The sequence below is a fragment of the Lagopus muta genome, chromosome 1, assembly GCF_023343835.1.
Source record: "Lagopus muta isolate bLagMut1 chromosome 1, bLagMut1 primary, whole genome shotgun sequence".
In the NCBI taxonomy this organism is placed as follows: Eukaryota; Metazoa; Chordata; class Aves; order Galliformes; family Phasianidae; genus Lagopus; species Lagopus muta.
In genome coordinates this window covers 84,254,989-84,742,575 of record NC_064433.1, presented here as the reverse complement: position 1 = coordinate 84,742,575, position 487,587 = coordinate 84,254,989, and the positions used below count along the sequence as shown (strand labels likewise).

The window sequence follows — 487,587 nt, the reverse complement described above, 5'->3', positions numbered from 1 at the left end:
CCCAGGGAGGTGGTGGAGTCTCCTTCTCTGGAGATGTTCAAGACCTGCCTGGATGCCTACCTGTGCGACCTGCTGTAGGGAACCTGCTTTGGCAGGGGGGTTGGACTCGATGATCTCTGGAGGTCCCTTCCAACCCCTACGATTCTGTGATTCTGTGTGATTCTGTCCCTTCCAACCCGTACCATTCTACGGTTCTGCGATTCTAGGACCGCGCTGCAGCATCTGGGGTCCTCCTAGCCGGCAGGCGGCGCTGTGGGCCGAATAGACCGGAAGTGCTCTCCCGCCCCGCGCTCTCCCGGCCTCCCCGCGTGTCCGGTGACCCCGTCCCTCCCCTCCCACAGGCGGCTGTGTGGGCGAGTCATGGCCGCCTCGAAGCCCGTGGAGGCGCCGGGCGGCGGCGGCTCCGGCACGGGTCTGTCCCGCTGGCAGCTTGCTTTGGTGCTGGGGGCGCCCATCCTGCTGGGCGCCGGCGCTGTCTACCTGTGGGGGCGGCGAGCGGCCCGCCGCGGCGGGAAGGGCGCGAGCGAGCGAAAGACCCCAGAAGGGCGGGCCAGCCCCGGCCCCTATGGCGGCGGCGCGCAGCCCGATGGGCCCGGCCACGAGGAGATGGTGAGCGCGTGCCGCGGCCGTTGGCGCGGCCACTCCCCCGGCACGGCCGTTGGGGTGGGGGGAGGGGACAGGCGTCGTGCCTAACGGCCGGGCCAGGGTTAGCCTTCGTAGAAATGCTGTCGAAGCTTGCGTTTATCCCACCGTGAGTGACTTTGCTGAGGGTTTTCAGGCAAAACTCCCCAGCAGTTGAAGGGCGATTTCAGAATCGAAGTCAGAATCAGATGCGCGGTTCCCTTGTATACCTGTCTGTGGGAGATATTTCTGCCGTTGCTTCCCGTGACTGTATCCGCAGTCACAAGTGTACTGTGACACTCGTGTCGTGCTGCTGGGAAGTTGCAACTGGTAAACACACCTGCAGTGTTACATCTGGCAGCCTGCTTGAGTGGGAGAGCAATCAGTGCTCTTGTTTTAGTTGTGCTGAAGTTCTTGTTGGCGTACAGCAGCTAGTTTTAAACTCGGCTGACTGGAGCTAGCTTAGAGCCACGCTGCCATTGTTAAGTAAATCCCATTAAGGTATTCCTACGTCTTTTTTTTTTTTTTTTTTCCTTTCATTTTTATAAAGGACCTAGATAATCTGTCCTGGTCTGTGTGTAGTGAGAAAGCTGTTTAGGAGGTATGAGAAGGTAATTTTTAACCCTTAACACTTCAGTGATAAAGGTTAATGTTCTGTGAGCGATGGACCGGCAGTGAGGGGAACACAAAGGAGTGGTGGAGAAGGTGACAGCTTCACAGATAGGCCATGATAGAACTGCAGTGAGCTATAAAACCTTTGCTGGACCTGGAGGCAGTCATTTGGGTATAATGATTTGTTCTGAGCCAGCGATGCACAGAGGACTACTTTGTTGTAGTAGGCTGCAAACAACATCTGGTGCTCCTGTGACTGTTTACTACAGGTGAGCTCCAGTTTTTAGGCTATCTGTGCACTTTGTTCAGTAGCAGTGATTTTTTCTGTTAGTGTACGTTAGCTCTGCATTACTTGATTGTATTTCTGGATTTCAGTGTATACTGTCAAGTAGTTTGTAGTCATTCCGTTGTTGAATGTGAAACAAGAAATATCTTTTGTAAACAGCTTTTTTTTGGTTTGAAACATTGAGTGTCTGCCTCTTTCAAATTGCTCCCCAAAATAACTTGCTGTTGGACTCTGTGCATCTAACAGTAAGTATATGGTTGAATGGTATGACCCAGAGTTACTTGATGAGTGTCATTGTGTAGTGCAACAAAATGATGAACATTACTTAGGAAAGCAGAAGAAGGTGGTATCAGATTTGCCTGATTACATATGACAGTGGACTAGCTGGTCTAAATACAGCTGCTGCAGAGCAATTCATGTGGCAGCTGCTTCTCTGTGTGTGCATGGAAAGGGTTGCCTTCGTGTTCATCATGTCCAAAGATATGATGTCGTGTAAATGTCATGTTTCCACACGTTTTATTAGTTATAGATACTACTGGTAGGACTCTTGATTCAAAATACAATCTTTGCAGATGCTTTACTTATTAACTACCTGCTCTGCATTGTATTGGTCTACCTTTCTCATAAGTTGGGATAAGTCAGATTTTGAATACAGATCTGTATGGTGATTAAGCATCAGTAATTCATTTCACAGCTTAAACACAAGTGGAAAGTCCTTTAGAAAAGACATTGGTTGGTAATGGATGGGCTACCAAGAGATGTGTAACTGTTTGTCTGGTAACTGTTCTTTTACTTATGTATGCTACTTAGGACTTAGATTATTTCTTTTTTTCCTTGAGAATTTATTTAAATCAGCTTCTGCATTCATTTGTTGTTCCATTTGCTGTTTCTGAAGACACAACCTCAATTTATTATTTTTTTTTCTGTTCTTTAAAAGTATCTAAAGTCTTCTTTGTTCTTTATTTCCACTTATTACTATTTTGCATGCAGTTGAAGCTTTTGTTTTACCTGCTGCAGAAGCCTCGCATTTTTCTCCAGGTTGTGTCTGTGCTACAGGAGCCTCCTGGCATAGATGTAGTGGCCGACTGTGACTGGCGTCGTGTTGGCAGAAGCCATTAGCACAGGTGCTATATTGGGAAAAGCTCCAAGAGTCTTGACATTGCTTCTTTTATAAGCTTAGCTCCTCAACCAGTACAGTGAGCTGGTATTCTTTTACCAGTTAAGCATTGATGATGAAAATGTATCTGTGGATGTTCAAATAAAGGTCAGAAAACCATATTGCATCTGTTCGTTACCAGTGTTGTCATTATGGCTCATAGTTTGGATGGAACGTGTTTTAACTACTCAGTGACAGTAATTGCTTTTTAGATGCTCCACTTTGTGGGGAATATTGGCGTAACTTAAAATTGTTGCATTGGTTCATAGTCAGTTGATTTGTGTTCTTTACTTACTCTGTGGTAACTTCTTATCAAGTTTGTCCTCCTTATATGAGACGAATGAGAGGAATCAGTGGGTAATGTGTTGGATGCTTCAGTATTTTTTTCTACTTAAGTTGAAATCGTTTCTTTAACAAATCTGTAACAGACCATATCTCACCCATTCACTATTTCATCAAGTTTGAGGCTAACCCTTTGCTTGATGTGCCAGGAAGTATTGAGCAGTTCTGTCTGTTCTGTGGCAATGTCTTTCACAGACAAAGCTGCTTCAGTCCACAGCTGGACTTTGCTGTCAAGCACATTTTTGCTCAGTGTTTTCCTCTGAGCAGGGTATGCTTACTAGAGTGCAGTGCTGGGTGAATGTGACCAAGCTCATTGGCTTGTGTGATGCCACGTACCAGGATCAACAGCCAGCAAGCATGGCTTCTTTCCAGAATCTATTTTAATAGCATTTGCTGAATGTTACCTGTCTCACTGCTGAAATGTTAAATCACTGTATAAAAGGATTTTGCCTTTGTCTAGATGTATTTGTTTTGGTACTCATTTTGAATTAATTTAAGCAAAAAGTGTAAGAAGTCATGTCTGTTGTATTATCCACCTGTTGTGTAACAGATCTTATCAACCTACTGTGAGTTCAGTGTTTCATGTCAGCTGTAGGAGACAGGTGTAGAAAACCTAAATGCGTGTGTAATAGCGGTGGAACAATTGCTGGACTCCTGGCAGCTCAGGCAGCTCTCTTATTCATGGTAGGCATGGATGGCGCTCATTTAAAAGGAAGGTGACAGATGAAGAGCATTGACCACTTGTGCTGTAAGTTTGAACTTGATTGTAACACATCCTAGTTAGAGCTCTGAATTTGTAGCTTATATTTATGGAATACTTATTCTCCCATTGTTTTTATTGCTAAGGAAAGTTTTGAAACCATTTATGCTTGGTTAAAACCTTTCAGTGTGGTTCTGAGATAAGACTTGAAGTGAACATTAGTCAAAAAAAAAAAAAAAAGGGAGGAAAGATGGATATTGAGTAGTAGTGAAAACAATACTTTTTTGGTGCCTGATCTTATCAAGAGGGCCCTCTTGCTTGGAGAGGAAGAAAGAGTTGTGTACCACAGTTTCTTTCGAAGCTGATGAATTGAGATGGATGGCTGGAGTATTAGTTCCCCTTCTCTGTGTTGTCTGTTAGCAAAGGGCTCATACAAATCATGCAGATCCTTTTCAGTCAAAAGAAAATACTGAAACACGCCACTGGTGTTCCTTTTTGTAAACTCCTGCCATCATTGCTGGCAGCAAATTTCTCATCCTGCTTTAAAAAATGACATCCCTCAAACCCAACCAACTTGTAATTCATTTGTATCAGCATTGCTGGAGGTTGCTGTGCTTTCTTCATGCAGCTGCCTGCCTTTTGCTGTGAAGTGGCTGCTGTTTGCATGGCAGTTTCTGAACAGTTTGTGAGGAGAGCACATTTGCTGAGGTCAGAGTAATAGTTAACAGACGTTGGCCCATGCTGCCTGGTCTTTAGAAAACTAGGAATTTGCTTATTTGGTTAGCTAGATAACTGATCGCTTCTCAAATACACAAGTGTCCTCTGGCTTGAAGTCTAGGTTTTAAGACTTGTAGTGAACAGTTGCTAAAAGCAGTCCTAAATACAGAGATGTGGTTGGGTTTTTTCCTTTCCGAGTTGCATACAAATTCTGAAACGTTGTCAAGATATGAAAAAAAGCATTTATTTTTACCGAGTTATATTTTGCTCATTTTATTGAGTATTTTGTAACATAACTATTATAGAGACACGTAAATGATGGGTGTCAGGAGTGTGTATTAAACAGCAGAGTAAACTGTGACGCATGTCAAAAAATCACCCAGCTTTTGGCTGTAATGGAAAATCCATACTTCGTTTTGGTGTGCCTGTGTCAAACATCTGTATGACAACCCAGTCCAGGTCTTAAAAAAAATAATAGTAAGAAAAATTGTACTCTAGAGGAGATGTGTTAGTGAAAGTTACTGTAATGCTGCCTTTATGTTGGCACCTGTGGTCCTATGGCTCTGCGGTGAGAACACCCAGGAAAGTCGTACATTCTGTGTCTGCAGTGTGAGTGTCAACCTGAGATCTCCTTGCTGTTATAATAGTATTAATGCCCTGAAAGTGTATCTTCTGTCTTTTGATGGGACAGAGTGCCACTGGTGAGAATGAAATAAAATTCCCTTCTTGTGAAGTTGGGAGTAGAAAGAAGCCTTGTGGTTTATAAGCTCCGGGGCTTTGAGACGTAAATGCGCCATTTTTGTTATTTCTATTGCACACTCTGTATACGGTTTGTATGGGATTTGTTTTTCATGGGTACGGGATGGTAAACAACTGTTTTTTGTATAAATCCCTATCAGATAGATGTATTCATGATACAGAGCTGTATCAGCCCGAGTGTAACATGGCAGCCATTTGAGAATGGTACATTGTGAGTGTAGAGAGAGCTATAGCAGAATAATGTGACAAAGCTTGCAGAGATGTGACCATTCATGAGTTAGGAATCTTGCTTGCTTCAGGCAGTACAAGAAAAAAGTTCATTTCCTTCTTGCATGGGCATTATTAATGGCTTTATTACATGGCAGTATGTTATGTTCTCTGACTTGGTCCCTTCCACCCCCAAATTACTTGCCTCATGTAATGCATGAGGCAGTGAGTGATCACTGAATTGTCTTTTCCTTGTAGCTCATTGTATATTATTTGGCTCTACTGCTATTAATCACGCCTTGTTCTGGTAACAGCTACTGCTTTTGAAGGTTTTCCCTTTGGCATCTTGCCCATATTCTCCAGTGCCCCAGTCCCTGTCGCATACACTTAAGCTTTTCTGAAGGCTTGATGATTTCCAGGAGCCAGCAGAGCACCCCAGAACTAGATTTCTTGCTGCGGGATACGGGTCAGAGCACTGGAGCAGCCATTGCACCTGGCTGTTATGCAGCTGTCATTTGTGGTGTGTCCCATGGCAATGGCAGCACAGTGCAGGGCAGTCAAAGTGCGTGGGATGGAGCAGATGGAGCAGGCAGCCTGCGATGCAGGTTAGGGTGGTACATCCCTGGGCTAAGGGATTTGGCAGCGACCACAAGTTAGCAATTTATCAGTCTTAAGAAGTTTTGATATAGGGGACAGAGGTCTGAATGTTACAACATGGCTTACTTGTCCTGGATGTTTTTCTGTTTGATACTGGGTGACTTGGAACAGCAATTAATTGTGTAGGTTATTTCACAAGGATATTTCCATTGTAGAAATACAGAAGAAAAAAAATCAAGCTGACTTCTGTACTTTTAAATTTGTCTGTTTCATGTATTAGTTGTATGAGAAGCAGGAGTTGAGGGAAAAAGCCATACTTAGAACATACTTGAAGTAAATGTAACCTTCCCTTCAGATTTAGGTCTAATTTTTTAAGTAACAATTAATCAAAAATACAATTTTTTGGTTCCTGTAGAAGAATTTGCACTCCAATTCTAGTTTGTGTATCCACGCAGTTGAAAACAATGAGTGGAAAGGGTTGCAGTTAATCATCTCTTACCAACTGGAATTTAAATCACTAAAATAAAAACTTAGCTGTGCAGATTATTTTGTTCTGTGAGCAGTGGAGATGGCACAGATGGCATTCCTGTAAGCCTAGTGACTGGTGAGGCGTTACTGAAGAGCTTTGCTGGCAGTAGGGATATTTAAAAAATACTCTTCCTTATACGGTTTCATTGGTAAGTCTCTCCCCAGGAGAATGCCTGTAGAATATTTCTGTAATATCTGAACACTTGTTTTTGTTTTTTTTTTTTTATTGGAACTTAAGGCTGGCACCCACTGTCTGATGTTTCTCATGCCATGGTTGAAAACCAGGCTTTAGAAGAGGCCTATACTGCAACTCCTAGCCTTCCCTTCAAGTTTCCAGTTTTAAAAATCGTTTAGATGCTAAAAACGGTCAGACTGGCATCAAATAAGCAGACATCAGGGCAAATGGGCTGATGAAAAGATGCTTTGAAGTGTATGTGACAGCAGTCTGAGTGTGGTTGGTGATGCTGGCAGAGAATGAGAGGCACAATGAGAGACAAGTATGGTCAGAGAAGGATGACGTTTATGGTTGTCAGCAGGCCCAAGGTGATCTATTCAGCAAGTGAGAACTAGCGAATCCTGCAGCTGTTATTTAAGGCATTACTGTCCCCAGTTTTGTACACTTTCCCTCCTCAGAGGGGTTGATCAAATGGCATGTGTGTTCAAACCTCTGTTTGTTTCAGTCTGGTAGGCCAGTCTGATGTGACCCACTGTGTTTATTGTGGAAGGTAGGCTGGGGAAGTCTAGATAAGCACTAGGATCTTCTGCAGCTCTGTGTGTCTTGAATATGAGTCATAGGCCTTTGATGAAAGCCCTTTTTACATCTCGTTCATCGTAAGCTGTGTTTATGATAACCAGTTTGGGAGTTACATGCACAGGTTTCCTCACAAACACAGGTGATCAACGGGCAGCGCACAACGTAGAGATTCATTTAGCAAGGTCACAGGCTGGGTAGCGCAGAGTTTTCCATCATCTGCTAAGAATGACAGAACCGTGATGGTTCAGCACTTTCTATTAGCGGATGGATGAGCAGGTTGTGTAAGGCTGTGAAGTTCATTAGCCCAGTGGAAGGGAGACAAAGCAGTTGAGTTTTTCCAGAAAGTGTTTTTCTTAGTTCGTGTTCTACTGAGTCAACTCTGATCTCATGGGCTGTATGTATTTCAGTAGCAAACTTTTCCTATTTGAATTGCTTTGAGGGCTTTGTGGTCTTCACACACTTGTCTTTGGAGAAGTATCTCTCAATTTCAACAAGAAATCTCATTGGTTCTTCTGATCACCAGCCACAGTAGATTAAAACTTGTCCCTTTGTAGTGAATCTTCTAGCAGCTTGTCTGCTATTTTATATGGTTGCACCTGAAGTTGTTTTTTTTGTTCCCAATGAAATGGAAGGGAGGTTTTCAGAAGTCCAGGCTATAATTTGACACAGACCTCCATTGTATGTTTTTGAAGATGGGCCCTTAAACACCTTGCTTGTGAGGATCAAAGCTTTTCTTACTCAAACTGACCAATCACTTTGTTTTTCCTTCTCTTTTTTTCAGAGCCCTCTTGATAGAGCCCAAGCAGCCAAGAACAAAGGAAACAAATATTTTAAAGCTGGAAGATATGAGCAAGCCATTCAGTGTTATACTGAGGCTATCAGCCTGTGCCCTCCTGAGAGAAATCTTGATCTTTCTACCTTCTACCAAAATAGAGCTGCTGCCTATGAACAGCTGGTAAGAAAGTAGTGAATTATGTTTATTCTAAAAAGTTGAATTTTAAATTATGTATACTTTCACTTTTGTCCACTGAAAGATCCCAGGTGGTGATATGGGCTGCATTCACAGCAAGATGCCATTGCTTGCAGCTGTTTTTGTCTTGTTTGTCGTGCTATTCCACATACAACTCAAATAATGTTCTGTTAACTAGAGTCTGTCTTAGGTGATTCTTAAGTACCCCTCTCTTATAAGACAGGGTTTTAATTTCTTACCCTCTGGAATAACTTTCTTGTTTACTTGTTAGTTTTGTTTCTCTTTACAAGACCATTACTTTAACTATTGAGTGAAAGGCCTAATATTTCAGAGGATGCCACTTCAAAAATGAAATATCACAGAGCATCTACGAAAGCCCAAGCTCTAAACTTTGCACACGTGGAAGTAATTACTTGGTAGCTGTGCATATGTGATATTAGTTTTTAGAAATCAACTAACATGTGTTTTTCATTATGATATCAGTAGATTTGCTTCTAAGGTCAAGTTGGTAAGCTGTATAAAGGAACGGAAAAATTGGCTTTATGTAGTCTGGAGTATCAAGTTAGAAACTGAATGATTTAAGAAAAGAAGGCTTGAACAGACTTTTTGGCAGGATCTGAGGCTATAGAACAAGGGGAAATGGCTTCAGGCTCAGGGAGGCTAGATTTAGGTCAGATAAAAGGGAAAAATCTTTTACAGTGGGGGGTGATGAGGCATTGAAACAAGTTGCCTAGTCTTGTGGTAGATGCCCCATCCATGGAGACTTTCAAGGCGAGGCTGGATCAGGCCCTGAACAACCTGATGTAGCTGTGGTGTCCCTGCTCAGTGCAGGGGAGTTGGACTAGACGGCCTGCAGAGGTCCCTTCCAACTCTTAAGGACTCATTAATTCTGTGATAGAGGATGGATAAAATTGTTTCTTTTTTAATGAAGTACCATTTATAATACTAATTCACGCCATAATTAATGGCTGACTAAAAAATGTACGTGGTTCTTTTTCAATTATTAGAAAAGCCTCTTTTGATCATTAATTTTGAATCGTAGAATGGTTTGGTTTGGAAGGGACCTTTAAGATCACCTAGTTCCAACCCCCTGCTATAGGCAGGAACACCTCCCTTTAGACCAGTTTGCTTGAAGTCCCACCCAGCCTGGCCTTGAATGCTTCCAGGGAGGGGGCATTCATAACCTCACAGAAGATAAATGCATTTTTAGTTTTTAATAGTCATAGCCGGTTCTGCTCCTACATATGAATTTCTCATTCCTTTGTAGTAAGTGTAGTGAATTGCAATATCAAATCAAAAACTAACAAACAAACGAAAACAAAAAATGAGTGAAAAAGACACCCCAAAACTATCAGTTTTAGTACTTTGTTAAACTTGTTTGTTGATTTTCATTGTGTCTTCACCCTTTTTCTTCTGTTGTATGTGTACCAGTCTTTCAGTTCCAATGTTACTTCCTGCGAGTATCTGCATCTTCTCCCATATGCTTTGTACAAAAACTGTCTGGTTTCATTTTTCTGTAGGAATTGCTTTTCTGTTTTGTGGCTCTTCTGGTGCAGGTGGCTTCCAGTGGCTCCTGACAGTTTCTTACTGAGAAACTTGCAGAAATAGAAGCCAGCAGGTAGAACCAGAGCCCTGGGAACTGCAGCTACTGTTAGGTGGGCATGACCCTCGAGTTGGTAGCAGAAAGCTTACATCATGCAGCTCAGTAGGGCTTCTTTCATCGTGTTTTTCTGCCCACAGCAAAAATGGACAGAAGTGGCACAAGATTGTACAAAGGCTGTGGAGCTTAATCCTAAATATGTGAAAGCTCTCTTCAGACGTGCAAAGGCTCATGAGAAGCTAGACAATAAGAAGGAATGCTTAGAAGGTGAGTGTCTCTTGATACGTGTACTTAATAGTGCTCAGGCACTTTGGAGATGATTAAACTTACATAATTATTATTATTTTTTAACTTCTTGTAACTACAGTAACCCCTAAATATTTTTAAATGCCATTTATAGTTATAACAGATACATTTTCTTCTCTTTTGAGAAGAAACATTTTACTGTTTTTCAAGTTTAGATCTGAAATAACTGCTGCAAAATAGATCTTACTGTAGCCACATCGGGTATTCTTTGTCCAGGAAGCTCCCTATCTATTGAAACAGAACTCATACAATATGTTGGGTATTTAACACAGGCAACAATCATTCTAATTCTGCATGGTAACAAAGTTTCTTGCTTTTAGAAAGAAAGTTCCAAAAACAAGGTGTTTTCACAGATGGAGGTGCTTAGTCAGAGACCAGTGTTACAGCCCTTTAAATGCGCGTGGCAGGTGTAAAAGAGAAAACAGTTTCAGTACCATTTTTTTTCCTGATACAGAGGAGGCAGATTGGAATAGATTAGAATAAAAATCGTTTTTTTTATGTTAATGATGTGTATTTGGCAGAATCTGCTGTGTTAAACTCTTGCAATGCTGTTCTCCTGATGCAAGATTAAAAGGCAAATGAATTTTCAGCTAAGCCAAGTACTGTACTAACATCAATGACCTTACAGAGTTGGAATAAACAGGTTATAAAAGCCCTAAGAATGGGCTGCTGTTCTGATAGTATGACTCTTAATCTGTTAGAAGCAGCAATGATTGTAATAATTACATTCAGTGCTTGATTTTTAGCTTGCAATTTGCTATGCATCTATTGAATACTTTTTTTTTAATCTGCCAACCATATATGGGCAATATGGTCTTTGGAAATAGAGTATGTTTGTGTAATGGAAGGAAGCAGAAACAAAACAACCTGCCACCACTGGTAAAAACCCCTCTCCACTGATCCATGGTAGTCTGGGAAGATGTTGATGCCTCACTCAGGCCTGGGCACTAGTTTACAGCTTGCCTATATTGGGCAAAGCGTCTCTGCTGGGCACTTAAAGTGGCAGAGTATGGTATTACTGCATATGCTATGATTGTGCTGTGTTTTTCCAGGGGCTCTTGCATTTCTTGTCCATGCCCAAGTTACAGGGAGTTGTGCTGCATAGCAGTGTAGTATTACAGAAGTTAGACATAAACTCCAAGGTAGGACACTTGCTTTTCAAGTTTATTCAAACGAGACAGGGTTTGAATTTCAAGTCCAAACTCTGCTCATCTTCACTTAATAACCTTATTCATGGGATATTATATCTGAGGCCTCTGATAAACCTCTTTTGTTGATTTTGTTCTTCATGTATTTCCATTAATGGAACAGCACTGTAACTAGAAAATAAATAGAAAGTATCAATAGTAGCATTGCATTAATTAGAAGAAATAAGGATAATGTACCATGAGAGTGCATTTAACACTGCAAAGCATTATTCAGGCATCAGTGGGTTAACATTTTCAAAGGCTCTGAGTGAATGAAAGTGATAGGAGTTAACACTTCCAATGTGCTAGCAAGATACATCTTTTAAAGTTGCTTCTTTCCCAAGGCACAGAGGTAGGCAGAAAAAGATGGAAATATAATATGGGAAGATTTCTTGAAAGCTGAGAAAGGAGTGAGACATGAACAAAAAGTGAGGTTTAAAAGCAGAAATTTATGTAGAGAATTATGACCAATTCCAGATGACAAACCACTTTGGTTCTTTTAATATGCACAGGTTGTTAACTTAATTACTATTCTTAACATTTCAAAATGTTGAAAGCCCCTGCTAGATGTATGAATTTTTACTATTTGTCTGTGTGTGAAGTCATAAAGATTAAAAATAGTAAAAATGATAATTTCCTTCATTTGCTGTTATTATAGGACATGTGTTAGTTTGAGAATAACTCACTGTACTTGTGGCACATTTTAGTGCTTAGTAATTATCACAATTGGTTGATAATCTCAATTTCTGTGTTATTTCCTAGATGTCACTGCAGTCTGCATTTTAGAAGCCTTCCAAAACCAGCAGAGTATGTTATTAGCTGATAAAGTTCTCAAACTCCTTGGAAAAGAAAAGGCCAAAGAGAAATACAAGGTAAGGCTTGTGATGCTGCTGACAAATGCTAATTTCACTTGACTGTTGAAACAGCATTTGTTGATATTCTGGTGACTGTTGTAAGTTTGTCAGTGTCTTCACAAGACTAGTATATCACCGTTGTTTTATGTTGGGATCTGATCAAACAATTTGAAACCTTTGTAATAAGAAGGGCCTATTTCTAGCAGTCAAATTATTTCCTTGTAATAATGAAAACTATGATGGTTTTCAAGAGACAATCCTGAGCTGATGTGCTGCCTTATTTCAGCTTTTCTGGACTTGGAAGATAATGGATGTTAAAACAACAGCAGTCAAATATTCAATTGCACATCAGGTGTTGAGATAAGAAAGTTTATGAACAATAAACGAAAATGGGTAAAAAAAACTTTGTTATGTAATGACTAGCTTAAAATGAGAAGGATGATAATAGAGGAGGTTTTACCCCTAGATTATTCTTGCTTTGTAAATAGAAATTTCATGCAGGAAGGATTAGGTCGACAGTGGAATTTCTGGATTTTAGAAAGTGGTTAAATAGTATTGTTGGTTTGGGTGAGATTTTTTTTTTTTCTTAAAGCCAAAAAACATTGCTGAAAAAAAATGGTGCAGAGCAAAATCTCATCCTTTTATCCATGGTCAGACTTCCTGATTCTGTCTTGAGAAATATGATTTAATCCCTCACAAATTATTTGCAACAGTCACTGTTCTTCTGATCCATTTATGTAAATGGGTGCTTACACTTGTACTTTTCTATTTGGACACTCAGATTTCTTTGCATAAGTGTTTGGAAACTGCAGCAGCAAGAATTGTGGAAGTATAGAGGTAGCCTGGAAGAGTCATTTTAAGTGGCCTTAGGTTTGGGGCATATGTTAAATTATTCTAGCTTGTTATTTGTGATTATAGTTCACCTACTGAAATGCTCATTGGCTTTGAGATGCTGAATTTCTTTTCTGTCGAAACTTACATAATTGTGTGACATCAAGGTAACAAAAAGAAAATCCTCCTTTTAGTATGATAGTGGTAGCATCATAAAACAGATGTTCTTTCTGTCAGGAGTATTATGACTGAATTTAATAGAGAGGAGTGTATTCAGATTTCACTAGCAGGAAAGATTGAATCATAATTCTGTTTTGTAAAAACTCTTTATGGCTGTGCAAAGGATTTTGCATTCAAGGTGTTATTTCTCATGCTTCAGGTGAAATATTTGGTGTCTGGGCCAAGCCCCAAGTAAGAATTAGGATATTGCCATCTGATCTTACAATCTAGTGAACTGACATTGTATTTGTGTTTCAGAATCGTGAGCCTCTGATGCCCTCGCCACAGTTCATTAAATCCTATTTCAGTTCTTTTACGGATGATATCATCTCCCAGCCTTTGCTTAAGGGTGAGAAATCAGATGAGGATAAGGATAAGGAGGGAGAGGCTTCTGAAGTAAAAGAAAAGTGAGTGTACAGTACAGTTGGAAATTGTTTGCTGTTGAAACTGTTCTTAGTGATTTTGATGTGCTTTTCAGTTTAAGTTGCTGTTATTTTACAGTACCTGCCCGGGGAGATCCTGTGGTAATAAAATAAACCTATGAAGTAAAATCTGTATTAAAAAGGAAACTGGGAGGGCTGACTGGCTAATTCCAAACTGCAGATGTCTTTGATCCCTTACACAAGGGAAGTGCAAAATGGGGCAGACAAGCCAAATATTTTCTAAAATACTGTGGTAGAGAGTAAGAGAAAACTAGAAAGTACTGAAAGTGGCTCCTGAAGAAGGGAGTATGTTATGCTGAAGGAAGAGAGCAAATCATCCTTTGGATTGAAAGGGAGAAGGAAGAGCTCAGAAAAAAACCTGTCTATTGATGAGAACTGAATAACAGCAACTGAGGCTGAAAGGATATTTGTGTTTTTAGAATCAAATTCCTCATAAACAAGTTTCATTCTGACAAAGAAAAGCTTGAGTGCTTTTGCACTTATTTTTTTTTCTGAGTGAAGTTTGAGTACTAAGTAAATGGGGCTTTGACTTATTATGCTGTTTCCAGTTGATTATTTGGAAGAAAACCACTGCTGTCAATATGGAGACCATTGCAAACAGCACAATGAATTTTTAAAATCAGGATAGAATGGCCTGATATTCAGGCAGATTCAGTGAATCCAGGACATGTAGCTGAGAACAAGGCAGCATTTACTGTAATTTTTTTAAATCTGAAATCCATTCGTCCGTGTATAAACTGCACGTTGCTAGGTTCATGGTTCGATTTTCTGACCTGCTGTGCCATCTTAGCCCTTCCATTTTAAAGTAGAGATTCACACAGTCCTTAACGTGAAAAACATTCAAGGGACAAATGAAGCAAGTAGGTGAAAAAAAAAAATCTTTCTTTCCAATGTTACTGTGGCATTTTATGTCTGAATTGTTCTGGATCTGTGATGGTTCTGCCCAGGAATATTTGTTACTTTACTTATAATGCTAGTGTTATAATTTAGTATAGCAGAAATTAGTTTTAAAGAAAAGTCTGAATTGAAATTGCAGTGTTCAGTGAATACAACTGTTCTTACATCATTTACAGCTCTGGCTATTTGAGAGCAAAACAATATATGGAAGAGGAGAACTATGACAAAATTATCAGTGAGTGCACAAAAGAAATTGAAGCAAAGGGAAAATACATGGCAGAAGCTTTGCTTCTGCGAGCTACTTTCTACTTACTTATTGGCAATGCAAATGCTGCCAAACCAGACCTAGATCAGGTCATCAGCATGGAAGATGCAAATGTGAAGGTAAGAATCTGTCACAGCTGGATTGAAGTTTGGGTTGAGAAAACATATGTTAGATAATAGATAATAAACTTGAAGTATAGCTCAGACCTTTCTTTCTTTTTTTCCAAGTTTTGAAGTGCTTTAATGGAAATGTTTTAGTTTCTCTTACTGTTTTGTCTTTTTTTTTTTTTTTCCTGACAAATAGTTTTTTCAAGGGGTTATTTCCAAAACATCTGTGCTAAGTGATAGAAACAAAAGAACAAAGGAAGCTAAATCAATTAGAGGCTTATGCAATCTGAAAATTAAGTTAATAAATAAGAAGACATTAATTACAGTTGCATATTGAACTGCTAAAAATGCTGGTTTATTTGTATGCATAGGGAAACCATCTTTGAATTAATTTCTTGGGGGGGGTGCAAATCCTATGAGATGGAAGCATAAGATGATATATTTGAAACTAGGTGAAGGAATTTACTTGTTTTATACTCAACGTGAAGTTTATTCCTTCTTTAGAAAGAATGATATCTGTCTGTAGGAGAAAGCAGTCACTTGACAAGTTTAGTGTAATTGTAACAAAGACCTAAACTGGGAGGAGTGTTGGAGTGGTTAATACTTCTTGGAACTTGTTGTTTTTTTTACAGCTCCGAGCTAATGCTCTGATCAAACGAGGAAGTATGTATATGCAGCAGCAGCAACCTGCACTGTCCACTCAAGATTTTAACACGGCTGCTGATATCGATCCTCAAAATGCAGATGTTTACCACCATCGAGGACAAGTAAGAATCATTAGAGATTTTTGTCCCAATACTCAAATATTTCAGTGTATACTAAAAGAATAGTAAAGAGCTAAAAATGCCCATAGGCATGGGCTGTGTATGTACATGTGTATATACATAATCTGTACAGTTTATGGTAAAAAAGTTGAAGTCCTAATTTGGAACTGTTGCATTCAGATCTGCAGGTTGAGGTCAGGGAGAACTAGCTAATTGCTGTAGGAGACAATGCAGAGTAACAGAAGTTCAGCCCTCTGTCAATACGAACTCTGACTTGAAAGTATTAGAGCTTATATATACTTAAACTGCTCTGTAAAGGGGCCTGATATGTCAGAGCAGTAGCTACTTGGAGGGAAACTTTGTTAGAACAAATGCAACCACCTGTTTTTGTTACCTCAGAATCTGCCTTGGTACATAAAAGGCTTACAGATAGGGGCACAGCTAAAGCATAGACATTCAATGTTTTCTTTACCTATGTTTTTAACACTGATGATGCTTTCTGGGACCCCAGATCCCTGAGTTGGAGGACTTGACTGCAGTAATTCCAAGCCAACCCCACCTTGTTCCAGCTGTGTGCTTAGGATTCTATGGGGCCAGATTAGATTCACCCCAGGGTATTCCAAGAGCTGAGTGATGTTATCATAGGACCTCTCTGAATTATGTTTCAATGGTCTTGGACATTTGGAGAGATTCTGGTCAACTGGAAGCTGGTAGACTTTGCCCCAGTCTTCAAAAAGGCAAGAAAGAAGACCCTGGTAATTATAGGCCTATCAGTCTCACTTTGGTGCCTGGCAAAATTGTAGAGATTATTCTGGGAGTTACTGTGAACAACTGTAAAACAGTACAGTCGTTGGTCACAGCCAACATGGGTTCTTGAGGGAAAGCCTTGTTTCATGAACTTAATCTCATTTTATAATGAAGTTACTCACTTAGCTGACCAAGGGAAACCAGTAGATGTTGTCTTGTTGATTTCAGCTAAGCTTTTGATACTTTACTTGCTCACAGGTCAGGTTCAAAGGGTCACAGTAAATGTGGTTTTTAGATCAGGTTGATGTCCAGTCTGTAGTGGAGGTCCACAGGGCTCCATTTTAGAACAAGTTGTGTTTGGCATTTTTGACCGTGTAATCAATGATTTGGATACAGAACTGAGAAGTATACTAAGTTTGTGAACGATGCTAAATTGACTCCCTTGAGGGTAGAGAGGCCATGCAGAGGGAGATCTTGACAAACTAGAGGGTTGGGCAGTTGTGAAGTTTAACAAGAATAAATGCTGGATTCCGTAACTGGGATGCAGCAGCCCTGGATCTGTATACAGACTGGGAAACAAGAAGCTGGAGAACAGCTTTGCAGAAAGGGGTCTTGGGGGCTCTAGCTGTCAGCAAGTTGAATGTGGTCCAGAAGCGTGTCCTGGCAGCCCAAAGAGCCAACTGTACCCTGGGGTGCATCAGGCCCAACGCTGCCACCAGGCAGGGGAAGGGGTTGTCCTGCTCTGCTCTGTGCTGTGCAGCCTCTTGTGGACAAATCAGAATGTCAAAACACCAGTTGGGAAAGCCAAAATGTTTTGATGTCCAGACAGTTCACAGGCATTAGCTGCAGCGAGGTAAAGTGACTTGAGAAAATTTGGAACGGTTTTGGAGACTGGACATTAAGCTCAAGCAATGATGACAGTACGCCAGTCTAAAATGAAGGTGTTCTCAATCTCTACACATGAACGTTGCCTTTTTATGTATGAAGTCAATGTTTCATTGGTGGCCTTATTGTTTTATGACAGTAATTGTTTTCTACTCATGGTTTTTGTAAATTTCTAGATCTAAAACTGAACTGTGGACAATATGAATAACTGATGCTAATTGAATTATCACTTAAATGTACGAAGCACAGATTAAATACAGAAATAGGATTTTCTTTTATTCTGGTTAGCTGAAAATTCTGCTTGACCAAATTGAAGAGGCTGTGGAAGACTTTGATGAATGTATCCGATTGCGACCGGATTCTGCCTTGGCTCAAGCACAGAAATGTTTTGCTCTGGTAGGTAATGTTATCTGGACGCTCTAATTTTAAAGATTTCTTTTAAGCATACTTTGTTTCTCTGTTTTCTTCCGAGTTTACGGAAAAGTAGTGCAACAAACAATATATTATAATAATAGGGCAAGGAAATAATAATCTCTTCATTGGAATAAGGATTTACTATTATTTCACAGTGCTCACTATTTAACAGTAGGTTGCCTTGCCTGTATTGTGATCGAGAAGCAGAAATTTGCAATTTAACTGTATCACACAAAGCTTTATTTAACTCAGTGTTATGTAAAATGTTGATCTTCAAGAAGTTAGAAACAGTGTTTGAAGCTGCTGTGGTATGTCTGCATGCAGAGATCTCCAGGGGTCAGCTTTGCGTGGTGTGAGAAAGGAACAGTTCTAAGCTTGTAATGTCTAGGCTTTTGAAGTAGAGGGAGGCTTTTGGCTACTATTGGGTCTTATGGATTCCTCCTCTTACCCTTTCTTTTCTAGTAGTCCATTCTGCTAGGAGGCTCAGAAACATGGTGGGTTCCTAAAAAGCAGGTTTGATAGGTTCACCTCCTAGAACTTGGAATTGCTGTCACATGCATCTCTTGGGGAAGTGAGTAGGTCCGATGAACCATATTTTCCTTACTATTTTTTTTCTTTTTTCTATTTCCTTGAATAGTATCGCCAAGCATATACAGGGAATAATCCTTTGCCTGTGCAAGTAGCTATGAAAGGCTTTGAAGATGTCATTAAAAAGTTTCCAAAGTGTGCTGAAGGCTATGCTCTATATGCTCAGGTACATTTTACTCTTCCTTTATAAAAACAGCTGCATTTTTTGTGCCTTTTGTCTTGGATAAGGTAAAACTCTTGAAATAAAAGTCTTTGAAGGTAAGTTCTGAGGTAACACACAGTGCTTGAATTTATGGGTGTGGGGTGCTGGGACGGAGGAGGTAGTAGGCAGTCAGAAGGTAAACAGTGAGAATAAAAGATGGTTATTAAGACAGAAAGGTCTGGAGTACGCTTCCTATTGAATTCCTGCATATAAACAATATCTTATTTGATCAATGGCAGGGATTCTGTCTCTAATTTGGGAGTCATGCGTGCAGAACTGGGGTAGCAGTTTTGTTCTACTACAAATTACTCTGTTTGGTCAAGGAGATTAAACTACAGATGTTTGAAGTACACTTGTAACAAAGAATGCACTTTGTTCTTTAAGAAAACATGCTGCTGATTGTAGTAATATCAGATGTTCTGTTCTAAAGCAGGGGGTTCTATGGAAGCGTATATTTCTGATTCCTTTTGATCAGTTCAAAGAAATAACTGAAGCAGAAATACATTAAAAAAGGAAGTTGAGATGTGCATGTATGGACTTCCAGAATGATTTTTATTGTTATTTTTAGTTGCAGTGCTCTTTAACATGTTACTTGGGGATCTCCTGTTACAGATGGTTCTGTGATCAGTAACTTTTGCACATAACAAGCAGCCTTCTTCTGAAAAGACACAATTTTGAAACAGGCTTGGCCTGCTCTCTGATAAGAGAGCTATATCCAATCTAATGTTAGAATTAGCTTAGCTGGGGCTGCATGTTTTGATTACATATTGATACATAGGTTTCTCTTTCGTTGCAGGCACTAACTGATCAACAGCAGTTTGGCAAGGCTGATGAAATGTATGATAAATGCATTGATCTTGAGCCAGACAATGCCACTACGTATGTTCATAAAGGGTATGTATCGAGTTTGCAATCCTCTGGGTCAGGGGCAGTTGGCATATTTAGTTGAATCAATCCAAACTGAAGGTAGGTGTTGAGAAGATTAGCCAGAAGTGGCTTTGCAAAAACAACTTGGTGCTGTTGTTTCTGCAGTTTCTCTTGACGGAACTGGAAATGAGATTGAAATTTCAGTAAAGTTTCATCAATAATCATTCAATTGAGTATCTGCTTGAAGTGTATCTGACTGTCACTTTAACCACATCTTAACGTCTGCTGTGCTCTACCCTTAAATGTGATCTGGGTTATGGAGAATATGTGAAGTTCTAAATTTTCTCTTTTTCTTTTCAGTTTACTTCAGCTTCAGTGGAAGCAAGATTTAGACAAAGGTTTAGAACTCATAAGCAAGGCCATTGAAATTGATAACAAATGTGATTTTGCATATGAAACCATGGGAACGATTGAAGTGCAAAGGTAATAATGAAGCGCAGTGTTAAGAATTCTGAGTTATTTTTGAAATACAGCAGTTCTTTAGCTTTGCCCACAGATCTTAAACCTTTCTTAAGATCATCTCCAAGTGCAGTGAGAGGCCAGTTCTTAACTGTTGTCTTGATTACTGTTCTGTAACTCTTGGGCAAAGCCTTGCTTTTATTTGTGGCATTGTTTTGGTTTATGATCTGGCCAATTTCATACTTACTGGATAGCGTGTAGATGAGTCTGTGTGTTTAAATACTTCTGCATTTAAAATTACTTCATTAATCCTCATTAGAATTCCTATGTATCTGATGTAGTCCTTAAACCTACCTTAACAGACTATTTGTACTGAGAGTCCTGAACTGTACACCCAAACCTGACCGTTCGGTTTCAGAAAAGGTGCTGCAGAGATGCAGAAATTAATTTGCTGTTCTTAATTGGATAATGTTTTGGTTTATTTCAGAGGTAATCTAGATAAAGCCATTGAAATGTTCAACAAAGCTATCAACCTGGCCAAATCTGAAATGGAGATGGCCCACCTCTACTCGCTCTGCGATGCTGCCTACGCCCAGACAGAAGTTGCAAAGAAGTATGGATTGAAACCACCAACACTGTAAAAACAAACACAAAACAAACAAGAGGAGGAAATGACTTCACTTTAGAAGTTGCCCACTTCAGTCAGCCCTAAAGACGCTGTTGCAAACCATGTTGAATGGTGGAACTTAGTTTTTTCCCGTTCGTGGTGTTGTCATTTGCTACATCTGTTAAATGTTTAGGTGTTGTGGGAATGGTTATTCAAGGGAGTATGCACTGTTGCATCTTGTTTCTTCTGCAACAAAAACCTTAAAGCATTTTAAGGGGAAAAAAAGTTGCAGAGGAACAAATGGAAGATACTTAGGCCATGCAAATAAAAACTTTATATTGGTTCATTTTGAGTGATTACGTTATGGGTGATTTTTGCTTTACTAAATAATATTACAGCATGTTTTTTTTTCCCCTGTTGATTTTAAAGGTAATACTAGTCAGTGCTGTAAAATAGGTATCTCTTTTATATTAATTCTTGAGGGTTGATTTTAATTTTGCAAAAAGGAAAAAAAAACAATTTACAAACTGTTTGTTAACAGATTTTTTCTTTTTTAAAGCCAGTAGCTGTGAAGAGAATTCTGTAAATATATGCAAGCATGCACAATCTTCCCTTAAAGCCCTTCCTACCCTCTGCATTACAACTTAAAAATAGTCTTGTGGCAGCTATTAGGGAATTAATTTGATAGTCCTTATTCTCACCCCAGAAAGCCCAGGTGTCCATGTAGGAGAGCTAGTACAAAGGTTTTTTGGGGAAAGAGGCTAGGTAATGCTACTTTACTGCAGATTTTACTGGAAGAGATGCCATGTTCCTGTGCAGCAGTCCTTACTTGAATGTCACAAGAAATTGTTCTGTAGGGTTCTGAGAGACTTTCAAGGATAGAAAGCACTGCTGGGAGTGGAGCTGCCAAGGTACGGTCATGCTTGCTTGTGATCTCTCCATTGCTGAAATCTATGAGTTCATACAACTGTCTAAATTCTCTTCTTTGGTCCCTAGAGACTTCTGCTCTAATCCTTGTAATAGCCCTCTGCGGGATTAAGTGAGATAAAGAACAAGGCATAGTCTAAACCCTCAAATCATGGATTCAGAACCTTTGCTAGTTCCCTTGTTCTTCAGGCCCTGTATTGTCTAAGATTACAGATACTGAACAAAAGAAGCAACTGTTTGGCAAATAGCAGGTTGGCAAGTTACTACTAGCATAAACACTCATCCTCTAACTATGAACTTCAGTGACCACTTCTCTGCTGCTTTGGGTTGATCCATCTGATACTGTAGTCAGTCTGTGGTGCCTCTCCCTGGGCTGATGTGGCTGGATAAAACTCATGCAATTACGTAATTGATGTCGCTTAGTTTACCATACATTGATCTGTGCTTCTACCCGTTCTAAAATCATAGATTTGCTTGTGTTGAATTTTCTAATGTATTTCACCTCTTAAAGAAATGAACCAGACTGCCATCAAACTGTCTTGTTCTCTCCTTGTGGCACTCCATAGCAGCAGCTTGTGTTTTCAACTTGACCTACCTTTCTTCCAGCAAAAACAATTGAGAATGGAAATGGTGAACCGTAGATGTGGAGAGTTAATCTTTGTATTTTAGTTAGCTTACTGATGTGATCCGAAATCGTGGCGTTGGCATAGAATTGAAGGCACTGGAAGGTACTTGCAGCTGCTAAGGACATTGTGTGTAACAAGTGTCAAATGCCTTCTGGAACTTGCTATCTCTGCATCAGTTCCTGCATTTGTTCCCGAGAACAAAACTATGCCATTCTGACCGAGTTGTCCTGTTCTCCCGAGGAGTTTTTATTTGCATGGCCTTATTTACATTGGCTTTTTCTCCTCTTCACCCTACTTTTACCCCGTTCCTGTCCCCACCAAACCAATTAAGGGAAAAAAGCATGTGCTCTCAAATACTAGCATTCCAAATCATCACAGACTCTTGCCTGTTCTTGAACTAGTTTGAAACTGCACTGAAAAGGATGCATTGTCTGTAATTTTTTTGTAAATGACGTATCACCTGTAAACTGAAGAAAAAAAAATAAATATTACCTTCAAGTATCGTTCTCTGACATGAATAAGAGCAGGTTTTGATGGAAGTGCTCTCTGCACTTATTTGGGTCACTCCGCATCTAGGAAGAATTAATAACAACTGACTGCCTCTCATCTCTCACCTGAGCCTTGAAGAAAAGAGGAGGAGACATGGAATGAAGGAACCTTATCTCTTGATTGCTACCATCCCCTGCAGAGGTATGATCTGGAGGGCTGAAGCTTGCAGGGAGATAGGAGAGCTGGGAATCTGAGTAGCTGACACCCTCTTCACATGCGTGTGCAGTTAGATTCTGCTCCTCCAGGGAAAGGGAATTCATTTCTTTATTGGCTGATGTGTGAGGGTTTGTTTTATGCCAGGTATACATGTGAACTTGCCTTGAAATTTTTTTTTTTTTTTTTTTTTAAATAGGGGTTGAGGGCTACTGTTGAAACAATTATTGCTGCTATTTAAAGGAAAAAACAGTGAAGTCATGTAGGAAGTTAGTAATGAAGGTCTGGATAGACACTGTATGGTAGAACCTATGGGAAGTTGGTTCTTTGCATAGTTGTTATGCATCTTAATTCTGATCACATATAATTCCTGCTGTTTGTGTTAAGATGCAGAGGTTAGTTTGCCAAAATGGAGATTAAAAGCTGTGCCTTGATTTAGTAGGATCTACTTTCACAGCCATTTCAGAGCTGTTACTGGCTAGTTTTATATGTTTAACAGAATATTAGTGCACATGCAAAAAGTGGATACTTTAAAGTGCCTGTCTCCTGCTAACATAGAATTGAGTACTGGCTGCTTTAGCTACCTAGCTGAGAACCAGTTGTGTACATTTTGTTTGCAAAACCCTCTCAAGTTCACAATCCATTGGTATCATTTCTGAGTGACTGAGTAAATTTTCCTGGAGATTCCCAATGCAGCCTCCTAGGACAAGGTACTTACAACTCGACCTGACAAATAAGGCTGAGCTCACATCACCTCTTCAGCTTTGTTCACCAAAGTGGGCCACTACACATTTTCACTTGTTCTGTCCATTTGAAATTCCAGGAGAGGATCATCCATGCCACAGATTTTGTTTTATTGCCTGTTTCAGACTGGATCTTACATCACCGCATTGAAGTGGTTAGCTGTTGAGAGACCTGCATTTCTTTTATCCTCCAAAGATGAGTGTTCCATTTTGCTGTATATTAGCATAGTGTAGGGGGTGGTAGGAAAGATGTGGTAGTTCAGAAGGATATATAATAGCTGGTGTGGTTTAGAAGTCAGACCCCTGTGATGGCCTTTCAGTAGTGTTGATTGTTACGTATGTGACAGGCACCAATTTAATGCAGTAAATCTGACTCCATGTTAATTTTTCTATATTTATTTTTCAACAAATAAATTTTCATTTCACCTTACGCTCCATGGCGTGTTTCTTAAGAGTTCCATTACGGTGTGTAGACCAAAATGCTGAGAAAGCACAGGCACAGAAGGCTGCTGGAATAGATAATGCCACTGAATGGAACGATGGACCTGCCTTTTAGGGGAAAGACTTCTTAGGGTTTAACTTAATGTAACCATTAATTCCCCTATAGGTGGCTGGGGCCTCTGAACAACGCAGCTGACTAACCCCAGAGAAGTCAAAGGAACATCAGAAAAAGAGGATAGCTGTGGGAGAAGGATGGCTGAAGAAGGAACAGGTAAGATGGTTTGGGGCACAAGTAGCTAGATAGAACAAGACAAAAGCTTTCAGCTGTCCTCTTCTGTAATCTGAAATCTCCTTTTGCCTGTCGATCATCCTTTGTGTTGGTGGTAAACTAAAAGCACAGAGGTAAAGCATGAATAGTCATATATGCTTCTTTTTGCTTCCCATTTAAGGAAAACATTTGCCATCAGCAAATACTTTGCTTTTTCATTAGAAATGGAACCACTAAGGTGCCCTCCTGAGAAAAAAAATCTCTTGCAAAATGCAAGACTGCCTTTAAGTTCTTTAAAGCCATCTTTAACCAGTTTGCTGGTCTCTTAAGCAAGAGCAATGCAGTGAGGAACATATCCACGCAGCTGGAGGGAGCTGGCCTTTGGTAGCAGTAATGCTTGTAGATGTTTAGTGATACAGGTATCTGCATTCTGTGACACTGTGGATGGAAAGGCAACCAATTTTCCAACCGTTTTGATTGACTCCCCTCAGCCTTTTCAATAGAACACAACAAGAAAGCGAAACTAAAACCAATTCAGACATTACACTCAGGAAGTAGTAATAGAGCAAGGGTGTGGTGACAAGTGAGCTTCTTTGACAGAACATTAACATCACTTCAGCAATAAGCAGGAATTGTGTTAAGAATTTAATACAGATATTCCAGCCAGGATCTGTTAACAGATTCTTGCATAGTAACAATTCTGTTTGACTGCTAATCACATTATCTTTAAGTAGTTCCAAGTGGAATTTGGCCTATTTTGCTTAGTGTGTTAAACTTTAAGCTTGCCTGGTTTGAAGTTGGGCATTTAAGAAACTCAGAGTTATTTAGGTACTGATGTGGAAGTCATACCTGTAGAGCCCCTGATAATTCAGAGAAAAGTTCATAATACTAAAGCTGACTTCAGAGGATTTCCATAGAGAACATAATTCCCACCTCTCTACATCCTAAAAAAAAAACCCTCAGAAACTTAAGAGCAAAACAAACAAAAGTATCTAAATGCAGTAATGACTAAAAAGATTAACTGCTACTTAGTTGATTTCACCTCCAGCTTCATCCTAGCTGTTTAATACTGTAAATTAAAGTTGTACTTCAGTCAATTTTAGAATTATACCAGTAAGTCATTTTGCCCCCAGTCAATTATCACAGTAGCCTGTGGAGCAACCAGTAAGGGAATCCTGAAGATGGAAGCAGCAGCTACTGTGCTACTAGAGCCTTTCCTGTTCACCCAGCTTCACTTTTTCATCTCTATGCTGTAGAGATCATGACGCTTCTGGCTTAAAATGGGAATTTGTTGACGGATTTCTGCAAGTTTGTTCAAATCTGAAGGAGAAAGAAAGAGCTATTAGAACAGTGGTCAAAAAGGACTTGCTGACACAAGGCAGGAAGAGTGCTGCTTTCATGGTGATTGAGTGCAGGGCACAGCAACTGGGCAACCAGGAAAGAAGCCTCAGCTTTGTTCTTTCCTAAGGTGGTAGCCTCCTCATAGGTAAAGAAGCAGGAATAGTCCAGTCCTGCTGCTGCTTGTTCTTTCCTCTAGTAAAGTTTGAGAAGGGATGGCAACACTGCTTCAGCTGGAACTGGGTGAATAAGGCCACAGACAGAAAAAAACCCAAACCAACAACCTGTCTCTTTAGTCTTATGCAGGACAAAAACCTTTGCTTACCGATATCTGAGTAGATAACTGTCTCCTCAGCCCCAGCTTTGGCTATGACTTCACCCCTGCAACACGAAGCACATTTGTTCACAGCATTAACACAATCTCAAGGCATCAGATCAGCTGCTGCTGTTTGTATAAAAGGGAGTTCCTACCCTTGATGTCCACAGCTGTAGACACAGGGCTGTCCTAAAAACAGCATCATAATTCTTAACTGTGTAATAGAAATAGCTTCTATGCTTTACACGTGGCACATTTTAAGTGTGGCATATACGCATACTTAATATAAGCACATTTTCAAAGATCAAAAATAAGAGCACTTATGAGAACTAGTATGTGAACGTGGAATATACCTCAAGGGGAAGGAAGCAATTTCACCAGGAAGAACCATCGACAGCAAAGATTGGCACTTTCTCCTTTTGGATCCCATCAGCTTCTAATAGGAGCATACATTTACACACTTATGTGCCCCATTAGGTGCTGTTGTATTCAACATAAACTTTCTTTGCAATTATCTAGAAGAGTAATATCAGTGGAATGATTTATTTGGAAGAAAAGTAACTGTCAGAAAACTTGGTTTACCCAATTACCCATGTGCGAGGGGAAGAGTAATTGCTGCTTAAGTGAAGTGAGGTCTCATCTAGTTGAAGACATCCTTCTTGTTCTTTCTTAGGTCAAACTGATGTTCTTTGAGCAAATTAAATGCTTTTATATAAAGTTAAGATGGCTCTGTTCTACACAATTACCCCCATACATGGTACATAAAGCAAGTTGAAAAGGGCAGCAGCTTAATTCGTGCTTAATACTACTAAACTGGCTATTGTGCTTCCTACTGGAATGTGTGCTGTTAAACCAGTTTTAGTTTAAAGCTGGTTGGCTGAAAAACAAAAAGAAAAGGATGATTTTTTTTCTTTTTAAGAGTAATTGGAAATGTGGGACTGAAGTGAGACTCAAATAAAACATTTAATAATTTTGTTGGGTTTTTTTCCTGAACTCACCATGGATTTACTACGGTGCTGTGTCCCCAGGCAATGTAGGATGCTTTTTCATCTCTAGCAGGAGATACAGTAGCTACGTAGACTTGATTATCCACAGCTCTGTGTTCACAAAAAGACAGGGGAAAGGAGGGAAGAAAATGAGTAGCCTTTTCCCCTCCTTTCCCCTATGCCACCAATTAACCAAGCAGAGGAGTCAGAATTCCTGCAGAAGGATGGGCTTTTCAAAATCATAAAGGACACAAAGTTAGAGGCAGAAGTGGAAGGAGTCTCTGCTGCCTGCCCCAGAGTTAGTGGACAGAAAGAATTACATGTTAGTTTAGTATGCAGCACAACTGATGGAGGCAGACCAGGTGATTAATACTGCCTATTTGGGAGACTCAGGATCTATTTCTGTCTGCATTTAAAGCAGTTCTGACATCATTGTTCCTGTCTGTTGGCCATTCTGTGTAGAAATTTCTTTGTGAACAGTGCTCACAAAGCCATGGGGAAAAGGTCTTTGTGAGGGCACAGCTGCAGTGGGAAGAACAGGAGAGAAGGATAAGCAGTTTCTGCTTCTCTCCCTCCCAGCACAGTCATTTTGTCCCATGAAAGACCTGAGGAACTGTAAAGTTCTGACAGCATAGGGCTCCTGCAATAGAAACAGTTGTTTCACACCCAAACTCCCTGCTCAGTTACTTTGTTCTTACCGTCCCCTTTGTAGCAGTTCCCAATGAGCTGGTCCCGTTGTCATATTAAAAGCCCCTGGATATATCAGCAGCTGGCAACCTTTGTTAAAACAAAAGCAGAACCCAGCCATCATTAAGGAGAAGAGGGTTTAACCTACGGTGACTGCACATACAAGCTTGAGGTCAGCTTTGTTGGTTTTGTTTGTTTGTTTGTTTGTTTTGTTTTGTTTTTTCCCCTGACTTTTGCCAGGAAACAAATAGAGCCCATCGGTGCATCACACAGATGATTACACCAACAAAGTGCTACGATACATTGCAATTGTGTGGGGCCACATACATCTCCATGTAGCAGAAAATGACTGTTACTTTACTCAAGGAGAGTAGATATTCATTTCAGTAGCAAAATCCTGTCCATAAGCTGCAGCTTGTGTTAATGGACAAGGAACACACAGGGAATTCTTGTTACATTACATGCAGCCCCTTTAGTTCAGGCCTTAGGGCTAAGCATGACCCAGCCTTACCTTTCTGTCCATAGATTTGAGCCAGCTCAGCAAATCTGATGTCATAGCAGATGCCCAGGCCCACTTTACAGTATGCTGTTCTCAAAACACCAGAAATAACAGCTGTATTACTGTCACATGCACAGAAAAGAGGTATTTGTCTCTGATTAGCTGCAAGCTTTTCAGTGGTAAAGAAAGCACTCCTTGTGCTCCATGGGCCAAAGCTACAGTGGCATACTTTCTTAGGGTGTGCACATTAGCAGGAGGAGAAAGTCAGTGTGAGTCAAGACTCTTAGGAGATCTAAGTTAAGGGTCTGTGTTGATTTCTGAAGATGGGATGGGGGATGGGGGTAGCAGGCTTGTTTGAATCTGATGTAGTTGATTCAAGGATGTTGGGATAGGATTTACAGTTGATTGCCTTCATTACAATACCATCCTGACATGAAACAATGTGCCGAAGGCTTGTCTTCTACTCACGAGTATCAAACATGGAGAAACTATCCCCTGGACTCAGTGTTTCAGACTCCTTGAACTGTATCTTCCCAGGAACATTAATGTCAAACAAATGAATCTGTAATTACAATATTATTAATAACAATAACAATTTATCCACTTGGTGTTGCAGCCTTTTCCTATGTGACACGTATGCTAGTCACTGTAATCTGGATTATTCTTTTAGCAAGATCCCAACTAAATATTGCTGAAGATTACAAGAGCTTCTAAAGATGATTTAAAGCAGTTTTCTTCTTTACAGAAACATACATGTCTAAAGTTATTTGGGGAAACAGCAACAAAAAAACAACTGAGCACACAAAACCTGTAACTTCAGTGTTCTGCTTATCAAATGTCATTTTTCTCAACACTGCAAATACTGGCCACGTGGATGAGAAACATAATAACGATTCTCTACCATCTTACCTTCCTGTGCTTTGCCAGTATAGCACCATCAGGACCAAAGACAGCACAAGTATTATACAGCTTTCCACCATCCTCTTCTGGAATGGATCCTTTAGAAAGTAGAGAACAAAGGTTTACCCACCCCATTGTATTCTATAGAGTTTTGATTCAGTTGCAGCAGTAGACATTGCCCATTCACCCCTCAATAGAAGCAGTCACTAGGAATAAGCTACCTCCAACAAGATAGATGCTGCACTCCTTTGCAACTTCTGAGAGCTTCTGTGTCGATTCTCCAGGGATCTTCTCTGCATATTCCTTGAAGTTTTGGGTTCCATACGGAGAATTAAAGCATTCCTAGAATGAAAAAAGAATTAAGTTCAAATCTCAAAACCCTGGAATTCTTTTGCTGATCATCACAGCACATTTTCTTCATTTTTAAAAGTCATGTAGCACTTTTAAAGATTACTTTTTTTTTTTATTTTTTGCTAAGGACAATCACTTAAGACACCATTTCCCCACAGCTGAACTGTACCTTTTGTCCTAGAGGACTCTCATCCATTTAAAATTTGTTGTCCCTCAGACTGAGGCATGTAATCTTTAGATGCTAATATTAACAGTGCTCTGTGTGGCACTCGAGAGGCCCACAGCAGTCACTTTCACTTGGCCTTCTGTTTCCCAGCTCCAGGAGGATGCGAGACACACCTCCCTCTGCAACCTCTGTCTCCTAAGGGAGTTACAGCTGAAGGCCACAGATGGGATATCTAATAGCAGAGGCGATAGAACTGAACCAAAATTAGATGGAAATTGTTTTGGCTGCATATATATGACACTGGGCCAGCAGAGCTGGCCAATCCATAGCACAGTTTGCAGGTCCAAGGAGGGAAGCAAGTCTGCAAACTGTCAGATCTGCTCCCTGGGCTTTTGAAATCTGGACAGCACTTCAAGGAAATGAAAGCACTGCCAGCTGCCCCCACCTTCATCTTGCTGCTCTTGCAAGGCAGTGCGAGTGACACCGAAACCACAGACTCAGGAGAACAGGTGAAGATCTGTATGAGCTGCAGCAGCTCATGGGGCTGTGCTAGAACAGAACTGCAGATTGCACAAATCATCTCGTCCCCTGCTCTCCAGATTGGGAAGAATGCGGGGACAGACCTTTGAATGGCTTTCAATCACATTCCAGATTAAAATGGATTCTGCTGTTGTTATTCCTTTATCCGTAAGTATTACAAAGCATTCTTCTTCCACATTTTTCTAGGTTCAGAAATCAAAAACACATGAAGACCAACACCACAAAAGAAATGGTCACTGAACTGTGAAAAGTTGTAGGCTGTATGCTTGGTGCATATTACTTCTTTATGTAGTGTGACTTCAAAAACAAGGTGGAGGTGAGAATATTTCACCTCTTGGCGTTAGTACAAAGTTTACCTTCCCAAACAGAAAGTGCTTTTGTTTGAGAGGTTTTACGCTATGAACAGAAATTACTATTTGTTTGTACACATGACAAAAGTAGCAAATAATAGATAACTAGGAGGCCCAGACAGAGCAATCAAAGGTCATTTTTGCAATAAAAGCTGTGTTAGCACAAAAAAGAAGGGGAGGTTGCTTAATGTTTTGCCTGTGAGAGCGGGAGGGAGAAACATTCTTTGTGTAAAGCATTCAGACCAAAAGTTCACCCAGAAAAGAACTTTGCCCTCCTAAGTCAGATGCTGCAGGGCACAGTACGTGTGTGTACCTCCAGGTATGCTGGGAAGATCACCTCACTGATACAGAGAAACAGATATGAAGTCCAAAAAGGAAATCAAAAGCGATCAAAAATGCTGTCATTGAGTTTCCACACAAGAATGTTTTTCCCTTCTGTAGCCTCCTACAGCATCCACGCATAGAATCACAGAATGGCCTGGGTTGAAAAGGACCACAATGATCATCTGGTTTCAACCCCCCTGCTGTGTGCAGAGTCGCCAACCAGCAGCCCAGGCTGCCCAGAGCCACATCCAGCCTGGCCTTGAATGCCTCCAGGGATGGGGCATCCACAGCCTCCTTGGGCAACCTGTTCAGTGCGTCACCACCTCTGTGTGAAAAACTTCCTCCTGATATCTAACCTAAACCTCCCAGTCTGAGTTAAATTATCCAAGCATATCCAGTGAGAAACAGGAATAGATAATGCATGGTTAACACTAAACAGAGGTTTGCCAAGAGTGTGAGATATAGGCATTTTGAATCACAATGCAAAATTGTGTTAAAAACACTTATTTAATTATGTAAACGATGATCTTTACTCACAGGCAGAGCCACAACTTTTGCTCCTTTGGCTGATGCTTCCCTTATCAGCCCACAGGCTCGCTGAAGGTTATCTGACTTAACAGCAGATACATGAAGCTGAATCAGTGCCAGGCGGAAGTCTATTGGCAGAAAAGAAGAAATTACCCAGCAGAATTCCCCCAGGTAGAACTTCATAACTTTAATTCATGAATGAGTGTGTAACAGAATAAATCTGCCCGCATGTGGACATAGCACAAACCACTTCCAATGGCTCTGCAGTGGCTGCATGACTCTGGAAATGGCCTCCTAGTGCAGGGAGGACCGCAACGATCATCTGGTTCCAACCCCCCTACTACGTGCAGGGTCGCCAACCACCAGACCGGGCCGCCCAGAGCCACATCCAGCCTGGCCTTGAATGCCTCTAGCGTTCCATTTCCAGCAGCAGGTGGTAGGGCAGGTTGTAGGACAGCACCCCCGGCCAGGTGTAGCCAACCGGGAACGAAGCGCTGCAGGCCCGCGGCAGCTCTGCGGTCATCTCCGTGACGGAGCCGGTGCCGCCGCGCCGCCCTTTACAGCAGCCATTAGTAGGTCACACCCGCAGCGCCCCGGCCTGCCCGAGCAGCGCCGCGTGGCCAGGAAGCGCCCTTCCAATCGACCCGCCGCGCCGGCGCCGCCACTCACTGGCCATGGCTCCGCGCGCCGCCTGCATCTCCGCGCTCCGCCCCGGCCGGGCGCATGCGCCCAGAGCAGCGCAAGGGCTGCTGGGAAATGTAGTCCCGCAGTCTGCCTACGGCTCAGGGCGGAGCAGCAGCGCACCAGTAGACAAGTGATCAAGCAGAAGGGCTCGGCTCGGCTCGGCTCGGCTCGGCTCGGCTCAGCTCAGCTCCGCTCCTCCCTCTCAGCAGGTGCAGCTCATTACAAGTAATCAGATTCTTCAAGATATCGCTATATAGTTCACCTGCACATGACATAATTCCTAATTCTCCCCTAATTATGTTTTCTATTTTTTTTCTCCTGCTCGCACTCTCATGGCTAAGAAATGTGCTGTATGTTCTCAACGTTTTGTCAGTGCAATATAAGTGTGTGATGCTGAGATGGGTGGAATTTACAGATACCTCCTCTGTGATCTGGTCATTTGTTATCTCGACCTTTTGGGAAAGCTGACCACGGTTCACCCAAAAGTATTTAATCCAATCAGTCAAAATTCCAGCATACTTACATTAACATGCTGCTGACAGCAGCTCCCTGTGATCCATAATCAACCACCTCTTCTGCAAACGACAGGCTGACTTCCACTCATAGCTCCCATTTACAGCATGCCTCTAAGAAAACCTGTTAACTGATTCAATGAATCCCACACTGTGCTGACAGAAATTATGTTCAAATTGTACTGGTTTATTTACATCCGTCGTTTATAAACAGTAACACAAACATCTTTACATGAAAAAAATCTCATTGCTGAAGTAGGCACGGAGTCGGAGACTCTTCAGGATATTTTCAGAAGGGAGGAGGAAGAAGAAAACGTAATACAACAGCTGCTGGGCAAAACTATAAATACACGAGAGTTGGCCCAGGTGCAATTTCATGCAAATATCTTTAACCGTTCAAGTTCTAATGGTGTTTACTCAGATAGTAAGGAAAAAAAAAAGGAATTAGTTCCAGAATTAAGGTGCCCTAGCTTGATTCCTAGTAAAATAACTTAGAATAACTGGCTTTTATAAAGGTCAGTTCATTTTTTCTCCCGATGATGTACCAGTTCACAGGTTTTGACTCAACCAGAAAACTTCAGACAGCAAAACTAACCCCTAACTTTTTAACTTCACAATTTTTGGTAATTTCCACAAAGCTGTCTACAAAGGTACTTTGCCTCAGCCGTAAGGACATTCCTATACTGGGCTTCCTAGCAAGAGATCCATTCCTGTACCACGTAGAAGATCAGAAATGCACTATTACACAGCTGCCTTCTGTCAAACATTCACTAGCTTACAGTTATTAAAGGAGTATAAACAAATGTTGAACCAATGAAGGTGGCATTTATTGCAAGCATTTATTGCAAGTGCAAGCCACAGCACAGGAAATCACTTTATTTGTATGCATTAATTTTGTAGCCACACCTTCAATCTTCAACACTCCTTTAGTCAACAGAAACTCAATTCTGTGCTGAACTGAAGGCTTTTAAAAGCCTAACTTCTATTTTAGACATTTTACTTGACAGGAGCCAGACTGCTGGTTTTTCACTGCCATACGCATTTCAATGCGTGCACTCACCCTCACATGAGAAGCAATTTCAACCTATCAAATGTAAAACTTAGCATAATTAATGAAATCACAACCCTGTAGGAAAGGTTTATTGCGCATGGTTCGTTTTGGTATTTAAAGATACCCTTATATTCCATTCCAATTATTTAATGTAAATTTAATTTCGTAGGACTGCTAAAATGTTAATTCTCCAAATTATTGGCATTTCTTCCCCTTCATCCGCACTTGCCCATTTCTAACTGAAAGGAAGCACTATTCCTAAGATTTTATCTGCTCTGCTTACAAAGCTAAGTTTTTAATAGTTCAATTTATTACCCAATAGGCAAAAATCAAATTTATAGACTGAAGGCTATGGAGATATTTTGCTTTCAAATATCAGTCATTTAAAGCCATCCTGTCTTCTACTGCTTCTCCACTTTGCTTTGTTCTTTTAGTATACTTGTATGAACCTAGCAGCACGCCCTCTTATAAATGTGCACATCACTCATATTAAAGGTGCATCGCAGTGAAACAAACTGACCTTTATAATACGTACTTCTACAAAATAAAAGAAATTAAAAATCTTGTTCAGAAATTGGTAATAATTTACCCTATCTTAAGCCTGCTATCCAGGCACTCCCGTCAGTAAACTGAAAAAACACAAAGTTAGTATTTGATTGGGAAACCATCAGCTCATGTCCACATACAGTATCTTTGTTACTTCTTCTTTATAAACTCTTTTCTACAACGTCTTTAGTTATTAACTCTCCAAGGCATCCAATACTTTCATGATCTGTTGTTTTATGGCTTTGGTTGCATCACCTGCATTTGGAATCAGATACCTTAGAAAAAAAAAAAAGCCATCATTAATTCACTACAAAACTTTCAAGCATCAACTGAAATTCTTTCTTTCATTTTTCTTTCTTGCACAGATTAAGGGCAAAGCGAAGGGGAAGCTGTTAAAATGAAGACCTACTGGGGAACTAACATTTATTTTTCACAAAACATTTTCAGCATGTGAAATTTTATCTGTTGAGAATTTCACAAACCATTCTAAAAAGAAAAATTCTTTATTAATTAACAATGGCAAAGATTGATTGCTACAGGTACCAATGTCTGACACATGTATGTCAGTCCTTGGTTTTCTTGTTTTTTATTGCTATGGATATCTCCAGGTAATTTAAGTTGCCATCTTCTCTTTTGTATTTGCTCCAGTCAGTAAGCTGGTGAGGAAGTAATTCAACAAGCAGCACAGCTTTCTGCAATATGTTTAACTTACCTGTGTTGGACATAAGACCAAACTCATTTTACCCTAAGCAGCCAGCAGGTACAGACAAACTTTCCTGGTGAAGCAGGAAAGTCATCTCCCATTTATTCTGAAAACAGAGCGCTTGCTGCACACCATTTGCAGCAAGGAAAAGGATGAGGAAATGACCAACTGATATCAGCAGCTTTGTTAAAGCAGTGTCAAGAAACAGGAAGCTTTGCTGATGAAAGCAAACAAACCAACATCTCCCTGGCATCTTCTCCAGGATTAAATATTTCAGTGCTAATCATGGCAGTGTCTAATTTTCAGAACTTAGGCTTTCAGGAGTTCAGAGTTTGAGATCAGACCCTTATACAAGATACAGGAAAAACGGAATGTCTCAAAAAGCATAGCACAGAAGGAGGACCTCTCCTTTAAATCCCACCCTTCAGAAAGCTGTACTTCAGGGAGCAGATACATGAAATGAAGGACAACTAAGGCATGACAGCAAGAAAACTCTCATATTCATCTCACCCTCAGCAACAGTCACTGGGTATCCTGGAGTTCCCCCAGCTTGTTCTCCTTACTTTTTCACTCTACTGGCAGATATTCTTTCTAGCTCATATCTGAATATCTGCTCCTAAACAAAATCTATTACTTTTTAACTCGATTTTGGGAATTACAGCACACATCTGATTTCCAGCTGACAGCATCCTGTGTATCACTGCTACTAATACCAGTAGCTACTAAGAGGGCTTACCTTTCAACTGCCAAAATTTCTATGCCTGAAGTATTGCTATTTCCATATTTAAAGGTGATCAGTTCTGGGTGCTTCTTCTTGGATGTGATTTTGACTACAGAGTTGAGTGCCTGTCGAGACTGTATGTAAGCCAGCCCCTTCCGCGACGGAATCTCCCTCAAACAATACATGTGGGTTGCCGTTACTAGGAGGTGACTTGAAAGGAAAGAAAGAAGGCAATCACATTTTTTGTTTCACTAAATATCAGCTACTTACAAAGCTAAATTTTACAAACAAGTCACACAGAGAACTAGGTAGAACAGTTTGCAAATCTAAGAAACGATTTGGTACTTCTGTCAATTAGGTATGTCTACAAAATACTTCCAATTTTCCCAGAGTACTGCATCATAACCATTTTTAAAAACAAGCATGGCAGCCTCATAACATACATAATCAGATTGAGCAGTTTGCATCATCACCTCATCACAAACGTTATGAGTGCTATCAAAAACCACCTGGAACAAGTCAGGTCATGCAGTGTGGGGAAAACGTCTCCAGCTTTTGTCTTCCATCCTTCAGTCATACCCCAATGCCATCTCTTCATCTACAGAGTTGCAACTCTACATGTGAAGCATCAGACCTATGCCATGACTGACTGTCGCTATGGAAGCATTAATGTGGAACTGCTCACTTGCCCACTCAGTTCAAGATCCATTTTTGGCTTCTTCCCAGAAGCAATGCATGTGTGTGACCATGTGCAAGCTCAGTGACAGATCACTCCACGTTTCATATGGCACGTAATTTTATGCTTCCATTTCGTTTATGTTAACAAAAAATAAAAGACATTAACAGACCGTGATGAAAGAGAACGATCATCGTAATTTTCTGTTATCCACATTCAGTAGGATTTGTACTCTTTAGGGAAGCTAAAATGCAGTAAGCATAGAATTCCAGAATGGCTTGGGTTGGAAGAGACCTTAAAGCCCATCCAGTTCCAACCCCCTGCCTTGTGCAGGGCTGCCAACCACCAGCTCAGGCTGCCCAGGACCTCATCCAACTTGGCCTTGAACACCTCCAGGAATGGGGCACCACAGCTTCTCTGGGCAGCTGTGCCAGGGCCTCACCACTCTCTGAGTAAGGAATTTCTGCCTAACATCTAACCTAAATCTCCCTAAAGCATCATTTTCTGCTCTTGCAGGTTAAACAAGGTCACTGAATCTTAGGGGCAAGATGAGCAAACAGTACAAGGCAGAGAGCTAGATATGAAAAAACTGAATAACTGATACTCAGGTCTACCTGGTTTTGAAAGTAAGCCTACGTATACTAAGAACATTTTTCTTCCTTTCTTGTTTTACAAAGTAAGCCTTCATACTATGTTTTGTACATAATTAACACTGAAAACACAAGAATGGAAATATAGTGGTAATATTTTGTTCTCATGTTGCTTCACATCTTCATTTTCTGATATAGTATTAAGAACAGTTTAACTGCTTGAGCATATTTTTAGAAGTGTATTGAGACAGACATGTTCATTAAGTTTAGGACTAATTCCACTACCTGGGAAACATATGTCCATTTTCTTTTACTTCATTACAGGGGAAGTTATACTTCACGTCAGGTTTATTTATCCATGTTTGGATGTTGACAACCTCTTTTCGATCATCATCAGACATTGAAGAGCTGTCAATTTCATCTATTTGAAGAAAAGATGGTGGTTTATAAGGAAAAAAGATTATTACATGTCAGACAACTTTTCAATTCACTCGAAACAATAGGAACTATGCTATTTTAAACCAGGGTCCACCCAGCCCCTAAGCATCCATATACAATTCCTCTGAGGGAAAAAAGCAGCATGCACATTTGATACTTCTCTATTAATTCTCTCTCAGCAGACAGCTCTTTTCAGCTCCTGTGATTACTTAAACTGCTTTTTTTTTTTGCTCTTTCAGTCAAGTGTGATAGATCTCTTCTACATGGGTTTGTCCAGACTCCCCATGAACTCATGTAAACTTTTTTCATCTATTAAACCAGTATCTTTCAGTAAGGAGTAATGAAAATATGGCAGAATTCCAAGAAGGCCTCCTCTAATTTGTCTTCAGACTGTGTACTTTACTTGATGGCTCCTTGTTTCTTGCATGGAAAAAAAAATATCTGAAAAGATCTGTAGATCCCTTCCTAGATCTAGCTTATTTTATAGGCCACTTTTCTTTCCCTAAGCTGAGTATTTTACAGGACAAAAGTTCTAATATATTCAATTATGCCTGAGTGTGAAAGCCATTTCACACTTATCCTCACATTTGCTACCTCCCTCTGAACCTTCTCCTGTTCAAGCACATTATTTCTGATAGAGGATCAAGATGCACAATATGCAACGTGTAGGAGAACAATAGGTTTATACAGAGACAGAATGACCTCAGTTTTATTCTGTTCCTCTCCTATTAATTGCTTGCATTTAACCTATCATAAACCTATTGCTCTACCACTGGCTGGACAGCAGCCAAATCAGCCTAACATTTTCTACAAGTTGTAAAGTACTGCTTTTATGTCTTAATATGATGATTACATTTAAACAGCACTTTTGGTGCTATATTAGAAGAATTAAATCAATCTACTTATCTGAAGCACTGAAATGTATTAGAAGATGTACACAGAAGATACCCCCAGAATTAACTTCCAAGGACAACTTATTAAAATGTCCCTTTTTAAAGTGCCAATTTTCTACACTTAGTTATATTATTTCTTTCAGAATTATAAACACACGCTTGAAAAGGTTCTCATGGAAAAATAACTGTGAAATTGGAAGGAATGAGACAAAACCCACCCTCATTCCACAGAATCACATAAAGGCCGAGGTCAGGACAAACATCTGCCTGGAGGTCATCTGGTCCAACCCCCAGGCTCAAGCAGGGCCTCTTTGACCAAGTTGCAATTTTAGCTGATTGCAGTTATTTAACTACTAAAACAACCCAACCAAACAAAAATGCCTAAACCACACCAAAACTTCACAAAAAAGAGATTAGCTTCACTTTTTGCACTCTTCTGTACTAAAAATAACACATTTCTCTGCATGTGTTGACTTGGCTTATTCAGATCATTGCAGTGATTCTTCTTACTCAAGTCTAACAGTGCTTTTAAGAGCAAATGTGAGTAGAAATTAGCTAAAAGACATTACAGTAGGTATGTCCCAGGCAATTAATCTTCTAGGACCTGGTTTTCTGAAACCATATAGGCTCTGAGCATCCATAATATTTTGTGATAAAGAATGGCACAAACTTAAACTTAGCTATATGGGATTTGGAGAAGTATCTTGTTATTGTTAAAGCTCGCTTCATTTTGCTCCTTCCCAATTCTTATAGAAGAAAACAAGTGATCATTTAAACAACTCCAGGTATTATAAATCTCTTTTCTTTATCTTCCTAAATTATTTCATTTTCAAGTCAACAATTCCTACTCTAGATATTTGTTTGGGCACAGAATGGCTACTTGTGATGTGTGTTCCACTTTTGCCTATAATTTTTCAAGTGGATAAAAAGATAAAATCACCATTAACAACCATGATCAATGATAATACTTGGAAAAATGTCATACTGTAAGACAAAGATGTACAATATGCACTTCTGACTTATGGACACTTAATGTCTAAGCATGTTTATGTAAGCAAGAGGAAAATTGTCTGCTTTACCAGTGTCATATTCTTCTTCATCTCCGATGCTGAATACTGGTTTCACACCACGGTAAGGTTTTCCTACTCTGTCACTGCTGCTGACATGTCTGCTGGCAATGAAAAGGGAGGAAGGGACATTGGATGGATGGGAAGAAGACAACTTCAAACTGATGGTACGAATCCTATCAAAACATACTAGCAAAATGTAAACACAACGTGCAATTGAAAAAGAGAAGTTTCCATAAAGCCTACGAGGAAGGTCGACCCATCAAGCATTCTGGTTAGTGAAAGCCTGTATTTCATAGTTATTTGGCAAGGCTCAGTACTGTAACAAAGTAAAAGAAACGCTTAGAAAGAACTTCTGATCACCTTCTCAAGTGACAAAATACATGAAGAGACTGGAAAACTGAACACATGCTATGAAGTTTCAAGCATGGAACTCTTGAGTTCAATCTGAAGTGTTTCTGAACATCAAGGATAGGTTTATGAAAGAAAGTGCCAAATTGGGATGGAGGAAAAGATGAAGACTATTAATTAGCAAGTCTAGAAGTTCATTTTTCTAGTAAATAGGTCACTCTTCAGAAAGATGAAATAGCTTAACCATTTCAAAGGGGGAATATTGTAAAGCATTCACTGTAGTGTGAACTCTGAGTTCCTGTCAGGATTGCTTCCTCAATGAGTCCAGTCCTATAATCTTCAGTCAAGCAATGCCTACTGCTAACCTCAGCATCACTGGGATTTCTGCACAGATACTGACTTCAAAATCACATTTAAATCTGCTTCTACAAATGATGTTAAATCACACAAGCAAACATAACTGAATTTTAATGTTTAAGGTGTCTGCAGTTACCAACTGAAACAGCTTAAAGCTCCAGCTCAAAGTAATGTGAAGACAGTCACAGCTGCCGTGTTAAAGGTTCTGGAGATTAACTGCAGAGAAATACTTGAAACAAATAGGAGAAAGCCTAAGGTGTTCAGAAAGCCTCCAAATGTGCAACTGCTGAAGAACAAACAAAAACAATACCAAAACAATGCCCAAAAACTCATGATTTTTGCCTTTATAACAGGCAACGTGTAACAGTTCAAAACAAAATCCATCACCCCAAAACACACCTGTCCATTTCTCCCTCTGTAATTTCTATAACTTTTTCTCCACAATATCTAAATTTCCTATCAACTGTAACACCTGGTTCCTGTTCTGAGTATGTTCACACACTTGTTTACACGCTACTGTAGAACCAAGTCATGGAGGCCACCTCTCCAGTAATACAGAAACAAATGCTAGTGCATTTGACACTCTGTATTTATATTTATTTGTGAGCAAATTTGAAAGTTTAAAAAAGCAATCTGCGTTTTCTGTGACTAAAAGTTATCAGTGCAGACAAAACAAGGAAATGTTTAATAGGAAAAAATGCATTCTACAAAAAACAACAACAACAACAAAAAATAAACATACAGAAACATGCTAATTAGTGCTTAAGACAATAAGCATCAATGACACTGACAATTCAAGAGGGCAGTGTTTCTTTACGTACATTTTGGTAAATATGGACTTGTTTTAGGAATACATAACCAATTGAGTGAGAAGAAACACATTTAAGTCATGTTGACTCGGATTACACAGGGAAGATTTAAGAGAAGGTCTTATTGGTAAAGAGCAATGTTAGTCAAGATGAGAAATGAAAGAGCATTTTAAAGCATCCTAAAAACTGATCAACAAAACGAGTGTAAAAATTTCCACAATATTTAGGATTTCTAAAATTAACAAAATCTGTAAAGTGCTACTGGGACAGCTGCACTTCTTTAATTATTTTTGTAAAAGGATACTGGTTAGCATTATTATTGGTTTTGCCCACAGGCAAAAAATTATTTTCAAGTATGTGCAATCTACTTGGAAAGCAGTGGACCAAAATTGTTGAGAATTCAAAAAGCATTTTAATTCTCCATTAATCCCTTTGGCACCAATCTTAGTACTTTTCAGTCCATGAGGGCAAAAAGCTGTAACACAATGTTCCTAAAGTACAAGCAAAGTTCCTAAGTGATTATGCATGAGTTGTGGAAGCGTGTACAGCTGTGGAAATCCTCCATTTACCACAAAGCCACGTTTGTGGTTTGTGAAATAATGATGAGGTAACATATCTGGAAATGTGAGGGCACTCCACATCTGTGTGAGATGCAGTAGTTATGTGAATAAGATGAGGGAAAGTTTAAGGCACGTTTACTTATTACCTCAGCATTTTTCCTTTCCCAGTAATGAGTACTTCTGGTTCTATCAGTGTATTCTGTCAGTGCATGCTGAGGTGTAAGAAGCACATAAATTCCAAATTGACAGACAGAATTTCAGAATGGGCTCCTTACAGAGTAAGTCTATCTCCTGAAGTTCTGATACTTTAGGAATAATTTGAAGCAAATCGTTTCTGTAGCTGTAGTCTCTCTGAGGCCACAACTCCTTCAGTAACATCAGTACCTGTTCCTGGTGTCTCACTAGTACATGTGATTTATAAAATATAATAACTAGAAATAAACAGAAAAAAAATTGTTCTGCAGAAAGCCACCATGAGGAAGAAAACGGGAGTAACAGAGCAGAACCCAAGAGAAGAAAGCACTTCCAATGCACTCTTTTCTTCCTCTAGTCCCCAGAGTAGTACTCGCAAAAAGCTTTGATAGATTTAAACCCACTGAATTAACATGAAAACATCTGAGCAATTTTGTCAGTGTAACCAATGCTTACAAATATTGCAATGCCATGCTAAATACGACAAGGGTGGTTTTAGTCAGACTGCTGAATTCTCAAGCTTACCGCTCCAGGCTTGCTCTGTCTGGCCACGGAATATTGAAAGGTATTCTATAGCAAATTGGGGCAGAGGACAGAACAAAAGAATTACAAAAAAAAAAAAAAAAAAAAAAAAAAAGGGTTCAAGGGAAAAACCTGGAGAAGCAATGGAAATGCTCTGTACTGGCAATGGATCTCTCTCAAGGAGACTGTTTATAAAGAAATTAAGCAATTCCTCGTGACAGCTAGCCATGAGGTAAAGAAATCTGTAAAAATGTTATTAACAACGTATTCCTTAATGCTAACTGTGGCTTTTATATAAATATGTGTCCTACTGGAATTCTTCACAAGACAAATGTGATTTAAGAAGTTTTTGCTTCCTGTTGTGAACAGTTAAAAAAATATAATTCTAACGCACCAGCAACAATCTGTACATTTAATTAAATGCACAACTACCAAAAAACTGCTGTTGGCTTGACCTATGCCTTAATTCCTGCTATCAAGCAAACACTACCTCTGTGAGATTCTGGAATACTCATGTCTTTGCCACATACAACTCCAAGGGCTGAATTTGAAAGAATTCTGAAACAGGCTATTCAATTAAAGCTTCAGATGAGAGCTGCCATTTTTTAATCTGTTTAAGGTAAGTATTTAGAAAGAAGACTTCATACTTTGAAAGTGTCTTTTAACATGCTTGCCTGTTCTCATTCCCATTTCTACTTGCAGATGAACAAATGAACAAGAGTTGATTTGTGGTTTAAAAATTACATTTACACCAGAATTTGAAAACTGCTATCTTCAAAAATTTTCATCCTCAACTTGATTGGATGGGGTAGTAAAAAATTACAACCAACCAACCCCCAAAAAACCCAACACAACAGAAATACGTCCAGAATCTTTCTTTCATTACCCATTCCATTAGACTTAGTATTTCACCAAAATAGTGAAATCGTTCTCAACTTTTTGTCTGAAGATAGAAAATATATGACAGTAATTCAAACTAATCACACAGTGACAAAGTTTAGATAAACATGCAAAAGAAAAGGTCACTCACAGTGGCCTTGCATTTTCTAAGGCAGCACAACAAGCTCTACCAGTGGTAAAACCATGAGGGGGCAGGCAGTGTGAAATCTAAAGGCTGAAACTATAAGGTAACTTTTGTCTTCACATTTACAAAATGGCCACGTGAAGTAGGTGCCATCCCTCACTGTTAATCGTAGTGAGATATAAATGACCCACCTGTCCACTGGAGTGGATGTATTTTCAATGAAACTAATAACTTTTTCTTTCACGTTCACAGATTTAGTCTTCAAAGCAACTGTCATTTTATTCACCAAGGACTTGACTCCCTTTCCATCACTTGAACCATTAGGAGAATCACCCTGTAAAAGTAACTCTTCTCAGGATTAATTGTTTTAAAAAAATCAGGCAATTTAATTAGGGGTCCTGTTTTCTTTAAGAGCCAAAACAGACTGCAAGATATTAAACTCAACAGAACATCAACAACAGCATTACACGTTCTTTTGAATTCTATCAAATGACAACAGCAACGTGGGTCTGAACTAAAAACCTGAAAAAGCAAGCTAACAAACCTTATTAATCAGCATTCTACATGAAAAATAGAAAAGGAATTCCATTTGTGCCAAATTGCAAGCCAAGTTCTAGGTCTAACACATTAGCTGTAGAGAAAAGACAACTGTGAGCTTTCCTATGAAACTTTGGTGCTTTGGAGTATGTTATTCCCAGAGTGAAAAGAAGCCAAGAAGAGCACTGCCCATTGCTTATACTCTGTTGGAGAATAACTACTTATACTCTGCTGAACTCCTAGAGAGTTCCTCTCTATAGGTAGGCTCTTCCTTTCCAGAGGACAAGAATCTTTAGGTCACCTCCAACTAGAGCTGAATAAAGTCTGAAATTAAATACACATCTGAGAACAATTGTGACATGCAGTAATGCACTTCACACGTAAAAAGGAGGAGCCTGAAGAAAAAGTTCAGTACATTCAATGGCTCTGAAACCACTGAATCACTTGAGCTTAATATTCACTTACATCGACAGAGGAGTTTATGCTACTTCTGGAGCCTGAGGTGCTAGCAATCCAGTGACCATATCCATTTTCTGGTCCTTCCACGTTGATATCTGCTAAGTGCTGCTGAAGGGCTGTTAAAAGGCCGTTAAAATGTTCAAAATTACAGTGGCATTAATCTGTAGATAAAAATACTGTATAACCAAGACTAATCTGAAACAATTTTTTGCTCCATCTGAACGAGTGAAGTTAAATACAGACACTGCTATAACTATTTTTTTTGTTTGTTTGTTTTTTGAGTAATAAAAGACATCAGCACAGTTATTATTTAAAGACAAAGAAGTCAAATACAGCAGTAGCAAAAAATAAGTCACGGCTTTGATCCTACAGGTAGCTGCACATATTGACTAGCAATATCTCTGTACTTGTATGGTATAGACATCCCACTGCTGTAGAGCCTTACTGATTGATTCCAGCAACCAACTGTGAAATGGTGAACTAACAGTTTAAGAAAACACACTAATTATTAAGCAGCATCTTCACACGGATCTGCAGTGTGCAGAGACTAAACACAAGGAATGAACACTTGGATGAGAAAATTTCCCCTGCTTTCTGCCCTAATTTTGCACCAATCAGAAATGCAGTTACGCTGTAACAGTTATCCATACATGTTTAAATGCAGACCTGAGCAAATAATAAATCTGGCAAATGAAACAAATTTGCCATTCATTTAAGTGATTTCTAGCTGAAGGCTAATAAAAATATCAACAACATTAAGATACCCTGTTTTCTTAAGACAATATTAATACAAAAGTTGTTATTAATAAGCTTACCCATAAATCCTCCTTTGGCTATGCTTACATATTCCTTATTTTTCTGCAACAGAAAATATATTTTTGGCTGAAGAAAACATCCTTGGATAGAGTTTTGCAAGCATGGCAATCAAATGCAGGTTTGTTTAAAAAAAAATCACCACAAAATCTAAATAATGTTAAAACAGTTCGTATTTGAAGGGGAAAACACTTTGTCATTTAGTATCAATCACACAAACAGATAAACTTTATTTCAACTATTAAAATCAGCAGTAATTTAGTTGTACCTGTAAGAAGTGTGCCAGCACCATGTTCATATACATATCTTCTTCTTCCCTGCCACTTCCCATGAAGCAGAGATGTTCCCCACCAGCTATAGAGCCAGACTCAATAGACTGTTTTTGTGCTTCTAATAGGGATTTCACAGACTGTGCAAACTCTGATGGGTTTTGAAGCATCTGTGGAATGCACAAGAAAGTCTGTTTGATACTAACATACTGCAACATAACTTGTGAAAAGATACAGACTTTGAAAATGGTTGTAATTTGTTGAGCACAAACAATGCAGCATCAGCACTTTACTGGACAGACAGACAGACATACACACATCAGACAGCTCAACCCAGACCTCCTTCCTCCTAAAGAACATGGAGAATGGTCCTTTTTTTCCCCTCACTGCAATCCCCAGGAAAGAAATACAACTTCAGTATCTCAGCTTATTTTAATAGCAGACACTAAATAATGATGGAAAACAAGTCTTTGCAACTTTTATGTTGCAGTAAGCTGGCAATATGTCAGAGAGACTGATTTCTGTTACTTCTATATGACCAAGTACAGCACTTTCTAACTTTGCCATTTTGGAAGCCTTTAAAATACCTAGAATTTATAGGTGCCAGTAAGATTCTCCTCTTGTCTCTTTGCAAAGCTTTTTTTCATTGCCCTATCAAGATTTAGGGAAAGAAGCTGATCAGAAATACAAGGAGATGCCTGGAGTTCTTAGTACTTTCAAAAAGTTAAGGCTGTGGTCTCCTGAAGGCCTATTATGCACGCAAAAGCAATGCACTGCTACACAAAAGAGATGGAGAAACGTGGACATTCTAGATACATTTGAAATTTCTGCCTGCTATTATGAGGAAGGCAATTAATCAAATTAATGAGGAAATATTGATTTGTAACTGGATTTACAGGGGAAAACATCACCCTTACCTAGCTTTTACACTGGATTAAAAGAAGAATTACAAAGCACGTGGGGTATCCATCATTACATTTGCCTGAATTTTAACTAGGGTTTCCTAGAACCAAGTGCTGGTGCTTTATTACTTAGAGCATGCAGTAAAATTTAGCACCTATCTAAAACTGCCTGTGTTTTTATCCACAGTCTTTCCCTAAAGCAAACTGTATTTTCTTTGCATATAGAATCATGGAATTGCTCAGGTTGGAAAAGACCTTAGAGATCATCAAGTCCAACCACAACCTAACCATACTACCCTAACAACCCTCTGCTAAATCATGTCCCTGAGCACCACATCCAAATACAATATATATAAATACACAAAAGGCACTGAATTTCCATGAATGGTTTTTTGTCTCAAAGATTATTCTCTGTAATTTTTTCCTCACGCTGTATTTCTAAGAATACAGGTGAGCCTGGCAACCTTCATGCAGCATGATTTGCAATAGATCTTATCTATGTCAACTGACACACAGTTCTACAGAGTAACTTAAATATGCAATAACCAATAATGTCCAATTTAAAAATTACTTTTGTGGATGTTTTCCCCCATATGTTAACAAGCTTCATTAGCAGTTTATAATGCTTATTTTTACTTTATTGAATCTGGTATTCAATTAAGTCTAGAAAAAAACACTGTCATGTACTGCTGGGAAAGTTCTTCCTAAATAATGTTTTATCTAAGTTAAAACCCCAAACACTAAATATTTATGCTTGTGCAAATCATACCAAATAATACAGTATCTTAACTACAGAGATTAAGATACTAAAGGCAGGATTGTGTTCCTTAACTGAGAAAGGTAAAACAGCTTGTTGTGCCATATGTAAAGAAAAATTAATTCAGAACATTCATGGAAGCAGTATGGAATGAAACAGCAGAGGGTTAAAACAGAAATGAAGCATAGGTGATGTGGGGAAAAATGATAGAAGTATGATTGAATGTTCAATTCATAATCAAATAGAAACTACAGCAAAATTTTTAATAAAGTAATTAGTCTATAGTACATCTCATTCCCAAGATTAATGCACTTCCTCTCTCATGCTATTTGCCAGCATTTTAAAGGAGCAACCACACCATTTTCAGGACGTGTGCTCCTTATGACCAGGCTACTGTAGTGCTAAAAAGAGATGATTTCTCCAACACTGTCTAGACTTTTGCTTCTACGAGTTCCCAATTCTCACCAGAGACCAGGAAGTTTGGAATCCCACATTCCAATGTCTCAAAGGACTACACTTCTCAGTAAAATGATATTACCATCAGTTGTCTTTAGTATTGAATCATTGTAATGTAGCTAGACTACAGTTGTCCAGACAAGCTGTTTTTTCAGGACAGACATTCCTCTTTCCTTCTACTTAACCTGGGATTCAAAAATCAGTAGAGAAACAAATATCATACGAACCAAATCTGAGTCTAAATGAAAAGCTGTTGATAAGTGCCCAGCATTGTACTGTTCTGCAGGACGACAATCCACTACGAAGAACCTCACTCCTTCCTGAAAGAGAAAGATTTTACCTATTACAAAAATTTTAAAATCATGTACTTTGTGACAGGAATGTACACAATCCAACTGTAGTAATTCCAAAGTTTCACAAACCTTCTTCAAATGGGCTATTAGCTATCAGAAAACCCTATTTTGAGAACTCCATGCTACTATTATCAGATGACCAGCAGCATCTTCATAGTGATTTCTCATTGATACACAAGCTTACAGATCAGAAAAGATCACAGAGTGCAATACGCAGTACGGTTATTTCACCTCTACTCTTAATAAATGTAGTGGACACAGTAACATGCAGCAACAAGACAAGAAGGCTCTGAAGCTCTAATCTAACAATTCATTTTTACTAAGCACAGCACATATGGATAGATTTATGTCCCAATAACTTAAATATAATATAAGTACATGCATAACTTTATTTGCAGTAGGAGAAAAAAACACATGCATTTTCCAGTTGGGACCTATAAGCTGCTACATAATACCAGCAGTGAACAAGAAACACCGTAATCTAGTTACAACATTATCCATGTATTGGTTTCAAAAATTGCAAGCATGGTATGAAGAGGTCTTACATGCTGTTCCCTGCATCTAAATATGTCTGCAATGAACTACCACAGAAATATCTTGAATCCACTTTTTGTGTGTTTAAGCAGCTCACTGACAACAGACCATTATTTCAAAACAGCATTTTTTTCAATGGTGGTGGGTTTAAAATTTTTCTCTACAATAGCTACATCTGGAAAGGAATTCAAATTAGTGAATTACTTCAATCATCCACCCCTCAGGTCCAAATCATTTATATTAAGTTCCCCTTCGCTGTAGCCTCTGGTTGCTACAGAACAGATGTAATGCAGTCAACAGATTATTTACAAGGGGAGACAACTTCAGTACAAGAATACTTTTTCATGAAATAGCAAATATTTATTTGTGTGTTAGTACTCAGAGTATTTCTGATACATGAAGAAGTCAGAGATTCCTTTATTTTTCTTAAAATTGGAGAAAAGTAATTCAGCATACTGACTCCTTGCTGCTGATTCGCTTGAAGAATCTCAGACACTGAGACTGCTAGACAGAGAGCCTGGCTCAAGTCTGTGTCATCATCTTTGAGGCCCAGTAAGCTGCTGCCAAAAAGACTGTGATTGTCCTGAAAAGACAAGAGGGGAAAAAAAGGTTAACTGAAGCCACTGTCTTTAAATGTGAAGGCACAAAGTAAAAATACATTTGCAATATCAAAAATATTAAGCCCAACATATGCACATTTTGTCCGCATAATCAAATCTATTCCATGAATTCACTGAAGTCGGATTTCTTAGAGTAAGGAAGGACTGCAAGAACAGAGCATGTGACCACAGCTTTACTTCAGGTAAGTGACTTGTTTTCTGCTTGCTGTTACAAATACAGCTAAGACTGCTGTGCAGTCTGCTACAAAACAGTATTGTCGGCATGGAATTTGTACTTCATCTGTTCTTACAAGAACGTGGTTTGCAAAACAAGGTCACTGGTAATGAAGCAGCAATTCTGCAGGGAAGCTTCCTGCCAATACATTTCGCTTAAACTTCTTATCTTTCCAAGATTCTAGAAGTGAATGCTGCCAGAGTAACAATAAGGAAAAGATGCCTAAAATATCACAATAAAATAACGTGATACTGTTGGTAGAAGTTTTCAGTCACCAAAAAGAAAAGAATTTCAAAATTACTTTATTATTACCTTCCTGAAAGAAGCTGGAGTTTTGCTACAGTAATATTGTGCCAAAGAGAAGAGATCCTCTATATCCTCTACTTCGAGATTGGCTGGTGAAGTTTCTAGAAATTCTGACATATATATATAGAAACAATGTAAGTGCATCATTATTTCAGACAGAGAAGAGCCATATTTTAAGTTATTTCTAATTTTTTTTTAATTTGAATCTCTTTTTAAGTTTTTATTTTTTTAAATAAAGCGTAACATGAATGTTGATTCATTCTCTAAAGGAAACTACTCCTCATTCTAAGGAAGCCTATTTGACACAAATTCAAGGCTTTGATCCAGAGTAGTTCAATTTTACCACACTCAGTTTTTGTTGTAACATTAAGTCAGCTGCCTTTCCTAAAATAGACTGAACAAGAAAACCCTCTGGAACAGGTTACTTACAAGTTGTACTGTTGTCTGCCTAGAATGATACAAGGGTGCAGTTCTGCACTATGCAGCTAAGATGCAAAACCCCGAGCAATCTCATTTTTAGCTATCAGAACTGGTTTATTGATTGTATTGTGTTTTGCCATGTAAAAAAATATAAAGGTAGCGAAATAGGCTCACAAGAAATTTAACGTAAGTTCTATTAATCATATTAAAACAAAACAGTGTTTATTAGAAAGATGGAGATAGACTTTTTACAAGGATATGTAGTGACAGGAGAAGGCAAAATGGTTTTAAATTGAATGAGAATACATTTATAGTAAATGTAAGAAACAAATGAGGGTGGTGAGGCATTGGGACAATCTGTGGAAGAAGCTGTGAATATCTCATCCCTGGAAGTGTTTTAGGCCAATGTAGATGGAACTCTGAGCAATGTGAAGTGAAAGATGTTCCTGTTCACAGCAGGAAGGTTAGACTAAGTAATCTTTAAGGCCTTTTCCAACCCAAACCATTCTGTGATGCTATGAAAAGAGCAACGAATTAAGCCTGGATCAAGTGCATACAAAGATAATAATCACGAAAATGCAACAACTGCAGTAGTTCTAAAAAAGGATTTGAAAGTTGCTGTTTTGAGCTTGGAAACAAATTATTTCAATTACTCTGAACTGATGAAGAAAACTGGATGTGGGAGTGCTAAAAAGAAATGAAAGAAAACAGGACAGGGCAGATGTAACACAGCAAAAGAACAAGAAAGAAATTAGCATGTGAGAGGATGTATCAATGAGAAAAATGAGTGGGTAAACAGTTAAGTGATAATTCAGTTATTTAGTAATAAACATAAACAAAGAGGATTGTGCCATAGGGTGAATATTTCACCAGTAGATGTATAAGTGAAATACTTACTTAGCATTTCTTCTTTCTCTGATTCCTGTGCTAAGATAACATCTCTGAAAACAGTAAAGTCACAGGCAAAGGTTAAGACAGTGAAACCAAAATGAAACAAAAAATAAATTGTAAATGTCAGCATGGAAAGTTACAAAGATTTAACCGTACACTTACTTTGCATTGACAAGGATGATCAACATTAAAAAATAAATAAAGAATGGATCTGCTTGTTGTAGATAACCATCCCATATTGCCTGAGTTACTTCAGTTGAACAGTAATAGGAGAAAAGGCTTCCAAGCTAAGAATTTAGAAAATATTGTGAGCAAGAGATAAACATAGAAACAGTCTTGTCAAAATAAGATTTGTAAGAGATACCAACCAGCTAAAAGAAAACAAATAAACAAACAAAGACGTGAAAATATATATACCTTTGTACTACATACTGAAAGACACTTATAGCTTCAAAAACAATATTTAAGGAAACAGTGCAGTAATGCTACAGCTCTAGTGTGAATAAATATTCCTTGTGGGAAGGCAAACTCAGCTTTATGTTGCAAACAGAGAAAACTCAACCAGTGATGCAGCAATCAGACTGGAATGCTCTTTAGCTCACGGCCACTCAAAACCAAATATACTATGCTAAGTCAGTTACAAGAAACTAATAACATTTAGTCAGGTAGCTTAGCAAACAAGAATAAAAGGATTCAATTAACAAGCTAATTGAATATTGTTGTACATTAGTTTGATGATGTTATTTAACATTCTATTATGATTAGTTAGGGCTGACTAATTGAACATTTGCAAGCAACAGAAACTTTTCATTACCATTTAACAAACTGGCTGTTCCCACGCTCCCTTTTAAAAATACACTATCTGAAATGCAAAATTCAAAGTGGATAGAAGAGAAGGTAGCAATTTCCTTTTATGCATCCCAGATAAAATTTGTAATCTCACCTAATTCAAATGTATCCCAACTGGCTTCATTGGCATCTTACTGAGTTTTCTGTTACATTTAAATTGGTATTAACAAAATAACAGCTTTCAAAAGCTTAGTTAGCTGCCTTTATACACTACCATGGAATATTTCCATGCTTCCAGCATCAAACACCACTGAAGTCAGCATGTCTCTGAACAGTGACACAACAGGTCTCTGAATATTGCTTATGAATTTCTACACTTAGAGAAAGCTCTATATAAAGTTTGTAGTGAGTTTCAATGTAATTATATAAAATAAGATTTACGATTGTTCTCTAAACTTGTACATCAGAGAGCCTGACACTGAGAGAGACAGTAACATTAGCTCATTTCCCTACATCCTTTCAAACAGAAGATGTTTTTCCTAATAAATCACTCTACCTTTAATAAACAACTTTAAAGAAGTTTCTGTTTACTAGGGAAAAATATACAAAAGGAGGTAGGCCCAGTAGACTCAATTCCTCTTTTGAAGATTCACGACTGGCCAAAGGCCAGAGAATACAAAATGATTTCTGGATATATTTTAATATTAAAACTGGTAACAGCCTAAAAAGTCTTTTTAAACACAAACAATCAAGCAAAATCCTAACCTTGTAGTTTAATACGTTATTCTTTAACTTACATAGCGAATGGAGTTACAAAAAATTTTGTAAAGCCAAAGACAGAAGACTATGGAAAAGATCATGAGACAGTAATGAAGCCTTCTTTCAATTTATGTTCTGCAAGTCCTATATCATGTGATTTTATTGATGATGCCAAGAAACACTGGAACATGTGATGATTCTTGAAGGGTGAAATATATGTATGTCTAAGCTCTAAAAGGCATAACAGCTGTATGCTGTAGCACTGTACTAGGTAGTAAAATTTATCTGTTGGAATGGACATTCTTAAAACAATTAGAAAGCTTATTCTGAAAGATCTGTTATGCTGATATTTCTCCATATCTACAACTATACAACAACCCACTTTAAAAACTAATGTCAAACATTATAATTGCTTATATTTTGACCATATTGGTTGCTCTCATTCATAGTTATTCCACATAGTTCCTAACATAAATGGCTCTGTCAACATATAGAACAATAAAAACGTCATGCTTACAAGATCTTACACCTTGCATCACACAACTGAAGACAAAGAAGCCCACACTATGCTATGCAATTTATTTCAATTTACGAAGTTGTAATCTCTTGTACTGCTGTTTGCTAAACTAGTAAAGTATATTTCAGTGTAAGGTAAATTTAGTTTTCATTATGTTTCCCTACTTTCACTTTATTACCCAGTTGAGTGCATATGAGTCCGGTGTCATCTTCTTAGTATCAAGAAAGGAGCAGAGTTCAGGCTCATGGTACTGAAGAAGCAACCTGAATAAGTGAAATGGTCTTCCCTTCAGAAAACAATCCCTGAAAACAAGCAGTGAAAATAATCGTGAACCTCTCCAATAAAATTTCAGTCATCACACTTAAAGTAGCAATTCTTTATCAGCTCTGATAATGTAATTTCCAGCATAGTTCTTGTGATTTACAAGCACTAACCGTGAAACCAAAATACCTCATAAAATTCAGGAAAAGCAAACCAAAACAAAAAGGACCTGCAGATACCAAAAAACCACTATGCTGATAAGGCAGGAGAAAGAATTTAATACTTCTGTATTACACCCTTTCTCAAATATTTGCAGTATTAAAAGGATTGAAATATCAAAATAAACGTTGCATAGTTAACCCAGTGTTGTGAGCTCAAAATAGTATTATTCTAATACAGCAGCCAATGGAATTTTAAAAGGTGGTAATTCTGCACACAACTAACAGTGAAATGTCAATTCATCAGGCAGGAAATAAAGTAGCATTTAGAATGAAGAAGCGGGTGTGAATAAGGCATTAAGAACAAATCTCAAGTGCTACAAAACATTAAGTAAGCGTATGTGGAATGGGATACACCAATCTCCATACAGTTATCAACCTAACTTCCTTAAACAAATGTACATCTACATTAGTGACAGGGAAATATTCATAGCAAATTCCATGTGGAGATTCTTTCTGGAAATTATCACGCGATCTCTGATTTCCCATTAAGTTAACAAGACAAAAAATGTGACAAGAATAATGTTCTATTACCGAATTTAGCATAAGATTCTACACTTGCAAATCATTTTGTTTGAATGGCTAATATGGTCAATTATTCAAGTCAGTCACTAATTCCTTACCACATTTTAACATTAGGGATGGATATATATCCAAAAATAACTTCAAAAAGAACCTTCCAACATTTCTAGTGACAGCAAAGCAGCCCTGTTTGAGTTTTTCCCAAGCATTTTTTCAATTTCTTTTTCCCGTGGTATTTTCTGCAGTAATCAACTCTCAACAGCATACCCAGCTTGGAATAAGAAAAACAAGCCACCTGATCAAGAATTTATAACCAACAGGCATTGAAAAATGGTTCAATTTATCAACATATCAGGGAATCTGACAACACTGCTAAAAACAACGCTTCTGTAGTCCATACCAACATACACATTCCATCACAAAATACTTCTAATGCCCTTAAAAATAGCACACAGACAGAAGAAAGCATTTTACCTTGGAATGTATTTATTCATGATAGCGTAAAAGCAGTTGTACAGATCACTGCGTGGCAATCGAAGGTGAACCAGAGGTCTGAGGAGATGTATCCAACCAAGGCAAGAACTGTATTTAACACTGCGTGATTTACAGTAAAAAGTAATAACAGACTCAATGTCCAAAAGCAATACTGACTTCTCGTCTTCTGGCACTGACAACCGGTCTGAAATAAGCACAGAAATACAAACCATGTTAATGGCTTTTCAAAGACTGTGAATACGTTTAGTTCATAGTGCAACTGCACCACTATGAAATTCTGGATGCTTGGGAAAAAGAGAATAGCAAAGAAAAGAACCCTAAATTAGTAGCACAGATTAAATACTAATTTCATATGCTCAGCAAATAGCTTATGCTCAACTCCACAACAGTTTCATTTGAATTTCAGCACTGATCAACTCACAATTCACACCTTCCAGTTCCTCAAAAGCTCACTGATGTGCAGATTCATGAATATCAGTAGTTTGAAATCAAGGCTTAGAGACTTAAAATCTAGTCTTTATGTATAAATCACATTTTAATATCTACTCTTAAATTATTTTCGTAAAAGGTGTTTGAGTTTCTTGGGTAACCATAAAAAGAAAACAATTTGCTTACAAACAGGCTTTAAATTAGGTTTAGCACTGCTGCTAGTCAGAAAATACACTGTGAACATATATTCCTTCATACAGTGCAGTACATTGTTCAACTTCCTATAAATGTTGTGAGGAGCTGGAAAGTTAAGATGTCCCCTGTTTACTGACAGACTAATTCTGGACCCATTAAATAGCACAAAAAATTGGGACAAAAGCAGTTCTGTAATTGAAGTAGTAAGGCTAACACTTCTTAAATATCATCATGGCTGAGTTGGATACTTACACAAAGCTTCAGCTTTCATTACTTACAAAGCATCCTTCTGCATAGTTACTTAAAAAGCTGGCACACTTCAGAAAAAGTACTGGCATTGTATTTCTAGTAAACTTCTTTCCCCATCAGCTACAAGAAGCCCCTGAGTCTCACTACTGTTAACTAAAGTTTTTTTGTTGCAGAATCTTTTAATAATTTCCCATCAAAGCCATTGGACATTCAATATTTCCTTTCCTCAGCATATCTGAAGAAAAAATAGCATGCAAAACACAAATGTCATCCAAAGATTTACTTTAAAATGGGAAACGACTCGCATTGCAAGAACATGAAAAAGACATATTTAATCCAACCCTAAACTGAAATCGCTATGTAACTTCTCTTCTGATCTGACTCTACATTAATTAATCAGTTTTAATACTATTATATATTAGAAAATTTGGGAATAAAGAGAGAAGGAAGAAGAAATAATGGCATGTAGAGAGTGAAGTGATTAATTTTATATGATATGAGTAATAATTGTGATTTGTTGCCATCTTTCTGAAGGGATATGTGATTTGACAGGAGTCGAGCTCCTTTCTTTCCTTTCCTTTATAGGACAGGCATGGAAGGAAAACAAGTTCTACTACATTTTCAAGCTGGAAAATGTACAACTATTTTAGAAGTGGTATGTATGCATGCATGGAACAACTCCATTCTTTGCCTTAATTTTCAGTTCTGTAAAAGTAAATTAAAATGTGTTAGGAAACAAAGTGGAAGATTCTCTTATTGATGCCATGGGAAGAAGTATCCTTACTGATCAGTCAGCACTGACTCCATAAGCAGATCATTGATGCTACCATTGCTGCAATGTTCCATCAGGGAGTTGGCCATTTTTGTAATGAGCTGCCAATCAGATCCTGCAGCAGCTCCTTACAGGCATGCTGGAATACAAGTTCCAGTGCCAGGACAGTGCCCTACTTTCAGAAATACAACTTTTCATTTCTCCTGAAAAAAAGAATGATTAAGAAAATAATTCTTACCAAAAAAACCCAGCTTATTAACTGGAAAATGTTTAATACGCTCCTTCTCTTAGAGGTTATATGCACTTTTGTGCTATGGCAGTTTTTCAGATTAAATACTGACAATTAGACAATTAAAAACTTGATGGACACCATGGAAAGTTTAGAAGATAGAACTTGGAAAAAAGATTTATTTATTTATTTATTTTTTTCTTAACCTCCTGGAGTCTTCATCCTATTGGACTGTGTCCACACATGCTATAACTTACGAGTCATTACTTTAAAATTCCATGAGATCCACCATCTCAGAGTTTGAGCAGATATTACTTTCTTGCAATGTTTCTGATTTCCTGTGCATTGCTTCTCATCCTTCTCAAAGCTTCCTCCAAAATGTAAATATCATTTAGGCTATTTAATTCAAATAACAAAGCCCTATGACAACTGAGAGCAGTTTTCACATAGGTGATCTAAATGCAACTAACTTACCAATTAGCTCTTGGCAATCTTTATGAATTATATTCTGTTCTGGTAGATCTAAACAGCCATCCCAGGATGCGAGGCTGTCCCCCTTTCCTACAACATTAAGTGCAATCTGGAAAGAAGAATACAGAAAATTCTGAACATTTTAGTGTCCTCAAAAGTTGAATTCACTAAATAACATCCTAAACCTGAATCAACATACACACATATTAAAATTCCAGTACACATCAACAAGTTGGCTCGTTTGTGAAGATGCTTGATAATTAACTCATTCACCTCTAATCACACACAACCTCCTCAGGTATTTCCTGCTTTTTAAGACTGTATTCACCTTCCAAACTTTGGCCCTCAGATCAGCAGGCAATTGCCTTCCTTGAATGATGTTTCTCACAGTTTCAAGATCACAGCCTCCTTCTTCTAGAGCTTCCGCAAGATCCTTTTCCCTACAATAACAATACAAATTTATTAAAAAAAAAAATTAAAAACAAAATGAAAACCATAAAACAGTGCAATGCTTTTAAGTCTTTATAGACAGGAGGCTACTATCAAGCAAAAAGACACACATGTAAAGGCATAATACAATTTCCCAATTACTGAAGCAACGATGAAGAAAAGGCTAAACTATTCACTCCTTTATTTTTAAGGCTGTTTGTTCAACTTCTCATTCTATTCTATTTACACGAGAGAAAAAATAAGTTCAGATCAGTTGTTTTTGTTTTTGTTTTTTTTAATGAAGTGACAATGCTGGAAAATGTGTCATAAAAATGCAAATACAGTGTTAGTTTACAAGTCAATAGAGACAGCAAATTTTCACCCACATACACACACTTCATTCAAAGCAAAAAAAAACCTAAATTAGATGGCAGAGTTCTTACGGGTCAATTATGAATGATCTAGAGAATGGAAAACTTATTTCAAAGATTTAGAACGTTTAGTTCCTAACTCTATCTTTCCCTGAAGTGGGGAAGGACCTTTTAGTTAAACTCAGGTTTACTTAGGTTCCAGTATTCTAACTGTGGGTGTGTGCATTAGACTGAAATAAAACACACATAAATACTAGTAATAGTGTAGAAAGTAGAAAAACAAATTCACAAGAGAATTAAACAGTAATGATAGTTTGCCACAGTAAGACAACAGAAGTTATTATGCATTTATAGACGACAGAGTGCACATTCAGAAGTGACTGCTTCACAGTGTGACAGCTTCTGCAGACCATTTCAGTGTTCCCATGCTGTTGGTAATGAGACAACCACAGCTGATCATTATTTTAGGATCACGTAGCAGAGCAATGGCAAAAGATCTGGTTCACTGGAAAAACTGCAATGGCAAAGATATATGGGTCCCCTAGGCAAAGCTTCTCACTCCCTGTATCCCCTTCACTGTTTACTAGGAGCTCTGACACATGCCTTAAGAATGACTCTGTGTCACCACCTGACTAACCAAACACACACCCAGGAAGTCAATAGCCAGTGCAAAACACAGAATATGGCTGTTAGGACAGATAGTGAAGTAAAAAGATTCATTCCTTGTAACAACACACCTCTTGGCATCACTTTGTATTTCCAGCATACAGTAGGGCACAGCCAGCAGTCTGTTTCTTTGGGTACCTCTGCTAATTTAAAGTGCAGTTTACAATAATTTCCATATACTTCAGTATTGAAAATAATATCCCAAAGGTCATAGATTTACAGACTGCATGGGAAAATATCCCCTCCCTGATAGAAGAATGAGGGGTAAAAATACATGAGCACACTTGCACATCTCTTATCACATCTCTTATCCTGTTGTCTAACTGTGTACATAACCATTGATGGTGGAAAAATTAAACCACCAAATTAGTTCATCCTGAATACAAATCACGGATTTCCAGGACATGTACGTAAAAGACCTGGTGCTCTGCAGAGCTGGATGAACTGAGGGGTGATCTAATGCCAGTAAAAGCCAATATCAGACATAAGCTGAAGGGAGACAGATGCTCTCACCTGTACTGCATATTTCTGTGCACTCCCTGCATGACAAACAGAACAGAGAGCAACAGCTAAGCTGGAATTATCGCACATACAAAATACGGTTAGTTGCTACAAATAGTAGCCAAGTACTGAACGGGAACATGGGAATGAATGCAGTAGTTGCATGCAAGTTGCACTGTACACAAGGACTTTAAACGTAATATTCAAATTTGATTTCTATGTCCCTCAAAGAAAATTATTTGGGGGAAAAAAAAAAGTCATTTAATATATGGAGAACAACACGTGAAAATGTAACTACACCAATTACAAAAGCATACCTGTCAAAGAAAGCTTCACGAATCTACGAGTAGCTACTTAGCACTTACAAGTACCTAATATTCACAGCTTAAAAATCAGCAAATGGACTACACCAAGATCATCTTTGATACATTATCTGCAGTGGCGTGCTTCCTCTGTTTGGTTGATATTACATTACAATTTGCAAAATCTTCCTAAGTGCTGTCACAAGTACTTTCTACTCAATGAAGGTGACCATTGTTCAGTCTGTGCAGAGGCCAGAAAAGAGGACTTCTCAAAGGTTAAGAGAAGTTTTTTCCTAATAAATACTGTATTCAAGCTAACTGGTTAAGTACTGTGAGAGTGGTTTTGATACTTTATTACACACACCCCGGCCATGTTTCAGCTGATTTCACTCTGTGTTGTACTATAAACGCTCCAGCAAACTGCTAGCAATCTGGATCCTTGTCATCCTTGTGTGAAAATCAGCCAGGAAGTTCTCTGCTCTCACAGACAAGAGCTTTTTAGTCACTTTGGAAAGAATGCAGCACTGATCGTGGCTTTCTGTTCTACCATGGCTGCAGTCTATTTCAAGAAGCCATCCAAAGCTTTGATAAAGATGTAGACAATCCCATTCCACACATAAGCCATGACCTGAAAGGTTAATTCCCACAAGGCATGTGGCTTTAAATGTTATAAATCACAGTAATGCTATTAGTGTTTCTGGAGTAAATTTGCATACTCCGAGGATCTCTGATATTCAAGCCAGAGACCAATGATCTTCAGGAATAGTCAAATGCTTTTTTTCCACTATTTTTTTTTAATCTAGACACTTGAGACGTGACAGCTGGGGGTGTTAGTTGACAGCTGGTAGAATGAAGCCAGCAGTACATCCAGGTGGCCAGGAAGAACAGCAGCATCCTGGCTGGTATCAGAAATAATGCAGCCAGCAGGAGCAGAGAGGTGATCTACCGTCTGTATCGGGCACTGGTGAGGCCACACCTTGAGTTCTGTGTTCAGTTTTGTGTTCCTCAATACAAGGAAGATATCAAGACCCTGGAGTGTGTCCAGAGAAGGGCAGCTAAGCTGATGAGGGGTGTGGAGCACAAGTGTTATGAGGAATGGCTGAGGGAGCTGGGATTGTTCAGTCTGGAGAAGAGGAGGCTCAGGAGTGGCCTTATCATTCTCTACAACTACCTGAAAGGTGGATGTGGCAATACGGAGGTTGGCCTCTTCTGCCAGGAAACAGCAATAGGACCTGAGGGAATGGCTTCAAGTTGGGCAAGGGGAGATTCAGGTTGCATATCAAGAAAAATTTATTCTCTGAAAGAGTATTAAGGTGCTGGTATGGGCTGCTCAGGGATGTGGTGGACTCACCATCCCTGGAGGTGTTCAAGAACTGTGTAGATGTGGCACTGAGGGTTGCAGTTAGTGGGTAATATTGGTAGTGATGGGCTGACTGTTGGACTAGATCTTACTGGTCTTTTCCAATCATAATGATTCCATGAAAGCCATTGTGTCCTAGAACATCAAGCACATACAGTTTGCATGCTACAGTTATTGGGAATGCATGATAAGACAATGATAGGCACACATAAAGCAATGGTGCCATCACAACTGCTGGGACAGACTGTGGCTATCAACGTTGGTGCCAGACTGGATTATTTTATTCTCCTAATAAATTTTTGTAACAGGGAAGGAAGAGCTAAACTGTATTTTAAGCAAATGACTTTACTTTGAAATAGCTCACAACTGCTAATAGTTTTATAAAACATTCTAATTATATACTTGGTTTACTTAAAAGAAAACTGGGGAAGTGACAAATGCCTGTGAACATTTCCCATGTCAATGGCTAATATAAATGTATTTCTACAGCCATCTTTTACCTTCCCAACACAGGAAACCATCTACATAAAGGCCACCATATTCCCCAGAAATATAACTTATTTCCATGATTTCCGAATTTAGCTTACAATCCTCCCAACCACTGGAAAAATGCCTCAACAAGAGCTATATCAAATCAGAAGTAAACAAGACATAAGACTATAACATAAGACTATGTCCATAACCTTATTCCAAGGTTATGTTCCAAAGTGTCAAGATTGAAAGTCAATGACTCCATCCAGAATCACAGAATCACCAAGGTTGGAAAAGACCTTCAAGATTATCCAGTACAACCATCCACCTATCACCAGTAGTTCTCACTAAACCAGGTCCCTCAACACAAAATCCAAACGTTCCTTGAACACCTCCATGGTCGGTGACTCCCCCACTTCCCTGGGCAGCCCACTCCAGTGCTTGACCACTCTTTCAGAAAAGTCTCCCCTGGTGCAGCTTGAAGCCATTCCCTCTAGTTCTATCACCAGTTACATGAGAACTGCCTAGCTTTGTAACTATATATACCAACAGTCAGGACTATTTAGAAATAATGGTATCAGACACTGTACTTGTATAAACACTTCATAAACACTTAAGCTGTAAAAAAAACCTAAATAAACAAACAAAAAAGAAGCTCCATTCATTCCCCTTTGCTACTAAATGACTCTGGGTTGTTTCATCCCCAAGAGCTGTATTTGCAAAACCAATGCAGACAAAGAACAGGCACCAGCAACATCTGCATGCTTGTCAGCTCTGGTTGTTTTCATAGAGAGACAACAATGCACAAAGAAGCCTGGGCACAGGAAGCATCAAACTTAGAATCCTCCACATCAAAGCACAGAAGCAAAACCAACAAGATTGGCAACGATGGTAAGGAGCAGCTCCACAATACACTGTTTGCAAAGTGCCTATGTGGAGGGGACAAAGAGCAAGGCAATAGCACAGCACTACATGCAATGCAGAAACGCAAAGAGAAAAGGGAAGATACGGAGGCGTAGAAGCACAGGGTGCAGTGAAAACAACTTCAGTGTTTAAAACCGATTAAATTCAGCCTCAGAAATCAGAAGTGAATAAATGTGGCTGATACTGAGACCCCATCGGTACTGTTAGCATTGAAGTGATGCTACACACACACCAGAAGCAGTCCCTCACTAATGGACCAGGGACTCAATGTAAAATGCATTAGAAGTAATATCTGCGCTGGGGGAGGCAGAGGAGCAGAGCTGTTCTAGAAACAGCCCAGCACCTACGGTTGGCAGGTTTGCAGGGAAAGCAAATCCACGAAGTGCCCGCTCCCAAAGGCTCCCGTCTCGCCCTAAAGCCACGGCCTAGCACTGGGACAGCGCCCTTTCCTCCGGCCGCTCCGCTCTGCAGGCAGCGCTTCCCCATTCCGGCACCCTCCAAGGGCTGGCATGGGATGCGCTGCGCTCGCCCCGCTCTGGGGCCTACGGGCCCCGCGGGAGGATGGCACCCAGAGGGTGGCGAGCACGGGGCGATCTCTTTTTCCCTCTCCACCGCCTCCCCTTCTGCTCGCCGGCTCCGCTCCTGGGAGGGGCGGGAGGGAAGGGAACGGGCGGGCGCGCAGCGGCATCCAACTCACCAGCTGCTCGGCGGCGCCCCGTCCCCTTCCGCCATAGCTGTTGACGTGCCGCCCTGCTCAGCCGTAAAGCACGGCCGGGGAGTCGGTATGTTGTTGTTTCTTTGCGACACCTTTCGGCCCGTCCCTCCACGGTGCTGTCGCAAAGTGAGGGCGTCGGCCGCAAAGTGCGGAAGCCGGGCAGAGAGGAAGGCGGGCCCGCGTGGCGCTGGCAGCATGGGGGACGCGCTGGACGAGCCGTGGTGGGAGGCGGCGGCGGGGGAAGGCAGCGGCCCAGGTATGCCGCGCTCGGAGCGGGCTCTGAGCCCTCCTTCCTCTGTCCGCTGGCTTCCCCAGCCCCGTTTGCCCCCTGCCACTCTCAGCTTTTCACGTCCCGCTCCACGTTTTCCTCTTTCTTTCTCCACCCGCCAGAAATACGCTTTACGAGAGTTTAAAAGCAGAGGGGAGGGAGGGGGAGAAGGCAACGCGCCCTGAGGGCGGCTGTCCCTGAGGATACTTAGCCTGTAAACTGCTGTGTTCAGAACCGGGCTTAGCTGGTCATAGAATCGTAGAGCATCTCGAGCTGGGAGGGACTCACAAGGATCACCGAGTCCACCTCGTGGCTCAGAGAAGGAGCAGCCAAAATTCAAGCGCTGTGTCACAGTGCCGTGTACGAAAGCTCCTTGAATTCCCGCAGCTCGGGGACTTGATGAAAGGATGTTGCTTGATGTGGGCTGATGACCGTTATCGTGAGCGCATGTATGGTTCTATAAGGCCTTGGGAATCCTAAACCCAAAGAAGAGCCTTTGGAGGGAAAAGTACCCATGGTACAAGAGTGCATCACCCGTGTGCTCAGCGGGTGGACTCACCGCCTTGGTGATGTGCTGTGAAAGGACAGGAGCTGAATGGCTTCTTCTCCCCAGCCACTGCTCTTTGAGCAGGTAATTTGTCTCTCTTTCCAATGATGATGATATCTGGCTCTTATACCCGGTGTCTTATCGTAGAATCACACGATATTTTGGGTTGGAAAGGACCTTAATCACTAGTTCCAACCTGTACCGTGGGTAGGGCTGGCACCCACCAGCTCAGGCTGCCCAGGGCCTCATCCAGCCTCACTTTGAGGGCCTCCAGGGTTGGGGCATCACAGCTTCGCTGGGCAGCCTATGCCAGACAATTTCCTTTAAAAAGGCACTTGGAGAATATTTGAGATGAATTGTACATATATATTGTAAGGAGGGGGGGATCACAAGCCTTAATGAGGCTGCTGAACATTTCATTTTAATTCTCAGTCTCATCTGTGTTCCGCAAGCACTTCGTATTCCCATGAAAAGTGCTCTTCATAAGGTATTTAGGATTCCTCAAGCCTCTATGCTCACCCTGCCAACTAGAGGTTACCTATACGGTGGCTGATAAGCTTTGACAGCTTTCTTTTAGAAACTGAATATGTTTCAGGAAAATATTTATTCGCTTTGATGATAAACCTTTGGCATGATGTATAAATCATCTGACTTTGAGCTGAGAACCCCAGCTCTCAGTTACACACAACTCTTCCTGATTTTTGCAATTGTAAGGTTGCTAAGGTGTCTAATCCAGCCCTGTGCTAAAAGCACTACATGTAGTGAACTCCAAAAATACTTGTATGGGAACTGCTGAGTTGCAGCCTGAACCTCTGATTGATCACCTGAGGCGAGCAGTGAGTCAGCCAGAGGAGCACAGGTGAAGGCAATTCTCCTGTGCTGCCGGAAGGGGTGGAGGCTGGCTCCACCTCTCCTAGACCTATTGAAGAGCTGGCTACCAGTGGGGAAGGATCTCTTCTGGAGATCCAATCTACTGGAGTTTTGTGAGTGAGCCCAGGATAGGGGTAAGCCTTCTGTTTATTCTCCTTTGTTATCATAGTCTGCTTTGCTTAACTCTTTTGTTTATTTTGTGATTATAACATTCTAATATTCTTTGATTATACGATACTATATGAATGTTTTACTACTTACATTGCAGGTGAATGTTTTGCACACCATATATGCGTTCTGATCCCCAGATCCCACCTTTGCAAACTTGTTGGCAGGTTCTTTATGTGGAGCCTGCTGTTGTATGATGTTGACACAAGCCATCAGTTAAGTAGGTAGAAGGTCCATATATTTTTTTATTTTGTGTTGCTGCTCCTCATGTACAGCCGATGTAAAATCAATTGTTAATTTGTATCATGTCTTGTGGACACTATAAAGTGCTTTAAGATCAAGTGGCAAAAAATAGGAAGTCAAGGGTTTACAATATACGCTGTAAGCAGAAATACAAGAATATAATTTCCCACTAGAGCTTTTGACAGATTTGCTCATGTTTATTTCTGTGAAACACATAGTTTGTTTAAAAAACTATCCGACTTTAATTGCTGACGTATTTTAAAAAGCATCTTTGCCATAATGATGGGTAGAAAGCTGGAAAAAAAATAAAATATATTCTTTAAATACCTACCTTGTGCCAAGTCCCTTACAACTAGCCCTAGAATAAAAACTGGCCAATGAAGTATTCATCCTAATATCTCAGCCCTCGTAAGTGTCTTCCATTTTAGCAACTTGTACTCAGAAGACACTACTTCTAAGAAGTAGTGTGTAAGAAGTGTTTAGACCCGCTAGAAAGGTATGAAAGAACAGAACACATATCCTAATAGATAGATGTATGAGTAATTCCTAATCTGATTTTGACCACATCATTAGAAACCATTAGTTTAGAGTCTGTATTAAAAACTGAAGGTATTTACTCTCACTTTTGGGACATGAAAGGATTAGCCATCTATTTTACCTTGCCACAAGACAAAAACTAAAGCATCTTGCTCAGTAACTTCTTCAGCATACTTTTTGCTTTCAGAGATGTGGAGAGGGTGGTTGGAGACTTTTGGCTATTTATTAGTTTTGCTTAGTATTGCACACATCCCAGGTCGTATAACTTCAGGGCTTCCTTCCTTCTGTTTTACCAGTTCATGCCACAGCTATGTGCAATACTGAATACCATTTTTGTGTTGTACTCAGAACTAGAAGGAGAGATTAAGGAATACTGAGGAGTTTGTTTAGTGCTGGTGTAAGACATCAGCTGTTTCCTTTTCTCTCCATGAACAGAAAGAGCACTTCTGACAGCATTACAATGTCTCTCTTGCCTGTTATGGGTGTGCCGCATCTTTGGGCAGGTTGAGGGAGGGGGAGACAGGCTTTTGTTTTCCAGAAATTCTTCCAGTTACCTCTTTTTCTGTTACCACTCCTTGTCTTTCATTCTCTGTGCTTTCCTTGTCTTCCTTTATCCGTAAGACTGTAATATCTGTCCTTGTCAGTTCTTTTACATCCTTAAAGAAAAAACTGTGTGGATCATGTCCCTTATAAGTTGAAATAAATTGTGTCATCCCAAGTTAGAGCAAAAGGCAGGGAAACTCTTTTACACCAGCAGTAAAAACAGGTATGAAGTATAATACTGTACTGTAGATGATGATCTGACAGTACTTGTGGGGCCGTTCGTATGCTGTAAAGCAAAGGATGTTGTCGTGGGAATTCATTTTTTTGCCCATACGTTTTTATTTTCTGTTTGTAGGCTGGTAATAAGGGGTGCCAAAAGGCATCAGTTTCTTATGTGGGCTTTGCAACTAGTGAGAAGTGGACTGTTCACTGTAGCTCAATTATTAAGAGTTTTGTTGCATTATCAGAGCTGGGATCTGTTGGCGAGCTGACCTGTGTATGGAGAGTTTTCTCTCTTTCCTTTGGCTCATCCATCAGTTGCTGTCCCTTCTGATGAAAGCTGTTTTTGTGCTGATGCTCCTTTTCACATTTGTCTGATGAGCATACCAGGCTGACAGCTGCTTTTCAGAAATCATTTTGCTTCTTTGCGTTGTGCACACTTGTTCCACATCTTGCAGAACATATCACAGGGTGCTTCTATGAGCTTTATTTGGACCTGAGCACGTGTCACTTGTAGCTTCAGAACTTTACTGTTAGCTGTAGATTTAGTGAATTAAATTGGAGTGCTTCTCTTTCTAATGTAGAAGAGTCTTTTCTCGGTTTCTTCTTTGCCAAAATGTGTCTTGTAAGGCACATGCTGAAGTAAGGTTTCGGTAGGCTGATCTTTTGAAACCTTCACTTTTTAACTACCCATTGAGATTTTCTTGTGAGGCTGTTGAGGGAGGCATAGATTTCTGTTGTGGGTTTGCAAAAATAGTCCCGCAGGAGTGCTAATGTGTTGTACTGGCTCAGTGGCTAAGTTAAACTTTTAGCTGTGAAATAAAAGGGAAACAAATTGGGTAACCGAACGCATCAAAATCTGTCTTTGCTTCAGCAAAACGGTCCCAATTCTGGCTGTGATGTTGCGATCACCACTAGCTTTTGCTTTATTTAGGAATTAAGATTTGGCAGTTCTTAAAGAAAGACCTATGTGAAAGGAGCTTTCCCACAAATTATCAGTTGAGCCATTTAGACTGTTGGAATGCACTCTGTTAGGGGAAGAAGAATGAGGGAGACATTAATACCAGGGAAATAAATTAAGTTTTATATTCTACAACAGTAACTCGGGTTAGTTGGCATTATGGATTTCCTGTGGGAGAGTTACTTGCAGTAATAGTATCTTGTTAGTTTTAACTTTCTACAATAAAACAGTCAGGAATTTTCTTGTTAGAGCAGCAATTGCTATTTTGCAGACAACTAAAAACAAAGAGCAGATGTGGAGCCTCTTCTAGTGTTTGATTTGTTTTGTTTTGTTTACCTCTCCTGGAAGTAAATTTGATTAAATTGTAAGTCTTTTATAGAGGGTATACATTAAGAAAACAAACAAACAAAAAAGGCAAATTCTTTCATGGGTGAGCAAGATCTACTTGTGCAAATAATTAATTTGATTAAAAAAAAACTTCACTAGAAGATATGACTGCAGCTGTCCATTTTCCATGATAGTGGGCAATTGAAAGGGAGGGGCAGAATTGCAGAGGACTGAAATAACACAGTTGCACTTCTTTAAACTCATAAGTATTGTTACACTTGACACAAATTTTGATCAGTTCCAATAAATACTGTTTAAGTGAACTCAAAACTAAATACTGTAGTCTAAATAAAAGGATGACAGTTAAAATAACTAATACAAGTAATGTCAATCTCAATTTTGCAACTGTTTTCTAAAGGTAACGTCTGCATGCATGCAAGTGGGGTGAATCAATTCACTGAGGAGAGAATTGTTCATCTGCAGGTTATGCTTCCTAAGTGATGTTTTACACAACAACTTTTTGAAGCTCTATGCATTATGAAAGTCAATTTTTTTCTATCCCTCTCATCGTTTTGTCTTCTGCTAGTTAAGGTAAAACACCCAGATTGAAACACTTCTTTAGTAGACTGACTGAAAACGAAACATTCCCTTGTTCAGCCCTGTTTCATGTAGTTCACTGCACAAGTCTGTAGAGACAACATTGGTGTTGCTGTTTGTGGAATGTGTCAAAACTGATTTGTATCTCAATTGTTTCTCCACTGCAAAGGACAAATTCTGGAATTATGCCAGAAAAATGAGAGCATACCTTGATCCTTACAGACATGCAGTTACCTGTGTCTTAAAAATCTGGCTCTCTTGGTCTCCTATAATTGGTGGCCGTTAACCTACTGACCATGCGGAAGGTTTCAGACTTCTCCCCAGTGCAAATAACTGCTGTTGAGGTTCAGATTGCTTAAACCCATGTCATAGATCGTAGAAGATGATTTACCTTCTCCCTCCACTGTGAAGGCAGGCTTTAGACACAGTCCTTATAATATGTAGCTTTCCAGAACTGCTGTCTTGAAGTGGCTTGTTGAGATGTCCAGCAGGAATTCTGACAGGTAGTTTAGTTGCATTTGTTGGCTTTGGTTTGGGGATCCGAGTTGGAACTGATTGACGGAACGCATCAGTAATCTTGAAACAAACAAAAGGTCATGTTAGGAGGAGAGGTTGGTTGTATGTTTAGCACTTCACTGTTCTTTTCCACTTCGTATAATTAAACATGTTGCTCTCACTTAGAACTGTCTGCCCAAACTTCCTTACTCTCATTGGTAATGAGAGTGTAACACTGCATATAACTCACCTGCTTGTTTGATAAATACCAAAGAATCCAAATGGTTGGAAGTTCTCTGCCTATTAATAGTTTTTCTGTCAGGCCTCTGACTAGGACAGCAGCCCTTTGGGCTAAGTGATGGCATGGCATTCAAAGGCTGTGAACTCTGACTTCTCTGGATGAGTAATCAGAGAATTTCTATGTGCAGAAGCAGGACGTGATTGAGTCCTGAGTAGCAGAAAAGACTTAGCTTGTATGTGAGAAACCCATTCTTTGAGAGTGACTGCAGTGTACACGAAGTGAATGTATTTGTAGGAGGGAACTCTCCATCCAGAATCAATTATACATGGAATAAATATTTTTGGAGTGGATCATTTTAAGAGCCTACGACTTGGCTGCAGTCAAGTCGTATATTGTATATGATGCAAATTCTCAAAAGGATAAAGCAGTAGTGGAAAAGCCAACAATAAATTTTTGCATGTATTTTTTCAGTATTGAGGAACTTGGGAGAAGTTTGCACTTTGTACGTTTGCTTAATGGATCATAAATCATGGAAAAAAGATTCATGGAACCATTAAGGTTGGAAAAGATCTTTAAGATCATCTAGTTCAACAATCAAACCACCCCCACCGTGCCCACTAACCACATCCCTCAGTGCCACATCTACTCAGTTATTGAACACCTCCAGGGACGGTGACTCCACCACCTCCCTGGCAGCATGCACCAATGTCTCATCACTCTTTCTGAGATTTTTCCTAACATCCAACCTGATATCCAACCCCAGTAGGGAACTGGAATTCTGAGGTCTGAACCAGTCAGAAATTGTTTGAACTGGCTCAGAATTGGGTATAAAAGGATGCAGAGGAAGATAGCAAGGGTGATCAGTTATGTAATGCCTTCTGTGTAAAGAGTGGTAACATATACTGAAACTTATGTTTAGAAAATAGGCTGTAGAGAGAAAAACCTACACAAAATTCTAGCATTATTCCTACTCCATGGATGGTGAATGGGGGAATTTGCTCTTTCAAATGATGTACATGAGAGGGCATACACAGAAGCTATCAAAAGACAGGTAAAAGATGAGAAGGAGTGTTGTTTTCCTTGCTAATGAACAAAAACGCATTGGCACAGGCAGATAAGATGATCACATAAATTTCTTTGGAGAGAGATTAGAATGATTCATGAAGTTTATCAGGGACTGCTGAAAAAATAAAGATGCAATGCAGGTTTCAGCTGAGGAGAGCCCTAAGTTTTAGACTGCTAGAAGCTGGACTTGTCGCTCTGCTTGCTTGATACACAAGCTTTTTTTGGTAAGCATTTACTGCTGGTCACTGCTGACGTTGAGATAGATGGATGCTATGTCTAACAGTGTGTGACTTGTTTTATATTTTTCTTCTTGAAATTAGAAAGTATTTATTTGTAGCTTTTATCTGTACACTGAGAAGGGAAAGTGTTTGGCCTTGAAAATGAGAAAGAAAGGAAATGAATTTTGCTTTGCTTTGTGGTCTTTGAAAGATTTTACCTCTAGGTGGCAGCAAAGTTTGTAGGTATGTGATGCATCATTATTTTATTGTAGCTGAACTGAAACTTAATTAAATGCTGAATTAAAAAAGGACGTGCATTTGACAAATAATTTTATCACTCAGATTGTTATTATGAAAGGGAAAAAACACAATTTTTTTTCCACATGTAAATGAATTATACCAATGTTAAGTGTCTATGTTAGGATAACTAAACATGCACTTCTGCAATTGGACTGTATTTGACTGTATCACAAACTTGATAAATCACAGTGATTTCTGTTATAGGCAGGGATTTAACAAACTATCCACCTAGCTCTCTCCCTCCTCTTTCATCTCTTAAAAAAGATATTGGTGGTCTTTTCAGTTTGATATTTAGCTCTTATCTGTTTATGGGTAGTCTGCGTGCACACAAAAAATGTCCTCAAATCTTTTCAACCCTTATTACCAATTCATTTCTTCCATCAAAAGGAATGGTTTTCTGTCTACCCAATTCTTCATTGCCACCCACTTGTTTCCTGAATTTGCCAGCTGCACGTTTGTGATTGCTGTTAAGTTATAGCTCCTTGAGTTCTCATTTGTGAAGCAGTTCTTATATTTGCTGTCTTTCTAAGTGATGGAAGAAGAAATATGACATTTATCCTTCAAAAACCAGGCTGAACTGCCTTTTATATTGCCTTTTCCATTTCCATCAGTGCTCTCAAAACACTCCTAGAAATTAAATGTTTCTCAGGAGCTACCTAATGAGATTTTAGCAGTTGTGTGGTTTTCCTTTATTTCAATGTCTGTAAATGCACTGATGCAAATGCGGGCAAATAGTTACAACAACAGTAAAGACATAAAACTAGTCATGCTTTTGAAATGAGCCGGTAATGGAGCATGTCTATCTGCAAAAGTAACATAATTATATTAATTTTAGGTGTTGGATGCAAAAAGTATCAAACAAGTAGTTAAAGCAATGATCTGAGGTATGAGAAAACTGCTGGGCACAGAGGCAGCTGATCAGTACCAGGAGTTCTGCCACAATGCAGTGCTGGTTTTCTGGGGAGGGGGCTAAGGCAGGCATGCATGCAGGTGTCAGGGAGGGCAAATACACCTGTTTACATGCTGCTCAAGTAGTTTTGCCTTCAGTCCTAATCTCATTTTGCTCTGGAAGTGCGGTGCCCGCGTCGCTTCTTGTTCAAACTGTATTCATTTGAATAGAAGAGTGCATGTCGCACTTCTGCTGTAGGTTTTCTCACTTATGTTTCTAGTGTCATTGTAGAACTTTATCTAGGAGAAATAACTTCAGAACTGGTTCTCTCTTACTCCTTAACTTTTTTAGTTTAAGGAATTTGAGCAGTAGAAAGAATCATTTGCAGCTTCAATGAAAGCAGCCAGGGGATGGTGCTAAAGCCCTTACAAAGAAACCAGATGTCTGCACATGCAAGAACACACTGCTTGCCAGGCTGCAGTTTTTTCCTGGATGACTGAATGCAGTCAGAACATAAGCCAGGTCTGCAAATGAGGATGAGTTAAGATTGAGTGGCAAAACTAAATATTCCCTCTGGTGTCCATGCAAGATGTTTTAGGCTGAAATTTTCAGTTGGGCCTCTTGAGCTGTGCAGGGCATTTGAGTATTTCCTTTTCTTTTACTATGTCCTGGCATCCATCGTCTAGGGATCCAGTGGGAAATTTCTCAGTTGCTCTGTATTTCCTTTTGTGCAACTTGTTTATGCGCATGACTGTGTTCAAATGTGTTGGAAGGAGCAGGATTAGTAGTCCTTATTAATATTGGTAAGACCTCAGCCAGAGTCTGAGTCAGTCGCTGTCTGGCTTGGGGCATTGCATTTCCAGAAACATACACACCATTCTAAGTAGCTGTGCAGTGGGGAAATAATTACTGATCTGTATAGCTGTAGTACTTGAGCTATTAGGCAGGAAAGCAATTGGGTTTGTTTAACCTGGAGAAAACAGAAGTGAAGAAAGATATGTTAATTGTTTTCTAATATGTGAACGGCTGCTGCTGGGAATGTAGTTCTCCAATTCCAGTGGGAGGATTGGTAACAAAAACTGGATATCAATTTCAGCAAAGGGAATTCAGCTTACAAATTAGCAGGAGTTTTAGTGGCAAGAAAGCTTCAGTCCTGTTACAGATTCCTGAGGTAACTGAGAAATTATCATTGCAGGGGTTTTAGAACAGGAGGAGCCAGGCATTTGGAAGGGTTTAGGTCAAAGTGTAACAGGAAAAGAGGCAGAAAAATGTCCCAAGGTCCTTTCTGTGCTCAGTTCTCTGATTTCTACTGTTTTGCTGATGGTAGGCCTATTACAGTACCTGTGATTTCAACAACATGAAGTATTTGACAGAAACTCCTATATTAAAATTAGAAATAACATATACATGATGAACTGTACTCGTGTGCCACCATGGTGTTGTTTGCTGAATGCCCAAGCTTACATCTACTTTCTAACAATGGGGAAAAGAAAAAGTGTTGGACAGAGTTGGGGACAAAATTTGAATTCCTAATTACCAAAGTTCTACCATGTGCCTCGTTCTTTTGGGACATCTTCACTGAGAAATGTGATAATCTTGAAATGTAAGGTAGTTAAAGGCTCATTTATTTTAATAGACAGGTAGCAAGACACAGGGAAAGGTGAGTTTGTGTTGAGGGTCATTTCTCCTAGGGGAAGGACTGGCCTGGGCCCACAAGGCAGTGCAACCTGCCCTTTACTTACTGAGATGGAGTGCCTCTTGAATGAGAAGGGCGCTCAGGTGCCCTACTGGGACACTGACCATCCCAAGAAGAAAGAGTGCATCCTTTTTGGGCTACGGGGCGCCATGCAATATTAATTCTGTCCAGGTGAGGGCAGTGCTGACACTTCAGTGTTTCTGCTAGTGCTTGAAAGGTAGCGTAGTTCTACAATAAGTTATTTTACAAATGTTTATGAGATCATCAATTCTCTTGGTTTAAATCACTGCTGCCATTCGTGGAGTAGAAGTCTTGACATTGAGTCTCATTCTGTATGGATGGTGGGCATCTAGGGAGGGATGTGTTTGTACATTCATAAATATCCACCTCTCAAAGGTGAATAGAATTGAACTCACGCCTACGGACACTTTTTAACATGAAAGCATTCTCAGTATTAAAATCGTCAGCTGAAAAGCTCTGAATATATCTTTTCCTCATATTACATATCGTTTTCAACATATTACATATGTTGAAGAAGTTTACAGAGGTAAGAGGTAACCAGGTCATATCCAAGAATACTCTGCATGGAGGAGGAAAAAGAACTTTGTGATTTTTATCATCAGGGCCTTTTTTCTGTTTGGGAGCAGGCTGCTTTTCTCTGTGAAGGTCACATTTAACGATGTGTTAATAAGAGTTCCATTTTTACATACAGAGATATATTTTACTATGCAATTAATATATAAGTAATTGTGTAATTAAACTAGCTACATATTTTATACATAGACATATTTAATTATATAATTATTTTATATTATATGCTAATTACATTGTTATGATGAATATACATTTAATATGTAATTAATATGTCTAATCACAAATCTTTATATATACTACTCACATACAAAAAAAAACCTACATTTGTCCCCATTTGATTTGATGTGGGATAAAACATCACCTATAACGGCTTCAGTGTGAGACATTCAAGGCAAGAAATTCTGGGTTTTAGTCATGACTGGAGCTGTCTTGCTATGCCTGTATACAAGTCAGTTGATTTCTCCCCTATTTTTTTCTTCTCTCAGCTGTAAAGTGAGAATCATTTCTTTACTCCAGAAGGCTGCTAGTAGGACTGTTGAATGGTGGTTGTATATTTGGAGTGCTTTATGATGTATTTATGTGCTAGATTGCATCTCTGCAGACATTCATGGCAATATCTAAGGAGATAAGGCCAGCGCTTCAGCAGCAATTTCAGTATTAAGAGGACTCATCTTTTGTTACTTGTCCCAGCAGTTTTACTGACACAGCTGCTTATTTGAGCTGTGCTATGAAATTAACCCTTCTTTTTGTTTGTTTGAATCCAGGTTTGTTTTTTGGTCTTACAGTGCTACTGCATGTGCAGTAATGTCAACAAAACTGGAGTGGACAGTACCCTGTAGTAGGGATAAAGAGGGGAAGTAGCTTCTCTTGCCTGTCCTTGTATGAAGACCCTGTTATATCAGGCCAGTGCTTACAGAGTGGAGAGTCCCTGACTGAAACAGGCTTATCCTGCTGCACTCAATATGTGCTTGACAGGAGTGCTTACCTTAGTAGTCTGGGGACAGTCAAGTGCAGTTAGCAGTTCTGATAGTTGAGGCTTTCTGGATGCCCACACAGTTGAGGGACACTTGATGATGGGCTGTCAGAGAGAATTTGGCCACAGCAGGGGGCTGCTGGCCGCAGGTTTGTGGAAACACTTCATTCATTTTAAACTTTTAAGGAAAGCCTTTTTCTTGAGCACTTTCCCGCTTAGATTGCTCGGTGCTAATTTTGAGATGTCTTTATGCACCCACTCATGCTGTGTCTGAACTGAAAATAAGATGTTTTCCTCTTTCTTGTTAACATAATGTGTGGTAGTCTTCACTTATGCCTGGAGATCAGGCAGTTGCCAGTTAACTGTTTTGCCTGTATCAGTAGCAGTCCCTAAACGTAAAGTCCCTGGGAAAATGGGTACTCCATTTCTATCACCTAACCCTGCAGAATCCATTCAGCCTTAATTAAAAAGTAATACTTTATAATTCTGCTTTTTATTATTTTTTTCCTTAGCGTGGGAAGCATGTTTTCTAGGCCTTTATGAGATTCATACATAGAGTTCTTTTTTTCTTCTTACAGCCTTGCATTCGGTCCCCAGGTACCATGTTGATGTTATCTACAGCGCTTTGAAATAGGAAGATTAGCTGGCTAGTCCCATATTTTTTTCTCAATTATATTCATGAATTAGCAACTGGAGGAAGGGGTTCTTTTCTTAAACTTGAGATACCTTTTAGTTGATGGATGGGCACTCTGCTCGCAGTACCATTATTGGCTCTTAGTTTCTTCGTTATTCTTTTCCTTCCTTCCCCTCCCATCCCTCATCTGTCCTCCCTTTTGTGACAAAAAATTATAAATATTTCAAAGGAAATATTTTGTCACGTAAACACAGTGACTCAGAAATGCTGAGTACTGAATTGTTGATGCTGCCTTTACTTGTATTCCTTTGCTTGCTTACAGAACTAAAACTGAAAAGAGAAAGCAGGCTGATAATTTCTGCCATTTCCTTTATGATTTAATTTTTCCTTTCTGTTTTTGAGGACTTAACGTGACATCCAGTGGAGAGAGCAGGTTTGTAGATCTGAGAGGAGATGTCTGCATGCTGTTTTGGAAAGGGGGATGGGTTGATACTATGGTCTGCTGAAAACTGTTCTAATGCTCCATTTCACAGTTTAATCCCTCAGATATACCCTATTTAGTGGTTTGGGTTTTTTTCTTTGCGACCGTATTTTCCATTAATATTTATTTATATCACTGTTGTAAGTATCTGTCAAATTTTAGGCTTTTGGGAAAACACTGAAAACTAAAGTGTCTCATCTTCCAATACTAAAACAGCAGTACTTACCACTTGGATGCATCTGAATCCTGGAAAAACTGCCTTGCTTGGTTGAAATGTAATACAATTATGCTTGGTGTTTTTGTTCAAAGTGTTTAAATCATTCTTCAGACAGGTCATGTAATCTTTCCCTTGCTGTGTTTTCTCTTTGCCTGCTAAGCAAGCAGGTGAATATTCCCCTTCAGTAAAAAGAAATCATCTGAAATACGGGGTGCTGATCTGAACAACTTGATGTAAATTTGTAAACACTTGCAGTTTCACTAAGCTATGCTTTCTCTTCTTATGATGAAAATAGTGCTAGATTATTTTTATTCAGTGTAAGTTTCTGCTCTCAAGAAGTACATCTGAGCAAATGTTCTTCTCTGCTATATATTTTGAAAAGATACTGGGAATTTGAATGGATTGAACAGGTTTTATTTTGCAATTAAAATTATTAGGCAAAATAATAATTGTGTTTTTCATGTGTTGAAAATCTGTGACAAAAATTCCCGTGTGAAGTCAGTTGAGGTCTGTATGTAGATTATTTAATTAATGGGGGGATATAATCAATGCCCTTAATCAAGGCGTGCTTTTGAGGAAATGTAGTAGGTTCACTTACATATAATATCGGTACATCTTATTTGGGAATTAATGGTAATGAGTGACTACTTCCTCTGTGTTTTGTTAATTGGACAGTTACTGGTAAACCACCACCAGTAGAAGTACTGAGACAGGAACAGAAGTACTGTCCCATTTAATGATTAAACTTGTAAGTGTTGTGAACTTTGGCTTAGGCTTTGTACTGAAAACTTAGCTTTAAACTATGAAATCCTTATTCATAATAGCTTGGGAATTGCCCAAAGGTCTAAGTATGCTTGTTGCTATTATGCCCTGTTTTGTGCTGTCTTTGAAAGACATTGGAATAGATGGGCAGGTAGTTAATAACACATTTCTGTACAATTTGAACATGGCTGTAAAGGGAAATATTTTTTCCACATGGCTTTAAAGTCCGATTGAAGAAAATGCTAGTGTTTCTGAAGGACAGTTGTTTATCCTTTAATTTGTAGAGAATCTGGCATCCATTAGTATGCTGTCAAGTATGCACTTCAGGCACAGTTACTCAGTACCATGCTTATAACATGCCCCTGCAGAGATCTTGGGTATCAGTCAACAGAACATGCAGTATTCCAAATTCTAGACGTGCATAGAATGCGCTCAGAATGGACTGCTTCTGCTTTTTAATTTTGGATGAGCCTTTCAGTTAATAAGTGTAAGCTGAATGCAAGAAAGTTACTTGTTTATGTAATTGGCACAGTTATGGTAAATTTGTTATAAAAATCAAGTTAGAATCTTGACTTGCCTGAGTGCTAGCTACTGTCTCGACTTGTAACTTCTGCTGAAGTTGGTGGGAGCCAACTTGCAGTCTGCTTTGCAGGGTGAGACCATTCATTTCTTCTGACCCAGATCTTAATCAAATCTCACTTTCGAGTCAGTGATAATAAACTAAAACAAATCTAGTGTGAAGGACCTCTTATGAAGCCTGATAACCTGATACAGCAGTTCTTGAAGCTATTCATGACATTAAGCTAGACTTAAACCATCCCATATTGACCTTAAAGTTTCCACTGCTCATCTATAGAATCGCAGTCACAGAGTAGCTTAGGTTGGATGGGACCTCACAGGTCACCAAGGGACCTCAAAGTACGTTTGCTACATTGAGTTCCAAACACAAAATCTTTAACTTAATAATTTTCCTTCCTATTGCTGATTTTACCTAGAAGAAATGTGTATGGGTGGTGGGTTTTGCTTTTCAATAGAAGCTATTCCTTTAAATATAAGCTATTACCTACAGCTGTAACCATTTGGGTTCCTGTCCCATAAAAGTCCCTTTGTTAAAGTGTGTGCCAAAGTCCTTTGCTGAATCAGCTGCTAAATTATACTGCAGATGCGATTATTATTTCTTGAACTCCAGATAATGTAAGCAGAATAATGATACAGGTTTAGTGAAGAAATGAATAGGAACTTTGTCCTTACATGCAAACTTCCTTGTTGATAAGGAGATTTTATTTTAATTCCAATCCTCCCACCCCCTGGGTGTAAGATACTGAGGCACTTCTTTAGAATAAGAAGCTGCCTTTCCAAATTCCCTTTTTTTTTTTTTTTTTTTTTTTTTTTTTTTTTTTTTGACAGCTTTTGTAATCTGTGATCTGAAAGTGAATTTCAGATCTTTTGGCTTGACTTACGTTCAGTATGAAGCTGGTCTACTACTTGCAATATTTTCTGGGAGGCTACAATTTGCTGTTTGGCCCACATGTAAACTGAGGCAGCATTGTTTAAGTTTCTGTCCTTTCCTCAGGCACTAATTCCATATCCATCACTGAAATATCTTAACCTGTTTTGTCTGTGCTGTATGGTACTGCAATTTACCCTAGTCCTAGAGACCTGTGTGTTCAGAGAGGTGGTCTAGTGCTACTTATTGCTTCAGTCGAGCTTCCTCTGCCTATTATGTAAAAATATGTTGGTGGGCCACAAGTGCTAATCTTGTTTCTCCTTCAGTGTATTTATATAGCACATTGGAGTGATAATGAAGAGCTTATATGAAATTTGAGTGTTGTATGGGAATGCATTCTGAATTAACAACTTAGAAATGTGTTTCTGTTAATTGTTTTACATGTTAATTGTTTTACAGTGTACTTAAGTGATAGCAATTTTTCTGTAGTATGGGGGGGAAAAAAACCACAAACGTTTGCCTTCTTGGGAGGGAAGTAGGGTTTACATGAGGGTATAAAAAGAGATTTATAAAAGGATGGGGAGAAAAAAGTGGTTGTCTTGGTCTGGAGCATATCATTTATGCATCATAAATCTGATACAGGATACAATACATGTTTTGTTGATTGTGTGTGTGATATAATGATAATTATCTGAAATGAGAGAGCTAGGAGGAATTTAGAAGAAATGGAAGGTAACAAGTTAAGTCTTTTCTGAAGTTAGCAGGCAACATTATGGCTTAATTCAAATTCTTCCATACATGCAAAAAATAAAATAAAATACAAACACACACACACAAAGGAACCAAAAATGTTCTGCAAGCAATGATAAAAATAATCAATTATTTACTGGTTTTGTAATGTTAAAATATTTCACCAAGGCAAGTTGCAGTCAAAAGTAATGTGAGTTATTTTGAAAATGGAAATACATAAAGATGCATTTATACAAGTGCAAGACTAGATATTTTACATAACTGTATTTCAATTAGAAGATATACAGTAAGTGCACACTTGATAACACTAAGCAGGCAAAACTTAACGTTAGTTTCATATACTGTTGTAAAGTTCATGCACAGATCTCTCCCATAGGAAAAGGGCCGTTCCAAATAATTCTTGCTGGGATGAAAAACAGGATGGGTTGCTGGTAAGGGTGTCAGCATGGATGAGGGTCAGTTATAGACATTACTTACTGTAATTTGTGATTGCCGTGGGAGAGGAGTGGCTGTTGGTGTGATAGTAATACTGCTGGTGATTTTATTGGTGGGCTTACTGGGTATTCCATTAGCTAGTGCTGGAGTTCTGTTATCTTGCACTGGGGTACAGGGGCTGACGGTCTTGGTACCGGTGAGAGCTTGGACGTAAGGACTTCCTAAGTGGATGTGGATTTTGTTATCCTCAGTAGTTATTACACTTGATCCCGTGCTGTTAGATCTCTGAAACTGCCATGACGACTGCCTGTCTGGGGATACTCTGAAAACGGCATGCTTGGCTCCCATTTCCAAAGGCTCTGAGGAGAGCATTTGTTCCTGAGAACTTGAGCCTGGTAAAGCCAATGGGGACATTGTTCTTTCAGGCGTTAAGGAACCGCATGAGTCAGGAGTCTGAGATCTTGCAAAAGCAGCCATAGTAATGGGAGAAATGGCTTGCTCTGGGCTCATGTAACCTTCTGATGCTTTTGACTTTACAGGCGTGAAGGAGGCATTTTGAATAATAGTTATTCTTTGCTTGGGAGTGCCGCAGTTAGGTATAACTGCTGTGCTCGTATAGGAGTGAGGACTTTCTGTAGTAGGACTTGTTATTTCGAGCGTTGCTGTGTTCTGCCCGTGGTCTGGAGTTACTTTTATGTGCAGAGGTTGGCCAGGTGTATGGCTTAGCACTAAGTCTCCAGCCTGTGCACAGTTTCCATTTTGCTTTGTATGAATCTTTCCATTCTGGTGGTGGTTTTCTTTGGACTTCATCCAAGGGATCCATAATTTCTTATGCATGGCATTCCCGATGGATGAGTTGCTTTTGAAAGCCACTGATTGTTCCTCCTCATTGCTGTCCTTGTCCTCATAATCACTGTCTTCATACAGCTGCCCATTTATGACTGCTCTCTCTAAAGGCATGAGGGTTTTGTAATCGGGTGGTTCGTTGTCAGCTGGATCTGTCTGGACTTCTTTAGAAAAAACCTGCAAGTCAGATATCCGCCTTCCATTAGCACCAGGTCTGAGGCTCTTACTGAAACGTCTGTACCTCTCTAATTCTTTTGTGAGGCTTTCCATTTCTCTTGCTAACTCCCTGTTCTTGTTTTCTTGTTGGGTGAGTTTCTTCTGTAAGACTGTATGATCACCTCGGAGGTGACAGATTAGGTCTTCTGTTGCCATGTATTCATGAATTTTCTCTTTCAGTGCATCTACTTCTCTGGAAAGGTGACTTGATTTAGCTTCTTCTTCTTTGAGCTTCTTAAAAAGACGCTGCTCTTGATTAGACTCTGCCTTTTCTGATAGTTTATACCTAGCTACTTCCATTTTCACAGCCTCCAGTTCCTCTGACAGGAGCTTGGCTTTGTCCCGTTCATTGACATATCTTCGTTCTAGAGACTCAAATTCATCTTCAGTTTTCATAAGATCGTCTTCTATGGCCTTCATTTCTTTCAGCTTCTGCTTAAGCCCCTCAACTTCTTGAGAAAGCTCTTTGATTTTGTTGTTCTCCTGCTGCAAGGAAGTGCTGGATTTAGTAGTCTCTTTAAGCTTATTTTTAAGAAATTCTTTTTCAACAGCTTCCAGTGACTGAAGTCTTTTTCTTAGAATGTTTACTTTGGAAGCAAGATCATTTCCTTTCTCCTCTTCTGCTTTGAGTTTGTTTTTCAGCTCATCTCTTTCTTTTGTGACACTGGACACTTTTTCCTCTGCATCAGATTTTGATTTCAGTGCCTTTTTACTTTCCTCAATTAGTTTTTCTGTAATGGACATCACTTTATTTTTTTCCACCTGGAGCTGAGAAGTTGCAGCTTCCAGTTTTTCTTCTGTTTGCTTTATTTTTTCACTCATAGCTTTTCTTTCATCCACAAGCATCACTGTTAGGGTCTTCAGCTTTGTTAAATCTTCTTTGAGTGTGGACTCGGTTTTTTCTAACTTGCTTTCAATTGCTTCGAGCTCTCCAACCCTAGCTTTTAAGCCTTCCAGCTCAAGGGACAACTGCTTTGTAACCATTTTTTCTCTTTCTAGGTTGCATTTCAGGGAGTAGCATTCCTGTTTGCTTTTGTTGAAAGCATCCTCTAATTTCTCCAGCTCCATAATTCTTTTGTTGAGTTTGTCAACTTCCCCTTTAAGGTTCTTGCTCTGTGATGCTTCTTTTTCTAACTTTTTATTAAGTTCTCTGCACTGATCTTCCATTTTTATGAGCTCTTCATCTTTTCCTTCCATCTCCAGCAGTCGTTTCCTTAATTCCTCCACTTCAGACATAAGAGTGGAGTTCCCATATTCTCCCTTATTTATCTTATCCCTTAGGTCTTGCAGTTCATCTTCTGCTTTTCTTAAAGATTTATTGGTCTCTTCCAGCTCATCAATTTGCCTGCTGAGTGCATTCAGTTTTAACCGGAGCTGACGATTCTGGCTGTCTTCATTGGTTAGTTTGGCCATCATTGCTTCGTGATCTTGGGAAACCTTACTGTTTTGGACTTGAAGTTCAGCCTCCAGCCTGCTGGCTTTCTGTTCTTGCTCTTGAGCTTTTGCTTCAGCAAAAGCGAGTTTCTCATGTGCTTGGTCTGCAGAAGTGGTTAACTCTTGAATTTTTTGACTTTGTTGGTTCAACTGCTCAGTGAGTCTTTGTTGTTCATCCACAACCATTAAAGCAAAGGATTTCAGTTTAGTCAATTCTTCTTTCAGTTTAGCTATTTTCTTGTTGTTTTCCTTCTCTTTTTTTTCTTGATATGCTGTTTCTTGTTCAAGAAGCTTTTTCAGTCTAGGGAGAGGAAATAATATAATATTTTGAAGCCATTTCAATGGGCATTTAAAAACACACTTGAAACATTATGACATCTGCCAGATGTGCATGAACATTCATTTGTAACTAGAAGCAGAGCTCTCCTTGTAGTGTCATAAGGAAGACCCTAGTCTTAGCTTTTCTACTCAGAATTCTTTTATAGTGGACACTTCAATAATTATCATTTACACTTAAAAACTTCTTTAGTTGTGCATCTTTAATTACATTTTTAGCTTTTGACAGGAATCAGCACAATGCAGCTGTTTGTTCTGCTCTGAAACAATGCTGATTTTGCTGTCTGCTGAGACTAGGTGTGTACATGCAGGTTATTTTGAAAATGCAATAATCACAGTGGTTGAGAAATTAAATCAGTGCAGCCCTCAAGGGCAGGTATACTTTACAGCTTTATAAACCTCCTAATACCTTTAAGCGACTTGTAAACCATCCTGATTTTTTACAATGTTTATCATTAAACCTTTAATGTTGAAGTGTTAAAGTGCGTGAAGGAAATGTACCCACCCTGGGCTATTAGATGTGCTGACTAATGCCACTTTCTGAACAGTGCATCAAAGCAAAAAACCAAACAATGTCTCTGAGTCTGTCCTCTGTGGAAATACAGACCCTATTACATGATATCACCAAAAATCTTCTGTCAAGAGATAAATGGGAATGTAGGTTGTGAACATAAGAAGGCCAAATTTTCTTGCTCCCTGCTGGATTCGGATTTGGTCTTATATTAAAAATTTGAAGATGTAGTGAAGTGCATCTCTACTTTCTATGACTCTTGAAATTTTTCACAATGGTTCTCCCAAATCATTGCATACAAATTTGTATTAATGCTGTCTTAACCAAGATGCAACAGACTTAAATTGTTCAAGGTCTGCGATTAGGTTGCACATTTGTTCATTTAAAATTCCAAGAAACCTCCAAAAATCTCAGATAATAATTAGGTTCTTTTGGAGATTTTTTTCTTTGTCAGGGAGGTACTTGTACAGTGCATATGAGACAAGATTAGGTTTGGCAGCACCTCTTTTCAATTAGATTTTTCCCATCGCTGATCTATACATTAAGTATGTTCTGATATTCAATAAAGTACTTAACAGCCTAGATTGAACTAATGAAGCTTTAGAATTTTATCATGCTTCACTGCTGTTCATATGATATATATTGAATTGCATGGAGTGGCAAGGAGGAGAAGGAAGTGCCTTTCGAGAGTGTTCTTCCACAGCTTAAGCACTTATTAGCTGAAACCCCTTGCTTTTTTTTCTTTCCTTTTTTTTTTTTTTTTTTTTTTTTTTTTTTTTTTTTTTTTCCCCCCTCTTTCTGAAGTATGATAAGGACTCTCCAGAGTAAGTACTGATGCATAAGGTTCCTGTTCTGCATTTGTGCCTGGTCAGTGTTGTGATATCCAAGCAGGAAGTCTTTACACCTTTCCACTGACAAGCTTCTGTTGCAGCTAGCCTTTTAGTTCAGGAAGAACTTAGATAATGGCATCCTTAGCACAGCTCTTTATTAGCTGTTGACTGACTGGAGGTATGTATTTCTGGGCCTGCCTCAGCAACATCCTCTTTGGTAGCATGGTAGCTTTTGTGCATGTAAAGAGGAAGCCCCTGCCATTGTGCAGCTGTCCATCAGACTTGTGTGGTTTAATCACAGAATCATAGAATTGCTCAGGTTGGAAAAGACCTTCAAGATCATCAAGTCCAACCACAACATAGCCATACTACCCTAACTCTACCAACCCGCCACTAAATCACGTCCCTGAGCACCACCACACGTTTTTAAACACATCCAGGGATGGTAACTCAACCACCTCCCTGGGGAGCCTATTCCAGTGCTTATCAATCCTTTCTGTAAAGAAGTGTTTCCTGATGTCCAACCTAAACTTTCTCTGGTGCAACTTGAGGCCATTTCCCCTTGTCATGTCACCAGTGAGAAGAGACCAGCCCTGCTTTTGCTGAAATCACCTTTCAGGTATTGAAAGAGAGCAATAAGGTCTTCCCTCAGCATCCTTTCCCCGAGACTGAACAGCCCCAGTTCCTTCAGTTGCTCCTCATATGACATGCTCTCCAAGCCCTTCACAAGCCTTGTTGCCCCTCTTTGGACCTGCTCCAGGATGAGGATACTCAATAGACATCTATGACTATCAAATTTCGTAACACCTTTACCACCGCCCCTACAGTCTTTATTTTAGTGCAGCAGTTTCACTACATTCAGTGTAATGAAATACAGTGTAGTGAAAAATTGGTGGAATGCGAAAAAACAGTAAACTGAGTTGATTTTGAAGTTGTCAAGCAGCCCCAAATTCTTTACAACAGTAGATTAGCGTAATAGGGAAAGCTGACATGAAAAGGTGTAAGGGGAGAGGGAGTGGTTTGTGAAGTGAGCTCGGAAGAATGTTGCTGGCTGACAGAACAAGAGGTCTACACCATCTTCAAAGGCGGCTTTTTACTGTGTTGTCAGTGCATAAACTTGGGTCATCTTTTTAATGTTAGCGAGTCTGATTTCCTTTTAGAAAAAAATCACCCTCCCCTCCCCACCCTTGTCTCTGAATGCTTTAGTAGTGAAGTTCAATCGATGATTTACTGTTGCCATAGATATAAAAACCATAACAGAAGCACAACTAACGATTTCATTTGGAATAGACTCATTTTTTTGTGTGTGCGTGAAGTTAGGACAGATTAATATGGATAAAATAGATTTGAGCTATTAGCATGTGTTTTATTTTAGCTCGCTTTGTTGTAATTCATTTTCGTAAGGCAAACTTAGCTAACGTGATTAATACCTAAATAAATTGAGATTTTACTCAATGCTTCTTTATTAACTAGTTGATATCTCTCTGGCCAAACAAAACTGTAATGCCACAGTGACTGATGCCCCTTAAATTGCTTTAGAAGGAAGACTCTTGGGCTAAATAATAACCCAACAATTCTGATTTTCATAGGAATGCTGTGCAATATTTTATGGTGCAACTAAGAGAATTGTTCATAAATAAATTGGTAAAGTCAGTTGGCAGATCTTTGAGTGAATAATCCCACAAGTCCTTCCAGTGAGCATTACGTACATGTACAGTTTGTATTATTTTCCCATTTTCCTTTTTTGTCATGTAACTTCATTTCCCAAGCTTTGATTCAGCAGTATGCTTGAGGTTCCAGCCCAAAGTGAGTGCTTATCTGAGAGAGTCTAACCCAAACTCTGATCATTAACCATGTATTCCCATGGTTATTCAAACAGAAGTGCTTAAACTATTGGTAACTCAACTGGATTGTTGTATAAGCTGATAAGAATTTTCAAGAGATTTTGTTTCCTTGGTCATTCCAAAACACTCCAGGGTACGTGGAAATGTTTCTTTGATTGAAAACATAAAGTACAATTTTAAAATTCAAGCAGACATATAAAGAAAATACTTCTAACCCCTTAAATCTATAACATGACTTCAATGAAGTCAAATTATGGAGCATAGTTAGAAGCTGTTAAATGATTTTAATGTTTTTCTAAATAGAAGAAAAGGGGTGTAATATTATTACTTTAATATATGTAATCAAATATGTTTTTGCACTAGCTTTTGGTGACTGTGGGACTGCAAAATGGAAACTGAATACTTGGTGGACTTTCTGCACTGCCAATGTTAAGTCTGGCTTCCCTTGTCTTCTCTTATAAAGTCTGGCCACATAAGTAGCGGAAAAGTAAAAGTGAAGATGTGACTTTGGGCCTGCTGTGCTTTTAGCCATACCATAAGGTTGAAAGCTACCAGGTCTATTTGAAGGACCCAAGTATGTTGGATTTGAAGGAGCTATTTGACCAAAAGCTCTAGCGTGCGAAGGTCAGAAAAAGGTGGCTTTAAAAAGAAAAAAAAGTAGAAATAAAATGAATAGACGCCCCCTATCCCATAAAATATTTTTAGCATTTTCATTTCCAGTTGAATTTTGTGATCAAGTAATTTTGTTTTAGACAAAGGCAGGTATCTCATTTAGACAAAGCATTCATAGATAATTCCAAGGAATTGACTTCATAGGACTACGAGAACCTTTTCTGAATCCAGGCCAGCAAAAACAGGCATTGGAAAGTGCTTTTATGAACATGAATGGTAGGTAGTTAAACAGAGTCAGGGCAGTGTCTTATTACTCTTTCTATGCGGCTTCTGTTATAAATTATTGTTTTATTGTCTTACTGTCCTACCTGTTTGCAATACCAGTCTTTTTAGCTTAAAGAAGTACATTGTCTTTGTAAGCTCTCTGTTCACTGCAATTGCTTTTCTCAGTATTCATCCTATAGCTTCTTGTCCTTGATATCATGGATTTAATTGCATTGTCTTGGGCTGTATGACGTTACACTTAGCAGCACAACTTTTTAGCTTGCCTAGAATTAATCATTACTCTTAGGATTATAATAATAATTTTTAAATGCTTTTTAAAAGTTTTTTAAGCAGTCACAGGGTGAATTCTGTAAGGATGCTAGTGCAGCAGGTGTTGGCTTTTAAAGCTGGACTTCTGTCATCTCTTTTGCCAAACTACAGAGGAGATCTTAGCATATCTGTGATGAGTATCAAGATTTTTATTTGATTCAGCAGAAATGGCAGAGATTTTGAATGTCATTGGTGATTTTTGGTAAGTTTTCAATACATCTATTTTTATTGAGCTCATGTGTTATTTCCTCGCTTACCAGAGGTTCTGCAGGTTATAACATGAAGGAAACTTGCTTCTAAGGTTTTTGGGCATGTACTTGAATTTCCCCCTGTACAATGCAAATAAAAATGCTAAGCTGAAAGCTTTTAAATGTAGATGAAGTCATGCCTCTTCGTCTGAGGCATTCTTCCCAGTTAGCAATAAGCCACGGTCTGGCTTTTAATAAGAGAAAGAAATGTGCTTCATCATTTCTGGTAAATCATACAAGTCGGTGTAATTTTTGACACCAATACAGTTAAGTATTTATTTTCGGCAGAAAGCCAGTCTGTCTGTGCCTTCTGCAGTTTGTGGCAATAAAATCTGGGTTTGCTGAACTGGGTTTCTGGCCTTGGGGTGGCTGCACATTTCTTTTCTTTGCCTGCAGTCCTACTTTCTGATGCGTAGCTTTTATGAAGACATATGTTTTGGCTACTTTTATAGCTCTCTTTATTATCTTTATTGATGCTTCTTTTTTTTCCCCCCTGATATAAAGAAAGTCAAAAGCCTTTGAAATTACAGCGGCAACAGCATACCATAGCTGTTGTGTAATCTGTTGCCTTTATCTGAATCAGTCAGCACTTCCCAACAGAATGCTAGCACTTACGTTAATATTTTTTTTCCAGTATGTTATTTATGTATAGATATTTTAAATCATTAGTTTATACTAGGATGCAAATCTCCACAAAGGGTGTCTCAGCAGCAAGAGACTGTCTGTAAGGCAGATTTCCTGATAAGGAAATTTATTCTATTAAATGAGGACTTTTAATGAGGGGAGTGTGAGTTCTGCTTATTACTCCACAGACTACCGCAGAGAGGTAGTCATTGTTTTATCTGATGCTTAAAATGCTGACTTGCTTCAAAAGGCTTAATACAAGTCATATATGGTGAATGGTGTTGCCAGTTCTGGGTTAACTTGGGCAAAATTTTAAATGGATAACCAGAAATATTTAGCTGTGATGCTGAGTAAATGTGAACGGGATTATTTGGTCTTTGAAAACCAAATTAATCTGTAAGAATAACACTGATTGTGGCCATGATTTCACAACTATTGTGCTGCTGAAAAATCATCCTGTGGAATAGAGATACAGATATTAGGACTGTGGTTGGAGTCATTTTAGTCCAGCGCTAAAATTCAGTTTCATTTTATCATAAATTTTAATGTTAAACCTCGGTTTAAGAAACGTCTATCTTGAATTATGTCCTTTCCATATCTGGAAGTTTGTGTAAATCATCTATGAGAACATCAGTCTTTCATAAATAAATCTCTTGGCAATAACTGCTCGTATTTGCAAGTTATGAGTTCTTAATTCTGGCCTTTGATTTCTAGACTTGCAAATCTCAGGGCTAGCATTACAACACCTGAGACTTACAGGAAGGAGCAGGATTCTTAGACAGGAGTGAAGATGTTGCTATCCTGTTCACTTGCAGACAGCTTTATTTTTTTTTTCTTGACTGCATATCCTGAAAAACATAATTGTAATGAGTTCTGTCTGACCACAGTAGTAATAATCTTTACTTGGGGTTAGCCTTAATAAGTCTCACAGAGTTCAGCTACTGGAAAGCATGGCACGATGAGCTGTGGTCTGTGTTGTGGTGCGTTACATGTTGGAAATGTATGTCTCTTCCTTCCTTCCTTCCCTCTTTCTGTTAACAGCTATTTCAGGTTACTTAATTATTCTTTGAAGTTAGTATCTATTTCTCTTGGCATTTCAGTGGCATGCAAGTGTTAATCCTCTTCTGTTCAGAATTTAAATGGATTAATAACTTCACAGGCTCACAGGAATACGACTTGGGTTTTGCTGGTTAATAGTTTGGGATTTTATCATATTACTGTAGTGCATTCTCTCCTTCCCCCCAGCAAACTGCCTGTAAAGTCAGAAATAAAACAAGTAACTTCAGAATTTGGAACTCTTCAAATTTGCGTCAGCCAGGAAATTATAGTTTTGCAGATGGAAAGCTTTCTGAAGGAAATGGAAAGATGAACCACAAGAGATGTGGTATAGGGGTCAAAGCAACAAGACTGAGGCAAATCTTCTCAGTTACTAATCCAGGTTCTGCTTTTTTTCTTTTCATCTTAAACAAGTAAAATTTTGTGCCTGAGCTTCAGATTTATTAAAATGGAAAAGCAGTGTTGACTTACTATAACAGACCATTTTGAGAATTAATTCAAAGAGGCTTTAATGATACTGTTACTAGACAAAATAAGGCAACTAATGCTTTGTGTAATTTGTGAATTTTAAATGACAGTGTCACTATGACTTCATTTTGAATAAATTAAATCAGTAGGAAAGATCATGTGTCTTTATGAGCCTGAGCTGTGTATTTAATGTTTAATTATTTAATCATTACTGCTAGAGCGTTATTGCTTGACCACATGATGTTGAACTGTTCTTAGAATCACCAGTGTTATGAAGCACTTGGTACCATAGGGGTAAACAGGATAGTGCTTTCCCACCATTTTTACTCATTTTTATTCCCCGTGGGCAGATGTATGTGTTTGCATTCTCTGTATGGAGTATCTGTACCGTTACCACTGTGGACTTCTACCTAGTATTACACTGCATGTAATACACTGTATGCTGTGTTTCCTGTTCATACAAGTGCCAACAGTTTGAGGGTTGGCTTTTTGACTTGGGTATCTAATCTCCGTCATTTAAGTAACTGATCAGTTTGCAGAAGTTTTGAATCCCTAAGTGTGTCAGTCATTTTAGCTCTATAAAAGTGAGTAACATTTAAGCCTTCCTTTCACACTTTTTGCTTAAATAAACGTGTTACTACTAGATTAAGACAACAGTCTGAAATTTGTTATCTCTAAACAATTTCAATAGATAATTCCTGCCTATAATTTGATTTGATTTCCTTCCCCCTCTCCCCTAGGTATATGATATTATAGCGTGTAGGTTCAAGGTGGACCTCCACTTTACCAGTGCTCTTCTGGAGGCAGTTGGGTAAATAGATGCTTTTCTGCTACCTGATTCACCTGGAGCTGTACTGCTGTCCTGACCAGAAATGAGCACGACTGTGCAAGTATCCAATTCATACAAACTTTTTTTCTACTTTAATTAGTTAATATTTTTGGTATGACAGAAGATGGAATTTAGCCAACAAAAACACATCATGTTTCTCAGAGGAGACTGGTTAGTCATAAATGTCATTTTCCCATAACATTTACAGGAATTGGATGTTCTCTAAAACAATTTTAACACACGTTTAATATAGAAGTAAATGTCTGGGGCCACGTTTTCATCTAAGGGCAATATAGGCATTGTGCCTCTCTGTTATGCTGGCATGGCCTTATTTGTATGTTATTGGCTAGCACCAATGATAAAATTTAGAATTTTCCATGCTTCCATGCATGCTTCTGATGAACTGAGAGGCTGAACTTTCTGCTGCCACCAATGCTGTGTAGGCTGCTCAGTCATACAGTGGCCACTTGCTCTAAGGTGGAAGTTGGCTGCAAACTGGGATGCGTTCTTCATGTACTCAGTGAACATGACAGGAATGTATGTGCTTAAATTGTAATTATTACATTTAGATTAAATATTGTAAGATAAATGTTAATGGTACTTCAGTCTAGAATGGGATTTTCTGAGAAGACATTGAGTTCTCCATCATTTTGAGGAGTGGGAGATGCATAAAAACAATCGGACAAACATTCCTCAGGTGTGACATCAGTGTCATCACTCCTATGTGGGAGGACAAAACTATGTGGCTTCTTGAAGTTCTGCTCATATCCATAAAGTCTTTATTATATACATACATCCTAGGACAAAAATAAACCCTTTTTGGTGTGCTTTGCTTCTGACGTAGCTCTGTGTATAATAAACCCTGGGTGCTTGAAGGCTGGGCTGGGGTAGCACCCCATTCTACTTTTTTGGGGCAGAAAACATGAACCTCAGTTTTTACTGAAAATTTAGACTGAGATGATTAAGTTTTCTGTGATGCAGAGTTGCACGAAGCAGTGCTGTTAAGGCTTCCCAAAAAAGCAAGGGATTTTAATATAATCAGGTTTGTTGATATGGATGCAGTTCTTTCTAGTAGCTAAGACTGGAAGCAATAAGAACAGTAATAACACTTATATAAAACAGAGATTTCCCTTTGAAGCTAAACATACATCTTTTTCTTAGTGGCCTGTTAATATGAAGGTATCTGTTTTCTCTAAAATGGACATTTCCAGCACTTCACCTTGGGGGACATAAGTGAAAAGGAGACTGTAGGAATGCATTACAGTGTAGTTCACTGGCTAAAGATAGCTTTGAAGTGAAAAAGTGATGAAGGATGCTGTTAGTTTCCAAATCTGTAGTATGGTTCCTTCCAAAATTGTATTAAAACTATCCCGGTATATTACAAATTGCTTCTCAGCACAGTTTCATGTATTGAAGCTCCGATTCTGTGGACATTGCTGCCTGGGAAATAACTCAATTCTTTGCCATCTGTCCTAATCCTCCAAAATGTTTTGCTCTATGTCTCCTACATCTGAATGTGTTGAGACTTGAAGTGTGAGATGCTTGGCTGTTGTTTTCTCTTGTTTCAGTAGGACACTGGTCCACCTTGGCCTGGGAATAGTCAGTGAATCATTTAAAGGTGCAAAGTCAAGACGTTTAAAGCATTTAAATCCTTAGCATAGATGCTCTTGTTGGGCATTTACATTAACATTCTTCAAACTGATCCTCTTCAAGAGGATCTTTCACTGTTTTAGAATGTAGGATGGAAAGCTACAATTGAGAGCTATAGATGATAGTCTGAGAATTTTCTTCTGATGTTTTAGTAAAGAGGAAAGTCTGTGAATTTCTATTTCCCTTGCCCCTTCAAATAAAGACTTTTGGACTCCAGGTATTCCCTGATCTTCAAACAACTGTTAGTTCAGTCAAGCAATCTCTACCTCATGATTGTACCCCAGACTGATTTATAATTGAGTATCATTATGTGACTGAAGGGCATTTGGCTACGTGCTCTATTTGATCTCTTTTCTTGCCTCTTGGCTGATGATCTGTGATGTTTAGGTTACGTTTTCCTATTTTCAAATGTCACTATAAATGAAGGACCTGTAGTATGCTTTCATGTACAGTATGTTTCTGATGTAATACATTTTTAGCTTTTATCATTAATTAAAAAAGTTATTTCAAATGCTGAATATAAAGAAGACACCGTTATCTCTAGACAGAACTTGCTAGTTGTTTGGTTTAACTAGAAATATGCAAAGGTCACATACAGGTTATAAAAAGTTACCTTGTCAAATTCTGATATTTTCCCTCTCAGTTAACCCTGATTGAAACAGGAGAATTTAGCCATTTACAAAGATTCTCAAGCAGAGAATGGGAACAAGGCAAGGACAAGCAGACACTTTCCTAAAGGCTCCTTTCTATATTGTTCTGCATTTTTCCTTCTCCTTTATAGAGGTTAGCAAAATCTTTAAGCTTTAAGATTACTGTCAGCTTTTCTCTGCTATTTTACCAAAAGAGAATAAAGGTGCCACCTCTTAGCAGAAGCCTAAACACTGTTATCCTTGCTTTTTGCACTACATGCAATCTATTTTATCTAACTTGGAATGTCCTATCTAGAATTTGTACTTGAGAACTTTGCTTCAGAGGGTTTATATCCCCTATCCTGTTAACCCATATGCATCCAAATGTGTATAATGATTTATATATTAGACTTGGTTTTAGAAACACATGTTTTAGGAGAAGTTTTAAGTCTGCCAAAGTTCATGGTGGCCTTCTCACTGAAGGGAATTCCATATTTAATTTAAGATTGTTGTGGGCTGCTAGTCAAAAGATTTTCTCTTTACATGAAAAAGTATATGGTGCTATTTGCAGGTTAAGAAAATGTTTTAGCTTTGAGCATTAGCAAATTGCATTTTTTTCCCAAGTTCCTATACACTAATAGCTGTTGATGAGTTAGTTCTCAGAGAGCCACATCCAAGTTAATATGAGCAGTGCTGGATTTCAGACACATAGGTCAGGGGCTAGCTGCTCTGAATGTCGTGCTGTGGTACCCCCAAGTTCAGGAGTCCAAACTTTGAGGTACAAATTAGGCTCAATTAATTCACTTTCCTCTTCTCTAAGAAGGGATCTGAAAGTGGAATGACTGAAGTTGAAGTACTGCGTAACTAAGAGGAGCACTTTAAAGTTTAAAAACTAAAACAACTGTGGCATTTATTAAGCTGCTTTTGAGAGATCTCTAAACCTTCTAACCTATTGTTTCCTCTGACTTCAGTGTAATTGTTGTGTTCCTTCCCAGGCCTTTGGAAGCCTGTAAAGGACAATGAAATTTGGTTCATGTATTGTTTTACTTCCCTGAAATGTATGCAAGATTAATCCACCAGCCCACGTTTAAAAAGAAATAATGGTAAGGCTTTTCAAGGTCTCAATGTTGATTGTTGTTGGATATTGTATAAACATGAAAACTGAATGTTGTTTGTCCTGTTGGGTGTGAATGCTGTGAATGATACTGGCCAAAACATCTGGCAAGATTAGCAGAAAGGTTTTTATAAACTAGAAATGTCTTATTGTGGAACTGTGCAAAGATCAAAACACGTCTGATAGCTAGGTATTTTTTTCCTTGTCAGAAGTATTTCAGTTCACTCTTAGCATCTGCATTCTCTGTCATGTTCATCAGAGCTTTGTGTACCCTGCCTGTGGTCCTTCTCTAACGGTTTGTGGAAGCCTGAGCTCGGGTGGGCTCTGAAAGTAGGAATTCTGCTTCTTGACCATGGCAGCCACTCTCTGGTGGTCAGCAACAGGTTCCCACACACAGCTCAAGGCTGAAGAAAAGTGTGTGTAATGTCATCATGACATGCACGATGAGCTGTAGCAGAAGGGGTGACTTCTGCAACAGAGGAAAAAAAAGTGTGTTTATCAACCTGGATGACTTGTAGTTGTTTTGAAGTGTTGCCTAACAAGGTCAGTTCGAACTCTCACCCTCAAGCTTTCTGTTTTATAATTAAGGGAGGGTTGCATGGTGCTGGTGCTGGGTGTTCACTTGTCTTGGATAACCTGGCGCTCACTTACTGCAGGAATTTTCCCCTGCTCTGTCACCTCGGTTCTGTCACTCTGCTTAGCCAGCAATGCTTCGGGTGGGACTGGCTTTGTACTGCCTTTAAACAGGAGGCTACGCTGTGCTACTGAATTCTTAATAGCATGTCCTTGAACTCCTGAACACTCGAGGATGGTGGGCATGCTCCATCGGTCAGGCAGCGAGGTGCTGTTCTGACCTCCTAGAGACAAGATGGTGCCAGAGTTGCAGTCAGAGTGGTTCTTGTCTCACTAGCAGGAAACACAGCAAACCTCAACATCAGTGGAACAGACTGAGAGGTGTTAAGACACAGAATGCCCATTACCTCACGTAAGCACAAGCTCAGCCTTGTGCTTATATGTACTTATATGTGCTGATTTAAAGTATTTCAGCAATGTCTCCTACCCTCTTAGGGGGCAGGAGTGAGGGACTGAAACTAACCAAGCCTTCGACCACATTGAGAAAACTCAAGATAAACCTTGTGGATATCCATTTATGAAGAATCCATTTATGAAAAGACAAACCTAAGCAGTGAAAGCTTTTGTTTTTTAATGGTAAGGCATGGTTTCTAATTCACATCAATTTGATGACAGGCTGGAGGATTAAAGGGAACTATTAATGACTCAGAATTAAATTTTATAGGATGGTTTTTAAAGACGAGTCTTCCTACATTATAACCTCCTTAGTACTCTCTGACTTAGATATTTTCCAGGGTATTTTAATTGCATCTGTAATGAGCTGTGTTCTGGTGATACCACACCCAGGATCTGAGAGAAGCTGTGTGCAGGAGAGCTCCCAAGGAGTGTTGGCTGTGCACTTTCCCATGCCAGCCTACCCCGATAAAGGACTTTTTCTAAAGAAAAGTGCCAGCTTTTAAGAACTGACATAAAATGCAAACTGCCGCTGCAAGTAAAATCAGGCTGTTTGGTTTTCTTTTATTTTTTTTCCTCCCATGACAATGACAAATGTGATAAATCATTCCAGCATTAGGTAAGTAACACAGGGGTGATGTTATTAAGCCAAATCAAGCAGTGACTTGCTTATACTGGTACTGGTGGGGAAAATAAAATAAGGGCAAGTTAGATACGTTGATCCATGAGATCAATCTCTAAAAATTCCCCTATCAGCATTTATGTGACATTGGTCAGTGGAAGGAAGGGAGTGACAGGGAAGGAACAAAGGGTCAATGCAGTTAGATAGGAGGCTGACCCTCATTTCTGGAGGAGGTGCTTGCTCCTAAAGCACTTTCTCTTTACATTACCTGTTGTAAAAAAAAAAGTTGAGAGGTACAGAGAAAGTTAACAGAAGAAATCCAGGTGCTGAAGACTGAATTACATGATTATTCTTTCCCTTTACTGTTTTCTTTTCTCTTAGTGTTAAGTGATATCAGCTAACATTTTGTTTACTTAAAACTCGATAGTTTCGAGACGTACTAGGAAATCTATGACAAAACAAAGGCACACAATACTGTGGGGGGGGTGGGGTGGGAAACAACTACAGAAGATGTTAATTGTTATACCCAAGTCTAATTATTTTGGACTTTTACCAGTAGAAATTAGATCAAAATTTGTCTTAGAGGTGTAAGGCAAAGAATGTTTTCCCTTTAGGTGTGTGGAAGACAAACTATGGGAAATGAAGTAGTTTTATTTTTTAACAGATATCATGATTTGCGTTAGACTGGTAGTACTCACAGTACAGATGACACTTAGGATATTATCAAAATAATATAATGATACACATTGCCTTTATTCTGTTTTGGATTTGGAAGAGCTGAAGTAGTCTCTTAGATATGGATAGGCTTTCTTCTATTTCTAGTTAATACCTTCATAAAACATGTTTATTGCATTTATAGTATTCCTACAAATGCTTTTTACTTTATCATACTGTAGTCCTTTGAGTTCAGCCTCTCCTTTTCCTTCAGATATATGTGAAGGGCTGCTTATTAATTCTGCTTTTTAACATGTCTTTTCATAATTTAGCAAACATTTCCACATTGTAACTTGCCAGTGCATTTTTAAAGTATTAAATTGACTGAATTTATAATGTATAGGAATCAAAATTTATCAGGGAAGGAGAATTAGGTTGCTAGTCTGCAGCTACAATAGAACAGCAAGCAGAAGGCTTGGTAAGGGTTTAGGATGCCAGTCTGGGGTGTTAGTTTTCTAGTATAAACTTCCATTTGTTCTGCTTTATGGGCTTTGTTTCATTCCATATATACTAGACATTGCTCCCGTGATTCTGTAGTCTGGTGCACTGATGGCATCAACAGAAGTGTAAATTTTGCTTGTTACAAGAAAAACTACCTTGGAAACATGACATCTATTTAAATGCCAGGGTTATTATAATATAATATAGAAATACCTGAGTTATGTTTGAAAGGAAGTGTATATCTATAAAGGATTTTAGAGCCATGTAGAGAATGACTACTTAAATACTGTTTGCTACTTGTTTTTAGAGGAAAAATGTCCCGAAAACATTCACAAGGGATTTCAATTCTCAGTCTCCCATGCCTTGTGTGCAGGATAGAACAGGAATGCGTATGGCTGTATAATAGCAGCTTAAACTTTTCTGAACAAGGATTCTGAAGGGTTTAAAACACTGAATGAAACTAAATAAATAAAAATCTCCACAGCTTTCTGCTGCCTGTACTAGTAGCTACGTAGCTCGAGCCTGTACTAGTATTTTGTAGCTACGTAGCTTGATATTAAGGAAAACGAAAACAACAAAACCAGATTTTTCTTCTTTCAAGTAGAGTTTGTCCGACTTTCAAGGTCTCGCGGCAACATTTGGAAGCGCACATGAGCCTCAGGAGAGCATTGCTTGGCAGCCTGAATCAGCAGGTAGCACAGTGGAGCTGACCTGAGCGCAGTTGTTCCTACAAGCGGAGATGTGACAGCTCCTCAGCCCGGGGACAGGAGCGCGTCCCCGCAAATTGCAGCTGACAGCCGCAAGCTGTAGCCGAGCCTACCAGGTGCCCATCCCGCTCTGCAGCGGCTGCTCTCCTTCGAGATTCGTTTGCTCGGTGACCGGGATTTAAAGTTTCCTTCTCACCGTCTGACAGCTCAGCGCTGCTGTGACTTGACACTTGCACACAAGACACGGAAGAGGGAAGCAGCGTGTAGAAGTTGGGAAGTTTGTCGATCTCCGAGCTGGTCGCAACTGCTCGGTTCAGACGGAGCGCAGCCCCACGGGCAGAATCGTGCTGGTGGCAACTCACGCGTCGCCCCATGAACTACAGCAGAAGTTGCTCAGAAGTCTGAGCATACGCTCAGCACACCACCTGTGTAGATAAGGGCAGCGCAGAGGGGCAGGAGCCCTACCTGCCGCGTTCCCACGCAGCTGCAGTGCAGCCGCGACGTTACCCGGCTACGGAGGAGCTCCCGCATCCCTACCTCCCTTCTTCCTCACCGCTGAGTTCACCCCTCCTGTCGTCTGCTCTGCACCTATGCCAGGTTACAGGGAAATAGGATGCTCTGCCAGCAATCCCGGTGAAACCTGGCGGCTTTCACCCTTTTTCCTCAACGCCCTTCCGTAAGCAGGGTCCCCGCAGGCCGTCCCCGCCCGCCCGCTCTTACCTGCCGCTCCCGTAGCCGCTAGGGAAGAGCCGGCTACGCGGGACCGTGCGGGCTGCGCGCCTCCCGCCGCCGCTCCGCCGGCAGCACTGCGGGACGGGCGCCGGGCGGCCCGAGCCTAGGCGGCATGACGTCATGGCCGCGCCATATAAGGCGCCGCGCGGCGAGCGGGCTCGTGGCGGCGCGGCGCTGCGGGGAGCCGTGCCGCCAGCCGTGCCCCCAACCGTGCCCGCCGGGTCGTGGCCCAGGGACCACGGGGGAACGGTCCGGGCTGCGGCAGGTCACTTGTAACGCAGGCACTCGAGCTGTTGGCTGATCAGCTGTAACGCTTTGCAGTTAGGCTGGAACTTGAAAAAAGAGGGGTATGTCATATCCAACTGCATCTCCCTTAGCAACTTGTCCCGAAGGGGTTATTATTATTATTATTCTTTAATTATTTTTTATTTTTCTCTCACTTGCTTTTTCCCGTGACAGAAAAAGTGATCTTAGCTCAGCTCCTCAGAGGGTGATAGGAACTTCAGCCTGTTCTTTTTTCTCCCCTCCTTCTTTAAAGAGTCGGGGTCTGCAGAGGATAGTATTTTATTTCCTGATGATGTAACTACCAAACAATTCTCCGAGTGATGATGGGAAGGCCAGATGAAATCTCTCTTTTTTTTTTTTTTCCTCCTTTTCTTTTTTTTTTTTTTTTTTTTTTTTTCCTCCCCTCAGTGTTTTTCCTGCAGAGCCCTTTCCTTCTCGCATGTTTGTGTTCCAGCTAACACAATTAAGTGGCCCGACTGGCTATTTTTAGTAAGGTCTTAGAGAAATGAGTCGTTTGTTTTAATATTTAGGAAAAAGGCAGAAGGCCAAAAAGAGGGATTTAGACTGTGGAGCTTAAAGCGTATCTCTTGTATTCCCTGTCTTTCAGCGTACACCCTGAATAAACATGGAGAACACAAGGAACAAATACCTGAAATAACAGTCAGATCTGTTGTGGAAATTCCACTAAGTTACTGAAATAAACTCTTCTGGTGCTGATGAGTAAATTAGGCCATGCAAAGGGCATTCCGTGCTGTTTAGTGCAGCTCTCTTAAGACTAGATGCCTCCACAATTCACTTTGAACATTTGAATTTTAGTCTTCAGAAAAACTTTGCTATGATCTACTCCTCATATGACCTACCTGGCCCAATCCCCACCATTCCCACTAACCCCATCCCTCAGTGCCGTGTCTGCATGGCTCTAGAACACCTCTAGGGATGGTGATTCCACCATCTTCCTATGCAGTCTGTGCCACTGCCTCACTACATAATGCAGTTCGTTTATTTGGGGGTGCTGTCCATGTGTTTGAAGACAAATAGTGATTAAAATGTTAATGTTTCATTAAAAAGAAAGTATCTCCTTGCTACTTGCACATACTTATCATGAACGTAGTCTTAAAAATGCATTTGTTTTTCAGGTGGAATTTCTTAACCGAGCCTTTGCACTGTGCCTGAATAAGCTAGAGCTTATTCAGAAGTGTGTTGCTTGTGTGCATGGAGGATTCTGCTGTCCCCTTGTAAGTCCTGGAGGAAATTCAGGCTGGTGTGATCAAAATCTTCCAGATCTCTTTAATAGTGTCATACCTCTGTATTGATCCTTTAAAAATTGACTTTAGGGATAACAATGTATTGTGTGAAAATACCAATGGACAGACCAGGATAATGTTTATTTTGTATTGTAAGAAGATTTACCAAATCCAAACAAAAAAGAGCCTGTCTTCCAGCTAGAATTGGGCTGTATGGAGGCTTGGCTAAAGTTCTTGGGAACTACTATTTTGTTTGGTTTATTTTTCTTGAAAGTACTGTGCTGATGTGGCATTTGCATTACATAGCTGCTCATCAAGGTGATCTTGGTATGAGAAACATGAAGTTGGTTTCATAGTCACCTACATACTCTTCTGTGGGGACTCTGCAGTTATCTGGAAGAGGACAGCTGCAGGTGCAGGGACTGTCACAGAGTGAGCTGTGGGGAATGCTGCATCCAACTAAGGTTGCAGGGTGGGAATCAGGTAAGTAGGGGACTACTGTGTGTAACGTATTTGTTAAAGGTAGCTAGGAGTTAAATTTGTATGCATTCTTCTAAATGTGTGTTTACTCATACAGATAGAGTGAAAAATATTTTTCTTTTTTATTTAATGATTTTTTTTCTTTCCTTCTCTATTATTTTTTTTTTTCTGTTCATGTGCATCTTCCCCTTTACCTACACATCCCCTATCTCTTTGGTCTTCATTGTGTGAAAATTTCCTGCATGTTTGTTCTGCCACACTGAAAGAGTTATTGTAGTGTAGAAACGGCTTAGAAGAAGACTTCCTAAAAGCAGGTAAACAAAAGAGCATCCTTATGTTCCAGTTCTGTTTTCGAGTTGCTAGGAACACGGGTCAGATAGTGCTGGTGATAAGTTTATTGACAGTCTGGGGGCAGGCTAGAGCAGGGAAGAGGGAACGCAAATCCTCCTGTTTGTAAATCTGTGTTTACATCTGGGAACGGCTGAAGTATGAACTTCAAGTTTCTTAATTAATTTTCCTCTGTGATATAAAAGTGCACATCTGTGACCTTCTGCAAAAGCGCTTTGTCAAAGAGCATCAGCTGAGTGTGCAGTGACCTGACTTCCTTCTCTTGCATTGTCACCACTTCATAAAAGACAGAGCACAGCACTGTTTCAAGCACTGTTAAGGAGATGCATGATTAAAAATTCTAGCTCTTGGATTCCTGTAACATAAAAAGCTTGTATTAGAGACTGAGAAGCTCTCCTTTACTGCCTTCTCACAGTGTCTTCCACTATCTCTAGGTGCAGATCTGTCTATGGTGAAGTTCACAGGAGGGAAAAAATGTCTTTGTCACTTTCCATTGCTCCCTGTGAACCAATTTGGTTTCCTTAGTTACTAGTCAGAGTTGTTCAGAGCTGGTGTATTTGCAGGTGCTGTTGACAGCAAAAGAAAGTGGATCTGTAGAGAGTGAAGACAAAATGAAAACCTTATTTGTTGCATTCTCTGACAATGTGGGGCTGCTCCCTGCAGCCTGTTTGCAGTATCTTCTTTCTAGTCTCTGTTCTCTCTCTGCTTACCATTCTGTTTTATTATTTGCACCCACACTATCTTAGGATTCAACTTTAAAAAATTGAAGCTGGAAAGATGGCAGGTTAGCAGGCAGGGAAGAGATGGGGCAAGTAAGCTAAATGACTTTGAGCCTCTTATTTAGACTCTATCTTAAAATATCTCATTTCTTCCCATTATTTGCACTGTTAAAACTATTTCTTCCCTTAGCAGCTCATAGCAGCCGTTCCAGTGTCCTTAAACCCATAAGCTATCTATTGCAGCGTTTGACCCCCCTCCTGTAGCCATTTTGTATCTAAGATAAATAAAGGAAATTAGAACTTGGGCCTCGGTTCAACAGAGCACTTAAACATAGTCCTGTGTATTTTTGTTGAAAAAAGTAAGGACTTCAGCATAAGCCTGATTTTAATGATATATTGAAATTCTTGGCTGGATTGGGCTCTTAGTCACGTTTCCTCCATGTAGATATCGCTGAATCGCTGAGGCTCAGTCTTCAAAGTTCTCTGTGGGATCTAAATCTTTAGGTTACTTTCATATTCCAAAAATAGATATCTACAGAAGTACAAATACCATCAAGGCATTTGTTAGGATCCTACATTACTTAAAACTGTTTGTTTTCTTGGATGGAGTTCTGCTTAAGCTTTGCAAGGAATACTGGAATACTGAAATGCATACAATATTGACAAGTCTAATTTAGTGGCTTGTATAAATGGGATCTGACATTTAATGTATTAATAGCTCATGTGATTTCAAGGATTTTTATCCAGCGTATACTCAGCCTTTTCTCTGAAGTCTATGGGAGTTTTACCATTAAGTCAGTGGAAGAGGGCTCGCTTTCTGAATGTTTTCCTGGATTAATAACATCTTTTTAAAATTTTCTGTTCAATTTGTTTTTATTGCTTTTCCTAGCTTAGTTGTTGACGATCTCTTAGATTTCATCAGTAAAGACTGTTTTAGTATTTTGTATCCCACTGCATGTATTATTTTCTAAATATTATGGGAAGAAATATGAATGTTACTGTGGCTAAAAGATGGTCTGAAATGCAGTGACTATTGATAAATTGCATGTGGAAAGCAAGGGGGAAAAGCAAGAGAAAGTTCTAAAGATAACATTCTTAAGATTCATGTGTCTTGACTATGGACTGTGGACGGAAAGAGATTCATATCTTCATTACTGTGTGTTTTTTAATTTTTTTGGCAGCAGGAAGAAATATTTTCCCAAAGTCCCCTATTGTTTGCAGATTCCATTATTCTCCCCACTTTGTCAGATACAAACAAAATTCCTAGCCAAATATTAGGGATAATTTGATCCCTTTTTGTTGGGCTCTGCCATGAGAAGTGTATGACAGCATCTTTTCATGTCGTTACTAATGACTTCTCTCCTAAGAGGAACTGGCAAATGTTCCATGTCTTTTTGTGAGATGGAGTCCTGTTGTATATAGAGCCAAGATAAATTTTAATGAAAAAGGCATTTTTGTGTGGGACAGAGCTTGCCATGAGCAAACATTAACTGAATTTAATATGTATGTCTTCACGTATAAATCTTGGCCAAGTAAATTTTCTGCATAATGAATGGAGATAACTTTTCATGGTCTATGAAAACTCTGCACAATAGTGTATTTTACCAAGCAGTTTGAACTCAGAAGTTTTTATTAGTGTTGTTCTGCATTAATTTTTTAAAAATTTTTGTTCTGCAAATATGCTTGTCTGTTCAGGCTGTTTCTGGAAGCACGGCAGCCATTTCACTATTAATGCGGTAGCACAAGGAGGTTGTGATCACAGAATCACAGAATGGCCTGTGTTTGGAAGGGACCTCAGGATCACGAATCTCCAACCCCCCTGCCACAGGCAGGGCCACCAACCAACCTAATACTAGACCAGGCTGCCCAGGGCCCCATCCAGCTTGGCCTTAAACACCTCCAGGGACGGGGCATCCACAACCTCTCTGGGCAGCCTGTTCCAGTACCTCACCACTCTCATAGTAAAGAACTTGTCCCTGATAAGTCTAAGTCTTCCCTCCTCCAACTTAAAACCGTTTCCCCTTGTTCTGCTGTTATCTATGCTTTCAAACAGTTGATTCCCCTCCTGTTTGTAGGCTCCCTTTAGGTACTGAAAGGCTGCAATGAGGTCACCCTGCAGTCGTCTTTTCTCCATGCTGAACAAGCCCAGCTCCCTCAGCCTGTCTTTGTAGGGGAGGTGCTCCAGTCCCCTGATCATCTTTGTGGCTCTCCTCTGGACCCTCTTCAGTAGCTCTCTGTCTTTCTTGTACTGGGGGGCTCCAGAGCTGGGCACAGTATTCCAGATGGGGCCTGATTGGAGGGAGCTAAATTATGTATATGGTGACATGTTTGAAAGTAGAACATATTTTCAGTAGAACATCTTCATTTTAGTCATTGGAACCCAGCAAAAAAAAAAAGCGGCACTTCACTCAGTTGCCGACTTTTCTTCCTCCGTGTCCTTTTAAATGCAGCCAAAGCAGTAGAACTTCACTGAAGTGGTGACTGAAACATTTTAAGCTTCAAATCAGGCTCCACATGAATCCCTGTCTCAGGATTTTTTTGTGTGTTAACCTAAGCTGTGGGTCCAGTCATTATATTAAATGGAGCAAATCTTTCTGAGCTGTTGACCTAACTTGCTGCATAGCCATGACCTAAGCATGGTGTCAGTGATGGTTGCTCTTTTCAGGGCTTTGAGGAAGATGAAACAAATTGTAGATTTTTTGTAGATCAAATTATCCCTTTGGTTCCTCCATATCACTGAACATCTCTTCACTAATACTTTTCCCTTTGTGTCTGTTGTTTCTTTAATTGTTACTGAGTGATGCTGACCTACAGGTGCCTTGGACAGCTAAAAATACATTTTAAAATGTTTTCCTTATTCTCTGAAATTTCACTAGTCATACAGTAGACTTGGTGATTCAAGGAATCTATACAGAAAAAACAGAGGCAAGTGTATCCCATACAGTGCGTTTTAGATTGTGGATTCCCAGGGATGTAGCGTACCCTGAAAAACTTCGATCCCTTTGGGATTCAGAATTGCAGAGCTATCTGATAGATTAATGGTTTAAAAATGTGACTTTGTCATGTGGTTCAATTCTGTAGTCTGGAAAAGCATTTAGAGAGTTTCTTGATCTCCTCGCATGTTGTCTCGTGTAGTTCTTTGTATTAGTATTGCCCACAGCAGGTACTGTTCAAGGAGTCTCTTGGGCATGGGGAAATGTATTTAGCAGACTCTGACTCTCCTTAGCTTTAGAGTCTGCAACAAAAATTTCACAGAATCTTTGAGTGAGGAAGGAGAATAAATGCAAAAAGGAATTAATTTGGCTTTTTTTTTTGTTTGTATGGCAGCCTGCAAGAAAGATGTCAACATTAATACCTATTACCTTAAAGTCAGCAATCTTAAATTTGTGCCTGTATCTTGGGACATTTTTATTGATCTCATGCCTTTGGAAGTTGTGTCAACAGGACGGGCTGTTACTAAGAAGGTCATTCAGGAGATGAAGTAAATGCTTGAATAACCCACAGATTGCTTCATTCTTGAATGCTGTACTAGAGCACAAAGAAATGACTTAAGGCAATTCTATTTTAGCACCTGAAGCAAAGACAAAATATTTTTGTTAGTGTCTACAATTCTGTGCTCTTTTAACAGTCTTCCTTGCAACCTTCCCTGTGCTTTATTGTCTCCTTTACCTTGTGTTGTTTTGGTTGTTCTCTTTTTTGTTGGTTGTTGTTGTTGTTTTGGTCTGGTTTGGTTGTTCGGTAGCTTATTTTTAATCTATTTCTGTTCTTTTCCTTTGGATGTTGTTTCCCCTTGGTAACTTGGTTGGAAGCATTCTCCTCAGAAGCTCACAGTGTAAAGATCAGTATCCGTTAGATGAATGATAGTTACAATTCAGAAAAGGTTGTGTGTATGTTATGTGTGTGATCATGTGATGTACCATGTAGAACTGATTAAAGGCAGGAATGCATTGGATTCTCTCATATAGTAATGCAGTTTTGTATAAAAGAAGCCTGAAGTGAGTCCTTTTGCTACCAAATCCATTGTACATTCAATAATCATTAAGTAAGCTGACTTCTTAAATGAACACATAATTTCAAGTTGTAATCTTCCTTATCTTTTTAACATAAGTTGTTTTTCCCAGTGAGGGTGATACAGTGGTACAGGCTTTACAGCTCTCAGGTGATCCTTGAAATACAAAGATTTGAGCATGGTAAATTTAGTATTATTTTTTTTTCCTTCAAAAATAAAAACATAAGTGTATCTATAGGTAAAAATATATGCATAACTCTAGCCAGTAGCAAGGACAGAAGGAGGAAATCAGTTCTAGTTACTGTAACACAGTGCTTATGATACTGCTTGCAACTTTTTTGTGAAAAATGACATTTATGGTTATTTAAACTTTCAAAGCAATACCTAAAGAAGTGTCTGGATTCTGCATATGAGGAACAGAGGCCTAGAACTAGCAATTGCAAATAAAAAAAAAACATGTATTTTCCAAATTCCTAAGATATGTTGTGTTGGTTAAATAAAACCCAGTTGTGGATGACCTGATAAAATTTGATTAAAGTTGGCTTTTCTTAAGATGTCTGCATTTGTGAGGCTTGAATTTTTTTGTTCTTTGATGCATTTTTGTTTTACCCTGATCATCTGGTTTTATTTATTTCAGAATCCCCATAGTAGATGAGCAAAGGCTATTCTTGCATTAAAAAAATCAGTCTTTTTGATATTCCTTCTGAGTAAAGAGGAGAATACATGCATCCAACTCTACTGAAATAGAAGGGATTATTTTACTGGAAGTCTAAATTGCGTCCACAGTGACATAAGGTTATATGGAGCTTGACAAGAATAAACACTTTATTTGGGAGTTATAAAAATGTCTTTGACCTTGGAGCTGGAGTATGTACGTGGAGTCTTGTAGCTATCCACGTGTATCTAAATCAGGGCAAGTCATGTCTGAATGCTGCTATGTATAGTTTGCTCAGTGGTCATTGTGGTGAGTGAGCAGAGTTCTTGGAGCAGTTTTGGTGGGATAGAAACCTGTATAGAAGAAACATGCATAGCTTGTTGAAACCCTTACTGGTGATTTTGCTTTGGTAGACCTTGAGTGGGAGTGAAATCTGAAATCCCTCCTGACCTTTTGAGAATTGCTCTGAGAAGTTTGCCGGTGTAAATGTACACAAAAGAACTGTAGATACTGCAGAACATTTATGGATGATGGTTGCAAAGGTTGTTGATCTATTCAGTGAGTTATTCTTTAGAAATGTGTCTGAGAGCTGTTTATGATACTTTTAGCTTTAAATGCCATACCACTATGTTTTCCACATGTATTGATGTCAGAATTTGGATCATTTAAATGGACTTTTCCTATATTTTTGCTTCAGTATTGTGGGAAATGATTTCTTGGAAGCATCTTCTCTATTTTAGGTATATCATAAAAGCAGGAAAGCTATCCGTTTTTGGCAGTGAATTCCTACAGGCTTCGGGGAATAGCAATAATGACTTAAGTAATACAAAAGAAAGGTGGAAATCGTGTTTGAGGATCCTTTTATAAGTATAGTAATTTATTTATTTTAAGATCTACTGAAGAAACAGGTAGGTACAACCATCCTGTTTTTTTTTTTTTTTGACGACTTCACCAGATGTTAATATGACTTTTGCTTTTTCTCTTTTTGCGCTGTTCTATGCTCATCTCAGATTTTTAAGGGCATGCAGGAGCCAAAAGCTGTAAAAGAGGCAAGCACTTTCAGGTGGAATTCTAGTCTGCCTGTGTGATATTGAAGAAATTCAATGAGTGGGTTATTGGAATTTGTGGGAGGGACCACGTGAAGATACTGATGCCCACTAAAGTGACTGGAAAGAAATGATATAGACACTTTTAGCATTTGTACTTAATGGAGGGAGGCTTGTTATCAAACTTTGGTTCCTTTAGGAATGTCATTGGAAAAGAGAAGAGTTCTAATATAACAGAGTAGTCCTCAGAGAATCTCAAATTCCATTTAGCCTTAATCTGAGTTGAGAAAGGATTTTACTGTGATGATAGTAGAATTTTGTTTTTCACTGTGTGATTCTTCTAGTAAATGTCAGAATGTTTTAATTCTTGTAAGCCTTTTTCTCTTTTTTTTCAGTGCTTCTTCATTGTCCTGTAGTAGTAGCTTTTTTATATATACACTATATATATATACTATATATAGTATACAGTATAGTAGCTTTTTATTTATTTATTTATATATATAATAATAAATTACATAAAATAATAAAATATTATAATAAATAAATAAAAAAAAGCTACTATACTGTATACTATATATAGTATATATATATAGTGTGTGTATATATATAAATATATATATATACTATATATAGTATATATATATACTATATATATACTATATATAGTATATATATATACTATATATATACTATATATAGTGTATATATATATATATATATATATATATATATATATATATATATATATATATATAAAGCCACAGTCTTTTTAAAACTATGTGCACATATGTGTTCTGAAGACGTTCATAAGCTCTTGCTGTTTCGACTTTGATGGACAATGAATGTACTGTGTATGTGTTCTCTTCAACGTTTGAATGTAAACCCCAAGTAAAAACGTCTTCCTGACTCTTAAATTATATGTATGTTGATTTAAGTTGCATTTCCATATAAAACTTCTGTCTTAAATTGCACAAATTCTTAACGTGTTCTTTTGGCAACTTCCTTCTAATTCTTAAAATTACCTATGCAATGTGTTTTTCACATTGATTCATAAATACAAGTTGACAAGCTTACTTGATTTTTTTTGAGAACCTGTTAACTACAATTGAGGGAGTTTTGTGGCTAATTCTGAAGAAAATCCTAGTTCTGGTTTGATATCAATGCCTTTAAGAGCTGCAGAGGCAAAGAAATCAAAAAGGGAAAGAACTGATGTTGAATAGTTCTGACTGAAATGTACTTTGGCTTTTGAAACGTGTGCTTGTTACGGGACATGCTCATATGTTTCATTACAGTGCAGTCACTTCTAGAGTAACATTACATCATCTTATTTGCAAAGTCACTATGCTATAGCTGTCTTTACATCCAAAAGAGCTCTCAAGTGGGATATCAAATTATTAAGCATTACATAATCAGAACAATGCTCTTATTGGTTGATTGTACCCTTAGGGTGGGATGCTGAATGGTAGTTGCATATGGAAGACGTAATCTTTCAAAATTAACCATTTCTTAACCGTCCTATTAACACTGTGGTGTTAAACAATTGACTGGAGATAGAATTAATGTGGGCAGGGTGTAACTGAGGGAAAACAAGATTTTAGAATTGATAAAGGGTTCACTTTACTTTTGTAAACAACAGAAAGAGCCAGAAGACTTTTACAGACATGTTTATAGACCAGTTTGCTGAAATTTCATGTGGTGTAATTCCTGTTGTTAACGAATTCAAAGGAGGCAGACCAATTTCCACTAAGTCTGTAGTTTTGATTTATTGGAAGATGATCCTCTTAAAAATGTTGGAAAGAAACTCTTTGGTTATGGGATATTAAATTTGTCTTTCAAAGCTAATTTAAGCTCTTATTAGGATTCACTTGGTGAGGACCATATGTGCAAAATTACTGCTATGTGTCTGGCAACTTTAGTTAGGCTAGTCTAGAACTAATCTGGTTTTAGTAAGAACCTTTTTCTTTTTTTTTTGTCAAAGATTGCATACAGGGTTTATAGCTCTCGAGGTGTATATGAAAGTGATACAGAGTTTGGTCTTTTATTGCTGGCATTTTGTGTGTGATCTCAGTCTAGTTTTAATGAAGCCGGACTCCATAGATCATAGCTTACATAAAATAAATAGGTAGGTCCTTACTTGATGGAAAATGAGACTGTATTTTTAAAAAATATTAAAAAGTAACACTTAAAATCCTAACCTGTAGATCTGATGATCTACAGATGATTTCCTGTGTTGTCGTAACATAGTTTTTATGTGTGCTTTAAGGGTGAAATTGCACCAAACTTTCAAAGTAAGACTGCTCAACAGCCTTTGGACAAGTTTATCTTTTAGACCATGGACTGTTCTTCAGTGAAAACTCCAGCTCAACCCATGGCCATGAATTTTACTCATCTCTTCCAACCTGTTTTGCTCCTACACTGAATTAAGTACCACAGTGAGTCATCCATTAATACTGACTTTCTTTTTGAGATAAATAGGCCAGAGTAATTGGCAGCTATTTTGTTCATGTGCCTTTCCCGCTGTGTCTTCGGAAATATTAAATCTGATCAGTAATTTTTTAAAGTCCCCCAATTCTTGTCTAAATCTATCCCTGATAGTCAGTGCTCCCACAAGATTTCAAAACAAGATCCTGATTTTGAAAGCATAAGCCTGAAAATATTCATCTTGGTACTTCAAAAACAACTGGGACATGTGTGTGCAATAACAATTACATTTAAAAAACAGGTTTAAAAAAACCCAGCTATTTTCAGAAGTCACTTAGTGACAAAACAGTGCAAAAGCAAACTGTGTTGGTAGTTTTTCTTCTTATCACCGGTACATTTTTAATTTTTTAACAGGAACATGTTCATCGCTTAAAAAAAAAAAACTGGGTTTCACACAGTGCATCTTCATTGGTTTCGTTATGCTCCTGAGAATTTAATGGAGGAAAAAGGTAATTCTTCATTGTCTGATCATGTGGTTTTGCAGTTTCCTTTGAAAAACATCCGTATGTCCTCATGTACAGAAAACAGAACAAACAATCTCAGACCAACGCAAACCAAAAAGCCCACCACGCTGTAGAAATACAAAGTGGCATTTTTTTATGCTGGCACTCACTGTAAGAGCATCAGATAAGAAAATAGTGAAGGTGTTAGTTTTCAGTAGAATTCATTTTAGTTTGAGAACACGTTTTGGAATTGCAGAATGACAGAATGACTTGGGCTGGATGGCACCTTAAAGCTTATCCAGTTCCAACCCCTTGCACCTTGGCCTTGAATGTTTCTGGGGATGGGGATTCCTCACTGCTCCCTGAATGAAAAATGTCAACCTAACATCTAAATCTCCCCTCTTTTAATTTAAAACCATTTCCCCTTGTTCTCTCACTATCAGATCATGTAAAAAGTTGTTCTCCCTCCTGATTATAAGCTCCTTTTAAATATGGAAGGCTGCGAGGATGTCTCCCTGGAGCCTTCCCTTCTCCAAGCTAAAGAAGCCCAGTTTCCTCAACCTTTCCTCATAAGAGAGGTGCTCCAGCCCTCTGATCATCTTCATGGCCTTCCTCTGCACCCTCTCCTTTTATGTCATGAACAGTTTTTTGGGGGTAGATAAGTTCTTTTGAAACTATCGAGCACATCTTTCTTTTGTTCTGTGTTTGTCATTGAGCAGCTCCTGGAAACACTTGGTTATTTTTTAATCTGCTTTTGAAAATGTTTCCTGATGGATGAACTTCCGGTAACCCCTCTTTAATGTTAGCAAGGTTGAAAGGTAGCTGCTGGCATCCATTTTAGCAGATAGGTTTTTCTTTCTACTGAGTTATTAGAATGCTTGAGATAATCCATCCCCATGGGCAGTTGTTCAGCCAGATTTTCAAGGTGCCAGAATAACCACCCTCGGGAGAATGAATTCCTCAACACTGGGGGATTCTTTAGCTGGATTTCTTTTTTCCTCTTTGAAGAATTACGTTCATGACTTTATTTTTTTTGGTGGTCTTTTCTTGAGGGGAAAAACAAAAGCACAGATACAGCTATGCATGTTTTTAGAGGCCCACTGCTCTGAAACTGTGGAGTGCGCATCTAGGCTGACCCCGGGGAAGTACAAGTTCCAGGGACAAAGCTTGCAAACCACTGGTAAACTGAGCAATGAGTATACAGGAAAAGAATGTTGGATCACCAGTGTTGATGCTTGGGTAAGCAATTCACAAAAGAATCCTCCATCTGGAAACTGAAAGAAGAAAAAGTTTATTTAAGGTGGCCTTAAAAAAAAAAAAAACAAAAAAAAAAACAAAAAAAAAACAAAAAAAAAACTTCTCCAGTGCATGGCTACAGCTATATATTTTGTAGCATGACTCATGGATGGCTTCATAGTTACACATCCCCTTGCATAAGAGGAATAAACTTTGGAGAAGAGGAAGTTAAGAGAAAACAGAAGTGTGAATAACTGCTAATGGTGCTCTCTCTGGCTCCATTCAGTCTGCCATTTCATCATACATGAAGGGGGTAATTCAGAGATTCCTTTCTTGGCACATAAGTGGCAACATATGTTTGAAACAGTGAGTGGAAACTGTAGGAAAAAAAATGACAGGCATATGGCAATAGGAAGGCAAGGGAAAATTTGTTGCCCTAATGTTAGCCACATAATTGGTACACTTAACTTCTGAGGGACTGATTTATTTAAAGACAAAAATGCTTGCTCCATTTATTCAGGTTTTCTGTATGTAGCCCATATCTTACAGTTCCTTCATAATGTCTGCCCAGAGAGCTCTCCAAGGGAATGGAAGGTGATGTGCGAGATGCAGAGTGTCTTTGCCAAGGAATAGAGGGAAAATCTGGATGCAAAACACAACCCTGCGTTCAAACATACTCTCATTTTTAAAGGAGGAAGAAATGAAAACCTCATATATTTTCATATTGTTTACTCTTTGGTTTTCTTTTTTTCTTTTACCATGTTAAGTTAGCAAGAGTGTTTATGGACCAGTGCAACTTGAGATTTACTACTTATTGAAGAGAAGAGGCATCACCCAAAATAGCGTTTCCAGTGTGAAGTACACGCTGAGGTAACCCACTAACTTTAGTCAAAGGAGCATTGCTAGCCTGAGCACACATCTGTGTACAATTGTAAGCAAAATGCAGCCTCCCCAACTGTATGTGGCATGCAGGAAATGTGCAGCTCTTTCTGTTTTGGTTAATTTTGTGTACTGACATAATCAATTGCAAGTGAGAGCATCACTGAGAGGGTCAAAATCAAAACTGGTCTTAAAGGCCTTTTGTTGCCATATAAAGTAAGTGTTCAGGGACATAGTTTGGCCTGCAACTGAAAACTCTTCAGTCCAGAGAATATTTTCTAAAAAAAAAAAAAAAAGCTTAGGAGGAAAGTAGAATATTTTCTTTCTGTTGAAAAATAATTGTGCAAACCTGATGAGAATGCCCCTCACCATATTTGCCTTTGGAAATATGGCTTCTGTCCTTCTCAAGGGTAGTGTGGCCCTTGGAAAGCTGCAACTGAGCAACTGAATGCAGCTTGATCCATTGTGTGTGAGACTTGTGCTCCTCAGAGATTTTAAACCCTTCCATAGGAAAGCAAAATGAACTCAGTGACATTTTTATTTGTTCACTCTTCTTTGTGACCTCTTCTGGCTCTGGGGTTTTATGGTCTGGTGGTTTAATTTCGAAATGAGTCCTACAAGATCATAAAGTAATGTTCATTTATGAGGTGGTTTTGCTAGAGCAGCAAATGAGCTGGGCTGAAGGATTGAGGCTCTATCATTTCATCTTGGACTGGGAATGGAGAAGAGTAGCACACAGTGTTTAAGAACAGATAAACAACTAAATCTAGGTTTTTTTGTTTTTTTTTTCTATCAGCTCCCTAATTAGTACTCTGTGTTGAGCACCCTGAAGAGCTGAGAAATCTGAGCTGTGGGATTCTTTCGTTTCTTTACCATAGTAAATGACATCACAGCAAATACCATAGTCAAAAAGGATGAAAACAAACGTTGCTAAAGGAAACCAATTTACATTATTTTTGTTGTCACCCATTCTAACTAAGCACTGGGGAAATGTATCTGGTATTTGTACTAATCTGTGGAGCTGGTTAGGTTTTTAAATATACTTCTGCATTACTTATTTTTCTGCATTCAATTGTCCCCTAGTTTGCTGGGTTGTTTTGATAAGTTGACTTTGGTGAAGTCAGTTACATGCACACAGAATCCTGAAAGTCACTATGTGGTCTGGAGCAATGTGGGTCAGATAGGATAAAGGCTTAGAGCTCTGATCCCTGATTAAGAGTCTGTTTTGCAGAGTGCATTTAAGGAAATTCTGTCCCTCTGGTGTTCTGTTTGGGTTTCAGTTTATGAGAAAATAATTATGAAGGAGATAGCTACATTTTGTATCCCTGTTTTTGAGTCTTTTCACGAACTGGCTGTTGCATGGGCCTGACTTGCTCTTATGACTTGCCTTGGGTGACACAGCGCTTTTTGCTTCAGTATATTTGTTAAAATTATATCAACCAATATCCACTGTCAGGTGACAGAAGAGAGTTAACTGACAGCATGTACATCATGGTATTCCACAACCATGAAACCGTGACATTTTTATGGTGTGAGAAACTCCGCGTGATTTGTATAGCCTTGTTAAGCATGAGGGTTGCAGCTTGTCTGTGTGCCATGGCTGGCAAAAGTCCTGCAGAAGAGCAAATTTCAAACAGACGTGCAGGCTGCCTGCTGGGCATGGAGAATATGTGCACGTGTCTCCATTTCTTGTGTAATGCTAACATTTTCAGCACAAATGAACTCATCCTTTTTCTTTCTTCCTAACTTTTCTTGTGTCCGTTGCTGACTCTACTGCTCCCTGTTATCTCTGTCCTCATTCAAAGGATGCTGGATAAGAGCCAGCTACTGCTGCAGCTCCTTCCTGATTGAAGGCTAAAATGCTTGAAAGGTCTTTTATGCCACTAGAAGTCTTGCTTTTTTTTTCTATTGGAGCAACATATACTTCTCAAGATCAGCTGAGCTTTAGGAACTTGTTCTTTCCGTAAGACCTGGCAATCAGTTGCCCTATAAGCAGTTCCTCTTTTTTATGAGCTACTGGCTGCATAAAACACGTCTTCAGAGCTTTGATATGTGCATGTGTGCAGCTCTTAATTTTTGAAAACGTGCCCAATTTCCATCTACTTTGTAGAGAATTCAGGTAGGTAATCATGTCAAAGTATCAGTGGGCTGCTGATCATGTTCAAGGTTTGCAAATGCATCAGTCTTTGAGAAGACTTTGACCAAGCATGCTCTTTGGAACTAATTGGAGAGCTGCTTTGAGTATTTGTGGCAAGAGTGGGACAGTCGGTTTGGAAGGGGAATATTTTCCATTGCCCGAATTAAAACCCATCCAATGCTCCATTTTCAATAGTCTGCTATATTTTGGACTCAACTATTGGTGCAGATGGAACTGAACTTCATTATATAGTGTCATATTAATTTGGCTTGTTATCAGGGCTTTGGGAGAAATGCATTTTGATCCTGGTCTACCTTTGACTACTTGGTTCTAGAATTACAGGGCGTTGATCAGAAGTCTGTTTCCTCCAGCTACGGACATTGTACCTGCTGCTCTGAAACCCCATTCAATTTGCCACCCAGGATGTGAAACTAAGTGGTCTCATCGTGCGTTTCTCCTTACCTTCTTTACCAAAACCTTGTTATTCATTCACTTTTAGCTACCTTTCCACGGGATGTAGGAAGGTGTCAGAAGTTCTAAAATCGTATCTACTACTATTACTACTTCCACTGTTGAGTGGCACAACTCATCAGTGCAGGGCTGCCTTCTCCTGTCATATATGTGCTGTTACACAGCAGTCGGTACTGGTTATAATGAGGCTTTGGAAATCACTGCCATATTTGGTACAGGCTGAGAAAGTGCTAGTATTCTCTAAACTGAGACTTTTAACCTGGGTAGATATAAGCTTCTTTGGGATATAGAACCCTGGAAATAATTTCCTCCTTTTGTCCAGCGTCACCAGAGTAAATTTTTCAGGATTTGATGTAGGCTTTGTTGGTCTGTTCCACTGGGATGTTTCTGCTGTGGGTCTTGGGGCTCAGTTTTCTTGTTTACTTCCCCAGCCTGCCCACATCGCTGTTGTCCTTGTAGATTCTTTTCTATGTTGTAAATCTGCCCAGAGATGATTAAGAATTGCATACTCTTGGTAAACTAACAGACAGCAAATCTAATGCTTTTAGGACTTTATCGCAAATGATGATGTAAAGTTTGTAAATATTATAAGAAAAGGACATAAGATGACTAGAGTACAGATCCTCTGTAAATATTTGTTTTTTAAAGCCTAGAATGTCATCTGATGCTATTTTATACTGTCTCCTTTTAAGGAAACTGTTTGTATGTTTTTAAATGATGTAAAATCATATGATATTAGCTAATTAGTGTGGAGAAATGAAAGCGTATTGAAAAAGCTTCCATGTAGACTAATGAATTAAATATTTTCCACAATGTAAATAGATGACAGTAATTGAAATATGGTCACCTTTTGAGATTATGGTCATCATGTCAGGGTTTTTACATTTATGGTTGAATATGTTTTTTTTCTCCTTTCATGGAATAAATGTTGTAAATTCCTTTCCCCTTGTTCCCTTCCCCTCCAAGGAAGCCAAAACATCCTAGTTTTATTTTTACACGTTTGTTTATTTGTGTTTAGGGTACCACCAAGCACAGTCATTGCCATTTCATCATGACTTCGTAGTAGGGAATAAACTAAACTAAGTTTTACAAAATTTACTTTAATCTTTCCTAGTATTTTTTGGTTGTTTGTTTGTTTTTTGTTTTTGTTTTTTTCCTCTAAATTATAGATGGAGAATTTCTGGCTTTTCACAACGTTGCTAAAGAAACTTAAAATGGAGGTGTGCACTGTAATTTTGTTTTTGAGAGAAATGCAATACATACTGCTGTGTGCTACTGTTTATAGAGGCTGAAGCTTTCCTTACTTGACAGACATATTTGGAGATGAAGATTTATTGGATCCTTTTTTCACAGTAAGAATTTCTGTTGATCAAACATCAAAATATACAGGTTTCAAGCTTGTGCAATTTGACTCACTTTAGTAACCTGCGGCAATGCTAAATGTCACAACACAAAAAGCAGCTGAGGAGTATAGCCTAACCTTTTCTGCATGTAATCCTGTGTGGATTTTGTTGATACTGTGAAAGACAAACTATAAACACAAAGCTTAGCAAAATCTAATCTTGTTTAATCTGCAAAATCACTTTTACAGATTTCTAAATTTATATTCTATGTTATATTTTGGTGAGAAATGATTAGTCAAACTTTCTCATATCCTTTATGAGAGGGGACAAGTAGCCAAAGCTGGCACGGAGCCCTCGTTGTCTTGCTGCTCCCGCCATTTCAGTCAGTCCTTAGGCAGTGCTTTTCCAGTACTGCTTGTAAGAACTACAGATAAACTAGAAGCTTGCAGGGTATGTATTTTATACACCATAATCTGTAACTCTGTGCCAGACCTCATCCCAAGTTTGTGCATCTAAGGATAACTTGAGGTTTTAGCTGATAACTGCCTTTTCCCAATTTCTTTTTCCAAAGCCTTGTTTTTAGATCGGGAGAGCTATTCTGTGACCTATGGGTTGGGCACAGCTTGCCAGAACACATCACCAGGCTTTTTTCCTTTTACCATCTTTCTCTAGAGCTCTTCCATCCCTTTAACAAATCTTGTGGCTGGAGGCCATGATGCCTTTTATGCCCTCTATTGAACTGATTGCTGAGATTATGGTAGAGTTGCAACTGAGCAGATCCCATGCCTAAGATCAGAAATTGTGTGGCATGTGCACACATTTAGAGTGGAACCACTGTGAGTGGGCTGTCTCAAGGATGAGAACAGCCATGCAGTGGTGTAGGGTGACCCCATCAGCCTGTGCACCTTTCCTGTGCACAACTGGTAAAATGCTGTTTTGAGAAGCATCGGTATTGTTTGCTCCTTGCTGCTTATATAGCGTCCTGAATCCCAGGGATGTTGTGGAGTCTCCTTCTCTGGAGATGTTCAAGACCTGCCTGGATGCCTACCTGTGCGACCTGCTGTAGGGAACCTGCTTTGGCAGGGGGGTTGGACTCAATGATCTCTGGAGGTCGCTTCCAACCCCTACCATTCTGTGATTCTTAAGGTACACAGTAGAAGAAAATGTACAATGAGCAGTCGTGGTATATTCTAAAATACTGGTCCTGAATAAACCTTAAAAATAATGATATCCATTGAAATCAGAGCCTTTGTATTACTATACTAGGGCAAAGTATAACATAATATACTTTGTCAAACATAATGTGAGGACTCTTTAACAGAGAATGGCCTAGGGTGCCCAACAAACCAAACTGCAGGGTAGGCAGAGGCAGGATAATTTCTTCAGTGATAACGCCTCATTTTGATTTCTAAAAAGTGATACATTTGATCTCAGAAAAATCTTTTTCCTTTCTTTTTCTTGCTTGTCCCTGAATCCTGCCCTTGTTTTGCGTGTAAAGGCTAAGTAGATATTCCTGAATTCTTAGGTTCAGAAACTTCAGGTGCAAGTGAATGTCATGATCTATTTATCAACAGCAGAAACAAAAAACTTTTGGATATAATTTTAGTTTTGGAGTTAACATGATTTTATGTTAGTGGAAGCTCTCTGTTGTCATATAATATGAGATAAACCAAAGAGCAGTTCCTGAGTAGCCTTCTCTATATTCATCATGCATTGTGTGTGATGCATTTGATTATGCTCCCTCTTCATATATAAAACAAGAAATCCAGTAGAAAGAATAGATGGAAGAATGAACGTATAAATATGTATAGAAATTTTACCGAATATGAAAATTTCAGTTTGAAGGTGGAATGTTGGAATGCTAATAAATAACATCAGATGTTCAAAACGATAAAATATATCTTAATGTACGTATGTGCAAAAATGTATGCATGTATGTATGCATGTGCATGTGTGTATATATATACAGATATTAGTTCATCTAATGCATTAATGTCAAATTCCCAAAAACGTAGTGATGAAAGAGGACTGTTTTAGCTCATGTCAAGACAATATGCTTTAGTAATTTCACCATCCCTCGAGAGCTTATTAAACACTAAACAAAATGCCTCAGAATGTAACTGATTGAGTGTTTTAAATTATTCACTTTTGGTTGGCTCATGGCCAGCTTCTCATTGCAATGGGTTGTGGCAAACAAGACCTGTAATTTACACTGACAATAGCAATACACAGTTTATTCTGCTAGCTTCTCAACTTGGAGTTTTTATAAACATTCAAACAAAGCTCAGGTTCTTGATGTTGATACATTTTACAACTCTAAACCTAGTCAAACAGTTAAAATTGAAACAGTGATTGTATTATTTTTTTTCTTCTTTCCATGATACAGTGCTGATATGTTTTTCCTTTCCTTTGCTGATAAATAGGAATGCGTAACTTGGATAAAGAGGCAGCACTACCCTAAGAACTTTCTTTTCACTCTCACATTTCCTTTTTAACTCTGTGGCTTTAGCACCAATTTCCTAACCATCTTATCCTCTACTGCCAAATGTGTCCTTGTGAGACTTGTCAAAACTCCCATACATTGTGTATCTGCTAGCGAAGTTCCATTTGCTCCATGTGCAGACTGCAGAACAGAAGTTACTGGGCTTCTACAAAATCTGTCCTTTCTGGATATTTCTGGGATTATTTTTTTTGATGTTCTTAAGAACTGAAATGAGAAATCTAATTGTGTAACCAGGGGTGGAACAGAAAGAAATCTGAACAGGCTACAGAAGTATATCAGAGATTTACTAGATTAAGTCAAAGGAGTATAATTTGATCGTACAACTTCATATACGTTAATTCTTTTCACACATGGATTTCATAGCACTTCATAGATGCTTGAGGTCTAGACGTAAATAAGAGTGTGAACCATGTCATAGATTTTATTATGTTAGATGCTGGAGGTTTTGGTTTTTTTAAACACGCTGTTCTGGGCCTTGGAAAGCAAGTCTTATGGCAAGATGGCACCCCAGAAAGAATTGAGTCAGGGCTCATAAACACTTGGGCGTTGTACTGAGTAGGTATATCATATCCCCTATCATGCACCAGCTTCTATCACGTAACACTGTATTTCTGAACATAAACACCCTGCAGAAAGAAAGAGAGAGAAGCAAAATGTGCAGTGTGAGCTGATAAACTGAGAAAGTGAGGTGTTGCTTCCTAGATGCCTGGCAGGAGTAAATTAAAAGTTGCCTGGTGAGCCAGCTGTAGAGATTGAGGGGAAGGTAAATTTAAGGAGAATTAGAGTTGAGAGAAAGTAAAAGACACAGGAGACGTGAACTTGCTAAGCTGGGTCAGATTCAGTGGCCTGCACTGGTGCACGAGGGAGTGTTCTAAGATACTGTGCTATTGATCACTGTATTATAAATGTAAGTAACAGCCCAGTGAAAATTTGACTTTCAAGTTGCCTATGAAAACAGATGTCACAGAAAGTAGTAGTGAAACTGTCATCTTAACAGTTTCCACCTCTGCAATGGGATTTGACTCCACCTGAAGACACCTCTTCAGTCAACTGAACAGGCCATCATGACCATCACGGGAATCCATGGGCAGAGGTGGGAGCTCAGCTGTCTGCCTCATAGCAGAGATATATGAATGTAGTGACTCCTTATATGTGACTTCAGATGTTTTCTTCTGTAAGCTGTTTATAAGCTTTTAGTTGTTTTCATTTTCACATTTTGTTTCTGATTACATTTTCTCCAGGTTAAGTAATCTTACTATAGTATGAGGTTATATAACCGTAAGATATTATGAGTACCTTGTATAAATGGAGAAATGGGAATATTATCTGAACAGAAAGTGAAGGTTTGGATTCTTTTTGGATACAGCCAAATATATATGTTTTGTCAGAAAGACTGCAAAAATTAGAACACTTTTGGGACCAGATGACAGGAACCAAAAAAGAAAAGAAATTTAATTCCTTTAATATTGAAAACTGAAGTACTTGAGGTCAAATTGGATTGGATGTGGATGCTGGATGTGGCTCTGAGCCTGGTCTAGTGGTTGGCGACCCTGCCTATGGCAGGGGGCTTGAAACTAGATGATCTTTGAGGTCCTTTTCAACCCAGGTTGTGTGATTCTGTGATAATTCTATGAAATTGATGAAATAGACAAAGCCTATTTAAAAAGAAAAGGAAACCAACATGCAGTGCTTTCATAAGAATGTCTACCTAGTGTGTTCATTAGCTGTAGTGCTTTGTTGTTTGCACTCTCCTGAATGCAATCACTATGAGTAAGACATGGCATCAGTAGTGATGCATGGTGTTGTCATCATTCTGTTTTATACTCGAGAAGAGTGAAGTGCTTGCATTAATAAGGAAGTGTAATGATTTTTTTAATGTTGTACATCAAAGGCTCAGCTTTCTTTTTCCAAATGTAGTTATACCAGCTGAATAATAGAAGATTGCCCTGCATGTGGCAGGGGGTTTGGAGATTCATGACCCTTGAGGTCCCTTCCAACTCCGTCCATTATGTGATTCTGTAATAAACATGATAACATGACAAGTTTCTCAAAGCAAAGATCTGGGAGCTATGAGGAAATGCTGTGGTATTCACATGATTCAGGATTTTTTATCCCTACATTCATGGTTTCATTATCTTCTTGTGTTGGAATCCAAGTCCTCCTATGTCATCATTACTGAAGATATTACAGTGTCTTAAATCATTATGCACATTTTGTGCACTGGGGTCAAACTGGTATCTTGCTTAATGTCCTGGGCACTAAAAGATGATTGTTGTCAGGAACCCAGCAGGCGTTTCATACTTTAGACATCTCTGCTTCTTTCTTACATTTCTTCTGAAATTTGCTGATGGGTGACAAAGTAGAATGATGATGGAGAGGCACACAGAAACTCCGTAAGAAACTTGATTTTAAAATTGGCCTTTGTAAACATCTATTTCAAACAATTGCAAGCAGCTAGTCAGACCCTTTAATTTTGTTCTTAGGCCTGTCAGAGTGTGAGTGCTTGAAAAACATATTTGTGCAGGGATAGGGATGAATGAACTGCTGTGAGCTCGGTTAGTCTTGCTTCACTTGCAGATACCAGGGTTAATGGGGGGATAGAAGGGCAAAGCATTACTCAATTCAAGGACTGATGGGGATGGAAAACAGACTCTTGGCACGATTCTGCTTTCCTCTCAATTGGCTGGATTTTTTTTTCTTTTTTTTTTTTTCATTTGCCTGATATCTGTTAGCTCTATTCTTTAATTTCCTTTAATTAGTTGTCAAATCAAATGAATAAGTCCGGAGTTCTACTTCTGTTAATCCTAGAATCTCCACTTAAAAATGAATACTCTCTCTCATTTCTCTGGCTTCTCTAGGGGAGGAGTTAGCCATCAGCTAATGGCTCACTATTTCTCATGCAAACTTTTTAATACCATTCAGTCCTGGTAAGGTGTTAGTAAGCTTGTTGTTTTGTGTTTGCATGAATTACATCTAAAACTTTTCCTATTACTAGCTCAGCTTTAGCTTGCTTTATGAACTCATACCCCATAAAAGGACTCACGTGAACGCTTCCTTGATTTCCCACATGGTAGAATCCAGTGTTGGCAGTCAGGGCAAAATTAAAACAAACAAACAGAACCCTGAAGTAGTGACCAGAAAAATGAATTTTGTGCTTCGCTGTTCACTGAGAAGAAGGATGTCCACAGCAATTCCCTCTTCTCCACTTCGAGTGGGATGCAGACTTTCCTCTAGACAGTTTTTAACAGCGTTTCTATTGAGCAGCATTTCTATTTCTGGTCTGTTTTGCACACTGGTTTGCACACTTTCCCTTCTTATGATGTCTTTATGCGTAATTTATTTTACTCACGTTAAATTGTTTAGCGTGGTGCGAAGAGAATGTTCTGGTTTCTTTTGATTTGCTAATACGTATTTACATTGAATCTGTTTTGTTGTTGTTGTTTCCATGTTGAATCTGTTTTGAAACTGTTGTTGTTTCCATGGTGCCTTCAAGCAGTTTTAGACTTTTAGGCGCTGTTTTTAATTAGGTTCCATCGCTGTTATGTACCTATCTCACCTAGAGCTAAATATCATTGTAGTTTTTTTTTGTTCTATTTTCTTTTTGCTTTTCCTTCACCCCTCTTAAAACTAACAGGTTGAATTTGAGAACTTACTCATCCCTGGCTTTTTCTTATGTACGCTGAGGACTAGTTCCTTGCTCTAGCACAAGCCAAAACCATAATTTGCTCCACCTCTTACAATTCATGATTTGATGTTTTACAGAAGTTAGACTATTTAAACAGCTGTTCTCTGTTGTACTTTAGTGTGATGCTTATGCAGCATGTGAAAATAACTTCAGATTCCCCTTACGCCTCCACTTTCTACCTCTGATCACTCTGTGGTTAGTGTTGTTATTTTAGATTGATGGCCAGCAGTCTAGCATTCATATGATCATCTGTTTGTATAGGGGATTCAGCTCATGGTCTTTTTACAGAATTACATTTACCTTGTTTCACTCTGCTTTTCTGCTTTCCTTTTTTTTTTTTTTTTTTTTTAAATATTATTTATTTTTAATTTCACATGACCTGCTCCTACATCAACAAAACCAGTTCTCTCATGAGGTAAATGTTTTATCAATAGTACGATAATACTCCTTCAAATAACTTCTTTTCTGACTGACATTGAGAAGCACATTGTATTTATGCCCGACATCTGAGTTTTTCTCTTAGATTTTTAGACTTCTTGTATTTGTACAGGAGCACTTGCACCTTCACGTTTTTTTTCATTCTTTTTGTAAACTCTGTTTAGATTAAATACTGTTTTGTTAGCAGTAGTGCATCCTATATAGGTCTCATCTCTTCCCGAAGCCCTTCCACAGTCTAGTAAAACCAAGCCATTTCTACCTGCAGCATTTTTTCAACTGGATATTGAAATGCAACTTTGCAGCCAGAACTGGCACTTCAGTACTGTTTCAGGGATGCAGTGATAGAGACAGGCTTGTAGTCAGGTGGTTAAAATGCTAAATTTGCCTTTGAGCACATTTCAAATTCCTTTGTATGGTGATATCTGTAAGATACATTCACGAATAAGGCTCTACTGAGCTGTATAGCGTACTGTTGGATACGTGCTGCTGCAAGAAATGATGATTTCTGAAATGGTATTTGAAATCTTGTTCTTTTTAGTAATCTGAGAGCTTATGAAGCAAAATCAGCTAAGTATTCCTGTCTTTCTGTAGATTCAATGCAGTTTATTTTACCGATTTCTAGGCGAGGTCTTACAGTCAAGGAGATGTAAAGTGCACATAAACTGTAACAGTGGTCTCCACTGTCTTTTCAGGAGAGTTGAAATGTGCAAGCCCTTGTTTTATTCATTGCTCCTTCACTCAGAGCTGCAGTGTTGGCTGTTACACTGTGTGCAGAGACCATAAGAGAACTGGGTTCTGAACCAAAGATGATGTATGCAGGGCTGATATTTCTATAAAGATTGTGGATGACTTAGCAATTAATAACATGGGTTTAGTGCTGTGGCACCATTTAACAATGGTGAGGCTTTGACAAGCAGGTTTATGAGGTCCTTTAAGTTTTAATATAGTGTTTTCATTACGTTTATTTATAATCTATACTTTTCATTGGCTATGCTTAAATCCAGTCTATAAGAATTTTGAAGGTTTATAGCAAACTTAAAGTGATATAAGAAGGTAAGTAACTTGATCCAGTGAGTGTGTTTATCCAAATATGTCATTAAACTTCTCAATTTCCTTTTTAGAAGGCCAGTTAGGGACAGACTGACTCATTCTCCCGTCTGACAGAATGCGAAGACATCCAGAGTTTAGCTGGCAAGACTATTGAAAAAAAAGGAGAATTTTAGGATTTCAGGGAGTGTGTCTTGCTTCTCAGTCCCCCAGCTGGACGTAAGATAAAATTTTCAAATGAGAAACATGTGAAATCTTGTCTAAACATCTGAATAAATGTTGTCCCAATTTCTTGTTGACTTAAATGAAACTGGAGGATCTGAACATCCTTAAATGTCAGTTTGGCAGTCATATACATATATATATCAGAATGTGGTTTTCTGATGTTCCTAAAATCATTAGCATGCAAATCAAATTAAAGGAAGAGGAGGGTGTAAGGTCTCCATTTCTTCTATACTTTATTTTTGTTTCTACTGGATCATCTGATTTTGTCTTTTGTCTTTTTTTAATTTTTGCCTCCAGGTTATGAAGAAGGATAATGTGAGCTGGTAATGATTATACTTGACTGAAGTGGAAGGATAATTCAAGAAAGCCCTTTTTTTGTCACTTGTAGTGTCTATGGTGGCCATATGTATTTGGGTTTCATTCTCTTTACTTGGAGCTGCTTTTTTATTGTCTCAGTTCACACCTGAATTTAGAATAAAATGATACAAAATCCATCCTGTCTTTTCAGTCTGTTTGGTTAGATGTGGATATTTATTTATTTTTACAGTAACTGGTATCATTTAGATACTTCCATTTGTCCTTGTGTTTATCAAATCTCACTAAATAGACTGAAAAGATTGGATGGATTTTGTATGAAACTTACTAATAAGACTTTATTTTATAAATAAATGTTCATCCTTACCATTTTTCTCACGTAAAACAGTCCTGATTTTGACCTGAGTGTACACTTAGTTTTGGTGGGATCCTCCTATAGAAGTCTGGATGGGATTTGAGAGTATTCAGCATCTTCCAGGATGCAGTACCTCTTTCCTTGTTTTCTCCTGCGACTTGGAGGTACCGTGAATCAAAATGATATGGCTAAGGAGCTCTGTGATAGGTAGTAAGAGGCAAGATTCCTTATAAGTGGCTTTGAGAGTGAAGAGCTTCTTCAAGTAGCAAGTTTTTTAATCAGTTCTCAGGTTTTCAACTGAAATTTAGAACTTAAATGTACTGGCAAGTAAGTAAATACAGCACTGTTACGAAGAGTGGATTTAGTGATTTTCTTTCGCAATGCAGTAACCTGTGATGTTCTCTCCACTAGCTGAGAGAACAGCTAGGAGTATCTCAGGGGAGACCTCATTGCACTCTACAACTTCCTGAAGGGAGGTTGTGGTGCAAAAGGGTCTGGTCTCTTCTCCCAGGCAAATAGTAGGACCCGAGGAAATGGCCAGAAGTTATACCAGAGGAGGTTTAGGTTGGATATTAGGAGAAACTTTTTCTCTCAGAGGGTGGTCAGGCACTGGAATGGCTGCCCAGGGAGGTGGTGGAGTCACCATCCCTGGCAGTGTTCAAGAGGCGCCTGGATGAGGAGCTACGAGAGATGGTTTAGTAGCTTGTGGCACTGATAGGAATGGGAGGGTGGTTGGACTAGATGATCTTGCAGGTCGTTTCCAACCTTGTGATTCTGTGATCTTGAACAGGTCTGTGCAAGGCATATCTAGTCAAGCTCATATGCACATCTGAGAACAACCAAGTTTCTGTGTTCAGTGAGTTTCCCTTCTTCTCCAAAATTCTTGGCAAAGGTAGGGTCTGGGAGAAGATAACTGATGTTAGGCCAAGTTTGGCAGACACAAATCAGTTAGCTGTCTGGGTATTTTCAGTGTGACTGTCCCTTTGGCACTTTCAACTTCCCATTTTGGGGGTGAATAAAAGTTTTCTATGGCATAGTATCTCCTCTTTCCTCTTCCATTAGCCTGACATCACAACTGTTCCTTAATTTTCAGGCAGGAAAAAAAAAGGTTGTCGATCAAATGATAGTTTGAGATCTTTTAGTACTGGAGCCTTCTGTTGTCAGTAGGTCTGTATATACTCTGGCTTTTACCACTAGTGTTCTCCAGCACTCACTTATCTGTGGGAGGGTAAAGGGATTGGCAAAGTCTCTTTGCCTGCTCAGCCTTTGGAATATCTCCAAACCATGCCTCACAGAAGCTGCTATATCAGTTTCTCTCCCAGGAGGCATGGTTTGAACCCCACTAACGAAGGCTTTGCAGTTCTTCATTCAAATGCTTCTTAGGTAGCAGACCTAAGTGGCTGCAAGCCACTCAAGCACCAGTCTCAGGGTTTCTCTGCTACAGATCTTAGGTAGACTTGTATCTATCACCTATCTGGTCCATCCTAACAGTTTATTTCTGTATTTATGCGCTTCCTCTGGCTTTGTCCTGATCTTCATAGTTAAAAGGCTGAAATGTTCAACATGCTTTTTCAGTGCGTTCATACTGGGCTTGGTCTTCAGACTCTAAGGAAGTTGTGTGTTACTTTGTCCACATATGTGTTGTTTCTTATTGAAGTTTATATAGCAAGCTTTTCAGGCTCCAGAAACAAACAAACAAACAAAAAATGCTTATGCAAAAAGCAAAATGATCACATAAGATAATTTTGTTTTATTTCAGATGAATTTTTTTTCTAGTAACCTTTGTTCTCATTAGATTCAGTGCTACTGATTTTCCTCTTTACTCAATTTAAAATTACTGCCCAGTGTGGGGCTGTGACACTTCACTTAAAGTGCTTTAACTCCCATGTAAGCTTCTTTCATTCATATACATATATATGTGTATATAAAAAAACTATAAGTGATGTTCAGTGATTTTGTAGCCAGGCATAAATGCAGCGAGGTTCACAATATGCCATGAGAAACTTGGTTATGAATTTAGACCACGGGTCCTGATAACCGGTGCATGACCTGTGTCCCCTGTTCTCATGGCCATTTTTCTCTTGCCTATCCTTAAGATATGAAGCTAATATTAGCACATAGAAGTCACTTACATTTTTCTATCATGAGAAAGATCTTGACTTCGTTTGGATTTCCCCTCCACACCGAAACAGGAATATAGCTTTTCCCAGAGCAATGATTTATTCTGAAAAATTATGATAGCATCAAACTTTTCTGCTGTCTCAGAGAACAATTTATAGATTCTTCTCTCTGTCTGATGTCGGGTGTTTTCTTTTAAAACTGGTTACAGTATCTTGTGCCAATTTCTGCCCTTCTCTGTGCCCCACCCTGCAGTGAATCAGAAGGGCACTGTGTCTTTTTTTGGTCACAGGTCTCAGTGCAGTCATCCGTTTCTATTGTTGCTTGTGATGAGGCAAGTTATGCCGTGCTATACGTGGAGCAGTGCACTGCGTCTTATTTGGAAATTTAAATCAGTGAGTGGAGCAAGCGCCCGATTACTAAGGGTAGCATCTCAACATGAGGATATTTTGCCTGTCCTTCATCACCCGTGCTGGTCACTGGTTAGGTTGCAAATAGAATATACGGAGTTGGTATTGATTTACAGGAGCCATAAATATTGTGACACTAGCCAGCTTTCAAAGATCATCTTTCCCTTTGAGCTGTGACACCACGGTTAGAAGTGCTGACTAGAACTACCACCAAGGTGGCTTTCCATGGTCATCCTTCTCAGAAGAATTTCTTGCCTTTTGCTATGAGAGCATATGATGATGCCCATTGGTTTCCTCACCTAAGTGGGGAGATAGGATAGCAGGGTAGAAGAGTGTCTAAGATTTTCCATCGTGTCCTCTTCTGCCTCAAAGTACCCAAAGATAGTATGGATTTGTAGTCATGACAGTGTCTTTGGCAATGGACAGATATCTCCTGTACTCAAAGTTTAAAGAAACTGAGTGTGAGCCTCACTCCTCTCTCATTCCATGAATTGCGTGAGAAATGGTTATCACCAGATCTTGCATCTGCTGGCTAAATTGCACTTGGTGGAATAATTGAAAATTGCACCACAGATCCAAAAACACTTCTCAGTTGTATTAACAATGAGTTGAAAGCACTGATTCTGTTCACATTTCTCTTTACTCTTTGTTTTGAGTAAACATAATTTGACCTTACTTAACAGTTTTGAGTTTTTCTAATTTCTTTGCTAACCTGATCTTATTCATTTATTTTTTAAGATAAAGTACCCTACCCTTCATCATTCACAGAAACTGTTGTATAAATCATGGAATCCTTGAATTTTGACAAGAGTTTAGTTTCACAACATCTGTTGAAAGTTATGTAGTATAATGGTACAGAGTTCTTCACGTACAAGCATGAGGTAATTAATCTGCATACATCACTTCCTTGTGTCTTGTCATTGCGTCTCAGTGGTACTTATGATTAGTGGGACTGTTCCATTGGGAACAGTGCAGAATAAGAAAGCTAAAGTTTTGTTTGTGGTGGGTCTCTCTCACTCACCTACAGAGCACTAGATACCCATGAAAAAGGTCAAATGTACAGAGATCTGGCATCGATTTCACAACTTGCAAGACATAGTCTCAGGCATATGTAATATATATAACTCATTGCCAGAAAGCTAAAAGGAAATGATTGCATTTCAGTACAATGCAATCTATAACAATAGTTTAGTGTGCATGAAATTAAAAACTGCTGCTAACGTATAGAATAAATAAGTCGACTGTGTTTATTTTTACTGCAGCTTTCTGTAAAAATAAGGTCCTGCTTCTTATAATATTTAATTGGTTTCATTAATAAAAACAGCAAATATTAATTATACCCATTGCTACAGAATATTGAATTTTCCAGTACTTGACATACAAAATATTGTTATTCCAACGTGTGAATGTGTCAGAATTCAAGTACAGCAGGGTTACGCTGACAACATACTAACTAGCTTCATGTCTGATCTGAGGTTTCTTCTCTTCTTGATGCACTGTACTGGTTTTCCAGCATTGCTCACTTGACCTACTACGTGTAGCAGTTAGTTTCATATGTCATTAAAAACAAAACAAAACAAACAAAAAAAAAACCCACAGAACTCTAACCCTAAATGCACAACTATCTAAAACCACACATTTTACCAAATTTTACTACATTTGTATTGTGATGGAGGGTTTGGGCCATGTAGTTACATTCAGTGAGAGGATAAAGGTGTATTATAAAGGTACACAAGAGGAAATAAATAACTTTTATGCAGTAATGGCCATGCATCCATGGAGAGTTGTATGGAGAGGGGTGAAATAGCTAATGTGGAAACCATAAAAGATTTCTTTGGATGAAAGAACAGAAAAGTGCCGGCAGTTGGTTATTTTCTTTGCGTTTCTTCTTTCTTTTTCTTGGAGGTGTGATGAAGAACTGAAGAGACTTAAAGAAATGCTCTGAGAGAAAATGGATCTAGATGTGATAAACTGAGTGACAAACAGCATGAGTTTGTTAACTTGTTTTTATGAAATGAGGTGGTGGAGAATCTTAAGGATGAAACCATAGACAGGGGGATAAAAGATTGACTTCCCTTTCGGTCTGATAAAGTTCTCAGGCTGCTCACAGAAGGTAAGATTTTTGTGGTTGTGGTGGTTTGAGTAGACCCGAGAATCTTCAGCATAGAAGTGGTAGCTGATTTCAAGATTCTGTGAGAACAAGCACAGAAAGAGAGAAAGGCAAAGATCTAAAGAATAGTGTGTATGAGGTCCCATAGACAGAGCAGAGGTGGACAAAATGAACTTCGCAACATGGAGGACCACTGTGCAGAAGCTTTTAGAGAAGTAATGGGATTCCAACTGATTAACTGAACTCTGTGCAGGTGAGATACTGAGGAAGTGTGGAAAATTCATTTGTGTCCAAGGCAGCTAAAATATAAGAGATTATGATGATGATTTAGGTTTAGAGGTTTGCTAGAAAGGAGGTTGCTGAGCTTGTAATAACAGCTATTTCAAGGCAGAAATGAGACCAGGATGATGCCTACAATGAACCCGACAGAAAGGGTCTCCAGGCAAGGATGGCAAAGACTGCAGGAGGAGCCTATAGATAGGCAACAGAATCACTGTTCCTTGGAGTTCTTCACAAGTCAGCTGGAGAAAGGTCTGAGCAACCTGTGAACTTGGCCCTGCACACAAGTTGTGCTGGAGGCTTCCAGACCTCTTCTAACTTGTAGTGCTCAAAAGCTGTCTCTGTTAATTGATTGACATTGAGGGGGATAGCAACTGAGGCAACCAGCACAGTTCTTTTGTGTTTTTTTAAGATGAGAAAGACAAAATTTAGAGATTTTTGCAGGTCAGGTTCCAACCATTATGTTTGGTGAATGTTGACTCCCCAAATAGGTATCACAGTAACTTATTTCAACACTGAAAATGTGTTTTTCTTGATGGGTGACGCAGTGGAATAGAATTTGGTTGGCTGGGTTTTGTTGTTGTTTTTTTTTTTCTTTTTCCACTTGCTTAGAGCAAAAGGGATAACTTTTATTTATGAACTGTTAGGATTATCTTATTTGCAAAAAAAAATGGTTTTCTTCTCCTTTGGACTACGTTCTCTGTCTGACCTTTGTGATTGTGAACTAAATGCTAAAGCAAAAACTCTGTATAGAAGAATCTCATCTTTCTCAGTTAGAGGATCCTTAATGTTAGAGCTTATTAATCACTGTCATACCAACTGAGAAGTTTTGGGCCAATAATTGAATTCCTGTGGGCAACATTTATCCTAACTACCTTTAAAGTCTGTTTACATCTCTGATGGTCAAACTGCTGTTTCTTTTCCTGTCCTCTATAACAGCATTCACTTGTGAATTACATTTTGTTGTTATGGAGAATCAACATGCTAGCCATAGTGTGTAGTGAGTTTGAAGATGGAGGACATCTGTTCACTGGGAGATTTCTACCTTTCCTGCAGTCTAAGCATTCAGGTATGCTGTGAACAGAGAGAAGTTATTTTCACTCATACCTTCATGTCCTTTCAGTATTCAAAAAACAGGAAATAACTGTACTCACATACTATTTAAAACTCTGTGATATTTGCAGTGGAAAAGGCTGTGTAAGTGCTTATCATTTTACCCTTTTTGTTTCTTTTCTCAGGCATTTCATTTTGTTTTGTGAGATGGAGAGTAATATGTAAATATATGAACACTTGCATGCATATGTCATGTTTTCAAACTAGAAGCGTGTCTATCTTGTAAACTTTCATATTTTAGCTTTGCGAATTATGTCCTAAAATAACTTTTATTACTTAATTGTACTCCAAAAGCATGGGATAAAGTTATCTGGACAAGTAGGTACATCTTCAGTAAAGATACAGTAGAACCTATATTTGAATCTATATTTTAAAAACTGTTGTGTATTTTCAGGGTTGGTTTTATTTATTCATTTATTTATTAGCCACTCTTTCTGACAAATTGGGAAAGGAAGGAAAGGAAACATCAATACTATTAGACAAAGCAGTGGTCTGGAATGTATTTATTCTTGATTCTTTGTAGTTGCCTTTGAGAATGAAGAGGAGAGGGGCAATGAAGTGGCACATGCTTCTAGGGGGCATGAAATGCTCTTTCTGGCATACTTTTTCTTTCCAACTTGGAAGATCCATTTTCATCTCTGAGCTGAGACTATGGAAGAGTAGTTTTGGCAGGCAATAGAAAAATGTTTGAAATATCTAAAGGATTAATATTAAACCTAGAAAGCTGTTGCTAATCTTGTCTTAAACTCACAAGTCTAACAATGCACAATTGCTTAGGAGAAACTTAAGTTTTTTTTGCCCTGCTATGAAGTCAAAGGGATTGTTGAATGATTGAGATGAGGTGTTTGTACTGCCTCACTGAAGGCTGCTGATATTTTGTACGATCTAAACACAGCGTAGTTAAAAATTTAGTTAAGATCATTTAATTAGAAATTCAAAGTTAACCTTTCTACTGAGAACTGTTGTGTATGGAGGGAGTAATGCAGCAGAAAGACATTATGGTGGAGGCTTGCCTGGTTTTGTAGAACATACAACCATCTGATAAACTAGTTTATGACTCACGTTTTCATTTAAGAATTCAATGGTTTTACTCTTCCTGAGAGCATACCTAAGAAAGAGGAAATGCTTTCCCTCCTCCTTATTTTATAATAGCTTTAATTGTATATAAGAATTGGATCTGACTCACAGTTTCTTTATTCTGGATGAGGAGCTACGAGGTATGGTTTAGTGGCTTCTGGTAGTAAGGGTAGTGGGAGAAGGGTTGGACTAGATGATCTTGTAGGTCCTTTCCAACCTTGTGATTCTATGATTCTATTCGTATTATAAACAGTAGTTCTCAGTCCTTCAGCATCACCACCCCATAACATCCAAGTCTTTTCATGTTGATCATATAATCCTGTATTACTCAGATACTTTGTTTGGCTTGCATGCATTCTATACTCTTGAAAGTTATTTTAAAGCATATACTGTAGCTTTGCTCTTTCATAAAATAAAACTCTTCTTTGACTAACTGCATGGAAGGTCAGGATTTTGCTTTGAATCTGAAATCCTGTTACTAACGTTACGCACCTTTCCACACTGATAAAGGAATACTTCTTGTTGAAAAAGGAAGAAAGTTCTTTGACAAACGGTTATGGCTTTTCTGTACAGCTTGTTCTTAAATGGAATTTCAGCAGAGGGAACCAACATTCATTGTCATTGTTTATGTATGAAATTTCTCACAGAGTTTTATTTGTTCTCATAAGCCAAGAGCAAAATTTACATCCTGTGAGGATTTACAATAAGACTAAGATTTTTGAAATGAAAGAAAAGGTCACTTCGCTGTGTATGGGTGTGTATTCTGAATGTCAAGTCATGCAGGTAAACACAGAGAGATGTGCCTTAACTTGCTGAGCATTTTTTGTTTGTTTGTCTTTTTTTGTTTTTTCTCTTTCTTTTTATTATGGCAGGCAATTGCATGGAGATCTTGACGGTGACATGACTTGGCAAACATTTTGGAATCAGCTCAATATGTGACATCACACCCCCTTATGGTTTTCCACATAAAATAAGCACTCCAAAGAAAATAGAAAAATTGAGACTTAATCTGAAATCTATCATTACGTCCTCTAAGGTCTCATTAGGCACCTCACTATTTTCTTTTTTCTTATTTCTTTTTCATTTTTCCAGGCAGATAGACTAAATGTTGCAGATCATAGTGGTAAATGTTTTATGGGGAGAGTAGGGGGAGGTGCAAGGAATGGGGTTTTATTCCCATGCCTACTTTGTTTTCACAAAGATCGTGGTTTAGTCTTTCCTCCTGAGCAGCATTTCAGGCTGTGAGAGCACACGTGTCTGATGTAACATTTAGCAATTGAGGTTGTTTAGCTCTGTCTCTAAGAGATAGATGAGTGACTCCTACTTTATGAGGAAAGGACAACACAGATGAAAACCTCTGTTCAGCTCAGACTTCAGTTCTCAATAAGTTGATGCTTTACAAAAGCAATTTTTGGAGAAAAACATCCATTCTGCCCTTTGCTGGGTGACTGTATGTGATTTTCTGTGTGTGCTTGTGGTTGTGTGCATTAATGCTCTTTTTTTTCTGAGAAGCAAATTATTTTTTCCCCACCTTCTTTAATTGCAGTGCGTAAATATGGCTGTGTACTTGGTGGGAAGCATATGTGCTATCATTGATATGTGAAGGAGAGAGGTGTAGTGGAAAGGGTGAACGTAGTAAATGCTGCCAAAATACATGGAACATGATGTTACACAGGCGAAGCAGAGGAAGAATTATCTATGCATAATGTGAGTTTAGAATAAGCTTGACATTCTCACACCCAAACATTTCCATCTGGAAGCTGTTCTGAAGCAAAAGGAAGCAGAGACAATATACTCCTATCTTCTGGAGTAGCTATCCACAGAATAGGAAATGTTCTATTATTTTTTCTTTTTCCCTAGAACGTGTTCAATTTTACAGCAGATTCAGAGAAGTTCCGTTTTGAAATTTTAAAGACAGTAAATGTCGTTAAATTCTTCTTTATCCTTCTGAAAATTGGTTTTGAAACTCTCACATTATGCTTAAACAAGCTGTTGAGATTTTTGGTTACGGTTTTTATCCAGTACTGATACAGGAACTTATTTTCAAAGCTTTCTGCAAACTACCTTCTGCCTTTGTGTCATCTTTCTGTGCTTTGATTTGTCCAAACACCTTCTGTTTTTCCTCATGTCTTTCTTTTGCCATTGTAGTCTGCAGTCCAGATTTCATATTCTCTTACTTACATCCCATTGTGCACACTGAACATCTCAAACACACTGGAAGACCAACCTGCTTTATGTGGTTGTAACTTTTGTTGTAACACATTTGTGCATCTCCCTGGGCTCCCTGTATTGTAACATACTTGTTGCTCTCTAATGGAGCTGAAGAATCTATCAACATGCTAACCTACACCACTGTTATTTAGGAATAATTCATTATGCTTTTATAGCTGAAATCTCAAAATATGACTCTACAAATATTCCTAATTTGCAGTGGATGCAGAAAGTGGACAGATCTGTACACGTTATATTAAATTATAGGTATTTCTTAGTACCATGCCAAGTGGTAACCTTACCTTTCACGTTCTTTTTCCAGTAAGCTTATAAACTCATCACTTTTCTCCATGTATTCACTGTGCTTCCTCTTCTCTTCCTCTAATTCATACAGGGTCTGTCTGTGTGATTTTTCTACCATTAGAAGTTGCTCCAGCATTCGTCTGTGAGTTTCCTTCTGTTTCTCTACAACTTTATCAAGCTAAAAAAAAAAAAAAATTAAAAAAAAAATTGAAATACTTCAAAACTCTTAGTTGCTCAGACTTCCATCAATAAAAGGTTATAGGAGAAGCTTACTAATACAAAGTATGTTTAATAGCCTGATGGTTCTGTACTTTGTTACATGTTTGGAAAAAATTATTTAATTCCATCAGCCTGAATCTAACAAACCAGCAAAATTAGTTAAGGTACTGTTTTGAGGGACCCTCAATCACCTTCTGTATCTCCTCCTGCCATGAATGTGCTTTTGTCGTTGATATTTCTGATACGAAACAGATTCCTTGACAGATGAAGCCTCTACTTCACACAGAAGTAGACCTATTTGTGGTTGAATAGAAGTAGAAATCTTATTTGTAGTTCTGTAGAAAATCACAGGGATCTTCCTCCTTAGACATTACTGATCTAGCTGAAGCTTGAGGAGGGATGACTTGAAGCCATCTAGAAACCTGAGGAGAATTTGTATTTGTGGGCGCTTTTGTTCACTGCTCATTCATCCTCCTCTAAGGAGGCTGTCTTCCTGATTAGGTCAACAGGAGAATCCTCAAATCTCTTTTGGAGAAGATAAATTTTCAGTGCAAAGCCAGAGCCAGCTCCTTCTAACCACAGACTATTCTAGTAGTTGAGCTGCTTTGCAGTAGTTCACTCTATTAATAGGAAAGAATTCACGAATGGGCAGTGTGGGAAGCAAGGCTGGTTCTGGTTCTCCGACATTTCCCCCTCTAGGAATTTCACATGCCGCAAGGCACACTGGGCCTTCAGATTCTTAGAGCCACTGCTTATTTTAGGCAGTATAATTCAGAGAACTATAATAAACTATCTTCTCTTCATGCTTATTGACAGTTTGGCTGATAGAAGCGATGTCAGGAATGATCAGAATACCTGAACATGAGTTTTTGGAATGACTGAGAAAATCCTCTACTTCTACATGGGCTCCTGATTCTCCCTCTGCTTATTTCAGCTTCTTTCTAAGCATCTCTTGTTTTTCCTGTCATTGTTAACTTTTTTTTGTTGTTGTTGATGCTGATATGAATAAGGAAATAAGGTCTACTGACAAAACTTTGATTATTTGAATCCAAAATGTTCCATCAGAAATGATGGGTCACTTTGAAAATGGCCTATTCTTTCTCCTCACAGCATCAGTGTCTTTTCTGTTGCAATGGAACTGAGTTAATTTCATCCATGACCTAAAAATATAAAGAAAGTGGTGGCTGACCACCTCAGCTGCTTTATGGTGCTATTACAGCAGGTTGTCAAGACTTTCTCCATCCCATTCCCTGGCATTAGTATACTTTTGCTTCTACAAGGTCAATGGGAATTATGAATCTGAATTAGGATTTCTCTTGGGAAAATATTTCTTATCAAAACCCTTCCATACTCCAGCTTTCTCAGGAAACAAGTGTCACCTCTTCCAAACTTCTTGGCTGTGTATTTTACAGGGGTTGAAAGCTGAATTGCCTTAAAAGGTCCGATTGAAAAGATCTGGCTATTTTAAATTTCTTCACATTCTTCTTCCACCAGGAATGAGGATTTCAAAATTTGAAATCCTTTGCTGAGCTAGCAGATTTGGCAAAAAGAGAGAAAGCTTTCACTGTATTTTATCAGCCTTCTTCCCTGTCCATCATTTCAGAGGGGTTTTTGGAGCAGCTATATCACAGATGCATGAAGCACCATTGCCTGAGTTTGTGCTCCTTGTGGTCTTAAAGACCATGCCTTAAGGTGACTGTATGCTGTCCTCTGAAAGCAACCAGCATTCTGCTTTTTGATAAAGCTGTGTTGTGGTGCTGTTTGTGGCTATGGCCTTATCTTGCATGATCACATTTGCTGGTCTCAGCCTTCACTGTGAGGTCAGGTGAGGAAGAAAGCAAACATGTGAAACTCTTCCTTGTTTTGGCAGTAAGCCTGTATGGATAGAGCTAAGAAAATGAAAGGATGCATTTATAGTGACACAAACACTGTTTTGGAAGCACATTTAAGAATGTGAGGGGATGCAAAAATTGTTATCGTAAGAAAAGAAAGTGAAATTTCTGGCTAAAAGCTGATCATAAATCAAATAACTTGTGTATCCCAACATATAAATGACTGACCAAGATGGGGATTTCTCAAACTAATCCGTGCAAACAACATGAATCAAATAGAAATATTTCTGCTTCTGCACTATTGGGTATGAAGGATGCAGGACCTGCATGGTGTTTTATGCGTTTGTTTGCTGTAGAGTATTTGCAAGGGACCAAGCAGAGAACAGAGATATGGTGCCGTGTTGCTGTTTGGAAGCTCTGTTCTGTCCCTGCGGGAGAAAAGGGTTGAACCTTGGGGAGCCAGTTTGCCTCTAGCATTTTCTCCTGGTATCTTGTAATGACTCACACATACCAGCAGAGAGGAGGGAGAAGCCATCTGAGCTCCAGCTAGCATCAGATACTCTCAAAAGAGTGTTCTCCAGCAGCCCGTTTCTTCCTCAAGTTACCCTGTCCAAATGCTAGATGTGCACATATGAAAACGTCCATTTCGCACAGCATTTACTCAGCCTATACAGTTCTTGGCTAAAAACCCCAAATAAGACTAATAAGCAGTAATATAAATGTCTTCTGTGGAAAATTAAAGTGATAAAATCTTGATTAAATGATTTGCTGTTTTGTACTTGCTAACCATATGGACTTTTTGCTAGAATTAATAGTTCTACATAGTGAACATAGTGTACAATACAGTGGAAAATAGGAGGCATGAACTTACGTAACTGTGAATAGTTGAGCACATTAAAAATTCACAGGCATTTAATTGTTTTGCCACCAACTCGTGTTTGAAGTCAAATTAAGATGGTGCATCTCATATTCATTCTGTCAGAACTGAACTTATTGTCTTTCTCTTTAGACTGCTTTGTGTTTGGCACAGAACCAGAATACAATCCGGGCTAGTTACATTTATTTATCCAAAATATAGTGAAATATCACTCTTGCTAATAATACCCTCATGGTCACTGTGTGGGTGTAAATGTATAGTCCTGAGTTGAGGATCTCTGGAGATGGTGGGAGCAGTTCTTCCCTTGTCTTCTTCAATCCTGGTTGTACCAGAATTCTGTGCGGATACATTGATCTGCTTTTCTTGAATGCCATGTTATCAGCATCTCTTCCTGTGAGTGTAACTCTTTGGTTTCCTACAGCTGTCTTCCCTTGAAAGTTGAGAGGATACCATCAGTTATGCTTTGTTAAAAGGCAGATGGTAGCGCTACATTCCTCAAGACGATTGGTGCCTGGGATTTAAAAGATGGGTTCCACTTTTAATTATCCCTGACTTATGCAGTATATAGGCTTTTGTCTACCATCACTGCTTTTCAAGCACTTAAAGTGTTAAGAGATCCTGTTCATCAAGTTTCAACCAGCGAGGTCCCAGAGTTTTTATCTTTGCCTGTCTGATTTGAATCTGGGGTCAGTTATAAACCAGAATTGGCTTTCTAATTCCATGAAGGTTTGAAACTTGTGACAAGATGCCGTTAATTCTGCAACATCTTCCTCTTGGTCTTTTCTCTCTTTTACTACATCACCTTTTCTGAGTTGATTTTTGTTTTTAATGTTATTATTTTGATGATTTGGGGTTTTTATTTGAATCTGGGAAAATGGTTCTTTTGCAGTAGTTATTAGAATGTTGAATACCATTTGCTTTCTATTCCAGAGAAGTGGCAATTGATCTGAAGCCAGAGTTTTTCATGAATATCTGACTCAATCATCTAAATTTATAAACCATGTAAAGATGGAAAGCCTTTTCAGACCTTTATGTGTTAGACTTTCTTTGTTTTTGCTTCTGTCTATCTTCCTTTCTTTAACCTCCTTTAAACATTAAGCAACTTATTGTATTTTGAACTGTGAGTAATGAGAAACCTTATCCAGCATTTGTTAGGTTGCAGAAAGGAATAACTGTAGAGCAAATTTACCTGAAAAACCCTCCACTTAAAAAAAAAAATAATAGTTTAAAAATATATATATACATATATATCATAGCCAAGGCAGATACAATTTTGATGTATCACAATCCTCATCATTTTTGCAAAGAAAATATATTACTGCCATTTTCTATTTTGCTAGATTTTACCCATGAATCCTGTTCTTAGTGACTAAGGCTATCCGGTCACCAAATTTTAGTGCTCTATTCTTAACCAAATTCACCAAGAAACTTCATAAAGTTTAAGTGAGATGAGTAAGTTGTGAGAGGATGATGAAAAGCCTGTATTCATAGATGTGCTCTGAAATTCACTGTGTTTTCACCTGAGATTTGGCCACAAAGCTAAATTGATGTGCTTTAGGGAGACTGAACAATTTGTGGGCAGTGAAAAAGGTTCATTGCCATGGTGGCATGAGGAAGATTTAATGGTTATTTCCCACCCTTTGTGCTAGGTTTTCCTTCTCCTTCCTCCCTTTCTTTTATTAGTATCTGAAAAAAATGCAGGCAAAACCAAAACAGATCTTGGACTTAGTTTGGGGGTATGAAGATGTGAAATATCTGACAGTTAAGGCATCCTTTGGTTTACGAAGACATACAAAATGCTAGTGGTCTTTCTACCCTTCCAGTTGCTCATAGGATGTTTACCTTTGCCTCTTGGAATTGCCAAATCAAGTGGTGTTAGAAATCCTTTCTCTGCCATTAAGTGTAAGAGGGAAAAATCGTGTATAAACTTATGTAAAGTAACAGACTGAACTTACGTTTTCAAACTCTTTTGGACTTCTCTTCAAATCATTTCCATTTGTGCTCAAAGTTTCTGTGACATAATGCCACTGCGGTCTAAAATAAATTAACCTCCGGAGTTGAACTTTATCTGTTTCAGATTATAGGGAGAGGTTTTAACCTCTGAGCCTCTGAAATGAGTGCTGACCTTTTGCCTGACAATCTTCTCTGAAATGAGCTCTGTATTCTTAGGTATGACTCTCTTCAGTAAGTTTGGAAAATGCTCAGTAGAAAAATTTTGTTCATAATTTTCTTTTTTAAGAAAACTATAAAGAGCAGAACATTAAGGAAATGTTGATGTGACCCAATAGGAGATGTTGGGAATTCTTTTTTTGGAAAACAAAAAGCATTACTGATATGAAGGACTTTTAATGTATAGTGACTTGCATTTCAGGACAGAAATGAAATCCTTGTAGCTTGTTGACTACTGCTACAGAGTAATTAAACTAAGTGTTACTTATACATAGTGTGAAAATATTAGATTTCTGCTTGGATTAAGTTTGTAATGACAGTTCATTATTCAGATCAATCACGTAAACCCATGATTCTCACAGAATTAGTGGGAGCTGGAATATGTAGGGAGTAGATGGCCACAACATGATGCTGTGGCATGACCTCATCGAGGCTAATGGAGAGGTATCAGGCTGTAGGAGCTCTGAATTAGGATAACAAGAGAAAAAAATGCAGAAGTGTTAAACACAAAAGGCAGACTATCAGAGTTGGAGGTAGTCATAAACAGTCTCTCCATGGTTGTAGCCCGAGTGAGGATCATTAGCAACCTGCTTTTATTATTGACCCCATTTCTATGTTAGATTTTAAACCTAGAACACGTTTGCTTTCTTTCTCTGCGATCAGTGAGATCTTTACTATTGATTTCTGTGAGATCTATGGTTAGATGTCAGTAATACATACCTCTCCCATAGGCTTTTCATAGATATCTTCTTGCCATTGCTCAGCCTTTGTTTGAATAGCGTCACGCTGGAGGGCTTCCAACACCTTCTTGGGAGTAACAAAGCCATATTGTGCTTCAAGCAAAGCCAAGTCAATTTTTTCAGCCTTAAGTATTCCTATAACTTCATCTTGAGCCTACAGAAAGACAATGTAAGTTTTCATTTTGTTAAAATCGCGTTTGTGTGTTTACAGGTTAGTTGGATGGTTTCTACTTTTGGTTTTATGGGAGCAGAAGAACTTTTAGAAGAAAGCTACATCTATAAAATGCCCCAAGATAGTAACATGAAGGCAGTTAAAGCATGAGGGAAGAACTGGTGTTTTTATTTTGTGAGTCGTGCATAAAGAACAGGATTTTCAGAATCTTCACTGGTGCTTAATTACTTCATTAGCAGTGAGGTTGAAATGCCATGCCAGGAACAGCTCGTGCTGGAAAAAATGTGACTCGTGGCATTAGAACCTAATTTTTACTTTTTTAATTTTAGTGAGTTATTAGCATGGTTCTGGAAGCCTAGATGTGTGTGAATGGTTTGGGTATGGTGGTGGCTTTTGTAGTTAAAGCCAGCCTGGAGAAGTCTGCTTTTGTCATTGCATTGAGCGTGTTTGAGCACTGAGTGTGGGGAAGTATATGGTGCAGGGGATGTGACCTTTCACAAAACGCATTCCAAAACCATGTAATAATGGCAGTTCTTTAAAAACAAGATTGATTGCCTGCAAAGTTGGCAGTTGGGGCCTTAGTGCATGGATATGTAAGCATGCATACATGTATGAGACAGTGCCTTCTGTACTTAGAGATATGTAGATGTGCACACACTTGTGAATGTGCCCTCAGTCAATCTTGCAGCATCATTTCTTGGAAGTAATTGCTTTAATGGCATTCTCAATTTGCAAATGCATGCTAAAGAAAAAAAAACATTTTAAAAGGTGAGGATTAACATTAAGTTGGTTATCTGGTGCCCCAAAATGGTGTCATTTTAAAATGCAGAACCTAAAAATATGCATTGTACTTTTCCTTTTTTAATGTCACTGCATTTTTTTCTTAATCTGGCAAAATACCTGATGGCATTCTATTCCCAAAGAACAGACTCAATATGCAGGTGCATTCTCAACATGTTCTTCCATATATGTATTTCAGAACTGGTTTTAGAAGGCAGTCAGACGCACGTAACTTCTTCCTATTTCACAGCACTCTCTTAAGTCCATGCTGGACTGTATGCCTCCAGTATTTGAAATGGTCTATAGATACTCTGCTCTTTAACAACACTTCTTTGTTCTGAATCATAGAATTGCTCAGGTTGGAAAAGACCTTAAAGATAATCGAGTCCAACCACGACCTAACCATACTACCCTAAGTGAAGTTATGAACTGAGAGATAGGAAGTTGGAGGAGACAGAATACCTCCTGTGAATATTGCACTAATTGTCTGGAAGTCTCGCTTCCAGAGATTGTGTTGTTTCATGGCAATGTCTGCTTATCTGAATATTTCCTCTGGGGGACAAACTGGCTTAGGTGACTGCCTGCCCCAGGCTGTGCCCAGCTGCTTCTTGTGGGAAGACATTGTCCTCTGCCTCCATGACAATGACACAACCACATCACTGTCTCAAACATCACTTGCAACACTTAAGTTAAAACCAAAACCAAGGACAGGCTAATCCTCAAAGAGGGGGGGATTGGAAAGAGGTGTGCTAGGATCAGTAACAATTTTGCTCCAATTGCTGTTGGAAGGAACACTCCTATTTGTCTATTTGTGACTGTGCTTAAAAGAAAAAGAGGAAAAAATCCATTTCTAATCTGTGTCACAGCAGAAAAAAAAAAAAGCTGAAAGAGCAATCTTTGTGCACCTTAAATGGTCTGGAATGAGAGGGTTATGGCACTTAACTTTGAAACTTAATTATGTCTGGATTGTCAGCTGATCTTTAGAGATTTGACTTGGCATTACTGGAGGTGGAAAATCAGGAATAAAAAATGACTTCCCTCTTTTTTTCATTTGTAATGCTTTCTTTAGAATGTCGGACACAATTTGAAATTTTCCTGTCAGGCTCATTGTTTTCCAGTTTCTCGTTTCATTTTGTTCCAGTTTTAAATCTCATGAGTTGAATTGAACGTGGGTAATATAAATAAATAAATGTACATGTATAGATGTGTATGTAGCTCTCTTGTGGAAAAAGAGGACTCTTATGGAGGAGTGTATGACATCTGCATTTTAATCTTAGTTTAGACAGAGCAAGTGAGCACCCCCAGAGACTGGTGTATCTATCAAAAAGCACTCATATAGCATGTGTGTTCCATTAAACATTTCTATTAGCATGTATTATGTAAATATACCTGCATATGTTAAGGAGGAAAATACGAAGGTGCTGTCTAGGCAATAAGCTATGAAACAATGTGCTACAGCCATTGAAGCTACTTTGGATGCTTGCTTGTCTCTTTACTTGTTAGCTGTTTAAAGTGGCTGTCACTTTGTCTTTGCAATTATCCATTGTAGAATTATCTCTTCTTTTCTCACTGGAAATCTGGTTCCCAGTTCCTGAAATTATGTTTGGCCTCCTGGCATCATTGGCTGCTTGGCAGCTGACTTTTTCCAGATCAAAAAATTCACTTTCTTCAAAATCTGGTATGTTGCAGAGTATGGTATGTTAACTGCATGCATTATGGGACATAAAAGGGATATTTTAATGCGCTAACAAAAGTTGTTAGAAAGCTTTTGTGTGAGTTAGTACTGGTGAGTCGGCATGTACTGATTGTATTGTAATAATGCTCACGACTTCATGGGAGAAGGAAGATAATAAGGAATTAAGTAACATATCTTAAAGGTCTCTACAATTTTCTCCATGTAGTTTTCACAGTACAAACACTTTGTAATCAAAATACTTACAACAGGGCAGCATAATAGGAAAGTTTTGCAAGTTCTCTGCTTTGAGAATTTCACAGTTGTATACAGTGGATCATGAGTGTTTTAGTGTTATACAAACACTGTGAATAAATTATATTTGCATTTAGGAGAATAACATCTTTTCATGTTGATAACTATTCTGAGTATCTGGATAACCTCTAGTTTTACATGCTTTGTAGTTTATATTAGTCCAACTCCAGCAAACTAGATAGGATGTTTCCTTAATAGGAAAGCTGTGTGTGTTTGCAGTACAGTGCAAAGGGGAAAAAAACAAAAAACAAAAAAAACCCCACTTTTTTAACTTGGAATACAAAATAAGATAATAAGTCACCTGTAATTCACCCTCAAGGACACTAAGAAGAAATAGCAGATCATCACGAGAGAGGTCCTCTCTTTTCTTGAAAGAACTTCTTTGCTTTTTCTCAGCCTTAGGGCTTCTTATGATGGTGCTGGCTTGGGGCACATCGTCCTTCTCCTTTGGCCTTCTTTGCACATTCCCTTTCCCACTGTAACCTGTTTCTTCTCTATGGTGGCCTTTTGGCCTTTGTTGGCACGGCTTCGGTCTGGTTGGGCTTTCTGCACTGTTACTTCTGGAACGCATGGTTTCTCTCTCTGAAACTGAAGGAAGGTGGGGAATAAAATAAAAGTTTTAACTTACAGAGAGTATAAAAATCTTATGCTAATTTATGGTAGTGTCCTTCTCTCCAGACTGGTAGTTTTCCCTCCCGCACTGGGCTTCTTGTCTTTTGAAAGGAGCTGACAGCCTTGCATGAACAAACAGGACTGAACTGTCATCCTTACTGGATCTCAAGTGGCACTGAAGGGAGACTTACCTTGTCCTGTACATCTGGAAAAATCTCATTGCTAACACTTGCAAAGGCAGCACCCTTCGCAGCAATACTGCACACAACAGTGCAGTCCAGATTTCCCATTTGAGAGATAGTGTGAGCTGCATGATTTTCAGGTAGGTCCTTCATTAGGAAGATCTTTCTGTTTGTATTTCCCTTATTGGATAGCTGTGGGGTTTTTTTGTTCTCTTTCCAAGGGAGAACATAAAAGCAGTCCTCCACTACTACAAGTTATGCAGTTGTGTTACTCGTAGTTCATGAAGCTTAGAGGTTAGTTCATGCAGACTGTAATGCATGAGCCTCACCATACCACTCCTTCCTCAGTGATCACAGTGCCTCCCTGTTAACCATGCAGTGTGAAGTCTTACTGCTTCTTTGGTGCTGCACTCTGAGGCCATCATACAACTGTTAGCACCTCACCACCAAGGGAAGCTTAGCCTAGCTTGTTCCCTTTGAAGTGCCACTGTTACATAAATGTACTGTAATGCCTGTGCAGACAAATTACTAATGCTGTATAAATACTGATTAATCTCAGGAACTCTGTTTTGCTTATCACCGTTACAATTAAGGTATGAATGGATTATAATCCACCTCTACAGAAAAACTGTGGTGTGGTCATGGATACAGTTTAGCAGACAAAAACCCAATCATGCAACTGGGAGGGGAAATTATGCACATTCCACATACAGATAAATCACATTTTTTTCATATTAAAGTGTGAAGCCAATTGCTGGAAGTTGTATTGGTGAAAGCTTATTGGTCATTACTTTGCAAACAAATGAGGAAAGAAAGGCTTGAGCTCAACAGCAGCTGTTTGACTTGAAGTGGTGATTTTCTCCAGAAAATTGTTAGGAGCCATGGGGGGCAGGAAATTATTGTGCTGTTGCTTTTTGGCCATACAGATCTGTGGCTGGTAAAGTTTCCAGAGCTCCCCCTTCAGCCACGTTCTGAATCTAAATCTTGAGGTACTCTTTACAGCTATGCTCTTTAACCATGGTAATTTTCTACTGACTGCTATAAGCACATCTTTTTGCAAGAACAGAGGAAGGGGGAAATGCTTTTGGTTTGGTATGAATGGTGGTTGAAAGCAGGAAAAAAAATATCCAAAGCATTACAGAGAAGGCAAATGAAATTTCCTTTAATACTGAAGGAAACCTCTTCTAGTCAAAATCAGAATAGCCTGTCTTTCATAAGAGAACTTGTTTCTCCTAGTGTCCAAAAACCAAGGTGTATCAGAGTTGTGTGACATTGAGCACTGGATACCTGTTTGATGAAGCTCTGCTTCAGCGATCTCACACTGGGATGGCATTGTTAGATTTGCCAGAGAAGTTACTATACTTCCTGAAGGGTATTACCTGTTCAAGTATCAACGCTTGCAATTCACATTTGTCTACACAACTAGTGCTAACATGTAGTAATTTGGTACCATGGCAGAAATGGTCATGTTTGTTTCTAAAACAGCAGTTCAGTCAAAACCTCTTGGCTGAAAACACAGAATATCTTTAGAATATTTTGAGAAATTACAGCATCAATGCACCTGATGTGATGGGAGAAATGAAGGTCTTGTCTTTCCTAAAGGTCTTTTCCAGTCTAAATTTTATGTTTAGTTTACTATCACTTCTTTCACTGAGGTCTGCTTATTTGGCTTGTTCATTTTTTGTATCTTGCTTACAACACATTGCTACTTTGGAACATGACTGATTTCCTTTCAGCTTCAAGTGTTGCATGTCTGCTTGGTTTCCACATGTGGGTTAATGGCTGGTGGTTGTAGTATCAGAGCCGTGAGCTGTGAGTTAAATCAGATAACCAAACTCACTTTAAGCTTGCCTGTTCTCTTTGATCATACAGGCACAGGATGCAATGAAACATGTAAATAGCCCAAGAAGTCTTTCCATTTTTTCCCTTCATGTGCCAGGTGCAGGCTCGATTGGATGTCAAGCTGTGAGACTTGTAACCAGGGTCAACATGGCATCCTTCAGTGAAGGGAAGTGAAACAGATGGATAATAAAGAGATTCTTACTTTTCCAAGTTTCTTTGGTTGGATGCACTGGAAACAGTGAACTTGAAAATGGCACAAGTCTCAGCAATCCTGATAAGATGGACATCTGCCTTCTGTTATTTTCTTATGTTATATACATTCTCTTGGCTTCAAAGCCACATGCCATGCATAGTTTTCACAGCTGAGGAGGCCTTGTGGTGACTCTTTTGAGCCTGTTGTGCCTGCTCCTTGATCAGGTAGATCAGTCCTTATTACACTGACAAAGAGCACTGGGTGCCTGAGAAGGTCAGTGAGCCTGCTGATTAGGTCACTCTCCTACAGAGTTGGTGCCTTTCCAGAATCCCAAAGGGGATTTTTCTTTTCTCGTTGAACAGCCATTACCTACACTTCATTTGCATTTTGTTCGAGCATTTCTGAATGCCAGGGTCTACTATTAAACCTGCTAATGCAAATGTTTATCAGATGTAGCAATTAACACAAATGATTGAAGTGACATACTAAATGTATGCTTTAAGCACTTTTTAATTATTATTTGAATATACCTGACAAAAGAGACACCAACAGTCTGGTATTAGTAGGCTGCCTTATTGCTATGCTCATTTGTTGATTTATTTAGGCTTTCTTACTACCTGTACATTGACTGGCATTTTTTTTTTGTCTGTAGTGCTGCATGCATACATAATAATGATAGTACTAATAATGTGTTCAAAGGATACAAATATGACAGATTTGGAGGAGGGTGGAATATTTCTTGTTTGCTCATTGGATACTTACTAATTTGAATTTCTATTTGAGTTAAAACCAAGAAGATGGGAAATACCCATTCTTTTTCAGTTCTGTTCTGTTCTTTTCAGCTATTGTACTTGAAACTGTCTGTGTGTTGTCTGATGCTAGTGCACCTTTAAATTGTGAGCCTTTATGGATGTAGCACTGTCTAAGGGACTAACAAAGTGCTCCTGACAGTTCAAGCAGATTACTGCTGCCCTTGCACCAACGCAGGGAAATGATCACTTGTAGTCCATAAGATGCTGGTTTTCTGTAAGGTTATTAACCCCTGGAGTGGCCCTAATGTAACACTGAGAGTGGAAGCAGTGTCATTTGAAATTTTATAGTGGCGTATTTTGGTAGATTGCGTTATTTTCTTTGAACAACTCTTTCCATTTACTGGAATGGTAATGAAAAGAAAATTCTTCGATATTTTGGAAGGTGAAAATGTTAATAGGGTCTTAAAATTTGGGGGTGTAAGTTGTCTCGTGTCACGCAAAAAAAGATATTTCATCCTTCTTTAGCTCTCAAGATCAGCTTGATGAGTACAAAATTTCCCGTTTGCCTGTCTGCATGTCAGTCAGTTTTCATTATAAATCAGTTATCGATGGGGTTTGCATACAAGAAAGGTAGCTTGCAAAAAAAGGTTAAGGAAGTGTTCTTTTTCGTAGTAGTAGCTGTAGTTTGTGAACAGTCTCTGTGGTTTCTCCTTGAGTGTGAAATGTTGCATTTTGTGACAAACTCCTATATGAAAATTAAGATGTACAACCAAAAAGGATGGCAATACAGAATAACTACCAGAAAAAGTCAACAGCTTCTAAGAAGGAAGAAAGTAAATGAGAAGATTTGGTTGAGCCCTCATCTATGATCTGGATCAAATAATATATACTAGGGAATGTAGCTACAGGAACAGAAGAAACAAAGATGCATATCAGCATTCTCATATGATTAGAACGTGATCTGGTTGCATAAAAATAAATGAAGATTAAAAGGGACCATCCTGATCACAATGTCACACCTACTGACATCACAAACAATCATGTGCTGGGTATTTAATCCAGATGAGTCCCTGGACTGGACCTCAGAACTGTGTGCTTGAACTCCCTATGCCTCAGGATGCTCTCTAACAGACCATCTTTTAGCTGGTTTTTTTGAACTTTACTGCCTTGTAAGTGTGCTGAGGTTACTATTCTGAAGTACTGTTTTTTTGAGTCCTGATACATGTTGTCTGTTTTACTGAAGAGTTTGCAGCAGTATCTTGCTTGATGTCACAAAGTGATGATTTCCAGGCTTGCCATTCAGTGCAGCTTGGTAGACTGGTCCCAGTTTCAAAATGGAGCAAAGCTGGCTTACATTGAAAAATTTTGGTAAGCCAAATTCTTGCAAGCAACATACTCAGCAAAACTTGAATCTATTCTTAGCATTCATGTTTTTATTCTTTTTATAGTCTGTTTCTCGTTCTGTTTTCTAAAGAGCTTGCTCATCTCTGAACGTCTATGCTGTCTTCCTTGCATATAAAGGAAACATTTTCTCTTAGTGGTGAGCAAGTAATCTGAGGGATCAAAATATACTTTCCTGAAGAGCCAGATGAATAAATGACCAAATGTTCCTATGATGTTAACTTGGTCTCCACCCTCTCAATCATATTCTGAAGGAGATGAAACTGCGTTTGTCTCTTTGGCAGCAGCGAACAAGCAGGTGGTTCAGAAATCCTTGCACTTTTGTGGGAAAAACTGAAATATCCTTCAGAGATGACTTCACCACAGACACCGAAGGGTTTTAAGAGGCATCCATTATTTTTCCATCTATTTTTCCCCTTACTATTTTCTCTTTAGGTTGTGATTGACTTATGAGCTAAGAAAATCCCTCACAGGATCAAATCTTCCCTTAATCCCAGGGTAAGGATCCTGAATAGTTGAGAAATTTCTTTTTCTTCCAGAAATCCATGACTAAGCAAGGAATTATGTCTTTCTGTTTTTTAACATCTCTTAAGGTGATATAATAACGCTTTTGATTTGCTGAAATATTTAGGACTTCTACCAACAGGCTGACCTTTAGGACTGAAGAGATTATTGCTCAGTATGTCAGCGTTACAGGAGAGCACAAAAGCATACCTTCTCTTTCAGAAAGAGGTACGGAATCCTCCTTCCATCACTGTGAATGTGCTTTTAAGCACTCAGCTTATTTGTTACAGGACATTTTTTTCATTCCCATGTAGAAAAGCTGCTGTGAAGCATCATGTTCAGCTTGGTGCGCAATTGTCTAAGGATAAATTAATCTGCTGTCCCCATTCTCTTGCCTTCTTGAGTGGCCATGTGCCAGGTATTGTGCAGGCAGAGGAAGGGGCTTTTGGCAAGTGGCCACATCCTGTGTTGTGCCAGAGAAAGCAGTAGATTTGTCTTGTTCTCTTTCTGTAGTTCTGGTGTGGCCTGTGGGCAAGCTATTGAACCATGCTGAGCAAAAAGAAGAAATGAAAACACCATCTTATTAATTGGAATCCCAGGATCTGGCCGTCTCATGGCATCACTGAGCCTTTTCTGAAACTGATGCTTTCTGACAGAACGTGTTTCTCAGTTATTACGACTTTCAAGTGGAGAATGCAGAGCTTTGTGGTAGTTTGGCACTACTTCCAAAGATACAGCCCTTCCTTTTGGGCAGACTGTTTTAGCATTTTCCTTGAAAACCATTTGCAGTGGCATCTGTCCAGAAGCTTGTTCTGTTGTAGTAAGGCTGATTACCTCATTGGGACCGTGCTCTCATTCATAGTTGACTCTTGTGCTGTTTTGGTGCATGTGCGGGGCAATAAATGAGAAGAGGCTTCTTTCCTGCAATAGGTTCTTCACCTAAGGGCTCTGGAATATATACACTTTTCCATCTTGGCATGGAAATTGCAAGATTAAACTGCTTTTCTGGGAAAACTGATGAAGGAGTGCTTACCTGCTTAGCCTCATCCATCTGTTGGCATGTAGAGTCACAGGGAGTCAAGTGGGAGCAAGACAGAATAGATTAGAAGTCTGTTTTCCTCTCATGGAATCTTTTCAAATCTTGGACTTTGAAGCCCTCAGGAGTCCTGAAGGAACACTGCTGTCATTGTTCAGAAGAGGAATTACTCATATGGGAAGAAAATCTGGATTCAACAGAGGATGTAAACACTCCCAGACAGGAAAAGTGCATGGGTGAAAGCTGGATGTCATTTTTCTGTTCATCATGGCTTATGCTCTCTTGACCACGAGTCAGGTTTCTCATCCCCTGGAGTTAGGAAGCCTGTTCTGAGTAAGTAAGATGCCATTTGGAGGATGTTGGAGAATTGTCACATTAGTTACTTTGTTTATGGCAAAGGTACTGTACAACTTCCACCACCTCTTGTCTCATTCCCATTCCAGTGATGCCGCATTTTGCACATATGCCGTGATGTTGTATTACATAAAACTTCTCTGACAAAATGGACTGGTTGCTTTGAAATCACAGAGGCTTGGATTCCTTGTGAGTTCCAGTTTGGAAAGCTGTGCTTTGAGAATATTTTTTGACATGGGCTGAACTCTATTTGTCATAGGTTGTAGCCTGGCACGTGCTTCCAGTGTAGCTAATGGTCAAAGGCACTCCCATCACTTTCTCCTCTTGCTAAACCCTTATTCCGTCTCTTCCAAAGGCTTTTTGTGAATGCAGTTCTCCTACTCTGATGTCCAGCATATTGCAAAGTTGATGGTAGTCTTAGAAAACTATAGCATATGCATCACTTTATACATAGACAGTTTTTGTAGAAATGGGTTAGACACAGTGGATTTGCTGGAGGTGATTTATCTTCTCAGTGAGGGACTACACATGCCACAAGGGCAGAACATGTAGATCAGGTTTTAGTTTTAGCGGAAGGATGACTGTGGAGTCTTGTGTGGACCTTGAATGTGCTGCAGCAGTGAGACAGCATTAGTATAATTCCACATTTTTATGGGTTCAAAAGTTTGAGGAGGAATCAAAAATAAAAGTAAAATAGCTTGATTTTCTTCAGTTTTCCACTTCTGGGAATTGAGAGTTGTGGGGAATTTTATTCAATTACACTGAAGTACTTCTGAGTGATTAACGTGGGGGACTTTTTCTCTGTTTGTTTGCTTGAGTTTCACTATTTTTTCTTTGCAAAGTAAAATGTTCAAAATTTGTCTCTTAATTAGGCACTGTAAATGTAATCTTATGAAAATCAGTGCAGGTAGATTTGGAGGACATATGAAAAAATGTTACTGTAACATCAATTCAAAGTGTTTGATATGGAAAAACTGCAATGCTGTATTATGTGTTTGTCAGTAAAAAAGTTGACCTTGCAGTTGTCTGTATGACGGGGTTTTGTTAGTAAATTACACTGAACTAAAATTCAGCAGTTTCAATATCGGCTAAATGAATTTGCTTTCCAAACATATGATTTTCTCGTTTCATGAGCATAAAAACGAGTTAACATTATTTAATACAGTGATTGTGGTTTAATACTTAATGTTCAGTAGTTTTGGCTTCAGTGCATAATTATTCTGTAGTTTACAGCATTATCCAAAGTGAATAATAGTGCTACATGGGAAGAAAAAGTATCTTAGATATTATTTATCTAAATTCACCTTTTTTTCCTGCATATTCTGAGATTAGCTGAACTGTAGGTATTGACATAGCAAGAAATTTCAGCTCCAATTTATTTAAAATGCTCTAATACATATAATGAAATATTAAGAAGAAAAGAGAGCAAAGAGAAATAAAGAAGCATTAGTGGAGCCAGGTTTTCTACTGACCTGTCTTTCCTAAGTGATATTAGACCCACTCTCCCACTTCTTTGCCTTTCTCTCAGCTCCTCCCATCTTCTCTGCAGCCACCAGAACAGCCCCATGTTCTCTGCACATCTCCCAGGAGGGCACCTTAGCGAAGGCAGCAGCTACTGTGGCTGGGGCTGAACCCAGAGTTTCATTTTTTGCTCCCTGTGGCAATCTCTTGTCCCCTCCTTCAGGTTCCAGTCTTCCTGGACTTGGGGAATGTCTTTGTCTTTGAGCTCTCGTCCCGTCTCTCTGGAATTGGCTTGAGAAGAGAAATCTTGGATAGACCAAGTACTTAGCCCCGTTGCCAGGGAGGAATAGTACCTATGGTTTATTCTAAGTTTTCCTGCTCCCTGTTCCTGCTAGACTTACAAAATGAAATGCTATAGAAGTCCTGGTCAAAATTACTCTCTTTCTACCAAACATTGTACAAAAGTACTTTAAGGTAATGTCTCAACAGTGGAATTAAGGTGTACAAATCTGTAACAGTTTTGATAGAGTTTAAGATCTAGGGGAAATTTCACTGTCACAAGACTCTCTGAATGCTCAATATCTTTGCTTGTCTTATAGCTGGCAGGTGCTTGCAGTAAACAGGAAGCCTGCAAAAGCAGATATTCCCAGTGCCCTGACAATGTAGGTTATTGCCCACAGTTCTTTTGGTGCCTTCTGCAGTCTTGATATAGCCAAAGTGCCATCGTTTTGTGGTAATTATGAATATTCCAAGGTTAGTTTTGTATCATCAAATTTTATATATGTATCCACTTTTTATATAGTTCCCTCTCCCCAAAACTTCTCATTTCCCTCCAAGTTGGACACTCATTATGTTCTGTTCTAATCTAGACAATATTGTCAATTTGATGGTTTTCTTAAAATATTTTTATTAGCATGACAAATCTCTTCCAGTGCATTTTTTGCATTTCTGTCTTCAGCAATGAACTTTCCCTACACAAGTGTATGTGTGCATACCAACATGACTTCAAAGGCCAGTATATCTTCTATGATAGTGTCCTTCTATTTTGATGGACTGGACCATGATTCAGGCAGAGAAGGGCATGTGATATAAAATGTTCTTCTGAGCCCTGAAACGTGCTGGTTGCATGGTGTGATTTCATTTTAAAAACAGCATATAATCACAACTCTCCAAACACTACCTAATTGAAGAAATATATTGTTATGGTATTATCAGCTATAATTCATATTACGTATTGGGCTTGGTGCATGCCCACTAGATAAAGAGGAGGGGAAGGGGGGGCAGTGGCTGATAAAACCCGTGCAACAAAGGAGGAAGAAACTAAGGGCATTTCTTCTATTTTAGTGCGTGTGTGTGTTTGCCTATGCACACAGTGTCTTACAATTTGTGTACTTAGTGCATGCCTGTGTAATTCTCTACACTTGTTGCTTGAGGGAAAGACAAACGGTCTTCCTAAACTATCAGCAAAAAACAGTAAGTGAATTGAAGTACATTGTTTTCAAGGTTTAGTGAAAGCAAGATAAGCAAGAGTTATCAATTGCATATTACCTGGTGTTAGTTATCTTGTCACCCCACAGTAATTGGTCTGGGTATCCAAAACCCAAACTTCTTAAGCCTTTTGGCCATCATAGAATCATAGAATGGCTTGGGTTGGAAGGGATCACAAGGATCATCAAGTTCCAACTCCCCCACCACATGCAGGGCCACCAATCTCCAGATTGGTACAAGACCAGGTTGCCCAGGGTCCCATCCAACCTGGTCTTGAACACCTCCAGGGGTGGAGCATCCACAGCCTCTCTGGGCAAATAAAGAGAAGCCATCTTCAGTTCCATTTTAGTCATTTTTGATCTGCTTGATATTTGCATGGAACCCATACAACGGGCCTCAAGTGAGACCACAGTGAGGACTACCAGGACAATACCTTCAAAGTCAGTACGTGTTAATTTTCTTCAAGGGTATTTCTGACAAGCATAGTTTTGTTGAGACAGTTCTTTGTGTGGGAGGGTTCTCTCAGCACAGCTTTTCTCCACACATGAAAATAAACCACAGGCTTTTAACTATCCTGAGAAAAGTTCCTTCAAAGAAAGATCAAAAGTCTTTACGAATGTCTGAGGAAGCTGCAAGGCTGCCTCTCTTGTGAACTCATGTCTGTGGAGAACTGACTGAGACAATCAGTTTCATTATTCCGTGGACTTGATCATTTGCAACCTACTCTGAGAGAGAAGGATTGTTTGGAGAAGGAGACAAGAGAATCTATAGATGCCCTCTGATTTTTACCAAGATATGAATAAAAAAACTTTTAATAAACCAAACTCTCTTGTTTTTGCCACTGTATTGTGTGCAGTGTTTGAGTTCAAACAGTTGTCTTTGACACATGTTCACTAGCTCAGTGTAAGTGCTAATTGAGTAACATTTTTAATGCAGAATTTTATCTGCCTTTGTGGGTATTGATTTGATGTGAAATGTCCAGATGTGGCTTTCAAGGCTTCAAAGAAATGGTGTATTTGATTATTTTTGGTTTTTGTTTGTATTTGGTTTGCGTTGCCCTAATTTTCCATCATCTATTTCTGCATCTAAGTGATACAGAATACATATTAGCCAGACTTTGAAAGTTTGTGAACTTATGGAATTTCCCACTTTAGACAGCTTCTGGGACAACTATTTAAATTTGTTCTTCCCGAACTACTGTTCTTTTTTTCTTAATTTTTTTTTTGTAATACCTGTTTGACTTCATAAACTGCATTTTCTCTACATCAGAGCAATGCTTTATGTGCTGTGTGGTAGTGGAAAATACTTAGAGAGGCTATTTAGAACAGTATGTTGCTTTTCTAAATAGAGAGATGACTGTTTTTGTCATGTTGACACCAAGCATCTAGGAACAATGCTAGGTAGAGTCTCAGGTTTGTATCTAAACTTAGGATTTCCAGGTTTGTGTTTGTTTTCATTTTTTTTTAATTGATCTTCACACATTCAGTGTCAATGACTATATTCTGCTTCTGTCTAGAAATCAGAGAGGAATCTTTCATTTGTTTATCTGAGAAGTGAAAACACTCCATTTTTCTTCATTTTTCTTGGGTAGTAGGGCTGTTTGTTTTTTTGTTTTATCTGCATGTTGGATTTTCATTATATATCTTAAAATTCTGATTTTTTTTAATGTTTGGAAATCTGGTATTTTGCATTGTTATAGTTGGGGAAATCCTGAGTTTTTCTTCGTATTTGGTGGTACTTAAACAGTGTGATTGCTTTTTTTTTCATTAATAACAACGCATAAGTATATGATAGCAGGCCTTTTATTTTTTTTTACTGAGACAAGGTTCAGCTGTGCAAGGAATTTGCTCTGTCATTTTGCTTTGTCATTTTACTTTTCCAGCTGCAGCCACAAAATTGCAGCAGCATGCTAACTAACAGTGATGGAAGATTGTTCACCTCAGTCCCCACGCCCACATTCTCCAACTTTAATATCCAAATGAGAATTTAGATGAATTAGGTAAATAACCTAAGTGGTTTTTCCCAGGACTTTAATGGAAATGACATTTCTCTCAGATTTCCAATTGTCTCTCTGTGATTGTTCACCTGAAAAGCAGATGTTTTCTTCTGGAAGAGAAGTTTTAGGTTATGGAGGTATGGTGGAGGAAGGAATACTGGTGAATAGCTCCAGTTCTCTGCTTGCCTTGGGGCTAGAAGCATTGATGACCCGTGCCCCATACCTCTGCCACCCTGTCCCACTGCTACTCTCTTGTGCTGTCACCAGGATTGTGAGGACTGATGGCACAGTGTGACTTTCATGAGCACTCTAGGGTTGCAGGCTACTGTAGCTCCTGAAAAGTTTTGAGAATGCTTTTATTGCTAGAATTTAGTGCAAGATGAAGTCACTGTTGTGCTGCTCTTATGAATCAAATTTCTTTTTATAACAAGAATCTGGATATGTGTTTTTAGTTGTTTTGGAGGCATTTTCTTTTATTTTTGTTGACTTTTACTGATTTTGTTGTTTTTGTTCTTATTTATTGTGGTCCTATCTGCTCATTTTGTGGCAGCAGGATTCTCTTAATAATCTGCACACAGCTGAAAGTGAAGGAAACGTGAGCTGCCAGGTAGATTCTCAAGTCAGTTTTGTAGTCGGTTTTAAGTTTTTGAAGAACGTTTCATTGAGTTTGATATTGCCTTAAGTAAGTCAAAGTAAAATTATGACTTTGAGTGATGGCTTATATATATTTTTTATATTGTTCTTATTAATTGGTGACTGTGGCTATGTGCATTTGCCAGGAAAAAGTGAAAAGCACAGAGTTTGAAAAGTAAGTGAACGGGGTGAAATTAATTTTTGTATGTGTTCAGATTACAGATTTTACTAGCCATGACATTCATTATTATTTATTGTAATGGCTTACAGTTTGGGACATTCAGATCCCACAGGAATATGCTCCACTCTGATGACGCAACTTTGGAAAATGCAATAAAAATGCACTGGAAACCACAGCTTTCTAATAGGAAGTTTCTTAAAAGTTATAAAGTTAAATTGCCTCCACATAGAAAAAAGGAGTTGGAATGAAGTTCAATAAGTGAAGTAGATGGACCTCCTGTGTGTCCCTAACTACCTTTTTTTTTCCCCCTCCTCGCTTGAAATTTTGTCTTGAGGCCATACTCTGTGCTTTGGCATAGAGGAGATGGAGAAAATGTGTATATTCCTCTCGTTGCTCCATAAGGACACCACAGTTCCACTGCACGAGCTTCATGCTCAAAAGGGGAATGTTGCTGTTTTCTGTCCACAGCTGGGACTTCTCCTGGGTTTGATTACACCATCAGCCCTCTGGAGCGGGGCCAGAGCAGGGCAGGCTGGAGAGGTGGCACATGCTGTCCTTTGTTCCTTTCTTTGTTTTTCCACTTGTTCAAATCAAATACGACTCTGGCCAGCTTCTGGTCCAATTTTCAGTGGGAGCTGAGAAAAGGGATTTTCCAGGCATGAAGGGACGTGTGGGCATTTTAGAAGGTTGTGATGTTTGCAGAAAGCCTAAGGGGGTTCTGTTGCCTCGGTGCCTTCTCCTCCATACCTCTGTAAAGGCTGCTTTATCTTTTTGAAAAGTATGGTAATCAAAACTACCATGAAAACAAAGTCTTGATATCCCAAGCCAAGCAAAGCCATGGTGGTGACAGGCTGGGATTGAACAAGATGCAGACAAGGTAAGAAGCAAGTGCTGCAAATGAGGCCTTTCTGCTGATGGTGTTCAGCATTGCAATGATCACAGGAAGATTTTGGAAGCACTCAATGCCTGAGCACCATGTACCATCTGTGGGGTGATCTGTCAGGGAGTAATTGTTTTGGTCTCAGCTGCAGCCATGTTGGTTCCTAGTGGTATCTTGGCAGCGTGGTCATGTATGCAGTTTTTTAGGTGTGTTGAGGAAGGCATGAGCAAGTAACTATCAATATTTGCATGCAAGTCCTTCCTAATGAAGTAGTGAGTCATATCCTGCTGGCACACAGGGCCTCCTTAGAGTTGCTGTTTACTAAGACTTCACTGTCATTATTTTATCTGAAACTAATATTTAGCTCCTGGGAGTACTATGCCTCTTCTGCACATGAACAGTGCTAATTTGTTATATGTCATGTCAGGAAATAAATGCCACTTATGAAAATACCTGCGTACCACATCTGAACATATCCTCCTAACTCAGTGCTGCACAAGAACACGTCTCTCTGATAGGCATATATGAAAAAAAATACACTTCCTATTCAATTCATTCCTATTCCTATTCAAACTTTATATGTAAGTCCATTTGTGAACGTTTGCTTAGCATTCAAAAAAAACACACAAAAAAAACCAAAAAAAAATCCGAAGTAGCCCCATTTGATTTCTGAATCGTTGTTGAATGGTTGTAAAGGAGTCATTTTTACCCACAGTGGGTGTGGGCCTCATGGTCAGACATTCCTGTGCATTAATAGTATTTATGTTCTTACTCTTTGAGGATAATTTTTCTGTAGCACTCTATTCCAAACAATTCCATTTTGAGTAAGTGAACAAGCATTTGGAAGTGTTAACAGTGGAGTGGATTTACCCTGATTAAAACAGTACACGGCCCTGAACAGTAAGCTGTGCCTGTATGTGCAAGCGACTGGTTGATTGATGATCACAGATCCTAAGAGTGCACTGACATCAAAACATTGTGTTTTCTGCTCACATTTGTGGAGCTGAAATGAAGAAAAGGTTATTAAGTGAAAGACTGGAGAACCTGTCCTGTGTCATTTCATACCAAACAACCAGCCAGCATCAGAGGGTACACAGTGTGAATTTCTGCAAGCTGCCCTCTTGTAGGTTGGCCTGCAAAGGCTGTGGGGCTGCACGTACAAAATTTGTAACAGGATTGAGGACTGTGTTTTTGTGACCCTTGTTTCTAGTATAAATCAGAGTAAGTATATTTTCCTTTACGCAACCAGCTTCAAAATGTATCTTTCATAAGAATCACAGAGTCACAGAATTGTAGGGGTTGGAAGGGACCTCCAGAGATCATCGAGTCCAACCCTCCTGTCAAAGCAGGTTCCCTACACCAGGTGACTGGTATATAAGGTCTAACATTAATGCAAGCATAGTTGTTAATGAAGGAAACAACTCTAGAGGCAGTAAGATATTTTCACCTTACTTTAAGTGTTAGTCATTTCCTTGCTGGATATCTAGAAAAAAAGAAAACAATAACAAATAACATCCACCCCAAAAATCAGTGGAATAGGAGAAGGGAAGGTATTTTCATGATACATGAGAAGCAAAACTGACTGTCCCGATTGCCTTATAGAGTATCAGAGCTGAAGGGTGAGGAGAAGAAAAATGCTTACATATGATAAAAAGTGAAGTAGATCGTCACTCATAATACTGTTAGTAATAATGACAGTAGAACTGTTTTATCATACACCAAAGCTTAATGTGTATGATACTTACTTTTACCTTATGTGAGTCCTGGACAGAGTATGTACGTTTATACTCAAAAGCTTTGCATGAGTGATACTGTTTTATCATAATTTCAGGGTCTTTTCTTTTTTGCAATTCAGGGATGCAGACCTGAAACTTACTCAGCTATTTGAGATTATTTACTTACGTAGAATCACAGAATTGCTCAGGTTGGAAAAGACCTTCAAGATCATCAAGTCCAACCACAACCTAACCATACTACCCTAACTCTAACAACTCTCCGCTGTATCAGTAGAATATGTATGGCTTCAAGCAAATGCTCTAGCAGTAAATAACGGGGTTTAAGCATCAAAATTTGTTTCAGGAAATTTAATTAAAATGGAACAGTTTTAAGTTGCCTTTCTGCCCTCCAAGAGAGTTAAATAAAATCTTCAGTCTTTTTTGAGTAAAATGAAAACAGGGTTTTGAAAATGCATATTCCAATTCTAGTGCTGTTTTATCAGTATTTGAATGATGATACATGTTAGATCCTAGACATAGTTCTGAAGTGCCTCTAAAAAAAATGACAAGAGTGATTGCTCCATTCAGAAATCTGGTCATCTTTACCTCAAAGCGTCTGCATTCTGCAACTTGGAGTGAAATTGTTTCTGTGAGAGTATTGCAGTGCACTGCATCTCTTCAGGGTTTGGATGATGAAAAAGCCTTGTGGCAAATTCTTGTGGTGTTCTTCATATAGCCATTAAACCAACAGTATCCCAACTGATGTCCTTTATGTTCTGTGATCAGCAGGATTTGTCAGAGATGTGGGGTTTCAAGAACCTGGACTAGATGTAATTCAGTTTAGCAAGTTGAACTTGATGCTAAATGATTACTATTGTTCAGGGCCCATAAAAATAGTTTGGAGGCTTAGTCAGAACTACAGTAATAAATATAGCGTGCAAGCTTTGAAAAAAAATATTAAGAACAGGATCCTGTGAAGTTATACAGGCCACCTGTGCAAGACGTAACCCTGTGGAGATTTAAGGCCGTCTTCCCAAGGGGCTTGTACAATACTTGTCAGAAAGAGCTTTGTCAAATTTGCAGCTGCGTCACTAAATGTGGACCCTAATCATCCCCTGCTCTGCTTGGCAGGTGTAGCAGAGGCAGCATTGGGGCTGTTGTCTCATGCCTGGCACAGTAATGCTGGCCAGCCTGGCTGCTGAGGGAGCCCCAGCCACTGGCAGTGTCCCCTGTGGGATGGACAGTCCTGACTGAGCGCTTGTTCACCACTGTGTGCTGAAGCACATCTCTGCACCATGGGAGAGCAGGGCTGCCCAGCAGAGAAGCTGCAGGATGGAGGATATGCCAAGAGGGAAGAAAGGGGCCCTTGGTGAGACGTGTACAGCAGCTTTGGGAAGTGACCACTTCCCAAATTTTTTACAGAAGCTGTATATGTCATTATTATAGGATGAACTGCACAGAGTGTCTAGAAGCATGAGAGTAATGCTGCATCCTCAAATGAGGCTCTTATGTACTTATGTGCATGAATAAAAATACGTTTATGAACACTTACTGTCAGGGAAAACTGTGAGGACTGAGACCATTACACCTTGTAGGAGTCTGAATTCAGAGGCTGGCTTGTAAAGTCCCTAAGCACAGAGCTGGGAGAACTCCCTGCCATACTCTGTGCTCCTCCTTCCCAAAGAAATTGATGTTGTCTCTCAAAGATGTTGAACTGCATCTTCAGCACAATATAGTTGTATTTGTTTTGCTGAGGCCCTGCAGAATTGGCCAAAACTGTAATGGAAAGTCATTAAATAGACAGCTTATTAGCCTGCTTAATAGTGTGCTTTTGTTTATACCTCATGAAGAAGTCCTGAAGTAGCCATTATCACTTGTTAGGCAGCAAAGAAGGCTTGTATTGGATCCCTCTTTGCTGTACTGGAAGTATGTGCCTTAGCAGCTAGCATTGATCGGAAATTAACATTAATTTCTTTAACAAACAAAGCCCACCCACAAAGCATCATTTTGCCTTAGTGCAAGCATATGTTTGGTTCTACATAAAATGTAGTTACAATTCTTCGTCTCTATAAAATACAAGGTAGCATTGAATTACCAATGCTCTGTCTGCTAGGACTGTCACACCATGACTGTTGAAATGGGAAAGAAAATGTAGATATGGTGCCTGATTTAGAGCTCAGAAATCCTGAGTGACACACAAAGTAAATGGAAATAAATAGTTTCTCATAGTATGATAGTCAGGAGACACTCCGTGATTTGATTTGATACCATTCAAACAGTCACAAGAGTTAAACAAAGTCAAGTACTTCCTTGCACAGCACACGTTCATACTATAGTAGTCAGTGCCACAGGATAACACAAAGGCCAGAAATGTTGGTAGGTTCAGTAAGAAGACTCATGGAGGATCAGTTCAGTTGTGATTGCTTAGCAGGTTGCTCTGGAGACAGCTTAAATCATGGCTGAAGGCAGGCTAGGAGGAGGATCGCTCTGATGATGTTCCCTTTTTCTCCTTGGCCAAGCATCTGTCTTGGCCCCTGTCAGGAAGGTTTTGGAGTTTGTTCGACCACTGACTTTTTTATGCATTTATTCTTTCGTAGGGGTGAGACTACTTGTTCTCTAGTACCTTTTAAAACTGGATAGTGAAATACATTTTGTTGCAATGCACTGATTATTTACAGCAGGGAGTCAGGCTAACTTTGCCTCACTATACTGTATATATCATCAGTTACAGCTGTCACAAGTCATTATTTCCATGAAGAACAGTGATTCATCTTTCCATGAGTCGTCAAGAGATCTCACTGTGGGAGTGAAATTTTAACTCATGTCACCATTCTGGAAGAGGAAATACTTGAGTTACAAATGGAGACAAGACATGATGTTTGGGTACATGTGTTTTCAGTTGAACAGGGTTGTCTTTAAGAACTTCTGTCTCTCTCCGAAGTGTTTTGAGTGAATTTATTGTTTGTTCACTGCTAGCATCAGCATAGTTGTTGCACAGGAAGAAAGCTTGCTGTGGTGGAAAAGTACCTTCCAGCTTTGCCTTTCAAATGCAGCTCAGTCGTAATCTGGAAAATCAGCTTTGTATGTGACAGTCTTTTACTTCAGTTTGTTTTTTTTTTTTAATCTGTGCTAAGACTGCTGCTGGTGATGCTGTTCCAGCTGATGTTTTAACTAAGAATGTATTTCTCCTATATTACTTTTATCTATTGATAGAAATTTACCTTATTTTTCTCTAATCACTTGTGCAAGCAATCTATTCATCTACTTATATTGCGAAGGCTTGTTAGACATGAGCTCACTACAGCAGCTTTGCCATGTGTAGGCCCATGAATTCTGGAAATTTTGGAAAGAGGAGGTATGTGGAGAGGAGAATTTAGGGATCTAGTCGTTAATAAATCCAATGTATCACAAGTTACTTCACACTTTGGTTAAGTCCCTGCGTTGAATTCTTTGTTTTTATTTTTTGCCTCGGTCGTCTTTTTCATGCTCATTATACAAAGACTGCAGGGGAGTTGGAATGGAATTTGGAAATATCTGAAATCCAAATGTCACAGTTTTATGAAGAGAATAAATATGTTAATGAAGAGCATCTGTGTAAACTTGGGGTAACGTTGTGCATATTTTGAAGTATTGTATTTCTCGTGAAGAGATGTCTTTTATGTGAATGTCAGTGCCAATGCTGAATCAAAGGACAATATTCTGAGAGGTCTTTGAATCCCTACCATGATAGGATGTAATACTTGGACCTGCCCTTTAAGAGCTTCATTGTGGTGCAGTATTTCTCCCAGATTCTAGTCTTTTGGAGTTAGGAAGCTAGTATCCCTGAAGTGATTTTTCACAGCATAAGCCATTTTGCTGAAGAGTCTTTTTACAGACTGGGGGGTCATGAGCTTTCTGAAGCCACATGAGTGATGACAGTCAGAGAAGCACTGTGAGAATGTTTTCAATCTACTTTATCTTTTGGTGTTTCTTGCAGCACTCTATAGCTTAGGCAATGGTTGCGGTAAGAGGCAATTAAATTGATGTAAAGACCAAGTTGATTTGACATGTTTTTTAACCAAGTGTTTATTAGTTGAAATAATCTTGGGCGTTTTTTGGCATAATTTATGTTTGAGTGGGAACTTGACTCATTCTCAGAAGTCTGTGTGTATTTGAGCAGTTTAAGCTGGTGTTACCAAGTGGAACAGTGGGAGGCTTTTGGCTTATATTTAAGGAGTATGAACGAGAGCTCCTACCTTGCTGCCTCCAGAGCCACGAAAATATTAATAGAAATCAGAGATGCAAGAAAAGATGTATTCCATATAGCTTGTCAACTTGCCAGTTCTGGCTTTTTCCTTGGGCTACTTTCCACTGTTTTGTTCCATCTACTTTTAAGGATCACAAGGGATGAGACTTCCTCTGCACTACTTTGGAAATGATTTTGCAGTCCTCATAAGACTTTGTGATTTTTTTTCCCTCGATGTCTCGTTTATACTTCCCAGTCTTTAGATTTCCGTGACAGAACCTGCACCCAGACTGACAGGGGTTGCCTTCCTGTTAGCTTTGGCAAAATGATCCATGCTCCGCTCTTGCTGCTCTTTCTGGTTTTGTTTAACAGGGTGAAACGGTGAACATTTACATGCTTCAAATTACAAATGTTTTAACGTGGGCATTGGGATGCTTTCTGCAGAAGGATGCTGTGAACATTTAAAGCCAACGTGCACAACTAAGTGAAGTACTGTGGCTACTGTCTTTTACTGTATTCTCCTTTGTTTCTCTCAGACCTATTCCCTGTACAGAGCTGGCATCTCTTATCCTTATCTCTTATTCCTCTATCCCTGATCCCTCTTCTCTTTTCTTTACTGCTGAGGTGCTTTTGCATAAACCCTGTGATAGCCCCATGAAAAGGCCCGTTATAGCCTACAGAATTTTCAGGCACTTTAAGCTATATAAAGATGAAGTCTCTGATTTAACAGTAGGTCAAAGGAAAAGACATCATTTAAGCTGCTTCATAAGATTGGACAATTTTTTCCCCATTTCATCAAAGAGAATTTGTCCCTGAAGAATGAGTTGTATGTATCTCAAGAGGTAGGGGCCAGTGCATACAGAACACAAGGCAATATTGATTTGAACTGTTAGAAGAGCCTGCAGGACTGTGGTAATTTTTGTAATCGACTCAAAGCCCTGAATGTTTCTGGTCTGTTATTGACTTAGTCTCCTCTATTTCATATATATACAGGCGTATATATATATATATGCGCACATATCCTCTAATCAGTATAGCTATGGAAAAAAAAGGGGGGGGAAGGGATTGAGGCAACCGAAAAACAAATGTAAATAACAGTATACATGTTTTCATTTTTGGCTTTGGGAGGTTACATATTTTCTTGATTCCTAAGAATTACTAAGTCTTGTTTGCCCTATAAAGAGGGATGTAGGCTAATAGAAACCACAAGGCACGAGCTTTATGCAGGGGTCTCTTATGCTGAAACAGTGCAGATAGAATTACCAGTGACTGTATAATTCTCAAGTGCTTCTGGATTTCTGGAGCTAGAAAGGCAGGAAGATTTTGACCTTTGTTTTGAGGCTCCTGAAACAGTTGGTTCCTAAATGGATTTTTAATTCCTGTTCAGGGGTCTTGGCAAGAAGATGATGTCTGACAATTTAAAAGTTCTTTACAGGAGCTGTTGGAATCCTGTGTGTTGTGTCCTGAACCTGCAGGCTCTAGGTTGTCTGTGGGCCTTACTCCTTCATAATCTGATGTGCAAAAACGTATCACTCTCAGTTTAGAGGAGAGGAGTGGGAGAAAGTCTATGAAAATTGACAATTTTGCCCATTTATCTAGAAATAGCATTTTTTCCTGGTTCCTAGCTCAGCTGTCTTAACTTACGTAGCTTCTTGTGGCAGAGATGCCAAAGTAGGTGAGATGCCAGAAGTGGCCGAATACAGGGTTCCTTCCTCGTTTTTTTTTCTTTTCATAAATCTTATCTGATTTTTGGCAGATTTTTTTTCCTGTACACTACAATATTGACTTAAAATACATTTAATAACTAAGTGGTTTGCAGATCCTTTGTTGGGATCAGCAGCTTTGCCTTACTCAAGTCCATCTGTCTCTTTCCAGCACTAAATTATTTTAGAAACTACCCAAAAAAGAAAAAAAAAAACAACAAAGCAACACATAAAAACACACCACTCCTATTACTGTGGTGCTACATGATAATTATCAGCTTAAATGAAGCATGCCTTAGCCAGCTCACTAATTGTCAGTGTCCCTTTAGCTCATTAAGAATAGTGTACGCTACATTCATCCTGATGATTTTGTTCCTGACTTGGGAGAAATAAAACCAAAGTGATTCATCTAACTTCTGTAACGCTACACTGGACTTTCAGGCCACTTCTGTCAGTCATCCATAACTGTGTGTTAACCACAGACTCATGGGATTTTATAAAGGAACTCCCTTTTTTGGTCAGAAAGAGGGGAAGTGGAACAGGAGTTCTTCTACCTGCAGTGTTGATGCTAGGTTGGCATAAACAATCTGTTTAATTGAGAGCAGCATGATGTTTATTGCAGTGCAACCTCACACAGTGTTAGGAGGCTGTCATTCGATTCTCGAACCCAGTGAAATGTAGAAATCTCTAACATTCACATTTGTTATTGTATTTTCTTTGTTTTTCCTGGAGGCACAATTGAGTTAATTTCTTCTGTGTTGGCTCCCTTCTCATATCAGCCTTTAGCTTACTGTGTGCAATAAGGTGCACCATGGCAGCTGCTTTTTGAAAAGCTACTGTTTGGAAAGGAGGAGAGAGGGCGGCCCTGCAGACCTGCACACACATGCATGCACTTCATCTGTATACGCCCTAGCCCAGGTGGGGACAGAAGCAGCCAAAGGCATGCTAAGTGCTTTTGCAAGACAAGATCAGTTTGGGGAAAGACTTTTTTTTCCTTCTTTCTTTCTTTCTTTCTTTTTTTTTTTTTTTTTTTTCTTTTTTCTTTTTCTTTTCCAAGGTGAGTTTGTAAATGCTTTGTTAGATCTGGTCTGCACCCTGAAGTGTTGCAGTGTGGTAATAGATGAGCTGAGTTGCTTGCTGCCAAACCCTTGTGAAGTATGAGTGGTACACAGCCTAGGGAGGGAACACCTCTCTGTTAGAACTCTGCCAGCCCTGATATTGTAACCAAATCATGATTTAAATCACAGATGCATCACAGTGTCCTTGAAATAAGTTGTATACTATGTCTGCTTGACAAAAATTGAGAGGATTCACATGACTCATGTGAAGGCACTTTGATAAAAGGAAGTAAGGAGATGTGGAAATTGTGTTACCAAAACACCGGTGCAGCATGTTTTTTCTGTCTTTTCTGACATGCTTTTACATAAGTAAAACTTGTATTCCAGACGTCATCGGTCAGCACCACAGTAACTTTGTCCTGAACCACAGTGAATATAACCTGAGCACTAATTCTGGCTCATTTAATGAAAATATGGGTACGTTTGATACATGTCAATCGTATGCTATTGAAAGATTCATTCACTCACTGAACTCATGCTAGCAATTATGGGACCACCATTTCATGAACAAGTTAAAATGCTTTGTGATGGCCCTCCTGACCTGAGAAAGCTTGTTTTAAATGTCAGGAAGCTTTGTAATGGTGTTTGGGATGTAAGTTTGTGGTGGTACATTATAGCTAAGCTCTGTGCAAATTCAGAGTGTGTTTTCCCACTAAAATAGGTTTAGTTCAGCTTTACTGGTTGTCTTGAGCAGCTGTACGATTTTATTTGCTGAGAGTCAGCCAAGTGGGTCTCAGTGGGATGATGCTGATAAACCTTACTACTTTAAACCTGTCGCTCTCTCTCTCTGCTGTTCTCAATATAATGTCTGTCTGTCATCTGTGTAAACGATACCATCTTGCCTCCCCAGCTGTGTTTGGGCCTGGCCACTACAAAGGTGGTATCACTTCTCCATTTTATAAAATGAGGCTTATTCATGTTCTTCCCTCAGTTAAACGCTTGGAGATTGGATGATGGAAGGCATCTCATGCACCCTGAAAAGTCATTATTACCATGGTGTTCCTCTAACACTGTGAAGTCTGTTTTGATGAGGAAGTGAATGCGTTAAGGACGCTGGAGTCTCAAAGAAATGCTGTAAAGTATCCCTACAATTCTAGCTTACCTCACTCTTGTCAGACAACAGTGACAATATCCAAAAACGGGTGCAAGACGGGAAGTGTTTCAGGAAGCTATGTTTCGTGCAAAGACATCAGAAATGTGCTCTCCCAGAGGGCCACTTATTGTAAGATCCATATTAATTCAAAGAAAACAGCAAAATTCCAGAATGTGTTTTCAGAAACATTATTTCTGTCCAAAATAACATTGCATGTTGTTCTAGTGTGCAAATGGCAAAAACAGACAAGTGAAGCAGTCTCTGTTTTTGAAGTAACAGGATAGCTGCCTAATGTAACCTTACTTTTTTAAACATTAGGAGGAGTTGGGTACTTTTTAAATAGTTCTGTGTACTATTTTAAATGGATCTTTAGGATCTTTAGCTTGAGAAAGTTGGATAGGAGAAATAGAAAGCCAGTTATAATATATTTTTACTTTTAGTTTAGATTCAATGGCTGATTTGGTATCTAATAAACATTTAATTCACCTAAAGGGAGTTTTCCCCTAGTAGGCAGAACAAAATCTTTTTTTTGTTTCCCTTCTCATCACACATTGTATGTCTTTGCATTGAAAAGTATAGGATAGATAGAATAATGCCAAGTATATGTAGCAGATGTGAGAAAGTCTTCCAAATTTCTGCCAAGAAACTGGAAGTGATTTGTTTTTGAAAATCTGTATCATTTTTTTACTAGTAGTTTACAGAATTACCCGGGAAAAGAACCCTGTGTGTCCAGATTCCCATTACTTTCATGTTATCTAAAAACTCACTTGAGAAATTAGATCATGTTTTTAACCGTCAGGTGCACCCACTTTAAAACATGCAAAATGAATAAATAAATAAAGCCTACCAGTACAGATCTCTTCTCTTGATAGTTAGGGATATTTCCCTAAATTTCCTTTGTCGTGTCCAGAATCGTCTCTTTTGTAATATGAATCTGTAATGAAATGTAGAAGTCGATGTCACTTTTTATAACAAGCGTAAGTAAATATTGCTTTTATCAAACATAAGTAAATAGACTAGATCCAGTAAGGATGCTGCCACTCAGAATATGCTTTTCTGATGTACTGCTTTGATGGCTGGCACATGCCTGTAATAATAGTAGTATAAAATGCTGCCATTTAATCTCTGACTTTGGTTCATTTAAAGATTTGTTCCTTCTTTACTTTCTTCTGTATTCTTCTTTAGTTTCAAACATATTCCTTTACTGTGATAGGGGAGAGAATAAATTGTCTACTTAAGTTCTGCACATCCGGGAGTTCAGTGGTTCATGGAGTTAGGGCACTGTTCTAGAAGCCACCTTTTGAAAAGTATATCCCATAGCCAGGTGGGTACAGGAGTGGAAAGAATACCACAGTACTGATGTTGAATTATGTGCTAGAAACCATCTTTTTCATGGAGATGTGACCATGTAAATCAGTTAAAGCACAAAATGAACTGAAGACAGGCCGCTGCAAAGACCTCAGTGAAACTGAACTTGATTCTGTCATATGCTGAAGAGTAGAATGAATGTAATCTGCATTTATAGATGATGTTCCAAGGACTTAACAGAAGAGGAAAGGAAGGAAAGTGGGATTACTTGGACGCAGGAAGCAAATTTTTTTTATTTACTAGTAACAACTCACTTAACATAAGCTCAAGAGTGGTTTCAAATGCTTTATATTTATCCACTGTTTTTTGGAACTTATTGCCGAGAGGGAAAGCCACTTAATGTATTTCTAGTGTTAAACCATCAGATGGATAATGACAGAAGGTACCAGTTCATCTGCATTTGCTCATGAGTGCTGTATAACTTCTTGAACTCTTAGATTTCTGAAATTCTACCATGCTGTGTCAGTTTTTCTCTGCTTTTCTGATGTGATGAACTGTCTCCTCTCCTGTGTCAATGTCAGGTCATCTCCAGTACTGTCTTTATATTATTTTCCCGATAATGTGCCATTTAATCACTTTTCTATTAGCTGTAAGGTAACAAGTACCATATAAGGTAACAAGTATCGTAAGAGTTGTAATAACAGTTCTTAATAATCGAAGCATTTAGGAGTTTTTAAAATTATAAATGTCCCATATTCTTACTTAAATATTAGGTATTTTCCTTTGTAACATTACAGATGCTAGATTTTTACATCTGTGATGGCATTATGACTTAAGCTCATTAAATTCTGAACCACAGAAGTTAGGCTGTAAAGTCAACAAGGGCAAACTTCTTGAGAGATTTTTATTGCTGAATGGTTACTGACGAAATTACAGGAGAGAGATTTAAAAAAAAATTGTCCGGCTATGTCTTTAGCCGGAGCAAGCAGTGTAAGATCGTACTAGATAAGAATCACTGTACTTGTTGAGAGGGAAGAAAGGAAACTTTTTTACATGGCTTTCACAGATACTTAGATCATAATATGATAATGTAACACCATTCGATGCACTGTCATAGAAGTTGATTATTAATTCAAACAATCAAATAAGTCTTAACAGTTTTAAGTCACTCTTTGAGTAATGGTTTGCAACAAGATTAATTTTTCACTTCGTGGTGTTTTCTGGCAACTGCAGTGAGGTTTGATCCATGTCCCAGCCCCTTCCAACATATGGTGAGTTTTTCTCTTCCATTCGTAATTCTTGCCAGATCTATGACTATCCATTTTTGATGTCACAGTATCCTACTCTTTCTCCTTCATCTTTAGACATCCACCTGAAGCAATACTGTAGGAATTTCCTTATCAAATGTAGAGATTACTTGATACCTGACTTTGTCATCTATGAATGAAATCTAGGAATCTAGAATGAACTGTTACCACTGTGCCCCTCAAAGGCCACATGGTGTGCATGCAATATATAGGAAGACAAAATCTTGCTGCTTTACTTGAAAAGCCTGTATATTTGTCACTGAGAAGAGTAGAACTTCAGTTTATTTAATTTTTAATCAATGAAACTAGCGAATTCAGATTTTCATTCAATTCATGTTTTAACCTTTGTTGTTAGTGAGATAATGGATGTAATTGAAAGAAGGCCTGGCATGGATGGGTTGGAAGCATCAATTTAGTGTGTAAAATTATATGTGAATGTGGAAATGCTCAAAATATCAAAATCTCAACACACTGCTGTTACTGGCATACTTAGAATGTTGTGTACATATACATTAGTAAAAAGCTGAATTACTGAAGTATATGGGGTCTGGTGCAAGTCCTGCTTTCTTGTAGTAGCAAAAGTGAGGCAGTGTTTTAAAGGAACAAGGCTGTATTTAAGATGCTTAGACACACCTTCCCTTAAGTGAATGCAGTCAAATACCAAAGTCATTCCAGTGTTGTCATATCTCTGCACATTATAGTCTGTGTGCCCTTTTCATAATGATAGTTGTTGCTCCCATTGACCTGCATTTTCTTACTGTAGTTTTACAATCACTGTTTGAATTGCACCAGTAGCAGTTTGGGTAAGGGCTGGCATTGTTTGTGCTCTGCATTGATTCGCCTTCTTTGTTCGGAGGGTATGACCAGGTGCTTCTTAGCCTGTTCTCCTATCAAGGACAGTGACTGCCCTGCTTTGATAGCACGCCTTTCTGATTTAGAAGAGCAGATGGATCATTCCCTTTAATGGTCTATCGCAAAAGATCTGGAACATAAACTGCATGAAATCCTGTAATTTCTGAAAGAAATTTAAGGCAATCCTGCTGGGATTTGATACTGTAGATGAATCATTTCAGGCACGTTTTTCTGACTGATTAATAAACCCCCGTCACAGTGCCGCTATTGCCTTTTGTTTCAGTCATTACATTCCTCTGGAGTCTCTATAGCCATTGTCTGTTCTGTTTCTTTTTCTTTTTCCTCATTAGGGATAGATTTTTTAAGTTGGCAGAAGGTATCAGGATTAATTACCGCTACCAGAAGACACCACATATTTGCATGGGGCTTGTAAGCCATCAAGTAGGCTTTGCTGCCTGCTCCTTTTGGGAAGGTGTTTATAATGTGTGCTCCCATGCCAGATGTCGGGCAGGAATGTTTGTCCAGTGTTAAGTGGGTTGTGCTCATCCCTCCTGCATGCCTTTCTAGAGCCTGTGTTAGTGAAGTGCATGTGAATGCCTGTGAGAGTACATCATGCATGCAAAAAAATACTACCTCCAAGCTGTGAGTAAAATGTTGAGATCCCCTGTTGAGATGTGATCGTGGAAGGATGCAGTGCCTTGGAGAGGGGAAGGGCCTGGAAGGACCATGTGTGAGACACTCAAGAATGTGGAAAGCTCTTTTCACCCTTTTGAGTGTGCATGGAGGCACACACACAGCCTTACCCCAGGGGACAGATAAATTATGCATTTGAGAGAATTTCTGGGGGCTCTGGCTTTCTGCACAGCGTATGGGTCATTTGGAGCAGACTAATGACTTCCTCGAAGGGGCCAGAGGTCAAGTTAAAATTCCTAGGTGCAGTATGTAATGCAAATTATTGGCAGGTTTAGAAGATATCATTGAAGTCTTCATTAGGGAACGACTTTGTTTTTACTGAAGATAAGGCTTTGGATGTAGGCTGGGAAGGGGACTGTTTGCTAGATGTGTCTGAAATGGGTTTGTTTTGAAAGGCATCACTAGATTAACCTTAACAAATTGTGATTCTGGTTTATATTCTGCAGAGCACCTGAAAATCAATTGTGGTTTATTGTGGAAAAATTGTGGTTTATCAGAGAGCAGGCTTCCCCGGAGTGCTCATATAGACTATAATGTATATATAGTGCATATTCTATAGAATATGCATTAAGCTGTTGGCATTGTCTCCCTTAATCTTTTTCTTCATTTCAGTAGGTCTCAAATTAAGACGTAATGAAGCAGTCGCACACACCCCTACCCAAATCCCATCTTGTGAAACTGTCCTTAACACCTTTGCTGAATGAGGCACAAACATGACGCTCACCAACCTACGGTTTCTGGCACACCCTGTTTATCTACGCAGGGACTCTTCTGAGAGATTTTTCTCTGTTGCCTACATATTCTTAAACTGTCCTCCATGAACTGTTGAGAAAGGGAATAGTTATAAAATGGACTATTGCCTGTTTCAAATTGAAGATTACTGGCATTTTTCTTCATATGATATTGAATGCCTAACAGGAGCAAAGCCGTCGCATGATTGTCTCAACTTAATGTTGACTTGAAAAACAGCACCTTGGAATGGGATATATCTATATTTGTACATTGAGAAAACCTTCTGAACATCTTGATTTCAATTTTAAGGGAGATTGAGTCCTATGGTCACGGCATGACAGAGAGGCTTTCCAAATTGTGTTAGTATGTTGTATTTTCTTTGATGTTATTTCATATTCCACTGATATTTTGATGTATTAATATTTGAGCAATAAAATCAGTATTTTTTGTATTACTTCTAATATTTAGGAAGAGATGCCATGAATAATCAGCAAGAACAAAATGGTTATTTATTTTAAAATGAGCTGATGTTTGTAGCTATCAGTAGCTCCAATGCAGCTGCAGAATTGAGTCAAAGGCTAAGGAGAAAAGTAGGAGATAAAGTAGTTTACTTCTTGACTCTGCTTTTCTATTTCCAGAACTTTACTTTGTGATGAAAAGTAGACCTGCAACCCTATGGTTTGAAGTCATAAAGCTAAGATCAATTTAGCAATTCACCAGTTCGACATCAGATAAAATGAGAGGAAAGTGAAAGAGAAGGGAGTGTTCTCTGGGAAGGAAATGGTGAGAAAATAGGCAGCCTACTCTAGGAAGACTTAGAAGCAGATGAAATCATGAGAACCTGAACAAAAGTTCGTAAGCACTGAGGTTTCCATTTGGTTAGAGAGACTTCAGTAAACATGCTTGCTGTGAATGCTCTCGAGAAACCTAAGGATAATTAGATTTCTGTTTTTAATGTAATCTGTAGTGCTTTTTATTTGTTCCAGAATGAAAGTATCTGCAGTTTCTTAAAATGACCGTTACCCTTTTGAGGTAATTAAGTTGAATAACCACATACGGTATTTTAAACAATCGCCTGCTTCTCAAAGCGGCTACTATCAATCCAGAGCGAGTAATTATTTTAAAAAGATATTCAGAAACTTTTTCTTTTTTTCTTGTTGCAGTGTTTCCTCATCTTTCTTGTTTTAGTGGAGTAGCCAAAGTAACTGACTGGGACATAAATCTTTTCTAGCAGCACACTTGATGTGTGCTTACTGTAAACTGATTCACAACTGTATGCTATAAAGGATGTTTAAAAACATTTAGGCTAATGTGAAAATTATGTAACTGCTGTGGAAACTTCAAAAGAAAGCTTTTTTTTCTTTCTCTTTGCCTTGTTTGGAAGCATGTTCAGGCTGGCTCTCTAACTGTGTGCTCTTGTGTGTCCTTTGTATTTGTACTTTCAGTAACTGGTTCATCAGGAACTATTAACCAAGTAGGCAATCTCGCTGTGAGAAGATAACTTTTTTGCTTTGGGTTTTTCTTTTTCCTAATTTTCTTGTTCTTCTAGGGTGTGGCTAGAGCTAAAATGAAATCTGGGTTGGTCTTCTCTTTTTTGACCTGCCAGTGTGTTTGTTCTGTTAGCGTTGCTCTGCTCCCTGTAAATCAGACATTCTTCTCAGCTTGCATCAGGTTGCTAATGACATGATTAATGCAGGAAGGGTAGAGAGGGATGACGTAGTGGCTCAGGCAAAGTTTACCTGAGAATTATCTCTAGCTCTCTACTGTTTAGTGTCTGTGTGAGTCATGGCCTGAAGCCCTGCCATTCCCTGTTCTTCAGCTGGGCAAGATCACACTTACCTCATTCTGTGTATGCATTTCTCCCTTTCCTGCCAGATCTGATTAGAAGCGCTTTTGTTTTAAACTCTAGTTTTATGAAACATTAAATGCCCTTTTAAAGATAGCTGCGCATAATGCTAAATGAAAAGAACCACAAGTATCTGTGGTCCAAGGAGCTTTGGAAACTTTTTCTGTCCTTATATGAATTCTGATTTTATCAACACTAAGTCTTTTTTTGTGTTTAGCAATGGTAGTGTTATGGCATTAGCGAGCTTTGACCATGATTCAGTTGCTGTCAATAAAGTGTCCCGTCCCTTTTTGTGCATGTGCACGTATATGAACTTGCAAAACACAAATGGCAAGTTTGTGCTGCAACTTCCAGCCTTGGAAGCTTCCTCTAACTTCAGGTACAACTGTTATGCTCACATTTGTTCCAGTCATTGATTCCTTAACAGAGTAGTTGGGAAACTCCACTGATCTCACTGATCAAGAATAAGATGAACACATTGGTACACTTTGAAGGCTTTCAAATTCCCTTACTGTGGACGTAACTGGAGGAATCACACCTCTTTTGTACATAAAAGTCAGTATTTGTTCTACTCCATGTATGTTTTCTTCAATTATAAGTTCTTCAAAGAGTATCTGCATTGTTCTTCCACTAAATTTCCTGGAAAGTGTGCTGCTGTGCTCTCAGGCCTCTCTTAAGGGATTGGCATGAAGACAGTTTGCAAGAAATGCTGATTATTTTTCAAGGTTACTGTTACTTCTCTGTAAGACTATCATGAAGTATTTGACATCCTTCAGGACTTTAGCTTTTTCAACTAAAACTATCAGCTTTTCTGTGTATGCACTGCTCAGTCTGAATTACCTTGTACAAAAAGTGTTAGTGTTTAACAGTAGAAGGGTATGCCGAAAACAAGCTCTCCTTTTCCAGCCAGCACATACCTTTCAACCTGCCAAAGTCTATATCAGGAACGTGATGTGTGGGAAAAAGTTCTGAAACGATAGACAGAAAAGCATCTTGTGGGAAACCTAAGATGCCATGAGACTCAGCCTTTTAATATGGAATGTTTTTACAAGCACAGCATCATCATCATCTCCCTTGCTTTTTGATATTTGCAAAACTGAAAGCCTGAGAACATAACATTTGTGTAGAATGTAAACAACCTTGATAATTAGAAAAGTGACATTTCTTGTAAATAACATTCATTTCAGGGATGAAGAACGATCAAAGCAATTAGCAAAAAAAGTTATTTCTATAAAACATAGCCCTTAACTGCTCCTAAGAAAGGCTATAAGGATGCGTGGGATAAAATTTTGTGTGTGCTTACTGATACATTTTGCAGATGTATTTTAAAGGAAAACAACCTCATCCAGTAATCTGCTGGTTGCATGAAGTGCACCAGATGAGTAAATATTGAATGTAATCATATTGCAAATAAAAAAAAAAACAAAAAACCAAAAAACTACCCTCAGTTCTTTAATGCAACATGCTGCAAACTTTGTGTATACTAAGCTAATGGACTTAACAATTATAATTGTGTAGATGCCCAAATGTAGATGGCAAAAGTTTATGTCCAGCTTAAAGCTGTCTGCACTTTGTTTTGCTGGCTGTAAAGGAGCTGTTTACATGTCAAAGTAGTGCAGATTTAGTTCAGTTGAGTCAGTGCTGAAGAAAAAATCAAGCGTGTTGTTTGACGTGTGCCATTGTGTAAGCTGTGTAACTAGAATCTGTCTTTCAGCCTGAGCAGTGACATGGTATTTCTGGGTTTTGTTTTCTTCTTTCTGAACAGCCTTTGCCTTGGCTGTGGAACGGATTGCTAGCTTTTCATCTTTTGCTCTTTCAATGAGAAAAGGAACCAAATGAGGTTTAGAAGTCTGTTTTTCAGAATTGAAATGTGCTGAATGTAGTAGAAGGTGAGGGTGAGGAGAGGGAGGAAACTGTCCTTAAATCACTTATATAAGCCCTTAGCCCTCACTTGTCACTCCATGAGGCAGGATGTTGCCTGTCTCACAGTTACTGTCAGGCTTCTTGGTGCTTGAAGCAGCAGCTCAGCTATGGGAAGGGATCTCTGTGCGGCTGCTGGGCTAGGTCCAGCCCCAGGTCAGTGGAAGTCCTGGTTGCGGAAAGGCCCAAAAAGCAGGAAGCAGATGTGAACAACAGGGGCCTGGCTCAGGCGACCTAATAACAAGTGTTCCAAGCCAAAATAAGTAAGTCAGTCAAAAGGCCAGAACATTGCCTTATTTACTGAATTACCTAAATCTATATTTATGTGAGAGTTGATGTGCCTTTTGCTCATGCTTTTCTTTGTTAGGCGTTTGTAGTTGGTGTGCAAACTGCTTTCCCAATGACAGTGCTGGTCACCATCACAGGGTATTTTTCCCAACTACTTGAGGTTTATTTCTGTGTGCATTCTCCAAATGCTTTGTGTTATCTTCTTGGTATCTTGGTAGTTTTTATCTTCTGCTTTGCTGGAAATCAACATGCATAAAGAGGCCGGCATTAGAGTCCTACATATTCAGAAAAGGCCTTAGGAAGTCACCAAAATATTCAAAGATTTAGAATTTTTTTTTTTCCTTCTGTCTGCCTTTCTTGCTGCTGCTTTCTGGTGCAAAAGTGACTTTGGCTCAAGCGCTGCAAGGGGCTGCCCAGGGGAGTGGTGCAGTACCCATCCCTGCAGGTGTTTAAGAGCTGTGCAGACACGGCATTAAGGGGCATGGTTTAATGGAACTCAGTAGGTCAGGTTAGTGATTGTACTTGACCGTCTGAAAGATCTTTTGCAAACTAGATGATTCTATGAGTTCTCATATTCTATGAGGAATAAAGCAAGTGGAATTGAAGAGAATAATCTCAGGGGATAGGCATATGATGGTCAGTGGGTATGGTGAGTAGGCCTCACATGCCACAGAAAGATGGCTCATGCTGATGACTCAGTGGAAGAGTAGCACAGAGATCCATGATATGAGGCTTTCCTTTGGTTCACTTTTGTTTTTGAGGAGGGTTCAGGTATGGTCTCTCCCTTGGGATTTTTTTGAATTTGTTCGAGATTCTGCATCTGCCAGGCCTCACCCTCTGCCTTTGTTTCAGGCTTGCCGTCTTCCTGTACCTTAAAATGTCCCTTAGCAGGTTGCTGCTGGCCATTGGAGCTTTCTTGGTTATCGCTTGTCAAGTAGGAGGGAAGGCAACTGCAGGGTAGTGCAGAGGGTTTCCAAGTGTGTTGTTACTCTTTGGTTTAACGGTGTGAGAAAAACGCATCATTTTACCATCAGCGATCTTTCTGACTGTAACATCTTTTGTTTTTTTCCTCTAATTTTCCCCCTGGGAGTCAGGGGAATTTTGTTATTTTTTTGATAGGCCTGACTTTCCCTCTTCTTTCACAGTAGCTGCTGCACCATTTTTCCATTTAGAAGGTGTTTCCAAAGGTAATCTCTTACTAGGCTTCCTGCATGTAACTCTGTGCCATTCTTAGTTTGTACATGTTGTTTTCTGCCATTTGTCTTGCTTTGGAAATTTCCATTTCCCAAATCCCTTTAGGAGAGAGAGGAAAAACTCACTTTGTGACGGTGATGCAGCAGAGGGTGTATTTGTGTTTCATAACTCTGTAACAAATGTTTTCCATTTCCTCCTTCACCAAAATCTCCTTCTCGGTAAGTGTTGGGATTTGCTGACTGTAGATCTATTTTAGCATCTTATAAAGATGTTTCTCTTTCAGTAATCCTTGTAAACATGTGTGAAAGATAACATGAAGTCACAAATCTAAACAATACTAATAATATTAAGATGATCCAGAGAACAAGGAAATGCTTTTTCATAGTCAAATACCACTTTGTAAAAACTGAACAAAAGAATTCTGTAACAGAATTGTTCTCTCAATTAGCTTGTTCTTCCAGGGAAGAAAGGCTTTTATCTGTCTGTATGCCAGTAATTCCTAGTAACTTCTGGACCACTTGAGAAAGAGAGATTTTGATGATGTTAAGTGTCAGTTCCAGAGTTCCATCACAGTAGCTTTCCAGGTACAATAGAGAGATCTTGGTGCTCCATTGTGCAGAAATCTACAGCATGAGCTTGCAAGCCTACTGAAGGTTTTTAGAGTCCCCAGAGGATGCAAGTTCTCAGGAAGCCACACTATGCTGGTTCCATTGCTTACAGAGCTGATTGCTGTATTGTGCCTTGTTTTGGTTTTGTTTGTGTGTTGTTTTTTTTTTTTTTAACCAAATTATGATTGCCTTTGCTAAACTTTTGTTGTGTTGCTAGCTTTTCTGTTTATGTTGTTGTTGCCAAATACTAGAAACCACAAAGAGAACCAGTGTGATAGACAAGAACAAATAAGGACAATATCTGAAACACTGTTATTTGCACACAGTTGACTTAATAACATCTGAAATGAAAAATAGTTCCATTTTTAGTGTTTATTTTAGTTACAGCTTTTCTTATGCCCCTACGAACTTTTCTCCCACTGGAATATCAGTAAATACTGAAAATCAGTAAATAAAGGAGGGCTACTGCTCTGTTGCAACTCTTTAAGAACCACTGACAAGAAGAGCGAGTGAAATTAATACTTCAGGTTTAAGAAGCAGTTTCGGTGTAGTGAATACTGATTTAAACTCTAAAAATGAGAGCTGCCTTCAATTCATGTTTGTCCTGAGCAAACATTCAACTTGCCTTTTTCCTTGATAGGAAAAAAAAGTCAGTTTTCTGATTTTTCATATTTTTTCATTTCTGATTCACATTTTTTTAAGGTGATAAAATAGTCACCAAGACAACTAGTTTAGCTCTAGTTATTTAAAATGACAAGTATTGGGCATCAAAAGCTATGGTTATAAAAGCAATTCAACCTGTTAGTGAAGACCAATGATCCTTCAGATTCCCGATGAGATTGTATTCACTTTAGATTTGTCCTCTATTTAAAGGCTACTGAATTTCTGTAGGTGGTACTGCCTCCTCTTTAAAAATTTGAAAATTGAAATTTGATGGCTTTGTCTGCACGCTTCTTACTGCAGAATTGCTCACATTTTCTTCAGAAACTCATCTCTTCAGGCAAACTCATTTCTACTCCCTTGTCGCAGTGCTTTAAGACAGGTTTCCCTGTGGTAAAACGGTTTCCTTTATTACTTGTTTGTTTATATTAGTAGTGGTTTCCTTCTTAAGGTTAATTATTGTTTCAAAGAAATTGCCATTTCCTGTTCTGGTGTAGCTTGTTTTCTTTAGATTTGTTCCATGGCTGTCATGATGTCTGTAAAATATTGTTCTGAAATTCTTTGTGTTGTGAAGGTGCAGTGTTCCAACTGATGATTATTAATCCTATTTTTTCTCTCTCTCTTTTTTTTTCTTTTTTCTTTCATCTCTAGGTAAGAACAACTTTTGTAGCGATCTTTGCTTTCAAAGAAATTCTCCTGTGGTAAAGTATTAATCTATTTTTCTTTCTTCCTTTACTAATGGTATTATTTTTCTTTGTATTAAAGTGGGGGCTGAAGGGAAAGAAAAAATAACCCCTGGCTGAGTGCTGTCCCCTTTTGAATATGCTATACGGTTCCTGGAAGAGAATTTTAAAACTTCAAATGGATATTTGGGTTTTTACTTAAAAATGTTCTGAGTGCAAGGTGACAGTACCAGCACACAAGCAAACTGCTGACTATCACCTGCAGAACTCGGAGCAAGTATGAAATAGGTTTTCCTTTAGCAAAGAAGTGCCTCAGATTTTTTGTTCAATATCTGCATGCTCTGAGGCCCTGCCCAGGTTTCTACCTGAGCTTATGTAGCAGCAGTTTCTTTACCTATTTCACACCAAAATAATTTGAAGTTAAATAGCAAAAGTAACATATCAAGTAGCTAAGTTAAACATATACTGTAAGTTAAATCACGATTCAGTGGAGTAATCAACAAGCCTTGCAATAGCAGATTTTCAGAGCTGTTTTTTAAAACACAAGTCTGGTATGTCTAAATTTACTGTCTAGTGATGCTGCAGGGTTTGTACTGTACTGGGTTTTTTTTTCTTCACAGTCACTTCTAACTGTAGTTTTAGAAGCTTCCTGTTAAGATCTTTCATTTAGCAGGCCTAGAGACAACTTCTTATTACCAGAGAATTGGTATATTGTAGAGAGTAATGGAACTATAAATACGACTTCCTGTGTATTAGACATGTTTGCCAGTTACTGGAAGCTTGAAAAAGGAGATCTTGTCTGGCTACAATTCACAATCAACCTATGGAAGCAAGTTGAGAACAGCAATCCATTTCTTTCATTGGGGACACTGTTGGTTCATTTCATTGCAGTTCTGCTTTTTTGTTCTTTTTCCTTTACGTATACAGTTTTAATTAATCAGTGAGAGGCCCAGGCATGAGGTAATGCTGGAAATCAACATTTTGAATCCTGTGATACTTAATAGAGAATTAATGGAAACAGAGGTACTGCTATCTCCTCGGTCAAAACTTTGTGTCATTTGGACAGTATCTAAAGGCAGACTCTGGGCTGCTGTGTGCATAAATTCCTTTGGGATTTGTGTGTTTTTGGAAGACCAAAATTAAAACAAGAAATAGTGTAATTCATACTGGGAAATAAGACCTCTAATCTTTAAAATTCACTGGCATCTGTATTGTCACAATTTGTAGTGAGAAAGGCCCTCCACAATCATCTAGTCTGATCCTTCCTATTACACAAGGCCAAAATCTCTTGCTTATTATTGAAACAGATTTTATGTGGGTTAATAAAGTCAGTGGAAGTTGCGTGAATTTTAGTTTTCTCAAGTCTTAAATATGCTTTCTCACTGCTGTTCCATCTGAAAGGCAGTAAGTGATGTTCTCAAGTAAACTCTGGAGTATGAGATGCTTTTGCCAAGAAGCAGAGCTTGTAGCTTCCCAGAAATGGATGGATGGCATTCATCCTCAGCCTAACTGCTCCCACACCACTGGTTCCCAGCTGGCGAGGAGGAAGAGGTGAGAAGCAATGTGACAAGGAGAGGAGAGTAGAGAGGCAGTGATACAGATGGCATGAGGGAGGAGGAGTAAGGAAAAGGTACAAAAAGACTGGCATCAGTGAGTCTCTGCTTCAGTGAAGTAAGAAAAAATTGGCATATGAGATAAAAGATACGATCCTGCCAGGCGTTCTCTATCTGTTGGTTTTACCAGGTTCTTCTAAGAGTAAATAGGCTTTGAAGAGAATGAGGCCCTTAGGAGGTGGTTGTTAGTTTATGGCAGGAATGAGCAAAATGCATGTATTCTGTCTCCTGCACACACTGTTGTACCCTTGCTCGTGTGCTCTTTCTCTCTGACTTGCTCAGTCTTTTCTTTCTTGTCAGTCTCTTGTTGGTTAAGGATTATCACATTTGAGTCTTAGAGGCAAAACAAAGCTTTATCAATCAAGAGCGCTGCATTAGTTTCCCTGTGTCAGCTACACTCCTCCATAGGCTATTCCTACTTCTCTTGAAAATGTTGTGCAGTGTTATGTACTCCTCAAAGGACCACAAACTCTAGCACTGTAGCACTTGCTTTGGACAGTAAAAATGTAGAAAAGGCATTTTACATCAGCATACAGTTCATGTATGTGTAGCACGCACATGAAACAAGCCCAGGCCATATGGAATGGTCTTGTTGCATGCAATTTTCTTCTCACTCCTCTTTCCCTCCCTCTTTTTTTAGTATGGGTTTGTTTTTTTTTTTAAAGACTGTAGTTTGGCGACAAGGAGGAGAGAAGAATCAGGTCTCACTGATTTGAGAAGACTTTTTGCTTTGATTGAAAAGGAAGGAAGTCTTTATGCTTATGTCTTGCATGCTGGCAGCATTACTTTCTTTTATCTGAATTCTGTCCTGTGACATAAAAGACCTGTGTTCCTACAGACAAACAATCCATTTCTTCTGGAGGTTTTCATGATCACAAGGTTCACAAACTGGGAATTAAATTGAAGTCCAGATTATTTAATTTAAAATATAAATTTAACTGCACATGTTGTGTTGTTTTTCTTATTTTTGTTTTGTTTTGCTTCTCCTGCCTTTGATTTTCCTATCCTTTCCAGAGTTTTCCTCTCTAAAAACAAAACAAAAAAGAAGTAAAAAGGAGTTAAATATAGATGTAGATTACATCACTTGGTCTGTAGTACTTATATTTTCTCAAAAGATATAAGTTTACTGCCAAAATATGACTCAAAGGATCAATAGCAAACAATCTGTGCAAGTTTACACAAGAGAACTGAAGTATTTCATTCCATAAGAATTGTGCTTTAAAAGCACACACTGCAAAAATAGATACTTCTTTGGGAACATTGCTTTTTTAATTTTCACTGTTGCTTTCAGAAGTATGTCCAAATAGTTGTTAAGGGGATTTTTTTTTCTGAGAAATCTGTTGCTGCACACTGAGAACATAGAGGAATTCAAATGGCTGCGGCTTCAAATGCTCGCATTTAACAGAGGTCAGTCATAATATTTCCATCCACATAAGCAGTGTTAAATTTAAAAGATCATTTGTAATTTACAAGCATTTAATTGTAACAAGGAATTCAAATAGGGATCAGGAAGATGTGCTCCCTGCTGCTCACAGTGGCTGTGGCTAAGGAAGTTGTGTTTGCCATGTCTTTAAAAATATTGCCATGCTATGCATATGATGTTTAATATTGTTTGATTATTTTAAAATCTTTTGGAGCAACTTATCTAAAATCTTTGTAAGTAATGAATAGAATTATACCCTTTCCATGTCTGCGCATGGCTGACATTATATAGAAGAAAATTATTTGGACAGAGTAACACCGAAATAATAGGCACATCTCTTCCTATATACTCTTTGTACAGCCCTATTTTATTGACTCAATCATTTTGCTCTTCTGTCATTGTCTTAACAGTTCCTCTAATCCTTCTGTTGTAGCTTGTCAAGCGTCAGAAGGGAAATGAAGGAGGGCTCTTTCTGTTTCTTTAATCCAAGACTGAAAAAATTGATACAGACTTTGTAAGCTTGGGCTAGTGAAGAATCTCATCCCTTTTGCTTGCTTCTTGCTTTTAGTTCATCTTTTTCTTTTGATGTAACATTATCCACACAGTTAATAATTAGTTGAAGTCTCCACCGTACCTCTAACAGTTCAGAGGAGTCTTGACCATGTACTGATTGTAATGTCTGATAGCAGTAGAAGCTTTTAGGCTTTGAATGTTTGAGTATGTCACAGCTTCTATGTTTGAGAACAAGCACAAAATTTAGAAAACTTAGAGGAATAAAGTAGAAATTATAGAATTAAAAACTTGGAGTGAGAAAGAGATGCTTTCAGCTTTGGGTTTGTTTCTGTGTGTCCCTAAAATTTGGCACGCATCTGTTGAGATTGCTGGAACAACCTTCATTATTCTTAGCAGTTTACCCACCACAAAGTTTTGTTCTCCATTTACAGAAGACTTGTCAAAATGCTATGACAACTAGCTGGTTTTAGACAAACAGAACCTGGCTCTAAAAAGACAGTAAGTCTGTAAGTCAAACATGGAGGGCAGCCATTGGCACTGGAAGAAGGAAGAAACCACAGATTGTTTTCTCATTGGATGAAGAGCTTAAAGCAATGTAAAGTTAATTGAAGAATTCCTTGAAAGTGAAGTCAGACTGAAATAAAAGCTTAGGGGTCTATAATTTACTAAATGTGAAAGCTTTGTAAGCAGTAGTGAAGCTAAAAGTTTGAAAAGAACATATTTTAGTAAACAGATCTGGCTTGTGTTACAGACTGTCCTGTTTTAATTATTTGTCCAAATAATGTAGATTTTCAGTAGGATCTCTAATTAGGCACAGTTTGATTTATTGAGCTGGCCCCATATAAACCATGATGTCATGCTGTACTGCTCAAAATTACAGCTCTGCTCATGCAGTTTCAAGATGATTATTTTTAACTTTGGAATGTTTCAGTTTTGTGCATCTTGGCTTTTGGCTTTGTGAACTTAAGATGTTCTCTGTTCCTCTCCTCCTCCCTCCCCCAGATCAAAGCATTTTGCTGCAATGCAACAAGAGTAAAAGCCATTGAAATGGACTTTTAAACACTCCTCTGTTTAAATGCTATTGGTAAATAAGAAGAGAGGCAAGGATTCTCATGCTTACATTAAGGGGGTTGAGAAATTGGTACAGTCAGTATTGAACTGTGTGTATTGCCAGGTGTCCAGATGTTGATGCCATTCCAGAGCAGAAATGCTTCATTTCTGCCTTTAGAAGATCTTAATTTTCTTTTGATGCTGCAATTGAAGAAAAAGGGGAGGGGAACAGGGGGGAATCTGCACTGCTTGTTCCTGCAGGTAATAAGTAGTAAATAGGAACAGAAACCCTTATACATATTCAGTTTTACCCTTATGTGCTGCATTTTCCTCTTGTGTCCTGTTTGAACAGGGAAGTTTACCTTTAGTTCAACCCACGTCCATTCCAAATGGAAATGGAAGGCTTTTCACAGGATTGTTTCTGAGCTTCTGTGTAGGGGAGGTCTCACTTCTGCAGTAGCGAGCAGCTCCTTGTCCTGCCAGGATCTGGAATGGCAGGCTGCGGAGGAACAGAGGTCTGGGAGTGAGGTTGGGGTCTGGTCTGTCCTTCCAACCTCTTCTGCACAGTAAAGAGACCAAGGTGCAGGAGACAAGGCGGGGGGGGGGGGGGGGGAGAGTTGTCCAGGCAACTCATGTCTAGAATAGACAGCTTTGGCAGGGGGGTTGGACTCGATGATCTCTGGAGGTCCCTTCCAACCCCTACAATTCTGTGATTCTGTGAATAGAGCTTGTCAGCAAACCAAGAAGGGAACGAAAGAGCTGAGATGTCATCCTTGGGCTGGCGACACTTCATAACCCATAGCTGGCATGGAGTGGAGCAGCATCTGGGAGGCAGTAGCTGTGGCAGGGAAGGACAGGCTCCATTTTCTCCTACAGCCATAAGGAACATTTCTGAGTGGGAGGGGAAGGTGAAAATGTCTTCCTGTGGGTTTTAGTGGAGAGGCTTGGTGAGCTGCCCTTGGTGATGACTGCAGCATTTCAGGTTTGTGTAGGTGGAGGATAATGCATTTCAAGTTATCGCAAAGCTGTGCTTCTCAGGAGGAGCCTTCATTACATAAAAGCTAACTCTGTTTCTATGCCTTTAATTGTGTATATAAGCTGGATTGCAGCTTTGAAGACTCACAAACAGCCATGGAATTCTTGTTTTTTTCTTTTTGAAGGTTATTTGCAATAAGAATCACATTTTTAATATAATCAGTTGATGACTAGCATATCACTTTTAAATGTGTAAGTGCTTTTAGTTGTCCTGTAACTTGTCACAGTGTAGCTAATGAAGATTGGAGAGAAGGCTGCTCAGAGGGGAGAGGAGTTCATGCTCTCTCTGTGCTTGGTGCCAGTGAAAGTAAATGGATGGAAAGTATGTGTGAGTTTGCTAACAAATGGTATGTGTAGTGGAAAGACTTGATATCTGAGCCCAGTTTAAAAAAAATACATATTCATTTGCTTGTTTAGACCTGGCAAGGTTGCCAACTGAAAACAAATTTAACCATTTAGAATAAGGTGGAAGCCTTAATCCATGGAGTATTCAGCTCTCTAGTTTTCAGTAACGGGGTCCTATGATGTCTCATTTGTAACATAACCTCAACAGAAATGGGATGTAGTTCAGTAATCAGAAAGTTTCCACTTCCTGTTAATTGTAACCCTTTGAGAAGCTTTTCACAGTAGCTGAAATCCAGCGATAAGCAGACCACCTGTCTTGTTTAGTTTTGCTGAAATGAAGCTAAGTAGTAGATTTCAGATGAGCTGCTCGTGTTTTGTCTTGTCTTAACAACACAGGCATGTCTTTTTTTCATATCGATCACAAAATCTTAATATAGTTTCTTTTGCAGATAGTAATTAGCAGATAGTTGAAATGGATTTTGCTGTGAGATTTCAGTGGACTGACCAATTATCAGACACTTGGTTGAGTTTACGTGCATGCATGCACATGCACTGGCTTTGTCCTCATTTTCTTTAATGGATCTGGCAATAACGCTAGGTAACAAAACAGAAGTAGACCTTGAGAAGCATATGACTGACAGCAGTTTAATTCTTTTCTGTATAATAAATGACTGATGTAGGTTTAATTATCTTTTTTCCTGGCAGCTCTTACATGACATTTACTTGCTGAAACAGGTGTTGGAACTTAAAAGAACAGTTTGCATCTGAGAGATAAGTATAACAGGTACCTCACCACATCAGAGATGTGGTAGAAGCCCCATCCCTGGAGACACTGAAGGGCAACCTGATCTAGCTGTGGGTGTCCCTGTTCATTGCAGGGGAGCTGGACTAGATGACCTTTAAAGGTCTCTTCAAACTCTAAGGATTCTATGATTCTGTGATCATTGCACATCTTGTCATTAAAGCTGGACTTTCACAAGCATTCTCACAACTCAGAGAGAAGCTGCAGGTCTGAAATTGCTCAGTGAGGATCTGTAGCCTGCAGTGTAGGATGAAGCGATTGTACTTGCCAGACAAGACAAGTAGGTTACGATGATTGTCATGAGAAACTGAACAGGAAGGTGGAAGGGATCATGCTTGCTGTGAGTCCTGGAGTTGCCAGGGGTCACCAGATGGACAGCAGTGTTATTTTCCAGCTCATAGTACTTTCAGTAGCTTCCTTTTCCTTTAGCTCTTACAATGTAAAGCTGTTTATCATCATGTAAAAAAGAATTGCTTCAATAAAATGTGCTTGAATATGTTTTCTTGATATCAGTGCCAAAAATCAAGGGGAACAGCACTGCACAAAAATGCTACAACAGAGAGATGGTTACCTCTGACTGCTGGGTTGCAGCTCAGTAACTTGAGTGTGGTTAGCAGAGAAGCCACGATGCCACAGGTCAGCGTGCAGGCTGTATGAAACTTAACAAAATAAGTGGCTGCGCATTTAAAGGCAGATTGCTGCAGTTTTTGGCAGAAATTAAAAATAGCACAGCTTTGATCTTGGTGTTTTGCAAGACTGCTTTTGACCGATGTAGTGGAAGGCTTGCTTTTCCTCAAATATAGCTACAGTTTTACTTGAGTAAAACTTCAGCTGACTCTTGGTTACATCCATTCACAATACAAGAACTGCTATTAAATTAGTAAGTAATAAGAAGATCACACCATTAGTAAATACGATTAAACTGTCCAAGAACCAAGAAAGGCTGTCCTTTCTTCATATCTGATTTCTCTTAAGCCCTGAAGAACAGCCGTGTTGTATCAGGCTGGTGTCCATCAAGCTTTGTATCTTGTCTCCAGCTGTAGCCATTAGCCACGCTCCAATCACAGGATCAAGGCATACAGTCATGCTCTCTTGGCCACATCTTGCTGTTTTCGGTAACGTTCTGCTCAAATTCTCTTCTGAAATCTATTTTCAGCTTTAAATTTTGGTTTTGCTGAAAACTCTGCATCTTTGTGGCAGCAAATCCTAGTGAGCTGCTTTTTCTTGCAAACAGTATGACTAAGCTCACCCAGGCCTCCCTCAGACATGTTATAATCACCATCTGCTAGTGGCTTCTTGTCATCTCTACTTGTGTATGAGACATTTCTTTCACAGGAGGATAAATTCATCTGTCCACCATAGCCAGTAATGCTTCAGAAATGCAGTGAGACCAAGTAGTTTGTTCTTCTATGCATTTTGTAGAACAAGTAATGGTTATGGGAACTATCAAGAGACACTTTAGTGTAGGGGTATGAAGAGAAGTAAAGGAGGTCCTTATAAAACGTGGAAGAGATTACCGTGCTTCGTGTTTTCTTCCTGTAGCTCTGAAGCTGCCTATGTGCTAGAAGTAGGCCTATCACTGATGTTAGCATCAAGTCACGTGCTGGCAATTATTTTGCATCAGAGGACATCTGATGCACAGTCTTTGAGAACACTCTGCAATGACTTTGTTTGTACTTCTGTGAGCATTTTTAAGAAAAAAGAGCACCTTTAAATGGTGTCACTAAAATTGGAAAAAGTGGTTAATAAATTTTAAGAAGTCATTTTATAAAATTCTACTGTGCTTTATTATGTATGTCTGATTTAAGTAGTTTTAGATGTTCAGGTGAACAAGGAACTCAGAAAAGCAGATTTCCCCTAGATTTCATTGTGGGGTATGCAGGTTAAACACCAACCATGTTCTCAGAAGAAACAGTTTCATTTTTCCTAGTGTGGACATGCACTGCTAAAGCTTGCTGGTGTTATGACCGAGTGGTACTAAAATTCTGTTTATTATCAGTCTTTTCACATCTGAATCATGTTATTTAACCCAGATTTTCTTTTAAACTACTGCCAAATGTGCAGTATGGATGAGCGCTTGGAAAAACCAAGGGGTGATAGGAACTCTGATGCTTTTAATTGTTTAGACTAATCATGAGTTTCACACGTGGAGAGAAGATGTTTATTTCTGTTCTGTAGGTTTACATGTTCAATGAATAGTACAGCTGAATTAAAGAAAAATGCTGTAAGATGATTATGGGAAGTATAGTAGCCTTTTTCTTTGCTTGTGCTGTGCTTTTGAGAACAATACTTGTTTAATTCATTTCATTCAGTGCCTTTGTGATCAGTTAATGTACTTTTTCCTTTTTTTGTGTGCCTTTCTTTCATGCAGAACAAGGTGAGGAGAAACAAGAATAAAGAGAGCTTTATTTTACATTTCATGATTCCATTTTCTTAGCTTTCATTCACCTGCTTGTTTGGTCTCAAGGATAAGAATCACTATGAAAAGTGATCATGTAAAAGTAGAGTCTCTGGATGTTTCTTTAGCAGATCATGGAAAACCTGTGTATGCCTACTTTATGTAGATGCTAAAGGCAGCACTGTGACTAGTGTGTCTTCCTCTTATTTTCTACACAGTGGCTAATCATACTGTCACTTTTTTTCTACCATATGCTTGTTGTAGCTCATGTAGCTCCTAGCAGTAATTAATTACCAGCAGTAATGCTGGCCATTGTATGCTATTAAACAGGATTTGCTTTTATCAATAAATTGTCATATGCTTACAGTTTGAGCCATGATCGGCATTAAAGCTCTTGTTGTTCCTGTTGCTGAGTCTTGGCACTTGGAAGTAAGATGTTGCAGAAGAAGCTAATGCAAACTCTAATATTGCTGTCTCCATGGAGAACAATAATTTAGATGGAATGAGCATTATGCTATGAAGTAGAGTAGCATTTGGTTTCTTTGCATGTTCATCCGAATCTTATGAACCAACCCAAGCAGGAGCAGAGCAAAATAGTTGGACTGTATGATCTTAGTGGTTTTCTTTAACCTTAATGTTTCTATGACTCTATGGATATATCCATTGCATTCTTTCAAGGAGAGAATCCCTGTTCCTGCAAACAAACAGCAACATCTCTTGATTTACCGTACCCAAATTAAACTCAAGGGCTCCTTGTTCCATCTGCCAGAACTACAGTTTGTGCCTGCTTGGTTGCGTCCTGACCTGACACAATTTGTTTTCCCTTTCTACATCTCTTCCTGTTATGAAAAAATGCTTATTTTCCTTTTATACCTTTCTATACAAAGGTAACTGAAACCTGAAGAAGGACTTTGGTACCTGAAAACTTAACTTGTAGTTGTAGAAATTAAATACAGTTAAAGATGCTGCCTGTTCCTACAAACCTTATTGCTCCTGTATCTGTTATCAGCTTTTATGTGATCCCCCTTGTATGGACTTCTGATTTATTTTTCTGTTTTCTAGACCTAGTCCTTATCAAGTATGTCATACAAATCAGAGAACTATACCCAAGAAATAGGGGTTTCATTTTATATTGGAACATATCTACTTCTCATGATTGCAGCGGTTCTCTGTTACGTTGTTTTTTTTCAGTCATGGCTAAAGCATTGCATATGCCTTCATACTTTCCATTTGTAGAGCCTTCTGTTTGATAAATACAATCTGCTGTGTAAAGGTTTTTTGATCTGACAGACATTTCTCATAGTCTGGAGCCTTCTCCATTATCAGAGGGAATGTGGCTAAGAGATTTGCTCATGATCACACAGTGCAATAGCTGGAGCATAGTGGTAACTTGGAACCATGAATTATTTGCTTTTAGAATGTTTTGATTGTGTTTTTCTTTGCATCGTACAGAATGGTGTAGTGCAATGTACCTGGAAGACAACTAGAAAAATTATTTGGACTGAAAGTAAAAAATCCAGAGAATAGCCTGGAAAAGTTTGGAACAATTAACTACTAATTCCTTATATATACTTCTGTATTATGGTCGCTGAGGTTAATAAATGAGCTAGATTACACTTGCTGTCTTAGAAAGAGATTTCCTTTCAGACTTCTTTAGGTCATACACAGATACTACATCTTATGTCTGAAGTTAAGCTTAGGCTAATTTCTGAGACTCCAAAATTGAGAATGTTAGGATAAGAAGTTTTGATTTGTATGGTGGTGGATTTTTTTCCTTCTGACTGATACAAGTGCAATATGTTCACTATTGCTAAGTGTAATCAACTCTTTCATGCAACCAACGGTGATAGGCAGAGGGGTTTTCAGTAACTGAACAACAGAATATGTCAGTACTAGGTTTGCCTGGAAGGATTTTAGTCTCCCTGGTAATGCGTTTATTAACGGTACTTTTTCTTCCCTTTTCCTTCTTATTTCCATTATTTCTTTTGCTATTTCAGTCTTTTGCATATATTCTTTTGCTATTTCAGTCTTGGTATTTACGAAAATATCTTCACTCCCAGTAATGGATAGATGATTGTGTTCACTATATATTAAATAACTTTTCAAGTTATTCAATCATGTAATTAATGTTTTTTTTTCATGCTACTTTTTCTGTGTAGCTTATCTCCTTACAAAGAAGCTCTTGGATGTTGAGAATGTTTTACAAAAATTGGTTAAATGCAGCAACAGGCTAGAAGAAATTTCTTGCATAAGGAGAAAGAATAGTTTTCAAACAGCAAGTGTTAGGAAATTTAAAGTGTTTTTGTTGTTTTTGTTTGTTTTTAACTGTAGACATTTGAAGCCCATTTCCCAAAACAGTTTACATTTGGATTTAGAGTGGGTACAATAGGTGTGCTTTAGTAAGCAGTGAGCATAGATTGTCATCTCTTGTTATGTCCTGAGTGGAAAGGTGTTTCCATTTGAGGTTGACAACTTGCCTCTTCCCTATTTATTTTTCGTTCTTGCTAATACTAGTATCTTAGTAGGAATATACTCCTTTCCCCTGTGTTGCCAATCTTCTCTGTTTCAGTATTAGAATATAGTCTGTCCCAGCTCCTCTTCTTTTCTAAACATATCCTGATCAGAATCCCAGGCTGTATGTCCTCCATTTTTCTCTGGGAGAGCAATGGCTTTCCTCTCCCACCAGCCTATGAACCTCTATTGTTAGTGGTTTTTAAATGGAGGACATGGAGAAGTGTTGATGAGGATGAAAACAACGCTGACAATATTTTTCTTTTTTTTTTCTTCTTTTCTTTAGCCAAAATTAGAGTGCTTTCTGACCAGCCTGTGGTATCATGTCTTCACAGATTGTTACTCAAGTTAAATCAGGCATGCTTACACATGACATAAATATGTCATTGGGTAGAGGAAGTCCTTTCTACCTACCCTTAGCCGTGTGATGTCCAGACCCCTCTCGTTTTCAGTGTCAGGCCCTTTCCTGGCCCAGCTCCTTTTCTCCCTTCCCATGTACAACAGAGAGCTCAGGTATTTTAGTGATTGTGTTGATAGCGGGATATTCCCCTAGACGTGCAACCTAATTTATTAGCTGAGTGGAAGTATTTAAAATGTAGTCTCACACACAATCAACTGGGAGATACTACTAGTTGTAACAATGAGGCTATTCTGATATTTGCTGAGTTTTTCTAATGACTGAGAAAAGCTTGAGGGGAATATTTATTTCCTGCTCCATTTGCATAACCTGTTGCTGAGTTTAGCGTGTTACATTTATTGAGGTTTTCAGTTTCTAATAGAGTTGTGGCACTTGGCAGGCTTATAAATGATATATTAAGGTTCCTCCCTGGAGTAAACTATGTATGGTTCCAGTTAATAACACTGGTGTTCAGTAAGGAAGAGAACAGATGTGATAGTGGTTTGGGAGGCAGCTGAGGTAACGTTGAGGAACATCTGGTGCAAGTTTCCCCAGCAGCTCAAGTAACTATACAGATGCTAAGTATTTTTTCCCATATTCTGCCTGACATACTTGAATGTTCATCACTAGAATGGACGCCCTCCAGTATATGGCTTGCATTTTAATCAGTGAAAGTTTGCCTAGGAAGTGGAAAAGAATAATTTGGAAGTATTTGGAAATGCTTTACTCTGAAATGCATCAATCAATGTAAGAAGAAAGCTTTTGGTCATTTCCCTTCTATGTTCCGTAATAGTTGTATATATTAAAATCCTCTGTATTTTACTCTCTGCCACAGGTGTTAATTTACTCGTTTACAGCCATCTCAGGGCCATCAAGCAATATAGCTAGAGACTTGCAGATTTTGAGCTGAAGTGTTTATTTTCATAGACACTTCTCTGTGTGGAAGTTTGAAGAGCATTTTGCATTTAAGAATGGGTTTGGGTAGCTATTAGTTGCTGAGATTAGAAAGGTAAAATGAACAAATGAATTGACAATCTGATCCTCCCTCCTTGTAATCAAAATGATGTATTTTGGGAAAAATGCAACATCATTAAATTTATGCCAAGAACAAGAAATGTGATTGCACATTAATTTTCAGCAACATAGCAAGTATTTTTTGAGACCTTATATCTCAATTGTGATGTTAACTCCCTTCATTATAGCAACAAACAGGCCAACAAGTTTCAGAGCAGCTGTTATGCTCCCTGGGGTGCAGACAGTACGGTGGCAGATCCCAGGCTACGTGGTCAAACCTACCTTATCCTTGGATATGCAGTTTTTGTTTAAAGTATGCAAAATTGACAGGGAAGGGCAATGACTCTTCAGAATTTCAGACTTTTGCTTCCTTCCTCATGCCTTAAATTGGCCATGTGAGTTGGTCGGTGTCTAACTAAAGTCTATGAGGAGACTACTGAGGGCTACTTCATGGTTAGAGCAGCAACAGAGCTCATTGCTGCATATGCCTTTGGTTGGTCTCATGAAAACTGATTGTTGGTGGAAGATAAGCGGGTGAGATAGTGGGACGCCTTCTGTCACAACTGTACCAGAGATCGTAATGATGGTCTTGTTTGAGAAATCTCTTTTAGAATTTTTCCAAGGATGCATGATTTCAAGTTGTGTTGCCATGTCTCTTGGTGTTTGCAAGTTGGACGTGAATGTCAGTTCTTTTTAATTAGGCTTAGCCTGCATGAGTCATGAACGCGCCACTTCTTAGTTTAGCAGGTGCTAGGAGGCCCCATCTGTTTCTGAATACTGTGGCGGTTTCTTGCTAGTGGAGTGCAGACTGAGTGGATTGAAGAGCTTTTGTTTCATTTATTAAATGATGTTTTAAGATAAGTTGGGGTGCTTCATAAATGTGTTTGGTTTCAGTTCTTTCTATGAAGACATCTTATTTTTCTTTTTGCACTAAATGCGAAATTTCAAGCTCTATAGCATGTGTTTTCAGCTTAGTGTATCTGAGAAATTTTGGCTTATACTTTCTCTGTTACCCTTAAATGGAGAAAGAAGGGGGAACTAAAAAGTCCTTCATCTTGCTGATTACGGTTAGAAGGGTTATTGCTACCCTATGCAATACAACATCTAATGGATGAATGATTTGGTGCTTTTGGTTCCTTTCTGCTCTCTTTTGGTTTACATTTTTCTGCTTTTTGTTTTCTAACTACTAATTACAAGATGTTTTTGAAGCTAATATGGACAAACAGTAATTAAAAGAAAAAGACTGAACTTTGATAGATGCCAAGTTTCACTTGCCAACAACTTCGGCCACATGACCAACTTTGGGAGGAGAAAAAGGGAAGTGTTCCTCCCCCCAAATGAATTCTTAATTATGATAAATGAGTTGTTGTATTATTATGAACATAACCTAATGGCCTTATAGCTAAATATTTACTTGATAGTTTATTTAGTACAGCTTGCTTTCTTTTTAAGCTACAGATTTCTTCACTGTATCTTTCCTTCAACTGCCTGGTCTTCCTAAATTCATAATCTCAGTATCTGTGATGTTGAAGAAACCAGAGTGTGAGGTCAAAATTTCCATTACATAGCCAGCAAAGAATTTCAAGGAACAATGCCAAAATCACTTTAAAAAGTAAATTTACAGGAAAGATGACTCATCAATCAACAATTGCAGTTCTAGAAAATAGAATTAGTTGTATATGTTCTGAATACAGAGAGAGACAAAATGCACCCAGCCTGACAGGCAGGGGGTAAATCAGACTGATTCTGTTTGTTTCCAGAGATTTTTACCTTGACCTATGTTTCTTTTTCACTCTAGAAGGAGGAGTCCAAGTAATGTACAACAAGTAATGTTCAGTGTTGCAGAAATCATGCCCCCTTGGAGCTACAAAAAGAAAAAGGAGTTCAGGCTTGTTGTGGCCTGCCTTTATCAGTCAGGCACAAGGACAGAAAGAACAATCTCCTCTTCTGAACATCTCTCCTAACTATAAGAATTTTAAAATTCGGCCATTTAGGAGTGCAAAATACAGCATTTAATGCTTGGTGGAGGTAATGGGCTTCTGCTTTAGCATGCAGTAACGTGAGTCTGAGAGAGGTGATAAAGGGCAGTTTCCTTCCTTCTCAAATACTAAGTAAACAACACTCAGGAGTGAAAGTACTTCTGAGAAGGAAACCTCTTGAGCTGTGCAGAGCCTATGGGAAGCCTGGAGCTAGCCTGTTCTTTGTGGCATTCTGCTTTATGCCCAGCATTTGCTGGGGAAGGCTTCTCATTTTTCTTCCTGCCTCAAGCTGCACAGTCTTTCTGCTGGGTTAATAATACATGAGAAGAAAGCAATGAGCGCTGGGACCTTAAGGGGATGGTCCTGGAGATGAATCTGCCCTATCCCTTGATGGTTTGTTATTTCTGTAACCCTGTTCACTTTCTCACCTCAAAAGCTGGAACAGAAAGGGAGGAGAGTGGAAGAAGTAGTGTAACCACTCACTGTACCTGTCACAACTGGTAGGATGGGGTGCTTTTAAGTCTGGGTGTCCATCCCTAACACTGAACATAGTGGTTCTGTCAGGCTTTCCTGCTCACTGGGAGTTTCAGCTGAGTAGCTACCAACTCAAGGTGTAATTTCTGACTGCATCTCTCTTCAGCCTTAGAACAAATTAAGCTGAGATAGTAATTATTTGTAGTAAACACACTCTTGTAATCTCCAAACTGTGTGTTGTGTTTGCACATGCATGAGCAACCTTGCAGTAACTACCTTTTGAAAGGAAACCCTGACTGCCACATGTGTTCTACTACTTTTCAACCTGATAATTCAATATATTACACATCTGCTGGCGTTATAGCATGTTTTGATCTCACTTCACATACTGATGCAGATAATGTTCATGAGCACTGATCATCTCTTCTAGAACCTAAACCTCACAGGGGAATGGAGGCATTTCCTCTGCCGCTCTTGATAGGGAGAGAGAGCCTGTGTGTTAGGTGAAGAGATAGAACTCTCAAACTCTGTAATTTTTAAAATACTTCTGAGAAACTGCAGAGACTTCTGTGTAGAGGCCCTGTTGTCCAGCTGTTCCCCAGTTCCAGCCGTTCCTGCAGCCACATTTCCAACATGAGGCCAGGGGCTTGGTGAGGGCAGCTCTGTGCTTTGGTTGGGCTTAGGGCTTGGCCCACAGCAGAGGAACGACGCACATTTGGTTAAGGTAAATGGGGATGCGGTGATGGAACTGAAAAGTCCTTTTGAGAGTTAAATTGGAGTGCTGAAGAAAGCAGTACATTCCTTTGTCTGCTTTCCTTGTGCTTAGTTCTGTCCCTCCACAGCTTGGATTTCTGCTTTTTTTTGTGAGCGATAGTGCAGAGAATTAGGTCATGGATGACACATTTGAGTGATGGCCACTATGCTTCCAGCATTCAGAGCACAACCCGAGGCCCATCTCTCATCTTTGCCTTGCCCTCAAGGGTGATAATGAAAGAAGACCAAAACAGTTTCTCCCCTTCTTACTTAAGAAGTGTTCCCTTTTATCCTTCAAGGTTGGGAAGCCTAGCAACTATCTGTCTGTTTTATTTTCCTTAAGATGCTGTGATACCATGGTGATAGGTTATTAATAAAACTCTAGGCAGATGGAGAGAGCTTTTAACTGAGTAACTCCTTGGGTATTTTTTTTCCTTTTTTTTTTCTTTTTTTTTTTTCTTCTCCTTTTTCTTTCCATGCATCTAAGAATAACCATATATGAGCAAATGTCATGATTTGGTGTGTTGGGTGAAAAGTAACTGAGCATTTAGCATAAAAATACAACTTAATCTGCAGATTAATCAGAGCAGACTTTTTGCTTAAATTTTGAAATACCAGCAATGTTTATGGAAGAACAAATAATTGTAAAGCACTGCATGCATTATTTTAAATATATAAACATAATGAATCAGGTCTGATTTTTTTTTTTCTTTTTTTTTCTGATTTGTTGCATTTCTGAGTGTACTAAGAGTGCAGTGAGTGCAGTAAGAGTTTCCCATACAGCACTGTGCTCTGTTTTGGTGGCATTGAGTCAAAATTCTGTAGTAAGTCTTTATACTAATGTGCAGTAATCTTTATAACAGTGACACTAATCCCCTCTACTAATGTGGAACTTGAATTTAAAAATCTGTTAAATGTAGCTTTAAAAGAGCTTTTGGGACTTATTAATTTGAAAACCCTTCATCGGTCGTCCATGCAAATGCAAATATCTTTATAAAAACAGACCAAAGAGGTAGTCACGTATAGGAGAAGCTCTGCAGCCTTGAGAGTTTTTTGTTTGTTTATTTATTCTTTTTTTAGAGTGTTAATGGCAAAAATTGCATAACAGGCACAGAGGTTGGTTAACAAATGGTGTCCAATTTTTATATTGTCCTATCCAGATAATGCACACTCACTGTCTCTAAATTTAGTGCACTAAGTTCATCAGTAGTCAGTTTGCAGTGTGCCTAAACTGCTGTTGAAGGTTTGAGGTGATAATATCTTACATGACAGCATTACAAAGCTTCCTGAAGTTCTGATTGATCAGTTGCTCAGATGCTAGTGGGAAAAAAGCAGATGTCACCACAGATGTTGAGAGCTGGACAGAAGATGTTTTTTTTTTTAATATTTGACATATTAATTTCAGCTGAAATTGGTAGCTATTAAAAGAGTACGTCCTTTAAAGTCTCTGAATGCCCTGACTTGAGTGAAGTTTCTTTCCCTGTTTTGTGGCCTTGACCAGGAATTGAACTCTGTGGTAGTGAAGCTCCTTGGATGAATGGGTAAAATGGAAGACAAACTATGATGTCCATTTGGGATGTCTGCAGCACGTGATGCCTTAGATAGTTCTGTGTCCCAGTATATTGAGCACAAACAACAACGCCAAGAAAGATTATCTGTGGCTAGTAAAGGCTTGGTTAGAAGCCTGTAACTAATGTGTCAGGGGCTTTCCAGGCACATACCTACTTGTCACAGGGGACAGCATCTAGATTATATGGGCTTCTCAGTCTCATTGAAGTTACATGGGAATTACATGTGTAACTCCTAGGAAATTCTGAAAATGCTATAAGATGATGCATAACCTTATTTCGTCCCTTTCCTCTCCAGTGTATACAATAATCCATGTCTTTTAAACGAAATTGATTTTCCTCCATGATCTGAAAATTGCCTTAAAAATAATAATGATCAAAGCATGCTGAAGAACTTAACACAAAATTCACATGGCATTTTAACTGAGATATTTGTAAAATATTGGTGAAGTGCAGTGACATTTTATTAGATGTGGGGATGTAAGTGATTTTGTAAAGAATTCCAGCAGAGTGAAACAACCAACAATCTTTCTGCTGTGTGCGTGAAGTACTTAATTTGTTTTTCAGCCAAGAATGCTTCCAAGTGGAAATTATTTTATTTTTTGTCATTTTGGTGTTGTTGGTGGCTGGGTTTTTTAAGCAAACAAACAAAGGAGCAAAACAAGATGTTCCATCTGGAAAATGTGCTATTATTCTCCAAAGAAGCCTTTGTAGTAGAGAAATGTTGGAAAAGGGACATTCTTGGTAAAGCAATGGTCAGGGAAGCTGGAGGAAGAAGTGTTGTTAAAATAAAATGCTTTACATTCATTTAGAGCAGTGGTTCTCTTCTGCTTTTGAGGTTTTATAAACTCACAGGATAAAATATTTCTGACTTAGCAAACCATCTCTCCTTGAAGAACGTTGGGCTGGTCTCTGTCCCTTGTGCATAGCCATCTGTGTGACAGTGTTCTCCTGGGACTCTGTTGTGTTGTATTGTAGAGAACCACACAGTCACCTTGTTTAACCATAGGATAGGAGAAATCCTATCTTATGGCAGCCAACTAAGTGTACTTGTAGTTTTTAGCAATATAGAACAGGGTCTGTTGCTACTGTTAATTTTTATTTGTGCTGAGCCTGAGGGGCCTCTCTCATGAACCGTGATGATAAACAGGGTGCAATACAGAAGCAGTGGAATGATGATTTCTTTAGAGAGCCTGACTCCATAATGCCTTGCACAGGTGTGCAGAAATACCTCACCTAGTTCTGAACAAGCTTTCTGCAAGATTGAGAATGTAAGTGTGCTAGCACTGTCCTTTGTTAACTTTGCCTTTGTGTTGCATAAGCATCGATGTGCTACAAACAAGTTCAGAGGTTTACAGTGGTGTACTGGGCTGGGCAGATAGCCTCAAAGAATGGAGATGACAGAAGGGTGCAGACTGCTGAGGAATTTATAGGAGCAGCAAGATGTAAAACAAGCTGTGGTTAAGGTCGAGGCAGTGATATTTCCTATGGATTTAGGCGTAGGATTTTTTTTCCCTGAAAGTACGTGCTTCTAGGAGAAGCCATAGGTGTGGAAAAACAGGAAGTAAAGAATGACTTGAAGAGATCACACCCAAGAATCAAAGAACTGAGCTGAATGCGGCGTGGCTGAGGAGTTCTTTCTACACATCTTAATGATGTGAATTTGGTGTACAGGTAGACGCAGAAACCCTCTGGAAAAACAGTTTGGCAATGACCATTGGAATATTTTTTTCCTACAACTCATTATTTCTCCGGTTTACAAATTGGCTCACCGTATTTGGGATCCTAGACACATTCCCTGATAAGGAAAAGTTGTTACTATTTATAATTTGGGATTTTATTATTCAAACTGCTGTGATGTGTAATTGCTTCCGAGAAGGCCTGTAATACAGAAGGTAGTGTAAGCTCTAAATTTAATGAGAGAATTGCAATATTGACAGCATCGTGTGCTTTACAGGCTGTGTTTTTTTTTTTATTTCCATTAAAGGAACCAGAAAATCACTGACTGCTTAGTAGGAAGTAGCTTATTAAAGGTGTGCCTTACAACAGACTGTAATGCTGATGAAATTTCAATGCTAATGCAAATGCTCAAACTTCTAAGATAATCATGTAAGTAATGCGTTCATTGGTCTGATAGAAATATTAGTCAGCTTTCTTAAAGGTGCCTCATACACTTTGAACTGAACTGGACTGAAGTTAAAGGGATATAGGATGGGTTAAGGATATTTTTGTTTCCTTGCCACCTCTTCCATCACTTACTGCAATGTTTGGAAAAGCTACGTGATCCCTTCTTCTACTGCTGTTGATTTATTTTACAAAGAGCAGAAGCTGCAATGCCTTCACCTTTTACATTGTACTGGCAGCAAGTGAATTCCAAATTCAAAGCTTTATTTAATTTTGGCCAATATGACATAAACGGACATTGCACATAAAAGAAAGAGCCATTGCATATGGCTCCTGGTACACAGAGTATTACAGTAACAGAAATGCCCTGGTCATAAATTGATGTGAATGGTAACCATGTGTCTCTGAATGCCTCCTGTTTCTCATTCCAGTTAAATGTTACCCTATCAATGCTTGCCAGATCTCTTGCACTCTCATGTCTCTGCAATATTTTTAAGCCTTTTGATGCCTTGCAGTTTTTGAAGTAGTCATATTATTTTTAAGATCCTTAAATTCGGTCATAACAAAAATATTTCTATTTATCTAATCCATTTCCCTGTATTCACAGACCACTTGGTGTACTGTAGTATGTAATAAAGCAGAGAGGTTTAAATGGCTTACTTCAGTAAGAGAGGAAAATGTTATGAAAATCACAAGTTTCCTTCAAAAGCTGAAGCCTTCTCTGACTGAGATATGATAGGAGTGGTTGAAAATAATTAAAGTTCCTTGCAGGGGGGAGGATTTGTAGGATACAGAGCTTGTGAGTCACTAGTTCAATTTTTTTGACAGAATTAAAAAAAGAAAAAAAAAAGAAAAAAAAAGAGAGAGAAGAAAGGAGAAAGAGTCAGTCACTCATTTCTATAGCTAGTGAGTGCTGTGTCTTGGGTGAAGTAAGTGTTGTGCTCCAGTGTCAGTTTTCCAGGTGCTTTTGCCCACTCTGGGTTGGAATCCTGAAACTATTCACTTGTCACCACTCACAAAGTGAATGCATGGATTCTGTAGTTTTCATAATCACCCAGATTGTCATTGTAAGAGGTATGAGTTATCCACTCGGTCAAAAACTGGAGGCTCCAGTCATGCTGAGGGTGCAGTTCAGAATGCAGGCATGAGCTTCTGGAGGAATGGTTTGCTCTGGAGTCACTGTTTAACTTCACCTGCATATTAGCCATTTAGCTCATAACTTTTACTTCCAAATAAATACTTCTGACTTCTCTCTCATGTTGGATTCACTCAGTGAAGTGGGTAGATTGGAGCCTACTGCTCCTAAATAAAGATCTTGTAAGGAGGCAGTGAACTGATGAAGCATTTTGTCTGCATCCAGCTAATTTCAGAATAAGCAATGCTTTATCAAACAAAGCCTGACTGTACCGTACATACATCTATGAAAAGCACTCAGTAGTTTTACCATGAAAAAATGTCTGTTAGAATCACGTAATCTTCTGAAATGTCTCAAAACTATTCAAGCACTGGCAGCCAGCATAAAGCCTTTGCCTGATTCTAATCTCCAGAATGCAGCAGGCATAATTGCCTAGCTATTTTCAGTCAACTCTGCACACTGCACATCTAAATCTGGAATAAAACTATCACCGCTCTTTCCAACCCTAACTGCTGCAATGGCCCTGTCCTCCTGTCCTTTTTTTTTTTTTTTTTTTAGTCCCTCTTTGGATATTTGGAATAATCAATTCCATTTGTTGAGGTGTTTGTTTGTTTGTTTGGGTTTTATTTGCTTTTGTTTTCTTTTTAAGGTTGCAACACTCTTTCTTCTGGAGAAACCTGCTCTTATCCTTTTTCTTGGCAGGCGTTTGACTCCTACCTGTCCTGATGTCTTGCTTAAATAAGCAGCTGCTTCAATACCGTATCTATTCATAATTCTCATATATATATATCTATTAAGTTTTCAGAACAAAACCAAACATGTTCCAGAAGTTTTTGTGGGATTTAATCCTGGAGTTGGTGATTTCCCCTGGGCTATACAGATCAGTGTTTACATATGTCTCTGTGTCCCCAGTTTTTTTTTTCCTTCCTTGTTTTTCTCAGTCCTCCAAATTTCCAATTTAGCCAGTCTTCACACATACCTTCATTGCTTTGCAGTGGGTTGTCAGTGGTAGCTGTTGCTTGTCCTGTGGCTCTAATCAGTATCTAACATACACTGAGCTGATATCCCTGACACTGCTTCTCTCTCTTTCTCAAAAAATAATATAAATAAATATATTACATTATATATATATATGAGCTGGGGCCTCTGTAACTTCCTTCCAGAGAACAGGTGAAGGTCAGATTCCACTTAGGCCAGAAGCAGAACACCTAATCACAGAATTACAGAATTGTAGGGTTTGGAAGGAACCTTTGGAGAACATCCAGTCCAACCTCTTCTAAAGCAGGTTCCCTACAGTAGGTTGCACAGAAAAGTGTACAGATGAGTCTGGAATATCTCCAGAGGAGGAGACTCCAGAGGAGAGGAAAGTCCTTAAAATTTTGTTGTCATTTGAGCTGGTACATAACAGGGAAAGTTACCTTTTAGGTATGTGAGTAGAGAGGAAGAAGAGGGAAGTTTACTTGTGTTTTTTTATTTTTTAATATAAGAAGATACTTCATAAGGAAAAATAAGAAAATGTGCACAAGCACAGTGGAGAGATACAAACGTCCTTGAGAATGACAGTAAGAAAATTTCTAGCTTACTTTACTTGACTAAGTGGCATTGGGCATGAAAGCACAGAAAACACTGAGCCATAGAATTGCAGAGTGGTTTGAGCTAAAGACCATCTTGTTCCAGCCCCTCTGCCATGCATGGATAGGGACATCTCCCAGCAGATCAGGCTGCCCAGGATCCCATCCAGCCTGGCCTTGAACACTTCAACACTGTGGGATGGGGCACCCACAACTTCTCTGGGGCGCTTGTGCCAGTTAGTGCCTCACTGCCCTCTGAGTCAAAAATTTCTTCCCAACATCTAACCTGAATTTCCCCTCTTTTAGCTTTAAGACATTTCCCCTTGTCCTGGTGGTATACTCCCTGATGAAGAGTCCCCCACAAGCTTTCCTGCAGGCCATCTTCATGGACTGGAAAGCTGCTGTAAGGTCTTCCCAGAACCTTCATAAAATCATCATAGAATAATAGAATGGCCTGGGTTGAAAAGGACCACAACAATCATCTGGTTTCAACCCCCCTGCTACGTGGAGGGTCGCCAACCAGCAGCCCAGGCTGCCCAGAGCCACATCCAGCCTGGCCTTGAATGCCTCCAGGGATGGGACAACCTGTTCAGTGTGTCACCACCTCTGTGTGGAAAACTTCCTCCTAATATCTAACCTAAACCTCCCCTGTCTCAGTTTGAAACCATTCCCCATTGTCCTATCATTGTCAACCCATGTAAACAGTCATTCTGCAAGCATCAATGAATGCCAATGGGTGCAGTTTTTTCCTCAAAGAGGAACTCCATGACATACCCTTGCTTCATCTGCACTTCAGATGCCATTCTTTCAGACTGCTCCTCTGCTGCCATCTGTCACATGGCAAGAACACATAAGGGAATATTGGTGGGAAGATTCAACCTTCTACCACGTACAGCCACCACTAATGTTGTGGGCCAACACAATTTAATAGGAGGCATTACTTTTAGAGCAGCCCCCATATAGTAGTATGTATGTTAAATTGGGAAACATTGAAGTTTGCTATACAGTAGTAGAAAATAGAAGTTGGAAGCTGCCTTCCATAAGTCTTTCTGACTTTCTGAGTCTTTCCATGAGTCTTACGCTATCCTGCCCCTATACTGTAAATGGGAAGGGAGAAAGGGAGCTCAGACTTTGGTGAACAGAATTCCCAAAAGCTGAATTTGGAAGGATACACTGAGACAAAGAAATCAGCCATCCTATGCGCAACTTCTTCATTGCCATTAGTTCTTCCCTTGCATTCCTCTAAAATATTTTTGGTGGGTTTAGATGAAGATTTGGTCTCATCTTTTTTTTTTATTATTTTTTTATTTTTATTTTTTATCTCTGACAGTTTTTAATAAGATCCACAGAATCACAACTCTCTAGAATTGATGCTTCATCCACATGGTTCAAATTAGAACCTCTGTGTCACTTAAATAGATTTTTACTATAATAACATTTGAATGCATATAAAATATCTTCTTCATTGGCTAATTGTTTAAATGTGCATTCAGACAATTGTTAAAATGAACACTATTTGTATGATGTAACTGCATGAACCACAGCTGTGCATAGTCTTTTCTGTAATTAAGAAACAAATAAAATTACATAAAGTCCGTTGCTTAACAACAAATTTTCAAAAATGACTTCATGCTTTATGTTGGATGTTTGAGTTGCTTTGTAGCAGCTTGGGACCAAGCTACAAAGACACCTTTACCCCTTTTAAAGCTACTGTAAGTGTCTGTGTAGGAGTTAAATACATATCCTCTATCAGTCTAACTCATTATGGGGGTAAACTTCAAGGGCTGGTCCAATGGTAGAGCACTGCAGAAGTTCATTGGCACTTCTTCAGCTGCCATAACAGAAAAGTATAGTATGTCTCTCATATGTAATTAAATAGCTCTTTAAAATATTTAGGATTGGAGTCTGCATTGCATACAGACCAAGCTTTTATATCCGAAAATAAGACTCACCAATATGCTTCGTGTTTGACTGTGGACCACATCATCCACAGTATAAAATAGCTGTTTTTTTAATTTGCTTCAGTTCAACATTTTAATTATACATTAAAACAAAAATAGCTACAGGCCCAAATAATCCCCCTTGTGGACTGCTGTGTTTTTTCTTCCTTTTTAGTTGATGGAAACTGCCTAGAGTGTTGGGACAATGAAAAGATGCAAGGCTTCTTCTACAAAAGTCATTGAAGAAATACTTGAGTTTGCCCTCCGGCTGATTATTTTGTTCCTTCCCCCTCTCCATTGTGGAACACATGGTGCCTCTCAGACCATGCTCTGACTGAACACAGAATCTGTTGAAGTATTTCTTGTGTTCTGATACAGAGTTTTGCTTTTTTGCTAGATGCGTAGGTTGGAGAGAAGTTGTGTTACGCTATCCATTTGGGGTAAAATTGAGGCCAGTGTTCAGCTTGCTGTCAGTTGTGTTGCACTGTTTGTTTGTTTGTTTGGGGGTCATGATAAATTCTTCTCAATTTTGTCTTCCAGTAGCTGAGAGGATGGCTGTGTAATCGCTCAGAGCATGGGCACAGTGTTCATTAAAATGTTTTTCACACATAAAAGCCTGTGCAAAACCACAGAAAGCCTGACCAATCAATTCTTTCTGGGCTTTCATGGCACTAATTTTATCACATCATATGGTGGTCTTCGCTCTTTAGCTCTCCTGTCTACATGTTTTTGTCTCCAGAAGTCTTCAACGGCATTTGATCTCGTCTTGTTCTTAAGGTATTTAAACAGTGTTTGGATTAACCCAAACTACAGTACAGTGTGTCAGTACTGGGCTGACTGCACTGTTTTAGTTTGTAACATAGATGGGATGCAAACTGCATTTTATACACAGGCATAATTTGCCCAGATGCCAAATTCCATATACTCAGTTCTTATATTTATTACAGCAGTTGGCCATGGAAAGAAATAAATCATGATTTTCATATACAGACAGATATTTCCTGCCTTTGTTAGAGTTGACATTCATCCTGAATTTGCTGAAGTACTTACTGTTGTGTAAAGCTTGGCTCTTGTACCCGAGGTGAAGCTGGTTGTTTTGAGACAAATACCTGTTGTGTGGCTTTCCATGCCACCTAACTCACTTTATTTAGCATTGTGTATGTGTTTGGATAAACATATGACCTTTCTACTGAATGCACTGAATTTTAAATGGTGCTAATCTGATGTTAAATCAGAATCCTGTTTTAATGCCTGGCTGAATTTAATTTTTACCTTAGAAAAAATAGAGATTGCAGGAGTTACGACAAGGTGCAGGCCTGAGGTCTAATTGGCTCCTGAGATGAGAAAAATCAAGGAGCGATTTTGTAGCTCAGAGTTGCTGCATTCCTTGTATTCAGCAGCTCCGAAGTCCATTGCAGCCATTGTTTTTGTTTGGTTGTTTTTTTAATCTTTGTGCATTTAGAGGTCACTTAATGCAAACCTCTGTTTAAAGCTTGTCCTTCATATGTGTTGTCTTTGTGTCTCTGTAGACTGAATGGAAGAGATGCAGTTTTCTTATTCTTCCTGTCTTGGAGCTGTTTTTAAGTTCTACTTAATAACAACAACAACAAAACACTTCATGGGGATGGGGAGTCTCAGTGATCCCTCATAGCGTCAGGTTCATCATACTCTTATGCTATTATTTGCTGCAATGAGTTACTGTTGCCAGACTAGGATTACTAACAAGGTTTATAGGTTATGAGCTAGTGAACCTGCACTTTATTCCTGTAGTCCTAGCTGGGATGCTCCCATACTTGACCTTTACAGAGTTAATAATACTATTGCAGTGTCTAGTTTAAACATGTTTGGACACCCACGTTAGTTTTCTACGTGCGGTGGGATCTCTGCATTCTCATTCCTTGCTCTTGCAACAGCTCTAGCTTTTTCCTCCTTTTCAGCTTCTCTGATTATGTATGAGGACAGAATTTTGTCCTTTTATCCTGCATGATCTCTAAATATTGGCTGATGGATAGTATGTGTTTCCTTTGCATTTCTTGTCTTACACAATGATTTTGCAAGTTTTTTAAGGGACTTCAAACTTTGGCAAGGCTAAGATAATGACAGTTCCATCATTTCATCAAGTTCTTCCTCTTAGCTTGATTACTTTTCTGTTCCACTTGAGAGCAATAACAAGTCTTCCCATTTTGCTTTTACTGCTCAGCTTGATGCTAATCTGTCAGCGTTTCTTTTTCTGATCTCTTATTGCCTGGCCACCCTCAATCTTGCTTCCTTTATTCTTGTAGCTGTTCCACACTCTTCTTCTTTTATGTCCTTCTCGTATTTTTTCTGTGTCATCTTTGTTGCTGCCTTTAATGTTTGAAATGAACCTCACTGAGATCTCTGGTTGAAGGAACTTGCCTTTCTAGTGGCCCAGAAGGCAGAAGGAGAGGAGTCACAGAATCACACAGAATCACAGGGGTTGGAAGGAACCTCTGGAGATCATTGAGTACAGTCTGTCTGCTAAAGTAGGTTCCATATACTAGATTGCATAGGAAAGTGTCCAGGCAGGTCTTGTATATCTCAGGGAATGACACTCCACAACTTCTCTGGACAGCAGGTTCCAGTGCTCTGTCACCCTCACAGTGAAAAGGCTTTCCTCATGTTCTTATGGAACTTTTGTGTCTCAGTTTGTGCTCATTGCCCCATGTCCTGTAGCTGGGGAAAAGAACCTGGCTCCATCCTCTTGACACCCACTCTTCAGTTATTTGTGTTGTTAAGATCCCCTCTCAGCCTTCCCTATCCCAGGTCTCTCGGTCTTTCCTCATAAGGGAGATGCTACAGGCCTATAATAATATTTGCAACCCTCCATTCAGCTCTCTCTGGAAGTTCCCTGCCATTTTTGAACTAAGGAGCCCAGAATTGTACAAAGTACTTCAGATGTGGCCTCACTGGAGCAGAACAGAGGGGGAAGATCACCTCCCTTAACCTGCTGGCTACACTCTTTTTAATGCACCCCAGGATACACCTGTGGCCTTTCTGTTTCCTACCAGTCATCTGGAACCAGTGAGCACATGGACCTGCTATGACCAAAGTTTTGCTTCTAGGCAGTATCCTTCTCCCCACAGTATGGGACAACATGCAACTTTCAGTTTCTTCATTCTACACCTTGCATACTATGCATGCTTTTGTGTTGTCAGAACACCAGGTACCAAAATAGACTGGGGCTCATAGTTCCTTTTGGTATATGCAGCTGGTGGAAGTCTTTTTTCTGACATATAAGAAACTTGTTCTTTAAGGACAAACATATTTGAGCAGCCTTTCTCAACCTTTGTGAGATGCAAGTATTTTATTCCCCAAAATAAGAAGTATTAAATTTTAAAATACAGTGTTTCTAGACCAATTGTGGTGATTTCATCTTGGAATTATAGAGGTTCCAAGACTGTGTTTTGCCCAGAGAGGTTAGAATAGCATTTCTTCATTGTGGTATTTCAAAGAAGTGATAGGCAGACGTCTACGTGCAATTCAGCAGTTCGTAGTGAATTTGAAGCATTTGGCCAGAAAATAGGTTTATGAACAAACTAGTACAGTAAGTGTATAGCCAGCTGCTTTGAAGTAGTGCTCACTTCTTTAATTTCACATTAATTTTTAATAATAAATCAAACCTGTTTAGTCTATTAGAATTCCAGTTGGTGTGGATTCTTAGACCTCTGTGGTCTTTCAGTGGAACAAGGGATTTTGAGACATTAAGCTGTTTACTTTCTGAACTTTCATTTGCATTGCACTCTATTCTTTTTAATAATTAAATGAGCATTTAGTACAATAACAATATCTGAGGTTGGGATTGGGAGCAATTCTTTTTCATCTGTTTCTCATCGTCAGTGAAGTAATATGGCACTTACGTACATTGAAGTTTCTCAAAAGAAAAGAAATAAGATCTGAATAAGCTAAACTATCCAAATTAGTGAACTTTCTCTTGGTGACAAATAGCCCCATGGAAGGTATCGGTTAATTCAGCTCAAATCTTTAAGAGGTAATTTTGACAGGATTCTGTACATGCAGAAAGTTAAACAGAGTAACCAGAGAAAGGTTCCTAATGAAATCTTAGCTTCGGTGGTGAAAAAGTCTGTCTAGTTTTAATAAAAGCTTGATTACACTGTGTTCATGAGGGTTTCTGCAAGTCTGCCCTGATGTCATATAAACTTCAAATTCGGCATAGTCAATAAAAGGCCACTTAATATGGTTTCATATTTTGAGAGGTTTCCCAGTGATTACCCAGCCCGTTTTCTTGCCAATTTGGAATCTGAGTTTGCTGAAAGAGATCATCCTGTGGAAGGTGGTACTTGTACAGCATGACGATGGGTAGTGAACTGGTTGAGACCTGCCCCCTCTCCTTCACTTCTTCATTTTGTGACCTTTCACAATTGAGGAGACTGCAGCTTGTCTCCCAGCAGCTGGTTTCTAAATTGGGCCTGAAAAATGTAAGTGTGATAGGTGATATCTGATCAGAACATACTGATTTAACAGCCACCAAAAGCTACAAAAGAATGTAAGGAAAAACAATCAAGTATTGTCTCTTTATCATTGTATCAAATTTCTTTGCACAGTCCCTAGTGAAAGCCTTTACTGATGGCTTTCAGCTATGTATCATTATAATACATACAATAAGCATTACATAATATGAAAAATATGCCATATTGAGCAATGAAACTAGTCTTAGCCAATCCTGTGGCCCATATCAAAATGCTCTCACTAGCATTCACTGTAACAGCACTTCCTCAGATGCAGTAAGTTACGGCATATCGTCAACTTAAAGTTCATACATCTGCCTTAATGGTTTTTGCATATCACTGTTACAAGTAATGGCTGCAATTTCTTATGAAAACAACCCTCTTTTTTTTTTTCTTTTAGATTATGGTGTAGGTATTCTTTGGCCATGTGATCTTCCACTGCTGTATTTGCTTGGCTGGGTGGGGAAGTCCTGTGTGTGTGTCTGTCAGGCAGTAAGGAAAGGAGAGAATTCCAATTAAAAGAAAAGATAAATACAGTAATGATAAAACCATAAGAATTAACAAGAAGACATCAGCGCTTAACTGATTTTCATTATTGGGTCTTACTGTAAATAGTTGAGTAGACTGCAAGTTTTCTCCATTTAATGGGGCAGTTTTATAGCAAGGAATTTGCAGCATAAATACATCTGAAGTGCATTTACCAGGATGGCAGATGCATATTTCAGGAGTTCAGATACAAGGAGCTTTGAAACAGGTCTTCTCTCTTAATATATATTGATACATCACTGAACATTTGGGCTGGAAATACAGAGACAGCATTGGAAATCACACCTGCTGTCTTGAAGTGTCAGGGCTTCAGTCTAAGACAAGTCATGAGCTCATGTACTTGAGGAAGGGCTCTCGTGCCCAACTGCTGTTAGAAAACTTCTGAAGTGTGTGAGTTCTGAAGTTACAGTACTGTATTCACTAAGGTACCAACTGCAGAAAATGTCCCATAGCAGTTACCTGGCATCTTTATGAGGGTGATTCTTCCCTGTGATTACTTTCTCTGTGGGATTGAAATTTTGTATAGTTTTCTACAGTTTAGAGATTCTCACTTGTCATTTTGGACAGTTTTGAAGAATACCATTCCAAATACAGGTTGGTGAGGTATTCATAGGCTTAGAGACCTTCAGTCCTTTATTTCCAGTTAAATATTAAAAAAAAAACAAAAAACAAAAAAACAAAAAAACACCTTAATATGTTCCTAAAATGTTGAGTTATTAAAAGCACATGCCTTAAGATTTGAGTGGCCAAATATGACACAGAGTACTTAGGTAACAGATTATTAGTTTTTTTATATTGACAACTCTGTGTATTCTAGCAAACAGGCATGGTAAAGGGGAAAATGACTGGTGGCCATGGAGTGAAAAGATGTGGACTTGGAAGGGCTAGCAGAGGATAAGGAGGAGGAGAATTGAGGTTGATTGCTTATTAGCACGAACTTGACCGCTAACTGACCGTGTTTAGTAATGATTGTTCTCTTGAAGTATTAGATAAATGTCTTGAGAAAGTAAATTGGCTCAATGAAGCCAGTTATTAAAGGTCATCAAAGAGAATCCTGTAGTGACATTTAGCATCTAGCATTCAGACACTGAAGAAAAACACAAAATTGTGCTTCAAGTTTGGTGTTTTGCTTCCTGAGTGGGAATGATTCACTTCAGCTCCCAAGAATCTCAGCTTCTGCTCAGAGAGCCTTGTGATGATCTTCTAAGCATAAATTGGCAGCCACCATCCTGCTCAGGACTTGCTCTGCTCTTACTGGACATGCAGCAGGTAAAAGAGCCCACTGGGCATGTATGCACGCACAACAGTGACTGCTGTAAACATTTATGTTTTCTTCAGCCTGCATATTGGTAGGCAAGACATAACAGAGACCTGGTTACAATCTTGTTTACTCGTTCAACACTTTTAAGATATAAATATTTTTATTCTGTTTTTGGATATTTGTCAACCACATCTTGGGTTCAGTGGGAAACCTATAATGTAATGCTTGGCAATGGTTGTATGTTATGAGGATGGTGCCGTGAGAAACAGGATGCCCACATCGTAGCCTGTTCAAACAATTTGTCAAAGTTTTACAGCCATGCTCAACACCATGGTATGCAATTGCTTACCTAGCCCTCAGAGCTGCTGTGGAAAGGGCTGGGGAGGCACTCAGCATTATCTTTTAAAGGATCAACTTCAAATGCCTTTTGCTTTGTACCTGGGAAGAATTTTCCCTGTTATCAGCACCAGTTTTGCCTCTTGCCTGAGGTCTGAGGTGAAATTGCTCAACCATCTTAAAAGTTGCCAGGAAAGTGACCTTGGTGAAAATTGTATCAGGCATTAAGCTGGGGAAGGATGCAGTATTAACATGTGGATCTGAAACATGAAACCCTGGAGTGGAAATAAGGTGAGGGCAATATGAGAAACAACTTATCTGTCTAGTGTTAGATGTATCTGTTGGGCCCAGGCTCAAGGGCCAGACTTGTTCTGAGTACTGTTTGCTATGCGCAGTCCAAATTTGAACAGGGCTTTTCTTAAGAGCTTGTGGACAATGTTAATGCGGGCGAAGGGGTGGGAATGCAAATGTAAAATCAGCTGTGCTACACCCATGAAATTAGATTAGCACTATAATTTTTCTTGCATTCATTGTGAAATAAAATGCAAGAAGAAAGAGCTGCTTTAGCAAAGAGGAGAAAAAAACAGAGTGAAGGCAAAGCAGAAACGGGCAGAGCACACATTTGAAGCCACAACTATGAAGACTGAAAAAGAATGCATGGCTTAAAGGAGGCAGAGAAATAAAGAATAATTGTACATTAAGAATAAGGCTATAAAACATTTGCACCTTTTGGAAAATGCATTCTGCATTCTAAATGCCATCCACCTAGACTCTTGGAGTAGCTTTTTCTGAAACATGGTGTTTTAAAAGAGTGGTAGTAAATTCGTCTGAAGGACAAGTAGAGCCTCCTAAAAGTAGTTGTGTCCTCTTGAAGAAAACTTCTCTCTCCTCTTCACAAGGAGCTGAAACTATTCCTTTCCCTTTCCAACCTCAGTTGCTTCACAATCAGAATTTCAAATCATGCAAAGATGCCTTAAAAGAAAATTGGAGACCAGACCTGTTGTCCCTGTCTTGCCTGCAAGAGGGGAGGCCCTTCTGTGGACACAAGTTTGCTTGAAGTTAGAAAATAGCTACTATCCCTGTCTCATCCAGTTCTCTTCTTTGCTTTGGAGTCCAACCCTCAGAGCATTCCTCCTCTTCAGTGTTAACTTGACCTTGCCATGGTATGAGTCAAACTATTCAGATCCTTGGGTGTCTTCAAAGAAGCCCTATTCCAGGACTAGATCCCTTCCACCGTATCCAGCTCTAAAATATGTCCTTATATATACCCTTATAAGAAGGTGTCAGCCTTTTTGTCTCTTCTCGATGAAGATTTCACTTCAGAGGGAAACAAGTGAAAACATGAAGGACAGAGAAGCAGTGCTACATATGTACTTTTCCCAGATAAAAACTGTTTGTGTGTTCCAGACTCTGTTGCCTCGTATTTAGGATGCTCACTGATCCTCCAGTGTATATGGCAGCCCACAAATATTTGCAAGGAATACAGAAAGTAGGTGGAAATTATCTGATGGCCAGCAATATTTGCAATGCAGGGTGAAGTCCAGGAAGAAGCTGAAATCTCTTTTATACTTTTTCTCTTGTTCCTTCTTCCTTTCCCAAGTCTAACATTCAAGATTTAGAAAAACCAACCATAAAAAGTTGTTCTGCTTCTGTTTTACATGCAGGTGGTGCTTCTGTTAATATAGCAGGGAGGATGTCTGCATAACCTGTGTCCCACTCACACTGCTACACCACCACTGGATAAGACCCCCATGACTGTTTCACTCTCTGTGTACAGACCTTGCCCAACTGCTGCACAAAACAACGTTTCATCCTTCATTACAGATAGAAACATACATGTTGTGGCATCACAATAAATAGACCAGGATTTGTTTTTATAACCTTTGTCTAGCTGTGTGTCGCACTTACAGCTTATCTGTTAACTTCAGCAGAAAGCTGGGATGTTTTGAGGCTTCGATACCACTTCACAAAGTTGGCTGGGAAAGCATGATTTACATAGATGGTAAGATCCACCATGACTGTGACTTTAACTCACAGATTTCCACTATGAAAATTATTAACTTACCCTGGAAGCTTTCAGAATCTTTATTTTCTCTTGGTGTCCTGTGACTGTTCAGCCCCAGGGTTTAGCACCCACCTTGTTATGTGCTTTCTTATCTCAGTCTTGTTTTTCCTCCTCGAGCTTTGGGCCTGCGTCAGTGCAGTTGCTCCTGTCCATCAGTGATAGATACAGAAGTGTACAGACTTGTGATAGTGGATAACTGCTAAATCTTTGCCAAGGAGCAAAGCGTGCATATTTAAGATATAAAAGTAGCCTTTCCAGTGAGTGCCATAACAGAACACATTTCTACTTCTGTTATTATTAACTCCCCTAGCAATTGATTTAATAATATTTCCTTTGTGAGGTTAGTTTGGTGTTTGTTAATTTGTTTGTATATTCAAAACTCCTGTGTTACATAAAAATTTCAGGTAGGAATATTCAGCCTGCAAAATTAAACATGTACATTGGATGGCAGTGGAGGTGTTGAGTTTTTTGAGTTGAGGTATGTGGGGTTTGGTTTTACAGGACCCAGGCTTCTGGACTTGTGTACAACGGAGAGAGGACTCATTTTTCCCTCACAAGTTCTGCCCAGCAAGTGGATGGTCTGATTTTGATTAGGGCTTTTAGATGCAACAGTGATACAGCTAATAAGAAAATGATGAGTTGGTGAGTAGCTGTGTGCAGTGCTATCCCCTAACACGTTGTCAGAATGCCAGGGTTGTCAAAAGTTTAAGAGGTTAACAGCTCAGAGGTATTCTCCTTGAGTGGTGGTAGTGGAGCCTGGTGCTTTTACAAGTGAAGGAAGGTATTGGGAGTCCAGCTATGGTAGTTTATCTCTGTTGTATCCATAAAAAGAAAAAAGGTAATTTTCCAGTTTGTGCTGCCTCTTGCACTTAGCTGTTCTGTGCAGCAAATAAGTCCTATTGCCACAATTAACTATCAGCCAATTTACCATATTTGGATTCCAGAAACAAAATGCAGTGTTTAGTTCAGCTTTGAATGGCAAGCAGTTCCTTATGGAGCTTAATTGTTTTGTTTACATGTAGTTAGTTACTTACCATGTGGTAAGAACAATGGACTGACTGGATTGTTATACTCGTGATCAGAAGGAGATAAAACACGGGAAACAGCGAGGCTGGATTTCTTAAACAGACTGCACATCAAATCTAGACTCCACAGCTGGTTGCTGCATTGTAAACTTGCTGCATGGTGTACTGTTTGTCACATTTGTGCCACTCTGTGCTATATTTCAATTTCTGAAAGCTGAGCGTCACCTTTCTGAGAGTTCTCGAGTCTGTGACCAGACCTGTCAGACTGCATGCAGTAAACATGAGGCTATCACAAGAGGCTTTGGCCGGGATTTCTGTCATGTTGCAGCAAAGGCAGCTGCTTTTCCTCTCCTCAGTAAGGAGGCATGGCAGGTACTTGAGGGAAAATGAGCTTTGGTTTCTTGACTATCCACAGCTCTTGTGGGATCAGGGAGCAAAGCAGAAGATGCTCCACTTGAGCCAGATATCTGCTAGCCAGTTATGCCTGCTGCTGAAAGAAGCCCTTTTAAAAAGAGTGCTCCAACCATACCACTGTGCTCATTATCATCCACTCTTCCTAACTCAGGCACTGCCTTGTGATCCAGCATGATAGGAGTGTATGACCCAACACGTTTTCCTGCTTATAACTTGAGATGGCCATTGATAGAGTAGCAGAATCTGCCAGAATAGCAGAGACAAAAGGATTTTTTGCTTAGAACTCATGCTCTGATGGAGTCCCCAGCATCTCAGGGGAACATGGGGCTGGCACCAGGTTTCCCAGTGTAGCAGAGTAATGTGAGGATATTCCAAAGATTTTTATCTGTTTGCTTCTTCATTTCATTGATGGCTTTTCCCCTCAAAACATCTGAACCAGAAGTCCAAAAAATGTTTGCTGAGAAAGACTTAGTTTTTACTTCAGGTGGTTTCTGTAGGTGGAATGGGAGCGCTCAGTTATACCTACTTATACTTAAGGACTAGAGTGGGTGTTTTCTGTTAATTTACCTAAAGTTGAGTAAGCTGCACCCTTGTTAATAAGTGGAGCAAGCCTTTTTGCCAATGCTACGAATCAGAAAACAGGATTCTAAAGCCTTTCATTTTGTGAATCTGCATGCAAATGGGAATAAAAATAGAAGCATGGAGGAGCGCTTGTACTACAAACCAATAGAGCCTAAAATCATATTTAACCTACTGTTTCATGACTGAGTGGTCATCTGATGGGTATAGAAGTGTGCTCAAATCCTAGATGTAGTTTACAATTGCCACCTCAACTTGAAGAGAAGTGAGTAATTCTTTATATCTTTTATAGGAGTATATCTCAGCAGTTGTTGCTCTCTCTAGGCTTCAGTGCAGATATAATGTAGGGCAGAAATCTTTCCTCTGTGTTTGTGGCATGTAATGCAAGTATCTCAATGAGACCATAATGAGAGTGGTATTCTAGAGAACACCAAAAGTTATCATTACATCATTATTTCCTTAAACTGACAGACTATGAAAGAAATTTAAACTCTTCTGAAGATTAAGTAGTAAGAGCCCTGTTCTTCCACCACTGCCCAGATACAATGTGAGCTGCTTCTAAAGCTGGAGGCTTTTCCAATAAGGACTACTGTTTGTTTTGAATTTACTAGCTTTTAGAAGCATGGTATAAATTGAAAGGCTAGCATGTCTGCTCTTGCTTTGTCAATATTCTCTTTGTGTAACAGATACCAGTAGTCATCAGTACATCCAAACACCGAAAACAAATAAACTAAAAAACTTTAGAAATGTATCTTGGAAGAGGGGAAAAAAAACTCACAAGAATCAGTTACATTTCTCACAAGAATTCAGCATCTGAGTTGGGGCTTTCAGGAGGCTGACCTGGAAAATTTCCAAATATGACCCTCATAGGGATTTTCATATTGTGGCTGTTTGCACTGTCCTACAGATTGATTTTTCTTATGCAGCCCCTAGCCTGATGTTTCACCTATTAAGTTGCCCTCTGTGGACAAGACTCTGGGAACCCCTATGTTAAATAATCATCCAAGAAAATCTTTATTTTGGAAGACAGACTGAAAAAGATAATCTGTTTTGTCGAGCATTACCACACCTCTCCAAACATACAGTCTCCTCATCTAGATGATCTCATGCATATATCTGTCAAAGTTTTTGCTTTGCTTTGAAACAGCAATTGCAGCAAAACAGTAATGTATGTAACATATAAAAAGTTCTTGGGTGAGATCCAGTACAAACATCTCATGGTGAAATCATTCCTAATATTATTTAACAGGTACCTGGTGTTTGGTCCAGAGAAACCGGTCACGAGTATGTGTTCCTTAAATGAATGGAAGATATGAGCTTGGACATTCTGTGAATGTAGGGCAAGGAGACATGGATCATAATCTGTCTCTCACCAAGAGTTGTCAAGTACATTCCTCCTCTGCTGTTGGCAGTGAATTGTTGGTACTGTCATAGCTGCTAAACAAGTAGGAACTCTTCAGTACTCCTTACCAAAGTAACCTCATTTAGAAACTCTCTCTGTGCTCTCTGGGAGGAGAGGGAAGCAATATTGCAAATCTCTAGCTTAAAGAAAAACGTCTGGTAATACAGAAGTTAAGTGAAGGTTAACTAACCTGCTGGAGCATCACAGGCTGGAAACCTGAACGTTCTGGCAGATGTCTTCATTTTGGGAACTGAGCAGGTAGCAGTCCTGCCAAGTTGCCATGGTCTTTCTCACATTGTGGGAAGTAGCACTGCTGCCCGGAACTACAAGCATCCTAGATGAGAAAGTGAACAAGGTAAGAAGTGACTCCATAAAAGTAAATACCTAGATTAAAAAAAATAAAATCAAAAAGGAGAACAAACAGACAAAAAAGAGTAAAAAGCAGCTTGAACACAGTAGATATTGTGCTACCTTCGGGAAAAGGTGTGGGCGTTTCCAGTGAAAGAGATAATACCTACCTATGATTAAATCTAAAAGAAAAGCAAACAAACAAATAAACCCAGCAGCCTTACACAATTATTGTTTTTCAGCTTTCAAAACTGTTGTTCTGGAAAGTTTTTGCAAATGGTTGATCCAAAACCTAGGCTGATCAAATACATAAATCTGCCTCCGGTTGCTTGGAAACAGGGAATGCCTGCTGTTAAAACTGATCCTGGAGGATCTAGGATGGAAGTTCGCACATAAAATAGACATTTTTCCCCTTTTTCCATGTCTCAGAGCAGCAACATGAGAGTCCACAGTAAGGTCTATACATCCAACCACATGCATAGTATAAAAAGTACCCTGAGGTATTTTATGACAGATAAAAGTTTATTGTAAATGCTGTATTGGCATTGGGGTTGCTGTGTCTGTACTGCTAAAAATAGGGGAAAAAATATCAGTACTCTCTGTAAAGGATAGCATGCACCCATTGCTCCTTTTTTTCTCCAGCCAGTTTATTATGGGCCATAGTAACTATGTTGTGCATCTGTTTTTGTTTGTGCTATGAAGGATAATGAGATTAAACAGTAGATATTTTGACAGAATGTGGTGGGAGTGTTTATTCTTTTGCCTTTGTTCTGTTCTCCATGCAGCCTACTTAAGTGATCGTTTTCTATATAGGTGAGTCTTACAATTTTCAAGTTTGTTTGTTTGTTTGTTTGTAAAAGATCCCTGAAAAATGAGGTGTTGTATTCCCAGAATGCTTTTTTCCTGCAGAACGTCTGTCTGTATCCACCCATACGTCATCTTTTTTCTTTGTCTGTAATGTGTCTTTGATATCTCCAGGCAACCAAGAGATTGGTCTTTAATCTATCTCGAGCTCTTGAGTATTGCTCAACAGTTGTGTAAAGCTTCTTTCTTTCTCCTTCAGTGAAGATAGCACCAAGTTAGGAGTGTGTAATGGGTTGGGCTTTTTGCTTTTGCCAGGGGCTGTGATCTTATAGGTCTGAAGGTGGAGAGGAATGTTCCTCACTTCATTCAACACAGGTGCCTGAGAGTCCTTTCCTCCTCCAGTCCTCTTAGGGTTCCCATTAGGGACTTTCTTCCCTGGCTTTTCTTCTGTGTGACCAGGTAGGCATTGTAACATGTACATGGCTGGTATGGACACTAGCCCTAAAATACAGTGGAAAGAAATGGACCTAACACATTGTCTATTTTCTTGCTCCTTGGTCAGAGGCTATTGTGGATCTAAATAAAAAGTTAGCCCTTCTAACCTGGTTCTTCACTGAACATTTCCTATAAAGATGCCAGGCTTAATGACTTGGTTTGAGTATCATAACCTCAATGCTTGTGACTGCGCTGTGGTTGGGTCTTCAACTTTGTTCTATAGCTTGATGTTCTATTCTCCTGAAAATTAAGCTGTAATGAATGAAATGTTTGCATCAGTGCTTTCTTACCAAGATGCACAGACTGGTTTTGAAGATAAATGCTTGCCTGCAGACAATGTGCTAGGCTGAAGTTCACTTAAGAACATTTTTTTTTCTTGGAATGGCTCGTGTAACTTCTTAGCATACAAGAAATTATTAAGCTTTCACTTCCTCCACTCCCATTTCCTGTTTGGATGTTGAAAGGAAGCCCTAATTGCTAATTTGTGATTAGCCAGCAACCCAGACCAAACTTATTCCCATGGGTTCACACGGTGCTTGCCTGCGCACATACTGCCTCTGTCCATAGCAAGCAGTTGAGTCTCACGTTTCACGGTGGGAGCTGTAAACAACCTGCTTTTCTTCTCGGGAATTCATTGCTTGTGTTTTGGGAGCAGAGGTGAAGGAGACGTGGAAACATTGGATGCTGTGAGAGAGAGGGGAGGCGAGAGTTTCCTCAATCTTGCTTGCCCAGGAGATGGCGCTGTGCAATAGTGGGATTTTTACCTGTGATGTGGTGCTGTTGGTAGGGTGATGGTGCTTTGAGATGCGACAAATAAGCAGGGTTCTTGACTTGGTGTCAGCACAATGTCCTGTACTTCTCTTAGGAGGCCAAAGTGCTCAGTTGGTTTGAAATTTGCTTTGCACCCCCATTTCAGGGAAAAAAGTATGTATGTATAGTACATGCCTGAAAAAAATGGTCTTTAGAGCTGCTGTAGGATCCTTCTTTCTGTCCTGTACATACTGGTGTATGCTCCTGTTCACGTACCAATTGCTTTGGTATTGTCCTTGTAAACGGAGCCTGCAGAGCTTTAAGGCATCTATGACCACACCTGCAAATGCCTGAGCTGCTTCATGCTGCCAAATGCAGGCCAGCACAGCTGAGCTACATCAAGAAAATCCACCTCTTCTTCCTTTTTGTAATGTTGATAAGCTTGAGAGTGTTTCCTTTTCTTCCTCAAGTAAGAACCTGAGATTGAGGGAGTGTACAAACCTGAGGAGATCTTTTGATCTTGGAGAGGATTTACTGCTTTATAAAATCTGAGGTAAAATCTTCCGGTTTTAATTCTGAATAAGGTAAAAATGGGGTATTTATTTCTTACCACACAGAAGTGTTGTTTTACAAATGTGTTCCTAACATATTTAAAGCGAGAAATACAATGTGAATGTTAAATGTTTTTGTTACTATTAATTTAATCTTAAGCGGCCTGTGTGTCTGTAACAAAGGCTTCTTAGCAAACACATGCCCTTTGAAATAACCTGACCCTTTCCACTTTTTCAATCATTAATGGTTTCCTGGCTCTGCGTTTTAGGAAATGTCGTCATAGTCTGAAGGAACCAATAAAAACATAAGTCACCTATTTTGTCTGATCATTTTATGCCAGGATATTTGAGGCGGGAAGCTGTGGAGGGACGGGAGGGGACTAATTTGTGTGGATGGAAGATGTAAAAGTTTTAATACCATTTTAGTATCGCTTTGCATATTAATCCTCTAGTGCTGTGTGAGCAATAGTATTTTTGGAGTTCATGGGCAGGGACTCAAGATAGTTTCAGCAACTAGTTAACTAGGTTCTCTCCTTGACCATGCATTGCTTCAGTGCCTGAGGAAACGAATGTCACATGAACATTTTGCTCATTTTGGGCTTATGTTTTCTTCTACTAGAGAAGGAGAGTTCCTTTATTTTTATGTATACATACATACATATATATATATGTATATATGGCAATATGTATGGCAGTGCCTTAAAACAAAAGATATTGGTAAAGGATTATGGAAAAAATACTCAGACATTGGCTTGTTAGGTGTGGTCAATGCAGATTGTTTCTCACTATATGGGAAATATGATTACTTGAATTAAGGATCTACTGTATAAAAATCTTAATACAAAGTATTATAATAGGACATCATGAAAGGCATGCTATGTCTGTAGCACGCATATAGTGATGCGGTGCTCCATTATAAATGCCACCATTTGCAATGGGCTAAATCCCACTATCCTTAGAAGATTTTGATTCTCTCCTTACCAAGTCAAAGCTTCCAGCAAGTGAGTCCTGACTATGATCTTTTTGGGTCTGCAAAGCCACTGTGCAGGGTAATTTTTCCCCTGCACTACTCCCTTCCCTCATGAGTTTCAAAGTACCCCTCAGAGCTTAGATGAGCTATGTCATTCCTGACTTCTAATGTGTGGCTGCACAGAGCTGGAAAAGGCTGCCAGTCCACATTCGTCCTCCATCTCTTTTCAGAGTTCCTTCAGAGAGAACCAAAGTTTATGCCTGTTTTTGGGAGGCAGTGCACTGTATTTTCTCTTCTCTATTCCATCAACATTGGAGACGAGTCTAATGTTTGTCAGCAATCTAGAGAAACTGAAGAATAACACTTACTTCATCCTCCACAGCTATTTTTTTGGAGATGAACTGCACTGAGACAAGCAACTACCACCAGTGCACACTGTGGCGTAATGTCTTGCACAGCCTTTCCCCTCTTTGTTCAACTTTCTGACTAGCAAAAGTAAATACAGTCTCTTCACCTTTTTGCTGTAGCCTCAAATGGAGCTGGTGTGCAGTTGTCAATTCACTAAACATTCCACTTGTGTGTAGTCTGCAGTTCAGGCACTGCAGGCCCATGTTCAAAATTCCTTGAGGATTTCTGATATGTACAAAAAGAGGTCATGGTTCCTGAGTTAACTTGGGATCGGAGTCCAGTCCAAAGGGGAATTACTACTGAACTACTATTTTTATGTGTTGTGAATCAAACAAGGTGTTACCACAAGAGCTGTACAGTAGGCTAATGCCCCTCAGTGAGATTTGATGTTAATTCTTGCCAGGCATCTGTCCCATGTGGCTTTAGGAGGCTTTTTTCTCCTCCTCTAAACTTTATGCACCATATACTGGTTCTTGTTCTTTCTCCCACCATGTGTGTGCATGAATCAGCCCCATGGTGGAGGTGATACAGCCTGCTGTTTTCTACTCGCAATTGTCATTTGGAGATACTGCTTTTATATTAGCAGCAGTGGCTCCCTCACTTTGTGCTTGGCAAGAAGATTGATTATCCTGTTCTTCTTCATATGTACATTTTGTCAGGTCAGGCCTAGGTTTGTCACTTTGTACCTGGCTGTGAGAGACCCCTTTCAAATACCCATTTGTGCTAGAACTGCATGGGATTCCATATGGGAGTCAGGATCTCTGTGACACTGAGGTTATTGCTCAGTCTCCAAAACCTTTAAATATTTTAGGAGAAGCTGGGGTGAGGCATTTTTTTTCCCTAGAGTAACACCACTGGTGTCCTGAACAACCATATGCATTGAGCAGGATACAGAGGTGAAGGAAAAAGTACAATATTGCTCTTGTTGCTGATCCCCCAAATCAAATTCAGAAAAAAGTGCCCGTGGCAGGTGTTCCTACCAACTGTCCTGGGCTATCTGAAAAAGCAAGATTCCTTCTCCTCTTGCAGTCTACCATGCCCTGATTTCATCTCCATTAAGTGGCTGTGGGCCTCAGGGATGTGGAGAATTTGGGCTTTTTTTTCTTATTTCTACTCCTTCGATTGTTGGGGCTTGAGGAAGGAGGAGAGCTGCGCGGTTAATAATTCATTTATCTGCAAATGGGAGCATTCTGATTTGTACTGACTGCAATTAAACTGTCACAAGCTGTGCATGCACCTGTGCTTTCAAAATAAATATCTTATTCTTTCATTTAACATAATAAAATGTGACCAAAACAAGAACCAGATTTAAAAACAGCGTTAATAATTTTTAGTTCCCAGCTTGCCCTCTATTTCTCTCAGGGTGTTGCTGATGGCCGGAATTTCTTTACTTACTGTAGATACTTTGTTGGGGTTTTTGTTTGTTTTTTGTTTTAAAAAAAGAGACCCACAAAAGCAAACAATAGAACTTTCCCAAACTAAAAACTATTCAATCCCACCCAACGAGATTAGTGAAATTGAAACTGGAGAGAAGATGAAGGCAGGCTATTCCCTTACATTGTATTCATATTCTTGTGTCCTAATATGCGAGTTGGCCATAGCAGCTGTGTGAAAATGAATCTGACCCCTTCTATTAAGCTGAATACCAATACCCTGTGGTCTCAGTGTTTGCATCAGATACAAGGAAGAGGCCTTGTCTTCATAAGTGTCTGTGCGGAGCCTACAACATTTCTGGCTCTACATAAGTAATAATAGTAATAAGGCCAAAACTTCTCCGCCAGCTAGTGAAATGAAAATGCTGTACTTCACAGCTATGTCAGTGGAGAATTATATTTCATTAGAGCTGATATTAAAAACCTGATGTCAGTTGTGAAATGTGGCTGACTTCAAATTTGCAAAGCACATAGGAAATTTTTTCGTAATGCGTTGTCACTTCAGAAGTCTGGCAGTCATTTAGGTTCACTCATAAAACTTTAAGCTCTCAAAAGAGGAAAACCCCACAGTTATTTCCCCCCAAACTTTAAAAGCTTTACTCCTACTGCAAGCGCTGTTTTATAATACATATGCAAGTAATGTTCTGGATGCTTCAAATGGCAGCAGTTACAGGGGCCTTTAGTCTGGAGAACAGAATTGAGTAGTCGTGAGAAACAAGGTATTTCAGACATTTAAATGACAGCATTTTAAAAGTTTGTGAGCAAGGTAGGCAATAGTAGTCTCAATTGTTACAGGTTATTAAATACGGAAGTCTATTCTTTTGCCTATTTTTCTTCCCAATTGGTGGCTTACAGGCTTGCTTTATTGGAAATGAATATGTGCATAGCAGTTATTTTGAATGGGTTTCAATGGGTCAGTAAACTGCATAAGTTTCTATGCTAACCTTGTTTTCACAAAATTCTGAAATTCTTTGAAACCATACTTGTACTTATTAGTCATGGTAAAGATGTGGGTACACAGTTGTCAGCTTCTCCAAGTTCTACAGTGTGAAACTTCTTAAAAGGGAAAAATTCTCTTACATTTGCTTGCTAGTTAATAATTAAATTTCTGATGCAGTTTGTGAATATGGCTACTTTTGTGACAGTTAGATTTATTGTAGGAAATTGTAAGTAATACATCATGCTGGATGGGTTTTTCTATTCTGGATTTTTTTTGCTCAGATGTAGAAAACTTGTGAACATACATAGAGTGTAATTTGTAATAGAAAATGATACTGTGGTTGAGTAAATCGAAGTTGTTTGTTGGCTGACAATGTAGTAGTAATAATAATAATAATGATAATAATAATGGTTAGTTTCCTACTGATTTGTTTCCTTTTCTGCTTGGTTAGTTATATTTCCACAGTGACCCAAGCTTCACTGTACTCCCTGCCAAACATTCCACCAGGCTGTTGCATCTAACCAGAAGCAATGCTGGTATTGTATCACCAGACAAGATGTGTAATAGCAGAGTTTGCCCATTTTTTCTTCTACACGTGCTCTGATTATAATCTTTTGTTGTCTGCTGTGACTTCTCACCAGATTTTAAGTAAACTTGGTGTCTTCAGGACTTCCCTCTCCCTTTTGGAACTGGCCAACAGTGAGTGATAAGGGACAATGTCTGACAGAGCACTGTAAAACATACAATGCAAAGCTTACTTCTTTAGGAAGCAGTACTGAATCAACCTTGTAAATCTGTTCTTACAGGTCTATCTAATGGTTCATAGTATTTCTTAAAATTCATTGCATTTCATGGAATTGAAGCAGTGAGTCCCAGTACTGTGAAGGCTGTTCAGCAGGCAGACAGTGGTGAAATGCAAGGTAATCCCCGACCAGGCAGATTTAGCTGTTTCATTTTGAATTTGTCAGCTGATTTGTACGAGCAGGTTGTCTCCAGGGTGAGGGCAAGGAGCCGGATGCTTGTGTGAGGGTTAGCTCAGCCTGTGGGATCAGGGCCTAGGTAAGGGAGTTTGTGTTAGGGTTATCAATTCTGAGGTGGGTGGAAATGAGACAGGTTGGATTTGGAAAAGTTCCTGAGGTGTGCGTCTGTTCAGCTTGTTAACTTTGTGCACTCAGGGACTGTAAAACAAGGGACAAACACTTTGTTTTTCTTCTTCTTTTCTTCCTTTTTTTCTTCTGATGAAGGCATTAAAACACTCTGGAAGCAGAAAACATTCTCAACTTTTATGGATATGTGGTCAGCCAGCTCTTGCTTGTTCCTTTTATAAGCAGTGTTACTTAATTGTATGAAGTTGCTTCTCTTTGATGTCAGTGTGTGTGTTTATTCTTACTGTTGCCATGGCACTGGTAAGACAGATATGTTCTGTAGATGTGTTTGAGCTCTTATAAGATGTGAGGTTTTATTTTCAGCACTGCATTTGTAGCATGATACCGATTGCATGTTCTGCATACCTTACCGAAGTTGCCCTTATTGAAGTTTCTGTTTTATTATTTCTCATTAGCCATATGTTAGTCTGTTTTACATGCCCATGCTTGCTTGCATCCTTGAGAGTTTGTATCTCCTAGGGCTTTTGTATTTTGGGGTATTTTATAGATTAGTAGATACTTACAGTTAGAGACATTATGTCATGTTTGCAATCTTATATAAACATAAACCATGGAGCCTAATCTAGCATTTCTTACAACAACTCAGTAAGCTTGGCTGAGCTACAGCTTATCTTCTAAGGAGGTGCCCCATATTGATTTAAAGGCTTCAGGTGATGGAGAAACTAACATATATTACTTATACAAGTTATTAGCTATAACTCATTACTGAACATAGTCACTGTTAAAAAATGCAGCTTTTCTTAAAATAAAGTTGAGCAAAACAACAGCAGCAGCAACCACAGCCAAAATCAACCATTTCACTCTTTTTCCCCCTATAGCGAGATTTTCATCATGCCAATTCAAATCAAGTAACTTAATAGTTTAGTTTTACTTCTTGCTACAATAGAAATAACTTCTGGGAAGCCTGAAAAGTTTTTCAACTGAATTTCACAATTGGGAGTGTGTTGGAGTTCGTAGTCATTTGTGGAGCAGCCTGAGACACACTGACACCAGTGTTGAATTTCAGCTTTCCTCAGTTATGCATACCCATTATTTTAATGAGACCTATAGCTAAATTCAATGAGAATGCAGTTTTACTGTCTGATGTTAGTCTGTTTACCACAGAAGAAACTGTATGTTCTGTTGAGGGGTTTCAGGAAGAAACCCAGGCACATTCTACATGCAGATATAGGATAGTATAGAAGAAAGCAAGAATTTCATATCAATCTTTTAAAGTAGGACTTTCAATGTTGCTTTTCCCTCTTTTCTTTCTGTCTGTCTTTCTGTCTTAAGTAGCATCCCTAAGAGTTGCTGGTAGCTCTCTAACGCCACAGCTTTGAAGGAATGATGAATAGAGAAGACCAAACTACCAAAGCAGTCATAGCTGTTGCTGGGTTAGCAGAGTCTTATAGAACATCAAGATTTTGGCAGTGGATATAAGAAAAATGCAGAAGCACTATGTGCCATTGCAGATTGCAAAATATAAAAAATCATGTTTTTGAGTTGCAGTGATGACAAATGCAGAGGTTGGATAGAGGGTGGCAGCCTGCCCTTTATCAACTGGCCCTTTATATGGGATATCTACAATTTAACCTAAAAGGTGAGGTGAAGGGACAGAAAAAGCTCACCCCTCTGTTTACTTTAAAGTTTGTAGTTGCTGGAAAATACTTAGGGGCCTCTGAGTTAAAAGTAGTTACAAATGGAACTGCTACTCTCAACTGTTTCCTTAACCCTCCTAACCTGAAGTCATCCTTTGGTATGTGCACAGGCAGACAACTCTGCAATAACTTCTTTAAACTTTGCCAAGTGGGGCTATTTAAGGAAGAAGGAGCTAGTGATTTGTGTCATGCCTCTTCACGTTGGTATGTTCTCATGGCTTGTTTCTTTTTTGTATGTTACCATGAGATGAAGAGACTGTTTTTCCCTATGTATGTACAAAACATTCGTTTCTGAACTCTAGTCTTTTTCTGACTGTTGGTATGCTCAAGTGTCATTCAAGTTGACAAACGTGACTAAGAATCAACCCAATCTTGGTCATGGCTGTGGCAGGTGGGTTTGTTACCATCCTTTCGTTGGGTGACCCATTTCCCATTGCAGATATAATCTGAAGACTATTGTCATTTGCTTTGTTCTTAATTCATGTGCTGTTTATAAGCTGATTCTTGTATTTGTTATGAACATGTGTTCTTGGGCCATCTGTAGTTTTGTTGGGGTTTGGTTTTTTTTTTTGTTTTGTTTTTTTTTTGTTTGTTTTGTTTTTTTAGGATTTGGTGTTTATTCCTGCTGTAAAACGCTTTCATAACAGCTTTTCTTGTGTTGATTTCCTGCACTTATTTATTACTTTGAAATTTTGAAATTTGTCTGCATCACTGCTGTTTCCTAACTGTGAAATGAACTTTCCAGTAATCAGTATGTTGATTTTTTTTTTTTTTCATTATTGTTTTTAAAATCTTGTTCTGCTTTTCAATCACCCCTTTTATTTTATTTCTTTTTGCTGGTGTATTTTTTTTTTTTTTTTAAGTGACAAACCACTATATGAAGTGATACAGAAATCCAGAAACCTTTTCAGTTTAATTCACTTCTTTGGGGAGTATGCTATAAACAGTCTCTGCTTGTAAAAGAGAAAGACTATATGCTGTCAACAATGAGGAGGTACATTTCCTATTTAAGAAACAAAGTGAAAAAACTGCAAATTGTCTGAGGGCACTTGGGGCTGCCCCCTTCCAGGAGTCCTGGGCAAGCAAGGTGAAGCACAGACACGCACGTAAACCAGGCATCAGAGTAACTGCGACCTGTGAGGCCTAATGCAGAATAATGCTGTTGTTTGCATACGCAGGACTCTCGTTATCCCTCACTGTCCAAATCCTGTCTTCTGAACTATACTTTAAACACAGTGCTTTGCTTATTCCTAATGAAATTATTTGTTGGCATTTAGAATTGTGTGGTATCCTTTTTTTTTTTTTTTTTTTTTTTTTTTTTTTTTTTTTTGTTAAAGCAGAAATAGCAAAAGTCATAAGAGCATCAAACTGAAAGATGTTTTGGCTCTTTAACTGTAACGAAATAGTAACATCAGCTCAGTTGAGCTCCCTGGTTCACATCTGGTGAAAGAGAGATTACATATTTTTCCTCATGCTTGGAAAGAGTTGGTCCCCAAAATTTCATCAGGCTGCTGTGTACAGGCCTCATTCAGCCTTATGTACCCAGACTGACCAGAAGGGCCAATGTCTGTCTTGTCTTCTCTTGAAGTGATGTGTTAAATCAGTTGAAATGTTTCCTTGTGTCAAATTAAGCTCATGAAGTATTGCTTGGGCCAGGCTGGAGAGAGGAAGAGTAAGTGTTAAATTAAACATTAAATTCTTCAACCGTTAATAAACTAAAAGTTGGTGATTGCAGAAAAATGCCTAATGCATTCTCTTCTAAAAAGAAGGATGATGGAATTCAGAAAATCCGGTTTTTGAACATTTATTTTCATGCTTTCTGTGAGGATTGTTTGGTCTGATCCTGGTTTCTCTGTTTGTGTTTCTGATACAAATGCCTTTCATTCTTCCTCTAAATTATACCAAATGCTCAATAGGAAGAGCAGATGTTTTCCAATTATAAAAGAAAATATATTGAAAAGGAAAATAAAGCTAGGAGGGAGTTTAGGTTGTCAGGTCACTCTTGCACAAGGAACACCTTAGGTTATGTGAGCACAAAGGCAAATGGGGAATCCTAATGAGTACATTGCCTCCCAGGCCTGTAGAACAGGAGCCATCAGTCCACCAGAAGCCCAGCTCCACAAGCCCAAAGGAGCACGAGGGCACAATGGCAGGCAAAAGCCCAAATTCAAGTCTCCAAGGAAGGGACGTCTGGTCTGGACCCTCCCCAGGGCTGCCCTAAGTGTAAACTCCATCCAGATGAGTTGATGCCAGAGCACATTTTAGACAGAAAGGGGTTGCTGCTGAGGTCCTTGGGATGCACACTGGCATGCAGGGCAAGAATATATGAAGATTACGCAGGACTTCTTATAGTATGTTAGGGGAGGAACCAAAGGGTAAAAGTCTCCTAATGAGAGATGGTAGACTGGCATTCATGTACGTTTCTAGGTTTCGTACAGCAGCAGGTGAGCAACTGGAGCTTGAGTTAGTAGTATTAATATTAAAGCAGTGGAAGAATGTAAAGTGACCTGACATTTCTGAGCATTGACAGATAAGCAGTGACGTCCCATTGTGTTCTTTGAGTCACTGGCGTACTTTTTATCCTCCCTGTACTCCCTTATGTTTTGGCTATTCCACATAGAGCTGTAATCAGAGTCCAGAGTACTCCAATAGCAGAATTAGATAGAACACAACTTCCATCTCTGGATGAACATGCTTGTAGCAATTATTTGCAGAAAAATGCAAATAAAATGCAAAAAAAAAGTCTATGAATTCCAAATATTGTTAAAATAACACATGCAGCTTATTTTGCAGCTGCGTGCAACCACCCATTTGCTTGATCATTAGCCAGTTTAGCTTGTTAGAATTTGCCCAGTGGCTAGTTTTTATTCATCACCAGTCTTGTAAAAGCATCTATTAATCATGGTTACTTTCCTTTGAATTTTAAAATCTTGATAGAGTGGATGACCCATTTTGTTTTAAGTTAAGAACAAAAGCAGTTTCTCTGCTTCTTGACTTTTTTTTTTTTTTTTTTTTTACCTCTTCGTTAAAGGAGAATCTTTCAAAACAAGTTTCTAGCTTTAATTTTCATCCCTTTGAACAACTTTTTGACTATTCAGTAAGAAAGAAGACAGAAGAAAATTCTGCATGGAGAAAATTCAGATACTTACTAAGGTGTCACCAAATCAAGATGGAAATCTGGAGTAGCAGAGTAGTTTAGTTTGGAATTTAGGCAAACTAGTAATGGGAGAGGATGGACAAGTTCTTGTCTTTTAACGAGCACTACTGTCCAAGTCTTGAATTTTATGTCTTTGGCAACACAAGTTACCCTGCAAAACACCATGAATGTGGAGGAAGCAGGACTTTTGTCCTTACTTTAGGAAAAAGTTCTATTTTAAAGTATTGAATCTCCAGCATTAACTCTGATACCATACAAGATGACTTCACTTGTGGTCACTTGTTGAGGTCAAATGAGTGGACTGTATAATGATAATGTGGGTTTGTTTTTGTTTTCGTTTTTTGAAGGTTTTGTGTAAGCTCCTGTGTGAGAATGCTGTAGTACAGGTCCATCTGTTTAATACTATCAGATGCTGATGTTAAATTTGGCTGCAGCTTTTGCTGTGTTTTGATGATGGATTCTATGAGCTCTGACCTCTGGAACAGGGTCAGTTTGAAGCTGGTCTTTACAGGTGTACTATTAAATTAGCAACATAGGAGATCCCAATTGACTCACTGGCTGTGTGAAGGCCTCCTTTTTTTTACTTTGAGGGTAACAGAGCACTGGAACGGGCTGTCCAGAGAGGTTGTGGAGTTTACTTCTCTGGAAATATGCAAGATTCGGCTGGATGCTTTACTGTGCAACCTACTCTAGGGAACCTGCTGTAGCACAGAGGTTAAACTAAGTGATCTCCAGAGGTCTCTTCCAAAAACCCTTATAATTTCGTGAGCTCATTGTGCTCTCGTGGCATTTGCTACAGGATCTTTCCATCAGTGGAAACTGAATTTCAAGGATTGTTTTATTTGCAATTGAGCAGTCCTTCAGGAGGGAGCTCTATAATGACTTGTTTAATGGGCTAACTCCTTGTTATATTATACAGTCATCTCTCATTTAACTGATGGCTATCTGGGTTTCAGATTAGCAAGACCATGTCTTCTCCTGGTACTCTCTGCTGCATTAAATTGTTGTAATATCAGGAAAGCAGAGTCAGGGCTGAGCTAATGACGGTGCCCACCACTCACAGAATCACACACTGTTTCTTGTGAAAATCTAGTTATTCATCCTCAAGAAATAATATGGCATATGCATGCTTTAGCCTGACTTTACATACAGTTAGTTTGCTTTGGGTTACAGTATTGTCTGGGTATTTTTTTTTCAGTTGCCTATCAAATGAAGAGTTGGCTTAAGACGGTTCTGGCCTTTCATCAGAATGTCAGTGATGAGGAAAAATGTTCGTCAGATTCGTCTTTCGTTAGTTCTTTCATCTTTAAGTTTGTAGAAGCCCTCATGGACTGAACACATTTTCCAGGTAGTCATGGAGACATGCAACCAGCATCCATATCATAAATGATGCCATTTCACCAGATTGTGAGAGGTTCACTCCTTCTCCTGTGGACCAGGTTTTTAGATGGTAACTTGAAAGTATCTGGTTTATTCCTTTCCATGTCTTACACTTTCCCTGTTCACCTTTACTAATTTATAAAATAGCAGAGCTGGATTAAAGGAGGCGCATAAGCCACACTTGAACCTCTAGTTTACCTCGGGCCGTACTTGCATCAGAATAGAAAGAGAAGCATTGGCTGACTCTGTTTAGATCAAAAAGATTTCAGGATGAAGTGTGGCTCCATATAAAACCAGTGTCCAATAGTGACAGGTGAGCATGTTGTGTATAGTTTTACTGAGGTTGATGATATGCTCAGCAGAGATTTCTTTTTTGTGCTTTATTTGGGTGTAGATAAAGAAGAAAATACTCTCTGGGCTTCTTGCAGCTTATCTAAGTCACCTAAAAGTCAAATTGCTTCTTTTGGGGTGTTGCTTTCCTGGTCTCCATCTACTCTGCCAAGACTTTATTGAGGCCAATAGCCTGGCAAGGACGTAAAGATTTACCAGATGAGTGCACCTGGGTTGTAGGAGGATGGGCACTGGGACTGCTGCAGGGTCTCTGCAGCAATTGCAGTGTGAATACTTTGGAAGCATATTGCTCCTTGCCTGTGTAGTGAAACCACTCTGCAGTTCCCGTGTTCCTCTCACATCTCTCAGGATTGAAATTTCCTTGTCATTAAAAGCAAGTGCAACACATGCATCTATTCAGTCCCACTCTGTTACATGACCCAGTAAAATTCATAGCATGAGCAGGGAAAAGCTGCCATTGGAGACATTTTTCCATCTCCTTAACATTCACTACAGACAGCTTTTCCCCATTATCTCCTTTTTCATGGCTTGGAGACAGCTCTGGTTGGTCATCCTATATCAGCGAGGAGGTCATGCTGTGAGTTAAGGATGTGGCTACTTTTATTTCTCCTTACCTGAAGAATGAGAGGCAGCAGGCAGTATTCAGCTGCACTGAGTGAACAGTTTCTGGGCTTGAAAAGGAAGCCAGAAACTCTGCTAACAAATGAGTAGCTCTGTTTTGTTATCTGTCTTGGGTGAATGCAGATCACAAATTCAGTGATCAGTGTTCAGTGCTTCTGCTGCGCTACTTGTGGTACCAGCTTCACAGTTACTGCTTCTCTTACAGAGAGATCTGAAAGCTTGTCCTACACACATGATATGGAGTTACCATCAGTCTTGATAATGGATGTTTTTCTGCTGTTTCTTCTTGATGGAAAGCACACCGAGTTGATTTTTTTACAACAGACCATTTGGTATAAAACGTTCATCAGGAATTGAGAAGACCTGGGGTAATGCCTCTGCCAGTCAAACATTTTAGCAGTCAATAAACTAGAGCCTGTACTTAGAAATCAGTCTCTCATGAGATCAAATCCAGGTCTTTTCTTATATAGAGAGTATATCAGATACTGGTAGGTGCTTTTTTCAGTTCTACAATTTTTTTTATTCATATAAACTGTCCTCAGAGACTTTTTAAAACATCTCTAACAGTTCTTACTGGGGGCAGAGATGTATTTGTGCAGCCATGTCAGCTGAGCTGGAGATAATTCCACAGGTGTATAAGCACTTCTTTTTTTTTTTTCTTTAACTGTAACTTAGCAAAAAAAAAATTCCTTTTTCTTTTTTTTTTTTTTCCTGCAAAAGCAAATGCTATTCTTACTTTTGTGTGTCTTATTTTTCAGTAAGTGTTTTCAATATATGTTCTCTGTGGAGTTAAGAAATAATGTTCAAACAATATGTATGGGTCTAGAATACTGCTTTACATTTGGAAGAGAAAGACCAACTCAGTTATTCAGAGGACAAGCTACTGAACTGTCTGTAGACTTTGTGGCTTAACCTTTTTGGAGAGAAGTCAGTTATGTATGTTATATTATACTGATGTTAAAACTTGCTGTTTGTAAAGTATCATGGGAGAGAGAATGTGGAGTACTTAGAAATCCTAAGGAATATGAAATTCTGGCCTTCATGAGGATGTTTTCAATGTTAGGTACTTGTGGAAAAACTATCACGGGTCATTCTGAGAGTGATGCCTCCTATTTATCTCCACAGAAACTACAACAGTTAAAAGAGCACAAGAGCACTATTGGGTAGGGTAAATTCCCAGCTGCAAAATATTATTTTTCAATATAGGTGCCACCACTAGCTATGCATTTTTGCCAGCGTTGAACAAGAGCCTGCATGCTGCACACATCAAGGTCTGAATCAGTGGCAATGCCCCACTGCTGAAATGTACCACCTACCATCTCACTGTGCTCACATCCACTGTTTGGTCTCCAGAAACATTCAAATATCAATGAATATCAGTGGGTGGGTTTTTGTTTTTTGCTTTTTTTTTTTTTTCTTCCCCTCATGGAAGAACTTGGTGACACACCTTTGTTTCTTCCACACTTCCATGTCAGATACCATTCTGTCAGACTACTCCTCAACTGCCATCTGTTTCACAGCAACAACACGTAAGGGAATATTGGTGGGAAGGGTCTGCCTCTACTCCTATAGCACCTACATTACCTCTCATGCTGTGGGCCAACATCATAAAATAAGAGGCATTACTTTTGGAGCACCCCTCATAGCAGCTCAAAATACTTTTGAGGAAGTTCAGTCTCAGATTCGTTTTGTTTTTTAATGAAGAAATTTCAGTAACAAGGAATTAAACTTTGGTCCCTCGAGAACCAATAGGATGTTTGCAGTTTAATGCAATGTGACTTAGATTTGGCTTATGGTATTTATGATCCTTGGCCTGGATTCTTCTCTGAGTTACACCAGTGAAGCTTGAAAATGGTTTGCTGGCTATTGACAGTAATCTGCAGTGGTGGGTTACTACCAATAAAAGTTCTCCAGAGAGATTTAGTATTTGTTGAGGAAAGCTTTGGGAGGATTGTCTCTGCTGATCCCACTTCTCAGGCACATTAGAAGAGGAAAGATGAGGCATTCCTCAGGCAGTTGGGATGGAGATACAGAGAACTTTGTACCTCAAGCTTTCTGAGCTTTACCTAGACGTCACCTGAGAGTAAATATGAAGTATGCTTCCATTTTGACTGCTTTTCCATCTGTGGAAATCGGCGATGAGATATTATTTGACATGTCTCTAAGAAGATAAATCTTTGTCTTGGATGTTCTTGCAAGTCTGTGCTGGCCGTTCAAATGCATCTTTGAGGATAGAATTGCGGGAGGATTCTGGCTTCTGTTACTGATGATATTATAGAATTGGTTCACTCTCCCAGTGTGGTAGTCAAAGCAAGCAAGTAGTTAATGCTTCAGTTCTTCCAGATGCTTTGGCATTAATTAAGAGGAACGGAATTGATAAACATGCTAATTATTCTGTTACATTTTTCCCCCAAAGTAAAATTCCCAAGTTACAGGAAGGTTATGGAAGTATTGCAACAATGCTCTTTAATGAGAAATCTCAGCAGCAAGAGGATGAAGATGACTATCTGTAATGGGAATGCATGACTTACTACCAAACATCAAGAAATATCCATAATAGGAATTGTGTTTTATAGCCTTTTTAATATGAAGCCAACAGATCTAACAATCCTGTTACACAACATACTTATGCACTTCGCTAAGTTTTGATTACTAGACTCCCCAAAGAGTCTAAAAGAAAGGAAATAAAAAGCCCCTGACACTCGTGTTGCTGACCTCCTTCCAACCTGCCAGCAGTTCTTGTGACATTTTTATTGTTTGGGGAGCAAAATACAAAAACTGTCTGCAAGGACATCGGATCTCAGCTATTCTGCACTCTGCTGTTGCTGGAGGCTGTGAAATTTGCACTTTATTTTTGGAATGCAGCTTCAGGCATGGGCCAGGGAAATGCTTTTTAAATGTTCTTTACCTAAAATTGTAGGTAAATCCCATGGGGTTTTTAATAACTTATAGTGTCACTCTGGTTACACATGATAACCATTAATAATGCCATGTTCTATCTCATGCAAGATTACAGAGCTTGAGAAACACTGTACTTTGGAAATTCACATTAAATATTTTTCCATGATTCACTTGACTGTAAGTCTTGCTATTCATTTACTTTTAAAACACAATACAAAAGAACTTGTTAATCACTGGAATGAAATGTAATTGATCTAACTGCTGCGTTGGTTCATTTTTTTTTTTATTTATTCTGTTTAACCATAAATATGTGTAATGGCCTCAGAATTGCCTCGTGCTAAGAGAAAAATCCCTATATAAGTCAGAGGCATACCGAGGACCGCCAGCAGAGCTCATCACCTTGAGGTGTAAGAGAGGATGTGAGCAATTGGGGCTAGCTAAAGGATGAGAAGAGTTGGCATGTTCGGGTGAGAGGCTACAAAGAAAGCAAGGACCCAATCAGTTTTAATACAGATTACAGAGAGATGCAGAGTGGTACAGTTACAGGAATAAGTAGATTGATTTGCTTACTATCTGCGCTCAGTGTGTCTTTACGAAGACTCTTCCTTTACTACTTCCGTAGGTGCAAGGTAGAAATAAAGCAATGCACTTATAGGCTTTTTCTCCTCCCCCTCATTTTTTCATGGCTAATAGCAGTGGTGGATTTCTGCAGCTATCCCTGGGTGTGCTTAGGGAATCAGCTGTGAAGGGTTTTTCCTAGTTCATGTGCTAGGTGGAAATCAGCTCAAGTCTATCTGTAAACTTAGCCACCCTTTTTGTGTTAAAGGCATCTATGCAAGTAAAAAGTAGAGTTCAACTTCAAGCATATGTGTGTTTCCTAATTTGTGCTTTGAGTGAAACGTATGAAAACATGGCATAGCCTTGTAATAAAGCAAGTGAGTCATCTAAATGTATATCATTGGCTTGTATAGGGCAAACATTCATTTTTCTGTCGTGTTGTTGTTGTTTGCTTGTTTTAAGGCCATCTTTTGCACTGTTTGCTATGTTTAGTTTTTCTGGGTTTGGATTTGGTTTGAAGTTCTGAAGTAAGATTGAAGGAATACCTTAATATGAATTATGCATAATAATACAAAATGGTGTCATTTGGTGCTGGTACTGTACAGATGCTTCATTTCTGTGTAACTTGCTTCCTATGTCAGTGGCTATACTTAGTCCATCCATTTTCCTTCCATTTCCCTGATGTCTCATACCCACAATAACTGCATGATTTGTAACTCTACTCATTCCTTCCTGTCTCCAATGAAAGTAAAGTGCGGTAGTCTAGGATAAAACTATTGCTTGCTAACAGTTCTTTGAATGTGCCCTCACAGATCAAAATGCCTGGAGGAATTCTTCAGAGAATCACGGTTAGCATTTCTTGAATTTTCCAATTAATATCACTCCTTTGGTGAACTGTAACTTTTTTAATGTCTTTGTAGCATTTCATTTCTGTTCCACTGGGATAGCCCAGTTTCCAGCCTCTCATTTTTTTATGTAGCTCAGCTGTAGCTACATGCAAGCTATGAGAACTCTGTTCCTTCCTGAGAAGATGCACCTCCTTGTCTGCTCGGTGAGGAGCATAATCTATTTACATGTGGTATGTCAGAGTTTGGAGCCCAAGGCCAGAGTGCAATGCCAAGAGAAAATCCAAAGCTTCCTTCTCAGCAGGCCATTTTCCTCTTTTTGACACAGAAGTGGTCACAACAAGCATCTTCACTCACAAATGAAAATGCAGGATGATGACAATAGCTGATAGTATCTTTCTTGTGGCAGGGGATTGCTTCACATCTTTCAGTCTTGAAGAAATCTGTTTCATTGCTGTGGTTTGGCCATCCACAGAAAGTACCTCTGCTTCATAGCAAACTGTGGTGACTAATGAGGGATTCCCCACTGAGGCCAATTAGAACCTTGCAGTAGCTCCTTGCTCAGACAGAATAGAATGGAAACTGCATTTTCCACCATAGAGACTGGAAATATTCACTGGAAATGAATAAACTAGTATTTTTAAAGCAAATGCTGTGCTCCCTGTAGGTGATCTTGCATACCTGCATCTCACTGCATAGCATCAAGTCCATCCAGTGAAAGTCCATCATGCCCTGGGTTTGCAGGACTTGTTTTCCATGTGCCTGGTGAAGCCTTGCCTATCAGCTGAACCATTTTCTGGGACTCCTCTGACCCAGTTTTCTGTGCAGTTCTTGTGGGAACCAGCTGTCTGTAGTCCTAAAGAAACCCTGCTCTTGGTAAGCCATACTTGCACAGCATGGTTTAAATTCCTGTTCTTGGCCAGTCTTGTTCAGTGGCTCCAGGGCAGTGAGCTGGCACGTTCCTGGGGACCCTACAAGGTGTGTTGGTTGAGCCTGGTATGGTGGTTTTCCATATTTTCCACAGTCAGGTTCCTTCAGGGAAGAATTCCAGGTTCATAACTGGAATTTTAAAATGTGCATCTTTAGTCTGGAAAAGTTTTTTTTTTTTTTTTTTTTTTTTAAATGTCATTTCAGTCCCACATCCATACAGAGATTTGCTTCTCTGAATCTGAGTTACACAGTAAGTTTCTGGGCTAATACATATGTAGGAATGCATCATCTTTGCTTCTAACTACAGATTATATTTCAGTTTCTGCATAATCTGGTGACACTTATGAGAGAAACAGGATAAATATACGTTACCTTTATTGGGTATTGGAAGTTCTCAGAAGAAAATGGATGCAAAGTTGCCTGTTCCTTTGTGTTCTAAAGAGGGTTAGATTTTTGAGGGAGGCCGTGAGGTTGATTCTGACCTACTATCTGTGCATGTCCCCATTACACAGCCATTTTCTCACATGCAGTGCTTCTCCTGGGCTAATTGCCTTTAAAAGCGTGTTAAGTTCCATGTCATGTTAGGAAATGAAGCTGGTTTCCTTTGCTCCCTTGCTCTCTTCTCAGGCACTAATATCCTTGCCTTAAGAACTTCTACTCTGCAGGTAGGTGTGTTTCTTCAACCACCCACAATAGGTTTTAGCTGTGGGAGTGTACATTGCTCTTCATGTCCATGTTGAAAAGGCCCTTCTTTACCGTTTTTTCAGCTTGGAGGTGGTCCCATTGTGTGGCAGGTTGCCATTTATTTGTACATTGTTATTAATATGTTAGAACTGCCAATGGGCATTTGGATTCATTCCTTTCATGAATTTAGGTAACCCTCCAGTACCTTCTCTAAATGACTATTCCCAGTCTTGAGGTCTGCAGAGTGGCTAACAAGATCCACATCTCTTTGAGTACTGTTGTAAAGGACATTAGTTGGGGTTCACTTCCTGCTCTTTTTGCTGTGCTGCTAGACTCTATTTCAGGTGAATTAGGCATGGGAAGGTTCCTTGTAGTGTTACCATGAAGGTGAACTCTCATTTGGAGAAGAAAGGGAACATTATTTTCTGGTAACTTTTGTTCATTTTCTTTATACACTGACACAGCTAACCTTCCTGTCTGTTTGCCATGGGGTCCTGCTAGGATATTTAGAGGACTGTGCATTTTAAAGAAACTGTTGTGATCCACCAATACTTGTGTGTAGATTGTCAGTAACTTTATGGTATTGTGGAAGAGTCATAGCGATGTCACTGTTCTCAGTTCAAAGCAGCTGTTTTAGTCACGTGTCCATAGTGCAGAAGACAGTCTGAGGCTATTGCTATTGATGCTGGAAGTCCTGAAAGCACTGTGGTTTGTGCGACTTCTTACCTACAGCCATGGCATGATAAACATTACGATGACGTGGTCAAAGTAATCCTTAGTTACTGACCACTAACTTCTGTTTAAAAAAAAAGGTTGTGACAAAACCCCCAACTACCTGAAATGCTTCTAATTCAGATCCCAACTCAGACAAATCAAACTGCAGTTTGGATTAGCTGGCTAATGTGGAAGATTGGCTTGACCTGTAGTGGTGTTGCTGGTTACTATATGTCAGCTCCTTGTTTTCCTCTGGCAAAAGAAGCCTTTTTGTATGGCCACCTTCATGTTACCTTTTCTGCACTTCTCTGTATTACAAAATATGTGTAGTTTCTTCTTTTGTTTTGTTTTTTTTTTTTACATAATCTTAAGAAAGTGGAGAGGAGAAAAAAAGAAAAACAACCAAAAAAACCCTCTACTTTTAATCCCAGCCCTATGACTATGCTATTTTCTTTCCTTTAATTATTAGCCCCAAACACAAGAGAGTATATGAAGCTCAGTGCTGGCGTCATGCAGTGTGCTAAACCTTGCATAGCAGTGATGTAAATGATACAATAAAAAGCACAGAAGAGACTAATTGCTCAATTTTATATCCAAAAGTGGGGGTAACAGTGTTTTCTTAGTTTCTAGGATTGGCTGTATTCACTAATGCTCAGTGATTAAATTCAGTAGGGACTAGACAGTAGAGGGGCCTTTGGATCCTGCTCTGAAAATGCAGTCTTGAGCTATTTTGCATCTGGAAGGAAGAAAGTTCCAAATTTTGAGGTCAACCATATTAACAAACCTCTGCAAATATATTTTTAGTTCACTGAGTGAAAGTCAGATTTGGCTGGTGAAGGCTGGGTTTCCTTCTGTTAAGTGTGTTAGCTGGTAATTTATTACAAAATGAGGTGTTTTGTTTCCCATTTTTCTTGCAACTGGCAAGGCGCAAAACTTCCAGTTTGCAGTTGGCCTCAGAGAAGACTTCTCCCTGCTTCCTCTCAAATTCTTGTCTGAAGCTTGTCAGTAACTTTATGGTACTGGGTAAAAGTCAGAGAGATGTCACTGTTCTCAAGGAAAAAAAAAAAAAAGAAAATCTCCAGTTCTTATGTAGATTTGAAGTTGCAGATGTTAGCCATTGTCTTCTCAAGAATGAAATTTAATTGTTATATGCTACTAAGACTTTAAGATAGTCATGGGAATATTATCTCACTGTAAAAATAATTGAAACCTCCTTTCAGGATAATGCACATGTGGCTAATATAGACATTGGCCACAGAAGTTGCATCTGGGGATTTTAAGATTTAAGGTATTTTTTTGAACGCTGTGTTGTGTTTTCACGTGAATGGACATAAATCCTTTGACTTTAGTTTAATTTGTTCTGTTTTCATATGTGAGATCACAATCCCTAAAACCTAATTGCTAATATTTTTTTTCATGTTTTTTATCTGCCTCTGAAGACATCAGAACATATTATTAGAACAACTTTTTAGTACGCTGAATTTTCAATCCCCTGCTTTGAGCTGGGATTATTTCAATTCTATTTAGGATTGTAAAGCCAGGGAGGTGGAACAACAGATTGGTCTTAGGATATGCTTGGACTGGTTGTCTTCTTTTGCAGATCCTAGTGGGAATGTTTAAGTTTTATAATGTTTGCATTCAGAGCTAAGAGGTTCTCAGTGCCCTGGTGAGGTAGGTTCTACTTGAGAATTTTTGTTCCAGCAGCTTTTTCACTGAATTTCAGATTTCTCTTAAATCAAGTGGTCCAGGCATCAGTACAATACCCAGATCTCAATGTAGTGCAACTTGGCTACAACAAGAACGTTTTTTCATAGTACTGAGGATGACGCTTTGGCTACATGAGGTGGAACTGATCAAAGGCTCACTTTTTTTGGGGGGGGGGAGGGATCTTAAAAGTAATTTCTTTTTTGGTTACTGAAAAAAAGAACCAAGAGATTTCTGTTCAAAAGCTGATACCTTCTGTGGGAGACCTGAAGTCACTGCAAGTCCAGTGCTGTGGATTTGTGGTTGATATATGCATTAAAAAGTATGTCGTAGCTCTTTGAAGACACCATATAAACAGAGTATTGTACTTCCCCCTTGGTAGTTAATGTGTCTCTAAGGAGAAAAACACAAAAAGTTGAGCTCAGAATACTAAATGAGTATTCAGTCTGCCTCAGCTTCTCCGAGCAGTGTGCCTTACTAAATATATGTATATATATATGTGTGTGTGTGTGTGTGTATGTATGTATGTATAAATATATATGTGGGGGCACCCTAATCCTGCTTAAACCAAGCAAAGGAGAAAAGGAAAAGCAAATATTTCCCTTGGCATACTTACTTTGTTCTGCTGGTTCAGTACTGTTCTGATTTTACCTCATTTTAAGACTGCTTGTTAGGGCAGTGAAAAACAAGAGTGATGATCCATTATTCTAGTGCTAGTTAGTGTGCAATTAGTGGGGTTTTCTAGCAATCAAAATGGCAAAGGCCCAATACAGGTCATTAGAGACGCTGTCTCTGTCTGAATTGTTAGTGTGGTCCATGTGAGCTTGTAATGCAGCATGCAAAATGAGAATATGCCAAACCCCTCCAACTGTGGAACCTAATGTTGCAGCTGAGGTGCTAGTGTTAAAAATCAGAATACTTGACCTTGATGTTTATGCAGCAGGAGAAAAAGTGAAGAAATTTCAATATAAGATCATAGAATTGTAGGGGTTGGAAGGGACCTCCAGGGGTCATCGAGTCCAACCCCCCTGCCAAAGCAGGTTCCCTACAGCAGGTCACACAAGTAGGTGTTGCGGCAGGTCTTGAACATCTCCAGAGAAGGAGACTCCACCACCTCCCTGGGCAGCCTGTTCCAGTGCTCCGTCACCTCACTGTAAAGTTGTTCTAGTGCACATTTGTGCGGAGCTTTCTATGTTGCAGTTTCTGGCTGTTTCCCCTTGTCCTGTCTCCACACACTGCTGAAAACAGTCTGGCCTCGCCATTCTGCCCCCCACACCTTAGATATTTATAGACCTGGATCAGGTCCCCTCTCAGTCTTCTTTTCTCAAGGCTGAACAGACCCAGTTCACTTAGCCTTTCTTCATAGGGGAGATGCTCCAAGTCCTCCACTGGACTCTCTCCAAGAAGTCCCTGTCTTTTTTGTACTGGGGAGCCCAGAACTGGATGCAGTACTCCAGATGAGGCCTTACCAGGGCAGAGTAGAGGGGCAGGATCACCTCCCTCGACCTGCTGGCCACGCTCTTTTTAATGCACCACAGAATGCCATTGGCCTTTTTGGCCACAACGACACACTGCTGGCTCACTGTCGTCCACCAGGACACCCAGGTCGCTCTGTGTAGAGTTCCTCTCCAGCAGGTCATCCCCCAACCTGTACCAGTGCACACTATTATTCCTCCCTAGATGCAAGACTACACTTGCTTCTAGATCATGGCTTTCTGCTGTAATAGGAAGCAAATTCTAGACCCATCACATCTATTTTCTGTATTGCTGATGTTTCTTAACACTTTTATCCAGTAAGTTACCTTTAAAGTCTACAGCAAGCTAGGATAATAATCAGTATTATCATATGTTTAAAGGGCATACTTAAAATATAGAGTAGATTTCTTCCATGTGTGAAGGGGAAACTTAGGAGTGAGGCTTATCTGCATGAAACCTCAAAACAGACAAAAGCCAAAATTCTCAATCAATTACTTTGCTTATTCTCTGCAGGGCATTTTAGTAGGATGGGAAGGTATTCATAAGTACTCATTGATTTTTCTACCCACTGAAGTGGGTTGTTTGTTTCAAAGGTTTGTTGGTGGGTTTTGTTTTGTGTGTGTTTTTTCCTGCTAAATCCTCTGAGAGTGGATCTGAGTGTCTCTTATATGCTTCTGCAGTTCTTATTTTTCTAATGCAGTGGCCATGTTTCTCGAATGTCAGAGAACTGTGCCTGTAATTCTGTAAACAATCACAAGTATGCACATGTACGTCAGCTACATGGGTGGCTTTTGCCATGGCTTACTCCTGCTGTATTCCCGTATTGGGTCTAAGCACTATTTTAACCCCAGCCTGATCTGTATGTGTTTTCTGTGTTTTAAATTTCTTTGATTAACAAGTGTGTTTAATTCCTGCTAAACATTGTTTACTTCCTGCCTATGAATGGCAAAACCTCAAATGTCTGTTTTTCATATAAAGTTTCCAGGAACCTCATGCAATCCCAATGGTATTGCCCTAGGGAATGGCTTATGAGGTCAGCCCTGCTGCTTACTTATCTTGGGATTCAGCCCTTCCGTACTTGTTCTTCAATAGTAAAATTCTTGGTTCAAAGCCACTATTGAAAGATGGAGATAGCATGGAGAAGCCATATAGTTCACCTGAAGCTGATGGTATTGCAATGTGTGTCATTCCAGAGAGGCAGCCATTCTACTCTGGGGCATTTGGTAGCTTTTTACACACTCTAATAAGGGCGAGGAATTTCTTTCTTTGATGAGGATCAGATAGAATTCCAAACACCTCTGGCAGGTTGTGTGTTAACGTGTATCTTGGTCCTCAATCAGTAGCATCTTAACACAGCTAAAAGGTAAGTCATGCAGTGCTTAGAAGATCATAATGGCTGAGCAAGTTGCAAGTGAAGAGGAGACTCCCATTTACACGCAAGTTCTGCCTTGCTTTTTCTTTTAGGCACCTTCTAAAAGCCTTTCACATGTGCTGACTTCATTGTTCTCTATTGTACATCTCAACTGTGTTTTAAAAGAACTTGAGCTGATGCCAGCAACAACATGTCTGAACAGCTTTGATGCAACTTAGGTAACTTTTTAGGATTGAGGTCATTTGAGAAATGTTGCTTTGGGGAATAAAGTCTTAAATATTATCCCGTCAGGAGATTTCTTGGACAGTTCATGAATACCGTGCAATTCTCTAGGGTTGAATGCAATAGCATTTGTTATCTGTTTTAAAAGCTCAGGAATTAAATATAGTGTCTATTTTAAACCATACTGGAGGTAGGATAGGAGAGTGAAATGAGATGGAGGTTAAGGTTTTGCAGTATGTTGATTCGACATAATACCGAATAATAGACTACTTACTTAAATTACATTGTCACTAAGAAAATGTGTTCTGACTCCATTTGCATTTGAAAATAGTAACAGTATATATAAAAAAATAATTACATATTTGCCAGCTAATCTCCATGTTTTTGCTCCCTTTATTTTTCCTCACTTGAATAACTTTTTATGGCTACTGACAACTTCTGAATACCGGTTGGAATAACTGACCTTCTTTTAGAAATGAAACTGAGCAATGTCTTGCATTGAGATAATCACATCCTTCAGTGCTGGCAGATCTACTAGTTTATTGGCATGCCCAACAGGAAAAGTTATGCTTCCAAAAGCTTTGCTTTTAAATGAAGTGGTTAAAAGACTTCTATTGCAAATGTAGTTGGCTGAGTAGAGGAGCTGGCTCCCTCTGTTAAGCCAGCTGTAAATTCAAGGGGTACTTCTCAAAGTGCCTGACTTTTCTGGATGGAGAAGTCAAATGATTCATTCTTCTATGCCCTCTTGCTGCACACATTGCTATGCCACACTGCCTCAGGGCCTCACCTCACCCTGGATCTGAGATCTTTGAGCTTATTTTTCATTCCCCTCACCCACTAGAGATGTGAAAAACTTGGTGCTGCTAAGTTTTGACTGTGCAAGAATGAAGCAATTCTTCTGAGCAGGTGCTATAATACATAGCTGGTGCTATAATTCTATAACATCAGTATGTAATGCTGTAAGTTCTTTGTGGTTGATATGACCAAAGTTCTGATTAATTAGGTTGTTTATGCTGTCAGGCTTTTTAGAGTATGGAAAATACAATGAGAGATGATCAGAAGACAGGAGGAAAATTGTTCTTTAGGAGAGGAATAATAGTGGAAAAGTGGTCGGCTTCTTTTGTTCTTCTGTACTTCTGAAGTTCCACTTCGTTGGAAAAAAAAAAAAAAAGCAAAAAAAAAAAAAAGCCCTGGGAAGCTTAAGCACAATAGTTAAATTTAAAAAGGGATCAGAAAGTCTATTGTGCCGTGAAAAAGGATTTCAGGATACGGAAAATATCTAACTTGACATTCCCACAAAGTTTTTAGTGTAGTCCACACCGCTAGTGGGATGATTTCATCACCCACATGTTCCTGTCCTTCAGCCTGTTAACGTCTGTTGCACAGTGGGATGAGATGGAGACCGTGGAGCGTTTGGGCTGACTGTGGTAATGAAAAACATGTCCTGAACACTTCTTTTAAAGTGGCACTGTTATGTTGTGCTTGGCCGCTGGCAAGTTTGCTCATCAGTCAGGTAATGTGTAAGTGACATCAACCCCTGAGGCATTTTTCCCTGAAGGAAGCCTCCTAACCTCTCAGGCAGCCATAATGGCGGCGGCCCGGCTGCACATTAGCTCTGACGCGGCCCTGTTCAGATGCGGCTGGCAGGTTGCAGGCAGCGTCATTAGGTAATTTCACTAAAAAATTATCACTGCCCCAAAGAGGTGCAGGCACAGCAGACTTGGCTTTTTAAGCCAAAATCCGTCGCTGTCTGTGCTGATTCATGATGGGAGCTGACACGGAATATCAATGAGGGATTCGTGTGCCTCGCACACTGTTGTTAAAGGTTGTGGTTAAGTGCTTGTGCCGCTTGGTCAAACCACAATGCGAAACCGCGGGGAGTGTTGAGTTGCTAATGTCTCCTCGGGTTGCTTGCCTTGGGTTTGTGTGCAAGCAGAGCAAGGTGGCTGATAGGCAAGCTCACTTAAATATCAAGGGATATTGAAGTGTTTCTGAAGAGTGGGCCCGTAATATCACCTCTCATTGCCTCATTGACAGGAGCAGCCAGGCAAGACATAGGGAACACTAGCTTGGATTAAAACGAATGTTTTATATATCTTTGACTGTTTTTTTCCCCCTCCATTGTGGTGACCTAACCTAGTTGTCCCTGGCAAGCAGAAGTTGAAGTGTTCTGTTGAGCAGCCCACTCAGGGTTCCTACGTTACTATGCAGGAGTACATGAATAGAGGAGTATAGCTAGAAAAAAAAAGTTTTAGCCCAAGCATTTCTCGATGCCCAAGTCCAGCCTTTTAAAACTCTTGTTAGTACTGGGGAGATGTGTTCTCCCATCCTTATGTGTCAGATGAGAGTCTCTGTCCCACCTCTCATGTCAGGGATTTGTCTTGCTTCCTGGAGCACCAAGTTTACTGCCAGTGTCAGGACCCAGTCCTGTCAGAACTGCTTCACTTGAGCAGCTGGAGAGCTGCAGACAATGTTGCACAAGAGGCACACAGTGGGCATTTTGTTAGTGTCAAGCATGCTCAAAGCCTTTGACAAGAGGAAATGTATGAGGACTGCTTCTGTTTTACTACATTGGCCTATGACATTAGAGGCAAATGTTGGTGGTATGGCAGTAGAGGTTGAACCTTCCCACCAATATTCCCTGTTATAAGCTGTTGCTGTGTGACAGATGACAGCAGAGAGGTGGGTAGTCTGACAAAACGACATCTGAAATGAAAGTGCATATGAAGCAAAGGGTTGTCACTGAATTCCTCCACTGGAATTTCTGAGCATTTCTAGAGACCAAACAGTGAATGTGAACACAGCGAGGCAACTTCTGCTGGTGCAAATTTTGACAGGCATAGCATGCAGGCTGTTGTTCATCACTGGTAAAAATGCACTGCTAATAGTGGTGGCTGATTTGAAAAAATAGTATTTTATAGATGAGAATTATCTCTGTCAAACAGTGTTATTGTTATCTTTTTAGATGCTGTAGTTTCCATGGAAATAAACAAGGCATTATTTTCAGAGCAACCTACTTCTATTCATCCAGAAATCCTAAACAGAGAAATGACTATCCACTTTGGGATTGCAATTGCAAATGAAGTACAGGGCAAAAATATCGAACTGAGGTCTTTTTCTGATTGCCTATTACGAATTTTGCAGATTTTAGAACTGTTGTAATATGGTCCATTCTGTAAATCTGACATACCAGATATTCTCCTTCTTGTAGACTAGTTGGAGATTAACACAAGTATTCAGAAAAGGTAACTAGATCAAACAGTCTAGGAGATTGTGGTGTGAAGGATCTGTTCTTTTATTTATTTATTTTTTTTACTGCTGAAGTCTTTGAGGAGGGAAGCATGTATTTGTGTTAGTGCATTATCAAGTATCTAAACTCCCTCTTGCTATTTCTGGCTCTCAAACAGATTGTTATTGCCAATTCACTGACCTCTCCTATGCTGATTATGCAAGACCAAGTTGAAGGTCTGTCATGTCATCACCTGGGAAACTAGAAAATAAATTGAATAGATCCCATTAAAGTATTTATAGATAGAGATTGAGTCATGGAGGGTTGGAGTACGCAGATATTTTTAGTGCTATCACTTACACTGATAATAGCTAGTTTGCTTTTTGGCAACGTTGACATCTTCTATTGCTGGCAAGAGACTGTTGAGAGACTAAAAACAACAAAATAAAAATCCTCAAAAAAAAAAACCAAAAACCAAAAAAAAAACAACCAACACAAAAAAAAAAAAGAGTAATTCCTCCTTGTGAAAAGGAGCATTCAAAGTGTCACCAGTGGAAAGAAAGGAATATATATGACAAAGGGCAGTGGTATTGGGTAGCCAGACTTGATGCAAATGAAGTATGTGGAAGGCTTTGAATGGAGCCTGCAACTCTCTTGCTATACCATGTCTTCAGTTTCTTGGAGGTTAAAGGTTAAAAAGAAAGTGTGACAAGACTCAGCTCTTGCTTACCACTGAGACCTTCTGCTCAGCACAACGATGTGCCTTTGTTTTATGCTGCCTGTATCTCACATATTATGTTGTTAAATACCTGGTTAATGGAGGCTGTGGAGGGAGACTTGACATGTGGATGGCTGAGTCTGAACTCCTCAAGGGAGAAGTAAGTGTACATGCTGTTCTGTCACTACTCTTCAAGCATGGAAGAGTAATACATCCTTTTGTACTAAGAGTACGCCCTCATACAGCAAACTTCTGGTGAGAAATAGGCTTCCTTTTCATTATTATGCCAGTAGGGAAGTTTTCTATTTCATGATAAGGTTTGCTTAAACTTGGTCCTCCTGCAGTGCTTTTGCTGGCTGAAAAGGTCACTTCTTGCTTCCCGCAAGAGCCTACGGATTTGTCGGATAAGTGTTTACTCTGTGACTGCTTTGAATTAAAAGGAGCAAGGTTAGTGGTAAACAGCACAAGTTGTGGGGCATTGCCAGTTTGGTTCATTGGGGCTGAGAAGGGCATCTAAAGAGGTAGGTAGATCTTGGGTAAGGGTGATGATGGCGTCAGCCTGCTCCTTTCTCACATTCCTTGAACAGCCACGGTCAATGCTAGGTGGCAACATGTGATCAGAACATTCACGAGAAGTGTCTCATGTACAGACCTTGAGAAAGCAGGCTACCTATCATTTCAGGAGCTATGGTGTTCTGTGTTTTGAAAGCATGAAAAGTGTTTGGAAAAAAAAACTAGTTTAGGAACCAATACCATTTCTTGCCATGGTTTGTCACAGGCTTTTTTCTTCTTAACTTAGAAAATACAAAGTCCACTTTTATAAAGATACTCATTGTATTAGCAAATGTGTTTGCTATCCATCATTTTGCTATGTCCTTTTCTAGTGCTGGGAAGGATTTCTTAGAGGAGACAAAGGAATAAATCATTCACAGGACTGTCTTAATGCCTAGCAAGGCAAGTAGTTTTCTGAGCAGTGGGGATGGCCACAAGGAGATTTCAGTGTTTAAGAGGAATATCTTACCTGCAGCATAAAGTCTTGGACTGTGGTTGACCTAGGTCAGGCTGTTCAAAAGATTGGTTTCCACCGTTCTGGTAGTTTGCTCAGTGGTAATAAACAGCTAAATGTCACGCTTCCCAAGTGTAGGAAAAGCATACCTCCCATCTTGCATAGTCAGTGGATGAAAAGCGAGTAGACTTAGAAACATATACAATAAATAAGCAGTAAAGCCACACATGGACTTACTGTTGTTGTGCTATGGAAGTAAGACTTATACACTCTTCCTGGTTTTGCCACCAACTTCATGTAACATTTGAGGGAAATTGCCTCACCATCCTGTGCTCTGGTATATCTGCTCGTGGTTATGGACGTCCTCTGAAAACTCATTCTACTTATATAGTTGTTCCTTTCTGATACATCTCTGAGTTGTTTTTGTTTGTTTCTTTCATGAGAACTCTGGAAGGTGCTGAGAGAAGGGCTGTATTTTGTAGCATTAAGCTGCAGCTTGAGTGCCCTGGATTTTATGAGATTTCTCAGTCTCAACCTTAAAACCAAACTGAAGTACTAGGGTTTTAATGTTTTCCATTGAATTCCCAGTATAGATGAACTGGAGTGCCAAATGAACATATCAGCTAGGCCTGAGAAAGGACACAAAAGCCAGGTGCGGAGGTGCAGAGTGGCATTTCCCAGAGATGAGATGAACTCCAGCACAGCGCTCCCTGTCCCTTTGCTACGATGCTACAGCTCAGAGTCTGAAACAGCTCATGACTACAGCAGGGCCTGAGATGGCTTTCACCTCAAGCTGGGGTCTGCTTTTGTGGGCAATTTTCAAATGTCTGGCAGTTTTAACAAGAGAGGTGTGTGGGTTGGCAATAAATTATTCTGCTGTTTACTGACAGGCTAACCTTTTGTGCAAATGGACTTGAAAGTGACCCATATGTTAGCAACTGCTCTAGCTGAGAGCAAGTAATAGTGTCCTTTCCCACATCTTCAGCTGCTCCAAAGTTCTTGTGAAAAATTACACTTCTGAGGCTGAAATTTCCCTACATGTACAACATTTATTTATTTTTGGCTGTTCTGAGAATAGAAGGGTTCAGACACACTTCAATAATGAGAGAAGAATGAGACAAGATTTTCTTTGTCCCCAAAAATGTTAGTTTTAAACATCCTTTCAGCTGAGTGGCTGGAACTTGAAAATCAAGTGTGACAGTAGTGCTCCAGAAAATCCCTAGGGGCCTTTGTGTTTGACTTCATGGTTTCATGCAGCTTTTGTGGCAGACATGGAGCCTATGAAGCAGACTTTTCCAGTTCATTTTTCTGAAGCGCACAGCTGAGGAAAGATTTGCTACAGAAGCAGCTGCAGCTAATTTAGTAAAGTAGCACAAGGAAGTATATTGCTGCACATTGGTGCAGAGATCTGGAGTGGTTGTTGGAAAGGTAAGGGAAGAAGGCTTACTCTGAAGTCTTGGCCTTCAAAGACAAAAGGAATCCCTTGCACTGTTGCTGAAATGCAGGAGAGAGAGTCTTTCTTAAAAAGCTGTTCTGTAGGCTGAGATGGAGGATTGTCTCTCAAAGGCAAGGTATTGTTTCTCTTTTTCCCCATTCCCTTGACCCCCAGAATGTTCTTGAATCAAGGAAAGATGTTTAATGATGCTGAGGAGACTATTGAGCCCCCAGCAGTTTCTTCAAGTGCCTCAGTGACCAAGCAGGCCATTCCTTCCCTTCTTCTAGATCGTGTTTAAGAAGTGGGATTTGACTCCTCCTGCAATTACTCTGTCTCATTTCACAGTCCTCGGTTCCTCACGTCTCTGTCTTTGCTTAATTTTGGTCATGTCTAAAAATAAAAATTAAAAAATGATGGCACCACATGGGCAAAAGGATGTCTGGAGGATCACATCATTCAGGCTACACAATGCCTGGATCTAAGCCATTCTTTGAGTTCATTGCTTACATGACCTCTAAATATTTATTTTTGCAATGGGTTTACAAATTGCTCTGGTTGATTAAAAGACTCCTGGAAAATATGTATTCTACCAAGCATGTGCTGAATGTTGGTTCACTTTAACAAAACAAAGCAACAAAAAAAACCAAACAACTTGTCTAGTTTTATGTGTAGTAACAGTTCTATACAAAACGAAGCGTTATTTTACTCTTTAAGTCTTGTGACCAGTGTCTGAACAGCCAGTACAAATTCAGAATGACAATAGCCTTGGCAGCAATTCTGTACTCTTTTTACCAGCATTTCTACACGAGAGTCGTGACCATGATTTTTCTTTCGGTGTTCCAATTTTTCTGGATTTTTTTTTTTCTTTTTAAACACATTCCCCTCAAGCTTTTACTTGGACAAATGCTGTGTCCAGCATAATTAAAATCAAGCTTTCTCCATTTGCTGTAAATTTCAATTGCTTTGTCCTGCATACATGAACAGATCTTGGCTCCACCTGTGTACACTAGTATGCAAGACATCAGACTGTTAAGAGCAGTGGTCAGTTGGAAACCAGGTAGTGAAGTAAATTTCTGGTCCTTGTCCTGTGATGAAAGCTTAGTGGATGTGTCTTAAGGACATACGGAGAAGACTCTGAGGGTCAAACCCAGGTAGGATTGTGGGGAGGCCTACAGGCTTTAGCTAAACAAGTATGTTATATGTGCTTATCTAGTCTTCCTTTTTCTACAGTGATAAACAGGATAATGTCAGGTCTAGTCAAACAACACTGTATGTACTCACCAGGTAAATATAAATGAGTAGGTTCACCTTGGTGTTCAGTAGTTTGGCCTTGTAGAATTTGAGTGTGGAAGTGAAATATTTTTTTCATCCTTCTACTTGAAAATCTTTTTTTTTTTTTTTTTTTTTTTTTCCCCAAGTACTTTATACTAGAATTAAACAGGGGACTTCATGCTACAAAACTATCAGCCTACTTCCATCATGAAGTACAAAGAGACTGTAAAACAGTCATGAAGCAAGCATAGATCCAAGACAGTTTTTATTTGCCGTGCCCAAAGTTAGTGGTAAAAATGGCAATATAAGAAGCACATCTAGGGAGACAAATGGATTAGTCTACTCATCTTGCTTTCAAAGCAGTAACTGAGTGAACAGTTGATTTGCATTGTCAAAAATGAGCTTTAGAAAATAATGTCTTTTTTTTTTAATGATGGAAGGGGGTGAAGATAATGCTATTCAGACATAGTGCTTCATTATGATTACCAATTAAAAAAATAATAATCTTGTGATCTTGTTAATATACTGACATGCTTCAAATTCAGCTTTCATAGGAGAGGCCAGCCATGTAAAATGAGCTGTACCTTTGAAGTTAATATTCATTTACCACACAGTGCCTCCCCACACAAAGGCTATAACATCTTTATTATGGGACATTTCTGTTGCTTTAATCACCACCTATTGCACTCATACTGGTAGTCAGTCATTAATTCTAGAAGTTAATGACACAAATCTGGATTTATTAGTGCTGTAAACCTGTGGGAAATAGTGAGTAGAATTAGTATTTTTTCCATAATAATGAATAATGTGTTTTCGTTAGATGTGAACATGGTGTGTTGATTCCTGCAGTAAAATTCCTGCATGTTAGTCATTCAGATTTTACTTATCTTTCATCAGCTTGGCTGTAACATTTTGAATTGTAGAGCACTTTCTCACTTAGTACCAAAATCTTGGTCCCTGGTTTAGGGGATTGAAAACTGGAAATCATTTGACCCTATAGTGGATGGTTTCTATTTTAAAATATCTCTTGCTTATAATGTTGGCACAACAGAAATCTCTGCCTTCTTTGGGAGGATGGGGTGTGCATGTGTGTCTTGGTGTCACTGCTGGACTGAATCTTGAAATTTAAAGATGGGGCCAAGCAACAAGTTGATAGAGCAAAATTAGCTATGGTGCTTAGTGTTCTTTGATTTTCAGTGTTTAATCTACATACTGAGCCATGTATTTGTAGGTCTGCACAGCTCTTCAGACTTCTTTGAGATTGTTAGAGGCTTTGAAATTTCTGTAACTTACTAAAAATTGTTGGGTTTTTTTTCTAGTTTTGGGGGTAATTTGCTGTCCAGCAAATTGGGAACTATGTGGTATTTATTGGTTATAATGCTCCAAGGCCCATACAACAAACAAAACAAAACAAAAAAGCTAACCATGGGTATTACTAAGTCTTGGAACCAATTCAGTGAAGGATGACTAAGGAACAGAAGCTAAGGAATTATGTTGTGTAACTTTCTTTGCAGTTCCATTCCTAGGCTTTGGGAAGTGTAATGCTATATTTTCCACCACTGCATACTGTGTTGGTCTGATAAAGACAGTCTTGCATCTTGAAAGTCAAGTGGATGGGCCAGTTGGGTCCAAGTCTTTGTCTGATTGGAAGTGGGACAGTTATCTGGTAACCAGAAAATACAAAAAGGAGTGTCTTGTATCTGTAGCTGCAGTGACAACAGAGTGGGATATGAATCGCAGGCGGTTGCTTTGGTAGTGTATAGGAAAAGAAAGAGGGAGACAATTCTGAATCCTGCGAAGTTTTGAGAAGTATTTTCTTGTGCTACTTGCAAACATTCTCTCCGTTTTCTTGGGCTGAGTTTGAGACAGCTGATATTCTTCCAGACACTGAGGAAGCTGGGCGTCAGCACTGTCTGCTTCAGATAAGATTAATAATGTATAGGTTCATAGGGAATGGAGCTTAATCTGCTGGATGCCATGGAAGGCACTCCTAGTGAGGAGGAGCAGCTGCCTGCCTTGAGCCTCCTGGTAGGAATGAGATGAACCATCTGAGACACTCTCAGATCGACTCCCGTTGGGTTCTGAAGGCAAGTTGCTTACACCTTGTAGTTGAATGTGCTGAAAGCAGCAGACAGATCTACGGACCTCTGATCAAGTCCAAATCCTAGCACTGTACTCTTAAAATCTCTCTTTGTAAAACAACCCATAATTCAACACAGGAGTACATCAGGAACTTTGCTTCCTACTTGTATAGCAGAGTACGAGGATACTTCAAGATTCCTGAAGTACGTGCTAGCAGCAGTCCACCGACAAACCAAAAGAGAATCTGTTCTTTGAATGAAAATCCTCTGCAATTACTTCTGCTTTCCATCCTCATTCAGTCAATTCCCATGAATTTGGATGTGAAAAAGAAGAAGGTTTGACCTGTTGGAGGCTTCCTATGTTGAGCACAGGTTGGAGACTCTGGGTCTTCCTCTCTTGCACCTCACGCATTATTGTCCTGCCCATGCTGGCAATGAAGCCATGATCTTCATCCTCCTTTAATGCTGGATGGAAAAAGTAATTCTCCTCTTCATAATTTCTTCCTGCCTTATGCAGTGTTAAAATAGGCCAGCAACTCTCCAGTGCTGTCAAAAAATTCCAGGCTTTGTCTGAGATGTTTTCCCTCTCAGTGGCCTGTATTTTTGTGTATTCTTCTTGACCACGAAACATGACTGGAATGGCTAGATGGCTTTTTTCCAGTGTCACTGCAGGAGGCACTGCTGCATGGAGGCAGTCTGAAGACTCTTGCACTTAAACTTTCCCTTCACCCCTGCAAGTGTTGCTTGGTGAACTCATACAGACGTGATTCAGTCATTTCCAAAGCACATTCTCCACTCCAGATACATGCATGAGGAGTTTAAGAAGGAGGATATGTATCTAATTTTCTAGATAGATATCTAAAGATTTCTATTTCTAGATGGATATCTAGTTTCTAGATGTTGTGTTTTCTAGCAACACAACATTCCTGCAGTAAAAACAATGCTTGCTTATCTTTGCTTTCTTAATTACTGCCATGTAGAAAGGTGCTGGGACATTAGCAGCTCTTGATATTGCTGAGGAGGCTGGTTAGCAGCCAGTGGGGCTCAGAGCTGTAGAGCGATAAGGCTCTGTAGGCTCCAGCTCTTTAGGACTCCTTTCAGCCCAAGCTTGCCCTTCTGAAGCAGCTGCTAGAGTCAGCCTCGGGTAAAGCCTTCTGCTTAATTTACCTGTGCTCATCCTTGGATGCAGTTAAAAGACAGAGTCAAAAATAGAGAAGTAGGAGGGAAATTCTAGATCCCTTGAGGCTGCACAGTGGGAGTGCTGGTTTTTTCATGTGTCCCTGGTGGGGAATTTCCCTCTCCAAGAGCTTAACCTGAGGCAAGGAGATCAATAGCATCTGTTCTGTTCCTTCTGATCTGAACAGTGCTGTGTGTTAGTGTACGCAGCAGGTATTACATGCATCACTTGAACTCCTCTGAAACCTCAGCTAAGTGCTCCATTGGTCTCTCGGTGTGGAGAAAAAAGTATTTCAGGCTTGCAAATCTGTGCAAAAGCTGCCTCCCCGCACCAGGAAGTTAGTTCTTGTGTCACGTGCTATGGCAGTAGTTCACTTTTTCCTTTTAGAGGTTTCCAATCTAAACTCCTTAAGTGTTCTTTTCCCAAACAGTTCTTGATAAGCACAAATAATTGTTTTCTAACCAGGAGTAATTTTACATGCAACTGAGCACGTTGCTGTCTTTACAGTTTTGTGGTTATTCACTGCAGCAAATTATCCTGGTAATATTTTGGTAATTAAAACTAAAAATGGAATACCCACTGTTAGGTTAGCAGAAACTGAGGGAAAGCAGCGATTGCTGAAGCAGACAGGAGCTTAGGCTGTTTGTTTATCCACTGACAAAGGTAAATCATTGTCATTATCTGAAACCAGATGTCTCCTTAGTTCCTTGCATACATGTGTGAGCTCCCCCACTTTTCCTACACAGAACTATTTCACCCTTGAAAACTAATCTAAATTGATGTTTTATTTTATTTTGGTTTGGCTTTTTACAGTAGCTCTATGGATACGGAGGAGTAAGAAACAACATGAAGTAATGTTCTGTCTTGCCCTAGCTTTTTCCGGGATGAGCCATAATTACAGCACCTTCTCAAAAGATCTTGGTCAGAGGTGGGCTGCATTTGTCCAAGTGATGCAGCAATTAGGGGCTCAGCACCCCTCAGCAGACTGAATCACTGTTAGGAGCAAGTCTTTCTACTCCAACTCTAGGACCATGCAGTTAACAGCCACCCCTTCTGCTTTGTGCCTGCACAGAGACAAAGGAAAGCTCACTCACTGAGGTGAGCTTGTTGTTTCGTAGAAAATTAGGCATTTTTGTCATGAACATGGAAAAGTGCTGAGGCTCAGAGCTGGAGTTCCACCTCGGTTGCCTTTGTTGCCCTTCTGCCATCACCTCAGAGATGTGGATATGTCTTGCCTTTCTTTTGGGTTCAACCCTCTCACCTTGATTACTGCCTGCACATTTTTCCCTAATCTTAATCTTCCACATTTTTTTTTTTATTTTTTTTTTTTAATAACCATCTTGGAGGAAGATCCAGTTTCTGCTGCTGCTGTGGATTAGGGCAGCACACAGACACGTCTTCAGGTCCCACTGTACTAGAGGTAGGGAATGCAGTGTCTCAGAGCAAACAAAACCAGTTCTGGACAACTTGCTGTTCTCATTTCCACACAGTAGCAAAACACTGGTGAATTTGGGGCACGGAGGAGAGTGCAGAGGAAAATGTCAGTGCTTTGTGAATTCAGAGGTATAAATCACGTCGTTCCTGCTGAGTCTTATGATGTATTAGTACTCAACTTGCTTATTTGGAGATCCAGTTCTTCATTTGCCACGTATTTCTCAGACAGCATGTGTTTTGTCAGTCCTTAAACTTTGGCTCATTTAGGCCTGGCTCATGCAGATAATGTAGGCACTGCACTGTTTGAGAAACCCTGAACATTCTGCTTTTCTACTGTCACTGACAATTTCTGTGTTTCTCCAATAGCAGATGATACCTAGTATTATTTTTCTTCCCCTGTGCTGAGCATTTTAACCAAATGTACTGTGGGTTGCCTTTGTGGAGAACTGCTGAAAATGTTTTGTCAACACAGAATCACTTTTTATTTTGTATTTAGCAAATTCACGGTGCTTTTAATTATTACAAGACTTGGAGAGGAATTTGTTTTCGGAGCCTATTTTTGGCATTTCAGAAGCACACCATCTTAGTTATTTTTAGTTGAAGTACCTGTTGAAATCCTCCATAGTAAAAATAAAGAAGAAATTGGATTACCTCTGAGATTTGGAAATACTGTTAAAGAATTTATGAGAACAACGTTAGAATATGCGCTAAGCCAAGTCATGTTAGTCTGCAGGTTGAAATGGGGTACCTGGGAATTCAGAGTGTTGTGCTACTCCAGTAATTAAAGTGTAGTCAGCTGAAACCTCCCTTAATAACCAAAATTGTTCCCTGGGACTTAACCTTCATTACAGTCCTGGTGAAGCCCTCCAGTCGTGACCATTGCTGAGGGAAGTGATCAGTCAGAAAAAATAAACAAAAGGATTAAATTATCATGACATATTTGGGCTTTTTTCTTCCTATGCCAGTCTTTGATAATATGAATTGTATAGGAACATGATTTCTGCTGCCAAAGACAAGCAATGAAGCACAGCATGTCTGATTTGAAGGCTGTTCTGCTTTCTGTATTGTCAGACTTGGATTATTTCACGGTTTCTGTTTTCTATAGCTTTGGCTGAACTAGGACACTCATCTCTCCTCTGCAGTTGCACTGCCTATCTCATCTCTGTTGTGCTCTGTTGCACTGGAGGTAGTGTTCTGCTACAGCATGGTTTCCTTATCAGTAATGTTAAAGTAAATCAAGTAGGAGGAGACTACACTTCCCAGCAAGGTCTGGAATGAGGAATTCATTGCATGTGAATTCCTATAGGATACTGGAGGACATCTGCCTTAAGAGTCTGTCGCCAGAGCTGAGACCTTCAAGGCCTAGATAAAGTGCTGCTTCTGTCTCTCCCATACCATATATATTCTGACCCCTGTTTTACATAATCTGTCATCAGTTTTTCTTTGAGCTGGATTCAGTAGTGAAACCCGTTAGATACGGATAACCTTTATCATTCCTTTGTTTCATGTCAGGGCATTCTTCCAGAAGCCTCTGAAAAACAGCTATGACAAAGAAGCCTTTGAATGTGGCTATCGATACACAGACCAGAGAACTGTAATTTCAAATTAGAAAGGATTCTTTTGAGCCTTGTCCCTTGGACAGAGCTAGCCTCAAGTTTGTTTTTCATCCTAGTGGTCTGAATGCAAGTGGTTTGTATTGTCTAACATGTTAAAAAGTAATAATAATTTCTACTTTTATGAGGGTTGTTCTCTGAAGTGTATCAAACAATAATTACTTTATCATACTATAACGTTTTCTTCAAGGATCCCACAGCACTTTAACTATGTTATTGAAGCCCCAGGATGACATTTCTGTATCTTGTTTTTTACAGTAAGATGAACTGAGATGGAAGAAATGCTAAATGCTAGTAAAGATGTGTTTAGCACTTAGCAAAGCAGTTCCAATCAGATCTAGAAATGCTGACTCTGCAGCTCCTTAATTTAACAGTGCATTTACATGCACCTGACTTCTATCCAAATAAATCCTCTAGGACTCCTTTCTCTGACCATGTGTTGTGTGTACACAAACTGCAAAGAAAACACAGCATATTAACTAATACATGCAGTATGTCTTTAACAATTGTAAAATAAGAAACTGCTGGCTGTGTACTGTAGTTTTGCACTATATACAGTAAAAATATCTTCAGTATGAACAGCTCTTCTTTGAAATGAAAAACAACCTCTGCTGTGAAAGATCTGTGAGATTCATAAGATGCTCTGCCCACGTGAGGGCAAGAAGCAAGAAACCTATAATTAGCCTACACCTTGTCCTCCTCAGACAGCTGAAGGTCAGTTGAAAATTGATGTGAGGGGGAGTGAATGCTCTGTTTCCCTCCTTCAAGAGTCTCAAATTCCCTGTTGCACAAGAGATGAGAGAGGTCATGCTATTTCTTTTGGTGTCTACTTGTCTGTATCGAGAAACTCCACCACTGCATGAGCTGCCTCAGCTCCCATGAGGGCTGGTGGTGGATGTTGCATGGATTTACAGTGGGGAATATGCAAGCCTGTTGGCTGGACTGAAGGAGAAACATGGCAAAACAGCACTGTGCACTAGGAGTGCAAATCTCGACGTGTTTTCAACCCTTCCTTTTTCTTGTATGCTAGTGAGCTGATCTCATTTTCTTCTCAAGTGGGATTTCCTTTTGTTGTCTTCCCATGCCTTTAGTGGGTATTGTAAGAGTGGACATACAATGCTATGCATCAGTTTGTATTGGATGACATCTCTAACCATTGTATCAACAGAGTAAAACATAGTAACAGGAAGAAATTTGCTGCTTGTTTTGTTTAAGTGAGTACTCTTCAAGACACTCAAGATTTTGCATAAAATGCCTGGTTTTGACTGTATTTTGTGCATGATTAAGTTGTCCCCCTATAGGAGTATCTAAAACATCTGTTGTTTATTGGGGATTATCTTAAATTCTTTTCATCTTATGCTCGTGTGTTCTTCTGCAGTATTATTAGTCATTAAGAAAACTGTCTACTACAACCATGTTGTAGTTACTTAATTTTTTAATATTGGGTACTTTGTTCAGTGCTGGACACCTCAATGCACAGAGGGCACTGAGGTGCTGGAGCAGGTTCAAAGAAGGGCAGCAAGGCTTGTAAAGGTCTTGGAGAACATGCCCTATGAGGAGCAACTGAAAGAACTGGGGCTGTTCAGTCGGGGGGAAAAGAACGCTGATGGGAGGCCTTGTTGCTCTTTTCAAATAGCTGTAAGGTGATTGCAGCAAGTGCGGGGTTGGTCTCTTCTCACAGGTGAAAGGTGACAAGACGAGGGGAAACAGACTCAAGTTGCATCAGGGGAGGTTTAGATTGGACATCAAGAAGAATTTCTTTAAGTAAGAGTTGTTAAGCACTGGAAAAGGCTCTCCAGGGAGGTGGTTGAGTCACCATCCCTGGGTGTGTTTAAACACTGTTTGGATCTGGTTCTCAGGGACATGATTTAGAGGTGGGTTGTTAGAGGTAGGGTAGTATGGTTAGGTTGTGGTTGGACTTGATGATTTTTAAGGTCTTTTCCAACCTGAGCAATTCTATGATTCTGTGATCTCTAGAGATTGGACATTGTCATGTTTAAAGACAATTCTTGAGGAAAAAAAACTGGTTCACTAAAAAGCTGCTTGTGAGTAGAAAGAAATGGGAAAGTTAACCTCTGAGGATTTATTTTAACAGGACTGTGTTTAGTCCAAGTTTCATTTTATGTAAAAATGTAATTTACAGTTCTGCAGCTGTGCTTATGCATTTTCACTCTATGATGTTTGAGACGAAAGAATTCAGTGTTGTTGGATTTCTTTCTTTGACTTTGGAGGCCCAGCAGTAATCACTGTAAATTTGCTGAGGTTTGAAAGAATTTAGTATTATGTAATGGAAGATAAGAAATTTGTGTGAGACATTTTAATGTAGTACCAGTTTGAAGAGTTTCTTCCTGCCTGACTGTGCCACACTGTGTAGGTGGAATTTTTACTGGGACTTGTTTTGAACTTAATTATATGTTAAAAGAAGTGCACTGGTACCGTCTAGCATTGCCTGTAATCCTTTTCCTTGGCAGATGTCACAGAGCAGCAGAAAGGCATGCAGACACTATTCTTAGAGAGAGTGCTCTCACAGCTTTTGCTGTGCTTTGCTTTCCCAGGTTCTCAGCTCCTCTCAAGCTCCCTGCAGAGATCTTTTTGATTGGTGTGCCATGTGCCTATGCTACACCTGTACAAATGTGCTCTCCAATGGAGCCCTCTGTTTTCAGATTACTTCTGTACCTGTCTGTAAGCTGGGAGCTGGGGACTGCTCTGTGAAAATGAAAAAATAACCCATGCAAGTAACCAGCTGCACATCCTCAATTTGTACATACTTTTGAAAGCATATTTTCAAGTACAGGCAAACACTCCTGGGTATATACAAGCTCTCTCATACCACTGCACCCTTTTATGATATTGCAGGTGAACTACTTCCAGTTGCTTATTTTCAATCTCATCACTGTTTCTAAGCAAAATTGTCATAGTTGCTCTCCATTTCATCTAGCCAAACTGGGATTTCATATAAGACAACTATGTTTTTTTGAAAGAGATGCTTCATTTTAGCTCCCCCCACACTATGTTTTGCTCTTAGTGGACAGGGTGTAGGTCTCCACCCCATAAAGCTTCATCATATGTTTGTACACAGCTGCGTTAGGTATATGCATGTATATTTCTGTGACTGCAAGAGAGATGCAGGCATGATGAGAGGAAAGTGGACTGCATCTGCTGCGTCCTTAACTGCACCCATTGTCACTTTCTGAGGTGAGGTCTGGCCACTTCTGCACCTTCCTCTTGAAGTGGGACCAGCCCAGCTTTCTGTTTCAACGTGGAGACATGCACAAAAGACCGTAGCTAGTGGAGACATTATAGAAATAAGGCTAGGATGCTTTCTGATGCCCATAAAACTGTGCAAGTGGTGCCCATGCCCAGAGATTGTGAGGGAGCGGCTTGGCAGGTTTTGGCAGGTTGTGTCAGGCCATGCGGGGCTGCAGGCCTAGAGAGCCTGGTGATGTCTTCAGTGGATTCCTGTCTGTGCCCCATTCTGCTTAGACATAAGCGTAAAATCTTCCTCTGCCTTGGGTAGAAAGGAGTGAGTTTATTTAGGTGATGAGTAGTATTTTCTCATGCAAATCTTGAAAACCAGTGTTGGTGACCATTAGTCCCAAGTCCAATCAGTCTGCAGGAAAACGCAGACTTGGGAGGTTGTTGCTCACCTCAGAGTTTTTTTTTCTCTGCAAATTGGTATCCATATTTCTCAAAGAGAGCAAAATAGAGACAGGGACCCGTTTGGAGGGGTTTTATTGTGGGTTTGTGCTTTTGTTTTTTTTTTCCCTTATACTTGGGAAGAGCCTTGTGAAAGCAGGTCAGACAAAGCTTGGGGCTATGGACTTTGATGTTTTTCCCCCTTCGCTGTTACCATTCAGCCTTGAGAAAACACTCTTCAGCAGAACAACTGAAATTATTTAACTAACCATTTGCTTCACTTCAGCTTTGTGATTCTTTTGTTTTCTGCACATAAGTATCTCTTTCCTGTAAAACACACACTGGGACGTCCTCCTCTACCTCTCTCTTCCTAGATTGATGTCAGTCACAACAGTTTGGGAGCCATGACAACTCAGGAATCGTGACAGTAATTATGAGAGGTTTTGAAAGAGAATTTGTCTGCAGATGTTGAGCTGCAGCTCCTTCTGCAGCTGTAGCAGTTCATTTGCCCATCAAATACAGTATCCCCACCTCGCACAGACATGCACCCGGAGAACTGTGCCCACATATTTTGGGCTGTCTCTCTAAGTGCCACCTTCACTCTTCTTGCTGTCTATTCCGTTCTCTGAGGTATCCCTGTCTAGATGCTGGCTGCAGCACCAACTATGCAGTGATGGTGGTGGACAGAGGTGGGTTTGAGTCTCACTGTCTAACTCTGGAGCTGTGTGTCAGGTAGGCTGCAGCATATGGCAGGGCCTCTCTGCCCACTGACTAAGGGTACTTGTTTCAGGATGAGCTGAGATCGCTTAGTCTTCCCTCAAAACCCCAGCTTGTTTCTTCAGCTTGGTTTGGCTGAGGAACAGTGGGGAAGGAGGAAAATCCCAGCACCATTTGCTGTTCAGTTGCACCAGAAGAAAGCCGCCAGAGCAGGCTTGTAAATATTACACACAGTAGTAGGAATCTGACTGTTACAGGGAATTTCTCACCCCCCAGTGCTGTTTGGATTTACCCACCTGGCTCAAGTTCTACGTACACCTGTCAGCTGAGGGTGACAGCATCAGTGCCAGCAGTCCGTGACTGTCCCCTTGGAGCTCTGCCTGGCCAACTGGTAGTGTACATCATAAGCCATGCCTTCTCTTCCTCCTCCTCCACAACCATGAGCACAAGGTTTTGGTCCCACCACCAGTGAGGAAAGTGGGTATCAGCCCCATCTGAGGCCGCCTTTGCTTCCTAAGTAGAAACGGGGTTTCAGCCTTACTTTCCTTCAATGGTTGAGGAAATAAAGATCTTTTCTTTCTTTTTCTTTTTCTTTTTTCTTCCTACCTCCCTTCCCTCCTCCCCCGGTCTCTACTTTAGCAGGATGAAGCCAGCTCGTTCTGGTGCTGGAAATTTAATGGAGGGGAGATATGAGGAAGAGAAGGATGCTACCAGGAGGGACTGGCCCCAACAGGAAGGAGATTAGAGGCAGATTGAAGTTTGTCCACAGTAGAACAATGAAGCTTGCTCACTCATGTGTGTTTCTCTCCTACTTCTTCCTACTTCTAATGTCTGACTCATATTTATCATGACAGTGATATTGCCATTTTCCATTGCTCTCACCTTGTCACCCACATGCAAACAAACCATCCAACAGTTTCTGTGACAGAGACCTTTTCAGCTGAGCTCTGGACTAGCTAGCCCCCGCTGCCACTGGCAGGGTTTCTGTGTGAATGCTGTATTTGCAGACTATGTTCACATGCGTCATGCTTTTTTAAGCCTGCAAAGTCTGTTACACTGACAGGGAAATAACATTTTCCCACATACAGAGAACAGGTGCTGCAGATTGTTGTAAAACCTACATGGGCTCATTAAACAGTAACTTCAAGAAAAACTGACTTTAGAAATTTATAAAGCTGCATTTGTTTCTTCTCTTTTCTGTCAGAGATGACAGTTGTTTATTGAAGACTGTTACCAATCTTAGCACTCATTGCTTTTATACTACGAAGCCTCCTGATTACTGATGAACTTCATGAATGCATTCACATTGCTTCAATGGTCCACATGTAAGAGCTTCCTCCAAATTCTTGCAGTGGAAACCTTCTGGATGAGTCTGATCTGTCACATGCCACACAGCTCAGGACTGTCACATGCCATGTCACATGCTCAAATTAACTCCTTGGTATGTTGCCCTAATTATCATTTGCTAAAGAATCTAGAAGGAAATTTATGCAAAATAGATGGTCTTTATAATAACCTCCAAATAAACTTAATGTTCATGCTGAGCATAAATTGTCAAACAAAAAGCAGAAGTAAAGGAAGGTCAGATGGTCCTATACAGAGTTGAGAGTAACCAGAATCAGGTGTTTCTTCAGCAGGTGAGGTTTATGCAGCCATGTAAGCTTTTACTTTATTCAGCCTAATGTAAGGCATGTAATCAGCAGTTAAGCTGATTAAGGAAAGAAGACTGAACTAAGCGCAGGAATCCATTCAGTTGCTTGCTTTGTTTACTGTTAGTGTGGAACCCATCTACCTCTTCAGACGCTTCTGCTTGGGACTCATGCATGGTGCTTTTGTAACCAAAAGCTTTTTGGTGCAGTGGTTTGGTCCTGTGGGTCGAGAGGACCTTTCAACCCCATTTCTTCACCATTACTCTGTGTTTGCCTTGGAGGACTCTATGGTGATGATGTGTGTGTGTGTGTATGCACATTGGAGTGCACCATGACTCCAGATTGTCTTTGTGTGACAACAGTTTCCCCATGTTGGACTGCACACCACGGGATCATGATGTCCATGTGACTTGAAGTGTGTTAGTTGATCTTACAGTCAAGCATGCTGTGTTATATTCTTTCCTGGTGATTAGGTTTTTTGCTTTTTTTTTTTTTCATTTGAGTCACAGCAGTTTAAAGCAGTGCTGAGGAAAGCTGTGTCCATATATTCTTTTAAAAGGAAAAACAATGCAGGACTCATGTAAAGTGTTCTGTGAAAAGGAGACTAAATTGAACATGATCTTCAGTCTTGCCTGTACTAGGGCTGCAGTTGGGCAAATTCTTTGGACTTGTGAAGAAATTAGAGCATGTGTTCCTCTATGAATTATTTTTTTTAACTGTACTATTTGCCTAAAGCCCTATATTTGCAATATTGAAGCCATATATTCTCATGTTGTACAAAATAATGCACATAAAACATCTTTCAGCACATCTAAATGCACACTTGCATATAGAATCATCATGCATGTAGGCACTCATCTGCTTCTCTGTTACTTTCAGAATTATATCATCTGCCTGCTTGACTACGTATTTTAAATGAAATGGGTGAAATCATACTATATCTTCTATTGCACATGCTGATATCCTCTTATTTTCTAATTTCCTTTACACAGAGATAATGAAAAATGGTGATTTGAGATGTTTGTTATCCCCCTCCTCCCCCCAAATGTTAATGTTGACACACAGAACTAGTCTAGCAGAGAAAGCGTATTTGGTCCAAGTCATCCTCAGTTGTTTTCTAATTACAGTGACAGCACAAAAATAAAGCAAGCTTACCTCAGCTCAGGAGGCTTATTTCTGATGTATCCCAGGCAGTTCCCTCTGCTTATTCACTTGAAAAGGGAAAATCCACTTGAATAAATTGAAAAAAAAAAAAAAAAAAAGACTTTAAATAATAAGGAAGCAAGGGATTCAAGGAATTATATCTGAGCTCCCGATCCACTTGTTCTACTGAATTGCCAAAACCCAGCTCCGGTAAGTAGTAGCTCAGAATGGTTTTTCTCCCTTCGTTTATTCTGTGGGCTGAGGCTACAGGAATAAACCTGAGACAGTGCTGCATGGGAGAGACAGCGGGGGGACCTTGGCACGGAGTTGGCCCAAACTCTAAATATAGCCCATCCCACTTTCCGTGTAGTTCTCTTCATGCACTGAAGGCAGATGACCTTGTCAGAAAACTGACCTCGCAGCATGTCACTCTCTACAAAGAGAGAATCTAAAGGAACAGGACTGCAGTGTGAGAGGACAGAAAAGCAATCAGCCATCTGCTTGCAGCACATGAATATAGGTATGAGCTCTATTTTTATGGCAGTTGCAACTGATCGAGTTGTGATGTGCTTTATTTGACCATTTGGACACGTGTGCTGCATGCCAGTTCACAAAAGACTTTTACAGATGAGAGATTGCATTGTAATTTCTAGTCTTGAATAGGGAGTACTGACATAGATGAATAGCCTGTCGCTTTTCCTCCTTTGAAAAATGTTAATTCAGCAAAGTGGATAGTATTTCTCTTTTATATTCCATTAATCTTCATTCATATATAAAAGGTTTCTGTCTAATAGAAGATGTTTTCTCTTACTTGCTCCTGTAGTGAGATTTTTGGGAAAATGTTATTTAAATCAACAAATGTATATTCCAGTATTATATACATTAGAGATGCTAGGGTAGCTTGAAAGAGTGGTGCAAAATGCAGTGTCTGAGACCGAATGGCTGAGAAATGTTTAGGATATGCAAAGGAGGAAGCATGAGAATAAGAGGCTTAGAAATATAGCCACTGGACCTTGTATCTCAACAGATGGTCTATAATCCAGTGAGTTTGCCACTTTAACTCTGTTCAGGGAATTTTGTTCTTAACCTGAAGTTTAATTTTATATGAGTTAACGTGTTGCTCTTTCAAATGGACTTGATGTTGCTATGTACATGAAGACCTCTAATATAGAAAGGTTGCAGAAGTCTGAATAACTCAAAATGCCTTCTTTCACATTTTGTATTGTGTCATCAAGGAGAGTTGAGATAAAAGCTTGTTTGCAGTACTGTTCTTTAATGAGATGTATTTCTTAGTGGTGACGCATAGCTAAGTGTATGCTACGTTACATATGTGCATGCAGTTTTTAATGTTCAGAGGAAACCTGGGAAGATGTCAGGTCTGTGATAGCCTTATACCATAGGATTATACATCTGCAAAACATGCACGAGTCAAAAAGGCTTTTAGCATGAGCCAGTAATATCAGTGGTCAGTAAAATATCGATGCGTATCTATGAAAAATAATGTAATATGCGCTGTTAAGTTTTTAAAACATGTGCTGTCTATTTTTTATGGAAGCCTACTGTTTTTGGCAAGTTTTGCTATGTAATTTTATCATGATCTATCAGCTTCAAGTCCACAGAGTCAGCCAGACTCTGTGTGTTAGCTTCACAACTAGAACTACAGCTGTGAAGCCACAGCTGCTTCCCAAGACAGTGAGAAGACAGTAGTAAATATGAGTCTCTCGCAGTGCTAAGGGAGACATCACATCTGGGCTGTACTACATTCCTGGACAAGACTTAATCATGGCCTGGTCTATGCCAGCACCCACCAATGAAATAGTTTTATGGATTTCTCCCAAGTTTTGTTTGCAAGGTTTGCTCCCAATTTACCTATTTCCTTTCAATTAACAGAAACAAATATTTATAGGAGAAAAGATTATAACTAATGAAGGATAGTGGTTGGTTTTTTGTTGGAGAAGTTGTGGCTTTTTTTAGAATGGCTTTTACTTATATTTCCTCATATGCCTGTTAGGATTGACAGCTACTTCAAACCAGATTTTTGGGATTCTCCTTCATACAGTCATACTTTCTGTAATGAATACTTGTCAATTGATTTTTTTTTTTTTTAAATGATTAAACCCGAATTCCTAGGCATCTGTAGTTGTTCAAAGATCCTATGGGATGTTTTATAATGTAAGATGTGTGGACCACAATGTACAATTTGGTCAACTGTATTCTGATGTATTTATTTTTTTTCCCTATTGCCCAAATTTTCAGAGTTAGAATATTCTGTTACTATTGCACAGCATTGCTGGCATCCTTTAACTTGTTTCTAAAGTGCCTGTAAGGTATACAAGGCCTGGCATCTGTCAAGAGGAGAAGCCCTTTTTACAAGGTTAAGTATTTAATTGTTTCATAACATTCATCCCATAATATTTTAAACATCCCAAACCCATACTACTTCTAAACAAGCCAAACAAAATCATCTCCAGTTTCCTTATCTCTCTAAGAACATGCTTTTAGGCTGAAATGGAATTTTAAAGAGCTTGTCAGAAGGGTAGTTTTTGAAAGAACAGAAGTAAGAGTAATGAAGAGGCTGCAGTGACTTATGTGCTATCTGAGCCTTCGCTCTTAGTGTCATTGACTTTGGAGTACTTGAGCAGACAGCAGAAGTGATGTGCACTCTGTGCTGATGTGTTTCTGTATCTTCAGGCTCCAGGTGCTTGTTTGACAGGCCAGTCGTGAAGAAATTAGGTTGGATGGCAAACAGTCAGTCTGTCATTTTCCTAAAATGTGAAATCTTAGTGTTTGCCCTTCATCTACCATGGGTTTGAAAGCCACAGTGACTGAAAATGAACGTCAAGTCCTCCCTCCTTACCTCAGTGGTGACATTTTTTGTCATGTGAGACAGGGATGGGATGTCACATTCAGCTCACATCTTGTGGAAGTGTAAGTAGTTTTTACCAGACTAAGTGTGACCTACTTGACCTACTACTTTTATACTTGACCAGTCTCTTTCTGTTTTTTGAACGTGTTTCTGTCTTATAAGGCAATACGTGATAATGAGAAGGTCAAATTATGAATAGGCTGGGTTATAGCTGTATTGCAAGCTAAGCTTAACCTTATGTGAGGTAGATTCTTCTTCTGTACTCACTTGTATGCAACAGGATTTCCTCTGACCTTGACTCCAGGCGCGCCCTCCATTTTGCATTTTGGCTCACTGCTAGTCAGTAAGTCAGAAACACTCTTTTAGTGGTACCAGTTTTGAATATTAAAATTGTTAAAAATTAGGTAAAGAGAGAAATGAGCTGTGGGAGACTTTTCTTGGCACAGTCTGACAGGTGATTTCATTTGTATGCTAAATGACTCCCTTAACTTCTCCTCTTTCAGTGTGAGAAAGAGGAGCCCCAGCTGAATGTCCTCTCCTGCAGTTTATCTGTGGTAGATCTCTCAGCTGACTAGGGATGGTGTTTACACATGTCAACATGTTGTCTTTGTAGTACCAACTATTGCCAGTACTTTTAACATGATACATGCCGGTCTTGCAGACAGTTTGTAGTAAGTTCTTCCTTGACACAGGCCTACTGACGTCCTTTTCAGTCTTCAGTAGGACCATGTCTCTTCCTGCTCTGTTGCATATTGTGTGCCTTTGTGTGTGCTTCACAAATGCGCTGTAAAATACAATTCTTTTTAAAGTACCTCGGGCAGGTCAAATCTGCATTTCAAGGTATGCTCACAGATGTGAGGTCTTACTGTTGTGCTGTATCAAGACTGTTCTGGAGAAGGAGTTCATTCAGACAGAAGAGGAAAACAGTGCTTAGACCTTGGGGGGATAGGGGCTGCTTTGGGGTAATGACATCACGTCTGGTTATCTTGGAGATTGCCTCCATGTTGGACTGAGATAACTTTGTTCTCTGTTGCAGTGGGCAATAAAAGCTGTCAAAATGAGAGTCAAAATGAGAGCCAAAATGACTTAACTGCTAGTCACCTGCACGTGAACTTCATTGCTTTTTCATTAATCGGCTTGATAACCATCTCCCTATCCCCTCCTTTTGTCAAAGAAGAAGCTGTGCTTGGAATACTTCAAAATATTTGAACTGTCAAACCCTTTTTCTTATTTAACCAACTCCCTGTCCTGTTTCATTGAAAGACTTCATCTGTTTCTTTGCGTGTTGGCGGGAGTGATGACTGGGGTCATGACACTGAGCTTTGTGTTCCTTCTGCCTTGTGTGATGATGATGCTGGAAGGATTTGTTTAGATATTTTCATTGTTGCTTTCAGGCCGGCCTTGGTGATCAACAAAACTTTAGGGGCAAGAAAAATTCAGGCAAATGCATTGACATTAAGATTAATTGATCTGATTCACTGCAAATTTGGTCCAATTTTAAATGACACAAATATGAAAATGTCTGATTTCAATTGTGCTGTTTTCCCAGACCTTTCTGTCTGCCCATTCCATTATTACTTGCAAAGAAAAGGAATCTAAAATGACAGTTTAAAAAAAAATAAAAAGACTTCTGCCCAACACACTTGGCATTTTACTTAGAATCAAATATTTTTCAATCTGCTGGCTTTAAAGCTGGAAGCCCAAGAAGTGCTTTTTCCCCAGATTAAGCGACCAGTAGATAAAAACATAACCTGCAAAGCAGCCTGAAATTATTCCATCATAGCATGCCCAAATTGAATGAACCATGCTCAGTGACAGAGAAATGTCAAGGACACGTTTTCCTGCAATATGTTTGAAACTAGAAAGAGAGAGTAGCAAATACAAAATCTATTTCTGCAACATCCTTGATGTTTTTTAAAAATTGAAAACATGGGTCCTATTTAAAGTTTAGTTTTAGATATAAGGCAATTTTAGAGCAGTCAGGGGAGGAAGGAAGTCAAGGGTGGAAAAAGGGGGAGGAATGAAGTTTGTAAAAATAAATTATATACAAGCTTTGTTTTCCTATATGCAATTCTGGGTTAGTATTGATACATAATACTGGTGGGAGTGAAAGAGAGAATGCAGGAATTTCTGTAGCAGTTCAGATCTGTGGGCTCTTCTAGCCCAGAATTCATCTCTGTCTGTGGACAGTGCCAGATACTTCAAATAAAAATTGAAGGAGTCTCCCTCGTGGATGCAGTTTCCCTCCAAATTCTAGGGTAGAGGTAAGTTTAACTAAAAGAAATGAACTTTTCCTATAGCGCCTTGTTTTGCTGGAGGTCTTCTGAATGCCAAAGAAATGTCTGATCTCACTGAGCTTCCAGGTTTGAAAAAAAGAAATATCCCAAACTAATAGAAAGTATTCTCTCAGGTGTCTTTGCTTACATAAGCAAAATAATATTTTTTTTTCCCAGTCAGTTAGGCTCAGTCCTTAAAAGACTGAGCTATTTATATTTGTGGTCACTGTAACTCCTGTATTCACCACTTCATACTAGCAGAATGGCACTGTGGAAGTTGAAAGTGTCAATAGTGACGAGATACAACAGCAAGCACAAACTGTATGTGCTAGCTAGTATGAACAAAAGTGCATTCACATAAAAGCTTGTATTGTTACCTCCTGTATTATTAAAGCTTCATCTGCTTTTAAAATAGTGGAATAAAGGACAAAGCAAATATGCATTCTTTATGGAGGTAATTGTTAATACAGTGTATATCTAAAGGGAACCCATTAAATTATCAAAATGTCTGAGTGCTTCTTTATGTATGTATATACATTCATCTACATGCTTCTGCATTAATGCATGTATATGTATACACTCAGTATACCTACTGATGCACTGAGATGTAGGTACGTATATTGAATTTATAAGTTAAAAATCCTTACACTGACTGAATCAATTTAAAATACTGTGATCATTATCATAAGTGAGAAAGTCTATTCATGGCACAGGGTGTTAAGTGTAAATGTATTTTCCATCTCAGCATGGTTCAAAGCAAAATGAAATATAACTACCTAATGACTGGGAAGCCTGTTAGTGTGTGCCACAGTGTTGATGGATAGCATGGGAGAGAAACACAAATTCCAGAGCACTTCACCTTCTTATTTATATCAAGAACATTACACAATCATTTAGGCTTTGGTGACCTTGTGGTTCCATAATGTCTGCCCATTACAGGAAAGCAGATGCAAGAGATTGTTGTGCTGAGCAGCATTGCCCCTTCAGCAGTGTGTTCCAGGAGTGCCTGCCCACTCATCTGCACAAGAGAGATGAAAGTCAATATTGCATTAATCAATTAGCTTCTGCCTTTGTGTCAACTGTTTATTAAGGAAGGATTTGTCCTCTTCTTTTTGGACGTAGAAGAGTCTCCTGGGTAGCTTCACACCTCAGAGCTGGGCAAGCAGCACTGCTGATATGGGGGTGTTTGAAATCTGTGAGCTGGATGCCTCTACTTTTATTCACATTGAGTTATGATTTATTTTGTGGATAACCTCACTGAGTTCAAGGTAACTATCTGCATAGGGAGATGCACTGTTTAATGTGAGCAAGAATGGCAGGGTCTGGCCTGTGGGACTTGAATGTCTAGAATGAAACCCTCCTGTCATACAGGAGTTGACGCAGTGTCACAGACTATCACAGCTTAAAGCAAGCTCCCACCTCAGCCGAGATGTGAGTGACTGTTAATGAAACGGACAAAAAAATACTGCTTGTATGATGTAAAATAATCCAATTCTGCAGAAAGATTCACAAACTGGAACCACTTTTGCAGATGTTTGATGAGTTTGGGGCTGGGCATTGGATTCCTCTTTTTTTTTGTTCCCAGCTGATAGTGGAGGAGGGCGTTGCATCATGAAGTGCAGCCCGTAACTCAGATGGGCAGTGAACAGGTGGCACATTGTTTGTCAGGCTATTTCATATCATGGAAACCATTTGTCCAGTTTTAGATTGCTATTATCAGCGGTGTATCTTTTAGTTATGAGAAAGAGAAGAGGTTATTTAAAACTTAGGCTGCCCCTGTTTGCCTTTCAGAACATGCCAAGTGGGTTTTAAAAAGGAATGCCTAAAGATCCCAGACATTTTTCCATTAGTTGTTTAATGCTGCTCTCATTTATTTCCAATGTGGAGTGAATAGGTTAAGAAGGAGCTGTCTCAGCAATTCAGTTCAATGAGACACGGATGGATAGACTTAGAAATGGTGTTTGAGGCTCAAATAGGGATGAGCAAGGACAAAGAGGGGGACTAGTTCTGATCTCCTGGGTGTTCTTCATTTTAATGGTCTATATACAGTCTGTTTGGATGGAGCACAGCCAGGACTTCAAGACTGCATAACTGGTATGTATAAAAGGTGACATCTCTCAAGCATCTCTTCAAGTCATGTCGGAAGAGACAGACGAATTACATGAAATTATATTATATGAAAGTCTCCAATGGACTCTCACACCCAGAAGCTGCTCTACCAAAATACAGCATAAGCAATTTGCTGGGAAGAGGGTGACATAGAAGGAAACAAGCCCTTGATCAAGCAGAGCAATAACACTAAGTGACTAAGGCGCGTTTTGAACTTTGAAGAGTATGAAGGATGATACAATTTTTGAGCTTTTTCTGATGAATACCTGAAACTCCATAGTGACAAAAGATTCACGTGCTCAGAGACTTTGGAAGGGGATGACCATGGGGAAGAAGGTGGTGTTGTGCAGAGAGATATGTGATAGAGGAGCATCAGGCTCCTTGGAAGGAGAGAAAGTAAAATCCCAGTCCGGAGCCACAGATATTTGAGCTCTACCATAAGAAAGAAATCTTCAAATTTGTATCTTCACCTGCTGCCCTGTGTACAGGACTAAATACATTGGAGTGTATTAACAATACATTTGTAATAATTTATATTGAAGTAAACCCATGTCACCATTGATAAAATTGAATTAAAAAAATAAAAAATAGGAGTAGGCTTTGGAATGCTTTCTCCTTTTGAATTCTAGTAGCTAATAAACTTTCTCAGAAAATCTTATTCCTTCAGCTGATGTCGGCTGGACACTCTTGGAACAGAAACAGCCGTGTTTCAGCAGAAGTGGCCATAGTACTACTGCGCAGAGGCAATCAGTCTTCTTGCTCATGATCTAAATGGCTGCTCAGTAATTCAGTCAATCTGACTCCATTCCTTCCCTCAGAGGACAGGACTTTGCAGCTACGTAAGGGACACGTTGATGTTACAGCTAGCCTGTGGCAGGGGCTAACATGAGGGATATCCCTGCTATTCCTCTGCCATCAGCAAATTGCCTCACATGGGATCTTATACTTTTGTGGTCATAGACTGTTTACAATTTTTTTTTCTCTAATGCCACTGTCTTTCTAAATCTATTGCAGTTTGCCAAGAATCTAATCTATATCAAATGAGATCTCATGATAAATGGCACCCAACCTGCTAAAATATTCACTGATTTTCTCTGATTGCTAGCTTTAAGTTCTCAAACTTTTGAAAACTCTTAAAAGCTGTCATAACTCCATTTTAGGATGCTGACTGTGACTCAAGCTTTTCAAAGTGCGATAAGGAATGGCAGTTGCAAGACACCATTTTCTGGGCAGATTTATATACAGAGCTTGTTACCACTATGGATTTTAGAAGCTATGGCCATTGTTGATTTTATGTTACTTGTCCTCTGGCCTTCTCTTTATTCTGCTTACTGCTAGTGATTGCACAGACGTTATATAATGATTGGTAGTCAGATCTTCCATACTTTGTGTGATGCTTATGGAATTTTACTGTTCCTATTCAAAATAAATAACTTTATCTTTGAATTGGCAGCTTCCAACTTCAGCATATGGGTAGTCTGAAGAATCACTAAATCCAGCAAAGGGGAAGGAAAAGTTGAAATATTCCAGATCAAGAATTCTAATTATTCAGTTAAACAGATGATGTGTCCGTGTGTACAGTTTTCTTCCCCAAAGTACTCTGTAGACAAAACAGGTGAATAAGAGTATGAGTGGAGACATTTTAATTTCAATAGTTTTTGTTCAGAACATAAGAATTTCTTATAGTTGTGGACATTTTGCTTAAACTGTGGGAATGGTGCCTTTACCTTAAAAAGTGCTTACAGAAAATGTTCATATATATTTTAAACAGTAGGAGATTATGCAGATCTTAGAATTCTTCCTCTTGCAGATAATTAAGTGTCAGGCATTCTGAAATTCTAGATGGAAATTGGGGTGTTTTCTGTGTTATTCGTGTGTGTGTGCATTGGTGAGAGGTGATTTTTTTCTTCCTCCATCTGCAAGACTTCTCCTTGTAGAAGGTGATGACTTACTCCAAAAGGAATATCAGCACATTTAACTGGAATTATGTATTCTTCTCAATGATCCAACTGAGCTGTAACTACATAAGTACAGAGCTATAGATCAAAGATCATATTTAACTTGTTCAGGAATAACACAGAGAGATGTCATGGAGTTTGAGGTCCTGGAGCTCTTCAGAAAACATCTTCTTCCATTGTTCACTGCAGGTTTATTTCACGTAGGTTTATGGATAGATTACACATTTTCTACCTGTGAGGGTAGCTGCAGATGGCACTGATTATACAACATGCTAGAAGGATACAGAAATATATCCTGCAAGATTAAGCATTTTGAAGAGGAAGCAAAAACTGGAACTTCTCCTAAAATAAATTTCAAATACTAGTTTTCTAAAATGATAAAATTTTCCATTCCAGCTGTACTTACTGCTAATCTTAAGGTTATATGATTTGTAAAATATTGCAGTTGAAGATCTTACTCCTATTTTTGAATGCAAAAATAGAAGATGAGTGAAAAACATAAATGAAAGCTCCGTTTTTTTTTTCTCCTTAGATGCTTCGGATGATGAAGCAATTGAAAAACCAAGTGATGAGACAGCAACATATAAAGGTCCTGATTCCAAACCTGCCGTGACAAAGAAAAGAAAACAGGTATGTAAGTTTAGCAGTTGTGTAGACCATAGAGATGATATTGCAAGTGAAATGTAATCCCCACTGATTCACTATAAAAGGATGATTTTCTTCACTTTTTGCCTTATCTGATCATATGATAGGATTTTTATATATTTTTTAAATTATTTTTGCATTATTTGGAAGTGGTCTCCAAGTGCATTTTGATAATAACTTTTGTTTGATGCCATGATTGTCTCCAGCTAAGAGAATGCCTACTGATAAATGCCTGAGTAGTGCTACTGTGTCCTTCTCCCTTATCTTTTCCCTTTCCCTGCACACAGAAAGTCCTCAAAGCTGTGTCTTAAATGTTGTTTTGCTTTACACAGAATATATCCAGGAAATGGCAGCAAGGTCTTTCTCAGTCAGCATCGCTTTAGCAGGACAGAATTATCTAGACCAGCTTATTTCAAGGAGTCTCTTGTTTGAAAGTTAATTTCTTCTGCCTTCCATGTATCATTGAGTAGTATAGACTGAATGGCTGTCAAGTTGGTAAAATGACATTGGAGACTATCTCTCCTTGAGAGTATGGATATTAATTTAGACCCTAGGTCAGTAGTAAATTCACTGTATGATGCCTAGCCAATAGCCCAAATGAAAATCCTTTGTAACTCTGTTCTTTGTTTAGTAACAGAGAAGTGTAGTACTTATTATGTTTTGGTGTCTTTCCAAAGAGACCAAAGGTGAAATGAGTCAAATGTCTCAACTGATTCCACATTTTGATCAGGAAGGAGAAAACTAAGTAATATAGGAGCAAGCCTTTGTATATGCCTTATCTGAACATCAAATGCAAGGAATTCAACTCAGTGAGGATGCCTATGGAACTTTTTCTTTTTTTTTTTTTTTTTAAATCGCATCTACATTCACTTACGTATTTAGAACAAAGTTAAGATGTGGTTTTTTTTGGAGGAGTTGCTTTGCCCATTCTGTGAGAACATTAGAAAGGATCTCTGACACAGATTACCCTGCTGAGGAGGACTGGGTCTGCTCAGCTGCAGTCGGCCTCCTGCTGCAACTCTTTTGGTAATATAAAGAACATTGGTCTGTATTTTGGAACATGCTAAGTTGATGTTTAACAATAAAACTGGAGGCAATGATTTTTTGGGAGCTCAGTTGCCTGTGTTGTTGCACATCTTTTAGAGCAAAACTCTTGCAAAGTTTGGGTTTACAAGCTTTCTCTAAAGGAAACTAGTAGTTCGTAGTTTCAGTTCTTCTAACAGTCTATCCTACTCACTCATTTCTGCCTTATTCACAGGCTGGAAGCTATTCTGCAGTGGTCTTGGCATGCTAAAGCCAGTCAGGAGACAACCAAACAGAATTATGAACATTTATGTTTCCAGTCTGCAGACTGTCCACAGAATTGCAATGAGATGAATAATTTGTCTCCAATCTGAATGGAGCATTGATGTGTTTACTTTGTCACAGGCTCCAAAAGTCAGAGTACATGGCTGACCTAGAATGTAAACTTTCACACACATGCAAGAATGTTTTCACTTTACATTTGAATTTCCAGTAACTTGGCAACTTCTTAAGAAAAAAGTTGTGTTAGAAATATAATACAGGAAATATTTTATGTTCTGTCTATGATTAACAAACAAGGAATTTATGACATTTTAGTTCATAAATCAGTGGTCTCAGCATAAATTTCCTGTTTTCTGCATTTTAAGAACTTCCATATAAAAATAGCATAAAAACACAGAGCACAGGGGAGCCATGTCAAAAACCAGCAGGTTGTCTGCTTTGTGTCTTGCATAAGAAAAGCATGTAAATGACATTTTCCTAAGGGTGCCATGCAAACAACTATTGCATGAGTAGGTAGGCAGCTAATATTTGGTTAAGGGTCAGAAGTTCAGTTAGATCAGATACTTAAATATTTTAGACTACAGATCATCAAAGACGCGTAGATTTACAGCCATTCACCACCGTGAAGTTTATTTTTCTCTAATGTCTGAATAGGACTTGCTAACAGCATGCCATGCCTAAATACCTATATATGTTGCTGTGAAGAAGGGATTTTTGAGTCCTAACATGATTTTCTGAGGAAGCAAGCCTGCTGTGTGCTTCAGTTGCAGTTGAAAGAGAGGGCTATACACTGTCATCAGAGAAGAAACCAGTCCATGACACTTTTAAGCATTTGAATAAAAGGCTTCCAGTCAGAAAATTTTGTTTCTAATATATATATTATTTTTCAGCTCTGTTATTTTTTTTCCTTCTTTACATATATACAGGTTGGGAGCGTGCATGGAGTTGGAGATTTATATAAAACAGTTCATACAGCACGTGAAGGAAGAAGTGGGCTCAAAGTGAACAAGGCTTTTTTCTTTATACTGAAAGGGTCATAAATAGTGATGATGTTAGCTAGGATAAGGATCCATCATATTCTATGGGAAGAAAGAGATTCAGGTTGGCCCATTTTTTAGCTTTTTGGTTTCTTGATAGTATCTCATGACTAAATCAATCCAAAGGCTTGTTCTCTGCATAAAATCTAATGTCAAACATGGAATTTATGATAGTAACACCTGGCAAGTCGTCTTCAAGTGTCTGTGGACAGCTGGAATACGTAAGGATAGATCAGGAACTTAAGGCAGAAGGTAGCTGTGCTTCAGTCTCAATGTCTGGGAATGCTAACAGCAGGGCTAGGAACAAAGAAATGTATGGTGTTCTTCTTATAACCGCTAGAATCTGAGACAGGACAGATATATATATATATATATATATATATATATATATATATATATATATATATATATATATATATATATATATTTAAATCATGAAACATTAATCCTGAAACACTTTTTCTAAATGAAGTGAGTTTGTGCTTGCAGTTAGTTCTTTGATTATTCCTGACAAAACAGTGGGGACAAATCTTTACTTGTTATGGCAAGATACCGTCCCTGTCACAAGTTCTTATTGATCCAGGCTGTGTTATATTCCAGCCCTATCTGTCAAGTGCTTCACTGGCTCTATTTAGTCCCCACAGCCACATCTGCTGTGGTAATTCCTCAGTATCATTTCAAGCCTCAGACAGTTTCAGAGCCGCTTTTATACATAACTACTGCTTCAGCAAGTGCATGACTCTGTATCACACAGCACAGTAAACAGGAGCAATCAATAGGTCATTTGTTTGCAAGGAGCATGGTGGTTCCCTTGTTGCTATATCTGAGTTATCAGGGGAAGCGGGGAAGATAGGAAAGTGGGTTTGGAGAGGCACAGACATGCTGGCCAGGCTCATGTAGAACAAGTGATTATGAAGGGCCCTCCTGCTGTGACAGCAGCACAGGAAGCACTCAGAGGGGCTCAGCTGTTCTGAACCTCTTATTAATTTTTCTCTGGCCCTGCTGTAGGTGCCCTAAAAAGGGAATGAAGGAGCAGCTTCTCTGGCTTTTGATCAGACTCTTTTCTGCTCATTCTCTTCCTCCAGGCCCACCCCAGGGAGCACTACTGGACTCTGAGTTTTTCTAATGTTTCTTGTGATGAGTCGTCTTCACTATTTCTTACAGAAGCAGATTTTTCCAGCCAAATGCATCCTAGTATCAAGGATTTCTTTCTTGAAGTTCATTTTCCCCTTGCACTTTGGCAAATCACCTATGAAGTTAAAAAGTTTTTATAATACAGACTCATTTGTGTTACCAGAAAGTGGACATCCCTCAGAAAGAAAGAGAATTGCTGTGCTTATAAATCTGTGCCTTATTCCTTCTGGTTTGTCTTTCAGAGAAATCCTAACCTTGGCTTATGTGAGCAGGGACTCTTACAAATGGATCACTTCAGCCTGCTTGCTCAGGCACAAAAGTGGGTTAATAATTGCAACATGTGCTGGATGAAGATTATTCTGAAATGCAACATGTATTTTTCTTATGCATATTTGACCCTGTCTGTTATGGGGAGGCAAAGAAAGAATGGAGCAGAACAAATTTGAAACACGTTTTCCTAAATTTTGCTTTGCAAATGTCAAAGGAAATTCAGAGCATTGATATTTTCCATTTATTGTCATTCAGTTCCATGGTATCTTGCACCATCTGAAAGCTCGCACGAGGCTGGGTTGTTTTAAGGTGTTACTGAAAAAATTTAGAAAAATGATCATGCACAGTAATAGAGATTAAAAGTATATGGTTGTTGAAATATTTTCTTCGTATTTTCCTTTTTTTTTTTTAATTTATCAAAGCTGCTTTTCACCATCTTCTGGAAGCATGTCTACAACCTGTGTGTTTCAGCGTTCTGTTCTTTTATTCTTCTCTTGGTTACAATAACATAAATCTCAATTCCAGAATTACTCCAGATATAGGGCGTTGTAAGAAATTGGACCTTTCTACAGGTAGGAAGGTTTGGTTTTGTTTTTTTCCCTTGCCTAGCATTCCTGTGTTTTCTCTTGCCTCCCTGTGGTGATGTTTAATTTTCCCCAGGTGATTAGATATCTAATACTGAACCTTTCTTTTTTACTTCTTTTTAAAATGTGTTTTGCAGCCTACAGAGTGTTTTCTAAGTCAGCCTGAAGAAATACCAGGGAGCACTCTAAAAGCAAAGAAGCGAAAGAAGGTATGAGTGCCCTGAGGTGTACTTGGGGACTGGGCAGTGGGTGTGCCTGCTGTTGTGGGATTCCAAATTGGGTCAGCTTTGTTGGTGTGTGAAGCTACGTAGTGTTGCAGCCTTTATTTTAGAGAAGAATAAAAATCTCCGCTTTTATGACTTCAGTCAAATTATCCATTCGTTACATGAACTGAACTGCAGAATTGTGCCTATGCTCCTCGCAAGGGTTGTGCGTTATTTATACCCACCTTGCATGTGTGGCACACCAGGAAAATGAAACTGGCAAAGAAAGATGGCAATTCAGTTTCTGCAGCATCTGCCCTGATTCAGCTGTGTGAACAGGCTCCAGCATCCTTTGCATCTAGAACTGTCCCTGTTCCCTCTTCTCCTGGCATAAGTATATAAATAAATACTCTGGGCTGACCGTCTGGCTGTGCTCCATCTTCACTCAACAGCAAGCAGTCTGCTGTCTAGATGGAAATAATATGGCACTAGGCAAGTTAATTGTCTTTTGGGACAGCCTGTGTTAAGTACTTGGCTCCCTCACAAGGGTGGCTTTTTTAGGTTATGTCAGGCCTCTTAATCAGCCGGTGAATGGGCAGAGTTGAATTTAGCCTTCAAAGCAGCTCTGACAGAAGTGACCATGGAGCTTGATCCACTTCTGCCAAGTGAAAGCATTCCACCAGAGAATGGTGCAGCAGCCCTAGGAAAAAGACCCCATTCCTAGGCAAACAACAAGCATTTGGTTACATCTTTAGTTTCACTGAGGCTAGGCCTCTTAAATGATGCACACAGCCTGTTAGCAAATGCATCAGGAAATATTTGTCAGATTGATCCATTGTTTCCAATCAAACTCTTCTCACTAAATAAAAGGAGGGGAGGGGGGAAACAAGCAAAAAAAGAAAGAAAAAAGGGAAACACAAAAAACACCTTTGCTTTTAAGCATCTGGAACAAATTGGAAGAAAAATAGTAAAACTTCCTGTGTTAGGACCATTTCCCCATAGCTCTCCTCAAAGGAAGAGAGTTTGTTCAGGTGTCCTTACTCTTATGGACTTTCTCATTAGTATCAGGCTTCTCCTCTCAAGAGTACGATAATTTTTTTGGAGGAATCAAGTGGCCCAGTAAATGACATAATGGTCCTGAGGAATGACAGCTTACACTGAGTTACCAAGTGAAATGAGCCCAGCACTTCTGTGTTATTGTCTGCTAAACCAATGATTCCCAAATGCAGGTCACTGAAGAAGCTGGAGCTGGAGAAGAGCATTTCTCCTTAGGGCTCTGCCTTTTATATTTGCTAGGAATAACAAAGAAGGAGCTCATTTGTGGACCTCATGCATGTTCTGTAGGTGGCCTGTGGCCATGCTTAGGAGAGGCAATTGTTGCAAGGCAGAAAAATGTGAGTGTCAAATGGTGGTGAAGCTTGAGAAATAATATTGCAGATTCAGGTACCAGAGAAGCCAACCAGCTGGAAGTCCACAGCAGAGTCTTCCAGTTACCATAGATCAACCTTTGGACCACACCAAAGGTCAACCTAGAGGAACATATAAGCCTTGCAGTGACCCACCACCCCTCCACAGCTGCTAAAAGTGGTTCCAAGCCCACTTTGTCTCTCTGCAGGATCACTTTTCTTCACAGATGCTCTGTTGGAGGCATGCTGTCCTTCTGCTCTTCACTTCTAGGCTTATACTCCCACTCATCTATATGACAGCAAGTTCAGTTTAGCTTGTGCAGCTGAGAAACTGCAAGCTGTCCTTTCACAAATGACTAATTTCTCAGTGAGAATAAGAAAGGCTTCAGATCCATGCTGTTCTCTCCAGAATGTCTCTATCCTTGAAAATCTGCTGTATTCTTAAATGCTGACGGATCATTCAGATAATGGGTATCCTGGGCTGTTCTCCCTTTATCATCCAATTTAATTATGTTAAAAAAATATGATAGCAGCTTCTTTTTAGTGAAAATTCAAACCTGTTACTTGCTAACATTCTAAGGCATAAAACATAATTGTTATGAACTCTTCTCCAAGCTCAAAATACTAGTTAGGTTTGAAAAATCAGGCGTTTTGGGAGAGTAAAACAGCTGCTGAACTCCTTCTGCTTGATTTCTGGTTTGGTGAGCTTTAAACTCAATTTTGTTATGGGTTTTGTGATAATGTATATTGTGAATCTAGTTAACCATCTTCTCTTCCCAAAGAGATGGATAGTTACCCTGTTTAACTTAAAATATAGCTGTCTTAAGGTATTATTTGATTCCTATGATTAATGCTTTAAGAACAATAAATTAAAACAAATGATGAGAAAACTCAATTTTCGAACTGCTTCAACAGCAAAACCCACAAAAGTGTTTTTCAGTTATGTTTTTGTTACAGCAGTGTTTTAGGTAAGTGAACAAGAGTTTCTGTCTTCAGGGTCCCAGGCCATTGTGTCAAAGTGTCTGAGCTTTATCCTGAAGTCTGTGTTACCCCTAAAGACAGTGGGAATCATGTCCTGTTAGAAGACCTTTTTCTAGTCAGGCTTTTGTTAATGCAATTCACTGTATGAAGTTATGGAAGAATTCACATATGTTTATTTACAGTGTTGTTATCTATGCTAAGAGCAGCTATGGTAGATATAACATACGTTGTTATTTGTCTTTTTTAGAAGAAAATTTCTGATGTTCTGGAAAAATCTCCTCCAAAACCTGGTGTCCCTGAGGATCTACAGAATCTGCTTAGTCAACATTTTGGTACAAAACGTTCAGTGATTGAAATAGAGGAATTAAAGCTGCCAGGTAACTTGTCCTATATTATATATATGTATATATATATTTTTTTCCATGACACTAATAAGTTGTTTTTCTGTAGGAAAAAAAGGAGACTTTTGGGACAAGCCTTGTGAGATGTAATCTTTTATTGAAATGTTTGTATATACCATTTATTACTTTGCTTCTAAGAAGAGGCATTAATTTCTTTGAAATAAATCCGAGTAAGAATGTGTCTTATTATAAAAAGGTACTAATTTTAGAAGCTTGCTTTTCTACTAGAAATTGTGTGATTCCTAATTAGTATGTTCCATGATGCTGGTTGAGAAAGACTGTGAAAATATATTTCATTTCTGGGATTATCCACGTCTACCCAGATATGTAATAGGAAGACTGAGAGGAGTAGACAAAGAAATAACAAAATGTGATTCTGGTGTGGTTATGAAATATTGAACACAATGGATTTTCAGGGAGTGGCATGGAAAAAAAGGTGGTAGTTCTGGTCCAAGTTGAAAATGAACAAGTTTTAACCATGACTCTGACCCTCTTGGTTTCCTTTACTCTGTCTCCAGTTCAAAGCTAATGACAGAAAAGTCAAAGCAGGAGAGAGCAGGGGTAGCTTCTGTCTGTCAGCTTGAGATTGCATTAGAGATTAAGGCAATGTTCTCTGCCTCCTACTCTAGAGATGAAGAGGCACTGTCATTTTCTAGGCATTATTCCATTATTTGTTGAGAGCGCATGTGAAGAACAAACTGTCTGGTAACAAATCTGCACATATTAATACTTCTTGAACTGTAGGTGACCTATCCCTAAACTAGTACCCTTCTAGCCCAGTGATTTCTCTCTTTTAATGTTTAAGCTTGGCTTTCTAATAAGTATGCTTCTCTTTAGGATCACGAGTCTATGTTGACCTTTCCTTATTTCTTTGGGCCAGGTTCAGCTTTCTTATTGAATCAAGAAAACCTGGAGAAGTCCCATGTAGATTGCTTTCAAAAGCTTATGTTAAATATTTCTAGGCATGTAGAGATTTAGCAAATAATAAATTGCTTTGGTTTCTTTCTTATTGAAAGAGGTGTTTAGGTTAGTGAAGTGATCCATTTCCACATGGCTCTTGGGTTGGATGGGGATTTTTTTATCTTTCTTTTTGTGCTGGGAGTTGGAGGCTGAGAAGCCAAGCAGTTCACTAAACTTCTACAGCTGTCAAGTCATTCACGTCAAAGCACCGAGCAAATAAGCAAGTACTTAGAGTTGTGTGTTCTTGTTAACTGACACAGTGCAGAAGGTCGGGCTTATAGGCAGCATGATCTCTTGCTGCATGCTGAAGCTGTGGATTTTTTCCCCCCTTTCTGAAATTTTAAATAAAAGTTGTTAATACTCAGTTTTGCTGGAGTGTTGATGAAAAGTCAGTAACTGATGCTCGTATGCTTTAGAAAACACCTTCTGAATTGTTTAGTCAATAATGTCAGTGTATTCAGAACAGCAAAACAACAGCTAATGTATTTTGTCCACCAGGGAAAAGGACTATGGTGGGTGATTACAGTTCTCCTCTTACCACCAAATGTTTATGATACTCTACCAGTCTTTGCCCTTCCCCACCAGCATCACAAGCATCTTTTAAACATAATTTAAAAATTAAATCAGCTGTTGATGCTTCAGTTGTACACATTCAACTTCCTTTGGAGCTGAAGCCCCAGTAAATGTCAATCTTTGGTTTTAATAGAAAGGATTGGGGAAAAATAGAAGTTTTTTGCAAGACAACACCAATTAAATGAAGGATATAGTGATGGAAAGTGGCTATTCTCAAGAAACTGTACAGGCAGGCTCCAGCTACAAGCCAAGTTTGTCACACTCTCTGTTCTGGTAGAAACCATGGACTGACAGTGCCAGCATCAGCACAATGTGCCATCCACATGAGCATAAATAGCGTGTGTAGGGAAACCTCTTTAATTTAGTTAAAATGTATGAGCAAACATCTCATTCCAGAGAGAGGCACTCTGAGGTGCAGTGCTTCATGCAAAATGGCAGCAAATATGTGAGTCCCCAAAGATGGGGTTGTTGATGCTATGAGGGAGAATATTGTTCCATTAGGCAAAAGACCTATAACAGCTATGGCAAGTTTTCAGGCCATCTACTTTGAATCAACTTTTTAAGAACCTACTTTTTCTATATAGGCACTAGAGAAAAGGACTTTCCTGACTACCTTAGTTGGGACGTTGTCTTTTTTTGTTTCCCCTATAACGGACCTTAAAGGCAAATAGCATGTCTGTCACCTATGGTCCTTTTCAGATTTACTTCCTAATGGCATAGGTAAAAGATAGGCAATCCATGGGCAATGAAAACAGGAGTCACAGTGCAATATAGGTGCTACCGTTATGGCTAGTACTTATAGGTAACTTGCCACAATATGCAAGACCAGAAAGTAAAGCCAGCTCACTGACGGATGAGTGGCCAGTATCTCACTTATTGGTAGGTTCTTGCATTTACACATTTGGCTAAAACCTTTGCTTGATTGTGGTAAAAAAGAAAAAAATATGGAAAATTGTTTTAAAGCATGTGATCACCCTTAGGCAGCCCTGTGTTCAGAATTTAATGGTAGGATAAAATGGAGGAATTGTAAATGGGTGGTAAGGTGTTACCCTTGTTGACTTACCCAATTTAAAGCCTCAGTAAAATGAGGTGTTCTTGAGTCTTTTTTCACAAAAAGTAATTTATTGATGATGAATTTTAACACACATATGATTTCATCAATGTAACTAACTAATAACTGTGTTGCACACATTTAAGCTCTATTTTTCTGTTGTTAAAAATACATCAACAAAAATATTTTCTCCTTTATGTTTTCAGATTCTTGCTTTTTGCCAGCCAATGACCTCACCCACAGTTTTTCTTCATACCTGAAAGAAAGTAAGTTAAAATGTTGGTCTGGATGAAATGGAAGTTGTATGAAAAACATTATTTATGTGCTATTATTACAGCTTTTATCTGCACTCTCAAATATTTTTAATTATGTGTCATTAATAATTTCCAGGGTGGTGACTTTTTTTTTTTTTCATTTGTTTGCTTGCTTGTTCTATGAGAGGTGTTTTGTTTTGTTTTTTTTTTACAAAATAACTCTTGTTTTGGACCTAAATGTTTTAGAGTTTCTTCAAACTATTTGTTGTATTATTTGTCGTAAGTTGTTTGTTGTGGCTTCTTGAGTAGATATGTATTATCTTACAGTAATAGTTCTGCCACTGCCTCCTTACTTGAACCAAGAGAATTATTTTCTCTCTTGCAGAGAATTCCTGGTTTGGTAAATGTTTCAATTGGTTTTACCTGGTACAAATTACCCTATGTGTCAAATGAAGACAGTGGGCATGTCACCTAACCAAATATTTATTTTTAATGCTGTCTAATTTGTTCAGCATTACAATGTATCTGTATTTTATCTATCTTGGGTGTTTTATTTTCCAGTTTCTCAGCCATGACTAAATGTAAAAGTGTTGCCAGAGATCCAGACCTCATAGGAGTCAGCATGTGTGTTCTTGTTGCTGGCTACCATTCATCATGTACTCTTGCAATATAAAATTGTGGCATGTATATAAGTAGTACTTTCTCTGACTGTGTATGTGGCCTTTTCCATTTCAGTCTGTCCTAAGTGGGCAAAATTCCGTAAAAACCACAAGGAGAAGAAGTCAGTGGTGATGCTGGTTATCTGCAGTTCTGCCCTTCGTTCCTTGGAACTCATGAAGTATGTTGATAGCAAACGTTTTGCTGAGGTTGGCTGTCAGTCAGAGGTTTTGTCTTGGAACCACAGACATAAAGGCAAAACTGGGACACTGTTCTCTGCTAGCCAACAAATTTACTGACTGAAACTGATGCAATATCCCTTGCTGCTTTAAACTGTGGGAGTGCGGTGTTTGGTTTTAGCCTAAAGTAACACTTAGTAGTTCAGTTGCATGGAAGCACTGTTTCTGTTGAAAAACAAAACTGAAGTGTAACCAATCTGGGAGGAACACACAACGTGTTATACGTGGGAACAAAGTAAACCCACAAGGCGTCCTAATCAGCAGTAGAAGTCATGACTGTAAGGCCATGATGCTGATAGCACCAAAAGCAATGAAACAAAGCATTGCATAGCCTCAAATGGCAATGTATGTGTCTGGCCTGAGTGCCTCCGTATCTGTGTCCATGTCTCCTTTTTCCTCTCTCTCCTCCCCTATTCATTCCAAAAGACTTGATGAATTAACGTATACCTTGGAGATTTCGTGACTGTCAACTGTGTCTTGACCTTGCTTCCTAAGACTATCTTTCTGTACAACATACAAGCAAGAGTTGAGAAGTTTATGCTGCACTTAAAAGCATTGATGTCGTAGATGTGCCTGTAGTGCTCAGCTCCTGTATGCAGATATTAGAATCTGAGTGGTTTGTCTGTATACTTGTATATAACCTTTAGCCTTGCACAAGAGAAGTTTGAAAACTTGGCTCACCACAAAAAGCATGCAGAGAAAGTGTCTTAAATGACATTCCATAAATACTGACTGTGTAGTCCCCTCCTTGACTAATACAGAACATGGAGTTCTTAGTGCATACTCAAATAGAGCATCAAAAGAATAAGTCAAGTTTTCAGACTAATGAGTTTTGGTCCTCTGGAATTTGGACAATCTGACCAGGAAAACATGTGGCAGGCTAGGTTTTCCCAGCAGCCATGCTTCAGGAAGATTTTTTAAAATGTACATTCATCCATACACACACAGCTCTTTCCTTTGCCTGCGTGCATATGTTTGTTGATGCCTATATGTCAGTAACAGAGCAGTTTTTAATTACAATTTGATGATTAGTCAGTTTTGAACTGTTAGTTGTGGAAGCACAAGCTGTAACTATTCAACATTATCTGAGAAGCTATCTGAGCAATATTGCCCTCTAGTGATATCTGCTATTGTATTTGTCCAGTTGTTTATCACTGCAAATAGTGAAGGGAGACCATACGTAGTGTTCACAGTACTAGTGTGGGTCACTGGGGGAACTGTGTCTCTCAAGTATGTTGAGAAATCCTGGCTAGTTTTGTTTTCCTCCTGTGTGGTCTTAATCTCAGCCCTGATACTTGCATTTCCTTCTTCTTTTTCTTCTTATTTCTAGGTCAATGACAGTATTTAAAGGCGACTGCAGAGTTCTGAAGTTGTTTGCAAAGCACATAAAGGTAAGAAAGCTGCAAAAGTGACAGAAGAACTGAACAACTATCTAGTGTCAAACCACGTTTTTAATACATTTAACAACAGTGCCTTTCATTTTAGCGTTTCTTTCTCCAGGTTTTGATTCTTGGAGAAGTCCAGCCAAATACCATCTCCAGTAATTCTGGCAAAATCCTGTGCAGAGTATAAATGTTTATTCATTTGCTATGTGTTAAAGATATTCCACATTGCTGTGACATGCTCATTCAAATGTATTTTACCTGTTTAAATCGAAGACTCACGCATTTGTAAAAGCATCCACATTTGCACATGCTGATGAAATTGTCTAGTTATCCAGTATTCATACGTGCTGGAAAGCACAAACTGTGGGAATATGGGAAGTAATAAGTGGAAATTTAGCCTTTGATATAAATACTGTCAAACACAAATGTCACTTGCTTTATTTCATTTTTTCCAATGTCATCATCTTGAGGGAGTTTTGATCTAAGTCAGATTTGTCAGTTTCCCAAATATTTACAGAGAGTTTGTTTAAATACAGAAGAAAACCTACTGTTCTCACTTCCAGAAATAGTTGGTGCAATTGCAGTTATTCAAAACTGAAAATATTCTAAAGAACTGTGATGCCCTGCTGACTGTTACGCTCTCCCCAGAAGATCAGCTTGATAGCTTGATAGCTTGATAAATGAATAGCATTTGTTACTTGATAGTAGTCTAGAAAGAGATACTGCATAATCTTGGATTTATTTCCAGCCTGGAGATGTTCTTTGAGAAGAAATTTGAAACAATTGTGGTTTCACTGTGGTTTGTCTTTCTTCAAATCAGATAAAAGAACAGATGAATATGTTGGAGAAAGGTGTGTTCCACATTGGAGTTGGAACTCCTGGGAGGATAAAAGCACTGGTGGAGCAAGGTAGGAGAAAAACGAGGATTTTATCAACGGGTTATCCTACACTTGATCTCAGAGGAAGTGAGACTTAGCTTTTGAAGGGCTTAGGTTGGTATGAGTCCATAGATTTAGGAACTAAGCTCTGCAGTTTTGCTTTTCCTCTTCTGTGTCAGTCAGAATGAGGTCAGTTAATAACAGTTGATTTAATAAACACTTTAAGCTGGAATAAATCAGTGTTACAAGAGAAGGGCAAAGTAGTGCCTCTCACACAATCAGTACCCACTTAGTCACCCCATCCTGTCTCTTGTTCTAGCACAAGGGTATGTTTGGCAGCTCAGTGACCTGATCCCAATTAGAACTGATCCCAATTAAAACAAAACCAGCATGCACACAAAATCAGGTAATGAACAGGCTAAGGTGGAGGACTTCCTCCTTTGGCAGGAATACTGATTTATGCTGACTTGAAAATGATTGCAAAACCATCATGTAAGATTTAAAGTTCCAGGAAACCAAACACTGCAAGCAAATCAAAAGGAAGTAATGGCAGAAGTCGTCGTATCATATGTCACTCTGAGCTCAGCATAAATTTTTGTATGGGGTGGACAAGATCTGCTTGCTGATTTTAGTTATGATTTGTGCATGATAAAATCAAGTATATAAATGTCCTTTTCTCTTTCCAGTTTTACTTACTCAGTAGACACCACATGCACAAATTAAAACAAACAAAAATGACAAGATAAGGCGATTCTTTCCGTTTCTCTTTCTAAGCACTGCCTTTCCCCAACTATGATTTCTTGGTTAGGGTCTGTCTGTAGATTTGAACTCTAAAGCTCCTTCCAGTGGGGTACAGGAATAGCATATTTTTTTTTCGCTATGTCCTTCACCAATGTTACATTGTTGCTGTTCAACACTTTGGCATATTACCATGTAACTCATGTAGGGACACAAGGTGTCTAATCCTTTTTTGACAGCTTAGTGTTGTAGTGCTAGGTCACTGAAAAACGGAGAGGAGTAAAAAGTGATATGCAGAACTGTGGACAGCATGTAGAAGACCAGGGAAAAATAGGAGAACTACTGGAGGGCAGGTTCAGAAAGGACCTTCTTCCTTCAACAGAATTTGTTTGGAGAATGAAGGAATCCTTCAACAGCACCACTGACCTGACTCACATTCACATAGCACTTGATCCTTTAAATTCCTAAACACCATCAATTCACATTAATAAGATTTTTCAGGCTAAGGTCCTTGTAACTTACCAGCTCCTCATAAGCTGTAGAAATTCAACTCTTGTGGTTTCATCAAGAGGAAGCTTGAGGAATTATGTGCTGGCAGGATGTTAGCTCCTGACAAGCCTGGCAACAGTTCTGCTTTTGTGTTTATCTTTCAAAAAGGCATAGGATTATGTGGTTAAAGGAGTTTGCAGTGTCACTGCATTAGTTTTCCAAGCACAAATGTAGTGTTCAGAGATTAGTTTCTTTGGGAACAGACAGCAAAAGATGTAAAACATAAAAAATAATTTTGATAAGCACATGCTATGTTGTCTTTTTTAGATGGCCTATGTTTGAACTCCACAAAATATATTATTCTGGATTGGAACTGGAGAGATCAGAAACTAAGGAGAATGATGGATATCCCTGAGGTATTGTAGGAGCACCTGTATATATAATATTCTGTGTACTCAGTGCTTTTGATTCTAGTGCCTTGGTCAGTAAGGATTTATTTCTGTAAAGCAGACTTAGCAGTCTAGGAATGCAAAAACAAGTCACTGTTTCACTTGAAAATCTGTACTCTCGGATCTCAAAATTACCTCTTGAGGAAGTTGGTTCCTTTTGTTGTTGTTGTTGTTACAGGTCACAGCTGTGACTAATACAGCTGTGCTGTGAATTTCTGCTGTTTTTGCTAAATAGTTGTTCTGCCTGTTCCCGGGAAATTCAGTAAGAGGACTTCATGCAAAAAAAAGTTTCCACAAAAACTAAATACAGCTTTGGATGGCATTTATTGGTCTCTGAGAGTAAAATAACTTTGTATAGTTAGTTTTCTTTTCTTTTTTTTTTTTTTTTTTCCTTTTTTGGAAAGAGGTAGGTTGCAAACTATGTAGAACTATACATTATTTGTAGACTCTTTTTTGAGATAGCTCCCCATGCTTTTTAATTCTATAATCCAACTTCCACATTAATTGCTATGACAAGATATGCTTACCATATGCTGTGGGCCATCAGCTGGTGTCTGTCCAGCAGAAAGAGGTGGATTGCTCTAGTGGTCTCTGCTAGAGAACTCCCATTTCACTATACATTTTCACAGGCTGATATGCATTCCATACTGGGAAAAGTCTTCCATTCATGTAGATAGGAAGCTGTTTCACAAGTGAAATAAATGGTCAGTCATTATTCCTACTCTGCACCTGCCTATATCTTTGAACGTGCCGTATTTTATAGTCCCTCCCCACACACAAAGATGCAACTTTCTAATAATCTTGGATAAAGCACCCTGCAAAAAACACACTGCCAAAATGAAGCAGGGAAAAGAACAGCTTTGCATACTGAGGCAAGGAGGCTCCCTCTTGTGGTAAATGCTTGAGAATCTTTTGTACAGTGCTAGCACTTATTTGTAAGTTTTTTAACACCAGAGAACCTGCATTCACAGGCATGTTACCTCAGGATAGTAGTACAAGTGCTGCTGCCACTGGGACAGATTTTTGCGAGTCAGCTGAAATAAATATACGCACAGTATCCTACAGGTGATCCATTGAAAAAGAAATAAATATTATATTGTTAACATTTGATTTGGGGATATTGCAAGTTTGAAACAACTTGTTCAGCTCTCCGTAGGAGGCATCACAGCATTTTGGCATGTCTGCCTAGGAATACAGGTCAAATTGACTTCGGCTCTATTTTGTTAAGGGAAAATGACCATCCATGAAATTATAGAAGTCAATATCCAGGCTTAGTTTCAGATAAAACCAAGAAAGAATCTTACACTTTTGGACATAGTGTTAACCTAAGGATAGGTCCTTTATATTTGGTTACAGAATAGTGAATGTGATTAAAGCAAAGTCATCAAATCTGCCCTTACCTCAGTTAAAACAAAGATTTTTGACAGGTTGGGCAATGTAAGTGGAGTACCTTACAGCTTTTTTTTTTTCCTGCTGGAGACAGCACATAGATTCCTGAAAGTTATTTTTAAGAAATATCCGTAATAAAAAATATCCAGCTAATGTTTTTGAAATAGTGCACCTTAATGCAGTAGAAGACAGTGGTATGTTTAGCAGCTTGCAAACTTAAAATACGAACTACAGTCTCAGTAAGCAGCGGATCCTTACTCTTCTATCTTTAGAAGTATTGTCAAATGCATGATAATAATAGTCATATGGTTACTCAAAGAGGTGATTTTTAGTTCCACCAGCATGAAAATTGGCAATTCAATGTTCTATTTTTCTTTATCCTAAATCAATTGTGGAGGCAAAATTGTGCTTTAGAATTGGAAAAAAGGCATTGTGTCACGTTTCCATTGCAAATCTTGTTTTGTCAGTAATATCTTTATATGTTTAAGGTGTTACAGTGCTAAATTTTAATGTAGTTATACTTGTCTGCATAATGAAATGTGCAGAAAACAGGAACAGCTGGAAGAATACGTACCTCTTGTCTACTCATGGGAAAGTCCATTGCTTCATTTTGAAGGTGCATACTGCTTGCTGTTCCTGTCCTCATCTCATCTTTAGTGGAGAATAATATACAGAGTGGTGTAATCTGAAATGTGTATATATGTTTAGAAATACATGAATCCTTCCCCATGACAGTCCTGTATCCCATTGTATTCACTGAAAGGATAACCAGTGCTCTTTCAGTTGCCTCAATATCTCATTCATTAATGCTGTTAGATTCTTTTTTCTGTTTTTCTGTCTTTCATTGCATTCATCCTAAGCAAACAAAGGAGAGAAGGAAGTAATTTCACAAAGAAACCAAAGGTCGAATGAATGAGTTTACTGGGCTCTGTTTTTATGAGCTTGAATTACAATACAATGTAAAGGCTTACATAAAAATTGATGGTGTAATTTCAAATCTGACCAAAGGACAAACTTTTCTCTTTGGAGTTTTTTTCTTTAGCGATTGATAACAATACAGACCTGTCTCAACTCTTCAAATTACTTTTTTGTAAGATTCACATATAGTTTTCAAATATTTTGCTTAACTGTTTATTATTTCCTTCTAGAAGCAATGTAAGCACTGAGCAAGTTTCAGGTTTTATTAAAGCAAAAGGGTTTGTTAGAAATATAGTCTAGATAGACTTTATTACATCACACATTCTTGTGCACAGAAGGATATAAACCTGAGGAAAGCTCAGAAAGAAGTTATTCACGAGCAGGAAGAATGAAGCTACAAGGAAATTCTAGGCTTGCCATGATGAGCAAATCTTCAGTTCCTGCTGAAATATGTCATCTATTCTTGCCCTTGTTTACATTCGTTTTTGATCTTTAGATAAGCAGTAAGGTACAGTCGTATCCGTGTTGTAAACCAAAGTACTTTGCATGTGGCTTAGTTACACCTGAATGCTCAGTTTCATTCAGGAGTCTCAGCCACAAACATTGTGTGGCTGTTACAGTGCAGGACTACCCTTGGACTCATTGATAACGCTTGATACACTGTAAAATCCTACAGAAATCTTGCAGCCCAGGGTGTATCTCTTGCTCTGCCAAGTTTAATCAGCTGTGCCAATTACTGTGTAGCTGTGTTGTATGAGCTGTTGTTGTACCTTAGGACTGCACAGTAAACCTTAGAGGAGGGGCCCCATGGCCACCTACAGCCCCTCATGAGGAGAGCGGAGGGGCAGCGCTGAGCTCTGCTCTGTGTGACAGCAACAGGGCCTGAGGGAACGGCATGGAGCTGCGTCAGGGGAGGGCAGCTGGGGGTGAGGGACAGGGGCTGCACCAGAAAGCACTGGGCATGGAACAGCCTGCCCAGGGCACTGAGCTTTTGGACAGCACTCAGACATGGGGTTTGGATTTTGAGTGGTGCTGTTTGGGGCTGGGAGTTGGACTCAGTGATCCTTGCTGGGTACCTTCCAACTCAATATATCCTGTGATTCTAGGAAAATGGAACCATTGTAGAGCTAAGGGCCTTGCATGGGAACTTCTCCTTTAATTTCTAGTTCTACAGTAAGATACCTGAGTAAATAAATAAAATCATGGTGTTTAGCTAAAGCATTGCCAGTAAACTTTGATGCTTTCTTTGAATTTTGTCTTCCTCAGATAAAGAAAGAAACAATCGACCTACTCGAGATGAGGATTATAAAGCTGTGCAGAGAGGGGTCTGTGAAGCTGGGACTCTTTTAATAGTTTTACCCACAAGGAAGTGACTTACAGGTTCATTTTACTTCTATCCTGTCTGCAAGTGGTCAATGGTGATTAAGAATTTTGATTTTTCAGAGATAATTGATGCAGAAAGAATGTGCTGTGTAACTTTATTCTGAGGTTCCTTTTAATAATAAAAACAGAAGTTTTATTTGTACTTTTTTATTGGTAGTCTTTTATTGTACAGGCAGTGCAAAAGCAAAGTTAAATGTATATTGCTTTCACCCACAAGATTTACCATTACATGCCATTTTTAAGAGCAAAAGTGAGTGTGAAAGTCTTTGTACAATGCAATTCTCAGTTACCTCTTTCTCTCATAGGAGTGGTAAGCTAGTTCTTGCCTTAAAATAGCTTTGGAAATATCTGAATTTCAGCAATTTGGCAAAAAAGTATTTTTCTCTCATCTGCTCTACAGCTGGCCAAATCCTATTTTTTTGTCATTACATGATAAATTATGTTTAAAGTATCTGTCTAGCAAACTGAGAGTTTATTGTGATTAAACTGTTGAAGTCTTCAAAAAATATTCTACTTTTTGTCCATTGGAGTTGAAAACAGCTTGTCTGTGGGTGATTCTTCTGTAATTGTGAGTAGAAGGGTGCTTTTATTTTTTTATTTATTTATTGCATGGAAAAAGAAGATGAATAGAGGTAGGCAAATCGTCAGCATCTTGGAAGAATCCAAATGAGACATTTTTAGAATTAATTTCCCTATTGTGCTAAACAATACGAAGCATTTTAGAACTTTAAATTGCTTCTTAATAGCAATGAATGCAGGTTAAGAAAGTTTATTTGGTTTTACAAAGTAGTGTTGTATACCCAGCACTCTCAGTCCCTCCAGTCCTCCTCAGTGGCATCCAGTGAACTGGAATAGGTCTTTTCTTTTATCCCATGTCTGTTAGCTGGGCAACTATAGAAGTGAAGGGAGAAGAAATGATGAATCTGAGATTACACAAATTCTAGTATAGCTGGCAGTATCCACACAAATGAATAAGACTTAACAAGTGCTATTGTACTGTGGGGCAGGAATAAATATATAAGCTTTTCCAGGAAGCATGATCTGGACGTACTGACCGGAGTACACAATCATCTGATTGGTACAAGCTGATCGTGGCAATCCATACACAAATGTGGAAAAGGAGGAAGAGAGAGATCTAGTTAATAAGTAATTCCTAGTCATAATGCAGATCTGAACAAGCAATATAGTTTCCCAACAGTAAAGACTGTATCTCAGCTTAAACACCGTCCAGCACAAGTATGTTGTTTCTTCCTCTCACAAGAAGGATATGAAGAACAAGAAGAGTTCTGCTTCACAAGAAGCAGAAGCATGTCCTTCCAGGTGTCCAGATAACAGTGCATTCAAACAACAGAAGCTACCAGCATGGAAGCCCCGACTTACCACGGCATCTGTGCTCTCCACTTTCTTTCTCACAGGAGCGTTTTGCCTTGCTGTGGGAGTCTCCCTCATAGTAGCTGCAAACAGCGTCAGAGAAATCCAGGTCTGTTTGGAGTGGGTGTTTGGTATTATGTTAAGAAAGAGATGGTCTGTATTTGGGGGGAGGGGGAGGAAGAGCATTGAATTTGTGTGCCTTGGTAGAGATGATAGCATTGGCTTTATGTCTTGCACGCATCCAGCAGCCAGTATTCCTGTGAAAGTTCTCAGAAAGATGGTCACTGATGACAGCCAAGCTCTGAGTGGGTAACTGAGAAATAATTACCACTGGGTGGTAATATCTAAATGTCATTATCTCCTCCTCCTGGTATTTGGCTCTAGGAGATAAATATTTGCTTGGGCAAAATATTAAAGTGCAGGGAGCCCTGATGTTTGAATGCTGTTTCTTGGAAGCAGAATTGGTTAAACCTGCTGCTGTTAACCTGCTCCTGGTTGGAGCCATTTCTCAGGCACTGCATCCAGACTATTGATGTGAACCATAATTCATGTGGGCTTTTGTCAAGCGTTACTTGGAAAGCCAGACCAAGCTGTAAAGGTGTTTGTCTGTCAGCACTCCTTTGCCAAGAAGCAAATTTGGAGGTTCTGCAGCAATCAGAAAACTCTAAAGCAGCTTTTAAGTAGGGATGAAATTTGTGAATGTTCCATTGAGATCAAGTCCTGATTCTCTATATCTCTGTTGATTTTAACAGTTTTGTTATAATCCAGGATCACTTAGAACTGCCCTGAGAGGTCTTGTAGCTAAAACACTAATCTTTTCCTGTGTTCATGTCCTCTAATGCAACGTCTCTGCTTGTTCACTTCTCTGACAGGTTGATTATACAGATAAATGCTCAAATTGTTCAAAACTTCGTGAAAATTCCTCTAATTGGAACAGTGAATGCCTCTGTTCTATTAATTTCACACTAGCAGAAGATATGCTGGTAAGTGAATATCAGAAACCAGCCAAGTTGATTAGTACTTCCTGATAGCTATGTCCATGAATGATAAAATATGCTAAATTTCTTCTGTAGAGCACCTGTCTGAATTTTCTTTTTGCTTTTAGGGACATGAAATACTCAGAATTTTACTATTTTGCATTTGCTATTGGTCTGGGGCTTGTGTTTAAAAATAGTCCAGATCAGGATCCCTCTGCCCTTGGACGGGAGATCTTCAAGGAGGAATTGGGGATGGAGGGAGTGGTGTTTGTCTATGGAGGTGATTTCTCTCTCTGAGTCAGTAGAGAACTCTAGCCCTTGGCCTGGAGTTGTTACTGTACTGCTAAACTCTTAAATGAGAAAGAAATCTGAAACTTTGACCACTTGTCATAAGTAAACCATTGCAGTCCTTTTGACAGGGATTACAGTGTTGATCTCCAGGGTCCTTGAAACAGTTCAAGTCTAGCAGTGGCATTCTGCAATTTCATTTGGGAGAAGTATCCTTCATTTCCTGTCTTGAACTGCTGGTTGTGTTGTAAGGCTGCTAAAGTGCCTTATTCTTCAGAAGGGATCTTACACTTAGTACTGCATAGATGAGCCCTTCATATTATAGTGTGATTAAATTATAAAGTTGCTTTATGTTGCTTCAGTGTTAAAGAAGTTGCTAACATTCTCTGCGTAATCCTTCAGATATAGTTACATTTGACATCAGAAGTTTATTTAATTGGATAATGGTTTTTGAATGGATTACTAAACCTCTTTGTTGCTTATATTTGCCTGCTTAACATTCTCTGTTTAATTACAGGACTGAGCTTTCCAAAGGACTTAGATAATTGAGTAGAGGCAGTCTTATTTTTTTAAAAATCTGCAGGAATTAAGGCTGGTGGCTCTCTTTTGAAGTTGTTTCGGCATCTTGCTTTTGTAGAAAATGGGCGTCCGACTCCATTCAATAATTCATACCCACTGCAGTTTCGGGACCAGTTATTACCATCCTGAGTAAAATACTAATGATGCCTTTTCATTTTAGGTTTCATTTTGTGTTTTAAAGTGTGTTTAATTTCATGCCAAATACAAAAGCTTTCAACTAAAAGGGTAAAGAATAGATAATAGATGACATCTGCTGGAGTAATTAGTTAGAATGTAGTTACCAAGAAGTGAGTATGAATTATTCTCTCTTTCACTCTCTTTTTCAGTAGTTAATAGGACTTTCTGTCTACTTGAGCTCACCTTATTGAAGAGTGGTATTCTTGAATTCTAGGGTGATGTCTTTATGTACTATGGCCTGCAAAACTTCTATCAAAATCACCGTCGATACGTGCTATCAAGAAGTGATGAACAATTGTTGGGTCGAAATGTAGATGTAAGTTTTTTTCCTTTCTATTATGAGATCAGTATTTTTACCAGGTGTGTCTGACTACATGGAGATCTAACTAAGCATAACTGTAAGTGTTTTAAGATGACTCTGGGAAATGATAGGAAGGTTCAGATTTTCACTGTTTAGTCTCTGCTTTTATGATTGTTAAAGGTGAGTATATAAATAGGTATCGGTCCAATGTTGTGGTTTCCAAACCTGATCTTAAAATGATTATGATTAGTGTATGATTAAACATATGCTATCTTTTACAAATAAATTTACAGAAAACATTTCCTTCCAGTCTTCCTTCTAGTTGTCTTAGCCAAAAATCTTTTTTATCTGCTGTTTTATTGTAAGATTAGGGAATTAAGTTGTGCGAAGTCTTTCGTTATGACATCTGGCTTTGGAGATGGACAAGAAGCTGGAAAGGGTACGTGGTGAAATAGGTCATCATGTAGCATTCTGAAATATGCAATTTAGAAATTTGAATAGGAGGCCAGACAGCATCCCTTGCAGCAATGCATGCACAAGGAAATTGGAGACTGCAGTGATTATGTTAGCAGAGGTTTTTAAAATTGTAAATAGAAAATATGGGGTTTTTTTGCTTGGAAGTAGCATTTCTGTGCACTGTCCTGTCAACAGATATGATGATTGTACCATAATAATCTGTTGTTCTTATTAAATATTTCTTATAACTCTCAAGACATGTTCTCCATGCAACAGTTTCTCCAGGTTTCTGGTCAGCTTGTTTGCATTCAGGTGCAACAGCTTTTATGCCAATCAATACAAAGCTTATCCAAGCTATTTGAAAATGTTTCTGTGCTATAACTGGAGGACTTGCAGTTTCTCATGAGCTGGGGGAGAGAAGAGGGGTTTTTGAATACCCATTGAAGATGGGTTTTTGGTTTTTACGCCGTGCATTCATACATAGAGATTTTCCCATGCTGAAGTAATACCACTAATTCTATCTGCTGTTCTACGTCATTGAAGCACTGCAGGTCAAAATTATAAAGAAAGAAAAATAAGATATTGCAAGGTAAGTCAGGACTGGATTGGAATACATTTAGTTGCAGCTATGTTACAGCAGCAGATCCCCAAATGACTTTTTGTGATCTGGAGTTTGCTGGGCAGCAGTAAAAATTTGGAGATGACGTTAAGTTTGCTTACTGTGATATGGAAGCTGTTCCTCCACTACAGACTCGTTCATCTGAATGTTTCTTGAATATGACCAGAAGGGACTGGAGACCTCGTTATTCATTGACTTTTCAGAAGAAGGAGTGCGAGGAAACCAGCAAATGAAAACCTCACAGTTTTTTTATCTGATCGTTCTGCAGGTTCAGAACTCGTACTGTGCGCCCTTCGCTGCTTACCAGAATGGAACACCAATGGCTCCGTGCGGTGCTATTGCCAACAGCTTGTTCAATGGTTAGTACTTTCTGTGTCTGTTTTACTAATTTCAACTTTAGACTGTGATGTTGTCCCAATCCAGCTGAGTCCTGATATTGCAAGGTAACTGTTGTTCTTCCACAAGAAGTCTTGTTTGACTCTGGTATTGTGGTGAATGTGTGCTCTGCTTCCTTCACTCTTCAGTGTGACTCTGTAACAGGCCTGGGGAACTGAGTCTTGATGAAACAGGAAACAATGGTATACACAATAGATGCAGCATACTTCCCTGCTAAAACATCAGGAGGACTCAAATTCTACCTTCCTGCAGCAGTATGCTTAGAAAGAAGCAGTGTGCTCTTGACATTGGTTCAGACCTTCGGATCTGCATGTTTGCATTCTGTTCTTTGAATGCTGGAAGCATCCATAGTCTTACATGAATTGGTTTGATCTTGTATATGGTTTCCTGGAGGGCATAATCTGCCTATTAACACATTCAGATTGAAATCTAGGAGGCAGCTCCTGGCCACAAAGACTAGTTTTCAGATTGGATTTCTGTGGGAAAAAGGAAGGCAAAAACACTTCTATATACTTCTCCTTCCACCCATTCATCCCTTTTTATGTGTTCCCCCCATCTGTTTTTGGCAGTGCAGCAGCTACCTGCAAGTAGCTGAACCACCTACACCAGTGGACTTGTGAAGTGCAGCTGTAGTAAATTCCAGATCCATTTGATTTTCACCTGTGTGCACACCTGGTCCTCTGGAAATCTGAGCTACTAGGCGGGGCTCAGACCTAGGCCAGCGGAGCTGACTCTGTAGCCCATGTGGATCAGAAGTCCTGGCTACTGGAACAGAATTCTGCAGAGAGTTAGGGATAATAAGAATTTAAAATGCTAAGGGTAAATCTTTCAGAGCCTGCCTTTATATCAGTCCTTAGTACACAGCATGGAGCCAGTGGCTGGTGGTGTGGGAGAAGCAGGTGATGTCTGAATTGCCACTCTGCTTGCTCAGTTCTATCCCTCTGCTGTAACAGAGGCTTATTTCCTGCCATAAGAACAGTTTTTAACCCAAGCTAACAGATAAGGGAACAGCTGAGTAAAAGAAGAGCTGAGCGAACTGCAAGCCCTGCTAATAAGCTAATAACAAACAGCTGGAGATGTAGTGAGAAGAGAGAGTTGGAACCAAATGATCTTTGAGGTCATTTTCAACTGTAGTCATTCTATGTTTATTATTTTTTCTGTTCAGTTGAAAGGTGTTTCGTAGTGTTTGTTTTGTTAGTCGTGCTGGTCATTGGAACAACTGTCTTTCACTCAGATGTGTTGCCTCTTGTATTCCCTCCAGATACTATTGATCTTTTTTACAATTCTAACTCATCTGTTATTCAAGTACCACTGCTGAGGACCGGAAACAGTTGGTGGACAGATAAACACGTGAAATTCCGCAATCCAGAATCGCACAATCTCTCTACTGCATTTGCAGGTAAGAATGGTTCTACCAGCATTCCTTACTTTTCAGTGGCTATCACCTTCCCTCTCTCCCTCCCTGTGTGCAGAATTTTCCCATTCTGAAAAGGGAATTGCCCCTGTGAGAAATAGCCAGTAGTAGAAGCAGCATTGGAGGGGTAAATGAGAGCAAAAGCCAGATTTAGCCAAATTGGTCCTTTATTTTTCCACTGACCATCAAAACAGGGAGAAAGTGGTTTTGTAAGAAACAGTTAATCTGTCCAGAGAAGGCAAGGATGCAGTCTCAATATTTTCTACTGAAAACATCTAAGAAGGAAAAGTGCACGTCATGTTTCCCTTCTTCTTGCCTTTGCAGATCCATAGGTAATTGTGAGCCAAGTGAGACTTATGTCTTGAGTAGTTATTTCCAACAATTGTTTGCTAGGGCTATCTCCTTGTTTAGGTTAAGCCATATTACAGGCTGCCCAGGGAGGGTTGTGGATTGTCCTCTGGGAATATTTAACACCTGCCTGGACACTTACCTGTGCAGCCTGCTGTAGGGGGGCTGCTTTGCAGGAGGTTGAACTTGATGATCTCTGGACGTCTGTTCCAGCCCCTACAATTCTGTGATATTGAAGTAGGACTAAAAGCACCATGTTCTGGATCAGGACATTGCTATGCTGGATACAATAGGTATGATACATCTCCCTGCGTCAGGGAGAATGAGTTATCTAAGTAATTTTCATATAGCGAGTTCTAAATATCATAGGCTGTTTATTCATGTTTGAGTTGAGATCCATGGAATCTAAGTGTTACCAAACATATGATTTTGTGGTAATGGACAGTCTTGTCTCTCTTCCTTTTCTCATATTCTGTGTTAGTTGTGAGCAGACAAAGAAGTTAGTAATTGACCCCTGTTTTTCCTGACAGTATGTCTTTCCTGTTTTGTTTTTCTTTCTTTTTCATAGGAACAGCAAGACCTCCTTACTGGCATAAACCAGTGTATTTGTTAGATGAGGAAGATGAAAATAATAATGGATATATAAATGATGACCTCATTATCTGGATGCGAGTATCAGCCTTTGCTACATTCAAAAATCTTTATCGTCGTATCAGCCGGAAAGGGCAGTTTACTGATGGCCTCCCAGCAGGGAATTATACTTTCCATATTTCCTACAGTATCCTTTCATATTATCCAAGGGAATCCTTAATTATTAGGTGGTTGCAATGTGGATGGGATTTCTATAGTAAAATGGCAAAGAAAACAAGTGAAACACTCCAAACTAAATCATCATGAAAAGACCTGACTGTAAGGGTGATGGCTGCTAGGGTGGAGTCTCTCTAGCCTGTGCAGATGAAATTAAGACTTGTTGGTCATGGCAGCACCCAGCTTTGAATTTGATTTCTGCAGGGAGGTGGTGGGTTTTACAGAGAGGATAAATCTGAAAGATGGAAATCTGAAGAGGTGGCTAAAATGTTCAGTATTTGCCTGGTCAGCTGTGGAGTCACCATGACTGGGGCACAGACGTGCCAGGGGTAACCCTGCCAGTGAGAACTGTGTGGGATGCCTGTACCAGCAGAGCCCTCTGGTGGATTTCAGCCGTGGGCTGATAGGAAGCGCTCACACACCAAACAGTGTGAAATTTGCTGACTAAAGGCCCCATTTCGTTCACAGGAATTACGGTGACTGTAAGTTTCTCTTCAATCTGAACAAAAGCAGTTAGGATTTTAAACATTGTAGCTCCACTGAAAGGCTCCATGTGGGTAGAGAGCATATTACATTTAAGGTGAGCACTATCCCTCACAGAGAATATGTAGAGTGTCATCACGGTAAGTTTCCCAAATGGTTCACTTTGAAGTGAGTTTTGTTTGCTGCTTAAAAATATTATGGATCATATCCAGTTAGCCCAGTAGCCATTACATACAGTATGAATCTGAAATTCTTAGTAAAAAATCCTAGAATTTCCTGAATTACACTGAGACTGTATCCAAAATAACTTGGAACTGCTTCTGATGTTTTTGTTGTTGTTGTTGTTGGGTGGTTTTTTTTGTTTGTTTTTGTTTGGTTTTTGTTTTCTGATTAAGATAGCAGAGACTTCTCAGGTCACTTAAAGGAATTTTTGCAGCAAGTACAGATCTCCTGTCTCCTCTGTGTCTTGGGAAGGATTTTGAGTACTACATTTTCTCCTGGAGGTAATGTAAACTTTGTTAATGAATCCTTAACATCCTTCTGTCAGACTTCCCTGTTACCAAATTCAAGGGGAAGAAATATGTGATTCTTTCAACCATGGTATGGAGTGGAGGGAGTAACCCATTCCTGGGAATTGCCTATTTGGTTTGTGGTGCAGCAGCAACCCTGACAGGTTTTATCATAACTGCCATCCACTTAAAGCTGAGAAGAAAGAAAACGTATTTTCAGAGACGCTGATGTTCTCTGGATTGCTCAGTGAAAGCAAATATGTGCTGTGAATGAAGAACGGGCAGCATCTTTCATTCTTTCCCCAATGCTCTGGATTTGCTTTAGTAACAGGTTTGGTGAATGTAAGCAAATTGAGGGACAGAGCTTATTCATCATCCAAACCCAAACTTAAGCAAGGCTGCATTATTATTAATGCCTTTATGCTCCTAAATTTGTTTCTTAGGAAACTTATATTGAGATGAGTTTCAAACAACAGATAGCACAGTGGTTTGGAATTGCAAGGACAGCAAAACTATGTGGTACTACTGTTTATCCAGAAGTCAGGGTCTATACTCATTTCTTACTTAGGCCTTTGTTGCTGCTGTATTTCTATTGACTAAAATGCAGCTTTGGGTAGGTAAAAAGTGAGATCTTGGTCCAACAAAGTGCTTGAGCTGGTAGAACCTAATGCTTAAGCCCCCTTGTTGGCCACTTGCATGGGCTGATTGGCTTGGCACAGGTTGTACAAAGCTTTGTCCACTATCCTGGAAAAGCAGACCATTCATTTGTGTATTAGTGTAGGATAATCATCACAGTTCAGTACTTACAATAGAATACAGATCGTGTTTTAAAAACACGGAGTGTGTTTAAACCCTTTGTTGTGTTGGTTTTATATGAGTACCAAGGCTAGCCCACAGAGCTAGATAGAGGATGTGAAAACATCAATTTATATTAAAAAAAAAAAAAAGTGGTTTAATAGCTTAAAGTAAAGGCTCCTTCAGTGCTAACCATTTCAGCAGAATCATGTAGCTATGCAGCCTGCCTACTGAAGCCTTCTGTGCAAGACGCTGACACTCAGTGACATGAAATGTCCGTTCCCCACTCAAGTCCCCATTTCTGTGGTGCAGAAGCTCAAAGTCAGTACTAAACATAAACCATCAGAAAATCTGACAACTTCATTTTCAGGAAATCAATGCTGTAGCTGGTGAAGAGACCATTTTTGTTTTCCATGTTCAAAGCTTCAGATACTTTGAAGCAATTTCCAGAATGCAGGAATGACGCAAAAGAATTTAGGTCAAGAATAGCATACCACCTATGAGTTCTTAAAAACAATTTTTCCCTGGCATAAGTGGAAATAGAATAAAACACTCTTAATGAATTTCTTTGATAAGTACTGTGTGCCTTACCCTCTTCTCCACCAAAAAGCCCACGCTACTGAGATAAGGAAGAAAACAAAGACTAGAGCAAGAGAAGAGAGTGTGGCATAGGGAAGCTGTGTGATTCTGTCAAGTCTGGTTTGCTGTTAAAGATGCCCATGTCTGTCTTTAAAAATGTGTGCAGCTCTTAGGACATGGAACTTAGGCAGATAGACTCTGGTGAATCAGAATGCACTGTTTCTTTCAATGTCTGCTTCTTAATTGTGCCATGAGCAGCAGAAAACCATGCTGCCCTGGTTCATAGCCTGGCCTGTCATTACAAGCTTGCTCCACCAATGTCTTATGCTGATTTTCTGGGTTAACACACATCTTGTTCTGTTCATCCTGGTCGGGTCCAGTCCCCTTCATCAGAAAGCTGTGAAAACAGGGTTCCAGGATTTCAAACCACTGCATCTAATCCTGCCAGGGGCTTGGGAGAGCCCTATCCCTGACTGGACTGGACAAGACAGGGCACAAAAGCAGTACATTTAGCAATGCTTAAGCTCATTATTCTAAATCACTTTTAACAATGAGACATGCTCCTGAACCTTCTTAGTTGCTTTTGAAAATTTAATCCCGTACAGCCCTCTGGAAGGCTCTGTTGGTGTTGCTGACAAAGCTGAATCAGGACTTATAGCTCCAAACAGACCACAGGACTCTGTTTCTTCTTTTTTTCTTTTTAATGCTTTTTTCCCCCCCCTTTTCTCTCTCTGTGTTTTGTTGTTTGTTTTTTTTTTTCTCCCTTTCCTTGTTTCTGTTTTTTTAATCCTCTGAGAAACGATATATCATCTGGGTGCTTAAGCCACAGCACAATTGCCATTGGTTCTATTTCTTTATGGAGTATCTGGTAAAAATGTGACTGAACTGAGACTGAATAATGAGGTATGCATTCCAGTGAATTGTCTACAATAAAGAAAAAAGTATTTAGAAAATGCAGTCTCGCAAGCAGCATTGGTGATATGTCTGTTATCTCCCAGAGGTTGGTTCAAGAACCTGGCTCTTCTCTTGAAACGTGATATCTTTCAAGTTCTCCTCAAGGAAACCAGTCTTCAAACCAGTCTTCCTCTGTTATTCTGGAGGTTAATGAAAGTTCTTTTTCACCTTACCACTACTTTAAACACGTCTTCCATCTTTAGTGAATCCTCTGAGTGGTGTCCTTGGCAGCTGCTACTTGAATTCAGGAAGTCACTGCTGTTTGGTCTAGTATTAAATGGGGAGGTTGGTGGTCCTGAATGTGGCAGGGGAGTTGGAGATTCATGATCCTTGAGGTCCCTTCCAACCCATTCTGTGATTCTGTTACTCTGAACAGCTCTGCAGAGCGTCCTGTCATTTTGGGTAGTACTGCCTGGTCTACAACGATGGGGATGGCAGCTTTGATGAAGTACTTGCAGCAGATATGTTTGGATGGAATCTGCCTTGCTCAAAAAGACAGAAAACAAAGTTTTAGTACCCTCCCTACCCTGCTTTTTGTGCAGTATAACCAGTAGTAAGTGAACCTTTTTCTGTGAGATGGTAGCATTTGTGAACTTACTGATTCAATGCGTAAACATCCTGCTTTAAGGTTGCTGAATGAACCTAAGAGCTGCACCTGTTATGTGTAAATGAACAGCACTGCTGTGAGTGCTCCATTGCTAAGCCACTCAAGACTTACTGCCATGATCTGTAACATTTTGGCATAGCAAAATCATTAAGTTGTTCGAAGCCTTTTTCTGCAGATGCCAGTGCTTCAGAAAACAGCATAATACCCAAGATATGTAGATTTTTGCTTTCAAAGGAAAGTAGTCATGCTTTTCTCACTACTACTTAAAGCAACAGGCAAATATGCCTGTTTCTTTCCTGAAAAAGAAAGTAGTCTATCAGAAACAGGGCCAAATCACAGTATCGCAGAATTGTACGGGCTGGAAGGGACCTCCAGAGATGGAGTCCAACATCCTGGCAGAACAACTCTCCTACAGCAGGCTGCACAGTTTGCTGGACCCAAATTAATGATATCATAAATGTTCAGTATAGTAATAAGTGGTGTTCTGGTGTGTTATTTTTCCCCATGTGTTCCTGGAGCAGAGGAAGAGACTATTTATTGCCAGCTTTTACTTCTGAGGATGTTTAGCAACTGGGGAATAGGCAAAGAATTCCTGGTGGTATACATAATCTAAATTTATATGGTATGCATGGACTAAAACAGGTGAGCTAAATGGGATGTAAGTTCCTGTTTTGTCTTTAATATAAATGTTTTAATTTGTATTGTAGAAGGTAACAATTACACGGGAAAGCATCTCCTGAAGTTCTGCAGCTCAGCTGTAACTCTGGCAAAAATATTTGGGGGTGGAAAGATCCCACTATTTTAAAAGCCTCATGTGCAATTTTTAAATCTCATTTTGAAATTGCAGAGGGGCAATAGAGAGAGCTGTGTTTCAGTGTCAGAAATTTTCGTGCTGCTTTTGGTTGCTAACTCTCTTTAGGACTGGATTTCATGAGTGGTATCTATATCCATAGAGGGAGGCGTAAAACAGAAGTAGGAATTACAGGACATTTCAGGAGTACTTCAGATACAGATTCTTCATTCTTCATACCATTTCACACGCGTACATCCAGGATCTGTTTGCCATGGTGCGTTTTTCTCTCTAAACACAGATATTTGCTTATCTCATCTGGAAATGAAAGGATGGAGTCTTCATGTGAAACAGCTGAGCACGATCGCAGACCTATCGAGTCTGGAAAAATTATTTACATGTTGAATCTGTTTTGTATAAACAGCTCTGTTGCATGGAGATTCCTAGTAATAGTAAATGGATGGAGCACCATGTGTTTTAATGATGCATTACAGTGTTAAAAATCATTTCCTTTTTCTGAGGAACCAAACTGATGGCAGGGTAAAGACAGGGAAGGCACTTCAGGAAAGGGAGGGCTTGGAAAATCAGATAATATGCAGAGAGGACTGCATTTCAGTTTGGATTTAAGTTTTGGTCTGACGTAGGAGAAAGCAGCTGCTTCACTGATCAGGTGGTGCTGTCTTCCTTGAGAGCAGTATGGTGGGAGAAAGTTAGTCTGAGAAAAAAGCTGAGCTGCTTCTGTTTGCTCTGTGTCCTGCTCTCCTACCCCCTCCCCCCAGGCTATGGGAAACCAGGCAAAGAAAGCGCTGGGTCTCATTTGGCTTTTGCTTAAATTTCATGAGTGTGTGAGAAAGTTTTCTTTCTTTCCCTATGCAGCTGACTGGAAGAGGAAAAGGACTATGAGGCTAAGTATGGTCCAGTGTGGGTGGAGGCAATAATAAATGATATCAAAAGGTAATTTCCTTGCAAGTTCATAGAATCATAGCATGGCTTGGGTTAGAATGGACCCTGAGCATCATCAAGCTCCAACCTCCTGTCACAGGCAGGGCCACCAACCTCCGAGTTGCATATCAGTTGGGAATCATCAAAAAGCAGAAGCTGTCAAATGCTTTTTACTTTTTCTGGCTCCTATAAGATGTAGTGATCCTGAGAGATGATTGTTTCTGTTACTGCAGGAGAAACTGTTTAATTATGAAGTCTTTCTTGGGCCCAGGATTAGACTGCTAGGCTTCCTACTGCAAGGCTGTGTCCTGGAGCCCTGGGAGTGTTGGAATTGGCAGCTGGGTCCCGGGCTGGTGGGCATTCAGCAAGGTGACCAGGGGAGCTGGCTGAGCTTTTACACTGAACATCTTCAGCACCTGTCTCATATTGGAAACATCTTGCTTGGTTGTTTCTGGGAGTGTCTTTCTCCTTCAGAATTGGTAGCTCACAAGAAACTGCTTGAAATGTTTTGGTCCAGATCAGAAGCATTGTGTAAGAAATCAGAAGCAGCTGTAATGAAAAGACTCTGGTACCCACAGAGCATGTTGTATGTACTCTGGACAAACGTGCTGTGTGAGACCAGGTGGGAAATGGTCATTCAGCTACGCTGCCACTCATTACATCTGTGCATTGAAGAGCCTGAAGCCATGCCTTCATATCTGAAGCCATTAACAAATAATTTGTGAAAGAAGGCTCAGCTATCCCAACTTATTTGCCTTTTTCCCTGTGAGGATTCTTTTGTGTAATGAGAAGCTGTCCCATTAACAGCTCTGTCACAATACTGAGGGATTTGGGTCTGAAGGTTTGGTTAAGCATTCCAGAGCTTTCTCTAATAATTTATGTGAAGCACTGGGCTTTCCTCAGACTATGTTATTGCTGACAGTGAACCTGAAAGCACTGTAAAAAGAACAGAAAGATGGAGTGGTTTAAAGGAGAAGGGAAGGAAGTAGCATCCAACCCTGCCCATAGCCCCGGTTGTCACAAGTTAGCCTTTGGGGGTCGTGTACTGAGCTGCTGTTGCTGCTGCTGAGGTACAATGGAGCAGCTGCTATTTGGCAGTGCGGAGAGACATCGCAGCAGCTCAGGACAATAATAATAACATCTGCAGCTCATAACAGCCCTCCCTGGCGGGTGTGCCGAGGCATCCGGCACAGCAGCAGGGGACAGGCAGGATTTAGCGCTCGGCGTTGGCAGTACTTCATCCTTGTGGGTGGCAGGGTGGTGTGAGGAGGTGGCAGTCCTGTGTGGGCTGGCTTCTGCTGGCTGCTACTAGGATGTCTGAGGGGAGGGAGGGCCGTCCGGAAGGCGTTTGAGAGCTCTGTGGGGGCATGATGCTGAATGCAGGGTACGCTGCTGGGATGTCTGCACAACTTAGCGTGTGTCAGAGCTCGCTTAGGTGGCCTAAGTGGGATGTAAAGATAAATCAGAGTGGGAGAGAAGGTGAGGGTGCATAACTTCAGAAGACACCAGCCTGTTAGGCACTGTCATAGCTTTTGGCTTTGTCGGGATTTTGATTGAAATGGAATGTCCCACGCGGTGTAAGTAAATAGGCTGCATTTTATTTGCCTTGAAGCTTACCTGTTCTGTCAGGAATTCTCATATCCACCAAATTAAGTGATATCAATTGTGTGGTAGAAAGAAATGAAGTATAAATGTGTCAGGTGTAATTTTAAGTGTAATCTAAGTAATCTAAGAGATTGTGTTTGAGAATGACTTTGATTCAAGAATTATTGATTCAAAAATGTTCCCTTCCCAGAGGGTGGGTGTAATTTTAGTTTCAGGAGCACACCAGAACTGACAGAGTTGCCCCCATTGTGCACCCTGGGCTCTGACTCTTCTGTAAGAGGCGGACCAGTAGCTCTCAAGCAAACAGGACTTCCTGAGCATGTGGTTTTAATGCTGCCTTCACTCTGGCTGGGTCGTTTCTGCTTCAGGTGGCTTGTTGGCCTGATGCTGGTGCTGAATTACCTCCCTATCAAGTGGCTCTTCCACCTGTGAAGTGTATATGAAACTTTTTTTCTGTGCATCATGGAATGGCTGACCAGAGCAGGAGCTTCAGAATGGCTCAATGTGCCCTGCCAGTCCTGTTTATAACAAGCTTTTTCTGGAGGCTTTCCTCAGAGGGAAATCAGGGAGACCTTCGTTCTGCACGTTACCCCATCGGTTTCAGTGGCGTTAGAGCTGTAAACATCGCCAAATCTTGGCAAGTTTTCCCCAGGCAGATTTTATTCAGGTATCGTTCTGTTGGCAAACCAAGCATCATTTCTTTGAGAACTGGTGAGAACGGCAAGTCTTTTGTATTTCAGTCTGGTGAGCGTGTTCTTCAGGCTTCATCTGCTAAGTGTACAAATGCTTGCTCATGTACTGGGAGAAGGCACTTGGTTGATGCTGGTTTTGTACAAGGCTGTGGTTACCTGTTTTCTTATTGGGACAGCAGTGAGAAGAAATGGGGGCTCCCCTTCAGCCCTGCATGGTGGGTTTGGACATATCAAAACGCTGAGGAACTCAGGATGTGTCAGTAGGCAGCTCTGGGCAGTGGGCAAATGCTGCCTCTCAGAGATAAATTGCAGCCACCTGCATCCAACTTCCCTGACACCCCACCTGTGCTCCCAGCAGCAGGACTATTGCTGACCTCCTACATTTTTGAGAGACAAAAAACCATACTGGAGGTGAGAGGGAGGCGCTCCTTGTGAAGCTCGGGGCAACGTGGGGCTGAGAGCTCTGGGCAGGTGGCTGCATGCAGGTAAGGCTGGGCAGGTGGGGTGTTTGGGGTGCCGAGCTGTGAAAGCAGAACCTGTTGAGCCCTTCTCTTCAATTTGTGTTTCTCAGTGTTGTCAGGTGACAGCTTTATTTTGGACCTTATGTACAAATGGGTGATGGGAAACGTCAGGGAATCTCAAATCACGAGCAGCATGGGGCAAAGTTAGTGGCTGAACAGCCACACTGACTGTGTGCAACTGCAAGGGCTGCTCTGAAAGTAATTTCATTATGTTGGCCTACGCTGCCAGAGGCGGATGGTGGTTGTATGGCAGTAGAGGCAGAACCTTCCCACCAATATTCACTTACATGTTGTTGCCGTGTGACAGATGGCAGCAGAGGGGCAGTTTGACAGAATGGTGTCTGACATGGGGGTGCAGATGAAGCAAAGCTGTGTCACTGAATTCCTTCATGTAGAAAAATGGCACCCATTGACATTTATTGATGCTTGCTTAACACTTCTAGAGACCACACAGTGGATGTGAGCACAGTGATGGTGTGGTGGGAGTATGTTTCAGCACTGGTGACTGAGTGGCAGTGGGGTCATATAACCCATGTTCATAGATTAACGATGGTTAATAGACAAATAGGTATTGGAAGGCTGTTGGCATGACTTACGCAGAGAATATTCTTGGGACTATTTAATGCTAACTCACACGCTCATACACATACCTTACAAAAAGTCAAATTTGGAAATAAGTGTAAATGCTTAAATTATGAATATAGCTGTAGTCAGAGTGGTCTTTGAAGTGGGCTCAGTGGGAACTGATTTTTGCAGGCAGTTTTAGTCATACTGGGTATCACGTGGCTGCTGCTTTCAATATGGTGCGAGTTTCAAATCTGATACAGATGCAAAAGTCATTAAAACTTTGGAATAGTGAATAATGGTTTCAGTCCCTCGATGCTGACAAATTTAGTATCTGCCACTGTTTTGTGTGGGAGCGCTGCCAGGGAAGGTGTAGTTTTATGGAAGAAGTTTGGTTTGATCATCAGCAATTTTATCCCTGCAGGATTCGAGGCCAGGCTGGATGTGGCTCTGGGCAGCCTGGTCTGGTGGTTGGTGTTCCTGCACACAGCAGGGGGGTTGAAACCAGATGATAACTGTGGTCCTTTTCAACCCAAGCCATTCTATGATTCTATGATTTTCCTCATTTTATGCAGTAAGGCAATTCTTTGTGTAGGTGTTCTCATCTTCCTCTACTGGGTTGAAGAAAATACTATAAAAAATGCATAAAAGCGTAAGTTGTTTTGTTGGGTTTTTTTTTCCCCATGAAAATGTTATTGAAACGTTGCTGGTTACAATCTGCTATTAGAACTGAAATTTTGTTTAGATGTTATTTTGTTTCCCCTTTACATTCAAGTGTTGGATTTTGGTCCCATTTAATTTTGTTTCCTGCTGTCAAAGTAACACCGTGTTGTGGTTTGCTCTGATTACTAAAGGGGGGGTGTTGGGTTGGAACAGAAATGAAAATTCTCAATGTTGATGAAGATCTCAAGCATTTGGCATGAACCAAGTGTCTCTCATGTGGATGATTCTCCTGTGGATCGTCTCATGCTTGTAAATACTTCCTGGAATGTAAGGTAATAAGGTAGGCTGCTGGCTGCCTAGGTGTGTAATGGATTGATTTTTAGGCTTAAAAGGAGAAAGAGTGAAAGAGAGAAAGAATTCCTGTAGGATTTGTCAGTATTTGGAAGGCCATTGCCTCAGAGGAAGAATCTCTGAAATACTTCTGTCCTATAATTTACCTGCCAGAATGGAACACTGTGTATGAGATATGGTACGTGCTTATTTATATGGTGTTCATTGTGCCAGTTATGACTCCAAACAGGATGCTGCATAATGATGTGAGAGCCGTAACGTGAGGTCCGCTTTCTGAAGTAAGATGACTTGCAAGGATGGTAGCTGAAATGCTGTTCCGTGGGCTGAGAGCTTCAAACTCCATTGTATTCTGGGTACCTTTCTACATTAACTAGTGTTTGGATTATGGCATAAACTGAGACTGGAATACCTCTTATAGTGGAGAGATGATTGGGCATTACTGAAAAATACAAGTTTTTCCTTCCAGTTGCTCTGAGTTGTTGGGCAGGAGATGCTGAGATAAGCTACCTTGTCATATGGCACAGCTGAGGGGTTTTCTCTGGGATTTCTTTTTTTTTTCTTTTTCTTTTTCCTGTTATGAGTTTTGTTCTAAAATCATCCTCCTAAAATCTGAAGAGAAAAGCAGATGTTTGTTTGAAGGATCTTCTGTGTCTGAACAACCTTCTTTTTAATTCTGCAATTGCAACCCCAACTGAGTTCCAAATATATTCTATTATACCTGTGCCATGTATACAAACGAGTTTGCATTTTTGTGTGTGTTATATGCTCTTATATCTGAAAGAGAACACTACAGCAAATTCTGGAGAAGCTTTGCACTAGGGTAGGGCTTTGTGTTGGATTTCCCCACACCTCTAATTAGGATGAACCCTTTAAAAGAGCAGAAGTGTTTTCAGTTCAAAAACTTGGAACAATTTTAAAGTGACTGAGTAAGACCAAACAAAGACCCCATAAATCCCATGTGTCCTTGTAGGTTTCCTTTTGGTTCAGGCTTCAGTCTGGATTCAGGCATGGTTTCAGTGCTGCATGGGCTTAGCACTTTCCAGCTCTCTTAATCAAGGTAAGGGAGTGGAACAGAGTTGGCATTTGCTGTTTTGGTGTCTTTGTGTAGCAGCCTGATTTCTTCTAAGAAAAGCCTGCCTTTACACAGTAACCATTGCAGCCATCACAGGTACCAACTGTTCCCTATGGCATCTTACAGCACCATGACAATAGACCTGTACTCTTACTTCTTTTTTATGTTTACTCTTTTTTCTATGGTTACTGTGACTAGAGAAAGACATTGTGTTAGACTGGAACGTGACTGCAGATTTCCACTTTCTTCTTCAATTGCAGAATGACTGTGTTGGACTCTGTGACTTTAACCAAGAAAAGATTTAAAAAAAAAAAAAAAAAAAAAGCTTAGAATTCACATAATTTATTTTGTGTTGAGTTTGTATTTAGGTAGATTGCGATTCCAGTTCTTTGGCCATAGAGTTGTTTGCACGGTTATTCCAGGTACGTTCAGCACACAGACAGCTGTATGGCTGAAAGCTGTTCCAGGCTTCTGCCAGTTAAATGTGAATGGAGGCTGGACTCCCTCTCCCACTTTCACATGCAGTGCTGTCCTTGCATGTGGGGCCAAACAGTGCTTCTTTCCCTTTCACATGCAGAAAACTGACACCAGTTTTGAGGTTTTCAGATCAGCAGCAACCTCGGGCCCCAACAAGAGCTCAGGTAAGTGCCAGAGCTGGCTGCTATGGGCGGTGATGTGGTGGGGAGTTTTCCTCTGAGCACTGTTGTGGTGCCAGTGCCATGTTGCTGTGGGGGCAGGGCACAGCCCCAGAGGGACTACAAACTAGCAGTGATACAGAGATGAAAGTAAAGGTTGTTAAACACAAACTGAGCATAATAGGTATGTACAATTTATTTAAAATACTTTTTAACATACATTAAAAAACCTCACTATTTATACAGTCTAATTTCTAGCAACATATACAGATACTGAGCAACTACGCTACATGCTGAGGTAAGAACATAATCAAGCCAAAGAAGGCTGAAATACATTTTATATCCATAGAGCTTCACATGTAAAAATGAGACCCATTAATTGTACCTCTGCTTGCATTGTACATGGGAGAACATCACTCTTAGGTCTGTCACACAGTTTACATTTGGGAGTTGATGTTTAACAGTTTGCAGCATACACTTTAAACCCAACTATGAGAAATTCCAACTTACAATGTAAATGTTGAAAGCGGTGAGCAAAGCATGAGGCCGTTTTCTTTCATAAAGAGGATCTAACTCCATTCTTAACTCATGCTGCTCAGATAATGAAACTGCATCATGGCTGCTTGAACAAAACCCACTCTCTACACTGCCTTAGCCTAAAGTTGCACCCATTGTTACACTGTACCTGGCCTACAATAAAAATAAAATGCAGATTTCCAACACTGTTTATTAATTTTACCAGATTACTTAAATTGGTGTGATCCACGCAGATATTTTTGTTTCAAAGACTAAACGTTCAAAAGCTTCTTCAAGTGAATTGGAATATGTATGTCACAGCTCCGTGCAACCAACCAACCTTTCAGCCCTTTCAAATAAAATGCCATAATGTCAAAGTTATAACTGCTGTGAGGCAAGAGCACTTGAGAGCAAGAGCCTATTTAAGGAGAGCACAGATGGCTGTGACTTAGCTTTATCAAACAGATGAAGTTGCAGTTACATCAAAAATACAACTTATATGCAGGAAATGCATCTATTTCCACAACTAGGCCTTGTATACTGCCCTTCGTTGCCTACTCAGATTTAAGCTTAGGCTACCAATTCTCAAAAGCATTCCCATTCTCACAATCAGAATAATACAGAATTGAGTTTTAAGGCAGCAGAGTGTAGGTGACAATGTTCTAGGCAGTGGATAGACCACGAGAAGTGCTGGTTCACAGAGTTATATAAAGCCTCTCTGCAAAAAGACTCACGTGCTCAGTCAGGGCACTGCTCTGTACAAGCGTGCAGTAGCTGTTCTCTTGTACATGACTTTGGCTTCGATGGGGATGGGAGCCACCTCGTGTCAGGCCCACGGGCAACACCAAAGCTGACAAATTATGTTACAGAAGCAAACAGTAACCATTACAGTCCATAAAACTGGGCTAATGTGTAGCTAGGGATTTTCACATTTATAAATTAATTCAGCATCCTCCCACCAGTGCTGTTACAATAAAAATAAAGCTATTTAAGAATTCTTTTCTACTACTTAAGATAAAAAAGCTGTGCTTTGTTTCTAACAAGGTTAAAGAAAAAAAAAGTGGCAAATACAACATCCAAATGGTTCTTGTTTTGTGATTACTGAGATAAAACTAGTCTACCCAATCTTCAGTAGAAGACTGACTGCCATGTTTCATTGCAGAGAAAACTGGAACATTCAAAAGATATAAATGCAATTAAATGCTTCTAAAATGACACTCTTTGGGACAGCAATTGTTCTCAGTAAAAAGCATTAAAGAGTCCAAGATCTTTAATAAAAACAATCATAAGAAAAGCTCTAGGACCAAAGATTTCCAATTGTGCTAAAAGTACCATACGTGCTAAATGCATGTATTTACACAAACTATGCACCCTTAGAATATTTGTGTGCTTCTTCAAGCACTCGCAAAAGTATGTACATATCTTTCTTTGAATATGCTCACCTCGTAATCTACAACACTAGATACTGCTGTGGGAGAGGGAACATCTCAGTCACTTTGAATGCCTGCATGCTTCTTGCAGAAGTTTAACTGAAGGCAGGCACCAGTCAGAGCAGCCTTTACTCAGCAGGGAATAAATGAAAGCAGTTGCAAAGTAATTTGCTTGTAAGACTTCAGACTGTACCTGCTGTATCCCTACCAGGACACAAAGGCTGAGTGGCTTAAGACATGAGGCAGAAAAGAAAATGGGTTGTACAGACAGCAAATTCTAATTTCAGAAGGCTAACAGAAATGATAGGAAACTTCTAAGGAACACACAGCTCATGATTCCCAGTCCTGTGAACAAAAGCCAAAATTAACATAATTTACAATCATGACTATTTTTATGTCATGAAGTTAATGGAAGTTCAAGGCTGTACACACGTTTTATAGGGTAAAATGAATTTTAGACACTGTAGTACCTATGTATCGTAGAACAGTAGAATTGTTTCAGTGGAAGGGACCCTCATCACTCATCTGGTCCATCTCCCTGCAGTGAACAGGAGAACCTACAGCTCGATCAGGTTGCTCAGAACCCCTCTAACCTGACCTTAAATGTCACCAGAGATGGGGCATCCACCATCCACTCTCTGGGCAACTCATGCCAGCGCCTACAGCTTTTTGAAAGTCTGAAGTTTAGATTGTGGATTATTATTTTTCCCCAGAAATAGTACCATTAGCAAAAAAATTACCGTCTTTCATACTTTCAACAGTTGTTTCTCCAAATTTCATTCACATCTATGACTTTCTGAAGCTAATCTTGAAGCGACCTTCTGTCATGCCTGACAGATAACTGTACAGTAGTGAAAAAACAACAACAACAGAGCTCCCAATTATAAATGCAGCTTAAGAAAAGGCAGAATGACTGGTTTCCCAGATTTCCAATAATACATCTTTTGGCTCAACACTGTATTACTTAAGATTAACAGTTATCAAAACAGCGTGATTAAAAAATGAATCCGTCAGCTTTACGAAACCGGCTTTTAAAAACAAGCCGTGTTTGCCATCATCCTACCTTATGTACCTTATACATGAGCTAACTTGGTTCATCTTTACTGCTGATGGAATGGGCCGTGCTCTGCGGTACCTGGTACACCAACTCGTCAGCAGTGCCTGGCCCCAGCTGTCCCTTTGGTGTGTCATACAGTGCCTGTGCTGAGGACACGCTGTCTGTCCTGGACAAGAGCTTATTGTAAGTTCCCACCAGTGAAGGAGCTTGATTCCCTGCTGCTTTGAAGGTGGAAATAGAAGGAACGCCAAGAGGTGTGCTGGGATGACTGGACATGTCCATGACTATTGGAGTTGCGTATTCTGGTCCAGTTATAGGCAGTGGTTCAGCATAGGCATGATAAACTTCTTGTATAGGTGAATTGTAAGGGTCCAAATCAGCATAACTTGCTTCTTTTCCTTCCTCTGGTTTGAAGGTTGATCTCTGATGAAGCGAGCCGACGATGCCACCGACCAAAGGCTGAGCATACTCTGTATTACAAACCCCAACAAAACAAAGTAAAAATGCACTTACTGGATATTTTCCTTACAGCAGCAACACATTCAACACATCCTGTCAGCAACACCCCAAGGAGTATTATCCTGGATCAAAGTACTGGTTGGTTTTTGTCTGTTGTATCGAGGTGCTTTGTGGGGAAAAAAAGAAGTAATCTTCGCCTAACAGATAGAGCATAAGCTCTATGTGTCTATGTGACAGCACCTGATAGCTCAGGTTTATCATTCTTCCCTTGTGAGCTACTATTGCTCAAGTTGAATATCTGCTCTAAACTAAGTGTTTTCAAACGTGCTTCCCTGAAAGCTTAAAAGTGAGTGGAATTATCCTGTCTGGTACTGGATAAGAAGTGGTCTTTGGCATGGAGGGTTTGTCCTCTGAGAGGGGAGCCAGCACACAGCCAGCTGCAGCTGAGATACTGCAGTTTGACAGATAATCTGAGAAACAAAAGCTCACCCAAAATCAGCCCACCACCCAAAAAGAGAACATCGTTACTTCTGCATGCTGTAAAGCTGTAATTCCTGTACATCTGCAAACTTCTGCCATCAGCACCGTCAGCACAGAATCAAAGGTAGTCAGCCATCTTCCTCTAATGGCCAGTTTAACATAAAGGGCGCATGCTGTTATCAGTAACTGATTTTCCAGACCAATATGGCTTAATGGCTTATGGCATATGGCTTAATCAGACTGTCAGTGTAGGGAACCAAATGCCACATATCAGATTTATGCATAATGTGAGAAATTATTTTCAATGCTTGTAAACACAGCTAAAGAAAGCGCACTCATTATGGCAATTAAAACGAGCAGCTTTCAGTTACTGCTGTAACCTGGGGAAGTGTCTACCCCCAGCACATCACCAGTCAATTAATGCAGACTTCCATGGGATTCATTCAGAGAACAGATCTGAAAAAGTCTGCGTTTTAATATGTGTTTATCAGCACATTCATTTCTATTCATATCCCTTCACCTCCCCCAAGTAAACACGAAATAATTAAATGCAGTCACATTTCTGCCATTTTTTGGCATTTTGTGTATTTATCACATAGCCTGCAAAAACAACAAAAGAGTACCTGCAGATTCTGTCTGCAGCACTGTTGGAACTTCTCTTGGTCTGAGGCGGCCAATTTCACTGCTGCTGTAGCGTACAGGAGTTTCTTCATGTTCTGCTGATTTGGTAGGGAGAAACTGCTTCATTCCTTTCCACCACCCTTCACACAGTTAAAAAAAAAAAAAAATGATTAGCATAGATACTAATTAATTGTTAAGCTATTAAAATGTCATATGCCATGAGTTAACTGCCTGCCCCCACTGCAGTCATTAGGTTCTGCTGCTGGGGCAGAGCAATGACTTCCCCCCTTGTGCCCCTTAATCACAGTGCTGCTCCTACCCAGCACAGGTGTAAGCTTGCAGAATGCAACACAGAAAATGCTACAGAGTCTTACTTTGTAACGAGGCCGATTTATAAATCAAGTATTTACACAACATTGTAACCCAGGAGTATGTGAATTAATGGGCTGTTAATGTTTCTCACTCATTTTGTTTAAAAGAAGCTAATCGGTGAATATCTGCAAAAACTCAGTATTTTTTAACTTCAGAAAGGCTGATAAGGAGTGACTGTGGTCATGAAAGCTCTCGGGAGAGAAGGCTGCCTTTGCTGCAGTCATTCCATCCCTCTCACTGAGTAACCAAAGCCATCCTGGTTACGCTGTCCACGAATGCATTTTATTTTAGATGTAAGAAACCATCTTGTAGGCAAAGAAGTCCAAGAACGAGCAGACTTAAAACCACAGAACAGTGTTAAAAGTATGAGGAAGCCTGTGGGGAGAGCACAAACAGAGGTCCCACAGAAAACTGCAGCAACAGTTTTGTAATATTGCATTCTGCCCAATTTCAGTATTCCTTTTAAAACAGACTCATGCACTGAACATTTAAACTTAAACCAGCATGAACAAAAAATACATATAGTGTATTCACCATAAGCATTTGAATACAGGAGACTTTGACACTTAACATTCTAAAGCAACTATGCTGTGACCTGTCAGAAAACAGACACATAATAAAGAAAAATAAATTCATTAACAGGTTTCTTTTCTAATGAACAAGGCCATACATGAGACTGCCAGAGAACAAAGACAGGGATGTGGCTATTCTGTAGTGTAAAGTCAGAAAAATGAAGCATAGTTAGTCATGCAGACAGTGAAAGCTAAGCCAGCTCTTTAAGCTGCAGCACCAGAGTTTGTGTGACTCCTTCAAAGAGCTGCTCTGTGGAATTGTCTGACCTGAAGTTAATGAGGCACAAGAATGGGAAGGCAGAAAACATACCAGGGAATACAAGGGGATTCTTGGGATACGAGTAATCCCACATTGTTACAAGGACAATGGAGAAGAAGAAACTTGACAAGCTCCATATACCAAGATGAAATGTTTTTTTTCCAGCACAAAAGAAGTACCAGAAATAAAAGACTATTACATTTACCAAGTTTCCTCATGAATGATTTTTCCCCTCTTCATGCAATTAAGAGGCTCTAAACTTGTTTTACTTAAAAAAGAAGACTGACACTGTAAGCTGGAACTGGAGATATTTTCCATGTCTTATAAAAATGCAGAAAACAAAAAAGCCAAGTCTCATCAGCAAGCAAGTTCTGTGCTCTCTGTCCCTCCATCTCCACCAGTCAGCACTGCAGAAGCTTCTGCTGGTGGAAAACATCACTACAGTTTGAAAACATTACACTGAGAACACCAAGTAAAGGACTTCATAAGATCATGTTGTTACCTGCACGATCCCAGTAAGGTAGATCATAGGTGCCCTCAGTTTTTTTCTTGCTGTGAGAAAAGGACAGAGTATTTTAGCCAGTCTTCCTACCAGAAGCGCATCCGTGCTCAGCAACCTCGGCTGTAACTGCTTCTCAAGCTCACAGCCCAAGCCCCAGCAACCCGGCCTGCTGCTACCAGTCTGCTGCTACTGGAGAAATCAGTTTTCGGAAAAAGCACTTGAAAGGAAACTATTTACAAAAAGCACTTCCGTTGTGCTTGCTCTCCAAATGAACATTTTCTCATAAAGAGTGAAAAAAAGCCCTTCCAGAAGTGCGGATCGTGTAGTTCCCATAGCAACACATGCAGAGTGCTTCATTCCCACACACCAGACCAACATTCTACTCAAGTACTTTCATTAATCCATTCATTTACCGGTTTCTCCAATGCCACGCACAAACTAAGATAAGAATCAGAGTAGTGAAGACCATCACCAGCACTGGAACCAGAACTGCTGCCAACGCCACATCTGAAAGCCATTAAATTAAGTGGTGTCAGACAGAAGTGCTTCTCATAAATCAGTTCTTATTTTGAAAATTACTTGGGTAAAACATGTAGTTTTCAGGTACAGCATCTATCACACTGGGTCCCCCTGCTAAGCTACCCTGCTGGATGCTCACACAGTTTAAACAGCAATTATTGTCTTCTCTCTTTTACATGTACGCAACATTTCTGAAAGCTTTTCCAACAGAATAAATAGCTTTGTTTCACTACAAATACATGGTTCTCACAGGAAAATGGTATTTTATCATCAACATGGAATACCAAGAGCCCAGGGGTATGCAACCACTGAAGTCTGAACCTCTTACAAGAAGTAAATAGCACAAAATCCTAACAATCACTACTTGTCTATCTGGGTTTACGTGTGACATGAGAGCATGTTCTGTCCACTGCTTCCCAAAGGACACTTCACCAATGCCTACATTTGCCATGCTCTTGCTCTCTTTCTAACAACTTTAATAAACAACATGATGGCACCGGGTGTATTTCAGATTTCATGCCAATGGGACTGATTAACAGAAAACTATCTATATTTAAGTGTCTTGTCCTAAGCAATTATCAGATTAAAATGACAAAGTTACTTCTAACTCTGAAGGGAAGTCCAAGTTACAACTTCTCCTTTTGAGAAAAGCTCTTTAAGTAATTAAAAGTTAAACTCATTTTCAACATAATATTTACATCCCTTAGAATACTAGTTTTGTTTCCACATGCTGTATGCAACTGAGCATTTTTAGCATCTAATCTTTAATACATTGGCAAGTATTAAAAAGATTGATGTTTTATTACAGTATATAAAAACTGACAAGCAAAATTAAACTCAGAAAGCACATTTAATATATTGCAAAGTACTGTAAGCAGTTCCCAAATTTCTACTGCTCAAGCATGGATACCTTTGGTTACGCTTGGAGTCACTGTGGTGTTTTTTATTTCAGGCGTGAAAGTCGTTTTATCTGTCTGCAACGAAGTCTTCACCGAGTGGATGAAGTCCTCACTGATGTCATCAACCTTGTTGGTGCTGTCCTGAGGCGGTGGGGGAGGCAGCATGGAGATTTTGGGAGCACGGACTTGAAGAGAAAAGTATTTAGAAATGAGGTTGTTTTTTTTGTTTGTTTGTTTGTTGAAGTGCTAGCTTTACATGTTTCCCTGTCAAGAAAAGAGCTGGAACAGTTTGTTATAAAACTTCTGTTCATTTTGTATAATGAACAAAAAAAGCTATGAATCAGTAACATGAGAGCAAGCGACTAGTGTCTCTTGAAACACTTTTTCAATTGCTCTGTTTACACACAGAATGGGAAAGTTTTCAGTTGCCTTACCTATACTGAACTGACATCCTAGCAGTTCTACTTTCATTGCAATTTTCTGGTGCCATTTTAAGGGGTTAATCCTAACAAATCGTGCAATAATAGGTGGGATAAAATTATTGCGAACTTCCTGATACAATTCAGTGTTCCCTTGAAATACCTAGGAAAGAAAAAAGAAGAAGAAAAAAGACAAATACTATGTTACACAAATATAATACTAACTGAGTAATTAAAACCAATTTTGATATTTCACACAGCAAAAATAATCCGTAGGGAATGCTAACAGTATTTCATACCCAGAACAGTGCTGCTGCCTGACCATCCCCACTCACCCTGCCTCCTGCTGAAGAAATGAATGGTGTGTGTGCAGACCAATGGGAATACTGGCTTTGTTTCTGCATGCAGTGTGTGACTGATGCTTGGTACCCTCTGCCTTCCTCCAAACAGAGGAGGAAGGTAAACAGAGAAGAAACAGTGTACTGATGTGACCCAGGCAACCCCTGTTGCTACACAAATGCTGAGTTTGTATGGCAATAAAAATAATTTTAACTCAGTTCTTTCTTGGTGTTTTGCACTTGCTCTTCAAATACAGCAAGCAGTTGTGATAATGTGAAAGTAAGTATTATCAGAGTCTTCACACTGCATAATAGCTAAAGAATGGTCTGTCCTGTGAATGGATATAGCATCTATTAGGAAGAATTAAAGTCTAATGTAATCACACTGTCCTCTAGTGGTTGCTGTCTACAATGACTTGCAACAACAACAACAAAAAAAAGCAAAACACATTAACAACTCGAAATCTCTGGGTCAAAAACTCCTCAATAATAGAAGCGAGCAGAAATTGCCTAAAGAATGAGCTAAAGCTGATCCTTCACTGCTGGGTCTCACACACAAAGAGCTCATCAAATCTGCAACACATCACAAAAGAGGGGACTGTAACAGAGCAATGTCTATTTTCAAAGCATTGATACTGATGCTTCAGGATGTAATTCAGAAGTCAGTCATGGCACTTACTGGCACAAACCTGAAAAATAAACGCTATGGAGATGTAGGATTTTTCTGCTCACTCACACTACTAGGTAAAAACAATCCAAATTGTACAGAAGCAGGAAGGTGCTTTGGTGTTTTGTACACCATATACAAAAAGACAGTGCAGGAGACTGGCCTTTCAAAAGCCAAAACCAAGAAAATCTCGCAGCAGCCTTTAAGCAGCATCTTAGCTCCCTGACCTCCATAACATGCCTATCCCTGCTCTTAGGAGACACACAACCCCCATTAATATTGCTACTTAAAGTTCAGTTTTGGTTTGTCCTTACCTAGTCAGTGACTGTCTTCATGTTTGAAAGCACCAACTGATCAAACAAATACGTCAATTTAGTTAAGAACAGAAAAAGGTTTGCCTGGTGTTGTGCCAGTTCCTCCTGCTAAGGAAGGCCTGTGCTCAGTTTGGTACCCCAGCAACAAAGGCACAGGAGATGAGAGAAATCAACACCTCTGTGTCTATGATTCTCTCAACACTGACAGTTTTCAACTCTGGTTTCAGAGGTTGAGCATGTAAGAATGAAGGCAACAAGAATCCTTAGTGTCAGCTATAATCATAGAATGGATTGGAAGGGACCTTTAAGATCATGTAGTTCCAACTCCCTGCTATAGGCAGGGACACCTCCCTCTAGAGCAGGCTGCTCAGAGCCCCATCCAGCCTGACCTTGAATGCTTCCAAGGACTGGGACATTCACAGTCTCTCTGGGCAACTTGTTCCAATGTCTCACCACCCTCACAAGCATTTTTTTTAATATATTTTTTTAATATAACGATGCTAGAAGGACTTTTCTTGAGCACTAATGCACCTCTAAAAGCTCTTTTCATAGAGGATCGCAAGAAGACTTGGAGTCTTGGAAAACTTTCTGGTCTCCTGAACAGAATTTTCAGACATTGAAAAAAAAAATCAAAACAGGGAACTGCAACTCCTAAGCTAAGTAAAAATCAGAGGGAGAAAACTGCATGCACATACAACCAGAAGTAAAGCTGTATCAAATGAGATTATGCCAGACAAAGGGAAAACCTGTTATATTCTCAAGCCTCAATATCAGTCCCTTTTTTGTGCTAAGTATTTTCTTTCACAGCTGGCACTTTGAGTATGTTTGACCATTTGCACATTGTACCTAAAGATATAAAAAAGTGCAGAAAGGATCTGTTAACCTATAGCTTCAAGCTTCACATTTTGTTTGCTTCAAGAACTTGCAAGGAAAGGAAGCAGCTCAGTCAACAAGAGCCAAACATGTAGCCTCCATCTATGCAGCTAGCTGAGATTGTATTTTACAGCCAGAGAAGGGCACTCAAAATACAGCAAAAGATGCTGGATTTTTAAATTTTAGTTATTTATTGAGGCCTTCTTACTAGAAATTTGATAGTTGTGTAGGCTCAAGGAGGTGGACCAGTCTCTACAATAAAATCACATCAGTTCAAGAAAGTTTCCCACTATGATTGTGTTCAGTGTTTGGAAACCTCTTAATTTAACAAAAAAAGATACTTCCACCTTTCACTTCAGCATCAGGAGGACTGGAAATAAGACAGATAGAATCATTCAGTTTAGCACTTGAAATCCTTTCCAGTTCTCCAGATTCTGAAGCTCAGAGAAAGCAGCGATTTGGGAATCTCTTCAAAACAGCCCAGGTCACTGGGAGATGCTGCCATCTGCCGGAAGCGAGTGCTTATTGCTGGCAATAGAAGTTTCTTGTCCAGAATATTATCACTTCCAAATCATCATTAAAATCATCTCTGCGTTTCAGCCTTCTATCCTTTTCCGATTCCTTTCTGCAGAGACACTGTTTATGATTCAATATCACACCGAAAAGTTAAATGAAAAAAACAACCAAAACCAACTGGTCAAGCTGGTCATACTTATTACTTACAATTGCACAATCTCCACAGAGTATTCCCAGAAAGTATATGGTATTTTTACCTTATCTTTATCAATGCCAGGTTCTCTGTATACTGTCCACTTTTGTGCATCATCACTATATAAAATTCTGTAGGATGAGACATAATAGTAGTACTCTGCTAAGGTTGATCCAGTAGTTATAATACCTGTAAAAATGAAGGTGTCCAGTTATACAAAAAAACTGCTACCAATTTGTAACAAAATATATCAGCTTCTTAATCCAGAGTTTCATAATTAGAATTTCCACTGCTCCAGTTACACTTACAAAAAGTTTATTCAAGGTGTCAGGGTCTGAAACTCCTACAGTGACTTAAATCTCATTTTACTTACTTTTTTATGTCTTAATCTACATTTCTCCCTCATTTCTTGATAGAAATGGCCTATCCATGTGCACAGGTATCATTTTTCTTCCTTGCTTTTGTATTGCCAAGCTAAAAGCACCACTGAAAGAACTGCAGCTTCCTAAAGCAGTCACTGCAGTGCTGTGGGGAGACTCCCCAGAAAAGCTGTTTTGCAGAAGGTTATTAGCACAAGAATGGGAGGACCAATGTAAAATCCAAATAGTCTCCAGGGAGGTAGGACCCAGGTAAATCTGAGATGTTTAATGACAGGAAACCCAGGTGCTGATACATAGCAGGGCATGCAGCTGCATTCACAGAGCCCAGCTCAGGCACTTGAGAGCAAGACAAACCCAAACTGATCAAAGGGGATATCTGGGGAAAATCTTAAAGCCCAGGATTCTAAAAGGCACTTTATTTTTACTATTAGGCACTTTATTTGACTTAAGTCAAACTGCAAACACGCTCTCCAACAAGGATTACCTCTGAACATGCAACCCTGAATTGCAGTTCAAGCACCACTGCATGCAGGGGAGGCTGCCAGCTGCTTACTGCAGAGCATGGCAATTACTCCCACCTCTGCTGCTGGATTTGCTATGGCTGTAGAGGGCAGCAGGGGAAACCTGGAAACCTAATACACCCATATCGGAGGTACCAGAGGACTGAGCTGCCTGGATATGGACTTGGACCCTCAATAAAACAGCAGGAACAGGCAAGTATCAAGGATCCGATATAAACACAGGAAACACTTGAACAAATTCCGATCAAGGAGGTTTTTTCTACCATGAAACTCCACCTGTTCATCTTTAGGCTCTTTGGTGCATTTGCTAGAACACAGAAACAAACTTGTTGTAATGGTAATTCAATAACATCCAGATTTTACCTGAGACTAAACACTGGAAGAAAAACTTTAGTGACCAAACTTTCTGAAGGCTGCTTAAAAGCCAAATCCATGTAACTTACCTGTAATTCTCTTTTCTTTATTCAAGTCTATCTGCAGCCACTGACGTTCATCACTGTCCAAAGCAGCCCAAGGAGGCCCATGCCTTTTCAGTCTGGCATTTTCAGGTTTCCAAGTGTTCACTCGTCCTGTTTGGTCAGGCCACTCAAGAATAGATGAAGCCGTAATCTGGGAATCAGAGATTACCCCAGATTCCATTCCCAGCGTCCCATAGCAACCTGAGCAAAGGAAAAGGTGAGGACTTAGAATTCCAAGCCACACAGTGATCTTACTTGCCATGCAAATATTACACTGCCATCTAAATTTATTCCGTAACAATGCTACTAAAAAAAAACCCACAATGTTTTCTGCATGCTTCCAGTCACACTGGAACCAAACTTCTCATCTTCAGTATTGAAAGATTTGCACTTGTGCAAGAATAATGTGGATATTCTCTCAATCACCTTCCACACAGAGCACTAGAGAAGCTCTGGGGGAACTGTCGTGGTTTAAGAGTTTATCTTGTGGTTGGTGCAGTAATGGGAAAGAGATTACTTGGCCACTCACTCCTTTTGGAGCCTATTTAACTTTTGGTTTTCAAACCTACCTCAGTATCATAACGTTAATTCAAATAAAACTCCAAAGAATGTAGGAAGCAACGCGACAATCCTGCCCCTCAGTTCAAACACATCCTTGAAGTTAACAGTATGTTTTGTTACCACTCCTACTAGAAGTTCCTTCCTACATCCTACATTCTTATGGCTTAAAAAAATAATATTAAAAAAAAAAAATCTTTGTGGCTGATAGCCATTGGCTCATTTGTTGCCTCTGCTGGATGTACATCACCTGCTGCAGCACAAGATCACTTGAGCACTTAAACTCGAATTTTTTCCTCCATCTGTCACTGCAACCTAAGAAGCTGTCAATGTGAAGCAGAAATACAGCGGAGTCTGTGTACTGACACTGTATGTGCTCTGTGGTTCTTCACTTAGCTTCTGTTACTCGAATCACCAAGGCAGCCAGGTCTTCATGTACAATGGTTCCATTTTCCTCTGCACTGACCACATCTCTAGTATTAACACACACCACAATTTTGTACCAAGTCATGACATCAACTACTGTGACAAAACCACACTGGTAATACTACCATAATCAGATAACTGTCCTTACAGCACGCTACAAAACCCTCTTTTTTCCTTCAGCCAATTCCAAGCCCATTCAGACACATATATTTTAATCTACATCTCTTGCTTGTTCAATAAGTTGTTAAATGCTTCTCCAAAATTCCACATTTTTGTCCAGATCAGCACTTCTCATGCTGAAAAATTAGTAATCAAAAAAGGATCTTAACCTGCACAACCTGCTGTGTGGTAAAGCCAGGTGGCATTTTGTCCCAAAAAAAAACCAAGAAATGCTCCCCTGATCACTATGTTTCATATCCTCCAACCATAAGGTCAGTAGACAGGCGTTCCTTCTCCTAGCTTTTCTAAAGGTCTAAGAGAGAGATCATTGGATTGTGAATTACATTTTCCAATCTTTGCTTCATTATATAAGTTTCCACCTTCAAACACTTGTGCCCATCAGATTCCTGCATTTATCTCCCCATTTGGATCACTTTTATTAATATATTAGGAAAAGCATTTGTTTACTTCTGGGAACGTATGCACGACTCCCCTTCTTTTTTCTTGATTAAACAAGGTCCCAGTGCTTTTGTTGCACTCTTTGTATTGTTACTAAAACAGCTAAGAGACTAAGACAAGCCCACTGTCTTCATGGTATTTCCACCACTCATTCAAAGATGGCACATTAAGTGACTTCCATTTAGAAAACTGCAGCTATTCTGTTTGAAAAGGAGGCAATTGGCAGAAAGTAAAAACATACGAAGCAATAAGCTTTAAAATGGGGCAACATCTGTTATACCAATCATCAACACGGAACATGTTTACAGGAACAAATGAATGGCAGCCAAGGTGGAACACAGCACACACACAGAGCAAAGCACAAGAAATGCCTTTCTAGAGCTCAGGAGAAAAGTAATTTATCACACAGCATTCAGTTGCAAGAAATCAGGGGAAAGAAAAAAAAATTAAAAAGTGAGGGAGAAAACTCAGTCATCATTTTGAAATTTATGCTAAGTTTCTCAGGAGGCAACAAGAAAGCTGTAAGGACTAAATATGGAACAAAGCTCTGTAGTGCACAGTTGTTATAAATAAAGAGTAACTCACAAGTGCCAAACTCTGCTTTAAGCAGTGCATTTAAGGTGGGGGAGTCAAGTCACTTTAAAGCAGATTAGACCAGAGAAAAAAAAATAATAATAATCTCTTCTTGCAGATGAGCAGAGCTTACTAAGGAAAGGTTTTGAATAGGAGAAAATATTAAAAGATAGATAAGTATAGACTGTCAGGACAATCATCCTGTGGGACTGAGAAAGCAGGTTTTAGAAAGTCTGCACTACTGAGGAAGCCAGTCAAAATATTACACTAACCAGAACAAAAACTAAGAAATACATTGGAAAGAATTGATATGAAAGGAGCAATTTATATGAAAGGATTATGTAATAAAATTGACAGTGCTTACCACTAGTCTTAAAGGTGAAGAGACTTGTAGATAACGGTCCCCTGCAGAGAACAAAAAGATGGGGTTTGTGCTACTGAGGAAAACTGACACAAACTGCCTTCCATTTATTTTTCTCATCTGACTGCTTGCCTCTAAAATCTATGTACATGTTCCTGAATACAGAAAATTCATGATGAAGTTGTAGCATAAACTTCTTTTCACCTGAAAGCTTGCCCAAGGATTCTACTGGTGTAACAGGCTTTCAAAGAGCCATCTACGCAGCAAGATGCAGGAGCTTCATTAAAATACTTCCCTTTTGAATGAACTTTATCATAGTAACAAGAACCAGCCTCCTCTGATCACTTAATTCTTGGGATTTCTGAGATAAAATGACAAGTTACAGCATAATATATTTCCATATGCAGCTTCAATGGAAATGCCAATCATTAAGTGGAATTCATTTTGGAATTTCCAAAAACACTGCATACAAACTCTCAAAAATCTCCATCTTCAACACACTGATATTTCCAGAACAACCAAGACTGCAAAGATTGTGTTCTTTACTATTCAAGTTTCATCTCACCATTTCCCAGAGTGAGTCTGCCCACACACACCAGGGGGCCATTCCTCACACTGACTGAGCTCCCTGACCCAACCTCTGGCCTCTCAGGACAACAGTAGTTGCCCTCACTTCACAAAGACAACCAAGGGAAGTGACCTTTGTCTATAGGTTTCAAACATTGACAGCATTACCAAAACAAAGCAGTTATTATTTACTGGATATTTCTTTTTTTCCCTAAAGTTTTGTAAAAAAAAAAAAAAAAGAGACAGGTTTACTCTGCTAAACACATTATTCCTCAAGTTCAGGCTGGATTAAAATGACAGCTCTGGAGAGGGGAAAAAAAATAATCAAATGTTTCCCTGTCTTTCAATTCCCCACCCCCCAGATAAATACTCTCCCACACTGTTCATACACAGAGCCAAAAATAAAAACAGAACACTGTACACTAGCTTGTGAAATTTTAAGTTTTATGTGAAAAATATTGCTTGCCTCAGATACCAATTTTCCCCTCTTTTACCTGAAAGAAAATGACAGGACTTAAATTGGTGATTAGAAAAAATAAACTACACAAATTATTGTTTTTGCACAGATCACTGGGAATTTATGGTCAGGATGTGTATTTTGGAAGACAAAAGTTCCTTTTAGAGTTGGTAAAATTAATCTTTATGGTTTAGAGGTTAAAAAATAATCTGGTAAAACAATCACACCACAGAACTGTGAGAACTTCACAGACAGCTCCACTTGCTGAATTTACTCCTGGGAAGAGGCACTACCAAAACTTAAGGTGCTAAACATAAGGAGGATGTAAAAGGTACACTTACATTTTTGAGGTGACATTGTTAGCCAGGGAGCCCTCATAGTATGGAATGCCTTTGCTGATTACAACGTTAATTTGGCCACCCAGAGTATTTGATACGACGCCTGCATGAACACCAGCCATGCAAAGTGATGACGACTTATGGGGAAGAAAAAAACAACATTACTGCCACACTGTAAATAAATTAAATATTACACTACTTACTGTAAATGCTGCATTGCCAAGTCATGTTCTTTGTTGCTATCATTACATTAAGAAACTTCTTACTTAGCTTTATCTCTGTTTTTTAGAAATCCTTAATCTCTGTTTTGAGAGGTTTATACAGAGCTATTCACAGGCATCTGCCTCCTGAAACATTTTAGCTTTCGGAGACACACATCACTCTGCAGCCCCTTGCTTTCATTCAGGGATGGATGTGGGACCAACCTGAATTTTAGAATATCAAGGGGAACCAAGCTATCTTTGAAGGTTCACCCAGATACATCTCCATATACATTCCAGAAACCACATTCAGCATTTTATTATCAGTGTGGTATTGCAGCACAGCTTTGTCTAAGCCAATAAACAACAGACAACAACTGTGGATTTTTATTTAATAGCTGCTCTCCAAATCAATGCTGCTGGTTGTTGGATTTTCCTGCCAATCATTCCTCTGGGTGCTAGTAAGCCTCACAACAATTATCCTAAAACAAATCAGCAGATCTTGTCTAGAAAAAGGGAAACTTCACAGAACCACAGTATATTCTGAGTTGGAAGGAACCACAAGGATCAGCAAGTCCAACTGCTGGCTACGCACAGCACCATCCAAAATCCAAACCCTATGTCTGAAAGCGGTGTCCAAATGTCCCTTGAACTCTGACAGCCAGGGGCAGTGCCCACCGCCCCGGGGCAGCCTGTTCCAGGGTCCCACTGCCCTCTGGTGAAGAACCTTTCCCCAACCCCCACCTTGACCCTCACCAGAGAGCGGAGCTCAGAGCTGCCCCTCCTCTCCCTGTGAGGAGCTGCAGCTGCCATGAGGCCTCCCCTCAGCTCCTCTGCTGAGGCTGAACGCACCACAGGACCTCAGTCCAGCCCTTCACACACCTTGCCCTCCTAACCACCCTTCCTTGTCTTTGCAGCACACCTTTGGACACGCTCTAATATCTTTACATCCTTCCCATTCTGTGGCAGCCACAGCTGCACCCAGTGCAGGAGCTGAGGCTGCACAGCACAGAGCGGAGCAGGACAAGCCCTCCTCACGCTGCTGGTGGCAGCGCTGGGCCTGGTGCACCCCAGGATACAGTTGGCCCTTTGGGCTGCCAGGGCACACTGCTGGACCACATGCTGTCAGCCAGAACCCCCAAGATCCCCATCATCAGGGTTGCTCTCCAGCCTCTCTGTCCCAAACTTCATGGATAATTTTTCTTCTTATTTTAAAAACAGAACAACATTCTCCACTATGGCCACTAGAGAAATAACTGCATTATGCTACAGGTCAAAAAGCCCTTATATCTCAAGCTCACTGGCACAAAACCTTCCTGCAAAGATTCTGATTCCTTACCCCACAAATACCCTCAAAAGCTTCTAGATAAATGTAAACATGACTGGCTTAAACACCCAGTTTCCCACTCCCTCTTATCTTCTCTTGCAAGTAGAAGTATGGGGATTCTGTAAACTAAACTGTCTCCTCCCCACTCACCAGAAGATGTCAGCAATGAGTCCTCCAAGGGATTACACAAAAGAACCAAGATTTAGGGTACTCTTTAAAGCAGTACACAGCTAAGATCTTTAGGAAGGGATGCAAGCAAAATGTCTACCTGCAACTTTGTCTTACGTGTTTTACAATCTGATTGCTTTCCATCCAATTTGACTTCTGGGAAACTCTCTGCCCTTTATACAGGCCATTAAGTCATACAAAAAGAGAGTCACAGGGGATTTATTTGCTGAAGTTTTCTTTTTCCTCCATAGAAAATTTTTTCCTGATTTTGGCCAAAAGAAACAACTCCAACAAGCAAGGCTCCTACAGATGCTGCAAATATGAGATACAGAGAATAAACTCCTTCTTATAAATAGGCATAAAAATTATCCTGCAGCTATTTAGCAAGGACTCACTGCAGAACATAACACTTAACAGCTACACTGTGGTGACTTTGTTTTTTAAACATATGAATAGTTATTTAAGCAGGTAGCCTAGGATTTACAGGTATTTGAAAAAAGTAAATGACAGAGCGGCACATTTTAGGTTTATATTAAATATTAAAGACCAGTGTACATTCTTTTGTAACATTCCAAGTAAACTACATTATTACATTTCAATTTCCAGTTAATAGAACTATTAACGCTACAGTATAAACTGTTTTGTAACTGTTTTCATAGCTGTCCAGTGTAAACAGTGTAAATCATTGAAAGTCTGTTTAAAATATCATAGTACCAAAAGCAAGATGACTTCATAAAAAAAAAAAACCAACAAAAAAAAACTTTGGTTCTCTCTACAAAGCTGAAATTCACAACTTGAAAAAGCCAACAGAAACAAAGCAGGAAGTATCAGAGTATTTTGGTTGATACATTTTTTTCTCAGAAGGCCTTGCAAGTCTCTGGTACACTGCATCACATCTTGGAGATGGCAACATGGATTCATTGAATGGTGTGGGTTGGAAGGACCACCTAGTCCAACTCTGCTGTCAGCAGAGGAGACATCTTATAAAGTTGCCCAAATGCCCGTCTAGCCTCGCTTTGAACACTTCTAATGATGGGGCATCCTCAGCTTCTTTGGGTGACCTGTTCTAATGCTTAATCCCCCTGGTGGCAGAAAAATTCTTTCTAAAATTAGACTAAATCCAGTCTCTTTCAATTTGAAGCCATTACTCCTTGTCTATCACTACAAGCCTGCACTAAAAGCCTTGTCACTATAAGCCCTTCAAGTATTATCAAAAGGCCTCAAGAAGGTTTCCCTGCAGCTGCCTCCTTTCCAGGCTGAACAAGCCCAGCTTCCTCAGCCTCTCTTCATAAGAGAGATGTTCCAGCCCTCTGATTTTCATGGGCCCTCTTGGACTCACTGAAACACCAGTCGCTGAGCAGCTGTGCAAAAAAACACGAGTAGCATGCCATTTAATTTAGGAGGTGCAACTTCCAGAGTCCAGACAGCAGAGCTAATACAAATAACTATAAATGAGTTTTAATCAAACTTGAAGTATTTTACCACAATTAATGTGTGCCTACAGTAGTAAGCTTACTTACATCTCTGTATCCATGGGGAATAGTGCCTGAAATATCAGCAAAAGGAATCACACATCCAGCTGGGCAATACTTACTGAAAGAAAAAATAATAATAAAAATTCAAGTCAAGGCATGCATGCAGCTACAACTCTTTCAAAACATTATAATATAGACACTGTATTTATAATATTTGTAATACACTGTTATCACTTCTACCACTACGGAAGGATATATCCTAATCAAAGACATAAGAAACCAGACAAAAACATAAAACTGTCTCGGCTGTAACTCAGTTCTAGTCTGAATATAATAAAGTTGATATAAATACTTCATGGTTTCCATAAATTGAAAGCCTCGTAGGTAGCAGTATTTATACATTATATTTTATAAACTAGAGACCTGCATATCTATTTGTTTTGCATGTTTAAATTTATACCTGAAAAATAATGGTACTTAGCAATAGCTCCTGGCAATGCTTTGACCATTCAAAAAGAAAGAACAGGTCAAATATTCAGCTTGCATCACTAGCTCCTGGAAAGAAGGGAAAGACATCTGCACATCTGATGCAAGCCTATGTTTTAGCCAAGATTTAACAACCAACTTGGGTAAAATATCAACTCAACAAAAGTTGAAGCAATTTTGCAGGTGCCATGAAAACAATGGGATTTGGAGACCTAAGCACATATTGAATAAAACTACAGCCTATAATTTTGGAACTTGGGAAAATGAATGAGGAATGCAGCTTTCACAACTTCAGTGCTTAAGATCTCCAAAAGGAAAGCTTACATACCTCATGATAATCTACAGCTTTTAACACTGATGTTGCTTTAGACAGAAATGGGGGACAAAACAGAGAAATTATGCATTTCCTCCATCAGAAAGAAAAGCATTTTATATCTCTATAGAACCTCGTTAACTCACACCAGGCTGTGAAATGGGTTTGTAATTGTTCACCTATTCCAGAGTTTAGTGCTCCTTTGATAACTTCAATGGGAATTTCAGTATTTAAAACGTATATGTGCTGTAATGTATATTTATAAAGGTGGTATTTTTTTTTTCTATGGGAATGTAATATTGGCTTATGTGCGTTAGCACAAATTAATGAGGTTCTTCCTGTGTATGGTATGTAAGATTAAAAAAAAACAGGAAAGAGGGGATCAAGAACAAATGCAAATGTGAACATTATTCAGCTCTCTCCCCAGTCTTTTCATTGCTCAAGTCCTCAAACCCCAGTTTTCAAGCTGTATCAGGTGTAAGTTATAGAGTGAAACAGAAACACCAAAATGACCAAAATGAGGGAAAGGGAGCGGGAGAAGAAGAGGTGAAAGCAATCTTACTTGAATTCTGGTTCAGAAAAATGACTTGCATTGTCCAAACAGGTAATTAGGTCTGGAAAGAAAAAATGTTGGGTCAAGAGGGTGATAAAGACATCTGGTTTGAGCATGCTTTTTAAAGTGTACATAATTTTCTTCCAGTCAGTCTTATGCAGGACCTTGTAATTTGTCTCGAGTAACTGGAAAATACATTGAGACTTACAGAGACATGAAGAGAAGCACTACAAACATATGGCTTTTTTTGTTTTTTGTGGTTGTTTTTTCTGCATCTTAATTTGTAGCTATGCTTCAGAGAATCTACATAGAAGACATAAACATGCACTCTTTTCACAAAAGCAAATTGAAACAGAGAAAATTACATTAGTAAGCCAGATAACCAGGTCTGTGTTTTCAGCATGTAACAGTCCAACAATACTGAAAGCAGGCAGCACAGGAAATCTTACAGTGACACATTACTGGGATCCACGACTTCTTTCAAATTTTATGTTTCTGTGCAGTGTGTGAGCACAAACAATCCAGAACAGAGAAAAGCATCAGAATATCCACAAAATTTCTAAAACGAAACTTCTTCATCTGCTCTTTTTGGAACTACACCTAGGAAGTATCTTCCTCAGCTCTGTGCCTTGAAAAGCAGTTCCTGGTTAATTCTTGTCTCCTTTCGGACAATGTATGTCACTCACCTCCACAGTGAGTGGAAGTAGATGCAAAACACAGCAGCCTCTTTTTGAGGCTAGAGGAAAAAAAGAATAAAAAACACAAGGAAAAACAAAACAAAGCAAAACAAACCAGCAATAAAAACAAAGCAAGGAAAAAGAAAAAAAAAACACACTGAAAACTAGTTAGCAGTCACAGAGAGATTGCAGAATTGAGGAAGTAAAGGAAATTATGAGTGAAATAAATTTTGCCATGAGGTGGGCGTGCATGGAATATATACAGTTAGATAAGAAAACATTTCAAAGTTATCAGTCATCTTGATTATGGCTGGAAAAAATGCATTTCATCCTTTATCCAGAGTAGCTTTTTCATCAATAACAGATAACTGTGATTCTTGCTTTACTGAGGGTAAGGTTTGATAACCCTTCTTTTCTTCTTTTTTTTCCTCCTATTTAAACTACAGTAACTTAAATAACAGTTTGATTTCCTATGCAGAGATATCAGGAAGACTGCATCATAAGTCATTATTTTTAGAAGTCAATTTGTAAGAATGCGGGTAATAAAACCGGTCTGTGGTTTCACTAGACCACTCTAACTTTACCAGCAAAGAACAATTATGAGGATTTTACAAATACCTGATTTGTCAGTGGTTGAGTAAGCTGCAAGAAATCCACGCCCCGAAGTGTGTACCCCACTCATGAACTGCACTGTGACTTCATTGCTTCTTGAAGTTATTAAACCATCCATTTGAAAGCCAAATCCACAGTACTTTCCTAGGGAAAGAAGGGGAAAAGAGTCATGGACCCAAAGCAACTTCAGTAACAAGTATCTTTTTTCATTTCCACTATAAGCTCACGATGCATCTGGTGTATATTCAAAACCAAACACAGGCAGTTGATAGGAATGAATGTGGTCAGTGTCTGTTTAAAGCAAATACCAAAGTATATTTACTTTGACACTGCCAATGGATGAGAGACACTGGTATCCCTAACACTTACAGATAAATGTAACACATCCCATTCACCTCCAGCCATATGTATCCAGCCCATTCTTCCAAGATGAGAAAGATGGGGCAACAAGAATCACGTACAGAAGGAGATGAGGAAAAAAGCCCTTCTCTTTCCTCAGCTGTTGGAGTGTTTCTTCCCTGCTGATTATCTCATGCTTTCTGTCAGTTGCTTTTCTTACTTTTGTGACAACAGCAGGCATGATTCACTGCAATTCAGCATCAACATAAAAGCATATCTGAGTTCTACTAATATAAACCTGCAATTGGCCCATTTCTTCTTTTGCTGCTCCTGTAACACCTAACACAGGTACTGCAGCTATCTCAGCAGGACAAAAAAAAAAACAAAACAAAACAACAAACAAACACAAAAACAACCAAACCCTCAAACCAGATTAGGCTTGTTCTGCATCTGGGTATTTTTCTTGCCATCCAAACCGACTATCATCAGCACATTTTAAACTGAGAAGCTGGAGTCATTAGATATTGATAATATCTGCCTGTTAAGTTAAGAATTACTACCAAATGACTTGAAATTACCTGGATGAATGGCTATGAGAGTCAAATCAACATGGAATTCTCCAATCCTACTATGTGAAACTTCACTAAACTGCTAACAGTTCATTAGACAGTTACGAAAATGTTCTGCTCCATAGGCTCTCTTAAACAATCAATATTATAAGCCAAACACAACCCTATTTAAGACTCTGTGTGGACAACCACCAACAGCAGATGGCTCTGCATGTTTCAATTTACCATTCATTCATTCATTTTCATGATACTTAGGTTGTCATCTTGTAAAATAGCAAAAAACAAAACAAAAAAAAAAAACAAAACACCAAAGCCAGGCTCCCTTTTCAAGATGGAGTAGAATACTGCCTTGCAGAAACAGTTCTGAACTAAGGTAATGTGCCAAATTCCTTTAAGTGAACTGCACTCTCAAACACTATTTAAATTAGAAATACAAATTCCTATCATTCATCAGAGGCATCTAGATTTTGTTTATTCTGATATTTTTTCATACAAAGCATGGGTATTTCGGGACAAAACCAGAAAATAGATTTTGTAATACTTTAATGAAATATATAAAATTATACAGATATAACCTTATTCCAATTCTTACTATTTAAGCTGGTAAGCAGCAAAAGTTATGAAAAAATAAGTTTCCTTTTACCAAGGCTCCACACAGACCCTACACTTTGCCCTCAATCTAGTTTCAATTACTAACTGAATTCATGATGATGAATTGCAGCACTTTCCCCAACTACTACTTTTCTCATTTCTTTTCTCCCATTTTTTTAAAATTCATTTTCAGCCTCTGGCTCTTTTTACACCACTGACCAGCATGAAACTCCTCTCAGAGTAGGTCAGACTGTCCACAAGACACCATTTAACCTCTTCTTTGGGCAAGTTCACGCAGCAGGACACATAAATATAGCTTGGATAAACTAGCTGGTGCTGCTCGTACCATGGAGATACAGCCTGTGACAAACTGTAGACAGATGCACCATATGATTCATTGCAAGACACACTTTTGAGACCCTAAATCATTTTCCTAGCTCTTCTTTGGTTTCCTTCCAGATTTTTAGCAAAGTATTTTTAAAAAGTAAGCGCCAGAAATGGACAAAACACGACTGCAGTGATGACTGTCAATTCAATGCACAGAAAACTATCTGCCTGAAGGAACCAAAGCACTTTTGAATAAGTCTACAGCAAGAGGTGAATCTCCACAGTAGCATACATTCTCCGCTCCAACAGATCTGACCTTACATCAAATACATTAAATAAATATACTTGTCTGCAAATGTCTATTGGCTGGATTGCAATGAAATCTAATACAAAACACCTCCAGATCTTACGTGAAAGAGAGATAAATTTAACACCGAGGATTCAAAGCTTCTTTTGATTTACTGATAAGTATTCAAAAGGCTTGGACTGAGAACTAATCCTTAAGAGCTTCATAAGAAGCCTTCTCTGCTTATCAATGAACTAACCCAGTAACAATTCAATTTGAAATCTGATCAGCCAACTTTTAAAGCAATTTGGAGTTAAAGTAGGTGAATTCACTGAATTCCAGGTTTTATGTTTCAGCATTAGAACACAGCAGCAATGCTGAATGAAAAAAAAAAAAAAAGACAAATTCAGAAGATAATTCCATCCAAACAAATTCAGATGACTGTTTAATCTCACTGTTTGCAGCTCCAGATACAAACATTTAAGAAATAGCACCATCTGCATCTGCTACTGTTAAGATCATTGTTTGTTCCGTGATTTCATTTATTAGGAGCAGAACACCACACACATTTGCTCGACATACTTTGCTACTACACCAGCTGGAAACAGCCGAGAGTCAAGAGAAACAAATGAAGTAGAAAATTTACTCCAACCCATTAAGTCACTTGTACAAGTGAGTAATAGACTTATCAGAACTGGACGTTCCTTGCCATTTAAGGACTTCAGTGCTTTCTATTTCAGACCAAGCCTGGCTCCGCAGCTCCAAGCACGTATTTATTTTCACACATGCTTAACTAGGTAACGGTTGGAAAAGAGGGTTAACAAAGCTAACATCCCCCTAGCTTTCTTATAAAAAGACTCGACATGAGTTGCACTAAAGCAATCCTGGTGAAGTAAATCTCTAGACAAAGAAGGGAAAAGTAAATGAATCTGCACAATAACAACCAATGTTAGTAAAGGAAAAATGATAATTCCAGTTTTATGAAGAATCAAGGATCTTAAAATCCTACAAATACCTTTGATGTGGATAATAATTTCACACTGCTATCTGAAAACTAACTGCTTTACAGTCATGAAATCATAAAAAGTACAAAGTGAACTACAGATTCCTTACCATCAGGAAATGCAAGATATTTAAATTATAAATTATTGAAGCTTTACATCTTTTAATAACACCAAGATGAAGAGCTCAAAAAAGAACTACTTCAGTACAAGAAAGCAGGCATTTCAGGTAATGTATGTATGTATGTATATACTTCACTTTGCCTTTTTTTTTTTTTTCTTTTTAAAAACAATGCTCAGAATTTTGCAACTCCTTCACTGCTTACAATGATCTCGCAGTCTCTTGCCACTCTGCAAGCTACTGGGAAATGTCTGAGAAAAAGGAAAATTATAATGGAGTTTCCTTCAAGAGTCTGAAGATCACAAACTATCACAGGATCTGTGTTGCATTTAGCATCTATCAGTATGCATGAACAAAATATAAGATGCTTTGCTATTGTGGAAATTCATCATGTTTTCAGGGCATTTTTAGCAGCTAGGAATGGAGTCAGAACAGACATATACATACACTTTATAATACAGTAAACAAAATGAGACCATGTCAGAATAATTAAGAATACTCTGGCCTTCCAGAAACCTCATCTGCTGAGCAACAGTGGTGAAATGAGCTCATCACCAGAGTTGCTGGTAAAGTTGGTGAGGTACAGGCAGCACTCCATTATGTTTTGCAGAGTTTCCTTGGCATGAAACTCAGTAAAAACACAACTTTGACTACAGGATTCCTAAAATTCCTTCCTTTGCCTTCTTAAAGATTCTTGTACATAACAAACACTTCCTTCTTTTCACCACTTCTCCTAAGTGTCAAAATCTGCACTGTACAAAGTGTTGCATGCACGTATCAGGCAAGGTCTCATCACGTCCAATAAGCAATTGAAGTACAACAGCTTTCAAGAGCAGTAAAAATAACTGAAATACCATAAAACTTGTGATTATTATATGCACAGTGAAGGCTGGGAAGGTGAAATTAAGAGTTACAAAAGTACTAAAACTATCTTCCAAGCCCTATACATGACAATAGCTGAAAATAACTTACCTATCTCTGTCCTGGTGGGGCCAATCCCATTGTGAACTCTCAAGTAACTGGAATGACAAGAATCTGAGTCATCAATATCTAAATCACCAAATTTGAGCTGAATTCGCTGCCCAGGCTTTACACGAATTTCCCATTCACAGACTGTGCTATTAGGAGAGGTCTGTGGGTAGTTTATTGAAGCAAGAGTTCCACTTTCAGGACCCAGAATGGTGTGTCCACATCCATCACCTACAAAAGAATATAAATAGTTAGCTACATCACATTTACCTTTACTGGGTTCACTGGTGATTCAATTACCACTGTCTTCACCTGCAGAAAACACTTTGGTGGTGGTGGTGATTGTATTTTTTTTTAACCTTACCAATCACACTGCAAAACCACTCAAAGTCACACACAGATGGAGCAGCAAGCGTGTCAAAATACAACAGAATTTATGTTAGCTACCACTTAATTTCTCATCATTAGTGATCAGAGAGGTTCTACAACTTCCTCAACTAGATAGAAGTTTATCCTTAATGATGTAAAAAATGGCTCTGACAGTACAGAACATATCCCTGCTATTTCATTCCCTCAACACCTATATATAGAAGAAAACTGGTTCTAAAAATGGAGGGAGAAACACATCAGTAAAACATGAGCACATTAATTCTATGTGATTACATTCATAACGCAATGAGAAAGAACAGAAGGGGAAAGACAAGGGACAGCAAACACTACTGAAAATAACAGCTAAGCCTGAACATCATCCAATATTTAATGCATTGTTTTCTACTGTAAAACAAGTTTAATGCTGTTAAACTAATTCTTGAAGGAATTCAGTGGCACCCTTTGCTTCACACACATTTCCAAGTCAAATACCATTTTATCAGGGTGCTCCTCTGCTGCCATCTGCCACACAGCAACAACATGTAAAGGAATACCATCAAGAAGGATCCACCTCTACTGAAATACCACAACCACTGGCATCTGACAACATTGGCCAACAGAACTGTCATAGCAGCAATCAATATACTTTGTGTTGCTTAGTAGTTAAAAGTGACAGGCAAAAACTGATCCTTTTTACACATTTCCTCTGCTATGAGGAAAGGTTGAGGGAACTGGGATTGTTTAGCTTGGAGAAGAGAAGGCTCTGCGCAGACCTCTCTGCAGCCTTTCAGTACTTGAAGGGAACTTATAAACAGGAGGGGGAATGGCTATGTACCAGGGGGGTAGTGATAGGACAAGGGGGAATGGTTTTAAACTGAGATAGGGTAGGTTTAGGTTAGATATCAGGAGGAAGTTTTTCACACAGAGGTGGTGACGCACTGAACAGGTTGCGCAAGGAGGCTGTGGATGCCCCGTTCCTGGAGGCATTCAAGGCCAGGCTGGATGTGGCTCTGGGCAGCCTGGGCTGCTGGTTGGCGACTCTGCACATAGCAGGGGGTTGAAACCAGATGGTCATTGTGGTCCTTTACAACCCAGGGCGTTCAGTGATTCTATGATTTCCACTTCCTTACTAAACCTAAAAACATAAGCCACATTTTAGGGACAAAAAATGTGCAGATACTGAAGATTCTCAACTAAATTTAAGAATCCTTTGCATAAAAGGATTTCATGCCAGACTGAACAGAACGGCAGGACCCATGCACTGAAGCAGCATGGGGGAAAAAACAATTCAGTTGCACTTAATTCTGATTAATCTGCTCACAAAAGCACCTAATTCTCAGTGACAAAATGTTGTGGGTTTGTTTTCTTTTTTCATAATCCGAGCACTTAGAGAGATAGCCGTACGTTCCAAAATCTGAAGTGCTGTGGTTACATGCAGAATTACAAACAGATGGAAGCTTTCTTGCCAGCAGTCATGAATTGGAATAATGCATCTTCTTTTTGAAAAGGTAAATGGACTATCTGCTCCAGTAAAATCTAAAGTTCTATCTGTAGAGCTGTTACTTAGCCACATTTTTCTCAAGTCTAACTTCAGCATGGTGTTATAAAACACTTTGTTCTGCCTCACGACAAACACTATTCCCATTTGGGTAGCTGATAAATTACATTCTACTTCATTTACACTTCCCTTTAGGAAAGCAAACAAACAACACATCTGTATTTTACTTTCCTAAACTGCTATTATTTTAACACACAATTGTTCTAGAGGTAGCTGAAATACTACATGTTGTGTATCATTTAATACTGGTTTCTTTCTAAAGGCATGTTGTAGACTGAAAATATTACTGAGCTATCCTAATGAAGTCACCTTTCAAACAAGAAATCACAGTGGCAATCTGAGTGCAACTAAAACATTGCAAGTTTTAAACAGCATTGAGATTTATCTTTTAAAGACACATCTGTAAGAAATGTCAACTGGGTATTTTAGACCTCATTCTGGTATGTGTTTCACTTTGGTTAGTGAGAGCAGAAGTGCCACACACTTCATGCCTGAAGAAGCTAAAGATTATCAGTGCACATCTGGCATGCAATACACAGCACACCAAGGGCAGATTCATCATTCAGAAGCTATTTGAAAATCTCTACAAATTAATTCCTAGTGAAATAGTGAAACAATGAAACCTCTCCTTATTTTATTAGTTCTAAAAGGGTAATTCTTGAGCTCCTCTATACAAGTGGTGCTTGATCGCTTCTACTGAAGTTGTATAAACACCCCCAATCAACCCCGGAGACACACATCTTTTGTCACATAACAAACCGGCAACACTCAGCAATTTCTCCAAGAGAAAGCACAACTGTCTGCAATACAGCCACATGCATGGTAGTGTTAGATTGTTCTTCACGTAAAAGGCATTGAGTACCACAGAATCTTTTGCTTCTGTTAATCTGCGTGCATGAGTGTGGAACATTTGGGCACATATAAGAGACAGATGTCAAGCCCTAAATCAATTACTCTTGCAAGAGATGACAAATTCTGTCACTAGTTCGCAATACACAGCTGAATGAGTCCTTTCTTTCAGCCCTGTCCATCACAAAACAGACACAGTGTAGTCGCACAACTAAGCAAGCTCCTCACCACATCACTTGTGCATACACATCCCACCTGACACTTGCTGGAAGGTCAGCAGCACATGTGCATCGATTCTGTGTGCCCCAAGGAGCAAGTTCACAGCAAATACAAATAACCTCAGCTCTTTGCTGAGCGGTGTCAGAAACACGGGCGCCTCTTCTCGAGCTGGTAGAGGAAAGCAGACTGATGTCATCAGCAGAACCATTTGTCTCTTCCAGAGGTGCCTCCAAATGCAGTCTGAATGAATTATCCTGATGGATTACAGATGACCCCTGGGCTATGGCATGCTGATGTCTGATGCAGTCATGCAGCTGATTTAACATAATTTCTCATATCCAAGTTCTTTATATCAACAAAATAGAGAATTTCTACCAACATAAGCATACCAGAGTGCATTTGATAAGAAGAAAACGTAAGATTTAATAAAAGGAGAGGCTATCATACATGCAGAAGCGGGTGCTAAGTACTCTATTAATCTCCACTAGAGAGATTAAATGACTTCAACAACTATGAAAATAATTATTCAGAACTTTTTTCCCCTGAGATCGGCTGCTGCTAACAACTACTAATCTTGTTTCTCACTATCAAAACATGTTAAAAATGAATCTTATGGCCTTGATAATGCTTTCCCACTCCTTACTTGGGGAAGAGGGAAGGATAAAATAAAGACACCAGACAGTTTACAATTAAAGCATAACTGATCAAAACAACAACCTCCATTTTTAACACATGGCACAGCCACCTTGCAGATGACAAGACAAGGGGAAATGGTTTTGAACTGGAAGAGGGCAAATTTAGAGTATGAAAGAAATTCTTTACTGCGAGGGTGGTGAGACACTGGAACAGGTTGCCCAGTGAGGCTGTGGATGCTCCCTCCCCAGAAGCATTCAAGGCCAGGCTGGATGGAGCTTTGAGCAGCCTGGTATAGTGGAAGGTGTCCCTGCCTTTAGCAGGGGGCTGGAACTAGATGATCTTAAAGGTCCCTTCCAACCCAAACCATTCTGTGATTCTATGACACAATCTATCCACTGGGTTTCCTGACAAGGTCCTGCCTAAGTAAACTATGACTTTCTGTACGTTTATGGCTACATAAAAGATACAATTAAATCTTTCTTAACTAAGTAATGGTAGAACCAAATCTATTTGTCACATAAGCAAAAATATATATTTAAATCATTCACTTTAGCTCCAAATATGCAACTCTCTCTACTTCAGCCTTCATCTCTCCTCTTCAGCTTAGCTCCTGCGCGCCACATTTCCCCAATCATTAGCAGCATCATTGGCACAGCATCTACTTTTTGCTTTCCTCAGTGCAGACAAGGAACACTAAAGAATTAAGTACCTCAAATTCTGAATAGCTTTTTTAAGGTATTTCTACCACAATCCACAGCAGTCTGTTCTACAGGAAGGAATATGCTCCTCTGTCAGAATTAATTCTCTTAACAAGCCAACAAGTACACAGCCCACTTTCATCTTCATGACATTAATTTGCCTCAGTAACATACTGTCGGAGCACTACAGATGTTTCACAACATAAAATGCCCCACGCCTCTGCAACGAAGCCGTCGCTCAGTCACACTCGAAGGCACTTAAATTAGTGCAGCTGTGAACAAAAGCGAGCCTTGTCTGTCCAATGCTCTGGGCCACTTCTTTTCACACCCCTTCGGGTACAGGAGGTAAACGTTTCTGCAGCCATGTGGTAAACCAGACTAGGGACTCGAGATAAAAAGAGCTGTTTAGTTTTAACCTAGAGTAACCACTCCATTTATTTTATGGCGCAAATGCAGCAGTGCCTTCTCTGAGGTGTCCCTCAAGTGTCGGTTCTGGAACCAGTGCTCTTCAACATCTTCATCACTGACATAGATGATGGCATCGAGTGCACCCTCAGCAAGTTTGCAGATGACACCAAGCTGAATGGTGCAGTTGATACACTGGAAGGAAGGGAAGCCATCCACAGGGACTTGCACAGGCTGGAGAAGTGGGCCCATGAAAACCTAATGAGATTCAATAAGGCCAAGTGCAAGGTGCTGCACTTGGGTTGGGGTAATCCCAGTTATTTATACAAACTGGGGGAAGATTTCCTTGAGAGCCCTGTGGAGAAAGATTTGGAGATCCTGGTGGATGAGAAGCTGGACATGAGCCAGCAGTGTGCACTTGCAGCCTGGAAGGCCAACTGTGCTTTGGGCTGCAATAAAGAAGGGGGGGGGGAGGGCAGCAGGGAGAGGGAGGTGATTGTTTCCCTCTGCTCAGCTCCTGTGAGGCCCCATCTGCAGCACTGCATCCAGGCTTGGGGCCCCCAGTACAGGAAGGACATGGAGCGCCTGGAGCAGGTCCAGAGGAGGGCCACTAAGATGATCAGAGGGCTGGAGCACCTCTCCTATGAGGGAAGGTTGAGGGAACTGGGATTGTTTAGCTTGGAGAAGAGAAGGCTCTGCGCAGACCTCTCTGCAGCCTTTCAGTACTTGAAGGGAACTTATAAACAGGAGGGGGAATGGCTGTATACAAGGGGGATAGTGATAGGACAAGGGGGAATGGTTTTAAACTGAGACAGGAGAGGTTTAAGCCAGATATCAGGAGGAAGTTTTCCACACAGAAGGTGGTGACGCACTGGAAAAGGTTGCCCAAGGAGGCTGTGGATGCCCCATCCCTGGAGGTATTCAAGGCCAGGCTGGATGTGGCTCTGGGCAGCCTGGTCTGCTGGTTGGCGACCCAGCATACAGCAGGGGGGTTGAAACTACATGATCGTTGTGGTCCTTTTCTATCCAGGCCATTCAGTGATTCTATATTTGCCGTCCAAAATACAGTAATAATTTAAAACAAATTACCTTAAATCACTACATCCTCAAAGCAGGTAAGCAATTTTCTCCCTCAGCCTCTGCGTACTAATGAAACTGACTACTTCAGAAGAAGGAGAAAATACCACCAACTGTCTTAGACTGCAGACCTTCTGCTTATTGGTGTCAGGGAAATGATGTGAGCAAGTCTCCAGGGACAGGCACAATTTGCTTAAATAGTCTCCAAGCAAAAGCAGCTGATAAAGGCAGGCTAGCCATGGTGAAAAGCAATTTAGAAGAGGACTCCATCAGTGCTCTGTATTCAAGGATATATACAGCAGAAGCCCTCCAGGATCTGCTGCCCACACTGAATAACAATGACAGTTCATGTTGTGTGTTGTCTTTTGTCTGGCACACACAGCTTGCCAGCTTTCCAACACATATCATTTACTCAGCAATCTGCACCAACATGCTTGTAAAAATAAACACTGTTGAGCTTCAATGCTCTGAGTGCTACACAGCAAAACACAGCTGACAAAGGAAACAGAAAGGAACACACAGATGGTCACACAAAACTGGATCACAATAGCCTAGGCAAGGTCAAAAAAAAGCTACAAATCACTTTAAAGGTATTCAAATGCCTCATCCAGACTGGCCCGAACAGAGTTTCAGAAGTCTTCTATACTTCAACAAAGAAGTAAAAAGGTCTAGACTCACACTAGCAATACAGATACTAAATTATCACAACTGTCACATTTTTCTCTCTTCCATCATCAGATCACAGAATCACAGAAAGGCCAGGATTGGAAGGGACCTCAGGATCATGAATCTCCAACCCCCCTGCCACAGGCAGGGCCACCAACCTCCCCATTTAATGCCAGACCAGGCTGCCCAGGGCCCCATCCAACCTGGCCTCGAACACCTCCAGGGATGGGGCATCCACAACCTCTCTGGGCAGCCTGTTCCAGCATCTCACCACTCTCACAGTAAAGAACTTCCCCCTGACATCCAACCTAAATCTTCCCTCCCTCAACTGAAAACTATTTCCCCTTGTCCTGCTGTTATCTACCCTTTCAAAGACTTGATTCCCCTTCTGTTTGTAGGCTCTCTTTAGGCACTGAAAGGCTGCAATGAGGTCACCCTGCAGCGTTCTTTTCTCCATGCTGAACAAGCCCAGCTCCCTCAGCCTGTTTTTGTAGTGGAGATCATGAGCACACAGCCTGCCACTGCTGGTCCACAGTGGCACAATCTGATCTAATAGCCAGTGGTTGCAGCACCACATTGGCCTCTTCAAAAAGCAGCAGCTTCACACCTCGTGCCCTGCTGGTGCTCACTGTACCCTCGCTAAGCTGTACAGCAGTTCTACACTCAGGTTACAACCCTATTTGCCTTCACTGAGTACAGGTGTGTATGGGTCGACTGGTGTCTGTGCATGGGAGCAGGCACAGTGGAAACAATGGAAGCTACAACAGGGAGGGGAAAACCAGTTTGGCCACCATGGAACAACAGAAGATGGCAGGAAGGAAGCTGATGGTTTGCATCCTTGAACAACAACAGTGGAGCATCCAGATGCTTTCAGAAAAAAACACAAGAAAAGTTGGAATGATTTGTGCCCAGCAACTGTACCAACAGCACTGGTTTTAAATACAAATCTCCAATGCTCATTAAAGTTCATACTCCAATTGCTGAAACAATCTACCACTAATCTACATCTCACCACTAGCATCCCCTTCTGCCTCTGAAGGTGACATACAGCATTGCCTTAATTTCTAATACATATTTTCAATGCTAGTTTCAAGATTACAACGGGGATTGTTTAAGGCCTCCCTGTCATGAATGGCTCCATCTGAGCATCATGAAATGTAATACACAATTTGTTCTATACTATAACTTGGTCCCAACTTTGCCTCATACGTTTTCCATTAAAAAGAATATATTTCCATTCCTGTGATGGTCTACGAATACAATCAAGTCAAATAGACATAGATGTACTACTGAATAAGATGATTATTTAGGAAGAGCAAAGTTTACTTACTCAAGTGACTGTTTTGTAAGTATGAAAATGACAATGTGTGTTCATATATATATGAAAAAAACAGTATAACAAGCACTCAAGAAGTCAGTAATGTGTGAAACTCCAGGAAAAAGGTATCTGCCAACTTTAAACCTGCCCTTTGGCTTTGCTTCAGCAGGAAGAAAAGGATTCCTTCTGTTATACAACTAAAGAGCTTGGAAACAGCTCTTTAAACATGAAAATATCAGTAATGAACATGCTTTATCTGACATCTTCACATATATTAGAGGAAAATTAAGCTTTTACGCATTACATTTATCTCTTTTATCCATCTTCATGATACTGAGTCACATTCCAACACCTGTACACAACTTATGAATAGCAATTAGCAGATAACAGACCTTACCAGTTTCATAGAACTCACCAATTTGTAAAAGAAAAATTCAGTGCCAATGGCTCCCTTCTATCCCACTGGACGTGGTACAATGTCTTTCCCATATCTTCATCATTTTGGCACAACATGAAGCTAACCAGATAAAGCTTTAACTGGCTAAAATCCTGCTGACAACACAACAGCTGCCAACTATGAAAACCACTGTGGCCTTGCTGGCAATCTAAGTGCTCAGTGTATTCCACATATGTGCTGGATCACTGCAGTCAGCTATCCTTTCAGAAGCAAAATCTCCTCATTCTGAGAAGTAATCAAGAAATCACAGCAATAAAAGTCATCCTCTGTTTCTACTGCTTTCCCTATTCGTCTCCGTTTCATTCAAGATACTGAGGGACTTTCATCTGCCTCGTGCTTGTGGGGCTGGACTATAAAAAAAATATTTACGTCCGAACAGCTGTACACCCCAAGTCTAATTAATACACCACTTCAGTTCCACTTCAATATAAAACTAACAGTGTAGAGATATGATGTATAACAAAAACTGTGAAAAGTGACGGAGCACTGGAACAGGCTGCACAGGGGGGTTGTGGATTCTCCTTCTCTGGAGATATTCAAGACCAATCTGGACACCTACCTGTGCAGCCTGCTGTAGGGAGGCTGCTTTGTAGAGGGGGCTGGACTTGATGATCTCTGGAGGTCCCTTCCAGCCCCTACAATTCCGTGATTCTGTGATTCATCGACCAGGACTTGTGCAAAGCACTTGACACTGTCCCACATGACATCCTGATTGCCAAACTGGAGCAAAATGGATCTGATGGATGGACCCCTCACTGGATAAGGAATTGGCAGGATGGTCACACTCAGAGAGTTGCAGTCAAAAGCTCAACAACCAAGTGGAGACCTGTAGCAAGTGGCGTTTCTCAGATTTTGCCATATCTGAATTGAGTTTTTACGTTACAAAGACTATATGAATGTTAACGTGCAGTACACCTAAACTTTCAGTGAACAACGAAACAAATGCAGAGATATCCACAGGACAGAAAAAAAATCTGAACTGAAAGAATTAGTCTTTTTTTTTTTTTTTTTTTTGCAATGAGCAAAACTGATGTCGTAATACAGTCTTGCCAATGAAAGACAAACTGGTGTAAAGAAAGCAGACAAAGTTCTTCTCAGACAGACAGACAAAGTTCTTCTCAAAAGAAAACAACAAACAAAACCACCTGAAACAATTCATCAAAAAGAAACAAACAAACAAAAAAGTGCCTGTCTTCACCCCTCTCTCTGAGCTTAAATTAGAGGTCACTTTACAGAAAGGTGGATCCACAGGATTGCAGACCAGAAGGGCCCTTTTAAACAGGATGTCTTGTATGGCATAACTGCACACACCTGGGTTGGTATGATTTTAAACTGAGAGAAATCAGAATTCTGCATAAAATTTAACTTTCCAGACTTTAAAAGTGTCTTGAGAAGAATAATTCTTGACTGTTTCTGAGACTAGAATGCTTTAAGCACTCAGAGGGGAAAGACAAACAACTCTTTTCTAACTTATTCTTAAATAATACACCTCCTTTACAACATATGGGTGAATTCTCTGTTATTCAGTACTGGAACTGCCAAGAATGACACAACAAAGTTCATAAACTTCATTCAGCTTCCACAAAAACATTTACTAATGCAACAGCTATGTATGCTATCATAACAGTGGTTACAGAACTGGAACTTTCCTAATTCTGTTACCCTTCAAAACAAACAAGATACGTGAAATTTATGTTAACAAAATTCATCCATCCATCCCCATCTCAATTTTCATCTCCTTTCAGTAGCACAAAAAAACCTGAAATTTATTTTTTTCAGTGAGATGTTAAGAACAGCGGATCTCAATAATTCTAAGAAGGTAATGTTGTAGAAGGGAAAAATCCAAAACACCTATCGTACAGACCAGCAAACAGGCTCAAGGAGACTCTTCTCATTAGTAAAAATGAAAAGTAAGCATACATGACAAGTTCACACTCAGCCCCTGCTGACATGTTCTTTTTTAACAAACTCCTTTTCTTCAAAAGCATTTCCCTTGTTAAAATAATTACCTATAGCTGCTAAGAACTTATAAAGGCTTGAAAGGCTTGCACACTCTATGATATTTTATGGTTTTTTTGTGACTGTATTTCAATAGTTTTGTATCTATAGAGGTCCACTAAAATCATAGCCTCAATGCAAATGCATTAGGAAAGAGTGTAAGCTGTTATGTATGGACAAAGCTCAACACCCATGCTTGATTTTCAGGGCCCAACTAGTCTCACCCAAGCGGCTGAGTTTCAGCACACATCACCTGTTTGCTGGCCTAAGCCTTACTGAATGAAAGCTTGTGGTCATTTTCATTCCAGTCTTTGCACTGAAAAAAGAATCTGCCTAACTCAAACAGAAAGAACAATTATAAAAGTAGAGATTTTGTATGAAATGCCAACAACAAGCATCCAATTGTCAGATTCCCATAATTCCAAGATCTACGTGCTGAAAAAAGTGAAACACAAGTAGCTAGATAAGGTATGAACTAAGTCTGCCTTACATTAATTTTTAAAGAGTTTAACAATCATAAAGAAAGCATGAAGATACCAAAAATCTGGTTTCTCAAAGCCATCACACTAATGAACAGGCTTCACAAGCAGTAACCCATTACTCTGCAAAAGCCAGCGATGACAATTTTGCAGACCCAGTGTTATGCTATGTGGCCTTTTAAGCAGTTAATACTACTGCTACCTGTCCATCCCCATAACATCAGCTCAATAACAAACCTACACCCTATGCTTGCACAATGATTTCAACTATACAGATGTTAAAAATAATAATAATTGACTGAATAAATTAACCTAAAAGAAGCTCATCATTAGGAAATGCAGGAGGAGAGAAAAAGCCTTTGACTGCAGAACCAATTCTTGGTAATCCTGACTGAGCGCTTCCCCACTGTGAAGCACAAAGTTGCAAGGATGGGGATGACCTGCAAGAGCTCATTCAAAAACCTTTTAAAATATAGAAAAGTAACCAACAGAGAAACATTTGTCAATAAGGTGAGCAGCACTTCCAACAAGAATCGTATCTGTACTGATGACTGCCTGAGCTAAACTGATTCATTCTAGGTAGCACTTCCCTAGTTGATGACTAGTTGATACAGGACAGCAGCAATCAGATTAAAAACCTCACACATCACTTCTCAGACCAAAAAACATGTGGGAGAACAACAGAAAAGGAGACAATTTGTTTCTCTCTTATGCAAGTAACATAAGAAAACATTTCACCCTATCTCAATCTCCATCTCCTTTCAATAGCACAAGCGTAGCTTTCGTAAAGATGTACTACTCTGTCAGAGGGCCACTGGCTTGAGATGCCCAATGTAACAGCCCACAGACTTCTGAAAGAATATTTATTTCCATCACTGCTTTAACACTAACTCACATACTCCTTTTTTGAAGTCCTGTACACACACACACACACACACGAATATACAAAAACTATGCACACCGTGCTGCTTGAATCCAAAGCAACATGCAATACATTCCAGATGGAATACAAGAAGCCTAAGAGCATGGACACAAAATGGCGGTGGCAGCACACTCTCAGGAGGAGCAGTACCTCAGCAGGCTCCTGGACATCAGCTGTGATGAACAGAATCAGCACTGCATGGCAACCTCCCAGACAGCATGGGTCTGCACAGCACATGTGTGTACCTTCTGCCTACCACATCTACTTCATCACTACAAATAAGGCTCAGTAATCGGCGGAGGAAAAACAGTTTTGCTGAGTTCTTGTTTTCAAATGTGAAGAAGTAATCATCATCTTTAGGTTCGTACTTTCAATAGAATCTCACACCTCTCCTGCTTATGAAGAGCACTCTTCCACACAATTCTGTAGGGCGCTCCTTCTCCCTAATGTCCATGCTACAATGCCAGGAAGCAAAGGAGAGCATGAGAAAACTCAAGGCAGCAGACACAGCAGCTAGGTCTGGCAGAACTTCACGCCTCAGTCTTGAAAACCTTTTCTGTATGCCTTGTCACAAGGACAAAGGGGATGTGCTTCAGCACTCCTGCCTACATGGCACAAATCCTGAATCCTCAAGAGTCAGCATTCTGCACAATAACATCTGCACAATGCTGCATTCTTAAGTGAAACTGTAACATTAGTGAACAGTAAATAGTTCAACAGAGCACTGCTCTCCTCATCATAAAAGACCTACTCTAATGTTTATTTGACAGGTAATAAATCATCCATCCAACAAGCTTGGAGGGGGGTGTCTTTTTATATCAAAATAATTCCTTAGTGTTCCTTCCTCCTGTGATCCTCTTCTTCCCAAATGAGCCCAGCCCAGGACTACGGACACAAAGGGCAAAGAGACACTACCCAGCAGAATACAGCAAGAGGAGAAAATGGCACTGGTAAGAAAGGCAGCACATGACAACTGTCACACAGCAGACAGTCATGCGGTAGTGCTTCACACTGACATGCCAGGAGCTCTTTGCAAAAACCTGGGATGCATAATTACACCCTAGTTTTTCCTAGTCCCAAAAGGGACGGACATTTATTTCCAACTCCACACTGATCACAGTAAAAGCCACAGCTGTTGGCTGCCTTGCTGGCTGGTGGACCAGAGGTGAGGCAGGGGCACGGCAGAGAAGGGAAGGGTATGTGGCAGAGCTCCAGAGAACAGCCAGTGAATCCAGGAATGCTGATGCTCTATGGCAAGACAGGAGGCTGTGGATAACTTTCACTAGGCTCAATGCACACAGTCATTAACTCCTTCTCCCAATGTTTCAGGTCACAGTAACTCAACACTATACATTCAAAAGGGATTTTTCTCTATTGTGCTGTAGCAAATGTTTTTTAAGCTACAATGATGAATTACTTTCTTGTAGGAGGCTTGATTATGCAGTAACATTCTCATAGATTGGCAAAACATGGCAATCACATTCAAAAACAAGCACTGTAAGTCTAATCTTTTAAAGAGAAAGTGGTAAGCAAATCTGCTTCAAATCACTTGGGTATTAACTTCAGCACTGAAAGTTTATTTGATACTTAAGGCTTTATATGCAAACCCATATTCACTAGGAAACCAATCAGATGACTACCGAACATGTGATAAAGTTCTTGTTCCCTACAATCTCTGTACCTTTAGAATAACTGACATCACTTACCTTCAATTTGGGTGCAAGACAAGCAAGCAACCATTTCCCTCTGAGCTGTTTTACAACATCTCTACACCCTCAAAAAAAGCTAACTAATAAACACGTCACACAGGATTTATGCCACTAGTTGGACATCTCTTAGGAGCACTGCTTCTCAAAATACAATCTGCAGAGAGAAGGAATGGGGCTGGCCTCCTTTTTCTCAGCTACTTAATTGTATGAAAAACAACTAAAATGCTTTGTGTTCCTTTCTAATATCAATTTCCTAGCAAGCAGGAGCTCAAGTCACCACAGCGTTTTCAAAGTCACACAAGGTGACTTGCACAGCAGCCACCTGGGCAGCTCCCGATGCACAAGACTGTACCAAATACAGTACAGGTACTTTTCTCTTGAGCTTTTCTCAACGTTTCCAAAGGTGTTAGACCTGATGCAAAATGCTCTTATTTTCCAAGACAGTGAGCCATTGCTCAGCAGCCTGTCCCAAAGAATGCTGAGTTTCTTACACAAGATGATTTTCAACATGACAGACCACACTTTAATCCCACAACACAGTGGGCTATTAAGTGAAACATCTATTCACTGCAGTATCACCCGCACTTCTTCCACCCTAGTTTTGACTTCCTCACTGGAAGGGTAGGAAAACTCTTGACAAACATTCAAAATAAGTTTCACACTGACCAAAAACATACAGTTATTTTTTAATCACTTGATACCAATGAGGAGCTCTCCAGGAAAGCATGTAGGAGACGGAAACATTCCATCTTCAGAACAGGATCCACATACCTTGCAGCGTGCGAGGCTTGGAGCTGCTGAACAGCAAGAAAGAAAACGAATAGCTGTTTGTTGAGAGGATCAGCTTCCTTAACGTACCAAGGCAGTCTAGGCTCCTACAAAACACGTAGGAACTCACTGTATTTCTTCTGAGAGATTAAAGGCAACTTTAACTGTGGAATTTCCTAAGCTTTGGGTACTTTCCTGGTAATCCTCTTACAACTCTGCACACATTTAATGTGCTAATTTAGTTTTGTGCAGACTCTTCATGAAAAAGGCAGCAGCTTCATTTCTATGTCTATTCTTTAACCAAATTAGAATGACACCAGTATTGAAGATACAGGCTCTCCAGCCTTTTCTGTAGTAAGATAATATATTATGAGGAAATGGTCGGTCACAAGCAGAATTTTCTCAGAATTTCCAACATTTTCTCACTATAAAGACCATTTTATCCAACAGCACAAGAGATCTTAACCTTTGGTTACCAAATAAAATGAAGCTTGTCAATGAGCAGCTTTCCCTCCTTTGAAGCGAATCTTCTGAGCAAACTGTAAGCATTAAGCAGACAGACCCTTTAAACTGAAATTCTGGGTAGGAGTACAAAAGGAACAACACAAACAGCACACTTAGAAATCCACTGTCCACTGGCTCCCACTTCTTACTATGTGGTGCCAACCCTTTTGCATACAGCTGACCACTCACTGAGCCAATTCAGCTCCCTGAGCTGAAGGAAAACTACACCTCTTTCTTTTCCCCTTGGTTATTTCAGTTTTCTCCTAGAATAACAAATGCAGTCTGCTCACCAAAAGGTCAGACAAGTGTCAAGTCAGCAGAAGCATTTGGAGCACACATTCACAAGCATGATGCTTCAGCAGCACAAACCAACACCTCGCTGCTGCCAGACTCATCCAGACACAGCCTTCAAAAGACACAATGCTCCAACTGCCCTTTCTTCTCAAAAACAAATGGGTTTTCTCCTCCTCTGTTAACAACAACAAAAGCACGCCAAATGCTTGCTGGTGTCAGCTTCGTATGTGTATATGTGGAAACAAGATGACAAGATAAGACAGTGGAGTAGTTTCCTCTATGAGCACTTCTCCAATCTTTTCCCATACAAGAAATAAGTTGTGTGCTTATCAGTACACTGCACGCATTTTCTGACCGCCGCTGTGTATTTCAACACAGCGTCTGTGACATTTCAGATATATTTCTACCTCTCCTTCAGATATGCAGAAATTTACCTGAAGAGAGCTGAGTTCCCAACCCAAAGCCAGAGCGGTGCCAAAGCAAGAGCTGCTGAAAACTGCAGCATTTCTCAAGCCCTGTATTCACAGAAGGAAGAGCTTCAAGATGCTGTCAAAACACTCACTCCCACCGCTCTCTCCCGAGGCTGTGATCAAAGTGACATTTACTGCGGCATCCTCTGATCCGCTGCCACGAAGTGACCACATCTCGCCCTGTAATTTTCAATCCGTTGAAGCCCGATCATTAATACCACCAAAGAACAAACCTCTCCGACTTCTCTGAACCAAAAAATAAAATAAAATAAATAAAAGGAAAAACACCCCCCCACAAAGCCACAGCGACCAAACACAGATTCAGCACTTTCGCCCCTAGATCGGCTTCCCGCTCTGGGGTGCGCTCAGTTTATCTTCGCAGCCAGCACGGCGCTCTGCCCCCCGGCTCGCACCACTCTGCTCACCCCCGCCGAGCTGAAGCGCGGCAGCTGTGCCCGCAGCCCCGCGTTCCCCCCGCCGGAGGAAGGCCTGCAGCCTTGGGCGGCCCCGGCACGCTGGGAGAGGGAGGAAGGAACGGGGCTCCGTCCCCGCGAAGGGGCTCTTCTTTGCGACGCGGGGCCACGCGCCGGTGGCGGAGCACAGGTGGCAGCCCGCTCCCGACCGTGCAGCCACGCAGGGCCCGTTTCTCTCCCTCGCCCGCCCGCTCGCTCACCTTTCTGTGCTCCGGAGCCCCGCAGCAGCGGCGGCAGGAGGAGGAGGCCGAGGCGGAGTAGCGAGGCCGCCTGCCGGGTCCCCGCGGGGAGCGGCCGCCCCGGGCTCACCATGCCCCGCGGCGTGGCCGGCGGTCCGAGCGCATCGCGGGCTGCGGGGCGGCCGGGTCGGGCCGCGTCTCTGCCCTGCGCCCCGCGGCCGCCGACGGACCGAGCGCACGCCCCCAACCGCAGCCAGGCGCCCCCTGCCAGCGGCCCAAGCGCTTCCGGGTGCGCGCCGCGGCTCCCGGCGGCTGAGGGGCTGCCCCGCTTCCTGCCGCCCCCGTGGCCCGCCCCCGGCACGCGGGAGCCCCGGCCTCGGGAGGGCTCCTCAGAGGCGGGGCGGCGCATTCGCCCCGCGGGAGACGGGTCCGCGTTTCACCGCCCCTCTTTGTGCCTCCTCGATTCTCCCTTAAGATCTGACCGAGAGCATTTCGCTTTTGAGGCAAAACTGCTTCAGAAAACTCGGTGGAGGCACGAGTTTCGCTGTTTCAAATAGACAAGAATAAACTGGTGTCGCTGGTCTCCGCTTATAAACACGATTCCAGCTCTAAGAGAGAGAACAGCCAAGAGGGCTCAGGGCGTTGCAATTCCAACTATTTCTCATCTAGCTCTTGGAACACCTAGCGTGTGATCAGAGGCTGGTTATAGAGGGCTACACTCATCTAGACGATCAGGTATTTTGAAGAAAAAGAACCTATCTTTCAAGTATTTCATCAAGAAAGCAAAATTGCACTTCTGGAGAGACTTAGAGTAGCTAGCACTGAACTAGCTGCCCAAGGCAACCATGAAAGCCTACTTGGGGGGCAACAAGCACTCAAAGCATTCTCTGCATCCCGCAGCAGTTCCGTGAGGCAGATACTGCTTTCCTGACCAGCCGTGTCTGCACCCATGGCAGGAAGGGCACCTTAGGAGAAGCCCTCCTCAACCACGCTGCTGCTCAAAGAACTGTTTAAATGGCTCTCACTGATTGCGTTAAGACTACTGTTGCTTGTCAAGATGTTGAGAGTAGACAGACGGTCAAGTTGAAGCTCAGTGCTTACTGAGGCTTTTTTCACATAAAGCATGCAGGGTGTTACGAAGCATTCCTTAATGCAAGTTTACTAAGTTTTACACTTTTCTCCTGCTGATACCTTCTTAGCAACATCTCAGTGAAAGCAGTCAATGAAGGCTGTCTGACATGAAGCTGTTTTAAGTCAGCTTGTAGGATGTAATAGTCACCGAGACATCCCGCAGCACGTAATGGAAGATGGGCTGTAATCTATATGTGCTCCTTTGTCTCCCATTCAGCAGACGCAGAGGTTCATACCACAGGTCACATGAAGCAGTTATATCACTGCAATAACATCCTTTCTGCACTATAGAGACCACATTCCTAGGATCACTAATCATTAGCGGTATTTGTTGTGTACTGGAAAAATCGCTCCTTGAATAATTTGTGGCTTAATAGTGCCGTGCATTAACATCCTACACATAAATCAGCAGTGTTCCCTGGTGGACTCGGAAAGGTTTTCTCCTGCATTATTTTTTGTTGTGAAGACTGTGTGTGGTATTTTCCTAGCTCGATTCAACTGTTCTAAAGGTTTTTATTTGTTCATGTGAAAAGAACACTGGATTTGGGAGAGGGCTGATTTCTACAAGGGGTATGAGAACTTGCAGTGATTCCTAAAGCTGCCAGAGGCTGAATTTGCTTCATCTATCTTACAAGTTTGTCCTGGAGCCACATTCCCTAACCACAAATGGCTCATGCAGAGCTCTAGGATACATACTTCACAAAGAGAACGCCATCCTGATGGAAGTGGTGACAAACTATGACAGTTTATCCGCTCTAAAAGCCTTAAAGATTTATGGAATATACGGAGCCAAAGAATGAGGAATATCATTCCATTAGCAATGCAACTGTTTGGATGGCTTGTCTTAATACACACTTTTAATGCAGAAGAAAAAAAAAAAAAAGAAAAGAAAAAGAATAATTAGATAAATCCAGATGGTCTCCCTGGCTTTCAAAATCTTCCTCCTCCTAAGAAGAGTGCAGCACAAAATGAGTTTAAGTAGACCATCTGCAGAGTGCTGCACATTTCAGTCTGTGAGAGTTCCCAGGCAACTCCTCTGGGGGAAACAGAACTGTATATAAAGACTCCATTTTAGACTGTGACTTAAAACTGCTCCTGTCATCAAATCAAAACACATACATAACTAAAATGTTATGGGAGACAAATACAGTATCATGCAATATCAATACCAGAAGGCAAGGTGCCAACAAATACTATGAAATCAGCACAAATCCTTTTTTTTTTTTTCAAGAGGGTAGGACCAAAGATTAAACTAACTGTGCCAACAGAAAAATGCTTAGGCAATCGAGCATTTCTATAATGTTTCCTTTCCATTACGAGTAACTTCTAGAGGTAAATGCAGATATCTAATCACCATCTGGTTCTCTTCCCCTGAGAGGCTTCTGATGCTTCTTTCCCACTGTGTTTCTCTAGCTTTCCTATTCTTTTATTATATCTCAAAAGCAGAATTCAGCTGGAGGGCAGGGCTGCTATTCAGAGAGACCTTTATGATCTATAGTAACAAGTTGACACAAACCTCCCAGACCCTAAGAAAAGCAAGTGCAAGCTCTTGTATCTGAAAGGAATTGCCCATTGCAACTATATATTCTGGAGGATATTCATAAATAGTCTGCAGAAAAGAAACCGGAGTTCCTAGAGGACAAGCTGCACGTCACAGTGAAGAAAGCCAGTGGCATCCTGGACTACGTTAGCAAGAGGTCCAGAGGCCAGCAGAGCTACAGAAGCGATCCTTCACCTCTATCCGGCTCTTGTAAGACTGCATCTGAGTACTATATCCAGTTTTGGGCTCCCCCCGTTACAACAACAATACTGACCTGCCAGACAGTCAGTTCAAGAGGTCTTGAATGGTCAGGGCCTGAAGAACATTCTGCATATGATAGGGCTGAGAGAGGTGGACATCTTCAGCTTGGACAAGAGAAGGGAGATCTTGCAATTACCTGATAACTGGGTGCCTACAGGACATGGCTGGAAGATGGAGCTGGCCTGTTCTCAGAGGTGCACAGTGATAGCAACAGACGTAAGTAGCAACAAGGAAAATTCCATATCCAGATAGAAGAGGAAAAAATACCATAAAAGTGTTCAAACACTGGAACTGGCTGTCTGGAGAAGGTGTAGAATCTCTAATTTTTGCAGGTTAGTAGCCCTTTTACCTAAGAGGGAGAGATCCAGTGTCCTCCTGATGCCTGCCCATGAATAACTGGATCCATGTTATCTCTGAAACTGTTCAAGCTCTGTTTATTTACTACGGAGCAGTATATTCACTGAAATGTGGCTTTATAATTTAACAGCCACAACAACACTGGAACAAAAACTCACCCTTGTCAGAAAATTTTTTGTTGTTAAATTATTTGAATTAAGACAGTACCAAAGCCATTATTGTAATGCCATATTCAAAAAGCCATTTTATAACCATATGGTTATTGTTGTCCTTTGCCATAATTCCGCTTTTAAGAAACACATTTTGACAAATGATTCCATAGTATTTTTAATTAAAAATCCAAAGAGGAACCATGAAGAATTGTAACTATAACCTATCATGAATTCTGCCTATTGAAAATACCTCTGGATTTTCAGAAAGTTATGTGATATTTCATATGTTATTTGACTAACTGCAGTTACCTTCTACTGCTGTTTTCATGTTTTTCTTTGTTCCCATTTTAACTGCCTGCTATACTGATTTTTTAGGGAAAACAAAGTCCCAGTTGTAGAATGGCTTTGATTTCAACCTTTTAGAAAGGAAAATGGATATCGATTGTATATTATTCACATCAGTGGATGTAATTAATCTCATCCCCAGAAACACATTTACAAAACCACCACGATATATCTACCTAAGATTAATTTTTAATTAACTTCAGATAAGAGCTTTATGATCGTATATAAAACACATTTATTTGACAGTCTCTAGCTTTGTGTTTTTAAAAGAGAAAAACCACTTAAAATTTAGTTTCACGCTATTTTGGTAGGAAACATCTGTTAATTTTACTGGGCCTAAAAGTCATTAACAGAGAAAAATTGGTAGCATAAATTCCAAAAACAATTTTCTTTTACATTTTACTGCATTGTGTACATGAAGCAATTCAGGAATACTAGGAAAAACAACAACAAGAAGCAGCTATTTTTTGTTTCAACAGAGTAACATAGGGAAGAAAAATTTTAGGGAGGATTTCAAACTGTCTTCTACCCTCGGAGGAGTTCATATGTATTGGATCAATGCCAAGGCCCACTAAAGCCCTCCAAGTAAAAACAGTCTGAAAAATGTTAAAGAGAAATCATGTCTTTTAGTGTAGGTTCTGTGTTCTTAAAGAAGAGCAGTTTTCTGAAGTAGCATGCAGTCTGAATTCCCTGGCTGAAGTGAATCCTACAGTTCAGTGACAGCCGAAGGACAAGACTGTGTTAATTATGCCATTAATTTAGCACATAAGCACAGGCAGGATACTAAGCACAGGTTCAGCCTCTGTGGGACTGAAAAGCACACTTAAAATTCAATCTGTATTTTGCTCAATCTGCTGCCTCAATTATTTGCACCCATATAATCTCAGTTTCATAGTAACCCTATTAGCCTCCTTTTCAATATTTTACACTTTTGTGAGGACCTCAGTTTCTCTTCTTAGCTTCACTTCTTTTATGCAAACCCCAGTTCGAAATGGGCTTTCATGCTCTGTGCATCTCATTCAAATTCTGTATCTTCCCTATCTTTTTTTAGTCCTTTTCTCTTCCTGCATCTTTATCTTTTACTATTTTTGCCTCTGAATCACTTTTAGCCACTGGACTGATTCATAGCTTTACTCATTCATAGCTGATTGATAGCATTACACTGATTCCTGCTTCCAATCTCACTGACTGGTGACACCTACAGAAATATTAGACATCTGGCTCTCCAAAAGATGAAGCTCTATAGTGATACATTTAAGAAAATATAATGAACAACCTCATAAAGGTGAAAGAAAGCAGTTCAGTGCTGCATGTTTCAGGTCAGAGAGCAACATAGCGTAATAAATTGACGCCTAAAGTTTGTCTTCGGGAAAGCCTCAGATGTAAGAACAAACTTGAGATGAGATTATAGTGTTAAAATCTGATACCTGTGAAGATGCTGTTGGGAAGCTAAGAACAAAAAGGCTGAACTTCAAGTAAAATTTTCCTTTCCAGAAATAGAGGCATTCTTCTGTTATTGCAGATGAGATTAGTAATCTCTGTAGCAAAGAAGCTCAGTTTTTCAAGAGATTGTATTGTGTCTGCTCTTAAAATTGTGCATTAGACCATGAACATATTGCTATCAGCTCTGTCTGTAACAGATAAAGAATCCAGACAGCAGTCTATTTTTTTTGCCTGATTGATTGTAGTCCTACCAAATCAAACTGACCTGATCTGGGTTGCTACCACATCAGTACCTGACGAATAAAATGGTTTTTAGTGAAAAGAGGAGAATCAAAATGTGAAAACGTACTCTAGAAACAACAGAATGGCACTGAAAGCTAATTATGCCTTTTGTGTAGATGTAAGTAATGTGCTGCTGTGGACAGCCCTGTTTGGTGCTGATGAAATACAGAGCTAGAACTGCAGGCAAAAGCAACTCAGCTTCGATGGTGCTGCATTTAACTGAAATAGCAGAGAATTATAATTTTAAATGGGAGGAAGTCTGAAAATATTTAAAGCTTCAAAAGAAATACTGCGCTATGCTAATAAAGACATATGAAAATGACAGCATATGATCAAATTTAAAGAAGAAAAAGGGCTGTTTTATATGAAATCCAAGCTTTATGCACAGGGCTAACGCTTCTCCCTGGGGAACAGCTTTGCCAGTTACTATAAAACCCAGGAAATTTGTGTTGTTTTGTGTTGTTGCCAGCACTTAGACGCTGGCAAGCAATGACTATGTATGAGTTTCAAGAATAAAAATCCAAATTAAAAAAAAAAACCAAAAAAACACAAATGAGGGTGGAGAAGGGAGACACAGAAAGATGTTAGATGCAAAGTTTTTGCCAGTATAACTGCTGAAAGGATTTTAAAATACAACCCAAATCAACCTGAAAGTATGATAAAGCCAAAAGGTAGAAGAAAGCTCTCCTCTTTTTAACTGACCCTGCATCTTTTGAAAACATCACTGTTTTCTATCCCAGTATTGTTTTTTAAAGCTTACGACTTGCAATACTCTACTGCCCAGCCCTTTTCTGTTTTCAGATGTATGAGAAAAATCTCATGCATGCACTTAAAGCACAGTACCCCATCTTCTCTGCCAACACGTGCCCTTCATACAAGACTAAAGCAAAACATAAGCAGCACATTAGTTGCTGCATGAGATTGCTGCATATCACCTGGAAGCATCAATCTCTTAGGCTGTGAGTGAAATGTGACTTACACAAATGGTGTGAAGAATTTATTTGCAGAAGGTCATGAAGAATTTGGACAGCCAGTTATGGCAGATGGGAAGAAAAAACATTTTTTTAATGAGCAAATTTAAAGTTGAGGGGATTACCATATTGAATAGTGAATGCTTGGTGTGCTAACTGACAGACTTCCTGGAAAGTCCTGGACTGACTGTGCATGGAATAGCTCTGTTCAGTGATAGAGAAAGCATGGCATCTTATTCAATTTTATCAAAAATGAAAGGTAAGGAATGCTGGTCAAGAAGGTAGAGCAGGAGTGTGGTGGGTACTTTTCTATTTAGTTCTAAAGGTTAGGACTAAAAGCCTGCAGACATTTTTGTGTCGAGAAGGAAAACTGTAAACAGAATCACATAATTGCAGGGGTTGGAGGAACCTCTGGGGATCATCGAGTCCAACCCCCCTGCAAAGCAGGCTCCCTAAAGCAGCCTGCATAGGTGGAACGTTTTAGAATGTTGCAGATCAGAAATATCTTTTCCCAATGAAAAGATTTAGTGCTTAAAATAAGGCATTAAATATAGGGTTATATCTGAATATAAGCAGAACTCTCCCATCCCACAGTTACATTCAGTCCCAGAGAGTGTCAAAAATGAGGATATTTTTGGCTGTAAGTTCTCTCTTGAAATATGAAGTCCAGTGCCCAAAGTCAGTCACTTAAGCAACTTTAAAGTGATGGGAGAAGGGATATTTACTAAAAGAAACATTTCTTTCACCAAAGACTGTGAAATCATAGAATGGCCTGAGTTGAAAAGGATCACAATGACCATCTGGTTTCAACCCCCTGCTGTGTGCAGGGTCGCCAACCAGCAGCCCAGGCTGCCCAGAGCCACATCCAGCCTGGCCTTGAATGCCTCCAGGGATGGGGCATCCACAGCCTCCTTGGGCAACCTGTTCAGTGCGTCACCACCTCTGTGTGAAAAACTTCCTCCTAATATCTAACCTAAACCTCCCCTGTCTCAGTTTAAAACCATTCCTCCTTGTCTTATCACTATCTACCCCTGTAAACAGCCATTCCCCCTCCTGGTTATATGCTCCCTTCAAATACTGGAAAGCCACAGTGAGGTCTCCCCGGAGCCTTCTCCAAGCTAAAATCCTATAGCCTCTCATACAGGTTGTAATGATAAGCACCAATTAGCAACACTAATATTTTTCTTCTGTCGCCTCCAGTTTCCCTAGGCAGCAGCAGGTCCTTCATTTGTATGCCAGTGTGTAGAGAGTTCTCTGGGACATATTTTATGTTTCAGTAACTGATTTATATTCAATCTGCCATAATAAAGGCCAGATGATCACCTCTATTATGCAAATGAATGCATGGAAACAGTGAGGAAGTCAGTAAGTTAAAGTGGCAGAAGGAACAAGCGCCATTCTGTTCTTCTCTCTATCCTTTGACCTTTCAATAGCTTTCTTGCTTGCAATTGTGAATTCAAGGGGAAGGTACAGCCAGCCAACTGGAAAGTGATGAATTGAAGTTAAAAATCATTTTATGCCACAGCTGACACTCAGCTTACACAGGGAAAGGTACACTGGAGATATAAAAGATTCAGTAAATAGAAACCTTGTTACATTTGGACTGTAGTGCACATAAACTCTCAGTAGTTTAAATTTAAAATATGCTAGTTGTTAAGACATTGAAAGGCTTATTTTAATGAAATGCTTAGGGAGAGAAACATAAACAATGTACATGTCACTAACAGGAAAATGTACTTAAAACAGCAGATTACCTACTTACATCTATATCTTTTGTTGTTTTATGTTAAAATATCTCTAAAAAGACAAAAACTGAAGTAATTTGACATTCTTTTGTCCTTCACAAAAAACATCTTGGCCTCATCTGAAAATGTACTGTGTTAGGAACCAACACATCCAAAAGCAGAGATTACACCATAGGGTTCCAGGAATTGAATCCATTCACTTTAATTAAATAACCAAGTCACCAAGAATCTGTGGAACAATCATAGTCATAATGAAAGAGTTTTTCTGACCAGGAGATTTGTCAGTATAATTTTGCCATTCTAACTGCAGTAGCTTACATTTGAATGTGTCCTTTGATAAAAAGATCATAGCATCATAATTGTGGTACTTAATTATCCTAAATATTCAAAGCTATTTTATAAAAAGTCATTTGAAGAGTGAAAACAGGAGTTACAAGAGATTCACTTTCTACCTGGTCTCAGAGCTCTACAGGTGACAGTAAGACCCAATAGTTTTATGAACATTCTTATCTTGCCCAAATATAAGTACATGAATAGAATAATTTTTACCTGTGTGGGATTAATGTGTAGCTTTTCCTGAATTGTTTGTTTTTGTTAAGATGGATCTCACTTTTTTTATTTTTAAAGAAAACAACCCACAGTGAAAGTAACAAATTAATCTATTATTAATTTCACATCTCTATATAGATATTTAATACATTAGTAAACTAAATAAAAGGAATAATTCTTCTGGATTTTGAGAAGGGATAATCATTCATTTGTCTGGAAGAGTAGTATACTCAAGATCACTGTCCCAGAACTGCAGATAACGTAGGCTAACATAAATTACAAGAATAGGGCCTAATAGCCTTGGATGTGAGGACTTTCTGAATTTCAGGAGGCTTCATATCTGAGTCAAATTTTGTATCACAGACCCATTTCTAAAACCTATATCAACGCTCTTGATTCTCTCCTACCAGCGTCAAACAGATACAATTCTACTTCAGTGGGTTCATATCTGAAGTTTAGCCTTGGTTATCGGAAAATGAGTAGGTATAGTTTGTCATCTCTTCTTTTGCTACCATTTCTTTCACTAGAATTGCTTATCCAGATTTCTTGTAAGAACTGTTCCCATCTCACTATTTATAGAGCTTGAGATTTGTGGTTTCCATCTCAGACTAAAGAGAGACCCGCGCACCTGAAACATTCTTGTTACATGCCATCAACTTCATGAGAAGATGGTGCCTCTCCTTACAGACCATGTCTGCACAATTACTGAGAGAAAAAATATGAGAGATAATAGCAGTAACTCACAAATTATTTAACCCAGAAGCCCTCACAATCAGCACAAGTTTTGCTTAGTCAGGTTTTGATACTAGATTTCTAACATAAAGCCCCTCCTGCAAGATCTGAATTGAAATATCTAAGTTTAATCAGTATCAGATGTATGTATAAAACAGAACAAGGGACACAATTTGACCTTTTGGTGACTGACCTACTAACAAAAGCAAGGTCTTTCGGGATTTACCTCTTCATGCTCATAGTGTGGGGCAACAAGCCAGTATAACATCTGCTTAGTATTAATTGCAAAGCAAATGTACAATGCTGACACCATTAATCAGTTTGTCCAAGTGAATAAAATGTCAAAAACTGATGTAAGAACGCTTGGCTTTAAAAGCAAACATTTCATAGAGATCTGCATGGGTCCATCTAATGATGGATGTTAACCCTGGAGGATGAAAAATGACTCCAGCCTAATGTTAGAGGTGGAATGCTTGTAGATCTAGCTAAGTACACAAATACTGTAAAAAAAAATTAGAGGTATGGGAACTAGTTCTAAAAAAAAATGAAAAAATTAGAAAAAATCACCTGCTGTTGGTGCCACAAATATCAGTATGTGGTATTAAACAGAATGAATGAAAACATCTTGTTTTGAGTCCTACCTGCAAGTTGCAAGCTTTGCCCTTAAAATTAAGTATTTACTTCCACAGAACCCCTAAAAAGTAACAAGTTCCCCCTTTCCCTACTTGTGCTGGGCCACAGGCAGGAAAAGTACCTAAGGCATAGACTTCTGTTAGCACCAATCAGTTTGGTACAAACAGTGCAGCAGAACCTGAAACCTGGGCTTAAATTACAGATGAAAACTGAGGATCAGTCAGTAAAGGGTGCTGTTATTCCCTTATGTAACAAAGAGTAGAACATCTGTCAGGGAAGGAGGAGGTAGAGAACACAAACACATGGAAGATAGATATGGAAAAAATCTCTGCTAGCCAGCTTTAAAAATGTAGGGCTAATTCTATTGCTTTGTCAAATCTGGTTTTAAATTTTTAAGGCTTTTGTGCTTCCAAGATCCCCTTTGGGATATGTTTTTGGACTGCAGCGTATTTGAGTTTCAGTACATTTTTTCCTGATGCACTTTTTTTTTTTTTCAACCTGAATTTGTTCCCACAATTACCAACACACCCAATCATAACACAGTAAAAATTCACCTCCCTCGTAAACTCTGTAGCATTCACTGCATTGCTTTTCTTTTAGGGTCAGATTCTGTTATATCTTCTCAGAACACCGTGCCTAGTACTATAAATTTTCCACACTGGAAATCATCAGAATTATTCAAGGTTAGGGATCTAGTCTTAAAAAAAAAAAAAATAGACATTGCTGGAAAAGGCACAATATGTCTTGAAAGTATGAGACAACCTTTTTCTTTTAGTTTGGGAAGAAAAGACTAGGTGTTGAACCAGCCTCTTCATCCCTATAAATCAGAGACCTGGTAAGGAGTTTTTCCATCATGTGAACTGAAAGGACTGTACGTGATGTGCTGTTCCAACAGAAGAAATACGTACTTTGTTGTTGTTGTCTCAGTGTTTCTCATTTACCCAGTGTAAATTGTAAAGCTTTTTCCCTAAGTTGTTACTGAGGAAGGAAGCGTGTTCTTTGCTTCATCTAAACGGAACAAGAGCAGCACAATATTATTTGTGGTTCAATAATCATAAGTTAGATCATATCAATATAATTGAAATTAATTAGAAGAAACTTTATGAAGCCAAGAAAACCATTTGGTGAAGTAAGCCAGACTAAAGAGCTTCAAGTCCTGAATGGTTAGAAAACCTGGGAGAACTTGTTAGTAGGAGATGCAAAAATTTCTTGCAACTTGAATTCCAAACAAAGGAAAACACTTCTAGTGGACTGCTGTGCATCAGAAAGTAATAATTATCTGCCTAAGACCCCAAAACTAAATCAGTACTCTTTTCCATATTGTACAGTGAACACTTCTGAACTTAACCATACAGAAGGAAGATGATGCACTTTCAGACTTCAATAGTATACAAAGCTTTAGTACATGCTTGCAATGGAAAAAAGCTAGTGCAAAGCATAAAGGTAATGAAAAAGAGGACAAAATGCAGTCTGAGTTTACAGATAGACAGTAACAAATTCATCTGGCTTTTTTCCACAGCTATCAACTTTTTTTTTTTTTAGGGAAAGAAAATGTAGTGAATCTATCATGACTTCTATAAAGCTTTCTCATGTAGTCCATTTAAGAAAATTGAGAAGATAATAGTATAATAATCACTTAAATATGTGAATATAAATGAATATGTCAACAGCAAGATGGCTTGGGGAAACAGCTGAGTAAGGGAGGCAGGGGACAGAGGTTTATCACTGAGCATTCAAGGAGACACCTTCCAAGACTGCTTATGGAATTCAGCATCATAAAATTTTCTCATGAACTGCCTTGGCAGAAAGACTAATGTCATCTGTTAATGACACAGTTGGAAACATTTTCAGTATGGTGGCTAAATGTTGTATGCAGAGAAGGAAAAGAACAACACAAAAACGATGATCAGTTCTGAAGTCAAGATGATAGAAATGTGATGGAAATGCAAGGCACTTGCAAGGCCTGGTTTAAGTTGGCACTTTATCAATGAGAGATGTATGGAGACAATGACATGTATTAGGCTGATGGCCCACTTATGACATGTAACTGACATGAAGCAATAAAAAAAAAAAGAGACAAAGATGATCCTCATCTGAAATATATTTTAACAGAGGTAATTATTAACTTCAGTTTGCAAGGAAATAATGCAACCTCCCCTGGGAGGTCATGTTCTAGTTATCATTATTTAAAAAATTGATTAGACTAGGATCAGGTGCATAGAACGCATTCAGTGACTGGACGCTAGGCTGGTCAGTAGGCTGAATACAAAGTTCATGAAGAGCCCATCTTGCTAAGGCATCTAAATGGCTGAGGTTGCTCAATGAGCAATTAGATAAGCCGTGATGTGATCACTCCCCATAAACACATCAGGGAATAAATATGGAGGAGGAATTTGTTCTTCATTCCAGAAGAGTGTACTGGCATAATGACAGCTAAAATAAGGTTTCTAAAGAGCAGAGCAGGGAGTCACTAAAACAGCCCATTGAGAGACATAATAGGAGCAAGAGGATCGGTTATACTTTAAAAGAATTGCCAATAGTTTATAAGTAGATTTTTATGCTATGATGGTTCACCTTAACAGAAGATTGCACTCTGTAGATTATTGGGCATTTTTCACAGAAAATAATGTCCCTTTTACCCCTCTTTCCCCAAAAGAAGAAGAAAAAGCCGCAAAAGGGAAAAAGACAAAGTTGCCAGTGTCATTTAGGACAGAGTATTCTGCTTTAACACAAGCAGTTCAGAAGACTCTAAATTGACATCTGAAAGCTTGGTAGTGTTTAGATCACCCTCAGACTCTAGTGGATTCTCTACTCATTCTTTGACTTCTGACCTTCCTTTGACTCCATTTCATTCTGTGGAATTCCTACTCAGATGCTCTTGGAATAGACTGTGTTTAGACACAATGCTGAAAGGCTCCAGAAGCTCCACAGCAAGATTGTGGCCTTCCAATACTTGAAGGAAGCATATAAACAGGAGGGGGAACAGCTGTTTACAAGGGTGGACAGTAATAAGACAAGGGGGAAAGGTTTTAAACTGAGACAGGAGAGGTTTAAGCCAGATATCAGGAGGAAGTTTTCCACACAGAAGGTGGTGACGCACTGGAAAAGGTTACCCAAGGAGGCTGTGGATGCCCCATCCCTGGAGGCATTCAAGGCCAGGCTGGATGTGGCTCTGGGCAGCCTGGTCTGCTGGTTGGCAACCCTGCACACAGCAGGGGGGTTGAAACCAGATGATCATTGTGGTCCTTTTCAACCCAGGCCATTCTATGATTCTATGAAATCAGACACAACTGTCAGTCACCTTCTCAAGATAATTTGCTGCCCTGTCTTGGCTTTCTCAACTCAACTCTATCCACTTCACTTGTCAGGAAACCTGCAAAAACATGCCAGCTCAGTTATTCCAGGACAGATGCTTACCTGTTCCTCTAGTGGAGCAGTGCCAATTCAGAACGTTTATAGTCCGATCTGGATTCATAAAATTACAGTTAGAAGAATATAAATGGCAGAGATATATCCACACATTCACTTTCTATACACTACAGACCAACTCTCAGAAAAGCTTCAATGCAGATTGGTAACCTTCAGAAATGCCTTCATAAATGGCATACATCAAGGTTTTTGCTGATTTCATCTTCCCCTCCCAGCAGCTTCTGCACAGGGACTGCTTGTGTCCTAGTGGGATGCTGATGCTGCAGTTTCTGTATGCACCTTCCAAAGTGAGGCCAGGCAATGCAAAAGGTAATCAACAAATGCATATCAAATTGAAACAGGGAAAGGAATGGTTTGAGTGTCTGTTAGCATCATAAAACATTATTTGTAGTGAATGAGTCTTTAAGAGAACTATTCGCTGACAATTAGAATTTTACATTACAGATATTTAAAGAAGTTGAATTTAAATTGAACACAAAATCTGATCATTTTTAAGTTGATAGTAATGTTTGGTTTGGCAGTTACATGCCAAATTATTAAGCAGTCTAATAGTACTTACCTATAGGAATTGTGTAGTGCTTAGCTTTTGTGACCATGCAACAGACCTCAGAGCTATATAAAGGGCTGCAGAGGTATATTTAAGACTGTAGTACAGCATATGCATAATATGTATTCTGCACAATATTCTGTGGAAAAAATTATATAAAGCCCCTCTTTTCTCAGGTAAAACATCATCAAAGCATAGGATGGCCTATACTCAGGATTCTAGGATGTGACCTTCTAGTACTTAGAGGGAGCTTATAAACAAAGGTGACCAATACGGTTTGATGGCATTATGTTACAGACTGTTCAAGGTGAGTGATTTAAAACTAAGAAAGGAGAGATTTAGATCAGATATTAGGAGGAAGTTTTTTATTCGGAAGGTGGTAAGGCACTAGCACAGGCTGCCAAAGGAGTTATGGATGCCCCAACCCTAAAAGCGTTCAGGGCTAGTTTGGATGGGACCCTGGGCAGCCTGGGCTGATGAGTGGCAACACTGCCCAAAGCAGGAGGTTAGAACTAGATGATCTTTAATGTGTCTTCCAACCCAAGCCAATCTATGATTCTACGCTATCAAATTTAAGTTACTAACACTGGTATCCACAAGTAGTCAGAGTTATAACATTCATGTTTTGTGTTTTTAAGAACTCAGGTTTGAAGATGTTCTCGAAGAGCACATGAGACATCTCACAGCTGCATCATTCATATTTTTTAAAAATAAGGGTTTCTGGAAAATATATTTTAGGCATAAACTCCATTAAAAGACACTCTTCAGTTTCACCCCCATTAAAAATTGATTTACTTTCTCCATAATTCTCCATATTCAGCTATAGGCAGTGTTACAGCTGGAAAGATTATCACAGCAAAAACAAAGAAACAGGCAGGAAAGGAATGCTCACCTGTTTCTAAAGACCCAGGTTTGCAGAAAAGACTCCCCAGAGGAGAGAGCTCAAGAAAGAGACCATTTCCCAGTAGCAGTCAGCCCTTAAATGGGGTCTAGGAGGGGTGGAGCCTGGCTCCTTCCGGTCACACAGGTGAATTGCTTTCACCTGTGTTCTGTGGCTGACTCAGTCCTTGCCTCAGGTGATCAATTAGTGGTTCAGGCTGACTCAACAGTTCCCATACAGGTGGTGATAATATTTCCACTTGCATGGCAAAAGCTGGAAATTCTGGCAACTCAGCAAAGAGCAGAGGGTCTTTTCAGATCTGTTATAGTAGGGAAGGCAGCCTGGGACTGTGAGATAGGTATGGCTGGAAGGCAGAATTAGACAGTTGTTCTGAAGTGATAGGGTTAATCACATTGCTTGTAAACAAACATTTTTCCTTTCCAGATTGACTTTCCCTCACCTCTAGATGATGAGGAGCTCATCCTTCTTACAGCTAATATTAAAAGCATTTATCAGTATACTGGTGTTATTGGCTAGAATTGTGAAACACCCAGACAGATAGACTAGAAACAAATCCGCTTTATAAGCAGCCAGCCTCCATATATATATTGTTTTAATCCTACATATTGCAAGTTGGGATTCATACTTTGTGGTGCATTTTCCCATTGTACAACCTGTGCTCACTTAGGGACAGGCCTGTCCTTGTTAAATGTCTGCAAAGTGCTCACTACAGAGACTTCCCTCAGGACTTTCAAAATCCTTCGCATACCCTTTCATATAGTATCTAATAATAAGTAAGAGTCAAGACCACAATTATTCAGCAAATTCCACTGCTATGGAATCATGATATACACAAGACCCTGATAGTATCTCTGTATTTTGTACATAATTTTGTTCCTAGACAACTGCACATAGGGTCAAGTGCTTTGGGAGTTTAGATCATTTTGTTTCCTATGCATTATCTAAGTGAGGAATTGCAAGCAGGCACAGAGTGCCTCCTACATTATCAGGAAGCATCTGGTAATTTGACCTACAGTTGCAAATGAAATTCTCTCCTTTGAGTTTCAGATGTAAAAGTCCTGCTTGTTTACAATATTTAAAACCTTATTATTAGGTCTACTCTTTATCATCTTTCAAGATGCTACTGAGCTTTTCCTTTTACATTTTTTACACATCTGTGTAACCTCCACTCTTTCAAACCTATTTAGCTATATGGATAATTGCTCTGAAAGCAATTAATGAAAATCACTTTCTTTTTTGGACCAGACTTAATAGTGGCCACATATTACAACATGACAGTGACTGTCTTCCTGTTAATCATGAAAGTTCTCCTGAAGTTGCTGGTAATACATTCGATTTCACAAACTATTTTTGTCTTCTTTTTTGCCTAGAAAGACCATAACAGCATTAAGATGTAGCAGCACTGCTATAGCTAAAATAGCCTAAGGCTGTAATCAGGGCAAAGAGGTCATCACTTTCTATACAGGCTGCAAATCACAATCTTGTTTGCAGATTACAAAGCTTTTCTACATCTCTAATGAAAGATACAACTTTCTGAAAACTAGTAACAGTGGTCCCTAAGCAATAGTTTGCTCTAGAACCAGTCAATATCATTATTTTACCTGTTTTTGTTGGTATTTCTAGTCTGGTCACAAGGCACTCCTGTATTCCATAGCATGAGCACTGGGCTTATTCAAACATACCCAATTCTTGGTCCTCCCACTTATTCTTTTTCTATTCTGTTCTCTGAAAGCAGGCATTTTTGACCTATTTGACCATTCTCTACTCAAAAACCACCACAATAGAAATATTAATGATTACTTTCCCTGGGCTAACCAAACTCCTGGAAAAAGCACTCAGAACTTTTTGTGTCAGAAAGTTCTCTGGGTAAGGTTTTGAGGAGCCCAGCATTTGGCATGTTCCTGGAAAAGAAATGAGCAGTTTTGCATTTGATTTCCCAATATCTCATGAGTTATTCCAATACATCTAAGTCGTCATTTCATCAATTCAAATATTCACCTTTAAATTCCTAGAAAATATTTGTTTGAGAGAAAGCAGGACGTGCTTTTTGCTTAACAGGAACAGGCTGCCTTGTGGAACGTTCATCACTGTGAGTAAGAGCCCTGGAACGAGAAGCTAAATCTTTCCTCAAAAGCCTGATGGATTGCTTTCCTTTTGTTTTGGCTCAAGGAGGATTCTGACACCATTTGTTCAGCTCTCCACACAATTGCTGAGCCCTGCATTTCTGAGAAAAAAAAATCCTGCAATACAGAAAAATACGTCCCTTCACTTAGGAGGAGGCAGTAATGGGACCAGCAGGTCGTTTAAAGAAATATTGCATTATAAAATGGTTGTTGCTCACAACATTTGAACCTGTAATTTTGAGAATATTGTTTCCTGTTCTTCCATGAAAATTTAAAAGGAAACATTCCCAGAACAGTAGGATCAGGACCAGATAATTAGCATATATGCGTTTGGGAAAGTAATAGTCCTGTGTATCAATGTAGAATGTTTTTCTGAATGAACCCATGACTTAAATAGTCAGCATAAAGAGATACCTGCTGCATTTGCTCCGAACAAAGTCTATTCCTTTAAAGAACAGTAGGCTTCACAGAAACTTATCAGCTCACAGACCACTTTTAGATAGGATTGATCTTCCCAGTGCTTTGTAGGCTGAGATTGCAATCTTGCTGAAAAACAGTCAGGAAGCCACAGAAACAATAAAATCTTTGGAAGGAAAGGGGTAACCCAGAGCGGATGGCAAGTTGAGTCAGTTCCTTGTGTCTGCTCTGCCTAATTCAGGGGTTGACTCAAATATTTCTCCTGTTTCACAACTTGACTTTTTTCCACTGCTGGCCAGCAGCCAGCATTCCTGTCAGGCACAAGCAGTGGGTCAGCGCCCTTCCATGGACAAAAAAGGTGCTGTGAAGATAAAATCTTAACTGCTTTCTGGCCAAGATCAGGCTGCAGCCGTCATTTACTCATTCTCTGTCTTTCATGCTGTTGCAGCTGGGTTCGTACATCTGAAAGATGAGAGATAATAATGTGTGAAGACTAAATGAACTTTTCTATACTGAAAACAATAGGGAAGAAGCTTTGGGAGCAGATACAGTGAAACTGACTGTGGAAAAACTACCTTATGCAAAAGTGCATGGAATTCTCTTGATCAAAACCATTTCAATTTTTACAGCACTTTTTTTTTCTAAGCAATAGGAAGTGTTGCAGACATTTTATTCACAGTGCTGCCACTGGAAGTAAGAAAGTAGTATTATTCTAATATTATATATTGCAATATTGAGAATGAGACTGTCAAGCTACAGGAAAACAGTGACTGAGTTAGGACTGGATACTCAGAATATCAAGGAATCAACTCTTGCCTACAGCTTAAAGTTACATTTTCACTGAACTAGGCCATGCAGGTTCTTAAATAGACTCTAGGAACTGACCGCCTCTGTAAAACACAAAAACAAAGTGATCCCTTCCTGATCGATAGGGAATTGAAATTCAAATGTATTTTGTCACACAGGAAGTTTATGGAAAAGGCAGGAACTGAACCAGATGTTCGAAGGTCTGGCCCAATGCCTTAAGCATCAAATAATGCTTTTACCTCATAAAAGTGCTCTAGACTAAAACCGATCTCTCTCACCTTTTACAATCTGCTTTAGTAAAGAGAATAGAGAGATATCTAGAAGTATGCTATTAACCCAAAGGCTACTCCGTGATAAGAGAACATCCTTTGATGACTGTGGAATGTTATATAGCTTTTACTTAAAACATAAAAAAAAAAAAGAGAGAGAGAAAAGAAAAAAGTGTCTGTTTTGTGAAGACAATATCCAGACTTGGATCTGCTTTCCTCTTTTCCCTCTCTAAACTTGTTTTTTACGTACATCTTTAACAAAATTACTCAGGATTGACCGACATGGATGGTACTGACTAAGCTAGACAACGTAAGTCCTTTTTCATACACCATGAATTTTTTTTGTGAAAACTTGGTAGGGAGAATACACGGCTCCGTAATCCACACTTCCCGAACTTCACAAGGAAGATATCAATTTCAAAAATATTGTTTCTTTACAGCATGTAAATAAATTTGACTAGAGATGCTGGGCAGAGAAAAACTCTTGTGCTGTCATCTTTCTATCCCTCTGGATGCAACCTGGCCTGGATAATCAGCCTTGGCTCCTGTGGGAACAGAAATGTGCGGAGTAAATGACTGTTCCTGTTATCTGGGTTCCCTACTGTGCTGTGAGTTCTTCGCTTTAATTTCATTAACTGCCTTAAAGTTCAGTCGTGTGCAAAATGTTTTTTTTCTTCTTCTTCTCCTTTTTTTTCTCCTAACAAAATCTGCATTAAGGTAAACGCTATTGCTTAATGGCCAAATCAGCAGGGTGAAGCAAACAAAGAGCTGCACTGCAGGTTTGTATGTGAGTGAATGCCAATTCAAATCTACTTAACTTCTGCAAATTGATTTGAAGGCAGCACCAGATGTGCCACTAGATTTCCATTTATTCCTCACAGAAAGTCAATGAAATGCATGTCATCTGGAAATTGTCCCAGGGAAGCAGATGCGATATGTTTATTGAGGCTTTGACTGAAGACCAATTCCTGAAGTTTCAGATTGGTGTTCAGGGTGCAAAGCATCTCTCAGGAGACTTCCAGTATAGTGGTAGGCCACAATGTAAGTAGAATCTGCTTTGTGTAATAAAACAGAAATTGAAAAGGTATTCTGAGTAATTCTCTGGATGGAAAACTAAGATCAGATCAGATATTTATACCATAATATCTTTCTCTACCTAACCCAGATGAGAGTACTTTGCTTCAATGATCATTGTGGTAATTCAGTTCAATTTTCTTTTCTATTGAAAAGTCCATTTCCTGTGGCCATTTTCTGAGATCTCAGTATTTACAGGAAACCAAACCCACTAACACATCCCAGTTGGAGGGGGTTTCCACTGCTCAGAGAAAGGTACTGAGAGGTACAAAAGTTCAAACGTACTCAGCTGCAGATGAGCTCAGCCTCACCAGTTCTCTGCAGCTGATTATAATAAAAACATCACCTCCCATGTGACCAGCTCTCGCCATTGGAAAGCAATAATGTCATCTCCGGTGGGATCCTGGATGATATACAACTAGTATTAAAACACAGATATTTCTCCAGATTTCCCTGCAGCCTGTAATTTCCTTTAGTGGAAAGGACTGGCTGACGGAGCAGAGTTTAGAGAGGATAAAGGAATAAATATTCTATCAATATTAAAGAGCAAAACGAAAAGATGATCACCTCAGTAAGATAGATCGTAGCTCGGCAATTGGGGTAAACACATGGGACTGCTTTGACAATAACAGTTGATTTTTGTGTTTGTTTCATTTTGTGCTTATAAAGAGAAGTATACAGCATTGAATAAATTAAGTAGCTATTAGCATTTACTCCTTCAAGCTAAATGGGTTCTTTCTGGTTTGATCAAATAGTCTTTGGCAATATTAGTTTCATGAGGCCTTTGAATAAGTCAGTAAAGCATTTAGACAGAAAAAGTATTATACAAGAAATTTGCCTTTCCATGCAAGAACGCTGTTTCCAAGAAATATTACAGACTACTAAATTGTGCTGTGCCTGATGGCCTCAAGGAAGAGCAGAGACATTCCTATAAAAAGAATAAAGGGGAAAATACTTGCTGAGTAACTGTCCTTACTCATTAAAAATGGGCAATTACTTGTCTAATATTTAATTTGCAGCATTCTTTTCTTCCTTTCTGGAGAAAAATGACCGTTGTATTATGCATGCCTGTCATGAAAGAGGAGATTACTCAGAAACAAAAGAATTCAGATATCCTGAGGAACATCAGATAAGCATTACAATATGCCCCAGCATTTGCTTGAGACAACATAGCTATGGGGAAGCTATATAATTTCTAGATGCTCCTCTCAGCTAGATTCCATTACTGAGCAGGGAGGTATGTAATAAAAAAAAAAATGCAACATTTTTCCGCATGTTCTCATGGCTTTAAGAACACATCTCCCATCTCTCTGTGTAGACAATATTTACATGAAGCCAAGAAAAGAAATATCTGCCCAACCAAAGTGTCTCTGGAAAGACCACATGCAATAAATATTGTTGGTAAATATTCTTATTGGGACATATTCTTTTTCTACAGGGAAAACAGATCTTCAAAATAAAAGATGCTGTTATTTTGACAGAACAAATGGAACTGCTAGCATTGCAGACTGACTAATCAGTGCACTGGAAATTGCTGAATAAGTTTAGCTTTATCTTCACAAAAGCCAAATAGACCTAAGAATGTGTATTAACTGCTGACAGTTTCAATAACTTATCTGAAACCATTTATAGCTCCTCCCAGTCTTCATTATTTCTCTGAAGAGAGATTGCAGGACTAAGTGGGCCTGAGAAGATACATAACTTGCACCATACCATCTACTTCCTTTTCTTAGGGTTACTTTCAAGAGCCTTCAGAAAGTGTGAAGTCAGCCAATGCTTGACACAGCTCAAAATGTGAGGAGGGGAGATGGGGCATTTGAAAAAAAAAAAAAAAGTCCACCAGGTATGTTAGTGCTGTAATGCTGAGGCAATGTTACCAGAGTGCTTCAGTGATGCACAGGGCTCTGACAATTAGCCATCGCTGGCAACAGCCTGAAAGACCAGTCAGAGAAACCAAGGTTTGTCAGTCACAGGGTCACAGAACTGCAGGGGTTGGAAAGGACCTCTTAGATATCATCAAGACCAACTGCCCTGTTAAAGTAGGTTCCCTATAGCAGGTCATCCAAGTAGTTATCGAGGCAGGTCTTGAATATCTCCAGAGAAGGAGACTCCACAACCTCTCTGCACAGACCTTCTTGAACCTCATCAGGTTCCTCTCTGCCCAGTCTCCTCTCCAGTCTCTCCAGGTCTTGCTGAAAGGCAGAACAGCCTTCTGGTGTGTCAGCCACCCCTCTCAGCTTTGTACCATCAGCAAACTTGCTGAGAGTGGACTCTATCCCTTCATCCTGGTCATTGATGAAGATGTTGAACAAAACCAGACCCAGCACTGACCCCTGGGGAACACTGATAGTTACGGGCCTCCAACCAGACTCTGTGCCATTGATGACAGCCCTCTGAGCACTGCCAGTCAGACACTTCCCAGTCCACCTCACCATCCATTCCTCCATGCTCTTTTCAGTGGTGTGTAGAGATAGGACAGCGAGTAATGGCCTGAAACTTGAATGTGAAATTCTGTACTAATGTGCAGAACTTCTTTATGATAAGGTGAAGGAACAGGTTGCCCAGAGAGGATGTGGAGTCTCCTTCTATGGAAATATTCAAGGCTTATCTGGATGGCTACCTATGTGACCTGCTGTAGAGTCCCTGCTTTAGCATGGGGGATTGACTCAATGATCTCTTGAGGTCCATTCCAACCCCTATGATTCTGTGATTCTGTGAAACCTTGTTTAACTAAACTATGTATTCTGTGGTAAATAGTCATTAATTTAGATTTTATGTAGTTCCTAATTTATTCTCTGGTATTCTTTAGAAGAAAAATAGCCAGCATGTATGTACACAAACAATTTGGTATGATTTCAAAAAATGTTGAGCTTTGATCTAACTTATGCTGCTTGGAAACTCCACCTGCCATGAATTATTTTTGTTCTTTCCTGCTTATGAAAGAGGTAAGTAGGCTGAGGAGGAGGAAAGCCAGCAAAAAATGTGCGGAGGTACAATGCTGTAGATCGGAGCATAGAAGTTAAAATGACACTCTTAGCAAAAAAATTACTAGCAAGAATTTCTCATTTGACATACTTCTCTTTTATGTTCTTACATACGGCTAGCTGCTAAAGCTGCCCAGAAATGCTGTCCTATCCATAACTAGGTGTTGACTTGGCTAGGTGTTGACTACAGTGTTGAATTTCTGAGTATGAAAAAGTGGGAGTAGACTTTTTCAGACAGCAAGAATGATTTGAAAAACAATCATTCCATTAAAGCAGCCTGGCTCGGAAAAGATTCTGTCACTCATTCCTCTAAAAAAACCCTCATTTAACCAAATAGAATTCATGCAAGATAGTACTACCCAGGCTATTAAAAAAAGGAAAACTTAAATAATTTTGTGCATCACTTTTGTGTTCTGTGCATTCTGTGCATGCAGATTGTTACCTCTTGGTTTGCACTGAGTCAGTGAGTGTCAGAGTACAACAAAGGCCAGCTGTTCCCCAGGGTAAGGGAGCTGTTGAGGGACCAAGCATGACAACAAGGACAGTAGGGCAGAGGCCCTATTACCAGACAGAATCCAGACCCATGGTAGTCAAGCAAGAAGAGCAGAGCCAGACTGGAGATAGCAGTCAGGGTCAGCCCAGAATCCATATCATGCATGGTAATGAGGCACATCTGAGGAACACAAGTCAGAATTAGTGACAAAAGCTGAAATAATGAGGTGTTCAGAGCCATTCACTGCATCTTACGAAAACAGCAGTAAGCAAGCTCTGCTGGAGAATCCTTAGATAGAAAGGAAGCACTAGTCATCTCCTGTGATCATCCTCTGTGAACATAACACCGAATCTGCAGCACATTGCCTTTACTCTATTATCTCTCCCTGCTGCACAGGTCATGTTATTTAAGGAAACATAAGTAGAACATAACTAGAACAAGGGCCTCTCTGCTTCATTTCTTCAATTCCCATCTTGGTCAGCCCATGGAAAAGCAACATTAAACAAAAAGCACAACGCAGGCAACCCAGCACGTCCATCTGCTTATCAGTCTCACATTTGATTTCTGTATTGTCAATGCCTTTGAGAAATGTTAGAAGTACTCTGGAAGGAAGAAAACAGGCAAAGCAGCAGCTTCAGAAATAGGGTGATCATTAGAGAGTTCTGCTAGCAGTAAGACATATGCTTAAATTTTATTTCAGCGAAAAACATTCATAATCAGACAAGGCATTCCACTTGAAAAAGATAGGGAGGAATCTCCCTGGGGGTTTAGCTGTTGGGTCGAGAAAGGAGGAAAAAAAGAGGAGCAACTTCCGCAATTGAATCAATGGTTGGGACAGTGCTGCTCTCTACTGGTGAGGAACACACACTGCTCTAGCAGTGCACCCGTGCCTGGACACGCATGTAGGCAATGCTTGTAAAGGTATGTGAGCTATTTTAACAATTTTAAATAAAAGCTGTAATATCTACACAAATCTATATCATGTCACTATTAAAATTAAATACTTATTAAATTTTCCGAGTGTCTAAAAGCTGAGTTCCTTCTTCAGATTTTGTTGCTTCAAAGTAAATCCAGCAGTTTAATACAAACATGATGCCATTGCTTTACGGACAAGAAAATGTTTCCAACTGGTCATAATTTTTCTTCTTTCTTGCCTTCTTTTCTATGGAAAAATCATGGATTTTCATTGAAATGGGAATTTGAACTGTCTGAATAATAGCTGCAAATTTAGAGGGTGTTTGAAAATTGGTTCCAAGTTTACTCTAGGAGTTAAAAAAATAATATCTATTTGCTTGTAAAACAAGTAAACATAAAAGTGGTGCTCAACTGATAGAATAAGAGAGGTACTTTCACATATTTGAAGATGGATATTCACAAGGAACTCATAGATCCTAGAGATTCAGTCTCACTTAAGCTGAAGAAGGTAAACATGATACTCAGAATTTAATTGTGGATAAAATAATAACTGAGTTTGTGTCTCACAGACACAAGGCTGAATGAAATGGTAGGCAATGGTTTGGATGTGGTAACTTTTGCTGGCTGGATCAGAGAAGATTCTTAGAGAAACTCTCTCCAGATTCTCCCTGTGTACTCCTTCATCTGGATGATAATGAGACTCCAGAATGGAGTCTGATTGCCAAGAGAGCATAGCACTCTCCTTTATTGCAGGAGAGATTCCATTTTGACTGGAGGTGCTCATGGTTTTATCATCTGGTTCTCTTTAGGCATATTCAGATCTTAACACAACAGCTTGCCTCATCATACCCACGATATATGCCTGTGACAGCTCTCCTGAGCATCATCATCAGCATTCCCTGTGGCTTTTTCTCACACTACTTTCACTTAAAAGTCTCACTATGAAACACTGTCCACCTTAAGTGAAACAGAACAACAAAGCACTGAAGTGCCCAGATAAGCAAACATCCCCTTTCTTGTGTAAAATCACTGAATGTGGAAAAATATTAAGATACAACAATTTGCTCTTTTTTTTGTTGTTGTCGTTCTATGTCTCTCCTTTGCCTGGGGGATTGTCAGTTACAGACACAGTTCTCATGTGGTCTCTAGGTACTCTCAGCTTGCAAATTGTCAGTGTGCAGGTTATTCTGAAATAATTGAGTCGCATCTTGAAGTCTTCCCCTTCTCTCAGGGCTGGTGTAGGCAGCTTCTGTTCCAGCAGGCAGCAGGCAACCTGATGGACAGTATTTATTTGAGCAAAGATAGTTGCATCAGTCTTCCAGGAAAGTCTGACACTGCTTTTTCCACAAACATGGACTGTCTTTGTGTGGTCCTTCCCCTCACTCCACTTCAGTAACTAAATGAACAGTGGAACGCCAATTCTAATGGTGTTTGCTGAGCCCAGCACGGTCACCCAGCTAAAGGCCTCTGTGCTGGAAGGTAACAATGGTACTATACATTCATGTAGAATGACAAACAAGTCTCCAAAAGACATCAGGAAACATCCTGCAGTGCCTTGTTTAACTGCAGGAGCAGTTAAGTGCAGTAAACTGCATATGAGACAGAATGCCACGGCACACAGGGAGCATTCATCACAAACAGATTGCTCATTGTTTTACATAAAGTAAGATTTGAAAAGTTGTAATGTTGCCCTCTCTCCTGGAAGGCCTGGTCACAAAGTTTGTTGTGGGACTGTGTATACAGCCAGAGAATTTATAGCTGGAGTCTCAAGCACGGTGCTCTTGGTGGTCTATTGCTGAATATATGTGATAATTTTATTTTTTTTAATGAGTGGCTATGATACAATATTAGTACTTTGTTCCACTTTTTGCTCTGTTACTTGCCATCCTCAGGAAGGATTCACAGCAATGAGGAGTGGAATCTCAGCCTCTTCTCTGGTAGTCATGGTAGCTGACAAGAAATACTAAGACTGCAAGAAAGAGTTGCCCTAGCAAGACACTACATAAGACTATCAGCTGTTTTTTCCTATTTGCAGGGAAGTTTTTGAGCTACCCGTGAGCAGTTGTAAATTAGCACCAGTAAGGGACAATTTGACCTTAGGGTAATCCAGAGGGTACATGATAAGACATAAAGTCCCTCTGCATATCCCCAAGCTGAGTTTGCACTGAATATAATTATACCCCAAGGACAGAAATGGAACTGATGAAAATGTCATCTTTGTTGTGTTTGTTTTCTGAGAACAGAAAATCCACTAGAGGTTATCAGAAGAACAATTTTATTTTTAGAATACTCTTGTTCCCATGAAACTCAAGAGAATTTTTCTCTTTTACTTGAATGGGAACAAACCATTGCCCTTGGGGAATGACTTCTTACATTACCAAAAAAGAAATATGATTAGGAAAACCTGTGGAGTATGTTTTTTCTAGTAATTTGCTCTCAAATAAATGTATCCGTAGAAAGAAGTGTTTATTGTTCACCCTGAGATATTATTTTGTCATGCTGTTAGTTTTATAGGGTACTGGCTTGGATTTTTTTCAGTGCTTATTAAAATTAATATGAATCACAAGTTTTTAGTAAGCACTGGATTACAGGATTGAGTCTCTTAGCAGAATTCTATTAACAAAAAGAGAGAATGCAATTTTACTAATGTATTTGATGCTTTTGCAGTAAATTAAAGTACGTTCTAGCACATACAAATGTAGAGGAAAGATAAAGATAAAAATCTCTCAGCTCAGATTTGAAAAAGCAAAATTGAAAAAACTTTTTCTCCCTTTCTTTTTAAAACAAGCCAACGTTGTCCATTAGTTCAGGGATTGCGAAAGCACTGACAAAGCTACACTAAAACTAAAATCTGTTGGTCAAAACAAAATGCTGTTGAAACTGACATGGGATACTAGAATTTACAATTAGGATCACATGTCTGGTAGAAGGTGATCAAGGTCTTGGTATTACATACATCAGTCCCTTAAGAGTCTAAGGAAGAGGAGCTGAATTTGGAGTTAGGGATCTGTACAGCAAACGTCACAGATCAAATATTAGTGTAGTTTCTTGCAAGGAATAGAGGCCTACAGCAAGGAGTAATTCTACCAAGTGGGATCTTCTTAGTCTTTCTGGAACTTAAGAAGAAATCTAGATTCAATGTTGAAATTGCAATTCAGGAAAGCAGAAGCTGCAGATCAGCTTATTATTGGAGTCTTAGTTCTGTAGTGCAGGATGAAAGCTACTGTGAGGAAGGGACTGTGCTTTTTGCATGGGTCAGTAAGGTTTTCACTGAGAACAGAGCAATGGTTGGTGCTACATTTTAGGTAAACTATGCCTGAGGGGCTTGTTCTGTTGCTACGTTCTGTGAAACCAGTAATACCCATTTCACTGTTGATCTTTTTAATAGAGAACAGCAGGCATTTGACAGAAACCACAGTATATGTAAGACTCTGAACAAGGTTTTAAATTGGAATTTGCTTTGGATTTTCAGTAGTTGTGCCATCTTCAACACAAGCCTTTATAGAACTGAGATGAAGACTGACATAAAGTTTAATTACTTTTAACTCAGATTTGGAGAAGTGTTACAGTGGAAGCCCTGTTGGGATGGGCTGGGGATTGGAGCTGGCAATGGACATTGTACTTCTTTGTACATCTACTTCATTGTACATCTGGTTATTTTTGGAGAGAGGTAAGTGTTAACAGAGGTCTGATGAAGGAAAGTGATAATATTTTAATGATACCTTTATGGATTATTTTTTGAGACCGAATAAAGTTATTTGCTGCAAATAATAGAAAAGAAACAAGGGATTGCAGTTCTGAACTGCTTTTGAGAATGGTAAATTGAAACCAAATACAAAATAAAATAATGTTAGTTGTGTTAAAATAAATTCTTTGATTAGCTTTCATTTTTAGTTATATTTCCACTGTCATGTTTCCCAGAACAACTTTTTCTCCCCTACTTTTCAATTTGACTATCTAGGCTAAAAGTTTTGCACATAGCGCTGTATTCCTTTGCCATACCTAGTTTAACTTTATGCATGCAGGAAGATACAAATACAAGAGTTAAAGAGAAAAGTAGTCATCCGTGATGTTAGTGAAAAAGTAAAGATTTCAGCAATTTTCTGTCTTCCCATAGCACAATACATGGTAGCATGTTAAATAGGACACTGCATTAGATTCCATCATTCACCCCTGTTGCTTTCCTTGTTTTGCAAACAAACACAAAGTTTCAACCTTCAGAGTTGTCCTTCTGGCATGTTTTATGAATGTTAAATATTCATATATAAAATCTGTTCAGATCAAACCGTGGAATAATTTTGACTTTGTTCATGACCAATTAAAATGCCATATAAATTTCAGATTCTGCCATCTGAGTAGCTTGAATGCAGAGAATGAAGGACAATATCCTGTACTCCTAATTTAATTTTCCCATCAGTGTTTGTTTGAACTCTGTCTGTGGGTCAGGACAATGAATGTCTGTGCAAATACTTTCTACTTACATCAGCCAGGACTGTGTGTGCATAATTCCAGCTAAAATTTCAACAACAGATTATAGTCAGTTAAGCTGTCTTTTCCCTCATAGAAAATAACACTTTCAGATTGAAAACTTAATTAATGGGTTATATGTGTCACTTGCCTGTGGCAGAACTTTGATTTTATGTAAACTGATCCCCCCCCCTCTGGCTCCAGATCTTGTCTGGAGTTCGAGGAATCTTATAACCTTCAGAAAATAAAATTTTATTGAACTTGGAACTGTCCCACGAGCATCAGAGATTTGCTGTGCACACAGGGAATACAGAAGATAAGTAAATGGCAGAAGAATGCAGTGACTCACTTAACCTGAAAAAGGAAGGTAAAACATGTGGAGGAAGACACTCGCAGGTAGAGGCCGCAGTTCCCCTTTGGGTCAGCTGGAAGTGTTTTTCCACTCACTTCTAATTGTTTGCTTTGCAAGCCCAAGTGTCATCAGCCTTGAACTTGGCAGTCACGTGGAGGTAGAAAGAGGTGGGAAGGGCATTTCCATGCTTCTCAGCTTGGAAAAACGAAGCAGGAATGTCCGCCAAATAAATGTCTGGTTGCTCTGGAATTTCTTGAAAGTCCCAAATATTGTTATTTCCTCTGGTTTAGTGCAGTATCTGAACAAGATTGAGTTGTAAGCGTTCTCATGGTCTTTACGTGCACAAAGACAAATGAGGTGATTTCAAACAACTACATTTATTTCACACTGGTGAAACAGTGATGGAACAAAGAGCCAAGCAGCTTCCAAGAGGGTGTTTCCTCAGCGTGACCCTGAAGAGAGTTTGAGAACAGGCTGGGTGCTCCTTCTGAGCACAGTCAGAGCTCCTGAAAACTTCAAGATGGACTACTACCAGCAGAAGAGACACGGCTGGCTGCTTCTGGCTGAGGGGAGACCTTATTGCTCTCTTCCAATACCTGAAAGGTGCTTACAGCGAGAGCAGGGTTGGTCTCTTTCACTGGTAGCAGGTGACAGGACGAGGGGAAATGGCCTTAAGTTGCACCAGCGGAGGTTTAGGTTGGATTTTAAGCAGAATTTCTTCACAGAAAGCGTTGTTCAGCACTGGAATAGTCTCCCCAGGGAGGTGGTTGAGTCACCATCCTTGGATGTGTTTAAAATCCATTTGGATGTGGTGCTCAGGGATACGATTTATCACAGGGTTGTTAGAGTTAGGGTAGTATGGTTAGGCTGTGGTTGGATTTGATGATCTTTAAAGTCTTTTCCAACCTGAGAAATTCTATGATTCTATGATTCTGAGGGCAATATCATGCAGCACAATTCAGATTTAACACAGGAATGTCCTCTAAGCACAAATGGAAGGAGATGGGATTTAGCTGTGGATCACTGTGAGGCCCACTGTAGAAACAGGCCCATTTGCAGAAGCTGAGTGCAGTCAGATACGAGATGCTCAAAATGCATTCAGAACTGGGCAGTGACTTAGGCCCTCTGAAACAAAGCATCAGGTGTCGCTACATTTTGTATTGCCAGTACAGCAGGACAGAACAAAGTTCAGCTAACTCACATTATGAAAGAGAAAACTAATTTCTTTCCCACAGCATGTTTCTCATACCCAGACCACTATGAACATTGAGTACTGCTTCAAACCCCCACCTGGCTCGGCTCCCACAAAAATTAGTCAGGAACAAATAGAAATTTAGCACATATGTTGCAGATCTTCACTAATTCAAACAGCACCATCCAAAGTAGATAGCAAGACTTCTGATGCTCTCCAGATGTAAGCCTGATTTAAAGACCACGGTGACTAGATTTTATCCACTGCAGAGCAGAGCATGAAGAAAATGTATGGTACTTCAGAGAAAGGTGCTATTTAAACTTACTGGCCATTGCCAGGTCTCCTTTTCCTTTCAGTGTTTCAAAGTTTCTTCATGGCTAAGATCCCATTTCCAAGGAATCCAGATTCTTCTAATCCATATCTGCAACTCCAGTTACTGCACCTTTCACAACAATTCCACTCTTCCCGTGTTGTAGAATAATGGATGGAGCTTCTCACAGTCATGATTTTCTTTAGGATAGAAATCGTGGAGTGATGGAATTAAGAAGGAAAAGGAAAAACAGTAAATCTGAAGTTTTGGAAGACACAATAAAAAAGAAATCACACAATTTAAATGTTACATTTTGGCAGAACCAAAACAAAATTAATCCTGATTGCAGATTTGAAGGTGGTTGTTGCTGGTACCTTTGGCATTTCTGTTCTCAAAGCCATTCAGATAGCAAACATGCTCTGGAGCTGTGACTCAGAAAATGAGGTCTCCCAGGTGAGGTTTTCTCACAGAGTAAATGCATCCAAAATCCAGGCATAGCACTACAGGAGGCTTATATTGGAAGCATGTTAGTGTACTGATGGATGCCCAGATCCCCCTGGGATACCCTAGGTTGATAGCCATGATGATATAAGCTCTTCCCAGCCAGTTCTCTCTGCCTCTGCTCAGTGACCTTCAGATAAACATCATGAAAGCTGACAATCACATTCCACAAACATTACTTAAAACACACTTTGGTGACTTCAGCTATAAACATTTCCTCCCATTTTTCTTCTTGTTGTAATCACTGCATGACTTCAGTAGCTTTAAATATTCACTATCACAATTGTTTTAACCTATCTGTTTTATACTGGCCAACCTATCTGCTTCTAATTTCTTTTTGCTTTCAAAACAAGCTTATGTAACGACCAAAGATGGACTTTTGTATTTTCAGACCATTTCAAACAAGAAATCTAGATTACTATGGAGTACAATCGTGTATAGAACCATGGAATCATATCTTTAAATCAAATTTTGTTATGACAGCAGTGTGGTGGAGAAACAGTGCTAAGTGAAGGGGCTGCAGAGCAATGCTTGAGGCTAAAAACAGTGTATTGAAGACTCGTTACTGTTCAGTTCTGTGGGACAGAATTCCAAGCAGAAGAGGACTGACACCAATACATATGCTTTTGGAAGTGCATGCCTTATTTTAGTTTAATTTCTTTCTCAGTATTTCTGATTGGCTGCAAGCTTTTCACTCTGGCTTTAGCAGTGCTACAATTAAAATGCAGCTGAATTCCTGTCATGGAGAGAGAGAAGAAACAGCAGCATTTACTATGTCATTTATAGCAGTTGTCACCTTTTAAAAGTTACCAAACTCTCTTTACATAGAAAAGTATTTAATCTTTTCACAGCCCCAGGCATTTGATTTTCCTTTTCTCTGTCCGCTTCAGCTTTCATCCTTTCCTTATTACCCAGTCTGTCTATCAACACAGTCTTTTCTGTATTATTGTCCCAGAAACTGAATGCAGAACTTTGTAAAGAATTCTTAAAACAATTGTCAAGGTTGAACTGAATTCAAGAATAAAAATACATATCTGTAAAAATAGATATCTGTATCTCAGGAGTTCCATATCTCTAAGATCTTTGGAAGCATTTCACGACAATTGCCAAAATATATAAAGCAATTAAAATATTGTGTTCTGGAATTGGCACAGTCAGAGATAAATATTTATAATGATTATGTTTATTGCAGTCTTGGGGTTCCTTGTATTTGGACATAATTTCCATCAGACAGTTAAAAGCCTTAGATTAACCTTCAACCCGTTAAAGCTTTAACTCTTTTCAATTGAGAAGCACAAATCCCCCCAGCAGTGAGAGCAAATACAGTTCTTGGCTTTTTCTTAGATATATTTTACATTTTATAAGTGAGAAAATGGAGACAATGAAATTTCATAGCCTGCAAGTAGCTGTGGCTATTACAGCTCCCAAAGGTCCTCACTCCCCACTCATGTATTGCTCCTGGAATGACAGCACTACAGACATTTGCTTGTTCTCATTTTGTTCTAAAACAAAATGGACTGAAGAAATAACTATGGGGAGAAAAACCTTGTAGGAACTTGCATCTTTTAATTTAGTATTCTAGAAGTATTTTTTTTTTTTAGCTTTATCTCACCACACTACCAAACATAAATGAAATACACTGATTGTGCCCAGAATTGGATGGGACAAATAAAATGCAACATTTATTTTCCTTGGATAAACCAAGCTTGATGATTCTCATTTTCTCCTTCATTTTTGTATGATCTTCTAACAGTGAAAAATTAAATGATGAATGGAAACCTTCCTGTGGTGTCCAGCTGCACTGAATGCAGCATATTCCATTTGCTAATGAAAGAGGAAAAAACGTTTCCACTTATTTGCAAGCCAGATGCAGAAATGATACTTAGACCTTAACTACAGTAGGGACAAATGGTAGATTTTTTGGAGCTAATATTTCTCTCCTTTGATCCAAGATAAATTTTAATTCAATTTCAAAATATAAACAAAATATAAAAGTCTTTGGAGTTCTGCCATCAGTGCAGAGTCTTTCATTAACTGTATCTCATTAGAGCTACAGAGAGATTCCCTACAATATACTTGGAATAACATCTTACCACTTCTGTCTGAAGCATGGATCTGTTTACATAAGTAGGTTGATCAGAGACAGTTTCTAGCCGAGCAAATGTTCAAGAAGATTAATGATGAACACATGTTCTATTTTATTATCTAAAACAACACCCAAATTCTTGACTGAAATCTAGGTTATGTGATGACATAGAGAGTTGGTTAGGGGTATTTCTTGTTTTCAGAGTGTTAACTCACTGTGTCCACTTTTGTTGCTCTTCAGAGAATGCAGATAGTTACATTTTTGTAGAAGGATTTCACTTCATTACTAGGGAAATAGTGATTTTTTGTTTCTGTTGTTGAGCTGAAAAATGTAAGGCTGAGAGGTAGCCAAAAAGTGTATGCAGAGAACAACCACCAGAAGGAGAACAACCAGATTACTAGGAAAGGTGGTTCCTCTCTCATTTCAAGATTTTCTGCAGTTGTTAGGATGCCTTTGAAATGAATGGCACAGCATGGTTCATGGTTTGGCATGATCCAGTTTCACCAGAGAACAAGCAACTTGTTTCTGCTTCTCTTTGCTCACGGTAGTTACACACGATCCAGTCTGCTAACTCGGTGAACAGCTTGGAGGCCTATTAGGTCTTTAGTGTTTGTAGATAGTTAAATAGCATTGATTTTAACAGTTCATGCAATTCAACAGACCTGAGCATGTTAATCTATGTATTATAGAGAAATTGAAGCAATTAAATCTAGAAAGCCGAAGAGAACTGCAGCTAGAAATGGTCATTACTGTGAAACTAGACATCAGATACTAATCTGGGTGTCCTGGTGGGCAACAAGTTGAAAATAAGCCAACAATGTGTTTTTGCTGCAAATGCAGACAACTGTTTCTGCGGATGAGTAAGGAAGAGTGTGGCCTGCCAGACAAGAGAGGTGATTCTTCTTCTCAGCCCTGGAGAAGCCATATCTCAAGTGCTACATCCAGTGCTGGCCTTCCCAGTCAAAGAAAGATACGAACACTTGGGAGCCAGTCCTGTGAAACGCCACAATGATAGCGGGTGGGTTGCAGCATATGACAGGAGGAGAGGCTAAGAGCTGGGACTCTCTACCCTTGGGAAGAGAAGAATCAGAGAGAAACTTATCAACAAATATGAATACCTGATTTGGTGGATATAAGGAAAATAAAGCTGAGCTTTTCTCAATTGTATCCAGTGGAAGAATAAGAGGCAAGGGGCACAAATATGAAATAGAAGAATTTCAATTTAAACATCTGAAAAAAACTGTAAGGGTGATTCATAACTGAAGCAGGTTGCCCAGAGAGGCTGTGTGTCTTCATCCTTGAAGATATTCAAAACCTAGCTGGGTATGGCTCTGAGTAATCTGTTCTTCTTGGACCTGCTTTGAGTAGAGGGGCTGGAACAAATGATCTCCAAATATCCCTTCTGACCTTAATTATTCTGTGACTCTGTGATTGCAGCCTTATTTATGTAATTCAGTCTGATACTTCAGGGACTTGCTATTTATATCACCTCTGCACTCAATACAGAGTCTAGTTCAAAAAAGCACATCCCAGCTGAACATTCAAAATCCCACGCAAAATGGTTCTTAGTGCCCAGACAGTGACACTTCAGTGTTGCCTTTGACATCTACTTTATGCTTCACAACTCTTGTTGTGTTATGTCAGTAGGGGAATGTAGCAAACTCTCCTGCCCTGCATAAGGATGACAACCTCATTGTTGCTGGATCTACAGTCCAAAGTCACTTCCATTTAGCACTCCAAAACCTTCATCTCACAAGGTAGAACAGCCATACTAAGTTGCATGCAAGTTTCCTTCGCTTATAAAGCTGTCAAGCTATTTCTCTTAGAGACAAGGAGACTTTTCCTTTTGTTTGTGACTGTTCAGAGGCTGCTTGAAGCCCATGCTAACAGTGGCAAATACAAAACGGAATAACTGGCCTCCAAGCATTTAGCAGGACCTACCTTCTTCTTTTGCCACACGTTGCAGTTTTTCTGTCCAGGACTGCATTACATATTTCATGTTATAGGGCTGTGGAAATCAGTACTGCTTTTCCATTTCATTTTGTTTCTCTTCAGCAATGGCAATGGCGTAACTGTCAGCAAAGACTGAAGTACCACCAACCCTTGGCTCACATCATCCTCAGACAAGCCTGCCATGAATAAGTTCATGACCATCTCCACAGAGAAAAAAGACAGGGTAAAGCATAAACCTACAGGTTGCAACTTATAATTGCAAGTGTTTCTAGCAGTAACAGTCAAAAAAGACACTTAGCCTCACAGCTGTGAAGAAGTACAGAATGTGACCTGCTTAAGCCATTGCAGTTAGGTATAAGTATGTCACAGCAGCATGGCACACATGTGGTTCAGTGGAAGGAGAACCCAGGACTTAGAGTTGTTGGATCTGATCTCCACTTGATGTTTTCTCCAACAATACATCCAGTCCTTGCCAGCTAATTCTGAATGATTCATTTTGTTACTGGATAGTCATATTTTGTGGGTAGCCACTAGTCAGTTTGAGTTATTCACTTCTACAAAATACTTCCTCTAGAAAGTACTGTAAACAGAATTAATTTTTAAATAGTTTGGGTTGTTTGAAAGCCATGAGCAATGGTTATTAATATTGGCACAGCATAGGTCACATGCTAATGATTCAAAGGATGGAAACTGGAACATTTTGGACAGAACTGATGTTTTTACATTCACTTATATCCAGACACTCTGGTGGCAGAAGTGTTAATTATACCCAGGACAGCAGACTGGGGAAGTTACAGGTACTAAATACATGTAGACGTGGTAAAATAAATCTTTGAAGATGAAGAAAATCATGTATATTCAAGTAATTTATTTTCCATTTGTTGGCTACAACATGCAACTCTATCATGCATCTGTTCTGAAAGATGAGGGGAAACAAGTTTGTCATGCTGAAGGCAATGGAAAGTATGCTTGATATAGCATGCACAAATATGGACATGAAACTGGAAGGCTGCACTGCTAACAACTCTTACAGATGCAAAGAAGCATGCACCCAGATTCCCAAACAGCATACTGTGATGTTTTGACTTGAAATCTCTTGCACTGAAACTAATTCTTGTGATAAAAAAATGGCTGGTCCCCAACCAGCAGGCTCAATAAGCCAAGAAAGCTTCACACTTGGTGACAGCAGCCTAGTTACCATTAGCAGAACTCAACACTGTTCTGCTTCTCTAAAAAAATAAAAATCTCCCAGGCTTGCCACTGTTTGGAAAGAACCTGTAGTTTTGGTTGTTGGTTTTTTGTTTTTTTTTGCACATGTCTAGACTGGCTTACTGCTTTTCAGTGCAACTTCTTGTCATGGTATCACAGCCAGTATGAGCTTTTTGACTGCTGCTGACCAAGGCAGAGTCTAAGTAGTCTTCAAAAGCAAAAGAATTTGCCAGCAACTGAGTCAGATTTAGCTGCCTGCCAGGAATTTGCTGCATGCCATACAATACAGTCTTGAGTCACCTTCTAAAAACAGACTTGATTAATATGTCCTTAACAAGAGAAAAAAGACTGAAATTCCCATTTGGTCTTATGCCAAGACTCTACCATGCTCCCTGTTCCTCCAAAGTCAAAGCACTTAGTTGATTTCAGTATAAATGGCCATTCAAAATGTCATGTTCAGTAAGGAACATGGCCGGGGACTGACTGCATGCTGGGCCTTATTGAACATGGCCTTCTGTGGAGAGGAGCAGGAGTCACATGCAACAAAACACGGGCGTTGCATTGGACTGTAAAAGAAGAGTGGCTGCCTGGATGTTCAGATTCATGAGGGTAATGCCCACATCTCTCATACTGCAATATGAATGAGAACAACATGATGATGGAAAACAGCAGCGAGTTCTTTAGGAAACTGAAGTTCTTCTTGTTTAATTCACCACTAGGTGTCATGACGTCTTCATTTTTAAGCAAACAACTGAGTTTTCCATGCCTAGGGGGGAAAAAAACAACTCTGGATGACGGCAGGAAGCCAGCATATTAGCAAAATATTCAAGCTGGCTCCAAACGAAATTCTTTTCAGTAAAGTGAGGTTGGTAGACAGCACATTCAGAGAAAAATGAGAAGTCATTTACATGAATTTTGCAGATCGCTGCCATGACTGACCATACTGAAACACTGAAAATGTCATGAATGCAGGTAGCTGTAGAGCTCAGCATTCGCAGCGCATCACAGGGCTTCTCTTATATTTGTCTGCTTTACTCTGCCAAAAATCAGCCCCACACTCAGTAGACTTACAGGTACACGAAGGTGAAAATAACTTTCCTCACATCTGTGAAATTACTCTTTGGATGTGTCTCAGAACAGCTGATTTCGTGAAGTCAGTCACTACTAACAAACACTGCAATTTTGATAGGTTTGGAGATTGATAAATACAGAGAAACAGATTTAAGTGTACATTTTTGATATGCATTGACAGGAAAAGTGCATGGCAGGAAAAACGTCAGTACAACTTCCTACTACCCCTCTCTGTGCCATGTACTTCCATGCTGCTATGCTCTCCAGGGAAGTTTCACCACCTCCTGCTTTTCTGGCTTTTCCATTGGGACTGAATTCAGTGGAAGTGTGCTGGGTTGGCACCCTCCACAGAACTGTGAATCCTATCTCCTTTCTTGCAAACAAATAATTGTCATCACAAAGAGCTGGAGCACACCTGATTTTTGACACCATGGGTTAGATGCTAACCAGCAAAGGAGTGAGGAGCTCTCTCGCCTTCTCAAGGCTGCCACAGTGGGATTAAAAATGTGAGACTTGTCAGAACAAAGCCAATCAGCTTCAGCAGAGCGCTCTTCCCTTTTGTTTCTGCATTTTCTGTCACGTTTAATGCTGAAGGCTCTCTGGAGAACATGAATCCACCAGCCCACGATGAGGCAGAGACCTGGTACATCAGACTATGGTACATCAGACTACGTACTTCTGGGCGCTTCTTAGGAACTTGGCAGCACGTTCTAAACAACTCATTGTTTATTTAATTAATTAAAGCTAAGTCTGAAGTGGCTGCCCTGTATGGGCAGATGGTTTCTTGTCTGACCCCCATGTAGAGAGCACATTTGCTGGATGATTTACAGCTTGCTCTGGGAGCCAAAGGAAAAATCCAAACATTGCTGGCTGCAGTTTGATTTTGTTTGATCTCTTAAGTAGTTTAACATGGTACTGGCCTTCTTTCTCCATTTTAGGTTTCTCCCTTCCAGAACAACAGAATGAATTCAGTGATGCAACTTCTAAACCACCTACGTGATGTCCTGATCTGGAAAAAGTATTATAATTGCCTTTAAGATAAGAGGTCTTCTGTTTCTGTTTGGGGACATCCCACAGAAGCACAGGGAAATCCAGAAGGGAACCTCATGAGTGATTTCTTCTCTTTTCAGGTGCAATGTTTTTACTGTAACGTACTACGACTTTCCATCTTCCCATTTTAATAGTTAGGAATTTGAGAATCAGCACTTGCACGAGAATTTAAAGCTACACAGTTTCCTCCATCCTTCAAAGTAAAGCCATGTCACTGGGTGGTCTTGGCACTGAGCATTCATATGGGGCTAATAAAGGTGATTTTTCTCAGTACAGAACCTGAGATATCTGATTCATGTTGCAAATGTGTAATTAATCTACTGCATAAATCAAGACTGATTCACACTCTATATTCTATGTTGAAGCAACACAAAAAGATTCCTCTCATTGGGATGCAGTGGACATTTTGGACATTTGTTTCCCAAGGGACTCCGTTCTGCCTTCTTTACTTTTTTTGTATAATGCCTTCAGTGTTTACCATTGTTCATTTAATATTCCCTTTGCTCTTACAGAAAATTATACATCTTTCTCACTTTTTTTTCCCCAGTTTATTTACCTTAGACATTTGACAATATTTTGTGTCCAATCTCCTTCACTTCTATTAAAATTGGAAAACATAATGGAAAAACCATTGAAAAGCAGGGGAATTCAACAGTAGGTGCTAAGTATAAATTATTTCCACTCATTCTTTAAATAAATTGAATGATTTTCAAATCTTCAGTCTTTAATTTATAGCTGTAGCTAACTGCTAAGCATACTTAAGAAATATAGGATAACCTGAACACTGGATATTATTTATTTACTGCCTGTTATAGGGAACTAGAGTATAATGCTTGCATTTCTTTTCTAACCCCTAATTCCCAACTACCAAAGAACTGACACAATCCATCGTGCTTCCCAGATCTTTCCATATCTCTACAACTGTATTCTCAGTGTCTTCAAAGTGTATTCCATCCATACCTTCTCTGGCACAGATGGTCTGGTTTCTAGCTCCCTGTAAACTCTTGCCTTGTATAAGAACAGATAAATCAGTAGGATCATTACCCTGTGGAAAGTAATATCTGGTGGGAAGCTAATTAGATATATTGTCAGAGACCCAGATATTTTGCTTTAGCCAAAAATGATGTGTGGGCACCAACTGTGAGCAGAAGAGAGACATGTTTTTTTTCAAGAATTCCAGATAAACTATACAAACTGCTGACAAATAAACTCTGGAGATCTGTTAAGGCTCCTGCAGTGGTGTTATCGACACTACGAACTGACTTGATGTGAAATATATACATTTTACTAAAACCAGGTCATGGATGATACCTGAATTGCATAGTAGCAGAAAGCGGCGGTAGGACATACTGGAGACATCTGATTAAACTCTTAATCAGCAGATTTAGGGGTGAATGAGCCTTGCTGGAACAGAAACTGTCCTGAGCATATGCAGAAACATAGCTCTTGGGAGGCTCCTTCTAGGAAAAGCTGAAGGATGTGAGTGCTTCACAAAGTAGGATTCCACACATGGACTTAACATGTAAGCTACGTTTAATTCTCACTGTAGGGCTGAAAAAAGAGCACTGTGCATTTGATCTGTACACAATTTCTTCTCAAAAACAGGGAGATGGATATGAAACAGTTTGGGTATTTTTTTTTAAGTGTTCCTCTAGAACTACTACTGAAAAGCACCTCATGGGAGATAGAGATTGTTATTACCTGTAAAAGGGGTACCAGATCTTCCCTGTTTCACAGCAGTGAAGTAAAGATCAGGACGTTACATTATTCTTATTATATTCAGAGGGATAAAAAGCACTAGACCACACAGTAGAGCAGGAAACATAAAAATATTGCCCTGATAAACTATGAGTTGAACACCAACTCTGAAAGACTTGAAGCAAGGAACTCAGCTGCTCTTCTCATGTAAGTTTACTTAGGTGCTGACTGGAGATGTGCATCTCTTGATGAGAGATGGCTGCAAACTAGGAGATCTCTCTGGCTTGTAAAAATTTGGCTAATGATGTTCACTTGTTGCTGTGTTTTGGTTTTTGGCAGGCAGATCAATGTGTAACCATGCATATGATTAATTATAATGCCTCTGAAAATGAAAGAAATCCAGTCAGGGCCACGCTGTTAGAAAACTATTCTCTGCTTGTATGGAAAAGTCTCTTCTGAAGCAAAAGAATGTGACTGAAGGCTATAACTATCATAAGGGGTCTCACTCAGGGAGCTAAAATGAAACTACTGAAGTAATTTCAGTGACATATGCAACAGGCAGTCGTAGCTATGTCTTGGAGGCACAACTTAACCATGGAATAAGTCACAGGGATCTGTTTCAAAAATGCATGTCATCAAAGAGGCTGCTGAGATGAAATCGCAACAAATAGCCAAACACGTGCTTCATAAAAAATGCATTCAAGGAACAAAATCCACACCAAAAAAAGCAGTTTTCACTGTTGTTCCATAGTGTTCCTTAAACAGCAGATGGCAAAGATAGTTGCATGAACTTCTTAATAAATGAAATCCAAACAGCTATCTCCAAGCTGTTTAAAAGAGTGCCATTCACTAGTAGGTCATTCACCAGTGATACTGTTTAATTTACTGGTCTTTTTTTTTTTCCCAGACATGTGTGCCTAAAGCACTCATTTATGACAATGGCCTGATTTTCATGGCAACTGTTCCCATATGCTCCCACAGGAATTGTAGTTTCCAGAGTCTCTAAAATAAGTCTGCTCTTCTGAGTGGTTAAAGATGGCTTTTAGTTGTGTAACTTTTGGGCATCCTGTATCATAGAGTTTAGGCCAAATGGAGAAAGTTAAAGCAGATCTCAGGCAGCTAGTAAGTCCTGCCAAACCCCAGGGGACGGTTTATTCATCAGAATTTATAAACTGAAAATGGTGCCTTTGCTATCTGGGAGCTGCACAGTCAGTCAGTCAGTCGGGAAGCCAGTCAGGTGTGAACGCTGCAAGCAGTGCTGAAAATAGTTTTGTAAAATGGCATATTCCCAGCCAGCTGCACCAAACATGCTGAGCAGCCCTCATGTAGACTAGTCCAGCTCGCCTGATGACCACAGAAGCTGCTGATACCAAAGTAAAACATGATTTGGGCATCACAAAAAAATGACCTTCTGAATAGCACCCTGCTGACCACTGCAAGCACTAAGCAACTTGGTCTTGACTGATGTTTTGCCAGTTAGTGTTAACTGGTCAAATTCGAGTTCTGGTTCATTTGGGGCAAGCTTTTCTTGCTTTCTTGGCTTTGCAGAGGTGTCTTGGAACACCAGTGGGGAATTCAGGTGTATTCACATTACTGTATGGAAGAGACGTAAATTCCAACCTGCTTGTCTTGTTCCTTTCCAAGGTTGAGGAATTTCTCTCTGACTTTACTTCTCCTTCTTTTGCCAAAGAGGTCAAGAGAGATGTGCCGATATCTGCATCTGATTGCCAACTGCAATCTGATTGGTCTTAATGGGATCAAGCTGTCAAGGTAATTGAGTGCATTATCTTGATCCATTCAGGAGTAAGAAATGAAGATGGGGCTTAGTTTACTGTCAGATTTTTATTTATTTATTTATTTTTTGTGGAGTATGTGGTTGCCAACATGTGATGATTCATGAACACGACTGTAAAAGGAATAGCTTCTGTGTAGCTTATGGGAAATAATATCTTTTAAGTACCTTTTTTAACTTATTAGGCCATCTAAGGCATACTCTCAAAGACATCACTTCGCTGCTGGTGTCAAAGTTTGGAGATACAAGTTCCTGTTACTGCCACTTAGCCACTGAAGAGATAATCTTGCTGCTGTTTCTGCTATAATGCTGTTCTATCACTGTCAGTAGAGGTGAGAGTCTATTAAAGCTATTTTTTTCTGGACTGAGCAATAATAGTTTCAGTGAGCCACCAAAATCTAGCACACAATTGCCCTACTTTCTGGAATAAGATCCAAAATGTTGCTAGTTCTGCTTCATATATTTGATGGAAAACATGTGTTCTGACCCTTCAACTAACACTGAACAATTCACTATACGTTTTTGATTGCTTAGCCTCAACTTCAGAGTCGCCCCTAAATAGGGGCAATGGAGGAAGTTGCCTGGGTCAATGAAGTGTTGGGATATGATGAGGCAGCCATGGATCTCTTTCTTTGTGTGCCTATGTTGGTTGATGAAACATACACAGTTGCAGCTTATTTTGTACTTTGAGTGTTCTGCATATCTAAACTGCCATCTCTATCCATTACTCTTCTATGACTCTTCTATGATAGAGCAGTAAACTGTATTCTAGCTCCCTTTTCTCACCGTGTTCCCTGTGGCCAGAAAAGCCATTGTCAGGCAATATGGAATATTCAGCACTGCCTCTGGATCAAGAGGACATAATTACCAGGCCATGACAGAGAGGCTACACCATCTTTGCAAACATCCATTAAAACACATCAGTGGCACTCATCCATTAGCTAGCTATCACAAGAATGATCAGCCTTATCTCTGCTGACAAATGGTGAGCAAATATCCTTCCCTGGCCTTCTCTCTCAGAGAAATAATGCTACACAAACTAGACTAGATCTGCAAACTAAATTGCTTTCTTGCACAGGTATTTGTGGCTTTGGGGAAGTAAAGCTTTTCCAAAGAGTTTGTGGAATTTCAGAAGATAACAAACAACAAAAGAAGTGTCTTGTTTGGAAATGGGAACACCAAAGGGAAAGGTCACTTTTTTCACAGAAATGCAAGGACTTCACAATTTCCCTCCCTTATTAAAATGAAGTCAAAGAGATACAGTGTCAGTGAAGAAGAGCAGAAGCTCTCTTGAATCCACTGGGCTAGCATCCGCTGCCAGCAATGATTCAAATCCCAAACATTTCATTATTTTTAGAAGACTGAGGTTCCTACAACAGCTGTCAGTACTTTTTATGAATAAACACCTAGAGTTAAAATACAAACACCTAGCATTAAAATACAGGGAGTGATAGTATTCAAGAAAGAGGATGTATAGGAAGTACCACATCCTTTCCTTATAATTTACCTGCACTACATTCTGATGATTAAACATCTCTGCTCTGAGTGCCAACTGGGTCATATGAGGCAAAGCATCTATTGAGCAGATTTTTCTTGCCAGACATTGGCAGCAAGAATTGCATTTGACATCTCTGACTAGACATCAGTTTCTGGTTCTTTGGCTCTGGCTTACAAATGTCATTGCCAAGATGCTTTGGCACTCTCTTATAACCAGTATTATTCAGAGTTTTAATTTATTTGAGCTCCTGTACTCTTTTTGCCTTGACTGGAATAAAATAAAATCCAAAGATGCTGCATCTCTGTTGATGACCAAGAAAAAATAGTATCAATGCAAAGAGATAGAGGGGACAGAAGAATTTAAAATAAGAGGAGAAAGTTACAGGAAATTAAATGGATGAAAATAATCAGGGCGATTACTTCATAGGCTAAGTGAACACAGGATTACTTTTGAAAATGTCACTGTGAAATAAGGTGACTCATACTCCAGAAAGTATCCTTCCAGAAAGGGAAGGATAAATGCAGTGTTAAAAAAAAAAACAAACCAACCAACAAACATTAATTTATTAATAATCAAACAACTTTGATTTTAAAACCTGTGTTTGAACTTATTTTACAGTCAATGCCATTAAGCATTGTGTGCAAATTGAAAGGTGATGGTTTACTGGAAATGTGTTCCAGCACAAATTAGTTCCATGCTGATAAAAAAAACAAACAAAACAACTCTCAAGACCCAGTCCTCATTAACTTTGGCCTTCAGTGGATACAGATGTAATATTCTAGAAAATCTGACTTTCAGTGAGTTTGGACATCAGTATATGCTATGCTAACTTTCATTCTGGAGGTGTCATTTAAAAAATCTGACATTAGTTACCTCAGTTACTCAATATCCCATTGGAAGTATGGTATAGATAAATGACATAAAGAAGTCTACTTGCATTTGTGTCAGGTCTTTTGAAGTACCATCTACTACAGTCACCAAAGACAGTTCGTTGAAACCAAGGTACCCTGCATTTTAGTCAAAACATCTTGAGTACCATAATCTTTTGTTCAGTATGTTAAAAAATATTTTGAGGACAGAGTTTGCAAAGGGTGTAGATAGGAGATAGTTAGGTCTGTGTCCTGCAGAACAGAGTACATTCATCTTGCCCTCAAAAAGGGTTCCTCTCTTTTTTTATGAGTGTAGAATTGCAAAGAACATCTACATATTGTAATTCAATCTTTTGATTTTAGAGCCAGGTTTGAGAATAATATCCTGTACCTCTAAGAAGTAGGGATAATTCAGTTTCCTAGACATCTGTATCTATACTTGAGGATTCCTACACTAGATACTAAATGTTCTAAATGATTCTGTTGCCATGGATGAAATAAGACAGACATTGATTGGACAGGTCAGAACATTGTTATTATTCCAACTATTCTGGGTCAGACTGCTGGTGAGCATTCAAAAGCAAGAAATTACCTATGTAACTGTTTAATCTCAGAAGAATTTCATAGACTAACAACATACTCAACGTGCTATTAAAGACCAGTCTTTGATAGGACTAAATCATTGAAAGTTAGAGGGATTCTGGTGAAGTTCACACACCAAAACAAGAATGATAAAAGATAAAAGATGCCAGAGTACAATCTATAGATCTTCATTCTGACATACTTTGTGTTTACACAAGTGAAAATGAACATGCAAAATTCACCAATGCTACTGACACAACCAATAGCAGGTCCACTGGTTAATACATGGTCTACTTGTTCTATAGCTTCTGCAGAAGACAGGAACAACTAACTTTATTACTGAATTTTGAATGTGTGTCCTGCCTTCATAGGAATGTAGAGAAACCTCGCTGAAGTTAATTGCGTATGGCAGGATTAAATTTGGTGCAAAATCAAACTTTCACCTAGCATCTGTATTAAAAATATTGCTGCAGAGGGAAAAATAGGAATGTTTTTAACAACATTTATAGGACAAGTAGAGGTCTGAAAAGGAATGGAAAATGGCAAACATTTTTCATAAAATAAGAATTGTCCCTCCTTCACAGGCCTGGATTGTTTGCATGTGTGGTACAAAAATGTGTAATGGAAACCTGGGAAACAAAGAAGGCTTTTCAGGCTGAGGATTCCAGCTGTTAGCAGACTGTGGAAGTGAAAACAAACTTTATTCAATGTCTGCAGATGCTTCCAAATTTTCACAGTTCTAAAACTTAAATTCATTTACCTAATCAATATTAAGTACCTAAGGGAAAATGTGTTGCCCATTAGATACAGTTTAGGTGGTGAAGAAAATAAAGGACTTAAACATTTTCAAGCAGAAGGAGCTAGTGGCTCAGATGCAGCAGCAGATGAAAACAATGACTGGAGACAGTCCATGCTGTAATGATAAACGAACATTCATTTCTAAGTTGCACTGATGCAACTCCACTGGCTTTACTGGAGTGCAGTGTAGCTCAAATATAATCTACCTACTATGCCTGATCATCCCTCAATAAGGACAAATTCTTTTTATGGTCACATGCTTCTGAAATAACACTAAGTCAAAGAAGAAGGGCTCTGGGGGTCTTTTGCCTGACACCTGTGAAGCACACAACAATTTCCACAAAAGGAACTCTAGGAAGAAGTACTTGGAGGGACGACATAAGGCTGCACTGCAGGATAGGCTGAGTAAGGAGCAGTGGGTGCAGAAGCTTATTTGTCTTGAAAAGACTATTTTTGTTCTATTTCAAAACCCCATGTAAGTTGTGATTCATTGGTGCCAAGGCCCTATCTTTAAACAGATGTCCTTTAGACTTTGACTTTAGTGGGGTCAGGATAAAATGATGTATCTACAGGACTCATAGCTGACAAAACACTATCAAAAGTGTGTATTAAAATTTTTGAAGAAAAAATTGTATATGCAGCCTGAAACTGAAGCATATGGATTTCTGTTGTTCTTTCTGACAGGCATTGACTGTCATTTCACAGGCAATAACTTCACATTATCATACAGAACCAAAAATACCAAGTATTCTTCTGGTGAGGCATCTTCTTGTATGACAAGTAGCCATATTTTGGCTGGGGTGCTCCATACCTGATTTTTGCATTGAATCTGCTGCAATCTCTATGCTGAAGATTACTATCATTGTTCCCAAGCAAGATTTTTATCCTTGAAGCGCTCTAGTTCATGGAAACAAACCAGGCAAAATCCCTCACTGAATTACAACCGAGGGCAGATGAAGCTTTAGTGTTAAAAGACACATAAACAAACTACACCTCAACCCTACCGTGTTAGGCTACATCGTGGAAATGTCCCTTCCTCTCTACACTGTCACAGGGTGACATCAGCCCAGAGTAGCTGATAGAAGTATGGGAGCAGTTGCAGATCCACTCTGAATTTGGTGAAGGTGGAGAGAAACCGTGAGACATTGCAATTTGTGAGTTATTTAAGTTGCTCCTATTACAGTGATCGGTGGGAAACTTCATAAAGATTCAAAAGATTCATACGATGACTTCTGAGAAGGACTAAGCACTGTATGAGCTAAATTCTCTGAGGAAGAGCAGTTCTTTGGGGAAACAAACAAATATTAAAAAGAATCCAGAAGTTTCAGTGTGATCCACATCAGACTGTTTATGTTGATGAAACAAATATTAATAATATTAAAGGCAAGCTTAGTCTATTGTTATACACAGTTCAGTTTACAGTTTTCTAATTTTCTTCACATTTATAAGAATTCAATTCACCAATATTTGCATTCAAACTTCAAATGAATAAAAATTATACAGCTAAATACCAAACTTTGGTAAAATGTATCTTTAAGAAGACAAGGGACAAAAAGTTGTCAATGCTGTAATGTGTTGTAGAGGATTCAGGGTGGATTAGATGAGGTCAGAGAAATAAAAGCCAAGTGTTCTGTTGTATACATAGAAGCAGATTGATGTGCCTCATTTTTAATGATGGCGTAAGCCATCTTCCAGTATATGATGGAAGTGAAGCAGATTAAAATTTATGTTAACACTCTACACAAGGTCCCCCTGGCTGTGAAAAACCCTATAAAGAATAGGATTTAACTCATCTAACTTTTAATGTTTTCTAATAATGTCTCTACCACACCTGGACAAGAAACAAAGTTTTAAAGCTTCTCAGAGAAGGTTTTTTTGCCTGTTTTTGTTTTTTGATTTGTGTTTGTACCAAATCCAGAATGCTCATAAAGTGAGGCTTCTGTCATCAAATCTACTTCTCCCAATAATGAGCATGCCAACATGTAACCAACTTTTGACCCCCCAAATCCTTAGTTCCAGCATCAGTCCCAGACCTCTTCACACAATCCATGAGTGTGCATGCAATAATCTCTATGCAATAAAAGTTACATGCATCGTTGAACTGGTGAAATCTTTCAGTTTTGAAACTTTGTGAAAAACAATCAACCAGAGAACAACAACAGCAAAGCTCCTGTCCTTCTGTTCATGTGACCTGCAGTACATATGACTGAATAACCCCCGACCTGCCATCAGTAACATCGGATGTGAGCTTCCTTTCACTTTAGTGGGATCTTTAATGAAGATAGTCAGGAACTGAAAATCCTGCTACACTTAAGATAGCAATATATTTCACTCCTTTTACCACTCCAGATGCTGATTTCTTTCTCACCTCAAATGGCCCTTCTTACATCTCATTTTCTCACACACTCTCCAACTCCTATGCATTTTTTTGTCATTATTTAATATCGTTTTAGAGTGTTACTAGCTCTAAACCCTTCCTTCCTCACAAATCTAAATTTTCTTAATGCTTCGCTGTCCAGAGTTGGCACAATTATTTCAAATGATCTACTTTTCAGATGATTCCCAGATCATTCCCAGACTGTGAGACAGCCTGTTTATGTGATGGAAAGTACCAGAGGAAACCTTATACCGATATGTTAATTGTTTGCGTGGGTGACAAAAGAAAATGAATTTGACTTTTACACTCTGCATTTACCCATGCTTCTGTCTGATGGTATCACCCTTGGCTTCCCTTACAATTTCAGAAGCACCATCACTCTGCTTATCTCTCAAGCTCACTTCTTTGCTCCTGTACAGGCTACTTTACCTTCCTGAAGGCCTCCAGCATTGTAAGCTAAGAGCTAAGCAGATGGTACACTTGTAATCAAAACACAACAACTGTAAGGAAGGAACGAAGCAATGACACTGAATGGAGAGTGAATTAATGCTGGGAAAAATGAGGGAAGAGAAACACGGTAGGAGACTGAGGGATTTACATTCTTAGAAGCAATAAGTCACCATTATCCAGCAGCCAGACACCTAACAGTACTTGTAACTGCCTGTGCCCTGGTCCCTTTGCTCTATATTGCAACTTGCTCACTCAACTTTTGCTTCCAAGTCTACTAAGGTCTGTGAGACAAGAACAATTTATCAACTTGTGAAAAGCACCTTTTGAGACTGTTGTGATGTCCAGAAAGACAGGCCCTGGAACTATTCCTTTGGAAGTGAATGGGGATTGTCCCAAACAGCTTTTTTGCTGAAGATTTTGTTACTGGGTGTCTGGAGAAAATGTTTTCCCAGTTTTCCTTTGTGGTTTTGACAAGCACACTTCTATCTTCACTTGGAACTGTTCCTCCTTTTATTTGCTATTATTTTCAAGGCTAAATTTAGTTTCCTCTGCTATTACTTTTCAGAGACTTAAGTGACTAATAATCAGTCTCCACTTAGTCTGTAAGTCATTGTTTATGGAGAGTAATAAAGAGTACCTAACAAAGCAAGATACTGCATTAGAGTATCACAAAGACATGAGAAAGATTACAGATATATAATGGAAATAGGGAAACTCATCCTGATGTGGAGCAAAATTGCTATCAGTAGAATTTCTGTATATTTAAAACAACAACAACGACAAAATGAAATTACTGAACCCAGACTCTTCTATAGAGCAAGTTAGGACATTTCTAGGAGCTTGCCCATGAATGCTGACATTCCTTTAAATGTATTTCTCTGTTGACTCAGCCACCAGAAATCTTTCTCTGCTTCATATTTTAGCTCTTATTTTCAGTGCTCAGATCTTTTTAGCCTGTCTTTTCCAGCTCAGAGGCAATGCTTCAGAAATTGTTTTCTAAAAGGTAATGTTAGGAATTGAAACAATGTTAGATTTTGCATGGTTGAGTGCTCTTACCTCCCACTGAGCTGCTTTGTTTTTCTCCAGCTTTGCTAATGATACCCTATTGCAGAGAAACAAAAGCATCAAAGACAGTCAGAGGCTACCTGAGAGAATAAACTAAACCATAAAATAACTGCCTAAATGAAAACAGGCAAATCTATTTCTGGATATATGTTTTCTGGACCACCTCTGAAATGTGCTCATTTTTGAGAACACACAGCTCCTTGCACAGAGAGAGAAAAAGAAATCAAATTCAGTTTGCAGTGGTGGGGGGCAAAGTCAAGTAACCAGTAAAGGAAATTCTTCACAGAAACACTGGGGGAACAGAATTACCAGCTGCTGTGAGCCAAATTGAAGGAAAAAAGCCTCAAAGAAAAAAAACAAAAAACCAACCAACTCAAAAGTGAAAAAAAAGAGCAGAAGTCCAAGAATTCTTTCTTCAGGACAATTTTGTCAGTTCTGTGCTACCAACAGGGATGGAAGCACTGTCAGAAATGTTCAGTGATCTAACTAGCTTTCTAAACTTCCCTAACACAAGTGTTACGACCAAGATGTTAGGACACAATAGAAGGCTCAGAAGTAATCCTCTCTTTGTGGCACTGAGACAGCTCTGCCCTCCCAGGCTCCTAGGGACTGGTGCTGCAGACAAACACGTGCTTAGATGTTCAGCAGCAGCACTGCACCTTTCTGACATCAGCTTCCACAGGGAGATTTTAGAAAAATGAGTTTCACTGCTTCATTTTAATGCGCCTGAGCTAAGGTCACATTTTTGTTTGAAGCCATGAGTAGGAAGCAGGGTGTACAATGCTCTCACAGCACTTCGAGGGCTGTCTGGCAATCCTTTTGCTCTTTATAAGCAATAATCACATGAAATTCAGTAAGCACTGTGATATTCAAAAGAAAAATAGAAAACCGGGCAATGAACGAGTCTCATTTTCTGATTCTCAGTAGCTTGCAGTCGGGCTGAAATATTTAGGTTCCAGTTACTGCAGAGGAAGGTTAAAATCCTTTCCCTTCCAGAAATGAAACAATAATAATCCTTGGTTTTAATATATGGAAATAATTACCCCAATTTTGTTTTCATCAAGCCTAATTTTAAGAAGTGTGATACTGGAAGGGGACTTGAAAATTAGTCTGCACTGTGCAGTGCTGTGATAATACGCTTGTATCTATGTGAGGCCATGACTAGACTTGGGTGTGTCTGAAGCTAGGCTCATAAATCCATACTTAGACAGTTAAATAAGTGGCCTGATTTTCAAAAATGCTTATGACCAAGCTTCTCCAGCTGATTTCAATAAAACGTGTGTGTGTGTATAATGCCTGTGTGCGTGTGTGCATTCAGTTCACTTCAGAAATCAAACCACATATTTAGATGCTTAAATCTAGGCATCTAAGGTTTGAAAACGTTGCCAGTAATAACTCTCCTGGCTTCATGACTGAGGCAGTACACAGTGGATTCTAAATACAGGTGCTTCCACAGAAGAATAACCTCTGTGAGCAGAGGGACCTGATGTAACTATTGTTTCTCCAGTTCTTTCCAAAACAGTTAGGGAACTGTGTTTTTGAAACATCAGTGCTGCCTTTCCTACACCTGAGCAAACAGCCCGTAGGAAAGCTATCACAGAGATCTGCCTGGCTCCCTGGCTGATCCTCCTGATCAATGTTTAATAAACCAATCATAACACATCGCTTTACATGAATAACATGCAACAACAGAAATCGTTCCCTTAAACTGTTTCTCTGATAATCACGTTTAAAAGGAATAACCCATCAAAAAGTGCACCTATTCATACAGTCATACCTTCTTCAGTTTCAAGTAGAAATACTAGGCTTCCATTTTCAGTAAGGTTACACGTTTTAATAAAAATTCACAGACTGCAAGCTACACTTCTGCGGAATGTCTGTCTTTCTGTTCTTTTGGAAAAGAATTCAGCTGTAACCCAAATCTCAAAGCCATCCTTGAGCTGGCTGGCAAAAGTTAAATGTACTCAACAACCATTAGTAGTAGTGTCCTTCTGAGTGTTTCAGAACAATTTACAACTGAAGTGAGGAACACGTCTGTTTGTTACAGATAAAAAAGAAAGTGGTGAACTCAGTAATCCTCACACATTACTTCTCTATGTGACCTGCTTATTTCTATGAGTCACTTGAGCTTTGGGATAATGGAAAACATTGTTCTTCAGGTTAAAAACCTGTTGTGTTCAAGAGGTTTCCTCGGCAGAACCTGCCAAACATCGATCAGCTCCCATTGATCATCACGGCCTTCACATTTCTAGGTAATTTCAGTTAAAAAAAAATAAATAGCAGGACTGTATAGAAGAACTGTAGTTAAGTTACGGTTAGAAAGCTTCTAGTTTTATTATTAAAAAAAGTCTTCCAAGAAAAATAACAAACATTTCTAATATTATACTTACAGAATTATTCCATTGGAAAAATTATGTGAAATCCAAGCACAGGTATCCAACAACAGCTGGAATCAAACTTACCACAGAAGGCATTTAAACTAAGGCCGGTGTCTGCAAAGCTCATATTTCTTTGATTTCCTCTAGGGAGAATGATGTTGGTGAGATGTAGGCCAACATTCACCTCACCTCCAGCTTACTCCTTGTTCCCCTTACAATCTCTTCTCTATGATACATTTTTCTGACTATATCCACTTACAAAACAGAGGGGGATGTGTCTGCTGGAGTGTGCACAGACAACTGTCGTGGTAAGGTGAGAATGTTGCATGAGGTCAGGGTCCAACTTTCTGCCAGTAGCGCTTTCACAAGTACTTCATTCCTGAGAAGCAATGGGCATCCCATGCTCAGTATGATCTTTAAGAGACATTCAGGATATTACCATAGGGAAGATATTACTGTCTCTACTCCTTTCACAAATGCGTAGGGGAACTGACATGTTGTGTTAAGAGACAACTTGCTGAAGGCCATACATGGGTGGCAAATTGGATGTTGGATGTGCTAACTCCTGCCATATGTCCTTGTTCTCACACTGTATGAGGCCAGTCAAACTAGTCAAACGGGGCCACACAGCTTCTCCCAGTGTAAGCAATACATCTTAAGTGAAAAGAAAAACAACGTGCAAAGCAGCCAGGAAGGTAACGAGTAATATTTAGAAGGTAGTTATGAAAACAGTCTTTCTGAAATCAAAGCACTCGAATGAGTACAGAAAGAATAATCGTATTTGTGTTTTTAACATTTTCAGCTTCTGGCAGGGCATTTGTCTTCCTAAATTATAAGCAGCAAGAAGTCTGTAACTCCTTCCTATGGAGCCAAATGGCTGGGCAGCCTGGGAGGGTCCTTGTGGCCGGGAAAACGGCACCCTCTAGGAGCTGCAGTAGCTGAGGCTGGAGAGTGGGAAACAGGAATGAACGTCTCACACTGGCAGCATGAGATTTGTCACATGTGCATGTGGTGGGCCTGCCACATTCTGTTTCACTGTATTGCTACAGAATAAGTGTTGTACAAAGCACAGTAAGGCACAAAACCAAAGCCTTTTATTAATACCAGAGGATGCTTCAGCACTTCTTGCTGCCCTGAGGTGTTAAGACATACTGACACAGACATTTTTACTTCTCACATCTTGGGCCATGTGTCTCAGGAGGTGCAACAAAGAAATATACAAGAATTCAAATTGTACTGTAAATGACGCACAGTGTGTGGACAAACAAAAGAAATTTTCACAAAGCAAACTGATGAGAAATTTACATGTGCATTTTGCACATGGACTGAAGCCTGAGACAAGACTTCTGGGAAAGACTTTAATCGTTCAAGAGTTACAGATGTGTCTCACTTTACAAATGAGTACTTTCCTGAGAGTCAACTGGATCAAATGATATCAATATGAATTTTTTGTAGGATTGGTCCTTGTTCAGTAAGTTCTCTAAGTAAGTGGAGTGAGATTTTAATTGTTGGTCCAATCTAAGTAATCTGTTCGAGCATGTAAAAGAAAACCTTGAAGCTGTGTGTGTCTAATTACCCAAAATCACAATAAAGTAACTTGCTGAGAATCAAAATTGTAACTTCTAGATTATACACTTCCACTTCCTTCTGAGATTAAATTTGTAATGCATGTTACTCCTATGCTTGTATACTGAATGAAGTTTTTCCTTCAAGAAATGCCACTTGTCTACTGAGACTGTTTAGATAGGAGACATACTTCTTTCTGCTACAACTAGACTCTGGTTTTGGACAGGTATGTTAGGAAGTTAATTAAATAGCACATTATGTACTTTAACATACTGTCCCAATTTTTGTGGGTTAGTTGCTCAGCTACTTGGAGAAGCAGCTGCAGATCTTCTTAAAAAGAAAAAAAAAACAAACAAGGAGGAACCCATATGGTATGCCAGACAATAGTACATCATTAGCAAAACATGTCACGTTGTTCTGAAAATAAAACCTGAACATACCAGTAAGAAATTACAACAAAAGAAGGGAAGGTGTTTGTTTACTGTCAGGAATTAAGTGTTTGGTTTTTTTCAAGAGATGTTTGTAAAGATTTAAACATGAAACAGGCAGAATTTGATTTCAGTATCTTTTGGAAACAATGCTAGCAGGCAGACATGGTAAAAGGGAAAATACTTCTTAGCTAGGTGACATCAGATTAGAAAAATTCTTCATGCTGTAATAAAAATTCTCTCTAGTGTCCAAGTAGTAAGAATGGACTTTCTGAAAAATAATTCATAAATTATATGAACTGCAGAAAGAAATCCGTGAAATAAATAGAAAGCAATGCAGTATCAAACAAATGAATGTACTGATCATGTGAATGTAAGACCTAGACTCAACGTCTTCTCTCCTGATGTTCCCCTTTCCCTGATAGAACTTAAACACATAACCATCCCTGCTGCAGATAGTTTCTGTATTGTAGGTTGCTTGGAAAATATGACTATGCTGGCAACGTATTAAGTGAAAGCTTGCCCCATCCTGATGCTCTTCACCAAGCATCTGGTTTTGGTCACTTTTTGGGTGCAGAATCCTGGGCTAGCTAGAGTATGACTCAATCCAATCTGATACAGCCATTTTTCTCTCCATATATAATTAGCTCCAAAATGCAAAACGTCATTAGAAAGGTAAAAAAGAAAACAACAAAAAAATCCACAACCATCTTTCAAGGCTGAAAAGAAGTCTGCAACTGTTCAAATGACAGTGAAAAAATGGAGGCAGAGGAAGGGATATGTTGGACATTGTTGACAGGAGAGATGTTTGAGAGCTTTGATGTTCTTCCTCTATCTAGTAGTTTTAAAAGTGATGGTCAGTAGTCCACTGAGGCTCTGGGCTCCCTGTATTAAAGAAGGCTCAGGCTACTCTGAAGCCTCAAGGAAAACTCAAGGCACTCTGAAGTTAACCATCTGCCCTTTTGGAGGAAGAACAGCAACTGTATGGGCCAAATATTGACTGATTATGTACACAGGAAAAACTGTAACTGTAAAAAGACCATGACTTGCTGATACAATAGACCTGGTGTATTGCTTCTAAGTACGGATACGCCGAAAGTCTGTACAGCAGCTATTTCACCTTAAAGTGGAATTTAGAAAGGATTTTCAGCTGTAAAGATGTAACCACATGTGTTTACTCACAGTGCCTTCATTATAGGTATTATTACTACATGGAAGAGCGGTCTAAAATTCAGGTCCTCCTGAAACCAGCAGTAGAACTGTGCCTTTCTGAAGGGAGAGAAGAGTGGTTCTCCAGAATCTAACCCATCATTTGGTACTCTTACCTGGTAATGTTGGTGTACTTGCAGGGGCAGCATGGATTCCTTTTCTCTGCTCACAAATCTCAAATTCTGCCTACTGCTTGTGCTCGTGGTGTTCCTTTGCATGCAGTTCACAGACAGTATCTCAGTTATTCCATCTGTAAAATGGAGATGAGAGACTCAACTTGTGAAACATTCAGAGATCAATTCATAAAAGGTTCCAAATAAGAAATAGATCTATATATTTTTTCTAATAAATAACACTACCCTTGGGTCCATGAGAATGGCATACTGCTGCAATACAGAGCCTCTTTATCTCTAGAATGATGCAGTATAATTAGTTCTTTCACTGTTTTCTTTAATGATACTTTTGACAAACTTCAGGAGTTAAGCTTTCCTGACCCCCTTCTATACTGAAAGCACAATGCAAAAGCCTGAATGGTTTTCTTTTCTCTTTCTACCCCTTCCCTCTGCCCTCTCTCCCCTCCTGACCTCCCATTTTGCTCAAAAAAGAAAAAAAAAAAAAAAAGTAGATTAGGTAAGGAAGGGTCAGATACATCTTGTGTTCCAGAAAGAGAGATATTTCTCGTCATGCTACAACCAGACTTTGCACATCACAACATTGCTGGGCAAAAGAGACAATTTTAAACTAATCATCTAAGTTTACAGTGGAAAAGTTTTCAATGGAAAGAAAATACAATTCAACAAGGAACAAGCCAGCTCATTTCTAAAGACAGAACAGAGGCAGAGTGCTGAGTTTCTGTTGTATTTTAGGACATGATCTATGCTGAATTATTTGAGGCAACTGTAATGGTAGATGTTTAACTCATCAAAGAGCCAGGTGCTGCAATAAGCAGTAAGTTTCTAATGTCACAAATGTTCACAATCCTTTCAAGTTCAGTATCTCTGTGTAAAATCCCTGTTTCGTCATTATACAGATTTCTGGTTATCCTTTCTGTTGCACTAATGAGATTAAAACTAGGTAGGGGTTCCCTCTGGGGAAAATGACTTCCAAAGGATGTCATTTTGATGACAGGAAACTGAAGACCCTAGCACAGATCTTACTGGTTTTATCCAAGACAACCTCTGATTGGGAATTCAGAGCAGGGAATGATTGGGGAAAATGGCCTGCTGTATTCAGTGAGCTAGGCTGAGATCACTACATTGTAGTAAAGTAGAATCTTAACATCATCCTTGTAGTCAGTATCGAAGAATGTTTATCCTTCAACCTGACCACAGTACTCAGCAGAACACATCCTCTCCCTCTGACCTCTCAGATAACTTCTATTTTAAAAAGATCTATGGAATATGCAATACGACCTATCTCTAAGATAGCAGTCTCTCCATCTCATATCTCTTGGGACTACATGGAAAAGCACTGTAGGAAAAACGCTGAGGAAAAACCATCAAGATAGTTTTAGATTGTCTATGAATACTTACAAATGGTCTCTACCAGAAGAAAAATACTGATTCTCAAATATATTTTAAAAAATAAAATAGAAAAGTAAGGCCCATGACAACATCCCTTGTCCTGTATGTGTAGCTTCTGTGGCACAGAGTGGACCTAGAGGTGACACTGGTGGGGACTGGCCTCAATCTTTGATGACTGTGGGAAGGGATCAAGCAGAGCTGACCCATCTGCAGGGCCATGAACCTACACCTGGGACCTCATCACAAAGGACATGTCTGGTGAGGGCTGGCTGTGTCTGGTTCTGCTTACCCTCACCAGTCCTGATTCTGACCCTGACTCACTGACTCACATTCCTAGCTTGGCCCTGGACCAGCCTTGTCATTACACAGTGCCCTGTGCCCTAGACCAGGGCTGCTCTCTGGCCTATCCTGCTCTCTGGCAAGGAACAGTAGGATGGGCCCTGGCCAAAGGGATCCAGTCCTGCTGCCACTCTTGGCATCCCCGCCTTTAGGAAGAAGCACAGCATTGTTGTTCTGCAACAATGAATTGCAGATATTTCACCTTGCTTTGGAAAGAGGACGAAGACAGTAAAAAGCAAAAACAAAAACAAAAAAACAAAACAAAACAAAAAAACCCAACCCCATAAATACAACTAACATTTTCCTTGTTTTGATCTTGTTTTGATCAGATTGATATCTCTGGATCTTTTCTTTTTGACAAAATTATCACAATTTTTTATATTTATATTTAATTTATACTTAAAAACAACCCCTAGTAACTACTTTCAGATCACAATTCCACAAATATGGGTTCATTCCCATCTATTTCAGTAACTAGGATGCCTCTTTCTGCATCACAAAGATACATCAGTAGCTTTTCACTTAATACTTAAGTATTATATGTCAGAATTACACAACTAAAGAACAGCTGACAATATTCAACAGGTACAAGATAAAAGACAGTGCAAGCCTTGCTGGAAAACACAAGACAGAGCAGAGTCCACAGACAAGCTAAAGGGAAAATCTATGGTGTTCTAAAGAAATGCCCAAATACAAAAATCCATTATTCTTTTAACTTTAGTTGGGCAAACTGGAATATATTGGAAACATTGACCAACTCTTAAACACTGCTCTACTCATAACTATGAAATGAAAAAAACAACTACCTCTTTATAAAATGATTAAGGTCATTCTTTGTTGGAATAGTAGATGCCAAAGAAAAACAGTCAGAAAGGTTGACTTCCAGAAACACTTGCAAAAAGATATCATATTTAGAAGCTGGTCTCTGTTAAAAAGTTGGAAATAAAAGTACTGTTTTGAACTGAGTACAGCTTTTCTCAAACTTTTGACAGATGTGACTGGCTTATTGCTGCAAGACAACTATTATTTAGAGGCTTAATAAAGGAGACATTATCTAACATATTCTACAGTTGAGTTTCACAACAAACAGAAGTAGATATGGACAGGTCTCTAAATGAGAGACACTGCATTCAGTGTGCCTTTGGTCAGACGTTGTGTGGTAAGAGCCCCCAGGGAACGGGCTGAATATCTATCTTTGTGGAAGACTGCCTGTGTGTCCCACCACAACTGAAGTAGAAATGTAGATGCGCAGTTCTTTTGCCTGTGGAGGGAATTACTGCCGGAGACTGATGAATTGTTAGTTAACACAGGGTCCCTGACTTGTCCTGATGTAGCAAACGGAGAGCTTTGCTGGCACACTGGCCTTCCTCTGTGATGATTCAGATTCACATCCTCACACTGGTAGGCAAACCTCCCATGCTTCTGTTGTGAGTTTAGAGATCCATCAGATTATTTTGAATTAGTAAAATTTTTCTTCTTGCAATTTAAACATGTTTGTTCACTTTTCCCTCAGGGGAAGTTCAATGTGAAATACAACATGTTCTTTTTCTAGCTAAACAAAACCATACTCCTGGTAGCACAGAATGACTAACATACCTAAAAGATAAGCAGGTACAAATGGTCTTTTTGGGCACACAGTCTGTGCACACACACACTGACACACTTTCAGGCCTCCTCAGGTTTGGACACAGGTATAGAGAGGACAGAAGAGAGGCGAGAGGAGAGGGAATGAGAATTAGGATAGCTGTTAGGTTATGGTGTGAACATTAAGTTGGAGAGCTATATGGGGTATTTACATTGGGGAATTACCATTTCCCCAGCCTGCTCCATCCTCCTCCCTTCTATCACTGAGTTTGGTTCTCTTCTCCCTTGTTTGCTGAACATACTTAATTTGTCATCATATTTCTCATTGTATCCCATGTCTATCTAGATGATCTTACAGCACTTGATATGAGGTAAGAGCTGCATGAAAATCTCTCCATAGTTTATGTTTCATATTGCATGCAGGTAGTATCTATTGATATTTTAACACATTGAAAGGAAAGCTATGCTGGTGGCACACCCCATGGTTTGGCTGGTTTCAGTGCATACAAAACATTTCACTACATTTATCCTCTATTTCTGTTTCTCCAATGAGAAACGTGAACCCATAAATTTTAACAACTTATCAGAAAGGATCATTCTGGACATCCCATAACACACCTGCACTGTGGGAATACTCCACGGGGAGGCTGGAATGCTGGAAGAGCCCTGACAGTGACTGACAAATTTCTACAGCTGTGATCGGTAAAAGAAAGCTAAATGCACTTCTGCCCTGTTCATTCAGAGGTACCTCATCACAGAGCAAGGGAACAATTACCTAAATTCTTCTAGGCACAGGCTTGGAAATTTCTGTTCAGTTCCAAACACCGAAGACTTCAGAGATGCAAGAAATGGCTGCATTTCTGAGAGCAATACTCAGAGGAAAATAAGCACGATCACATATAAGCTGCTATAAGAATGAGGTGAACCACAGTTCATGATACAAGTAGATTAAATTTAAACACCAAAGAGTGAGACAAGAATATTAATATAATGTGAGATAGAAATAGGAGAACAGGAAAGAGGTATTAGGAGAAAACTTAGACTGGCATTAGGGAAAAACAACAGAGAGAGCTCATCCTCATGAAGTCAACAATTAGACTGGCAAATACAGTAGAGTAAACCTTGTCATTTGGGAGACTTAGAATGGGATGAGGAAAGGAGCTAGCAGCACGCAGTAGGGAAAACTCTTCCTTCGCTGGGAGATGGAATGAATCATTCACTAGGACTTCCATCCAGGCTATTTTTTTAACTAGCAAAGTGCCAGCAAATCTACAATGGAAAGCAGAGGCCAATGCTTTATTTTCAGCAGAAATAAAAGAAATTAGGCCCATAAGCCAGGGGTTGACAGCAGCGACCTTTGTGGTACCAATGGTAGTGAATTCAGTCTTTGGTAATTTGGTGAAATACTTGATGTTACTGCAAAGGATATTCCAAGGGCACATTTTACTGATCTTATTGCTAGCCTGAAAAATTTCACATTCTATAAGCCTTTGTAAACTAGTACTTTCATTGCAAACTATTCACAGAAGAGCAGAATATTCTCAGAATTTGAGCATGATTTAGACTGGAAACGACCTCTGGAGGTCATCTAATCCAAGTCTCCGCTAAAAGCACATCAGCCTTTGAAGTTAGAGCAGGTTCCTCAGAATATCCAGCCAAATCTAGAATACTTCCAAGGATGGAGATTTTAATACTTCTTTGGGCAACTTGCTCCAGTGTTTGATCTTCACTGCACATTTTTTCTCAGGCATCTAATCATATTTTCTGTTGCTATCCCTATTCTCTTACGCCACTAAGCTGCCCCTTGAAATAACAACAGAACTTCAGGAATTACAAAGTAAATTACGAAATAACTACAAAGTAAAATTCACAATACTGTAATGACAGACTAAGAAGGCATGCTTTAATATCAACAAATCTTTATGTGAATTTGCTTTCTCCCAAGGTCTTTTAAAAATTCTAAGAGTGGAAATTAAAATGAAAAAAACATTTTTCTAGAATGACATCCATTTTCTGTCTGACAATACATCTGTTACCATGCATGATACCTATCTCTTAACGGCTTCTCTGACACCAAGCACACAACAGTGAATTAAAAACCTAAAATAATAAAGCAATGATCAGATCTTTGAACATTACTCACTTAGTAATGCATACATTAAGTGAACACAAAAGAAGAAAAAATTGTGTATTTCATGTTATTGAGAAGGCAGGCCAGTATAGTGTGGTGACATGCAGGCAACAGCATACATCACTGTTCAAGCTACATTGACCACAATTAAAAAAAACTGAGATGAGACAAAGTGTGCACTAAAGAGTGGTCATGATTATGAAATTTTCTACTGAGACAAGTCCTATTTCTTGGCAGTGTAGCCTCGGTTAAATTGGTCTGTGGACAACCTAAACAATGAGAAGCACCCAGACGAATGTCAATATTTGAAGTGAGGGAGCAACAGGCATTTTGGACAGCAGGCACATTTTCTTTGGATCACCCACCTTTCAGCTTAATATTGTCCTGGAAGAAATTTCAGCAATGTATGTTTTAAGTGAGTGTGTACGTGTCAGGATAGCAGCACACGTCTGTTGGAAGGACCATCCAGAAGTTTAGAACAACTCCTGTATCTTTTCTATATCTTTTCTATATTTTATATAGAAAACAGAGACATCCTAAAAAACAAGCTCTTCTTTTGTTTATTTTTCTGTGCTCCTTTCATGGTTGCCCCGCCAAGTTTGTATGGAAATACAACGTTGATTCTTGCTAAACTGTCCCATCAGATTTCTCTATGAACCATAATACAGAAGGCTTTGAAAGCCTAGATGCAGCCTGACTCTGGTTAAAAATACATTACATTTTAAGTTTTCCTCCAGCACCCACATCCATGCTGCAAGCCTTTTCATGGACAGAGCTCATGTATTACTGCTCCCTTTTTCTTCACTTTAGCTTGAAGAGAGACAGTTGAGACAATTCACTGAGAGAGATCGTCTCGGTGGCCCTTGCAAGGATGCTCAGGGAACAGTCATGGGGTAAATATAGAAATCACACTGGAAAAGTCTTCCATTTTAATAAGGAGTAAAGGAGCATTCATATAAATCTCTGTACTGACTTTCTCCAGACACTGAAAGGAACCAAAAATAGATGCCTTCAGTGACTGAATTCAGTCTCTGTTATTATCAGTCTGGGGATTAAATAAAACTTTCACTGCCTAATGACTCTGCATGTAGTCAAGCATGAGCATTGCGCTATATAGAACTCCTCATATAGACTTCTGCTGGTTCTTATTATCATCTCATCTATCAGCTTGAACACCTGCTGGTTGGGGAAACAACTGCCAGTTCTGACATCTGAATGCAATCTGGAAAATTATAACCATGCATCACTCAAAACATCCTTTTCAAAGACGCAGTCCAAGCATCATAATTTCCTTGGTTAGTTGCCTGTTAGTATCCTTTTTACTAATATTTTGAAGATAAGTAGAAGAAGCTTCCAGATGCACAGCCATATATTGTAAGTATCAGATCATAAAGAAAACCATTACAATTAAAAGACAAATTATCAATTTATTTTGGAGCTCTTCTAGGATTAAAGAGGAAAGACTGAGAAAGTCTTGCTTTATTGCAGAGTATGTCCATGTGTTGGTTAGAATAAGATAGATAAACATCCTGAGTGCTTTTGTATTAAGCATCAAATTAACGTCTTGAATGAAAAGTCACATACAGTACACTTTTACACACACAAAAAGTCTGCTCTGGTTTGCATGGAAATAAGAGAAAATACTTAAGTTTTTGTTTGTAGCTTAAAAAAAAAAAAGATGAGGAAGAAGAAATTTTAAGGTCTGTATTTCTATTTTATTTTTCTTGCTTTTGAAGACCACCTGCAGTTGTTTTGGTATGCTCCTGAATTAAGACAGTGCAGGTATGTAATTCATATTGACAGCTGGAGCTGGCAGCACGGTTTTCTGAGTGGGGATAGTAAGAAATGCTTGGGCAGCCTCTTTAAATGTGGCTCATACTCCTCCATCATGTGACACAGCAACAGAGTGGAATGGCTTTGTCTTTCAGTCCAACAGAGCAGTACTTTTGCCTGTAAATTTTCCTACCCGGTCTGAAAGTTTTTTCTGTGCCCCAAAGTATACTGCGTCTCTACTAATTAAATTATAAGGAAGACAGCTTTGTACAATGACAAGAGGGATAACGTTTAGGAGGATCAAAGTTTTAGGGCAGCAAGATAGACTTGTCTTAGTTGTAAACACGGAAGGAAAAAGCGTTCTCAGTCTTGCCTGTTCTTATAACATAAGCAAGTTTTTGTAAACAGAGAAATCATCCACCATGGTTGAAGTTTTGATGTGTTTTCATGCTTGCTTGAAGACCTCATTGCTTTTAGTTGTTGCAGTTCTGCCCAACTTGTTAAATTTAGACTTAAACAACATTGCTGAAGCATTTGTCAAATCTTGCATTGCAGCAAAGTGAACTTGAATGAATGAAGAGCAGGAGGAAGGCTATAAATGGTTCTAATTTGGGGTCTTGAGTCCCAGAGACACTACTGAATATACACAACTCATTGAGCATTACAGCAACCTACGCAGATGGAGATCCTTCTTTTTCATTAGCACCTGTATCACAGAAATGTGATAAATGAGGAGTCTGCTCTCCTTTAGTTCTCTTGGGAGAGAAGTTTGAAAGCTCATATGAGAAACTCCTAAGCTTTGGTACTGTTGGTCACCACAAGCATAAAATACAAAGATGCAATGCAGAAGAAGATAAACAAATGAGGTCTGGTTCATTGGGTCCCTGGTATGTAGTTGCATACTCTGGTAATACTGGCATTGAGTTAATCTACCTTAAATGATTAATAACCAAAATAGCAACCCAACAACCTTGCCTAGTGACTAGTCTTAAATTTTCTGCTGCCTGGACAAACTGAACATTGATGTTATTCTTCTGAAATTAACGACACCTCTTATTTGGGGCGGCTGCTGGCCCAGTGATTTAGCTGGATTTGATCTGAAATGTCTGTGAAAATGAAATTCTCAGAAAGCATTTATTTTAAGATAGACATCATTATGCCACCTAGTAAAACTAAAAAAAAGAAATAGCATCCACGCAGCTCTGCAATAAATAACAAATCAATCTTCTTTTCAAACCTTCTAATTGTACAAAAAGATTCCAGCCAGACAAGCCAGGAAATACTTGACCAAAAAAATATATCTTGCACTGAAGTCTGAGAGCCTCTTTCCAAGTAGAATCAATTCCACTGCTTCAACTCTTCAGCTACTCAGGAGTGAATATTTAAGCTAAATCATCAAGAGTGAGCAAAGTCAATTTAACAGCTACTGTAATAAGTAATAATCACCAACTGCTATGAACAATTCAATTCACAGAATCACAGAACCACAGAATTGTAGGGGTTGGAAGGGACCTCCAGAGATCATCGAGTCCAACCCCCCTGCCAAAGCAGGTTCCCTACAGCAGGTCGCACAGGTAGGCATCCAGGCGGGTCTTAATCTCCAGAGAAGGAGACTCCACCACCTCCCTGGGCAGCCTGTTCCAGTGCTCCGTCACCTCACTGTAAAGAAGTTCTTGCCCACATTTGTGCAGAACTTCCTATGCTGCAGTTTCCAGCCGTTTCCCCTTGTCCTGTCTCCACTCACCACTGAAAAGAGTCCGGCCTCGCCATTCTGCCCCCCACACCTTAGATATTTGTAGACCTGGATCAGGTCCCCTCTCAGTCTTCTTCTCTCAAGGCTGAACAGACCCAGTTCACTCAGCCTTTCCTCATAGGAGAGATGCTCCAGGCCCTTCACCATCTTCGTGGCCCTCCGCTGGACTCTTTCCAAGAGATCCGTGTCTTTTTTGTACTGGGGAGCCCAGAACTGGACGCAGTTCTCTTAATTCAGAAGGTTTCCATGTGATCTATGATATCTCCCAGCTACCCCTTACACTGAATCCTCTCCAGCACTTAATAGAAGAATGTTTTCTCACATCCACATTGAATAAAATTCTCTACAATTAAAAGAAAAAAAGAAAAAACTTCTGAAAATATTCTGCCAGAAGGATGTTTCTTTACATAAACCATAGATTTCACAGAAGCTAAGTCCAGAGCAATAACTTCCCACCTCTCTTTACCCAAAGTGTTGTAAATTTTCTGTTCTTTCACTGAGACTAGAAGGACACAGGTTTATCCTGTTTTTCAAACATTGCATAAAAAGAAAATCCAGAACAGGTTAAATGTTGGTTCACAAACAGAAGAGAAACAAGATAATAAAATACCTCAGACTAAACATTTACACAGTGTCTGCTTGGGCTGGAGTCTATGGGCATTTGAGTTCTTCGGATTTCTGATGGAGTCTTAAGCTATAGCAAAGTGTTTGGCTGAACTGCCAACAGCACCAACTTACCCAAGGAGGCTGCAGGCATCTTTCCATCATTTCAAGATTCAGATTGTCTGAACAAACAGAAAAAAAATGTGAAAAAGAAGCTGAAGAATGTCAATGAAGCAGAGAAAGAACTAAGTTGGCCTTGTGCTAGCTGGACACCAACACAGCATATTTCCCGTCACACCTGCTACACTGACCAAGCAACATGCTTTTCCCGTGAAATGCATGTTCATCTGCTAAATAATTTGATTTGAGATATATGATTTTGGAGGTTATTATGGCTATCAAAGGGGTCCAATATGTGTCAAATAGCTACATTGCTTCCTCACATTTTAGCTGGACTAAAAGCAAAATAACAGGATGGAGTATCCATCTGGATTTCAGGCTACAAAGTAAGCCAGCTTTTTCAGGAGAGTTAAAGAAAATCAGGGACTTAAAAAGCCATAAAATCGTTTTGCTTACTGAAAACTAGTTCCAGACTTCCAGCAATGTATGCAAAATCAGTTTTTGTTGTCCTAAAGCTTGGGGGGCAAAGAGAAGGAGAAACAAAGCAATAAATTCCCATTACGTCCTCGACCCAGATGTGGCAAAATTAACTTTGCAGTAAACCAATTCCCCTTCATAACCTTCCTCCCCAGCCAGCTTTGGAGGCACTCCTTCCATTTCCAGGGCCACATCCAGTCCAGGAGGCAGCAGAGGAGAAAGATCAACCACAGAAATTGCTTATATTTCCCCCAGAGGGTGCCAAGTGGTTTCCTCCAACAGTAGAAGTAGGTGGGGTGTGGAGGTGGGAGACAGGCTCCTCTGCTTGGTCCTGCCCATCCACGCCTGGGGCCATGCCTCCACTCAGGCTTAGTGCCCTGAGCTGTTCAGAGGTAGTAGCACTTATCACCTGCATTGCAATAGACTAAATAGCTATGCTTCTCAGTTTAGCATACAATAACTATCTGCTCTATTTGAAGTAGATGTATACTCAAGAGTGAGTGGCAATTCAACTCATGATTATAAAATGATGGTAAATATGCTGGCAAAAACAAAAACAAACAACAAGCAAACAAGAATAGGAGTTAACTGCAAAAAGCAAATGCATATAGTCTCATCTCCAACATTTTTAAAAGTTCAGGCACTACTGAGATCACTTTTCTTCCACATCCCTTAAACAGAATCAGATCGTGTCAAGCACTGGCACCTGCAAGACTCTAGAGCACCTACCAGAAAACACTACACATTTTACAGCTTGAAAATGCTCAAAAGAGCATGCTGTAACATTACGCAGGAAGAAGGATTCTCAAAAAGCATACTATAAGTGTCATCATAATACTCAACAAATATCTTGCACTAAAGAATTACCTTTCATAAATCTGTTGGAAATTACAAGAGCAGAGGAAATATCCACCTCTTGCACAAGACCATCTTCACCTTCAGCCCTATCCAAATCCATTTTGAAATGTTACTCTTTGCTATTTTATAGCTGCTGTGTTTCACCTCAGAATGGGCTGCATTTCAGTTGTTTCTGATCATCACATCTCATTTATCAGTTTCTGAAGCACCATGAGAAGAAGGGTGTTATATAAAAATAACTACTGTCATTTCTGGTTAACAGAGCTTTCATGATATTCGAAACAGAATCCACTATAAAGAAGACTAGAAAATTTAAAAGCAGTATTAAATTCATTCACTATTTTTCTCCACACTGAATAGAATGAAAACATTCATTTCATGAGAATGTTTGCTGTGTCTGTACAAGAGATGAGCAGTTGCAGCTAAGAAAGGTGTTGGCTACTGAAGAACAAGTCAGATCTTTAAAACATGACACCACTGCTGGACTTTTGCCTTAACTGTTTGAATCTTCAGCTGCACCAGCAATTCAAATGCATGCAATATGTAACCGCAAAAGAGCAATGTCAAAGAAGTCAAAGCATAAGAAAAATGACTCAAATTCAGTACAGAAAAGCTGAAAAGGTTTGGCAAAAAGCAAGCACTTTCCACATGTCTCTGCAGTTCAAATGTTCATCCTGTATTCTGCTTCCTTCAGACTGTAGCAAAGACAATTTTCAGAATTTGGCAGTATTGCCCTGAAGAGGTACCTGAAGAAAGCTTAGATAGCACACAAATTGGTGAATTCTTGATAAATTCTGAACTAGTGCCACTGGACAGCTGCCCTCTTTACTCTAGGAACAGTAATTCCCTTTGCACCTCCAACTAAGTACACCTGACACTTTAAACTCCCACCTGCTTTGCATCCCATTGGGTGTTAAAAGCAACAATACTATCAGATTAAAACCATGGCCACTCCAGCTATCCAGTTGACAGATCCCTTTGTCACTGGCAATGAAAGAACTTCAACAATCTGAAAGCCTATGCTTTGTTAGCTAGTCCTAAAGAGGTAAATGAAGTCAACTCAAAACCCTTACTAAATTATTAGGTAAGCCGGTGCTTATGCTAGCTTGAATCTAGCACCCTTCAAACCATCAGTAAAAGACTCTTCATCTTATTGGAAACATACAGACTTTTGCTCTATGGCTGGCTACCTGCAGCACACAATCAGCTGGCAGTAACAGCAAATGACAGCAGCATGAACGAATAGGAGCTGTGCTAACAGATGCCACTGCCTTCTTAATCAGCAGTTACGCTGGTGTGATTTTGATGCTAACTGCTTCATAGAATCATGGAATCATAGAATGGCTTGGGTTGGAAGGAACCCCAAAGATCATCAAGTTCCTACCACCCTACCACATGCAGGGCCACCAACCTCCAGATCTGGTTCTAGACCAGGCTGTCCAGGGTCCCATCCAACCTGGTCTTGAACACCTCCAGGGACAGAGCATCCACAGCCTGTTCCAGCACCTCACCACTCTCTCTGTGAAGAAATTCCCTCTGACATCCAATCTAAACCTTCCCTCCTGCTTCTTCCTTGTCATGAGCCTTTAAATCTAAACTTCAGAATAAGCTGACAAACATTGGTTGGTAGGCTAATTTTTTCCTCATAGATGTTTTGTGTCTCTTGGGAAACAGGAATAAGTAGCTTAGTAAACAGTGACCTGGAGGATTTGGAGAAATGATTAAGTTTTACAAACCAATAAGGAAATACCATCAGTCCTAGTACATTCTACAGAATGTAACAGGAGGGTTTCAAACAAACTGCATGTGAACTCAAAATGTCAAGACCATTTCTTTTGGAGACTGGATACCTTTCTGAACCTGTCCAAACTTTCTGACCTGCAAAAAAAGTAAAAGCCCAAGATAGCCAACACACTCCATGTTCAGAAGTTCTGGATGCAGTCACCAGAACTCAGAATCTGTGAGGACGTCGATTTTCTAGTCTGGAGTATCAGTCTCCCTGTCTGTACAAATTACATCGATGAACAAGTCTTAAAACTTCTTCCTACCTAAACAATAAGTGTTCTCATTATATGTTTTCTGAACAACATGGGTAAGCTTTTCTTTAGGAGTAAATTCACTCACACGAGCCTCACCATTTTTGTCAGAAAATCCAGTTTTCACCTCACAGCTGTCATCCTTGAGCTCCACTCTCTCTATTGCTCTGATTTTTTAGGCAGGAAAATTTGAAATGAAAAGAGACACAACTGTGAAAAGGACATTCATGTGGCCAGCATTGTAATTTCAGAGACCAGGGTAAATAAGACCACTTTGTCATATACACAAAGATGTCAAGCCATCCCTTCAACTGGAAACATCTGGAACTTAATTATATTTTCTTGAAAGCCCAGAAAATGACAAAACTTGATTCTTTCACCAGGTTTTGTAAAGAAATAAGACTTATACAGAAATGTTGTCTGTGAGTTTGTCTGCCCAGCTGAATCACTTGAATATTGTGATCAATTGCAATCATGTTTGAAAGAGAGGGAGACAATGCAGCTATTAAAACTGATGTCAAACACTGATGAGTAAAAGAGAAAGTTTGAGGGAATGCAGAACTCAGCCCTTGTAAATATAATTTGCAGCAACCATGCAAAAGAATATATGTGCATGTGCAGCCCTAGAGTGCTCACAGCACCGAGTTCTCATTCCAGTGAAAATATCAGAAATAATATGGGCAGAGCTGAGGTTAATTGTCAGGAATTTTACATGATGAAGAATCCAAAGGCATAGAAATGCTGTTCATGAAACAGCTGTTCATTATGAGGTCCTTACTAAGAAAGTAGCTCACAGATGTAAGATCAGCAGCTGCACGTGGCCCGAGACACTTTTCTCTTACTGAAATGCCAGGCACTTTGGTTTTGATTTTGGATCATTAAGAAGGACACCACATTGCTTTGGATCAGAGAAATACATGTGGAGAATCAACATACATAGCCCTCTGCCAAAACACCTGCCGTTTTACCACTCCTCCTGCTGGTTTTAGTACTTCTGTTTGCTGAAGAAAGAACAGCAGGGCTTTAATACTATGTAAATGCTATTTGCAAATGTGCATGCATCTTTATGAATGAGACACGATGATCTGTTAACAAAGAAAGTGCAGCCATATGCATGTGGTGACAGTGTGTGATATAGCCCACAAGTCTGCACTGATGTGACTTCATCAGGTCCTCTGCTATCCTCTGTTCATTCAAAATCTTCAAGCAGCTTTCAAAGACCTCAGTTCAAAAGTAACTTAAATGCAATTTGATATGAAATTATGCCTCTTTTTTCTCCTCCTTTGTCTTCGTGAGAAAGAAACACACTTTTCCAAGAAGAAAAAAAATAGTAACTCCTAGATATCTGGTAAGTTAAACATCCATTACTAGGCAGCCATTAATTTCCTACTCAAAATAAATTCATGTACTAAAAATTCCTGGCAAGCGGGCCCAAAATGAACTGGACACTTCTAAATTATTATGAAAAGCAAATCACAATTTCCTTTAAAATTCAGATTGCAGGAAGATTTTTTCTAGAATATGACTGGTTGTACTTAAGCTTACGGGCTGTGTCTTGTGCCTTCTTATCTGTGTGACTGTTTATTAGTGCAAATATGCCTGATAGGCTCATTGTGTCCTCAAGCCTTCTCAAAAAGGAAAATTTCCATCTGCTGACTTCTCTACTTCCAGTAATGGATATGACTGATTACATTCACTGTGAAAATTCTAAGCTGGTTATGGAGATTCCTATTTAAAATACAGAAGAATATGGAAAAACCCTGTACTTTGTGCCCTATATATTTTGATGTCTACCCTCTGTCTTAGGAGGTGTTTAAAACTGGACCAGAAGAAACCTGAGCAAATTTAAATAACTTGAAAACAGGCTGAGTTGGGCTCAGACCTCTAGAGGTCCCTTCTAACCCAAAATTATTTTATGATTCTTTGATTTTGTATCTTTTACACTGACATACACAAAGCTGCGAACTTGAGAGGAGACTCTTCTACAAAACCAATTCTTCAGTGTATCAAATTATGGAAACCGTTACCATTTTGTAAAAGAACAGCATGTTTATTTTTCTGCTTCATTCAGGATAACTTCTGTGGAAAAAATAGTTCAGATGCACACATTCATGTGCATGCAGAAAATCAGATCACCTTTCTATCCAGAACCCACAGAAGCAGCTGTGCTCCACTGAGACTAAACGTGAAAAGAAAGACATATTTTTGCTTTTAGACAGTGCTAAGGGAGAAAATTTCAGAGATTAGAATTACTGGCTATGGAGTTCTTTATGGGAGATCACACCAAGCACTGAGCCAATGTAGGTCAAAGAAACAGAAAGGCCACTTCTTCAGCAGTTTCCTTTAAAAAGAAAACACAACAAAATTGTCCTTTTGCCTCCCATATATCAACGATGGCCATCTCTACTATCCACAGGGGGAAAAAGTACTGCTTGTAGCACTTTGCATATATCAAAACACACTTTGAAAACACTAGAAACACTGGCTAAAAACACTGGCTTTCAAACATAAGCATGCACTCATTGCAAATCATAAGCTCTGTCTTTTTATTTATAATCTAGAATTCTTCTCTTTGAAGCATTATTAGTACTTCTAATTGTCATAATACACTTACATTGCCTCACTATTCTTGTTTATTGACACATTAAAAACATCTACATGCCAGAACTAACAAAACAGCCAACAGAAGCATAAACAGAAACACAGTTTTTAGAAGCTCTTCCATTATTTGTAGAAAATAATTCTGTATGCATGTGGTCAGACACAGACAGCATTGGTGGTCTTGGACTCCCCATCACCTACCTCAAAGTCCAAATAATAACAAAAGAGACTGATAAGCACCTATTCACAAAGAAATGGCTCAAAACCAAACAGAGTTGTGGCAGATGGCTTACACATTTCAGAAGAAGCATGATGTGTGATTCAGTTTAGAAAGTCTTGCACAGGACTAGATGAGTATGATGTGTGCGAAGTGGAGAGGGAAAGGGATTGAATCAAAATCACGTTATCTCCAACTTCCCCGATGGTGGTAGTACGTGTGTGGTATTCTGTAGAACATCAGCAATCAGTCTGGGCCACAAACATTTGTGATGCCCTACAGAAGTGCTTTGTAAATCCCGGGAAGGTTTCTTCATGCATCAGGGTTGTCACAGGATTCAGTTATTTTAGTCATACCTGTGGGCAACAGTGATTTTCATTCTAGGTTTTTTTGCTGCCTAAGTGGGAAGGAGACCTTTTGTTAAACATTACTCAGGGCAGCTTCCTAAATTTTTCCAGTCCAATCTTCTGCTTGTCTTGATATCTGAACATTTCAGTTTCTGTTATAGGTTATAAGTGTTTCAAGTACATTGCCTACAACGTCATTATCATTACCACATAAGCAGTTCTTCTCAAACAGAAAACATAACTTCTGTTCCAAAGTAAAGAGTGGGAGGTGATGAACTTGATCACAGGTCTCCACTTCCCATGCCTTCTATGCACTGCTGTTTTCAAAAAGCAAAAAGACTCAACATACACAAACAATTGCAGCAAAATAGAAGACAGAAAATGTTTTTCATGAAGCATTATTGGGGTCTGGAACTTCAGGTCAATGTTTATGAAGATAGCTCAGCTTTTATAATTTGTATTAGACATTTCTCATCAAGAGTTAGGAAAGCTGCTTCTCTTGCCTTTGCTTCTTCGCCTTTAATCTATTCTTTCCCCATATGACTCCTTGTGAACTGTGGCTCAGACATGTCTAGATTACAGGATGGGTAATGTAGAAGAACCAATATAACTGAAACATGCTGAGATTTATCATTTTGCATGCTCTGTAACAGTACATAAACGTTGAACTATAGCTTAAGATTAGATTTATTCCCTTCTTCCTTCCACCAAGTATCTCCCATGGGAAAGCACATTATCTTTCACAATAATTGCATGTTTTCCTCTTTAAGCATCTGACAGCATCCAGGAAGCTGGATGACAAGCTCAGTGTGCTGCCAGCCTGCATGAAAAATATAACAAAGAGAAAATCCAGAGAACCAGAGGTCGAGAGGGCAGTCCTGTGAGTGACCACAACTTCACAAAGATTTAATTTAGAAAAGAAATGCACCTGATTTTTAAAATTCTGAAGAGAGCCCATCAGCTCATTTCACAGATTAGTCTCTGAATTTCTGAGTGATTTGGGGTGAATTATACAGGCATCGCCGTGTTTGGGAAAAGGGATGCTTTTATGTCACAACTAGGCAACTGGCATTCACTCTTCCAGTTTATTCAGACTTGCCAGCAGGTAGGAACACTGCAGACTTTCTTGACCATATTAAAGGTTTACAAGACAAACAGTCATAAGATCCTGCCCTTAGTTTGATTTACAAGAATATTTTACATCATTCCAGTATTAAGGGCTTTGTTTTAAGAGATGTCTGTCCACTTTAGACTAGTCAAATGTGCTGCCAAAATTAAATGCGGATGAAAACTAAGGTGTTTATACTGCCATGTTCTCTTTCCCCGCTAGATGCAAAATACTGTTTCCTTTGTCTGTTACCTCTTGCAACTGAGATTGTGCTTCATTACATGTATTGCTGCACTCAATGCAAGCAAGCCATTAGCGTGGTTTGATATGTGAGATGGTGTGATAATAAGGAAGAAAACAAAACTATTAAAAAAGATGATTCCTTTTAAAAGATCTCTTTTGTATTCAGTGATCCTAATGTCGTTATAGAATCACATAATAATATGCACACAAAAAAAGGTTTAGAACCATAAACATCTCCTAAGCACATTTTTTAACTTGTGCTCTGAATTCCCCATCTGTCAACCAACACCAGACTTCTCTGCTGCTGCAAGGTGCCTCTTCTTCCTCAGGCATGGCTGAGCACAGGAGGTTATGGTTAAGGCCAGACTTTCTCTGCCTCCTCATCTCTGCCCTATTGCAAACATTGAATTCCCCTCATTTTGGTTCTGTGGGACAGGGAGGGATTTGCCTTGAATCTACAGCCACCTCTTCAGAGTTGGCTGTCTGATGTAGAAAACCAAGTACATTAGCTCAGAGGAGGCTGTTAAATGGAGTTCAGTGTTTCTCTCTGTCACAAGGACAAACAGTGGTGTGCCTCTGGGAGAAGGCACTGAGAACAATAATAAGCATTTAAATCAAGTTCAATGAAAAGGGGCAAGCAGGTAACTCACTAGGGGAAAAGCAAAGGGAAAGTGGAATACTGAGCTGCACAGTGGTAGTCTCAAGCTTACTTCGTAAATTGTTATCTGAGCTGAAAATCAATGAAGCAACCATCACCTCAGCTCAGTGACTTGTGCATTTAAAAGAAAGGCCAAATTTGTCTTTTGTGGAGGCCTTGCACTGAAGCAGTGATGTTTCTACACATAATTCCCAAGAACATTGGGAAAATTTATTGTATATTTCCTAGTAAAAAAAGGTGGGGAAATGAATACAATAAATCGCCCATCAAACTGTGTGCGTAAAGAAAATAAAAAGACTGTTTGAACAGCTGGAATTCAGAATTTATATTCCCAAGTTATTTATTTTAATAAACGAACAGCTATAATTAAGTTCAAAATGATCACATAAGCAGGAAGAGAAACAATCTTGTTATTACGGCTTCCAAGAAGCTGCAGCCTGCAATAGGGTTTGCAGTGGGCCTGTGTTACTGGTGGTAACTTTGAGAGAAATGGAAGAGTTTTTAAGCACAGCCACTTGAAGGCTATGAGCTTCTGTCCCAGCTAGTGGGAGCTGAGTGAAGAGAGGGCTGAGCTTGACATGTCTGCTTTTATATTTACTGCCTTGATATATTTTTCGAAGCACAGCTTCAATAATGAAACAAGAACAACGACGATCTCTGCAGTAGCCACAAAAGTAGCAAAGAATCAACCTCATGGAAGCATATATTATGTATGTGCACATATTTGTTTGCTACTGTATTTATTTATGAATAGATGGTACTTTAAACCTAAGGAAAAAAATGTATTCTTCAGCCTCTCAATTATTAAACAATTGGCTCTGCTATGAAAATTGTCCTGGTTTTTACCTGGCCAGAAACGCCTTGGGCAGGACACATATAGGAAAAAAGCCTCAGCAACTGTAACATTTTTGTTACAGGCATTCACCAGGGCTACCCAAAGTACCTTCTTCAATAAATACACTGGATCTAGTGTAAAGTTGTCTTGAGTTCAGGTTCAACTTAGCCAGTGCTGCTGGAATGTGGCAAATAAAGGGAAGCTCCCCATTTTTTGAAGAAATCCTCCAGAGGTAACAAACAGTTTTAAGTGGATCTCATCCAAGAACCACTGAAATTAGTGAAGACAGGATTTCAACCTTGAAATCACTTCTGAAGGCCAATGAGGCAAAAAAAGAAAGGCTGCCACTGATTTTCATGGGTTTTGAATCCACTTGTTTTTCTCTCTTGGGAATTTGATTCAGAGCAGAGTTTCGTAAGTCCAATTTGAGCAGCAAGATTCTTCCCTTTTCGTAGGTATTTTCCCACACCCAAAACCTTCCCACATTTCAATAAAAATCTTCCCACATTTCAGTAAGATTAGCCCTTGCTTTTCATGATAGGCCCAGGTTTGTGGAGAAGTTCCAAACAGAAAAAACATATCCAGGAGAGAAAGCTATACATTTTGCAATCGTATTTCATCATTTATGCCACGATATGCATTTTTTTCCTAAATAACATTTAATTGCTTTCTTCTGAGAAACTCCTTTTCAAGCCACATTTTCCTAAATAATTCCAGAAGTCTCTACATCTCGGATGAATGACATATCCTGCATCTAGTCTGATTCCAAATAATTCCCTATGAAAACATGCTCGCTCATTTCATTATAAAACAAAGATAATCAGACTGGAGAAAAAAAAAAATATTATTGTTTCTCAGTTCTTTTTTTTTATTTTATTTTTGAATTTCTGTTTCAAAACAGCATCTTTGTAAATGAAGCATTCAAAACCACATCTTACGGAAAGAAATGAAGGAGATGGCTCCATGCACACGTGTTTAAGAAGGGCTCAAGAAAGTACTAAGTATTTTGGAAATCCCCATTTTTTCTTTCCCTCCACACGTATGGAGCAACCTCTTCAAATAGGAAAGCATGAATATATAAATCCAGCAAGGAAGTCCTGTTATTTCCCCACAAAAAGGATCTGAAGACTTTATGTGATTTTAGGAACTGTGTCTTTAAGTATAACATTTAAGAAATGTATTTAAGAAGATATAGTACATACTGATAACAATAAACAGCTTTCTCTTCCACCTGGTTTGTTCAGTTCTGTACAGCAGTTCATTACATGAGCTAAAGTTTGTGCTCTCTAAGACAGACCATGATCCTAATGAGCTGGTGCTATTGTCTTAGCATTTTCCTGTGGAATGGGGTCCTCCCAGAAGTGTTCCCTCACGCAAAGCATTCACCATTGCCTGTAGTCCGAGGCTAACTTCTTTTGGAACATGCAGTTGTCCTAAGGTGTTTCCCTAGACCATGTTTAATTCAAAGTCTTTTACTTCTGGTAGGAATTACATCAGGCCAACTGATGTTTCAGCTGTGGTGCAAAGCTCTGGCTGAGCTCCTGCATGGAGGCAGTAATGCAAGGCAGCAGACATTTCCTCCTGCACCCACATTGGTGTAATTTCAGAGAAGTCAGTCAGATCCTTTAGGTCATCAGTTGGAGCAGGTCCCCTGTGTATGCTGAAGTGCTGTGGATTTGCTCAAACAAAGCCAGGAAATGGAGAAATGTAAACCAAGATGAAGTAATTCAAGCAACTGCTATAATGAACCTAACTCATTACAGCATATAGTACCTGTAAGAGCAAGTTTTCAGAATCTGATAATAAAAGCGTTTTCCTGTCAGGAATTTGGATGGGGTTATTTTGAATATAGAGGAACAGTATTATTTTTTTTTTTGCAGTGAGTGGTAGAAGAAATGGAATTCTGGAGGCAGTGAAAGAGTTCAAAAATTTCTATGAAGATCAACTGAAAGAATTATAAACATTAAAAGATTATGACTTCGGGTTTCTTAGTATGAAATATTTGATTAACAAGAGCTAGAGTGGTCTGCTTTGACATTTCCACTTCTGATTTTAAGATGTCATTTTTCCATTAGGAAGACATATACTGTAAGAAAAGAAGAACACAAAACTTGTTAAACAAAACAAATGAATCCAAATTATTTTGACCTCAGAGTAAATGAAGCATTTGGAGTGATCCAAAAACATCTATCTGTTGTTTCTATTCTTCCAAGCCCTCTAAACTCAGCCAAAATAAATTTTGTTCAACTTTTTCCATTCAAGCACAGAGCTAAAAATCCGTTATTCTCCCAAGACATGTTACCAAACCTTACTTGAGTTATGTGACTTATCTTCAGTAGGTACAGCTAAAATCTTTACAACTTATTAGGCCGATGATTAAGTATTCAGAATGTTAGAACAGAGATTGCTGTGCACTATAAAGGAAAATATACTGGAAGTACAATGAGAATTTTTAATTTTCTTATCTATCTACCTACAACTACAATGGAACTCAAAAAGAGACAGAATCTGCAGTTAATTAATTCAGAAACTTCTAATAAATCTGGATAGTGTTTCTTTATTAGTAAATATGTTCCTTACGTTCTTAGAGATTTCAAGGTACCATGAAATATCTCACAAAGACCTGGGAGGCTTCCGTGTCCAGCTCTGATGAGACACTGCATCTTAAACCTTTGTTTTACACCTCAGGTGAGTGCAAATTAGAGCAAATGAACATAAGGAAAATTTCCTGGGTCCATACGATTGAAATAATAGGTCCTTTACATTTCTTTTAAAGATGGACCTATTATTTCAATCGTTTTGAAATAATATCAAAATGCAAGAGAAATGTCTCAAACGCACATGAAAATAAAAAAGCATGAGAAGGGCATATTTGTGCTCCTGTGAACTAGGGCAGAAGGTTGTGATGTGAATTCACCAAAAACAAAAAGCTCATACACATTCCGCTGAAAATCTGCCTCAACCAATATCTTGTAAATCAAATCAACAACCCACAGAAACTAAGCAACTGGAAACTAAGCAGGTTTTGTGCATATGCTGTCTACCTATCCACTTAACAGTCCTTATTAGGAAGAGATACATACGTGCTAGCATGAAGAACTTGCAGAGCTCGTTTGCAGCGTGTGGTCAGCATAAAAGCTTGATGAATGCTTGGCAGAAATTAAGTTGGCATGGCTGTGATCCAATGAGTAGGAATGAAACACTGAAAACTGGATACTGAAATTTTTAATCAATGACCAGGAAGATCTGCCACCACTTAGCTAACTGATGACTTATCATATGCCAATCTATGCTATTCACTTTCTGATTTGGTGATGACTATGCATGCAGCAAATTATTATTCATTACTGTTCAGTTCCCTCCCTCATGATACCCAAAGCAGCAAAGAGCATGTTGTTGTAAGCCAGCAGATGGCCACTTACAAAGCTCAGCTCAACTGCACTTTGATATAGTTGAAGCCTGTGAAGATAAATTAATGCTCATCAGTTGAAGGATCTGGTCTCTTTCCTTCTGAAGGAGACCATTCATGCATGAGTTCACTGAGTTACCGCTTCTAAATAAAAAGAGGTTTTTTTCTCTTTTTTGAACTGTGGCAATCCCATCCACTCCTTTTGGCTCATCTGTCTTGGTGTGACTCCATGAGTGCGCTGTGGCTCTTTTTGTTCCGGGCTGAGCATTGAGAAATTGCTACAAGTACTATATGAAGGCATAAACGCTCTTTGGATGTTGCAGATAATAAAATTTTACACGAGCTCAAGAAAAACTGGAATTTCATAGCTGAGATATCACAGAACATCCTGAGTTGGAAGTGATCCACATCAGGGAGTCATTCCAACTCCTGGTTTCACACAGAACCAGCCAAAATTCAAATCGTATTTTTGAGAGTGTTGTTCAAACTCTGACAGATCCGCGGGAATGACCGCTGTCCTGGAGCCCCAGCGCCCTGTGGTGCAGACCCTGTCCCTCACCCCCAGCTGCCCTCCCCTGCCGCAGCTCCATGCCGTTCCCTCGGGCCCTGTCGCTGTCACACAGAGCAGAGCTCAGCGCTGCCCCTCCGCTCCCTGTGAGGAGCTGCAGCCGCCAGCAGGCCGCACCTCAGCTCCTCTGCTCTGCGCTGCACAAAATGTGAGATCTCAGCCGCTCTTCATACACCTTGCCCTCCTGACTCTTCCCCATCTCTGCTGCCCTCCTTTGGATGCACTCTCATAGTTTGAAGTCCTCCTTACATTGCAGCACCCACCCAAAACCGTACCCAATGCTTGAGGTGAGGCAGCAGAGTGAGACAATCCTTTCCCTGGACTAGCTGAGGGGTCGCTCTCTGAGAGATGCTAAATGCAACAATATCTAGCTGAGAAAGCTTCAGAGTTGCAACTGCTTGGAAGCAGGAAGGATATTTGGGGAAAATACTGTGTGTGTCTACTTTCTCCATACACTTGTAGGTTTGTGTTTGAGGCAGGGTACAGAGATAATAACAACACTGCTCTGAACCACAATGGCTGCTTACACGTTGCATTAGTTAAATGCTTATGCATGGAGACAAACTATGTGCAATTAGTCAATTTGTCGCTTCCTGGCTAGTCTAAAAACTACAGCAAATAGTAGCTGATTTGATGACAGGAGACGGACTCAGTGATCCCTTCTAACTCAGAAAGTTCTATGAAACATTCCATTCTGTTTCCCCTCCTTCCTCCAAACCTGCATGAACTCACAGTGCATGCTCCCAGTTTGGTGGCAGTATTGCTTCAACTGGTGTCTGTGGCTTGTGTCCTCTCTGTGGAGTTGCTTATTCCTACCCTGTCCTGCAGCCTGTGTCTGTGCAATGAACGGAGCTTGGAAACTGATCTGACCGTGACAGAAAGCACGTTTGTCTGGTGAAATGTTTCTTCAGCCAGGTAAACCCCTTGATGTGGTTCCTGATTCTGTGGCTCCACAGACTTATGCTGGAGCCATGCAGAGGTTGGCATGCAGGACAGGAGCTGACAGCCGGGAGGAAGGATGGGACAACTGCTCACGCCAGCACTGCAGCCAAAGCAAAGCCGGTGGAACCACAGCGGGGGCTGCTAGTGATTAACACCACTTCTCCTACAACTTCCAGCCTACTCTTTGATCCTTTCCACAGACCCCAAGGGGACCATGACCTTCACTTTGAAAAACACTCCTAGAGAACAATGAAGCTGAGAGGGGAAGTCCACTGACCCTATGCAGCTGTAAATCTGAGCTAAATAACAATTTACCCTGGATTTATGGCTGCTTGCCTTTCCTGGTGTACAGAGGTGAATGTGACCTATTAGCAGCAGATGTATATTTCTTTAAATTAGCCTTTGACAGTAAAACCCAAGTGTAAGTAAAATCAAAAGCAAGGCCTCAGACTTTAAAAGACTGTGAAAGAAAAGAGGCATATACACACAAACTCCACTACAAGAAGCCGTTCTTCTTCCTTAGGCAAGAGACAAGAACAAAGATTAATAGTTTGACTAACCAATGCTAGAAGTCAAGATGATCATTTTTGCTAACACTACATTTGTTTTTTACTCTTTTTTTTCCAATGTAACAGTCATAGTCATTTTTTCCAAGTGTTCTTTCATAAGTAAAAACACAGTCCTTAGTGATCAGTAATAATGACTGTGTGCAGACATTACTGTGTAAACCACCTGAAGCTCCTTGTAATTTTTTGCCACACAACATAAAGCACAATAAGAATGATACCAGCTCTCCCCTCTCCAAATTAGATCAAGTTGAAAATGACACAAAAATATTTCACAGAAAAGACAGCTTTCCAGTATAGGGTGGAAGAAGCCAACACAGACTGATGAGGAGAATGTACAGTCTTTTGTGAGAACATGTCCAATTGTAAAAAAATAAAATAGAATCATAGAATAAATAAATCATCAGATAATTAAAATGCCTTGGCTGGAAAACAGATTGAAACACATTGTATCATGTCTGGCTAGGTCAGCAGCACATCAACCTAATGAAAACTAACCAGTTTTTTGAAAGTCTTCTCCTTTGGTAAGTGATCCTTAGAACGTCATTGTCTCTCCTTTCAGTTTTTTGGATTTTAGACAATGTAGGATTCACAGAATCTGAGCCACTTACCAGTGGCTTTCTGCAGACATATTTGCCATGTCAGCTGCCCAACCAGAAAGTCATCTGATACTACTTCATTAAATAAATGCATATATTTGCAAAAGGAAATCTTGGCAAGCGGGAAAATATTATGATGCATTCCACTGTTTCATGCTAAGGGGGAAAGTAACAAATTAAATTAAGCCTTTTGGGGAAAAGTATATTGGAGGACAAATGAAGCTGAAACCTAGGGAAATATTCTCAGGGAACTAAATATAATTACATTCCTTTCTTCGGAATATGCTTTTCTACTCTTTTATCAGAATGTTCTGAATTTGGCATACCACGGAGCTCCAGCTTTCATAAAGACTTTCACACAGACAGTGTTGCCTAAAGGATTCTACCCTGTGTGGACTGGGATATATTCCTTTCTATTTCAGCAGAAGAAAACATTTTTTTCTATTGTTGTATGTTCTAACAGCTGCAAATGCTGACTGCTGTGCCAGTGTCTATTCTGAGGCCCAGATGGATTTACAGCTGATTGTACTTTTTTTTTCTTTTCTTTTTTTTTCCTATTAAAGATAAAATAATTATTTAGAATTTGGCAGAAAACCCATGGTACATGTTAAAGGATCAAATTTGGCTGACCACATAGAGTGGTTGGAGGGACCAGTCTGACCTGATATGGCCTTAGAAAACACAAATAAGTCTTCCAAGAATGGGTGAGAAAGAAGGTGTACAGTTGTCCCAGTGTATCTTATACCACTCAAAAACTGTCTCATAAGAAAGCCTAAGTGTCTCATTTGTATAGGTAATTCATTCCATGTGAATCATCTCCACTACAGATAATAAGGACCAAGAATCTGTGCTACGAGTTACTCCTGAAACTTAGCCAAGAGCAAGTCCCAGGTAATAAGGCAATTCAGTGTTTCTGGAAGGTTGTGGTCTTACAGCCAAGGGACTGATAACCCTTTGTTAGCCACAGAGTGGGTGCACATGACAGTAAATGGTTCTCCCATCTTTGTTGCTAGTACACTTTGCTCCTCTGAAGGAAAAGCTAGCTTTAAGTTGCTAAACACAGAGCTTCAGCTGGAGCCTCTTGATCTTAGTGAACTTACTGGTTAATTTCTGCTCTGATGCAAAGATCCATTTGGAGAAAAAAGAAAGTTAACCAACATGCATTAGACTAGATTACAAAAATATCAGGCTTGAATGACAAAACAAAAAGATACCTCTGAAAAGAGTTGTATGTTTGAAAGCATTTCGCGCTTACCACCACATTGCGACATTCCAGTGTTTCATATTATTCTTCTTACTGGAGTAAAGATGAGGTTAAATGTTATTAAACCTGTCACTACCATTTCTTATGATTAGAATAGAATATTCTATGAAAACCAGGCACTAAAGTGCTTTCTAGACTTCTCTACAACTCCTATAGCTTGAGTGCCCTGCCTGTTACTGCTTACTATTCAATTATACGCATGTATTTCTCCAGAGGTGTTATTCCTTCCCTAATCAACACTGCACAGAAATACTGGATTTGCTTCGCCATTATTAGATCATTATTAAAAGACTTTTTGACATTTCACGTTGTAAGTAACTGTTATAACTTAATTAAAATTTTACAAGTTGAAATTTTCAGTTCAGTTGAAATTTTCCATGCCTGATGTTTGTTCCAGGCAGCTGTTTTTCATGTGATTTTAAATTACAAGCATCATGATTTCTGAAAAGAAAGTTTCTGAAAAGAAAGTGAGGGAAAAATAAGTTTTGCCCACATACCAAAAAAATTAGATCACTTCTTGTACGCAATTTGTTTCATGCACAAATAAACAACAAAATAAAGCACACATGAAATCTGGCAAGGAAAGGGGCAATTCTGCCAGGAGTCCTTTTTGCTGTCCCTATGAACACTTCTTAAAAAAAAGCATTTCACACATTTTTAGTAAAACTCTTCTTAATTTTCAAGTAGCTGTGATCACTGGGGGGTTCTGGTACCACGGAATATGGTCAGACTGCTGCCAGCTTCTAGTGATTACCAACTGCATTGTGCTGTTGTGCCAAGCTAGGCTTACCAGAGTGAGGACAGTAATGGCAACTTGAAATCAATCTGTATTATGTATAGGAACTGAAAACAGGGAACCTCTTTGTCAAAAACATGACTGCCATTAACCAGCAGAATGAAAGAAAAAATGTGGTGAAGTAAATCTAGAAGATGTGTATGCTGGACAGACTGGGAAAGAAGGGAATGGTTGAGAACAGCAAATCTAATGACAGAATGAAACCATTACCATATGCCTGTGAGCAACTGAACAGACAGATTGGCTGAAGGGAGCATCAGTGGGATCAAGTAAGAGGGAAAAAGGATGCAAGATTTTTTCATGATCTCACTGTTATACCTAACACTGGAAAATGTCACACATGAAAACTGACGTCTGATATTTACATTACTCAAAGTGTAACAACTTTGACGATTTCAAATGGTGTTACTATCACTCTTTGATAGCATTACAAAGAGCAAAACTGGATCCTTGAGTTGCACTGGAAAACTCATTACTTTCCAAATGCACCAGTAAAACAGATGACTTTGCAAGTAACCACTACACATGTGGTTGGTTCTAGAATGGATGGAGTTGTTCTGCAAACTTGCAACTGTTCTCAAACATCATACGTGAGCAGCAAACTATGGGCTTTTAGCAAGAACAGTCAAGCAGGGCAGAAACACGCTACCCTTCAGTAATTTTAATCTTGTTCCAAGTGAATCATGATATATTTGGTTTGCTAAATTTTTCTTTATACTGAAGACACCCAGATAGTAGATGAAAAAAGAAGCAAGCTGGTTATTTATTTTACGGGTTAAGCAGCACAGAAATGTTTGATTAGAAATGTCAGGAAAACACTGTCTTAGAAACTTTGTTTCATTATGGATGGCATTAGTCTATTTAATCTTTGATGAGTGTTTGTATTTGCAGTTATATGAATAGAGCATGTATACCTAAAGGAAACAAACAAAACCTCCACATCTGGCCACAGTCTTAATAGTATATACAAAGCACTTGATGTGATGTAAAGTTCACTTTGGGGTAGAGAACTAGAGTAGGAGTTGAGAGGAAAGGAAGGCCTCCAAGCCCTGCCTTGCAAAAGCCCCACACTCTGCTCACTAAACATGACTGACAATTAAGCAGGTCTTGCCCATGAAACTGGAAGTTGAATAGATTATTGAGTTTAGACTCAATAGAGTATTGAGTTTAGAGGTTCTATCAGCTTGTTTTACATTAACATTGCTTTTCTCACTTGATTACCTGCATGGGAAAATGCTATGACTTCCCACAAAAGGGAGACCATAAAGCCTGGGACTTGCATCACTTTTAAAGATTTTAAAAAACTAAACACCTGAACAAAACCCCATTAAGACAAATACAGTAAAATTTGCAAACAAATGGTTGGCCAACTTCTGATCTCAGCTGAACTGAGGAACTGCTAAAACAGTGGGAGCTGGAAGAGAGAAAGGAAGAGAACAGATGGCAGAAGCAGATGAAAACAAGAACAAATGTAGACAGTATGATTAAACTTACTTCAGAAAGAACAGAACCACTTATCCTTTACAGAACTGCCTGTAATGCAACACACACATTTTTCCATGTACACAATGCTTGAGTTGGTACAGAGACATTATGTGATTGTGAATGGGAGGGCTAGAGGGGATGAGACAGTCTCTCTGGCCCTGGATCAGAAAAGGATGAGCTTTGTCTTCTGTGAGCTTAAGAACATGCTGTAACATTTTCCTGAACTGGAATTTCGATCAAGAGATGCTTCATACTATGAAAATGTTGAGAAGTGTCTAGTCAGTAATCATGACTACTTTGCACTAATAGCCAAATGATGTTGTGAAACTTTCTCTAAGTGCTGTTTTATCAACCCTTAACATCAAAACCAAGATTTTCTCATGCTGTTGAAATTCAGTGGAATGGATTTAAACTAAAAAAGCGTGGCACAGTAATTCTGCAGAACTTCTGATTAAAGAAAGTATCCAGAAACAGCACTATTGAGACCACAAAATAAAGCAATCAAATTTGAGGGAATATCAGAATCAAGGGCTGCTTGATCAACATGGACAAGGCCCTCTCACACAAATGCATTTTGTGGCATTCTTTAATCATAGAACATCTATTAGGTTTTCCACACAGAAACCCTATCTCCTTCCAGTGGGCAGAAAGGATAGTGATAACTTTGTTAAACAAACAAACAAACAATAAAAAATCAACACATTGAATTGCTGTCTTCACTGTTTGATGTGCAACTGCCTTACTCCTCAAATACCTCAGTTTCTCAGATCAAATGACATGGATCTCTTAGCAAAGGACCATAAGGCCTGCTGACAGAAGCACTATACAAAAGTTAGGTGTACTAATAGTAATTGCTTTATGATTACACTAGATGAAAAACAGAAAATGATCAGAAATGTCTTTTCTCTGTGATTTTACAGATAACCTATTGATAACTGGATAGAAGAAGTTAGCAGTAGTGCAGAACACAGACTTTTAGCCATATTCTGGAATTTGTGTGTAATGGCACCAAGGCACAAGTCCTGCCCATGAACACCATGCTTAGATGATGTAAAATTACTAGGCTGTCACCATCATGCTATTTGAAGTCTTCACATGAAAGTCATATGGAAAAAATCTGGTTGTAATAAAACAACTTAATGAAAGAGGAGTTTTGCATGAAAGGACTGCTGTCTTCCTCCCTTTCAGTAAAACTGGATTTCAAGGATAATGATTTTTGATAGCTGGCCTTAAGAGGATGGGTTACATCCTGGCAGATGTAGCTTTAATGATCAATCTGTTTCTGTACACATCTGTAGCAGCAATAAGAACAGTGGTTCCAGTGATAGATGTAATGTCACGTAAGTACATTTTCTTGTATTCAGAAGACAGCCATTCTTGTACTCTCACAAAAGTGACAAAGTATAAGAAGAAAACAGTTTGTGTGGAAGCTTTTCAGAGGCAGATTGAGAACTGCTGTTCTTGAAAGGAGCAAGAAATAAATAACTGCCATGGGAGGATTCTTTCTTCCACAGTTAATTCAAGTAAGACATCTACTTCATCATCACTTTCAGCTCTGTTAATGATTACTTACTCTTAACACAAATACTCTCCTAGTATGCTTGGAGCAGTGATTTCCTGACCACATTCTGCCTACTGAGTTTTCAAGTGCCCAGCTATCAGCAAAGTGATTGAGAGAAGCCACCTACTGAAAATTCATAAGAGGATATACAATACAGGAGGTACAGTATTGGCATGGGAATTGTGAAGTCTAGATTTTATTCCATGTTTTGGCATGGGAATTTCTGAATGACCATGGAAGGATCTTCTGCAGATGAAAATCTTTGCTGGACAAGGGTAGATTTTCTTCTGTAAAATGATGTCCTTCCCTTTATTCCTTGGAATGTATTTTTTTCACAGCAGAGGCTGTTCCATAGGGTTTTTTACACGAAGATCTATGACAATTAGGGCTCTTAAGCTATCTTGTCAATTCCAGTAGGCTTGTTCAATCATCTTCTTCCCAAAAAGAGACAAAGGAGAGTCTTCAAGCGCATACTGGGCATACTCCTGTAGGGTCTCTCCAAGTACTGGGGTACACAGCCCCTCTTTTATCACTGCACCCCAACACTAGCAAGCCATTTCCCCTTTCCACATCGGCTGAGGTAGTCAGTGTTCACATTATTCTTGGTTCACCTACAAGTGCTCATCCTGCCAGTAGGTATCCTCTTCAGTTTCTTTTTTTTATACATTGTAATCTGGATTCAGTGTTTGTTGTTTTTCCCAACTACAACTATCTTTGTATCCTGTAAAGTCTATCACTCTTTTCTGTTCATCAAACAAGATTTACACGCAGGTGCTCCTGCCATATACCTGCAAGATACGTTTGTGACTGAATCTCTTCTTCTCAGCTTTTTCATTATCTTGTTTTGCAGAGACCCCTTATTCCTCATTTGTTCTTCCCAAATTTAAGCTTATTTTACAAGAACATTTTATCCTCGTTTTAACATAAGTTAACATAACTGATTTAATTTGCATCCTCTTCCTGGATAATCTTGAAGTATTCTTACCAGTTACAAGGTAAAACTCACATCAATATGAATAATGTATCACATCACAACTGATTTTTTTTAATTTTAAATTATCTAGACATATTCAGATTTGTTACATTTTTTTTCCACTGTGGTCTGGCAGTCATTTACAGGGCATAAAAATGGATATAATAAATAATGTGACTGTACAGAATGGAATCATAGAATCGTAGATTATTCTGAGTTGGAAGGGACTCAAGAGAATCATTGTTTTCAGCACCTGGCCCCATGCATGACCAGCCAAACTTCAAATTCTATGCCTGAGAGCACTGTCCAAACATTTCTTGAACTCCAGAAGCTTGACCACTGCCCTGGAGAGTCTGGTTCCAGGGTCCAACCACCCTCTGGTAAAGAACCTGTTCCTAATGCCCAACCTCATTCTCCCCTGATGCAGCTCCATGCTGTTCCCTTGGAAGATACTGCTGTTAACCAGAGATGAATTTCTTCTAAATGAGCTCAGTGATATGGCACACATTAAGAGTTCAAAGACTGATCTCAAAATGCCCAGATTAAGCTGGGAATCGTAACAACAGCAGACTACTGGAACAGAGTAAGTGTGACCAGAGTCACTCTACATTCAAGTGACTCCTACAAAGAGAAGCCTTTCTTCACTCCTGGAGCGTTAAAAAGGAATCTTACCTGCAGAGAGGAAGGGGAGTGGAGCTCTGGACTTCTGCTGAATCAATTCAACTTCCTTCTATAATAAGCCTTGTGCTCAACCATTACCACCCACTTCTTGAGATGTCTTTTGTGTGCTGGGATAGATTGTATGAATTATAGAAAATAGCACAATTCAATGTTGTTGATGGTTGCACTGAAAAGACTTTGTAGGCATGTATGACTTAGCTGTCAGAGTAGTTTCTCAGAGTTGGCATTCCTTCTCTTTCAAGACTGAAACAAATAAATAACCAACTTGAAATAAATAACCAACATTTGGGCTGAAGAAGGTCCTAGAAATTCAGTGCAGCATCTTACAGAGAATAAAATTTGCAAAGTTCAATTCAGTCTCAATCTAAAACATTAAGTCAGTGAGCATCAGAGAACAGACTGAAGATAATGCTGCAAAACCATTAACCTGAAATATTTTTGGAGAACTTTCTGTTCAGCTCAATGTCTGCAGTAATATATGTTTTGTCTTGAAAGAATGAGTGGAATTATTTGCTTTGCCTGGCTCTCAAGTCTTTTTTGGCCCACTGGAAGAGAGTGCTTGTTTTTTTATATTCTGATCAATAAATGCACAAGTTCCCCATTTCCTTAGAAGTCCAGTCATGGCCTTTCTTAGTGCAGACCAAAGTTATCTCTGGGCACCTGGAAATTAACTGTACTAATTGGAAATTACATTCAGCTTCTTCACTTTTTATTTTCTGAAAAATGTTTTTAAAACTTTGACGTTGTTAGTCAACTAAATATCACATTTTATGAGAAAGGCTATTGGGATAATTTCCAGTACTGTTAAGAGTACTGGACTTAGTAAGAAAGAAACATCAAAGTATTGGCCAGATTGTTTCATTTTTATTGCAGTTTTGGGCAAAAGTTAAAGCCATGGTGCTAGACTTACTGCAGCGCCCAATATTCCTGTATAGAGCTGATACAGAAAGAGAAGCAGTGAATAGAAGCATATCAAGAGAACATGTACTATGTCCAAAAACAAGAGCCACTTCTGTGCTAAGCCCAGCAAGGATTAGTGTTCTTTTTCCCAACTTGGAATGGTATCTGGAAGGTTTTCTGTTTGTCAAGAGCCATGAGAATGCAGTCAATTCTTATCTATGCTTGCTGTATCAGTATCTTCCCTTGCTGCCTTTCCCTTGCTGCGAGCAGGAAAGGAATGTTGGTGGCTAATATGAAAGCATCCTTTCTCTATATTATCTTTCTTTTATTTCAAACTGATATGCAAGTTATGTAAAACTTGCTTCCCACATATTCTGTTTCTCAAGCAAAACTGCACCAGCATTACACACCATTTCTCAATTTGGTTCTGGCATGTAGCACTGACAGGTGATGCATGTCCAATGGCTGCCTTTTTGGTTATACTAATTATTAAAATGGGAAATGAAACACCAACAGTAACATCAAATCAATAAATAACAAATGAAGGTGTCATAAATTGTAAAAGAGTTTTGAGACTAAAGTCCTATCAACCAATAGGTTTAAGAGTATTACAGACATAAAAAATCCCTTGATGTCTAAAGTTCTATAGTATTCACTTATTTCATTTAAGTTCATTTAAGAAGTTCATTTAAGAACATTTAAGTTCATTTAAGAACTGATTTAGCTTTCCTTTTCTTTTTTGTTGTCCAAAGGAATATCAGCAATGAAACCTGATTTCCAGTGCACAAAGAAAGTAACTGTCTTGCTAATGAAGACACATCCTGCTATGTTTCAGACTGGGGACCTCAGTGCTTTTCTGGTTTTCAGACTTAAGTTCCTTGCTTGGTAAAGGTCTGAGGGATGCAATTCAGGCGTCCTTGGATTGCTGGGACTGCAGCTCCATTCCTAAGTGACTAATGGGGCTGCCAGATTTTTAGAGGCAATGAACACATTTACAGCCCCTGGGGAACTGAGTGGAAATCCCGGGTTGTTCCACACCTCTTAAAAATCAGACCCCTGTTTATTTTGATGATGCTTAAATACAGATTTAAATGTTTAGCTTCAGGCTGTGCACTTTAAAGCTCTGGTTTTTAAAATCCCCTTGAAATCCTTTGCTTGGTGGTTTAGGATCACCCGCGCTCTGCTGGGCTGTCTGCAACGTGCAGTTTCCACCTCAGTTAACGAGCAGCAGCGCTGCAGGTCGGCCCAAGTGCTGCACTGGGGCAAGGCCAGCAGTAGCAGGGGTCTGGGGCAATGGCAGGGGCTCAGGGCCAGACAGTCCCCCAGCCAGGAGGGAGAACAGGCAGTCAGCCTCTCCAGTGATTCCAGAGGGGGAAAGAGTTCATCTGGGGAGCCCTGTTATTTTTACTTATGAAACATCTTTGACAAGGAAATACAGGCCTCTTGAGATGCAGCAACACTAGCAGCTGCAAGCCACTAGCACAGTGTAACAATCCCCCATAAAATTTGTTTTTTACTGGACTGCCTGATCCTGCCTGTGTTGGTACGTCAAATGAGAAGAAGGCTCAGACCTGGGGACTGGCCAGAATGGTAGCATGGAAAAACTTCAGTGCCATCACTGCTGCCCTGGAACAGCAGCTGTACCCAGGGGGGCATACTCACAGAAGCAGGGCCAAAGAATCAGCCTGAATAAGCACTGCTTTGCTGACTAGAAAAAAGAGCTGGACCACCTGGAACTGGCTGAAACCTTTGCTTATACTTTATTTCTGTAATTTCGTGTTCATTCACCTTGAAGAAATCAGTGGTGGCAGAAAAATAGTGAGAGCTGAACACAGTATATCCACTTCACTACTGCCATGAAGACAGAGGGTGTTATGCTCTCTAGGCCATGTCTTGGTAATAAATGTTTTTGGCATTTGACGGTTTTTTGTTATTGTTTTCGCTTCGTTTTGCAGTGAAACGTGCCAATCTGATGGAGTTCAGGATTGAAGCTCTTTACTGAACAAAGAATATTTGCTGGGGTGACATAGCCAGAGGTGGTACAGTCTCCTTCCATTTCACAATGCACTAAATGGAGAGGCTGCCATACTAATATAAACTGTACCTCAAACCAAAGAAAAATATCAGGTTCCCACCACTAAATCTGTTCCTGAATGACCTATCTGTAAGCAGTTACTTTAACCCTCTGATGACATTTGGAAGCATAGAATCATAGAATCACCAACATTGGAAAAGACCTCAGATTATCCAGTTCAACCATCCACATACCACCAATATTTTCCCACTAAACTATTCCCCCTTTGTATAACATCTAAACATTTCTTGAGTACCTCCAGGGGTAGAGACTCAACCACCAACCTGAATAGCCCATTCCAGCACCTGACCACTCTTTTGGAGAAGAAATGTATCCTAATATCCAACCCGAACCTCCTCTGGTGCAACTTGAAGCCATTCCCTTTAGTCTTACCTCACCACAACCTCCTTTCAGGTAGTTGTAGAGAGCTATAAGATCTCCCCTGAGCCTCCTCTTCTTTAAGCTGAACAATCCCAGTTCCCCCAGGCGCACCCTTAAGACTTGTGCTCCAGACCCCTCACTAGCTTAGCTGCCCTTCTCTGATCATACTCCAGGGCCTTGGTGCCTTTCTGAAGTGAGGGACCCAAATTGAACATGGTACTCAAGACGTAGCCTCATCAGAACTGAGTACAGAGAGTGATCACTTTCCCATCCCTGCTGGCAACGCTATTTCTGATATAAGCCAGGATGCCATTGGCCTTCTTGGCCATCTGTGCACACTGCTGGCTCATGTTCAGTCGAGCATTGATGAATACCCCCAGGTCTGTTTCCTCTACACAGTCTTACAGCCTCTCTGCTCCAAGTCTGTAGCACTGCCTGGGGGTGTTGTGGCTGAAGTGCAGGACCCAGCACTTGGCCTTGCTTCATCCCACTGGTCTCAGCCCAGTGATCCAGACTGCCCAGATCCCTCTGAAGGGCCTTTCTACCCCCCAGGCAAGTTGACACTTTCTCCCAGCTCGATATAATTTGTAAACTTACTGAGAGTGTACTCAATCTCCTTGTCCAGGTCATCAATAAAGATATTGAACAGGACAGGCCTCAATACTTATCCCTGGGGAACACCACTCATGACCAGTAGCCAGCTGGATTTAACTCCATTCACCACCAGTTTCTAGGCCCAATTCTCCAGCCATTTCTTTACTCAGCAAAGAATGTTATCACCTGTCCAAGCTACAGGTTTCCAGCTTATCCAGAAGAATACTGTGGGAGACAGCGTCAAAAGCACTTTGCTGAAGTCTTGAAGATTATGTCAACACCCTTTCCCTCATCCACAAGGCAGGTCACTCAATTGCAGAAGATCAGGTCGATCAAGCAGGATCTGTCTTTCATGAACCCATGTTGGCTAGCTGATCCCCCAGTTCTGCACATGCTGTGAGATCTTCCTCAAGGTGATCTGCTACATAACCTTTCCTGGCATCAACATCCAAAGTTACATACTAAACTCTATAAAAGATAGTAATGCTTTACAATTCTGGCTCTTTGGCTTGGAATCCCTCACTAAACATCTATGCTATTCCCTTTCAAGAACAGCATTCACTACACAATGCTTGCTCAGTGGAAACCACCCATTTGATCCCTTATCAATTTATGCTTAAGATTTTTGGTGAGATAGTTATATAGCAGTGAGCAAGATGGGGGGGAAAAAAAAAAAAAAGAAAGAAAAAACCAAGTTAGAACAAGAGCTCAAGAGTGTAAGAGGCAGCCGGGTTACTACCATACACAAACCCAGAGAGTGCAGTCCTGACTTCTCTATGGAGATTTCATTTTCTTGTTTCACTTGTTGCAAATGGTGGCTGGTCTGGTAGCAGGGATTTCTCTACAGGTTCCAGCTTATGAAACACTCACTAACTAAACTTACATGGGATTTTTAGCATGTTAAAGTCAAAGCATGAGTTTCAAAAATAACTCACCCGAAGTCTGAACTCAGGGAACTTCTGGACTTTGGTTACACTGTGGTATTCTTTTAAACAGCTGTCACTTCATGCCCAAGTTGTAGAATCACAGAATCACAGAATGGCCAGGGTTGGAAGGGGCCTCAAGGATAATAAATCTCCAACCCCTCTGCCACAGGCAGGCCACCATCCTCCCCACTTAATGCTAGACCAGGCTGCCCAGGGCCCCATCCAACCTGGCCATGAACACCTCCAGGGACAGAGCATCCACAACCTCTCTGAGCAGCCTGTTCCAACATCTCATCACTCTGTCTGTAAAGAATTTTCCCCCGACGTCCAACCTAAATCTCCCCTCCTTCAACTTAAAACCATTTCCCCCCGTCCTGCAAATCCAAACTGGTTCCTACAACAGTGGCTCCTTCAACTTTGTCTCTAAGTACTCTGTAATTCTCAGCAAATATATTCAGAGTAGTGGACCTGATCTAGCTCTAATTTTCCCTGGCTTCCTGAGTGCTTCTATCAGCATCAGCTAGAGTCAGATTACTATCATCATCTATCCCATGGGATTCACTACTAAAGCCACAATTTTCTTCTGTTTTCTATATGTCTTCCATCCAGAACTTTTTCTGGAGGGAGAAGAGATGGCCTGAACATGTAGCCCCAGCTTGGAACCAGTGAGGACAAACTTCTAATCAAGAACAGGCTGGGAAGTGATTGAATGAATGAACTGGGGGGAAAACGACGGGTAAGGAGTTTAGGCCTTTTACTTGACCCAGAGTAGATCTTTCCCAAGCTATCTGGCTGTCAACTAGGTAAGATTACAACTTTGTAGACAGCAGGAGATGCTCCAGTCACTGGATACAGCTTCAGAAAACAGCACATCAACTTACAGGACTACTACATGCACAAGGTGCATTCAGCTGTACTTTAATGAAGTTCTGCTGAGACTTCCAAGTCTAGTGAAACAACATTGTTTAAGTGCTCACAGCACTACTTAGAAGAAAAAACTCAGGACTATGTTATCATCAGTAATCCTATAACACGCTTTTCTCCTTTGGCAATTTCAGCAGCATTTGAAATTTTGCTGTAAAGTCCAAGGAAATCAGAATATGAGACCTTTGTTGAGATCTTTCTTTCTGATATATATGATTCTCAAAAAAAATACCGACTTGGAGCTCAGAGAATTGAGAAAATTACACACTGTGAAGATACTGAGTTGTTTTTATGCTTCAGAGACCTGGGCAGGTTCAGGGAAATGTCAGTCTGTATAACAATGCAATAAAATTCCTGACAAAGGCCTACCGGTTGATCTGTATTTTCTCAGTGGTTTAAGAGCAACAATCTCCTCTAGATCTAACTTCTGGGTTGGAAATAAATAACACAATTTTTTTTTTGTAAGCAATTATGTCTAATACAGGCCAGACATCATCATCTGCATCTTTGTTATTATTTTGTTCTAGTAAGTAAAGTTTGGAAATTGAGCAATCAAATCACCACTTTTCATGAGCTGTAATTTTCAGTTTTCTAAGGAAGATGCATGAAATGGAAATTGGCAAACCTGTGATTCCACTTCAGAGTGTCTGGTGAAAATATTTTGGATCGGTAACATATCTGAGAGAAGACTGGAGAATTGGCCAGACGTCCTGTATGAAACATGCCAGAAGAGCCAGAGCAGCATCCACTCAATTCAAAGGCTTTTTAAGGTTTATAGAGGTTTAATTAGAATAGTATTCACTGTTTATGAAGTATGGCTTATAGAACAGGGTTCTATATGAAAGCTGAAATTATCCATTAATTGATAGCTTCATCCTGGGGATGTTTCCTCCTTCAACATAAACATTTGTCTTGAGCATTTTTTCAAAATTACAGTAGACTAGGAGCTTGCCAAATATTTAGTGGTTTCGTGAAGTTGTTTGGTATTCATGTCTACTACAGTTCTACAGAAAACATTTCTAAGACCCACTGCTTTTACCATACGACAATCCACAGAAGGACAAAAGATGATAAACTTTAAAGATGTGATAAAGAAAAATGCGCTCTGAGCTGCTTTTGTAGCAGTTAAAAAAAGAAGCCTTTGCAGAGGTTGGATTCATGTCCTGCCAATATTTATAACAGTGTTTATCATTAGGACAATGATTCTGCACATGTTCAGTCAGTTCCAAAAGACAATGCTGTAATGTTTTCGGCTCTTGGGCTTCCCGCCTTCCTGAGAGTAGATCAGCGGCTGGCGGAAGCTCTCTTCTTCCCCACCCTTGTTTACATCCCTGCTGTCCCTACAGCACAACCAGCACAGCAGAATGCCAGAGCTTCAGTGCTCTTTGGTTCCCCTCCAGCCGTGTCTCACATGGAGACGTTTCAGGCCAGGCCTGGCCACTGAGGAGTGTGAAGAGAGGATACAGGAGAGGTCTGTCCTGCATTTTGACCTGAGGTGTGATCAGGTATAAACTTAGGGTGTAAACAGCCATTTCTCCCTCCCCATTCAGCCAAGTAGAGATTAGTCCCTTCCTGGTGCACAAACTCCAGCCTTGAGCTGAACTGAGCCACCTCCTGTTTTAACCAAATAGGTGAATCGATCCACTTTATTCACAGACCCCTAACATACCGCTTTTGCTCAGTCACTTTCAAGTTGATCACAGCTACCAGTCAGCTACCATTACATTTAAAACATCAGCTTTGACCAGCATTACTCACCAGCAAGAATCTGTCCCTGGCTAAGCAGGACAGATACGCTGCGCTCCCACATCTGCACACTTTGCTCTAAGAAATGGTTTCTTGATGATCCGTGATTACTCCAGTACCTTTTTATTTTATTAAGTACCAAAAAAAAAAATACATGGTGACAGACTCAGCTGGTAGGCTCTGGTACAATAATTTCTACCTTTCTGAGTGTAAAATTTAAAATTAGAAGCATCAAGGCAAAAGCTGGGCTCTCAAATTAGCTGTTCTGTAATCTCAGTTCAGTTTTAGGAATGTCTACCTGGGAAATCCTGCAGACCATTTGAGGGCAGCTTTCAGTAACCACACAGGACAAGAAAAAGTTTGTCTGGAAAACATACAGAAAAGTCCCCAGAGACAGTGACATCTCAGGAAGAAGCACCAGCCCATAGGAAACAATACAATTCAGTACCATCAACCACAAACAGTTCTGAATTCCCTGAAGAGTTCAAAGGAAGGTTTCTGTTATGCTACTCCCATGAGTCTCATTAGAGACTCTATCAAGTTTCTTGACTTATTATGGTCACAGATGAGCAAATTTGTTTCTTGCTGCTAACATTTCAGGTGTTAAGTTCTTCATGCACATGCACGATAAACTCTGTCATGTGGAAAACACCCTTAGCCTTTTGTGCCAGGAATGAAGTGAGAACAGGCTTTGTCTATTTTTACCAAGTAGCAATGATATGCTCAAGCAACTTTTCTATTTACAGGCCTGGCCTTTTGTTCTCACAGACTGTTTGGAAATAATATGAAGAGAGATCAAACTGCAGGACAGACAATACTTCCTCCACTGTCTCTACTGTTAAGGGACAAATTATCAGCTACTTACTAGAGAATCACTATCTGAATAATTGCTAGTTCACTTGCCAGCCTTAAGTGTTTGTCTCTATTTAACATTTACTTATACATTCAGATAAGAACATGGGAGTGACCATAGAAAACAACCTTTATATTCACCATATTTGACATTCGGCAGATTAAAAAAAACAACAAAACCAGCACTGATTTCTGTCAGTGCCAGACAGTTGCTCACTGTGCTCCCTCTGTGCTTCAATTCAGCTTTTGATACCCTTGTTATTGCTCAGCTTCTGCTATGCCCTCTCCTTCTGCTCTGTCTCACTGCAGGAGCCAACACGGCAAATGGACTTCCATCTTGGCTTACAGAACTTAAGGGGTCATTCAAGACTGTCTGAGACCACTGTGTCTAGTTTCCACCCTCTACAAAACTGGCACCACACGACTACATTTCCCTGGTACATACAAATTAATTATTTAAACAACGTAATTTTCCACTTATTAGGTATTAAGCATACATATTTAATTCTCCTATTAGTGGCAGATTGCTAGGCTTTTCATCTGGATAACTGTTTTTCGTGCTATGGTTTCAACTGGATGTAATTGCCTCTACGAAAATCCATTTCTGCTCTGGGATCTCAGCAATTGATTCCCACAGGAAAAATACTCTACAGAATTACTTGTGAATTAACTGCTCAATAGCTGTGCCACAACCAAAGGGTTTTCATCAACACCTAAACATATTTAATCATTTGATAAAAACCAGTTCTGTGCTACTCCCTCCCAGACTCCTAAAACTTCGTGCATGCTTGGTGCACAGTTCATACTTCATGAGAGATTATTTTTGAAGACAAAAAGCCAAATCTGGATTCAGAAATCCTAACACCCTCTTGAGCTTTACTTCCTACTACAAACAAAAGAAATATTTGCTGTCTGTCAGATGCCCTTATTTGAGAGAACTTATATTAATATTTATGTTGGTGCAAGTCCACATCCTTGACAAGAAGTAGGATTAGATACGCAGAGAGCTTCCCTATTGGAGGTGTTCCAATATCTTGAGCAATATGCCCTAGCTATTATAAGTCACAGTGTCACAGAACTGCAGGGGCTGGAAGGGACCTCTGGAGATCATCTAGTGCAAACCCTCTGCTAAAGCAGTTTCTCTTCAGTAGGCTACACAGGAAAGCATCCAGTTGGGTTTTGAATATCCCCAACGAAGGAGACTCCATATCCTCTCTGGGCAGCCTGTGCCAGTGCTCTGTAATCCCTAAACTAGTACTTTCCTTGCATTCACACAGAACTTCCTGTGCTCCAATTTGTGTCTGTTGCCCCTTGTTCAGCTGGGCACTGTTGAAAAGAGTTTGGCCCCATCCACTCAGCTCCCACCCATTAGATATTTATAAGCATTACAAGCATCTCAGTCTTTTCTCCTCCAGGCTGGACAGTCCCAGATCTTTCAGCCTTTCCTTGCAGGATGCTCCAGGCCTTTAATCATCTTTCCAGCCCTGCACTGGACTCTCTCCAGTAGTGGTCTGTCTTTCTTGAACCAGGGGAGCCCAGAATTACGGCAGTGATACCATTTGTATCACATACACGGGATAAAAAGAGTATAAAGGATAAAAATTATAATTATTACTTCTCTATATCCCTATCATCTCAATTCAGCTAACATAGGCTATTATATTAGAAGATGTAGAAAAATTAAAAAGAGTAATTGGCACCATCAGGAAAACAAGCAAGTCCAAAAAAGTAATTTAATATGGGTGCAACTGGACTATTGTAAGATATATTTAATTCAGGACTTAAAGTCAGGCATATAGCTAAGATTTTTCATCCAAGTAATAATAAAATCTCATTTTGAGGACTCATAAAAACTTTCAAGACTCAAGATACATTCTTTTTTTTTTTTTTTTTTTTTTTGCACAAGAATAAAGTCTCCTTTACTTCTGACCTGGCTCTGAGTATTTTCTTCTGTAACTGAAGATGGTAGAAATTCAGGCTATTCTTCAAGTCCAAGTGGCATTCAGCACCTCTGTCAACACAACTGCAGTCATGGGTTATACTGTCGAAAACACATATTCTAGGAAATGTTGTATCAGATAATGTCTGTGCATGCCTAAAATTAGAAACAGATGTGACAGGATCCTTCTAGTTTTGAAGGATTAACATCTTTTAAAGCTTAAGCATCTCCCTAGTCTTGTCACAGAATGAACTATGTTTTTTTTTTCCTCATAAACTCTATTCCAAGGTTCATCTTACAGTTGTGAGTACATTCTGAATTCAACAACTGAGAAGGATCATCATCAGCTATTCTGTCTACTGTTGCATTTATTTCTGTATCTGGCACTTCCACATTATAGATGAAGTTTTAAGCAGAATCCTTCTTCTGTCAGCACCCTAGGATATGTGCAGATGTAGGCTGTTTCCCAGAAGAGACACCAACATTTACAAGAGCACCCTTGTATGTGCATTTGCAGTGGTGCCAGTAAAACTCCAATCCTTACATTTCTGAAAACGTTTCACGTAATACTGAAAGTTACTGCACAGAGTTACATCTCTTTCATTCTTTTTAAACACAATGTTTGCCTTTTTCATGTGCTTTCTATCTTACGCATTTAATATTATTTAATTCCCACACCTTGCGTGACTGCTGATAATAAATCAGTTCCATAGGCCATGTGCAATATAGAGGAAACCACTATTCTGAATTCTTCAAACATCATTTCATGCTTTCAGACAGCCAGAATCACACAAAATAAAGTTAGATAATTTGTTACAATTGGATCATACACTGACATACCTAATAAATTTCCTTATATCTAACCTGAGTCTAGCCTCCCTGAGCCTGAAGTCATTTCCCCTTGTTCTATTGCCACACATCCTGCTGAAGAGTCTGTCTCTTTCTTTCCTGTAGCTCCCCTTTAGACATTGAAAGGAATCGATAATATTGAGCTTGATAACTGAATACTGATAATTGAAACTGATAATATAGTTACTGAAAGGAATGATAATATTTTGGTTTAAAAGCTTCAAGTTTGTGTGCTCAGATAAAGGAACTTAGTGAATACACTCACTCAGGTGTACATTTGTTTCATTAAGACATGCAGCAAGGAAGTTTGGTGAATTAATAAGAATCTGAATGTTCTGACCCTTTCAAATGAAGAATGTAGATACAAAACTGTCCACTTCAGTAGACTAAAAATAAGAATCAGCTTGTACCTCAGCTTCAACATCTTCACTGTAACAAAAATCAGAAACTTAACAAAGTTAGAGAACGTCCATGTGGACACCAGGGAAACAGTAAAAAAATACTTGAAATATGTTCCTTGTGCTCCAGTGATTGAAAACTGGGCTTGAAGATTTGGTATGTAATTGACCTCAGCAAGGCACAAGACAGGTCCTGCAAGGAGGAATAATCCTGGTCTCTTGGGAAAGGAATGTATGAGATTGATGTGTCCTTTTATCTCATGATACAGAAACTTTCCTTATTGAGAATAGAAAAATACTAAATGAAAGAGGTTATGGCACAAATTCTGCAAGACAAAAATAGAAAACAAAATCGTTAAGATAAAACATAATGAATGAAAGTGATGAAAAGTAACTACAGATCAGAAAGAAAGAAATCAGGAAGAAAAAATAGACGGAACTACTAATTTGAAAATGATCTAAATGTTATGGAAAACAAATCAGTGAAATATCAAGAGAAAAAGATATGAAAAAAAAAGAAAAGATAACCCCCTGAGAACTACAGACTGGGGGAAGGAAAGCTAAGAGGAAGCTAAGCAGCAGTAAGTAACAAAGACATGAAAATGAAGCATGTATTTGAATTGGCACAAATAAGAAAATGACTACAAATATGGCATTAATGCTCTGTAAAATAGTTACATGTTTTCTGCGTGTAAAAGATTGGTTGGTATTAAAATGTTTTTCTAGCTCCAGACTTCACTTGACATGAAGAATTCCTGGAAAGGTAGGCTTGAGATGTTTTTTTTTTCTACTCCAGGCCTAGCATGTACTTATTGATGCTTCTGAGCAGCCACACATGGGTGCCTTACTTTGAACAGCCAGCGGGCTAAGCATGATCCTTTCATAACAACTAGATTACAGATAAGGTATGTAGTCCTAGATGTGCAATCTGACAAAAGACAGAATGCACCAGCCCAGTACAACTGCACTAGTAAGTTACGGCCTTGGTGAACACCCAACAAGTTCTCCACAGGTACCACAATCAGAAACAAGAACTGTGATCTACAGAGTACTCTCCTAGTGGGAACTTTTAGCTATTTTTATGCTGTTAAAATTATTTTAAGACCTCTGTGATTCAATTTCATTATAAATATGCAATACTTGGCACATATTTTACCCTTAAAAATCCTTAAGTAGTTGAGCAACCCCTCTTTTAAAAGTATCCTTTACGTTTAACAGATAGAAAACTGGGTGAATAAGCCAGCATGAAACTGAAGTTAATGACAGAACTCAGTGATGGGATTAAGGGTAAGTACCAAAGTTCACTTCAGCCTTGATCAAAATATAGTTACTTGCGCTTTTCATATGTATTCCAGTTCCCTGTGTCGGCAAACAGTCCTCTTGAAAAAAAATATCCTTAGAATGCTGTGAAAGAAGTTAGGAGTTTTCAGTTTAATTTGAGTTCTGTTGGTGTTACATGGCTTTGAACACAGTACTTGCATTCTGAAAGCCATTTACTTGCTACATTGGTACAGTCAGAATCCAGGGTATGGCATGATGTCTGGTTAAACGAGCTTCTCAGTAAACATAACATAAAGCACACAGAAAAAGGGGATTTCCAGTCCCTCCCTGGTGCACATGATGGGTAAGTTTTCCTCATGGATAAGCCATGATCCAGCTTGGCCCTGAGTTATATAACAGTCAGTTTTATCGGAGCAGGCCTGAGAGATGTATTCTCACCCACTGTACTCACAGTGAAGCATTATGAGAAATAGCCTGGGAATTTGGTTTACTCGTGGATTGTTTTTTGGGAGGAGTTTGTTCTGTAACAAAAAAATCTAAAGTCCACAGAACTGACATGGATGTAGTTAGCTGTGGCTTTGTAAAGAGGCTTTAACCTATAACACTGGAAGTTGTCCTAAGTTCACAAGAACAGAACTTTTGCTAGTCAAGTGCCATCTATGACAGTCAACATAAGAAAATTCTTATCGTGTTGTCACAACAGGTAAGGGGCTGAAAAACAAGGGTCCTTTCCTGCCTTTGCCACTACACTGAAAACAATGGGACAGGGTTTGCAAAGATGACCAGAAATTGGCAGACAATTCTAATCACACTGTAGGCATCTAACTTCCAATGGGCAGAGCCCTTAAGCTAGATACTGAATTTAGATGGTTTTAATTCTCTAAGAATCAAAACTGAAGTAGGGCATATACCCATAAAATAAGCTCCTTCGTGATATCATGCTGCTCATCCTAAGTGTGCAGCACCCAAAATCATGAGTATCTGGAGAAATTCAGCCTCAGCATATTCCTTTTAACCACTCATAAGTGCTCCAATTAAAAAATATTTTTTGTTCCATGAACACCCCATGGTACAAATAACTGTGTGTAGAAATGCAAGAAGGAAAAACAGCAGCTCCCAAGCAGCCCTCCCGATGTATACTGCTGACCAACAAAATGTAAAGTAAGCCTCTGATCATTTGCCAAGATCACATCTGTGTGCAGAAAAAGCAGCAAGATCACAGAGAGAGAGTTTTCCTTGTTCCTATTACCTGAATGGATTATGACATGTGTTTTACATTGGATAGGCAAATTGATTCATATAAAATAAAAGCTTAAACATAGTCTGTTTCTTAAGCCATGCTTTCCTAAGGTTTTTTCAGATTCAGAGAGGTATGTCTTCCTTTCCTTTTTAAGTCTTGTTGCTTGCTGCCTGGGTTTATCAAAATATGTTCCTAAGGGGTTGAAGACAGGTTCACTATTTTTAGTTCTTCTTACCTCTCGCTAAGTATCGAGGGATATCACTGAGAGCAAAGAAGCCAACAAATTCTGGGACCTTGCAGATGAGGAGAAACAACAATGAGAAAACACTATTTAAATAGAAAAAGAATAGATAAAATCCAGTTAGGAAAGGCTCATCCCTATGAACCACCTTTTGGTTACTTGCACAGCATTATTTCACAATTATCTAAGAATGTAAAGACTCTTCTTAAAAATTGCACAAACATGGAAGCATAACTTCTGCTTGTCTGTATGTCAGTGGCCCCAGACCTATCAAATTGGACTAGTCAAACCTCAGCATACTACCAGGTGGTTTAATGCAGACTCAGTAGCCTCAGAGCAATTCCCAGCCACAAAACCTGCCCTTGGCAGTATGAGGAATGCTGGTATATTTTTCCAGGACCTCAATGGTTAAGCCAGAGAGTCATTAGATAGCTTTGCTTTTGAATTCTCTCTTAACTAGTCATGTTTGGAGAGCATGGAGTGCTCCATAAAGCCAATTTGCCTGTGCAGGCATTCTGGCTGCTGCTATAGTACAAGCAGCACAAGAAATAAGAATGTCTGCTACAGTTTTTTTCTGTGACTAATACTTGCATGTCAAGAAACGGAAGCCTACACCATGGAGCAAGGAACACTCCAATATGAACACAGACATCCTCATACAGACCCACAGAAAGGCTCACAATACTGCCCTTTGTGCTCATTTTTGTTTTCTTTTTGGAACTTAGCTCATTTTTATTAAGTTGCTCAGTAAAATTTAATGGGATTGGAGTTTCATGCTGTGCTGAAGAGTTTACAATGCTCAAAAAACTGGCGCTGAGAGTAAAAATGACAAACTCATTAAAATATTTAGACATTATACTGGTGTAGCTGTTTTCATTCAAGAATTTCAGTAACACGTTCTGATCATTAATTACCATTCCCATATGCCGTATATAAAAGGCATTACTGAACCAAATACAGATGAAAGAAAGAACAGATGCTAATTGACTTGGCTGAGCTCATTTGGGACTCAATCTAAACATTCTGTTCAAATTCATGTGCACTGCTATTGCTGTTGCCTTAACATGGTTAGAGAGGCTTGACCACAGCTCTGAAGAAGAATCTAGGGATCCATAACCCTAAGCAGCCAGCTCTGGACACCTGCTCCCAGGATGAACAACAGGTACGGGTTTTGTGGGTCTACACTGAAATATGGCTGAAAAGTTATCATGATGTAATTTTATGGCTTTGATGGACTTTCCATTTTTAATCAGATCTGTCATGTGCACATGCACATATTTATTTGATTTCTTTCCTCTTTGTTTATTGTTTATTCCCAAGCCAGTTGCCTTCAGCCTGTTTGCAACCTGATGAAGGAAAAAGGACTTGACACATGCCTGTAAGGACACAAGTCAGCCTGAAGCCCCATTAATGGTGCAGACTAAAATAAAGAAATTCCATCTACCTTTAAGACTGGGCTGAGTCTGCACCTTTAATACCTAAGAACAACAGACTTTCTGTACATGAATAATTGAACCATAGGATGGTTTGGTTTGGACAGGACCTTAAAGATCATGTAGTTTCAGACCCTGACCGTGAGCAAGAACACCTCCCCCTAGGTCAGACTTTTCAAAGCCCCACAAAACCTGGCCTTGAACACTTACAGATCAGAGTCCACAGCTTCTCTGCACAGCCTGCTCCAATGACTCATAGTAAAGAATTTCTTCCTAACGCCTAATCTAAATCTCCTCTCTTCTAGTTTAAAACTGCTTGCCCTGGTCCTATCATGACACTCCCTGATAAAGAGTCCCTCTCTAACTTTCCTGCAAGCTCCCTTCAGCTATTGGAGTTCCCATAGTCTTCCCTTCTCCAGTCTGAACAACCCCCAGCTCTCAGTGTCTACTCACAGGAGAGATGAGCATCATCATGCCCCTCTTCTGAACCTGCTTCAAAACGTCCATGTCTTTCTTGTGCTGGTGGCCCCAGAGATGAACAGAGCACTGCAGGTGGGGCCTCATGAGAGCAGGGTAGAGGGGGAGAATCACCTCCTTTGCTCTGCTGGTCGTGCTTCTTTTTATGCAGACCAAGATATAGTTGGCTTGATAAAGGCTGACATTACAACACTGACACGAAATAAAATCTGGAAGCTACTTCAACTGCCATCCTTCAGAGCACTGCACTAGATTGCAGTAAGAAGTCAGTTCTGATAGGATGCCATCCCAGGTAGAAGTGGTGACGGGTCTTTGGTAGTAGAGCTGACATCCCACTTACTGGGTAGCATGCTGCTGACATTCCCATAGTTTGAATGTGCTGCTATCTATTGCTGACAGGAATGAAACGAGCTAGTGGCTGACAGGTTAGATCCAGGAATATGGCTGCAGTGCTTCAGATGCAAGCAGGCCTCCCTGCATAGACCTGCAACAAACCTTCTAGAAAGACATTTCTTTATGATTACTTTTGAGATTTGCTTACTCATTTTTGTCAAGCTCTTTAGTGGCCCTCAAGCAAGGGGCGCATCAACATTCAAATGTCTTACTTGCTCGTGGCTGTTACACTCCAAGAAAACATAGTCCAAGGATCAGTAGAGCAGCTCAATGTACTCTGGGGAAAACAAAAACTGCAAGGTGAGCCCATGGGCACTACATTCTTTGGTCACACAGTGCTGCAGGTTCTTTCCACGTTAAAACTTCTCAGTACAAGTATGCATTCTTCACACAGATGTTGTATATTTTGATTTCCATCCTGCATAAAGTCTCAACATAAAGTCAAGAATCCATGTATGCACTTTACCCACATTTTTATAGAACATTTCACTTCCTGGAAAAAAAAAGAAAAAAGAAAAAAAAAAAAAGAAAAAAAAGAAAAACAGAACAAATAACAATGTCTGAAACATTGATGCACTGATTTATTTTTTACCTTCTCTCTCATTTCTCATTCTGCTGGAATGTGGAAAAATAGTTTTAGGATGTCAAGATTTCATGTAAATCTGTCTTACAAGGTGTAGAGCACGGAAATGCCATTCCATAGGACTCCTTCAGAAGCTATTAACTCTAATAATGTCTAATAATGTCTAAGACCTATCCGATGCTTATGGATTGTCCACAGCAAAAACCCATGGGAAACATGTACCAGAAGAATGGCTGCTAGTACAGCACTGCTCCTTTCAAAACAGAAGTGGGAGCCAATAGGTTGACAGGATCTGTTCTTGACTTAAGACAAGTTTATTATTTTAAACTGCTTTTGAGAATTTCCCTGGGTTTTACTTGGTAAAAATAGCAAACTTTACAAAGACATAACATAAGAATTACAATAAATACTACTTTTTAAAATCATTGGTATTATTATTCCTTCACAGGTCTAAAACCTGAGGAGAAATTTGCTTAGGGCCATGGTATCATTCACACTAACATCCGAAGTGTTAACAAAATGACTGTGTTTGTATGTTCATAAGTAATTCAGTTTCAGTTTGAGAAAGCAACTCTTAATTTGTGAGAAGTTCAGGAAAAGGTGGTTATGAAGTTATTGCCAAAGACTCATATGTAACAAATGCCCTTCTGTGTTAGAAGCGTATTAAGTAACAGCAAGACCTTTCTGTTTTGGAAAAACTGTAATTTTCGTCTAGCTATCAGTTCCTAAGAGATTATTACAGATGATCTTTGGCTCACTCACTGGGACTCATGGTATGTGCTTGTGCCATCAGAAACAGGCATCTAAAATAAATGCTGCAACTTGAACTGAACTTCACAGGCAAACTGGGCTCTCTTCAAAGTGCAAAGAGAGGACCGCTGTTCTTTTTATAGCCTCTCACACTGAACCTCACATGAAATATTTGTCTATAGCAGCACTATAAGAGAGAGGTTCATAAAACTCTTTTGTATCGTGTACTAACAATTGCTGAGCATGATAAAGGCATTAGATGACAATGATCTTGCAATGAGATACTCTCCTGTTAGCTTATGTTATGCATGAAAGATGTGTTATGCATGAAAGAGCCAAGGACGTTGTTCCTGCCTTTCAGCAGGAGAAATAAGGGCAACACCTACTTCTGCTTCCCTAACAATGGTTGCTGTTCTCTGCAGGCTGTTCTGGTGCCTAGATGAGACATCCAAGCAGAGCTCCAAGGAGTTATATTCTTTGATATTTCTTAATCTTCTCAGACATTGCATAACTTTGTGACTGATGTAATGGAACAAGCTCCAGACAGGCAAATACTGACAACTCCACCATTCTGTAAGGCATAAAGAGTCAGCTTCTGCAGGAAGAATCAAGTACTGTGACCCATGACCAGCCAGAAGCCAGTAACAAAGGAATCTGAGGTACGTAGAGTTTAGAACAAGGCAAGCACACCATCTTTGAGAAGACAAAGTTATCTTACTGCAGGGCTGAGATTAAGATACGAGATAAGAAGGCCTGGTTCAAGATTGTGGTGATTGAGCAGGACCCATAGCAGAGATATCGAAAGCTGCAAAATTCTTTATACAGCTTGGGAAGTCAACCCAAACATTTGAAAGATCTAAAACACTTTTCAGTATGATCTCCTGAAATGCCATAAATTGATAGGCAAGACCTGTCACAATTGCCCATCCACCAGTGGTTGCTTAGAAGCTTCCTGATAAACCTATGATTTAGTAGCAATCACAAACCTCTGTAATTATTTACCAGGACAAAGCCTTATATTCAGGCAAAAGAAGAGAAGACTCAGTACCCTATTACGTAGCAAGAAAACAGCAGAAGCCATCAGCTTTTGTGGGTGAAGTTACCCTTAGTAGTGCACTGCAAACCGCAAGGAGAAATGCACAAAGAGAAGGTAAGCAGCATGGCAAAGTTTATAGACTGGAACTTGCCAGAAGGACAGGCAAGGAGCTACAGGCCAAGTCATTGTTTTTGCTCAAATATGGTCAGCTGAATATAATTTGTGTATATCCTTTATACATAAGCAGGACTGTATCAAATATGTACCCCATCATCATTATGTTTTTGTTGTTTTGTTTTTTTTTGAAATGGTAATAATATGTACGTGCTTTTATTGACATTAAAAGATCATTTAATGTGAATTAAAACAGCTAACAGGATGACATATTACAGCCTGTAATGAATGTAGAAGAACAAAACCTCCTCAAAAACCTCCAAATAGCAGCCAGAACAAGGCTGTTCACCTCCATCCCCAAAGCATTTTGCGAAGAGTAGCAACACCCATAGAGATAGTAAAAACTGTCAGTAAAACAGAGAATGAATGTCACTTAATTATCAGTGCACCAGGAGGAGATAAAGTTGTAATGCAGTAACAGAGCAAAAATGTCCAGTAGCTTTGCCTGGAATTGGAGTGAAAGCCATCATGCTGCTCAACCCACAGGCAGGCAACACAAAGCAAGTGCTTGGAGTTAAGCACTAGGAATGTAGAAAAATATATATTTATTAATCCATCAGTAGGAGGTTTGATCTGTAAAAGAGTGAGAAACAAAAAGGATACCTCAGTGTCATTTCTGATGTCACTTACTGGAGCAGGAGCTGGGCACTGGCTACCCAGAGAAGACCAGCATCTTCAGAATACAACTGTGTTGCTTGGAATATAATGTGATTCATAGGATAGCTTTCTCAGATGTTTATAAAATTCAGTACTGAGCACTGTGAAACAGAGAATGCTTTAACTGCTACAGCGGTAGCTCTGCTGTACAGTAGAGGCCAGCAATCCATTACTGCCTCAATTTCAAAGGGTAAGCATAAAGGAAAGGCAGTTGCTGCCAATTTTTCTAAAACAGAGCTACTGATAACGTAAAGTGATGGAAATTGGCCTTCCCTCCTATTTGTTTTATTTTCTCACAGTCCCTTGAGATGTGGCACCTTCTCAGTTCACTATACGGCACCATGAAGGTGGATTTGCTCTTTCTTTGTCTGCTCTGTTTTCACGTTCCACAGGGAGAACAGAGAGATGAGCCTTCTAAACTAGCATAAATGAATTCCGCTCTACCACACCCTTTACAAAACAGGTGTAACTACCTTCAGATGTTGTCTCTTCCTTTTCCTTTTTTTCAATTAACAAAAGGCACGTCCTGTTATGACTACGTTCTACTGTTCTACTTATTCTATGCACTTGAACTTTCCCTAAACCTTCCTTTCTGGGGAAATTCTAAAAAGTGTGTGGCAGGTTCTTCAATTCATTTTTAGCTGTAGCACAATATTGTATTTGGCTGAGTGATTAAGACTAACATTTACATGACACTTAGGGCACACTATTTTCTAGACTGTCTGTCACAAGTTGATGGACGGCAAAAAAGCCTGGATGTGAAGTCTTGTATATTCATGTGGAAAAGCAGAGTGGGGACTGCTTGGCTTGGAGGAAGAAAGAATTTGGGGCTTAGAAAGCCCAATTCTCCTCAGTGAGAATTTGTAAAGGGAACAATATCATAGAATCAGAATTGTTTTATTTGGAAGGGACACTTGAAGATCACCTAGTCCAACTCCCCTGCAATGAGCAGGGACATCCACAGCTAGATCAGGTTGTTCAGAGCCCTGTCCAGCCTTACCCTAAATGTCTCCAAAGCAGGGCATCCACCACCTCTCTGGGCAACCAGATCCTGCACCTCACCACATTAACTGTAAAACATTTCTTATATCTAACCTAAATCTCCCCTCTTTCAATGGTTTGAAACCATTTCCCCTTGTCTTGGGACAGCAGACCCTGCTAGCTAAAGAGTCTGTCCTTTTCATTCCTGTAGCTCCCCTTTAGATAAGAAAAGGCTGCTATACCAGGTCTCCTCAGAGCCTTTTCTACCCCACGCTGAACAGCCCCAGCTCTCTCAGCCTGTCCTCATAGGAGAGGTGTTCCATCCCTTGCATTACTTTTGCGGCCCTCCTCTGGACACACTCTAACAGGAAACGTGTGTTTCCTGTACTGAGGATCCCACATCTGGACGCAGTACTCCAGGTGAGGCCTCACCAGCACAGAGTAGAGGAGCAGGATCACCTCTCTTGATCTGCTGGCCATGCTGCTTTGGATGCAGCCCAGGATTCAATTGGCTTGCTGTGCTGTGAGGGCACACTGCTGGCTCACGTACAGCTTTCAATCCACTAGTACCCTCAGGTACTTTATAGTAGAGTTGTGCTCTGTCCTTACATCCCCCAGCTTGTACTGATAGCACAACAAGACACTGCACCTGGATATCTCTTGAATCTCATTTATCATGTTTGCCTGTGCCCACTGTTAAAGCCTGTCTAGGTCCTACTGAATGGTATCCTGTCCCTTGGGCATGTCAACTGCACCACACAACTTGGTTTCACCTGCAAACTTGCCACTGACCATCACTCTCTGCCAACAATCTTGTAACCAGTTCCTTGCTCAAAACAAATCCACCCATCAAATCTATATCTTTCTAACTTGGAGAGAAGGATGTTATGGAGGACCGTGTCAAAGGCCTTACTGAAGTTCAGATAGGTGACATCAGAAGTTCTTCCCTTGTCCACTGACACAGTTACACCATCATAAAAAGCTACAAGGTTTGTCAGGCAGAACCCACCTTTGCTGGTTATCCCATATCACCTCCCTTTCTTCCATGTACCTTAGCATAGCTTCCATGAGGATCTGCTCCATCATCCTCCCCAGCACTGAGGTTAGGCTGACAGGCCAGCAGATTCCTGAGTCATCCTTTATACCCTTCTTAAAAACAGATTCTATATTACTTTTTCTGCAGTCACCAGGGACTTCACCTGACTGCCTTCACTTTTCAAATATCATCAAGGATGTCTTGGCAACTACATCAGTCAATTCCCTCATGACTCTGGGATACATCTCATTGGGACCCACCATAGACTTCTGGATGTTCAGGTTCCTCAGGCATTTACAAACCTGATTTTACCTAATCCATTATCATTCTAGATGAGCATATCTTCCTTAGAACACTGGAATATCTTCTAACATGAGTAGGCTAAGAAGACGCATTTGAAAACTGGAACTGAGATTTCACATTGAAGTTAGATATCAAGTCTCACCAAAAAGAAATGGGTATTTGGTATGCATTTCCCTTTGTAAATACCATTTTTCATGCACTTAAAAACAGTACCTGTTACACTATGACAAATCAAATAAAAATAATTCCCTATGAACAAATGTCTTCAGTATTGAATTCTTCACTTTTTGAAACAACTTATTGCATTTGATAGGTGCTACTGTTAAGTCAAAAAGATAAGAATTTATTTAAACACTAGTCTCTAGGCAGACTGCTACTCATTTGCAATCTGACTTTTTCAGAAGAACTTGAGAACTATGTCTGAAATGACCCACAGGAAGCTCTGCCTGTTTGTCGAAGTATAGTATTTAGCATCCATTTTACCAAGTTTCAAAGAGGAAAAAAAAAAGACAAAAGAAAAAGGAAGAAGGGAATGAGCTTGCATTTAATTTTGGTCAATATAACAGGCATTTAGCATTCTGTTCTGAACAGATAAATTTGACTTGAAAGCAAAAGCTGCCCTACAATTTCTTTCTATGCAGTGAGTTCAATTGTTAGCCCATCCAGGTAACTATGTAAATGAGTATAAAAACAGGCAAGAGAATTGATACAGAGATAGAGGGTCAGCGGTATCCTGGCTTGTATCAGGAATGGTGTGGCGAGCAGGACTAGGGATGTAATCCTGCCCCTGTACTCTGCACTGATGAGGCCTCACCTCGAGTACTGTGTTCAGTTTTGGGCACATCAACACAGAAAGGACATTGAGGTGCTGGAGCAGGTCCAAAGAAGGGCAACAAGGCTTGTGAAGGGCTTGGAGAGTATGTCCTATGAGGAGAGACTGAAGGAACTGGGGCTGTTTTAGTCTGGGAAGGAGGTGGCTGAGGGGAGACCTTACTGTTCTCTTCCAATATCTGAAAGGTGCTTACAGGAGAGGGGGGTTGGTCTCTTCTCACTGGTGACAAGTGACAGGACGAGAGGAAATGGCCTCAAGTTGCACCAGGGTAAGTTTAGGTTGGATATCAGAGAAAACTTCTTCACAGAAAGGGTTGTTAAGCACTGAAATAGGCTCCCCAGGGAGGTGGGTGAGTCACCATCCCTGAATGTGCTTAAAAACCATTTGGATGTGGTGCTCAAGGACATGATTTAGCAGAGGGTTGTTAGAGTTACGGTAGTATGGTTAGGTTGCTGTTGGACTTGATCTTTTTCCAACATGAGCAATTCTGTGATTCTATGATTCTATGAGCAGGAGCACTCGTTACCTCTCTGCTTTTTCTCAGTCAGCCAGTGAGAGCAACAGCAGGTTACACAGAGCAACCTTACTGGATACATCTGTATTGTACTCGGTATGCTGAGACTTGAAACTAGCTATGCTTTATATCAGATGGACAAGACAGAAGTAATGAACACAAAGGCTCTAATAATTCATTTTCTCCTTCACTTCCAAAATATTCCTACGGCACATTTTACCAAGGTACTTTCCCATTCAGATGCAGTTATGCCTAACCATTTAGAAACCTTTAGAAACATTCAACATTTCTAACATTTAGAAACCTTTCCTACTTGCCAAACCAGGAGATTTTTCACATTTCTCCAGTTCATTTTGTTCTTACCCAGATAATGGGGAAGAACATGCAGAAATATAGGAAGAGATAAATTACTGTTGAAATCACAGCAAATAGCATTATCATCCATCTCTGACACTTTTCAACTCTTACTTTTGAAAATGTGTATTATAGAATTGGTTTGCATGTACAAACAAACAGCCCAAAGCAATGCACTCTCTTCACAACCCCCTTCAAAAGTTTCATTCTTCCTATATATCTGTATATGTAGCACCATATTTAAAAACAAAAGCTGCAAACTCGTAGTCAAACACTCAAAAATTCAGACATACGAAAGGCAAGATTAAAGCACATGTGATCATATCTTCCCTCATTGCGACAACTACAGTCTCCTTTTTCCCCCTGCTTTCTGCTTCATTCTTACCAATAGGTCTTCATTATCTCTTTCCTTCTTTTGAACTTGTCAGGCTTGCCCTTTACACTGTATCTAGCAAGATAATCCTTATTTCTAGTGTTATATCAAGTTTGGGCTGAGGTCCCAGTTGTACTGTGGAAATGGCTTTTCTCCTTCCTTCACCTATTCAACCTCACACCTCCTCCTCCAGAGCTTCCTCTCTGACTGTCCTTTTTCTGCCCTGACTTATGGTTCTGTCTCAGTACCTGCCACTTCAAGTCCCTTTACTTGGTTGCTGACCTGCTTTTGGCGTACTCTCTCAACAAAACCTACAGTTTCTTGACTAGCCAGAAGCCGGGGCCTTTCTTGCTTTCATCACATCTGCCTTATCTCCTTTATTTTCTCTCTAGTCTGCTAGCCCCAGTTCATGATCTCCTTACTCAGCAATTCCCAAACTCCAGGTCTCAGTTTTGTCTAGATCTGCCCATCACACCGGCACTGAACTCACTTTTCCAGAAAGCCCTTGTCACTTAGTCTAGTATTCTCTGATCCAGCTGCTGCTCCCAGTTCCAGATCTGCTTTTGTTTTTGTCCCCAGTACCTTTGGTTTTGTTACTCTCCTCGTCTGTAAGCAATAGTAGCAAGCCTCCTGCTAAGTTGCACACTTCAGGTCTGCTTACTATCCACCCTGCACTCTGATGGAACAAGTCTTTCTGATGATGAGGGCACCAGGAGCAGAGGGGCGAACAAAAGTCCTTTTGCTCACAGACTTGTTCCTGGACTTTTTCCACGGCCCTGACTCAAGCTCCAGCACTTCAGAGCAGCAGTTGCAGGAACAACCTGGTAACTGGAATACTCCCTGCGTGGATGCAGCCAACCAGAGCAAGGACTGTCAGCCCAGACATCCAAGAACAAGATGGAGAGGACAGCGGTAGGGCTGGCAGCTTGGGAACAGCCACTGCTGCTGACCCATGGGACGTGGCTGCTTTGGGTAGCAGGCCCTGTCTCTATCTGATTTGCTAAATTGTGTTTAATGGGTGTGAACTCTGGCCTTCATGTGTTCCTGAACCTCTTCCAGACTCAGAGACCTTCCTCACAGGAAATTTAAGTTTTACTGTTCTTTGGCTACACTTTGTGGGAATGTAGATCTGTGAAATATGCCAGACTACATGATGGGGAAATGTTTTTTAAGCACCAGTTTTCTTCTATGTAGTCACATGGCCCTATGTGAGCCAAGGATGCAGAAAGTATTAGCAGAGGTGTAAAAAAAAAAAAGAGTACTCTGAATTGCCTTCGCATTGTCGATCTGTTTAGAGCTGTGAAACAACCTACTTTAACAATTCCTTTCATTTCACACAATTTCTCCTAAAAATTGAACCATGGAACAGAGTTTTCTTTTTCCCCATATGTAGCATCTTGGTTTGGTTTGGTTTGGTTTTTTTCCTGGCTTACGCTTTGAAATTTATTTGGGAAAGAGACTGTAATTAGTGAAGGGTGCAGGACTGAACCATGCGTGTCACTCCAATCTGCCAGGGAAATATACTGAGTCCTGCAGACACAGTGATGTTCTGTTGCCTAGAACATGCGGTATGTTGCAAGACACAAAGCTTCAGCCCACGAGGGAATAATAACTCTTTATATACAAAGACTGAAAGAATAATGGCTCTTGCTGTAAGGACTGAAAATTCAATGCGAGGAAATGTCACCTGTGAAAATAATACCCATCAAGCTTACCATAAATCAGAGCTTAAGAAAAAAAAAAACTTTTTAACTAGAGACAAAAAGAAAAAATTTTTGTTTACACATGGCTAAGAGCCATATGTGAGCCCTCCAGTCTTCCATTTTCCCTAGACAGAAGCTATAGCTAAGTAATAGCTTTATATTTAAAAAGCCTTATAATTACTCCATATATGAGGGCTTCTCATATTTAAATTACTTTCCATAAGAGCCTAATAATTACTTTATATTTGAAAGCAATGCCTCTTACTTTATTACACTGGCACTCAACATCAGCAGTGGATGTTGGTGGTATGGCAGCAGAGGCTGAACCTTCTCAGCAATATTCCATTACATGTTGCTGTGCAACAGATGGCAGCAGAGGGGAAGTTTGACTGAATGCAGTCTGATGTGGAAGTGTCTATGAAGCAAAAACGTGCCAATGAAATTCTCCATGTAGAAAAAATGGCACCCACTGACATTCATGGACACTTGTGGAGACCAAACAGTAGCTGTCTGTATAAGGCAGTGGGTGGTGTGTTTCAGCAGTGGCAATAGTGACAGCAGTCACCTCTATTGGAAGAGATTTTGATGAGCACAGAGTGCAGGCTCTTGATCACTGCTGGCAACATTGCAAAGGTAATGGTGGTGCCTATGTTGAAAACTAGCATTTTGTAGCTGAGAATTTGCTCTATCAAACAGTGTTATTGTGCTCTTTATATCTGTTGTATTTTCCACGGAAATAAATTGGCATTATTTTTGGAAAAACCTACACATTTTATATACCTACTGTTGGGAATCTGCTTTAGCAGGAAGGTGGAACTTGATAATCTCCAGAGGTCCCTTTCAACCCTTATGCCTCTGTGATTCCTCCTTTGTTGAATTTCATATTACCCCATTCCCTTCTGCCCCAGTATTTTTCCCATGTTTCAACATAAAATACAAGCTCTCCACAGAAGGGCATTTTTTTTCTTATCCACTTTGCACTGCATTAAATGCATTTGCACTACCCTCATAATGTAAACAACACACATCCGCACAAAAGAAAGAACAGTTAAGCTATGTTCAATATAATCCAAAGAATTATAAAAATCAATCAAACAAACAAGAAAAATCAGAATGAAGAGTGCTCAAGTGAAATCAGCATGGCCTTAAAAGAGAGTAATAATCATCCTCCAAAGCATCTCAAAACTAATTGCTGAGAGCAAGGGAAAAGTAGCACTTTTGGAATCATGGGTTCAAAACAACATTTGCACTGTTTAGATGTACTGTTTGATCCCTTAGGGCTCATTTCCATCTCATTTCTTCATGCCTCCTCCTCATAGCTTTTCTTTCATCCTAATGCTTCAAATTTTCGCTCCAGAGACTGAAAGACTCTGGAGATTCCTGATGGACTTAGGACTTATGTTGACTTTTTTAATCAACAATAGAGAAAAACAATGCAGTTTTCCCTAATCTTGTTCTTGGAAACATCTGTACCTTTTAATCTGAAACATTAAAAAAATATATCAGGCTAAGACAGACATGGAAAATATCACTATAAACAGTTCAAATTTGGCAAAGTAAATTCAACTGAAAATAGAGCCATATAAAGGGATCTCTTAGGAAACCTTGAATTTGAAAGGGGAACATTTAATAGTTTTGCATGAAATAAAAGGCTGTATAAAAGGCAGTCTCATGACTCAGTGCATACGTCGCTCAAGCATAATAACAATGCACAGCAGCAATGCAAGTATACAATTTCTGTGGATGGTATGGCTCTTCTAAGCTCAAGCACAAGTAAGAAATCGAAGACTGCCCAGATTCAGGAAAAAAACAGCAAAAACCAAACAGATAAGGAATGACAGAATAAAGACAAATCTAGTGAAAAGCTCAAAAATCCCATGCTGACCATTACTTTAAAAAGCAAAAGCATTCAAGGAGTGAGTCAGTTTTTAGTTGCTGGCAGTAATCCTCAGATCAGATCAATCCTCAGAGAATTCCAGTCTAGGAGAAAATGTCACAAAGTGGCAACGCACCAGCCATGTTTATCAGCTCAGTTTTTGTCACTGAAAACCTGTAAGTTGTGACTCTCTAGCTCAAATATTATTTCTATCCTAACAGCTGTACATCCAACCCAGAAATCTAATATACACACTGGCTTTTCATTTAGGGTACTGAACAAAATGCATCTGCAACATTTTTCAGTATCTGTCAGAACTAAACGGTTCCTTATCTTTTTGTTTATGCACAAAAGAAGATAAAAATACAGCAAACAGAAATGTGAGCCCAAAACTGGTGCCATGGGAAACCTAAACCTGACCAACTGAAGGATTATTACAAAGAAACAACCCAAAGAAATCTTCCAACATGCAGTAGATGATAAGGAAAAACAGACCAGACTTATTAACACTAATGAAGCCTACCAAGCATCCTGAGAGATGCTGGAACAGTGACAAACTTTAGGAAAATCCCTATGTTGTGGGAATGTTTCAGACAGAGTATTTTTTATTTGTAATGCAGCCTCTGTTCTGGTGCCCAGCACTAAGCCTAAATAGCATGACACATAGTCAGATAACCAGTACTGGGGAATTTAAATCCTGGTGAGGTGCTCTGCATTCTTAGCACTGCAGCATCCCTGGCATATTGGGTTGATGAGTGAGTCATCTCAGAAACCTGACTGCTCCCTCTGTATGCAGGAAGTTGTGAAGGATCTCACTCATATGGAAGGAGCCAACAACAGGCAGGATGCAGCCCCTGTGCACCATCTGACTTCTGGATGGGCAAAACTTTGCTGACCCACTTCCTTCTAGAAAAGAGTAAATCTTTAACTTCTACTCCAGAAGCCATTAAGAAGCCTCTTGTCTCAGTTCAAGTAGTGCAGAGGAATAATTCCAGTAAGAGCCACATGAGCAGCATTTGGCAAACATCAACTGCAAGTCAGCTACACCTAGAGCTTCCTGAAAACACAGAACCTAAACCAGAGGAAATGCATCTGCCAACATAAGCCCCACAAAAACAGGTAAGTACAGGCCCTTAGACATGCTAGTCATCATTCCATACGATTCTTCAGTATTGACTAAATGTCACTGTTACTATGCACTGTTTGGCCAGGAAAACAATTTTTTTTAAAACGGGGGTGAATTCATCTTGCTGTGTAAGCTGTGCTTGCTTGTTATTTTGTGCTGGCACCTGGGCATTTGTCTGCCTCTCAGAGATAATCACTGAATCTCCCTGGGATACATCAGTAGTTTCCCTGTCAGATCGTTCCACAAATGCTGGTCTCTCTGTAAAAGCGTGGAAGTACTACAGATCTGATGTTATGCATCTCCTTCAGTTGGGTTCCTGAAAGTCTGTTTTTGTCATAAGTCTCTGGCAGTGCACCTTGGAAAATCCAAATCAAATTTCCTCTTACTTAATTCATTACAAAAGCAAAAAGCAAAACTATTGTGAAGCCCAATAGAAAGTCATCTCAGTTCTATTCGAGTGACAGGCTTTTCCCTCACCTTATCAAGTGTGTGAAGTTTCTTTTTTATGAGATTTTTTTTTATCTTCATGTAAAAAAAAAAAAAAAAGGTATTGAAGTTATCACTCCTTTAATCAGGTCATATACATTGTCTTACTTACAATTCCTGAAGAACCACATGGCTCTGAAGTAGATACTGAAACAGCACTAGTGTCTGTTTTCACTTAACCCATTCTAAAGTTCCTTTTTACTTCAGCTGTGTCTGGCTTGCTTGGCATAAAACATCTTACTCACAGTATTCATCAGTGTTTTCAGCCAAATACTGAAGGTGGGGTACAGTTAGCAGGCTTGGCATTTCTGTAAGTATTCTAGGCTAGAAATCAAACTTGAACTACTCGTTCAATACTTTTTTCTTCCCACGCAAAACCTGAAATTAGTCACTCTGTACCAAAACCTATTCATGTGCTCAAAGCTAGATGTGGTCCAAGGAACTTGCTGTTTGGCACCTGTCATTTTTTCACAGTATATGACTCTAAAGGACACATTTACACCATAACGCCTATGGTTTTCCCTCAGCAACTCCCCCTCTCAGAGCTCACAAAATGATACACTGAATTTATCCAGACAACAAAACCAGTGAATCCAACTCCACATGCTTTATATATGAACCAAAAAAAAAAAACCAAATATGTGCAGTGAGATATGTTTGCTTGGTTCTCCACTGGAAACATGCTGGATACATACCTCTAAAATTCTTATGGAAAAAGAGGTTTCAAAGAAAAAAACAAGAACTTGGGACCACAGTTTAGGTCATTATGTCATTGTGTTAGCTGCAGTACTTTCATTACTATCTCACAACACTGTCTTCAGGACAGGCTGTACCCTTAGTCATCATACTAAATTGAGTACCTCTCTAAGTATTACTATTAAACTCTGTTTACTTTCAAACTGTGAACTTGGGACCACTGAATATCTTCTCTGGATTATGCAAAAGATGAAAAGGAACCTTACAGGCAATGTAAACTACCCAGCAGTCTAGATATGAGAAGGTCAATAAATCAAAGAGTGTTGAAAGCAACTGCTTAAGATAAATGAATGGTTGCAGAACACAAAAGCTAGACATCCACTTTTACAATGGTGTTTTCCAAGAACGTTCTCCACATAAGGTGAATTCAATAGTTTACAGTTCTATTGAGATACCTGAATTCTAACATTTTATTTCTAAAAGAAAACCGTGCCTATCCTAAACATGATATCCTTAGTTTCACTGTTTTTTGTTTTTTGTTTTAAAGCAAGCACAAACTGGATAAAATGTAATTTGCATGTAGTTTGCAAGTATTTAGATCTTAACAAAATTAACAAATACCTAAATTATCAGGCTGCTCTCTCCTGCATGCACTGCTGCTAGATTTTGTTCATCCGGGAAGAGTTTTGGAAGAATACTCATTTTTGCAAATACTAAGCACAAGTGCAAGAAAAGAAGACCTGAGCCATTATCAACTTTGTTTCCATTATCTGTTTTTTTTTAAAAAGATAATTAAATTATATTTCAAAATATGTTGTCACTTTGAATTAAAATGATAATAAATATTTTATTTCAAAATTTTGGAAGTATTCTCTTATTAGTAAATGACAGTGTGATTGATCTAGATGGTCCCAATTAGCATCTTTGGGCTACAGTATTTTTTTAAAAGCAATATTCTGAACATTCCCTTGAATCCACCTCAAATTGTTTGTGTAAAACTGCATGTTCAGAAAGGAGAGTTTTGCACAACTGGTATAGAGGTGAATTACTCCACATGAGACCCACTCTATTTATAGCACGCCTCTTTGGATTAAGATATACAGAAGCCATTGACAATGCAGCGGTTGCCAGTAAGTAGCAACTGCACTGGCATAGCCGTCTCTATCATTTGCAAGATATCTGGTAAAGAATTAGAATTCAAAAAACATGAGGATGAGTGCTGGGTATCTGTGCAGTCACCTCTATGCCAGTTAACAAAGCATGGCATGGCCCAGGACATCAACAATAGCAGCAGGGGTGGCCTTCTGCCTTCCAAAGCTTCTCTGTGCCCTGCAGATAATGAAGTCGAGTGGGATTCCACCACAGGCAAACATCAGTAGCGTGGTAAAGCTGTAGGCAAAATCATAAAAGCTCTCTAACCTTCCATGGAGCAAATGGCTTCAGAATGGAGTCACATTTGTGAAAAACATACATTGTTCTTGCTGTCACCTTAACTGTAGGTGTAGTTGGGCATCTAAGCTTAGATAGCTAAGAGGTGTCACAGCAAAATCACTGTGCGTATTCTTTAATGTGAGATGGAACATTTTTAACACTGTATTCAGAATTGCAAGCTGATGCACTTTGACAAGCTGCATAAACAGTATGAAAGCTGTAAATGCTCATTTTCAGTTCACATACAGTGCTATCATTATGTTTAACCAAGGCAAACTGGAAAAACAATTAAGTGGCATGAAACAGTGACTACAGTTTGAAACCAATGTTCTTAAGACCTTAGAAAGGCACATACGATTGTCAGGATGTAAAAGAGGTTGAAATGCTATTGGTGTTGATATTTCTTCTTATAGAATATATAGACATGCTTAAACGTGTGTTTCTGAAAGAATCCCAAAGGGAGATACTGGTAGAAATAAATATCCCCGTCCTTCCAGTTTGCTGTACGGCTCATCAATCTAATACTGGTCAATCTCTAGCTTGTAGGTGAGATGCATAAATATCCGTGTCAAAATTAAACATTTGCTAAGAAAAAAAGGCAAGTTCTTTACCACTGACAAACTGACAAATTTCCATGACAAAACAGACAAATACGTTAACTAATCTTCTTGGCAAATAAATAGAAAGGGATGGTTATTGGTGATCAACTGATTCAATGAAGGGTGAGAAGTCATTCAGAGATACTACACTGTAATTTAAGCTCATCTGGTACATAAATCTCCACTGCATCACTTTCCATGAATGCTGTAAAGGGATACAAAAGGCCAATTAGAAGTTTCTGCTGTTAACAAATACCTTTGCGGCCTTATATAGTATTTCTGTAAGGAATGTAAAATTGGTATCCCTCTCTAACTGCAAGTGATAATACACACTAACACTAAGTAGTTTAATCTGGAAAGGATAACGGAGCACCAGTGCCTGTTCTGTCTGTCCTTTGATCATCTCTTGAATCCTTTCCAGTGGATGCACATAGTCTGAAATCAATCAAACATATGGAAGGAAATAAAGGAAAACATTAGAAAACGGCAGAAACAAGAGAGAATTTTCCCTTTTCTGTCAAATGAGATGTTGAGACAGAACGCACCCAAGCATTTAGAGAGAAGAATGGTACAGTTGACTGAATTTGTCAGTTTTTCTGGCTTCTCCAATGCCAGATGGCCTCTGTCTTTCTGCTTCCTCAAAGTTTCTGGTACACTCAGCGCTAACCTTTCCATATACCTAACTTGGGTGATCCAGGAGTCAGTATGTCTGTGCACATGCTGTCCTTCCTACCCATCTATTGCCATGCTCATCATTATGGTATTGGGTAGATGTTGATGCCTATACTTGTACAGACTCGTATAGACTATGATTTCTCCTAAAGAATCTCAAGTGAACTTTCTGTATTTGTCTTTGACAGTGACAACAGTGCTGTAAAGATTAGACTTGTTCAGGTCTCTCAGTCCTTATCTATAGCATCTTGACTACTATATGGAGTTTTGTGAAATTACAGTTTGTTGGTGTATCCAGCAAGCATCCTACCAATGTCACAGACAAGAAAACTATAAAGTGGCTTTGATAAATCCTTGAGCTATATACATATCTTTTTTTGACAATTCTCATTTGCAAGTAGAAAAAAACCAAATCTGTATGCCACCAGTTCCGATGTTCTCAGCAGGCCACTCAGTCGAAATCAATGAAAATAGTTGAATAATTAAACTCATTATTCCACTTTGTTCCTCATGTGGATTATTCTCACATACCACCTTTCCTGACTGTGCCCCATCCTCAACTGACAGCTACAGCACCACTTTCCACTGACAATGAAAGATGTTAAGATGTCAGCTTTCCTGATTTTTGCAATAGCTCTTGCACGTGGACCTGAGCGCAGCAACAAGGAAGCTAACTCAGTGATTTGTCAGTTCTGAGGCAGAAGATGCAGAAACACAGAGTGAAGTTCACTCTGTGGATTGATTTAATTAGAAGACGTTATGAGCCAGTAAGGTGAAGAGTTGAAAGCTTCTTTAACTAAAACAAGGATACAAGAACAAAAGCGTCTCCAAGGTACCTATCTTCCTACATCCTTACTTCAGGTATATTTTGTTCAGCTAACACCTGTGAACATCATTTGGTTATTCAAGTACACTTCCATTTATTTGGTGCATATTTCTGATACCAACACTTTCTGAAACACGCTTAAAAACTCAAACCTGGGCTGAATTTTTGTTCCAACAGGGAGGGCCCTCCACCTGTCTCTGGTCATTAGAAAGACTAGACATACAATGTCTCTCAAGAGACTAGTCATTGCTCATATTCAAAACCTTTTCCTCAAAATTACTCAAATCCACCTTCAATCTCTTTTCTTTGAAACTCCTCCTCTCCAGACCACCCACTGCCCTTTAGACAGTGGCATTTATCCAATAATGTGCTGAGAAAACTTTTCAAGTGCTGGCTTTTCCCCATAAATATCCACCCAGATCCTGTTCTTCCACCTACTAAAGCCACTGGCAAAACTCCATATGACTTCAATGGAAGCAGAATCAGGTCGCTGATGGATAACTGCATTTCTTTCACTAAACTTTGACATCAAACATCGAGTTGGTAACCGTGCGGACCATTTATTTTTCTCTACTGCATTACAGCAATACTGCAAAAGTTTTGTAACTGTATAATGCTCTACGTGTCTCTAACACTGTTTTTTGATTCCTACATGAAGTACTTGGCTTCTTCCATTTTCTTTTGATTTCAGGTTCACCTGCCAACAACCACTTGTAGAAGGAAAAAACGACTCTTCTGGCCAAACAAAGAAGTACATTCCTGATATGATATCCAGCTGAAAACTTGAATAGGAAGTAATATACCCAACAGTTACCTGTGTCTTCCTCCAACCCTTCATACCACTAATTTTCTGTTCTCTCAACACTCCCAGGGACTAAGCACCAGTAGTTCCTTTACAAGGTTAGCTTGCTCCAAGATATTTTATTACCTTAACCATTTGCTTTATAGTGGTGGTTGATGAATGCAACCTGACAACAGCATAGACAAAGAGAGAGGAAAAGGTTTGAATACAATAAACTGCCCTGAATCTCAGCCTAGAACATGTGCTGAACTGTTTTTTGAATTACAGATTTATGCACAGAGTGCACTGCTTGGTTGCCTTCCTTCACTGAGTTCTACCTAATTAATGCCAGGGGCTGCTCTGCCTACCAGAACTTCCCTGCTGTCAGCCTCTCCAGTAATAGCCTTTTTCTGTAACCTACAAGCCTTTCTGTGTAGTCAGACTCGCATTTTGCCACAACTGGCAATCTTTGCTGGAAAGCAGGATAAAAATAGTCATATAGGTTCAATAGTACATATCATCAAAACAGCCCTCAAATAAAACAGCAGTGAACATAAGCCATGATAGTCATGACCTGTGCTGTGAGCTTCCATCAGAACACAGAGACTCTGGATCTGGGAGTTCTCCTCAATCCCTTTCAGAGCCAGACAATCAAAAAAGTGAGGTTTGAGTGCTTCTATGACAGGTTTTGGTATGCTTTTAATTATCCCAAACTGCATTAATTACGGAAAGAAAAATCAAGTTCATTTGCCATAACGTAGGACGAGGGGAAATGGTTTTAAGTTGAGGGAGGGGAGATTTAGGTAGGACATCAGGGGGAAATTCTTTACCCAGAGAGTGGTGAGGTACTGGAACAGGCTGCCCAGAGAGGTTGTGGATGCCCCGTCCCTGGAGGTGTTCAAGGCCAGGTTGGATGGGGCCCTGGGCAGCCTGGTCTGGCATTAAACATGGAGGTTGGTGGCCCTGCCTGTGGCAGGGGGGCTGGAGATTCATGATCCTTGAGGTCCCTTCCAACCCTGGCCATTCTGTGATTCTGTGATTCTGTAATGGCATGATGGAAAATCTAAAAATATGATTAAAAGTATTTCCAGATTCTTGTCAGCTTGCTTAATCAAATATAAATCTTTTATTTACCAATGAATTCCCATGAATGTGTAATGATGTCACGGGCAGACTTCAATGTGAATTAAGATTATCCATAAAATACTTCTGAATTTGCAACGCTGAGTAATTCTTACTCCTGTTTCTTATTAGTAAAATCCTGTTGCAAAACAGATAGCAGATCAGTCTGTGTTCTACCCATGTTTTCTTGGGACAGAACTATTTTCATTTATTCCATGTCCAAGTGAAGTAAGCTGTTAGTCAGACAAATATCATTAACACTCTTGCACATTTAAGTATACTTAAAGTGAAAGATTTTTAAATACACTGTTGTAAATTGAAAAGAATTAAGAGTACATGAGATTTATTATTTTACTGATTATTTTACATTAATTATTATTTTATATGGATTTATCTTGCAAAATTATCACCCAATGTCATACTTTGAATTTTGGAAGTAACAGCTAGAAACTTCATTTGATATTCCAATAAAGTCCAGAACTAAACAAATCCCAAATTAAAAACAACCAGATTTTAAGAAAATTCCAATTCTGTCAGATGTTTTGCATCCCAAGTCCATTTTGGCACAACACTCTTCAGAAGCATTAGCAGATCTACAATTGGTCAACCTAGAAATCCTAGAAACGAGCTCAGAAATGTCCCACAAAGAAGTTAAGATAGTCCATGTCTTTTTGATTCAGCTTCATAGTCAGCCAACTTGGCATCTCTAATAAATGAGCCAAAAAGCCTGTCAGGATACAAGAAATGTGGCAGCTCACAGACCACGAGAGCTGAGGCACTGCATCATGAGAACAGCAAAATGTTAGATGGCTCCATTAGACCCACAGCCTCTGTTAGATTCTGTGCAGGTATTAGAGCCCAGTTTCCTTCCTTGATAATTCAACCACAGATCATCTCAGACTGACCACATTCCTATTTTGGCTTCTCCAACGTTAACGGAACATGACCTTTTTTAAAAATCTCATCTTATTTGCTTTTTCCATTTCACCAGTTTCATTCCCCCAAGAGACCCAAAAAGAATCTTTCCCCACAGTCATAACAAGAACAAAAATAATTGCACTTTTATCAGGACTTCTCCCTATAGGGAAAAATCCTTTTGCACGCATTCTTTGACATCTAATCAAGACTTCTAGCTGCCCCAAGAAGCCCAGAACTCTGATTTGGCTTTTTGTGTTTTTTTTTTAATAGAGAAGACAAGTGTTAGTGAGAGTTTACAAAAAAAAGCCCACAAAGGTGATGGAGAAAGAACAGTTTGCTGAGCAAACGTGATAAATAATTTGAAGCCTGAGCTGTTTTTCCTCATGATAGAGGAGCACCAACCACACTGCACTCAAGCAGTATCAATAGCAGTGCCAGAGGATATGTGATAATGGGGAACACGAATATGTGCTTTTCTATGCTTCAAAATGGGGCAAGAGTTTCAAAACCACTGATGTGCAACTTAGCATGCTAAATGATAAATAACCATCTGAGAACTTCTTCTCAACAAGCAGTGGGCCTTTTTATGCTTTTAAATATTAAATTCAAAGCTTATAATTTCCTTTAAAACTAGGCAGTTGTCTTAATGCAGATGATTCCACAGCACCCATTGTGGCAACAACATCAGCTGAGCGCCCTTATAGAAACCAAGGGCATCCAGATGGAAGCAGTCATTTTCACTTCAGTCCTCTCAGTCCTTCTGTACATTGTCTTCCTCTCCTCTAGAAAGAAAATGGCTGGCATGGATCTCAAACAGTGAGGTGATTAGCGTATCAATCAGCGAGGTAAACACTGTAGTCAAATCCCACTGTAGTACCTGCATGTTTCCAAAGCATTTCACAGCAGGGCTGCTACATATGAACTACATCATCGTGGTTTTTACACTGCCAACGCTATGTAAAGGACTTTTTGCCCATACAAATGTCACTCTATCACAAATGTCACACGTCACAAAGGAAAAATGAATGGGGTCTGTGACTGGGAGTGTCTGGGAAAGAAACAGCTGGATGTCATATGGTGAGATGTAAAATGCCTGGACCACACCACTGCAGGCATAAAGTCATTTCAACAGGACTACATCCTATCAACCTCTAAGCCTCTGCCAGACACCACAAAGGAAATTAATAACATCATAAAACAAAAAAAGCGAAAAAGCACAAACCACATTCCTTGCAGCATTTTGATCCTCAACAACTTAACGACAGACTGCTTCTTGTAAAATGGGGTCCCTGTTAATGAGACTTATAAATGACTTTTATACAGTGTGATGATAGGCTGCAAAAAAGCTCAAGAACAGACATCAGCACTCAGGAGATTATGAGAGAAGTATAGATGCTAGCCTATTGTGGAACGAAAAGAAGTTGGCTGCTTAACTTCAATAGTTCACAAAGTAACTGCAACACTCCATTAAAGATGTGAGAGAAGAAAATCAGCTCTACACGAAGAATTGAAGTTTATAACCAGTGGTTTCCAGTATGATTTTGTCAGCCTGCACATATGAGAACAAATGTTGTCATCAGTGCAGTTGAATTCTGGAATTGTATGAGCGATGGACTCTGAATTCCACAAGACTGATATATTTTGTCTGTTGACAGACTATGCATACCTTTAATGCCACAAAACAGGTTAAGGACACTATATTGACCTGTAACTTGGTCACACCGTGTTTGAAATAACTAGTGCTTTACGTTTTCATTACTCCTACCGTGATAGTGGCCTGAGTCACACAGCTTTACCTTGTTGTCTGAGCAGATAACCCTTCCACACAAACGTGTGAATCTGAACATTTCTGATGAGAATTTTGATGGACACATTTGCTCACAGTTCATTACATTCTTCAGTACTGTCCCTGCAGAAGTTCTTGCTTCCTTTGAATAATGGTGAAAAACTAGCAGGGGGCATCATGACTGCTGTGTCATATTTCGGATTCTTTTTAAACAAAAATATTAGAAATACTTCTACTCCTGTCTATTCCTGCTCCTAAGGAAATTTGATTCCTGTGGAATTAGGAGGAATCGCCACATTATAACTCCACTTACCAAACTATTTAAATGCTCTCTAAGCTGTCTTTTCCAAATTCTTCTGTAATATGCTTTCATCTTTCAGGAAATTATAAACCTACACACCCCTAAGAGGATTTTCAAGCAGAGCTCATACATGAAAGAAATAAAGAAACTTCCTGCCTTTTCAGTAACTTAACAGAAGGACTCTACATGAGCAAAATACATTTTTTGCCATCAAATGGAATATCTTCCCATGATCTTCTTTTTACATAGTCTGCTTAATTTCACTGCTACTGCTTAATATTTAAGTGTTTACAGAAAAGAAGAAATATATTCTGATAAAATACAGCACCATGTTCTGTAAAACACTAATAGATATGATGCTGCATAATTATGTAACACAGTGCAGTATTTTTTAGTAAAAAGAAGTAACGTATTAAAGCAAATGTGGACATTTGTATTGCTTCTTCTAATCAACCTAAAATTAAACATGAGCTTTCTATACATAGTTGGGAAATTACAAATGACTGCTGATGGTTGGTGGACCAGAAGCTCTTCCACTCAAATTATAAAAATCTTTCTTAGTGGGAACGGGCAAATAATTGTTTTTCATTTCACGGGAAATTTTTAAAATATTAGACTGACACAGTTTGTCTTTTCTTGTTTACTTTCTTTTCTTTGGAAGAAAAACTGGAAAGAAAAAACAATTTCCTGCGCACAAAAGATTTCCTTTGACCATTAACAGCATGCTGCATTCTAGAACATTTGTGTGAAAAGTAAAGCAACAGCAAAATGGAGAGCATGCTTTTTTTTTTTTTTTTAATCTCATAGCCCCAAAGTCTCCTCATTGGGTTTGTCCACATTCCTCAAGTCTAGTCATTAATCTCCACTTATCTCTCTTCTTGTTGAATGCCAAAACGTAAATGGAGCATTTAATTTGACCTACCAAAAATGTCATTTGTTCACATTGGGCAGAAATAGAAAATTCAGTTTGGATCCGACTTTTTAAATATTTAGCTATCAAACTGAAAACCAGTCATTAGCACAGTCCTCCATGAGGAAATCTGGGCTGAAGTTAGTATTTTTATTCAACAGAGCACCCTACTTTGTGAGGATTTACACTGGGAACATATACATACTATAAATACATATGCACTATATTTGTGGAAGAGTGGAAAGACCATCTATCTAACAAGAATAACAAAATATTTCAATTTTCAAGAAAAAAACCCTATTAAATTATACAATGGAATCTTAATCTAACAGAAATGTTCCCCTTTCAGACAAGAAAATGCTTTTAGAATGATAAGAACAAAAGTTACTTTCCTGAATGACCAAAGCAGAACACACAGCTGGACTGCTGAAAGTCTTCTATTTTCTTTAATTTCAGTTTTGTAAGATCACAGGTAACAAATCATCATTAATTTGACAGTCTGGCTTTCTGTAGGTTTCGTTTAACATGCTGGCGTGCTGTCTTTGACTCAGAAGTTACAATAAATTATAACAAAGCCTCCAAATTCAAACAAGTTTCCTTCACATTATCAAATCTTAGCATGTTTTTAAAAATCTGCTTACCAGTTTCAAATAGCCAGTTGACTTGACTTCCCCTATCACTGTATCCTTCAGAGTTCACATTGCTGGCATGACTATCTGCAGGATATGATTTAGAGGTTTCACTCCTATGAACTCACAAAGTCTTTGAAAAGGGCAAATAACTCTCAGATCTTAAAACTGGAGATAGAGAAGAAATGTTGATATATGTTACAGCAACAGACGTATAGCTAAACTCAAACTTTGCATGTTGGGTTATGATTCCTTGTTGCACCTAAGAGCTCTGCACCCTGTAATGCTGCATTTTCTCTCTTCAGTTTTTTGTCACACAGAAGTATTTTCTAGGTTCTCTGTCCTCCAAATTAAATTCAACTTTCTGTCACCATCCAGGTAGCTATCCAAACCTGCTCTGTGAAAACAACAATGCACGTATCACTCTTCTTTCAGCCAAGAATTAAGAAGATACCTGACTTGATTCCTCTCTAAACTGCTCATGTTTTTGTTTAGAGCTCATTTTCTCCAGAGAAGACATTTTTCTGGCACTGCTTTCCTTTTTTTCCAGCATCAGGCCAACACAGAGCTGAATACTGAGTTCAATTCCCTGTCACCACTGACAAGAGAATTCCAAGAGAGAGTTGTTGCCTGTGCTCAGCCTATTTCTTCCTCTGACATTTCCCAGCTTTGGGGCATTTGTCTCCCAGACACAGACAGACACAAGGTTTATCTCATCTTGTAGACAGCCAGGAACTTCTTAGGGCTTGTTCACTGGAGTAGCCCTTACAATGCCTAACATTTGCTATGATAACCTAATGAGGGAATAAAAAGAAGCAGGTGGGTCTCAAGCAAAGAAAAGGTGTGATATTATCAATGTGTAAAAATATCCAAGGGAAAGAAGTCAAAAAGATGGAACCAGACCCTTCCCAGGGGGTGTGCACTGACAGAACAAGAATTGATGAGCACAAATTATAAAGTTCCATTTAAATCTAAGAAAAATCTTCTTCACTGTAAGAACGGTCAAAAGTTGGAACAGGTGCCCAGAGAGTTTGTAGATTTGGAGACCTCCAGTGTGGACCAACATCAGCTACCTAATACAATTCTCTGATCCTGTGACAAAGATGAGTAGAAGTAGACACAGGTACAGGAAGGGATAGATGATATCCAGAGCAAAAATGAATGAGAACATACATTGGGCCCACATAAACCTAATGAGGTCCAACATGGCCAAGTGCAAGGTGCTGCTCTTGGGTTGAGGCAATCTCAGATGTGTGTGGAGACTGGGAGGACTCATTGAGAGCAGCCCTGGGGAGAAGGACTTGGGTGTTCTGGGTGATGTGAAGCTGGACATGAGCCAGCAGTGTGGGCTTGCACTCTGGAAGGCCAACTGCCTGGACTACATTAAAAGTGGTGTGGCCAGCAGGGTGTAGAAGGTGATTATTTCCCTCTAGTCTGCTCTTGTGAGGTCCCATCTGGAGCAGTGCATCCAGGCCCTGGGCCCTCAGCACAAGAAAGACATCGAGCTGTTGGAGCAGATCCAGAAAAGGACCACAAAGATGGAGGGCTGGAGCTCCTCTCCTAAAAAGACAGGGTGAGCTTGGCTTGTTTAGTTTGGAGAAGGCTCCACGGGCATCACAGTGGGGCCTTCCAGTACTTGAGGGGGCTTAAAAACAGGAGGAAGACAGAATATTTGCATGATCTGATAGTGACAGGACAAGGGATAATGACTTTAAAGTAAAAGAGGGGAGATTTAGATGTTAGGCAGAACTTCTTCATTCAGAGGGTGATAAGGCACTGGCACAGGCTGTCCAGAGAAGCTGTGGATGCCCCATCATTGAGGTGTTCAAGGCAAGGCTGGATGAGGGCTTGGGCAGCCTGATCTAGTGTTGGCAGCTCTGCCCATGGGAGGAGGTTGTAACAAGATGATCTTCAAGGTCCCTTCCAACACAATCTATTCTATGATTCTGTGATTCAATAATCCTAATGATTTAAATGATGCAAGATGAAGGATGAAAATATGCTTTATGTAGTCAGAGAGGAAAAAAAACAACAAAAAAAAAAGAGTAATGCTGAGGCAAAATGCTGAGAGAAGTATGGTGAGGAAACCTATCAGGCAAGCCTTGAAGCTTGTCATACCGATGTTAATTCATCTATTTATATGTTTAAGCCATAAAGTTCTCCCTGAACTAGCATCTCAACCCGGTGGGCTATAAAGTTTTATTTGGGCACTCCTTATGCTACTAGTCAGTGGGTGACAACCCAAACATCAGCTAGATAGATGCTAAGCAAGGCAGTGAGCTGATTTATTGGTGTGAAATTGGAATGGAAGAAATGCCGAATTCCAGAAATCACAATCTGAAAGACTGCACACATTCTATCCCTTTCTTCTGACTGCTCTAAGACTTATTTTCCCATTCCTACTCCTCTTCCTACTAACTCTGGTAAGGAGGTACCACAGCCACCATTGTGCTTTGCTGTACAGAGAACAGCCCATCCAGAAGGACAGGAAAGCTTTGGTCCCATACAGCTGTTCTCAGCCACGTACAGAGGTGCCAATCTCTAACACAGAGCTCTCCTTAGCCATCACCAAAAAACCCTTCATCAACTTTTCTTCCTTCCTGAGCAGTTTCTGAAATCTCCGGTTTGTGAAAGCTCCAATCAATGGCAGATGGCATGTGAAGAGATGAGGAATGTCTGTTTCCAGATGAGAGAGGGAGTAATACAGACAGCTAAATTAGTACAGATAGGTTTGAGCTGGCAGCTGTGGTAAAAGACCAGCAGGAGAGTTACGCAAGTATAAGAGGGAGCTGACAAGACAGCAGGAGGTAAGAAAGCAAATACTAGTCAATCACCTTCTTTTATTTTCCAGATCCAGGTAGGCCTGGATTTTATTTAACACAACTAATAGGGATTTTTCTGTCTTCCAGTGGGTATTTGTTTAACACAAAACATAGGCGTATGGGAATGATTTCCACTTTGTTCGCAGTCAACAGAATCAGAATGGCAGGTGGTCATAGAGATGGGCTAAGAAGTTTGGGAAGAATAAAAGGCAGCATGTGCTTGCATGAAACATTCTGCTTATTCATTTCCATTTATCCTGAAATTATTTTTTAAAGGCATGTTCACAGTACACATTTCTCACTGATCTCTTACACTACTTTCAGCTATAGATGGTCATTCAGCAGTGTCGCTGGCCCTACATGAGCGCTTACTCAGTGGCTGACAATATCTGGCATGTAACTTTGGAGAGTGCGATTTCTACCTAGACAATGGCCAGATAAATAATATACCATGCAGAAAAGCAAGACTGAGCACTTGCTTCATAGTATTTCTCATCTCCTGATACTGGAGAGCTCTCGGAGAGAAAGTACTATCACAACCCCATTTTTCAGTGAGGGAAAATGAGGCGGCAATAAGGTGAGTTACTGAAGCAACCCAAAAAAAGAGCAAGTTGCAGGAAGAGTAAGCAGTAGGACCCAGATCTCCTGATCTCAGGCTGTAGTCTCCCACACTTCCTTTGGCAGCTTAAATCTTCTAACATCTCTACATGTGTTGCTGAGCACCACTCAAGGTTTGTAAGCTTTTGATGGGTTAATTAGCACTGAAGTATTTTTTTTCTTCTGTGGTCTAGACATAGAAATATCCACATTTTGTTTCCCTTGAAAGGCAGCCCATGCTGGAAAATGTACTTGATCACCCATTTCCATGTTTTTCTAAGGCCAGATGGGGCTAAACATGATTTGAAGTTTTTTTTTTTCTTTTCCTTTCTTTAATGTTTCTTTTCCTTTCTTTCACTGACTAGCAGCTTGTTTGTTTTCTTTTGAGGGTGATGCCAACTGTAAAATAAAAAATGCAATTTCCAAGGTGGGGAAATTAGAGAATGATGGATTTGCTGTTGCCAAGAAGAAATAATAATTCCTGGACCTAACAAATACGTCTGAAAATAAAGAAGGGATTATTAAATGTTATATAATTTCAACAGCTTCAATGCTGAAAGAGCTTTCAAGAGACTGCCCTCATTTCTTTTTAACACCCTGGAGACCATAGCCCATATTCTTCACTCAGTTATGCTGCTGTAAATTTGTGGCCCCCCACTTGAATTACCTCAAATATCCCTGATGTAGCAGAACAGGGTCTTCCTCTAGTCCTCTGCCCTTCTCTTTTAAGTGTATGCTTACATGCATTGCATTAAAGGCCTGGGCCTCAGCCAGACAATATGGAACTAGGTTTGAATTTTCCATGTGGTAGAAGATTCAAGTCTGGTGAGCCGTGCCTCTAAACTGAGTGGCCCAAATCCACATACAGTTAAATATCGAATCCAATCTAGTACTTCATTTTAATGCCACTGCTATCCTATTTTCTTCTAAATATATTTTAAAGTGCAAAACCAAATTTTCAGCGCATCCTGGGGCAGTTTCTCCAATATACATACAATAAATACAGAACTAAGTTTGAAAAAAAAAAAAAAAAGTGTCACTGGCACTCATTTGGGAGGAGCTGTGCAACTCTTTCCGAGTGTTCCCATTTGAAATAATATCCCCAGTCTGTAAATAGTGCATGCCACACCACACTTTACATTTCTCTTCTTGCTACGTTATAAGTCAGTGTACCTGATGTAAGTAGTCACTCTGCCAATACTCAGAAAAGCACTGGCCTTCTGAATGTCAAATGTTGACCAAGAAAACTAGCATATAGCAGTGGTGGGGCTTTTTATTACATAGATCAGCTATGCACTTGTTGACACAAACTGTGCAAGAGCAATAGAACAGTGTGCTCTGGATTTATTAATAAGATTTTATCTTTTTATGTCAAATGTAGGTTACTGCATATAGCAATCAAATAATGTACTGCCAGAAACAAATGACTTCCATGCGCTAGAATAAGAACGTACAATATTAGGATTCTTTCCAAATATTATTGCTTTGGGCACTCCATTCATATTTATTGGACATAAACACCGTATTGTGTTTCTACTGAAGTCAAGTTTATGAATGCTGACACACAGTAGTGACATCTACATTCCTGAACAGGACTTGAAAAAAAAATCTGTTTCAAGCAGTAAAGCAAGTGTCAATGTGATAAATTTACAGAAAACATACTATTTCACCCCTAAAATAGTAGGATAAATGCTTAGAACAATCCTTCTTCATCTGCCAAGGCTTAATTCCAGTTCTTTGCTAGTGTTACTGCCACGACTACACTAGTGTAAAACTACAGTAATGAAGTCCCAAATCAAGCCAAAGGGGTTACCCAGCAGTGAAAAGAATGTAATTTTATGGTCTGCATCTTGATCTCAAAGACACCCCAGCCCCCCGCGCCTTCCCCTCAAACCAGACTCCTCTTCTGCCCTACCAAAAAGTAGCTAACTCAGAATGCTAAGGTCAAAGACCACCTGGAAATTGCTGATATTTCAGGTAAGGGCATTCTTCACGTCTTTGACTGTTGCCAGAATTATCCACATGTGAGCCAAAAAACCTGGATTATAATTTGGTTCTCAGCTGGCCTGATGTGGATTATTTCACATGTCTTTGCTTTTCCCTCTTCTCTATTTTTTTTTCTCTCCTACCTCCTCTTCCATTTACTGAGATCGAATTTCTTTACTTAGGAACAAACACCATTTAGCATAATGAGCTCCAGTCTCATGTGCTTTAACCAATGGCATAGCACAAACCATGTTAAGGCTTTATTTATGGATTCACTTTCCTACTCTATTTAAGCTGGTGCTGTTGGTTTTTGTTTTTTGTTTTTTTTTTTTCTCCATTTTTTCTTCTGTATTTCTGGTGTTGTTCTACAGTTATCTGAAGAAAATCTATCCTGCTGAGGATAGCAAATTAAACACAACAAAATAACTACTTAGATTACTATGCATTCTTATAGCGTTATAAACATTAATACTGTACAGGAAAATAAGACTTTGGATTTCTGTTAGGATTGCTATGCCACGGTAGAAGAAAAATCAGAAAAGTTAATGCATTTCACAGGTAGTTACTGCTGAGCATAGAGTAATATTGAGAATCTGGTATTAGTATCACCACGGTATCTGAATGCGTTTACTTAAGTGCTATTTAACATTCTCCATGATGCGCAGAGTCATCTGAAGACTTTTCTGAACTGTTAGGGAATACCAAGAGCAATGCTACTTCATAAGAAAGGAGAGCCAGCAGCTAGGGTGATGGAAAAGCAAGCAGGCACAACATCCTTACTAACAAGGAGTGCAGCCCTACAGCATTCTAGGAGGGGAAGAATCACAGAACTGCAGGGGTTGGAAGGAACGTCAAGAGATCATCTAGTGCAGTCCTCCCACTAAAGCAGGTTCCTTGCAGCAGGCTGTGCAGGAAAGCATCCAGGAGGGTTTCGAATATCACCAGGGAAGGAGACTCCACAGCCTCTCTGGGCAGCCTGTGCCAGTGCTCTGTAATCCCTAAACTAGTACTTTCCTTACATTCACACAGAACTTCCTGTGTTCCAGTTTGTGCCTGTTGCCCCTTGTTCTGTCGCTGAAAGGAGCCTGACCCCATCCACTCAGCTGCCACCCTTTAGATATTAGATACTTATAAGCATTACAAGCATCTCAGTCTTCTCTCCTCCAGGCTGAACAGTCCCAGGTCTCTCAGCCTTTCCTTGTAATCCTTGAGATGTTCCAGGCCCTTAATCTTCTTTCCAGCCCTCTACTGGACTCTCTCCAGTAGTGCCATGCCTTTCTTGAACTGAGGAGCTCAGAACTGGACAGAGTTATCCAGTTATCCATATGTGGCCTCATAAGGCAGAGTAGAAGAGGAGGATTGCCTCCCTTAGCCTCCCAGCCATTCTCTTTTTATACACCGCAGGCAACCATTGGCTTTCTTGGCCACAAGGACACACTGCTGGCTCATGGCTATCCTGCTGTCCACCAGGACCCCCAGGTCCTTCTCTGCAGAGCTCCTCTCCAGCAGGTCAGCCCCTAACCTGTACTGACGCACGTGGTTACTCCACCCCAGGTCTCCTACTCAAACAGAAACACGTAAAATAACAACTTAGGTTACTATACATAGCCTTGACAATCCCCAAGGTCCAAAAAGCCTGTACTGAGAGAGACTTTTTGAATATTCCACTTAAATTCAAGCAGGTCTTTTCAGAGCCTATGCAAAAGGTGCTTTCTTGGAGGTTTATAGCCTGACCACCTGTACTCAGCGTTGAGTAAAACAAGAAGTCCTATTAACATACAGCTTTTCCTCATTGCTTTCAGCCTCACTGCCCCAGAAAATGCTACACCTGTGCCTTAAAACATTGGCACTCTAGAGCTTTTCAAGAAAAAGTTTGCCACAGGTTTTTAAAGATGGTCATAACCAACATATTTTCCTCTAGTCTTATTTTTGGAAATGGCTGAACTGAGTTTCCCAAAACAATCAGCTTGAGCAGACAACTGACGTGGAAACCTTCTGCCTAGTCTGTGCAAATTTGACAAAGTTATAAAACAAGGTGTATTATGATGGGCAGAACAGGGTCAGACAGGTACTGCTACCAACCATACCTTTGATACTGATGAGTGAAATAGCTACCTCAGTGTAGGTTATCAAGGAATTTCTGCAGTAATCAATTCACTTTACAAAACATCTTCTTGGCCAAAGTGTTTAAATCTTGCCAATGAGCCTTTTTTCCTCTCTTTCGCATAAACTATAACCAAGTCCTACCTAGTGCCCACTGTTTTAACCCCCTTTGGGTAGCCTCCCTCTTGCTGATTCTAACATGAGTTCTGAATATGACCTGATGCCATTTTGAAACACAACACTGGGATTAGTGAACTTGGTCTATCATTTCATCACCATTGAAACCAAAAATATCGGATAACTCAATGCCATTCTTCTCTCAGATTATGAATTTTACAGATAGAAGGTTAATTTTCCATCAGTTTGGTTCTGTTTCATCTCTGTACTCATGAACCTGTACCAATTAATTTTTATCTGAAAAACCCTCAGCATTTCATCAAATTACCCCAAAATAGTCTGCATAAAACACGGTAATATCCCAAGAACACGTTCTCTGAAATAGATAGTGTGACCACACAGTAACTTAGCATGAATCTGGGGCATGACTGGTAACATACACTTATAAACTTTCTACAACACACAGCACATGAAACAACCAAAAGTAATGTGTGAGGGTACAGATGTGGTTAGATAATCCTCTTTACTTTGGGAGACAAGGTTCCAGGCTGCAGAAATGAGAGAAATCTGAGGCAAATCACAGTTGACAGCATGTTGTCCCTGTGCTGTATATAACACTAAATTTTCTGTGCCACCCTACTTCACACCGCTCTGCATTTTCCGCACTCTCCAAGCTTTTCATGTTCTGTATTTGTATTGTACCTGTATTTGTGCATATACAACCAAGTGGATTTATCACAGAAACTGAAGTCACTTAGGTGCCTAGACTTGGCTGATTGTGTAGGCTTACTCCCTAGCCACTGAAGGGAGACAAACCCCACAGGGAAATTCATCTGATCTCAGCATAGATAGTAAAGGTAAGTGGAATGATGGCCTTCTCTGGAACTGCTGATCTTCCTGTACTGACAACAGGAAAAGCCCATATAGGGAGCTAGACTAATTGCCCATATTTTAAGACAGCTAAAATAAATTGTTCCCAGCATGTCAGTATCTACAAACACACACTGTAGAAACCTTCTTGATCTTCTCTCACTTAAATCCCGCAGTCTTGATGGTCAGAATACATCCAGCTTTCTAACGTATTCTGAAAGATGTTTATAAGCCAATGATTTTGTTTTCCAGGAACATCTTTACTGTAGCTTAGAGCGGAATCAAACTAATACCAAGCAGTAAGAGGCAGAAACATTTATTTTGGCTCCAAAATATGAAATTTAGCTCATTCAGCATTCACAGACATTGGCAGGAGAAATGGCATAGCAAAAACTCTGATTGTTAAAGAGCGGCAGCCCCACCTGACACAATGGAAAATATTAAAGACTTTCCTTGTACCTATGAGTTTAGAACAAG

The 487,587-nt window shown here is 39.5% G+C and overlaps 7 protein-coding genes across 14 annotated transcripts; 3 read left to right on the top strand and 4 right to left on the bottom strand.

Moving 5' to 3' along the window:
• The first annotated feature begins 305 nt into the window (after window positions 1-305).
• On the top strand, window positions 306-25,157 carry TOMM70 (translocase of outer mitochondrial membrane 70). The gene is made up of 12 exons (XM_048944553.1): window positions 306-609; window positions 8,061-8,234; window positions 9,990-10,116; window positions 12,105-12,214; window positions 13,505-13,653; window positions 14,763-14,970; window positions 15,591-15,725; window positions 17,643-17,750; window positions 18,406-18,522; window positions 19,355-19,452; window positions 19,786-19,908; window positions 20,372-25,157. The coding sequence occupies exons 1-12, from the start codon at window positions 361-363 to the stop codon at window positions 20,523-20,525; spliced, it is 1,752 nt and encodes a 583-aa protein (XP_048800510.1). The 5' UTR covers window positions 306-360; the 3' UTR covers window positions 20,526-25,157.
• Window positions 22,908-31,968, bottom strand: NIT2 (nitrilase family member 2). Of its 3 annotated transcripts, XM_048944716.1 has the most exons (10): window positions 31,853-31,968; window positions 31,193-31,311; window positions 29,146-29,266; window positions 28,934-29,022; window positions 28,493-28,586; window positions 28,037-28,111; window positions 27,537-27,615; window positions 26,851-26,949; window positions 25,862-25,917; window positions 22,908-25,518 (listed from the first exon to the last, which is right to left on the bottom strand). In XM_048944716.1, the coding sequence occupies exons 1-10, from the start codon at window positions 31,878-31,880 to the stop codon at window positions 25,430-25,432; spliced, it is 849 nt and encodes a 282-aa protein (XP_048800673.1). In that variant the 5' UTR covers window positions 31,881-31,968; the 3' UTR covers window positions 22,908-25,429. The 3 variants fall into 3 exon arrangements, with proteins under 3 accessions (XP_048800673.1, XP_048800669.1, XP_048800681.1); XM_048944712.1 differs by lacking the exon at window positions 31,853-31,968 and having other exon boundaries at window positions 31,193-31,548; XM_048944724.1 differs by lacking the exons at window positions 22,908-25,518; window positions 25,862-25,917; window positions 31,853-31,968 and adding an exon at window positions 25,930-26,367 and having other exon boundaries at window positions 31,193-31,548.
• A 577-nt stretch (window positions 31,969-32,545) lies between these two features.
• TBC1D23 (TBC1 domain family member 23) lies at window positions 32,546-62,295 on the bottom strand. 2 transcript variants are annotated; one of them, XM_048944510.1, is made up of 19 exons: window positions 62,038-62,295; window positions 56,645-56,756; window positions 56,320-56,425; window positions 53,951-54,155; window positions 52,654-52,777; window positions 50,573-50,697; window positions 50,417-50,460; window positions 49,106-49,209; window positions 48,420-48,542; window positions 47,300-47,392; window positions 44,957-45,127; window positions 44,691-44,733; window positions 43,882-43,991; window positions 43,071-43,213; window positions 41,859-41,903; window positions 39,077-39,165; window positions 36,952-37,087; window positions 35,416-35,610; window positions 32,546-34,251 (listed from the first exon to the last, which is right to left on the bottom strand). In XM_048944510.1, the coding sequence occupies exons 1-19, from the start codon at window positions 62,250-62,252 to the stop codon at window positions 34,170-34,172; spliced, it is 2,265 nt and encodes a 754-aa protein (XP_048800467.1). In that variant the 5' UTR covers window positions 62,253-62,295; the 3' UTR covers window positions 32,546-34,169. The 2 variants fall into 2 exon arrangements, with proteins under 2 accessions (XP_048800467.1, XP_048800478.1); XM_048944521.1 differs by lacking the exon at window positions 41,859-41,903.
• On the bottom strand, window positions 56,667-261,312 carry FILIP1L (filamin A interacting protein 1 like). Of its 4 annotated transcripts, XR_007376974.1 has the most exons (10): window positions 261,116-261,312; window positions 213,767-213,910; window positions 165,573-165,659; window positions 141,658-141,944; window positions 138,398-138,571; window positions 132,580-132,758; window positions 78,575-81,329; window positions 67,727-67,911; window positions 64,810-66,478; window positions 56,667-56,756 (listed from the first exon to the last, which is right to left on the bottom strand). XR_007376974.1 is itself a non-coding variant. In XM_048944460.1 (9 exons), the coding sequence occupies exons 4-9, from the start codon at window positions 141,925-141,927 to the stop codon at window positions 66,388-66,390; spliced, it is 3,654 nt and encodes a 1,217-aa protein (XP_048800417.1). In that variant the 5' UTR covers window positions 141,928-141,944; window positions 165,573-165,659; window positions 213,767-213,910; window positions 261,116-261,312; the 3' UTR covers window positions 64,134-66,387. The 4 variants fall into 4 exon arrangements, 3 of the variants coding, with proteins under 3 accessions (XP_048800417.1, XP_048800429.1, XP_048800438.1); XM_048944460.1 differs by lacking the exon at window positions 56,667-56,756 and having other exon boundaries at window positions 64,134-66,478; XM_048944472.1 differs by lacking the exon at window positions 56,667-56,756 and having other exon boundaries at window positions 64,134-66,262; window positions 261,116-261,311.
• Window positions 216,422-290,661, top strand: CMSS1 (cms1 ribosomal small subunit homolog). 2 transcript variants are annotated; one of them, XM_048944703.1, is made up of 11 exons: window positions 216,422-216,526; window positions 269,808-269,969; window positions 270,845-270,942; window positions 275,425-275,496; window positions 278,125-278,254; window positions 281,069-281,128; window positions 281,852-281,954; window positions 283,343-283,403; window positions 284,218-284,305; window positions 285,830-285,918; window positions 289,525-290,661. In XM_048944703.1, the coding sequence occupies exons 2-11, from the start codon at window positions 269,915-269,917 to the stop codon at window positions 289,606-289,608; spliced, it is 840 nt and encodes a 279-aa protein (XP_048800660.1). In that variant the 5' UTR covers window positions 216,422-216,526; window positions 269,808-269,914; the 3' UTR covers window positions 289,609-290,661. The 2 variants fall into 2 exon arrangements, with proteins under 2 accessions (XP_048800660.1, XP_048800651.1); XM_048944694.1 differs by lacking the exons at window positions 216,422-216,526; window positions 269,808-269,969 and adding an exon at window positions 261,359-261,623 and having other exon boundaries at window positions 289,525-290,660.
• A 13-nt stretch (window positions 290,662-290,674) lies between these two features.
• Window positions 290,675-305,086, top strand: LOC125693144 (cell cycle control protein 50C-like). The gene is made up of 7 exons (XM_048944679.1): window positions 290,675-291,121; window positions 291,885-291,995; window positions 293,248-293,349; window positions 294,678-294,768; window positions 296,067-296,204; window positions 297,136-297,345; window positions 298,405-305,086. Exons 1-7 carry the CDS (start codon window positions 290,909-290,911, stop codon window positions 298,593-298,595), a joined length of 1,056 nt encoding a protein of 351 aa, XP_048800636.1. The 5' UTR covers window positions 290,675-290,908; the 3' UTR covers window positions 298,596-305,086.
• Window positions 305,087-309,308: 4,222 nt separating this feature from the next.
• On the bottom strand, window positions 309,309-351,885 carry DCBLD2 (discoidin, CUB and LCCL domain containing 2). The gene is made up of 15 exons (XM_048944494.1): window positions 351,483-351,885; window positions 335,417-335,644; window positions 331,217-331,354; window positions 329,931-329,982; window positions 328,615-328,687; window positions 325,403-325,536; window positions 324,041-324,081; window positions 321,487-321,702; window positions 320,207-320,331; window positions 317,257-317,404; window positions 316,834-317,007; window positions 315,818-315,911; window positions 315,405-315,454; window positions 313,702-313,839; window positions 309,309-312,609 (listed from the first exon to the last, which is right to left on the bottom strand). Exons 1-15 carry the CDS (start codon window positions 351,868-351,870, stop codon window positions 312,167-312,169), a joined length of 2,442 nt encoding a protein of 813 aa, XP_048800451.1. The 5' UTR covers window positions 351,871-351,885; the 3' UTR covers window positions 309,309-312,166.
• Between the last annotated feature and the right edge of the window lie 135,702 nt (window positions 351,886-487,587).

Coding starts and splice junctions, on each gene's coding strand:
- TOMM70 (XM_048944553.1), top strand. CDS start 361: ATGGCCGCCTCGAAGCCCGTGGAGGCGCCGGGCGGCGGCGGCTCCGGC. Junction 10,117..12,104: donor TAAGAAGGAATGCTTAGAAG/GTGAGTGTCTCT, acceptor GTTATTTCCTAG/ATGTCACTGCAGTCTGCATT. Junction 19,909..20,371: donor GGAACGATTGAAGTGCAAAG/GTAATAATGAAG, acceptor GGTTTATTTCAG/AGGTAATCTAGATAAAGCCA.
- NIT2 (XM_048944712.1), bottom strand. CDS start 31,366: ATGAAGTTCTACCTGGGGGAATTCTGCTGGGTAATTTCTTCTTTTCTG. Junction 27,616..28,036: donor TCAAATCTATGGACAGAAAG/GTAAGGCTGGGT, acceptor GTTTTAACAAAG/GTTGCCAGCTGCTGATATAT. Junction 26,950..27,536: donor GAACTGCTACAAAGGGGACG/GTAAGAACAAAG, acceptor TTGTGAACACAG/AGCTGTGGATAATCAAGTCT.
- TBC1D23 (XM_048944510.1), bottom strand. CDS start 62,252: ATGCTGCCAGCGCCACGCGGGCCCGCCTTCCTCTCTGCCCGGCTTCCG. Junction 56,757..62,037: donor GGGGCGCCGCCGAGCAGCTG/GTGAGTTGGATG, acceptor TTGTTATTGTAG/GGAAAAGGATCTTGCGGAAG. Junction 34,252..35,415: donor GAAATTTTGGCAGTTGAAAG/GTAAGCCCTCTT, acceptor TTTTTTTCTAAG/GTATCTGATTCCAAATGCAG.
- FILIP1L (XM_048944460.1), bottom strand. CDS start 141,927: ATGCGTTCCAGAAGTAACAGTGCAGAAAGCCCAACCAGACCGAAGCCG. Junction 138,572..141,657: donor TCCTTGAGGGTGAATTACAG/GTGACTTATTAT, acceptor GTCTTTCTGTAG/GCTCAAGATGAAGTTATAGG. Junction 67,912..78,574: donor CACGGCAATCACAAATTACA/GTAAGTAATGTC, acceptor GTTTGTTTCAAG/ATTACTGATGCGTTCCGTCA.
- CMSS1 (XM_048944694.1), top strand. CDS start 261,527: ATGTCACTCTCTACAAAGAGAGAATCTAAAGGAACAGGACTGCAGTGT. Junction 278,255..281,068: donor AGAGGAATTAAAGCTGCCAG/GTAACTTGTCCT, acceptor TTATGTTTTCAG/ATTCTTGCTTTTTGCCAGCC. Junction 283,404..284,217: donor TGTTTGCAAAGCACATAAAG/GTAAGAAAGCTG, acceptor TCTTCAAATCAG/ATAAAAGAACAGATGAATAT.
- LOC125693144 (XM_048944679.1), top strand. CDS start 290,909: ATGAAGAACAAGAAGAGTTCTGCTTCACAAGAAGCAGAAGCATGTCCT. Junction 291,996..293,247: donor CACTAGCAGAAGATATGCTG/GTAAGTGAATAT, acceptor CTTGAATTCTAG/GGTGATGTCTTTATGTACTA. Junction 294,769..296,066: donor TGCCAACAGCTTGTTCAATG/GTTAGTACTTTC, acceptor TATTCCCTCCAG/ATACTATTGATCTTTTTTAC.
- DCBLD2 (XM_048944494.1), bottom strand. CDS start 351,870: ATGCGCCGCCCCGCCTCTGAGGAGCCCTCCCGAGGCCGGGGCTCCCGC. Junction 328,688..329,930: donor TTTTCTGAACCAGAATTCAA/GTAAGATTGCTT, acceptor TTTTTCTTTCAG/TAAGTATTGCCCAGCTGGAT. Junction 313,840..315,404: donor ACCTTACTGGGATCGTGCAG/GTAACAACATGA, acceptor AACTGTGTGAAG/GGTGGTGGAAAGGAATGAAG.